At 38.2% G+C, this 576,716-nt stretch overlaps 1 protein-coding gene across 1 annotated transcript; it reads right to left on the reverse strand.

The window, feature by feature from the left end:
• Positions 1–158,211: 158,211 nt before the first annotated feature.
• Positions 158,212–450,430, reverse strand: DPP10 (dipeptidyl peptidase like 10). Its single transcript, XM_075757159.1, has 26 exons — positions 450,174–450,430; positions 393,991–394,105; positions 385,981–386,076; positions 311,725–311,819; positions 300,938–301,012; positions 235,132–235,184; positions 234,955–235,036; positions 211,961–212,081; positions 207,741–207,895; positions 204,811–204,908; positions 195,991–196,114; positions 193,807–193,845; positions 192,205–192,312; positions 187,771–187,862; positions 186,170–186,217; positions 185,325–185,446; positions 181,415–181,462; positions 179,251–179,349; positions 179,073–179,142; positions 170,047–170,241; positions 168,449–168,503; positions 164,217–164,316; positions 163,449–163,507; positions 163,288–163,360; positions 161,573–161,646; positions 158,212–160,081 (listed from the first exon to the last, which is right to left on the reverse strand). The coding sequence occupies exons 1-26, from the start codon at positions 450,243–450,245 to the stop codon at positions 159,944–159,946; spliced, it is 2,406 nt and encodes an 801-aa protein (XP_075613274.1). The 5' UTR covers positions 450,246–450,430; the 3' UTR covers positions 158,212–159,943.
• Positions 450,431–576,716: the final 126,286 nt, after the last annotated feature.

Consider the following 576,716-nt stretch of genomic DNA (forward strand, 5'->3'; position numbering starts at 1 on the left):
CCAGTGTATTGGAAGGTACCCTGGGATCATTATTGCACTTTGTGATGTCTGACTGGGGAGATCCTGAGAGCCTGACTACATTTTGATTTCAGCTTTCAAGATTTCAGCCCAGAAAAAATGTGAATGTATTCACTTTTTATAGTAAGGAAGCTGCAGCTGTTTGCCTTGCTACTCCCTTAGTAATGCAGTGAGCAGCAGGATTGTTCTCTATACTGAGCACTGAGATCTTCCTAATCCTCCAAGAGGTCAGACTCACTGGTACGGTACAATGGTACCCAGTGCCTCTAGCGACATGACAGCAAGCACAGGAGAAGTTATACTGTGGCTCTGGATTTTCAGAAGTGGAGTGTCTGACTTCTTTCCTGAATCTCTGCTTGACAGATAAGCAAGCAAGCAAACTATGTCATCTTTGCTTTCCTTTTGGTAGAATTATAGAGTGCTCTGGGTTGGAAGGGACCTTTAAAGGTCACCTAGTCCAACCCCCCTGCAATGAGCAGGGACATCTTCAACTAGATCAGGTTGCTCAGAGCCCAGTCCAACTTGACCTTGAATGTTTCCAGGGATGGGGCATCTGCCACCTCTCTGGGCAACCTGTTCCAGTGTTTCGCCAGTCTCATCATAAATATTTCTTCCTTATATCTAGTTTAAATCCACCCTCTTTTAGTTTAAATCCATTGCCTCTTGTCTTATTGCAACAAGCCCTGCTAAAAAGTGTGTCCCCATCTTTCATATAAGCCCCCTTTAAGTACTGAAAGGCCGCAATAAGGTCTCCCTGGAGCCTCCTCTTCTCCAGGCTGAACAACCCCAACTCTCTCAGCCTTTCTTCATAGGAGAAGTGGTCTACCTCTCTAATAATTTTTGTGATCCTCTACTGGACCTGTTCCAACAGGTCCACGTCATTCTTGTACTGAGAACTCCAGAGCTGGACACAGTACTCCAGGTGGGGTATCACCAGAGTAGAGGGGAAGAATCACTTCCCTCAACCTGCTGGTCACACTTCTTTTGAAGCAGCCCAGAATAGTTGGCCTTCCAGGCTGCAAGTGCACATTGCCGACTCATGTCCAGCTTTTCATCCACCAGTACCCATCTACCTCCAAGTCCTTCTTAGCAGGGCTGTTCTCAATGCCTTCATCCCCCAGCCTGTATTGATACTGGGGGTTGCCCCAAGCCATGTGCAGGACCTTGCACTTGGCTTGTTGAACCTCATGATATTCACATGGGCCCACTTCTTGAGTTTGGCCAGGTCCCTCTGGATGGCATCGCATCCCTCAGGCATGTCAACCGCACCACACAGCTTGGTGTCGTTGGCAAACTTGCTGAGGGTGCACTCGATCCCACTATGTGGTTGATGAAGATATTAAACAGTACTGCTCCCAGTACGGACTGCTGAAGTACACCACTTTTCATGGATCTCCATCTGGACACTGAGCCATTGACCACTACCTTCTGGATGCGACACTCCAGCTAATTCCTCATCCACCAAACAGTCCATCCATCAAATCCATATCTCTCTAATTTAGAGAGAAGGATGTTGTGGGGGACTGTGTCAAAGGCCTTACAGAAATCTAGATAGGAGACAGCTGATAGCTCTTCCCTTGTCCGCTGATGTACTCATTCCATCACAGAAGGCCACTAGGCTGGTTTTCTTTTGGCCTGGTACTCTGCTTCTCTTCTAAAGTCTCAGGAGACCAGAACTGTTCACCAGTGAAATATGAATAGCTGGTCTAGGGAAAGAAACCCACAGTCTGCTCTCTGTGAGTCCCTTCCCATGTATCATATGCTGCATTCTTTTTTCCACAATTTTCCAAAGAAATGTGGGTGTAATCTCAGAAATTTCCATCACCAACTGCTTATAGTATATTCTGTTTTCTTTCAGTAGATATGAATAACAGACATGAAGAACTGCCTAGAGCTCAAAGGATGGTGCACAAGCTTGCTTAACTTGAGAAGTCTGGTTGAAAAAGCCCAGACAGTCATTCTTCTAATTTCATAAGGGCTTTGAAGAGAAAAGATGCAGTGGGGGGCAAGTCCATAGAAGCGGTTCCTAAGCCCATAATTAAATATAAGTAGCATTGATGAAAAAGGGAGCAGGTTGTCAGACTGTATCCTATAAACAATGACTAAGCATGGCTGAGGGACTCTTTTAGCAAAGTATTGCTGTTCACTTTCTTTATTCCTCCCCAGTTGTCTGATTTTGACTACTGTTGGAGGCTACTGGGCCAGACGATCCACTGGACTGTGCTGATACGTCCATTCCTATTAGTAGTCTCTGCACAAACCCACCTTTGAACTTCATCAGCCAACTGTGCTACCAAAGTAGAGAAGCTGCAGATATTAATGGATATAAGAAAAAGAGTCTAGTAGGTCCTCTTCTGTGTGCTTCCGTGATATCACCATTAGCTAGAATGTCAACCTGCAATATCAACCATCCATATGGTGGTAGAAGATGTGTTTCGAGGCATGAGCTTGGCTTATGGCTCTGAAATCTTTCTTAGCATGACCTTCCTCTCTCCTCAGATTTATAGATTAGAGCTCTGGTGAAGGCAGCGTGGTTGCAATGCTAAAGACTCTTGAAAAGCTTTTAGCAGCTTGAATTCTACAGCCAATTTATTGTTGAGTAAAGCCCTGAGTTTAGTAACAAAGAAAAAAAAAATTAATGGTTGACTGACTGAGCATATTGGGCTCTACAAGTGACTTAATTTTCATCACACTTCACTAATGGCAAAATTATATGTTAGAGGTAGAAACAGCTTAGGGAAAAAAGAGTGTCTTTTTTCTAATGCTGCTGTTAGAAAGTTATTCTGGGACTCTCTGCACATTGAAAACTGATTATATATCAGCACAGTACCTCAAGCTGTCCTGATTGCAAAGTCATACATTTCCCTTTCACAAAATAAATAAAGACTCCCGCTTTCACAGTTGTTGAGAATCTAGGCATATTGCCCACCCCTGCTTCGCACTACCAGACAAAATGCTTCCACTATTTCAATAGTGAAAGACGTCAGGCCAATCTGTGTGTTTCAGTGTTTATCTATTTTTCCTCCTGAGAAAGATTTGTTATGAAACCATTGGAACAGAGTCCAGGAGACTGGATTTGAAATTTTAGCTCTGTCAGAGACTTCTCATGGGATTTTTGGAGAAATTGTGTGCTCTGTGTTTGTCTTCTGTCTCTTTGATAGAGGTGCTGGAGACTTTTGGATAGATTTTGTTTTAAAACGTTGTGTTATTGGTATCAATTTTTTAATGACATATTAACCAATTTTCTTGACTTTCAAAACTGAAACAAATGTGAGTTTTTTAATTCTATGGGAAATTCTGACTGCAATTATATTTGTAAATTCAAAGGGACTAGGGAACGTCCCTGATCACTGGAAATCTATTACCTATTAAACTTTTACGATGTGGTTTTGCTCATGGTTTTGCACTCTTAAACAGGACAATTTGGTAACTGGCACATACCAAGGCTCTTTGCCACCAGGCAGTTTGCATGTGGTTACTCTGATTTTGGAGACTAAAAGTATTTAAGAGCATGAATGGAATTCAGTCTGTGATAACTGGCTTCAGTGGCAAGGAATAACTCTGGACATTTTTAATTTACCAGTGAAAATGTAGTCTTGTTTTTTTCTCCATTGAAAATGATTTTCTGTTTCTTGATATAAAATGAAGAAGAGTAGAATAACAAATATGTAAGTTAATAATTTCCTCTAAATTGAAGAAGATTTTCTACTGTCCCCAAGGACACTATTCTCAATTTTCAGCTCATAACATTTGGAAAATTTAACTTTCAATTCAAATTTTTTTTCCCTTCTATTAAAAACAATAATCAAAGCCTGGAAAAAAATCTTGATATGCCCATTTATAGCAGTTTCTATCCAGGCATCATGCAAATTGAGTCTTGTTTAAATCGTAAATTAGATGAAAACTAAATTTGGGTAGACAAAATTTTAATCTTCACTGTGTTTCTGACCTGGTAGATGATACTGAGCAAGTCAACAAATAGATTTCCTCTAGAAACTTTTTTTTTCTTTTGAATGTAGAGGGAAAGAAACTGTTTATTCAGTATTTGTTTGTCAGTGCCCAGCACAATGGTACCAAGGTTTAAAATGCTAATGTAATATAGCCATATGTATATCCTTGAATTATGCAATGTATAAAGTTTGGATGACTTAGACTGACAACTGGAACTACCCCACCTATCCATACGCAGATTTTGAGTATAGTGCTAGCAAGTCTTCCATATCCGACCTTTCTTATATCGGGGACCAACTGCTTCAGAACAGTAATGGGATCGTTCTTTCTCCCAGCAGATTGAATCAGGGAGTAAATCTTAGCATTGCAGTTCTGGCTACTGCCTTGGGAAAACATTCAAAGAAAATATACACACCTCTACCCCTTTTTTCTGTCACTGTCAAACTGTATTGCACGCTATTTTATTTAAAAGAGAAACTCACATAAATTCTTAATATGGAGAGTATAAGCAGAAAAGTCAATATTTTCTGTCAGATTTTTATGAAACATTGAGACAGAAAAGTTGTGAAGTGCTTTGAATTTCCTATAAACTGAGGACTTTTCTGTACCTTGGATCGGTGCTTGTCCAAAGCCAAAGCACCACAGATGCCATCAGGTGTCTGGCAATAAGATCTAAAATTTAGTGCTTGAGTGCAGAAAATCCAGATTCACACCTTTTTCATTATAAATATTTGGTACAGTCGTATGAGTCAAACTATATTTTCAATTTTAAAATAATGAATGATTAAATTTATTTTTATTGATGTCTTTTAAAGTTCAAGTTCTCTGAGTTTTCTTGCTAGTATTTTGGAATACTTCAGTGAAAACACCTCAGGCAAGCTGAGGGCACATCTAAGAATATGAAAATATGTTGTTAATTTTTAAGAAAAGGAGTTATTAAAAATGCTCACGCATGAATAACAGGAACAATAAATAGACATTTGAGTGTGAGATTTAGTTTGAATATCAAATACCTGCAGTGAATATTTAGAAGAATATATTCTCTCACTTAAGGGGAAATACAGTCACATAGTGTTAAACCAAACAATATACTTAACGTAACATTAATTGATTAGAAACCTTATAATTTCTTCTACATTTCTAAACTTACTCATGTCACATTAATCCTTGCTTTTTCTTGTGCCATCTGTTCTTAGGTAGCTCATCTTCTTCATTGGTATTTGCCTCCCAAGGTAAATATATGGAGACACTCATCACTTTTCAGCACCCATTTTGTTACTCAATAGGCAGAGCTCTTTTTGGCTGAATATAGTCTTTTTTGCAAGGCAAGAACAGCATCAAGTATTCTACTTTGTTTAAAATTTCTGAAGTATCTACAGGCAGGATTTGTGAGGCACAATTTCTGTTTTCCCAGTAATCCTAGATGATCATTTTTTGAACAGTTTTCCAGGATTGTGCTCAATCTCCCTGAAAGTCTTTCAGTCACAAGAATTAAAACCCTAGGGCAGGAGAAATCTCTTTCCTAGGAAGGTGTTTGGGGTGACAGTAGTAAGCTGACACATGTCTTACAGAACATCACAATTTAAAGTTCTACTTTGAAACAAAAACTTAAATAATACATTAATAATCTAGTCTTTGATCCTTTAAATCACAGTTATGAAATTTGGCATTGGATACTTGTCACAGAGGCAAGTAATGAGCTCCTTATTTAACCTGGATGACTCAATAGCCACTGACCTGATTCTGCATACTAGCCTCCACGTATAATATTTTGACTTTAGTTCCTTTGCGGCTAAACTTCTCCAATTTGAAGGATTTGGGTTAAACTGTAATTCTCTGAACGTCAAAATACATCAGGAATAAGAAGAAAAAGAACAACAAAAAAAAGCTGTGAAATAACTTCACATGAAATCCACGAACAGAGATATACAGTAGATGTTTTAGCTACATCTCAGAAATTGCAGAAACCCACAAGGGACATCAGCATTTGATGAAAATGTATACAATTAAAGTAAAGAGCCTGAGGCGGTAGTTGCCTGAGTACCACGAGGCTATATGTGGAGATAGTTCAGAGGTTTGGGGCAAGTTTTTCATCAGAAAATGTCAGTTACTTGGGAGTGAGACTTTTCACAAAAATATATTGGTCTTGATGAAACTTCCACTGGGAAAAGTATCTAAGCTCAAATCTAGAATTTCTGTGGAAAGAATACACGAGCTACCTTAAACATTTGAATATTAGGAGAGTCATGTAATTCAAAGGCAAATGTAAACACTTTTACAGCTTATTTGGACAAATACACACTGATGTAACTTGGTTTTATAACATTTTTCATTCACTCAATTCTTAGTTTCTCTGACAAAATCCAGATAGTCCATCAGCAAATGTGAAGTTTAGCAAGAAGATATGAGCTGTGTTAAAGCTTCTGAATGTTATGAAAATTGGCTGGGCTAGGAAAAAGAAAAAAAAAAAACAAAAAAACCAAAAAACCAAAACCAAAACAACAAACAGATTTGCAGAGTCAAGAACAGGTCAAAACTGCTGGTTTTCTACTCTACAAGCAAAAATTCCAAGGAACCTCAGGGAGGCTGAAGAATTTTGTTCATAGAGGCTCTTGCTTGGTAGCTGAAAACAATGGTTTTGAGGAGTTGAGTGGAGGTAGAGAAAGGAGAACTGAAAGCAGGGTGTAGCAGTTAGATTTAAATTTAAATAAAACAGGAGCGGAACTGGGAAAGGCAGGGGCAAGCCAATCCCGACAGGAGAAGTACCAAAAGTGGGAAACCCTGAATGTTTGCCATGGATACTTACTGTGTGATCTTTTGGGGTGGTCTTGCTGGGGTTTCATTTCCATTTTAAGTGATATTTTAAGCAAATGGGAAACATGTACAAAAGACTATAAAAATAGTAGTTAAAAATCAAAAATCTTTTTCTACGTATTTGTTAATAGAGCTGTATTCTTAAATGAAGCTAAGGCCCACAAAAGTGGGATTTTGTGTGTGAGCATAGTGTCTGTACTGGAAAGCATCTAATATACATAGAGAACAGAGTCAAAGTGTTACAGCAATCTTCAATGACTCACACAGGGAGCTAACAGCAGAAATGGGAATTTATCCTAGAGCTCTTGAACTTTATTCTAGTGCTTTTGTCAAGTAGAAAACTGTCCTTCCTCTTCAACCTTGCTGACTTTCAATGTTACTATGTGTATCTGTAAGTGACTGAAATCCTCTGACTTTAATCTACAATTGCAAGTAAGATTGGGGATGTGGTACTGCAAATTAGATCTGTGACGGGTCACTTGTCCCCCGGTGATTTACATCTTCTTTTTAGCACTTGTTATTGCACTTCTGTGTTCTTCCCACATGACACAATGCTCCATCACTACATTAGTTTTAACACATTTTTAAAGACTATGTTTGTCGACAGTTGTTTATTATTCTCATACACCTTTTATGTCTGAACCCTTGGCTTTGCCAGCAGGATGGAGAATCACATGTTGAAGATCTGTGCTGTGGTGGCTCTGGGCTCAAGTTATGTTTGGGAAAAATACCACGCACATAATCTAAGCTGCCTTTCATCGTGTCAAGGCAGAAGCCATCCAGCAGTCGGCATTCTGCAGGGTTAATTAACACTAATTGTGACTCTCCCATCCTCTTATCAACCTCATCTCTTGAGACATGTCAGTTGATGTTTATGAGAGAACAAATATCATCTATATCTATATAGTGATCTATATCAATAATAATAATGAAGAATCAAAGTTAATTAACTGGTAATGGTAACATTTACCTCTTTGTAACTGACTCACAGATTTTCGACAAAAATACCCAGAGTTTATATATTTCTGCAAATAAAGACGACCTCTGCACTTATACTATCCCATTTAGAATTCTGACAAGAGTTATGAGTCCTACCTCTCACCAGATTACATTTTGTTCACCACATGGCAGGACAAAATAGTATTTCATGCCCATTTCACAACTGACGTAGTGCACCAGGGGAAGGAGAGGTGTGACAGCCTGCTAAGGCAGATGCCACTGAGTCTGTGCCACTTGCAAATCTTCAGGCCACCTTCAGCACATCATCTTTTTTCAGGTCCTTTAAGTCTTGCCATCAGAAATTTCCCATGGGCCATATGACTTCAAAAATCTACAATTTATTTAAAATAGGATATTTTGGTGGTGTTGGGTCTTGGAGTGGGGGTATTTTTGTTTGTTTTTTTCAAAACTAGAGGCACAAGGTGGCATGTTAAGAATGTCAAATAGCAGCTGCTTTTTGTGTGTTGGGGAAGTTCTTTGCACCCTTGATTTTTCTGGGTCATTTTTTCAATTGTAATTCTCAAACTTTGGGAGTTTTTTCTTTGATTTGGTTTTCTTCTAGTTTCAGTTTGAACTTTTTTAGCAAAAGAAGATGGCTACTACCTTTAAGCACTTCCATCTGTTGGAGTATGACTGAAGGTTTTATCTCTTGTTTCAGTAAAAGTGGTTTAATGATTGCAGTAGAAATGAGCTTTGCAGACAGCAGAATTAATTCAGCAGTTACTGGTGATGGTTCAAGAACTTCAGCATAAGAAATTTCCAGAATAACTTTGGAAAACTTTGGCTACAATCTGAGATACACTTTTCAGTTTTGGGTCTCTCTGTATTCCCTTGGACTGGAAAAAGAAGTGTAAAAAGTTCTAGCCCCAAGGTTATCACTGAGTATTTCTCTTCTTAAATTTTGTTCTTGGTGTACATTTAGTGAGAACAGGGAGGACAGAAAATAATTTAGCTAAACAATCAAGCTGTTGGTTGCTTCATCAAATTGAAGTAGATTCACACATTTGTGAATTAAGTTTCTATAAGCAGCAGTTGCGAGATAATAGATCTTTCTAATGATCCTTGCAGGGGAGCTAGCACTTCAGAATATAAATTCTTCAGGTCATTATTGCAAAAACCACTAGATTCAAAATATCTGATGAGGAAACTGACTGATGTCTTGAAATTAATTGTTATGAAAATATACTTGTTGTGCACCAATGGCAAACAAGGACAGAACTGGTAGGTGGCAAAAAGAATGCGATGGTTATTAGCAGTTACAACTGGTATAAATTTAAATGAAATATTAATGGCAACACAATTGCATGAATCTTCTGTTTGCATTGCTGATGGAAATTTAAACAGGACTTTTTAACTTCCGTTTAAAGCGTACAACTATTTATTTTTTTTCTTTCTTGTTCATCCTCTCCTGTTGATGCCTTGTTGGGCAGCCTGTAATGCTTCTCTGGGCATTTTTTACTTATACTTTGGGTTTTGCCTGGTTGAGCAGCAGCCCTGTATGCTGCTGTGGGTAATCTTTACTCAGAATTCCCAGATGATCAGATCTCACTGCCTGGCTGATTGCATTGATTTTGCTGAATATGTGGTCGTTCTCCTGTACAACTGGTAATAGCAGGGTGAAACAACTCTGAATTTTGGATATGTGTGAATCCTTAAATACATTTGCATGCACACTCATCTTCTCCTTCACCCACCCACATGTGCACACACCCATACGCATCCTTTATATTCAGTTAGATCAGGCAGAGGATACATTCGCTTATGGTGTTCGCTATCAGTTAATTACCTTTGGATAAGATGTGCTTCATTTAGGTATTTATGTCAAGAAGTCTTGCGAAGCCCTAGATCTTGCGTTTGCTACTTGTTAGTCTGCACCCAGACGATTCTCCCAGGGCTCTGCGTTGACAGGCAGTCTGCATCGGGCTGTGAGTAAAGGGCAGTGCGTACTTGCTTTTCCCCAGAAGCAGAGCAGAGATCAAATTATAGCCACTTCTCAGTTACTCAGTTATTCCCTGGGGAACCCCAGCCCAGCTTCTCTTCCCCAGCCAAGCTCTACCTTCTCCCTGCCCCTCCAGACAGGAGGCAGAGGTTCAGACAAATTCTCTCTCATGGAGCTTTCTGTTCTTTTATTCCCCTACATAGCTACATAGGTAGATTCACAACTGGCACCTTAATATTTCACACTCAGTGTGTTAAGTTTTAGACCTTAAAAATCATGAGACAGAGGAGGAGCTGAGAGGGTGATTTCAGGATCCACGGGAGTTGATGCAAGTCTGCAGCTCAGCTTCATCCAGCATCCATGGAGCAAATTCATTGCGGCCCCTCGGGAGGCAAGAAACATTGCTGGCACCCAGACCTTGCAATTCCCATGTGGCACAGAGCCATTACTGGGGTGGTTGCTTTGAGAATGATTTTTACTTTATTGTCCATTTAATGAGCAAACATCAACCTAAATGAAGTCTCCCTTCCAGCCTGCTGCTCACACTTAATTGTGGCTGGTCTCTTCTATTTTCTTAATTTGCTTTTAACTTGCTCAAATCTTTTGAAGTTTGCTGACATGTGAATAGTGGAATTCATCCTCTTTGAAGATCAGGGCTGCTCACTTTACTTTGTTTTACATGTGAAGAGAAACCTTTTCATTTCATTTCTAGTACTGTGTCTGTGTTGCCTATCATATGTCTTTTCTCCTTACTTTTTGAATATATTATTGACGGGTAAGGGAACAGGAAAAAGGATTTCTCTTCCTTTATTGTTTTTAAAACACATTTGTAAGTGATTATTTGCAAACAGTCTTTGAAAAAGTGCATCCACAGTCTGTTCTTTAATACAATTTCTTTTCCTCTACTCCTGATGTGAACAGGTTTATCATACTAAGGTTTCTGTACACAGCAGCTCAGCTGTTGTTTGTTAGAAAACCAAACAATGAAGTATTTCCTTTGGGGAAAAAGATATTTCATGGGCTTCAGAAAAAAAACTGGAGAAAGAATAGGCCAGACTTTGTTCTGACCAAGCTAGAAAAGCCCTTGAACTAAGTCCTTCCTTAGCTGAGCTTCTTTTAAGCTTATATTTTAAACTAGAATGAATTGTGGCATATACATCCATTAAAAGTTGGGTAGAATAGATTGTGTTTAAATCTCTCAGGCTCTGAAGACCCGATGTCTGTGCTCAACGTCTTTTTGAAGGGGTAGAAACACGTATGTTGCCATGGGCTTTTCTTTGGTCACATTTAATGTACTGGTAAAAATGTGCATGTAGGATACAACTGGAACCAACAACCTGCAAAAAAAAAAAAAAAGGTTCTGTGTTTCGTCCTCCTAATTATGTAAGATTTAACAAGTTATATCAGGTAAAAGTGGTTTACCCTAATTATTTAAGGTTTGTCAAGTACTGTAAGGAACAAAGCTGTCTGAAGAAAATTATGAGGCATGTACATGTTCATGTTCCCTGCTGATGGGACCTGAGTCGTTGCAGGCTGAGGTGTACTAATTAATCCCAACCAAACATTTGTCCTTTCAGTTAGCAGCCCCTTAGATATACTGTCTAGTCGATCTAAGGCTGCCTGGTGGGAAATATCCAGGTTATGCAAGTTTTATGATTCTGACCCCCTAGGCCAGTTACAAAGTTCTCTCAAGGAGAGGAGCGGATCTGTTTTGCAGAGAGTAATAGCTGCATGCGGTGCTTTAGGGCAAATCCCCACCAGGTAACCACCACAGAAGGCTGGAGCTAGCATCTAAAGTAAGAGGAGAAATGTGCCCTCAGCCTGGCACGCTGCAAATTTCACCTCTGAACCAGACAAAATCCCTCTCGTAATGTCTGCTTTTCTGGAAACCCGGGAAAGGGTGTTTATACTCCCGTGACTGTCAGAGAAAGTGTTTCTGTAGCTGTCTTCAAATCCATTTTTAATTCCACCTATGAAAGATATGTTTGCATGTAAACATGTCTTTGGTTACTTTGTAGACATGGCTCACACACAGGATCAGAACTCCACAGAGTTTCAGGAACCCTTTCGGTAGATATCCTGATTTCCTAGCATGAAGGTACAACACACCTTACCTGTACGAGGATTATCACCGCATACCAGTGCGGTAATCAGAAGGGCACCTACTTTCTTAAGAGAGGGGCTCAGGATACTGAACTTGAATATGGTTTAGCTGAGCCAATCCACCCATCCATTTTCTTCTCTTCAGATTCAGTTTTCTCCTATTTCTCCTAGGCACCGTTATTACCCTTCATTTCTGTCAGTGGCTTCACAGAAGAGTGAGCTTAGCCCTGGGGTATGACACACACAGCAGCAGCCTGTCTCCCCTGTTTATCCAGGCTAAGACAAGACACCAGATCCTGTGCCTACTTAAACTAACCCCATAGAATTTGAAGACATTAAAGTGAAATTGGAGCGATGGAGTGGAGAATGTTGCTCTGAAATCTCAGTCGTGACTCTCTCCAAGGAAGATGCTCGTCCTTCCTCACCGCTCACGAACGGAGTCTGAGCTTATCACTTCTCTCTTGCTCCAAGCCCTGGCTGCCATGGAGAGACCAAAGCGTAAGAGCACTGGGATTAAAGTGTATGCTTTAATATTTTTCTATCCTATTAGCACGGTGCTTAAATATGCTGGGGAATTTAAGGATGATTCAAATTACACACTTAAAGACTTTTTAGCACTTGGGAAGAAAACAGAATTTTTGACAGATGGAGCCCATATCTTTTCCCAGCTGTACCTTTGTGACCTGCACACGCTGGTAATGTAATGGAGGGGGCTGCAGAGCCTCCAAGGGATTTTTAATTTCAAAATGGATGGCAAATATCCATTCGCTAATAATAATAAATCATCTATAGCAGTTCTGCAAGAAAGAAAAAAGGCTCAAGGCGTCTAATTTTGGTCTTGTATACTTTTCCCCACCCTCTGGGTCCATAGAGTTAACAGTTGTTTGAAGCAGGTGTGGGCACATGGCCAGACACATTAATAGTTGAGACTTGTTGTTTATATAATTTTCATTTTAATTGAGTGCATAGTGAGAGATGTATCAGTCAGTATGATTTTTCCCTAGGACCTTCTTCTTGCACTTCTGTTCCATGGCAGTAGTTTCTTTTGGGCAAGAAAACTCATATAGATTTATTGCCTTTCTCCTTCCTGTGCAACCTTGCCTAAGAAGACTGTTGCAGTGGCTGCAACCTGTAAAATTAGCCTGTGAACTCTTTGTATCCTTGTCTGTCTCAATCTCCCTCAGATCAGCCTCGTAAAAAGACTTAACTGTGAGCATATCTGTCTTTTTTTGTTATAGACTAGTGTTGGTTTAGGTGGCAGACTGATGAAATGCAGCAGGGGTTTCTCCTCCACGGTCAGCTTGCGGTGCATTTCTTTCTTTCCCTTTCCCTTCAGCGGGGTACCCACTACTATCCTTAAAATCAACAATTATAACGTACATGTGCAACACGTAACTATGATGTGCCTATGACTTTTCAGATGGTACTGCCAGAGTAATTTAATTGTCCCATGGCAATGATGCCCATTTGCACAAATTATCATTTTATATCTACAGTTTGGTTGTGGCAATAGAGGCAAAAGAGAATTAACGGGTTTAGATCCAATACAGTGACAAATATTCGTGGTAAAGTGATTTACTGGCTATCTATCTACTGAGGTTTTTAATTGATCTAAAGATGTTTTATATACTTACAGCTTGCTCTTCAGCTTAGACACTGAATGTTAGCTCATGGCCTCACCCTGTTCAATATCATTCTTTCAGTTGCTATATGGTGGATAAAATAAAGTGACACCTCTGCGCGAATGACTGGGATGCCAGGGCTTTATTAAATATTCAGATGTCTGGACTCTACATATGCATATCAGTTTATGCCTTATTTAGTTCAGACAAACCCCCAAAGTCTCCTTTCGTATGCATATAAGTGTTACGAGATCTCTTTATCTCCTAGTTTGCATGCATGACTTGTGCTAGACTCACAAGAACTAACATATGCTTATGGGCAAGGAGAATCAATCCATTTTAAAATTATGTAGCCTGTTATTTTCTGGAGTTATAGAGTGAGTCCTGTGGCTTTTTTTACCCCTGACTACGTATAGTATTTTAGATATTTACTCTCAAACTTTAATACAGTACATAATGCCCATATAGGGAACTTGCTTTTCTAATGCCTGTTTGCACCCCTTAATTATGTCGGTATTAGCCAAACCCCTACTGAGTAAGATGACATCCAGAATAACTTTTTGTTTCAGACTAACAGAATGAAGATGGATGCTTTGTGCTGCGGACACTGGCCCGGTGTTGAAAAATTGGAGCTCGGTTCCTGGCTGTGTCACGCAGTGTATGATGGCAGGCGAGTCTTCTAGGGCCAATTTTTTTACAATGGCTAAAGTGCCAAGCGAATAGGTATTGGCATTTTCAAAAGCAACAAGGGATTGGATTCCATGGGCCTTTACAGTATTCCCCTAGGAAGCACAGCTCCAAGCCCAGCAAGCCTCCCAGGAGTCACCCTTGCTGCCCTTCTTCCTACGTGCTGATGCCAGCCCTGTGCAAGGGCATCCCAGACATCTTTGGAGCTTCAGATTGAACTCTTAAAAGCCAAAAGAAAACAGACAGGTTTTAAGTCTACAGGAATCCCAGAAGCTATCACAGTAAAATTTCCTTTTTAAACTAGACTCAAGGTAAAAGTGCGGTTAGTATCACATCCCTGTGCCTAAATTACCACTTGGACTGACTGGTGGCAACTTCCATCACAAGCAAAGTAATAGGGTCATGATGTACACAGCAAAAGGCATCTGGCACTTTTTTCCTGCACAATGTCTGTATTTTGTCATGAGAAAGCAGTTATTAAGCTGACGTGACAGGTGAAAACCATGTTCATTATTTTCCTGGACTAGTTTTGTCACTCTTAGACGACAACGATTACTACTACTATTACTACTAACAATAGTAATAAATCTGTGATTTTTATGCTAAATAATCACAGTAGAAACAAATGATCTGTTACCCTAAAGAGTTTGCAAGTAACTATCTAAACCTGAGACAAGAGGAAAGTTACTCCATGCAGAGGACAGCCAGAACTCCTGTGCTCTCATTTCCTGCTAATCTCGCTGTGATTGGGAAGTCATTGCACTTGAGTTATCGCAGCCCATGTCTAGGTAGCGTGTTTCACATCTGAGTACGCTGTCAGGTACACTGAAGTGGTTGCTGAAATAAGATGCCTGAGAACCCACTCAGCCAAGACATGCCATCTGCTTTCTGACGACTGACAACAGCGAAAGTCTCTTGTGCTACTGCCAGCGGTATTCTCCCTTTCAAATAACATTGTGCAGTGCCAGAGTCATCCCATGCCATGTGATTAAAGCTGGGAAGGACTCAGAATTTCTGGTTTACTAGCAATTTTGCAATTTCTAATGTTGTTTTTTTGTCCAAAAAAAATGTGGACAACTTAAGTACTTCTTTGTCATTTTCTGCATCTAAGTTTGCAGGTTTTTTGTTCAAGGAAACAGTAATATTTTGAAAAGTAATTTTAATTGAAAAATATAAAGGTTTCATGTTGATATATGCACAATGCTTATTATTTTTCTAAATTATGTGGGAAAAGTTTTGGGTTTTCTTTCCAGTGACCTTCTTATACAAAATATTTATATCAAAATATTCACTCACTTCTGACTCTGGTGTTGCTATGTATGTCTCTGCTCCAGTACAATGGCAATACATGTTGTGGATTGTTCACATATCGAGTGTCAATTGCTCAAAAACAGCAGGTAAAAAATATACTGGATTCTATGAATTTTTAACAGGAAAAATGTCAAATAGAATAACCTTCTGCTTTCAGAAATCATTTAACTTCTGTCAGTGTCCAGAACTCCAAGAGAGAGACCTCACAGAGAGTCCTAGTGGAATTCACATCAACTTCCTATCAGATTTCCGAAAAACAGAATATGCCAGTAGTCCTAAATTGGGAGCTTAAGAGGGGAGTCACGGAAACACCTTGTTTCCCTGAACCAGCACTTGCTTAACAAACTGATGACGCTCATTGACATGAATACCAAATGGTGCATTTCTCAGCCATGGCTGAGGAAAATCAATTTGCAAGCAGCCACGAAAAGAGATGGTGTCGCTCCTTCTGTGTTCCTTCTGCTCTCCATGCCTGTTTGCACACTCCTACCTTTTCCCTTCCACCAGGATTGGGTCTTGTTTCACCTGGTGAACCAGTTTCAATCTCTAAATAAACAGAAAGAAATTGTTTTGGTTTTGGTGGTGGGGATTTTTTGTTAGTTTGGTGTAAATCCCTAAACCGGTTTAGCAGGGTGAGTAGTTGCTTGCAAATGCTGCCTGCCTATTCCTATTCCTTCACCTCCTCCTCAGCTGTGCTAGCACAGATATTTTTGCATCTATGCCTTGAACTACCTCAAGGGACTAGTACAGGTTTAAAATAACCTAGTCAAAAATGGCTATTATTATTGCAGATCAGTTCTCCCTACAGTGTCACAAACAATTGGACCAGGACACCTGAAGGGGAGATGTCAGGAGAAGCTGGGCGGTCAGGAGAGGGAGAGGTGGAAGGCACAGGCTGCCAAAAGAAATGGATGTCAAATCTGCCCTTAGTAGCACTTGGATATCCACAAAGGGAGGTAAAGAGCATAGCTGGTATGATAGAAATTCACATCCCAGCTTGGCGTGCGTTTTTCCCCAATGCAGGTGAAGCCTTAGCTACTGTGATAATAAAAAGTTTCACTGATGCAGCCTCTGTGAAGCACTTGAAAGGGTTTGCCATTCTTTAGTGCATCTGGAGTAAGAAGCACAAAGGAAGCTATGCTAATACACTGTTATGTGTTCTGTTCTTAGTGATTTATTTATTCTTCCATTTAAGACACATCTTGCAGCTGCAAGGAGCTGAAGTGTGGACTTAAAAATAGAAAGAGACTAAGTATATTACACGAAATAACCTCTAAGTAGACTACCATGTCTGGCTTGTTTCTTTGCAGTACATTGTGTATCTAATAAAACATCATATATTTTGAACTCCACGGTGTTTTCAGCCTGAAACTTCTGTATGTGTCCCATTATGGACCATGACAGGGAATCCTACACAAGCCCTGACTTTTATGGATACGTAAAACCACATACAGAAAATGACTGAAAGTAATCTGTATTTAGAGTTCTCAGGAACAGCTACAGAGCCCATATTACTAAGAGCCTCTGAGCACTGGCAACACCTCTCAGTTTGCTTACTGAAATCTCTTGTATCATTTAAGACTGTTTTTTCATTTAAATCTGAAATGGCTTCGATCCCAGCAGAAGTAGATGCAGGTCAGGCACTTTACTGAGCTTCATCAGCAAGACACGGGGAAGCTGACGGTCCAACTCATGCCTAAGATTTCTCTTCCACTCCTCACTAAGTGGATTTACTATTTTAACATACTTTTAAAAATATTTTTCTTTATTTTTTCAGTTGCATATTTGATACTTCTGCTCCCTGAAACTTGCTCAGGGTCATCTGCTAATAGTATTCAGTGGTTTTCACGTTGGTGTGATCATACTGCTCTTTGCTTGGCTTGTACAGTTACACAAGCATCTGTCCCTCCAACACAAAATGCTGGAGCTGAAACGCACGTCAGCCGCAACATCTGCAAGTCTGTCCTAATGAAATTTGGCTAAAGTGGTCAAAGTTGCTCCAGACTAAATGAAACTGCCACATGTTTTTGACAGTTCAGATGATAGTCTAAGGCATCTCTCATAGCTTAAGATGGTATGCGCCATTAGATTTACAAAATGTGAAAGACAAACATATGCCAGAAGCTACTGTCCTTCAGGCTTTCACATTACTTTTCCACTTGCCTTGAAATTCAAACAAAGTAGAAGCCTTGAAAGATCAACCATGCATAGATATGGTTTGTCAGCTACTTAAAAAACAAAAGCAGAAAAAAAGCAAAAATCCAAAATGCAACTGATGGTATTTTGCTCTTTAAATAAAATCCTGTTGTATTAATTGCAGGGGAATGGGAGGAACTGCAAAGGGAAAAAATCTGGACACCAGCAACTGGTGTTGGTGTAATACCTGGAGTAGGAGGTGAAAGAGGACTTTGCCCTTTTGGCACCTTTTCATACTCTTTTACAGTTTTTTCAGGTGGCTGTCCACACTGAAGAGAAATGTTTGTCTAACTGAATATCCCAGATTAAATTTTTTAGGTGAAGTTCTTTTAATGCAACAGCTCAGCCAGACATCACACAGCATCCACTTCGGTCCAGAGACAGCATTTGAAATCTTGGAGTAAGAACACTATAACTGCAAGTCTTTAATATATCTTCTACGCCTTGTGAGCCTCCTTGCAGGCTCCAGAACTCACAAGTCTGTCATCATGACTATCAGCAAGAATAAGGTGAAGAAAGAAATATGCTATCGCATGGGAATTTTCTTCTCAAGGCAGTAGGGGCCTTACATTCAGTAGAGTACTATGTCAGATGTGACTCATTTTAGAAGTTATCATCTTTAACAGTAACACTCTGCATATCTACCATCACTCACATCCCCTTAGTATTTGTAAGAAGTATTTACAAATCTTAATCTCTCCTGTTTTCCTTTGAGATGACAGATGCATTAAAAAGGAAATATGGCAAAAAAATATTCACTTCTGCTATGCATATTATTGTGCAAAGAACATACAAAACCTAGAGAGATAGCTCTTTTGTGGCTTTCGTAAATGGATGTTTGGAGAAACAGTGATGAAGTAATAATAAATCTCTCTCAGCATGAGGTGGCAGTGAGCAGATTCCTGAGGTGGAGTTGAGAGCCCGTCTCCATTCACACCACAGGAATTGGGCTGATTGACGTCACCTGGGTGGGAAGGACCTGGGGATGTCCATCAAATATATTCTACAACAAAAACGGAGAAGGAAACAAAACCCAACCTCTGAAGAATTCCCTCCTGGTTAGAAATGTGCACTGGGGAAAGTAGCTATAAATAATAAATCTTTAGCTCTAAGAATGGTGTTTTTCACTTAATTTTCTGTAAAGTGAAATTTTTCAATTTATTTAAGACCTTAATTTCCCCTCCCCCATGTGCTTTGCCCTTGAGGAAAGCTCATGAATATTTCCTTGTTATTACGCTCTTTCTTGAGTTGGTCCCTGTGAAGAGCTTGGAGGAATTTGTTTATTCACTGTGAATCTTTTCTCTCATCTGTTTTGTTCCTTTGGTCATGAATGTGAAGCAGAAACACAGGGCTTTTTTTATTCTGTTTGTTCTTTAATTTCCTTTCTTTTTCTTATTCCTGTGTTATGTTCAGTATTTCACCCCTGAGCTGTCTGTTCAAAATACATCCTCAGCACACCGACCATGTAGATTTACCGTGTCATCTCCCATGAAATCATTACATATTTATTTGCATTCTGATATTAATTTTATATGGCCATTTTTTTTTATTCCTGACTGTTATTATAGAAGAATTTTGACACCTGCTATCAGTCTGTTCAATTTATGTTTAGGATGTTGCTGCATTCCTCCTTTGAGAAGCAGTTGCACTTCCTTGTGCATTGCCCTTCTAGTATTTGGCTGGGGGAAGGGTCTTGATCAAAAAGAATCTTTTTTTTTTTTTTTATCCTGTAAAATTCTGTTTAGTTTGAGTTATAAAACAGTTAAAAATGTTCATTTTCCCTTTATTACCTCTTTTCTTACTTTTTCAGGAACTTGCAAAAAAAACACTCGATTGTGGATGCTCCATACCACCATCAAAGCATTGGGCCAAGTCTGAGACCAGACGGCGTGTCCTACTGCTGGCTGCTCATGCTTTTGCCTACTTTTGTATTTGACTCTGGCTTGAAGCTCAGGCTTCAGCCCAGCAAAACCAACCAGCTCAGCACTATTCTGTCCAAAGGCAGCTGGGAGCAGCAGGCAGCAGGCTGGCCAAGAAATGGCGGCTCTCCACAGTTATCCTGTCTCAGCCAAAAACATCTCTAGATTGCAAATTGTCCAGCTCTGCTCCAGTAGTGATGGGGGCTATATTGTTTGCAGATAATAATATCACCCCGAGCAGAGGCACCGGCAGTCCCTGCCTTCCAGCTGGTCTTGGCGCTGCAGTCAGGCTACTCATCTTCATCCCGATGGCATGAAGCAGTTGAGAACTGGTGGAGACAACCTGGCTGTGGGGACCGACCGTGCCTGCCCCATGCAGGCAGAAAATACCTTCCATTTCCCCGTTAGCCTGTGGGGCATGGCTGCAGCAAGACAAAGGAAAAGCATACTCAGCCTTTGGTGGTCTCAGCAAGTGGACAACAACTAACGCCTCTTTCTCTCAGAAACAGAACAAAGGAGGAACACGCATAAAAATCGGGTTAATCCTGGACTGAAGTGTTCGTGGAGGTGCCAGGTGCCTATCCTGGAGCAGCGGAGCACAGCGGTCCCACGAGGGGCTGGCGTGAGCCGTTTCTGCGCTTGAGCAGACAAGCTGCTCCGCTTCTTTCACACCTTCCCCTCACAGGTTTGAACTACCTTCACAAAGAGAGACATACTTCATTTTAAATAGTTAAGAACGACAATTGCAATTCCTTTTCCTCTAGCAAAAATATGACAATACTGCAAGAAATGAATCATTTTTCACAGCATTACAGTCCTCAGTTGTCCAAAGAAAATGTAAAATTACTAAAAAAACCAGCAGCCATTTAGAAGTGCCCTTATCCTATTAAACCAATTAAAAATATTTGCATTTGCTGGTTCTCCAAAGGACTATTGCATTCATGAACAAGAATTATGAGAACTAGTTGTTGGGCTTTAAAAATTTACAGAAAATTTGCAAATAGATGGTTTAATGCAATCATCTCTGGTAACAGAGCAAAGCAGTTCTATTTCCTAACTATTGACATTAAGAACACTTGTAGATAAAGGGAGTTGCCTTCCTCAAAGAATCAAATTCTCTTACAGCATCATTCTAAATTAATTTCCAGTGCCTTTAATATTTGTTTTCTCTAAGTACAAGTGGTGGCCTGATCTAAACCTTGTTACAGCCTGGGGAAAGATCCAGTCTCATTGGAGCTGGAAAAACTTCGTGAAGAGTTTGGCAGCATGATTGCAAAAAAGCTCTTTTTGGTTTTATTCTGGGACTTCTTAAAAATATTATTCTATTTTGTATTGGAGTTTGCCTGCTCTGTAGTCCAAACATCCCATCTGTACACATATTAGCATCCAGGTTGTCCCAGCTGCACGGAGAGACTTTCCAATTGCTAGTTGGAAGTTAGTTTTGCCCGTGATTTCACTTTATTCTTGATATCACTTCACCTCTTTAAAGTACCGAAAAAGATTTTCACATCGTATTTTTCATTAGGCAGTAGCATCTTCACATTTAAAATAGTCCATATTCTCAAAATGAGAGCACACAGGTAAAGGAAACAAGTATCTACCTATGTTACCTACACAGATCGGTGTGAAAAATCAAAAGACTTAAATTGATTATAAAACCCAATGCACCTGTTAGAAATACTTTTTCAGGATAACTTTTTTCCTGTTCCCAAGTGAATTTGATGTTAATGCAGGACTCTGCTTCATCGTAACCCTGCTCTTCCCACTAAATTAAAAATGAAGCTAGACGCAGAGCCTGTATTGCTACAGACAGTAGCTGCATGGAAAACCTAACATGGTTTCAGAGCTGCAAGTTTATTCGCTTAAGGATATTACTAAGGAACCAGATGGAGGATAGTTTTCCATAGCTAACCATCTGGGCCTTGCAATGATACACTCTGCCCTAAGCATTACTACGGGAATTGACTTCATGATGGTAAAAATCAGAGAAAAAGAGACAAGCAGAAAAAGAAAGAGCATAATATTTTATATTGCAAAATGTGCAGCCAATGAGTCACCATTTTGTCACACATTGCGGTTTCCTCATCTCAGTTTGTGTTTATAATTGGTGGAATGAAAGGTAGAGAAAATGAGAGTTTGATGGTTAATATAGCATCACAGCCAGCTGTGAAGGAAATCAGAGACGGTATATTGTTTTTAGTGGAACTTTTCTTGGATTGTTGGAGGTCAAAGTGCAAAGGAGTAGGGCAATGCTTTCTGATAGGGCTACTAATTTTTTACACGGATATGTAATTTCATTTCTGCAGGGTTATTTTTTGGCTGAGAACTGCAGTGGTTTGCAGATACCAGAGAAAGGTAAGAAATACAGGATGCTCATTAGGTTTGTGGAAAACACCAAATGCCTGGTAATTAGGTGGAGTCAAAGAAAACCTTGCACAAGTGGATTTTCTGATTAGCCCTGCTGTATGGTCTTAACATGAAATCTATAGGTGAGATGTTTTTAGGTGTCAGATATACAATGGTCCTGGAACCAGAAGACATTTTTCTCTGGTGTTCATGAGGGTCTGCAACCTGCCTTTTTAACTGCAAACTTTAGCTGAAGTTTTCCACACATTTCAGGCATTTGGGTGTTTTTCCTGCTATATTGATTCTCCAGCATCTAATACTATGTCAGCTTTTTCTATGGGCTTTTCTCTGCCAGGGCAGTTATAGGATCTTTTTCCTTTAGCTATTCACCTGCTTTTGCAACGCCTGTAGGATTCTGTTGGAGACGTCTTTTCCTTCTGTCACTTTTTGAGTGAAATTTAACAATGGCTTTACTTTCTTTAGTAAATTTGGCTAAAATGGTAGACTTTAAAAACAAACAAAACAAAAAGATAAAAAGTAAATAGACCAATTCACCTTGAAATTCTACCGTGTTTTGAAATACCCAGATAATGCAGGTTAGCTCTAGTGGACTCTTTCATAGTGTGAACCTGGATACCAAGTTTCTGAAAGTGACTGAGCAAATATCATCAACCTCCTGTTTCAGCTGGGATAGAGTTGATTTTCTTACTAGCAGCTGGTATAGTGCTGTGTTTTGGATTTTAGATGAGAATAATATTGATAACTGATTTTTTAGTTGTTGCTGAGCATTCAAGGACTTTTCAGCTTCTCATACTGCCTTGCCAAGGAGAAGGAGGGGGGTGCCCAAGAACATGGGAGGGGACACGGCCAGGACAGCTGACCCAAACTGCCCAAAGGGATATGAGCAAACAGCTGTGTGGTTGGTTTAGCTGCCTCCTGGGTCCAACCATGACACGTCCATTGAATACTGGGACCTTACATAGGGTTTCCAACTGTAGCTTGCTTTTTAATGTGTATGACAGGTCAAGAGAAGTATTAAATAATTATAAAAACCCAGAGACCAGTCCACTCAGCACATTTCGAGGTTGGATCCTTGGAAAGAAATAGGAAGTTTAAAATTTTCATGTCCTTTACCTAGGTAGAACTGTCAATTCTTCTTGATATATTTATGTTACAGCTGTTTTGTAAAGGGAGACAAAATTCCTTGTAAGGATTTAAATGACTATTGTATCTTATACTTTAACAATGTTCCACCACACTTCAGCCTGGCACTCTGTGTGTGTGTGTGTTTATGTGTGTTTAGTGCATCTAGTTGTTCACAAGCAAATAACACAGGTGGAACTGGATGTCAGGTAACCATCAGTTTGAAAACTGATTTATTTGTTTTCCCAAAAGAAAATCCCCATGGGATAATCTGTAATGATACTTTTTTTTGTTAGTGCGTGTCAGTGCTGTGGAACAGGCTGTGCACTTTGTTTAATGTTGAGATTGGCTTCAGGTATTAATGGTGTGAAATAGTTTATGCGGGTACATATCACAAAGATAGCTGCCTATCTGACTCTGAAATTACTTTTATATGAGAATGCAATTAAGAAAAAGAATTATAAAAAGCCTTGAAGAACTTGCCTGCTTCCACCCATCAGTCCTTCATCACTGTTGCACTGCAGATCTGGAAAATGTGACTTGAATGAAAAGCTTGGCTTGGCAGCCATAATATGTGGCTTGCGGGAGGTGGGGAGTTCATGTAGATAAATAGATCACTGTTTTGCAAAAAAATTATCAGTAGTACATCTTCTTTTTCTGGAATTTATTCGTTCATTGGAAGTTTGTGCAGCTAAGGCATGTTGGAAAAAAGAAGGGTTGCCCTCCTTGGACTGATACTCTTCCCAGGTGTCTGGAGAGCAGAGCTTTCATTTGAACCTGTGGTGTTCCTTACTTGTTGGCAGTTGGTCTGTTGGTGGTCAAGCAGTGAGCTCTGTTTCTTAATAAGCAAAAAATATAGATCCTAATTTATACCTTAGAGCACAGAATACCGTGAAAAGTGTGAGGAAAATTATTCTGGCTATAAGAACAAAAGCTGTTAGGTTGCAATGAGAGACAGAAATCTACCCTAAACAAGGAGAAATGTCTGTCTTGCTTTTCTTATGTGCAAGCCTTGAGCTGAAAAGGATGAGGCGGTGCAAACAGCTGCTTTGAGGCAGCTCAAAGGAAACGCTGAAAAGTTGCCTTTGTGTCTGGAAAGGTATTATATTCAGTAGCTTTGCCCTAGAATTTTATTTGTCCAAAGGCCTGTTCCTCTCCTGTAAATCTGACTCTGCCCTATTCTACCCACACTGCACTCAAGTTATAGCTCATAAAATGCGTAATTAAGTCACTAATTTCATTCAGGAAATGTCTTATTTAAACACAGCTTTAAACGCTGTTTGTTTTGTGTATTCAAACTGCGCTTGGCTGTTAGTCAGAATCTGCCAGGTATCTCTGGTCTGCAAGAGCTGATCTGCAGACCTTCACCAGGGACATCACTTGGCCTGATGTTTCCCAGTCCTGCAACACCGCATTACTGCAGCACTGGTCTTTTGGGAATTCAGCTAGGTTGACAACCTCATTCAATAAAAAAAAGAAGGTGACATATAAATTAAAGTGGCCTTAAAAAAAATCCGAATAAGACAGTGTCATCTAGGAATACTTTTATAAAAGAAAACCAAGCAAGGTGTTGAAGAATTTCTCTGAAAACCTACTACATGGTTTTTTTGTTTGCCTACTCCTGAAAACTGTGTTTTTCCTCATACAAATAACTATGCAAGGGACAGTCCGTGGTTTCAGGCCTTAAGCAATACCTCACAGATGGCATCTTAAGAGATGGCAATAGATTTGTGCTCTCTCTGGCTGATCCTTCTGTACACTGAGTAGGGACAGGCCAAAAGTCTGCCGTCCAGTAAGATACGTGGGAAAGTCCCAAAGGGCCAAACCCTGCAGCAGAGATATGAAGACGCTGCATTCAGAAGTCAGTACCCTTACTCTCTCTTTCTTTTTTAAATGTAATTCTCTGGCTGCAATCAGGCCCCAACTCTTCCAGTTAAAAACAAGCTCCTTTAGACAGATTTGTTTCTCTCTACAGACGGGACAGACTTTCTCAAGAAGCACTTTATATAAGTTGCCTTTTTGCCATTCATGAATCTTCAGGAATGGTTGCTGGACGCGTGACACTGAAGTGATATAAGGCCTGCATTAGATCAGCTTCAGTAGCGTGCAGTACGCTGCCTTGGGAGGGTGAGCGCTCAATGAGGTAAGCTCAATTTGCTCAGAGGGTCCGTTTTCGCTAATGGAAAGTGGCATGAAATACTCAATCATCATTAAGTGGTCAAAGATTTGAATCTGTTCATAAAATTGCATCTAGAGTAATTAAGTTGCTGAGTGTGAGTGTCTCTAATGGGCTTATCGCAGTGTTCCTCTGGCTCTGAAAAACGAGAAAAGTAACAAGTTTTGTTAAAAGACAGAATTTACAGTAATGTGAAACGAGAAGCCTAAAGCCTGCACAGAATCATACTGTGTTACAGGGACCGTAGATTTTTTAATTTCTGATGTGTGTTTAAATGTGCTGTGAACATATTTAAAAAAAAAAAAAAAAAAAAAAGATAATGCTATATCTAGAAGTCGTCTGGTTTTGGTTTTACAAGCAGTGTAGGAAGCATGATCAGACATATTTTTATACTTAAAATAGATGTGGAACTGAATACTCTGGAATTTGAGGATACTTGAAATAAGGTTTGATATCAGACATGATTTCACAATCCTGAACAAAACACCCAGTGGCAGTGGAGCTCTCGCATTTCATTGTGATTTCTCTTAATGAACAATACAGCTAGGCCAGGGGAATGATTGCCACATGATGTTGTGCATGCAAAGAAAGTTTACCTGTGTTTAAAAAGTGCACAGGGAGGGAAATGGTCCCTGGCTGACTGTTAAATACAAATTACCTTGAGCTTGGGTTTGAGTAACAAACCTCTGGAGTGGAGAGAGTGTATGGGGAAAGCAGGGTTGTGTGATGGCGTAGCTCTCATCCTGTTCCTTCAGCTGCTGTTTGGGATGTGAAACTGAGCTAAAGGCATCTTTCGCATGGGCTGGACACTGCTGGTAGAGCATGGTACCATTAAAGCACCTGAAAATCTTTTTTATGCCATTCCCTAATGACAGGTTTTACCTATTTTAGTTCCCCTTAATCATGTTAAGCAAAATTTGTCCTTTTAGATTCAATTTTCTACAGTCCTGTGTTTTCTGTTATCTTTTTTTTCCCTCTGATCCTGCATATTGTGCTGTTTTCTGTTCTTTTTTATTATTATTTTTTCTCTTCACATTCACCTTCTCTACCTCAGTTTGGCTGGTAAGATTCCTCAAACAGGAATGATCACATAAAAAGTATAGTGTGAACACTTACCTTTTATTCTTGGACAAATTGCTCACCGCAAAGTAGAGTGTACTACAGAATTGCTATACATAAAACAATGGCATTTTTATTGTGTTGTGATGAGAATAGTTCACCTTGCTGATGACCTCAGAAAAGCAGGCTGTTTCATGCATGCAATTTTAGCTCATTGAGATTTCAAAGATCCCTCCCGAACATATATCACCAAAAGCCTTCTTTTAGCACATTGACTCTTTGTTCTTCTCTTCTAGCATTGAGTTTAACATGCTGATGAAGGCCTGCAGAGAAGGCGGCGATGCCAATATATTGGCCTTGGAGAAAAGCAGACTTTGAAGGAATGTGAAATGAGCAAAGAGTAACTTGGCTGAAATTCAACAATGCATAGAGGAAGTGGCAAAGGACTAAAATTTTCAGATATCAACACAAGGCCACAATTAAATTTCGGGCTCCCAAAACCAAATTAAAAAAAAAAAATCTCGGAGCCAGATTGCAGAATCCATATGTTTGTTCATGCATGCATTCATATTAATCACAGGGTAAGTGCCATTCACCTCTGTGAGATTGCTCAATCAGAGACATAAAAATTAAATTTGTGCTCTCTACCTGGTTATTTAGCAGGCTCACATCCTCCGGAGACTGGTGCAGTGGGCGCCAGCAACACAAGCAGAGGTTTACGCTAGCTCTTATGGAGCCTGTGGAAGACTATTCACACAAGTGAGTACTCAGCGGCGTGGGTGAGAATGGCAGCTTCAGAAGACAAGTTACTGCGGTATCCTCCGGATTAGAGACAAACGTGACAAAATCTATACAAAGCAGAAGCATATAACTGGTAAGATTGTTTGATACACCAGTCACAGTTGGGGAATGCCTGTGAGGTTGTCTAAACTATGTTCTGCAGCTAATTCCTTACAATGTAACTGTGGCCTGTATTTTCTCTAGCTTTGTTTTAAAAGCCCCAGTTGAGGGGAACGGCATCATTTCCACTTTAAGGCACTCATTCATCACTTAATTCCTCAACTTTGATTCTGCCTCTTCTGTTTAAGAAAGGGAGAAGGAGGAATCAAATTCACTCACAATGCCAAAGAAATGCGTACGAAAGATTCCTTCAATAAATGGGCAAGTGAAGTGTCATCGAAGTGTCAGGATAAAATGGATAAGAAGAATGTAGTTTTCCTTTCAGTTTTTCACATGGGAGCTTCTTTAGAGGTTTCCACCCTCTTTTTTCAGGAGCTGCTGGAAACACCAAACTTCCAGGCTGTGTTCCCTCCCTGCCACTGGAACAAAACTCCTAATATCCTCAGAAATCAATTCTGTTCTCATAATGTCCATGTCATCAATGAAGGGAAAAGAGAACTTTGTTTACTTTGTTTATTTATAGTGTCTTTTTATATCGGTGAGACCCTGCATATAGAGTCTTTGTTCTGCTACATCTTAAGCATTTGTGCTTGAAGACACTGGTGTATGCAAATGCCGTTGGAAAAAAAAGGAGACACAAAGCACTGAAGGCAACCAGGAGGTTTTTCAGAAGTAAGAGGAGATAAAAGCAAGCAAATGACAAACTGAAATTGAAATCTCAAAGGTAAGGAATTTTCAAATCCATATATAGTCAATAAACAAAAGAGAAAGAAAACATAGACTTGTTTTAAAATTTACAAAAAGTTTATATCAACTGTTAAATTATCAGTAAAATTTACTAGTTACTTTTTACTGATGAAGTCAGGGATCAATCTTTGAAAGGCAGCAGGGAAAGAACAGGAGATAACAGTACCGGACAGAAATGTGGAAAAAGCTGTGGCTTACAGAGTGGCTAGGCAGGATTAGCTAAAGCACCAGGCCCAGAAAGCATGCACATACATTAGTTTTAGGAAATGAGCAAAGAAATCAGTGAACCTTTTAACTGACATTTAGAAAAGTTCACCATTTCAGGAGTGATTCCTGAGAACTGCGAAGCAGAAAATAAATCTATATCTAGAGAATAGACACCGGTGTCTGCTTTAGATTTATTGCTTCCAAGCAATAAAAGAATTTAGGTTGGAAAACTAATCTGGCCATGACCCTTCATGCAATTAGTTAGACAGAGTGACTGCAGAATTAGGTCCTTGCTTGCAACACACATTTCCTTGTTCCACAGGATCCGACTTAAATACTCCAGAGTCAGTTCATCCACTTAGTCGCGCTGAAGCCAGGGGGAGCAAAATGTAGAGCTGTGACCTGTTTTTCATCTTTCTGATGGCAAATTGGTCATTACACTTAATGTGACTGAGAGGCCGTAGTCAGAAACCCGGCAGCAAAGAGGTGCTTTCCCTGCGTGCTGTTTTCCTGCGCGGTAAATACGGGACAGTGATTTGTCTGCCCCCCATAAACCGCAGCAGAGGCTGAGAGACAGGACCCCATCCTGCCCCAAGTTCCTAGATAGCTAATCCAGCACAGAGCCTTCTGTTACCACCCTTTCTTTACAAATATTAATAATTTGCCACCACATATGACCGTTGCGAAGCTAAATAAGCTGATGTGCTGCATTCACACATTAATCTTACTCAAGGTTCGGGGGAAAGTGAAAGCAAAATACTTCAATGAGACATTAGTCTGGGTTATTCTCAATGGAAGATTAATCCAGAAATAGTCTCTACATTTTCTACTCATTTACCCAGCACAAGAATTTATTAAATAGTTCCTAAAACTGCAAGAGTTGGGGAGCTTTCCTGTGACAGTTATGTCATACCTTATTCCTTTCCTTTTCTGTTCTACTATTTTTCTGCTTTACATGATAGCTTCACTGAAAAGAAGTTGAGTGTAAACGACTTGCAAGGTTCATATTTTTCAGTAGCCTTAAGAAAATAAAGATGAAAGGGACTTAATATTTTTGTTTTATTACTCTCACTTTGAGAAAAGCTCTTTTTTTGGCTGAATCATTACTTTGCCTTGCTTAGAAAAATGTTAGGGAAGGATTTTTTCCAGAAGTGTATAAATTTTATTGGCTTTTAATAGGGCTACAAAATTCTAGAGAATGTGACAGGGTTTTTTTTCCATGTGGAAATGAATTTTAGACCTGTAGAAAATTTGACTCAGTGTCCCATAAAAAAAACTTCAGGAAATTTACTGTGCATTGATTCCCACAGATACACATAGATGTTTTGAGATATTGTTTGTCATAAGGAGTTTCTAGGATGTTGTCACCATGGGACAGGGAATACCAGATATTGTATCATTCTGTAATTTTTTTGTCACAGAGCTGTGTACTGTTAAGACTAATTGGAAAAATGGATTTCTTTTGCTATTGAGAGGAGGTACTGGTGACTTGCCAGTCTGGAAACATCCTTCCATTCCTAGAAAATCCTTTTCTCTGTGTCCCTTGGTATTATTGAGGTTGTGGCTAAAGAGGAAAGGAAGGCAGGATGTTCTGCTGATGAAGCCCTGGGTCTGGGAGGTCCACGTTCAGACCCCTGCACACGTGTTTATTCACCTGGTGTCAGTCTCATAGGTACAGACCTACAAAGAGGGATCTGGAGGAGGGGTTAGGGCTCTTAGCATCCTTGGGAATTTCTTAATCTGTGCTTTTGAGGCTAACAGTACTTCCCTGACCCCGTGCCAGTGTTACAATAATAAACATATTAAGTGTTAAGAGAATTCAGGAAAGGAAGTATCTATATACATGGGCAGAGAGAGAGAAAGATGATTCACATTTACCTTAAAAATGAACACTGACATCCGGGGATTTAAGGATAAAAAGATAAACAATCCTGTGCTGTCATGGAAGAGTATGCAGCAAATCACACAAATCTACACTTATTCTAAAACCTGATCCCACTGACATCAATGCAAAAAATTTCTTTAACTTTAAAGGGTGCGGGATTTAACTCTCAGAATAGGAAATACTGACATTTGGTGATCTTCCTGGTAATCATTTTTCTTAAGGTTGTTTGGAATTGTGCAAAGTAAGCAGCTGTGTAGGTGTCTTTCTCCATGTATGTGATTATTTTATTATAAAAACGCTAAGGACAGAGTTGTGTTTGAACAGCCAGCTGTCCTTCATCACTCTTTTAAGAGTTTTGGATAATTTTCTGTATTATTTATTGTGCTCAGGCTACTGCTTACAGGGCTTTAAGATCTTGCTGTAATTTAGACAACATTTGAAATACCAGTGTGATAATACTTCCATACAAATTCAAGAAACTACCCTTAATTTATAGTCTCGAAATCAAAATCATCTTTAAAAAAAAAAAAAAAAAAAGCTAAAAGAGCTGACAGTTTTCAGAAGCAGTTATTCCTTATTCACCTTGGGAAAAGGACAAGAGGAACTTCACTTGCCCCGAGTAAAAAATTGGTGACCTGGACAGCTGCTTTTTCTACATTTTTCTGAGTTATCATGGCTTTACCCATGGCTACGAACCAGAACCAGTTACTACCCTGCCCCAAAACAGAGGACTCAGACTGTGAATCTGTCTGCCTCTAAATTTCCTCTTGCAGAGTTGTGTGAATTCCCCACAGTACCTGGGGAGAGGTCCACAGCCTCTCATTGCCCCTCAGAACAGGGACTTCAGCTCCAAGCAGTCCCTTCAATGAGTAGAAAACCTCTTGTACGCACCTTTTGACTCCCACGTACGACTGTGTGAGGAACCCATTCATTTTCTGTATACCAATGTACTACTTTGCAGACAATCTTAAAATGGTATTATTTCACATAACCTGGATTTTGCTGCTCAATAGTCATCACTGTAGTGGTGGCAGCTTGAAATGATACCAGCCAACCAAATTAAAAAAAAAAAAAAAAACAACTTTCTTACGTACTACACCCACTCCTATTCTTTAAACATTTTTGGAAAACACAAATTTTTTTTAGCATCTCATTTTCCTCTGTTCACAAATATTTGTATAACTGAATTTTTTGCTTGTACAGATGGGTAGAAATCTGTAGGCTTTTATTCCTATGTTAAAATTCATTTGGAGAGTCTCACTTATGTAAACATGTAAATGCAACTTGTGCAAAATAATACTTGGTCCTCAAGACAGTTACTGGTTTTAATAGTTTTTGGTTTCCTTAGTGGCGGTTATCAGAAAGATGTTATGTTTTAGAGAAACAGTTAACATTACATTACATACAATTCATAGAAATACCTGAAGAAGAGAGTTGTTAAAAGCACTATAGGTTAAAACAGGCATGCATAAACTAATAAATTTGGAAAAAGCAAACACATTTCACGGTGTATTTGGGGTAGCTAACTGCAGAGAATTGTTTATTGAGTAATAACCGTTTGATGATTTCCATTGCATATTTATTTCTGGTTATAATTGATGGGGATATTTTTCCATTAAACATCTCCCTAAATCTTTCAGTCAATGGAGTCATGGTGTAGCACTATGAACTTGCCAGCAAAATTACTCAGCTGAAACCTTACAAAGAGATTTAGAGACGAATATTTAAATACGTCTAAATGTGTAAAAGATGTTTGATATAAATACTAGAATGTCTGTGTGCTAGTTTATAAGTAGATATCCACATGTAGAGCCTTTTACCCATGATGTCTTTCCTCACTGCGTTCTTTACTTCTTCACTGTGTCAGAAGGTTGTTTAGATGCTCCGTGGTAGGAGCTGTTTGAGCCCATAATGAAACGTATGTGGTTTCCCATGAAACTTGTGTTTTACACAGGTGTGAACAAATGTACAGAGTATAAGAAGCCTCTCTTATCCAATCATTAACAAAACCTGAAATATTTATTTTTTGTATGTTAAGGGTCTCAGAGCATAATCCATGTTAAAATTCATCAGCATTTCATTATGAGTAGATTTTTGTCTCATTCAGCATTAGGCTATGAATAAGGTGTGACACCATCGGCCCATAGATTAATAAAAGCACAGCTGGAAGCATCAATTACCAGGGAACGAGCATCATATTTAGTAGACATGGTGGTGTTAGGTGGACGGTGGGACTTGAGAGGTCTCTTCCAACCTTAAAGATTCTATGATCCTTTGATTCTCTATCAGTGTTTTTTCTTTTAAATAACTGGGTTATCCACAACCCTGACTGGTAACAACAGATGCCAATATGATTATTCACTCAGTTTACCAAACAAGTAAAAAAACCTTATTAAAAATGCTAGTATGTTCTTTAACTGGTACAGTGTCATTAATATAATACTCTGGAGATCTGCTGTAGTATAAGCATTACCATTAACATTCAGCCTGTAACTCTCGTCAAGGTATTTGCTTCCCATGAATGAGCACTGGTCAAACATTTTAGTATTGAACACATTGTTCCCATTTGTACCATTTTTTGGTCAATGTTATTGCAGCACTTTTTAGAAGTGAACAGAATAGAAATTTGAATAACTGGGGATGGAGCTTGGAAGCCATAATGTGCTATTAATGTATTTTTCTGATATTTCATCAAGATGGGTAAGCTTAAAACTAGATGACACTTAATCCTTATTCTGAAAAGTACACTTTGAAATAGCGAATGCACATGACCAATATGTTGTAACCTTCAGACCTGTCTTGTGTAATAGTATTTGCCAGATCCTAGAGACTGAAAATGAATTTCTAGTTAGATGTAACTCTTTTGTCTGCTACTGATTTGGGATCAGTAGATCAAAAGATTTGGGATCCCGTGTGGTTATTTCAGTATGTCAGGTTAAACCTGTTTAATCTTTTTAGGATTAAACTTCATCCTCCAGAGCAGATAAGTTAAGGCTGAGTTTATCATGGATAGGATTATTTTTTGTTTCTTTTTCCTAAAGGGCAAAGCTTCATATCATAGTTTAAGTAGTAAAGAATAGAGTTGGTTGAAGGCTGTAGTGGGACTAAAGGGAACTGGAAGTCACTGTTTAGACACATATACACACACATAATACATGCAGACATCTCACAGACTTTCTACCTGCTGGAATAGCTCTGCAAGAGAAGGCAGGAGCTTACGGTTCCAGAATGAAGAGTCTCTGACTGCCATAGCAATGCCCTCCATGCAGTCCAAGAATATCTCTTGCAGCAACACCAGCTCCCGTGCACATCCTCGTCGACTTTGCCTTTGCGAGACAGAAAGTAGAATTAACTTCTGCATCCAAGACATAAAGGTGCTGGAGAGGGAATCCTGAAAGATAACTTCCTTGCAGCAGGGTTATAGCTCAACTATGTGCCTTCAATGACAGGAATATTTTCTTCCCTTCCCTCTGAAATGAGATCTCAGGGGACTTTTGATAGGCATATATTGCCAGCTGCAGTGGAGAAGCTGTTGGTTGAGTTTTTTTAGAGCATGAGAGAGATTTTCCATGCAACAGTGAAGTGTGTTCAAGGAAATAAGACCTTGAGTGCTCTCTGATTTTTATCAGTCCCCACACAGCCCTGCCCTGTGAAACATTTCTTTGTAGAGTAATTTTTATCTGCGATGCTGGAATTTTCTTGAATAGAAAACATCATTTTGCAAAGAAACTGAGATTTTCCGGGGTGTGTATTACTTCTGCCGGTGAAACAGCAACCTCTTTGCCTAGTATATATTGGCAAAGTGCTTAATAATATGTGTATTGCAATGTGTATTTCATTTAGGTTGTCAAAAGTCAGAAGGGCTTAGGTCTTTATGTGGCGTTAGCAGAATAGAAAGAAGTACAACAGAATTTCCCTGAGTCCTCTCAAGAGATCATCACAACCTCCTAAGATAAATTAAAAAATTTATGGAAGAAATAGGTGAACTCTTCATTTTAAAACATGAACCTTATTGAACTCGTGGAACCTTCTTAATTCTTGTTTAGTTACAGGCAGGTCTGGTCCTATATCTATACATCAAGGTACAGTGTCAGGGATTTACCAAAACTATTGGTCTTGCAACGTACCCCAAAGAGGATCAGAAATTCTGATTAGTCAGATTTATTTGGAGAGCGTGTACCTCTGCTAGATCTCTTTATTTGATCATGTTTTATCTCTGGCTCCCACATCTTTGTCCTGGGCTCTGTAAACTGCATTATTCTGAGGAGCAGAGCAACCTTTGGTAGTTCCCCTTACATTATATTGCTGTTCCTGTAAAACAATTAAGCTCAAACAGCAAAATTAAGAGCTTGTGCCAGGTAGAGATAACAACGGGAGGTGAGCACCTGGCAAACAGTGGGACCTTAATTGATAAATATCACCTTTTTCTTTTGTCTTTTTTTTTTTTTTTTTTTGATCCCAGAGAACTTGTGAATGATTTTTCGTGATATACTTGATGGCTTATTTGTTGAATTATACCATGGACTGACCATAAAGAATCAGATTCTTATCCACATTGTTTAGTTATGATATGTAGTTTGTACTGCAAGGTATATTATCCATTCTCTAAATTGATAAAACCAGAGCTGCTAAATATGCATTTCTGATGTATTTCCACGTGTCACACCAACACTTTTTTCTGCATACTACTACACCAGCTAAACTCCACTGCTCAAGGTTTATTCAGATTAAACAAATAGCAAAATTCTGGTTTCAGCAAACATTTTAAACAATATTGAAACAGCTGCTTTGAAATTTTCACCCTGTTCTCAACCTGGTAAATATTTGAGGCATTCAGTGACAGAACATACCACTTCCACATGTTTCCAGTGACACCAATTTACCTTTTTTTTTTTTTTAATTCTACACATTAAGACATTTATTTCCAAAAAGAAACACATTTATTTCCAAAAAGATTATTTGTCCTATTTTGCGAAAGGAGGATATTAGGATGCTTACAAACCCTTACAAACAAATGTCAGATCTGAATTGAAGGGTTTTGTTAACCTACACAGAAGTGTAATCATATGTGTATAGTGAAAATCACATAATCAATTCCATTTCACGTGGTGAAATACTTGCACAATAAAACCAAAGTGGCTTTGCAATGAATGATAAAGAAGTGAGGATTTCACAAGATCAAAAAAATAATTGCCATATTTGTCATTTTCTTCTCATTGTTATGCATCGCTATACTTTTGTGCAGAATCCTGATAAGGACAAGCGACAATTTATATACTGAAGGCAGATTTTGAGATGCACATGGCATTTAGTAAACAAAGCTCCATGTATACAACATTATAAGCCTGTCGTGTTGCCTTTCATATTCTAGATTTAGCATATTAAAATCAACATTAAAATTGCAATAAATACCTTTCTCTAGCCAAGCACATATGAATTCTGAATACAAAACAAGGAAGAAAATATATTGGAAGTACATCAAGAATTAGTAACTAAATCAAAGAATTCTTAATTAAATTTTGAACATAAAATAGAGAATATGGGCATTTTATAACCTGAACAGAGTTCCAAAAAGTACTGTGTGTCCCTATACACATATATCCTCTTTATTATCATGCAAATAAGTAAGCTTCTCAAATCAAAGCCCCCTGTGCATACTTATTCCATTACTCTGCTGGAGACATCATTCATGTGTGTTTTATGGTTTTTTGCACAGAATCTACTTTCCCCCCCCCCCCTTTTTTTTTTAAAAAAATTAAACTGAATAAAAGCTCCCTCACATTTGCAAACAGAAGGTGTTTAGTTGGTGGCATTTTATTTTGTATAATGTCAACTGAGTATTTCCCCTGCCTCATACTTTCACCTACTGCAAAGTAGAAAAAAACAAAGAAAAATTGAGGCTTGATGTTACTCTCCATTTTTGTCACTTAGCTGACAAGGTCAGTCAGACTCCTCAGGCTCCCTGTGTCATCAGACCGATCAAGAGAGGAAAGAGCACTCCTCAAGTATCAGAGACACTCCTAAGCACCCTGCAGCCGTGTCTCCTTCCCGCTTCCTGTCTTCTTGTCCTTTGGGTTGGCACAAGAAGCAGAAATGTAAAACCCTTTCCCTTTTCTCCCCCTTCCTCTGTCACACATGACACACCAGGTTTCCCTGGCACATTTGCCCATACAAGAACTGGAGCGGGCACCTGAGGACCAGGTCTGGGGCACTGACCGCAAATGTCACCGGTTCCACAGCGTAGCCGTAGACTGAGTCACCCTTTGATGACTGCATCAGAGACATCCTATGTTCATTGACTATAAAGAGAGCATGGGGATATTAGCTGGCCACCCTAAGTTGTTCAAATGAAGCAATTTCAATGTCCATTTGCAAATGAATTACGAATTTGTTTTCCTCTGGCTCGTATTATGCCAGACGTGGAAGTCACAAACATTTGTAAATAGATGACCTGTGTTAGCTTACACACCTCTTGCTTCTATTGATTGCGAGACAACTCCCAATCAGAGCATTTAAATGTGGCTTAAAGAAATTTTTAACTTGAAAATGTTGGTCATCAGTAATTTAGGGACAGATATTTTGAAGATCCTTCTATACTCTCTATTTGCAGGTACAACTAGTATTTCTCACAAAACTTTATGTCATAAACTACATCTCTAAGCATATTTAATATTAAGTAGTGGTAACTATTACTTGCTGAGGAGCAGGTGTTCTATTCAGCAGGTCCACGTGGTAAGGACAGGGTCCACCTGTATTACCATGCTCTTTGGATCTGGAGTAGACTCTTGAACCTCCCGGTTATTGAATTTCCTGAGAGCTCTGTAAACCCCACTGATTCATGTTGCAGAGGTCTCAGAACAGATAGTGGACTCTCTGTGGACCAAACCAAACTGCAAGATACACTCCACATGTGCACTGAATGTGTTCCAGCTGTGCACCTAATGCCTTCCATCTGTGCACCTGATATATTGCAGCCGGAGTCAGGTCCAGAGCAAAACTATGCAGACACATGCAGTGTGGATCTTGAGTTATCTTCTACTGTCAAAATGATATAGTCAGAAGCATGAAGCCAATGACACATAAGGAAGGTTTTCTAGGAAAAGCAGCATGAATTCTTGGAAGATCTGGCTTACGGGGCAAGTTTAAAGAACTATCATATTACAGTCTTCAGCAGAAGAAACCTACGTTGTACTAGAAGGTGCTTTAAAGAGAAGAATACCATGTAAGTATGTTGAGAACATTGGCAAGTAAATACATCATTTTTAATACATTCTTTCATACTACGTTGATATATATGTGCTGACACTTTTTAATGATATAACGCATAGGTATACTCCTGATTGTGTGCTACAATGTTAAGTTTGGGACTGAGAAGCTCACAATTTATAAAGCATCTTCAATTACCAATGTATATGGGTATATAAACTACGTTCTTAAAGTCAGCTGCTGCCTGGTATGTATCTTCTGTCTGAAAAGGATGACATTAAAATGTGTCTGGTGAAGCAATAAGAAGTGCAGTATTCAGTAAAAGAAATAAAACAAGAAGATAACAAAAACAGATCATAGAAAATGAGATAAACAAGACTGCTGCCACAATAGACTCCCATCCACCATTACCCACACACTTCATAAATATGCAATGGGATATATAGCACAGATAACTTTTTTTAAGAAGAATGAACCACTTGTGCCCACATGCTCTTATGTGTATTTTCCAAGTCTGTGGGTAATGTGTGCTGAGAATCTTGTCTGGTATCATTCCCAAATTTTTCCTGAGCAGAATGAACTATGAGTCAACTTCAGAAGCGATTTAAACTCATACATCACATCTGTACATCCCACTCGGACATGTTCACAGTAGCCACTGAGAAGAAAAAAGGATGGTGTTTAGCAGAAACCAACAAGGGGAAGACAGAAGAGCTGACAAGTGATACATTTTTCAGTTTAGTAATTCACAGGCAAAACACATGCAGTGTACATTGAACTGAAAAGGAAAGATTTCCACGGTATTATTAAAGCAGAGAAACAGCCACAAAAATAATCATTTGAATCGCCTCAAAATGCTGTTTTTGTCCAAAGCAATCTGCTTGCTTTCTTTTCAGCTGCTTAGTCCCCTGTTTTAATCTTTCTTTTTTTTTTTTTTTTTCAGTTTGTGTCACTTTTGAATGAAAAATGCCTTTTCAAAACTGAAATGCAGTTTCACTTAGAAATGAGGAAATGAAACATACTTTAACTTGGAAAATATTCATAGGAAATGTGTCAATCCTTTTTTCTGTCCTTATTCCTTCTGCCTCATTTTTCTCAGCCAGAGTGCCAATCTGGGAACAAATTTATTATTCATCATTAGGACCCTCTTTTTTGGGGGGGTTAGAGCCCTCAGTTTCTGTGGAAGCAGTTCAGGTCCCAACTCGCTGTGATAATGCCATTGGAGCCACATGCACATATGCAAGCCTTCCAGATAGACCCAGCTAGTACATATACAGCTATATCAAAAAATGCCATTAGAAGCTTATATTTAGGCAGCTTTTTTCTTCTTGAGTCAGGTCAAAATAATTCTTCTTTACAAAGACTTCCATGTCATCGGAGAGGCTGGTGATTCAGTTTTTGTTTTTCTTTTAAATGCTCTTGGCAGGGGGGGAAGCCTCCTGCTTACTCTGACCAGCTTTGTCTACGCTCTCAGTTACTTCTAGCTTATCTACTCTGGGAAGAGAAAAGCCAATGACAGGGCAATGTCTGCTTTAATGTTGGATGTTACCTCTTATGCTCGGAGAGGGATTTGTGAACAATGTGGGTAAGAAGGTCACACAGCAACATTTGTGCCTTAGGAATATACCAAAAATAGGGGGAAAAGCAGTAAGTGAACAAAAATGCGCATACCTAAGAGGACGCCTATGGTATCCTGCTGATTCAGCCAACTTTGAGCATTGCAAAGAGAACTGATAAGTGTCTGTTTCTAAAGGTCTATTTTTATTAATTCATCAACTGTTTTCTCAACCCGTAATATATCAAAATCACCTTAGTGCTACTTAGTAATAGAGGAGGATTCTGTATGGAGCATTTTATGTTTATACCATGATTTAGAAGCAGTCATCTGGTCAAAGTCTGTCTCCAGTTCAGACCATGCATTTCCTTACAGAACTCAGCGTGAACAGAGAGAAGGATGTAAAGACTTGAGAAGAAAGCAATGGGGATATGTCCCACCTGTTCAAAGCCTCCAGAGTTGTGTCAAGGTAAATAAAATTTTGTATACTTACTTGTGTGTTATCTGCTAGCTTTCTATTCAATAGATTTTCTATGCAGAATATAACCTGTAGGCAATCTGATCAAATTCCTGCTTTTCAATATTAAGTTCTCCAAATGGATTCCTCATTTTGTAAGAAAGGTGTGCAGAAACCTACATATGCCACTTTAGAAAGAAGCCACAATCACTCAGAAGTGAACAGTGACATTGGGACTGTACCTCAGACCCTCCTTTTGTAGAGGGACCAAAGTCTCTTCCCTTTGAGTTAGACGGGTGCAGTGAGATGTCTGAGTACAATTGTATACGGAAATAACACCAGGGATTGTTTTTTCCTTCATTTGCCTTCCAACACCAGGGATTTACATTGTTTTTCCTTTCCTTCCGTTGCTAAGAAGGAAAACTCTGAATCCCCAAATGGGGTGGGTTTGGAGCTTTATGTCTTGCCAGTTTTGCTCTTCCTAAATTGGATATACTGTTGTAGTGTAACCTGAGAGCATCCTTGCATTTCTGACAAGGAGCCAGAGCTGGAGCCCTCAGCTGTTTTTCAAATTGGCAGGCACTGAGTAACTTGTAGAGAAAGTGAAGTGCTTGTTCTTGCTTACATGATTCATTATTATTTTTCTCAGTCATTATGAATTGAAATAAGCCATCTGTTATAATAACAGTGTGCTTTGCACTAAGAAGCATGGCTTTAACTAGGAATAGAAACAAATGTCACATAAAAATGAGTTTGGGGATCCACATATACATCCAAATTAGACAGCACAATAATATCAGCAATGGATATGTGCATAAAACTTGTTTTGTGAGAATATTTACTATTGTTTTCAAAGTGAGACATAGTAGGCTGATACCATTTAAAATCGATAAAAACAATCTATTCACTTCAAAAGAATAAATTTAATTCACTGTCCTTCAATATTAAATCTATGCATTGTTAGACTTCTACTAAGGCAGGTAAATCTGAAATTGGATACTAAGTATGTTTTTCTTTATCATTTTAGATCAGTATTAAAGTAATTTCCAAAATAGCTTAACAAAAAATGAAAAGCACTAAAAATCTCTAAAGCCTTTTGACCTGAAAAGGTTTTTTCAATTACACATTAAAAGTAATCTAGAAAACAAATTGTCACGTCTGTGAAAACAGATCTTAACTCTCCTGCAGAGCGCAGTTGAATAGTTTGTTCTTTAGGGTTTTTGTCATGCTGCCTTGTCTGTTCTTTGAAAGGTTTATACTTGACACTAAATTAGGGCTAAGAATTTTATCACAGTTGTACTTTTTCTCACTTTTTACAAATACTTACATAATCATATTTTATAAGAAAAAATCTAAAATGTGTTCTTAAGATGCAGTTTTCACAGGTGCCATTTAGTATTGTAATGCCTGTCTGCCCAACTACTATTTTTCCATTGTTTCTTCGTGTTTATCTGCGCCTTTACTCTTCCAACTCAAATATAATTTCTTTAGTTCTGAATCAGCATTTTTTTGTGTTCATGAAAGATTTTATATGGAGAGATCACCAACAGTCTAAAGGTCTATTTCAATAAAGTAATAGAATCATAGAACCATAGAATGGTTTGGGTTGGCAGGGACCTCAAATGCCATCTAGTTCCAACCCCCTGCCATGGGCAGGGACACCCTCCACCAGAGCAGGTTGCCCAAAGCCCCATCCAACCTGGCCTTGAACACTTCCAGGGATGGGGCATCCACAGCTTCTCTGGACAACTTCTCTCTCTTGTTTGGATCTTTAACTCAGTGGCAATTTTTGTCTTGATTTCACTGGAAAAAAGCCTCAGGTGTTCTCTTCCCTCGTACCTTTATTTTTCAGCTGTTTTTTTGAGTAATGGATTTCCATTAACTTCCCTTCACAAGGGCACACTTGGAAAATATATCTGCAAAGACTCACTTCACAATTCTGATCTGCAGCTATTTCTTCCCTACCAAATTTTAGGTTGATAAATCAACTAACAGCCTTTGTTCCCAGTGCTCTACTTGGGAATGGGAAATAGTAGTTTACTGGTGTGGTGAGAGGATAAGAAGGATAAGATATACAAGGTGCCTGAGTACCTGTTGAAAACAACTTATGACTATATAGATAAATTTATTATCCACATATCGAATACCCACAGATTAATTCAGAAAACACCTACCCCCCCTCCTACACACACACATATGCTTATATAAATCACTAACGAGAATGAGAACCCAAAATGGTCTCAGACATGGTAACCATCTAATAAATGACAAGCCAGCCTTCAGGACCCACAACCAAATTCTGGTCCTGAGATTGAAAGCAGGCTATGGGAGTCATTGCCAATTGTAGGGTTTCTCTTCAAATGCTGCTAAGATTCGGTAACCTCAAAATATGTCAGTCATCCCTGAAGTGTGCACAACTATCTGCACATACACACATTCCCTGTCCTCCAGACCCATCTAAATTAATGGAAATCCTTGGAATGGAAAGGGTACCTTAATAGGGCATTGTCGTTGTACCTCATTGTTAGCTATCATGCTATTATATTAGACATTCATCTTTTATCCTTGTTCAGCTCCAGTAATAATGTGTCATCTAAGACTCCTGACTCTTAATTAGAAATCATACTGCTATTCTTCACCTTGCTCCGTTATGCCCTGCTGTGACTTCTCTGTCAGTCTGCTCTTCGCTGTGATATGATACAAGGTGGGGGAGCACAGGGGTTAATGCAATTATTTACATATGGTAATACAGTGTATAGCAGTGAATTAATAAAACAGTTTGCAGCATTTCAAAGCTAAAAAGCAATTAGATACCATCTCATCACTGATTTTCCGATTGAAGTGTCCTACATTTAACTTTTAAACTTTATGCTCCTTGCACAATTTCAATGTCACCTTAGTTTTGGAGAACAATGTGCAATCAGGCTGGATTTGGAGGGACTGGAAGATGGTAGACATAAAAAATATTTCCTCTTTGTGAATGTCATGGCTTGTTTATGAAATCAGGCATATAAAATTTTCTCCCCTTATAGTTTCACCCCTTTTTATACTTTGCATTTCCCCAAAGTGGTCAGAGTACAAAACCAAAGAAATAATCAGGTACGGTTATCCTTTTGAAAATAGCTGCAAGTATTAAGTGCTGAGTGCTATCTTTATGGAGAATCCAGACCTGCTGAAGTAAGAGGGAAAATTGACTTGACTTGCAGGAGGCCGGAATGCCACCCACAGAGGTGCCTGATTGCCAGACAACACTGGGTTCCTGCTGTCGGAAAATCACTGTCGTCTCTGATATCTGACATTGGTAGGTCAAAAGAGAAGACACTAAAATAACCAGTTCAGACTGAAAAAGCCAGATCCTTAGCTCATGCAGAATGGTGTCACTCTGAGAGCAATTATACAATGATGATTTATACCAGCTGAGGAACTGGTACATGATTTTGTATGTACAATACATGTTTTCTTTATATTTACAGCTATACCTTTGAGGAAAAATTGATTAGGAATATAAATATTTATGCACGATAGTCATTTTAATAAGCAATTACATTCATTATTTAAATATTTTCATAATTGCTCAGTTCATAAAACTGAGCACTAAAAAAGAACATCTGATAATATTATACCATTATTCCTAATAACGTCTCATCCACAGACAAATTAATGTTCTTTCTGATACTGTTAAATTAAAATCTATCAGATTGTAACTGCAAACATAAAGACATAACATCTCAATGAAAGCTGTAATGGAAGGAAATGAATCCCAAAGCTTAGAGTATGTTCTTATCAGTTACCAGCACCAGGTAATACAGAGAGAAACAGGTAGGAGAGGCAGTCAGTAGTCTTTCATGTCTGTTTTCAAAATGCAGGAGCATATATGGATAGAAACCTATTCTGTGAGAGAGTTTGTACTAAGGGTAACACTTTACTAAGTACTTAAGCAAAGAAAATGGGAAAAATATGTTCTGCTCACTTTGTGAGTCTAAATGAGAGTATGGCAAACCCTATTCAGGTCGGGATGAAATTTGGTCTAACTTGGACATCATCAGAAAACATCAGGAGCAATTCAATCCCCTGCTGTCCCCCAGCTGGCTGATTCTACTTCCAAGTGAGTAAGAATCCCAGACAACTTCTCAAAGCAGCAAAAAGTTCAAGATTATAGTCTCAAGCCATCCTAGGGACTTTCCTGTCCCAGGTGTGAGACAGAATCTGCCTCACCAATTTATTCAGGCTTGGGCTGGCATTGAGAGCCTCGTGTCAATAAAAGGAAGGTCCATCGAAAAGCCTTGTCCCAGGTGCACTGGTGCCACAGACTAGAGCTGACTGGGCTGTGGCACTGGCTTAACAAAAGTGCGAGACCATCTTCCTTGCAGATTTAAGAACCTATCAAGAATGCCCCGGCTGCCCACTCAGCAGCAAGTGGCTCTCTGCAACCAGAAAAGCCAAAACATGAAGCTGCACCTGGGGAACGGATGATTGGTGGCAGGGGTGGAGGGAGAGTTCTTTTAACAAGACCTTATCTATTGCATCGGGTGGCTACATTTTTTTGCACACAGGGATTTGAGTATATGCTAACAGTAATGGATTTCCCTGGAAATGTAATTTCCTCCTCTTAGGCTTGGTTGTGCCATGTCTTAGATTAATAAATATCAAAACTGTGGTAATGACAGAATTAACATTGCCAATTTAGATCAGAATTAATATTGCCCTGAAAAGAGTCCAAAGCAAACAAATTTATGCTGTGTTCAGAAACCTGTCAGAAAGAGGTTGGAATGTGCATTAGTTCTTAGCAGAAGTGACTGCAGAGTTTATCCGTCATAGTCTAGTCCAGGGATGCTGAAGTCACAAGAATTTATGGAGAGGGGAGAAGGGACCCATAGGCATACATGAGCAGAGGCAGAGATCCATTTTTCAGTGGAGGCAATACAGTCACTTAAACTTAGAAAACAACCAATAAACAAAACCAGGCAGTGACAGCTATTAAAGTTCTGAATCATTACTGTTCTGAATGCAGTATTATTTAGTACGCAGAATAAGCAATAGGTAAGTATTTGCAAGTTTTTATCGGTGGTGGTGAAGCTGAGGAACGGCGCCTTGATTCTGAGCCATGCAAGATGTGACAAGACACTCTGAGTGAAATCCCAGCCCAAATGAAATTAATGAGACTTCTACCATTGATTTCAGCTGGATGAGGATTTAATGCCTCGTTCCCACCAAGAATCATACACTGTAAATTAATTTCTCTGCAGTCTAACACTGTCTCTCATTAGAGCACATCTTGTCACATTTGTATAGGATGGCTACTCTATACTGACAGTAAAGTAAAATGGCACGAGTGTTGAAAAATGTGAGGCATTCCTATACATTAAACAGCTCCTTAGGACTTCGGAGCTAAAGCTAGGCAGGGGATTTTATCTGCAGTCTGGCTTCACTGAAAACTCCAGTCATCTGCTCTAAATGTTGATATAACCATACATCTCCTCCTCCCTTTAGTTCAGATTTGTAAATGCAATGAAATCTTCCATGGTTTATTCTGAGAAAGAAGAATTACTATACTTTTATGGTGGTGTAATTGCTCTATAATAGCTAATAATGATGCATCTGCAATATCATAAGCACAGCGTTATAAAATCCAGTGCAAACAATTAGATCCTCTGTTATATCTCAGAAAGTTATTTCAGAAATGGGAAGAGGTTCAGTCATTCGTGTAGACAGATGCTATTTTACATTTGGTAATGTAGTGAAGATGATAGCTTATCTAACCCTTTGCAGTCACGATCAGTTGTTTTAGAAGGTCTGTCAAAACAGAAACACTGTAAAAGCTACCTACGACTTCGACATAAAAAGCAAAGAAAAAGAGAAGACAACTGAATAGGGGAAAAGCAAGCCTCCTTGAAAAACAGATGGCACTTATTCATATGCTCCTGTCTTTTGTGCTAGCAGCAATATTGCTTTAAAGCCCAGAACTGCAATCTGGGACCCACCACTTTTTGAAGACTCTGGCAATAGTCAGCTCCTATGCAAGGTGATGTACGCTCAGATCCTGGACTACACCACTTTGGTTAAGGGACAGCATTAAAGAAAAGTTTTCATTAGGAAACTGAATTGAAATGTAGTTTTTAAAACAGGCTTTAAAAAAAAAAAAAAAAAAAAAATGTGTTTCTTTTGGGAAGGATCAGGGTTATGAAAAATGTCACACATTCAGAGTACTGCTGCTGGCTTCCCCGCCAAAAGTGCCATTGGCTGGTGTGCTGAAACGGATCCACCTCAAACTTCTGCCGGAACATCCTTTGTACCCCAGCAATTTGGTTTGTATTCTTTTTCCACATATACAGAATCTATAGCTGGCAGTTGCAGATCCATGTTTCGTGGGACATGACAGATCACCCCACCGCAGCACCGTGTCGGTTTGCATAAATGAATCTCCAAAAACTCAAGGCTTGACCCTTCTGCAGGGAATCGGTTCATCTCCATTATTATTTTTCTGTTGTGCTTTTTTCTTATCTTTTGAGGGGCAGAGGAGCTCCTAGCAAACAGTCACACAGGAAAGAAAGATTTTATGTGGAAAAATGTTTCTATAGGTAGCATTGCTCAATTTGAACATAATTATGATCTGGCTTTTCCTGCAATAGTTAAAGTCTCAGTAGGGGATGACATAGAGGGCATGATGAGAAAGCCTGCCTATGGAAAAAGAGACACATTCAGCTCCTCTCCTGTTGATGTTGTGCAGTGCTGTTAAGGAAAAGGGCTGTAGTTTGGTTGGGTTGTTTTTTTTTTCCTTTATTATCCTTTGCTGGCAGCCAAAAATAATGGTCAGACCTGAAACACAGTGGGAGCTCAGAAAAAACCTGTGACAACGAAGGAAAGGACTGTGGAAAAAAAGATCGAGGAGGACGTATTGTGTGAGTGAACTTGAAAAGGACTGATAGAAACTGAGCCGGGACAAGGCTGCCCTGCGACAGGGACTGGAACGGCAAACATTGTGTGCTGTGTACGCTATCTAGATCAGCCTCTGCTGATGCGGTGGGACTGGCAACACAGAGACTGTTATTGCACTCTCAGGTCTATGGGAATGGCATTAAGAAAATGTCATATACTATTTAAATTATGCCCTGCTTGCAAAATCCCTTACTCTTTGAAGACTTCTACAGAAAAAGATGATACAGCCTTTATACGCCTCAGAGGACAGCTGTAGGTTTAGTCTTTATTTTCTCCTCTGCTCTGGGGAAATCTCCTATTGACTGTGGATGACAGCTACACTACAGACAAAAATTTCTCATAAATCGTGCTAGGAGTTAAGCGCATGCTTATTCATTTGCGACCACCTTCTAAAACCCTGGTTCCCTGGGGATACTGTTCTTCCCACAGCCAGAGCAAGTGCTGAGCAAAAGCAAGGTGTCAAGCAGGGCAAACGTGACCACGCTGCCTCTTAGGAAGACGGGTGGGGAGCAGAGGTGTATTTCACGGAAGACCATTCTTCCCTTTGCCAGAAAAGTCAGGTACTTTGAGGGCTGTCCCACTTTCTGAGCAGGTGTCCTGGTGTGTCTAGAAAGGAACTGTTTCTTACTTCGATTGAAAGGTAACCATTTAAAAATATTTCTTCTCTTCACAATGTGAGTGGCTTTGCTTGTCATTTACAAGCTCATTTCAGGTAGCCTATCTATTCACTGGCTCAAAATACTTATTTCGGGTAGCTGTTTTATAAACTGGTCCCTAGAAGCTTTTTATATAATGCTATAACTATTAGCATGAGAGGAAAAATTCTGTTCTCCTGTGAAGTTTTCCATTGTGAGCCTCTCTGACTCCCACACATGGATACTCCCTTTTTAAAAAATCATTTTGCTACACAACCTCATCTGAATTGGTGTTCCAGTGCTGGGCGTCCTGTAAATTCAAGTAGAACATTAACATTAGACATCGTACATTAAATTCCTTTAAACTGGCTGAGATTGTAATTCTCGCAATAGAGCCTGTCTGTAAATCCCACCTTGTCCGCCGATCTGACACGCTCAGCCTTGCCATGCCATGCGGGTGGGCTTGTAGGATTTGTCAGGTGGGTTTCTCTGTTTCGGGGCAGTCTGGACACGGGGTTGATATCAAGCTTAGCAGTTTGCACACTGGGCGCAGGAGGCAAAGGACAAGATTCAGTGTTTGAAAATGGGCCATTTATGGTTCTGCAGGGTGTCTTGCCTGGCCTCCATGTGCCATTCAAGGAGGATATAGAACTCCTGTACATCCCATGTCACTGCTGCCACGGCAGTACGGTGCCCACACCCGGGTCACTGAATCCAGCACCTCAAATCAATGAAGGCAAGTAACAGTTTTCGTTTACATAGCTTGAAAGACTTCTTTAGACCTTGCACAACGAATCATCTATCGGTAACCACATACTGTTCATGTATCTGCTGCTTGCTTTGTCTAGTTACTTTATTTCATAAACTCAGAGCACTCCCAAACATTGGCAGCTACACATCTGCAGGCTACATACATATTTCTAAGTGATATATTTATTCATTTTCTCAGTTTGTACTGCAACACCAAAGACATCTGGTAGAGGCTTTGACACAGAAGTTCTGCTTGATGTGATGGGAGTGGTGCTTATCGGTCACACTCAAGTTCTTATTAAGATGGCCAAGGACAATAATTAGAGCTGACATTCTTAAGGCTTTTTATTGCCTTGTTTAAGCCTGATGCTGGTATTCTTGTCTCTCTCTCCCTATTACTTTTTTGGAGAAGCAGCTGTAGCCCATGTCCAAATGCCTTTCCTATCCTTCTATGTTTAAAAGGACTTCATAACCTTCAGGTCAGATATGAAGTTATATATTTTCCACATCTGCACTCCTGAGTAAGAAAAAGGTATTAAGGAGGGGAAAACTAAATAAAACCCAGAAACACCAACAAATAGCAATATAATGTTCTCTAAGCAGTATTGCCAATTATTCATTCACTTTTAATTATTTCTCATCTTCATCTTCCTTGACAGCTTGTGAAATGAAATTCTTCAGATGATGTAGCTTTTTTTTTTTTTGCATTTACACTTTGTCTATTTTAGAAAATTATGCATTGCAGAACAGAATATTTGCTAGTTAGCAAGAATAATCATTTATCTTACTGTAATTTCACGTCATTACCCATTAGTCAGTAAAAATGATTGGCAATGCAATTTTCTTTGCAATAAAACTAATTAATATTCACCTCATTATCTGCTGTTCAGATACTTCTAAAAGGAAGACTAGAGACTTTTTTAGCAAGCAGGCCATTAACAGGAAAAAAAAATCATATGACACATTAAAAATGCTATTTGAATACATGAAAAATGAGTGGAAACTAGCTTTAGAACAACTATTTCAATTAGGAAATAAATAAAAGAAACAGTCTCCCTTTTTAGGTAGCCCTGATGTATTTCTTCTGGAGAATTAGCAGACTAGTTTTAGCCAATTGTAACAGCATAATATGTTAGCAAAAGAAGGAGATAGGTCTATGATTTCTCAACAAGTGCACGTGACTTCAACTTTGAAACGGACCACATTTTCTTAGCGATGTATGGCCATGCTTTCTCTATTGCATCATCAAAAATCAGTCTTATACAGAACTGTCTGAGAAAGTTTTTAAAGGTTTTATGACTAACTCGCTCTCACTTCTAAAATAGAAACATCATAAATATAATAATAGTAGTATCAGGTGACTGGGTGCCAAGACATCTGACAAACTCCAGGTATTTTTCACTGTCTTACTCACCAGTTTGTTTTCTGATGATTTTGTAATACCCCAAACTTCAAAAGAGCTCCAGAAAGCTGCAATAAGGCTTCATAGGAAAAAAAAAAAGGGGGGGGGGGGGGGAGGGGAGGGAAGGGAAATTGCCAGAAAAATATATTTGCATCTCGAATGGAGAATATATCCATCGCATCACATCACTCAACCCATAGCACAGGATAAAACTGAGAATCTGGAAGTGGGCTGCTGCTAACTGATAACCATTTCTTGAGTGACTTAATTACAACTGGTGGCATATTTAATCTTAATGCAATGCCCATTATGAACCAGTCTAGATTAGTAGGACAGTTTGTCCCTAAGGTTATATAAATAGCTTGTTCAAATAACTTCTGTATGTTTAGCAGCAACTCGAAATCAGGAACACCCAGTGTCACAGTCAAAAGGCACATTTCACAGTTCTGAGCGATACTTTCTGCCTCGATATGTTTTCAATATGTTGAGGATTCTAGGGCTGACAGCTCTTAAAGAACACAGCTCTCACATTGAAAACATCCTGGGTATTTATTGGCTTTGAAGAAATCATGAAAATGTTCACAGATCTTTTGCCCAACAACAAAAATTTTAGATAACAAATGTCTTTGTAAGGATTTTGTTTGCAATCCCAAAATATGAGTATATGTTTGTCTATGTATGAAGACACAGAGGCAATGATGGTTGTCACAATTTTCCCACATAGTGTGACTTTAAAAGCATTTTTTATTTCAATTGCTTTTTATGGATCTGAGGAATAAACGTTTTCGAGATCCATGTTACAGAAGCTGTGTGTTACTTGAAGAAAGCCCACAGGAGCAATGGCCACCTTCTCCTTTGTCGGAAACTGATGGACTTCCATTAACTTCCGCGGTGTTTTGCCATGCCTACCTGAAGTGAATTCAGTGTGGTCTCTCTCATACCTAAAGATTTTTAACATTTTCCAAATGGGATTAATCTATATATTGTTTTCTCTTATTAACTTAAAGAAAGCAGAAATAAGTGTCTCATGTGGCCCAACTGCCTAATGATACCTAGATTAACTCCAAATGTAGCTAATATATTGTGCTTAGCAGAAGGTCGTGGTAATTTGGCTGTGCTGTTTTGGACATCTTACCTGTCTCATTCAGAGCAAGTTTCAGTTCCTCCACATGGTACTGCAGTCTATTTTATTAAGACCCTATCTGTAAGCATTTCCACGTGTCTTACAGTGTGACACCCTGGATCTCCAAGATGTGGGACGTTATGGAGGCTGAATGTTTACATGACTTCAGGAGGAGAGTGGACACGTTCATGGTGGAATAAAACATTTATTGCTAAATACATCCGAATTACTTTCAGCTGATGAAGTCTAAGAGGTACCTGAGGGAGTTGCTCTGTGAAAATACCATACATGCTTGCCACCTTAAACAAATACCTCAGTATGTTCTTTTGATCATCTCACAATCCGATCAGAAATGGTGAGCTGTTCAACTCTTCTCATCTTCTACATTAGGGCACATCATGTCAAGCTTTTTGTTTCACTTTTTGGTTTTCTTCTGTGATTCAGAATACGTTGCACACAGTGGGTCTTTAAGGTTTCCAGTAGAATGCAGTCCAAGAAACTTCATACTTCTTGGTATGGCCATTGAAAAAGTGCTGCTATTAAATTCCCTGCAACACAGTTAGATTCTACAAGCGATGAGTGGTAGATAATGAACTCCATAAAAACCACATTCCTTAGATCAGATGAAACATGGTTCTTAGCAGAATGGTATAAAAATGTAGCTATTAATCCTGTCACTTTTTTAGTCGATGAGCAATCAAAAGTTTCACACCAATTTACCTTCTCAAAGCACAGCTGTTGTGTCATTTAAAAAACCATGAGAATGGTAATTTGCTTCTCTAGATATGTGGCTGCTGATGCTAAGAACAGATCACAGAGACCCGTGTTCTGGTCAGTCAGCCTAAAAGACCTGGAACATTGTTTGGTTTATATTTCAGAACTTGAACACCTACTATGCCACAAAATATAGAATTAATGGAATTATGTCATGGTTCCCAAATTAAGACCCCATATAAGAGAGTCCATGCACTTCTTGGCACTTCTCACTGATGTTTTACTAACTTCCCATCGGATAATTTGAACACTGAAGATTATACTCGAATGAGGAAAAATACTGAGTTCTGCCAAAGCCAAACAGTTTTTGAATGAATTGGGGTAGCATGTTAGCTGCTCACCACTACCTAAAATGGTTGGTTTCAATTTCCTGAACTCTTAAATAAATTCCTATGTATGATTATGTATATATGATGCAACATTATCCTGTGAAATATTTAGACACATTTGAAGGAGTATCAGAGAAAAACGAAGCAATTCTGGCATTTAATCCACCTCTCTTTCAGAAATTTTTATTCAGACTATATTCATTTATGTTCTGAACTGTTAAGCTGTTGATGAAGAAACAATATACTTTTTATTTTCCTTCATTATAGTCAGTGAATTAGTTTACATGAATCATTGTCATGTAAATGATGAATTATAAGAATTTCTGTTCCCAAGTCAGTGTTTCCAGTGTCAGTATTTTGGGTTACATTGCTTAAGTTATTGCTCCGTAAAATTAATTGTGGTGTCCTATTATTACTCAGAGTGGTTATAGTAATAAGTACCTTCATCGTCATCCAGAAGAATATATTATTTTCCTAAATGAATGAGTGTAATTCTGCACTTCCTTCTTACAGTTTCATCATAGAAAGCACCCTCCCAGAGCCCACTTTGCTCAGAGAGGTACCCAGAAACCCAGCCACAGGAAAGGAATTCCACGTATAAAACATCCAGCAGGGTTTATGGCTTTCGTAAGGAAAGCAGCTGGCAGGAGGATGTAATTATTGTACATGGGCTAACTCATCTCATTGTGACTCAATGCAATATTTTGTAAACATTTGTTAGATGCTTGGAGCTAATAATTTCTAATTAAAAAAAAAAAATCTACCTGAATTTTGTTCACTTTGAATGTTTACAAAGTAGTATTCATATGAATCTGACACCTATAACACAGAGTAAGTTCTGCTTTTCACAGGGTGTGATTGAAACATAGATGAACAGAAGCTAACAGAAATAAACAAAATAGAGTGAAATATAACATAAGACAAAACTCTATTTTTTGCTTGTAAAGGTTCATGCTGCACAACTATTCAAATATACCTGTAAACAAACCCCCCCAAAACACAAACACCCGTAAGAATGTTAATGAATAGAGAATAGAAAAGGGCACAACCATGGTCAAACTAAACAGCTGCTCGAAATTCAAGTACACGTTGCAAACACTGCTTTGCAGAATCCACCCAGCTTATCTATTTTGCCACATCGTAATCAAAGAAACCTGAAGCCCTCCTTGTGCAACATGCTTGTAAGGATACTCACCCGTGATATTCAGGGTGGCTAGCAAGGGGATTTAGAGAAATGCCAGTGGCAGGTTGATGTATTTATTAAAACCTTCCTTGGTACTTGATAAAGAAAAAAATGTGAACAAGTTTCCCGTGGTTGAAGAGGTTGCCATTTTAAGAAGCTTGTTTATAAAATACATCTTATTGACTAATTGTATTTCTTTTTTCATTTATTACTGTCTGACAAGGTTGATATTAATAAATGGTAGTCAAGAACTACAAGTCAGATCTTTATGCTCAGTAGCCCACCCTTCAAAGAGGCACTCATTCTCCAAGGCAAGTTTATTGTACACTGAATTTATCTCTAGTTTACAATTTCCCTGTTTTATAATTTAGCGGCATGTGTAGCTCCCTCACTTTTAATTTTCCTGAACTGTGGATTTTAATCTCTTTGTTACTGTAGAACCCAAAATTTCCCAAGCATAGCCCTGCAGTCCTAGAAAATCTACCAAGACCTGGTCTGTAACTCCAGGTTAAAAAATGTTATTTATATTTTGTTTTGTATTTTCCTACTAGTAAATGCAAGAAATCCATTTCGCCACAGATTCACTACAGCAAACACAGATAAGTGCTGTATTGCTGTATATTTAATTTCATTAAAAAGTAACTTTATGAATATTTATAAATTTAAGCACACAGAGACACACATAAACAAAGTACGTTGTAATGTCACTTATCTGCCAAGCTGTATTACAATGAGTGGGTCACTTGCCAGAGTGAAGTTCTGGAAGGAATAAGCAGATGGTACAGTAGACAAAGCAGAAAGCAAGCTTTTGATCATGACTGTTCAGTGCGTTACCCAGTGGAGCTGCGATTATGTTTCCTTTATAGCAAAGGAAGCCATTAAATAATTTACTTAACTCTTATGTTATTGAAGTTGTTCCAGAGCCTAACAGCACATTGGTGCCTTTGGACACTCGACTGCTCAGAGTGCTTTGTTCATTAAAATTGGAGAAGGGTTTTCGTTCTTTGTGTGTGTGGTGCACCATACATGTTCTGCGTAGCTTTGTAGGTTTTGCTATGTAGAAACAGGTAGTCCTGGCTGTCGGGTTTTCATTGCTCAAGGCAAATTGGAAATAATCCCGACCATCACTCATGCTAAATGATCTGATTTCCTGAATGATGTGCATGGACAATGCTTCTAAGGTAGCTAGGAACCTTAAAGCTTTCTTCTGAATGATGCCAGTGAAAGGATTGATGAAAGCCTTGCAGCTCCCTAAGAAAGTCTGTCAAAGTAGAGATTCTGATAATGACAGAGGATAACTTTAGTTAATTAGCTATTATGAAAGAAACACAGCAGACTCTGGAATATGTTGGGTGTTCCTGAAATATTTGAAGACAGTTTTTCTGTTCAGAAGCTTGCAAAACTTATTAGAATGTGTTAGTTTTGAATTGGATTCTAACTGTTGAGAAATAATTGGTTAAATTCAAATTGTGGGGTATAGGATTTTCAGTTCTCATTGAAAGGTTATTTATGGGAAAGTGGTGAAAGTGGTCAGCTAGAGAAGGACTCAGGGTGAAAAAGTAAAGACAGAAAACTTTAAAAAAAACCCTAAAACCAAAAAAAAATCTTCAAAAAACAACTAAGGATATTCCCTTGGATGATATTCTTAACAGACAAAGAAAAGCAGCTAGTTTTATAATGATATAATACATTTGCATTAGAAGTTTATAAAAAGAAGGAAAAAAATGCAAAAATGGAAGCAGATACATTATTTAGAAATGGTACAAATGCCAATGAGAAAATGCTTTGAAAGTACATTAAAAACAAGGGGTATACAAGGTGAGATGTTTTCATATAACAGGGGAGGAGAACAAATACATTCATGAAGAAATTTGTCACAAGTAGTTAGATAATGAAAGAATAAGAGCAAAGGCCAGAACACAGGAAAAGTATATTCCCTTATTTTACTGGAGAAACATATTCACAGCACCAGGACCTGGGAAAATTTACCCTTGAATACTTAAAAATGAGCCAAAGCAATTCCTCCACAAATTTGAGCACTCTTTGAGAACAGTAACTGGAAAATAGCAACGGATTATATGTCTAGATAGACTAAGAAGACTTGGAAAAAAATGTACAGGCCAACCTCATTTTGTTTCCAGAAAAGATACTGAAAAAAATATTATGAAACAATCGATTTGTGAGCAGAGAAAAAGAAGGTAATAAAGTCAATGAAACTAGATCTGTCAAAAACAAGCTAATTTTTCTTTCAACCATGTAACTGGCCTACTGGATAATAAGGAGACATTAAACGTAATATATACATTGATTCAAGAAGCACTTTTCAGGGATGTAGGAGTGTGCAGATTTGACTCCCTGGATTTCAACTTACTAATTGCATGCTGGTCATTACTCTGTATGTGTGCTTGCACAGATGATGTGTTCCAGGTAGAGAAATAGATCGCAGAAATTAATGATGTAAGATAGATTTCCAAAATGTTTCTTTCTCACGTGTCCATCGGTATTACATATTTTTCTTTTTATTCATTTCTATTTATGTTATTTCTTGGATCATCCTGTTCTCTATACACTTGTTTTAAAATATCATTTTATTTAACATTTTATTTTTAACAAAGACATAACTGTTTGCCTTGCTATCTTTGTGAAATTAAAATAGTATATTTTCAAACTTACTTCTTGTTATATTGCTTACATTTTTCTCTCACTCCCTCCAGCTTTAACAAGAAGCATATCTGAACAACTTTCCTTGTAAAGTGGGCAGTCAAAATTTTCATTAACTGGCCTCTGAACTACATAGAAATGTTGATTTGTTATTGTTTTAAATATTGGAAAGGATGAAAAATGTAAGATAAAGAGAAAAGTGATATTATGTCAGACCAAAGATCTGTCAAAATACATATTTTTTTTCTAACAGTCAAGAGCTTAGGAAAGATTTTCTTTAAGAATGGTCAATTTCCCCAAAGCAGCCTACAAAAACTTATGTTTCAGGTACCTCCTGAGCCAGAGGTGATAGTATCTATTTAACACACCTCGATGTATTTCTTCTCCATGAACTTATTTCCTTTTGGTTCCTATAACTTCTAGCATCTACACTGTACTGCGGCAAGGAGCTCTGCAGTACACGAGATGTAAGGGAAGCTGCTTTTCTGTGGTTTTGTTGTTCTTTGGTTTTTGGTTTGTTGTTTTGTTTTTTGGTTTTTTTTTTTTAATCTGCTCACAGCTAGTTGCATTTGATGCCTCCTAGTTCTTGTACTGGAAGAAACACTGGATAATCAATCTCTTTTTGCCCTCGCGAGGCATGGTTTTCCTGACTTCTATCAAATTCTCCTTCAGCTGTCTTTTCTCGGGTAGGATAAGTCCTTGTCTACTCCGTCAAAGTAAGGAAAGTGTTCCATATTCCTTTTCATCTTCGTTGCCCTTCTTTGAGGCTTTTTGTAGAGGAGGATGAGAACTGTGTGGTATGGATTTATGCAGGAGCATAAATGTTTTCTGTTCCTTCTCTAATAACTTCTAGCATGCCATTTTCTTTTTTTTTTTTCACTCTTTCTGAGCTACAGAAAGTAACTAAACTACACATCATAACCCCAAGATCTCACCCCTCAGCTCTATTATTCAGTGTAGATCCCTTCATTTTATATACAAAATAACATTTTTTACACTCATGTGCATTATATAACATTTACCCAGGTTAAATTACATTTGTCCATTTTTTTGCCCAGATACAGTTTTGTAGTATCCTTATGCCAACTTTTTGTAGTCACAATCTTTTGTTCTCATAACGTTATGACTGTATTTTCAGCAAAACTTGTCACATACATAAAGGACTTTTCAAAAAAGCACATTGACTCCCGATTTGCTATTATTATGTCACATTTAATGACTTGTAGTTCCCTGGATCTTTCATAGCATATTTCTGGAAAAATTGTCATCTTTACAGTATCTGCTTCTTTCTTGGTCTCAGGTATGAAAAGCAGTTTTAAGTGGTACTTTATATGGCACTGACAGTTGTTCACCTTTCTGGTCCTTGAACTCCTTTTGAATTCTTAGGTAAATGCTGATTGATGCAATTTGTTCCTGCTCAATTTTGTTGTTTGCTCTGTAACATTTACTGACACTTCAATTTTACTCAGATCTTCAGTGAAGACCCAGTAATGAAGGGTTCCAGTGTGGGAAACTCCCCAAGCTCTTCCACAGTGGATACAAAGGTAGAAAATTAATTTAGTTTACCAGTTGGCCCTTTTTTCTCTGAGTGCTCCTTTTATGCCTTTATTATCTATTGACTCGAGAGACCTTCTGGAAGGCTTTTTACTCGTAATGTGTTTGAGCAACAATGTATTAAATGTATAAAAACTACCAGTAAATACTTTTCAAGTACGAGCTTTTTTGGTCCATCTTACCGTGTCTCTTGCATTCAGCTTGCCAGCACCTGTATTCTATCTATTTTTCTCATTTGAACAGAACCTTAGATTTTCTGAAAGCTACTACTCAACTTGAGTGACCTGCCTTCCCCAGCAGTTTAGCAATACCTTCTTCCTTTTCCCCTTCCTCAGGTCTTTTCTGAAAAGTGATGTGGATTTGCTTTATGCCTTAAAATGTCTCTGCGTAGCCCACCTGAAGGCTGCAAAGATTTAACCCTAGCTCCTTCCTCCTAGAAGAACTTTAAGACCAAGATTATGAAAATATTTAAAACTTAAAGAAAGTGTTTGTGATCATCATATCCATATCAATTTATGGAAAACAAATTCATTATATGATTTTGTGGCTGTCTGGAATTCAACAATCAGCAATGGTTTTGTCTGATGGGTCAGTTTAGAACAGCTGTGCTTAAAACTGTGTTCAATTCAGTGGTACCTTTATGGGCACACACAGAAGAATTATTTTTTTTTTTCCTCCTTAGCTGCATTTTCTATTGACCATTGCTCAATTATTTCAAAAAGTGAGGATTAGAGCACTTAATACAGCAACCTATTAACTTAAAGCTCCTTCCTCCCTATGTTATTTCTTGGTAATGCTGAGCCAGTTACGTTAATTCAGGAACATGCAACAACCATACCTCCAGAGTCTAGACAAATTTGCACCAGACGAAAATGTGGTTTATAATATTTCCATTAAAAATTGAAAACGGTCAAAAAGAACTAAACCTTTTTTTTCCTAACATCTTCCTTCCAGGCAAAGATACTTGTTGCTGTAGTGCTGTGCAGAAAATACAGTGCTTAAGGTTTTGGTAAATTAAAAAGTTAATATGAGAGAGGGAAAAGCAGGAGATATGGAGGTAAGTAATGTGGGAGGTCTCATCTTGTATAGACAAAGCCTAATGTAAATTAACTTTGAACTACTTTTTAAAATTAGTATCTTGCAAAATTAGACCTGTTTAAGATTTGGGAAATGTCCATTCATTGTAACTCACATTAGTTTCAAGAGACTGATACTCAGGGTCCTGGTTCAAAAGCACTCAGGGAGACGGTGCTGGTAAATCACTGCCCAGTGATCGCAAGGACATTGGTTACTCAATAGGGCCCAGTTGGCTCAATGAAAGTGAATTTCTGTACACACAAAAAGAGAATTACCTTTCTACCTCTATGCATAGCAGAGTGCAGTAAAATGTCGAAAATGTAGAGTGAGGAAAAAAAAAATCTCCTTCCAAGCTTTATATGAAGCTCACGTTGTAATTAGAATAAATACCACATCATTCCCTGCCTCTGCCACAACAAAAGAAAAGAAAAAGGAAAGCAGTATCTTATATCTTTAAAACCAGATCATAACAACATATCAGAAATGAAATGCAGTGACATTAAATAATAATGAAAGTCTCTAGAGGAGACTTGTATATGTCCTTGCAGATTTAATTTTCTCTTTTCCTCCTTTTTGTCTAATTTGTGTTTTATATCTACTCCCTCAGCTAATGTTTGCTTTTGAATTAATCTGTTAGGAGATGTCAGGAGGACTTCTCTCCTCTCACCACAAACTCCTAAGATTAGTCTGATTTTAGGAGTCTGATTAGTTGAGCCAGAAAGATATTCTAGTTTAGAACAGGTTATTTGCTTCAGTTGCTTCATTTTGACTTTGTTCAAAAAAGTTTTGTGAGTTGTTGTTTTGTTTGATTTGTTTTCCCCCCCTTAATCTTGATGTATTTCACATGACAGTTCAGAAAAAGAAGGTGGAGAATGTGGTTTCCAGAAAGGCTCTTCCCTAGACTCTTCTGTTTCTGTCTCACATAAGTGCATTATTAAACAGGTCATAAAAAGCTAGAACATTGTTAAGGGCGGGGGTGGGGTGGGGGAAGGAATTTTACACAATTGTACCTCTTGTAATGCAAGTTTCAACACTAAAAAAGGTGTTAAAAGTTAGTTTCAGAGCTCCCTCAATCAAATGGAAAGAGTGCAAATATATTTCTGTCGGTGGAGGAAATGTGTTTCTAAGAAGGCAAGGAGACCATCCAAAACCTCCAGATTGATTCCCATTATGCCTATGAGAGTCTCGTGGCTAAATCCCAACATTTTTCTTGGAAAATATATTCCATAGCAGAACAGCCATTTGTCTTAACACCCCATGGCTGCCCACAAACAAAGCATTCTGCCAATGACTGGCACAAACTTCAAGCTGCAGCCTGAAATCAAGCTGGCCCTTTTTATTCTTTCCGTTTTTTTCCCCCAATCTCCCAAGGGCACATCTCGTAGCCTGGATGAGAACACAGAGCAAAGCAGATGGCAACACCATTTGCAGCCTGAGTGACAGCAGAGGAAGCCAAAATGTTAGATTAACAGCCTCATCCCATCACAAATCTTTGTTAACTCAACTCCACTTGATTGCGTAGCGCTATTTGAGGACCCAGAACTGGGCAGGCACCTCTCTAACAACTGAAGGCATGATCCCAAAAGGATCTGCAGGCTATGTCCAACATTGTGCTCCCTAATAACATCACAGAAATAGGAAAATGCTGGTGAAAATCACTGGCTACTGTGCAGCTTGGGAATTACTGACCAGAACTACCTTTCTGTTGTTTAGGAGGGGGATAGCAACACCTTCATACACCTCTGCTGTAGAGCTTAGCTTGAAAGGAGAGGATATAAAGAGCTCATTCATCTGTTTTGCTGTTCTAGGGTTGCCTTTTTTTTCCCCAGACTGTGGCAGACCTCCAGATCAGGGATATCTGTGCAAGTTTCTAAATACTCCAGAGCAGGCTATATGTGATAGACTGCACTCAGTAGCAGTTGCATAGGCAGAGGAAGAGCTGGTATCACAGGGGTCAGGATAGGAAGAAATGCAACCCAGTAAGCAGTGAACTCACAGGAAGTCTGGCATCAGCAAAACATTGGATGAAATGTTGGAAACCCAATGGTCGCCGTGGAGTTTGGCACACAGAGGAAGGGTTCTTTGCCTGATTTATAAGATAGAGGCTTCTGTTGCAAGATGTAGCTTTCAGCTTCAGTTAATAATATAGATCCTCTCAATATAGATCTCTTCAGTGGATGTCCGCTTCATCTAGTGCCTATTTTTACATATTATCCAGAAGGGATTAAAATAACAAATGCCTCTGAGCCCCTGGTTCGGCCCTGGTGCAGCAGGACAACCACAGAGTGTCAAGTAACGTTACATATCAGATAAGCTTTTCACATAATGTGTGATCCCAGAGTAATGCTAGATCTCTCACGAGATAAAAGGCATTGGATTTGCCAGGCTAGATTAGCCAATACCAGCTGCTTCAGAAGGAGGGGGGAAAAATAAAAGAGAAAAAGCAAGAAAATCTTTTGACTAATTCAGCCAGTTAATCATGCAGTGCTGCACACTAGGAAGATCCCTGCAGGGAAAGAACATGACATTACCAATGGTTTCTTGATTAGCATATGGATCTGAGTTTCTTACCTATTGATAGGGCAGTGTTTCCAGAAGCACCACACTATATCTCACGGGGATAGGCACTGCAGGAATGGCTGCTGTTGTACACAGCTGGTGAGATCTTCCTGTTCAGGACGTTCTGCATTGCTATAATCCAAAAGTAGTACTCAACCATAGGAGGGCACTGGCAGCACGTCAAAGTGCCAACTAGGAGATGGTGATCCTCATCTTTCAAAGCAATATTGCCTTTCTTCCAGGGAAAACCATGTAGACTGAGTGTTATATTAAAAAGACTTCCACTGATTGGTTTTGTAATATCTGTCTCCCTGAAGGAGATGGTCCTAGTTTCTTGGGATAACACTTTCTCATGAAGCTGCCTCTTAAAATTTTCTCTGTAAGGTACATACTGCAGAACAAAAGCAAAACTAAATACCCTACAATCTTTTTGTTGTGTGTAGCTCTGCCTTTAATATTTTTAATATTTTTACTTCTGCCTATCACAAATCTACGTGCAGAGATTTTAATGATAATTTCTTGAATACTCAATGGAATGGTTGGAAAAATAGAACAAGTTGCCATTTAATATAATACCTCATATTTGACAGAAACTGCACTTTTGTGTCTTGTAGCAACCCAAAGTCCAAATGAAGTGCTAGTCATAAGAAGACCCAGATGCTTTCAGGTTGTTTACATTTGTTCCTACCTTTTCTCAGTGCTCTGCAAAAGTCAGATGATGATTTCTCCCATTAGAAGGAGGAAAAAAGATCAGAGTAGCCAAAGCAGTTGCATTGTTTCTATCTGGGTAAAATTCACATGTGAGGAGGTGATCGGCACAAAAAAGGCATTTAGACCTCTGAGTATGATCACTAAGGAACCTGCTGAGCTTGCCAAAGTCACCCAATCCCAAAACTCCCTCTGGTTTATACAGGCACTGTGGTCATGGTCATTCTGGAAGCAAGTGGGGCAATTTCTCCCAATCCTTCTGGTGGATGTTGTCTCCACTGACTCTAGATTTTCGTGCTGTTTTTATCTTCTCACAGAGAGAATTTAATCAATTGATCTCTACCATGTCCTACTCTCCTAGACCATTTGGTTTCTGAATTTCCCCTCTACAATTCCAATGCACTTTCTAGACTCTATCAAACCCTGTCACTTGGGCTTTCTGTTGTCTGTAGTCTACCACCATTAATGAATTCTTGATTGCTCCCATCCCTCTCATAGATGATTTTTCTCACATTTTCATCACAAGACACACTTAAATCTCTGCCATTCTTCTGCAATCTGCCTGCCATGTCTTCACATGTTCTTAATAGCTTCTTTGAAGATAAAATTATTAAACATGTAACACAACCTTATTCCTCATTTATTTTTCATTTCTCCTTTCTTCCCTCTTGACATTGATTGAAAAAAGCCATCCAACCTCTCTTTATTGCATCTCATCACATCTGCTGACCATTCTTTCATTCACTGTCATGTCAATTTTGCCCTAAGTTTCTCATATACTGTGATTTTTATTTTTCCCATCTTCATTATACAATTCTGTTCTGGTATTCCCTGTTAAAACCAAATGATCTCACACTTTAGCCCATTTGCTTCTGTAGAGACCATTTTACCTTCCTGTTCTCATTTATCTTTATTCTTATTTACTATGCTGTTTTCAATTCCCTCAATTTCATGCTCAGACCTGTTAGCTCTGCCTTGCATCCTTTGCACTCGATCAATTCAAAGCACTCATGCCAAAATTTTTAATGGCCCATTCTTAGCCAAGTCCCAGAACCTGCACTCTGTCTTCATCTCTGTGACCTGACAGCTGCCTTCAATACTGCCACCATTCTCTTTTTCTTGAAATATTGTCCTTCCCTGATGATTCAATTTTCTCCTAGTTCTCCTCCAAACTATTTATTCACTCATCCCTTCTCTACAGGATTCTCTTTTTTAATCCCACAAACAAAACCATCTTTTACTATATGATTACCTAATCTACGTCTCAATTCTATCTGTCTCTCTTCTGTTGAAAAATAAAATTTCTATCAGTTTGTCTTGTGGTCTAAGGATGTGTAGTCACCTGAGATCAACCTAAACTTGATTAAGCACAGTTCTTCAATCCCAGCCCCTGATTGCTCTCTTGCAAGGAATAGCGATATTGTCCGCTGGTGATTAAGAAAGTCAACAGACAGTGCAAAGCCATCTCACACTATAATCATTTCATGTCACTTTTCAAATTTTCTTTGAACATAAAGCTTATCATTTCAGTAGCACTTAAGTCATGATATATTTTTTTTTAATTTGGCTGAGTAGCATCCTTCTACACCCTTCCAGTACCTCCCAGTCACCTCTTGTGTCGCACACAGGCTGTAGAAAGTTTTGTGTGTGGACCCTCCTTTTGCTTTTTCTATAGTGCCTTGCAGTAAGGGATCTTTATCCCTGAGGAGGTACTTACTATGGCAAAAGGGACAATAGTAAAATGGTATTAACCACAAAAACCTCAGTTTGTGGATTGTGTGCAACCTGGTGACCAGAGCCTTTTCAGGGATCTTTCTGGTTAAGAATCTTTCAGGGAACAAAGCTAGCTAAAGTTTTGCTATTAGGTACACTTCTACAGTAATCATCACAGCTTCCACAACAATTTCACAAAGGGTGGTACATCTTTGGCATCTCTATACTACTGCATATGTATAGCCCTTCTGAAAGACATTTATATTATGGGCTGTCTTGTATCAGGCTATAGCAGTCGTATGTTTGAGAGGTAAGGTCAGTGGGGTTATTTAACATGCACAATGAAATAATGTACCTGTTTGGTTTGGTTTTTTTCCTTTCTTCTGCTTTCTGTTTTTATCTGAACAAATTGTACATACTTCATAGCAGAAATATTAACTAAGACATAAGAGTATCTTAAAACAAGAAATTACAGCCTAAACCCAGAAGAGACACATGATTTTACTGTGTTCCTTTGTTTGTATGACCCCTCACAGAGAAACTCAAGAGTCATTATTGTGGAAACTTTTAGGCAAAAGTGATGTCACCAGAAATCATTTTAATGGAGCCTCATCTTCACATCCTATTGATTTATTTGTTAAGTATGAAGGGAAATCAATAAACAGAATCATTTTCACATCTTTTAAACATCTACTGTAGCCTAAAAATATTGTCCAGTGCAGACATGAATCATTGGAAAGAAAAATCTTAGCCATTGATAGGCATGAAAACATTCATTTCTTTATATTAAGAAAGTGATTTTCCTGTTTTGTCTTCCATCTTTTGTTTGGTGTATTTGTACTAAAGGTGAATTTCATGCAGTGACAAAATTCCATTTTGTATGAAACAGCAGTTAAAATACTGAGATTTTCCAAATTATAAGGTGAGATCTCAGATAAACCAATATAGATAGATTCATTGACGTTTGCTTGCTGCAACAGAAGACCTCAGCTGGCTTATCCACTGCTTTTAAATTAGGAAGCTCATTCCATAAACAGCCAATGGAGAGAAGATAAGTCTGGAATATTAATTCAGAGAACCCAATTTATGAATGTACTTCTTACCCTGGATTACTTAGGGAGAATAATATGAAGTGTTTCTAATGTCAGATGTATTTCTCATTCACCTCCACCTAGCCACTTTAGTGGCATTGCTTTAGCATTACAAAAGGGAACTGCAAAATAAAACAGATCATTAATTATCCCATAAACCCATTTAACTCTTAGACATTGTGTACACATTAGACAGGTGTACATTATAAGTTTGACATTTTTTATTTGTATAGAAAGTGCTTCATGTCTGCTGCTATTTCTTCTCTTCAGGGCTAATTTTGATGAGGTAACTGGTGGGAGTAATGCTTCTGAGAAAGAACAGAGCCACTGGTTTTCCAGGTAAATTCCAATACTCTAGAAGAAGAAACATATGATTTTATATTTATGGCAAATATAAACTAAATGTTTACTTTCTGTATGGTACTTTGATTATGTGTGAAGATTGAATTATTTTAGTTTTATTATTTTCTGATCAATATCACCCAAATTACAATAAATTAATGTCAAATTTATTATCAAAGGGTTCTTTATTAATAATCCTAAATATGATTCTAAAAAAATCTTTCTTCAAGTAAGTGACATGTTTTTAAATGTTTTCAGATGGCTCAGTTGTTGGGTCTCTACCTCATGACACCTTAGAGAGGCTGCGTGAGTTTAGTTGCTTGTTGCTTGACAAAGGTCAGACCTGTCTAAGGTTCCTTAAGTAAGTGACAAAAAGGTATTTCATTATTATCGGTATCGTTATTGAAAACTGTGCAAAAAACATCAGAAAATGTGTGGTTTAGCTGCAACATTTGAACCCAGTCATTGATAAATGAATCCAATCATGCCAGATAGCAGGGAAAATAGTTTCTGCCCATTGGCACCCTTGGTTGCCCATTTCTCTTCAACAGCCAGTTCCTGAAAACTGATCTTCACCTCACTCATCATAATTAAAATGAAAGGGAATGAAAACAAGTATAGTTTGCTTTGCAAGTAATCACAAATTGAAACTTAGTAAGTGATACTTTGGCTGCTTCATTCTAAATTCAGTTTCTCTGCTCATGCACAGCTTAACTGAACTGTCAGTTGGTCATCTCACATAACCAAAGGTTACACGGTCCTCTACAGGGTTGACTATGAAGGTCAATCTTCCACGTAAAGCCATCAAATCATTGGGCCAAAATATCCTAAAGATATCTGAAGTTTTAGAAGTAAGAGCAAATATGATAATGCCAAATTCTGTTATGTTATTATTTGATATAATGATTTTTATAAGTATTACTATTTTGTGTATTTGAGTGTCACATGTGCATGAGTCTCTTACTGGACTTTTCCATTTCTGTAGCCTTTTCCATTCTCTGTGCTCAGATACAGGCTGTGAATTTCACCGCCCACCTTTATAAGCAGGCTCAGATCCAGGTAGTTTCCTTCCCCTTAGCCACTTGCCAGATTAAAATCGTTCCATGTCTCCTCACAAACACTGACCTCCTCACCAGCCTCCAGCTGTATCTGCTTATGCTGAATAATGCCACGGCCCCGCAGCTGAGGGGTGTGCAAAGGATAAAGACAAGGCTTGTTCCTATTTTGTCTGTATAAATGCTTTACTTCAATTATGTTCATCTGGCAGATGAAACACCTTGCTAATTCAAAAAAAGAATTTTTACATGAAGGGCATAGCTTCCTCAAGGCTTTCAAAACCATATTAGTATTCAATTTAAATCTTTCTTCACCTTCTAATCTTTGAAAATCTAATCATGCATTTTTTTCCTTTCATTGCATTACCACATCAAAGCAAAACTTGTTGTGGTTACTTATTATTCTAAGTTCACTGTTTTTGCTTACAACAATAGTTTCATGAGCAGCCTCTAGTTTCTAGTAACCTCATCTGCACCATTATTTATTTATTTATTTATAAGAATATTGAAAACTTTTTTCAAAGAAACTACCAACCAAGGACAATTCTTTAGCCAATGTAAATTGTCCTAAGCAGATTGATTTCATCAAGCAATTGTAAAATGCTCTCTGGGTATATTTACAATTTACCTGTTACCTTTATCAGCCTCATACAATCTTAATTGTGTATTGACTTGTGAAGAAAACTCAGCAAGGTCAAACTCGAGCCAAAATTTTGAAGAGCATTTGAAGATATTAATTATCTTTATTGATTTTATAAGTATTACTCATAATATTGTCTCATATATGGAGTCAAGAGGTTCAATCTTACAGAGGCTTTAAGAAGATATGTAGCAAGTCAAAAATATTATAAAATTATTGTTCTTCGTGTTAGTACAGAAATTTGTGAAGGTTTGCCTGAACTGACCTTAAAATACTTAGCCTGGGATTGTGGAGTAGCCCTTAAACTGGGCAACCTTGAACAGAGAAGATAATTCAATTCTGATTTGAGAGAGGATCACCAAGGGCAGGAGTCTGAGGGCAAAACAGCACCAAAAGCCACCTCAGATCAGCTGGCCCGTCTAAGCTCTGGGCAAAATGAGAGACCGCAGCATGCATGTGAGCTTTCCTTTTCTTGCCTTCTTTTTTCAGATAGCTATGTTACTATGGACGTATAATTGACAACTTGGTTTGAGAGAACATGTTAATTACTGCATTTCCCATCATCATCAACGCTCCTCACAAGTACCAAAGGTACTTGTAACACCAAGGGAAACCTCTAGGGGGAAAAAAAACAAAATTCTGTAGGTAATGGTTGGCAGTTTAGAGAAGAATATGGATTCTGCCCTGAAATAAATGCTTTTACAGGTGTCAGAGGCATTGCTAACTTTGTAATCGTAACAGTACGTGGTAGAGCACTTCTTTGTTTAAATCAGGTTTTATATTTACAAGACAGTGGGATTATATTCAGGAGACCATATGTTTCCATGGCTTTAGCAGTGACTACCCTTTCTTTATTTTCATAGAAATAGTGATGTGAAACTGGAAATACCTGTCAAAGCAGGGTAAAAAGACACCCTCTGATTTGGGGGGGGGGGGGGGGGAAGGTCAAAAATCAAACCAACTCTTTTTCTGGGTTCCAAAAAAACCTACAGGTAATTTTGAGAGTGTGCCAGAGCAAAAGCTCAGAAAATGCTGTAGTTTGTTGAGTAGAGAACTAGATGTTTGCTAAAAACTGTATCATATCTATTTTATTTCTTACTGACCAAAGCCTATTAACGTTCTTGACAAGTTACAGGTCTTACATGCTTGAGTTAAAACTCCTGTCAGCCTTGAATTTTAACGGTTGAATTTTTTAAAGGTTGAATTTTAATGGGCTCAGCCTCAGAGATGGTCCTTTCTACGTTAGGCTCATGGTCAGAGAAAGCAGGGCTGCCATGATGGCTGCCATGATCACTGCCACGATCGCTGGTCATCTCTTAGGACAAAACCCAAAAACTTACAGTGGTGACCTTTTTTCCATTACTATTGTATCTGATTTCCCAGAGTACTTCCTTTTATATACAATAGTATTTCTGGCAATGGAGTAAAGGTTTTTTGCTTCCAGCAGTGCCTATGCTGGACTGGTGGCAAGGCAGGCCAGAGAGGTTGGATGTCACTGGAGAAATCTGCCCATAATTTTTGGCTGGTTACATTTTGTTAGACGTTAGCACTGAGGCCACTATGAAATCCTTCACAAAGAAATAATTCTTATGCTCCAGGACATGAGGAAACACATGAACATACAGCAAAGGAAAAAGAGGAAATTTTGCAACTTGGATCTTTGTTTGAAAGTATCTGAAGAAATAAACATATTTCCCCTAGATAGCTGTTTAAAATGTATTAGAGTACCCATTTGCATTATTTATCTCAGTCTGTGCATCTGAGCTGATTGTGCCGTGTAACTTCTCAAAGCAGGAGAGGAAAGTCTGATTAAACGATGTGTGCCTAGCTGCCTTTTTTTGGACTCAATACCAACTACTGTGCAATCATGTCTACCTCTTTTCACCTCATCATTTATGAGCCACAGTTTACTTCAACTTCTATTTCTGTTTCAGTCAATCAGTCTTACACAAACACAGCCTATTTTTCACTTTACATTTGGACACATGAACTATTTTATTATTTTTCAATCTAGGGATATAGTCTGTAAAGCCTTGGAAAACGCTACAAAGAAATTTCAGACCTTGTATTTAGTTAAAACTGACAAATTTTAAGGTAGATTACCATACATTCTTATGTGAGAGAGATCAATTATGTCTAATAGAATAAAATTATAGTAATTTTTCCAAATAATTCCTATTAAAGAAAAACTAAAGCATAACTTCATTTTACAGTCACATTTATAATTTCAGTTTGGAAACAAGTGTTTTTCAAAGTCTATTCCAGCCTAGTAGGTTCTTTAAATTGCACAATTACTGTCCTCAGCTGAAAACTCAGTCTTGCTGAAATCAGTGAGCATCTTGCCTTGATTCCAAGGAAGACAAGTCCCACCTGGATAAAGCCCTGAGCAACCTGATTTCATCTCATAGCTGACCCTACTTAGAGAAGGAGGTTGCACAAGACCTCCTGAGTTCCCCTCTAAACTTAATTACGCTATGATTCTTTATGCACAATAATTCTGTCTTTCTTTGGACTACTTTTTTTTCAATTAAGAAAGTCTAGAAAATTTAATAAATTATTAAATTTGTAATTCATTCCTCCATTCATGCACTAAATAGTACTTCCGAACAAAAAGTTCTTGTACCACCATTTGCTGAAAAATAGTATCTTTATGAAGTTTCCCGGAAATTTCTCAATTGTGCCTTGCTTTTACATGTTTATTTTTCCAAATAGTTATGAACCACAGTAGGTCCTCATCCATTGTCGGTGATGCTCCATCGTCAGTCTTTTGCCGCATTTCTTGTATTCTCACTTCTGTCCATCTTTCTATCTCTGCAAGTGCTTTCCCTCCTCCAAAACAGTTGCTTAGTATTCATAATTTCTTCTTGAAGCCACCAGTGTAATCACAGGAAGAGAAGAGTCTGTGGAAAAATTGTGAATGAGAAGGCAAGAATAAGAAGGGAAGAATAAGTGAAGAATAAGAAAGGAAAACAAAAGACCACCTTTGAACTTGGAGGCCTTCCATACTGCATCTACCTCCACTGCCAAGAAGACACAGATGTTCACCACATAAGCAGATGAAAGTGTTACTGTGAGGTGTTTGTTGCTAGTTCAGAATCTTAATAATACATATTCTCCCCAGCTGCACTGTTATATTTTTTTCTCTATTTTTTAACACTGATGATAACTTCAAAAATACTGAAGTAGGAATAAAGAAAAAAAAAAGAGGTGGTAAGCCTTACAGAAAACTCTTTAAAAGAAATTCCATGCACTTCCTTCTTTTCTATTTTCCTTTCTCTTGTTCATTTTTCCTTAAAAAGCTAAAATGAATCAAAGCACTCTTAACAGGTCTTGTGTTGCTCAGACTTCATGGAACCTCCTATTCAGAAGGTGTAGGGTAATGCTAATAGATCATTTCTTCCAGTACTTAAGCTAAACCATTTTATTTATGGTTCGACTCAACTATAAAAGGTCTTTTCAACCTAAATGATTCTATTACTCTATAATTCTATGAAATATTGGCATATTACTGCTTAGTAATAATAACATGGTTTGTTCAGAGCTAATAATGAATTTATCAACTAACTGATTACAGTATAATTGTTTTCATCTCAATTGTATTTCTTTCCTCATGTTATCAAAGAAAACATTATTTAAAAAAAATATTTATTACTATTTAATTGCTCAGGAAGACCCCTATTCACCATCTCATTGAATATAATGAGGAAAAGGAGTCTTTTCAAAAACCATACCAGGTTTGGGCTAGCCAAGTACTAACAGATTTCCTTAAAGATATGTGTAAGATTGTTCTGACAAGTTGCATCTTGTTGAAGCATAACTATGATATGTATGACTTTTCTACGATCACTTCCCATGGAAAATTTTAGAGGTTCAAAAATCAATCAGATTCTATATTTCTGATTCATTGAATTAGTCATTATGGCAAGTAGAAGACGACTTCTCTGGCCAAGTGGTGGTGGCCTTTGCCCATACAGGATCTTGCTGCAGCCGTCATTCGCTGAATGCAGATGTGCAGATGGTTTGTTCCACAGAAGAGGTAAAGGAATGCAAAGAGTATCTTACAATTAACGTATGTATTCTCTGTCTAAAGTGTTCAGGAGCATGACAGTCATTATGGAATTTGGCCAAGTCTATTTTAGCCATTTTGGTCATCCATGTCATTAAATGCCATTTAATTTCCTTGTGTGTGAAACATACTTATTAATAATAATATCAGATATAGTTTCTGGCAAGAAGAGAGAGTATTAAATTGTTTTCTAGTAAGATGAGTCTCACTTTGAGCTGTTGAATGAATTCATTATATTTATCCCTGATACATTCTGCAGAGGGAGCAGGAAAGCTTCCTCTCTGCATGGGGCAAAATTGTCTCTATTGTACCAAACAGCTGTCTGAGGTTAATCTTAGTCACCGCCAAACAAATGTACTGTGAGAGCATCCTCACGTACTTCATCCTACCTGGCACACTAAATAAAACGGCCAGGCTTTAAAGGAGCTCTGTGATTTGGTTTGTATCAAAACTCTTTATTTGTCTGAGATAATGACAACAGTAAGAAATCCTGCACTAAAAATTAGAGGTATTTCATAAAGCTAAAGAAAAGCTAATCGCCAAATCAGAAATATTGGACAAAAAATAGATTATGTCACAATATCAACACCTCAAGGATTTTTTTTTACAGGGCATGTGCTCAAGAAACACTCCAGTTAAAGAATGGATTCATAGAACCTGCCTGTACTTATGGTCTTTAAAGTATCCTAGTGATTTTACACAGCCTGTAGTTAATTACAAAGGCAAATTTAAACCCAAATGAAATTACAAAATGGTTGGAGATCTGCTAGACACAGCCTTGGTAACAGATATGTCATAAAATAACAGTATTTTTAATATGAAAATGCTATTATGCTATGGTTCAGAACCATTTAGGGGCACATCAAATGGTTTCTAATAAATCTGAACATGGGAAGCCAGAGAAATAGATTTGGAATCCAGATTTATGTGAGGACCTCCTAGAAGAAAAAGCTTATCATATTCCATTAACAATGAAAATGAAGTTGAAAAATTCTCATATAAGGTAATTGCTAAGATTTTGTGTGATGGACCACCATCAAGATAATCAGCCTTCAGATGTGAGATGCGATCAAACCTCTATTCGAATCAGCGGAACCCTGATGATTTACTGCCGTTAAGCATTTGGCAGCAGATTTTTTTTTTTTCTTAGATTAATAGATGCAGGGAAAAGTAATTGCGTAGTTTATGCAATCTGCTGCTACAGGACGGTTTAAAAGTGATTTGCAGCAAGTGACCAAAAGAGAGTGGTTCATGGCACTGTGTACCCCATGGGGCAAGATGTGTGCCAGTGAGCTCTGGAGAAACAGATATGCGTGGTCAGGAGTTTGCTGTGGTACCGAGGAACACAACTAAAGCAAGCAAATGTGGAGAGTGGTGCGCAGATCAAAAAACTGAGCAGTCTGCTTCCTTTCTCTCCTGCCCTTGGTAAAATGACTAGTAACACACGTGTCTGGGTAGAAAGGCAGACAAGGGAGTTATGTTTTGAAGGGCATTTCGTTCTAGATAAGAAAACATGGCAAAGTATAAATAGGGCCACAGGGGAGGTAAAACACTGCATAATTTTGTGGTTTGATGAAAAGTAAGACCTCTCCATGCCTGTCTGAGTAAATATTAACAGATACAGAATCAGCAGGAGAGTCAAAATGCTCTTCTTGACGTGTTTTCCACTGGTGAGGTTCAAAGCCTTGACAGTTCCCCGTGCAAAGGTGCAGGACCTGTGAAACTGCAGACATTCGATACTCCGTGGGGCAAAGGAAGAGTCAATATGTGATCTGAAGAGGGTAACTTTTCAGTCGTTCTGTGAGAGGCCAGTGATGATCCTGAGATACTTAGGGGGAAAAAAAAAATTGCCTGTATATGCTGCAATGGTTTTAGACAACAGGATATTTAGAATAATATATTATGAATATAAATTGAGAGAAAGAGAGCAATATCATCACATTTGCTTATCAGCTGGGGTTCTGCCCAATATTCTCACACTAGCCATAAAAATGATTAGGCTGTGTTTCTTCCCTAGCTGGAGCAGATGTGGGGAGTATGACTGACACTCCTTCTATACTATTATCACAAACAGATAGCTATCAGAAAGTCAATCTCTTCCCGGTTTTGCAATGTGTCTCCAGGCTGTGACGGCGCTGACATGAGGCATATTTTAAGCTGCCTGTAGATTCCAGAATGAATAAGAGATTTACTATAGGGGAATGTTCACTGATAAAAGTGACTTATTTACCATGCTCACTCTGTGTGCTGTGTTCCAAAAAGGGCAGATAAAAAACCAAGAAATAATAATAATTAAAAAATATATTGGTGGATTTATTCAAATGTAATGTTGTCCATCACCAGAAAAATATTTGTCTCACTGCAGGAGAAAGAGATGGAAAAGGCATATGTCCTGTTAAGCAGAATTTGGAGCAAGAATAAATGATTTATAGGGAGCGCACTCATGTCCATGAAGATCATGAGAAGGCCCGAGCACGTTAGGACATACTTGTAACCCAGTCTCCCATGTGTTTGCAGCAAGGGCAATCGTTTATCAGGTCTTTTCAGCATTAGCACATTGAACTGTGAAAACTACGCATCTTTTGCGTGCTATAAAGACATATTGGAGCTGTCTCAAAAATCTTCTTTAAATGAAATACATACACCTAGAACCAGTTGTAGTTAGTGATAAAGTAAGCAGCTGTCTAGGGCAACAGACGCAGGTCCTGCTGCCCATCCCGTCACGGCCTGGAGAAGCCAAGCACTGAACTGCTGCCCTGGGGGAGAGGCTGTGGGCATTTGCATGAGGGAGGTGACTTCTCCAGCATAGGATCCTCCACCACCACTTTCACCATCCCTCCACTAATAGCAGGAAAAACAACACGTATGTCCAGAGCTCTCCTTTGGACTATGCTCCACTCCTTGCTATATCAACGCTTATCAATGAAAACTATTAGATTTAGGATAGGAATAATTTGGTGCCAGGTGATGGGGAAAGGTTAGCTATTTTATATCTTGGAACGTGTTACCAAAACCTTTGCTGTTATCACAAATAAGCTGAATTTACTACTGTAAGGATGGTATCAAAAAATGCAATACAGATCACATAATCTTGTTTTCCAGCCAGACCACTTAGCCATGCACATAAAAATATCACATAAAAAGGAGTCTAATGCCTCAGATCTTTACAAATGTCTAACAAATAACAGTTTGAGAGAGAGAGAGGAAAAAACATTATGCATAAAACATCATCAATATATGTTGCCTTATTCAAAGAACATATTTATGTATTTTGAACATTTGCATTTTACAGTTTACCATGAAATATTCTCTTTCCTTGGTTTCAGAGAAGAGGCTGACAGCTGGTAGAGTCACAGACGTAAGAATGTTTTCCCATTTAAATGGCTTAAGCAGTTGCCTTTCGGAAGGACAGAGACCAGCTTTGAGAAGCAGCAAAGTCTATCTATGCTTTGTCAGACGGTAGCAAAGGGTTGGCCAAAGTTGTTGTTAAGCCCATATAGATTCCTTCTTAATCTTTAAATGTTGTGTGGAGATTTTCACTCCAACAAGCACAGCACCTCTCAGAGGGTCATGTATGTACTATTGTACCAACCTATCAGGACACTGCGGTACAGAGGGCCCGATTCATAAAACATGTACATTCTTGGAAACACTGAAATTTATAGGAGTATAGTAGTAGACCTATGCCAGAGATATGCTTTAGACTAGGCAATATGTTAAAAATGGCTTTTCAGCATGATCTCCCCCCCCTCTTTTTTTTTTTTTTTATGAGCTTCAACTGAATCCTTAATGTTGTCTTAAGCCTTTCATTGTGGGGACAGGGAGGGGGGATTATAAACCAGTGGTAATTTTTATTACTACTCTAAAATTATAATTATAAAATTATATTTTATTATATTTCTAATTATAAATTTAACATATAATTATATGTAATATAATTATATGAATATATTTATAATATAAGATATAATTATATTATATATCTAAATATTTAGAAAGTACAAGTTAAAAAGTGGTAATAAGAAGGTCACATTTCATGCTGCCCTTTTTCATGAATTAAAAAGAAAACTTAGACAAGTTGAAGTGAAATTGTTGGAAAGAGAGGGATGAACATTATTATGAGAAAAGAGACTATAACTGTCCACTTTTAGATGGAATCAAAGCATAGGTTCATCATTTTTTCCCTGTGGCAATTTAATTCACATTTTGCACCGTTCAGGTAGAAGCATATTAATGGCAAATTACAGAAAGCAAGTCATTGTAATGCAGTGAATAGCTAATTCCATTGTTAAAATGTATCAGTGATTCTCAGCCAAGGCTAAATGACGTTGCCTTTTCTATGCATAAGGAAAAATCCTCAGTGCAATCAGGAAACTGATGAAAATTAAAGATACTCTGTCTTCTTAAAACTCACATCCTCATCTGAACAGTTCATGCCCATGGCTCCTGCACACCAGGCCTGCTAAAGAAAAAAAATTTAAAAATTCACAAAGGACAAGTGCTATTTTTCCACGTCATGCTGGTTGTTTTGTTCTTTTGTCAGCCCTCTGGGTACGTTGTTTTCACCACTTTCCCTGTACATTTAGTAAAACGGTCCTAACACCTTTGTGACCACGGGATTGACTGAGCCGCAGCCAGTTTCTGGGATCTGCATGGATCCACAGATTGTGGAGGAGGAGAGCATTTAAAAGGACTAAGGGAACTGAACTACAAAACTTCACAGTCACTGTAAAATCAGGGAAAAGTCCTAAAATCAGATTTTTTGATGCAAAGTAATTTCAGATTGATGGGCTTTGTTTAACCCCGTTCCCTGCTCTTCTTCCACGCTGGGGATCAATGTGTTGTGCTGAGTAACCTTCAGGCTCACAAAGACAACAAAAACTAAGAGCCTTCCTCTAGTTCCTCTGCAAGTCAATGGCATTTGACTCTGAAGAAGGAAGGGAGAACAGTGACAAAAGGAAGCAAGCAAATTGATTTTACCTCCTGGATGTCATTCAAGTATTATTTAGCATTAAGCACACCACAGCCCTTCAGATAGCCAAAGAAACTCTTCTAGTCACCAAAGATATCTTTCCAAGGAGGTATTAATCTTTGCGAAGTTACAACCCTCAGGAACTATAAATATTTTCTTCTTGCTGCGATATTAATACTCTTCCAATTATAAAGCGCTATATGCACGTGTACGTTTATTCCCCAGGAGTTAATAAAAGCTCTTACTGCTTGCTCTGAATCTCGATAGCCAGTAGGAATCTTTTCTTTCACTTCATTGTCCTCTTGATAGTTTCCCAGCAGCTCTGACCAGACTACACACATAGAGAAACTGGAGAGTTGTTGAGTGGGGTATTTTTTGTTGTACAGAAGCACTGTACAACACACTTTCTGGACTAGCTCAACAACTTACCGCCTTGAGATGTGGTAAAAACAGTGACATGTAACTCAAAGCTAATGGCAAATTTTCTATTTCTCATCAGCCTCCTTTTCCCATATTTATCATCCCTTGTTTTCATTCTTTTATCTTTCTAAAGATGGTCCATTTACTTGTATCTCAGCAGTAAAAAAAAAAAAAAAAAAAAAAAGGGAAGGATATTTGGACTTGGAAAAGCTTCAATATTTCTCTGTTGGCTTCACAGGTACATACAAATGTAGGAACAAAATAGCTTAGGAAAGTTTCCTGTTGCCATGACAAATTCAAATAATATACTTGTCGATTACTAAAACCGGTTAAATATTTTTCCTCTAACAATAAGGCTTTAATATTGAAAAGATGCTGAAACATTATCACCTTCATAGAAATGGAGATAAAAATCTTACTAGGTAGTACGGCTAGAGCTGATATTTCCGTCTGTTCTGCTGCGGAAAAGAAACTTGTTCAGGAGTGGAGGATTTGCTGCTTTTCAGGTAAAGATCAGGTAAGGTCACAAAAATGGCTCTGAGGCTAATCTCATGGGTTGCTTTATTTTTTCCTTCCTAGCAGCGGCAGGTCAAACCTGCTTAGTTTAAAGGTCAGAAGTATAGGGTAATGTTGATGTCTTTGTTTTGACTCCCACCTCCACAACTTAAAGCTGGGGATTGAAAATCCGTTTGTTTTCTTTCTCCATTAAAGATTATTTCACAAGAGTCTGGCTGACTCTTTGGTTCTCAAGACAAAAAGACAAGGAAAATATTGCAGGTCTAGGTGCTAACAGTAATTCCCTCTCTTGCTGAGACGACTCCCAGGATCTGTCCCTCATACAGGCTCCCCGATATCTGTCATATTCCCCAGCATCTAAAGCAGCTCTCTGTTATTTTCGTCTTTATGCACTCAGACTGTAAAATCCTCACAAAGACAGCTTTTCTTACCCTCTTTTGAGCTGTATGTAGTGTAGTTTTTAGTTACTGCTGTAAATGGTCCTCAGTATACCTTTACACATCTTGAGCACCTTACAGATATCTCCATGTCTACTGTCTTGTGCTTTACTATATGGCATTCTCAATTCTCTATTAAATTGCTTGACGCTTGTTCTGTCATATTATTCTGCAGACATTCCTGTTTAAATTCAGTGTGACTATTCACAGAAAAAGGCACTACTCAGCATAAGTAAGGGTTAGCAAACTTTTTCCATCGCACTTAGAGCAGTCCATTTACTACTGCAATGTAAAGAGGCCTGGGTGCATTTCATGGACACTGCTGTGCTGTGCCATTCCAGATATCCTAGTTTCACTTGGCTCCAGTAACTCCAAGACAGTCTTCATTTAGTCATCTGGCTGTCAGGAGGAAAAAAAAAAAAAAAAGACAAACCCAACTCATGTGCAGAACAATTTATGCAGAAAAGTTGCAGTGCAAATTGTAAACTCTTCGATTACCAGGTATTACATTTGTATATGCCATCTATATATGTATACACAAAATACTTTGCACTGTCTTAGCACTACTATCCCTTCCTTGCCTTTTTATAAGTAAATTTGAAAACTGGCAAGGAAAATTTCAGTCCTTTGCTGACAGTTTCTGTATGACTCAGCCTACACATCATCCATCACAGACTGCTCCTATGGCAGGGTTAATCACCAGTGAAAGACTGTGGCATTCGACACTGGGTCATTTTTATATAGTATTAATTTTGCTTGTTTGCCTTTCATAGCATAATGAGGAGAACTGTGGAGAAAAATAAAAAAAAGACAACAAAGTTTTTTAACCCTTTTCAATAGCTTGGATTTCAAGATGCAAATGCCCCTCTCAGAGAATCTCTATATCTTCTCTGCTTAGAAATAATAGCTAACTTGCCTACCACCAACCTATTAAATCATGTATAAAGAAGAGCGACAGACCAAAATCTCCCTATCGCTGCGTATGTGGGAGAGCTGAAAGAAGGGGGATTGCTGGGGTTGAATCTCCAGCAGCCGTGCATGGCCAGCTCTGCAGCTGCCCCCAGCCCTGGGGTGAGATTTGTTGCAGCCACCGCACAGCTCGGACCAATCTGCTGGCAGATTAAATGAAGCTCGAGAGTCAAACTGAACACCTGTGTTCAGGTATGTGCCTACGGGACCAGATCTGTTGGCTTCTGACATTTCCCATGGAAGACAATCTTTGGGAAGTGCCTGAAAATCAAGACACTCCTTTCCATGAGAATAAAGATTTGGTATCCATCCATTGGGGATGAAAGAGGGACTGGACTTCTGATATGAAAAAGAAAAGAACATAAAATTGTGAAAATTGTCCTCTTTTTCTGTTTTATGTAATCTGAAACCCAACCCAGTCCTTTGAAAGCCCAGTGAATTTAACAGATACGGCCAGATGATGGACCTTCATAGTCTTTCTCTTCTGTTGGTGAAGACTTTTATGTCAAAAGAACTATTCTCTAAAAAAATCTAGTTGCTACCTATAGAAGATATCATTTTCCTTTTTATTCTATTTTTTTTTAATAGGAGTTTTCTAGTCTCAGTCCTCAGAGAATGTTGTCTGGACTTTTTCACCATCCATCTCCAATGTCAGATAGTAATGATTGATAATAGGAGCAGTAATAATGATAGTAGTAACATTTTACTTTTAGCTATGGGATATGTTTTTCCCCCAGAAATTTTATATCTATATAGCGGTAGCTAAAATAACTCTATTACATAAAAGTAATGTTGGCAGTTTACATTTCTAGAAATTCCATTCAAATTTATTTAAAAGAACCAATGTTATTTCACTGTATTTTACCTTCTGGTACAACATCTCATGATATCCTGTTAAACATTACAGTCTGAAGTATGCATCATTTAATGCAAATATTGCTGCTTAGGTGGCTGGGCACATTTTTAAGAAAGCATATATCAAAATGAAAGTTGCATTTCTACTGCTATTACATTGCATTATCTGAAGAAATAGAACACAATGAAATTAGTTATTTTCCACAGATTTGAAATTTATTTTTTAAAAGTCCTGACAACACTACAAAAGGTGGAGGTTTTTTTCCCTTTGTTTTTACAAGAACCAATCAGATTTTGCAAACACACACTCACAGTAGGAAGCTTTGTTCTGAACAGAAATATTTTTTCATATTCCTATTGTATTCAGCAGAATTGCACTCATATGGCCTTTTTTTTTCCTACTTATTTGAAACAGTGTGAATAGTGTTGATCCACGCTCAGGACTGCCTGTTTGTCAGGTAAATCTCCATGCTTGACTTAACTTGCCAACATTTCAGGAAATTTCCTCTAACTGGAAAGGGCCATGTTTCGGGGTACAAGATCTGTATCCACACTGTGACCTTCCCACCTGCACTGTGAAACACTAGGGATACAAATAAGTATACCGTGGAAGTTTACGGTTTGTTATTTACATTTCTAATGTAGCACAGATTTTAAATTTCTGGCCCAAGATTCTCACAGATCATCAAACTTTTGAATCCGTGCACGCAGATAAAACATTACATTCACTCCTCCAGAAAAAAGTGTCTACTCAACACCTTCAACACTGCTTACTTGTCTTATGGTCTACAAACTGACCCACATTTATTTCATACCTGGCTATTTGGATCAAACATAAAGGAAAACACTAAGTCTACAAACACTAGTTCAGGCATATTTCACAGACTATTCTGGATTAGAAAAAAAATAATAATAATAAAAATGTTTGTTTCCTTAAAAGGCTGTTCTGCCATTCTAACAGCACCTAACAGTTTCCAGTGCTGGGAGTCCAGTGCACCACTAAGTCAGAAGGTCCAAGTGCTGCAGTCCAGCAACCGCTTACAGGTATGAAGTCTCAGAGTGAGGGGCTTAAAGAGGGACAAAAAATTTAGGAGGTTAGCATGGCAAACCAGGTACCTTTAAAACAATTGAAACTCATAAATGGCTTGCCTATCTTTCATTTCACAGAAAATGCCTAGTTTTATCGCATAATTCCTTATTTAAATTTAATTATTCATTTTCCGTGCAAAATTACAATATTTTAAAAAGTAGTAGAATTGCAGTTGCACAATTTAAATTCAGATACTCATTAAAAATGGAGAACTATTTCAACTTTTTTTTTTTTTTCAGAAGGCTCTTTAAAATGCCTTTTGTCTTCTTAAAAAATAAACCTGGGAAACGTTCAAGGCCGATCAATTTTTGTAAACAAAGTTATTAGGAACTAAGCATAAGGTTTATGATGGAATTTGGCTGAACTGGAGAGGATTTATGCCTGTAATTAATTACGAAGGCTGCAACGTGGCTTTATAGGAAAAATAAAAAATAAAAAGAAAGAAAAAAAAGGTGCAAAAGAAGCTAAAAACAAAAGCTTGTCTGATGAGCTGAAAATAACAGCTTTGCTACCGAGTTAAGCAAGTAAGAAGGTTAAACGTCACAACAGGAAAAAGCTGTCTAAACTACCAGACAATTTTAGCTGAGAGTCCTTAGGAAATATTTATAAAGGGCATGTCAAGTAAAAATAACTTCTTCACAGAGGAGGAAGTACTTCAGAGAAAACAATGGAGGGGAAAAAAAAGAAAGAAGGCACAAATGCCCTTTTCAGCCCCCTCTAGCAAACAGGACGATCCCGGGACCCTGGGTTCAGCTCTTGCTCACTTTGTTAGGGGGTGGGGGCAATCACTTTGGCATGTCGGCAGGAGAGTCAAATGCACTTTTCCCCTCACTCCGGAATACTAAAACACCGTTATATTCTCAGATCCCTTTCAGACTGGGTACTCAAGCCTGACAGCAAGGTAACAAGGAGTGTGGGTGAGAAAATAGAGAAGACATTGATTGGAAAAGATCCCTTTGCGAGTGACAGAAATCAATGCACAGGGAGCATGGGGTAGGGATGAATTAGTTGCAGTTTTCAATTTCTGAATTCAATCAACAGTTTAATAATACAAGAAGAAAGAAAGGAGGGGGTAAAAAAGAAATAAAAAAAAAAAAAAAGAAAAAAAGAAAATGAAGGAATCATATTAGTCCTGGGAAAGTAACGCCTTAGAAGAGATATTTCTTTAGGAAAAGCTGCTTCCATGTAATGGACTATCCAGATAGTATAATTACCCATATTACAACAGAAGAGAGAGGCTTTATTTTAAAGAAAGAAGAAAGGTGGACAATGACTGTAAGTCTTTAATTAGTGGGCTGTTGTTGCCACATGGAGACCTTCCCAGGTGATTTTTCAAAGGATTGGAATATATGATAGGGAATTATTTAAAAACAATAGCTTTTGTTGTATTCTGAGTGGTCTGAAGTATATCACAAACATTATTAAAGCTTCACAAGCACACTAGAAGCCCCATGTTTGTCAGAAATGCTGACATGAATGATGCAGAGTCTTGGTGCTTACAGAAAACTTTCCGGAACAACCTGACACGTAGTAAGTTCAAACTCCCAGGCATTCAGCCCCGTGGCACTGATGGGATAGCCTCTGCGTGTGTGCCGACGTGCTCTCTCGGGATGGGGACAGACATCTGGCATTTGTCTTAGCTTATTTTAAGCTTTCAGCTGAGTGTTTTGGAGCATCATCCTCACGTGCCTCCAACCTAAGCATTCCCCATTGCACACAGCAGAGGTGGCCTTCGTGCATCTGAGCTGGAAATCCCATTAGGTTGAAATTATATGAAAAGAGATTTTTAGATGTTTTATAGAAAATTTGATTAGTAGATGTTTGCCTTAGCTGAATGGCACCTGTCAAGATTTACCTCTCAGTTGCGGTTCCCACATGCAGTGGGTGGATGGTACTTTCAGTATAGGTGGCTGTGGGGTGCCAGACTTATCCAGGCTTGTTGGTGCCGAATACAGGGCCGTTATGACCCAGCAGGAGGGGCCCTGGGGGAGTCCAGCTTGGGCGAGAGCAGGGATTGAGCAACTTGCTTATCTTGCGCTGATAAGCACTGGACCTGAACAGGGGCAGGAGATGAGCAATTTGTTCATCTTAACAAGATGCAGCGCCTGACGGGTCTGCTCCTTAATCAACTAAGTGACGCCTGGGGTGAGGGGGAGCCTTCACAGCTTGACGTTACTTTGGTAAAACTAAACAGACCACCGCTCCTCTGTACTGAATGCCTTTGTTCTCTGCCACTTGCCCCCCCCAGCCCCGATCAACTGCACAACAAGCCTTGTTAAGGGCCAATCGACACACAATACCTGACTTAGTCCCACCTCACCAAAAGTATAAATCTGGCATTTAGAATCCTCTTTTCTGAGGACGAGAACTCCAACTATCTGGACGGGTCGATGGGCCTGGACCTCTCTCCTCCCCAAGCAGGGACGCCTCTTTGGTAAGACTTGCGCCTCCGATTATGTCGGATGTTACCCCGGGAAAACTATCATTAACAAAAGCGCTGAACTATTAACTTGAGCTCAAAATTGTTGCAGTTAGTGCATTTATCAACGGCAATTCCGAACTTTTATATCTGTCGCTTCAATAAATTACCTATTTTTCTTTTCAACTTTGCGAAACTGTTTCACTGAAAGTCCTTAGTGGGGCTCTGACAGGCAAACGTTGACTCTGATAAGTGGCTACACACATAACCCTTTAGACATAAACCGTTGACCAAGTCTGGGACTAAGACTGGACCTAGCCGCACCTAGGCTCCTCTCTGAGAAGGAGTTTAGAAAGCAAGGGGGTCCTTTCTGAACCTCGTGACTCAACGGGAGGGCCTCCCTCAGCCACATATCAGACTTGTACCTTTTCACACGACAGTGGCTCACTGCAGTGAAGGGAAACAGCAAAGAGCAAATATAAAACATCTCCACGAAGAAGAAAGAAGTGTTTGTGTTCCTGTCCCTGTAAGTATTCCAACTGTTTAATAGCTTCCGCAGCAGGCAGATAACTTTTAAGATTTATAAGGATGGCTCACAGAGTGCAGGACTGTAGATACAACTGACATCTTCATAATTATATTCTGCTCTTTCTATTTTTAATTTCTGATTTCACTTGTGAGCGTTCTCATGATGCTGCAGTAAATGCCTTCTAGCATATTTTGAACATGTAGATCTCACTCTTATCTTTATATTAAGGAAATGAAGTATTTTGAAAACATTGCAATATATAGGTCCTAATACCTACAGGAATGTCTCATCATCTTTATTTATAACTATAAAGCTGGTCCTGAGAGATGTGGCCTTGAGCCTTCCTCTTCCTCTGCATTCTGACTGGGAACAGGCTGGTCCTGCAGCACCAGAGCACGCACCAGGCTGGCAGAAGAAGACAACAGGTAAAACCAGTCTGAGGAGTGGAGTCCCTTGCTTCAAAGGCAGCACAGTGCAAATGCCACAAGCTGCACAATCAAGGGAAACATCATATAACTCTTCCAAAGCTCATCATGAAATATGGACCCTTACAGCTTAAAAAAAAAAAGAGGAATCACTCCTCAAAATAAGACATTTTTACTTCGCTTTTTTAGTAGCTTTCTTGCCTGTGGTTTCAGGTCTCAGGGAAGAACTGTGTACATGCAGGCAGAGGATCATGCTTAAAATGTCATTCTGAAATATCACCATGACATACACCATTCTGATACATCAAAATAGAATCAACGATAAAATGCCAAAAGGAAGGTTTCACTGATTTCCAGTGAAGATATTTGAATAATTATTTCAGTGTGGCTGCAGTGAAATCAGTTGGTGCAACCTCAGTAAATCCTGTCCTGAAATGGCCTGGTGAAAAAAAAGCACTTACGGGATCCTTAATGTGCATATTTTATGATAGAGAATATTATGAAAGCCTGAATAAATCACCATGAATAATCTTTAGTGATTTATTTAAAAATAATAGGAAACCTTTCTGAATAGCATTTCTTTATAGTTGATGAACAAAGCCTACACAAAATCTTTACAAAAAGCTGCCAGCACTCTGCAGTGTTCTTGTGAGCTAATTGCAGAAATATTAGAGTCGAGATTAACTTCCAGAGTTTCTTCTAGTTCTTCCATCACACGCTCCTCTTCCCGCTCGGTAGGTTTTTGTCTCATCCATATGTTGTGTTCATTTATGTGAGAATACAATGGGAATGTGCATTCAGATCAGCAAAGAAAACTGTAAGTCACTCCTGCGCTCACTAAGGAGGGTTATTAGTGTATCTACAGCCAACGAGAATGGTGCCTCTTCCCACGCAATTACTGGAATCCACTGGACACGTGCAGTGGTTGCAGTTGGTGGTATTCGAGGGCCAGACAAGTCAACGGCTTCAGCTAATAACGTAAGACTCGTTCATCAACATACAAGCAGCCATGTTCAGCTGGGTGAAGGAAAAGCTGCACGAGAGGAAAATCATTATGGTTTCCTGTTAGCAGACAGATGCAGATAGTTTTGTTGGCATCTGGCGAAAGGCTATTTAGGAGCAGGCTGTACGTCACTTCTTCATGGCATTTATTAAGCGGTTTGTCAGATGGTATTGCGCTGTAGCAGTATCCCAGATTGATCCATTTTGGATTTCCAACTGCAAATTGCAGATGTAATGAAGGAGAGAAAAATATTCTGCAGTGAAGCAGCCAGAGGCCCTAATGAAATGTGGCACATTAATTTCTGAGCTATGAAATTATATAATCTCAGTGGATTTATGTTTCCAACTCAAGGATCCCGAGGAGGACAAGAGACATTCACTTCTGTGAAACTCCACACATCGTTTGTGGCTAGGTTTCTCTTCATATAATTGTCTCTAGGAGTAATCTCTTTCTTGAAAAACTAGCACTCATGAATTATTGTGTGCATTTGTTCAAGAAATGTTCAAGAAATGTCCACCTTGTTGCTTTATGAAACAGGCCAAAGGACTGAGATAGATAAATAGATAAATAGACAGACAGACAGCTATGCAGAGTCCAAGTTTAACCGTTTGATTTGACAAAAAGCCCTGGAAGAAAATACGAGTAATTCATGCCTTGTCTTGTTCCTATACTGATCAGTGATGGCGGGGAATAAGTTTAATTTCATTTTCTTGAGAATTAAACTCAAACACCTCTGACTGATTAAAAAAATCCCAGCATTGTAAACCGGATGCCTCTGCCGCCTCATTTGCGATACTGCCATCAAGCTGTCAGCTGCCTCACTTCACACCAGGTTTATTCCGACGTGTGAAACACAATCATAAAAAACAAGTGATTAATTCCCATTTGAGACTTTAGGTACAGCGAACATGAATGATATTACCATGAATAAGCTTAACGGTTTGTCTCTGTGTCCCAAGACCCCCAGCAAACCAGGAGCCTTGAAGCATTTTGCTGGGTAGGGGCTCAGTTTTCAGCGCTTGGCAGATGGAAGCAAGGATGCACCAGAAAGAGCAGATAGTGCTTTCATCTTTACAGTATGAACCAGGCAATTTTCCCGGACCTTCTTACATCCAGGGAATACAATTTCTTCTGTCATGAGGCCAAACCAAGTGTGTTTCTGAAGCAAAGGAAGAAAATCGAAGTGATGTCGCTTGTTGAAGCAGGGGCTTGAGCGGAGAGGCACATTGCAGCAGCAGGACGGGTTCGCACTGGCAGGGAAAGAGGTAGCTATACCTGGGAGAAAAACAAAACACAGAACCACATTGCCATGATCTGTGTGCATCGAGGGACACCCGTGTGACACCCCTCAGCCACCCCTGGGATAGATTTGCTTGAGCACAGCCAAGGCTGATGTCTGACATGCAGCTAATTTGCAGCTGGCCAGCTTGGAGCACAGGCAGGGAGAGCTTGCGATAGAAAAATAGCCTAGCCACAAGTTTGTAGCAAGCCCGGATCTCCCGGGTGACTTGCCATAACATGTTACATGTAGGTTGAATTTACTCTGCAGCATCCTAAAGGTACTGCAGATCCCAATACCAGGGGAGTCTTTGGGCCCCCCACCACCGCACCACGGGATTTTTGTGCGCATGCACTGTACGTCACTAAACCAAGACAGTTTTCATCTTTTTTCCAGCTCCTTGTTTAAAAACAAGGAAACAGAATTAGCTTTTTGTCCACTTTAGTTCACCTTGTCTGAGCTGGTTATGGCTGTACTGAGTGTGGCAGGTTTTCCTCAGGCAATATAATTTCCATATTTACTTCTGAATATTGCCTTTTGCTCTTGGTTCACAGTGGATTATTACTCCACAAAAGCAGCAGCTTCATCCAGGATATGACAGTTAAGTGATGTTTCAAACTGACATATCAAATTACTCAGATTACATATTTATAATCATTTTGACGTAATGTTTTCCCAGCACTGATATGAAACTAGATGTATAATTATGTGGAAGACTTCTGGGCGGCTATATGAGTATTCAGATGCTAAGTGTCATTCCTTAAAAAAACCCACCAACAAGGTCTTTGCGGTTTGACTTCCTTATGAGACTTCAAACTTATTTTTACGGCTTCTCAAAACAGTTCTTATTTTCTTAGGTATTAGACTGGAAATTTAATCTAGGCATTAAAAGTAATCTGTTGTGCACGGCAATGAAAGCAGAATTATTCTGTTGACAAACTGAGGTTCACTTGTCAGAAAAGAAGGCATAGGAAAAAGCATTCTGTGGAAGATACATTATGAAAAAATAAATATAAAATTCCCATGCAAATTGCCAGAAAAGATGATTAATGTAGCAACTTACATTATTTAACACATCAATTTTAAGTGGAGCTGTTTGAGATGCACTGGTTTTATTGTTCCTTCTCCCCAGAAACATGAACTCTCCAATGCTCAGATCAGACACTGAGACGAGTCCTTGTTGCTTTGCAAGAATTAATCATCCCTTGTCTCCATTTTTCCTCACTTCAACTTCCTCGTCAACTTCAATTTTTTTGTTTTTATTTGTTTTGACTTACATTTGAAGGAAAAGGAGATTTTAAAAAATCGGCCCATTAATAAGGGCCTATTTTAAGCACTGTAATGGGGACTTGGCATTCTTTCCGTAATACATCTCAGCTAGCATTGACAGTTTTTCAATATAGAGAAAAACTTGGGAAATGATAGTATCTATCAAGTGATTCTCAGTCAAAAATGAGAAAGGATGGAAAGAGACTCCAACTAAAAATAAAGATTAATAAATACTAAATCATGTATTTCTAGAAATCTGGCACCTTTATATGTTCCCTTTTGCCAAGGCTTGATTTATAATGCAAGACCTGTCATATGATAAAGGTAAATATCTATGTGTGTGTATATATATTTATAAAAATGTATATAGCTATCTATTGATCTATTGATAGATATGAGATCATGTGCTGCTTCTTGGCTGTTATCTAAAGAAGTCCAGCTGAAGCCGGACCAAAAGTATATTAATTATTCATGTTCAGGTAGAGATCAATGTGCTGTGAAACACTTTCATCTTTTCCTTAGAAAAAATGTTCTTTCAGCCTGCTTGATGTCTGCAAAATCTCCTAAGGTACTGGTAAGGGTTAGTCTTTGTCTATTTTGATTTAAACACATGATGTACAATATAATAATATTATCCACTGACAACACTGTATGAAATGTTTGCTTATTAATTATGAATGGAAACATGATGTCACTGGTAAAACTCCAACAGCCCAAGATTAGAGTGCAGGAGCAAGTGTTACTCCTTGGGATGCAGGCTACAACTTGATTCACATGTCTGCACCACAGATGAGGAGTCTGTACATTGTAATAAGGGTAAAAGATGTGGGAAAAAACTTGAAATTATAAAAATAAAATTATCTGCTTTTCTACCACAGGTATTAACCCAGGAAAAAAAACGCAACACTTACTTAAAGATCTCCATATTTAGTGTTGACTGTCTACTGATCCTATTAATGCCAGTTGGAATCAGAGCTATTTAGCATGCCTGAAAATCAAATCCAAGGTACTGTTGATTATCAAATTATTTAGCAGATGTACCCATTGCGTCTTAAAATAAAAAGTATTTTCTTTGCCATTTAGTAGATGGAAGAGTTGAAACATGAAGGAAACCAGGTCCAGAGAGGAAATATTCCAAGTGAAAAGTAAAAGAAAAATGTGAAACACAACTATTCTCTCCTATTAAAAAATGTAACTGTGTGAAAAATTGTGTCATATGTTTTGCTGGGTACAGGACATTATTTCAGATCAAAACAAGAGAGTGAACACATCAGCCTGGATCAGACACAACATCAGAGCTGGGAAAGTTTGTCTTGTACTAGCTTTAAGCACTAGCTGGATACACACACAAAACCCACTCCCTTTATGATAGGAGCATTTTTTTCTTTCAATTGTTCTGCCATTTATACTCCCTGGTTCTCAACAGAGATGAATATTCTTGTCTAGAGTTGCAATTTTGTGTCTCTCGAAATGGCACTTAGCTCTGGCCTCTTCAAATACACTTTGTCCTTCTCCGTTAGCCTCCTGGACACTTACCATGTTGGTCTTGGTATGTCACCTCTCCCCAGGTGCGACCCTGCTGGCTCCCAAGGCCTGATTACTTCAAATATAATTCTCACTTTCAAAGACTTCACAAGTTATCTTCCCTTTACTCACCACACCTACCTGGGGGAGGACGCTTTCCCTGGCAGCAGCCTGCAATGAGCAGGTCACTGCAACTGCTGTAGGGCGTCTTCCTGATGTCTTCAGCATTACAGCTCACTCCATCAGGAGCAAACGTCCATCAGGTTCCTCTTTGAAACTATTCCTTGCTGAGAAGCCAAGGAAAAAGCCTTTGGGCTGCTGGGGTGGTAGAGCTCGCAAGCTGATCAATAATACAATGCTTTTTTTCTTGTGCTTCAATTTTTTAATCTGCTCTGTACAGCACCAAGCAGCCTGGGGACCCAGGCCATGCCTAAGAACTCCAAATGCTTCAGTAATAAAAATACCAAGAATTATTTATAGTAAACTTCACCCAGCCAAAAATGAATATGTGCTGAAGTGGGCAGGTGGAAGGAAGGCAAGAAGCCATGAGATTTCCAGATCTGTGAACGTCATTTTAAAATGGCTTGCTTTAATCATTTACCCTGTGTGATATACTACCAATTAGAGTAGCAACTAATCCAGTATGAAAGATGTCATCATTAATTCAAATTAAACCATTAAGAAATACTTTGATATCAAAAATTATAAAATTATCACTGTAAATAACCTCAAGATGGGCAAACCCTGACAAGAAAATTCTCTGATTTCTTCAGCTTGCTACAACTGTGCTGTTAGAAAGGACCTCTGTTGGTAGTATGTATTGATTTCAAAGCTCCATTTACAAGAAGATGAATCCAAAAGTATGCCAAAAAAGCCATATTTTCTACAGATAATGGAGAATGTTCTTTGACTAAAATTAGCTTTTTGCTGCTCTGTCACTACTCCCTTTTATATATGCCCCATGGCACCTATTGTCAAACTAATATGGCCATTCAACGTTTCATTGCTTAATTGTAAATTTTTAAATGAGATCATTTATTTTTATTACTGATCAATCAAGTAGAATTTATAGCTTGTATTCCCCTCACCATCCCCAAACACTCTTACCCCCAAAGGTAAAATAACTTGAAATGGGTATAAAAATTGAATTAATACAATATGTTTTTATTCTGCTCCAGCTCTTTTCCCACTGTTCTACAATTAAAATTCTATGAGGAATCGAAGAAATAAATCTTACAGTGTTTAATCAGACAAGATTCAAAGAAATAAATGACAAAGGAAATGGTGAAATATCCTCTTCCAACAAATGCATAAAAGAAAATTGTGACTCTTCAGATGAATGGATAATGCTGTAAAAATGTTTGTCTTATTTTAACATGAAAAAAATTATGGCCATTTTCATGTCATATTAACCAGGGCTGTAATGAAGCATTCAAGCTGGTATACTTTGTTTACCTTAAATACAGGCAGTTGTGCCTGGGTTTAAATTCCTTCTTAAGCCAACCCACAGAACTTACGACCTTCACCACTTATTGTTTCCTTTCTACCTTGTCAGCATGGCTGTCAGTCCGGTACTCGCATGATGCAGTACAAAAGCACTCTCCTAAGGTCTATGCTATGCAGAACTTACAACTACATGTACAGTCGTAAGTACATGCACTACAATTTTATTTCCTGCTCTGGTGTCACTGCATGGGCTGGGGCTGTCGCTGTGTCCATTGGCTGCACTAGGAAGTTGAAGACCCGGTGGCAAAAGAACTATCTGAGCTCATGGGATGCTCATGGTCACAGCAGCACGTTCAGGGCTGAGAGAGCAGCATCGATAGCTAGGATGCACAAAGATAACTTGTGAATTCCTGAGACCCCCGTCCAGAAAAGCACTTCAGCCTCATTAACCTGTAGAGACCTGGGTAATACTATTGAAATCAGTGGGTTTAATTACACAAGTGGCAAAGCAGATGAATGGTAAATGCAGAAAGAGGAGCGCTGGAGCAGCGCGACATCTGCAGACCAAGGATAACGTTCCCATTCCTGCCCTTCCGCAGGACCGGAGGACTGAGGGGACCACAGGTCTGCTGTTACCTTTCTATAGCACAAGTACGACAATGAGAGCGGCACTGTAGAAGTCAAAACCAGCAAATAAAGTAACTGCATTTAAGGATGAACAAGGAAAGTAGTTCAGGAAATCACTTCTGACTTTGGTCTTTTAGTCTGACTTTGATCCATTACACTGAAAGAACAATTAAAAACATGAAGGTAAATGACAAATAGAAGAAAAATCCACAGGACTGGACAGAAAGAGATACAGCCAGATGAACCAAAATCTTTCTTCATTATGTTAACTGTCTTAAGGAAATATAGTAACTCACCTGCATCTGAATTTCACGGAGCATTTGATGTGATCCTACATGACAATTTATAAATGGGAGCTAGCTGAAAAATAAAAGGAATACAAAGAATAGCAAAGATGAGGTGTCAAAGGAAAAGTATCAGATGAGAGGAAAGGTTGAAAGTGAATGTGCAAAGGACTGTTTCCATGATGATTTGGTTATACTACGCCTTTCATTAACCTGCATTTACTTCATTAGCACAAAAATAAGAGTCTGAGATTTGCTGATGATACAAAGGTGGGAGGCCTGGACATTGCTGATAATAATCACTGTACGGTACTGACTGCACAGCCTTGAGGAATGAGATCATTGATTTGGGGATTAAAGTGCAAGTTCAAGCACATGGTGTTCAACAGTTCACTTTTCTGCTCTAAAATGGACCTTATCAGTTGGAAATGACAAAAGTGATAATGATCTGGAAACACTAGCTCGAGGAAGGTTTGCAGTATTAGCAGATTACAGGATGCCTCTGAACCTCAACGCCATCAGCCCTGAAAGTGTCACCTACCAGGTGACGAAGTGACCAAGATGCACAGGTGGTATGTCCTCTGCAACACAGGCAGAGAGTAAAGGCAGGTTTTCACAGGGAATTGTACAGAAGAGATATTACAATGATCTGAGGGAAGAAGAACTCATCTGAAAATGGAAGACAAAAGCACCTCCTTCAGCTTGTTTACTTTGGGAAAATTCAGGCTGAAAGGGGATGTGATTACTGTATATAGAAAAACTAACATAAACATTAAGGAAAAAACCCCAAAATACGCTATTAACTTAAAAAAAAATCATGCTAGTAAATGAACAAATTAATATGATTTTAGTCAAAAGAGCCACCTAAAAATCAAAGCAGCAAGACTATGTCACAGTCTTCCCATTGGAGTGAAAGTAAACAAGTTCTACTTTTGAGAGATTGCTTGAGCTATTTATAAAAAGGATTATATCGTGGGGTTGTCTGGATTTAGGGATTTAAGTATTCTGTGTTAGTCCTGTGCATGTCAAGATGTGCTACAATCCACCTACTTATCAGTCCACTGGGTTTGTCCCAGTATTTAATGACCATGTGGTTTTTTCTTAAGGACGTCACCACACATGGAACGTCCCAGGAAAGTGCAAAGCAAAATAGTATCTGGAAAACGCTAAAGATTTTTTGTTTAATTATTCAAGAGTGAATGAAGCAAAGAAAGATTTTTTGCCTATGAATTACAAATTATTCAGTTGTCTTCTGGCACAAACCTGTTGTGGTTTTCTTTACAGACAGCTTTGTTATTGCAACAAAAGGAAAATTTTCGTAATTTTTTTTTCTTAAATGTTCTAGGCGTTTTCTGTTTGTTTGCGTATGATTAGATTTAGAAGGTAAATCAAACAATAGATACTATCTGTAATAAAATGTTTCAGGAATAAGAGTGAAAAGTTTTAGAACTTTTATTTCAGTAACTGAATATAATCATGACTTGCATTACACAGGTTTTTTATAATTGGTATAATTAATATTAAATATTAGCTGAAGATCCATGTAGCCATAAATACCTGTTCTACACTGCGTAGACATGATCAGCAACTGGAATGCTTATAGGCTTGATTTTTGCATTTTTATTTGTATAATTGTAGGTTAACACAACTTACAGGACATCTGTTTATCCGCACAAGACGACGTGTTGCCCAGCTGCGAGGTGGCTCTTTGGGCCATGATTAGATGAGTATTGCTTTGGAAATGTCATGGTTGGATTTCTATGAGCTTCCTTCAAATAAACTGAGTGAATAATTCCTACCAATCAAGCATTTTAACAACCTGGAGTAAAACAGGCTTTGTAAAATGTAGATGTATCAGTTACAGAGGAGCTGGGTAGGTCATTCTTAGGGATAATTCAAAGCCAAGCACCAGTACTTGGGGAGCCCAGATAGAACAGCCTTTTCTATCGCAGGTGATTACCTGCCATTGTTAGGTGATAAAAAATGGAATTACTCTCATTTCTTGCCTGTTGATGTACCCTGAATACAAACAGATGACTTAATCTCTTCATTATTTTGCCACTTTATATAAGAATTGGTGATAATCAAATAGCCATTAAGGAAATTAAGAAGGTATTATTTACCGTTGTTTAGCTGACCCAATGAAGAGAGGTGTAAAATAACATGTATTGCTTTTTGGACAGAATTATTTCAGATGGGGTTTTGTTTGTTTGTTTGTTTGTTTGTTTTCCTAAGCATCAACCAAACTTTTCTACCTCACCAAGTTGCTCTCTAAATAGTTTGTGGTTCTGGTTGTGTTGCCCATGGAATGGGATAACAAAGAGACCTAACAACTTTTTTTTTTTTTTTTTTTTTCCCAATAAATCAACTCATCTTCACATCATTAAAGTCTGCTATTGCAAAATATACTGTCTAGAATTTTGTGGGTTAAAATGTATCTACCCAGGAAGACAAACTTCCAAACTGCAACTTATGCTATTAAAAATATTGTTACTAAAAATAATCAGAAAATAAGTAAGCAAATACCATTACCTCAATAAAAATAAGAACCAAAATCAAATACATACTTCCTATTAATATTGCATGTAGAAGATAAATACACTAGTTTAAAACAAATCATTTCATAGCAATTTTGAACAGATATAAGAAGTCAGAACTGGTAATGTTTAGGAATAAAAAGAATAACATCTTTGAAGCAGTGGCATTCTAAATTATCACAGAACAAACAGTGCAGATGAATTTTGAAGCCTGGCAGTATAATAGGACACTTGACATCTTTTCCCTTTAAATCTGGCATTTTGGTATATTATATTATATGTTAAATTTTATAGAAACAGATGGAATGAAAACCAGACAATAAGTATCCTAAACCCTTATGTAACAGGCCTTAAAGAATTTGCATTATTTCAGTATTAAATTTCCTTTTCAATGAAAGTATCTTAGACCTCTGGGAAATTAAAAAGTCATATTTCTGAGGGTTTTGTAGTGCCTTCTGACATTTAGACTGATAAAGTGCGTAAGCCAATTGTTTGGAAGAAGTTAATCAACTGTTGACTTCAAATAACACTCCAACCTGAGACTAGTTTTTGTTCACAGATTTTTCTGGGCTATAGAAGCAGTATTTTCATCAAAGGGCAATTTTTGTAGGCTTAGTATTTTCAGCCTTGAGCTCCCTTGTTTCTCACGTTGTACAATACCACTGCTCCCCTTTTTCCAGACGCTTGCCAACATTCAACACCTCTTGGGACCGAGTCTGACTGCAGAATGAGTAAGGACGTCATTAGAACGTTTCTTGGACAATCTGTTGGTACGTACATCTTTGGTTGGAGCAGCAGCCCTGTCAACAGGGAATTACAGTGGACATCTTGCTTCACCTTGGCAATTCCAAATCTTTAATGCTTTATTGTTTTTCAATTTCTCTGTTTTAACAGCTGACAGTGATCTTGGATGAATAATCATCTCTTAATCATTGCTGCTTTGTTCATAAACACACAACTTTTTCTGTTGCTGGGAATATGGGATGCAATTGCTCAGTTTGCCATAAGAACTGAGTCATTTTGGTCCCTGAGTTAACAAAACAATTAAGTATGTACTTAAGCTTAATTGACTTGAATGAAAGCAAAGTGACTTTTGTATTTTATCGAATAATGAATCTTAAGCACATCAATGTTCATTTGACATACAGCTTAGACTGCACTCCTGTCACATCACAGCAATGCCATCTAGGGCGGTATTATTTGAGATAAAGTTTTCACGCATGTGCCACAAGTGATCACGATTAAATACACTGTAGGAAATTCAGAAATCCTCACATACAGGCTGTCTCTTTATTTTCAGCAAAATTTGAATGAAATTAGAGTTTCCTATAGGTTGTTGGGGTTTTGTTTTTCCTATGCAATGAAAAACAGAGTCTGCATCTGCTTTGTGCTCAGGAACAGAGGCAACTAACAGCAGACTTTCCAAATCTGGACTATGCAAAAGAACAAGATGTTAATGGAGAAAGTCAGTGTCTGGTTTGGTAAATCATTACCACTAATGCATATGTAAGTACCTCTTTTCTGATTTTCTGAAAAGATCTTTCACATCACCTGAGATGAAAGGGTCAAATTTGACATTAAAGATCCTACTCCAATTTAGCTGCCAGTAATGGAAAAAATAACTGAATTTCAAGATTCAGTGAGAACATGAAAATCGCCAGTTGATGAGTAATTTCTTTTAACTGGGTGTTTATACTAAATAGCTTGGAATAGTAATAATTATAATGTGCACGTGTTTCATTTTTCATCTGAGGATTTCCAAGTCCTTTACAAACATTTTCAAACAGTAGCTAAGCTTCACAGCACCCACTATAGCAGGTAGAACATAGGAAGCAGCTGGAAAATAGTGAGCAGAAAATTGTGAATGACTTGGTGAAGTTCACAAGCAGATCGGTGAATCTTCACTTCTACTCTCCTTCCTCACCACGAGCAAGCACGGACTCCATATAATGATGATTCACAAAGTGTCCTAGATTAAGATTTTAAAAATACCTGAAGTAAGAATAGCTTATAATGGGGATTTTGAACTTCTTTTCCCAGCAGTAAAAAGTAAAAATCTGACAGGCACAAGTGAGAGTTGAAGACCCGTTGATTTGTTGCTATGTGGCTACCTGATTGCCTTTGAACCTTAGAAACTAGGTAAAATCAAAATAATTCAGTAGACATCTGATTCAGCAAAGTCAGTAAGGAACACTTAACTTTAAAAGACTGGGAAAACTTGATCAGCTATAATTCCTATTTCCACACCTTTCCCAGCTGGAGTTTTTATGAAGATTGAAGCCTGAAAAAAAAAAAAAAAAAAAAGTCTTTCTTAAAGCATGCTAAGTAACATCTGACAAAAATAGAAGCTGACTAATCTAATGTAACAGACACATTAATGAAGGATCACTAATTGCTCTCATTTCACATTAATTACATAAGATATATAGTCAAATGACCTTTGATTACTAAGCCTTTGTGGAAGAAGCTGAAAACTTATTAACTTTTCTTCCTCCTTCGCACACGAATTAACATATTTCTAAATCTAATGAACAGCTTTTACAAAGAGTATTTTAGGAAAATATCTTCTTCAACTAAGAACCAATATTCTTGAAGGAAACACTCTTTTGCCGCCTATGTCATCTCAAATCTTCCTGAAAAGTTGAATTTTTTCCCCTGTGTTTTCTATATCTCATACGAACTTCTCCAAAGCTGAAAATGAAAACCTTTGTGAAAGTTTCTTTTCATAACTAATTTTGTTGTATACTGTTTTTATTGTAGTATGCCTCAACAAATCCATCATACTCTCAGCTTAAATCTTTTTTTCTCCTACCAGCATCTGCTAACACTCTTGCCTCATCAGTCAAAACTGCCTCAACTATATTAAGGTCCTCTTTTAAATTTTACCTTTTCCTACACTTGAACTTGTATTTGTTGCTGATTTTTCCACTGATGCTAGCCCAAAAAAAGCCTATAACTTAGTTACTGATTCAGTACCGATGTGAAAGTGAATTAGTAACTACTGCATTTTTAGTGGTATGAAGCCTGGTGTCTTCTGTGGCCCTTAAATCTTTTTGCTTCACATTTCCTTTTCACTGCTCTGTCTTGACTTGAAAGCTGGAGGGGGACTTTTTACAAGGGCATGTAGTGACAGGACAAGGGGTAATGGCCTTAAGCTGAAGGAGAGTAGATTTAGATCAGATATTAGGAAGGAATTTTTTACCATGAGGGTGGTGAGGCACTGGAACAGGTTGCCCAGAGAAGCTGTGGATGCCCCATCCCTGGAAGTGTTCAAGGTCAGGCTGGATGGGGCTTTGGGCAACCTGGGCTAGTGGAGGGTGTCCCTGCCCATGGCAGGGGGTTGGAACTAGATGGTCTTTAAGGTCCCTTCCAATTCAAAGCATTCTGTGAGTCTATGATGCTTAATTATTCAGATCAATCAACTCCAAATTCATTTTCACCTTCACTCCTTTGTCTGAAATACCTGCGTGGCTCATGCAGCCAACTGTTATGTTTGGGGCATTTCATGTAGGTGGTCGCCTTAGCCACTCTCTTCTTATCTGACAGCAAGGAGTTCAGTTACATTAAATGTAAAAATACCCAGCAATATGTTGTTATACTAACCCTGCTTCTTAATGGAAGGGGTCTTAAAACACACCATCTACAAGTACCATGGGTGCAGAGAAGGCCCAGGCAAGCAAAGCCATTTGGTGGCATAATTTTGCAAAACCTTGATGGGGACCTGCTCTTGGTGCAGGAGTGGCGAGAGCTTTGTGTGTGCAGTCTTTGACACCCATCAGCTGTGGGAGAGCAGAAGGTGTCTAGTAGCAGCTGGATTAACTTTTTATTTCATTCTCACAGAGGTTTATGGTCTTTCTGTGGCACTGGTACCTAAGCCTGCATCAAAATTCTCAGTCTGTATTTATTTTATAGCTATATACTTGTATAACAACAATGTAAAGCTACAGTGCTGCAGTTTATAGAAATGTGACACCTAAAGCTCCATAGAAAGAAAAAAACAAACAATGCCTTTATCCACAAATGCAGAATATTATCATTTTTCAAGAGTCAAGTGATTAAAACCACCTTCCTTCATATCCAGCTGTGATATTTCAACATATGTTTAGCATCCATTTTACCGGTGCAGTAAAGTAAAAGGTAACTCACCCTTTCAGCAGAAATTAAATTTAGCATTTGGTCTATAATGGTCTGTTTAGGTGGGGAAGTTGACTCTAGAAAGTTTTAAGACATTCAACAAATAGTGCCAATATGCAGCTCAAAGAAACAAAGCCTACTCACTCCTGAAAGGACCGGCAAACGCAGCGATTGTTTCTGCCAGCGTTACCACAATTGCACTGCAAAGTCTGCTCCTCCCCGAGGTTATCGCTGAGGATGTTACAGAGGAAGCACAGAAGGCAGGCAAGAGAGCAGGATTACGCTTCTATTGTTAGCGAGTAGCATTTCCAGGTACCATTAAAAATAATTTATCTATCATTTTTTTGTTCTCAGCAATTGCCAGATGAGATGAACAGCTCCTCTTTATGAGGGGCTCGTTAGGAGTGCTGCCTTACCATGCAAAGAGTGATGTAACACAAGGTATTCAATCCAGAATCGCAAGTAATGAGTGCTTTATAAATCCAGTTCATTTTACAGTTAAAAGGTCTAATGAAAGAAATTAAGTTTCTTAAAAAAACCCAGACAATGGCTCTACAGTTTGGCTAAGCAGGACAAATCATGCGAAGCGCCATTTCAGCTCTCTAATTAGGGTCCCACGCCTGGAGGCTGATGTAAAATGTAATTCCTATGATGCCCAAGAACTGGTTCAGTGTCGGTGCTGTAATATATGTCAGGAAACTCAGCAGGGAAGGATGAAACACAACCAAAACCAGGAATACTTCCAAAATTCAGGAATCTAGCCTCTAAAATCCCATTTAATGTAATAGTAAATCTGGAGACCTTTCTATTTATCTCAATGTTTTTGAGCTTTACTGGAGAAGACAGGTCAAATATATAAGATACCTTTCACCCACATGTAAACAACATATAAATAAAGTTAACAGAGATTATTCATTTGTTCAGCGTATGTCCACGCCTCAGGATTTTGAGAGGAATACTTGGTATTGTAATAACTGACCACATCAAGTGGCCTCTGACTATTGTGCCCCTAAGATTTCTCTGTAGGGCATGAAAGCATTTTATCTCACTACATACCTACCTCACGGCAACATCTTCAAAGTCCATGTCCTGTGCATTTCATTTCCATATTACAGGCACTTGATGCAATGATTATGGAAAAAAACCCCACAAAGATTGCAAAAGCAACAATTAAAAATAAGAAATATTTTATTTGGGAATTTTAGGAAAAGCTTATGATGGAAAATCCACTCCTCAGAACCTGTGTAAAGCCACCTGCTAGAAAACAAAGTAGTAAACTGAGCAGTTCAACGAGAACTGTTCAATGGGTTTGGGGTTTGCTTGCTTGCTTGTTTGATTACAAATGAAATAAATATTTCCATGGTTAAGACATTGCCTCTATTTCTGGTTTCTCAGACTCCATAAGAAGCACCTGAACTTGACACATTTTGCAAACTGAAGACGCACTTCTCTTTTCAGCTGCCAAAAATTTTGGTGGAAACGTGACAGCATGACATCGAAGCCCCAGAGTGTAAGAACATGTTTTTCAACATCAGGAAAGGTAAGGTATTTTACCCACAGAAGTAAGATTGTATATTCTTTCTTTTGATTGTTCCATAGCTGGTAAAATGTGATTTCTAACAATTCTTGAGGTGCAGACTAGCTGGACTGTACAGAGATATTTCTGACTGTTTTTCTGGTTGCTTAAAACAGAAGGAAATACAAAGAGTTCATGACAAGACTCACCTCCACCGACTGTGTTTGTACAGAATTCTCCCAGATGACAACATCAAATAATTCTAGTTTGATAGCCGGAAAAGATACATGGTAGCCATCAGGTCACCTGGGGGTTTTTTTGGTTCTTTGTTGTTTGCTTGTTTGTTTTTTAAGGATTGAATTACCATTAATTAATGCTGCATCTGCAGCCTTTTAACTATGATTTCCAAATCAAGCTTTTCTCCAAAACTGCAAAAAATATTCAAACTTATTCAAATCTTTCCAAGCTAAAGCCTGTTCTGTGTGTCCAATCCTTCTGCATATATTGCTTTCATACCTGGTTTTTGTCTTACGCACAGAAAAATCTGGCAAAGGCATGTCTACAGGAAGGGGAGAAGGACGCACAGGCAAATCTCAGCAAGAGTCAAGGATCAAGGCAGTGATGTGTTGCATTTACTGTTCCTTATAAATCCCCAGCTCTTTTTTTCATAGCTTTCACTAATATATCAGAGAATTATTTAAAGGTTCGATCTTGGTCAGACCTCAGCAAAAGTAAGAATGTATCCTGGGATGGCAGAGTATTTTATGCTGTCAGGAGCTGGAGTTGAAGACCTGGCTGTTTCAGACGAGCCACCTGCCCTGTCTGTTCTGTCACAAGGATTTTCATGGAGGTATTGCAAGAAAAAGATTACCGCTTCTAAAATTTGGCTCTTAAAAATTAAAGTGCAAGAGAAAGTGGTGAAAATTCCTAGCTTTTTGAAAGACAGCGTCTTTGCAACCTAGGAATTAAATTAGACCATTAAAAAACTTCAGAAAGTTAGAAAGAAAAGAGCTAATTCATAAGAAAATACCATGATGAAAGTGATGCTCCTTTCTGTTTATCCCTAGGGACTGAAGCAGTTTTGTCAGGTTTCTCCAGGTAGCCAGCGTTTACAGCATCTTTGGTGCTGCTTTAAAGCTCTATCAGTCCTTAGATGGCTTTTGGGTGGATTTCTAAACTAGTAGAAAATGAATCTTTGATCTTATGCATGTGCACGTCTCAAGTATTGCTCAGATGACATCTGAGGACAAGCCTGGCATCACCAGTATGCGGCGGCTTCAGGCCACTAGAAATGCTAACATAAACTCCATTTAAGTGAGTTTGTTTGTTTGTTAGCAAAGATCAAAAAAGACATTTGCGGAGACAGCCAAGCAATAACTCTGTCGTTGATGCAGTTGCCATCCAGTGCGCAATCGTTCCGCAGCCGTTCTGCAGTTCTATTCCAGGAGTGAGAAGAATGGAACCATAAAAGAGTGAAAACCAGGTCAGAAAAGCTGACAAGGAGAACAGTAAGACAGTAAAGAGCTGCGAGGAACAAGTGCCTTCAGCAAAGCACACAAGTGTAAGATGGTGCCTGTACCTATACTTACTGTATACTTGAACTTGCTCTTCTCTACCACAAGCTCAATGAGTTTTTATTCTTGGCCACAATGAAGCAGGAGTTGGTTATTTCTCTGAAGTGATAACACACAAAGTTCAAGAGTTACGAATGCTGAGAAGTATCTTCTCAATACGACATTTTCCACCAAATAAAATTTCATTAGAAGCAAACAGAATTTGGGAGAGTTTAAACAAAGTTGCTATTTTTTATGTGATAGCACAGAAATAGAAAATATAGCACTGAATGTGCTCCAAAATGCAGTCTTGTCAGCCAGAGCTTGAGGGATTTTTGTCTACGTTTGGCAAAGCTTCCCATTGGCAGTTCAGAGTCAGAGCAGCTAGTTTTATTTAACTATTCTCAAGCTGATTTAACAGACACTTCTCACTCCTTTTCCTTTTTATTTTATACACTGATGTTTTTGATAAAGTGATGCTGTGTAGTAAGACCGCTATTTATTATTATAGGGCTTTACTCTGCTGCTTTTTAAGTTATGCTGCATGACAACTGCTTCAGAGCGGGAACTAGACAATAATGTTCTACACACCTTTACAGTGTCCTCGGATAATTACAACATCCATATTTTGAATTAAAAGCAAAGAATACAGTCTAACAGTCGAAGACCAGCAGATAAGCCTATAGATTCATTTCAGTAAGCCGCTGTGACTCTCAGAAAGGCCATTTTCTAGTTCTTTGTAAGTATCAAATGTTAAAAATCATTTCCATAAGGCAATAAATATATGACTTGGTTTTATATAATTTATAAAGAAAATAAGCCAAAGAAAAATGAGCATTTTTATCTTGCTTTGCTTTGGCAGTGACATTAAGGGAGGAGAGTACAGCTGCCATTTGTGAAAAACACAACCTCCGATTAACACGTTTTATGGGGTTTGATTTTAGACTCTCATCCATGAGCATGCATAATGTTTTGAGGTATCAATTATTTTACACAAATAAAAAACCTGATATAAGATTTTATGTATAACATTTTGTCACATGGATGGTGCAATGTTAAAATAAGATCGGTTGAAACATTTACCACATACTTCATTATCTCCTGTGAAATGAATATCTTGATAATTGGGAAAGCATAAATCTTTGGAATAAGGATTTATGAACTGAATAAAATTACCTTCTGCAACATGAATTTCTCTGAGACGGTGATATTCTTTTCTGCTGAAAAACATCAGAAGTTATGAAGTGTATCCAAACATATTTCTTCCAAGAATGATATTTTTTTTGTATTTAATACAGAAACTTTCTCTTGCCATCCTATCTCAACTTCCAACTTACTAACATTTAGTTTAAAATAATATTAAAATCTCAAAACCAAATTCTTTGTCCATTCTCCAACCAGCCTCCTTTAATCATATATGCCCTTGGACTTCATTGTTTCTTTGCCAGATTAAAATAGACTGCAAAATTCTGATTAATTTAAGTGGGATTTAAATCTGGAGATTCTTTTGCTTTTTTCAATGTCTCTTCACTGAGTAATTATCTTAGTTAGTCAGACCTCAATAAATTAACAGCTTAATTTTTCTAAGGCGTATTAGCTGTTTCTGGCATCACTGACATCTGTGGATGGTGTCCTAACTTGGAAAGCAAGGTATACATCAGTAACTTTCAGGAATCGATGCATAAAAGGCATCTCTGGACATTTCCCTATAGTAAACACTTCTTTTCCATAACCTTCTAGGTAATGTAAACATATATCGGTTACTGTAATTGCAGAATATGACAAAACAGACTGAATTAGTCCTTTAATAGTGTACGGTGCCATGCATTTCTGACTCAGCGTTTGCTCTCTAATATTGCTGAAGTACCACACCCTGTGGGCTGCAACTTTAGCCCTGCGGGCAGCAGCCGTATTTGTGCATTCTCCAATATCTTCCATCAAAAGTTACACCAAAGGCATAAGAAGTTTTTACTGGTGTATGTTCTTGGCTTTTAGTTACCTCCACAGAAGTTTGTAGTGTCCTTTTTCATGCTCCTTCCCCAAGAGGGAGAAGAGCCTCCTCTTGTAGCAGGTCACACGCAAAAGGAGGTGAAACCAATAGAAAGCAAAACTTTTGTGTGTCTAGAAAAGAAAAAACAAACAAACAAAGAAACAAACCCCCAAACAAACAACCTGCAAGTAAATGGATCTGTTGTCACATCTACTAAAATAATATGTTAGTCTAAATTACTTTATGTTCTACCATAAAGCTCTTTTGTTATTAATCTGTAAATTCCTGAAGTTTGCTCATTTTGGATCAGGACAAGGATGCCTTTCCCCTGTTTGTATAGTGCTTGTAAAGCAGGATAACATGGGCTCCAGGTAGATGTCTATTGTGCCAAATCACTATGAAAACTCAAATAAGAAATAAATTAGGATTTGTGATTCTCTTATCAGTTTAGGACACAAATTATTTTTGTTATTGCAGGCAATGTTTCGAAACATCACTTTTTTTAAAATACAGATAATAACATTTCACTTTAGTTTTTTTGAAAAATGGTTCAATAGAAGATCTAAAAGAGTATTTAAATACCAAAATAACATTGACCATAAACCATTCGTCATTATTCATTTGTATATTTCCCAGGGTCATATTTCATATAAAAACTCACCAATTCAAAATGGAATTAATTATGCCAGCCAAAAAACGTCTTAATTCATTGATGAATAATCACAGATGTTTTTACACACACCAAGAAAATAGTTTCTCTGCTGTGATGATGTCACACTCTGGATTTTTTTTTTTTTTTCAACAAAAATAACACAGTCTATGATACAGTAAACAAGAGATTAAGAGTAATGTCCAATATTTTGAAAGGTGACATCAGTGCTGATTATACAGCATGTTTACATATCACTTGTAAAGCTAATACATCCTTACATCTTAACCTTCTCCCTGTAATTATAAACAAAGACTAACATGCCGCGTGGGCAGAACTCACTGGATTGGAAATTAGTGCCCTGGCAAGCTGACGAGCGGTACAATAACACGGGCGTGCCCCAGCACCATCTCTGAAACTCCTCCTCCAAAATACACCAGGCATCCTCTTTCAAAGGGAAAAGGCTCTTTTAGAGACTTTGATGCTGAGTGTACCAACCCCTTTTGCCCATGCCCAGTGTCATAGTTCCTCCGACAGCAATTCCTATCAGCTGCTGGTAAGACTAGGAGTTTCTGATGAGCAGGAGTATTCTGAAATGTGTGTGTGTGGGTTTTCAGTCAGTCCATAGCATTCAAAAGACACGCCTTTAATGACATCACCATTGACTTATAAATTGTAAGAAAGCAGTAGTTTAATTGGCAATTACTGATTACAAACTGGGCTGGTCATTAAATAGATGTATAACCGTGGGTGAAAGGCTGATCATTCAGCAAGTGCTCTTGCAGGCTCCGCAGGGCAAAATAAATAATTGATTCAGCTCGCATTACCCAGTCTTTTTGGACATCCTAGACAGTTGTCTTTACTGGGCACAAGAAAAAAAAGTTATGAATAAATTCAGTTTAAACTCTTTAAAGATAGTAAAATGCAACTGCATATTGCAATTTTTAACTTTTGTAGGCAGAATCACGTTGGTTTAAGGAAACTTCCTTTTTCAACACCAGATTACGTAGATTTCATCATTTTAAATACCTAAATTATGTGAAGCTGTAAACGTCTCCAGAACAAGGAATAAAAATTGCTACATATATATATATAAACCTAACAAAAAAAGAGTTTGCGCTTGATATTAAGAAAAAAAATGAAATATGGGCTTGACTTCTTGTGCCTTTCTTCCACAATGTATTCTTATCTAGAAAGACCACTGTATTTCATAGGAGGATTCAACACTTTTCCTACAAGCCACCAAGAACAGCAAGGGAACCAAGGGGAAGATGACACCTGCACAGACGCAAAGCACCCAGCAAGGTGGGAGTTTTTCCAAGCCTTCAGCAACAAGCATCTGGGGATGTCATTATGTTTTGTTTGACAAGCTAGACATAAGCACGAGCTTTCTGATTTTTTCTTTTTTTAATCCAGATACATTGTATAATCCACTGTAAAACCAGAACGAAGTGCACAGAAGACAATTGAGAAAGGACAGGTTCTAAAAAGAAGGAGTTTTAATGGGTAAGGAAAAGTATAAAAATTAAGCTTACTCCAGAGAACTGTGGGGAAAATTAGCATGGGTAGTTCTGAGAAAATACACATGTGGGCAGGCTTTTCAAAAAAGGAGAAAGGCTATTTAAAGTACCCTGATTGTACTTTAGTACTCCGTAATGACAAGAAATTAAGGGCAGGTGTATTGCAACTACAGTGCACATGATTAAAGGTTTCCAATGGTGTATGCAGGTTAGTTAGGAATGCAATAATTTGCCATGAGATGTAGTTACAGAACCAGCACTGGAGTGTTCGGACGTGGTGTAAAGAAGACATTTAGAAGATTAAAGCATTCCCACACCAATCACACAGGAGGTGAACTGGGGTGGGGGAAGGAGGAAGATCTTTCCACTCATGTCAGCTCCATCTGTACAGATCATCATCACGAGAGAGCTCAACTGCCTTGTAGAATACAAACACTTCTATGTGAGATTTATTAATAAAGGAAAAGAAGCAGCTGATGATAAAAACAAAAGCTGCTGACTCAGAGTCCTATTCAAAATTCTACGACACTGTTGGAAAAATTCACATTGCTTTAAGGAAATACTAGTCTTGGTCCAGAATATTATGTAAGGATGACAAGTATTCAGTATTTAGTTCATTACATCCCACTCCCAAACAGGTCAATTCACTGCACAAAGAGTTTTAAAGCAATTCTGGAAGACGATGTCTCAAGAAAATTTGCTTTTTAAAAAAAAAAAAATAAATTATAGGCTCCTGTAGTGATTAACTGTAAGGCTTACCAATGCAATTTTTGATAAGCTGCAGCTCTGGACTGGAGACAACATGTTCACTGGCCTTTGGTGCACGGGTGGGGAATTGACAGGTTTGAATGTGAGTGCCAGATCTGCAAAGAGTGCACTGGTGATCTTGTAATAACTCCTCTGCTCTTCACCTCAGTTTTCCCATCATCAAAATGCAGGTAATGCAAGTAAAATTTTATTTTACTCAGGCTAATATTCAGTCCAAGAGGAAATCTTATTCTTGTAATGGGGGCACTAGAGATGCCCCCTCAAAAACTTGGGTTTGCTTCCTCAGTCTGCCACAGACTTCCCATGGGACCTCAGGCGAGTCACTTTATCACTTTATTTTCAGCTGTAAAATGAAGAAAAAATAATATTTTCTTTCTCTTGACATTTATTGGGAAGCTTAGTACTAGTCCTTCATCAGTTGGAAGAGATGTGAAGGTTGCAAATGCTGCCAGAATTTATGAACACACGTGATTTGGGGCTCCTTGGTGAAGAGGCAGGGCTGCACCCCAAGCGCTGCAGAGGAGCACGGCAAGCCACGTCCCCCAGCTGTGGGGGACAGGAAGAGCTTCTCTGCTGCCCAGTGAAACCATTGCGAAATCCTTGTGCTGACATCAGTGGCCTTTAGGGCAGGACCACAGATGGAGCCACTTAAATTAGGGAAGTTCAAACTGGACCTGCAAGTTTCTCAGAATGGTCACTGGCAGTCTATGGATTATAAATGTTGAATACAAAGGTTTACACATAACCTAATCATCCGACATTTTTGGTCTAAACCTTTTGGGAAGATATTTTAGCTCTGACCGCTACAAGTACACAGCTTTCAATAACAGGAAAACACTAGGTAAGTTGTCTAATTTTTTAGGTGTGTAACTGTCATTCTACTGCTTCTTCTGCTTTTCCCGTGGTTTCCAGTCCATGATGATAAAGGAGCTGATAGTCTGATGGTCATGCCTTTGCAGAGCGCTTTGTTCCCAGTACCAGCCAAAGGTATGCACGAACCACCCGGCTGTGAGTGATAGTGAGCTCTGCTGCTTCTTTCTTATCCTAAGGACAAGTCAGCATTTACGCTAGCCAAGATTATGTCACATTTCTCTACAGCTGGTCCTTATAGACATTTTTCTCTGAATGTCACCAAGGCGAGTCACATAGTTGCATTTTTTTCACTGCATTTACACAAATACTCTTGTTTTACACCGTAGCATGAGCAAGATCTCCTTCAGCTTAGCATAAATTAAATTTAGATACAGGAAACAATAGCGACATTGTAGAAATGGAATCTTCATAGACAGAAAGGGAAGGATAGTATTTACTCCTTGCAAGTTTTTCCTAACATAATACATATCTCCGAAACCCAAAGGTCATTTATTGTGAATGTAACGAATATATTCGCATCCACCAAGGGTAATAAATATTGCAAATTAAGTTGAATAATGACTGTACTGTCTATTTCATTTCTACATGAGAGGCACACATGGGACTTAATGTAAGTCAGTATTTATAATGCAATATATGGTATGAGTCTCATTCAAAGTTAGAATTGCAGAAATGCTACAAACACATTAATTTACTGCTACTGCCTGAGGAACCAGTGAAAAAAAAAATCATTGCAAACAACCAATGTGTATGGAATTTATAATGAATATCTTAATAATGAACCTACTTTATTTCAAGTTATGACTTTTTTTTTTCTTGTAAGAAGATCTTGGGATTTAAAAGGCTAAAGGAGAGAGGTAATGCAGTACAGCAGTTACTAGAAAAATTCTACTTGCCAGGTTTTTAACTGGATTGGTTGTTTCGAATGTACTCTAGCTTACACGAACCTTCAAAATATTTCTATAAGTAACAACCAGGATGTCAAAAATGGAATCACAATTTTTGGTGAAGAATGGATGACAGGAGGGGAAAAAAGGCAGTCATTTCCATAAATAAGCATAAATAACTATAATGTAAAATGAGTTCTGGGCTACTGACATGTATACAACTAAGTATACAATGTATACAACTGAGTTTCTAAGAGCTTTGGTGACATAAATGGAGCACATAAAAATTATAGATCTACTGTTCCAACCAGCTACTTATGTTAAGCAGATCTGTGCCAGGCTGGTTGACTTTAGTTTCTTGTGGGAGCTATAGGGAGGTGAAGGAGCATTAACAAGCAACTGCTGTGCTTGGTATAATAGTGAATTTAAATAATTCTTGGGCTAAGAATATGAAGATACAATATTAATAAAAAATAGACGAAGTCAGATGTTTACCAAAGATCTAGTGATCTTATTTATGACATGAGACAAAGCTGGGAGTCATTGCATTTCTTTCTAATGTGAATTTTTTAGGCTACTAAGTCCACAAATGTATATTAAAATTTTTAGATTCCAAAAAAATTATGCAAGGATAGTGAATGGGGACTTAAAGTTTCTTAACTGGGTAATTCTTGTTTCAGGAAATTAAAAGACATATTTTCCATTTACCTGATTTCCTCACTCAGAACTTTAGCAGTTCTTCGAGGACCATAGATGTCCAGCATCAGCGGTGAGTATCTCTTGCACTCTTCCAAGAACAGAGCTATCCATATTTGGATAACAGCACTGAGGCAGCAGGGAACCAAAAACGTCCTGTTGCTTGTTTTCTTTGATAATATTGAATGCCATGTGTTTTAGGGTTAACCTGGCATTTTCCTTTACTAAATTTTTGTCCTGATTATATGTCTCAGAAAATAAAGAAATCTTCAGGGTCATGATAACAGATTAGTTACACTGTTAGAAAGAGGGTAATTAATCCAGATTCTGAAGCTGGCATTGGTGTTCTCATTCCTGAATCCTCTAATCTTTTTATTCCTGGCCCAAGGTATCTCATTCCGTAATTTCAGGGGAAAAAAATTGTGTGTCTAGGAAATACATTCCGCTGTATACACTGTAAAAAGCCTATTGTGGAAATAGGAGTTATACTGGAACAGTTAGTAATAAGGAACCTGATAAAGACTTTCCTATTGATAAAAGCCCTTGCTATGTCACCATTACGAGCAGAGGTCATCCTTAAATCTGGTACATAAGAGAAGACCTGGCAATCCACTTCATTGTAACAGATGCCTGGCAGCGCTCAGCACAGCGCAGAAATGCCCCCTTAGAGTCACCATTACTGCTCCTTTCATTATGGGCAAATCTACTCCAGGTCGTTTGCTCACCCTTGTGTAAAACTTCTCCAGGACTTTTTTTTAAGCCATCACTGGTGATGAAACAATATAGCAAGTAGGAAATGTTACCACATCAGAGTAGTTTATGCATATGCTCCGATTCGATCCCTTACAGAGGTTAAAGAGTTAAAGGCGGAACAATTGCCTCATTACAATGACAGTAACTGGTTTTGCAAATCTCTGCCCGCCTGCAATGCACTCTTTTAAGCCCAAGGAGTATTTTGAGCACACTTTTAACACATCCGTGCCTCTGGCTCTTTCTGTGATCTGAAGTATGAAACCTAAACCTTGTTGCTCACAATGGAATCAGCGTGGTGGGTCCGTTCCTCTGGCGAGTTACAGGAGGCTTGCCTTTCAGGGGGACTTCGAATGGCTAGGGAATTTTTTTATGTATGTATACATGTGTGTATGTATATTTGTTTGTGTGTGTGTGTGTGTGTATATATAAAATATATCTAGAGAGTGATATATATCTCTCCATATACACCTATATACATATATATAGATAAATTTTTATATATATATACACATATTCATAGCTTGGGATAATAGCCTTTACTTGAAGAAATCTAGGCCATACAGAAAAGTGAGCCAGCATTTATTGAAGACCTTCTCTCAAGCAACTTTGGTTATCAAGGCTTGTCAGAGTTTCAGTGCTTTCCCAACCATAAAGGCATGTACAGTCCATCGTCCTGGAATATGGGGTGCGAGACTTAATGAAATTTGACAACTGATTGTTGTCAGACGCAGCTTTGAATTTGGAAACCCAATTACCTCTTTCCCTTTCAAAGCAGAGGTCATTCCAGTCAGCAGGACTGTACTGCCATACTTTGCAATTCAGTCTGAGAGGTTGCAGGAGATTCTGCTCCTCAGAAAAGGCCATCACACAGGGAACAAAATTTGCAGATAAAGACGACATATGTTGACTAACGACTGGTCAAAGAAGCCAGGTGGAAATGCGAACATATCCTTTCTCCATGCAGACAAGGCTTATTTCTATTAGTAAGCTGCCTGTCTGTGGTTGAAGGTGCAACCACAATACTCTGTGGCAATGTCTCAGTTTCTTAACTCCGTGCCTTTTAAAGGTAAATCCTTTTGTCCAGAATTTCCATGGTTCATATAGATTTTTATGTTAAAGATTCAGGGGAATTACAGCTCTAGACTTCATTTGGTGTGCTGAAGATCATATAAATTTGATAGAGCTGGGACAAATTGCACGAGCACAAAAAATCTAGCCAATTACTTATAAGCTTTAATGACCAGCTTTCCACTCTCACACTCAGCTCATTAGGTTCTGCTTGTCTAAAAATGGAACTACTGCAACTTGTGCAGATATCTGCAAGCAGAAATCACTATGTTGCAATCAGATGGGCAGAAATGAAGATATAGTGATTTCTGTCCTTTCTCCATTCCTTAACTTGTTAGAGTGGAACAAATGGACATTAAGCAGTCAAGCGGATGTATACCTGCTTGGCATCTGTGCTGGACTTAGTTTATAGTAATTAAGCATTGTTTAAAGACACTATAATGTTAACGTATACAAAAGCAATTTTGTTGGAAAATGCAGAACAGTTCCCAAAGCCCCTCAAGGGGAAATAAGAGGAAAGAGGAGATTGACTGGGCCTATGGCAGAGAAGGACCACAACCATCACAATCGTCATCCCAGGTTCCTCCAGGATGCTGGAGGTAGTAAATCAGAGCACTTATCTGTGAAAAGGGAGTTGGTTTTTTACTATAAGCACTTTGAAGCACTCTTTGGATGAAAGGAGTGAAAGTAATGCAGCTCAGCAATGCAGTGTCAGGCCTGATTCAACTCGTTTGCACACCAGTATAAATCAGAATCACTCTGGGGAAGGATTTACACTGCAATTTTGTGCATGTAGCAAAAACAGCGCATGCAAGGTAATGAGGGTGCCATTTTTTCAGAGATCTTCTTATCTTATTTTATTTCAGTTTTGAAGAGGTAGAAACCTCATCAGCCCTGAAAGAAATGAGACTGCCCCTAAAAGCATGTCACCTCTCTGGTCATGTATAAAATTGTTACAAATCAGTCATTTATTTAATCCCATGCATTTTAGGGTTGACCTGGCAGTTCCCAAGATTCCTCTTTAAGAACATTTACCATAATATCTGCTTATGCACACTGCGAAGTCTCTGCATATCAAGAATCATGAATAGCTTCATATACATGAGTCTCACCTTGCCCGTGATGAATTCTGCTATGTGCAGCATGGCTTTGCAGCAGCATCACCCTGTTGGCTGCAGAGGGACTGTGACAGGGAAAGGCATCTGCAGCCTCCCATACGACTCTGCTGGGATGTATGGACCAGTTGCAGAATTAAAAAGACTCACTGCCTGCTGTGTCTTACAGAAGAGCAATATCGTCATCACCATGACTTTGTGGTAGCTGCCAGTGGTGAGTCAGGCTAAACCCTGCTGTGCCAAGTGCTGTTCGTAGCAGATACAGCTCTTACCCTGAAAGGCTGGCTTTTAAAAAGGCAGGACAGAACAGTAGGTAGATGCTAAAGGTACAGAGAAAATGAAATCATAGGCATCATCCTTTCCAAGGAGTAAGACAGATCCCACAGGTCCTCATCAGTTTGTCGTACCCAGAGCACAGCTGATATGCTCCAGCACTGTGGCGGAGGGGCCGCAGAGGAGCTCTGCCTCTCTGCTGTAGCCCAGGGTGAACGAATTCCCACCTGCAGCCCTTCAGGCACACCTCAGAGAGTGGCTGTTCAGGTTGGCACCAGGGCCAGGCTGTGACCCTCTGTGCTGCACAAAACCACGTGGGAGCCTGTTTCTTCCCCTGCTACCAAACCGCAAAACGTTCCTCTCTGCAGTTCAGCGCTCAAACACATAATTGTCTCCAAAATCCACATCAATACGTTATATCCCAAATAATTACTACAGTACCTGGTAACAGCTGCTTCATCTAGAATACTTAATGGGAAAAAAAACATTCAAGGAAAGAATAGAGAAAACTTAAAAATTAAACAGTTGTTAAGATTTTGATCCAATATTAATTTGCACATCTGCCACAAGGAGACATGTACAGCAAAAGACGACAAGAAGATTAATTACTTTTTTTTCTTTTCTTTTTTTTTTTCTGTTTTTCAGTGAGTTTAAAAACACGGTACACCAGCCTTTCCGGTGGTTCTGCAGCAATGCTGCTTGCTGCACCACCCGAGAAGGACCCTGCAGGAAACAGCCAGGTTTCATACTTGGGCATTTACATGTTCTGAGGTTTCTCATTTCAATTTCTCTTTAGCATGTGGCTGCAAGCCTTTGGGTCTTCCACTCAGCAGGAAGACAGAACATCAGCAGTTTTTACCTGGAGTAACTTTGCTGAAGGGGAGCAAATAAATAGTGGTCCCTCCTTGGAAAGCAAAGGACTGGTCCCGGGCTCCTTCCACTGGAAGGACACCAGAGCAGCAGCAGCTCTGTGAGCAACCAGTCTGATGCTTTCCCTCCTCTTGCAGAACAGACACTGCCCTTGTGAAAAATGCATGGAAACTGTATTCAGAAAATGCATCTAGTAGCAAAGACTAACAGAATTTCAAATGCATGGAATTGGGTACACCTTCAGTTTCTTATGAGCCTGCCCAAATTTTGGATAAATGCTGTTGAGTCTCCAGTCCTTCCACACAACTCTCCACCACCCACAGGGAAGACAGACCCACTGTCCAACAAGCTACAAAAGGTGCCGTCAGCCACTTGATTTCAGAAGTACACCCCCGCGCACGGGTGTCAGGACTGGCTGGTAACAAGACATGCAGGCTGCACCAGCGACGGGCCACGGGCGCTGACCGCTCACCTCTCGCCGCGGCACGGACCCGCAGGGAAAGCCAAAATGGGACAGGGACCGGGGCCTCCCCACGGGATGACACCTGCCCAGTGCCAGGCATCTCAGGGTAGAGAAAACTGTATTTGGTGTAAGCTCAGGCAACGGGAAGCGTGTGTGTGTGGATAGCTGCTATCTTGTCATTTAAAGGAGTGGTTTTTGAAACCACATGCTTGAAGAGCAGTATTCATCCGCATCAGTTGCCCATCCCACAACTTAAACGATCTTTTCTCGGTACTTTTTCCAGTTGACTCAGTTATTTTGGCATGAAGTGGAAGCTAGTACAAACTTAATGCGTGTAAGACTAGCTGTAGATCGTGATCTCCATTTCCAGTCACGTTCAGAAGGAGGAGGGAGAGTGCATGGGAATCCCAGCCCAGGTGAGCCCAGAGGTGACTCAACACTGCCAATGCTGCAAATCCTTTTCCTGGAGGGGGACATGGGTAAGCCACCCCCCATCACGTTCCTGTAGGTCTCAGTGGGGCAGTGAGCACCAGACAGCAACAGAAATTTTTAATTTTTTTTTTTTTTTTTTTTTTTGCATTTTATGTATAGCACAAAAACATCCATCAAGTAAACGAAACTGGGCAGAGGGACAGACAGTCTCCTTCAGCACCAGCTGAAATTCCTGGTTACCTGGTTCATGGACAATGGGAAAGTTCCCCTTCAGCCAGCACATGAATCAAGACATAAAGGTCTCTTCAGAGCACATGGGATTGCTTAGTTTTACTTTTATGTTTTTTATGTATGGGAGACATGATTATGCAGTGTGCACCCTCTTTTGAATTTGCATTTCTATAATTAATTATTAAGCAAAACCAATAAGCTGGAAGAAAGTGGTATAGCCCTATTATCTCATAATTTGTTAATGGTGTTAAATTATTGGCAAAGGGTATCTACCCACCCCTTGACAAATATGTACTATAGCTAATTAACTCAGGTAAAACAGAGAGTATCCCTCAGGCACTTGGCCTTCAACCTCACATGTCTGATGCAATAATCCTTTTGCTCATTTAAAAATATATAAAAAAAAATCCTAAGGTCCAGGTCATCTGTCTGGATTCAGGAGAAGCTCCATGCCGAATAAGTGCTGAGATGGATCTATGAACCATTTCGGGGGACTTTGTTTTGAACCGGTCGTGTTATTTAATAAAATAGAATTTCTTCACTTTCCTCTAATCCTTTATACTGGTATTAAAAGTTTAGGATTAGCAAAAAGTCCTTTGAAAAAAATAAAATAAAGGGTACCATCAATGCTTTTCCTCTAGGCTTTCGGCAATATCAGCAGGTTTTTCAGGGCAAAATGGAACTTTAAGAACTCAGAATCTTATTTTTGCCAGGATTTTAAAATTTCACCCCATTCCAAAATGTCACTTTTTCATTTAAATCACTACCTTGAGGGTTTACAAACCTGCAGATACAAATTTATTCCTTTTTATGCAGAGTGTACAATTTGAATTTACTGCCTCACATCATTAGAATGTGTAAAGGCTTAACTAGATGGCATAATCTACCCTTCTCTTTTATAAAAAAAAAAAAAAAAAAAAAAAAAAGAACAGAATCACATTACTCCGAGCCTCCTTTGCGCTCTACACGTATTACTGATATAATTTACTGCCAGAGATATTAATCATTTTGAGAAATTTATCTCTTGGAAAGCGCCAGTTACAGCAGACCAAATTGCATTTTCCAAGAGTAAATGAAGGAGTAGCTTTTTGCCTGTTTAGGCTGCATAATTTGCATAGCAATTCAGATTATCCTCATGATTTTGAAGTTACTCAGCTCAGCTCAAGGAAGATAGTTTGCTGCAGCTGATGTCAAAGTTTTACTTTTTGACATTATGCGGCATTTCCAGTAAATCAGTAAACGCTAACTTTAAAGCCCGTCCCATTTAATTGTGATAAGCCTTCTGGTTGGTTGTTTAGAATGGCTTATAAAAGACTAACCTTGCAGGGGATGAATTTTCATAACAAGTAAACGTTCCTAAATTTTCATTAATGTTGCAGAAGTTGCTTTGTTGTAAATTGGAACCACATCATACGTTCGCGTTTTCCTCCGCTGTTTACACCAGCTGGGGATGTGTTACCCTACAAAGATACGTAGCTGTGAAATGGTCTCAACGGGGTTTCTTTTGCCTTTGTCAGATTTTTCTCTGCTAGCAAAAAAAATAAATAACAAAGATAACTTTGTCATTTTTCTTTTTCTCCCCCAGCCTGCTCAGATAAAGGCCTGGAAGCTGGATCAGAGCTTTAAAACAAAATCGAAGGGACTATTGTATCTATAGCGGGGCGGAGATTTTACAGTGAAGTATTTTCTGAGCAGCAAATGTCAGTTCATAAACAGAAACACTCTGCAGCAGTTTGCCAGATTTGGTGAAGTTTCATTTAGGGAAAAAATATAGTTCTTGCAGGGCTTCGCCGAGGAAGAACCCGCAGACAGAGCTGTGCTGCTGTGAGCTGAGCAAGATGGGTGTGAAAGGAGAAAAGGATGAAATCAGATAGCTCAAAGAGGGGTGGGGGGAAAGGATAAATTTGTCTTTTGGAAAGCAACAAAGAGGGGAGCGTTGCTACAAGTCTGCAAGAAATGGGCAAGACCACATTTCTGTGGGAAGCGTGAGCATCGGGACACAGTGGGACACAGCTGTGCACATCTTCTGAGCCCCATTCCCCAACGTGAAATGGTCCAGAAACAGGGGCAGGGTTCACGCGGCCATGAAGAAGCATTGTTTGATCTGAAAGCAGCAGGGGTTTGGCAGGAGCGTGCCGGGACATCACCACCACTTTGCCAACGTACCTGCCGCAGCCACCGAGGCGGCCGTGGCTGCCGACATCCCCCCGCCGCTTCCCGGGCGACTCACGCGGGATCCACGGAGAACATCTCCAGTCTTTGTACGGAAAATCAAACAAATGGTGCTATTTTCCTGGCCTCTCATATTTTGATTCTTCCTCTCCGTGTACTCACAATGGAAAAAAAGCATAATAAAATATATGGGGAGATTGATCCTGGGAGATGTGTTTCCTCTAATGCAATCTATATTACTTTGAGCAGCCTTGTTTCATATCACTCAAGTAACATGATTACACCCATTTCCTTATGAACACACGCCTAATAACATTATTTTGGTATCTTTGTAGCTGAGGCTCTTTCAGGATCAAAAAAAATTTAAGCACAATTAGGTTAAATAGGACTTGGAGCACTGAAACACAGGAAAAAAACCCAGTGAAAATGCAAACAAATACAGGGCAAACGATGCAGCGGGCCAGGTCTGGCTGTGCTTCTCTGCACTAAATCCAAAATTTGTACAACAAGATGCTACTTAGTATCGCTGAACGTTAATGCCTCAGGGCCTGTTGGGCCTTGAAGAAGAGAATTCAGCTTAGTTCAGGTGGGATTTTTTTTTTTTTTTAATCATTCTATTTTTCCAGCAGCCACATCAAGGAGTAAAATTTGCTTCTCTGCCTCCCCATTCTAATAATAAATGAGAGGCTGTCTCACAAATTACTAACAGTCCTAATTACACTGAAAATGTATCCTATGGTAAATGTTAGCTAAGAAAAGTACAGTTCTGTAGGTATTTTTTTTTTTACTTTAGATTAAAATTATGAATTTTTAAAATATCCAGTTATGCTCTAACCATAATTAGAAAAGCTCACAGTATTTCTTTGTATTACCCTTTTCTTGTAGTTTGCCAGCAATATGGAAACCTGTCACTATCAGCCTTTGAATGTTTCTCTGTGGTTAAAGCTGTCTTGATTAATATGTTGGTACACCACAAGCCCTGGGAAATTCTAGACTTAATCATATCTTATTTATAGGAAAGGTATTTTGAAATCCTGATTTTTTTTAATTTTTTTTTTTTTTTTTTTAAAAGAGCAAAAGCTGTTTTCAAGTCCACATGACTTCCTGTAATTCAGGCAGTATAATGCCATACTTACAGGCTTCTAATATACTACAAGATATTTCGGAAGTCATTTGGTGTTTTAAGTCCGCTTCGTAAAGAATTTGCATATCTTTTAAGTATCTGAGTTTCTTCTGGCCTAAACACAAAAGAATCTCTAGAGGAACAAATCTCAGAAAATGTATAATGAATAAATGGAAAGCACTTTGCATACTAATACAATCCTATTCTTACATTTCGTCTTATGAGAAAGCGACTATTTATTGCAACCAGTTTTGGCACATGTTGGTAACTGCAGCGAATAGATGCATTGTCAGCGCTGCACAAAAGAAAGCTTCCCAAGTCCTGTTTTATTCTGAATTACTTACGTAATGCAAAACCTGAAAAGCTTTCAGAATACTGCCAAAGAACCACAATTTACCTAAGTGGATATTCGTCTTCCTTTTTCCCCTGTTGCTTCTGTTCTATAATTACATCCTTAACACTGTAATACCCATTTAAGAGAACAGAAAAGAAATTATAGGACAATCTATTATTTGTGCAAAATACTGCCTGGGGAAAATAAGTAATAAGCAACCTGGAAAGTGATGCTCTGAAACGAGTGTCTTTAATAATAATGTGTGTGTATTTCGGTCGCTGCTTTATTTTTTAAGTGCTTTCACGCTGAAGCTCTTGGTGTCGGTGGGAAGTTCCTGACTAAACACGATGTAAACTGTATTAAGGGCAAAAATCTCTCTGTATTCTTTGCACATCACTGAGGTAAAGAGACTAAAAGATCACCTGAAACTCTCTATTAAAATAACATTTTAATGGAGATAAAAATAACATTTCTAGGAAACATTTTTCACTAAGCAGGAACACCACTGAAAATTTACAATCTCAAAATTTCCATATAAATGAAACCAAAACATCACCTGCCCTGTTTCTCAAGAATCTGTTCCTAGTCATAAATACGTGTTTTGAGAAAACACTTAATAAAGTAAAAGCACAATAGAACTTCCTAAAACATCTTTAAAAACAACTGTACAAAAGGTGACAACTACACTGAAAATTCAAAGCAAAAATAGAAAAGCACTGAACATGGGGTGAAAGGGATTTCTAGAGGTGTAAGGTGCCGTCTCTTAAAAGAGGCTGTGCTACACCTAAACTACCAAGGACAGATGTTTGTCTAACCTGGCATCTCCAGTGATGGCGAGTCCAGAGGTTTGGGGTTTTTTACTGCTAACTATGCTCAGTATTACAAAGTTCTTTTAAAGCCAAACCTAAATCTCACTTGCTGAAAATTAATCCCGTTATTTCTTATACAGTTCTAAGGGACATGGAGAATAATTTATTACCCTCTCTGCAATAACTCTAGAATGGCTTTAATTATATCACATATGCTTTTTGATGGTTATAATTTTAACTAAATCAGGTAATTGAAAGGTTAACTACTGACTGAAAATTATCATAGCTTAAATAAAATATAGATAATGAGTCCCACTCCTAAAAATTATACTTATAAAATATGAAGCCGTGTTAAGAAATTCTTTACTTCAATTAATTATCAGGAAGGATAATCATAGTGAATTTACTTTGTAATTGCAGTATTATTCCCATGTATTTACAGCTGAGTGATTCAGAATTAGTGGGATACAAGGCAACAACTGATACAAAATAAAATAAACGTGGTTATGAAAAAAGTCTGTAATAACAGTTCCTGAACTTATAACTACTCCATGAAAATTGAAGTAATGCTTTGTTTGCACATGTAGATGGCTATTATGATTTTGAGCAAGAAAGCTCCTTAAGCACATTGATTAAAAGGAGGCGGTGCCTATCTGTAAAAATGACTTTACCCCAGTGCTGAGTGGAAAGCAGTAATAGATTCATAGAACCTGAATATTGAGGGCATTTGGGGCCCAGAAGCGAATGAAATACCTGCCTCTAACTTGCCACCTGCCTTCATTCTGACTTCCCAGCTTCACCACTTGGCAGCTCAGCCTCCAGATTAGAGATTATCAGCCATACAGAATCATAGCATCATATATAATCATAGAATGGTTTGGGTTGGAAGGGACCTCAAAGCCCATCTAGTTCCAACCCCCTGCTATGGGCAGGGACACCCTCCACTAGACCAGGTTTCTATAGAAACATCAGGTGACAGATTTGATTTTCTCTTTTCCATACAAGAAAAAATATTTGTTCTACTTAAGGCTTGTGCAAACATCTTTGATACCAACTTCATTTGTGTTATGCCTGCTGACGTGGGAGAGGATCTGACCTTACTGGAAGATCGAATTGTCTCCTAGCCCCAAGACACAATAGGAATATTTCTTTTGACCTCCCTGGCCATAGATAAGGCTCAGAGGTTTCTTTGTTGCAATACAATAAAAGATTTTCCTTTGTGATTAAGGTTTGATGGTATTAGGCTGGCTGGCACCAGTTTTTTTCATATTTAGCGTTGCAATAGAGCTATATTGGTGTGGTGGGTTGACCCTGGCTGGGGGCCAGGTGCCCACCAGAGCCGCTCTATCACTCCCCTCCTTCACTAGACAGGGGAGAAAAGGTGCAACAAAAAGCCTGTGGGTCAAGATAAGGACAGGGAGAGATCACTCACTAATTATCATCATGAGTAAAACAGACCAAACTTAGAGGGGGAAATTCATCTTATTTATTACTAAGCAAAACAGAGTAGAGGAATGAGAAATAAAATCAAATCTTAAAACACCTCCCCCCACCCCTCCCATCTTTCCGGGCTCAACTTCACTCCTGGCTTCAACCTCCTCCCCCCCCAGCGGCACAGGGGGACGGGGAGTGGGGGTTACGGTCAGTTCCTCACGCGGTGTTTCTGCCACTTCTTCATCCTCAGGGGGAGGACTCCTCTCATTGTTCCCCTGCTCCAGCATGGAGTCCCTCTCACGGGAGACAGTCCTTCATGAACTTCTCCAACGTGAGTCTCTCCCACGGGCTACAGTCCTTCACGAACTGCTCCATTGTGGGTCTCTCCCATGGGGTGTAGACCTTCAGGAGCAAACTGCTCCAGCGTGGGTCCCCCACGGGGTCACAAGTCCTGTCAGCAAACCTGCTCTGGCGTGGGCTCCTCTCTCCACGGCTCCACAGGTCCTGCCAGGAGCTTGCTCCAGCGCGGGCTTCCCACGGGGTCACAGCCTCCTTCAGGTGTCTCCACCTGCTCCGGCGTGGGGTCCTCCACGGGCTGCAGGTGGAATCGCTACACCCCCTCATCCTCCCTCCATGGGCTGCAGGGGGACAGCCTGCTTCACCATGGTCTTCACCACGGGCTGCAGGGGGATCTTGCTCCGGCGCCTGGAGCACCTCCTCCCCCTCCTTCTGCACTGACCTTGGTGTCTGCAGAGTTTCTTACACCTTCTCACTCCTCTCTCTGGCTGCAAAAAGCTCTCTCTAACTGTTTTTCTCTTTCTTAAATATGTTATCACAGAGGCGCTGATGGGCTTGGCCTTGGCCAGCGGCGGGTCCATCTTGGAGCCGGCTGGCATTGGCTCTGTCAGACACAGGGGAAGCTTCTAGCAGCTTCTCACAGAAGCCACCCCTGTAGCCCCCCCCGCTACCAAAACCTTGCCACGCAAAACCAACACAATTGGGCAGAGGAAAAATTACTGATTGCCTCATGGGCATGGTAATAAGCCAAAACCCTGAAGCTCTTAGGCAACTATGGAAGGTAATTATGCCTTGTACATCCAAAAAATAAGAGGAAAGTGGGGGTGGAAGCTGGAAATATCTGTATTCCCTTCCACTTGTCTCCTTCATCTCTTTGGACCTGAGTGCAGCCTAGCTGCAGTTACAGCAGGTTACTTGCTTGCCATCTTTCTACAGGCAGAACAAGGGCTACATTCCTCAGGGATATTTGGAAGTAGCACCTCCTTTTTCATTTCAAGATCTATACTGAGATACTCCGATGCCTATTACTGATTCATAGTGGTGTCTTTAATACATGTCTAGTTAAGTTTGGGTTGGTTTTTTTTTTCCTCTTTGCGCAGCCTCAGATAGATTCAGCTTTCACTGGATTTGCTTTCACTGGAAGAAATCCTGGCACAGCGTGTTCGTGGCAGAAAATCTAGCATGAGAAGAGACTGTGCTGGCAGAAGTAAGGGGCTGCTTCTGCCAAGGGAGTAATGGAGGGGCAAAGCTTCTCACAGATAAATATATCTAAGGATTTTGAGGCCTGATAGGACCACAAAAATCACCAAAGATCACATTCTCTGTGAGACTAACCATTACATATCAGCTGTGTAACCCGTTCTCGGTTAATGTGTATCTTCCTGGGAGTTATCCCGATGTCATCTGAAGAGATGGAGGCCTCTGGTACCCACTATCACCTGTAATAGCTTGTTCTTATAGTTAATTCCCCAAATAAAATTATTTGCCTCTTTTCTCCCTCCATCTCTGCAAACACCCAAACCCCCACCCTTATGTCTAATTTAGAGTTTTCATCTTTGCCTAACATCTAATTTATGTTTCTCCTACAAATATAGGTTCTTTTTCTGCCTTTCGCTACCAGGTTAAGGGTAGTCAGTACAACAAATTGGGTTCTTTTTGTCTTGCTGCTAGACATTGCAAATAATGCCTGTGTGGGTCTTCAGTGCCACCTCTCCATTTTTCAGCAGCATTTAAAAAAAAAAAAAAAGTGCTGTATGCAGAAGCGTGTGCAGTTTATACTAAAAATTGAACCATTTTAGACAGAGAAAGGCTATGACCAGGCCAGCTGTCCGATGCTGTGATTCACTGCAGTCTCCCGGCTGCCTTTAAAAATGTGAGCACTTGTCTTCCCCCATGTAAAGTCAGCGGGGGTCTGCAGGAGCAGGAGGACAGCTTGGAGACACACTCTTATATGGCATGGCATTACACAGACATAAAAAAGTACTACTTATGTCTCCCTACAGTTCTGGAAATCAAGATACAAAACCTGGAAATGCTACTTTATTTAAAAAAAAAATAAAAAAAAAAATGTACAATTTAGCTCATGATTGAGATGTCCAAGATGCAAAAAAAATGGAATTTTTCCTCCTATTTTTCCTAAGGAGTTGATCTGGCAGACCTTCCCTTTGCATGCTCAGCATGAATGACCCTGACATAAAACACAGCTCTGACCACACTGTTGAGAAAATCCACTACTTAACAAGAAGATCAATGTTTTGAGCACTCATCCAGGGCATGGGAGACTGAGTGTCATAATGCATGACACATAAGGCCAGGAGAAAGGCGAGGACCTTCTCTCATCTTGCATGTTTCAATATGGCTAGTTCACCCTCATGGCTCTGGGTTCCACGTTGAAGAGTTTAGGTCCTCTCATGCACTATCCAGAGTGTACAGCTACTTTAAACTGGTGTCTGTGTTCAACTCTGAGAGACAAATACCAAAAAATTGATGTTGCAACAGTCACTGCATCAGCAAGTAAATCTTTCGGGAACCTAGACCTAAATGCAATGATAGAAAGTCATTTGTCATTTAGCAAAAGCAGACACCAAACTTTAAATCCTGATATTAATTTTTTCTGCATGTAAAATCAATCATCTTAATCAATGAATATTGTTTGGCTCACTAAATGGTAAAAAAGCAGAGGAAAGCATATCATCTCCCAAAACTAAAGTGTGCCAGGACAAGTACAGCCTCTTTTCTAGATCATTTCTGGGATAGAAGCAGCTTAGCACTGTCACTAACACAGTCTGTGAAGTACTTGTTTTCATTCAATGGAGCAAAACGCATATTTAAAGGCAGAGTGAGTCTCTGTACACCACACTGAAGGAAGGACTTAACTCTGTCATTGAACATCTGACTCCGAAAGTGACATGAACGGTTGTTGTTTAGTTGTTGGACTTGATCTCGTCAGGATGGGTTTTGCCCAGCATTACTTGACTCATCACCACCTGCACATTGCTAATCTCGTTCACAGCTCAGGACCCCATCTAAATCAGTCATCATTAGTGCACTTACCTGCTACCAACTGTCTTTATCTGGGTTTAAACAACATGCAGAACACAGACCAGCCTTTCGGCATTTTGAAGGGACTGTGCTGCCAATTCCTCTCAGATTTCTTCATCTACCTGAATTTCACTCTTAGTGCATTAAAAGTTCTTTCAATTACAGATTTAGAAGATGATGTGCTGCATTTTAATGGTAATCTTCTGGAATCTGAGGGCTAGGAACAAGTGGCTTTCTTGACTTCAGTTGTACCTTAAGGGAATGAAGCACTGTCAGCTAAAAAGGGGAAAAAAATATTATTTCAGTTTTATTCAAATTGTTCCTAAAGGGGTATATTCTGCTCTCAGAATAACTGAATTGATCTACAAAGAGGAGCTCTGCATTCAAGGCAGTAGTAACAAAAGAAGGACTTCACCTATCAGCTGTACTGTGAGATATTTGAATTTTGGAAATACCATACGGAGCGAGGGAGCCAATAGTTCTGCTTTGATGGTATTTTCTCCTCAGATACACAATTGACATTTTCCTGGTTTAAACCTGCTTCTTTGTTTGCATGCCTGAACAGGTGAAAATTTCTGCACTTCCCATATCTTCAGCTGTTTCCAGAAAGCAGGTGGCAGGGAATAACATAAAAGATACCCCAAGATCACAGTCTAAGATAGGTGTAATGGTAAGGAGAGAGCAGCTGGTTATTTTCTCAAGAAATCCCCTTTGTTCCCACAAAAAGAGAGACAAGCCTTTCTTCTTTCTTGCATCTTTCTTGAATGTAGGTTACAGTATCATTTTCTTAGCTATGTCTCAAGTCTTTCATTGTTCAGATGAATCAGTCGGTTTAAATTTAGGATCAAGCACTGAGGGGCACCATGAGAAGAGCTGAAGTTATCGTTTGCTGTCTTGACTGACAATTAAGATGCTTTTCTCCATAATATCAGTCCAATGAAGGCTTTTGCCTCAGAAACAACTAATTTTATGACCCAGCTTTTGAACACTTTTATCCTGGGATGTCATTTTGAATTCTGGAAGTCAGGCTGATGCAGAAGTCATGACAGTATTTTTATTCATAATGATTTGCCCCTCACTGGATGAGCAGTCTCCTGGGGAACACAAAGTGCCTCCTGGTTCACGGGAGAAGCCAATGTAACTGCATCTCCCTCTTACAGAACACCTACAGCCTCCTGTTGCCATTCAAGAATCCATGACGACTTATTTGGGATTACAAGTGTTTTGTTTGGGGTTTTTATGGAGAAAATATTTTTCCCCTGTCTTAATTCGGTCCTCCACACTATTAGGCAACTTATCACATCCCTTTTCACACAGGGTGTTTCCCAATGCCTACATCGAGCTGTCCAGGCAATGCTGCTATAAATTTAGATATGTATATATGGCTTCCTAGTCTCCTGGGATCTGAGCAAGGATATAACACAAACTAGAAAGATAGATTCTAAATTATTATCCCTCGTGCTTTAAAATAATTTTTTTTTTTTTTTTTTTTTTTTAAGACAATTTCTCTAATTCTGGCTGTAGAACAGAGTCTCTGCCTTGGAGATATCTATTTCCCCATGCCTGCCATGCCCTTATCAATCTCTGCCAAATCTTTTTCCTGTTAACATATTAAAAAAAAGAAGGGGAAAAAAAAAAAAAAAAGACAGATTACACATAATAAAGTTTACTCTGCAGAGGCAAAAGCACCAAATGTCTGTAGAAAAAATGCAGGTAAATAAAGATAAATGGTGGCTTGGGACCTCTCCAACTGAATGATTCATCATCTAGCTGCTTCTCTGAGATATGCTTGATGCTAACAACATTTATGCAATATACTTGGGCTCGGGCATGACATGGCCTGCCACAAAAGAATAAACAACCTCCTGCTCTACTTGAGAACTCTATCTAAGATGCATTATCATCTGCTATTACTACATTAAATTGGCAGAAAATGAGTCTTTTCCAATATGATTATACATCAGCCTCAATAACTTATTTTTGCCTATGTAAAATTCTAGCACTTCCTAATCTTTTAGCTGTACCTGTCCTAGGATTTTTTTTTTATTATTCATTCAATGCCTCAAATAAAAAATATGTAGGGAAGCGACCATGAGAAAGAATGAGGGCAGTATCAAGCACTATGAATACAGTCTGAATTAACATTTCCTTGGTTATAACACTGATGAGTCAAGTGTAAACTGCAGTTGACAAAAAAAAATAAATCTAAAGTGTATACTGAAAGGGTTTGATCCAACATATCCCACCAGCTACAAACACAGGTTTTAGTGTCTTTTTTGAGTGACATAAGATTACATGCAAGGATGGTTCAAAGAATTCATCCAATCTTGATGAGACTAGATAGCTAATATGGGATTTTCATGAATGTAAGGTTGGTTCTGGGCATCTGCATCCCTTTTCATGTCAATGATACATAAGAACAGTCCTCCTGGGTGAGACCAGAAAGCCGTATAGTTCAGTAACCTGTAGCTGAGAATTGCCATTTCATACGTATTCTTTTAGTACACACAAAAAATTTAAAATTAAGTTTATCACCTATCTAGGGCTGCTTGAGATTCACTTTGCGCTTAAGTATTGTTATGAAAAATGCCAAACCTAACTATTATTGTTCTGTAACTGCAGTAATGAGGAAATTGAGAGAGAGAAAAACAGTTTAAACACTAAAGAACAAGATATCATAGTCCACCATAACGTTAATGAAGGTTTATAGATGCAGACGTGGTATTGTATGGAGCAGGATGCACAGATTGGGAAGCATGCAAACACAGCATAATGGATATATAGCATAGACTGAACGCATGGTACTGCTAATGACTGGAGCCATATGGAAAAAGGAATTACCCAGCCAAAAAGAATTAAAAAAGATGATAACCAGTAGGAACATATATGAAACAATATATAAGAAACTGGTTAAATCTACATGAAGTGACATTCTAGCTTGAACTCTTTACTCTCAGCCACAGTCAGGCACAGTGTGCTGAGGGCTTAGCTGGACATTTGCCATATTTTGAATGAGGATGTATTATACACATACAGGTATCACACTGGCCATGTAGTACAGAGCTCTGAATAAAAAAATCCTACAGATTTTCTTGGGTAAGAGTTTAAACCTGGTTCCTGGATGAAAAAAATGACCTTGGAGCAGCAGACAGACCCCGAAGGGGCTGGTGAATGTGGGTCAGGATCCCTCACCGGCTGCAGCCCCTGGCAGGTCTCAACCTGCAACAGCCCCAGGCTGAGCACGAGTTGCAGGCTTTCTACAGCGTGAAGGTGCCTGAGCAAGAACCGCTCCTACATCCTGACCAACTGTTAACCTGAAAATTGACGGATAACTCGGTCAGTACCAGGACAGGCCATGTGGATAGGGGATGAGTGTGCTGAAAGATGGAATGAGTGTGCTGTAAGGGGAATAGCAGTTGCAATTGCAAGCTAAAAATTCCTAAGCTGTTTGGTATGACGATTCCCAGCTGCTGAACAATTTCCCTACCCAGCAGAATAGAGACCAGCCAGGGCAGCAGCACCTTCCAGCTTTCCTGTTAGCTTCAACTAATGTGTAAACAGCAGCACCATGGATCGACATTTTCCAATATATTTAGTAAAGATGAAGAAAAGTTGCTAAATTATTTCATCCGTGTAACAAAGTACAGCAGTTAATGCTGTGTAATTCACAGTGCTTTGCTTCCAACGCCTGATGAAACATTGCTATCACAAAACAGACTTTCCCACTTTGGTCTCGGATGCCCCCTTTGAATTCTTACAAATCTGCAGTTCTCCCCAAATCTCTTCCCTGCCCAGGTGAGGGTTAGCCCAGGAACTGGATTAAAAAGTTGTCCTTGGGCCCCAAGCCTGGTCTTTAGCTATCATATAAATGCACACCCTATAATCCCCTTTCATACAGTGATCAAAGTCTGGTTTTAAACTAGTTCAAGTTCTCCTTGCTCATATTGCTTGTCCGAGAGCCTCACCTTCAATGGGTAGCAAGTTTCTTCTCATTTTGACTTTGTACAGACTGAAACAGCCTATTTTCTAGATAAAGGCATCTCTGAATTTTGTACAATGAATTAGAATTTGAACTTTGCCCTTCATATTTTAAAAAATAAATTGCATATGTGACTGCTTTATCATTGGCTATATCTCTGCAGCACATGGCAACAAATATAGGGGTTTTTTTTTCTAACTAGTTGTTGAATCCAGCAGCATACAAGCTGTTTCCAACCAAAAAAAATCACATTTTCACTTTCCCCAGGTGACATGGCTGGTCTCACTATCAGCCCCACAGAAACTGCAACAATGCCCCACAGGAGCCTCTGTGGTGCTTTAAACTAGATCACAGAAAACCTCTGAACATGTCTCTTAATAAAATACACCGACATTTCCCAGAGAGTGGGAAAAGGTGTCTCATTTGATAGGAAAATAAATGGGCTTGAGTAAACATTGAACATATTGTAACTAGAAACTCACGGTCTGGTAAAAGCACAGCTCTTGTCTCTTCAGCTCACGGAAATTATGTTTGCAGGAGATAGCAATGCACTGACCTCCCTGGGATTCTGTGGGACTTGGCCCCACACCTTCTCCCAGCCACCTTCCTCCTCAGACCAGGTACCCCATGAAACAGAAACCGGGGTGCACAGCCTGGAGGTCACTTGTGATGGACCCTCAAGTTTCCCTGATCGCACGGGCCTGAGAGACTTGCCAAGGAAGTTCCTCCTCTCCCACAGCACGAAGAACCCAAAGCTATCATATGAAAAAAAATTTCCAGATCATTATGGTTTTGAGGCAAGCAGAAGAAATCCCTTTAGGAGTTGAGTCCTGTCTCAGTCATCTTTCATCCCAGCTTCAATGCTCCTCACAGCACTCCCAGCCCAACCAGCGGCTCTAATAATTGAAGTTTGAGAAAGCATCAGACTTTGTGGAACACCCTGTTTTTATGGCACTTCAAGGAATATTTTGTCACTGCTCTAAGATTTTGTACAACACAATATTTTAGATACATTTAGATACAGATATTTAGATTTTAGATAAAATATTTTCAATATTTTAGAACTTTTGCATGACAAACTTGCCAAGGAATGCAACTTTTACTGGTTTAGAGACAGAAGACTCGGTTCTCAGCAGGTAGGGATAAGATCAGGCCTATCAATTGATATTCAAATTCTTCAAAATTTACCCAAAGATTTACCATTTTACTTCCAACTATAGATAGAATATATCATTTCATTACAAATTATAGCATTTCCTGAAGTATTTTACTTTTAACAATTTGATAAAACTCACAAAGTGGGATCTCAAGCACTTCTCGAGCATCTCTCCCACCAGCTTTCTTATAATCTGTTTATAATTTTCACAGCAACATGATTTCTTTTTCTTTAAACATGTTTGTTCCAAACAAATCTTCTTTTGGGGCTTCTAAAGAATCTTTCCTGTGAATTTGAAAGAATATGCTTTGAATCACACTTCCTAATGTTCTTAAAGCTGCTTTTTGGCCATTTTCCTTTCAGTTACCACCTCTGTCTTCATTTGGTTTGACTGAGTCTCCTGTTAAGGCCGTCAGTTCTAATGAGCATCCTTCCATCTCATTTTGTTGGGTATCAGATCATTCAAATTGAGCTCTTCGTGAACAGCCGTGTGTTAACTCCTGTCTGTTTCAGTTGACATCAAAGCCTGAGCATTTTCTAGTCTCCACTAGCTCTGTTACTCAGCAATTTGTACGATTTGGTTTGAAAGACACATATATTTGTGACTGCCCCCAAGCATGAAAATTTTCAGGGTCAGTCTCTAGTTTAGAAAGGGACAGGAGGGAAAGAGAGAGAAGATGAAAGTAGCTGCAAGCAAATAGGTCTTCCAAAGCTTCAGCTCATTTCCTCTACTAGTCTATGAGGCACCACGCATATGTTGTGAGAAGATGTAAGAAATGTGTTGCAGCTGTCACAGGTATGTAAGTGACAGCCCAAGATGGGGATGCTGGAGTCACAGCTCCTGCTCGGCTGTGGGAAACTCCTCAAACAGCTGTACTCACATGTACCAGCGGATGGTTTATCATCTCCCACGTCTACCTCTTCCTCCTCTGAAATGAAAGTATTTTGTTCAGTGGAGCTTGAAGAGTAGTGTTTCATCACAACAGACACATCTCTGTTTCCAAATTAATAATTCAATATTCCTCATTAATTCTCTGAAGGACATAAGCCCTCCAACAGGAGTTGGCTATAAAATGTCACTAAGGCACTCCACCTGTGAGTCATTACAGCATGAGCCAGCAGTCACTGAATTTGATGAGTGGTGAAACTGGTCCCAAGTCTTTCCATGTTTTATCATTACAACTATCTCGGGTTTCTTATCTCAAAACAAGTAATTGGGGAAAGCAACCACTTCTGATTTATTTTGCTTAACCTTGGGAATGAGAACAACATTTCTGGTTTTTCTTGAATAATTAACTTTTCGTCTGCAAGATCATTACTATACTCTGTGTAAAATCTATGGCTCTTCCTAGCTACCCCTTAATGTTTTCTGAACCCAGTCTACATGTGCATTAGACACTTGGGATTCATAACTGGTGTTAATCTACAGCCATTAAAAATGCAAGGTCATTTTGAAAATGGAAAAAAAAATCAGGCAAACATCTTTCAAATGTGTACCTAGTTCTTTTCCACTCCTCATTAAATTTCAATTGGTGAAATCTATTGGTCTTTCCTAATCTTGTATCAGGGGGGAACATACCATACACAGACCATCTGGTGGTGAGTAACGGGTTAGCCACAGCAGGCTTTTCGGGGTTCATAACAAACTAGCCTAATATTGCCTAGCAGCTGTCAGTTCTGTTTATGAAAGGCAAGCTTACATTCGTGTGATCCCATTCCTCAGACTGACCCTTTCAAACAAGTTGTAGAATAGTCCAAAAGTGTTGGGAGGGTTTTCTACAAGAATCAGTTATAAGCAGGTGCCCTGTGAGAGCAACTGAACTCGGTTGCTCATACGGTAAATTATAATGGCTTTTCCCTGACAAGCTCTGTTTTTCATCACGTGAGCATCTATTGCTTACTTCAGAAACTCTAGGGTGATAAAGCTGTCTGAGGGAGATTCACCTCATCATCATAAAGCACAAAGCAAGCAGTTCAACCAGAGATGGTAGGTGACATTATGGAGCCCAACTCTAAGGAAGAACATCTTTAATGTTAACGAGCCGACCTTTAAAAATATCATTCATTACATCAATCAACAAAAACACTAAAACATTTCAGGTATTCCTGATAATTAAAATGATTACCTCTGATTGATTAAATTAGCAATCAAAAAAGTGATAAATTTAATATCATAGGTTTAGCATACAGGATGCATATATTTCACAGCATCATTTTAAGTAGTCCTCCATTTTCCATTCGTAAGGTATTATGTGAACAACCCTTGGTTTTGTCATCGTATTTTATGGTTTGGAGAGATAAAAGCTTCGCTACTACTTTACTTACTGTCTCCTAAGGACATACATTTTTATATGCAGTTTGTGAGGCAGAAAGACCTGGTTACTCAGAGATGGAGTTGTGTTAGCTTTAAAAATATTTATAGCATCTTTTCTTCTTTTAAATTACACCCGTCAGTCAAACACAGCACTCACTGAAGAAGCCTCAATCCAAAACCTGTGCAGTTTGAACTAATTTCTGTATTTCTGCAAAAGAACATAGATTGCTTGTTTTGCCTGCAGAGCAACTGATGACCTCGTATTGATCACATACTTTTTCTTTATTTGACTACTCTTTTTTTGTTTATCTTTCAGACATCAGCATGCTTTACAGATGGCCATAGGCTATTATCTATCCCATTTCACACTAAAAAAATCTAAGCTTCAGGTGGCACAAGTGACCCAAGTTACTGCCAATGCCAGTGGAGCCATGTAGCAAGACCACAGGCAAAGCCTGGGGGAGACTAGAGCCAGCACACCAGCCCCTTCCCAGGATGTGTGGCAAAGCTCCCTGACTCCTTCTTCGCAGTATCTCAGCCATTCGTCCCACAGGAAAGTTTTCCATCGAGTATTGTCTGAGAAAAATGGTTCTTTCCAGCCATTGCATGATACATAATGCAGTAAACTGGGTCTGGCGTGCAAAAGCTTTCAGTTTGTGGTCTTATCAGAAGGCTAAGTTATGCCATCTCAGCAGATTTTAATATTTATACCTTTCCTACAGTGCCTATTGGTGTTAGCAACCCTCAACTAATCATCCTTGCAAATAGCAAAAGCCACAATGTGCTCTTTAACATACTGGAGAGTGACGGAGGTTTTAGATTTGACAGTATGACACTATAAAAGATATAACACACTTCTAAAATCTGAGCTGATTGATAGGCAAATACTAACGATCCTTTCATCCTAGTACTGCTATTTGGTCTTTTTTTCCTGTTCTTGAACACACCTAAAGGCTGCACTGACAGCAGCTTTTTGTCTACCCTTGGAGAACAGCTTTGCAAGATGACTATAGACAATCCCTTCTGCTGCCCTTTGGTTGCTAAAAGAGAGTTCTCCAAGTCACAAATATGATAATATTTTTCTTCATTCCTCTTCACAGTGAAACTGGAAACAAGAAATACTGTCTCATCATCAGTGGGCTGGAAGTAGCTCATTAAATCACAGAATTTGTCTGGCTTTGGTCTTGTCTGTTGGCTCTAGAAATACACAGACCTGTCTAAGGGTATGAAAGAGACAAAAAGATTTAATAGCTTGTTCACCTTACAGCTCTTAGATCTGACAGAAGACATCTGGCTGGAAGTGACACCTGGAAGTTGTCCTTCCTGAAGCAGGACCAGTGGAGCAGCTTGCTCAGAGCCTTCTTCAGTCGAGCCTTAAGCATCTCCAGGGATGGAGACTCCACCAGCTCTTTGGCAATCTGTTCTTGTGTCCAACAACGCTCGGGATGAAAAATACCTCAAAACATCTCCTCCACATTTTCCAGTTACATTATTTTGCCCATTAGCAAACCAATTCAAACAGAATAACAACTTTCAAAAGTTATATTGAGGTTAACTGTTGGCTTACTGTCAGCAAGTGTACTTCAAAGGCCATGTTGGTGTTAGACATCTTAGGGCTTTGAGTGCCACCTAAGGCAGTGGGGATTTAAGGCTGGTTAACAAAGCTTTCAGCTACTGACTGACCTCTAAAATTTCTGTTTTTGAAAAAGATGTTAGGTGGGAAGGACCAAAAAATTTAATGGCATCTTTAGAAGTATAATCTTTGACTGACTCATCAGAAAGACCATTTATGCTTACAAGTGCGGCTTCTGCATTTAACCTAGTTAAGCTAGATTCTGAGCATGGCTGTTTCTTTAAACCTGCATGAGAAAGTCAAATGGAGACAGAGAAAAACGCCATGAATTTTTTTTCTTTTTTGTTCAGAAAAAGGAAAAGAAAAGAGAGAAAGTAGCTGTAGGACTAATACCGTTTCCCTTTTTCTAATAAATTTCTTGGGTCAGTTTATAGCAGAAAGTGATTTTCTGGGATCCTGTGCCATTGTCATAAATGACACAGTGGCAGAAGGTGATTCATTTTGAACCAGCAAAAATAAGAGGCTAAAAAAAAAAAAAAGCCAAAGTTCCACTCTTGACATGACTTTCAATTTAAGAAAGGCTCACAGCAAGCTGAGCAACGTAGTGCTCACAGTCCTCTACTCCCAAGCACAGTGTAATGCAGTCAGCAACAGAGGATAAGTCAGCTTGTTAACATAGGCATAATTTCACCATTGCATAAATTATTTGCCTTTGGAGGAATTTTTAAAAAACAGGGTGAGAGAGAATTTTAGTCTGTACACAGAAAGTATAGGTGGAATTATGAAAAGAGGGGAGAAGAGCTGTATACCGGTAAAGTCTGAATTCTCACATCAGAGAAACCTCAGCCTATTCTCAGCTATCACCCGGAGCACTTTGCTTGGCAGAGCCCCGTGCTTTTGCTCTCATGTGACGGATGGTGCTTTGAATTCTCTAATCACTCTGCAGATGCAGCAACGACTTCACGCAGGCTCAGGAGAAAGGCTGCATCTGTCCAGCACGTTCTTGCCTTTCCTATCACATTTCTATCATGCAGCCTCACGAAGCCTTGTGAAATATCTCTTTGACTCTTGAGCCTGGGTTTCTACTATTTTCCTCTGGTGTGACTGGCTTTGTCATGACCAGAGACCACCACGCGGGGCTCACCATATCATCCAGCCTGCCCTTTGCCCTCAACCAGCTTTGAATTAGTCCATTTCCCCACAGACAAGGATGAGTACCGCAGGCAAGGGGCAGGGGGGCTGAGGAAAGGAAAAAAATGGAAAGAAGTATTTTTCATGTTTCCTGCTACCTCACCTGATGTGTTGAATCTTAGCCACAAAGGAGCAGGGCTCATCATTACCCCAAGGGAAGAACGTAATGGGGTGTCGTGTGGCCCCATCATCAAGCATTGCTTTTGTGACAGGAGAGCAAACGAGCTGTACAGGCCCAGGGTGGCTGGTTGCACTCAGGCACACAGGGTGTTGAGGGACATTTTAGGAAGAGAAGTGCAACTGGCCTTGGACACAGAGCAAGTACTGCACTAGACCCCCAAGGAATACATTGGGATCTTATCACAGAAGCATCTGGGTACTAGTGATGGCACTTATTTTTGTCATTGTCATTTACTGTAAGCAACATTAAAGATCACAACAAAGCCCCTGGCACTTCCCTGGCGGTACGACAGCTCTTGGACGAGCTAGGCTGTATTGGGAGTGCACTCCTCGAGCTCAGACCCCCATCAGCAGGGGCGTCACAAACCATGAGCGTTTGGAGTGCAAGGACAGGCTCGGGTGTAGAGCAGGGTGCTCGGTTGGGGAATTCTTGCTCTAGTGAAAGAAAAGGGGAAATAATTGCATTCACTTCACGTTGCTTGTGTTGGAGGAAATAATAGGTCTGCATAGACTTGTCAGGAGGATCAGGGAGATGCACAGGGAATTTCTGGGGTGAAAATTTGAGTTTTTCAGTCAAAGAAGGAGCTCTAACTTGCATAATCCCTGCCCCTGCCTCTACCCTTCCCCTTCCAGACTGGTTTATCTCGGTGTCTTCTGACAAAGTAACATTTTAATTTGTCTTACGCTTCTAGAGATTTGAACCATGCCCAGGCAATGGATGTGCCCGCATTTTCAGCATAAATGAATTTCAATAAAGGTAAGGCAGGAAGTTTTATTTCTTTAATGTATGCACAAACGCTATATTCGGTTTTCAGGCAAGAGCCCGATGTTCTGTACAAACACCACTAATGAGCCCCTGTGGCCTCACCACGCAGCTCAGGAAGGCAAGAGCACAAGGCATCTCTGCAGGACCTTGTGTACAGCACTAAGCGTGAGCAGCACAGAGCTGTAAGCAGGACCTCCGCTACGGATGGGTGAATTTTTTCCACCTCAAACATCCCCACGGAACTTCACACACACCAGAAAGGCACACCTCAGTTACACACACGATGTCAGTCGTGCTGGTCAGTGAGCACTGGTGGTTCGCTTTCAGGCTGCTACGGGAGTACTTCACTGATCAGATCCTCCACCTGACTCTCCTTGGCTTGAAGCACACTATGGTGACTTCACTACACAGGAGATTTGCCTTGACAGAAACAGCCCAGGCTCCAGGAACCCCTACAGCCACATATGCCAACACTACACCTGACAGTGGTCCTCATAACTAGGCTGTGCTGGGGCTTATGCACGAATCTGTGAAAGCATCGCTTTTAGATATGATGGGCAGAGGAAGGGTAGGAGCATGACGTCAGCAAGAGCAGCAGAGCCGGGCAGTCTGGTCCTTCCAGCTCCTGGTGCTCACATACATGATACTAGCAGTCTTGCAATTCTTCACCGCCGTTGTCCTGAGCCCGGACTTACCTATCCCAAAGAGTTTCCAGGGTCTCTGCTATATCCTGAGGTGCCCCACAGGCCACCAGCGTGCCTCTTAGAAACAACAAGATCTTCCACTTCTGTGCTTGGCCAAGCCCCTTCACCTGGTACGTTTGCACATTCCTCTGGTCAGTGGAATTGAGAAAATATTTCAGTGTTCACAGCCAAGCGCTATATCTGGATTTTCTTTTATTTCCATTCACCACGCAGGGAGGGAAAAGAAAACTGGTTTAAAAACTGTGATCTATACTTGGGTCTTCCTAAGAAATAGGAACTTTATATTTGTCTGGGTCACTTATTCCTATATCCTACTCACTCACACAGTCCCCAACAGCTGACAGTCCCCAACAGCTAAATTATAGACAATGTTACAAAATATGCATAGCTACAAAACTCATAGCAAACACCAAAAAGAAAGGAGAGATTTTATGATTTTTTATTTCTTGCTTGTGTGAGAATCTTCTCTTTCCTCTGCTCCATGAGCTAATATGATTTAGGAATATTTTAAACATAAATATCCCACTGCATATTATCAGGCTTTAAACAACACAACTCTGTAAGGTCTGTTAGCGTAAATTAATTAAGAAATTTTCAGAAATCTGTGACCACTTAAAAAAACAAAACAAAACAAAACATTCACTGGTGCATATATTGGTGCTTGTGTTTATGCAAAGCAAGCGATGCCGCATCCAAATTTTATTGATAAACAGTAAATCTGCCAACCGCATTAAAATGTGCCAATTCCTGAAATTTCTTCTTAGACAAACCTCAAGGCAGCAAATAAAACAATAGATTTGCCTGAATCCTGATGAAAGAAATTTTCAGCACTTGTGGGTCTACGAGAAGCTGAAAGAAAACTACCCAGTAACACCTAATGCTGAACGAAAATAGGGAACCTGCACCCCATGCCTCGATCTCGCCCCCTGAAACTCATCAGCCAATGCAGAGGTCCCCCAGGCAGCCAGAGATGTTCCTCCGCGCTCCCCGGCTCCTGGCCCCAGAACTCGCGGTGTCCGCCGTGGCCGGCCGTGGGGGCCATCCGTATGAATGAGCTCCAGGTGTTGCCATAAAGTTACAACAGACAAAAAGTAATTCAAGAGTCAGTGGGAAGGAAAGGTGAATAAGGAGCAAGAGGCTTTGCATCCTGGTGAGGAGAGAGCCCTCAGAAAGACAGAAGTCAGAGGGTTTGTTCCCATTTCTCAGGCTGCTTTCTTTAAATTATTGAGTGGTTTCATTAGATATTGAAGCTGGCAAATCAGAATTAAATTCCACCAAAAAAAAAAAAAAAAAATCATTAATATTCCTGTACTTCTAAGATTAATCAATCAAAGCAAGTCATGGAACATGAAGGGAACAAGATCAGGTCTGCTGAATGAAATCTAGACCAACTATTTAATTTGTCCAAGTAAGAACTGGCACATACCTCCATCAGAAGCAACCTAGAAAAAGAGTTGTGGTTCATATGGTTTGTCTTCAATGCCTGTGTAAAATGCTTCCGTAAACTATGAAAACACATCATGGGAAGTATGAGGCTGGAGATCAAAACCTGAAAAGGACATCTTTTTCTTTCCCTGACATAGCCCAGCCCTGCTGTGCAGCACACTTCCTGGATGCACGTTTGTCCCAATGCATCTGATTTATTAGTTATGAGAAAGGGAAAGGACTAATGTGATTTCTGAACAATGCAAATAATGGACAAAGAGGAATTGAGATCCGAGCCATCCATCAAACTTACTCCTCCCCCTATTCTTGTTATCCATCACCCTTTCCTTTAGGTAGGCTGTCAATAAATCTTGTGCCAGCAGGTTGGAAGGGATGACACAGTTCCCAGCTTCGAAGGGCAAATAAAGCAGAAAACAAAGGCAAAGGATCTCAGGAAAATGATAAAATGCTTCCTTTACTACATCCTTAACTACAATTGTCCACATTGAGCACAGATAACACCACCACTGAGATCAAAGAACTAGGAAATATATATGTAAAAAAATCTATATTCTATATATCCTATATAGAAATACATTATATATAAATATCATATATAACCCCCCATATTTTTATATAGGACATATATATAGATAGATATACAGCGAGAGATATAAAAAGCCTAGGATAATAACACAACTAGGTAAAATATTTCACTTATTTAGTGAAGTAATTTATTTTCTTAATTTATAAGAATGTTTCACACATCACAATTCTCAGAGACCCTTCAAGCATCCAGAACTAGAAATATTGTATACCTTGGTAATGACTGACTTGATCAAACTTAAGGGAAACGCGAAGAGGCATATTTGTAGAGGATCCTGGGTACACATATAGTCATAAAGTGGTGACCTGTGGTACTTACATATGTAAGAATCATTCAGGGAGGTGAAGTATTCACAAGCTCATACGAAACAAGCAAATAGATTCACTGCAGTCTGACTTTATGAATTACAGTAAATATCCAGAGTAATTCCACAGACAGATGTATACAAATATATAATCCAAAGTCAAATCAGAATATTTCCCTGGACCTTTCCCTTTGACAATATCGTCTTCCACTCAGACTAATGGTGTGTACTGCAAGAGACACCTTTAATAAAGAAAAAAAATGTACTGTACGAGGTTTCCAAGATTGAATAAGATGTTCTATCAACATCCAAAATGAACTAATTCAGCCATTGCAAATGAACAGATTCACAAAACAAAAGATATACTTTCCACATCTCATTTAATTTGTGCTATTATATTTCCATTCTTCACTGCACTGAGAAAACAGCTTTACCCACTCTCTAAAGTATTCAAATGTTATAAACTTTAATCATCAAAACAAAAACAAATAAACATTATTAACTGCTTGAGAGAATATTTTAAATGAGCAGGAGAATAAAGAAAATATTGCTAACTCACTAGTGTTTGAAGTTTCTGCATTAGAAGTCTCCCCAAGGGTGCATATGAAAAAATGTGCAAGAACTGGATGCGGCAGAGGCCAGAGACACACTGCTGAGGACAGAATTTGGTTTTCCACACACAGACAAACTTTATTTTTACAAAGATTCCCAAGGATATCTAAAACCCTTAAAAAAATTAAAATCTTATTTACTGGGGTTTGTTTTTGTTACTTGTGTTAGATTTGGGTTAAGACACAGATCTCTGAAGACGATTCTATATAGAAAACCAGAGGTTTGAACAATTTATTGTATACACATCATCTTTTTGAGGTTTGATTGCCTCTAGTGCTCTCACTTTCTAGTTTTGTCAGGCAATTTCAGGTTTATCCCTTGCCCACACACTTGAGTCACACTTAGAAAATGCAATGTTTAATTTAGCTGAAGGTTCCTTAGTTGAGCACAGAGCAAGCAGGCTCGCGGAGCTTCCTTAGCTGCTTTTTTAAGAAGGGATTTTTTGAAGCATGAACATTTCACTACAGATTGCAACCCTGCACTGTCAGAATCATCCTAAAATTTTAAATAATCAAAGACTTCTATTCTGTGTCTGGAAAAAAGCACAATTTTCAGTGATTTGTACAGCGGGGACAGCTTAATCTCAGCCACCAAACTGTCATTAGATAGGAAACCAACAACAAAAACATGGTGATTTTCACTGCTTTTACAGCCAGGCGTTTTCCTGAAGAGCACAAAAGTCAAGAGTTTGTAATCATGACTTGAATTTCTGCAAGAAGCTATAGAATTCTCTCATGATACAGACATGAAGAAACTAGAACTGTTCTCCCATTGTTATATAAGACTTTGTAATGATTTTTTTCAAATGTATTAATCCAAGATGTATTTGTCATTTTTGATCCATTAAAGAAAATCTGTGATTTACTATCCTGTATCCAATAGTAATAACACTACCTGGCATGTTTCTGTCTTACAGGCTACAAAATACCAAACTCCATTTTCCTTAAAGTACCTCTTGTGAAATGCATTTCTCTCTTTCCTGACGTCTCCAAATATGCATCTAAAGGCAGTAATTTTAAAGCCTTTTTTCCCTTTTCTGTAGGCAGTATAAGTTACCCACTCACCTAGAGGACTGTGTCTGTACTCTAATGCCGGTTTCAGTCCTGCCTTGTCCTTGAGTACAAATCAGAAGAAGAACACACATCCAAGATGTATTTTCTCTAAGGCTTTAGCTTGTCATCTTCTTTAATTAAGCACCCATGGGGGTTCTTGCAGCAAAAAGGAGGCTGGATCTTTGTTGTGAAGCTCAGGCAAAGGACAACAGGCCTATACCGTAACTGTGAGCACATTGCCTATGTCTTAAAACACCCCAACAAACCAATTTGACAGCTGAGACATGTTAGTTTAGGCCTGCTGCTGCTTCAGGGAACACCGTAGGTACTGTTTGTCCCACAGCGGGAGCTGTAAATCCACCGCAGAGCTGGCCAAAGCGCTCCCAGAGAAAGCTCAGTGCACTTTGCCAGGACCAGAATTAGCCCCAAGGTCTTCTGCTCCCACAGGCCGTTTGTACAATACTCACAATTTTGCTTGGATCTAAAGCCCCTGTGAATAATACATACTCCTGAGCATCTTCTTTTGTCATTATTTCAGTTCCAGTGATAGCAGGAAGATTTCTTTTGTAGAACAGCCAATACCTGGGTCAAAAGTGAGCCCTTTTGAAAAAAGTCTTTTAAATAACTTTTTCCTGATCTCTTTAGTCTTCAAGAAATTATCCAAGCCAAATATGTGCTGCTGCTATTTATCTCTGAAGAAATATAGGGTGCGAAAAATAAAGAAATCTGGTTTCAAGAGCAAAACCTTTCAACAGCTAGTTATTTTTAAGTGTATGTAAAAATAAACCTCCTAAGCTGCCTTCTCTTTGTCTTTCATCTTCAGTAATTTTTCAACTTTCTTTCTTAGGATTCATGCAAAGGGAAAACTGGATACCTCTCCCTCTTTTAGGTGGAAATAAGAAATAAATTATGTCATATAGTGCTTTTTACCTAAAATCTTTTAAAATTATATACATTTTCAACTGGACAGAAATGTCCACTCACCTAACCAACTGTTTTCTTAATGAGAAACTGAATTCTCACCCATGTTGCACTTCCAACTCAACCTCATCCCTCCATGACTCTGGAAGTCATGTCTCGGAGAGATACCACGAGAAAAGTAGACAACTAAATTCCTACATACCAGGTAAGCAGCAACTGACTGCAATGATGGAAATACCTGTGGTGTCTAGAAAATGTCGGTACCTTGTTAGTTTAAGGGGTAAATAAGTCCTTAAATACACTTAAGATCCTCTGATCCTAAACTGCTTTGTCATGAGGATTTGCTGAGGTTGTAAGCATTGTACCTGAGCAATCTAGCTATAAGGCCACCTGATCTGAGACAGTTTTAGGCGGCTCAGTCTCCCTTTGAGGATGCTGAATAGTAATTCTTTCTACTTCTGTGTCAGCAGGGCTTCGGTTCAAGAGAAAATTAATGACACTTCACATTTCTAGATGTGTATATATTTTGTCCAAATGCCAATGCCACAGACCATGTTTATTTTACTTTTACCTGCAGTATAAACTGACCTTTTATTGTTCATCTGAAAAGTCTTTGCTTCTATATCTCATTTTCCTCAATTCATTTATTGCTACATAACAGATAGGTACTATTCAGTACAGTACTCAAAAAATTACCACTTTACTCTAATAACGTATTAACACTGTGTAACAGCATGATGAAAGAGGCAGTTTAGAGGATGCTTTAGCATTTCTCCATTCTATTTTTATGGAATGGAAAACATTTCCAATTATTTAATGTTGTGTTAACTTCCAGTTTGCCTCATCTAGCTGTGATTTATCATATGATTCCATGCCAGAACTGGGGATTCCTTATAAATCATACTATGCAAATCAGTAAAACGAAATCAAACAAATCATGGTATTAAACAATGTTTCATGACCTAGATTTTTATTGGCTTATATAAAGTTTAATGGAAGTTAAGTTTAATTTTAGTTAGCTTATCTGCCATTGTATAGCGAAATGACTACTCTGCTGCCTGTTTTGTATTTCTGTTTTATTCTGAAATAAAGGCAGATTTTTGCACAGTACAGTGCTGAAAGGTCTGGAAATTACATGAGAATATAAAGCACTGGGAACATCCTTGGATGTCAGTGAAACAGTTTGACATTTACTGTGATGTTACACAAGGGATTAGACCCTCTAACAGTGACACTCCAGGGAGCAGTATCGTTGTATCACTTGGCATGTGCCTGATGTAGCAGGATTTCAAAGACAGTATTTGTGGAAATAAACAGCAAGGAAAACAGTGCTAGACCATTAGAAAGCCATGCAAAAATGCCACAATCTGTAGGGTACAACATCTCTCAAACCAAGTCTTTCCTTTCATCCTTTACAAATTTTTAACTCTTCACGTAATGCCAGCTGCCAGTTCTCTCCGTTTATCTATCAGGTACCGCCTCTCTCACAGCAGATCCTTCAGGCCTATTTGGTACAAAATTTTGGATAAAAATGCATGAACTCTATACGGAACAATAATCAACCTCATTAGACCAAATTTCTCCAAATTCCACTTAGTTTAGTACCAGTCATAACAATTGACTATTACTTACTGTTGGTGTTGGTCAATCCTGATGGATACACTTTCTGGGAAATGTTTCTAGCACCACTTTATTGACTAAGGTCACAAGATGTAGATGTTGAGAACATACATATTTATTTGCTGTGTGCACCATCTTTATAAACATGCAAAATTTCTGACTACCAGTGTTCCTAGTTCTACCACATCTTTTCTGAGGGAGGATAACAATACACATGATATTCAAGATTTCTGGATGGCTTTCTAAAACCCTGATTTCTACAACTGCATAATGATGTTTTCCTTCTTATTCTTTAACCCTCCCTTATGATACCCAGTGTTTTACTTGCCCTTCTTGCTGTTGAACTCCACGCAGTATCCAGAGAACAATCCAGAACAGCTTCATGATCTCTCCCTTGCATAGTAATAGCGCAGTTAGAGCTTACCATGCACAGAAATAGAACAATTTTCCCCCTCTATGCATTAATTTGCATTATTGCCACTGAATTTCATCTGCAATTTTATTGCCCAGTCATCCAGGATTGCAGGATCCTTCTGTACGTGTTGGCAGTCAGTTTTGGATTTGTCAGAACAAAGCAATTTTGTATCATCAGAGTAGTTCTTTTCTTGGCTTCATTTTTTGTCTCTTTTTCTGATTATTTATGAATACCTTGAGTAGAACAGATCCGAACAGAGTTTTTCCTGGGATAACTAAAACCTGGTAATTCGTTCCCACCTTTGTTTCCCATCTTTTAACTACTGTTATTACTCTTCTATGATATAAAACTTCATGTCAGTAACAAAATTCAATGAAGGGCCTTGGTAAAAAAATCCATGCACGTAATGCTAACCAAACAGTCCTGTGTACATTCCTTGGCTCTTACTGCAGTAGGGATTTCTGGAAAATTCATGGCAGCTCCTCCCCACTGTATCATCCCTATCCATGAGTATTCCCACCCTTTTCTTTCCATAGCTCCTGTTTCTGTGCTGGATGCAGAAATCAGGCTTCCTGCAATGCAGCCACCACTCCTTACAGTCTTTTAAAGATTGGCATTGTTTGCCCCTTCGCCTCTGCTACTACGATGTATTTAAACATTACATACTGCCAGGAAGAGTTCATCAGTTTTACACTTAGGATCCTCAGAGAGCTTTAGGGAAAAAGCTTCTGGGCCTGGCAATTTGTAACTGTAAATTTTATTTATTTCCTTTAACAATGTTTCTACAGAGGTCTCAGCATGGGGCAGTTCGTCGGACTCAGCCCAGCGTGGTTCCCACCTCTGCTGTGAGCTCTTGTGCAGAGATCCATTAGACTTGTCCGCGATGCTCCCTTACGCCCCTTCCTCCACCTCCACCGCAGCCCTGTGGGCATCTTGCGGGCTCTCCCCCTCGCCAGGTCCTGTGAAGGTTTCCATCACCAGCTTTCAGGCCTTCAGGAAGCCACGTCTCAAAATCTTTTCTGATCCATCTGATGTGGTTATACATTTCAGCTACCAGAACTTAGGCATTTTTCCTACTTTTCTCATTCATGTATTTAATTCATGTTTCAAAGGGTATCTTTATTACTCTTAATAGCACCTTTTACATTGTTGGACAGCTTTTTTTTTTTTATCTTCTAATTTTCTTTTTTTTTTAAACAAGCTATTTACATTTACTCTAGGTATCTAATAGAGCATCTGTAAACAACTTCTATGCCCCTGCAAGCTGCTCCTTTAATTGCTTTTCTTCATTTAATGTTGTTCCCCTACAGAAGACAAAAGTTGCCATATTGGGTGTGGTGTGTTACTTTTTCATCTCTGAGGACGCTGAATAAAAAAAGATGTTCATTGACACAGATAGGCTCTTCTACAGCTAAATCATATGCAAGCTTCAATGAACTACTCACAACTAAATCACCAGCTGATTTTCCTCATTCGGCTTCCCTGATTACTTGATCCAAGAAAGAAGCATTAACATCTCTAAGAATGTCACATCTTCACCAAATCCTATATGGTATTTATCCTCTTCGCTTATGAAAAAGTGGAACAGAAAGTATCTCCTGATCCCTGCAAATCAAGACTAGTTTCCTTCCAGAAGCATATTCTCTAGACAATCTTATCTTTTAAATAACCCCAAGTTATTTGGATTAAAGTCTATTTATTCAGTAAATGGATGTAAGATAAGGAATGGAAATAAAAAGAAGGCTAGATTAATGGTTCCTCCTGCACTAAGCTTTGAGAAGCTATATTGCTTGCTGAAGTGTCATACACACTGCTGTGCTCTTGAAGGCTTATTGAGCAAAGCAAAACCTCAGGGTACAATCAACTGGAAGCTTCTGGATGCTGGAATGAAATGCAGATCTATATATCCTAAGATGAAAGTCGTATTCAAGAAATCCAGGACCTCATTTACAAAGGATAATCGTTTTGCACATATAAACCGTGGGGGTGCATGTTCGAAGTGAGCTCTTCTTTCCATTATTTCCACTGCTTTCCCAAATGCAACCTAGTAACAGAATCAGTATGTTACACACACACATTAGTGTTTAGCAGCCTAAATTTACAAATCCACCCTAAAGCAGTGATTATCACGTGGTATTGGAAAGAATTCTGCTTTTTTGGAAGATTCCTATATATTCCATCTGAAAGCCCGTTTAGATTCCTGTAAATTATAACACAGCACCACTAAAGCATTGTAGACATTTTGGGTGAAGCAGTTTCTGCTTTCAGGATTTTGCATCCTGAAATACCTACAGCAGACGGTAGAAAGCAGAGAATCCAACTTGGAGGCATCACATCCATGCTATTGACTGCAAGTAACAAGATTTGTGTCACTTCATCAATCAGCATAACTGTGCATAATGCATGGTTAGCCTTTTTACTTACCAAGTAATAACAGGCTATCTTCTCCAGACTCATACCATAAACAGACAGGTGGAAGCTGAGCCATTGCACCCTGTAAACCAGTCCAGAAGGAACTGTTTCAGCATGGAGGACAGCATGTGTAGAAGAAGCTGGACTGTGCATGTGACCTCCTCCTTTTGCTGGCTATAGTGCTAATTCACATCCATGCAGAACACTGAATGAGACTTTGGAAAGAGGGAATCCAAAGAAAATCCATAGGGCTGTTATTAATTTTCATAGGAGCGAGCCTGTTATCCCCCTTTGTGTCAAGCCCTCATCAGTGCCACAGATAAACCTGCGTATAAAATTGTACTGTGCACAGTAGATGCAGGACGAACGAGGTATCAAAACTGATAAATGGATCATTCAAACAAGAGTGGGGGAATTTGCCCCCAAGTGCCTCCGTCGCTTCTGTTATTAAAGTAAATATTGACTTGCCATTTCATATTCTTTTTACTACACCTTTCACCAAGTTGTGTTTACACGTCCCTGTTGTATACAAGACCTGTGGTCTTGTGAGTACAAGCCTAAGCCAGTAAAACAGCAGCCAATTTTAGATTAACACGCAAACTAGAGTGTCTTCAAGGATCTCTACTCAAAGCCGTTACAAACAGAATAAATCCTGTTCCTGCCCTTCCTCCACCACCTCTCTGAGGACATCTCTCCAAAGCAGCAGGACACAGAGCCCCATAAGGGTTCCCAGCACAGCCGAAAATCAATGCGACCCCACAGGTATTCTGGCTATTTTGCTTTCCTGGACAACCACTGTCGTGAGAAGAAAGGTGGCTTACACTGAGTCTTTGTGGCTCTGGCAAATTAATGCAGTTGATGCACCAAAGTTAAGCAGGCTTTAGGACAAGGTTATGGTACCAGCACAGTACAAAGTGGCCATCATTCTCAGGGAATTTGGCTCATGATATCGATTGCTGGGGGGACTGTAAATGAATACAGCAGGAGGCTACAAGTTTTGAATGCCCATCAAATACAAATGTCTCATTAGTTTTCATCAGGATAAAGAGCACAATATTATACGTTTCCTGAAAATAAATTTTTGGCAGGAAACAGAGCTGTCAACAGCAGGAGGAAAAAAAATACGTGTTCATCAAGAGATGCTTCCTAGAGAGACAGCAGAGATGTCACTGAGAGAAGCTTAAGGATGAATGGGTCTTGAAAACCATACTTCATTTTTTATACCACTGATTACTGGTGTTAGAGACCTTCAATCTCTTGAAGAGACAGCATTTCAATCTCTTATATGGGCAGAATTTTCCATATAAATACCAAGGAAAGAGGTTTTCTTGAGACTGGAGATGAAACACTAGTTTATCCCAACAAATCCAGAGAACATTTTCCTACTCGTTCTGAAGAGGCATCCTCAGAAATATCAGCCAAAGGCTCTGCCGCCTGCACAGAACATGAAAGATACTTCACATAACCAACACCAAACAGATTAAGTCTCTGATAATTTCTCCGCCAGATTAGGAACAACCCTTCTCTTTCTAGACCAACTCAAGGCCAGATTTAATGTTCATTTCTAAAGTTGGAAGCTTGACACGCAACAGCGACACTTCCAGTGTGCTACAGAGAAGGAGACATCCTGCTCAGGGATGCTTCATCTCTGGATCCCACATGCCTTTCGGCACCAGGCAGGTGCCAGCAGCCCTAACACTGCCAAGGCGGGGTCGGGGGGGGAGCATATTTTGGTTCCATGGAGACTGTTTAAAAATAGTCACTGATTACACATAGCAGAGGGAGCCAAATTCTCCATTTACATTGCAGCAGTGCTGCCACAGGTAGACTGCAAAATAGATTCATTTAAACAGCCTATATGATTCAGCATCGCAGATGCCAACACAGCCATTCCTGTCCGTGGGTGATGAGAAGAGTGCAGGAGAAGGTTTTTCCCGCAGCATTTAGGCATTCGCACTCCGGATTATTCTTCCTCGTCACCTCCCACCCGTGAAAGCTGGTATGTACAGTCTCTCACGAAAAAACCCCAAAGGGGTTGGGGAGGTTGGAGATGGAAAATCACAGCAGTTACACAGAAGCTAGCACTGTGAGTTAGCCGTGTCCTACCTACGCATCAGGATGACAAAGGGAAATATAAAAGACCTGGTTCCTCACTAACAAACAGGAGGAGGGAAATGTGGGCAACAGTAGGAGGGAGAGAAGTTAAGCAGTTATTTTTCTTTTCCAGTGAGTCTATGGTAATATTTCAAAATTATGTTGAAACAAAAAGGAATGAAACAGGTAACAACCACAACAGATGTGGGATGAGATGCTGCAGCCACTGAAGGAAAGGAATATTTATCTAGTAAGTTTTCTCTGGGCCACTTAAATACTACGATAGCTGTTTGTTTATTCCGCCTTCCCTGCTTCTGCTACACATTTACTATCCCACATAGCACTCAACCTTGTCATCACTGAGGATGCCCATCAACCAGGAGAAACCCATGTCAGTGTTTTTAGCTTCCATCCCATACCCCAATCTCACCAGGCACCCAGGAGGAGATGCTCAGCTGGGAGTAGCAAGGCAGTGATAAATTCCTCCTGCTTTTTATTCCCACCTTCTGATAAACCAGAGTGCAATCAACAGTGGTAATGCACTGCACTTCTGCTGAGCATAAATGCTTTAAGAATCAATACACATAATTATTTAACCATACATATAATGCAGACAGTTTATTTTGCTTAATCCCTTTGCCCTTGTCCCCACAAAAGCTCTGTTCATACAGCATAAATAGGTAATATACCAATACATTAGAGTTAAGTATTTAAGGTAAATAAATCACTCCTTTTTTGTGCTTTTTCACAGCACTGTGTGCCTATTCCTCTGCTTCACAAAAGGGGAAACAGAAGTCCTAGTAGTTAGGTGTTCTTCTTATTGTCTATAATGTAAAATGTCAAAAGTAAATCTGTGATACATTTGGAAATTTATGATGTAAACTCTGCTCTTCCAAGCTAAGTTATCTTTGCAATTTCACTGGATCACGAGCTTGGTCTTTCAGGTTGGAAGAGCTGCGCTTCATTATGGCCAGAAATGGATTAGGAACACTGTTAAAACAAGTCAGACAAAATTGGCTCAAACCCTAGTAACCCTTACCGTTCCTCTTTAGAGAGGTTATTCACAAATGGGTAAGCAAGGCTTGGATTCCCACGCTTTATATTTTCATTCTGGCAGAAAGAGCGTGCACATAGCATACAGCAAAAGAGATCTTTCCAGTTTCAGGACAGAATAAGCCACGTAAGAAGTTATTGTCTCACATAAAGTATCTGCAGTGAGAGAACAATACTGTGTCCACCAATGCTCAAAATCCCCATCTGAGTTTGCAGTGGCTTCACTCGAGCGCAGCTCACAAATCCTGAGCCTCTGGTCTCCTCTAGCACATTCAGACGCTGAGAAAAATACCTTAGCAGCTGTAATAGGTGATTTTCTCCTCTCTAAGGAAATAAAAGAACTCTTTAGTATTTGCTCAGTATTTTGTAATAAGAGCAATGTGGTTCCTTCTGTGCTGTTGCTGTACGATCTGCACCAGACTAGGGTAGAGACATTGGGATGAGAGAGCAGGGCAGGTCTGATCCAAACCCGTTGAAGGCAACCGAAAGGTACCGGCTGACTTCATGGGGCTTTGAATGCAACCCTTTGCGAATCACAACGCTATTACAAGCCTTCTTATAGAGCCACATGCCTCAAGCAGAGCAGCACCACAACACCCCCACAGAGCTCCCGGCTGCAGAGCTGATGGTGGAGCGCAGCAAGGCTGGCCTTCCGGCAGAAAGCACAAGCACGGCGCCAATATGGTTAACAGAGAGGGAATGAGAGGACAATTTCCATACTCTTCCCATTAGCTGCTCTAAATTTAAGTGTCATGCTGAATGGGAGACTTGGAAAGGAAGCCTAGCTACTATTAACGTACAGAAATCCAACTGCAAAGCTGTCAATACAATCAGTTAGGCAGGATAATCTTTTGCTCGAATGTGTTTTAAGTGCAATTATATTGAGAAAAATTTAGCCTTATTGTTTTGGGTATTTTTTTAACTAATTGCTATAGAAACAAATTAAGTTGCCAGATTATCTCTTTCCTGAATTATCCATCAAAAACCTTTGTGCTATATATTTCTTGTGTTGTAACAGGCTCAGGAGCTCAGGTCAGAGCCCTCTCTGGTCTTGAAGGACAAAAGGAGTGTCTATGTGCAGGGAGGGAGGAGAAACAGAACAAGCCAATTCTCTGGATACTTTTCTTTGGGCACTGTACTTCATCATGAAAGTAGGGGTTTTACTGTTTATGATCTTCAGCAGAATTTGAGTTTCATGTAGTAGGCATTTTGAGATGTGTAATAAAGTGTTATTGCATTCACCTGGAGAGAGAAGTTTGTTTTAGCCATCTTCTTTTGAAAAACTTTGTAAAAATGCTTTCACCCATAAAGATAATGGTTCAGCTTCTGTCTGTCTGAACAGAAGTAGGATGTATGTTAAGGAAAAACATGAATGTCAAATAGCAGAATAATTAAAATACAGAAAGAAAACTGAGAAGGGGGAGTGTCAGGCAAGTGAGCAGCATAAACAACCGTGCTATTTTTCAGCTATTTAGCAAGAGATAATCTTGTTCCAGAGTTGCAAAACAAAACTACATGTGACAAGAAAAGAGAAGACAAGACAGGAGTATGATGCACATTTTCACAGGGAATCCAAGGAGCAGAGGAACCAGGGTGGTTTGGATAAACAGGACGTTTGCGAACAGTGCAGGAAACTGTGGGATCTCGCGTCCCTACCACAGGGCTGTTTCCCACGGACTGAGGTAGCATTTTCATCCTGGTACAGAGAAGGTTGTCACGGGACCTGCCCAAGTACAATCAGTGAATTTAAGGGGGCCAAGGGCAGGATGTAAGCTCTGGATGACCCCCATGGTATCAATGCTATCACAGAAATAAACCTCTGAGCTGCAAGTTTTAAATGATGTAGGAGCCAAGTCCCTCTGGTTCCTTGGGGAACCTTGTGTTTGGTTAGATAAATAACACAAAATTTAAGAGATAGCTCCTTGGCTTGCAGACTTGCTCCCCACCTGCTTAGCTGAGGTTTTTGCTGCCTTCAGGTTCCCTGACTCAGGCCCTCGCTTTAAATCAAGAAATCAAGATGTTTGGGGCACCCACACTGCCGTTTCAAATCCCTACAGCACTGAACACTGTCTTTGACTTCAGCTGACTTGCTGCTTTTCTTGAAGCCTTTCAACAGCTGGCACAGCTGGCTTATTTGTATATTATGCCTGGCCACTTGGCTTTTTCATCTGGGTACGAACACAGGATTTGGAATCAAGGCATTGTAGCCCACCCAAAATTGGTTGCATCACTTACCTTCAGCCCTCAAACCCATTTTTAGTACCACCATTTCAGCTCTACTCAGTGCAACCATAGAATTTCTCCTTTTCAGGCAGAACTATAACGGCTGGTAGCGTAAAAGAAACCCCTTCTACAACTGTGTATTTTGGGGCTTAGTCCCTTGGAAGCAAGTACAGGGCGGGTCTTATCACTTCTCCTTACTTTGCAAACTGTGATTAGCAGTGCGCAGAACTGAACACAAATGTGTCTCGTGCTCTGATGGAAGGAAAAGTGCTGATGAGCACAGAGGCATCCTCCAGAAGCCTCACTTTCCAGGTTTTTGCCTTTTTTCACAAGAGGAGATGTATTATTTAAAAAATAAAATGTATCTTTCCAGTTTCACTACCTCTGTCTTACCATCCGGACCCTGGTACCTGAGTGCGTTAGGTGCTGTACATCTACATCACAGGGATATATTATGTCCAGAATTAACTGGAAAATCAAGATACAGTGAAGGCACATGCAGATACTATGACATGGGAGATTCTCCGTAGTTTTATCTAAAGACATCACAACACAGTAGCAGCACTAGTTCTACATATCTCCGGCTTCTTATCAATCAACTTTGCTACAAAATCACCCAACATTTTGTACTGAAAACTGGTAATTCTTATAAATATACTATTACATCAAGTAGAACCTTTCTCTCTGTACATCAGCTCCTTAGGTTTGGGTTTAGATTTTCCAGTAATCTGGGTCCAGCACAGATTTCCCACAGAGCAACAACCATGTAAAACTTCATCCCCTTTGTTTTTTCGCATCCCTGTTAATCTATTCTGTATCCATGGTACCTGCATCACCTGTAGATACATTTCTGCATCACCCAGTGGAGTTTAGAATTCTCTGCATCTCTTAAACTGCTCATATGTGCCAGTTCATATATTACATTTTACAGCTAGAGATACTTAAATGAGACATTGATAATCTGAATAATCAATTTACTTGGACAATCCAAGATCCTCCCCCCTCCTCAAGTTGGATGTGTTCTTTTACTTTCATGACATTATTGTAATTGCTTAAACCACTTTTGTTGGGATATTTTTACCACCTTAATTACCTTGTCATTTACTATTAGGGATGTTAATACGGTCATTAAATGTCACAAATAGCTTTCAGTTTTTGCTCTCTCTCTGGTTCACATTCTTGCAATTCAGAGATGTCCAGCCATATGCATATTTTTATACTTTGATATGTCTTAAACTATGCTCAATACAAATTTTATTACAGCATTAAATTGATCAACTTGCTTTAATAATCAATGCATAAATAATCAATGTAATGCTATAATAAAGAAAACATAAACCAGCCAACTCTCTGTTGAGTGTGCTGAGCTGTAGTGACATTTGGTGGTCATGCGTGGCAACATTTGTACAAGCTTCATTTAGAGAATGTGGCAGGTTAATTGGGACAAAACGCAAATGTAGTACAACTTCCATAATAAGCAGCCTGTACCAGTGATATAAAGGGGAAAAAGAACTGAAAACCTGTTTCCACTCCTTCCAGACATCCCTTCTCAAACAAATAGTCAGAATAAGCAGATATCTTGAATTAGTACCGAGATGGTTTTGTACATTTCTATGAAAATAGACCAAGATACCTCAGCAGGCATTGAGTTGTTTTTCTTCCTCTACAAACAAAATGTTTGTAGCTCCAGACTCCTATTGCAGTAGCTGGATGAAGTGCGGGTTAATGATACAGCTTGCTTGGATTCAAGAGTTGGTTCAAAAAAAAGAAAAAGAAAATCAAGTAATGGAAGCTGGAACCACTGTTGGAGAGGTGGCACTTGATAAGTGTGTTACACAGTGTTCCTTGGCTTTCAGTTATCATATACTCATGTATTCCACACACACCCCCAAAGTCTGCCACTGAGCAAAACCCAACACAGGAGTTGATGATGAATTGAAGGCTTCTATAGCAACAATATAAATATTTATCTGTACAAATTACAAGCTTCAGCTAGGACTCTAGAAAAATGCTCTGAAATCTTTCAAATTGATTACTAGCCATATTTTATAATGCAGTTTTGCATATCAGTGTTCCTGAGATATGCTCTCTTACCTTCCCAGGGTGCCATACACACATTATGACAGTTACAGAGGAGCCAAGACTGATAGGCTGAAAAATGCTAATTGACAGTCAAAGTTAACTCTGCAGATGGATTAAACTATAAAAGATATTGTTTTGCCAAAGAGTAGATGCTTATCACTCAATTTATTTTTACATCCTCAGGTTGAATGCATTATTTTTTCATGAAAACTATAATCCTAAATCCATCTTTCATGGACAGAAGGGGCTAGATATGGCAGATACCCGTAATCCATCACCTCGGTAGAGGCAAAGGACATGAGGACTGGTTCATCCTCTCCAGTATCAAGCAGCTGACAAAGGCAGGTCCTCACCAGCAGGATGCTTACAGTGACTAAACTGCAGGCATAGCTCAAGTGTCTGTGCCTACAGAAGTACAGAGAGCAACAGAGAGTCAACCTGTGCATAGCTAAGGTATCTCACAGGCTCATGGCAGGCACACACATGGCATAAACCCTGAGTGTTACACAGCCCGGGGCTTTGCAGAGCCTTTGAAAGTCCTGGCACAGGCTCTGCCCCGGGAGCGGAGCCAACAGTGCAGCACAACAGGCAGGCACGGCACACGAGTCTCAGGAAAGCAAAAAGAGGTGTTTGGAGCAGGTGGGGAACGGGTAGATGATCTTCATCTGCAGCAGCCAAGACACTTGAGAGGGTGCTGCAGGAGCCAGAGGAAGGGGCAGAGAGAGGAGAGAGCCCAACGTCCCCTCGGCTCCCTGCTCCCACCAGCCAACCCAGCCCCAGACCCCCATCAAAGTCGCACCCCCTCTTCTCCCCAGACATTGTCCCTGCAGACAAGATTTGCTCTAGCTCTGGTTGTACCCAGGTGAGGATGCCACAGTCCCAAAAGCTTAATAAATGTCATGGTCAGGAGGAAGTATGTATTACTGATATACTAACAATAAGTTATGGTCTTTGTATGTGAGGTGTTTCCTCCTTGCGTATAAAGATTTTGAGCACAGCAGTGGTAAGGCTTCTTTGGGAAGATGGAGGGTTTAGCTATAACATTAAGTACACAGACTTTAAAGTGATAGGAAACCAATCCTTAACAGAAAAGTTATCATTTATAAACCCAAATAATTTAAATGTTTAAACCTAAAATACACTATATTTACGGGACTTACTCACAGCAATGTTTCTAGTCAAAGCACCATATGCCATTTAAGCATGGAAGCAGTTTTTCCAAAACATACGTTTAGCTCAGACAGTTCTGCTATCTTAAGGATCACGTGTAAAAGATGCACCACACATTTCTCTGCCTTGCCATCACCATATTTCAAAAGCAGCTTATATAAATTATTGAACTACCTATTGCAGCATATCCTTCTGAGCCTGGTGTCAGCTTTTCTAGAGGGGAAAGGAGGGGCTTCAGCCAGTATTTAAGTGATCTGCTCAGCTCAACAGAAGACCACGGCACAGACCTTCCCTGCCATACTCCCTCCCATCACCAGACCCTGCATTCTTTTGTATTATGGTTATAAAGAGGAAAATCTAAGAGCTGACAAATCTTTAGCATGGTCTCCAGCACTGCCTGTGTTATCAGGGGTGGTACAACCAGTAACACACCGCGAGTGGCACCCAAGGCTGCAACGTGTCCCTGTTCGATAGCAAGAGCCAAAATAGCTGCTACCTCTCCCCATTACCCACTTTGGGTGGGCATAATAATATTAACAGTTAACTGTAGAATAGTAATGACCTGGAAAAATCTTCCATGAGCAACCAGCAATCCCGACTCACAATTTAAGTCCTTATGTTTGAACAGAGATTTAGTTGTCAAATACCCCAGTCAAAGCTTTGTTTTGCTTTTAAAAGGGAGGAGGAGGCCTTCTGTTCAGGGATGGCTCAGTTCAGCTGTACTTCTCTTTTGCCACCCTCAAAGTAGGGTTTTTGAGGTTTTGAACATTTCAGATACTCCACATGAAGGTGCCTTACTGAGAATTCACTATTGCTTAGTCCATCCACAACAGCTTGCATTTAAGGACTGTGCTCCTCTCCTCACCAAAGCATTTATTTGATACTTTGCCAAAGAATAGCAGGTTGGATTTGTCATAGACCAGCTTGACAGCAGATTGCTGGTCTCTTCCTGTTTTAAAACAAGTGTTGGGGGGTGGGGGATGGAAACAACCCACAAACCCTCTTTTTTTCAGGAGCACTTTCATTTTAACTTTTTTTTTTTTTTTTTAAATCTTATTTAAATCAGACTTGAAGGTTTGCTGAGTTTATGTATTCCCTCCTTCAGTTTTGCCATGTTTGAAATAAAAAGATTCAAAATTTTCTTTGTAGGAAATTTCTAAGCTTCTTCCTTCCAGTATTTGTTTCTATACTGGGTAGCAGACATCTTATTCTTCTACTTTACACAGATTTCTGTGGGATGAATTTGTAGAGTTACACAACCTCACCTATTGCATTTAAATTGCTACCACTTGCTTTCACATACAATGACCCAGTTAAAATGTAAAACTAATTCAATATATGTACAGTTGGGAAGACTCGGAGAAAAACCATAATTATTGAAAACATAAAATAGTATAAAGAATAAGGAAAAAAATCATAACTGATCCATGGCTAGATAAGCAGTAGCTCCCTCAGAGCGCTCTGCCTCCGGCCCGTTCACAAGACAGGGCGGAGAAGTGCTGCTCCCACGTGGTTTCCACCACAGTTTCTTTCCCTGCCCAGGACAGAGTGAAGGACTGGAGGGGCTGTCCTCTTCCACCACTAAGCACCACCACCTGCTGCCAAACACCTCAGGGTCACAAGCACATCCCCAGGCCCACATCAGGGAACTCCTCCCTCTCCTTTCTCCCTTCGAAGGGCAGGATTTCATCGCCCATCCTATCCAGAACAGCCCCATAGGGGCATGACAGGAGATCTGAGAACCAGTTTTCTGGTTCTTTCCCTTGAAAGATTCCCTGATCCCAAAGCAGAGGAGGAGGCTCTCCTTTCAACCACACAGCTCCCTTTCTCTCCTCCCTTGCCCAGGGAGGCTTTTCAGGTGCTGCTCTCCACCATGGGTGCTCTTCAACTCCTTCTCTAGTGAAAGCAAATCAACCATTAAGAGAAGACTCTGACATGGTCTTCTTGTCAGATGTTGTGTTGTGCATGTACATAGTACTGGATGCATTTGGCACTCAGCCTCATAAGTTTGGTCTCTGCTGTAATTAATGACTATTCATCAGCATACTACAGGAATTAAACTTTCTCATCCTACTCTCATTACATCATATTAAGACAGAGAAGAGTCTCACCCTAATGCTGTTTATGAGCCACATTTCAGTTTCTCCACACGGGGTAAGCAGCACCCTGCTCTGTGTTCCCACTGTGGAGAGGCCTCTTCGTGAAGCTCTGAGCGTGCCGCTGGCTGCCATTAGCTGCTTCTCCCGCTCTCCCCATTTGCTATTGCTAAGCTATTTGATTCCCTCTGGGCTTTGCTTTTTTTATTAAAGAAAACGTACTGACAGTCACTCAGGTCCTTGTTGGAAAAATTTGACCACAGCCTTGCTTCCAGCCCTTGCTCAGAAACGAGTTCTTGAACTCAAAGACGTAGGATAAAGCACAGCTACAGAATGTGATACGCTCTCGTGGTGCTCCTTTTAAGCCTGAAAGTTCTTCCTAAATCAATTTTCCACACTGTGTTTTCTTTTGTCTTGCTTAATTCTGATTACACTGCCAAATGATCTTACTTGTTTCTTCATCTGTGGTCCTCAGTTTCTTAGGGTAACATATATTTTTCACATGATGTTCTATAAAACCTCCTTAAAATATTTCACCAGTGTTCAGATTCCTTGTACTTCCGCAAGCAATTCCTACGGAAGCAGAGAAGCCCCTCCATCCAAGTTCAGTATAATTTCTGTTCCAACTAAAAAATATCAACCCATCAGTCCAATAAATGTAGTGTCTAGTACAACCCAAAAGGAAGAACGGTTAACTGGACAGTGTAAATAGCTTTAAATGTAATAATTTGCACTGTTTTGCAACCCAAAAGTTTTCACTGTAACTGCTTATTTCAAATGTGTAATTATATTTAAAAATTCCTATCTTATAATGACTATCTGAAATGTAGGATATAAATTAAACTTAAACACAGGGCTAAAAATCCAGAAGAAATCATATAATTCATCATTCTTTTGTGAAAATAACTGAATGCTCTGGCTCTCCTGCTTTAGTTGGAAGTTTATTGAATCAAGTGTTGGCTACATTTGTCTCTAAGGTTACCGCGTTTTGTGGCACACACTACACCACTTTATTTTAGAACAACAGCTCTGAATAGAGCAACATATTGCAATAAAATGTCTTTTTGCTCGTCTCCTCACGACACTCTTCTTTCTTACCTCTCTCCTAATGGTGATGAAAACCTTCTCAAGAACGAATCCTGGACATTATTTTGTCAAATGTACATGCCAGGAAAAGGCTGACAGACATCGCTGCTGGAACAAACCAACACACTTCTTCAGGCTTGTTCTACTCTTAAGATTTTGGAAAGACCTGCCCATTTTATTAAAGCAACTCTTCTGCGGTATTGAAACAAAATATCCTGTCCACACATATATTCCTTGTCCTTCACAGTGATGGTAGAGCATCTACAGACACTGCTGGAGCTGTAATTTCTGCCAGCTGGTCTCTCAGCTGGAGTCATTTGAGACAATCACCAAGTGCCCTGCCCAAGCTCCCCACCCTCACCTTTGACTAACTGGAGAATAGCAAGATGACCATACTGCTTAGTGTTTGGGGTTCTTTAAAAAATATTCTTCATATTCCTGATGTAACAATTTTATGTCTTTGCCTATCAGTTGGATTCCTGTGCCAGGGTTCCTTCACCATCAGAGAACCTGGAGGCTAGTGCTGGATCCACACCGGACTGCGGTGGACTGAACTCATGGACCGTGACCGTCCCCTTCAGAGAGAGCTGCAAAGGCTCTGCTCTGGGTGGAGGATGGGACCTTCTGCCTGTACAGGTATCTGCTTCCTACCTGAGCCCCCTGGACATCAGCTGTACATCAACATCTAAATTCTCTTAGAAGCACCCTCACAGCTGTACACTGAGCTCACTTAAGAAACAAAATACATTTTAGCAGAAAACATTTTTCTAATCATTTTCCTTAGGGAAATATTTCCTGAGTATCTTCCTACCAATTAAATTCCCTCTGCCGGTTTTATCAATCAGAAGCTTTTCTCTTTTCTTTGGTCATGAAATCTAAAAATGGGCTGTTAGCACTTCATGGGATATTTTAATTAAAAAGAATTGTACATATCATTTCTGTCCTCATGGGGTATAGCCATTATTAAATCAATTTTGTTGTTGTTGAGTTAGACTTATGTACAGGTAGAATATTGGATTTCTAAACTAATTATACAGGCAAGAAGTCTAGTCCCAAGTTTAATGGAAACTTCGGACTGCATACACTCAGGTGGTTTAAGTTCCTTAATTCCATCCAAATACCTGATCGACTTTATCTAATAGCACTGTAATTTTCAGGCACCGGAAAGCAGGCATTTATTTTACTTACCACTGCAAAATTTTGGTACTAGGTTTGTGGGAAGCACGTTGGGTTACCCCCTGGTGAGTGAATCCCCAACACTCGCCATCCACCTATCTCCTTGAAGCTAGGCTCCTTCTCGACTTTCATGTATGAAATGCAATGGAGAAGTTTAACTAAATCCTTTCTTTTCTCTTCAAAGCTCCAGGCACCTTGGAAGTTGTGACTCTCCTTAGCGACATCCCATGAGCTCCCCATTCTCTGAAGCACTCTTGAAATCGTTCAAAGGAAAAAAAGGAGTGATCTTAACGGTACTGAAAGATGTTTTGAAGAAGATGCACCAGTAATCAATACCGGTGAGGTTCTTCCTTCCCCTGAGGCAACCAACCTGACAGCAGGACTTACTTGAAGTAAATATAAAATGTTAGGAACACTGCACCTTGCCTATGTGTTTTTAGGCTGTGCAAAAGAAAGGGGTATTCACTCGCTTTGGGCCAGTCTTTCTCTTGCTTCGGTTTCTTCAGTAACATCTAATAAACCTGCAAGGAGGGATACTAGGTCACACCTTGTATCCTCCACATTTTATTAAAGGAGCCAACACTCCCAAGTTTCCATGGAGAATCTTTGGCTTCAGATCAAATACAAGCTCTTCTGTCTTAAAAGGCACAATTTCTCAACTAAATGAACCTAACTGACTCCATACTCAAAATAAGTGCCAGAGCTGAGAGAACAGAGGCAATCATCTTCATTTTCAGACACGGGTAGATCTACATATGCCAAAGACATAAGAACAACGAGCAGTTGGTTATAGCGAATCATAGCAGACGTTGATCAAACCAGGTGATAAATAATTCTGTCCTCACTGCAAAAAGATTAAAAAAAAGGAATTTAAAAATAATCAGCCTTTCTTTGTACTCAACAATCTGGAAAAAAATATTCCAACTGACATGCAGTTACTCTCGATTTTGTAATATAATTGAAATTTCAATATGACCTACAGGTTTCATAGATTTTGCAAGTCCTAATAGCAGAAAAAAGGAGAGAGGAAATCAAGAAGAAGGCAGAGATAAGCTCTAGCAAGCAGTAAATGGATATGCTGATTCCCTAGCTTTCCATAAATTAATAGGTCTAGTCTAGTAAGTGTCATATTTTAAGGACAGCTGAATCAAACAGTAATTTTTTCAGACCTAAAATGTCATCACACTGCTTAACAGCGGATAAGCTACAAAAAAACCTACACTTTTCATGCCATTTCTGTGCAATGTGTACTAATTCTTGATCAATACTACAGATCACATAAACTAATTAATGAGTGCCATTAGTTATGTTATGTAGATTCTGATAGATAACAATATTCAGTTGTGCCAGAAGTGGAAGAAGTAGTTGAACTGGTTAGCAAGAGTAGAGATAGCTCTGGATCTCCCCTTGCACCAAATTCTTAGTTTAACTAGAATCAAAGGCTGCATCTGCAAATACAATATCTCCAATACAATACCTTTTGCAATATCTGAATTTGACTCATACATAAAAATTTTAGTAAGACCAATCAATCGGGGTCTGATGGTTAACCTCATATACACGTTTATAGAAAAATACTTGTATTTGTAGGACAGCGTGAGAAATATTAAAAACATTAAAAGCATACCACATTTCCACACAGGTAACCCACATTTCAGATAACACACTTTTAAACATACCAGTCCTGGCAAAAGCATTCTTACAGAAGCCATGTCTTCATGCCTCCTTCATATTCAGGTAAATTGATCAAAATTGGAGGTGAGATGCTGGGGTAGAGAGAGTGGGGGCCTGAAACAGAGAGCTATGGGGAAAGGAGGAGACGGGGTGTGGGTTCCACAGATCTGAGAGAACCTATTGCCTTAGTACAGGCATAACCCTATTGCTGAGACATGAGCCTTGTTTGTTTTCTTTTGCAGTAACTAAAGGCTATATATGTGAAACGTAGTAAATATGAACACACAGTGGCTGTCTCGCAGAGAAACAGCTGGCACATATTGAGAAGAATTAACCTTTTCACGGAGCCTCCGCACGCTGCGTTCATATGCACACGTATGCTCAACGTGTGCACACAGGTTTGGTTTTCTCCGGGTGCATTTGGCTCATATTGGGAAAAACACCTCATTGAGTTAAACTGGATTAGGATCTCATTTACTGTGTTTGGTTAGGAAAAGCATCGGTATTGTCAGGTGAGCTTTTATTAAGTAATGGCTGGAATTTATGAAATCATAATCTAGAAGTCCCAGTCAATAGAAGACTTTAAAATGCTGCTCCTCTATAGAAAACAGGATTTGCAAAACCCTGTTTGATTTTTTTTTTTTTTCGGTACGGCCTTATTGTAGTGCACATAGTAGCCTCCATATATATATATACTGTAACTATACTATACATCTGTACTCCATACGTACTATAAATGCCACAAAGCAAAGCCATACTTTGTGGTGACACTGGGACCCAGACAAGATATCATTGCACATTAAAATTGTATTAAACTAATTGAAAAATAGTTAAACATTGCTAATAAAACAAGATAAATACTAAACATTAAAAGACAAAGACTTTCCAGTGTTCCATAAAACCACACCTTTCAGACAAATTAATCATTTGCATTATAAAAAAATGCTAACTGTGAAAGAAAATATTCCAGAAGAAAGTAATGAGTAAAAAGCTTCAGGTGATTTTTGATTACATTAAAAACAATTCCCATTCTTCATAAAATATGCAGAACTTTGCATCTTAAATAGTCTAAGTTACCTTAAAAAAATTACTTTCTTTTTAATCTTGCAAGAAATGAAACCTTAATTGGGTAGGAAAGTATTTGGAATATATCCAGAAAGAAACAAACTACAGCTGTTCTCATGTAAGTGGCACTGCATCTGTCAAGAGTTTTCACACACCTTCAGGAAGATACCTTAAATTAAGTCAACATTGTACTTGATTTCAGTGATCAGAGTTAATATTCTGCAAACCCAAAGTGGCTGCCTTGTTTATTTCATAGTTTCAATTTCTATTGCTGTAATTCACCTTGGCAAATAAATGGATGTATGAGGGGCTCGGTCTCTGAATAAATAATAAAATTTAACTTGTCAGGAGCTTCCTTTGCCTTGAATGAAAAACATTTCATTTCTTTGTGATGCTGCTGAATCTAAATCCTGTTGCAAAAGACTTAACGAGCATCCCTGGAATAAAAACTAATGGAGTGTTCTGGCTACATGGCCACCTTGATGAACATTAGAATTACATCTGAGACCAGATGGAAGAAAAGGAAGATGCACTATACAAAATATGTCTTCATTTGAGGAGTAAAGTATTACTCAGTGGCATTATACATTGTTAATAAATTTTCTTTATCTGAAACTATAATTTAATATTTATGTATCTAATTTACATGTGACAAAGTAGCATATTCTAAAATTAGAGTGTAACCAGCAAACTATTAACTACTATAAACAATACCAAAACACAAGCCCAACATATTTTGAGGAAACAATAGATACATTTTGGACTGGGGAAAGATTTAAATTGCAGATATTTTTTTTAAATACAGCTGTTAATTGCATCTTGAAAAAAAATTCTTCAAGCTCAGAAAGATTTTCTGCTGAGGGAGTCCTGGGTATATACATAAAGACCAAGAGTACACTACCAAAAAGTCCCTTATTGGTTACTAGTAGGTACAGTAATAATAGTAAATGCTGAAATTGGGAAAAAAATCGTTTTCAATATCAATGTTATATGATGCACTAGACAATATATCCCCTTTGAGCAGAAACTAGAGAAAATATCGTGCCCTTTATTATCTCTGTGGTTTCTTATAGGTAATAGACAGCAAAAGAATTGCACTTATTGTAACGTTACAGTAAAGTGTTAGGTTGCAGCTCACCTTTTAAAATATTAGTGGCCATAATACTTATGATAGGTTGTGCATTATGCAAAGATGAATAAAGATGTGCATTTAAATTAAAAAACGAGCAACCACTTACAGAACCAACAGTGAGGCTTAACATAACAAACATGCACTAACCCTACACTTATGCAAAACTAAGTTCTTCCAGGAAACTGTAACCAACTGTTGACCTTCCACAAAGGTAAAGGTTTTGTCCCTTGGTAATATGTTTGGACTTGGTAGTTGAATTCCAGTTTATTAGCTCATTGTCTGTAAATGTGCTGTTCCACTGTGATATCCTTTAGCTGCCCTTGAGCTTCTGCAGAATCTGCAATCTTACAGTCACTTTTTATTTAAGGTTTTATTGAGCCGCAAAGTAAGTCCCCTTCAGTACTACACAAACAGGCTTCCTTATTCATCCTCTTCAGGTTCCTGTGGTAAAATTGGTGTCTCCTCCTTTAAACAAGCACTAAAAAACCCAAGGATTGTGCTGTAAAGGTGATATTTGCTTTTCTCAGAAGCAATGTTATGACCTTCATCCGGGTAGATCTAGGAGAGGAGAAAGGAAAAAAGTAAATAGTTTTTTAAAGGCTTTTCAAATATTTAGGGCTCTAATTTTCTTTCTCTGATCTTCAAAATGCTTTAGATGACAACAGGATGATAACATTAGTTTTATGGCGTCAAGGAAAGCTAATAAAACTCAAAGTAAAACTCATTCTCTTGGAATTTGAACTTACATAAAACAACCACTGCAGTGGGATCTGCAGAAGTGAAACAATTTATATTCTCATTGTGCTTACAACAGTTTACTTAGCTGGCATTCTCAATAGTGTCTAGGCATCCAAATCCCATTAACATCAATGAGGATTCATTACCTCATGCTTTTAGGGTCCTCTCAGTATCCCAGTATCTAAGTGTTCAGTGAAATATCTTTTTATTCATATTTTTAGCTATCTTCCTATCTTATCTAAAGTCCATCATCTCTCTCTCCTCGGGTGGATGTGGGCATTTTTCGTTCTTAATTCAAATTCCACTGGAAATTTCACTGAGGCTGAACAAAAACTTGCAGGCTGAAAAAGCAATCCAGGCCACAGGATTTAGGACAAGAGATTTGTGGTGACCTGAGGCAAAAAGCTTCAGCTGCTTCCTCAAACTCAGGTTATCACAAGTTTGCATGAGAACAGTTCAACAGGGCTCTTCTGAGGGACCTCTCTCTTTCCCGCTGCTTCCTCTCTCCACAGGCCTTCACATCGCCTCAGCTGAAATCACAGGGACTGCTGGAACGGATCCTACACCACTCAGATTTCACACATAAAGTCCTTTTCCATTCATAAGTGATGCTAACCCCCTTGTTACCACCTCTTCCCTGACGTGAGCTACCACGCTTCAGTGGAAACTACAGGTTTACCTAAGGTTCAGTAAGGTCGAGGTTTGCAATGCGCAACATCAGACGAATTTGGAGGAGTGACCCAAACCCACATTGTCTACGATATTCAAGAAGGTTTCATGCAACCAGAAGCCTCAGCCAGAAACATCCACATACTCCGCGGTGGGTCACAGGCCAGTCTGTACGTCAGCAGCATGCCCTCTCCTGCTATCCCCAGCCTGTTCCTCACACCACCCTCACGCTCCGTACGGCTATGGAGACAAGGAACAGCACTCCCACCTTTTAGCTGCCTTTTAATAAAATTAAATGTTGCAAATAAGGGGAAATTAGTTTCATGTGACCCAATTTTTTTTAAGTAAAAAGGGACTAAAGCAGTGGTATCTCCATATTACAAAGCACTTTGTATAGTGTCGTAGGATAAACAGGTGGAAAAAAGCTGAGAGAGAGGAGAAAGAGCCCAGAAGAACGACAAGAAGATATGGTTTTTTGATGTCCATACTAACAGTAAGGAAAATGGGATTAAAGGGAGTTCTAACTGCCAATTGAGTTATAACCGGTGCAGTGTGGTAGGGAGGGTCCTTCTCAGGGAAGAAATAGCAATATGAGGTTAAATGTTGAATTATGTTTACAGGAAATGTCACAGCTGCACATACCTGCATAGTGTAATTAACTCCAGCTTTTATTAGATGCTTAATTAGTTCTGCTGAATGCTGGAAGTGGACTTTAGCTGCAAGACAACAACATTTGGTACTATTAGAAAAAGCTATGCTAATATGAAATATGAAATATTTATCTGTTAAACAGCTCTGACCAAAACCATTTCCAACCTCTGTAATTACTGGATCTGAAGTTGACCATCTTTCTGGCCAGAAGCGCACAGCCCCACCTGTAAGGGCGATGCAGGGTGTGACAGCGGAGCCTTTGGAGAAGCAGCTGGAAGCCCAAGGGAAGCCATGCTCCATGCGGACTCTTCTCTCCACCCTTGATTTACACACGCTGTCGTAGTTTAGAGGTGTGTAAAACCATTCTGTTTGATCATCATGACAGCTTATAATTGTGTTAAAGGAAAGCACACTGGATTTTCTACTGCTTGCACAGGGTTATTACAGCCCATACTTCTTTAGGTAATAGACTTTCTGCAACATATCAGTAACTTAATCTTTGTGTGGTAAAAACAGGCAACTTTATTACCATGTCCTAACCCTGCAGAGTTTCGGCTGCAAGCGGGCTGGGCGGTGTCACTAGATGTGATATTAAGCAAGGGCAGCAGGCAATCAGAGTCCTAGTCTTCAACACACTGTATTGCTCAGACATCTATCAGAGTCCCAATTCCCTCTAGCGCCGAGTTCAGAGGGGTAGAAATTGCTGCTGCCTTTTACAATCAGCAAAGCCTGCGACCCTCGTGCCTGCTCAGTCACGCAGTGCATCTCCTCTGTCCCTCTCCCCGCTGCTCTGGGAAGAACCACTGGCCAGCGTTTGCGCCCCTCTGATTGCACACGGGATCCATAACGCGGCTTTGCCAAGTGCCGCCGGGGTGCCAGGCTGGCGGGTGCCACCCTCACCGTGGCCCCGGTGCCTGTGGGCGCTCTCACCTCAGCCCTGCTCAGGGCGAGGTACTCGCCCCTCCAGACTGAGCAGCGAGAGGCCCTGTATTAGCCCACGCTCACCAGGAACATGCCAGGGAAAGAAGTATGCACGTGAATCTGTACGGATTCTGCACTGTAATTTGTGCCTGCATCAAAGCTCGTTCTTCAGACCTACATCAGTTAAGAAAGTTCAGAAAAGTATACTGCAGTTAAATTTAAATCTCTAATTACCAATTATCGCTTGATTGACACATCTTATGATTCCATTTAAAGTGCTAGAACTTACTCTGTTTTTCTCATTCTCTGTCTTAAACGACTGCTAAAAGTATTGGTGCTATTAAAAAGGTTCCCTATAGCTTCAGCTTCAAATGCTTTGGCACTACCTTGTAATTAATTAGCTGAAAAGTTTAACTTCCCATTTGATGCTGTACTTCACCAACTGTACCGATAATTCTTTCTTCAATTGCAGAATCTTTATGAATTTAAAATACCATTAAAAATGTATGTTCTATTAATAATTCATGTAATACCTTTCACTAGCAAGATGGTGGTACACAAGATTTAAACAAATTAGAACATACAGCAACTAAAAGGTACAAATATTCAGCACAGAAAAGCGTCATCAGTTGAGAGTTAGAAGTGACAATTGAAATAAAATAAAAAACCCTAACGGAGGGTTTGAAAATAAAAATGTACTTGCTAGGTGTATGCCCAATCCGTCCTTGAATACCTGCTTATTAGAAACTCTGACTCCAAATGTAATTGCGCCTGGAAATACTTACTATCAGCTGTCCCATGAACTATTAGCAAATTCGCTTCTTTTAAACCATGAAGATTGTGTAATACACTGGATGCCTAGTAAACAAAAACACACAAAGGTGTAACTGAATTGCAATTTCAGAGTAAAATTGTCATTTTAAGCTACTTGTTTATGCTAACTTACCTGATAGGTATTTTCCTCTTTTGATGGAACACCGAGGTATCTTTCTGAAAAAGCTGATGCTGTGAAAATAAAACAAAAAACTTGTGAATTCATCAAAATTACTTCTATTTTGAAACTCATCAGTTCTGGAGTCAGGAGTCAGGAGACCCTATTTAAGCCATTAAGTCAACAAAGACATGTTCATTTAAAAACAGAATGCCCCATTTAAAATAATTTTTAAAATATTGATATAATATATATTAAAATAATATATAAAATAATTTTTAAATGGGTGAAAAAACCCCCACAAAACCTCCAGATCATTAAAGTAACCTGGTCTGATTTGCTGTGTATCACAGTCCACAGTCCATAGCCTGTGCCCAACACTTCACATACAGAACCAAATATCCTGTGATTGAATGACGACATGGTTGATATTGTAAGGAATTCACCACTAACCTTAAAAAATGTTCATTCCTACTGTAAGTCTTGATTCAGACTGATATACCTATAGGATTCTTAGGAAATGGGGTACTTGACTGAATTTCAGTGGGAAATGGAAACAACTCCTTTGCAAAAATCAGTGGTGTTAATAATGTATCTGTGCATGTTTCGGTAAATGGTCCCAGTGCAAGCAGCCCTTTCATTTAAAGGAGAGAACGAGATAGTGAGGTGAAACCTAGTTGATATTGCTACAATGCCTGCCCTTAGGTAAAATGAATAGTAGCTCCATGAATAAAAGGTATTTTGAACAGACGATCCCACAGGTGAAGGGCAGGGAATACTCACCATACAACTTCATGTCTGTAATTGGTGCCACCACAGCTCCACATTTGAAGAGCCGTTCACTGGATTTCAGGATCATTGATGTAATGTAGCCACCGTATCCCTAACAATGGAAGTGATATTGAGACATTTGTTGGTTCATTTCTTTCTAGCAACAATAAAGTTAAAGACCATTGTGCTAATCCAATGGTATCATTTTACAGTATGCATTTATATCACCAAGAATCGCTTTTAAAGGAAATGTAAACCTAAGTTGAGAGTGAGTAAAGATCTCGTCTGACCTGGTCATGAACTTTAAACTATGTAATTAATATTAACGAGTATATTACAGTTTAAGGTCCATAATTCCATCATGGCAGACTAGCCTACAGTTAGTAAAAAATTTGAAAATTACACAAAAAAACTACCAAACCCCAAAAAACAAAGGTAAGGATTTGGGGGGAACAGCCTAGACAGGAAGATTTGTACTCATTTTTTTAATATATTTAATGTAAATATTTGCTAATTACCAGGATACAGTCAGCATTTTGCTGACAGGACAGTCAGTATGGGTACGGGAGATACCTGCAAACTGATCGCAGTTCCCTGACACTTAAACCTTCACAGGTTGAATCCTATTGCTATTACAGAGGTTTCTGGTACAGCATCGTCAAACATCCCACCGAGAGGTACAGATCCCGCCTTGTTTTGCAGAAATAAAAGCTGTACGTAACCACATTGCTCAATATTCTGCTAGTCTCTAGATGTCCTTTCTGGCCACAAAAGCACCCATCAGGCAGCTGTTAAAAAGAAAGGAGCAGAGACAGCATGAAGAATCTGGGAGAGATGGGGCAGAAGCAGGGGAGCTCTCTCATTGCCTCCCCACATTCGTCTGTCCTTATGGCACATCTCTTCATCATCTCCTCTGCAAAGTCTATGATACACCTCCCTGGGAAGAGTTGCGACACAACTGAGTCATGGAAGCTTTGCTTTGCATGAAAACATGAACGCTTTAACTTGAGACCACAGATTTTGTTGGAATGATACTGGCAATTCATATCTACACCTATAATCACTCTAGACCCACAGAAAATGAAATTCTGAATTGTGGAGTCTGGGATCAATTATTTTTCTCATACATTACAGGCTCTTCAAATTTCTCTGTTTGCCATCTTTGTTTTCCCTTCATTAGTGCTAGAAAATTGATTTCTGCAGATAATTTTTTGTTGTTGTTTGTGTTTGGCACAACACACTTCAGGTAGAAGAAATTAGCCCATGACAGGTGAAAGAAAAATCTAAAACACCAGCCATCTCAAAAAAAGGATATTGTGCATCAAATGCTCACAGAGTTTTCTTATGGACTTTTTTGAATCCTGCCTGCTCCTGTTCTTCCTGCCTAATTCTTTAATGAACAGATGATTTGTCTGGAAGAACTGGAATATTTGAAAATCCTTGAACCTCAGATAAGAAAAATAAGCAAAGACGAGTGTTCTTTGGAATCAACCTATAGGAAATGCGAACAGACACACTAAGGGAAATACAGATTAAGATCTGGATTTTCAAGGGAGTGTGAAGAACTGAGTTATCCCTTTCCCATAGAAATTCCAGCCCAGGAGGCCAAGAGCCGCCCAGAATTGTCCATGTGCAGGAGTAGATTTCACCTGAGAAAGAATTTCTGAGTGGGCACCGGTTACTTGTATCATTCAAAGTTTAAGAGAACAGCAACTTTCCTCTGCCTCGGGGTTCTCTACTTTTCCTTTTGTTTAATATTCTGTTTGTGTCTTTCCCGGTAGCTCCACAGCACAATTTTAATCCTAGGATAGCTATTGTCATGTTATTTATTATTTATGCCATGTATTCATTAAGAGCTTGGTTTAGTTCTCCTGGGAATTTCTTTGCTTTCTGCTTGTGCCCTTGCTTCCAGCCAGGCTTTCCAGGAAAAAAAACATTACACAGTGAGATCATATTTTTAGAAGCACTTCACAATGACAATGCAGAAAACAGTTCCTACGTCCTGATGCAAGGGTACATGGTGCCTCACTCATCGGCTGGATTTCTGTGGTTACGACCTAATTGCCCTATTTTCAAGAAGCTGGTTGGCTGTGAAGTTGCAACTTATTTTCAAGCTCTCTTTCTACTTCCATGAATAAAAATGCAGACTACGTGGAAATGCAATTTGCTGTCTAACAGTTCAGAAAGGCCCTTGGATCGTGCATCGCTTGGGCTTGTACCCCTCACAGAGATAAGCACGATGGCACTGGCAGATTGCCTAGCAGTCAGAGGTAGGTATTTTCCACACTGTGACCTTCTGGATAGTCTTGTGCCTAGTTTACATTACTGATTGCAACAAGAATTTTATTTCTGCGTAGTTCTAAAACCTCTTAAAGAGCTCCACAACAGTGTGCACAAGCTCAGCTTTATGAGATCAGCATTAAGCAATTCCAAAGTCATCTTATTTTCAAGCAGAGTGCATATTCTATTTCCATGAGCAAGCCCAATTTAATGCATAGAGAAAAAAAAAAAAAAAGATTTTGCCTATCACATTGTTTTACATAGTAGAAAGAATGAGTTTTAAAGATTTTTAATTGACTCTAAAATAAGCAGAGTGGAGAGAAATACAATTAACCCTAAGAAACTGTTAAATAGATTTTTTTCCTTAATTCTAAAACTAACTTAAATTTTATGAATTTTTGTTTGACACTAGAAAACAACTCTGAGAGGTTAACTTGGAAAGGCTAAATTTCCCTGAATTCAAAGCAGCGTTTAAGCTTATCGAATATCCCAGGTTTTGCTCTTTGTTTTCTCACATTTCCACTTTTCATTCCTCAATCTTTCTTTCAGCAAATAAATGCAGGTAAACCATCAGCAGTAATATTTTATGAAAGAAGAAAAAATTAATTTTGAGGTAGCCTTTAGCAGATATGTAAAACCTTGTTTAAATGTATGCTCTATGGTAAACGTCTTATCACGTTACAGTTAGGAATCAAGATACTGCTGAATCTCCTATAGAAAATGAGTGGAATTTTCAAGTAGCAATGAAAAGAATTTCTGAGGTCAGAAAGAAGTGAGCAATTTGGGGTGCTCAGTGATTTCACTTGAGAAATAACACTTTCAATCATTTGTGGGAAGAGGATATGGAGAAATGTAGGTGTTTATATGCATGTGTACTTTCATATACGTTGGCAACAGGTACTAAAACCTGAATAGAAACGTGTGCCACGATCATCTGGTGAATGGAATCAGCCCTATTTATACCTCCTTGGCTGAAAAATCTCTGGCTGCTGCCCTACAAACCAGTACTTCATTTTCACTACACTTCACAAACATTAACTAGTCCTCAAAACGCTGCCACGCAGGAGGTAAATATCAATATCCTCATCTGACATTCAGACAGAGACACGCAGGTTAAATGCCTTGCCCGAGGCCATGCAGCACGTCAGCAGCAGAGTGGGGATGGGAACTCAGGGGTTTCATAGCGGAACGCACGCTGCTCTTGTAACGGATGGTTGAGGGGTTTGTCTAGGTACTCGATCACAGTTTGTTGTAACTTTGAGGTCAAAGGCACAAAACATCTTCATTTTTAAGATAACACTTAAAAAAAAAAAAAAAGATGCACATGCTAGTCTGTAGAAGAAGCAGCAATTATGCAGTGTTTCTAATTGCTGGGTTTTAAGACGTCAGTAAAATGCTATTTAGTTCGTTACTAAAGGTTAAGCCTTTGCCTTGTTCTGTCTCGTGCTAGAGGCAATGACACGCCAAACAGCGAAGCCAGCTGACAAAATAGCAACGGCGAAATTTCTGGCAGATGGTGCAAAAAGAAAGCTGTTGATGGTACCATTGGGTTGTAACTCAGCTAACCTCAAGGGTCAGTAAGACATTCAGATATAAAAGTTGTATTAGAAGGCCATTGTCAACGCAACTGCAGCCCAAATGTAGAAGTGTAAGAAATAAGCTTTCACGAAACCTAATCCCATATTAAAAATTTCTAAAGAAAGTAGATTTTTTTAACAATCCTTTCTCCTGCAGATTCTGAACCACAAATACTGCACTACCACAAAACGGATCTGATTGATCTCAAATACTCATTCTGAGAAAAAAATTAATATACAGAATATACAGTAAATTATGGAAGGTTTTTTCCCCCTCTCTTAATAACTGAAATTGTCTTAGTAAAATAGATAAATACATTTGTTTATGAACTGATAGTATTTTCTTAAAGCATCATGATGATACATCCTGCTGGTTTTATACATTACCTTTCCAAATATACTCAGCCTCTTAGGATCAATGAAGGGCTGCTTCAATAGTGATCTGCAAGAAAACAAGGGGTTTTCTAATTTGGTAAAATGGTGAGTTTTACTTTTTGAATCTAGTATATAAAGAAAATTATTTGCACAGTCAGGAATTGTCACACATGCAGAATAGGCAGAAGAACAAGTTACACCAATAAACGTATTATTGCATTGGGTAATACGATTTGCTTTCTAACTCCTTCTCTATATGGCAAACAGCATGCTGGACTCATCTCACCTAACTTTAGATATCTGAATTTGAGCATTATGCCTAAATTGCCCATTTATATCTGCTTCTTAGTTAGAGGCAAGAAGAGAGATACTCTCAAACAGCCATTCTTTCCCACCCATGCTGGAAACCTCTCTCAGTCTGGGGAGAATCAGCCTCCAGAAATGCCAGAATTTTCCACCAACTAGAGCTCAAATGACTGGCTTTTACCAGATGCCTAGTTTTTCAGTAATGAAACTTCTTGAATCTAGATAATTATCCAAATAATTAATTCTCTCATCAAGGCCATTAATCAGTAATGGTGAATTTTATACAGAAAAGACAGAATAACCTGAGGGGAAAATCCAGCTGCTTTTGAGGAGACAAAACCTGCTGCAGTACCTCCTCTCAGCCAAGGGCACCCTCCCTTTTTCCCATGCAATGCATCCAAAAAGAGCCCAGATGTAATTTAGCCTAAAACACCTGAGTATTTGAGCAGAGAGCCCAGTTCTTGCAGCACAGCATATGGCCTGCTTCTGGTGGCCCTTTTGCAAGGGTCACCTTGAATTGCTCTGCTCATCGTAGCCCATTCCTGACCAACATGAACACTAGCAGCCCTGTTGCCCAGGTATGCCATGTCAGAGACAGTTGCCTACTCATGCAATGGCTGAAGCACAAAAAAAAAAAAAAAAAAATCTGGCTTAAAATCTTTCTTTCCTTGAGAATCCCCAGAAAAAGTCCATCCAGACCTTGGTATTACCCATTTTGACATGTGCAACCTGAGTAAAGAGTGTTGTCAAAGCCACGTGTGATTACTCCACAGATGGAAAAGACTCTTTTCTGCAGCTGGTGGATTTATATCAGTCTAAGAACGATAATGCAAATGAGAAATAACAGGCATTTGCCCAAATTTTGCTCTCATTTACACCATTATCACTCCATTTGCTTTGTACGATTACTCCAGAACTCTGTGGTGAAAATGCAAGCAGTATCCCATCATATAGGCCTAAAATATTGTAACACAAATGCAGTTAAACATTAACTCGTGCACTGCAAGAAATTTTGCTAAGGAATATAGAGAAATACAAATCAGTTCAGGTGGCATATTGAGATTGCACACCGAAGGACAGCTTTATCAAAGAGAAGTGCCAGCACAAAAAGTAAACACCGCTTTGATCTTTTATTTGCTGTTTGTAATGAAAAGATTATTGTTTCAAAATTTGCAACTGCATTAAAAATAAACATTAACAGTATTCACGAGGTAAAGAAAACATTCTGGGCAGTTTCAGGTAAACATGCTCGTTCATCAAGGTGGAAGCAGGGTAAAAGAGAAAAAAAGTTTGCACATACGTACTCTACGGCTGCTATTTGGTCCTTCACTTCCACTGATCCTAAGCATCGGTGGACCTCCTGTAGAATCTTAAGGCCTTGAAATCCACTCCCTCTGCCATCAAATCGAGCTACGATGACATTATCAGAGTTGACAAGCACTGAGTCCCAGTCAATGTGAAACTTATCTGTAACCAACTGGCTGCCTGGAGCTTCATCACTGCAAATACCAACACACCAGACACAAACGAAGACTATTGACAATGTGATGCACTTTGCCGTTCTCCGATATTTTATTTAACCTAGATGGCAGAGTTCAGTCGGTTATGCAATCCTCTTGAATTATTGTCACTTCCATCGATACTATCACATTAGCTAGTGCTGGTATCCCTGCAGCAGTAGTAAGAAAAATAATCTCTTTAACTTTATAACCACTGTGTTGCAGTGTTGCCAATACCTGAATATACTTTATAGAAGGAAACAGAAAACTAAAGCACATAGTGCTGCTTATAGGTTAATAAAATGAAAAAAAAATACCATGATCACTAACGACTAGCTCAGTTCTGAGAAGGCTCATGTAGAATTTGTTAAGTCACACTAAACAGACAAAAAGGAAAATTCATTTGGTACCCTGATTATGATTTTGTAGGATATATAATACTATTAAGAAGCATGTCATCTTAGAAAACAAAAATAATTGCATTGTTGTATCCTTGAATGGAGTTTTTGAAATTGACTACAAAGACGACTAAAGTATACACTGGAGAAAATTATATTTTCTCCATCTAAATTCATAGCAAGAAATGGATGCAGGCAGGAGTGGTAAGTTTATTTTATGACTAAAAAAACCCGGTGGTTTACAGCAGAGAAGGTGGAATAGAATAGGAGAATGCAGTTTCTAGAGGAACAATAAGCATTTTCTATTGAAGCCAAATATACTATTTTTCTTCCAAAGAAAATAAAATGTCAGTTTTAAAAGGGAAGCTTGTCATTATTTTTCCCCCAAGATAAACACAGAATAAGAGAGCAGGCTACCATGAAGTTGTAGAAAATGCAAAATACTTCTATGCAGGCTGCATCTGCCAGTTGAATGCAAATTAAAATGTAAAAGTGTCTGTGCTGGCTGTATGTAAATTAGATTGGACACTGTCTGTGGGAATATCTTGTCTAAGGTGAAAGATGAAGACAGAAATTATTATTTTGCCAAAGAGACTTATATAAACCTGGGGCGAGGAAAGAGAGATAAAAATCTCCTACAATAACTACTATCTTATATGTACAATAATGTGCTGATTCAATTCTGGTTTTGGCTGTGGATAACATAGATCATCTTGCTTAATTGGCAAGCATATGATGAATACATATGTTCTCAGTCAGATCTACCTACGTAGCTGCTGTATCATGCACTGAAATCAGAATTACTCGGTTATGTTATGCTTGATTCACCATTATCTTGTGCATCAAGTTTATATTTGGCTTTAGAAAAAGAAAGGAAGGGCATTTTTTGTTTGCTTAACCAATTCAGTTGTGATTATGCTAACTGCTAACAATGCAGAGCAATGAATTTGGAAATACTGATTGTCAAGTGAGCTCTACAGAAAACACACGGTTCAGAAGTATATTATCGTTATTATTTATAATAAGAGCAGGAGCAGAACGATTCTTTCAATTTCTGCTTATTGTACAGAGCAAGGTTTTGAGAAGCACTCTACATTGACATGGATGTTTTCCCAGAGCTTTTACCACTACTTCCAATAGTAGCAGCCTCAGATATTTATTTTTTTTTAAGTTCTTTCAACCTCCTACAATAAGATAATATGTCAGAAATATCCTTGTTTGGCTAGGTATCTTTCCAACAGTTTAATGCACCCCACACAAGCGAAAATATCACGAGTCAGCCTGCTCTTCTCCCACCTAATATAAGAAGAAAACAAATAAAGTGTTCACATTTGTTTTACACATGTTATATATCTAGGTTATATATACACATATGTGTGTGCGTTATACACTAAGACACTTAGGAACAGGGGAAGACCCGTTACATTTGTAAGCCTTTCTCTATACCATAAAGCGCTTAAAACCAAAGAGAGTTTTAAATGAAAGATGGTAGTCTTGGATAATTTCTTCTGTTAAGAAAGGAACAACAGACAGGACCTCAGCAAGATTCTCAGTGGGCAAGAACTGACAGTGATGTTTTCCCAAGCTCCTTCTCTGGAGGGCATAGCTGGGCTACTCTTAGGCTCAGACCTTAAACACTATACATCTTCCACTCCTGCATGATGGGTTATTTGACACATTGCTTTTGGAAGCAATTTTGCAGTGGCTACTTTATTTCAAGAATGTCCGTGTAAGTAGTCTGCGACAGGCATTTAAAGCCATTTCCATTGAGGTACGTGTCAAAATTCCTATTAACATCAAAAGGTCTCTTTACTCTTCAGCTGCTACTATAAAATGATACTGATTATCTGAGGTGTGCTTCTGTCCTCCACAGAGAGACAGCATATATTCTATGCACTATTTAGACCCCACTTTTAACCTTTTATATGGGACTTCTGCAAGGTATTAATCCTTTATGCAAGTCTGAACATCACCCTGAGGGCTCTAACACAGCAAGTTTGTTACTACAGTGCAGTAATAGATGCACAGCCTGATTTGTGAAGTTTGTCCTGGGATTACAGCTATCTCAAAGGTCAGGTTTTGTTTTATGCTCATCACTACTTGCAGCCTAATTACAATGAACTACTACTGTTCAGTGGTACTCTTCACAGAATTATTTCTTCACCCCACTAGTAAGCCTGGAAGAAAGTCTGTGCCATTTATGCTTAGGTGCAACACAAACACAGAAGTCTTCTTCCCACCTGACTACGGATGGCCATAAGGGAACCATAGACAGCCCACGCACTACAGCAAAATCGAAGCCAGCACCAAAAGGGCTGTGCAAATCTACAGGCACTTCAACATCCCTCAAGGGTTCCTTAAGGGGCATCATCTCCAGAGTCAAACAAGAGTAGAATGAAGAATTTGCCTAATCCTTCTTGATTCATTTTTTTTCCCTTGTAAGCGACAGCACTTGCACTTCCCCTTCTTTATTTTTGCTGCTGACTTTCAAGGTTCAGAGCTGCTGTGTGTGTGTCTTCGACAGCGACTACACTTGGATTATGAGTCCACCGTGGCAGCGCGACTGCTGACGACTCGGGCGTACTGCTGAAGTTCACCATCGAGGTACCATTTAAACAGACAGAAGCCATCAGTAATATACCAATATCATTGACCTTAGTGGGTAATTTGTATGCTTCTTGCAAGGTAGTCACATACATCTCAGACTGTCTGGAAAAAGGGGCAGCTTTTCATATACTTTTTTCAGCAGTAAGTTCATATATTGCTGAAAAGAGAAGAATCTGTTCTTTCAGATTCTATAACCAAAAGCTTAAACTAAAGTCTCTGTTCAGGACTTGAGTTACAGCCTACAGGGGATAATATAGTGTTACCAGAGAGGCTGCTGCTGCTGTACTCTCAGCAACACTCCTCTGCCACTCTGCTATCATGACTGCAGCAAAATTTCTTCCAGATTTTGCACCATTTAAAAACTAAGTGGCAAGATTTTAAATAAGAATTTTACAAGCTACAGGTCTGACCAAGCAGGGGAGAAAACAATTTTAAAAGATACATGGCAAATGACTGCTATCATCACTGCTGAATTTCCAGTACATCTCTTTCTATTTCTGTAAAACAGTGGATTTGATGCAGCATATGGAAAAGGTATCTTGATAGCAAATATGTGAGAAAGATTACAACTCAGAGGATAAAATCTATGCAAAGAAATATCACTGATAAAAGTCATCTTTTGCTTACAGTGAAGCTGAGTGAGGAAAGACCATTTTGCAAAACTGGTGTAACAGAAAAATCCCCTTCATTTTCAGATTTCGTGAGCATCTCGTTCACAAGCACCAGCTTTCAACCACATCCATCATTACTGGTCAAAAATCAGGGAACCTGAGGAGCCTCAAACACTGAAGACAGAAAATCCCAAATGTTTTCTCTCTGTTCATATAACCTGTTTAGATATAGCAGACTGCAACTAAAACCAGACTGTTTGTTTACAACTCCTCCCTGCAGATACGGCCAGACAAATTAAAACATCACCACAAGTGATTCCATTATGAGGGTAGAACCATGTGATAGAGAGGGCTGAAGTAGATAGCATAGTACAAAAAATAAAATTGTTATTAAAATCTCTTTCTGAAATCCTTGAGGCTGAAGACTTTGAAAACTCAATTTTGAGAACAAGAGATGCAACCCTGTCCTCTGTCATCAGAAAAGGAAGTGAAGTTTCGAATCTCCTCTTGTCTTTTTCTGAGCAAGATTAAATGAGCATTTAATTCACACAGTAAGATGTGTACTGCTGTGGGGGCAGAGGAGGCTGAAAGAATACGGATCCTAGCTCAACTATTTCCCAATTTCTTTTTTTGGGGACAAGACTGAAGAGAAAGGGAGTAAGGAGGTCCATCTCTGCCCATAGCATCAGGACCACTACTGCAAATGAAACAGCTGGAGTAACCCTCCAGTCTATCTCTCTTTTAGCCTAAGCTAAATGAATTTTCCCTCTGGGCATTGAAAAATATTGTAAGTTCAAAGAACGGGGAAGAAAATCTACAAGAGTAAAAAAGAAAAGACTTTTCATCAAATACTTTGATGTAACAGAAACACAACAGAGCAGTAAAATACTGGCACACTCGGCAGAGGCAGGATGAATACATCCATTAGATGGATGGCTTGCAAGGCAATTAGTGAATCGTTCACACGACTTAGGGATCCCAAATGAAGTAAATTTTGCAGCTGTTTTACAGAGGAAGAACTGGCCAAACAAAAAGGCCTTCAGGGATGTCCTCCTCGCCAAGTAGTGGAATCTACCACATATTTTTACACTTCACCATGTAGCCAAGTATTGTTCCTTCACCCACCACAGCTGCCAGCTGAACAAGTAATATCCTTTGCAACAAATGAAAGATATGCAAGACAGCTATTAATACACAAAGTGTTACCGTACATCAGATCTCGAGCATTTCCAAATACTTGCATCACGCCGCTCTACATTTCTTCTAGTCTTTTAATGAGTTATTCCTGAAGCTGTGAAAAAATCCTCACTTCCAACCCTACTGTCTTATCTTTCTATCAGTCCCGAGAGTGTATTAACTGGCGGCATAAACAGGTTTGATTGCCTGTTGCAAGGCCTAAAACTTTCATCATTTCAATAACAGGTGAAGTGATTCCTGTTTATTACCAAAATATAAGAAAACAAGTAAACAAATAAACAAACAGAAACCTCTTGGAGACAATTCACTGTTACTTTGGAGAATACCTGTTGGTTTTTTCCACCTCAAATATCAGAACAATCTCTCCGCTGATTCAGTTTTATAATATCCACTTACACATTGGACAATTTTAAACGGCATTGAATAATAAATGCTGACATTTAAGATACATTATCTACAGATTTTCAAGGAATGAGGTTAATTATGTTCAAGAAAAAATAAAGAATTATTATCACCTCTCATTTTATTATCCAGATTAAATGCCAGAGTCTTTATTTAATCATTTCCTGTGTGTTACCAAGGAGTATATCTTCCAACTTTTTTAATGAGTAAGGTGAACCATAATGAGAAAATCAAGGATCTGAAATTTAAACTTTGATCTTAATTATATAGAAAAGAGATGATAATCACTCTTTCAGGCAATTACTGTACCCCTCTCTAATCTATAGCTACACTGTATGTATTATATCAGAAGGAAACTGAGTGTGAAATGTATTAGTGGTTTAGGAGAACAAATGGAAGAAAGGAGACTGTTATAATCCATTTAGCATTTTATGGCCTACGCATCACAGTTGTGGAAAGAAAAATAGCGCTAGCTGACATAACTGGTTTCTACATGAGACCTGTCTGTTAGAGAGTCCAGCCATAGAGATGGACATAAATTTTAACACAGCAATACAACGATCTTCTATTTGAGCATTGCAGCATGCTTTGCAACTACTAATGGATGAATCTTCACAAAATCCTTATGATGAAGGTTACAGGATATTCAGGGCCTGGTCCGTAAGGTGAACTTGTGTCTATGCGGAGCTGCACTGCGTTCACATCCAGGTTTCACATCAGGACCACAATCCGCTGGTGCAGGCTCCCTTCCAGGATTCAGCCTTAACACTCAGATACCTGGGTGCCATGTGCTGGAAGTTCAAATCTATCTGTAGGCATCCTCGCATGAATACAGGAGCCTTATTGTAGTCATGCAGCTTTGCAATAGCTACTAACTTTCAGTGATCTCAAAAATAAACCCAAATAATACCAAACTTTCTCCCTTTTATCCATTTCGAAATTCTGTGATCATGACTGCAACCCTATTGATCCAGAGAGCACATTAGCACCACACAGAAGCGGTCGCAGCTGAGGAAAATTTACAGTAAAATTACAAACCTCAGCCATCAACCCGCCACTTTATTCTAAGCCAGCAAAACCAGCCACCAGCACAAAAATTCTGCAGACAGATGAGACCACACAGGCAAACTAGATCCTGGCAAAACGTGAAGAACAGGGAAGATGAATCTTCACCAGAGGCTTGGAGTGACTCTGAAGCAATCACTGCAGCCAAACGGCCAGTCAGAGCCTGTTAGATCTTATATGCCATATTTACCCTCCAGCTTAGGGGACAAAGCCTTTGTGCACTTAGAAGCTTCTATGCACTTAACTAGGCATTTAATTTGCACTGCAGAGATGTATTAGGTGAATTTCAGGTTGAAACTCACATTTCCCTTCCCTTCCCTTTTCTCTCTTTTTCCTAAGTCCCTGACAAACTGCAGTACTACTGAGATGATGGAAAGCAAAAGCCACTTCATATCTGCTAATACTTCACTTTTCCAGATATATATCTTCTCTTTACATACATCTAAGTGTATGCTGCCTAGATCAAGATGTTATATAGAATCTCCTTTCTAAAAAATGGATATACAATTAAACCAACATTCTTACCAAGGATAGTGGTAAGCATTCTTTTTCAAACTTTCAATAGCTGGAAAATAATGAGAATTGTATCATGGCTGAGAATGCAAGCAAGACAGTAGATGCAGCTGAACACTATGAAAGGCAGCGCTTGTTATCAGCCACTAATACAATTCCCGTCTAACAATTCTAGCAGTAGGAACAGGGTGTTTCTCAATCAGTTCCAACAGTACCGCTCTGGGACTCAGGAAAGCCAAATATCTGGGAAATGATACCATATATACAACTAATCAGGTCTTCCTGTAAAAGCTACAAGTTCTTCTTGGACCTGAATACTTTTTTTTTTTTTTTTTTTAAGTACTACTTCTGATAATGACATAAACCTTAAGATGTCAATTTGGATGTGTGTGGGTCAACAAATTACCCTCTGCACGCACACAGATTTCCAATCGTTCTTTCTCAAGAGCTAGGCAGAATTTCTTAGGCTCAAATAATCATTCCACAAGGGAATCTCCCATAACTTCAGTGACAGTTTTCAGTTTTATATCTCATTTGGGGACATCTTTAACACAAAAAAAGGATTGTTGGCAACCTTAGTTAAAAGACTGTAAAAAGCTGCTGAAGAAACAGAACTTCTCTCTCCTCTAGGGAAGGGGGGGACAACACATGCAACGTTACATGAGCCAGGATAGATTTCAAATTTTCAGTTTCATACTTTCATTATTGTACAGTGTTTTCAAAAAATAACTCCTGTTAAAGCTAACATTGAGAATTCAGTATTGCAAAGGTAAGATTTTGACTAAAAAGAAGCAAATTCTCCATATTTTAAATGTAGATACCACAATTTGTATTCATAAGTGGATGAATTTCCTTTTTATCCCACATGCACATCATAAAAAATAATAATTATAAAACATATCCATACATTATGACCCGGCCACATTATTCGCTCACTGGTTACTGACAACTTTGGTAAGTTTAAATTCAGATTTTGCCTCAATACTGCTCTCAGTTATTTCAACTCTTGATATCTAAAAACATTTCATAATAGTATTTCTTAATCTTTTTTTTTTTTCCCTTTTACTGTCATTTTTGGCCTTGGCCTTCTCCAGGTTTCTGATCCTTCCCTCCTATCTTCTCAAGGTACTACGTGAGTATGTAACCTCAGGAGGTCTACTCCAGGTGATACAGCTCCGCTAATGTGGTATTTTCATGACTTTAGCAGTGCACTCCTACGTTGCATTGGCGAAATTCACATCAATTCCTTCCAAATGGGACTGGAAGAAGATCTGTAGGTGCAGGAAAGCCCTCTGCACCCATGGCAGACCCATGCTGAGCTCAGACAGAGAGCAATGCATGATGCCCTGAGCTGGCTGTCACCGGTTTTCCTAGGTAGGATGCAGGTATGATCATGACTGCTCTCTTCCTCTTCTATACATTCTGTAGACATGCAACTTAAAAGCTGACCATCTCTGAAAGAAATACACACACTACTCCTTTTTAAACAAACAGTGCAGGTTGCCAGGGAGTACCTCCTTCCTCCCACGGAGGCTTTCTACAAACATCAACAGACTTTGGATCATGCCTATAATGCTTTCAGCCATTGATGCTCAAGAATATTTTTTTCTTCTTTCCAGTGTTCCAAAAAAAGCAGTTTTGCTTTATGCATCTTAACTGAGTCTCTCTTACAAGCTCTATCCACTTCTATCAGGGATAAAACAGAAAAAAAAAACGAGCACACGGTCTGTGGGCAGGGATCAGTGTGGGTCCAGGAAAGCCTGCAGAACTACCACAGTTACACCATCAGAAGGGCCAGCGCCTCAGGTATATAAAAGTACAACAAAGCAGAGCTGGGTTTGATAAGCTCAAAAAACCCCAGGCATCTATGCCAGACCACACCAATAACAAAATCTTCCTGAGACAAGCCTTTTGATTTATCAACTCAAATCCATGAGGTAATTTTGCTACACAAGGTAAAAAACCATTTTCCTATTACAGAGTTAGTTTTCTATGAAGTAATTTTTACTATTTTGAGTGATTCTGCACAGATACTTACATTATTAATAGAAGGGCATACTGGTTTCGATCCGTGAAATCTTTTGGCAGTGACAACTGTAAAGGGAGTTCTTTTAAGAAAAGAGCAAAACATTAAAGGCTGGTAGTTACACAGATGAAAAACAGTAACATCGTAAGAAAGCTTTTCGTTTGTTAAAATAATATTTTGCCAAATTTACCGTAATCCTCAATGTGAAGCATTTTAATTTCAGTCCTCGAATTCTTTTTCTTAAAAATAGCTTCCTTCAACACAGCATTATTTTCCAAAATATAAAACTCTATGGAGAACAGGAAGAAAAAACAAGTTGAAAGGTACGGAGACTTATCATATCAGAGATAAATCGAGATTCAAAAAAATAAAGAAAAAGAGACAAATGTGTAGTGATAAATCTTGTAAATGAATTCCTTCTGTAAATACTTTTTTTATAATGCAACTGTTTTGCAATTCAGGAACTGAGCAATCAGCTTAATTCAAAACATATACATCTATTCCATTTTCTGGCTTCAGCAGGCTTTGTTTTCGTTACGCACTAACAATGAAATTGCTGATGAACGACATGAATAGTAGTGTCTCTGACAAAGACTAACAGCAGCTGTTTACAGGGAAAGGCTACTCTGCTGGGCAGTATCCTAAGCCTCAAGCAGGCATCCTTTTCAAGCTCCTTATTCCAAGGCAAGATTTAGCCAGCTCAGCTCTACTTGATCCCTGCATGTCCTTCTCTGTCTTCTGCACTTCAGCCAGGAGCAAGATGTCAGTTTGGTTTAAAACTACAGGCAGATTTGAAGCAAATCTTTTGCAAACAGAATGACTAATCAGTGTTTTTTTTTCTTTTCTTTTTTACTCAAATTGCCAATCTTGCTTCCAAAACGTGGGTTTTTTTATTAAACAATAAACCCTTCACTTAGGGCCAAAACGGATAATCTAAGGAGAATGTTTGTTCTGGGCAGTCAACCAAAATGGTATAATTATAGTCTGAGGATGGAATAATTGAAGTAATCGTTAATCATTCTTTTATGAATTGAAGATGATAATCTAATCTTCTGCTGAAACATTAATGGTAAATTATCTCTCTTATTATTTGGTTTCTTGTTGTTACAACAAACAATGTCCCTCTATCCTGACGGGCTTTGTTTTGCCCTAAGATGCTGTACATAAATCTCTTTTACAATAGTTCACTATCAACAGTATTTTAGATGCAAGTAATAAAGAGCAAAAGTCTACCTTCATAGAACTGAGTAGCTCTACAGAAGTCAATGAATTTACTTTGAGCAGTTGCTACCCCTTAATGAGTTAGGATGAAACTTCCCCCCCACTGGTACAGTGACATTAAATAAAATAAATTTTAAAAAAAAAAAGGAGCCAAAGTGCAGACATTAAATAAGACTTGATAGCATTATACTATTGATCAGTACGCTACTTCAACATGTGAGCTTGGGTCCACCATTGTGACTGAACAGTGGCTGGCCCATGACAAAGGGGATGCAGAGAAGTACAGTTCAGGACTTCTGGATTCTGCAAAAAAATTCTGGGTATAATCTTTTGAATGAAATTAGGATAGGTAAGGATTGTTTTAGCGTTTTTGAATGGAAACATGTTCCATTTCCTCTAATCCACACCTTCATGCTACATGGAGCGACAGTGGAGCTGGAGGGACCAGAGCTGTTACCTCTACTGCACCAGAGAAATACCTAAGTGAGGAAAATTCTGCTGCTGAAGGAGAGTCTTCCATTACAAAGCACCTCAAGCAGCCAGGAAACAGCAGCAGATTTGGTGTCAATATACAGAAAACAATGAATAAAACTTGAAGATTAGAGGTATTGAATATCCTCCTAAAAAGCCTTTATTCTTGGATTTGCCACCATTTAAAATGTCAGCGGAGTTGCTCTGATTTGAGAAATATGAGAAGGACTAAGTTCATCATATGTAGGTCAGATTTTACGATCAATCATCCAAGGACTGTACCTTACTTCAAGATAATTGGATTGTACTTTAAAAACATCTCTAAAAATACAAAAGGTGTATCATAAGAAATAATTTACATAGAAAGTGAAATGGATGAAGATCAACTTGCCATCTAATTAAGTCAAGTGTAAATAGCAGATGAATGATATGCACTTAGCATAAAACATATCCGAAAAGCCTGGGAAAGTTTTAGTCATTTGATTAACTTCTTTCCTTATCATTTGCAGATGTGGAGGTTGCTAAAAGGTAATTAATAGAACTTCATATGAATGAGCCATCTATTAGCTTTCATTTACTTGTAACTGCCTTTCCCCTCCTCCACACTCTCCAAACAGTCAAGGACAATAATAAAATACACCTATTCCATAAGGAATACTCACTTGTAGTATTACTTGTACTGTGCACGCTAACAACTGGAACGCCTGGCCCTGTTTTCAGGAGAGAAGAAAAACAGAGGAAACGTAGGGTAGTTAGCACTCAGTAACTTCAGTAACAAAGAATGAGAGCACCAGTTACCACGTAGGACCAGACCCTGGAAGCCCTGTACATGCCTCCCTTCAAACACAGCAGTAACTCCACCGGTGTCTCTTGGGAAGGACACAGGTTACACTACGGTACCAACAAAGCACGAAATGGAGATGGCCTTCCCCCTGTTCCGCAAGCAGTTTAGACCCTTGCGCCCAGAAGGAGCATTTTTTTTTTTTTTTTTTAAATAATCTCCATGTTTTAGCTCTAAGTGAAGAATAAAAAAATTATGGAAGCACTATCTAAAATATAGCAATTTGACATTCGGAAACAGTAACTTTAGGTTGCCTGGGAAGTGAATTTATGATAATATTTGCTTATATTTTCTATGGAAAAGCTACAGAGGTGTTGAAAAATTATCACATATTTCACTTAATTATCTGTTTAAGAAGCTCCTTTGGTACGCCAGCTCTGCAAGACCAACAGCATCACTGTTAAATCTAGGTGGAATGTAATCTAATCTTATTTCATGGTAATGTCAGATACTGTATTTTTACTGTACCACTAAGAAACTAAAAGCACCAGGAATAATTCTTCATGTCGATAGGTATTGTGCAAATGCACAAGATGGCATGTGACACTGGGGTGGCCAAGCATTCAGCATACTCAGATGTACAGCTGAGTTTGCTCCCCCTGCTCTGAGGACCCTCCCCAGTGTAAACTTGCAAAAGAAAATTTTGTGTCGTGTCGTGTCCCCCCCATAGAATTTGTGCACAGAAAACTTAGTTTTATCTCAGTGAGACAAGAGTTTAAATCAGATGCAGGCAGTCACTATTGCGCTAGGAAGGATGATGCAGAAAAGTCCCTGAGGATCGCATGGCAGATGAAGGCGTGGACCCTCTGAAATTAGGAGCTAAGCCTCCTCTGTTTTTGAGAAAAGAAGATTCCCTTTGAGAGCAGTTCAGAGACAGAGCTTAATTTATGTGTTTTGAGTCATCCTGAGAGGTTGTCTCTCTCAATTAATTACGGCATGAGCCTAGGGAAACTTAAATACCTGAAATAAATAGCATGATGCCATTCACAGCCTCTGACAGCCTCCACTGAAGATTTTTATCAATTTTGTTCTCTGTCTCAAGGGATACTATTGACAAAAATCTTACAGGTAGATTGCTGACAAATCAAAGCCTTCTGCCTTAGCTTTTCAAGAAGATAATTTCTTCAGCTGTCTCTTTTTGGTTTGGTTTGCTTTTTTCCAGCTCTTTTTACTTCTGAATTTGTCATTTTGCTTTGAATTCCAATTTAAGAAAGACCATTTTTGGAGGGGAAAGCATTGGCATTTTCCAGGCCAGCTCTATTTCTCGTACTAAAAGATGGAAGGATGATGACAGATTTTGAAAAAGGGAGATTACAGTGGGTTAAAAAATTGATCAGAAAAGAGAAAGACAGACTTGTGTTACAGCTCATCAGAACTAAGCACAGCACTTGGATTTCCCATTGACCTCCTATAACTAACACTAAATCCACAACTTATTTCCTGCTGTATAAAATAGGAAAAAAACAAGTGAAGTATCTTATTTGAGTGGAGAGATTAACATCTGTTAGTGTTTATGAAATGCTAAAGGAAAAATCCACAAGCACTGTGGAAAATAAGTGTAAAGGACGCGCTTGACAAAACTGAGAGGCTGTAGAGCCGGTCCTCCATCTACCAGGCTAGAAATAACTCCTCACTCAGGAGAGTCTCTGGAGATGGATACAGCTGGTACACTGAGACAGATCTCCTGGCTGAGGGTAACTAAAAAGGAAAAACTATCCTAATAAAGGTGCTCACGGGTAAACCAGAGGTGGAAGAATTGAAACTTGTATAGATCAAACCAGTCCAGAGTCCCCCAACGATTTTTCTGGGCAAATTGCTTTTGTAACAAGTCAGTCAGGCTTTTTGGTGTTGGAAAACGAGTGTGTATGCACATAGGTGCGCAGTTATCTGTCTCCTTGAAGCAGTTTACCTCGTACTCTTACAAGCAACTCCCTGCAGAAGATTTTTAATACCTGCTCTATGGTGATGTTGCCATCAGCCTTGATACTGCTAAATATCCACCCCACCACCGACATTTTGCAGAGCTGTGGCAGTACACGGGGGCCACGCTGCTGCTGGAATTGTCAGGCTCTGATGAAACACAAGAGAAGACCTCTGAATAACCCCAAGTCGACAACTATACATTAATGTTAAAGGTAGGAAAACTTAATGATGGTGTTTTATCATCCCTGCCCAACACCTACAGCTTAGGGCAGTCTTCTGGTTGCAACTCAGTGGAGTGTAGGTTTAATCCTGGGAGGATGATCTACAGTCTTACCAGCTGAAACAGAGAACTGCCAACTCCAAAGTCAATGAAAGTCATGAGCTTGTGAGCAATTTCATATGCAACCACCTACTGGCATCCACATTTTTATATCAAAGGAATACATTAACAATTACAGGCTGAATATACTTTGCTAAAATAATAACATGAAGCTATGTTTTTGGGCCGTAGCACATTGCTGATTCAGGGCAAAAAACTCTTTCCAATTCACCAACCCTCCATCTTGCAGGAATCTGAGACATTCCCCACAGGGACTATGTCAAGCACAAGGGAAAACTCTGCTTAAACCATGAGGAGCTCATTACCAGTGCAGTCTTTACCCAGATAAGGGCCTCAGGATTTGCTCCATAACTCCTGCTGCAGCTTTAACTATGTATAAGCCATACAGTTGGTATTTTTTTTCTAATCAGCTATGTATTATAGGTGCAATTCCACACACACAAAAAAATCCAATCTTATTTTAGCCAATATATATTCATAGTTTGTCTGTTTGAATAGATTCAACTCTCAAGCCAGCAGATATTTTATTTTTGTGGGAAAAAAAAAAAAACAACCAAAAAACAACCTATAGTTGTAAAAGAAATAGAAAAAATGCATGCAAATAGAATGGGCTATTCACGTGTATTTCAGATGAATTGTGTTCTACTCTTTTCAATGTGATGCTAGTTGAGCAAAAATACTGGGAGAACATTGTCTGTAAAATACTGCAAGTTTCAAGGTCAACAGGTCTAGCTATACACTTTATTATTGATTGTCTCGTGCTTTTCTGAACCTGTTTTTATAATCTTACTTATTTATCAGCGTTCATTTCCTGGGTGTAGGTTATAAATTTCTCAGTGTGTGATGATTCTAATTTCCTGTTTATACATACCAGCTCTGAACCAAGTTGGTGCCATTCGGTGCTACTGGGATGCAGCTAACAATAAAAAGCTAAGTTATTTATTGCAATTGTATTGAAAAAGAGGATCTCTCTATATGGGTTAAACCATACCTGGTTTTTGGTGGATAGACACATACACATACATATGTGGGTGAGCAGTATAGACATATGCATACATGTATACGCACATAGAGACAGTGTTACAGAAAGCAGGCCCTCATTTTTTAACTAGGTATAGTTGCACAAGATCAATCCCAATACATAATATAATGAAGCTGTTACGAACCACCATACTGTCACTATAAATTCCACATTTTTTGGTGAAAGATTTTCATTTAGGGTAAATTTAAAAGTCAATGTCCTTTACTAGGACTGAAGGGTAAGGATTGGAGCAGCTTTCTGATATCATTTGTTATTTAGCTTTTACACAGAACATCTTCACTTACGGTCTTGCAATAAGCTCTGTAAAGAACTTTGAGTAATCCACTACTGAGCTAAATGTTAGACTCCAGCCTAATGCACTTCTCACGGGAATAAATTGATTCAGAAGCAAACATAGAACTATTACATGCTGTGCATTTGACTTACCTTTACAGTGCAGTAAAAAATGCTTATTCATGGGGCTAAACTTTGCACTGAAGTATGTGCACTGGTCTTTCAAGAAGTTACACGAGAGACACTGACGATTCAATGATCCCACTGTTGATACGCTGGGGAAAAAAATTGATCAGAAACATTTCCCATTGGAATAAAATACAATAAACCAAGAATTAACTCATCAGAGTGATAACATTTGTTTCAGTCCCTAAACTTGCCAAAATATCGCTGTCTTATTTTATGCCTGATGCAAACTGTTTTCAGATGACTCAGTGGACTACTGTTCTGTAAACTGGGCAACATGGACAGGATCCAAAACCTGCCCAAAGGAGAACTGGGGTTCCAATAACTAGGAGGGCTGTGGGGTAACAATGTTAGTAGGACATGATGTAAAGCCTCATTAACTTCAGACTTAAGCACTGAGGTTTGTGTAAGGAGGAGGTGCTTTGTCCACACCCTTTAAATTGCATGATTAAACCTATTAAATATTATTTTTATTTAGAAGATTTTTCACTACTTTTAAAAACACCGTCATATCATACGCTTGCATTTAGGCTCAGCTTTTCAGATGCTTATAAAGGACTAGTGAAGACATAAGTGGCAAAAACATTCTGTGTTAAAATCTTTGCCATTTTTAAAAGAATGTAAAATATCATCAGCATCTTCAATTATGAAAAACTGTGATTCTTTCCTTGTTACAGCTCAAGTGTACTAATTTTTACACAATATAAATGATTACCCAAGCCCCAAAGCAGCAATTAAGCTCACAGAATGTCATCATAGCACTTATGGCTTGGGATGAAGAAGCTGTTAACACGGCCCCATGTACTTCTTACCTATGTAGCTGTCTTCCTCTTGGGGATTCTTCAGTGCTTAAGAAATAACTGCGCCCAAATGATGAACAAAGTTAAACTCAGTTTGCTAAACTGTCATCAGACAGTGGTGTTTAGAGAAGTGAGAGACATCATAAATAACATTTGTTAAAATTAAAAATTCCCAAACATGCATGAAGATCAAATACATATAAATAAACCTAAGCTCCAAGATTAAACTTAAACCCAGTATACAAAGTAGTTATTTCCGAAGCTATAGGATTTCATATTAAATAGCGATGAACGCAGTATTTCATGGTTTCAGTCTAATTCCGGTAATGCCCAGGAGCTCCAGTAGAAATCAGGACCTCTTTCTCCATATTACAAATACAGAAGAGAAAGTTTCTCCTTCACTCCGAGAGTTTGCAATATAAATTTAAGGAGCAGAAAAAGGTCACAATGAAATGGTATCATAAATTACAATAGGCCTTATGATACCCGAAAGCGTTTTTGAGCTATAGAATTACTTTTTCCTTCTACCTAGAGACAGAAGCTAGCACCCTTGGCAACAGTTTATGGACAAGGTTGCCTGGCTGGAAAAAGGCTTAGTAGAGCTGCTGCAAGAATATCAAGACAAGTTCTTGGTGTGTCCCAGATGAGATCTCCACAAAGTTTCTCCTTGAGAGGCAGACGGAGAGTAAGGAAGTCCTCTCAAGTGGCTGAGACAACCCACATGCAGTCTGCCACCTCACTGCAGGCCGAGTGCATCCAGACCTCATTTTTTCATCTGAACCTTGGAGAAGCATCAAGAAATTCTCTACGGAGGTATTTTCAAAACCCATGGAAGGACTGGTCAGAAAGGGTTTTTCTCCAGTACCAGTGGAGATGACAGGCATTGTTGCAGCCTCAAAAAGGTTCTTGTTGAAATATCATTTATTTTTAAGAAAATCAGAATTAGACACATCCGTTTGGTTTTTTGGGGTTTTTTTGCCGTGTGCAGATATACATGAAGATTAACCAAGGTCCGCTGAAGTTATGTGGAGCCTTCAGATGTTTTGTGTCAGTTCTGTACTGCTCTCAGAAATCACCAAGTATGTGCTACATTTCCTCCCCACTATAGCACTTAGATGGGCTTTGGCAAGATTTCTCTCTGACTGAGCTGGGTGAGAATCAGGGGTTTGCATAATCTCTCCATATAATTTGAATTCATGAGGTTAAATCAGATCCCCAAAGTCCAGAGACCTCACGTAGTAACCGAGCAAGCATGAAAACTGAAGATTTTGCATTTTATCAAGTACTAAAAATTTATTATGACTCCTTATCTGGAATCCAGGAAAGAAGTCACCAAAATGTTATTACTGCTGCATTGTGTGTTGATTTCTTTTATTTAACTGATGTCATGGTACACTCCTTTTCCTTCTGCATAAAAATGCATGCAGTAATACACTGGCAGATAAATTGCCTTACAACTGCACTTTATGAACTCAGGAGTATAAAACTTCTGGTAATGCTCAAAAATGAAAGAAATACTGTTGTTTCATTTTAGATATGCTATTTCCAGTTAAATGGATTCCACTTTAATAACTCAGATATTTTCATAAACAGCCAAAGAGATTAGTGCTTACATCTTTTGAGTATTTTCATCATATGCCAGGATTTTGATAACTTCCCAGTTTCCTGATGTCAGGTGTCTCACACTGATTTGTTCACTTTTAGCCTAGAGAGAGATGGCAAACATTAACTTTCACCTTACTTGTTACATTTTTATTTGCCTAGCAGGATTGTCTGCACATGTCATTACTGATTACAGCTTTTTAAACTTTAATATTCAACATAACATCTTTAAATCACAAACTCCACATTTTGACAGGCCTGAACTCCAAGTATGCTTTCCCTCCCATATATAAACTTTTCAAAGTCATTAAAATCATCTCAGTTTTCATCACAATTTTTCTTTCGGTTGCACATATGCCAACAAACAATAGAAGTCCTATACTTCAAGCTAAGGATCTTGCCATTACACATATTTCGTTTCTTTTAGTGTTTCTTTTCCTTTGTAGTGGCATAGCAAGGGAATCTGAGTCAGACCTGTGTAACCAAAACTCTGCACCAGAGTGTGCTCACCAAGCTTTCACGTTTATCGCATGTTTGTACTGAACCCAGATTACTGTGAAGATGCTGTGCCAAGACAGGACATCAGCGCCAAGACAGGACATCAACACCACCCTCATCTGAGGAGGCAGGCAAACCTCTACGAGAAATGTGCTGCACAAACACGGACACAGAAGTTCACAGGATCTAAACCCAGGTAAAGCCCTGCCCCATCATGCACTCTGGAGAAGCCTCTCGTTAGCCAGGGTCTATAAGGAGAGTCTAAGAGTAGCTCCAAATGCTTACAAGTTGGGGAGCACTCCTTGCTCCCTCTCATAAATTGTTTCTATCCCAGTGCAAACCTAGGAAAATAACTGCTATAAGGGGAAATTCAAAACCTCTCTCAAAGAATGTGACAGCAGTTTTCTCTGGCATTGCACCAGGAACTGAATTAGGAAACATCAAGATGCACTGCATATACAAAACTCTTTGGCTGGAAGCTGCAGCAGACTCCTCATCAGACACACGTTAAAAACAATGAAACCTGAAGAGTGAGAACTCATCTGAGATGCCTTCATAGCGCAAAAGGTAAAATTGTGGCTTAGGCTGCTGAGATTAAAACTTCAACCCTCAGTATAATACAGCATGAACACACTTAAAGTGTTTTTTCTATGCTAAGGCTATGATGCTTGGCCTGGATATAAAAATTCTTAGTTTTGAAATTCAAGACAAACTTTATAAAGAAAAGAGGTGATACTTCACCTTGTATTTCAGCTTTAGTGGGCGAAACTGAGCAGCTGGAGTTACAAAGGAGGTCAGATGGAGGATCTAATGGTGCTTTCTGGCCTTGCACCTTGTGAATCTGGAGCACTAGTCCATACCTACTCACAGTTGCCTCAGTGGTTATGTGGCCCACAAAAAGTCATAAAAGCAAAAAGGTTTGTTGGGTTTTTTTTTTAATCCCTGTACTTTAAACTGCACCCTGTAAACTCCAAGATCTACGTCAACGGCAGCAGTAACTAGAAAGCAGAAAATGCTCAAGGACACTCATGAGACATGTCTGGAAATGGCAAGGCAGAACCAAGTCCCTTAGAAATTATCTCTTTTCTAACAGATCCACAAGGAAAGAATGATGTAGTAACTCTATGACAAATCTTGCAAGTACCAGCTGAAACCAGGACGTTGTCCTAGGTGCTGTACAGATGTCTACGATGATGGTTCCCTGGTTCAGGAAGGTTCTGATAGTCAGTGCTGTTTCCAGGAATGATTAAAATACAAATCAGTGATTTATTGTAAGTCACTATTTCTTCTCCAGTGAGAGAAGAGCTGCAACTATTGAAAGACATATTTAAATATTGAGATCACAGAATCTAACAAGAAACAGCAATAAAAAGGCCAGCCAAGCGTTAATAAACATGGTTATTTTTCAAGGTTACAGCCATAATACATAATTTATGAAGCTTGCAGGAAGTTCTTGCCTTGATCCATTAAAGTTACTTTATAATTCTTATTTTGTGGTTAGAAAAAAGAGACTTTCTAGAGTTGCAAAACCCCATGTAAGAAATTTCTAGATACATAACACATGATTCAATCCCATTTTGAGATCAGTTTCTTTTAAATATTTCATAAGTTACTAAAAGCATTTGAAAACAATAAAACACACATCTAGCCCTCTACATTCAGACAGTAAATAATGTATGATGGACAGTAACCTTTTAAACAGTAACCTCCCCTTGCAAGAAGACTTAATTAGATGCTTCTGCTAACCTGCTTTGATTATATCATTGACACATGCTTTTCTAAAGTACAGTCAAAGAAATGCAGCCCAAGACCATCACCAGTCAGTACTTGTGCTGAAGACTGATAAATAAGCCCCAGGGATTGAATGACTCTAAAGCAAGCCATTAAAATTTACTTCTTTGTCACTGTATGTTCATGTTGGTTCTGTATTTTAGCTTTCCTGCACTTGGAGGCTGATTTCTGTTAGTAAGCTGATATCTGTACAACAGAGAAATAACAAGAATCTGACCACCAAATTCCAACATTAACTGAGCTCCATCACGAAATCATCTGGGTACCGGAGACCTGCTGACTGCTTTAAATTCTGCAGGGCACCTGTTACGCTGCTGTGGCTCTCACCAGGTGTGACAAACATCTGATGTGACAAAAGACTTTATGTGCAACGGTTAATATAATTTTTATGCCTCCATGTTTGCTTTAGAAATAATGGACAATCAGATTAATGCGCTGTGTAAAACACATCATATAAACACATTTCCTGTCCTTTATTGCTCTGTATCAGCCCCATTACCACGCAGAATGTTGCTTATTGATGAATAATGGTTGATACATGGGGTATCACATTTCTTCTTCTTCTCAGGAGCAGCTATATACTTAAAGCCAAATTTGTCACTGGTGATACCATTCAGACCTGTTTGTTCATGGTGATGGAAGTCAAAATAGAAGTATTTTGATTTTTGAAGCTGCGCAGTACCCAGGGCTCTAATTCTGCCTAAAAGGGATAAAATACTAAATTCTTAATCAAAAGCTTGACTTTCAACATTATTCTGGTAGGATTAAAACATGTATTTTAAAGTAGGTATATATTTAATTATCTTATTGAATAGGAGTGGGCTTAATCTTTTGCTTAAATATTTTCCTGAATCAGGAGCAAGTTTCTTGGGCTCTTTAGTAGTGAAAAATGTCAGAGCCTACAGGTTTAAGGCAAATTTGATTGTCTCTGTAACGCCCTTGGGAATGTTGCAAGTTAATTTTCAGATCTACATCATTAATTTTTTATGTATTTTGAAGATACTTATTCATATTGGGAAAGGGACCAAAATAAGGCTTGATTGACTGAATGGTTTTGTTCTGGTGTGAATTTTTGTGTGGTTACTACATTAATACACCTTTACCAGATTGTTGTCTGAGTTACTGTTTTCTTTAGAAGACAGAATTTAACATGTCTGTGATCCCTTTTTCTTCTCTGATTCTTTCTTGATATATTTACTCTAGGGGACGAGTATCTTGTTCTTGCTTCTTCAGGTTAAATTTTCATTAAAGTTCTTTTGTTCTTTTTCTGTCTGCAGTATGCTGTGAACATATTTCAGACTTAATAATGTTCATATCAGAACACTGTCATAAAGGGAGATAATAGAGTTGCCTGGTGCCAAGTCTGCTATTTTGATGTTTTGGGTACCTTGATAATCCCTCCCATGTCGTATGGCTCTGCTAAAGTACCTGGATTAATGCTCTGCTGATTTAAATAGATGCCTTGGAGTGTTCCGTTCCAGGGCATAATTTCCTTTATTAGTTCATCACAACTTCATACTGGTGACCTTCAAAGTCATAGTGCAAATTTATCTTCTTTCAGATTCTTCTTTTGAAAAAGCAATGACCCTGGGAAATGGAAGCCACTGGAAAATGTTGCAAAGGGTAGTAAAGGAGTCCTAATTTTCACAAAATTTTAAGTTTAGGGTATTGCCTCCCTTTATTGTTGTGCGTAAGACCAGAATTCTGAAAATTCTAAATTGACATTAAAAAGTATACTTATGCATATGTAGCGTATATAAAGAGGGTGAAAGGAGCATTTCTGCAGGTCTCTTGAATTTCTGCAGCTATAAAACCTTATTATTGACAGAAGTGTTTAAAAAGAAAACATCTCTGTCTATAGAGGTACGAAGAAAGCATGAAATCTTCCAGAGAGAATACTTTGGAAGCACCTTTCATTTAAAGACCTTATGTGCCACTACAGCAGAGGTCTAAGAGAAGAGAGAGAGCTCCACCTACTCTGCAAGAAGTTATAAATATGTCTCTCTGCGCCAAGCAACAACCTGGACAGGACAAATGACCACAACACAAATGGTCAGGCTCTATTGAAGTGTAAGCCTTTGTTTGGGTCATGTGTCCTCAGTAAAAGTCCTAGGTGACCACTAGGATATTAAAAATAGCCTGAACCAAAACCTTACCTGAACAGTAAACATGGCTATGTGGTGAAATTCTCCCCGGCCTCCCTGCTTCACTGGGACAGTCATGAAGAACATACTGCCATCCTTGGAGAAAATCGGTTCTTCATTCTATAAATGTAAGATTGTGTTAGTTTGTCACACTTTCCATTAAACTTCTTAAAAAAAATCAGCTTAAGACTTTTTGTCTCCTTAGTTTTGGTAGCTGCTGTGCTCATAAGACAATTGGAGAAAAATACTTAGATTTTAAATACATTCTGCTAACACTAGCAAAAATGTGGTGGCTAAAGGTAAATGTAGTTCATGCCAGTAGTTGCCATTGTGCAATCTTGTCCTGAAGCACGGGTTACAGCCCTTGCAAAACTCTCCCTCCGAAGGAAAGGTCTGGTAGTCTCATCTCTAATGCAGCAGGACTTTCCCGGATACATTCTTTTACAGAAATACAATTAATGACAGAGATAAGTCCTAGGTTGTCCAGAGAGGTTGTAGATGCCCCCTCGCTGGAAGCGCTCAAGGCCAGGTTGGATGGGGCTTTGGGCAATCTGGTCTAGTGGAGGGTGTGCCCTGCCCATGGCAGGGGGTTGGAACTAGATGGTCTTTGAGGTCCCTTCCAACCCAAATCATTCTAGGATTCTATGATTGTACTAGTGATAAGAAGAACAAATTTTTCCATGGCCTGGACTCAGCAAAACATTACCAAGCACACACTTAACACTCAGTGATTTTGATAAAAGTTGTACGGAAAAAATAAGCACATTGAAGTAATATTCTGAATCATGGTCTCACCATAAATTGTAGCCTGATATGATACCATCTCTTCATGTCTAACTTTACACAGAAATATTAAAGGAAAATGGCTCACTATAAAAGCATAGATTTTTAAAAATTATTTCTCATTTGCACATTGCAAAATGAAACCTGAAATGTATTTTAAATAGAATGTGTTTCATCCATTTATTGGATAGCTCTTCTGAAGCTATGAAAATGGAATCATTTGCTCACATATTAGTTCAACATATTGTTCTGGGTATGGATTTAGAAATATTATTCTTATGTATTCCAATTATAGCCTGTATGACCTCTAATCTTTGAACTCATTTGGGTTTAATTTGGTGATGATATTTTTTCATCAGAAAAAAATCAGCACAGTATATAGGAATGGGATTCGTCTGATCTACCTTTAACCATCCAAGAGTTAGGTAGTTAATGAGCTGGTCATCTAAGTGCTTACTTAACTGAATACAGAGATTGGAAACTGAAGGGAATGTTGCATCTGAAGCCCAGAGAGGTGCCTCAGTTCGAAGGGCTGAATTGCTCACTGGAAGTGCACTTCTCTTTCCACCACCGGCATGGTTAGCTAGATAGTGAAATGTCCTCTGTGATGCTAAGTGACAGGATTCCCACTACCAGAGAAACAAGCTGCCATCTGAACATTTACACAGACACTGCTCTTGTCCTCAGCTGTTAAATTAATTTAGGATCCTAAAAAGTATTTGATTTTAAAAGGAATGGATTGTAATAGCTTATAAAATAACATATAATTAAATAAAAATGACAATGAAGTAATTACTCATTACACACCCAGAAATAGCATTTATACCCTACCTGTTTAGGGAGCCACAGGTCTGACTGCATTTCATATTTCTAAAAAAGAAAAAAAATGGTTTTATGGAATAGCTATAGATCAAAAATATTTACCACGTTCAGCAAAAGGTCCCTAGCTATTTCATGGGGGTTTTTTTCTACTGTGTTACAATCTTCACATTTCTTCATTGGCACTTACATTGAAACAAATGATAATTTAATTATAAAGTCAGCTGCTTCATTCAGAGTTTTTGGTAGAACACCACAGGGGACCTAAGAATGTCTTTTTCAGTCTTTTCTGATTAGCTATCAAGAAGCTTTACACAGGCAGTTCTATTTGTTTTTTACCTCTAGGCACCATCTGACAACTGGATATTTTAGGTCCTTCATCAACACTGGGCAAACAGCCAGCATCAAGCTCAAAGTATGAGACCTTTTCAAATCACAATCCCTTGCTTTAATGGGATGTAGTGTGGCATTAGTGAAGAGAAAAAAAAAAAAAAGCAAACGATTGTCTTTTATTGGTCACGCTTAAATTTCACATCATGCCATCTAAAAAAACCCCATTCAAATACCACACACACATTGCTGTAAAAAAATATAGAATATACATCTACTGTTGTAAATTGTCACAGTCACACTGAAGTAATGAAAATTTATTAGCTATAGAAGCATCTGTATATACATGGCCCGAAAAATGAAAAACCTGTAGCTACTACAGCAGCTTGTTTTATACAGTACTTTTTGGAACTGAGAACATGTGCAAAATGCTATTTTTTTATTTTTTTTTTTAAAAAAAGGTTTACAGTTAAAATCAATTGGTGTGATACAATGTTAAATCCTCACAATATGGCCTTTCCTCATCTGTTACTGACTTTTAAGAGCATCACCTTATCCCAGCAGATGCAGTGCAGGAACTGCCCAGGGTTGCAAGCATGAGCCCGGTCTGAGCTGTGCTCACTACGGTGACACTGCATCCCTATCCTTCACCCACCTACAAGGTTCTTCGCTGCACTTTATTTCTTCTAGACCAGGACTTCTCAATCTCTCTTATATTATGTCCTGGATTACAGCTCCCTGGATACCTACCTCAGACAAGTACAATTGACCTTGGAGCAGATAAGGGTTTCCTTTCAGAAGTGACTGCTCACAGCGGTTCATGACTAACTTTCTTAATAAAAGGGGACAAGGCTTGCAGGAACCAGGTAAAAAGCAACCCAATCAACAAATCTCCATGTTCACAATCTTAATCCATAGTTTGGGGATTTATACTCAATTTCTAAGTCAGGAAAAGCAACCTGCACTATGTAGCAAAAGAAGCAGACAAGCTGGGAAATATTCCCTAACACTTTAACAGGATCGACTTCAGTAGCAGACACTGATGGGAGCCTTTTGACTTAGAGGCTAAACTCGGACCTACATCCATCACTCGGAACCATTTACGCTGCCAAGTTATGCTCTCTACTTTGGAGCACCTGTTGGTACTGACATTAACATGTATGGAAAATATTTGCACTTTTAGCTGGTTCTGGGAAGAGACCATGACTCAGAATGGGAAAGTGGCCAACTGCAGTCGAGATGCAAGACTGACTGTGAAAATGGAGAGATGTAATGCAGGAGTGTCAGAAGTCAAAGCTTGGGTCAAGGGATGAGATGTGGCTGGATTCAAAAAGAAAAATGTATTTCAGCTTGGCTTACACTCAAACTAAAATATCCCTGTTGTCTTTTAATTCTTTTTTTTTTCTAAAGTTATTTAATTCTGCTATTGAATTTGCAGAAATTATCAGAATTTTACACCTTTTCCTTAAACATATGTAAGCTGTGAAAGACAGAAAGATCTGAAATGAAAGTCTGTAAGGAGAGAGAGGAGGCACCAGGCAGCTGAAAATATCTGACAGAAGACAAGCTTGTCACTGCACTAGCTATACTCAAAGTACATGATGTTCAGCAACTGCAGTTCCCACTGAAGTTAATGAATGAACAAAGCTTAGTATTTCTGAAAATGTCACTCAAAGTTGCTAATTGCATTAAATCATTTCACCAGATTTGGAATTTTCTCACATCTATTTCCTCTCTGTTGACTAATTACATTCAGCTTGCAACTACTGCATCTGCAAACTGATTTCTGAAAATCTTTTTCTGCATATGAAAACAAAATGCAGGAAGAAACCTTGAAAGAGAGCCTAGGAAAAAAATCTGACTTACCTTGGTGCAAGCCCCAGTTGTGGTTTCACAAACCGTAAGGATGGAGATATTCTGAGGTCTGTTTAACCATCTCACCACAGCCTTGGTGTTGCTTATCCATTTCACCATGGTGATGTAATAATCCCTAAGCAAACATTTGAAAACACAATGTTCAGATCATTCCCATTTCAGATTAGACTTTTTTAAAAAGATATATATACAGCTTATCAAATGCTGGATTTGTACTGAATGACACCGTCAGTACCGAGGGATGGAGAAAATAACCCCAAATGCCAGCATCTGTGTTCCTACAAGTGGGAAGGCTCAGTCCTAGTGTGCTGCTCCCCTGGGAAATCTGTACTCCGTTAGCACCTCCTTCTCAGCCACTTGTGATATATAAACTTTAGCAACTGTGAAACATATAATTGTGAAACACATACTTGTGAAACACATGTTTGCGAATACACATGAACCATGTACTTGTTGGCCAGCTTAAAAGTGAACTCTGAATTCCAACAGAAGGCAGTATTTTCCTATACCAAATACCTTCAGAAAACACATTTTTGCAAAAGAATCCAGCCCTACTGCCAAACCAAAAAAAGAGGTCTAGCATGCAGGCAAGACGACTTTAAAATGTCACTTGTTATAAAATAATAACTTTTTATAAAATAAAATAATGGGACTTCTGCATAAAAGGGAAGTCACGCTCAGTATCCGTGCGTGTCAGCTTCCGTTTTAACAAATAGCTCGTAGCATTGGACAAATCGTCTGGCCCTCAATGACTCTGGTGGTGCAAGGGAGGCTTCCTAGGCACAGACTCATGGTATGGAGTATCTGTCTCCCTCCTCCCAAAATCCCTGTCAGACTTCCCAGGCTGTCAGAGTGGGGATGTTACAGAGGAGACCTGTTGCAGCTTGTCATCCCAGCCAGGCTATTCGCTTCTCTACTCGTGGCAGCTGGCAGCTCTCACAGTCCAGCTGAGTTATGTGCAACAGTGGAGAGAACTTGTCTGGAAACTCAGCCCCCCTTTAAAACAAGGGTCTTAGCTTGCATATAATTAGGCTTTTAATCTAATACTGATGGAGATCTCATTACTCTTTGACAACACATATTTAATTATACATTCAAAAGACTTCTCACTAGATCAAAGAGACAAAGCAGCATCAACAGCAAAGTTGTGCACAACTCTGATGCTGCACACAGGAGATGCAGGAGACAGCAATTCACTGCAGCTTCACCCAGCCCTGGTCTGCTGCTATATTTAACAAACACAGCTGAACAATCCAATATGCCCAACTTTCTTTTGCCTTTTATGTTTGATTTTTAGTAAGACAAATATTTTCACACGTAGATACCAGAATGATGACTAGAAATGGTGACTTCAGGTATATTCTGAGTCTAATACTTACGTTTTTTGGTTTTAAAAGTTTTTAGCTTATTGAGGAACAAAATATATACACCAAAAGTAACACAAGATCTATAACGAGACCAAGTGACACAGCCAATAAAGCAATAACCCAACAAGCAAACCAAAGAGTGCAACACCAAACCTCAGGTAACTGATTCCCCATAGCAGAACTCAAGAAACAAGAGCTGAAAACTTCCTCTGCAGTCATACCTTCATCAGGCCATCCAAACCCATTTCAGCTGTGCTTGTGCCAGAAGATAGCCAAAAGGAAATGTTCAAAACATGTATATAAAGACTGGCTCCCTCTACCGAGACTTAAAGACACCAATGTAAAACAGCATCCACTGACAACAAAGCCCAAATTATCCCAGAAGCAAATTCTACAAAATAGAGCCTGAGCTGTTCTATTTGAAAAAGTCTTCAGTGAGGACGGAAACAGAATCTGACTGATATAGTAATTAAAAGTCCAAATCAAACCATAAGATCATCTTCAATCACTGACATAAACTCCTTGATCACTGAAGTGAAAGCAAAAGACAATTTAAAAATTCCTTTTTTTTTTTCCCCGTCAACTATGCACTAAAGTGTATTCACTACATTATGACTTGTTTATCAGGACTGTAGTGCAGTGTGTATATATACATAAGTAGAAAAACATACCCTTCTGAAATGAAACACTGTCTCCAGGTCACGTTCCTTTGTATTTCACAGTTTTGCAGTTCATCTGTTGTTTCACATACACAGAGTAGTAGTGTTGTCACAGGTCAACAGATATGACCAAGTCGAAGTTTGTAAAAGAAAATCTTATGTTTTATTAGATTGGCTGATACAGTTGAATAAAAACAGAGAAGCTTGCAGGGCAAAACTTGTTTCAGTTCTGACGAAGCTGCTATCAGTTTGTGTCTCCAAACTTATCAGGCTTTTTTTGCAACTCATCTATTGTTCTAGCAATGAAAATAAGCACACTCTCTTTCCCTCCGGACCCAAATACACAAATGTACTGGGATTGCTAGACCCTCTGCATCTGTAAATACATTAAGTTTCCTTACAACAGCACTTTAAAGAGGAAAGTCTATGATTGCTTTCTGGACAAAGGACTGAAGTAAGATATTAAATAAAAATTTACACTCATTTTAGACCCTCAACTTGATACCCATTTAATTAGATGCTCTACAGCACTTTGCATGTTCAGAGTACAACTTTCATCCTTGTTCAGGAACATTTCTTAAATCAGACTGCGGATTAATTTACTCTGTGTCCTAAGAGTAACAAACACAACTACCAATCGGCTGTGCGATGTCAGTTTAAACTCACTGTATCACACAGGAGCTGCGTGGCAGAGACAGAATCCAGTTTTAGCATTCAATTGGCCTAATAAGAGTACACTTCCCTCTCTTGCTGTGGCTTGCTTTATTCAAGCTGTGTCTCCTCACCCCACTCCTAACTTTCTTTTTCCTACACTTTGTGTAGCTAATTCCAAGGTTTTCCTTATCGATCCCTTTTCTCACCGCAGGGCCACTATAAGATGATCACGGGAACCATAAAACCCATTTGTTCATAGCCATCTCCTCTCTCAGAGTTCCCACTGAAATCCCTGATTGTCAAGAAAACCTCATTCAACCCCTGCCCAAAGACCTGCCTTTCTGGGTTTTTTAGCCAGTCCCCATCTTATGGTCTAATCAGGTTTTCACCTCAGACTTCTTAGAGTCTCTTCCCTCTCACCTGCCCTAGGATTTTTTCCTCTGTGAATTCCAAAGAGAGAGCTTTTCTCTTTAATCTGAATAGAGGCAGACAGAAAACCCTGAAAATGCAGTCTCCTTCCACAGCATCCCACGATCAGTCCATACTGAAGGAGCTTGTACATGACTCACTTTATTCTAAGTTGGATTGAACCAGGCAATGCATAAAAACAAGAGCTTCAAGCTCCTTGACCAGAGAGCGAGCTACTTCTGATTCCACATTCGGTATTTAAATCTGTGGCTTGGCTTCAGATTGGTCTAAATTCTACAAGGTACCCAGTGTAAAGGTGGTACAGCTTTCCCTTAGGCCTGTGAACCAGGAACATGACACGTATACAGTCAGCTCAACAGTAGGAACTGGAACATCTCACGTGTTCCAAGGAGGTGCTGCACACTGAGAAAGGTCAGGTCTTGGGGCCCAAGTGGGATGGAGGATAATCAGTGAGAAAAAAATAATTCCAACTGTAGTTGTTAAGAAACCAAATGTCTTTCCTGAGCATATGGCAATTAACTTTTTTCCAAAGACTTGTAACTTGATGAAATCTGGATTCATTTTTCACTGCTGATAAAAAACATATTAAATATCAAAGGTGTTTATCATCCTTTGCCAAGCTGGAAGATCCAATTTTTTTTCTAATCTTTCTTTCTTATAGAATGTTTTCCTTTATTTTGATTATCTCAACTGATACACAATTCTAGGGAGGTCGTTTAACAGTTTGCTAATCCATTTATCATCGCTCAAGAATGTCCAGCACATCTTGTTTCACTTGTAAGTTTTGGGATGTCTGTGACTAGAAAAATATATGTGTGTATCTTGCTGGCTGCTATTGTAAGCACTTAGCAAAGTCAACAGAGACAATAAGCTGAACAAAGGAAAGGGATTTGCACTGCATTACACTGGAAGTGTGGTAACGATCATAATTAAATTTGAATACTAGCTACTTAGACTTGAAATAGATTAACATCACAGAAAAACAACCCACAGTATTAAACTTAAAAATAAGAAACTGTTCAAGAAAAAGACTCAAACTTTGCAGCTTCATATCATTCACTCTAATGAAGAAATCTGCCCTGACTTTAAGCCAATGATCTGATTATGAAAGAAATCTGCTCATAAGAATAGCTGGAAGACATTTAATATTTATGGCAATGGAAAAAAGAACCTTAGTTTTGTAGATGGTTTTAATAGATTTGGATTTGGCTGCTAAAGAAAGTCAATCTATGCTCTACCAGTTTGCTGGCAGGTTGTTATCTAAGAAGGTAAACAACAGAAACTTGCCCCATGCACAATGCTCTACAATATTTACTATATTCTTAAATTATTTATATTGTTGTGTATTGAAAAGCATGTAAGAATATACAGATACTAATAAGAAATGTCATTCTCAGAAACGCCCATGGAGAACACCACCAACTGAGACGTGACCTGCAAGGTAGCTAAGATAACTGGACATGACCACCTTGGTAGCCCACCGATGGACTCTCATCATCTCCCTTGAATCCCCAAAATTGGTGTGGATGATGCTCTGCCTTTACGGGTGATGGACAGAGCAAGCTCGCTCAGCCTGCTGGCCACACTCCTCCTAGAGCGGTCCAGGCTTGGTGACACTAAGCGTGCACTGCTGTCTCCCATTCAGCCCCAAGCACAAACCCCTCGGCAGGACGGCTGGGCAGGCAGCCGGGTCCCAGCCCCTGCTTGTCCACATGCAGAACTTGCATTTCTTCCCACAGAACAGGAAGGGAATAATCAAGAAATACCTTGGCATTGTGTGGGAAAGCTTCAACAAAGTCCGTGAAGATATTTTTAGGCTTTGGCTGAATAGATCATGGCCACTTGCTATAAGAGATGATACTGAATTAATCCTTTACATTAACCTTGTGAGATCGGTATTGTTATTGCCAAGTTACAGAAGAGGGGAGGGGCAGAAGTCTAAAAGAAGTGACTAGATGTAGCATAGCTAAGAAAAGCTGTAAGTAAACCCCAGTTTTCTTAATACCAAATTGCACACCCTTCCCCCCAGTCTTTCCCATTTCCAGTTGGAATCAAATAAGCTTTCTATTCCAAAGCAAGGCTGAGATAAACTGGCTGCCAGAAGTACAAACCCAACCTTTTCTAGATTCGAGAGGTGATTTCAAACTAGAAGTACAGAAATATCCAAATGATTTTGTTGATTTGGAAATGCATGGATAATGAAAACATTGATGAGGCTTGTAAGAGCATTATTTGAAATTATGCAAATTCAATTTCTTAAGTGTTTTCAGTTCCATTACAAAAAACTTAATTACAATCAATAAAAATTATTTAAATTTGTCATAGAAAGTCAGAAGGGTCTGACTGAACATTTCAGTCTCTTTAAAAGCAGGTATATGTGAAATGAGAATGTGCACAACTAACATTTTTTCAGGCATTTAAATGCTATTGGAAAAAAGTAAGAAAAAGGACTGATTTAATTTCTTATAGTGCATTTTAAGACTACCGAGTCAGCAGCGGCTGGGAACAGCACAGAGCTGAGGCAGTTTGCTCACTGTGGCTGCGAATGGGGAAAGCAAGGAGTGGGGGACCCCCACGCTGAGACTTGCGAGAGCTAATACACAGTTCTAGCAGAAAAATCTTTTCATCACATACAGAAGCACAGCTCTAGAAACTCAACTGCAACTTCTTTCATGTGCTATTTCACTTTTTCTCCATCTTAAATCTCAGTGATTTCCACTTTGGAAAAGCAATTAAATTTTTCTGCCTGACAGGTATAAATTCAAGCATGGGTTTTGCAAAATCAGCTTACATAATTTAATCATATCAATATCTTATATCTAAATATCACTGGTTACAAGGATTCTTCAGGCATCCTAAGTCACAGTGGTTTGAACTGACTGCTTACACACCGTATCGCTTGTCCAAGATCTGCAGTGGGAGGCGAGTATTACCTTTTCAACTGGAGCTTCGGGAGCTAGCAGTGTACGAATGCACATGTCTTTCATCTTACATATATATTGGCTTTCTAGGACTAATGAGAAAAAACCCCTGCAGTACAAAATCATATTTGCCACTGAAGAAAACATAATGTAATTGTACACGTGGAATAGAAACCCCACGGGGGAAACAGTAATTGCACAGAATACAGCCACATGTTTAAAGAAAGATTGTCAGCCTTTTTCTGGCATTAACAATGCACAGTAGATGGTAAATTTTTCCACAGAATAAAACTTTGAGGAGTAAATTTACAAATGTTATTGCTATCTTTATATCTGAATAACCTGAACAAAAGTTGGGAAGTATTACCTAGCACCTTTACAGAATCACTGCAAGCAGTAAATGAAGGCAGAACATTGAATTTACTCAACCTTACATCAAGTTCCCAGATGCCCTAAAAATCAGAAAACAGTTTTCGGTCTTTAGAGGTCCTGCACTGCACACAATTTGGGGAGAGTTGAGAATCTGAATCTTACTTTTTATGGTTATAAATAACAGAAACCTTGTTCCCTACCCTTTTATGTAGTTTCTCTGTATAGGAATGAATCTCTCCCGTAACAGCAGTTGGTTATGACTTGTACAATATGTATTTCCAAAATGTTTCTGCCCTGAAAGATCCATAAAACTATATAAAGCTCATTCTTCATACCTGTATACATATTGATACATGGATATATATGGATTGATGACCAGTGTGATGACTGACTGCTACTCAAATCCACAGTCAGAATACAAGATTTACAGTATACTTGGCTGACAACTATATATTTTTTTTCTGAATTTTATAGCATGGACATTATACCTTAATAACTAAAATTAAGATGACACTAACTTTTTTCCAGGTTTAAATAGTTTTACTCTGTCTTCTCATACAGCAGCAAAACAGATTTTTAAACATGAATATTATTTCAATTAAACAGCAACAATATCTTTATCAAGGACTCAAAAATCTGGCAAAGATGCCCCTTAAGGCTCACAAAAGAAATTCTGCAAATTGAGCTACTGCTAGCCTTCAGCTTCAAGATGTAAAAAAGGTTTTAAGATACCAATATTCATTCATTTGATTCTACTTTTATTTTCAATCTGCTGGTGAGGAAGAACATATCTGAAAAATCTAGAGTGAAACCGTAACATCTGAACAACATTTTCAAGATATTTTTTTTCTTGAGGATTTACACACTGCTTTCTCATTTCACTTCTTCGTGCCTTCTGACATTTAAGGGACAATTTTAATGCTGTTTAAGAGAATTAAGATGCTAATCTTGATAGCAAGGAATCTCTTTCAGATCTTACACTATCACTTAAATTAATGAAGGGTTAACAAGCAGCAGGAGATTTTATTATGTTTTTCAGTAGTAGCCCATCAACAGAAAGAAAATACTTCAAAAAGCACAACTCATTCAAAATCATTCCTTTCACTAACACAATCAGTAAGCATTCCAGCTGACATTAATAATTGCGAGGCATAATTCACTATTAAATTATTCCTGCACTAAGTTAGGGGACCTCAGTTTGTGCAGAAGAGAGCTATGCCAGCTAAAAATTGGTTGCAATGGCTGTGAATCAGTGCCCACTGTTAACATCCAGATTGTTTTGGGAACAGTTACCATTAAATCTTTTGGGTTTTGTAGGACCTGCAAAAACAACAACTATATACAGAGGTGGGGTTTTATTTAGCTAGAGGTAGCTTTATGGTTACAGATCCTTTTCAGGTATTTCTCCATCTGACAACGCCCTGAGTGAAGAGAAGATGTGGCGCTTCCCTGGCCCTTAGACTGCAGCCAGGTCTGGACTGTGGTAACTCTTTTATCGTTACTATTACCTACATTATATAATAATTTAGGGTTAGAAGATCATTAGCATGTGCACTGAAACCACAACGGGAATTTGATCAAGATGACTGCAGTTCTACAAACTGGAATACGCATAAGGGAAAAGATGAAAATTTTCTTGCCCTTAAACAAAAGTTTCGAGGCATCTCAAAGTGAGGACAGGTAATCGGGAGCTCAGCTTAAGGCAGCAACTTTAGGAGGAGAGTCACTGGTTGCAGCCAGACCTCATTTCTTCAGCCTCAAAGTCAAAGGGACTGTTAAATTAGCTCAGCGGTTCTGAAGCAGATTCTCCTGAAAAACCCAGAACAGCCCTTCTTAGTCTGTGTGATCTGGCGGCATCTCATCTCATCTCATCTCACCTTCTGTCACCTCACTGCATCTGTCAGCTCTGATGAGAAATGAAACTTTCCGTAATCTACTGGATTTGAAAAGTTCAGAACATTCCTCTCTCAATGAACACCTTGATTACACGTTCTGTGCATTTGTAAGACACTTCTACGTTCTGCAATCTCATTTCAGAAACTGAAAGCAACAAGTTGGCACACAGCAAGGAAAGGCTGGCAGCAAATGCCACAAGAACCTCAGAACCAGGGCAAACGTTCAGCCCCTTTGACCATATCTTAGGATTCTTAATTTCATATATTTCAAGTAAATTGGAGCTTCTCAGGACATCAGATGTGAGCAATTCCCAGATCACTGTGATTTTTAAGAGGAGCATCAATCCAATACAGCTGTATTTTATTTTATCATCATTATGTTCAGCCGTGGGGACGGAGATCAAGTGCATTCCAGTCAAAGATAAGTGTTGTGCTGATGTAAAAAGGCAACGATTAGCCTGAGAGACAGTCAGGTTAAACTAAACATGAGTTTCAAAACAAAGAAATTACATACCTTGATTTAAAGCTGTCAGGTGGCATCAGTTCCAGTGTATGTGCTGGTCCATACAGATCAACTACAAACAGCTTTATTGTTGGGTTTGTTTGACCTGCCTTTGAAGAAAAAGAAAATAGGAGCTTTAGAGGGACTGAATCAGTGATAGCTAAATGGAATAACTCATTAACATACTGCAGTATCTTTACAATTATGAGACATTATTAAAAATTAAAAATCTTAAATTTAAAACAATAATTTTCCAGCTATATGAATGACATAGTTAAAAATACGAAGTATTAATAGAGTAATCCTCTCACTGCTTCATCAGTGGCAGACCTTTGTGTGCAGAGCAAGCGACCAAGTGGTTTGGCCCAGTTCAGCAAAGTCAGATGCAAAACCATGGCCAGTTCCTAAGAGAACAACTCAACCCAGCCTCCAGCAAAGTCTTTTCCAGACACTATTGTTCCTTCTTCCAAAAAGCCGTCCTATATCTGGGATAACGTTCCTCCTCTTCCTCCTCTTTCTTTACCATTTTCCCTCTGTCTTCCTTCCCTGGCTTGCTGAGTTGGACATCTATTTTTGGCCCTGTTCAGGACCCAGCTGCTTTGGCAGGCAAGCTCTAAGGGAAACAAAATGCTTCTTATTGCTAAAGGGGAATAAAATGGCAGTTCGATATATATCTCCTGGGAAGACTCTGATAAATCCTGAGGATCTACAGAGAGGTGGCACTCATCGTTCTCCCAGTAACATGGCTCGTTACTAAGAGATGTTCCTGAGATGAAAAGAAAGGACTGGAGATAGGAAGCAAGGCTCTGCAGGGCTGCAAGGAGATGCTACTGGTCCCGCATCCCTCTCCTAGCCATATCATGTTCAAGCTTCTTTTTCCTGTAAGTCACAAGGGTCACACCCCACTACATAGCATCCTTGGGGTATGGGCGGTGAAAACTGTGGCTCTCAATGGGGTTGACTCCTGTTTAATATTGGATGCACAAGGTAAAACCACTGATGCTACAGATTTTATCATAATAAACTACAAAGTTGTATATCTGGCGCTTCACAGGGGTATTTAGAAATGCAAAATAGCTTGCTGAAATATACCTACAAATTCAATTTAGAAATTGGACTTATCTCAAAATATAAATAGTCTGAATGTGTATCCACTCATTTCTGAGCGATGCAGGGGACAAGAAAACGGTATTTGTGTATTTTTACTAGTGCTAAAAAAAATTTTTTAAATGGATTTAATTAGACTCCTAGAATTTATTTTTTTTTCATAAAAACTTTTGCATTTGCCTCAAAACAAATGTGATCTTTCAAAGGCATCCTTTGCATGAACACAGCTTACACAAATGCAAAACTGTGGAAGAAAACCACTGAAAGATGAAGTCTTTAGGACACAGCTGCAGCATCCTTATATCCTTTGAACCCTACATTGACTGCATAGTGGTATCTATGGATTCTCACTAGGAGGGCTGCCATGAGTAATTACTATCCAGCAGGACTATGAGCTGTAGAGAGACACTCTAAAGCACGCTGTCACAGCAGGCATGGCCAGATCCGTGCCAGTCCCTCAACGTGAAGCGCAGAAGCACAGCACTACCCCAGCTCTGCCATCACCAGCCCTGCTCCGGACACGGCAGAGGGGTCTGTGGGTTTCATGTTATTTTTTAATCATAGATATAATTTTCTCTGATGGTTTCATTCTATAACAAAGACCAAACCTTTTTCTTTTTTTCATCTCTGTTGCTATACCACAAGCTTCATTACCAATTAATGATGTTTAACGGGTAGCTAAATTGGCATTAAATGGAGACATTAAATAAAGATAATGTTTTTTCATTAATGAGATAACTGAAGTAGTATTGTGTATCACTTTTATGCTGAATTGCTAATGAAATGGAATTACTCATTTCTTGTTTACAAAGCTGACTTTAAAAAATACTTTTTTCTTTGCTCTGTCACTCAAAGCCTTTTGCCAATGCAAGCATGAAAACTACCTCTTAAAATACTGTTACTTCATTACATTAGAATATTATGTCATAGCACAAGTACATTATATTTATATCATGCACATTATTGTTTCATAGTACCTGATACAGCCTGTGTGCACCTATCAAGAATAAAGGGTCATCACCAAAAAAACAGTAGTAATATTTTCTAAAGCCCTCAATGAACTTCCCTTGAAACGTCAGAGGAGTACCACATACAAGGACCTACATCAGAAAGGAACTCAGACACTTTGAAATTGCATGCAAGGGATGGATAAACTGGTAAGTTGGAAGATAATACCAGTGCTGGAGCTCTGCACAAAAACGATGGCTAGGGAGGCACCTGATCAGGAAATCCCCAGAAAATGAGGAGCGATTTCAGACATTATCCATGTCTGGGCTGTTCTTTCACTTTACAACATGAATCTAAAATCCTTTCTGTAAGTCTTCCAAAACTCAGTCATAGCTCTTTTTTTTTTTTTTTTTTCCCCTCATTTTGACGCCCAGGAAAAGATTTTACTGTGGCTTATCTTATTCAGGGCCAGTCTGTAACATTTATTAATAAAACAGTATAATTTCCTGAGATCTATAAAACTGCAATGGAACATGCCCTGCACTCTGCACACAGCATGTATGATTCCAGTGCAGTTGTGACAGTATATTCTCTGCAGTCCTTCTAACACATTACCCTTCTCTTAGAATTGGTGGATTGCTTTTACCAAGCCATTTATCAATGATGAAATTACTACAAGTTAGTTTGTCTGCTGCTCCCTCACCCTATAGTTTCTTTGCAGCAAAAGGTGTTACAGTCTACTGAAAAAAATTGTGATTAATATTTCCTGAAAAGCAACATGAACCAAATCAGCCTCTGTTACCGTCTAGAAACACTCCTTCCGTATAGTTGAACACGATCACTGAACAAGGAAGAGGAGGTGGGGGCTGCACTCACACTCGTCTTACCTTAGGGTATGGATACTGCTTTCCTTTTGGATATAGACCTCCAGTAAATCGGGGAATAACCATGTTCGGTACCAGAGAGTCATTTATGGTCAGGAACGCCAGTCTTTCACCGTCTGGAGACCACCAGTGGGCAACATGAGAATGAAGAAGTTCCTCTGCAAAACCAGATTTCCTTAGGGTCCATAAAAATAACTATCACGTAGTTTCCAGCTCAGTCAGTTGGCACTGATTTGTTCCTTCTGTGCCTACTTGAAATGCATCTATTGTAATTTCAGTAATTTCACATTATCCTGGGCTGAATGTTTGGATAACAAGGCATATCGAAAGACCAAACTTTAACCATTTTCCTCAAATGAATACTTTCATTGATGTCAATAAATCACCTAAACGTGAAAGATGATTGTACCTACAATATGTTTAGATCTATTGCATTCCATTAGATGTGTTTAATTAATTTTTAAATGATTTGGAGCATTTTAATAGACAGGTTTTTTAGGATTGTCAATCTTTTCTTTTTCTTTTAACATAAAACTTTAGTATATCTCACTTCTCTGAGCGGTAGCACCTGGTAACATGCAGATCCTCCCACAGTCATATTTATGTAATCATTTTTTGCAATATTTTGACTTTCCTGTCTCAGTGTAATGGTCAGCTTTAATTCTTAGAAAGCTGAGGGGTTTTGCAATGTAACTTTTTGAAAATCCAAACAAAATGTTTTATTTTTATCCAAATTTTATTTGATTTGCAATTGAAAGTAATTCTCAAAAATGTCATGCAATGTTTTCTTGCATTTACTGTCATTGTATTTCACATTTCAAAAGAAACAAAATAGAAACAACCACAGAAGCAGCACCCAAACTCCTGGAATCCCAGTAAAGCAGCTCCTGACCAATTCCAAATTCACCCTGTACGGGTCTTCTTTCCTCCACTTGTAAAAAGACTTAGATTTTTTCATTGTATTTGATATGTTGACTTGTTTGGTGAGCATTTTGTATTTGAATTTGGCTGGAAAACTAATTGAGAACAGTATATTAGCGGGAACAAAGGCCTGGCTGCATACCTAATTTAAGAGCCTACCTACAAAACTACTCACATTGTCAATGGAGGCCCTCCGAGATGCTAATCAGATTCTGAAAGTTTTGAAGCAGTTTAATGGGTTGAATTATCTAAGGTTAGGTGCAATGAAGCTGGGACCTATATCCAAAGTCATATATTCTGGGTCATGCTTCTCGTCCTGGGTGGATAACTAAAACCTTTTACCCAGGAGAACAGTACAGAATGAACAGTGAATATCAGACAGTAAAAATCACAATTGTGTTTGGTTTAAAATGCATTCAGACAAGGTTATTCACACAACGAAAAGCTATTCCCAAATGCTTTGTAAGGTAAAATGCTAATAACAAACTCACGTAAATGATTAAAAAAACCACTAATGAGGTCAAAAGGAGGAATAGTTCTCAATTCAACTGAAAACCTCTTAACTTCATCTGGACAATATTCAGCCTTCTCAGCTTCTGATGCTACTAAAAGCAGAGGATTGCTCTAAGTTAAACAAGGGTTAATGGGAAAGATGCTGTATATTCGTTCATGCCAACAGACACGGACTGTGGTGCTCCAACGTGTACAGACAGAATTCCCTTTTACCCTGACTTTAGTGATGTATATTGTGAGGAAGAGCCCACTGTCTGTCTGCTTCCCTGGAAACCAAAAGAGTTCTCTGTAAGTCAGGAAATGCAACAGCTATTTGGGCCAGGGATTAAAAAACTTGGAAAAAAAATATAGGCAAAATCACTTAAGGAAGGCTTTAGGACACGCATCAGGAGGAAGGTTTTGGGATGCTTATCACCTCCCACACCATTTCAGAAGCTTTCTAGTCCCAGATTAGACACCTTTTGCTTTTTCTTCTCTAGACAAAGGTATGTGTATAGCTGTAGAGACAGGGAATAAGAACAAACTGGGGTGGTAACTGATGTGGAGGTATAAGATATTTGGATGAATATGCCTGGCTTCCTTTTCAAGAAAGGACAAGCAAGCTCGTGGCCTTTTTGAAATTCAGCCAGGTATGATACTTATGTATCCGTGTGTTCACTGGCAAAAATCACACACAGTATATATGAACATGTCTGTGTTTTGTTGTCAGATAAAGAAATTCTGTGAAGCTTTAAAGCCTTTCAGTCCTCAAATATTAATTGATAAATGTGTCTGTAGGAATGATGGGCACACGCAGAGAAGCAGGAGCATAACCTCAGACAAGCACCATTGCCGTTATTGTCCTAGCTGCTCCTGTCCTTTCCAAGTTACCCCATTTACTTTTTCTGTTCATCATTAAATATTTTCAGCTTAAAGGAACAGTCATTTGTTTTATCAACAGCTTTTGTCCCTTCCAGCCTGATTTATCCTATGATATCCTTATGATCCTTTGCAGACAAGGAAGTAATGTTCTTTAAAGAATCTCACATTACAGTTTGTTCTGCGGAGTAAAGCTCCGTGTATAATGATCCCTCATTATATGTTGTTCACTGCAGCTCCATGCTGCAGCCAGCTGCACCCCGATGAGAAGAGAAACACAGGCTGCCCTCTTCTGAACAGGTGTCTCAAAATGCTTGCAGAATTGGAGCCAGAATTGCCTTGTTGCAGCCATGACTGTGACTCTTACTAACTTAACTTGTTATACTATATCAACTTCAATGAGCTATATATGCTTAAATTCTTCAAATTAAGTCATGTTAGATTTGAAGAATAAGAAGTGCATATAAAACTATATTCCATTCCAAAGATATGGTTTGTTCTTAAGTTTTGAAACATGCTGCCACATTAAAACATTTCAAAACATTAATAGAAACCTTGGAAGTGGGTAATTATCAGACACAAGGATTTATATGGCTAAAGGATGCAAACTACCATTCTAATTTCAGAGTTTACTTGGGCAGAGATTTTATAAAATCCCAATGTGAGCTATCCGCTCATAACTACTGAAATGCCAAGAGGTATGGACAGACCATTTCTAAGGGCCACACTGAAGTGCCTTGCTTATGCAATAACACCATTCCTAAAAAGCACTCTGCCCTGCAAAACTCAACTTATGAGAAGTTATAGACTTCAGGTAACTGAGGATTTAACACTGAGCTATTTATCTCTGAAATTCATGACTCCCATAGAAAGAATAACTGAAATGTGTATTCATTTTAAGCTCTTGTACCAAGCTGGATAATCTGATCTCTTTTTTTTTATTTTTTTTATTTCTTATTATGTTAAAAGCATTTTGGGTACACAGAGAAACATTCTGTGGTACTGGGCAGAAGATAGCTTCAGAAGCCAGAAGATATCACAGACTGAGTTGTCCTCCAGTCCATTTTGGCACTGCTTTCCAGCAACAGCAAGTTTTCCAGGAGTCTAGCCTGGGTTGCCAGTAACAGCCACTTTTGAGGTAACAGTATGACACTTCTAGAGCTTGTCGAAACACTCAAATTGGATTCAAGCACGTACTTAAAGTCAAGCACAACGTCAGTGCCTGGCTTGAGGGTCTGGAGGCTCTCGTGAGTCATGCTAATGCACAGCACACCAACCGCCACTGAGGATGAAGAAGAGACACTGAGAAAAAAAAGTGAGACACCAGGCAGAATCATCTTTGATTGCTTTTGCTATGTATCCAGCAGTAAAAAAGAAAACATAGCCAAGTCTTCTTCTATGCCACGATTCTTCTGTGCCTTCTTCTATTAGGATGCTTTAACAGTAAATAGATCGGCAGTGTTGTTCACACAAACAACAAACAAGCAAAGTCCTTTCCCTCCTCACTTGTGCTGTAAACCCAGAACAGCTCCAAAGGGATGAATGGAGTTATTCTAGATAAGCAAAACACACAGGGTGCTTAGTTTTATTTGAGTAGCTCTATTTGAAATGGCAGGCCCACTGAAGGTGGTAGTAAAATTCCACACCAAGATTTCACTACTATAGCATTTTTTACATACTACCTCGTGTTTGTAATACATTTGATACCTTCTAGTTGAAAATAAATTCTTCTTAGAAAATAATATTATATGCAAAACAGCAGTCAATACAAAGTATAAATAGATGCAAAGGCAATCTTGCAAGAAAATGAAAAGGCAAAGAAGCAAAAACAACCTTAGATAGCATTTTCTGAAATGAATAGATATGTGCTGTTGGGTCTGGACAAGAACCTCTCATCTGCTTTAATAATCAGATATATTTGTCTGGCTTACCTTCATATAACCAGTCTGCAATTCCATTAAAAATAATTCCTTCTTTTCCCGAAGATGTCAGGCGCAATGAGCTACTCCTTACATCAGGCTGATAGTAGATGTTATTTTCAAAAATATAAATCTGGATGAGGTAAGATGATGGAGAGAAAAAAGAACATTTTGGTAGATATAAATGAATGTTCAGCAATGAATATATAATTTCCTCAGGCTCAGAACAGTATATAGAATAATTCAGCATGAGTTTTCACCAACATTGGCTTCATATTTCTTTTTATTATCAATTTGGACAAACTAAGCAAACTTTTAATACTTATGACAAGCCAAATTCTTCCTTTGAAATTGTCTTCCCAGTTGAAATGTTTCTATTAACTTTAAGAAATATTATTACAGTCCTGAGAATCATAGAGGAGACGAGTTTTATAGAAGTTGACCAGATAAAGAAATTTTCCATTAATTCCATTCTATCTAATAAAATCATCTGTTTTTCTAGCTGTGAAATTAGACACACTTCTGCAAGTACATATAGCACAGTACATACATCATAAATGTAAGTTACAGCTTTATATCATGGTGCGACGACAAACTGGAAAAGCGAAAATAAATAGCAGACTGCCGTTAACTTTTCTCAGCTTGCTGACACTATTTCTGACTCTGACACACAAACATTTTACCTCGTGTGCTATATAAATGCCCTTTATTTTCAAGTCTAGGCTCCTCCTCCTTTTCCTGCAAGTTACAGACTAGACAGACAGACCTTTCCTCCTTCACTGCCACTTCTCAGCCTTCTCCGCTTTTCTTTCCCTGCTCGCTTTGTTGCAAAGGATTTCAAGTTCACTCATTTTGTGAGAATGAGCTCCAGGCTCCAGGCCAAAAAGCAAAAAAAGGAAGATAAAGGCCAAAAAAAACCCCAAAACCCAACCCCCCCAAAAAAGAAAAGAATAACAAAAGACTTTGGAGGAGTATGGGGATGGCAAAAAGGGCAGGAGACAAATACAGTGATGACGAGCAAGGTTTATGACATGGAAATTCTTACGTACTCAGACATATGCCACAACAGGCTATACGTCAGCCAGGAGACCTTCAAGCACTTCACTGCAGTGCCATTTACGTACGTATTGTCCCAAACTTCTTCATTGGCCCTATCTTTCCCAGTCTGGGATAATAAGAAACAAACGTTTGAGATACTAACAAGCCAAAAACTATAGATGGGTATAAAAAGCAGAACCACAGCTACCAGCATTTCCTGTAATAATGCTCTTAATCCTTTTCGTCTGTACTCCTGCATACCTCATTTTCCTGACTTGTCAATGCCTGTGACTAGACTCTTATTTCAGCTATAATCATCTCAGAGTTGTAGCCTTTTTCTTTACTTTATTGTTAAATTACAATGGCCGCATATGTGCTTGCACAGCTTAACAATGCAATCAAACTAATATCAATATTATGCACCATCTCGATTCACACTAAGAAAACGCAGCTAACAGCAATAGAGAAGCAACACACAATAGAAATTTTTGTTACATGATTTCACCAGCGTACGTTGATATATGGAGTCTCAGGGACTGCTAACATGAAGTAAATATATTTCCACCAAGGACCATTGTAAAAGCCTAGTCATTTATTATTCTCTCGTATTTCTATTATAAATGACTTATGGGAAAATAGTAACCAGAGAACAAAGTATTATCACTATTACTGCTGTTCTCTTTGCTTCTAATTTACCATGATTTCCACTGAATTAAGCAATAAAGCTGGGTTTTTTTTCATACCATGAGCAATACAATGATTTTCACCATTACTGGGAATCAAAGGTGACTTGGAACAAAGTACTTTATGGTCAGAAATTAGAAACTCAGCAGTGAGTTCAAAACTGAAGTCAAAATAGTTGATTGAGTATGAATAATCCAAAACTTCCTGACCAGTAATTACATTCATAATTTTATAAATAATATTTGGTACAGTTGAGAATTTGTGGGAAGCTGATGTATGACCCAGCATTAACACCAACAGAAAACCAGAATTAGAGAAAGCTGGACATACAAGCTTTTGAAATAATATCGATAAACACTTCTTGTCAATGTACATTTCCACAGTAAAAATGTACCTTTTTTCCTAAGGTAAAAGAAACAAATACGAGTACTAACAAGGCACAGCTAATTGCTTAACCAAGAAAAGTACAGTAATTCAGCCAGTACTTGCTATTTAAGTAAACTAAAAATATTCTTATCAGACTAAATTACAGATAGCAGTAGTGGGAAACACTCTATTGACTAGTGCTTAGAAAGGAGCCATTCCTTACAGCTGACAATCTCTTCTTATATAAACAACTGTTTTCAGGAGATTATAGAAAAAGCCCACTTGATCAAATGATTCTATGTTATTTAAGCTTCTTTAATTAAATAAGCTCAATCTAATTCATTTTTAAAGATTAGAAGTATCATTTTTGCTTCTCTCTCCCCACCTTTTCAGGCTATTTCTATTTTTAATGGTGAAGATACCCGTAGTGTCTAGTCTCTACAAAGAAAAATTTTCATTTAAAGCCATCATTGCCAGTCAAAGTACAGGATTAAGAACTACTTGTTTTATGACTGAACCATGAAAAGGTCTTTAATCCTGTTATTACTAGTTAGCAGGCATTGCTAATTCCATTTGACACATTTCAGATAAGTAAATATCTCAGAAGCAATACTCACTGTTGTGCCACTGATTGTCGGCTTCCTCAGCTTTATTCCCCATTCATTTCCCAAAGCAGCTTTGTCTCCCTCCTCAACCAGTTCTCAGCCACCCAATCCTCTTAGTCTACTCTCTCATCCAAAGTCTCCCTTCTCTCCTCATCACTTGTGGCACATGTTCTTTCAACTTTGAAAGCTAGCCCAAAGAACAATTTTTGTCTTGAACACATGGATTGGAACATTTTAAAGTTCTTGAAAAACTTAAAAGCCACACAGCACCTCTCTCCCTAGCAAGTCTTGAGCTCATGGCTTGCCTGAATTTAACATTAAAAATGATGTTCCTTTGCAAAACATTTATGAAATACAACCGTTCATGTTCCTCTGCATCACTAAACAATATGGAAATACACATTGATGATTTAGGGTTGGCAAACTAGCAAGTATTGCTCTGCACTGCCTGCAGCATTTCAAAAGATCAATATCCCCATGCTTGAGGCTGTAAAAAACATCTTAGAAAGATTCACCATTATGGTTAGTCATTTAATCTCATCTATAATTTTGAATATTTTTTATATTTCAGGAGGTGCCATTTTCCACATAAAGCCCACAAACTGCTGTTTGTACCGACAGGAATGGCTTCGTGCACATTTCCTACAGTGACGCTGCCTAACCCCTGCAGTCAGGACCACATTCCCCTTCACTCCTGACCATGCCAAAGTGCTCATCTGTAATTAATTCCTTCACCTCTTGGCAATAAGGACTTGAAGGTAAAATGTTGATTTCTTCAGCAAAACAGTCAGCAGAGTTGTAATAGGAGTGGCAACATTGTTGTGAAGGCTACTAGTCACAGACAGAGAGGCTCTCTGCTTTGCTTTCTGTAAATCCGAGATATGGATTCAATTAAGCACAAGTACTTTGTGTAGCCACGAAAACCAATCTCTGATCTTACATTACAGCCAGAGCAATGCAGCCAAGAAATTTCTAAAAGGCATACTCATTGTGAATTCTTGTTCCCAGTATAATATTTATATGATAGAATTGTACCTCACATGTAACCCTAAAACCACTAAAATTGTAACAGAATCATAGATGTATAGAATGGTTTGGGTTGGAAGGGACCTTTACAGGTCAGCTAGTTCCAACCCCCCCCCGCCATGGGCAGAGACAGCCTCACTAGCCCACATTGCCCAAAGCCCCAACCTGGCCTTGAACACTTGCAGGGATGGAGCCTCCACAACTTCTCTGGGCAACGTCTTCCAGTGTCTCACCACCCTCATAGAGAAGAATTTCTTCCTAATATCTAATCTATATCTACCTTCTTTCAGTTTAAGACCATTACCCCTTGTCCTATCACTCCATGCCCTTGTAAACAGTCCCTCTCCAGGTTTCCTCTAGGCCCCTTTAGGTACCGGAAAGGCTGCTATAAGGTCTCCCTGGAGACTTCTCCAGGCTGAACAACGCCAACTCTCTCAGCCTGTCTCCATAGGAGAGGTGCTCCAGCCCTTTGATCATCTTCGTGGCCTCCTCTAGACTCGCTCCAACAGCTCCATGTCCTTCTTGTACTGGGGACTCCAGAGCTGGACGCAGTACTCCAGGTGGGGTCTCACGAGAGTGGAGTAGAGGGGCAGAATCACCTCCCTCGACTTGCTGGTCACACTTCTTTTTATGTAGCCCAGGACACGGTTGGCTTTCTGGGCTGCAAGATCACCACTTGAAATTAATTTTGTTCACAACATTGTGAATAGTTCTTGCTTGCTTTTGTCTAGTGTTTGCACATACAGCACTGACCAGCAGCGAAGCGTCTTGGCTTTGTGTCCCTCTGGAATAGCCATGACTAGAGCAACCATGTATGCAACAACTGTGGTTTTACCAGAGAGCAGAGAAGTGGGCTTTTTTCGACCCATTTAGTCCTTGGGTGCTAAGTCCTGCTGTGGCCACACCACCACTCCATGCTCCAACTGCTGCAAGAGATGCTGTCAAATGTGAAGTGACTTTAGGAGTAAAATGGACACTGGTTTCATGTGGATTATCATGAGTACACCAACTAAGAACGGAAAATATTCCTTAGCTGAAACATGAAAAAAATCCTACATTAGAAAGCAGAAGAAGTCTTTAAATATCATGGTAAAGCTCTCCCCTTGCCACAAATCACCTAAATTCCTTTTTATGGTTCATATGTTTTTAGGTTTCTTGTTCAATTTAAACACTGCCACCAAGGCTTTCTGGTGAAAACAATATGTGTATAAAATGCCTTATGGCTCTACTTTATGTTGCATTAAAATATATTTCCAAGCTTTTATTTCAAAACCACAAAGACTAGACAGAAATTTTTATTTTTTAGGTGCTGGCTGCTGCTTAGTTGCAGTACAGAAATACATAGAAGCTGAAATTATTAGGCAGAGTTCAACTTTTAATATTAAGTGAAAGAGAGAGCAAGTGGCTGGGAGAGAACTCAGACTACTTTTCCTACAACAGAGACTTAAATTCTCCAATACTATAAGGCAGATAGCAAATCACAACACTAGGATAAGAATTATTGATCAAACAAACAAACAAAAAATTCTTGGAGTGGAATCTTGCAAATACATGTGCCTAAAATCCTGACTCCAGTAAGTAAAATTAAACATGTGCCCAAAGGTTTCCAGGGTGGGGACTTCCACATACTTCATCACTTTGTATATTGTGTTTTGGGCAATGGCACATAAACCAGAAAATTTCCCTTGTAAGTCTATCTCCAGTCAGGTATTTGGGAGGAAGTAAAAGGGCTTTTCTTATTATACACTTGGGTCTAATGACTACATCATGAGTACTAAAATGTTGACTGTAGCTACTGAATCTTCCAAAACTGCTAAAAGAGGAGTTGCTAACTGCGTATCAGACAGGTATTCTCATGAATACATCAATGGCTTTGTGCCCAAAATGCTTTCACAGATTTCAGGCACGGCGATAAGAAAATAAATTGAAAAAGGCACAAAGTGGAACCAGGCTATGCTATCTTATATGAAAATTATTGTTATATTTTTTTAACCTCTTCTTTTCACCATCTGTTTACCAAGTATTTTTAAAGTACTTGAAATTAGTTTTTAGCTAAGACCCTTAGCTAATAATGGTGTAAATGGGGATGACTATAAAAAGCTATGGCCTTCAAAACAAAATTATTTGACTTTTTGTTTTCTTAGAGATTTTGCACAGCTAATTACGTCAAGTCTTAGAGCAAATGAAGAAAAAAATAAAGCATTTAATTATTTTAAGTATTTTCCAATTAATGAAAAACATCTGCAAGAGTGTTTTGCTTTAGTGAAAGATTAATTCTCAATAATGATCACATTTATTTCAACTGGCTGTGAAGAATTTGAGGCTCTGCTTGCTCTAATGTTCTACCTACAGCACTAATCCTTCCCCTTCTTCCACATGTCAGCCTCTAATCTATTTTTTCATAAACCTTCTCCTAAATTAATTTCTTCCAAAACACTTATGTATTGTTTGCAACATGTTTCACAATTACATGATTTTATTTCAGGCTGAGGTCTTAAGCAGAGCACCCAGTCCGAACAGTTAGTTCCAGATGGCACACAGCTGTGAAAACAGAGACCTCTAATCCCGCAGCCGAACAGCAAACCCAGTGCCAATAGCTGGAGAGGCCCCCCCCGTGTGTCTTTAATCATTTCAAACACCACAGGCAGAGAAAAGCCGCTAAATTACAGAAAAATACTCCACTTTTTCACTTTAGGTGCTCCAGTGAAGCCTTCTGCATGGGTATATCCACACTCAATCACTCCTCTGATTGCAGGGTAGCGTATCGTCAACAGTTCAAGCTTCTTACCCACCAGTTGGGCGGCAGCAGCAGCAGCAGTTTGCCTGGAGCTGCGTGGAAGTCACCGTGCGATCACTTAGGCTGCACACAGCAGTGAGGGTGTGTGACGCAGGGCTCGGAGCGTTCTACCAAAGCAGGGGCAGCTTCTCTACCAGAGGCTGCCAGCAACCGGTTAGCCCTGGCACTTCAGAGTCACTATGAGATATTTGCACGTGTCCTAGAAATTCATCCAGACACCAAAGTTCAGACTTGTACTTCTATCCAAAAGCCCAGTTTTCTTCAGGTGGAAGAGAAACAGAGATGCAGCCCTTGCTGACAAAACCTGTCTTATTCCCTGGAACCAGTCATTAGTCTCACTTGCAGAGAAAAGCTACAAAACTGAGGGGCAGATTTCTCTCAAATGTTACGTTAAGGAGGTAGACAACAATCTAGCATCAGTCCTTTCTCTAATCTACGCATGGATAAACTTATTTTTATATTAATATATTAAGGTAGGTTACCATGCAACAAGTTCTTAAAACAGATTATAGAAACACTAACTGTGTAAGTATAATGTATTGCTGGTCCCAAATATGAGAGGGATCTTGGGTCTAGAAGCAACATTACTTACTCATGTCATGCTTCACCCAAGCTGAAGGTATGTATCCCCACTCTATACCACAACCAGGTACTTGTTGGCCTGTGTCACGCTTCTTAGTGTAGTGTGGCCACAGCGTAAAAGCCATGAGAAGGTACACTTGTCCTACAAGGCACACGTTTGCAGATTCCTAGTCTAATATTTCCGTATTACCTGTTGTGAAATGATAGCAGAAGTCACGAACAACTAACACATAAACCAGAAGAAAATTAGTTAGCGCAGCCTTTAAAATTGTCTTGATATTTATCATAGGGAAAACTTGGACACCTATCCCATAATGGTTTATTTGTCAGGAACTTATTTTCCTGACTCAATGAGTGAATCTTTCTAATTAATCCTCCAGAGTTTGAGCACGGCAGATTTGTTTGACCTCCTGATTGATACCATCAGCAAAAATACATTTTGCCATCAATAACAACAGAAATATGTAATGCAAACTGCAAGTGTCAGCGGGGTTTGCGGTCACTGTTTACTCTTACGTAAGTTTTAACAGCTCCTGAAATTAACTTTGCAAGATAAAAAGATAATACCCAGAATCCAGCACCTTGTCTTCAAGGAAAGAAAAGGTGCAATGTGACTAATGGCATGGTTTGTCATTACATGGGTTCATCAGGACAAACAGTTCAAGGAAGTTGCCAACCAAACTCTAAAGCTACTGAGCACATACAGCTGGAAAGGAAACAAAAAAAGGCATCTGTATCAATACACCTTTGGTTAAAAAGATACCTGTACAAGTACTGGTCTCTTCCTGTGAGTGTCCTACCTGTGAACCGAGGAAATCATCGGATTCTTCCACAGAGTCTCTGACCAACAAACGCATAAATAACTTTACCAACTTGGAACAACTTTGGCACTCCCGCAATACCCCAGAGAACATGACAGTTTTCCTTACCATTCACATAGGGAATATGAGCTACAACAAGACTAAGGAATTTCTGATTATGCCCAGAAGCAGACCTTCAGACATTCAGGAAATGCTGCTGCAGAACTCCGGCAGTTGCTAATGACAGTGCTAAAGACATCAACCAAAGCATCTTCAGGCAGCCCATCTCTGGCTATATTCCTGTGTGACCTTGGCAAGGACACACAGTTCACTCTTTGGACTAGCACAGGTGTTTTCAGAGCCCAATGTTCTATGTAACAGATCACCCAACTGCACTTTTTGCTCTATACAGAGGGGTAAGTATTTTTATTGACACAGGAGCAAGACTCATCCTGTGCACCCACGCAGATAGTCTGGCTAACCAGCTGACTCGACCATCATCATGGCTGATAGCAACGTCTCAGCATAGGATCTATCAGACTTCTTCATTTCCTAAGCGTACAGCAAAATTCCATTTCTTCTTCTTGTGAGACTGCCAGCTAATTAGTTGGATAATTAATTCTTCAAAAGCTTCAAGATGTTTTTCCATCTGGGCTCGCCTCTTACCATTTGTTCCGTCTCCTGTCTCACCATACATTAACCAGGGCCAACTCCAACTGCCCTTAGTTAGATCAGTCACTAAAATTTCCAGATGAAATATGTTTTCTTCCTAACAACTGTTAACATAAACAGTATCAGCTATTCATTAGACAGAAGAAAGTTAAATAGAGAATACTTTCTTAGTTGCTCAGCAAATTTTGTACTTTGCTCTTCAGAGATCAAACCATGTCTTCTCCAGTTTCAGGTACAATACTAAGTTGACACAGCACTATTTTGCAGTTTGACCTCATACTGGGAAGAGAAAGAAGATCCCATGACACACAGCAGCTGTATTTCTCCTAGTCCTGAGTTCACGTTGGAGCATGTGGTGGAACATAACACACAGCAATAGGGGAACCATAGAAAAGAATCATAGAATCATAGAATCACATTGGTTGGAAAAGAGCTTTAAGATCAAGTCCAACCGTTAACCTAACACTGCCAAGTCCACTGCTAAAACATGCTCTTAAGAATGAGAATAACTTGATATGCTACCTAGACCACAGCTAAAGGAGTGCAGTTTCAACAGCTTTCATATAGCCAGTTTAACCAGCAGTTCACTAGCAGTTAAACCCCAGAGTCAAAGATAGTGGCACAGAGCCCTCACACATAAATGTTATGTGGAAAAATTAGCTTGAAGCTAGATTGATCCAAACTTGCTTGGCGGTGTTTATACCGTATGATAATATGTATGCATACATACATATTATATATATCCAAAGAGTCAATGTTCTTTGTTTCTTGAACAACATGCTGCTCCATATGCAAAGTTCAGCACAAAGTTGTTTCTTAAATTAAATAATTCATTTTAAAATAGTTTTAGAGTGATTTTTAGGAAAAAAAAGTGGTTTCAATTCCTTCTGCTGTTTTCACCACAATTATGGAAAATGCAGGTATCTATGCCTTCCTTTGATTTGTAAATAATATTGGAACTAACAGGAAGAAATTAAAATCAAACCCCCTGCATCTACATGGAAACCATTTGGTTGTGGTTTTTCAACACTTGCTGTCAAGATAACAAGTTTGGTTTTCATTTAAGTTTTAACATATTTGTTACCACTTTCTGGTTCACATATCTGAAAAATTATACAAACAGCTCCACCTCAGAAACTTACAATTAGTTTTCACCAATTTCAAACCCACTGCAAATCAGCCACAGTATTTGTCAATGCATTACCATCACAAATAAATACCTGGCTTGGCATCTTCTCTATCACTGTTTAGCATCCTCCAAAGCTCTGCTAGACACATTTTTTCTAATAGAGCCACTGATTACGTTATTCATAGTCACACTGTAATGACTGTTCTCAAGTCCAAACTGAGCAAACATTTTCTCGTCATCTATTTCATTTACTATACCCCTGGGACTTAAGGACTTAAATTGGGATTGCCAGACCATTATTATACCCACTGCTACAGAAGATGAGTACCCCATTCTGCCCTTTTCCCTTGCCAAAATCTCATTTAGTTGAAGCAGCTTCCCACTGAAGAACAAGGTGTACTTAAGATTACGTGTTTTGTGTGTCAATGCAACAACAGTATAACTGCTATTTTCTTTTTTCCTCTCACAGAAAAAAAAAAAAAAGAAATGCTCATTTTGGGAAGAAAACACTTTCTAACACCTTCCAGAAGAACCAGACATACAGCCTTATATGGGAATCATTGTTCCTATATAAGTTCCATGATGGCATTCCAAACCTCCTGGTCCATATCGAAGTTCCTCTATGGCCAAAAGCAAGAGGGCACGTGCTGCAGCGAGGCACAGAAATCCTTCAGGTCTCTGGTTACAGGAAAGAGGTGGCTTTTCCTGTGTTCTCTGATGAATGGTGGTGTGATGCCATTTAGCTTGATTCTACCTACAGCTTGAGACTCAACATCGATCTTCAACGTAATTCTACTGAATAAAGCATTGGCACAGGGGTCACTCAAACTGCTCCTGGGCTGTATGCATGGTAAGGATGATGGGTACACCACCAGTCTTCCTGTGACGATGCTCTATACATGGGTGCTTCCAAGTTAGGTGCCAATTTACTGTTCCATACATGTGAAAGTGAGATCCGTTGTATATAAAATCATATGGACAGACCAGATTTCCAGGGGGTACTTTGCACGCATTGGAAAAGTAACAAGATGAAGGGTCATTATCTACCAGCTTTGCGTATGGTAATAAGCTGTGGAAGAAGCTCCACAGTAACGAACTGGGACACTCATGCTTTGAGAGGCAAAGAAAATGCAAGGTGGTAAACTATTACTCAAAATAGTTATAATGCATTTCACCGGTGCAACTGCTTAGTCTGCTGATGTCTTTCCTACAGGTCCTGCAGTGATCGCCAGAACCAAAGAGAATTACTGTGTTTTGGATAACATAAAACACAGGAAAGTGGCGTGTAAAGGGTTTATAAGTGTGAATTTTGGATGGTTAGAGTATTCATTAGTGACTTTGTCAGTTACAATTACACAGACTTTTTCCAAAATCCTTTTTTTCTTCCATATCTTATGAATTTTCTATCCAGATCACATACGTTACAGGACGACAATTTCAAATTGTACGGAATTTTATTGCAAAGCAGCTTCATGTTATATCCTTTTCCCCTATATTATATCTATAGTCTGTTTAGGTTGTGAGCTCCCGTGGACAGAGATTGCAAGCTAAAATGTCCAATACAGTTTGCAATACACCTGTTTTGCAAGTCTCCAGTAGCGCAGAATGGCTCTGATCATCTCTCTGCAGATTTTTTTCTTTTGCAGGTCAATCTCTACCGGTATAAAATTTTCAGAGGTGTTCAGCTCTGACTTACTCCAGCTCTTACCCCATAGTTCCATGTGCACCACAGACCACTAAATTATGCAGATATTGGGCACAGCAGGTACCATCAGCTACCTAAGCAAAGCATGGCAGTAGACAAAAATCTACCCTCATATGATCCATGTTTCAAAATCATGAGACACATTGCAAATAAGGCAGAAAACAAATAATAGATAATAACAAAATGATTATAATTGTAAGCAATAATAACTGTATTCAATCTTAAAGGTACCAATTTTCTAAAGATTGTGATTGACCTAGACAGGAATTTTCTAAGGGGAAGCTTTCAAACCTTTTGATTATGTTGCAATTAAGGCAGAAAGGAAGTAGCTGTTGATCAGTATGAAACATGGAGACCTCAGAACACGTACATCCCAATGTCATATACCGCCTCTTTTATTTTTTGTCAGTTACAATATGTTAACTTCATTTTTGCAGTCATCAAGCTGCCAGACATAGCATGAACAGCAGAACAGAACACTGAAACGCCACTTTTCTGCTGTCTAGATTAATGCCACTGCATCCCAGCAATGTGTTACCACAATCATTTCTGAACAACTGCAAACAATCTACAAGGCTATTATATTTAATTGCTCTTTAGATAGTTTGTAAATCTACTGTAAAAAATAGCAAGGATGCACTCATAATGCAGCTATAAGATTAGTTACTAATGTCATGAAATAAAACAGGCCATGAACTCACAGAGTATCAGCAACTCCATGATAACTCTGATGTTTATGTCCTTGATTTCCAATAAAAGCGAGGAAGCATTGCCCTCCTTTGTTTAGATACACATTATGTTGCCTTTCCAATGATATTGGATCATGACATTCACTAAATTCACACCCTGCCTAATCCCATGATAATTTACTCTTGAGTGCAAACGTTGTGCTATGTGTTACATAAACAAAATCACATATAATATCCGAACTATGACCTTCACAAAAAGCTACTTTATAAATCTTTATGTTTGCACAGAAGATTACAGTAAAACTGCCTTGGCCCTCAGCTGATAGTCTGGATCTACTGCTTCCTCCCTGTGGAGCTGCCTGAAGAACCACGCTGGGTGCAGTACTCTGCAAAATGTCTTTGAGGGATTGGACTGCTCACCCCTTTGGTCTTCATCTGTGTAAGTGATGTGTATAACCGATTTATCTATAAACAGTGTATGCTCAGGAACTCATACTCCTTGTTCCTTGCATTTACTGATAGCTTCTGACTAATGAACTATCAGGGAAGAGCGTAGAGAGAAATGTCACTCTTACATGCCTGGGTTGCTCCTACAGACTTATAATAAAAATCATAATCTGCCCTTACCACCAAATCTTTTAAAATGATCTCTGGTATTTCGAAGGCTCATCTTACACTGATATCAAGCCGCCTTCAATTATGCCCAGACTGATCAATCTGTAACAGAACCTAAAATGAAAAATTTTCAACCCAGTTACTCCGGAAGAAAAAAGGCAATGTTGGCAGATGGGATAATATCTAAGATAACTGCCTGGACTTGGTGCCAGAGAAGGAATTTTCTCTTCTTTGGCAAAATGTATGAAAGTAGCATCCTAACCACAAGGACCAAAGTAAAAAAAGACATAATTGAAAATGCTGTGCTATAAAGTTATATTTAAGTTTTCTACTATTCCTATGGTGGTAGACTATCCCAGAAAACTTACATTATTCAAACGCCGAAGCAGACCAGGATGCCTCTGAGCATCTCCTGTATGAGAAACCTAGCCAGAGTTTAAGACAAAGCTTTGTCCTTTCAGCTGCTATTGGTGACCCAGCCTATCTTGTGCCTCGGTCTCCCCACTGTGCACACTGTTTAAGTTGCCAGTTGTCTTTATGATGGGCCAGCATTTAGTGGATCAGCCATTTACCCTTCACACAGGTAGGGCATTTAATTCAAAAAAGCCAGTTTCTCTTAAAATATCTCATTAGGAATGAGACAAATCGAAATGAGAAAATTCTAATATATATAGAGAACTCTCATAATAGCATTTCTGTTTGGGACAGTTCAGAGTCTGTAAAGCAACACTTGAAAAGAATTGTTTGCTTTCTTTCCACACAAAACTTCTCTCTTCTATTTCTGTAAGTGCACTGGCACCTGCATAAATGATGAAGTGTGCTGTGTTCTGCAATACTATCTCTATGACCAAGTAATACCTATTCGTCACTACTGATCAAGCCCTGCTCATAGATATGAGACGTTTATATGAATACTATTAGCGTATTGCTTCTTCAGCACGCCCTAGCTCCCAACTAAAGCGATAAACCCGTTGATCTGCACAGGTTTTTGTTTTCCTCATTAATGCTGCTTCCACCAGCTTAAAACAGACCTTTCTAACACCAGTTTGTTTCCACAGAAGTACGAGTTTTAAGTGTTGGCTGATTGCCGGGTCCTTCGGCCTTCTTTCCTCCCTGCCAATCAATGCTTCGTTTTCTCTTACAAATCAACAGTATACCTGACTTTTTAATCCTGATTCTCCAGGGCTGTCCTGGCCTTGAAGCTGCCAGTGAATATATACTCCCCACAACTACAGATCCACAAGCAGTCCTTTGCATTCCACTGCCTGGCTCAGGCTGAGTCAGCATGAAACCCTACGTCACTTTAACACAGTGCGGCAGGAGTTTAATCTGCTCTGATCCTTCAGCGCAAACACAGTGGGGAAGTCATAACCCCACAGCAGGGAAAGAAGAACCATGCAAGGACATTTACAGGTTGGTGATGGTGGAATTTAATGTCCTTTTTTCAAGAAGGACTTGGTTAAAATAGAGAGAAAGAGTTTACAAGAGTGTTGAACATGCCCAAAGCTGTGTGCTCATGTTTTGGTTTTTTCTCCTTCTCACAGCTGTCTGTCTGATAGAGATTCAACAGGGAGTCATGACATCATCATCCATGAAGTATATACAGCTTTTTTCCTTCCCCCCCCTTTTTTTTTTAAAATAACAAGGACCATCTACTCCATCTTTACCCATATGCACTGGGTAAAATCCTGGTTGACTGCTGTAAAAAGCCCACTGATCTAAATTGGACCAGGATGCAGTCATTTCAGCAATTTTATGAAAGAATTAAAGGCAGACTTTAGAGAGTGATGTTTTGATACAAATGAAGGTAAAGACATTCACCTGAAACTTCTTTTAATCCATCATCACTCATTCTCTAAAATCCACAGAAAACCATCAGTATATGCCATCTAATATTTGGGATTTATGATAGCAATTTGAAGGATGAATAAGATGTGGGTCCAAATTTCATAATATAATGTCATGACAGTAGCTATTTTCATGAGTGTTCATAAAGGTATGAATGAAGATGAGCTTAAGTCTAGATTAGATAATTTTTCAGGTAATTGAAATATTATATGTCCTATGTAGACCACTGGAACAACTGAACTAACTTTCAAGGACATCCTTGACAGTAGCTATATCATAAGGGAAAAAGGAGGTTCAACCCAGCTGAAGAGAGGAGTCACTGTCACTTCCACTGACAGAAACCTGACTACATTTTTGATGGATGCTATGTGTCAAGTGAGAAAATCAATGTTATCGTACAGCAAACAGAACCTATCAACAGAAGAGCCAGAGGACCCTTGCCATACAGCAAGAGTTCATGGGGTTTTGCTGCCAAGTTGATTTTATTCCTTTACCTCGTTCCCAGCTGAACTCTGTAGGCACTGGTACCATCACCAAGACTTTGAATTATTTTGCACGTCTTCTGCAAAAATTTTATAAAAAGTAAACAAATTTTGTGTTTACCATTGGCTAAATCAAACTCTGGCTTAGAACCTGAACCACAAAGGCATTAGAAATGTCAGTTCTTCAAACTCGTCTGGTTTGACATTTTAGTCAATAGTGATTTGCCCCTTCCTTTTCCCTACGTGATAAGGAGAAGAATAGAATATAGGTGGCAGAGAATAGAATACAGCTGTTTTTCTTATCTCACAGATAAAACTCCCATTTACATTACATTACCAAAGAATGAATATAGGCAAATTTTCCACCTCATCCTGTAGTATATCATATCTTTTTGGTTTAGATTTAATATAAAGTGACTAAGTGACTATATGATCCATGGACATAGGTAAGCCTGCAATGTTTTTGGGCAGGATTTTGGAGTTATATGAAAATACAGTCCATAATAAAACTTGTTACCTGATCTTTCCCAACTCTGATTTAGCAAAATGTTTAATCAGATTTTGACCTTTCTTCTCCTTGACTGTGTATTTAGTTTTGATGGGTAGCTATTTTTAAAGAATTTTAGACTTCTGAAGTATAATTTTTGTGTTTCTCATTACAAAGAGCTACGCAATTTTCACACAAGAAGCACAGCAGTCCTATTTTATGAGCCATTGGACTTGCAGTTAATATTAGCTAACAGACGGAAGTGTGAATATTCAGATATGCTTTGTTACACATACACATGTTGAACAACATGATAGTCTAGATGAGAGGGGCGTATTGCTATTTTCATCGCTCCCTGCAGGATGCTGCACAGAAAAGTCCTGATGATTACTCCTATCAAACATCTGTGTCTATGCTTGTTTGCATGTATCTTGGTGGGACTGTAACTATATGCACACACACACAAATATCTATGTGAAAAAATAATTTGCTATCTAGCACAATGATATGTCAAATTTCCAATATATTTGCTTACAAAAGAGTTATTGATGTGAGGATGGATAGAAAAGTGTGCTACCTGCGTGCATGGTTTACACGCCAATTCAAGTATTAGCTGCATGCTAGAGCAGTGATAATAGAATGAGAATCAGGGAAAAGGGAGAGGAAACATGTTTCATCTCCCCTCTCAATTTATTCCCTATAAAGCTGCTGGGCCTTTTATCGTTCCACATGAAAAACAGTAGTAGAGCAATAATGCTGCTATAAAACATATGATTTTCTCATTATTTCTTCACATCCAGGATACAGCCAAGTAGCTATTCTCACAAAGGGCTGGCAATATCTAATCCTTAATAGTTAATATTTTTAAGTTACCCTTTGATACCAGGACACATTCATTGCCTTTCACTAAGCAAAATGATGAAGCAACTTCTTCTGTGCTCAACTTAGCTTTGCCTCCATTTATAAAAGTTCCTGGTCTCCAGACCTCATGAAATTTCTGTTGAATATATTCAATCTTGAATGTAAAAATGCATTTTTCCCCTATTTTCCAAAACTGCCTGTGTTTTATGGCTGCATTCTCCATTCCTCTTCTCTGAGATGGAGAAAATTGCTTTCATATTATCACTTTTGAAACTAGAGAACATGCATTTAATGCTTATTTTCTCCAAATCCCTCCATATTTAAGTGGAGTGAGCACCTAGAAATTAATAATTGAAAACGGAAATTAGTTCAGTAGAACACCTTCAGAGAGACTAATAATTTAATTTTTTCTTTGAAGAATAGTTTGAATTGAATTATTTATATGGAAAGGCAAAAATCATTTATATTTTACAATGCTTGTGTGGGAAATCCAAGAGGAAATCCAATGTGTAGCAGCAGCTAACAGTTTTATCAAAGAGGAATACAGTTTTATCAAAGACTTTTTGGTAACTAATTCTTACGTGAAGAAAACTATTATATTGCCCATGCTCACTATGGCTCTGATAAAAAGCAGTTCTTGTATCAAAAATGAAGCAGCAGAAAGCTTTTGCAAATACGCTAGTAAGTGGCTTTCATATCATTTCATAACACAAAAAAACCAACCCCAAAACCAGAATGCCCATAATTATAATTATTATAATTGCAAAATAATACACAATCTAACTTTAGCTGCTGGTCAAAAATGACTATTAAAACAGTGTTTTTCTGTGCCTTTCTTCTGTAAATATTTTCACTTTTTGTTTCACTAGGTGGATAACGCTCAACCATACAGGTTCCCTTTTTTAGAGACATCTTCTGCAAGACAAAGGATCTCCAAATACGCTTCGAAGTACAGAAATTCTATAAGAAACCCCTCATACATTTTAAATAAGAAATCATACTTGAGATCAATGTCACATTAAAATGTTCTTGTTTATTTCTGGTTTTCAGAATAAATTCAAGCATTTTCCTTTCAGTTTTACTGCCATTTGCCTCATTAGCATCGTGATTAAAAGGAAAGATGAAATAAAGCCTTCACATTTCCATATGCGATTTTAAGTTACTCATACAAAAATACGGCAAGTCAAAAGAGCAAAACACTTTGAAAATAAAAATAGCAGATTAAATATATTTATTTAGAACTTACTTCATTAGCATTAATTAAGCTTCTACTTGGCTCATGAACCCTGAGAGATCTTGTCTTCTTCATTTGCAAATGGCAGTGTATTTGCCAGGAGGGGGTGCCAAGTACCCACAGCATTAATTACACAAAAATAAAACACATGGCAAATGTTTTACAGAAAGTTAAGTTACCAATTTTTATAGTAGTTGTACTTTGACCCTTGATAGAGCAAATAGTAAATGAAGCTTTCAGCAACTAATGGCTTTTAAAGCATCTGTTGAGCAAGGTATGTGTCTAGCATAGTCCTGCTGATTTTTCATTTACTAAAATTAGTCTAGTCCTTGGCAAATAATATAACATCAAAGAACTTTTCTGCTGCAGCATTTCTGTTATCTAAAATGGTATTTGAAGGCCATATAAAAAAGCTAAAATTTTGAAGAGAAGACAATTCTAAGGAAATGCCACGTTAATACAGCATTTCACAGTCTGATAGATATTTGCATTTCTGTGGGGCAAATGGGGGGGGGGGGGGAAGGCAAGATGAACCTCCAAATAAGACAACCAGTATAAGGGTGACTGATCACAACGCAGAGGGTCAAAGAGTTCTTGAACTGGTACATTTATTAGTAACAATTAAAGCAGATTTTGCTCTGTTTTGTTTCTGGGTTTCTGTTTGTAAGCTTGTTTTTAGGTAGTTTTAATATAAGGTGAGGTCCTTTTTCACTGGATTTTTTTTTGTTCTTTTTGTAAAAGCTTCAGCTTCTAAGCCCTGTTCCTTTCCTTTTTTTTTTTTTTTAATAAAAGGGCAATTTTCTTGTTTTTTAATATTTAAAATATTTTTTAAAAATGGATGAGAGTATCCTGAATCCACAGCCAGCTACAGTAAACAAATTGTTCTTTGTGTATACAGGATAATAGGTAATTCTACACAATGATGACCTAAATTACATTAAAGCATAGCAAAAGCTCATCTTCAGTCATACCTTTGATAATGTTATGTTTTGTTGATGGCATCAAATTTTGACAAAGCAAGCCATCAAGCTTCTACAAAATGATCTTTTTAGTATTCTGGATAGCTTTACTATTTTCTTGATTTCTGCTTTGTTAAAATATGTATTTATTTATGCATAGACATTCATACATAAGTCAATCGATCGTTATTTATGTTGATCCATCCAAATATATATGCTCCCTTCAAAAACACTTCATATGTCAAAAGAAAAATGAGCTCAATGCAATAAATAACATAGAATACCTATTATAAATAGAAAGGCAAAGTGACTTACATGGATATATGTTCATAGAATAAAGTGAAAATAAAGTATTCCATACAAAATGAACAACATGTTACCAACCAGGCAGAAGAAACTTTAGGTAAAAGTTCTAAGAAAAAGCTATGTCAAACTGAACAACTTCTAACCACACTTCACTGGGAGCTACTTCAAGTAATCTATCCAGCAACTAATCAGAAGAACTCTCCGTATCGCACGAAGCACTGCAGAGAAACACTACATCTTTCACAGACAACTCTGCATGCACTGGAGACCAGAGGTCAGTTTTTACATTCAGGCTCCTACCGCAATACATCTCCATAGATAGATCCAGACAGAAAAGGCCGTCTCCTCCGTGTCAGATACAAGCCAGGTCCAGCACAGAAACATGAAAACCTTTGCTACAAACTATTGGAGAAAATAAGGCCAAAGAAGAGAGGACACTGTATACAAATTGGGTATTTCAACACCAGAGGACCTTTAAAACCTTCTAAAGCATCCTCTTCCTCAGCAAAGCCTTCCTACCAGGTATGGGACATCTCTTTCTCAGATACATGCAATGAGGTCTCTAATTAAGTAAACTGGCAGCAGAAAAATGTTGATGAGACCAATTAGGTATTTAGTTGTGTTGGTTTGTTTTCCCTGGAAATACTTAATGCTGTGGTAATGGATTCTATAGAGGCAAGGTAAACAGATCATCAACTGCTCTCTCTCAAAATTTTAATCTAATATAAGCAAATATGAGAAATATTTAGCAAATACATTAATAGCTCCCTAATATACTAACACACACTGAAATGGTATTTTAGATCTGGCACAGTTCTTACACAGTTAAAAGACAGCACTTTAAAGAGTGTGACCTTGAAAACAGTTCTGAAAAATAACAGCTATGCGACCTTAAAATACATTAATTCATTAGATAAAAGTTTGTTCTCCCCAACGGCAAACATTTTCAATTTCACCACCAAAATGTCATGACTCAAACAGCAGATGTTTCTCTGAGCTTTTCTCTTAATCTTTACAAAATCCTCTACTCTAGGTAAATAGCAAGAAACTGAAATAACTTGCAACCACTGTGGTAGCTTCAAAACAATGGTATCACGGCGCAATCATTTGGTATCTGATATAAACCTCTCTCTGTTGTTCTTCACTAGTCACATGTGGCCTGCCATCCCATTAGGCAACCCTAGAAATTATGTGTAACAGTAGACAACTTAGACTGATGCCGGATTTTCACAAGGATGTAAAGTATTACCGTACACTTGATTTCACTGAAGCCATATTTCCCCCTCTGTGCAATTAGCACTTCCTGGCTTCATATAAATTTTCCTGCTCAAACATTTAATTTCTTTTTTTTTTTCCCCTTCATCTTCATATACTATCTATTTGAAAGCCTTGACTATTCCCCCCCATTTGAAGAACTCAAGATTCCTGTGTGGGCTATACTGTTACTCAGGTTGTCTGCAAAAATAAGGATTGGAAACATCTTATTTTACACTTTCGTCAATTTATTGAAAATAGTTGATCCAAGTCTATGCGTTTTCCCACATCCAGGGCTTTCAAAATAGAGTGTAAAGTTGGGATCTTTGACTCAGTCAGGCATACCTGTGCCCTGTGTTTCACATCTGCTAATTTTGCTGACCAGTCATGGCTATAGTATTGCTATTCTCTTCCGCACTGCACCTGGAAGGGTGCTATTCCTCTTCGGTTTAGAGCTCTACATATACTTTGTTTATGTGATGGCCACAGAGTATTTGTCATGGGTCTTTCTAGATGAAATTTTCGTATATAGCTAACTTGTTCTCTGCTTTTTCTTCAGTTGCAACGAATGGCTCTTGGAGATTACTCAGGTTAGTACACTATGATTATTTTGTTTAAAGTAGGTATTCCAATGTTTGTTTTACTATCAATTATTACTATTTCCTTATTACATGAAAAAGACACATAAGTATTGTTTTGGAAGGGATTTTGGTAAGCCAATCGTAGCGTGTTTGGCAACATGGATCTGTGAGACTGCACCTTTGTTTGAACCCAGACACGTGCTATTGATAGCTACTGCTGATGGATTACCACGCTTTAGATCTTTCCCTTTACGGATTCCTCTTTACCCAGGTCCACTGCCGATTGCTTCCTATACTATTTTTATTCAAAACTGACTGATAAAGTGTTTGCTCTAATGACAATCTTTATAATTGAGAACCATTATGGCAATGTGTCCTCAGTCACACATCTTTTCTCTACTTAACCTGTTCTGCTGGAATGATCTCCACCATCCTGTTTCTGCTAGAGGCAGCTGTTCCTTTGGACAGTTGTGACAATCACTGTTCACACTGGTCGTTATTCATTCATGCTCCTACATTTTTGGCTTGCTGCTGAAGCGGGAGGGTGATGTGGCAAGGCACTTCTGTCACTTTAGAAACCTCCTTTTACCACACAAAGAGCTTCAAGAGGACATCCTTCTTATCGGCAACTCTTATGGAAGTGACTTTCAGTATACTGTCATTGCAGGTGCACATCTATATGACACCACTTGGTATCATTCAGAGTGCACAGAAGAATTTGTGTTTCAATCAAAGTTATTATTTCCTAATTCTGCAGACCATATGGCACCATAAAGCCCACAGTAAAGCAGATATTTTTGAAGCATGACATTAACTTCACTAGGGATATTAACAAAGATGAGTAATGTTATCCTCACTGAAGTATGAATTATGCCAATGTTTTCAAATTTGGATGATTAAGGTTGTACCTAAAATGACCACCTATTTTTTTGCAGTTCTGAGACTTAACAGGAGTCCACCTGTGTCCGTATCTGAAAGTATTTGTACATATTTCCAGAATGACAATCTAGGCAAAACTGATGAAGTTTGCATTATTCTGATTTATTATTTTTCTGAAGTTTATGATTGATAAGTCTGCCCCTGTTCCTAAGATACCTCTCAGGAAAACAAAAAAATTCATTTCTCAGTAATCACTGCATGTAATTTTAGTTGGACTTTAGGTTGTTAATCAGAGGTACAGCACAAACTGTGCTGCAATTTAATTTAAAATATTTTAAAATTCTGTTCAGTTTTGCAAACGCATCACCTTTCTTCTACAACCTACATAGGTTGCCACATGCCGTAATACTGCCTGCTAAATACCTATGTATTTGTTACCATCAATCCTGTCACCATGCTCTCATTATTAATAAATTAATGGTGTTAATTATTAAAGCATACCGAGCATGTTCTAATTACTTTTTCCTTCCTGCCTCCACTTGCTTAATGCCATATATTCTAACCAGAAACATTTTTTACATTCCCACCATCTCGATGAATGATACAAGCAATAGGGTATATTCTCTTGACATCCAACTTATACCCTCTCTGCATGAACAAGTCAAACGGGCAAAGAAGCTTTGAGATCACGCCTGTGGGCATTAATGAGCTTATTAGAACATTGTAACAAGGATTATCTGAATTTCTTATTCAGAGACTTGAAGCTTTTATAAGTCTCTTGCTTTCAACTACCAACACAGGTCAGTTTAAAAGCACCGCAGTTCTAAAAACACCATTTTTTTCTGCTCATATTGAGATTCGTCATGATGAACATGGATGATTTATGTTCATTAAAAAAGTGGTAAAACTTTTGGTAGACAACACTATATGAAACATAGCATTTTTGGGTTTATTACTATGAATTCAATGTAGCACAACTGACCTTGGCAGTAATTTTCATACTGAAATGAAAACACCACTTTTCATTGAATCCATCACATCCACTTTTAGATGTGAAGCTTTTGCCCACAGTTTTCATTGATTGCACTTGAAAACTTTTCTTCACCTTCAACTTTCCTTCTCTCATAGTAGTAGCAATGAAGATAGTTATTCTGAAAATTACTTGAGTGTATATTTATACAAAGAGGTCATTTCTTTCAACAATTGTACAATTTGGTTATTGGGATTATACTGGAAAAACATGTTTACATGTTTTAAATAAATAAATAAATAGATCCCCTGAAAGCTATACTAGCATCATGCAGAAATATATAGCAAAACTTATCTTAAGACTTTTAATTTATTTTTTTTTACTTCAGTCTGTCTGGAGTAAATACATTCTTAAATCACAGCATTTTTAATGCTTACCAGTTGCTGTCCTTGGATGCCCCAGGCTGCATACTGTAAAACTGAATCCTCTACTTCTGGAGGGTTTAACTCCCAAACTTCCCTTAAAAAAAGGTAAACATTTTTACTCGAACACACTGGCATCACCTTATGTACAGAATCACTGACAATGACATCATATTGAACAATGTGACCTACCTTGTGTGTATGTTATAAATCACATATGAAGCTGTATAAGAATAATGAAAAACCTGTGACAAAAAAAAAGAAAGCATAAGAATTACAAAAACCAATACTGGATTAAATAGAGACTATCATTATGACAGTCACAGTCTTTCAATCCCTGTAAACACAGATATCTTTATTACTGAAAGAAAGATTTTTCTGAATTAATTACAACCAATAGACTTGAACCAGGGTTTGAATACTGTATGAAGGACACACATACTCATCTACTAATTTAACCACACACTTAACCTGTACAACTGCACAGAAAAGGTCACAATCAGAAAAATCTGTGTTCCTGTTTAACAAAAGGATTTATAAAATCAAAACAAAACCAAACAAAACCCCCCAAGAACGTACATTAGGAAAATAAATCACTTTTTCTTGTATTTTGTCATCAAGTTATGGTCAAAATGACTGTACAGACATTGCAGTTATTTTCCTTGAAATGTAGACAGATACAGGGTCATATGATATTTTTCTGACCACCTGCTATGTACAGACTGAACGACCTTCTGAGCTACGGCTCACAGAACAGAAGAGAAAAACTGAGTGCTTACAGGCATCTGTTTGGTGTGGTTTTCCTTAAACGTGTTTCAGTCTGATTTTGACCGACTGACTTTGAAATTCAGGAAAGTTTGTTTTATCTGAGATTTTTCATATGCAACATTTTGGGTAAAACAAAGAGATATTTGTCAGTAAACATTCCTAATTCGTCAGGAAGTTACCAGTGACTTCTGGTCTCAGAAACCCCGGGATTCTCTGGATGGCAGAGAAAAGCAAATCTGATGTCCAGTTTTATGCTGTTGTCTTAATTTGTTGAAAATTTTATTGAAGTTGACTGAAATCAACAGGATTGTTATTTAAGTGAAAAATATCAAGGCCTGATGTATGCGGACCCAGAAGATCCATGGTGGGGAACAGCATGGTACAGCGTATAATGTGATGTACACCACACCGAAGGGCTAAAATCAAAGCAAACTATTACACTTTTCCTCTAAAGTCAAACATTAGTCTCTAGACATATAGTGAATAACAGACATTTTGCTGTCTTCCAGGCTTGGGTGATTGGTTTTAAACTAGCTCATTTCTTTACCACTCTCATTATGAAAATAGCATAATTCCATAGTATTAATTATTTTATTATGAATTTAAATTACCTCATAGTCTTGGAATATAAAATATATTTGTGATTAATTATTACTGTACTAAGAGAAACTCTTTCTTTTTTATGTAAACTACTGTCACAAAGAAACATTGGGTGACATGCGCAAGACTTACTATAGCTTCACATCTACAGAAGTACAGTATTTCTGTTTGGCACATGAAGGACTTATTTCTGGACAGTGTCAGGGTAATTCCAGTTAGATGGAAACAGATACAGCTGTATAGCCAAAACCTTGATACAGATATATGTGTTGGGACTCTTCAGTGTATATTATCTGCACCAGGAATCTTTCAGTATCTCCTCCAAAGAGACGAGACAAAGGAGGATCACACATGAACAGAGCCATCGGAATCTGCCGCTATTGCACACCAGAGGGCTTTTAGAGGTTGTTATTTTGGCTGGAGGTCATTCAGTAACATAACCATCTGAAACACCCTTCCACTGACTCCATTTCCATTATTAGTCCGCTGTCAACACACCCCAAGAATTTAGCATGTCCTAAATCCTTTCTGGTTGATACTGCAAGAAGCCCACAAAGGTCTGAAAGATTAGTAAGTGTACTTTGTGCAACAGTTCAAATTCCCGTCTGTAAAATTTCCCTTTTTTCACGAGAAGCACTGCTATTTTCCAAGTCTATGATGATTATCATCGAAAGTGTTGCTTCAATGAGAAGAATTGCACATATATTAACAATTATGCCCCAAACTGTTTTTTTCTTTTAATTACAGCTTATGATAAAGTGTTTGATCATGCAAGATACCAGCCTCTTCTGAGAAGTGCTAAGTGTGGCAGAAATAGAGAAAAATTATAATAATGTTATGATTGCTGTAAGAGGTACAAAGACACCAAGAAGAGTATTCTAAGAAATTTGATTGATACTTATATTCTCTAAATAGCTATCATAAACATACTACCACCATGTCTCTATACTATATATACATACATCTAATTTTACACATACTATATATACATATACATCTAATTATATACGTAGCAGAAGTAGACTACCTGCTTACATATCATAATGTAAGTTCAGTGGGGTTTCTGGGAAAAATTAACCTGGTAATAACACGATGACTGTCAAGATAGAGTTATTCAAGAACTGGCAGTAAGACAATGAGACAAACCATTGGCTTCAGAGCTCCTGCTTTCTTTTATAAATCTTACATTGCTAGAGGTAAGAGATGGCAGATCAAAGGGACATAAAGAGTTAAATCATGGTGGTTTCTGCACAGGGCGTACATTGTCGGAGGCCACTCAGAGGGGCACTTGCCAGCAGCTGTTAAAGGGGACAGTCTCATACAGCCAGTTAGAGCAAAGAGGAATGGGTCTCTTGCCCTTCCAGGAAAATGGAAAAGTATATACAGATAATGTGTGGAGAGGTCATAAGTATTTAGAGCAGAAATATCTTAAAAGTAAATTATTAGAATATATTTCAACAAGAAATGATGACTAATAAGTCATTTTGATAGCTTTAACAGAAAATACGCTATAGCAACAAGAAGGACACTTCATATTTCACGTGGAAACTCTCCTCTTGCCTTGTAGCAAATTTTCTATCTAAATGTTTATGTAGAATATTAATATCTTTTTGTTATAAGTATCAGTACCTTTGAAAGAGCTCCACAACCAGAGGAGACCAACATTACAATGAAGTCACCTTCAGAAAGGATGCTGACATTTTTCTTAAATTACTCATGTTGGTTTTATTTCTTAATAGGAACACCATGAATAAATTACAAGTAGGAAGTTTCCTAATTCATCCTGCTTGCAATAGTCACATACTGAAACACCATCATTATTGAAATTAAAACAAACAAAAAAAAAGAGGATGTAGAAAAATCTTTCTTTTTCAAGTCTGGCTTATTATATAAATGCCATATTCTGAGGGAGCTCTCACAGTTTTGTATAAAGGCTTACCCTTTTAGGATCTTCACTATTTTGGTAAAGCTTTAGCTTGCACAGAGCCATGTCAGTGGCTGGGACCACATGACTCTTGATCCTTAATGTACCAGATCCAACATCACGCAAGAGGAGCCCAGCTGAGGGCACCATGTCTGACACTAACCACAGGGAGCATCAAGGACTCTCAAAATACCAGGATCAAACCTCCCATGCTGCCACCAGCCATGTCCCCACTGGAAGAGGCATACATAGGCTTGGGGAATTTTGCCCTGCAACTCTTCTTTTGTGGGATGTGCACTAATCAGAAAAAAAACCCTGGTAATTTATGATGGAGTTTGCAAAGAAACAGACTGAGAGATCACATGGGTAAAGCTCAGGCTGCAGTGTCCCTTCACACAGTGTATTTACAGTGAAGGCGGGTCATCATCTTCACCATTCAAATCCAAAGTGCTATCATTCCTATACTGAAACGTTTTCAAATGGTTCTTGTACTCCATGCCTTCTAACTAGGATCATATCGAAAGACTAAACTAAGGCTAATATTTGAACACGGACAGTAAGTTACTCCAGCTGACAAAAATATGACACACTTAAATAGTGTGAAACTGAGGAAAAGGGAGAAAGGTTGTAGTGAAAAAAGATTCATCATCTAGGTAGAAAGAAGAGAATCAATTAATGAATATGGACACAAGGAAGGTCTCTAGGAAGTGAAGCAATGTAGGAGAGCAAAGCCTTTTCAAATATTAAATGCATTAATTTCTGTACTGTCATATCACTGGAGGAAAATGAAGACCAAAATGGCCTGGAATAGTTTATTAATATAACTATACACGTTCAGGTGGGACACTGTGGGCAGCCTTACCTCCCATGCATGGCATGGGTGCTTGATAGGGTTCAGACCAGTCTGACAAGTAAATAACTTGCCTGTTTCTATTGTGATAAGCTGGAAAATGTTGTCCACAATGTTAAGAACTGTGAAAATGATTTTTTAGATCAGACAACCTCAATATAATTTATTTAATTTTTCTTTTGCCACAGAATGCAGTAGGTAATAACTGTTGCATATCGTATATTTCTTCTGAATTCAGGCTTTCATCAATTTATAAACTGAAGACAGGCTTTCATGTGATGCTGCTCAACACTGAAAAAAGCTGCATTTGTATACGAAAAAAAATAAAATTACAGAAATATATTACAAAGGACCTAAAAGAAAAAGGTGAAAAAAGTATTTCAAGACAAATTACTCCAGTCAAAACTTATTGAAATAACAATCTATTATTCAGCTAACAGCCAACAATAAAAAAAAACCAACACACTTATCAATCACAATCTGAACTTTTAGATGACATATTGCTCTGGGTTTTATATGTCCTTTATTTTGTACCTTTCAAGGAATGTCTTTGTCTTTCTAAAGTTTCTAAAAATGAAGTACTGTCACGGAACTCAATGCGTAGCCCAGCAAGACACAGGAAAACGATGCGCAATGTACACTTAGCCAAATGCACTCCACTAATTCTGTAATATACTGCAGGAAATATTCAGTTTGGGTAATTTGGAAAACATCCCTCAGCAGAATAGTGTTTGTGCCAAAATGCTGCCAAGAAAACCTCACTAGCAGTATTTCTATAGGATGATAAGGCCCTCAGCTCCAAGGAAATGGAGGGGAGCTGATGACATTAGAACCTCACAGCACTACAATCACAAAATGCTCGGGCATGCCAAACACCTTGATGCACCCTTTATCCATTTCCTATATTATAAACCCATTATATTCTTTCACGTGTTATTTATTTAAAGCAATAATGATACCTCCTTGTTAGCGTAGCTTTTTGCAAGGTAGTGAAAACTGTCCTGTATTTTCTTTTTTACCCATGCAGACACTCACACTCTGAACTCATCTCTGCAGTTCTCAGTGCTCCTAGACCTTGTAAATCCTCCTTTCAGATTCAAATAAGACTTCTCATAGGGCATAACAGCACTCAGTCTGAGCAAGAATGATAAAAAGTGACAGTATATGAAATGCACTGAAAATTTTAGCATATACAGTAACACTTTCAGTTATCCCAAAGTTTACCAGCCAAATGGGTTATATATCTCACATAAAATATTCCTGCAGTAGATATCTATTTATTTGTATTGTACCTAGCAAATAACAAAGACACTATTTAAAAGCCATGTTCTACCTATTAACCAAAAAATATTTGCAGTGAAATATTAAATAACTGAAACTTCAGAATATGCCATCATGCCCATCCCATTTATCTCAGAACGCGTACATTGACTTGGAAAGAGAGGAAGTTTGTCAGATAAGGTTCAAAACTGTACAGATCTTCCTGATTCATCAGATCTTTTATGGGTTAATTTACACTTCTGATCACATGAAAAACAAAATCTGGTATTTTAAAAGACTAGTCTGAATGAAAAATAATTCTATTATTATTCTAAGAAATAAAGGAATTAATCAGAATTAAAACCAGAATGATCAACTTTAGCTGTGGGAAGTGTTAACTGCTGCAATAGATGGATGTCTCCCAAATAGTATTATTCATAAAAAGAGACAAAAGAGAAAGATCAAGGAACTCTTTTTATTGCTTCACAGGCACAAGTCAGTTATTAGGCAGTTCAAAGCTAAGAGAACCCCACCTGGAAAAGGTTTTGTGTGCCTGAAAGCTTTTCTATTTTTTCCAGCTACATCAGTTGGTCTAATAAAAGATATTACCTCTTCCCACAAATTTTATCTCATTTATCTCTTCAGGCCATCACATCTATCACAACAATGTTATTGAGAAACAAAGATTCCTGAGCCTCGCTGAAAAAAAGGACTAACTAAAACTAAAAATGATCCTTCCTAATTAATAGCCTGTGTTATAATATATTTCACAAAATACATGAGAATTGAGAAATCAAGGGAGAGGACACACTGAAGCAGGGAAATATACAGGAATACATCTTGCCAAGGACATTCACTTCTTCATTCATCCATGGCTCTTCTAAGTTTTTAAGATCTTTCGTAACACATTAGTGAAATGGCTCAGCATGTTTTCAAAATGCCTCCGTGGGTGCCAGACATAGGAACTACTGGCTGTTGTTACACAGCTTGAAGAACAGCAACACGAGTAGGATTTTGCCTTCATCCTCTTTCCTACAACTGAATTAAGCATTCGAAGAATTACTGAAAAATCTACTTATGCTCAAAACCAAACCAAAAGACTTTGCCATGGTAAAGTGATTACAAGGTCAAGATAAAAGTTAACTGACCATTCATCCGTCATTCATGCAAGGAAGTACTCCCACACGACGACACAAGGAACCTCATTCACAGCTCCAAGATCAAACCTTCAATAAACCTTCACTAAAGACTGAAAATTCAGTTTAGACAAAGAAATGCAAACATATCTTGCTTCCTCTTTTGCCTTTGGGATAAAACTGTCTGGGAAGAAAAATGGAGCCAGCAGAACATGCCATGAACTACAAATAATAAGCAAGCACCAGACGCAGAGTGGAGAGAATGAGGGGAACGTGATGAAATATATACACACAGGATGGTAACCGAGACCTTTGAAGGGATTACTGAAATTAATGCACTATGCCTGCGACAGTGGCATCCAAAGCAAGTGACACAGCAGACAATATGAGACTGTGTTGATGACTTTGGGAACGTCTATCCCACAGATGCACACAACCCATCTAACTCCACATGATTTAACCCCAGCTAACGGGGAGTGCAATGAAGGGCAAAGCTGAGCTAGTCGCGCATGAGCTCACAATCCAGGGCTTTGGCACGGCTTCTCAGGCATGACGCTGCATTGATCCAGCCACAGCATTTTCAGACCACAATTAGTATCTACACACAGTGCGACAACATACAAATTAAGACTAAAATGAGGTTGGATGGCTCTATAACATATTCTGTTGTATGGTGGAGACCTGACTTTTGCTACTTAATTTTCAGCTATCATGAAATGAGCCAGCCAAAACAAATAATTGTATTACGTATTTTCAGTAAGTCAAGTTACCGTACATTCAAATTCACTCTCTATACAAAATCACAGTCTATACAAATTATACAAAATTATAAAAGTCTATACATATTAGTTATATAAATTATGCAAGTTATTATCTAAATTATTTCTCCTCTAGCTAGTCATATTTTACTCTTAGTTTTGCTCAGGGTACACTGGTATAATTCAGATTTCCAACAATGAAAATGAAAAAAGACTTTGAGCCAGTCATTAATGTCATGTACAAACTCTTTATTCTGCTACACATTTGGAGAACACCAAATTATTTGTGGCCAGATTTCATCCTTGTGCTGCTGACAGCGAATGAGTTACAGTGGGAAGGTGTTAGTCTTTGCCTTATACCATCAGAATTCCAAGCAGCAATTTCTTGCTCTCCAAAAAAATGGACCAACATTCACACAACAAACTTCTATTCCTCATTTTCTTTTTATGATATTTAAGACATGTGACTTTTCCAGGACTGCAGTGCAAAGAGAATTGAAATCAGTACCTAATGTGCTGAGCCAGAACTTTCACAAAACACTAAAAATGATATATTCTTTTATTCCCTTTGTATTACGAGATGTGTGACCCCCCCTGTTAGTAAAACCAGTGAGGGAGTTAATAAGATGAAATCAGTAGCAGCATGACTATTGCCCAAGGCAAAGTACAGCTGCTGGATGAATCCTCCTTCCACTCTGCAATTTATGTGCTAAATAAATTAATAATGTTAATGTTATCAGTAACATTATTAGGTAATATCAACCTTCCTTTAAAACTGCATTATCATTCACTTCAAATGTTCCCCATTTGCCTGTCCAGTCTGACTCCATGTGTTCTCCAGCATAGGAACTGCTTCTAAAGGGGATTAAACAATGAAATATGGCACGGTCTTGTCTGGGTGTCATGTAATTGGCTGCTTGAGTGTGTAAAAAGTGAAGCGAGCTCTGCAGCATTCACTTCCAAGCCACAGACTTATGAAACCAACACTTGCACTACAAATTAAGAGTTTGAATAAGACAAACACTATATCAATAAGGGACTGGCTGCATATTTATGAAAATAATATTGGTTAAAGACTGGAGTTCTGCTGATTTCATGCCATGGCTACAAATACAGTGAAACCTCAGACTGTGCATTGATACCAAAGCTAAACTCACTTAGGGGTATACACCAGAAATGCTTCACACCGTGCCTCAGTAAAGTGGTACCTTTTGTTCTTGGGAGGTGTAGTGTTTGGCTGGTATTTGCCTGGTCCTGGATTCAGCAAGAACTTAATCATATGAATTAATGGCTGATTTCATATGGACTCTATCTGGGGTAGAGACAGGAACAGAATTTAACTCCTTCATGAATTGTGGATTTGCACCACAATCCAGTAAATCTTTTCAGTTTACCTTAATTTTAAACTGCAATTAACGATACATTAATTCCTAGTTCATGCAGCTAGAAAGGACTGCTATGATCATCGTGCCTGACCTCGCACATCTGAAACAACATTTATGGGACTTCTTATTTTAAATAGTATGATACGCAGAGATTCCCAGTGTGTTCTTCAATGGGTTTCAGATTAAACCCTGAGAAACAACCAACTGAAGAGTCTATAATAATGAGATGATTAATTTCCACACATCTTTGAATCCTATTGTTTCAACCCAATTCTAGAAGCAAAAAAAAAGGATAGGTAAATTTTGCGAATATTGATGTCTAAATCTCTCTATATTTTTGCACAATTTTTGGCCTTTATAGATGGAATATCTTGTTTCTGAAAGCTCTATATCTAACTAAGAGTTAATCTAAGATAGCTTGATGCATTTGCAGCACTGAAGTTAAATGACAAGGTTATAACTTTGCAAAGCATTGTATTTATTTGTTTCAATCAACATCAATTACTTGTCATGACTGATAAGAACCACTGCATATCATTGGTAATAATTTATGGTTAGCATTAATACTTTGGGGTATGAAATATTGCCAGCCATAACAACTATATGCTGCCAAACCAAAATAAATATAAAAGAAAGACATTTCTAGACACATAATTTATCTACAAGAAAAAAGACTGTCAAGGAAGCCTAAACAAAAAAGCACCTCTAGAAAATCTGCTAAAGCTTCAACTGTTCCACATATAATTTTTCAATAAGATTAATTATCTCAAGAAAAAGACATCCATGCAGAATGTTAATTAATTCACAATCAATTAAACTCAGTTCATCTAACCAACAGTAATGTGATACAAACCACAGTTCAAAATAACTGTAGAAACTTCTTTTTCTTCTCCTACATCAAGAGCTGAGATAGACCACCCTATATTTGGATATGCAACTCCATCATTTTTGAATACATAATAACTTCAGATGAGTGAATTATTCAAAAAAGAATGTTCTGCATTGCTACTTCTGAAAGCCTCATACATCACTGTCATTTGAAATTCTATTAGTTACACTATCACGTAAAATATGTTTCTTGAGTCTTGTATGAGATGACTTATGACAAAAATTTATATGAATTTTTTCTGGCTTATTCACCTTCAGCATTAAAAACCAGGTAGGACTTCACTGAAATCATTGTTACATGATGGCAAAGCTGGCAAGTCTCAAGCCCCAAGCACGATGTGCACATTTTTTATACTGATACCAATGTACATGCACATCATTCTCAAGTGTATGCTCACCCTCGTATTCAGTACGATTAAAATTCTGACTTTACGTATATTTCGGGATTTATAGAAACTTGTCTTTTCCTGAATTGATTTGCAGACAGCTTCACAATATGCACATGGATTTTGATCTGGACTAGCATAAGGGGAAACAGAAGATATCAATTCTGACAACACAACCAGAACTTTATAGAAATATGAGGCTGGTGAGGGCGCTTGCTTCTGGTCATTGCAGCTGAGGATACTAAATCTGTCTTAGAAAAATAAGTATTGAAGTACTTTAATACTACCTAATAATTTAAACAGTCTGATCTCTTTACAGGGTCTTTCCAGTATAAGCCAAATCCTGTATGAGAGGCATCCTTTATGGGAAACTTGGATTGAGTATCTCCACACATGTTGAAAAATGTTAATTGAAGCCAAGACATGTTTTAAATCGCTGACTCTTGAAGGCAGAAATGCATCAAGTCTCCTTAGAGTGTTCTGAGATGGTTTAATTTAGTTTGCTCTTTGGGATACTGTAGAAGAATCAAGCCAAGACTTGGCTTTCTTAGTTTTTCCAAGGTAATATGTTCCTTGCCTATTGTTTTTATTCAAAGAGCTTGCTAAAGAGAAAACTGGCAAATGCAGGAAAAAAATACCACCTTGTTTTGAAGAGACACCCTTCTATATGTGGTGATTTTTACAAAAATGTGCATAAGCTGATTCAAGTGAAAAAATATGTGCAAAGAAATGGGTAAAAAAAGTTGTTGAGAAAATATTTTCTAAAATCACATTCTGGATAAAATAAAACGTCCAGGTTCTGAGCACAAAACTGAACTGAAGATGCCCTGCAATGTTGAGGATACGAAAGCAAATCAAGGCATACAATGGGACAATTTTGAAGTAAAGACTACAGTCTCAGTATCTCTTTTTCTTCTCCAGACAATCGGACTCGCTCCGGTAGCAGTAAGAAAGCAGATACCGGATGCTCCTCTGCTGTTTGCTTACAAATGACATGAGGAGATGAAAAGACCCTGTGGAGCTGGAGAAAGGACAAGTCATGAGATAAATGGCCTGTGGGCCTGCTGAATGTAAAGGAAAAATGGAAAACTGGGCTGGGGGGAAGCAGATGGGTAAACCAGCAAGCATGCAAGATGGAAGAAGGAAGACAAAAAGATAGGGCTAAAAATATCAGGATAGGAAAAAAAGAGAAATAATAAAAAGACAGAACAAGTTCAGAACAAAACAGAACTGAGTCCCTTAAAGGGCCGAAAATGAAAGGAATCGGATCAAAAGAGAACAGGCAACAGGGAGGGAAAGTAGTAAGCAGATCTGCAGTGTGTGGGCATGGTGGCTGGAAAACAGAGGCTCTTGGGACTGATGAAGCAAATTTATGCACAGCAGACCGGCATTTAAAGCCTTCCTCTTTTGGAGGATAAAAGACATGAGTGCAAAAGGCAAATGCTTTTCTCTGGAATCTGACAATTCAGTACTTGAATACATGAACTTCCTGCCTTTCACTACCTTGCTTAGCATCATCACTAATTGCTTAGTGTAGATATGCCTCATGGAAATGCAGGAATGCCAGCAGGAAAAGCAGTAGGTGTTTCACATGTGATAAATCATCTTCTCTGGGAGTTTCCAAGAATGATACCAAGATAAATTTAATGGTATCTCTGGGTGCTAGACTCTTCAGGGAATTTTTTGTATGCTACTGGGTTTCTTTTTTCAATTTTTTTTTTCTAGTCTTTTATAGAATTTTTGTGAGAAAATGACTGTTTGTCTGTCTTGACTTTGAGTATTTATCTGCTTGTAGGTTGAGCTGCAAATAGGTTTCCCAGCTACTTCTGAAATCCATATGGTTAAATGCTCTTGTACTGCAATCAAACCTTTATGATTCAGGCAGTCAACACGGCCAGCACTCCATTCCTCCAAATCACTCTCTAGAAACTCTGTTTAAACTCTTCAAATTATTTAAACACTGCAATTTAGACTTCTCTCCTTCTTACATCAGTTCTGCGCTGGAGTGTGAACTCTGGTATTTCAAATAAACTATACCTATGTTAAGACAGCATGAAAAGAAAATCTTGTCCATAGGAGTAAGTTCCACAAGTATCACTACAGCTAAATTTCATCTTTAGTTTTAAACTCCCTTTTTGGTCATGCCCTATTCATCTCCCTTATCTCTATGATTTCTTTGGTGCTGCTGGGTCCTGCTAGCTGGCTTATACTGTTCCCCTTCTGTTCCACTGCCTTGTTACAAAACTGAGCAAAATATCACCTCTGTATGCAGTTTCCAACAATTGAGCTCACAGCTAGTTATCCACTCCAGCACTTCCCATTAGCAAGCCACGATGCTGTTTGTAGTCAACTAGGCCTACCTTCACTAATTTTCTCTTATTGTACCATATTTCTGTGTTAGTCTCTGTTGTGGCCGTTTTATCATATTATAGTTCCTTTGATGGGGGTAAAATGAAGTAGACTCTTGTAGCAAATAAAAGACTTCTTCATGATGAAGCGATTAAAAGGTCATGATAAGAGAGCTATTCATTTAGTACAAGCGACTACTTCACGGTGAAGCTATAACAAAGTGATGAATACCTCACACCAAACTCGGCTCTCCAGGAAACATCTAATCTGGTGCTATATTTGCAGACAATAAATAGAATTAAAAACGTTAAATTTGTGCAGGTGGTTGACTGCCTTCACTGAAACATTAATTTATTGCCTAAGACCCCAGGCTAACAACCTTTCATGCTCAAATACCCAAAAAGACTTGTCCTAACTTAAAAAGAACACAAAAATTGGATAATAAAGGGGCACATCTTAATATTTCTCTAAAACGTGGACCCAACCATTTGATCTGTTAGGTCTGTCACACTATCAGTGTTCCTCAGAACATGAGACCGAAGGTTGGTTTAAAGCGTGATGTGCAACAAAGACAGCTTTGCAAAGATGTGCTTAAAACATTTCTCTGGGACAGTTACATAAAGGTCTAGTCTTTGCCACCTACTTCAAGGTATTTTGACTCTATCTATGTATGTATTTTAAAAGATCTTTCATTCTAACTGTACCAAAGTAACTGCTAACTCTCATTTTGCAGGAATTCACTTATTCAACACTCCTCCTTTCAAACCTGTCGAGAGATGCAAATGCCGTCAGATTTATCTGCTCTCCTGACTGACCTGTTGGCCTAGTCAGAGAAGAGACAGTCAGCTAATTTTTCTTTGATCAAGGAGCCAGGAATGCAGCCAATGCCTCTTCTGAGAAAGATGGGATGGGTTCATCATGCATAATGTAGATGGGAGATACCCCTGCCATACAATGAGCTACAAGAAGAGAATTGTGAGATAGGATAGTTAAAATGTTTGAAAAACACACAGTCCTGTTTTGGTTTTGGGCATTTGCTCTGGGACAAAGATTTCAATTACTGGATTATGTTTTACTTAAAAGCCAAAGCAGCGCCAACCATCCCCATTTATATCCACTTCCACAGCAGATTCAGTGATGGTGTTGCAATGGCGTTTCTAGTGAAAGGAAGCTCTGCCTTAGCATTTTTTAAGTAATGACCTGGGTCCGGGTGACCCTTTTCCTTCAGGCTAAGTAATTTTATATTACTAGAAAGACACAGGCTTTCCATGAAGGTTACTTGTCCCTACTTCAGTGAAGTAGTAGCAAGATCCAGATTCCAATGATAAAGGAGATACTTCTCTAGATTTTTTGTTCTTTGGGGAAGTGACTGGTAGAGAGGTGGTGCTTTTGTTTGGGTTTTGGTTTGGGGTTTTTTTGTGTTTTTGTTTTTTTGGTTTTTTTTAATCTATTTTCATCCTTTTCCTTTGCAGGATGTTCTTACCACATCTTTTGTTCTCTTTTAAAAATAATTAACTACTACTTTTGTTCTTTTAATGTTAACTATTTCCCAGAGAACTATTTTCTGCTCTGATTGTACAGTCACAGAACATATCAGACCACTTGTTAAATTGCGTCAGATATTAGCTCTTGTTAAGGAATGGAAAAAGAGCTTTCTCTGGTGTTTTTTTAATACTCACACATGAGATCACCATTAATGACATACACAGCAAACAGCTACCAAGAAGCCTGTTTGTCCCAGAATCTCTGAAGTAAAATTTCTTCATTACTACACACATCTTCCTTCCATTACCGCCATGTAATATGGCTTTGGTTCCTCTTGTGTTAACGTATCTGACAAAATGCAGTACAGTTTGCGTCCTGTTTGGCACTGTGCTTTTGTTAAGACATTTAAAAGGGCACTGGCAACTATGCCATTCATTATCTTCACCTACTGCCTTGTCAAAGCAGGGAAAGGCAACTTCAACTTCAAGAATGAATTCTGCAGAACAGAAAAACTGTCTGTATTTTATTCATCTATGTTGGTTGGTACAAAACATACCAAAAGTATGGGTCACAGACATTTCTGCATAACTGATAGTACAGATGGTTTTGCTTGTATTAGTATGGCTCCCCTGAGAATTACATTGTTGTGATGGTAGACCTTTCCTCCCCGTCTTTCAACATTTCATAATTTTGTTGATCATATTTATAGATTTCCCCATCTGTCAGCTCACTAGTTTCCTTATTTCCATCCAGAGACACCAGTTCCAAGTATTTCATTAAAGCCCTGTTCTGATAATCTGTTCAATCAATATTTACAAGGTAGTGCATCATGCTTACAAACTGACTGCATTTCCTGGTGCTTGCTAGGCACTTGAACAGTGAACAGTACTGGTTTCAAGCTGCTGTAGGACACTTTTTACTATGAGATGCAATCTTAGGTTGCTGTCTCAAGTACAAAGCTGCATCAGTGATTACGCTTTCAAAGTATTTTTCTAATAATCTCTGAGTAAAAGCTGCAGTAAGTGTGCTCAAAATCTTTCACATCAGTCATCAGTACAGCAAGTACCAGTAACACTACATATTTTCTCATACATAGATTGAACATTTCCATGATCCAGCTTTACTACAAGTTAAGGACTCAGAAGGAGCTGCTCTTTTAACACTGCTGCATAGGCTACAAGTCAATTTTCAAAACCTTCTGATAGGTCACCTGCACATTTTCTGAGCTTCTATTCTGATCCCAAAATGTTTGTGAGAAAGCTAGTGATTTCAGCTAAATGATAAAAAAAAAAAGTTTGATAAAAAAATAGATCTTTCTATGATTTATTACATGGAACATTCTTTTTGCAATGTTTTTCTGGTAAGCAAACTTAATTCCAAATGTATTTATCATCGTATATACAGAGTTTGAACATGATTATGAATGTGATCTTCAGAGGGATTTTTTTCCTTTTGTGAGCCTCTGCCCTAGTGACCAAAACCATTTTTTTAAAAAAGCTCTGCCTATGAACTTCATGTAGGAACTGTGACTTTTGGATGAAACTTACATAAGCAGAAATGTTAAATTGTACATAAACCCATAATAATTAGAAAAGCAATATAGTTCAATAAACAAGTAAAGACTCTGGTAGGTTTTGCTATAGAAAAGATTAACAAATTCAACAGCCACTCTGTGAGGACTGAATTTAAATATGTTCGTGAAACCCAACATAAATGTTTCAGATTATATTTTGAAGCAAAAAATCTAGATTCAGATTTTGGGAGATCACCTAACAAAGAAAAGTTGAAAGGAAAAGATTCTTGACAGAAGAAATCCTCCGTTAGGGAAGCCCATCCTCATTTTAGGCCTTTCAAATCTAGGTATTGATAAAAATAGTTTACTGCCTGATCCTGCTAACCACTCCCACCTGTGACATGAAAGTATCTGAACAGAGATGGTTACAGGAAACTTATATCTCTGATGAAAATCTTTTTATTGATCTCTGTAAACATTGGTTATTTCACTAAGGTGTGATTTGTATCTGGAAATAAATAAGTAGTAAATTTAAATATGCATTACTATTAAGTGGACATATATGTTCACAGTAGTTCACTAAAATATATGAGAGACAACTGGAAATTTTTAGTTATTTGCACTATGAAACTGTAAAGAGTTATTTGTTCATGGAGATGAACTAAGCAGTCAGCAACCCATGGGAATATGATATAACTTCAACAGATTATTCTGTGTTGGAGCCCTCTTGCAGTGACAACAATACCAGGGTGGCCATATGTGACAACATTTTCAATGCTTCTTCTGCATAAAACATATGTGGGGAATAGAATTCTAAACTTGCTAAAGATGGATGCAGTAAGCTGTCAGATGAAGTCAATGAGATGTCAGTACGTCAATGAGATGCACACCTCTAGCAGGATTCTTGAAGATCATCTTTGGTGCTTATCCACACCTTTAGGCATTCAAATACCTCTGTAAATCTGATACATAAACCCTTGGAAATTGTTACCCTTACCCCTTCCACACATGCTAAAGCCACCATAATCAAAACATAAAGAAGTCCAAGCAATTTTACATCAAATACCTGAGGTAAAGTGCTTATATTCCTCTCACATACTCAAGTGGAGCAAATTCCATAATATAACCACTTTTTTGACATTTTATTCATCTTCCTTGTAATTCAATGGGCAGAATTAAATGATTAAACCTAAAGTGATTATGTACATAATGAGTAAAAACAGATCAATCCTTTTTTTAATTTCAGTAGTGGGTGTTATAAAAATGTTTAAGCACCTTTTAATATGAGCAACTACCTACTAAAATTCACATTTGTGTCCTTTTAAAAATAATAATAGGACTTTAATCAAATTAAGCTTCTTAGTTTTTCAAGCAAGCAGTGGCTATTTTATTAAAATCCACTGGCCGGATTCTCAGTTGTTGTACTGTTTTCTAACTCTGGATTCTATTGAGCTATGTCCATTTTGAACATCTAGATCCTCTTTTAAATTATTTAACTTTGGTTTTTGGTTTTTAAAATGTGGTTTATTTGTCATAAGAGATACACAGTAGGCCACATACTCAAGAGGGAGAACAACCATTTCAGTTTGGTCTGTGTCTTGATCATCAAGTTCCCTGAAAGCTTCTCTTCTCTTGCAGATATTGTCAATTTATCAAAGTCATTACAGAATCTCTGTTACTAATAATGGTGCAGCAGTTTGGATGACTTACTCAACTTCCTTTAATTATATTTTACTTAAAAAATCTATCTATTCAATGCAGAAGCTGAGATTAAAAAAAGTACACAGAAACATATATGATGATCCAGGCCTCTTTCAAAGATAAGAGCCATGTGTCAGATTAACAGAAGCAGCAAAGCTTTGTACACGGTGAGCAGGACAGCCAGGATTCATAGTAAATCCACCCTCTCGCAGGGTGCAGGTTTATTCTCCATCTGGTTCTGTGGCCCAAGACTGAGTGGTGTAACTGGTTCAGCACTCTCTCAAAGTCTGGATCATCACTGAATTCAATAATAAAATTTCACAGTCTTCAGTGGTAAATCACAGCTATCCTCATGGGCATAAAGAGCCCTTTTCAGGCATCTATGTCATGTGTAGACCTCAGGTTGTCAATAAACAAAAAAAATGTTTCATAGGAGTCTGCGGAGTGACCTTACTACGCATTGTGCCCATTCCAGCTAATATTAAACAAGCACAGACATATATGGATTACATGTGAATGATTTGGGAATGAGATTAAATGTGACCCTAAGAATTAGTACTTGTTAAAAAGTTGATCATTCCTTCTTCTCTTTTTCAGTATTAAGAATGATAATCAGTAAAAGAATGAGCCCTACAAGCACAGCAATACTGACGTAACACAAGACACATACAGATTTCTGTAGCCTACTGCTGGTTTATATATGGGTGTGAGCTATATGATTAATTGCATATTCATTTAGTGGGTTAGGAATTTATAAGAGTCTATTAAGAACTTTATTCTTTATTAGATATGTCTTCTTTCTTCTCAACTTTTTTTTTTTTTGTGTTCAAATTAGGTCAGTAGTGCCTGACAGCTGAGATAGACATAACTAAATGCTACCGAGTTCCTTCTGTCAGCAGACACTTCTCTATCAGTACGAAGGAAGCAGGTAAAGTTAGTGAGGCAGCTAATGATCTGCTTTGATAGAAGAAATTATAACTCTCTCGTCATCCATTCCAGTTATTAATTGATGGGGCTTCCTACAGAAGACTACTTTCTTTACATATGTATTATTCTGGTAGAGCTGATCTAACAGGACTCACCCCCAGGAGCCTATTACTATTTTTATCTAGGAGAACCTGCATTTTTCAGTATTCCCAGGAAGACCCTTTTAAATTTCCATTTGCATTTCTGGCATAGCTCCTACCCGAATGAACCTCTATTAGACCACCATTAGCTGTAACACGTAACACTAAAATTCTCTAGTCTTCCCATTGTGGCCACTGCAGCTAATCTGACCACTGAGCTTCTCAAGCAATTACCCTTCTTGTGACTGTAATTCTGAAATACAAAGATGAGGTAAAGACATTGTAATGCTTTGTACAGCAAGACTACATCTAGCAAGGCTATCCATTTTATTCCATACTAGTAACAACACATTTACTTCTTTAACATCTTCTCAAAGATTTTTATCACACAGCAAACCATTGCATTATATTCCATAAATTCATTTGAAGAAACAAGTGGTTTGAGTGTAGAGTGCTCTGCCCACAGCATTTTAGCATAGCAGTAAGTTACAAGTTATCATTAACTTTCTAACACTGACAGATGATTCCTTGTCTAATTAAATTAGCATGAAGTTAATTCTGAATACTAAATTGCTGTGTGCAAACTGACAAAACCACCCTTTTTTGAAAAAATAATTTAAAAAATGCCTGGAACTTGAAATTCTTCAGTGGACTTTTCATGTGCAACTTCATTTTACTGTAAGTAAATATTTGCTAGTAATAAAAAATAAGAGTCAATTAAAAACAATTTATCATAATTTACAAATACAAATGTTCTATCAATATAGCAAATTAGATTACTTTTCAGAAGGATAGACACTGATAAATTTAAGAGCTGTTGTTACAGTATATTAGCTTTAAATTCAGTTTTCCATTTATATCTGAAGGCAAATAGCGCTTACTTCATGATTTTCTGAATTACTTCTTTTGGCAATTTTTTTATTCCTCCTGTTTACCTAATTTTCCCAATCATGATGTATTTTTTCTCCATGCTGTATCAGATTGGCCTAATAGGCATTTCTCTAACATGCTATTGCAAGAAGAGAACTCAGTGTAGTAAAGAAACTGGACTCTTACAACCCCGTCTGCTAAAGCAGAAGAGCTGATCAACATTCTGATCATAGTTAATGCAACGTAAACAAGTTTTGCAATCAATAGGAAAAGGGGAATTTGTTAAGTCTCAAAGATGTGTGTAAATAGACTCCCTCTGTTATTGAATTATCTTCTGCACTAAAACAGAGTGAATAGGGGACTGTAATACTAAGCAGTAAGTGATTAAGTATCCAAAATATCAATGCTTGATGCAAGAATGATAGAAAAATCTGACTGAGAACCAGCCATAGCCTCACCTCAAGACAGAATGACCTGCCCCTAAAGCATACAGAAGATACTGGTTTAACCAGGTTACAAAAAGTGTCCAAGGGTGCAAACTCTACAAGCTAAGAAATTTATTTCAGTTTTTAACTCTCTTTGGAGTTAGAAAGGCTTCTCTTCATTCCAACCAAAATCTCCTTGGCTACCAGTTAATCCTATTACTCCTCCTACCATACAAGCATATAAAAGGAAAAAGGTTATCATCTTCTGTTCACAGGAACCTTTTACATATTTGACAACTTACATCCCCAGCATTCTGTTGTTGAGGCTAAGGAAACTCAATACTTTCTTAACCTAAATAATGTTTTCAAGACTTCACATGTCCTACAGAAAACTTAAAGACTGAAGTGTGATACTTCCTTTGTTTTCCTAAACAGTAGGACACTGTTTTTCTGTGTTCAATTTGCGACCTGCCCCATATCCCCATATCTTTTTCTACAATACTACTGTCTATAATACACTGCCTATTGTGTATTTGTTTACTAGATTTATTCCCAGCTAAGTGTAAAAGCTTGCCTTTGTAGCTATTGAATTATAACCCGCATATTCAAATCACTTCTCCAATTTGTTCATATAGCTTTCAATTCTAACCTTGTCCCCGAGGCTGCCGGTAACTCAGTTTGATATAATCTGCAAATTTAAATAAATTTACTCCCTGTTCTATTTTCCAAATCGTTAAGGAAAACGTTGAATATTACTGGTCTCTGGCCAGAGCCCTATGAACCATAAATCCATCTTTTTTGACAGTGAACCATTTATTTGCCAACACTCACTCCAAGCTCAGAACTGCAATCTGCTTTTACTTACAGTGACCCCATTTAGACCATATCTCCTCAGCTCCCTGACAGCAACGCCATGGCTGCTCCTTACCTACTCACCAGGCTTTTTGTACAATTACAGAGAGAAATCGGACTGATTTGTTATGATTTGAACTTTACAGATGGATGTTGGCAGTTACCTACTTGTTAACTTCTAGGCACATTCAAGCACTTTAACTCCTCCCCAAAAATCAATCTTCCTCTGTTTCTGCACCAAAATTCTCCAGAGCCTCCTGTTTGGTCTCTTTGGGGGAAGACCACTGTTTGTCCCTTACAGTTTTATGGATCTTGTCTATTTTCCATATGTCTTCATAGATAACAAATAATCACAATTATACTACCTCAGCTACTTCCCTACAGGAATTTTTATCAGGGCCAAGCACTTCTTACCTTTCATTTCACTATCTTAAGCTAAGTTCTTACCCGTTTGTTGTTGATGTTAAATGTGTTAACCATCAGGTCACAGCTAACCTTGCTTTTGAACACTGCAGCAAAAGTGACAACACTTTGGCCTTCACTGTTAGCAGTTCCTTCTCTCACTGAGATAGATAGAGATTAACTTTTTCCTCATTTTTCCTTTCATTATTGTTGAAGTACTTTCTAATGACTATTTACCTTCACTCGGTCATCCCAGGGGGACTTCCCGGATGCTAGGTCCTGTACATCCTGGCCATGCCATAACTACACACTGAGAGAAAACCCGAGTGAAAGACAACTCCCTTGTTCCTCCTCCTCCCCCCTTGTACTTTCATCGTGCACTGCAGGAGAGCCGGCCATGGTGCCAGGTAGGTTGCTCTCCTAAGCATCCTCTACACCGCCCAGAGGACTACCATCCGCAGTACAATCCATCCACAGCTTTCACATCCCTGGCTATGGTATTTGATTTTCTCTACTTGCTCTCATTATTCTAGTTCTGTACAAAGTTTGGCATAAGGCATTTGCTGCTTTCTTTATGTCATACATATTTTCCAGACTTCCAGCAAGGCCCATGCAAGAACATACAAAGAGATGATATATGAAAACAGGAAACAGCCTGATTTCTAGCTACTGCTCCGATAAACTGCAAAGAACAAGGGGAGAAAAAGAATCAGCTATTGCTCTACAACTACAGGCGAGTCAGGCAGCTTATAGCCACCGTGCTGCATGTGCTGTGGCTCAGTTAAGCACCTGTGCATCGAGATTCAGATAGAAGTTAAATATTTAACTGCATCATGTCGTCAAGTTTTTTTATCGATTTCAGCTGGAATCCTAAGTGAATACAGGATGCATTTTTCAGTATCATTTAAGAGCCAGATGTAAAATAGAACTCAGTTTTGTAAAGTGGATCATAGGCAAAATTTAGGCTGCAACGCAATATTGCAGCCCTGGGGGAAAAAGAGGCACTGGAAGAAACTCAGTTATTGACTACTGCTAGAGGTATCCTTTTAACATTAAAATTCTTCACACACAGAAAAAAAAAAAAATATCACAGTTTTGAAACAGGTGCTAAATTGCTCTGCTATCACACATAAAATACAGTTGATATCCCTGACAGCTGAACTCTTTGCTCTATTCTATTGAACATCTTCAGACCACTAATCACTGCATGTTCACATGCCCTGCCCTGACAACCACTGCTGCCCTTTCAAACGCTGTTCAAGAAGGTGGGAAGTGTGGTGCCATACCCACTGGCTGCCACTACCACCCGGCTGTCCAGGAAGGGGTGTTTTCTCCCTGCCTCCAGCCAACACTCTCTCCCTGCCCGCTGAGATCTGAAGATGCACCGCACCAGAGACCTGCCCGCACCAGAAACCACTGCTCATGCACCCAACGGGACAAGGACTTCAAGGGCTCCTGCTGTGGTTCACAACCAGCTGCAGCAAGAGATGGAGAGTGCAGCAGGGTCCTCAGCTGGAGACTGTAGGCAGAAGAGGCTCCAGGGCATGTGGTTCAGATATGCCTCCTCCAGCCTGTTTTGAATTTAGCTCTCCCTGCTTTCAAAGCCAACCTCAGGAGACCTTCCTGAGTCACTTTGGGGACCGTTCAAAGATCCAAGTAATTCTAAATGGGACTCATAAGGACATCTTTCTGTGCAAATTTACTTTCAAGCAAGGGAACTTAGAATACTAAATGTATTCTAAATAAGACTTTATATTAATAAAGAACTAAATCTTGTTTTGTCAGTCCTTAGCAGAGAAGGAATTAGTCACTTCTTGACGAGGTATTTTTTGGTGTAATGAATAACACAGTATTGTATCTCACTGTTAAGTAAACACATACAACCTCAATACGTCAACGCTTTGTGTGGCTCTGGCCCTCATGGCTCTGCTTTTGAGGTTTTTTCCTACTGATTTTAAAGTATGGCAACTAATGGGAGAAAAAAAAAAATCACAGGCCTTTTTAGATAGAGATATTCTGTCTTGTATAAAATGTGATGAAGTCAGATTTAAATATAAATAACCTTGGGGTTATACAGTCAGTTCTTCTAAATGTGCTGTGCTCTGATAATACCTGACATTTAGAGAAACATCTCCCACAGTTATGCAATGAAGTTGATAACTTTCCAGAATTATATCTACTCAGAGTGTGAAGTTTTGTACAAAGAGCTGAAAGGGAAGTGGAGAAAATATTCTAAGAACAGGATAAGGTCTATGGGTTTGCTCATATTTGATTTTTTTTTTTTTTTATTTTACACCAAGAAAAGAAACAATCTGCATCTGATTTTAAATTAAAAGATCCTTCAAACTTAAAAAAGTAAAGCAGGTATGTTGACTACTTATTCTTCATTATGAGGAACAACTTCATTTCAAACGTACTTCAATATTTTACAAAGTTGTACAAGTTGCTTTATATAACATTTGCCTGTAGCTACAGTTTGCTGGTACCTCTTGAAACTTTGATTTACATGCTTAGGACGGGCAGACCTTGAACCCTAACATTTTCATTGACCTTCTCGTCAGTACAGGGGCCTTTCACCAAAGTGCACTGGATTTGCTTTTCCTCATTACTGAAGGCTTCAAGAAAGAGAGTTCTGTAATTTCTGAGAACAAATCTAGGAAACTCTTACTGAAGCGGAGGAGGAGGACAGCCGACAGCATGTGGCACAGCAGCAAAGCCTTCTCAAAGCCCCTGCAGCAGCACTGGGTTAGCTGAACCCTTGTGAAAAGCCTGCACACGTCTGCGAGCCTGCAGCTCTGAGCCTAACGAAATGAGATTCCACATCTGCCTGGGATGGAGTAAGAAACTCATCCTTTTTTCCACAGAGGAAAGAAGGAATTGTATTCGTGAATCTTCTTCTCAAGGAAAGAGGAACGTGGAGAGAGGGGGACTCCCTACATGCTTACACTCATTCTCCTGTCCTTCACCAGACACAATCTGCTACAAACTAGTTAGACTACTTTTACTGAAATGATTTAATTTCTTTTTAAAAGCTTCCGGTTTATTATGGGCACATCTGAAAATAATGATACAAACAGTTATAAAAAAAGAAAGAAAAATGGAGAAACTGAATATTTATATCTATATTTAATGTTCCATCTTCTAAGAGTGAAATATTAGTAGCTTCAGAAAAATTGAAATTGAAAATTGAAACTCCATCTTTGATGACACCATACTCATTAAACCAAGCATTACATAAAACAGTCTCTGCATATTCTTATGACCTTAGGAAATCAAAGAGAAAGATGTGGAAGTGCCATAGGTACTCACAGTAATATAGGATATACCTCATTTTGCAGAAGATGAAAGGAATATACAAAAAATTCAAATGTCATTCTGTGTTTTAAAGTATCACCATAATAACCATGCCTAAGATGCTTGTTTGCCTTTGTTGTGAACTATCTTAAATGCAATAATGAACTCCTGGAAGGAGAGAATTACACAATTTTACTCAGAGTCTAGTCTCAGGTATGACCTGACTCTCCCCTGCAGCAGGAATGGGGAAAAGCAGTAGTATATACCTGACCCATCCTATCTTTTTATGTACACACACACATATATAGACTGACTCTACGTACAAGCCAGATATACTCCTTTACACATACCCAATGCACATAACTTCTCATGCAAATCTTTTCAATGGCGCGCCTGGGATTTAAATGGAAGCTGGGTTAAGGTTGTTTTGAGAAAAGTCTGCCTCCTATGTCTTCTGCCCAAACATCCTTTCTTTGTTCAAATGTTTACCAATAGCCTATACACAATTGCCAATACCAACAAGTTCATGGTAACAATTTCAGGAAAATGTTGGGAAATGTTACTATAAAATACTTGTATTTTTTTCTTATCTTAGTAGTAGTACAAAAAATGTTGTGCTCAAACGCATGACAGAACCCTAGATGATTCACTTTTATTCTTATAACCTGTCAGAACACATAAAGAAAACAAATTTAAATTTAAATCACTTATTTTGCATTAAAAAATATTTTTTCTATATTTAAAACATTTTTTAAAAGCACTACTATGTTTTTGTTATTCTGTATTCAACTTTTTAAATGGTCACTTTATGTATCTTATACTGGTTTGTGGTGACTATGACAGACAGTATGGGATTCTTGTTCATTATTTGAAATAGATTTGAAGATGATTGAAGTATGTAGAAATTAAAGCTATATTCATAAAATATTCTGATTATACTGTAAGTTAGGACTGGATTGCTAAAAATGCTTCACCTCTTAAAAATGAATACAAAATGCTACTATTCAGATGTGATATCAGTCTTTATTTAATCTATAACAAAAGAGAGCACAAGCTATTAAACACCAAAGTATTAGCCCTGGAAGTTTTAATATTACATTTTCAGTCTTCCATTGATTCTGTTACAAGTTCAGGTTATGGCAGCCTTATTCATATTTAATAGTATCTTAATTAACTACTAATTCTGCTTATTTAGCTGGCATTACCAGAGAATAAACATACTCCCCAAGATATACAGAACGGAGAAGTAGCATTCTCCATTTACAGCATACGTTTTCTCTCACAAGTGCTTTCTTCATAAATTGCAATGCCATTTTACAGAGCTGTGCCCTCCTGTATTCATGAAAGCCACTTTCAATTACTTTAGTTAGAGTGCGAGTGTAATTTAAGGATTAGAAGTAAAGAGAAGCTGTACAAACTGATTATTTGTGATCTCAAGATGTACTACTAAGGGGTTAGAAAACACACTGCTGCACAGGCAATAAATAGAACTGGAAAAGGTACCCAGTGTCTGATATTTTAGAGAACTAAACAGAGCTCAGTTTCTGTGTCAGATAGGAATACAGGAGAACAGTATTATACTTTTCTATTTTTAAGGCCAAAAGTGACCATTATAATCATATATTCTGAGCTCCTGCCAACCTCGTGCTAATGGCAGACATTACTCTGTGATTGACACACCAGACCCATCATTTCTGTATGATTTTGAACATCCCTTTAAGGGAACCATCAAATCACTGTCATAATCTAGAGTCAGCCCATCTTCTTTGTTCTTTAGTCTATAGCCAGATTTGTAGCATCAACAAACCCTGTCTTGTTTAGGGAATCACTAAAATAAAGCAAATACATTCACATGTCTGTTTTGAAAAATCCTCCCTAGAATTTCCTTTCCTCTGCGTTAAAATCCTTTCCTCATGATCTGATTAAGCTTTACTAATATCTAAAAACACGCTGCAAAATGTGAAGAGCAAGTAGGACTTTTAAAAACTCAATTATGCCCATTTTTAATCACTCATTAACACTCTTTTTGGTAACACTCAAATGCTGTTATCAGTCGAGGAAGAAAATTGTACTTGTGAATATCTTTATAACTTCACATTTAGCTCTCTTGAAAGAAAAAACTGCTTTATTGGGATGTCTGACACATAATGATCTCCAGTGGAGGGGTGGAAGAATTTTAATTTCTCTTTCTTCATTCCCTGAACCTAAGTTCATAAAAGCAGGAGAAGAGGTACTTCTCCCTGCCCTACCCCTCTGACCCTGGGACAGGATGGAATATATTCATTCTCAAAGCAACTCTGCATCTTCCTTTGCCTCCCTGCCACCTCGTGGTATGCTAACATGGAGCCTTCCCTGGATTTAAAAAAAAAATAAAAAAATTCTACTGCTAAAATCAAATCAAATTAAAAATAAACAAAAAGCTTAGTATTTAAGTTTTCTTTTCTTTTCCTGCAAGACTCCTCCAGACACTGCAGTCAACTGCTCGCCCCAGGCTTTGCCATGGGCTTTGTGGAAGAATTCTCGTGGACAGAACTCACAGCCCATCTGCATCCCTGCGGCACCACACAGTGTGCAGCCAGACATGGAGGGACTGAGTGGAACACACATCGTGCCTCAAATGTCTATATCTCATTGGTGATTAGATTCATCAAACAATAATGTAGTTACGATCACTCTGGTTTCTTGAAATCACTGTCACAAAGTCTTTAGGAAACCATGAGAAGAGACATTGAAGGCAGCATTCTCTATCACCTTATGCACTCACATTAGTATTGTGGTTAGAACAAAAAACAAACCAATTTTTTTTTTTTAATGAGTCATGATGATAACTCCAAGGTGCTGCAGTCTGATTGCCTTATTATAAGTTCTACTAAATTACATGACTTGGAAATTAAGTTCATTGATTACATTTCTGAAAGTCTGAATTATTTTTATACCATATCCTTTTTACTTCTATGCCCTACCCTTTCATAATTTCATTTTTTGTATTTATCTTGGTTTCTCATGTTTAGGTTCCTTTCTTCTTTTCTTTCTTTCAGTTTTGTCTTTTCCTTTTATCTTAGTCACTGTCCATACTGCACACAGAAAGATGATGCTTGTTTCTCCTTTTCCCTTTTTTTAATTTTTCCTTCTCTTTCCATTCTCCTAATTCTTTCCTTCCCTTCTCACTTGTTTAGCAGTTTCTAGAGAAGGTAGGCTGCCTCTGTGCTGAAACACAGGCCTGCTGAGAGTGAAAAACAATCTCAAGAAATTTCTGAGCTTGCTTAGCCTGCCTACTGAACAAACCCATGGGTAACACGTTTCAGACTCAGGTAACTCTGTTTTACTCCCAGTAACCAGGGCACAGTTTCACAGGAAAACAAAGGAAATGTCCTGATTTCTTTAATTTGTCGTCTTATCACCAAGATGATCCCACACTTGGAGTGTTTTGACCAATGAAGAAATTGTGAGAAAATTAACTTCAGGATACTGCACATGGGTCGAGGCAATCCCAAGCACAAATACAGGCTATGTGGAGAATGGATTGAGAACAGCTCTGAGGAGAAGGTCTTGGGAGTGTTGATTGATGAAAAGCTCACCAGGAGCCAGCAATGCATCCGTGCAGCCCAGAAAGCCAACCATATCCTGGGCTGCATCAAAAGAACCAACAGGTCAAGGGAGGTGATTCTGCTCTCAAGAAACCCCACCTGCAGTGCTGCATCCAGCTCTGGGGTCCCCAGTACAAGAAGGACATGGAGCTGTTGGAGCGAGTCTAGAGGAGGCCACAAAGATGATCAGAGGACTGGAGCACCTCTCCTGTGAAGACAGGCTGAGAGAGTTGGGATTGTTCAGCCTGGAGAAGTGAAGGCTCTGGGGAAAACTTATAGCAGCCTTTCCGGTACCTAAAGGGGCCTAGAGGAAACCTGGAGAGGGACTGTTTACAAGGGCATGGAGTGATAGGACAAGGGGTAATGGATTTAAACTGAAAGAGGGCAGATTTAGATTAGATGTTACAGTAATGTGGACAAGGATGAAAAATTCCATTCCCCAGATTTTTGCTCCAAATGCGATTTCCTGGCAGGACACAGACATCAATGTCCCCGCTTACAAGAACACACATGAAAACACTCCACTCAAGATGAAGGATACCTCTACATGATGCTATCATTTAGTTTAGGCTCTTCAATGAGACCAAATCCCAGCAATGGGATCAGGCTTAGCAATTATAAAACAAAGCAAAATAACATTTGGACTAGTTGGTTATTTGGAATTCCCTGATTGTTTTTCTCTTTTTACAAATCCTATAATCAATAAAATTTCTAATCTACCTATTTTTATCCTTCACTCTCAGCTCACTATAATTTGCTTGCCTGATTGCAGATTAAAGAATTGAGGATCAATGTTTTTTTTTCCTAAAATTCTAATTATTACTTCCCTGCTTTTTAATTTTGCTCACATTACAAGAACGGTGGGAGACATCAGGGCTCTCACACTAACTATGAGCTTGTGAATATTTCCAGTAATCTTACTTTGAGGAGGTCTGGCTTTCCATCTCATTTATTTAACCTTATTTTTACTCTAGTTCTCATTCCTATTAGTTTCAGAAGGATTTCTTAGGAACCACAAGGATGTTACAGACTACAAAGTCAAGATAGACTGCTGAAGAAGATATGAAAATTGAAGTCACCATTTTAAAGCAGAAAGTCAGTGTGGTCAAATAGTATCCACTTAATATACTCAATTTTTCTCACAAATTTATATGGATGTCTTGGGTTACTAACTAACTTCGAAATATGAACTAAATTTATTTTTGTAATTTACAGTATTGACTACTACCCTTTTAATATATATGCACTACTGTTGAGGAAAGTAGACCAAATTATCTATCTTTCCTGTGCCAGTGGATACAGCAACAGTTTGTAGTTTTTTAAAGCTAAAACACTAGTAAGCAGCCAATTGTAGATGTGCCATCTTCAGTTTATTGTAAGGAAAGCGAAGAAATCATAGAATTGTTTAGGTTGCAAAAGACCTTTAAGATCATCAAGTCCATCCATTAACCCTGCACTGCCAAGCCCACCACTAAACCATGTCCCTAAGCACCACCTCTTTGAGTCTTTTAAATACCTCCACGGATGGTGAACCCACCACTTCCCTGGGCAGCCTGTTCCAATGCTTGACAACCCTTTTGGTGAAGAAATTTTTCCTAACATCCAATCTAAACCTCCCCCGGCACAACTTGAGGCCATTTCCTCTTGTCCTATCACTTGTTACTTGGGAGAAGAGACCAACACCCACCTGGCTACAACCTCCTTTCAGGTAGTTGTTGAGAGCGATAAGGTCTCCCCTCAGCCTCCTTTTCTCCAAACTAAACAATCCCAGTTCCCTCAGCCACTCCTCATAACACTTGTGCTCCAGACCCTTCACCAGCTTTGTTGCCCTTCTTTGGACTCGCTCCAGCACCTCAACATCCTTCTCGCGGTAAGGGGCCCAAAACTGAACACAGTACTCAAGATGAGGCCTCGCCAGTGCCGAGTACAGGGGCACAATCACTGCCCTAGTCCTGCTGGCCACACTATGTCTGATACAAGCCAGGATGCTGTTGGCCTTCTTGACCACCTGGGCACACTGCTGGCTCATATTCAGCTCATAAAATGGTTTTCATGGAAAACACTTTCTACTTTTTCCTCATTCATGAAGGCGATTTACAGCACACAGCCAGTATTTTCTAGGGCCCTTTTTCTGTGTTGTTCCACACAGATGGCAATGTTGCTCTCAAAATTAGGGTTCTTGGACATGGAAACATCTGAGAATGTGCCTTAACACATGTTGGATGCAAACTCCAGCTAGCAAGCTCCATATGTGTGAGGTGCTTTCTGTTAGAAGGTGTTGGGATTTAAGATGCGAAGTTTCTAACAGAAGACTGGGTGCTTGCTGGAAACAGAAACATGTAGTAGAGCTTCATGGGCAGCAGCCACTCCCTGAAGCGAGCAGACCCTGTTTTAGGGGACTCTCACACAAAGAACTTGCAGGGGCCCCCGAAGCTGGAGGCTGCAAGGGGAGGCTGGTTCTCCCTCTGCTCGGCCACTGCCAGCCCTGCAGGAAAGGACATGACCTGAATTCCAGCCACTGATAACTGTCAGCAGGTTCTCTGTTAAACGCATCCTAGGCATGATGGTTCCCTCCTTAAGATAATAAAAAGACTACTTAAAAAGAAAAGCCAGCATCTGTGGGAATCTCCTGACAACTCAAGTATGACCTTTCACAGGAGAAAAGTCAAAGTCATCTCTTCAGAGCACTAAGCACAGGACAGACCTTGGGCTCAGACGTTGCCAGCCAAGCTGCAGCTGTGCTACATCTTATTATGAATGAGGTTTTTTCCAAAACCCCTCAAAAAATAGAGTTTTCACAGAAATACTGACAAAGCCATAATTACAATGGCAATAGTAGGTGATTCTATAATAAACTATATTTCTTCCCCGTGAAGATATTAATTTACTTTTTTGAAATGTTCATTACTAAGCCTAAGATTGGGTTTTTGAATTGTGTTCAGAGGCAATTTATGCATGAGTAAAAATACACTCTATCCTAAAAGTACAGAACACTAATTTAAAGTGATCTATTTGCCATAATATACATTCAATCCCCTACTGAAAAGTTCAGAAGCTTGTCCTCCTTCACAGGCAGCACCATCAGGCTATTCTTATGCACCCGGAGTCCTGGCATACATTTCAGATGAATTATGAGGCTTCCATTCCAATTTTTACAGCAAAAAGGTATGGCTTATATACATGGGTTAGATATAGTGCAGATATGCTAGCAAGTACAAGTTTCCTAAGGTGCAGATTCACAAGCATCATCGTGAGTGCAGTTTCATTTATCAAAATATCAAGCGGTGCTAATGCTCTACTAAATATGGTTATTTCCAGAAATACTTAAACTTTGCAGGAATACTAGTATCCATTTACAAGCACCAGCCTGTGAAGCTGAATAATATTCTGAAAATCAAAACCCATTTTCTTCTGTGCCTCACTCATTTTTTTTACCTAATGAGTTAAAAAATAAAAGATCCCATCGGACTGTGTTGGGTATAAGATACGATCCCATCACACCACATCTACCTCTGTAACTGTGTGAGATGCTAGCCCCAAGTACTAAGTTAGATAATTTTTTGGACAGAAACTTCTAAGGAAAACTAAAGCACTTAAAAGTGGATTTGATTACCCAGGAGGATTTTATCTTAATTACAGAAACATACTCCATAACAATGTTGTAAAACACACCAGTTTTTGGAGATCTACATCTTATACATCACCTAAAGCCTGATACTGATTACTTCCAGTTACAAGTTAGACAGTTTGTTAGAAGGAGAAGGTTTATGCTCCGTGAAGTAACTACTAAGCATATTTTGTCAATTAATGCCCATTTGAATTTTCAGTAGTGATTTGTATTTTAATACCTGTACATCAAATTATTTGGTAAAGTATCTTTGCCTGTAAAAGAATAACCTGTATATGCACTAAACGTGTGTTCAGGAACAACTGTTTGCTGAGTGATACGATAACCATCTGGGAACTACATGCCATTAAAGGTCTACCCAGGGAAAAGTACGTGTCTCTGGCAGCGGATCACACTTCCTCTGAAGTTGATGGTTTATTGGTTAGAAAGCCCAGCATTGGAGATGTCACTGTAGCTAAAAGAACACGGGCAGTTTTCAGTAATCCATAATGATCAACAGGGAAAGAGTATGCTTTAGGTGCCTGCAATTTTAAATAAATTAAGAAAGCTGAAAATCTGTCATATTAAAAAAAAATTAAAAAAATCACAGTTTTGTTCATCAGCTTGTTCCTTGTTGGTACTTCCCCATCGGGTGATTTTACTGAGCTCTCTGTGATTATTTTGGATTCACATTATTTTATGTAAGATGTGAATCGGGCCCACTGAATTTGAAATTGCTGGGTCTTTTATTCTTCAGGTAGTTTGCAGAAAGGACTATCCTCAGCCTTTTCACCATTTCAGTATGTTTTCACTGAGTTAAATAAAACTGTTGTATTGCTCCTTTATGCAATAGTGCTACATTCACTAAACTGAAGACAGTATATCGACAGCCAGCTGAGAGAGTTTGCAGTAAAAGCCTTGTGACCTATATCTTGTCTGCCTTGGACTATGCTCTTAATACCACATACAGGAGAAATCAAAGCAGCAAGGTCACAGCCCATGTTCAGTCATGAGAAACACAGCGAAAGAAAGCACATCGTAGCATTGTACCACATTTAATTCACTGACAGCAGTATTTCAACATTCTTTACACGGCTTGTCTAAAAATCAAATGTGATGTTCCTGCTTCTTTATTATTAATCAAACAGAAATATTCAATTAAGTTTCCCCTTATAATTAAACTTTCACTTTACACAATATGCCATTTATGCAGAATCTGCAGTTGCAATCACTACTAGAGAAAAGAAATGTCAACTTCAAAGTTAATATCTCCTACAAATTAGAAATTCTGTCTTTGTACATGATGGTTATAGGTTGTAGACTCTTAAAATAATTTAAATTTGGCTGAACTCTATTTCAAATTCAATCAAGCACATATTCTTTTCCCATAACGGGTGATGATGAAACAGATTATTTGAAACATTTAAACCAGAAGACATTAAAAATACATAAACATATAAAAACACTGAAAAAAAGTCAGGTAGAAATGCCTAAGTATATACAGCTCATAAAGAATAATGAGAAAAGAACTTGTACAAAATAACTATTAAAATTCACACAGAGTTTTATCTTTAATTCACTTTGAGTATCTCCTGAAGTCAATTCATGCAGGTGCATTCTAACCTGCATTCAAGAAAACCAAGGTACATGGTTTTATTATACCAAATTATACTCATAACCAAGGTATAATTAGTACTGTAGCAGAACCTAATTTGGTTTATGATATGTCCTCATTGCCTCTGAAATTTTAACCCAAAGTTCCTTGCTCTTGGGACTTAGTATGTATTTTGTAAAGTATTGTGTATCTTAATAGACCCTTACAAAATAATGTAACTTTATCATTAATTTGCGGATGCATTTATTGTTAATAACATGAACCAGTCACATCAATCAAACAGGTCACAGTCTCTACTATGGGACATAATTTCTAACTCACATCAAAGTGAACAGTGACTGCTTAATATACACAATAGCATTCAGAGAATACTATAGCAGCACCAAAGATGATGAACTTGTAGGGCTAGTTCAATGAACTATAAAATGTACGTATAAAAAAACCGCAGGTATTTAGGAAACTGCAATCAGCCAGTTACAACCTCCCATAAGCTAGAAAAAATAAATAAATCAATTCCCTGGCTTAACAGGATAGGTCAAACAAATGACTTAACAGTGATCCAGTCAGGGAGATTTTGTCTTTTTTACATTCTGGACTTAGAAAGTTGCAGGCCTGCCTTGCCTTCGAAGACCTAAGCCAGGTGAAGTTTTAGTAACTAAAGCAGCAATGAAAAAATTGACCCTACTGCGGGATAACATGATGTTCTGTAACTTGTCAATGCTGCAATTTATACTGGAGATATAATGTTAAAATAGACTGGTTAAATAAACCCCATCTCCTTTGTTTTATGCTGAATCAATTCTGCATCACTAAGTAACACCTGCCTTCAGCACAGATGGGTTCCCAAGAAATACAAATGTACAAATCAAATATGTTGATCAAGATCTCAGGTGAACAAAACACAGGTAAGATGCTAACGTAAAAGACAATAGATATTACATACGAAGAAACAGGAAAACTGATTTGGCAAAATCTGGTGAGAAAGCTGAGAAGAATCGATTTAAAAGTGCGTGAAAAGAGTCCCTGTGTGAATGAGGGAAGAACACAAAAGGTTGAATTGGCAAGTGCATTGAATGTATAACCTGTAACTATCTAATGGTGTCTCATGATGTCTGATAATAGTACTTGTGAACCATCACACTTAGTAATGGTAAAGCTACCCATTACACTGAGTAATGGTAGCTTGTTAATGCCATAAAAAAACTGGAGTGCATCCTGAAAACAGTGGGAGAAGGTGAGAGGTTGGAGAGGATGTCCAAGCACAAACAATGGGAATTATATGAAGCACACAGCAGAACCTGCAAACTATGAGGATTAGAACTGCAAAGAAAGTCAAATATAGAAAACAAGTTAGTTCAGTATCCCCCAGAATTAAAAGAGACCAACCACTTTTAAATTTTGACTTAACTTCTCATACAATTTTTTTTCCTAATTTCTTGATAGAAAGATTTTCCATCACACATCCTATGTTAAAAATGAGAAGACAAGTAGAGGAAAACTTAAGGAATGTTCATAACCTTGACACTTCTACTTCTCAATTTTATTTGACTGAAGCTGGATAAGAAGTGCTGAAGTTTTGATTGAGTGTAGGGAGAGGAGGAGAAGGAATAACTGATGGTCACACCCCAGAAACATAATTATTTCAAGTAATCCAGTCTAAAAAACTGAAATGTTGACAACTTTGATAATCTTCTGAAATTGAATAGAAAAAATAAAATAGGTGAAATGATTATAAAACATTTCTTCAAAATTGCAATTGTTTTTAGTAGCACTACATCAGAAAAAAGGAAGGAAGGAAACAATTATCAGAGCACAATATCATACAAATATATATATTAAAAAAAAGAAGACTGCAAAAAAGAAGACTGCTGTATGATTATAAGCCAAGAAAATATAAACTACAACTATTTCTCAGGTTGTGCTGGTTTTGGCTGGGATAGCCACTACTTCATAGTAGCTAGTATGAGGCTATGTTTTGGATTTGTGCTGAAAACAGTGTTGATAACACGAAGATGTTGTCATTATTGCTGAGCCATGCGTACACAGAGTCAAGGCTCTTTCTGCTTCTCACCCCACCCCACCAGCGAGTAGCTGGGGGTGCACAAGGGAGTGGGAGGGGACACAGCCAGGACAGCTGACCCCAACTGACCAAAGGGATATTCCATACCACATGATGTCATGCTCAGCATATAAAGCTGGGGGAAGAAAAAGGAAGGGGGGGACATTTGGAGTGATGGCAATTGTCTTCCCAAGTAACCGTTACATGTGATGGAGCCCTGCTGTCCTGGGGATGGCTGAACACCTGCCTGCCCATGGGAAGTGGGGAATGAATTCCTGGTTTTGCTTTGCTTGTGTGGGCAGCTTTTGCTTTACCTGTTAAACTGTCTTTATCTCAATCCATGAGTTTTCTCACTTTTACTCTTCCAATTCTCTTCCCCTCTTACCACAAAGAGGCATTTACAGCTAAAATGTTGCAAGCTATCTAATGCAGGACAAGATATGCATCCAGGTAAAACTGTTAAAAACGAGACACTTTGTTCTGTAAAGACAGTCAAGCATTTGAAATCTGCTTGAATTTTCAAACTGAATGAAACCTGAAAATATTCTACAATCCTTTAGGAGTTACAACATGCTGTTTAACATGACATTAAAATAAACAAACAACCCCAAGCAGTTTCCAAGTAAAAAAACCCCCACACTTGACATTTGTATTCTGCTAATCCCACAATAACCAGTTAATAATCAACAGTCTTAATTTCCTCTAGTAAAGTTGGGCAAAACTGGAATGATCTCTTTAAGTATTTCTAATTACAAAATATTTTTTAAAAAAAATTTAATCAATAACTGGAAGAATCACAAAGTCTAATTTTACTAACCTACTGTTCTGACTTAAGTTTCTGCTCTGAATCATCCCTGGAGGTTTTCTTTCTCCATGGAAAATAATGAGACACCAGGGAGGCAAATCTCCTAACTTACACCTCTAAAATTGTCGATTAGGATCTTTTCCGCAGCTCTAGTGAAATGTCTTGTTCTTGTCCTGCTCATTTCCACTGATGAGTGTGATTTGTTCCCTTGCACATTTTTAGGGACAAAAAGGGACAGCTTTCTGGTTTGTGTTTTTAGAAGTTCAGCCTTACAATCTACAAAACACTCTTCCTTCATGAAAACCCTCAAATCCCATAGAACTGACTGTCTAGAGAACTTCACTAAAAGAAGGGAAGACTGAGCTTTCAGATTTCTCAGAAGAAAGATGCAAGACATAGGGCAGACGAACCTCCCCCTTTTTCTTCAGAGCAGCCCTGTAGCAAGGACCTCTCCTGTCCAGGTTACAAAGTAGGAATCAGCATACTTAGAAGCAGTGAGCCTTCAGGAAGGCCAATTTACCTGAACTCCTTACGCATATTTAACAAAACCAAGGGTGAAGTTCAGTCCACTAAGATTTATAATCATTTACACTTTACCCACCTTGGATATTTTGATTTTGTTCAGTATGCCAGCTTTATAATTTTAAAGTAAATCATAATCAAAATTTATTTGTGCCAAAGACCACTGTGAATCAAAATGAAGAATAACACCTAGACATCTTGATTAATCGTATTTATTTATTCCACGTTGTCAACACCTGCTTTTGGGAGTCAGAACAGATCCCTCAAGGAACCTGATGAATCACAGTAACACAAGCTTTTTAATATAAAACCTTGTCATATTTTGAAATTCTTACACGTTGAGCACTTTATGCTGTTTCAGTTGCATAGTTAACATAGAAATAGTACTACATACAATTCTTTTAAGTTTCCAGTTCCTACAAAATATCTCTAAAATTTTAACTCTGACGACCTGCACTTATTACTGGTTGATAAGCCAAGGGTTTTCAAATTAAGATTTCATTTAAGATTCTATGTTCTGTAATAAGATTCCAGTACCCTGGAAATGAAAGCAACAACTGCCTGTGAACAAACTTCTGATGAAAAACATTTAATAGACATTTTCCCCTACAACTACCCACTTTATTCTAGTATGCAAGTTCTTCTATGTTCAGCCCTTACGATAACTCACTGTTGTATGACACAAATCTGCAATGCATGGGAAACATGGATTCCCAAATACTGTAGATGGCAACACTTGCAGCTTCTGCTCTCACCAGGACTTCCACGCAGCAGAAGACCATGGATGGTGTCAGTTGGGTGGAATTTCAGAATCCAACAGCTCTCCAAAATCCGCTATCGCACTGGTAGAAGGCAGATTACAAACAGTGCCGTTGCCATTTAAAATAAATTATTTTCACCTTATACAGTAATTTATAACCTGCAAGCTGGCTCCAAAATGTTTTCATAGCAGATTAGGGTATTACAGACATATTCAAACCTGCTATGTTAGCAGGTTTGTTAGCTCTTCCTATTTGATGTTCTTCAAATTCTCACTTGTCTATCAAGCTTCCCTTCATGAAAATTTAGTCTCAGAATGAGCCCCATTAACTGAGTAGAAATAATAGTTTTAAAGTCTTTATTTCAGTCTTGTCTGTTGTACATGAAAAGCCTGATCTGTCACCAGCGAATCAAGTCAATGAAGACAATGGAATCAGAAGCCAGCTCTTAATCACATTATTTCTTAAGAGCTTAGAAGCTAGAAATGCCAAGCACTGCAACAATCCCAGATTTCAAGGACGTCATCGCAGTGTGGAACTGGATGAGGTATTAAGAAGAATAACCTCTGCTCAAGTCAAGGATTTATATCACATTTTAGCCTGAAAGCTGGAGTCCACTATCCACAGCAGATTATGCAGGCACTGATTTACAAAAGAAGTACCAGATGAGTAGCAATTTTTGGTGCCAAAAAAGAAAACCTGACTAGAGGACCATTAGAAGGAATACTGACAACCAGCTCACCAAAATGCAGAACCGATTCTCTTCGTGTCATCTTCAAGTTCATTTCCCAGTACACACTGGGAGTTTTGAAACAAGTTAAAAACTTGAAAAGATTATTACACTGATTATGTGGTAAAAACACAACATCTTGTGCATGAATTTTCCCCAGTCCTGTACACTACCCTCTTCAAAGGTTCTCCATAAGCAAGAGTTTAGTAATACGGAATAGTGTGTCATGTTATAATGCACCAAGCACACCTGCAGGTATTATGCATGAGAACAGATACTACATATAAACAGGCTGTAAAGTGTCTGTGAGTTACGTCAGAAGATAAGTGCAAAAAGCTTTCCTGCATTGCTGTACTAGGGTTTATGATGGTAATTGGGAATAATGGTGAAAGAAAGAAAAGCTCTGCCAACTTGAAATCTTTACCAAGTGCAAACTGTATTCGCACATAAACAGCTGAAACACACTGCTCCCATCCTTTTATACTGATATCTTTCTTCTTTTAGTCTCCATTTATTTGTGCACATATGTGCATTCAAAGTCTTCAACTTGACAGCTAACAGCTCGTCTGATAAAGCCTCCTGCATGACATTTGAAATTCTGCCAGTTACGTTAAGTACCAAACAAACCTGCAATGTTACTGCAAAACAAAAACAAAACAAGAAGATCTGAGAATAACAGAAGTGAATGCAATAATGCTGCTGGTTTAAATGTAACGAGGAGGAGAAAACCCCATATGTGGTCTCTGTCATCCTGTTATATCTGCTGTCTGCTCCACGATTCAGAGTAAACACATGCTGTTGCAGTCATATTGCTGTTGGACGTTCAGATTAAATGCAGCTCGTGTGTCATCAGTCCATTTGCTTCATATATATCATGGCACAGACAGACATAAATGGGCTGGATGAAAAAAAAGAATCACTTAAAAATGTGTAAAATTTATTTTCCAGTACTGAAAACATATTTATCATAAATAATTGAGGTCTCAGCAAGTACACTGTTGTCAGATTTCCCAATGAGTCTTTTTCCCCACAGATCTACCTTGCTTGCATATAACTGTGTTTTAGAAATGATTCTGAAGTTTTAGCTCAAAACAGGAAAGAGAAAGGGAAAAAAAAAGAAGTTACATTTAAATTGTGAGTTAGTCAGAAGCAATTCCAGTTCAGCAATTTAAGTAATTAAACTTGAAAGTCACACCAATATTTTCTAGAGGGGCTGAAGGCAGCAGTTGGCCTGGACAGAGGGAGACAGTATTTCTCTGAAGTTCAGCCACCGTGTTCACTCAGAGTTTAGAGGCAGAGGGAATGCTTTGAAAGGAGAAACGGACGGTTCTTACACTAACAGTCTGTTCCTAGTTTTTAATTAATTTTTAAAAATAAAACCTAGGAACATGTGTTTCACTAAAAATGCACCAAAACTAGAGCTATCAGTTAAAAAAAAAAAATCAGTAAAAGACACGTATTATCATGCTAATGTTAAGCAACATTAAATCTATGTAAACTTTTGTTGTTGTTCTTATTCCCTGTCCTATAAAAGAGGATTTTAGGTGTTGTTAACAAAAGCTTCAGGCTCCCAATTAAAAATTATACTTATAAAGTAGATTGAATGACTAATGGGTCAGAAAAATACCACATTTAGTTCTAAATTTTACTGCAAAAATATTGGGTAGTTTTCCCAGCAGAGCTTCTTGGGATGAAGGGGGAGAGGAGAGAAGGGAAGATGAAGGGCAACAGCCTTCAAACTGCAGCAGACACAGAGATCCAACCTGCAAGCTGGGGATGTCCATAGATCCCCCGGCAACACTGCTGATGTGAGTAATAGGAAAGTTCCTCTGTAGTAATTTCATCTCTGCAAAGCCCAGAAGATGCAGGTGATCTGCTCCTGACTATTCTTGCTTTCCATGGATTTGCAATGTGATACAACTACCTGGAGCATCTCAGAACCGCAACCGTCTGACCAGCAACAAAATCAGCAAAGGGGGAAAAAAGAAACACTGATGGGGGAAAAGTCCAAACATCTGAAATGTCTAAAAATGAAAAACACTATAGAGAAAGCTACTATTATTAGCATATAAATTTTAAAAAAATCCATTCTGGTAAAAAGACAAAGGTCTCTTCAATGCTCTGCCCAATGTCATCAAATCCTTGAATCATCCTTGATTTGGTGCTGAAGGAATCTTTCTGTTAATCTTACTGAAGCCTGAATCAGAACCCTTAAAAATCAGCCATCATAAAGGCTCTTCTACTGTCCTGGGCAGCAAGAAACCAACAACCGCTTCCCTCTCAAATGCAAATGTGTCAGGTCAAGGCTGACAACAGAAATAGGCTGCACTTGCCTGTGACCATGACAGCTGGGCAACAGTCTCAGCTGAAATTGCATCCAGTATGATCTCCTTAGTAAAATGAATCAGAGAGAGCTTGATACCCAGGGTGGTTTTGGTTTTCCCCCCATAAATTCTAGGCACGCATTAGACCTGCCTTCATATTCAAAGGTTTAATAGTGAAATGATCACCTTGCTGAAATCCATGGCATTTTGCTTGAGTAGGATCAAGATTTCAGTAGAGTAGGCCAAAGGCTAGCTAAGCCTAGCTAAAGCAAAGCTCTCACCTTTTCCATTTTCTCTTTGAATTGCAGACAATACTGACATTAATGGAGATGATAAGGCTGAGAGTTTGCTAATTCTCACCATATGTAAATTCTATGAGGTTTCCTTTCCCAACCAAACTATCAGCATTTGCTTTTTAGAGCACAACACAAAATGTGCTTTTCCAAATTCAGCTTCCTGGGCAGTTAAATTAAGGGAGGATGCAGAAAAACAGAGATCATTTATGTCTTCCTTGGGAAATACAGTTTTGTTTGCTTCTCATATATACTATATAAATGCATTTAACTTTTTTTTTTTTAATCAACACATCAACTACGTCTCCTTCTAAGCAAACTTTCTTATCTCAAGGTATCTTCCTCTTAAGCAATCCTTATAACATGCCTAAACTTCAAGATACCTGAAATTTGGGTTCATATTCTTGCCCATACGATCCTATCACCCACACACAAAAAATACATTGTTTTTGTCAAAGCTGGCAGGTCTGTTCCTGCTCTGGGTTTGTGCCCACCTCAACTACTATTCATCTCTGTGCAGTGAGGTTACCACATAAATTGGAGTTGCAGAAGTCAAAGAGAGACAATTTTCTACCTCTACTCTTGTTTCTGTCTCCCTGCCTTTCTATCTACCTCCTCTTTAGTCTTTCTGCAGTTCAAGAGCAGTACCTGTCTTTGCACTTAACCCTCATTTTCCACAGCAGCTATTCCCGGCTATGAGCACCGTCCCTTTTGGCTTCAGGCTGCGCTCCCAGGGCTTGCAGGAACCCCTACACAGGTGGTATTTCAGAGAGATGCAAGATCCAGGCAACAGCTGCTCTCTGCGCTGCTCTGGCAGTCCAGAGCAAGGACTGCAATCTTCAGGAGAAGAGAGGCACGTGTTCAAGTTATTCTTAAGTAAGACATATCAACTCCTCCTTTTGCAGTCAATCCAATTCTTGGCAGGATCTTTCCTCTGTGTGAGACAAAGCTTTCACCTCCCAAAGAATTCAGAATCAAGTTGTAAAGTAATGGGCACAGTAATGGAGATAGAAGTGTCTAAAATGATACTGCAACAGAGTAAGTGCTGACATAGTTGCTATTATTTTAAAGGGAGCAAAAGTACTGAAGTGTTTTCTGGGTAGTCATCAAATTAAGGAGGATTCTGGATATGATCCATTAAGAGCAGAAACCATATAAGGGATTTATGCTCCAGCTTCCTACTGGTTCCTTCTTAAAATACCATCACACTCACACATCTCAAAATGGCTGTGATGCAGAAGAAACAAAGAATTGTATGTAAATGCATGAATTTGAAAGAGGCAAATAGTTAACTGTGCAGTCATTTTTATATGTCCAACAGAAGTTCTTATAAACAGTCAAAGTGTGTCTTTCTCTCAATGTGTTGTCACAGGTTATAAAAGCATGTTATTCACAGATGAAAATTTAAGAGAGCACTCATAAAAATGGAGTTATAACATTTTCTTTGAAAAAGAAAGTCCTTTCTACGGACAGCATTTGTCAGGTATGTCCTTGCAAACCGTTGCCCTGGATAGCAGGGACAAAAAAATCCATACCACTAGTATTCACAGTTTCTGAGAAAATATCAGACAAAGTGCAAAACATTACTTTTCATCCTTTCCCACTGTGGTAGCTCTCTGAGGAGAGATGATGTCAGTAATGGCTGCGGGTGAACAGCACTTGTGGATCTTATCAGGGTTTCTCCACTCCTGGAGGTGAATGTAGGCAATACATCAACCTGAACACCCGCCCCACGGTGTAAACAGCTCAGCCAGGCAATAGGAGCTTCTCCAAAGAAACTACACTTTCATCCCTGAACCGTAAATTCACAAACCCGTGCTTTTTCTGTAGCTGTGTATGATGACAGGCTTGAACATCCTTTTCATTGGGGTCATAAGGAAAAGTGAATTATCCCACAGGGGTCTTAAAGGGATCTGAGGCACGTGGGGAAGAGGGGCTCTACCCTCGGAAACCAGGCAGGCAAGTGCAACACAGTGCGAGCAAGCGGTGCCTAGAACGTGGCAAAACAGTGTGGGCAGAGGAAGGTGTTTTGTCTGCTTCGTGCTTGCAGACAAGCGTACCGATACCTAGCAAGGCAGAGATCACCTCTGACAGCAATGATGCTACTGCCAGTTTAGAATATGAATCCTATATACTAGGAGACTATTAGCTATTTCAGAACAGCTGTGTGTGGGTTGGAGACACTAGTCACAACAGAAAAAAACATTTCAAGGCTTTTTTTTTTTTTTTTTTTGAAGTTTACTTAACATTTGACAAACAAAATGATTGCCATAGCAACATGTGTATTCTTTTGAATAAATATCTGTATAAGTACCACAGGCATAAGGTTGTAATTAGCCTGTGCTGGTTTACATTGCTTCAAAAACAAATCAATACATTTTATTGCGTACTCTTTTTCTTCTAATTTTGGTGTTTATCAAACACTTTTTAGCACTACTTCTTTATTATGAACTCCTTCCTCTGCAGTACGCGTTTCTGTGGAGTTGGGGGAAAAAGCAGCAGAGGACTCAAGACCACTCTTTGCTGTGCTCATATGAACTGACAGCATCCTTACGTGGTATGTGCACATGATGGAGTGGGGCCCTCCCTAACCAACCAGTCTCAGTTTAGAACTGAAAGGCAACATGAAAGACACCAAATGCTTATTTTGAATATTCCTTCAGCCTACATTTTCGTTCAGCGTCTACCACTACACCTCCACAAGCCTGGAGAGCTGCAACAGCTTCTCACTTCAGTGGCATACTCTGAGAGCTGACGGTGCTCAGGGCAGCTCCCAGCTCCTCGCATCAGCCCCCTCGGTAAGACCTCCCCACACCTCGAGTACCTACTCATGTCCATTACCACAACAACAAAACCAAAAAAGCTTGACTACATGCCTTTATAGATGTATTACCTGGCTGAAGCTACCTTGAAACTGGAACGTTTCCGAGTTTGAATGTCTGAGTTAAAAATCAATGTTTTCATTTTTTCACTTTTCAATTAATTGAAAAGAAATCTGAAATCTGCAGGTCTCAAAACTGCAAAACTGTCACAGTTCTAATGGCCCCTCTTTCCACTTTCATGCAGCTTAATTCTTCCAATTTTCACCACCTCTAATTCTCCTCTGCTTGACAGCATTACAGCTCATTTTGTGGCAAGCACAAGAGGACTACAGAATGATTTCTAAATATATGATTTGGATGAATTAAAAAAAGACATAGAAAGAAGGCACCACCTCCTCACTCTTGAAAACTGAAAAGCATTTTGTGACACTTGAAAATTCTTATTACTTTGCAAGTAATGGTAAAATGGAAAAAATGGTGAAAAATACTTAAAAGAACAACCAAAAACCTCTGGTCATCTGAAAGGTCCTACCTATTCCATAGACGAAAGAATGCTCAAATGTACTTTGGAACTAAACTCTGAATCTTCCTGAGGTTTACTTCTAATTAACATAATTTTCTTGCATAGCTATGTGCAAGTGCACTCTGGAAATGAACATGCGACCACGGAGAACAGCTGTGTTCAAAAGCAAAGTACTCTCTGCGTGAAAGTCTGATAATGCTCTGAATTTAGAGAGAGGAGGGAAATGGAGATACTTTCTTGGCACATTTATAAATTGGAAAACGAGAGTGACAGTTCCTGAAAGCTCTGCAGCCAGCAGAGATAACATGATTTCAGTTGTAATTAAAGCAAACAAAAGTCTTTCTGGCATGGTAGATAACCTAACAAAAAAAAAAAAAAGTAGTAGATTAGAAATAACAGTTTCTTGATTGGGTAAGAACTTGAGAATTTCAGCACTTTTTTCCTCAAAAGGCTGTCCAGATTTTTGAACACAAGCTATGCAGATATTTGCATGTTTTTTCTTTACTACAATTTTATATAAATTCATAAAAAATGCATATCTTTACCACATTTGCTGTCCAGAATTTAGATGTTTCTAAAGATCCTCTAATCTACTTTCAGAAAAACAATTAACCCACACAATTATAAATTTAGTGAAATGTTTAGCTGTCCTCACAACTGCTTTCTGTTTGAACTAGCACCACAAATTTTTTCAAACGTCACTAAGATGCTAGTTTATATCAATTCAGTAGAGGTAGATTTTACCCATCCATTTCTTAGTTAAAGAACAATAAAGTAAAAAAATGTTAGTGCTTCACTTCAATTACCTGACTTTGGTTATGTACGCATGGATAATTGATTTTAATTATTCAGTCAGACCCAATTGGTTTATGCAGTATAACTAAGAAGAGTTTTTAAAGACTCCCTTGTACGTGAATTTCACTATTAAAGGGATTGATAAGAAATGGGTACAATTCTCAAAATATCTCTTTTTTTGATCAAAATATTAAGAACCTAACAAATGTATTATTTAAGTCAAAACTGAAAGACGACAACTGTACTAGGATGCAAGGACAACACCGTATGTGGGAGGCTCTGTAAGAAGTGGGAAATATCATGCAAACATGGGTTTATTACAAATGCTTCCATATATTCCTATTCAGGAATGCATTCACATACATTTGGGAATCCTATACTTGCTTTCATAACCATAATCTTCAACTAACAACTAATTTAAGGACTAGTATGCTTACAATTTCCAAACAATGAGGAAGATGTTTGCAATCCACATGCTCAGTTTGACTACCTCAATCTGCAGATCACAAATCAGTTTTCAGAGGATACTGTCATTGGTTGATATTCTGGATCAGACTTGGATTTAAGGTTCTTTGCTTTTTTTATTTAAAGGAAAAATAAAATACATTATATAAAAACCAACTTACATTTTATTTACAGGTTCCTTTTAAATATGCTATTGTCATTAAATGTACATTTAAACTGTTAGGACAAGATTTTAAGTGAAAAACTGTAACATAAGAGAACTTCATACTCTTTTGTCTTGGTTTTTAATTTGTGACTCTTGGCATTTCTCTCTACATTTTGCATTATTTTCTGACTGAATAAGCATTAGCAGTGTGTGCCTGAATGACTGTGATCTCCAACAGCTTTCTACATTCAGAATAGTCGTGATTAAGATCTCTGTGGATCTAATTATTGTGTTTGATATGTAGGGTATGCAATACAGTGTCTAATACTGCAAAAAGTATAATGCTGAATCATTTAATTGTTCTTTATGTCTTCATCCCCTATTCGCCTGTTTCTGCACCCCTGCTCCTGCTCTTTTGATCCAGATAATAAATCACTTTGTAAAACTGGATGTCTCGATACAGTGATGGAAGGTGCAATATTCCCACTCTTCAGGTATCTTTTCTGCCTTTCTTCTTCCTGTCAAAATGGCTGGATTCCCAAAGGGGAGATTATTATATGCAGGGACACGACAAATTATTCCTCAATCAGGAATAAAAGAAGAGCCTATATAAAACATTGTCTTTAAGTATGCATCAGTCTAATAACTTATGTAAGGAAGGGAAGGGAAAAAATGCACTCCCAATGTAACTGATAAGCACATTTCAAATATCAGGGTCCATATATGTTTGACAGAGGTAAAAGAAAGATAAATCCAGTTGTCAACTACAGGAAGGGTCTTGGTAGCTTCTCCTGCTTTGTAGAAATAAGCCCAAAAGAAACCGCTTATCGGTTTCTCATTTATTCACTCCATGATTCACTTTGTACTGACCCTTTGGAGCAGCGAGGAGAGCTGTTCAAAAGCAGGTAAAGTCTTCCACCCTCAAACCTCATTCAAAACCCAGTTTTGAGTTTTGAAAGGGTTTTATTTTAGCTCTGTGCACCATGACTGATGTTGAACTTCAGGAAAACCTGAAATAAATCAGGTCCATGATAAACTGGTCGTACCCACATGAGCTGCTTTGGTTGTAACTACATAATAATATTTCTCTTCTGATACAAAATAGGTCTTAGGAAGCCTGATTGCAAAATCATAAAGATCTTAGGCTGCTAACTTCAATATAACAGATAATCTTCAATCAAATGCAAATTCCTGATTTATGTAATGTATTAACCAACTTAACTTTTTAAAAAAGAGACATGTAATTTTCATCTTAAAGAAATAATTTACAGAGCATGTTCCACAGATACACAAAGGAGATCCTAAATCTTTATTTTCTGTTCTCCTTAAATCTTCCCAACCTTTACATATCTTTATCGATGCTCCACATTTTCAGAGACAGGAAAACATCCAGAAGTAACAAGATCTTTTTGCTTCATCTGTAATATGGAACTGAGAAATGTGTTTTCCTCTTCATGTAAGCAATTATAATAAACATGTAATGAGTCACAATTCTGGTGTGAAGTGAAAAAAGAGAAGATTAAAAAACTGGACAAAAATTCTGCAGGTGACTTCCTGCCCCAAAATGGCTTCATAGTGAGCAAGCTGTTCTTCTTTATCTAACCCTGCCTTCACTTACACTAGTCTAGATCTTGGTCATCTTAATTTTTCCCAGAGTACTACACACAGTAGCTGTTTTAACTTATTTAACAGTGAATTCACTCAAATCAAATACCACAGAGTAGCTCTAGTAAAACCCACTGGCAATTAGTTCAGTACAATAGTTTTTACTGCATCCACTCAATCAGTAAGAAGTACGATGAGTAGAAGACTAAGCTGAAGACAAGCAGAAGAGAAATGAAGAGCATATTTTAGGACTTCTCTGAAATATTCTGCCTTTCTGACACTTCTCTAAACAATATAGATCATTTTTATGTGCTATGCCCATAAGAATAGGAAGACAGTCACAAATAAAAATAGACCTTCAGTACTAAGAAAATACTTTATATCATAAGCTTGTCATTCATAATGATGCAGCCAACACTGATTATACATATTACTTCATTTTAAGGTTTTATTATGTCTTCCAACAATTTCCATGGAAATTGTGATAGAATTCCCTCTTGTGCCAAGTTATTTTTATTTATTGATCTTGTAAGTAAAATCAATACAAAATATTGTCCTCTAGAATATTATATTTGCTACTCCAAAGCAAGTGAACAAAAGGCAAAACACATCCTGTGCATCACCGCATTAAGAAGCTCTCATATTGTCAAAATTACTATGCCACTACAAGTTTTAGCTGCCATTCATGGAACTAGTGATACCACATTTAAGCAATAAGCAGGAAATGAAAAGATAAAAAAAAAAATACCCTGATCAATCCAAAGACCTACAGCACTTTGCAATAACACTTAATGAAGCCTGCAATAATACCTAATAACATGAGAGAGGACCATGGGAGCCCACCTGTGGAAGATGCACACTGACCCGAGCAGTTAATCCCTCCCTCTGCATAGCATGAAAGTTTGGTCATGACATTGAACTTCCCTACTACTTCCAGTGCTTAGGCAAGGGGCTCTGCCCAGCACGCCTTTGCACAGCAAGTCATGGCCCATGTTGCAGAAGCACAGCTAATCGCACATCTCAACAGAATAACAGGAACTGCTAGAGAAGCAGAAATTTTACAGGTCACCCTTAACTTGACCAAAGAGAGCTAAAATCTAGTAGCAATGCAAAAGGGTCACAATAACATTCAGTACCTGTCAAGTAAGTTTTCACTGGTCACATCCACGCGAAATGTAGGGACCATGACATGCACTGTCCTGCACTCACGACTACCCTTTCCCCGCAGCTGATTTTTTTCACTTTATTCCAAAGCAGAGACTCAGTACAAAGTAGCATGAGAAGGTAGGATATCAGAGAAACAGAACAGCTCTCAGAGAATAAAAACAGTACACCAAAACCATGACATAAATACACTGCTCTATACTCTTAAAACACTTTGAAATTCATGACTGGAAAACACTACAGTAAATGTAATCTTTATAAGTGATTAAGCATATAGAATGAGAGGAGACTCCTCTAATTCTACTCATATCCATAGATGAATGTCTCTTCTTATCCAAGATAAGGTCTAGATGGCAGTTTTTCATGTCATCTTAAGGATATGGCATTGCACGGTCTACACTAAAGTTTGTTACTGAGTCAGCTTTGATTTCAAACTTATTTAATCTGCTTAGGTATCTTTGTGCATTTTGAATCCATTGACTGGATTCAACACACCATTATACAGTCTCTTTGATGCAGTGCCAAAACCTGAGATGGAGGAAAAAATCCTTCGTACAGACTTCACACTACTGCTTGTTACTTTTGTCTTATTTAATAAGCTACTGAATCCTTTCCCTTGAGTAACAAGGTCAAGTTGAAAAAAAATGGAGGAATTTTTTTGTCTGAAATTCCCTGGAAGTGACAGGTTCTCTTCTATATCTGTGATTACAGTGGAATAAGGCAGGAATCCACTAGACCAGAGCTCCAGAAAATTTATTCCACTATCAGAAAAGTTTGCTCACAAACATTTCTTCGTTAACTCATTTTGATGGTGAAGAGTTCTGGGCGATAAATATTTTACAGTAGATGTTTTAAGAAAAAAAAAAAGAAAAAAGGTAAAGCTAATAGATTATAGATGAATGGTGCAGAGGTGGGCATAAGTGTTTTGTGCAGCACTGGAAATAAATGAATGCAAGTCAGTTGAAAGGAGGAAATCATCAGGGAGAAATACATCAGAGTTTGAAGATCAAAGGGATCAAATGCAATTAGACATGGAAATCTTCTCATATATCACTCAGTCCACCTACTTCATAGTATAGAATGGTTCCACTTTCCTTACAGTTTTTTTTTTTTTCTTTGAATTATGTCCACTTTGGCTCTGAAAGTATTTAACAATCACCTTCTACTATTTTTTAAAATTCTACAAATTTGTGGGGTTTTTTAATCACTGGGACCACTAGTTGTAAATTGCGCCATAACTAGTGAGCAGGAAGACTTAAAAAGACCTCTCCTCTATCCAATGTATCCCACTGCTATCATAAACAACACTCTCCCAGAATCGCATCCACAGACTGATCAAACGTCCCCCTCAAACAGTAGGTTGCTGCCCCCGCTCTACTATTGGAAGATTGGTCCAAGACCCCAGTGCTCTGGAGGTTAACAGTTTTTACTTATTCTTCTACTTTTTAGTTTACATCATTTATTTGTTCTCATGGCAACACTGTCCTTTTAGCATATAAAGCACTTTCTTATCCCATCCTTCTATAAAACAAACCAAGCACTTTTAGCTCTTCTTATGAGATAGCACATCAGTTTCCCTGGATCTTTTCAGGGTCTTCCTTTACGCATCTTAAGCAAAGGTCAGGAAAATTGCTAAGAAAAATTTTTAAAAAGTCATGAAAAGTGTAAAATATCCAATGCAGACTGTCAGGAGAAAGACACTGTCAGGAGAAAGAGACATTGACACAACCATGCCTTTCTTTCAGAATCTTGACTAATACTTCTGCACCCTGCTGTGCAAGGCCACATCAACTGACTTGCAGGTCTCTGTGCCATACTGATTTAGTGCAGACCTGTGCAAAGGGTTTAGGGTAATCTGTGTTTTTCTACCTTTCTAACATAGTTTCATTTAATTTTCTAGTAAGTATGGATGAAGAGTGATTTCTCCTTTTTCCGTGATTGTTATTAGAGCAATATTAGTGCTGTCATTTAATATGCTGCTCAAAAACAATGCAAGGGAAATGTTATGCAAGAAACTGTGTTGTTCTTATGTATGCAGAAAGCTAGCTGGCAAAGCATTTTATTCCAAAAATTTAAATTATTAAGTTGAGGATACCATTTTCTAACATGTGATGACACTTCCAGTGAATTATGTCTTTTCTTTGGCACATTGGAATTTATACCTTGTAGGGATAACACAGAAAAAAAAAATATCATTTGAATAAATGAGAAACATGTCAGAAACACAAATCTCTGAGAATCTACATATGCACAGTGTGTTCCATATAGTTTCTTCAGCTAACAACAACAAAATCATTATTTCCAAACTATTTTAAAATGTATGAAGGATTAGTGTGTCATTTCCAAGAGGTTTCCTTTATTTTAGCCTCCTTTTGGTGGTAATGGCTAACACCAAATAGGTAAGCTCAATGAATTCTGTTTAGTACGGTACGAATAGGCTTTCCATGACGTGTGTGTGCTCTCCATGACCCTCCACAATTAAAGACGTGACAGCTAAGGATCCAGTTTCACAAAAATCATCCATAACAAATCCATTGGAGATGTTAGAGTAATCCCTTTAAACAACCCCTCTGAACAAAGGATTTTTTCCACAGTTTGACTGAATAACCATATAAAGTGCTATATCTATGTCCAGCCATACTTCCATGAAATATTTTCAGTTTAGACTAATAAAGTAGCAAGTACAACAGAGATGAAACTTGATATGCCATTTGTGAAGTAAACTACATCTCCAATTTAATCAATAGCTCTTTAATCAATGTCCTGAACCCATTATCACTCATTACTCTTGATGCATTGTAAGAGAACACATGACCATATATTACTCTCAATGATCATAACATTTTATGCTAATTTAATATACTACCATACATATCATCTCAAGGTTAAAAAGAAAAAAAAAAATCTCAAAACATTTCTGAAAGAGATATAGCTCATGAATTGCCTTTCATTTCCATTATTTAAGGTAAGTAAATGTATAGATTGATAGATACGCTAGCCACAATTGGTAATAATTATGCATTTGGAGACTTTATCAGATAGAAAAGAGTGGAAACGAGGACCAAATTTAGCTGGCAGCATTTGACATCTACTATATTCATTTTTTACTCTGCATACTATTTAAACTCATTTCTATACATGGGAACTTTCTGTAGCCTCAGACTTTTTTGATAAACCATCAAAATGGCAAGCACTGTATAGGAATTCAAATGAACTGGGCTACCCTCCCAGTTCATGCCATCTACCTGCACTTGGCATGCACAAGACCATCTTCCCAGTTCATCAGAAGATACATCCAATTTCAGTCATATTGACACCTCTGAGCCCAAGATACCACCAGCAAAATGAGCAACGTAGTTCTGGAATCAGCTATCTTCTCATGTTTAATCACTTCCTAAGCATGCTCCAGGCTCACAGTGTAGCCAAATCATAACAAACTGCAGAGAGACTGTGTGCTCTGAATTCCCATTTTTTGCTGGAACATACTTACCTCACATTTCCTAAGACTGTTACGACTGATTTATCTATGAAACTATCAAACATAAGACAAGTAAGAAGGAAAGTAGATTCTACTAATTGTGAGAAGAGGTAAAATAATAAAGTAGACAGAAAATGAATTAAGTGAGGATTTTTTTGAGCTGAAGAAATACATTTGAAAAGGGAACTTTCTGTCTTAGGGAAAGATAGAAAGAAAAGTAAAATAGAGTAAGCCAGTGCATAATTATATCCAGGAGGGGATGGCATTAAGAAACAAAGTTAAACTGTCACGAGCACCAAACAAGGTAGAGGAAAGACAGGCCAGAAGAGAAAAGCCAGAGAAGTGGAAAAGAAAAAAAAAAAAAAGAAGGGGCAAGATTTCTCAGATAACTCAGTATTAAAAGGTTCTGATTGTGGAAGCATACACAGAAAACAGCAAGAATCTGGAAATGGTCACTGGCAGAACATAACAACAAATTACTAGGATAAATGCAAATCCATGGAAGCTTAAGACTATTAAGACATATAGTAAAAAGAGGAATTAAGAATGATATCATTGGATATCAGCAATAGGGGAGAGTGGGAGAGAAGAGCAATCTGTTCCTCACTGTGACCCTGGCTGAATCTGTGTTTCTCCCCATTCATTTGCTTGTCACATTTACAAGAAGTTCTAAAATCCTATTTCACTGTAAGGTTGCAAAAATTACTGGAACACTAATATAAGCAAAACCACCCAGATAGACAGCCTTTCCTTGAATATGCAAAACAGTTAATGTTGTTGTTCTATTTCTGGGATACTATACAAAAAGCACATAAATTGCAATGAGCTACGATAACTTTAATACCAAGCTCGTATTTAGATTTTTTTAGTTTCCTAGTAGTGTTCACTGTATGATGATTTTAATTTCATCTGAGATACTGAAAAAAGAAATTATGGCACTGCCAAAGCAGATGGCTGCTGTAATGAATACCACAGCTGAGAGTCTCAGTGAAATTCTGCTGATGAGAAATACTATTAATATAAAAGTATCCTTTTTCAATTTGATAGTCCGCCCTGTTGAGGAGGACTGGTTTTAATGTTTCTCAAGGTGTTGCAAACCAAACTTTGAAATTAATCACTATATTTTTCTTTTATGTGTATATATATTAGCTTAATCGTTTTTAAGCTTCTTATGTGGAAGTCTTACCAATCATCCACTCCAAATCCTCCTAATCTTTTGACAAACTGAATAATTGGGTCTATTAATACATCATGAAATAGCCCAGAATTTTTTCATGAAACTGAACATTTTTAATATTAAATTAAATATTAAAAAAATTAAATATGGATATATTGCTCAGAGAACAACTTTTCTGTATCATTTAAAATACTAAAATCATTATGTATATAAATATATAACATATTTAAATTTAAAACCACCTTTGTAGGACTCTTGAGAGGTATGACTCATGAATGCTTTTATATCACTTGGGGATCTATGAATGAAAGCTACCATAACAATGAGAGTAATATCTTTTGTCACATCATTGTGACTCCAGAACCTCAAGTACAGCATTATGGGATCACACGTGGGCTGAGACCGAGGCACATCGAATAAATAACCATCACCTCAAAAATAAGACTAAGTTCTCTAACATTCATGCAAAAGCCTTATTTAAAAGATATGAGATCAACTTACAGAAGAAATAACGAAGAAATAGCCACATGCTCCCTACTAAAATGATAAGTATCACTTCAATTTGCTAATTTAAGTCTAACTACAGTATATTTACACTATTTCAAGCAAATTCTTCAAGCATTATGGTAACCTGAGCTTTATTGGGACAATGCCAGGTTAAGGTACCACAGCTTTTTCAAGAAAAGACTCTTCAGCTTTGACCAACATTCACAGACATCATTACGTGACAAATATAAACCTCTCAGCGAAGTGTAAAGGCCTATACAGTAAACTATTTACACAATCCACTATCTGAATGAAGCCTCCAAAAAAAGGTTACATTCATACCAATGATCTGCCCTTAACCTCAAGGACATTTTGATGAGCTAAATGCACATTCACACCATGTCCTTTAAGATCTTCATTATACTGCTGTACCAAAACTTCCATTAGTGCTGCTGACTCAAGAAGACATCTGAGACAAAGTAGCGCTGGCATCATGTGCTAGAGAGAGACGCAAAGCTACTTCTGCCAGCTTGATCTTTTATATCGCACTGAGGACTGAAAATCAAAGGGTTAAAGGAAATGGAAAAAGCCAGATACATTTTTAGAACACACGAGGACTACATGGTATCAGTAAGTAGCAGAGCTAGTAGGTCCATGGCAGCTCTAAATTCTCTAACTGTATAAACAAATAAACAATCAAGGTGTATAACAGCTTATCTTACTAATTTATACAGCATGAAAAGAACAGTTTTTCCCCAGGCAAACGTTTCCTCAGCTGATCAAATAACAGGTACAGCCTCTTCCTACTAACCCTCCTCAAGTTTAGAAAAAAGGTGATTTTTTTGCAGGAATGAACTATATAGTCATAAATCCTCCATCAGAACTTGAACAGGATTTCAAGCTGTTGAGCAGAATTTGTTAGACCACAGCTTCAGACACAGCCACCCCCAGGGGACAGTACAGAGGCAAGGAATTATCACAGAAAACACTGAGATTTGGATGCGCTTAGCACAGTGTATCAGCTACTTATTTACTCTACTCTGCAAGTGTGGCCGGCACAGCTGGTGAACACCAGGGAGGGGTGCAAAGGCCTTGTTCATCTTCTAATCACTGCTTGATGATAAGTCCCAAAGAGGGAACAGCTGTGTGAGCAGGAAGGGTACCAATCCAATCCCAACTCCCCAAGAGGGACAAGCAGAAGAATAAACTTGTTCTCACTCCCCTATGCAGTCTCTTAAACACATTAAACACAGCACGTTCACATACGTGTCAGCACAAACAATGAAGGAAGGGTCTTCAGAGAAACCATGGACAGATGAAGTTGACAGTGACAAGAACTTGAATCAATTCTTGTCTCAGCATCCATAAGCAGCAGCTGAAGGTCACGTTCAGGAAGCTTTCCACTGGAGGCAAACGTAGTTTTAAAATATCTTTAAGACAATGACATTACAGGCAGCAATTAGAACCACTACAAGCTGACAGTGCACCAGGGCTGAGTGTATTGCACCCAAAATGCTACAGAAAATAACAATAATGATAGCGAGCTGTTAAAAGTCTCCGTCATGGCTGTCCTTACAGAAAGGGAACACCATGGGAAGCAAGATGACTAATGTTCACAAAGGTGCAAACAAGCGACAGACCTAACGGCTGACTAACAGCGCAGATGAGCCTCTGAAAACATTGATAAATCTATCCTCTACAAGATCCTGCTGAAAATCCTGGTGGCACACTGCCTTGTTCATTGTCCACCTGGCTGTTGCTGTCACACTACGGAGATGACTTTATTACATTTGTGTGATAGGTAGACAAGAGCTGATCCAAAAGTCCATTTTAAAAGTCAATAGAAGAAGTTCCACTGACTTTAATGGTATTTTCATCAAGTTCAGAAGCGATAAGCACTTTAGGTGCCTGCTAGATAAAGGCTGCTACTTAAATATAAAGTTAATGATATTGCCTGCACAGCGAAAGTGAAAGATTGTAGGAGAAAATTAAATTCTGATGTGTTTGCACTGGTTCTCTGAAATGTGACAAGCAGCTTTGGAGCTCCCACGGCACAGAACATCCTCCAGCTTCAAGATCATTTTTGAACGGGCGTTTGGGAACAGCAAATATTCTCTATGGGACAGCTTTTAAACGTTTGCTCTTGTTCTAGACCATTTGCCATTGCTACACACTGTCCCTTACCACAGGTACTGACATTTGAACTGGTCTTTGTAGTGACTCATTTTTTCTAAAAAGGTGCCAGGATTTTAAGATTTCAACCTACTTGGGGTTTGTTGGGGTTTTTTTGCTTACGAAAACAAGCAAACAAAAAAAGCCAACACACACACCCACACCCCCTCCCCCCAAGGAATTTGGGTGAATGCACAATACAAAAAGGCTTTCCAAAGACTAAATATATTTATTAAGAATGTTACAGTTACACTCTTAGTTTGTGCATAAGACTCTTCTGACCAGCGACTTGCAATCTGGAATGAAAAAGCAGCTGCAAGTCTTAACTGTGCTGCAAATTTATGATTTTTTTTTTTAAGTAACTCAATTTTTTCCAACTTGTCTACTTTGAATAATAATTAAATTTTGTCTAATGTGCGCTACTGACAGACAGAATTATGCAGAATAACTGAAAAAGCAGATTTATTTTTTTTCCCTCTCACATTTTAGAATAATTGGTTTCCAGATCTGGCCAGGCTGTTTCACTGTTTAAGCCTAATAAGAAGTAATTGGGAATCTTCAGTCAGAGCTTAGGCTTTTCCTTTTTCCGATTTTCCTCATTTTGCAGAGCACAAACATTTCAGAACTTCTTCCAACCAAATCTGATTGCTACAGTGAGAATTTTATCTGTTCATGTATCTGGAGAGGCAGAAGGTGAGATTTCTCATACACATAAAGGTATAGAAACATTTGGAGATTAAGAATCTAACTAAACATAAAAGAAAATTATGAATAATACTATTGAGAATGATTTAAGGAATATTTATTAATTATTTGGCACTTTATGAAGCTGGACACTTGGGTAGACATTTGATATTTCTTTTCTTTCCTAGGAACCATTTCAAAAAATAAAGACTTCTTTTTAATCTCAGGAATCTTTATCTCAAGGGGGAATACTGCTGACATGACAGTACTGACTCACAGAATCAGCTGGGTTGAAAGGATCTCAGGAAATCATTAGGTCACCTTCCTGAGCAAAGCAGGATCAACACTGAATCCAGACCAGGTGGCTCAGGGCCTGGTCCAGCTGGGCTGTGAAAGTGCACAGCCTCTCTGGGCAACGTTTAATTATGGTTCATTGCACTTAACAAATGAAATAAGATATTCACATAATGTATGGAGGTTTTGATTTCAAGATAGTGTCACTGACAAAATCTGCTGGTTTGGCTGAGATAGAGTTAATTTCCTTCATAGTGCCTAGTGCAGGGCTGTTTTCATTACTGGGAACAGTGCTTACACAGAGCCAAGGCCTTTTCTGCTTTTCACCCCACCCCACCAGCGAGTAGCTGGGGGTGCACAAGGGATTGGGAGGGGACACAGCCAGGACAGCTGACCCCAACTGACCAAAGGGATATTCCATACCACATGATGTCATGCTCAGCATATAAAGCTGGGGGAAGAAAAAGGAAGGGGGGGACATTTGGAGTGATGGCAATTGTCTTCCCAAGTAACCGTTACGTGTGATGGAGCCCTGCTGTCCTGGGGATGGCTGAACACCTGACTGCCCATGGGAAGTGGGGAATGAATTCCTTGGTTTGCTTTGCTTGTGCGCGAGGCTTTTGCTTTACCTGTTAAACTGTCTTTATCTCAACCCAAGAGTTTTCTCACTTTTACTCTTCCAATTCTCTCCCCCACCCCACCAGGGGAGGGGGGACTGAATGACTGTGGTGCTGAGCTGCCGGCTGGGGCTAAACCGCAACACAAAACTAGGGAAGTATTAACTTTTTTGTTTTGTAAATGCTTCTACTTTGTCCGTATTGTTATTTAAATTCAAGGTTATTTTAAAATAAATATTTCAATCTACATGTACTTAAATATATGCATATATATTTAAATATATCTTTTTATATATATTTAAAATGAGAAAAACAGCAGGGCTCCTCTACATAGAGGATTTGGTTTAGCTTTTTAAAAGATATGTAAAAAACCCCTAGTATCTCTGCTATTAATGTGACTTTGACCACATGCTAGTATATCAAACAATATTGTGGAATAACTCTGCCTCTTAATTTCTATTTTAAAAATGATTTTAGCAAAGAAAATATTTCAAAAGATGAAAACTTTGGGATTCTAGAATGTGCTTAAGCATTCTATTACATGAAATGTATTTGAAAAAAAATATTTTTTTAGAAAATGTTGCATTTATTAAAAAAAAGAAACTCACTAAGTCATCCCTAGTTTGTAAATCTAATTCATAACACTGCCGCCAAAGAAAGATGTTCATTCCTTTGGTATAAAATTCATGACCACTAATAACATCTACTAGTTTGGCTACAAGACTAAAATTCTGAATGTGTGATCAATGACTATTTTAAGATTAAGTGACCATTTGAGATTACATTCATCAATACTAATGGTATCTTATTTAAAAGTTTAATGAGAAAGCTCTAAATGCATATCACATTTCTCAGTAAGATACATTATTATTGAATTTCAGATAGAGGATATTACGAAAAATGAAATAAAACCAAAAAACCCCTATTGTTTAAAATGGATTTTCTAAGTATATTGAACACATGAACTGGACTTAAGGCTTTTGTTAAGAGGGCTATTCTAGTAATTCAATCTTGTTTATGTTCAGTACATCTAGAAAGAGTATGTCTAAGTTAGATCTGAAATGAGTCATTATGGAACATGCTGCTATCTACATCATAAAAAACATGCATGGCATGTTCAGTAAAATGTTTTAACATAGTGGGTCAGTCAGATCCATGAAGTGATTTTGCTCCTCAGAAGTCATTTATTCACTGTATTTGAAGATGTGAGCCAGCTCTTGTATTTGAGAAATCAATAAATGTAGCAGTTGAACTAACAATGATTCATGCGTAGGGTAAAACCTGTCAAAACTGAGAGATGTGCAAAATATTCTTTTAGTCCATATTCTTTTGGTAGCAAGGAAGGGAATTATTATTTCTTGGGAGCATGGAACAAAGAATTTTTAAAAACAGATGGGTGTATCAGTTGACTCTAGTCGCTTGTGGTGAACTCTGGCAGCTCTTAATCCAAATTAAAACTCTGTTCAGCTTTTCTAGCCTCTAACAGCTACTAATACAGTCTCCAATTAGGACTCCTAACAGTCCTTGCCCTGTTATTTAGTCAGGCTATCCTTGTTGGTTTTTTTTTTATTCAAACAAACAAACAAAAAACCCCCACCAAACCCCACAAACTTATTTTTCCATTCAGCATTGCTGAGGAAGACTTACTCTCACAGATACTTGATAAAAACGTCACTCGTACCTCATGTGGTAAAAAACCCCAACATACATACAATACAATTGTAAAACTAACTTTAAATTGTACGCTATTTCTGGTAACCTCATTAACAGATAGAACAATTTATAAAAAGAGATACATGGAATTTTAAAAAAAAAAACCCTACCTTTTAAACACAGTGGTTTTTTTGTCTGTAGGCTGTGATAGACAAACCCTTCACTTACAATGGACTTTTCTGGGACATTTCTGCATATTATCAATGTGCAGAAGAGAAATAGGGAGGATTTGATAGGGTTGGCAGTTTCACAGCAGAAGCCAGAACTTACGCTGTATAAAATAAATTGTTTACAGATTAAGGGAGCTGCTGACTTAAATAGTGTGATACTGCCTATTTATACAGCATTAGCGCACAAGGATTCCAGTCCCCGTGGATTATTCTGTGAGGTAGGAATACAACCACGTGAAAATCACAGAAGACTGAGTTTCTAAACTGCTGGATCTTGGAAACTCAGCTGGACACTATCTAAGTCTGCCTGCAATAACAGTATTCATACTTGATAAGAATGACAGTCTCATTGAAAATAAATACTTTTTTCTGTCAATAAACATTTTGCTTGGAAAAGCTAAACGCCCCAGATTTTTACTGAACAATAGCAAAGCACAATGTTCTTCTTCCACTACCATCTTTCACTACTGTCAACATGAAGTTGAAAACACATATCCTGATTTTGCAACTCTGGTGATTCTGAATGAGAAAAATCGAGCCATCTTGTACCTAAATTAGAATTTTTTATTTATTTCAACTTGAGGTTGAATAGCAGTTCTGGAACAGAGACCCGGTAAGTTATTTGAAAAACAGCAACATTTTGTCTCATGTGTTTTCCTATGAAAAGTAGAGGGTAACGTATTTTTTTAACTGTTAACACAAGGCTGAACTTGCATATATGAATCAACACGTCGGCTGATGAAATCAAGCCCTTTTTAGAAGAAACAAAAAAAAAATCCACCTTTTGAAAAACAGGTAAGTCAATGCATATGCAGATGTATGTGACATGATAGCTTTCATGTTAGATTCAAAAAAAACAGTGGAAGCATCCAAATAGAATCCTGGTTTCCCTACCTTTTTAGTTCAGAATATGCTAATAACATAAATATAATAATGCACATATAAAGACAAATAATGCAAAAGATATGCAGATACTCCAGGTATAACTCTGCTAGTCCCCATAAGTAGCAAGCTAGGCTGCAAGTACTGACAGGACTGCAACTCAACACGGCTGCAATGCAGAAATGCTGTTTATCAGACAAATACTGAACAAACATCAATGCCCACGATTCCCAGTGTAAAACACTCTTTCTATTTTCTCTGTCTTCCATTTATGGGGACTGGTGGTTATTATGTTTTGCAACATAATTTAGACAAAACCCTGGCTAGAAGTGGGACATTATGGACTCATATGAATACTCACTCCTATGGGGTAATTAACGATAGCACGTAGTGTCACCAAATTCACTTTGCCAGATTTTACTACAAAGCACATCATCTCCTCAGGCAAAGACCTTGTCTTTTGTATGTTTAAAATGCTTTGCATATCTGTGGAGCTATATAAAATAAAGTCAAATATATGTAATAGATGAGTAGTGTGCCAAGATCACCTACAGCCTAGCTATTATCTTCATAAATTCTGATCTATCCAGCTAAAACTTCAAATCAAAGTAAAACAACAGCCTTTAAAAGCAGAAAATTTGAGCAACCCACTTCCATGAATTGCTCAATATCTGCCCTTTTAGACACCTAATTTTGCCACCTAATCTTCCTCCATAACAGAGGAATAAAATCTATCACAAAAATATTTGCAAAAAGTAACTTCAAATACTGGGGGTGGATCTCACTTAAAATCCCCTTCTTATTTTTTTCTCACTGCCCTAAAGCTGATAAAAATTGGTGTTTCATGTTCTTGATAAGAGATAAAGATGAATGGGAAAGTCATGTCTGGATCAGACTTTTATTTATGATCTCATAAGTTCAGGAGTGTGAACATGCATGATTTGCTTCTGGACTCCTCTCAAAACGAACAAATGAAAGATCACCCTTAGAACCTAAGGAAATACACATAAAACCAGGTTTATCTAAAGAAGCATGCATTTCTGGAGGAAAAAGTTGGTAGTATGAATGTTGTATCAGATCTTTACTTCATAGACAGCACTACATAAAATATTGTTGTCCAGATCACCGCTGGTTTAATAAGTCTTTTGTTATTGCAATAATCTTGTTGAGAAAATATTGTTTCTATGTGTTAGAAGACAGATTTCATTCCATCATTGTTGTGTATGTTTCTAACCATTAGCTGGTACTCTGGATAATACTCTTCAAAGTCAGATTTTCTTGTTGAAAACACCTGCACGTGTTAACACCAAACAGTCTTGATTAAAAGAAAGACATAATGCAAGGTAATAGGTAGTTTCTTTATCCTTTAATTTTTGCAGGAAAAAACTCAATAATTAATTTCACTGACCATGAAGGTAACTAACAACTGAACATTTAGTTTCCACCTAATTGGTTGAAAGATAATCTCCTAATGCAGAACAGATAATCATAATTTAAGACCTCATTGAATTTTTCCCCTCATGGATTCTTTTGATCTGCAGGCAAACTCCTGAAGATCTTTTCAGTGCACTTGAGTAAGCCAGTATTAGAGGCAATCTCTAAGAGTTTGATGAGTGTGTCACTTGTTGCCATTCACCCTTCATTCGCTGTAGCCTGTGGTCAGTACTCCCTACCATTATCCTCTAAAAATAGATATTATAGCGGCAAAGTGATGACAGGCATTGGCACTCAGCAGATAAGTAACTTCTTTCTCTTGGGGTTTCTTTGCTTCAGATACCCTGTTGGGCTCTTGTCTTTACTTCAATACATTAAACTACAAATATTCAGACACGCTTTTTGCAATATTTTTTGTTCCTACTGAAGGAGTGATGTTTAGATCTAAAACTTGTTTTCTCCTACCTTTCTGAAAAGGAATGGATTATTCTTCATCCTGATCTTACCATAAGAATTATTAAAAGCTATTTTCACGGTGCTTTAAGCTAAATACATTGTTTTATTAACATTCTGTAGCAAAAAAAAAGATTACAGATTGAAGCTCTAATTCAGGAAAACATTTCCTTTTTTAGAGAGTGTATAAATGCTTATGCTTCTAAACTGGAGCTGAACTTTAATCTGTTTTATAAGCACATTTCTGAACCAAGAGCTAAAAAAACCCACACATAATTCATCTTGCATTGAAAGCAGAAAATGATGCATTAGTAATAGTAAAGAAAATAAAAGTAGGAAAAATTCCTGAAAGTTGGTAGTCAAAAGGGATTTGAAAGCAGGGAGAAGGAAAGGGCAGTTTGTAGGAAAAACACAAAATCATTAAGGAAGGGATTATTAAATCAAATGAGGAAAGAAAGGGTAGTTACAAAGAAAAAGAACTAATCTCATTTACTTCTTCACTTGCTCTTCCGTGGCATATTATATTCTAGCAAGAGCACGAGGAGAATGTGCTTATGATGTCTGTGTGAAAAAACCCAAATACTAATATCCAGAATAAAGCTTATTTTCATTTCACATGGACTCCAGGGACAACTCGCAAGGTATAACCTTCTGCTGAGGGACACCGATGTTCCCCGATGGTAAAAAGAATTTCTTAGGACCTCAGTGCTCACTGCACTGCCAATTGCAAATTTACTGCCCCATCCTTTACCATTAATGCAAGAACAGGGTGTCTGATTTCCATTTTCTAATCAAAACTATAAATCAGGTTTTGGTAGTTGTGAATAACACCACCAGCAGAGCGAGAAAAATTTTAAATGTCATTTTAACACAGTTCTTATTAAAAGCAATAGTGAAATAACCTTTCCTCTGGAAATCTCAACTGGCTTAGATGCTCTGCCTCTTAGAGCATCACATTCTTTTCTCATACCTTGACAATCTTCAAAGGCAAATCAAAATCAAAAAGATATAGCACTGCAGAACTGTCCCCTCTCTGCATACAATGTGTACAATGGTTTCCCTGCTGCTGTGTTCACACTGTCCCAGAAGAATCGGGATGGCAGGACATTCAGCAAGAATGTGTATGTTCATTTCTCAAATTAGTTCCTACTTACTGATCTGTTGCTTTGCAAAATGAGACTTTTTCAGTGATGCCGACCAAATTATGGTGAGTGACAGAAAGTCTGAACTACACACAGTCGATCCATGCAAGTTTTGGCAAAGTCAAAAAACTTGGAGAATTGATGAAAGCGTTTCAGAAGTGTGGAGAACTATGGAGTACTACCGCAAAGAGCACACAGAAAGTACCTCTAAAATTGCTACAGCCTTCTGTTAAAAAAGAAAAAGCCAGGCAGCCACAGTGCTTATGTCACTAACACTGGCTTGCGTTCTGTGACCTGCTTCAACACAGATGGAGGGAATCTGATGTCCAGAAATCAATTTACAACACTTTGAATTCCTTAGCAAAGGAGTTTTCTTCCATACGAAGTTTATAGAGTTACACCAAAACAGCTGCTATACCACATGAAATGGTTTTGTTCCTTCTATTAAGCATGATTTAAATGATTCATTCAATTATTACTTTTGTATTCAAAGATGGCTTATTTTCATGCAGATTTATGTCCCGTTACGCATAGAGGACATTCTTAATTGTGCTGAAACAACTGCAAATTTAATTAAAGTTTGCCATTCCAAGCATAAAATAGATTAAAGAAAGTGCTGACAACAGTAAAATAAATATTCAACTATTTAATTTAACTCAACATTTATTTTTAATCCAAATGCCAAAATAACCTTGTTTCTAATTACAATTTCATGACAAAATGTCTTGAAGAAACATTTGTCTCTATTTTTCTCCAATCTGTTCAGCTGAAACACACTAGCTTATTTATAAAACTGTTGATTAATAAATCTGTTCCAGCTGTATTACTGTAGGTTGCAAAGAACACAGATTAATGTATGTAAACAACCATTATAATTTTAAAAACCCAAAGCCTTGACAGTCCACAAAAGCAGAAATCCCATCAAATACGTTACACTGCAATTATATACCCAAATCATAACAAAGGGGAAAAATAAAGGGCAAACATAGGTAGTAAAGTCCAGGGGTTTGCTGTAATTTACAGCAGATGGCAAGATCAACTAAATGCTAACAACAAGTTACGTGCAGTTCCTTGTATTGGGTATTATTGTTGTAACACATGACAATAAGCAAATCCTCAGTTTTGTAAGGTTACACTCAAATGAGATAGGAAGAAAGAATCTGGACTGCTTCTACTGAAACTAATTTGAAAATCTCAAATTAAGTTATTCTATTTAATTTTATAGGTAATAAATATAATAATTTATAGTTAACAGCCAAGGGAAGAAGTAAGGTAGACAGGTGGATTTCCTTTCATCTAGACCCAATAAGAAAAAAAATTGAGAAGGCTCAAGAAGAATGAACAGTAACTTAACCCTTCATGTTATTCAAAGCATTAGTTATGCAGAAATAAAGAGGCTTTCCAAGGCATTGCTTACCTTTTCCCCAACAGATTTTGAGAAAAAAAGAAGTGCTTCACCAGCCTAACAAATATGCCAAGAATCAGAAAATTTGGAGGAAAAAAGGTTTTTTACCACATATACACAGTAATATTATTTTGTAACATCTGAAAGAATTGGTTTACACTTTTTGTTTATTTTCCCTTACACCCTAAGCAACAAATTCTTCTCAGGAGGTAACAGCCTTCAATGACATTATTGTTATTTACATCTAACTGACAACATCCAGCTATTATCCAATTTTAGCATCGTCACCACCACTTTTAGAGGACGCAAAAATCACAGTATGTTTCTGGTTTGAAAGCCATAAGCCCAGCTGGAGCACTCAAGAGTAAGCATCACAAGCCTCATCCAAAGCCATCCAGGACCACCACCACAAATTACTTGCCAAACCCTGTTCATTTCTCATTTTAATTACTTCTTGTCAATATGCTCGAATAGAGGGAATGGCTAGATGCAAGATGTAAATGCTGCAAACCTCATCCCTCTAAGGAACTACCAGCAACTGGACTGTCAAAGGAAGAAAAGTTTCTTTTTGCAACAAAACCAAGAATGAAATACGCAAAGGGAATTCTACTGCAAAGTGATATATTCAGCATGCATTGAAAGCAATTTGCATGTCAATGGACCATCTTTACTGTGGGGCAAGGATTCATCCCTGATGTTACCACATTTAGATGCAATAAAGTGTGATGGATACTTTCATGTTTCCCTTATTTTTCTATATCAGCTATATATGCTATTACTAAGAAAATCCCAAACAAACAAACCCATCCAAAATGAAAATTTCAATAGATCAAATGAGGAAATTAAGTCAGTATAAGGGATCATTAAACTCTTCTACACACTAAACAGCAATCAAGAAGGGAAACAGCAAGGAGCAAGTATTTTTCAGACAGGAATCAAACTGGAACCCTTCACAATAAAAACAGTGAACTGAACAGCAGCTCTTTCCTGGTTTATTGATATATGCATATCATAAAAAGTGCTTGATCCTGAATCCACTAGAACTGGTAGAAGAAAACCCTGCTTGGATGTAGTACCAAGTAAATGAATCATTTTACATCAATGCCTTCAGAATGTTTCAGATCGGGTTTCAGCACGTTTTCCAGTTTGCAGATATAATTGTTAAAGCTGCAGGCATACAGATCAGTACAGTAACGTTACCAGGAGGCCGGAAAGGTTTGTATACTGACGTGGGAATGAATATTTTATTGTTCTAAGAATGTCAATCCACAACACACAGCAATTGTATTATCAGTTACCAACACAAACCAATAACTACCATACTGTAGTATAATATCATAATAGTAATCTTTTCTCATTTCTGGACATTGACTTCTGAAATTTAGGTCACAGGTATTAACAGGTATTTGTAAATTTTACTGTTCAAAAAAAAAAAATCAAAACAACAACAACAAACCCCACCAACAAAAAAAAAACCCAACAAAACAACCCAAACTTGCTTGAATAATCACTAAGTCTATCAATCCAGAACTATTCGGTAATGAAGAATAGTTTCATATTTTAATCACAGTTTTTATACAAACACCAATATGCACAGAGGAAATTAATTAAAACAATTTTTGTTTGTGTTCAAAGATTTATTTTAGAAAACTCTATATGGTATTATTGATTGAAACTCTTTTTGACAACATAATAGCTTATAAAAATTTCTCTAAATGCTATGAGAAACAAAGAACACACTGCATTATATAGTTCAAGAGACTTTCAGACTATCAGGTTTCAGACTACTGAAGCCAACAATAAAACTTCCATGACACGAAGCAGCCTAGATTTTTTTTTAGTATAGTCCATAAATGACACATACAGCTGTTTAAAACAGAAGGAACATCAAAAGATAGGCTTTCACATAATCAGCTAGTAACAGAACACTTTAAGGGTTATGAAACCTGTACTACAAAAACCGGCATGACAGTTCAGAGGAGCCATGGCAATTTACCTCAACTGAGAGCCTTCACTATCATTACATCAGAAGGTTTGGGGAGAGAAATCAAGTACATGAATCGTATCATATTATGTGAAATTGCAGATGAAATACACAAAACAACAAGGGTTTCAGAATTTTAGCTTAGAGGGTCTTTGATTATGAATAGTTGGCTTACCTGTTTAACATCATATGCAAGAAGAACAAATCTTAAGTCTGGTGAAACAGAGTATCTTGATGCTTTGAATGTTACCTAAAATGAAGTAACAATAGAAGTGAGTTTGCTATAAGAAGGATCATTTTTTCAAATTTTTCTTATAGTTAATTTAAAAACTTTCCATTCATAAGACAGATCTGGTTTAGAAGACCTATGTAATTGTCACAAAAGAAGGACTCAATTCTTAGTCTAATTTGCTGGTATCAGTACAATAGCAACAGATGAGTCTGGCTTCAACACTAAATACCAATTAAGAAGCTGATGAGTTTTTTATCATGATTGCAAGCACTAAACTCAAGAATAACAACTATAACCAATTCATTTACAGAGGATGAAGGAAGACACTTTGGTTGGTGTGTACTTCAGGAATGATTATAAGGGAGATTCATCACTAGGTTAGGCTTAAAGATAACAGACAAGAAAAAGAATAGGTGTGCACTATGTCTCTATTGCTTTTCTTTTAATGCCACATACATAAACATTTCGCAAGACAACCTGCACTAAAGGAAAACTCTTTTCTTGTAAGAAAGAAAATGCTTAGTGGAAAGCAAAGTGAAACATAAGGTAGCATTATAATACTAATATTGCTTTACATCTATCCAAGACTACATGACACCCAATTGAATTCAGGGCTGTAATTTAATCAAGGGGTAATGTTGATGTCAGAAAGAATTTAATGCATCTAATGCATGAGGAAGATAAGAATGTGCTTTAAAGGGCACTGAAGGAAATAATTTTAAATGAATCTCAAGACATCTGTTTGCAGAATGAAAGGAAAAGGGAGAAGTAGTGAAAAATGCAGGTAAGAATAGAAAAAGTAGGATAGAAAAAAAGAATAACAGAACCACAAAGGTACAAGATGAAAGAAAATAAACAAATAGCTATGCAGAACAAGATCTATCCACTATTCAAAGGAAGGCTTTCCCTTATTTTACTTTTTAAGCATCCTGTTCTGTTTAGCCTAATCCCACTGCTAAACTAATAAATTCCACAGGGGTTTAAGGTACACAAAGCGGAAGTCACAAAGTAATACACTGAAAGTAGCTAAGGAGTTATTCCTTTCAAAAAAAAAAAAAAAAGCTAACCTTCCAACAATAGACTGAGAAGATGCTATGTTTTGATATACAGATTAAACTCAGGTTCCTAGGTAATATAATTAAAATAAAACTATCCAAAAAAAATCAAAGGGAAAAAATTAGTTTTGAAGATAAACTGTGTATTAGTTCGATGCAAGAGCATGACAGTATCAAAAGTCAGAAGATAAATCTGCAAACTTGAGGAAAGATGAGAAAAAAAAACCCTAAAAGCATCTTTTTGTATCTACAAAGCATTCAGAACAGATTTCTACTGTGCTCAAACTAGCTTTTATGAGTTAATCATCTTTAAGCAGAGACTATGTTAATTTATGAGTAACATTGCCTTTTCTTGGCACATCGCTGAAAACATTTTAGATGTGAAACTTCTCTGCTTTCTAGCAGTTTATTAATTATTGCCCCACTACCTCAGTCTTCAGCAATATATAATCCAGGCAGCTTTCCAAATTCATTCGCAGGGAGTGCGGTGCTCACCATTTCATGCATTTAGTAAGAAACTTCAGTCACTGATTATGCCACCACAAAAGTAATGGTGCACTTAATGCACACACCTGAGTGGCTCAGCTGCAAACTATTGGCAGCTCGAGGCAACACCAGCACGAGCTACTCACATATTCTATATCCAAGTATAGAGTCTTGGGGATTTAAAATAATTTGAGTACTATCAAAGATGACCTTGTTCATTCAGTTTGCACTCACCTGCAAAATTCTGTTTGCCTCCAGAAATGCCTCAGACACATGGAGTACAGGCAATGCCAATAAGCCATAATCTCTCGATTGCAGGTATTGGTTTTGGCAAAACAGTTTTCTTTTTGTTGGTATAATGGCATTATTGTTGTTAAAAGGAGCATAAGGCTTTTTCATTCTTTTAAATGTTTCACTTAAACTTGAAAATAAAAATTAGACCAGCAGAAATCATATGCTCATTGCCAAATTTGATAGCAATGCTGATTTCTTTAAATTATCATAAAAACATAATTAACCCATTTTTTAAGTTGGATTTACAATCAAGTCTTTAAGGAAGTATATGTTTAATTCTAATAGAATTTCAGAGATATTTAAGTGACTTAAGGTCACTTAAAAGTAATTTCAATGTCCTCAGAGTTCTGTTTTGGGGTTTTTTTGATAAAGACAAAACAATTTTGGCAATAAATTCAGAAACTGTCTACTTGTATGCACCGAAGAAGCCCTTCTAGATTAACAAAAGGAAAAAAAATATAAATAAATCACCTGACTCCTTCCTCCTGCCTAACATGGCAAGGAAGCTCACAATCTGTGAGTCCACTCAAACAGAAGACAGATATCAGCTTTTCCTTATAAACATGTCTAAGGTATTTCATCAATAACAGCTGCCTGACTCCATGACTGAAGAGATGAGGTCAGATGGTGATGGGTTTAAAGGAAAGTTTCAGTCCCTGCTATAGGAGGTGAGATATATGCCCCTCGAGCCCTTGGGAGATTGTCTATTGGGACATTCACTACAGGGATCAGATATATTTATTCATTAAAAAGAAGTTTGTGAAGACTCTGACCCCAAGGGTTTGTTCTCTTCTCAGGAGGGTATATTTTTGAGTTTTAAAGAAAGTGTTGGAAAAATATCATATTGGAAACACTGGGAATTAAAAAACCTCGGGTGTCTTGTTATCAAAAATATGGAGGATGCTTGTTCCGCTATCATGTCTGCATATCTGCAACTTTTCAAGCTCCTTGCTTTGTCAAGAGCTGTTGAGCCTGCCTTCGTTGAGGAAGACAGAACTAAATGCTGCCCCTTATGACTATGCCTCTATGGTTTATCTGTGCTTGATCTATAAGAAATGTAGCTCTGGACAAATAAGCTCTGAAACAGGGAGAAATACAGCTAGCTAATTAGGCATGGTCCCTGGATGCAGAAGCAGGGCTGGTTTCCCTCTGCATCGCTGCACAGTATCAGCTAGTTAGGAGACTGGGGGTAATTCAACACAGTGCTCCTCTGAGCACTCGAGATGTATATATCCTTATCCCCTTTCCGAACCACAACACAGGAAAGGCAGAAGAGAAGGAAAAAGGGAAAGTAATTTCCTTAAGTCCCTGATATTTGTCAGTTCTATCTAGCCACATAAAGACGTAAAATCCATACAAAACCATCAGCTATGTGCCACTAGAAAACATTTTGACTAGATAAATTGCTGTTATCCCTAAATTAGTTGCATTTTCACTGTTGTATAATTCTGAGCCAAAAAAAAATGCTTTTTAAACACCTGTACACTGTCCTCCCTTCTTAATTCACAAATCTGTCATCCGTTTTTCCTATACTGCTAAATTTGACATCATTTCACTTTTTCCAACATGAAAGAATGATCCTGTATAATTAGACCTAACCGTATTAAATTTTGCATTTCTAACTTTCTTTGAAATACCTCACGTGATAAGAGTTTTAATTCTTCTCCTGACAGTGATGGCTGATGTGACGATCCCATGAACAAGCAATGACTGCTAGTCTCACTGCCACCATAGATCACAAGGGTAGGAACCAAATGGAGGCAAAAGGACACAGTGCATTTAAAGAGTCTTCTTCCCTTCAGCTTTCCAGCTGAAGCTTTCCTTCTCTCATCCACATTCCAAATATGTCTTGATAAACATAGTTTTGCATGGAAAGAAAAGAAGATGAGAACAGCTTGAGACAATAAGAGTGAATGCAAAAGAAAAAGTGATTCTGAAACAAATAAAAATAAGGGACACAACCCAAACACACACACAGTTGACTTATTTTCCACCTTTCCATATGGATGAATAAAATGGAAAACAAATGTCTGATGAACTATATATTCTAAAGTTTGATTTCCAATGTAAATATTTTGCATTGATAATTTATTTATTTATTTTTTGCATTTTGCATTTTATGTGTTTTGCTTTTAACAGCAATGCCTATTATGATTGTGTTTAAGACAAGTTTTAGGCTGGGTTTAGGTACTGCATCCTCAGCAAGGGCCCCTCAGTATCAGCTCCCTTTTATTTCTTCTGTTTTCTGAAAGCCTGATTCCGAGTCACTGATGTACTGGCTACTCCCTTCATCTTTGCTCTATTCTTTCACCTACTATAAAATGTTGGGTTTACTATTTTTGTGGATTTTAACTACTATAATGTTTAAATCAGTGCCTTATAGTCTTTCAAAAATATGCCACAGAGCAGACAGATGGAAGTTACCTATAATATAGTCTAGCCTAGAGCTGTAAGAATGTATCCTTAACACCTGTCAAACACTTTGTAGTACTCTTTTTCCATAGTTCCAGTTGGATAGTTTTAAGTCAAATAGTACACCACAGTTAAACCAATCAGAGGAAATTTTCACTTTTGTGGAGTTTACTTTGTTATTGTTGGTGGGTTTTTTCCTTTAGTTTTACCCCTCCTTCTGTTTCGGTTTCTTGTACTTCTACTTTTCCCAGAAACATGTATCTTCCACACTCTTATTAGTATCCTTTCCAATGGTTGTTTAGTTCTCACTTTACACACATCTAGGCTTTAAAAATTTTTGTTATTCATCCAGGATAAAATATTTCAAGACTTCTAGAATGTTACTTTAAAGCCTGGTGGCATACTACTGTTTAGGAAATTATGCATCTCCCCATATCACATACCTACATCTGTATGAGAATTTTAACTTAATGGTATAACTGAACAGTGATGTATGGAAGTTCATTAGCATTCGTAGGTATTCAGCTCAACTTATCAGACAGGCATTGACGAAATGGCAATGCATAAGAGGAATTCAGACAGAATTACATTAGCTGCAAAATGAAAAGGCATTTGGCATGTAGCAGTTTCCTCTGGTTGTACCAGCAATCAAGGGAAAAATGGGATTTTCCTTCCTTTACCACTGCTGTGACTGAAAGAAGATGGACCAAAGGGAGGTTAAATGAGACAGCAGCTGAGAGTGAAGCCTTGCAAAAGAGCAATCCTCATAACAGTAAAAACAGGGGACCTCTGAGAAGAGAGTCAGGTTGTAATTAAGAAAATGCATAATAATTAGAACATTGAAAAACTTGGGTTTCCAAGGTTACATTTCTTAATGCATCATTTCTTGTGGCACCTGAGCATTTAATCTAGATTCCAAAATTCTGCAATGCTATGTGTTGTAACTGTTAACACTCAGGTTTCCTATGCAGTACAAAAGATGAACGTGCCTTAAAACATGATCTAAGCTGAACTCTACCCTATGGACAATGGCGATCCTGTATGGGTGGTTCTCAGACACAAATCAAATCCTGCAAACCCACCTGAAACTCCTCTTGCAGTCCCAAGATATGTTCACTCACATGAGGAGGTGTAGGATACAAAATAAGCATGAGCAGACCTGTGCAGCTCACAGGAGCCTTGCACCATTGCCTCCCTAGTAAAAATTAACTTCTAACCAGTAAATCACAAAGTTTTCTCCCCACCATTCCCCATCTTTGGTAAAATTAACCCTTAACTATTTTCTGTATCAAGGAATGTTCTCATCAGGAGTATTTTTTAGAGAGATCCCACACAGAGCTACACTAACTTGACAGTTTGGAGTACTGGTCCCCCACATTTTGTGTGTTTAAACCTCCTTCATTTGGACAAAAACTAATGGCCACCACCAAAGCACAGTGACTGCAAACCCTTCCATCTGTCAGGCTTTCCCATCTCTATGCGCAGTGGTGCACTGCAACAATAAACCCTAACTCATAAAAACCTCTCTACCAAAAAGGTTTTGCTGAGGGGGTTATTTAACATTTAGAGGAGCATGGGAGAGGAGAGATAATGTTACAATGTTCATAACCACCTATTTACAACATGTGTGGGTCATTAAAATGTCCAGTGTTGCAACAATTACTAATATTTATGTGGTTATATAATGTTGTTTAATGTATTTACCATTATTCACCGTTTCATTAATCTCTTACGCAAGGCTCTTAAAATATAAGCATGTAAACTGCTCTTGCAATTAAATCTACATTAATCAACAAAGGAACTATAATTGCATTAAGATGCTGCACTGAGTTTCCCATCGAAAGAGGAAGGCGGTGTGGTGGGGAACAGAAACAAAAAAAACCCCATGAAAAATAACTATCAACAAGAAGGGCTGTTTATGAACAACGCTCCGTAAAACAGCACAAAAAGTCCCTGCAAAAGCTCTGCTCTGAGTAGAACTCTCCTCCTCTGCTTTGGATGCAAGGCCTCCACAGGGGTTTCACAGCTGGGCTGCCACAGCCTAATCATGATTCATGAGCCAAGACTACTCCTGCTCTGCTCACCCCTCTGACGCCATCCCTTAATTATCAGGCAGCAAGAAGTAATCCTTCTCTCTCCATCCTTCTGTAAAAGATGGTCCACAGTAATATGACAATACAACATACTCTAGGGTATACTCCTGGCAAGCCCCTGGAAACAGTTTTGCAACTTAGGAAGATTTGTTTGCTGTGCATGAGGATGCAGTTTCCCCTTGAGCTTGAAAAGAGTTGTGGAAAGGTACTGAAATCAAGGGGCAGAGCAAGTCAGGAATTGCTGGGTTTTGCAAGATTCCAAAGCATACAGTTGGTGGGAAGCTGTTGTAAATACAAGACACCATTCTAGAGTTTCCAAACTGAAAGCAATTATCCTTGTATCGTCAGGCATTGCAATAGCCTCTTATTTGATAATTCAAAATCTATCCCACCATCTACACCCAAAAGGTTTAAGCTTAGAGTCATGCTAGATTCTGACCCAGGATCCCGGACTGAGTGTTTGTTAGGGTGTATGCATGGTATCTGAATAATTTTGCATACATCCACCACAAAAGCAGTGAAATGAGGGCTAACAAATAACAGTCTTACCACTTTCATAATTATTGCAGCTTTTTTAAGAGGGAGAAATGAAGGCAAAATTTCTGAAGGTTTCTTTCAGAGGATTCAACACATTTGGAAAGTACCATAATAGAACACGCAGTCCCTACACAGGTTTTCTCTCATCTCCATGTTTGCTTTTTTCATTTTGGGTTGGGTTTAAGGATTGTAAAACAGACTAGAGAGGCTGAGCTAGAAGCATGATAAGGGACCAGATGGACAACCTCCTCTGAGCAAAACAATCCATGTGGTCCTCCATGCTCTCCTTCCAGCTTAGCCAGATCTTGTGGCTGGGTTGTGTGTGAACCGGTAACCTGCTCTTAATGACTTTATGTAATAGTTGATGGCAAAAAGAATAAATAAAATCCTTGTTAGACACTGAAATTACTTAGATAAATGTGGCATACTGTTACTTATTTTGGAACTGTAATGTGTAATAAAGTATCGCTAAATCCTGAAAAACTGGTAGCCATGTCACTTACGATCATGGTGATGGGTACCTCGGATAGATGATGGAGAACATATTGTAATCACATATCGAGGCAGCATCGCAAACATCAGGATGCCACATAGTGATTAATGTCTAGGGCTTTTTTTGGCTCCATTTAATAGAAGACTTGCCCAGCCTCCAGCTGTTAACATTTATATGCTGCTGGCTCAGAATATTAACTGTTTATTAGACAGCTTAAACAGGATGCACTACGCAAATACACTCAGAGGACAAATATGTATTAGAAAACATCTTTAAATTATGATATCTAGAGATGCTAATATATATTCTTTGTGCTTTACAAACTACTCTTTTCACTTATGTCACTGCACTTGTTATCCATAATATTGCTTTGCTGATAGTTTAATTATATAAAGGCCAGATTGTTTTACAAATAGATTGATTATAGAAAAGGATTCCATTTGAAAAGGACAAATGAAGTGCAGTTATTTCTTCTACTTCTGAATAAAACCTAATGAAACTAGGAAAAAAACCCTTTAATTCAGGAACTTGGGATAGATACTTCCCTATGGAAGAGGAATGGCCATCTTAGAATGACAAAACACTAGCCTTTCTTCTTTCCAGGTGCATGATTCTTTTTAAAGGGTTATATTCTTTTATACATGCAACATATATATGTTTTTTAAAAAACTGCAGTCTGATTTTTTGCTGATACACATACATAGTGAGCATAGAAGCTCTTCAGTAGGGCTATCTGACTTTTAGACAACACAAAGAAGGATAAAGGAAATGTACTTTGCACAAACATGGCAGTCCTAAGATGCAAAAGAAGAGCCAGTGATCTGTACACCATGGAAGACTGCTTCAGGGGATTAGTCATGAGGAAAAAAGCAAATCTCTTCTGAGCTGCTGGTTCAAATACAGCCCAATCAGTAGTGACAAAGAGTCATTACTAGCCCCTTGCCTCTGCACAATGAGTTTATAATGGCAGTTCAATTTTCAATGGACAATTGTCAACATTACTAAGAAAAACCTGCCACTTCCGTGGGCTGCTTGAGCAGAGAGGCAAACAGGAGAGGGAATGCAGCCTGAAAGCAGACTAATAACTCCCATCGAAAGGTGACTCTTCCATGACTAAAACCCTTTGATAGGGAAGAATGAAGGAACTTGCGTTGCCACTGCCGATGTTGGATCTGTGCTATATTTTTTATTAATACAAGACATCTCTGCAGAGTCATTAAACCAGCACCATTCTAATTATGCACCAGTGATTAAGCAGACGTGACATTGAGCGAGGAAAATGTTTGATTAATGATCCAGGTGTCTAACTTTGGAAGAGTACATTTAGCAGTGCGAATTTGGGGACAGTGAAGCTTAGAAGAACAGAACAGCTTTTGATTTCAGCCATACAGTCTGCCTCTGTAATGTTATGATCTCCTGTTAGGATCGCTGGCCACCTTGTCAACAGACAACTCGGCACAGCAACATTTCCCGTTGCTCTGCCAAACGTACACCAACAGACTTACTGAGTCTTCTGCTCTGTTTTCAGCTTTTTATTCTACTGCCATATGAATAATCATTGCTGGAATTCACTTTAATTACTTCTAACACACTTAACTTTTGACTGTACAGAGAGCACCTTTGCCGGAAAAAATACACTGATGTTTTTATTCGTCTCTTCTCCATACGTAATTGTTAAATGGTTGCTTGAATATCATCCATTTTGTATCAGCTTCCCACATTCGTAATTAAGAGCAGGTATCTACACTCTCAGTCTGCGTGACTTAAGGATAAACTTAAGGATAAAAAGCACAGAGATGAGCAATTTTGTGAAAAAAGGCGATGCTCGCAGTGTGAAGCAGCCTGTCCACACTGATCCATCATTACTTGGCAAGAGTGGTTTAGCATAACGGCCTGAATAGCTTGTCATGCTGGCATTACATTTGACATCGCATGAGCCAAATACTTGCAGCCAAAAGTGTATGAATTTGTCTGTGAGGAAACTCAAGCCTTATCATTACAGTCAAGTTTTATAGCCAGGGATGTCCAAGCAGCTGCTTGCATTCAAGTTATACACTGAAGGCAATACATAGGCCTACACAGTTAATGCTCTACTTAGCCAGCCAATCGCTCACACACACACACGAGGGAAAATGCTTCTGCAATACTTTGTGGTTTGTTCTTGACAGAAATTCACCTTTTCACCCACTTTTAATTGTATCTTCCAGCCTTTCTTGGGCTAAGAGGTATCCTGAGGACCATCCCAACATATGGAAGGGTGCAGCTTACAGAAAGGGAGCTTCACACACACGCCATTAAAATACAATTCTCTCCTCCCTTCTCCTTCATCCTTACATTGACCTAGGAAGTCAGCGTCAAGTTCTTTCTCCTGAACTTCTTTCTACTCTCCTCTTTCTAGTTTGAAGAGTTAGAAGAAAAGGTCACCGGGGGCTTTATGCTTTGAAAGGAGGAATCTGTATCAGCAAAGGCCAGGAACAGACCAGGAATAAAATCAGCCTTTGCCAAAGACCGCTGATGAAAATGAGTCATCCTTTTGGGTCTGCAGGTGCAAAAGATTTTACTAAATTAAAAATACAGGGATTAACAATAGCAACCAGTGGTCTGTATGGAGTATTTTTGAGGAAAGATTGACAAGCCACACATTTATACTGCAAAACCCTGATAAAAGAGAATGACAGGATAGGATGTAAGTGGTATCACTGAGAATAATAGCACCAAGCAAAGCAAAAGAAAATGTAGACTAAGGCATTAAAGCATTTTTCAACAATTACTGCTAGTCAGAAACATATGCAAACTACTCATGTATTTACTATTTAGTGGTCAAGAGGTAATCCCCAACCATCTAGTTTGCCATTAAAGCACAGAGGAACAAGTAAGCCAGAGATTAACAGGACTGGGAAATACATTTTTCTTTGCATATTTAATTGCTTAAAGGAAAATCTTCATAAGATTTTTTTAACACTTTTCCCCTTTTCTAATAGTGAAAAGCTCTCAACATTTTGAGTAGCATTCTCCCATTTTATGAAATCTCTTATTATAATAGACATCAGGTAGATTCACCAGCACATATGCCAGGCATGATCCTTCAAATGGCCTGAACAAAGCATTGACTACAGCCAACAACATACTCTTCAACATCTCCGTTATTTACATGTAGGTTGAATAAAACAACAAATAGCTTCAGCCAGAAATCATGCACTGACAGAAGAATGGATTATACTTTCCATTTATATATAATCTAGTCTAGGTTATAAATGTATTTTCTGTAACCTTTAAATATTATACTCTCTGACTCCTGTTGTGGGAAAAAATGTTAGCAGACTTCCACTAAGAAATGAGTAAATAATATATATTACTTACAAAAGTTGTATTTTCCAATAATAATGTAGTTGTATTTGTTTCTACATTCAGTTCAACAACATGTCCATTCCTATTTTTATACACCACTGATGTATCTGCAACAACAAAGGCATTAACAGTTAGCAAACACACTGAGTATTTAGTGTATCAATAGAGAAAACCAGCATATCAAAGTCCTTAGAATATCTTAATTACAATATTCAAACAAAACTGAGAGAAGAATTGCACTCATAATATCTAGCTTTGTTGATTTGCTTCATGAGCTTCACAAATATCTCTTTATGCCCTATACCATGTTCACCTCATTCAAAAATACCGCTTCATTAAAATGCAAACATTTTCTGTGACAAAAACATATCCAATGGGACTGCTGTGAATGAAGTGACATCTTGAATGTAAAACCGCTCTCACCTAGATATCACCGTCACTGACACTTCAAGGTCCAACCACATTCACAATGGAAAGGGCCATATACCAAAGTAAACTTTTTTAAAGAAAAAAGCTTTTTCTGGACACCATATTCACGTATATCCTTAGAAGAGATTCTAGCAAAACTTCTGTGGTATTCTGTATCTCTGGTAACTGGATTGACAAAGATACATATTATATCTTAAGACAGTCCATGTCCTGTGTGATCAGTGCTGGGCCACAGAATACCAGATCGTCACATAAGCTGTATTTTAGCAAAGGAGGGTTAAAGCTAAACAGATCCATTTGTAGAACAGTTAAAACACTGTGGGATGAACAGTTGTATTTTTTTCCTTCTAACACTTACTTGATTTATAATTTTCCTTAAGAAAAATAATCAACTACACCTGAACTGGAAAAAAAAAAAAATTATAAAATTAATTGTGGTTTTTATGAAAAAGGCTTTGTATCTGTTTGTATCAATGCCTGCAAAATTACTGAGAAATACACAATAACTACATAAGCCTTGATTTTTTTTTTAAAAAGGTTCCAAATTTCCCACTATTTAATAAGAGATTGACTAGATTAAGTGCTGATTTTTTCATGTTATTAAAAACCCATGTAAGAGATTTATATTTAATCAAATGAAACTATTTTGTAATAAAAATGTAGAAGGCATAAGGAAAGTTCTAAATTAAGCCTAAAGGAAACACAAAAGAACTTTACTAATCCTCAGTAATGTCTGAGAAATTCATTACAGATCCCTGAATTTTATGAAGTGGGAAGTAAACACGACTGGAGAAAAAGGTTATGCTGTCATAAAAAATATGCTTCGCTTATTCAGAAAAATGTAGCTGTATTTTAATTGACTCCACAGAAACTCTAGATATACAGCACTAGTGAATGTCCTCTGGTACGTTCCGCAAAATTAATGAAGCCTCATTTGAAGAGCTTACTAAGCTATTTTAGGATCACGGCTGGGAAGTGGGGAGGGATTGATGGAGTTTAGGACAGGATTACTGGAGCTGTTGTTTAGGAAGCAAAATTAGATTGTGAAGTGTGGAATTAATAACAACTTCTTATGAAGAAAAAGATTTCAAATATTCATTTTGAATAAAAAGGGGTAATACATTGTATAAAGTTATTTTGGTTTCAGGTTACTGGCTAATACAGTACATTAAAGTTTTTGCAACTTCTTTTAGGGTTTTTTTGCACGTATTCTTTTAGGTACCCTAGCACTGAAAATCCCCAATGATGTTGTACCATGGTGCAAAGTAATATTATAGAAAAAATAAAGTTGTCTGGCCAAAGAGGTCTCCTCAGTTATGAGTAAACCTGAATGTCAGAAATGGCACGTATAACCCAGAGACATCGAACAGCTGTCAACAACTAGCTACATTCATCTCCCCTCCTTGAATGGTGCTCTGAGAATGCATTTTTTGTCCATAGGTGAGACTAATATGCCAGGCAAATTGAGACAGCGGTATCAGAATGTAACTCCTTCTCAGTCTTCTACTCTTCTACATGCCATGTACATTTGGCCAACAGGATTTATAGCATCATGCCTCATTAACTAATCCTACCAAGAACATTTCACCCAGATAAAGAACCTTCCCTTAAACTTGCTAAGAGGAACATGAGTAAAATACGCAGTCCTAGGGCTCTTCTTGCAAGTCATACATACACTGTGAAACAGTATTTGGAATAGCAAATACTGTGAATGACATAAATTAAAGCCTTTGTTCTCAAGTTAGAAGAAAATTTATTCAAATGATCAGAACAGAAAACTGAGAGCCAGACATCTTCAAAAGGCAGACTTTACTGGACGGTAATTATACCTCTCAGTGAACTTGGGCTTTCATCTCTATATTGGACTCAGTAGTTAACTCCTGAAGTGCATAAATTAAAAGTACACTTGCAAAATGCATGGAGATGCTCAGATAAAAGATTACATCAAAATACCATGCAAGTATTGAACATAAATACAGTCTTCAAAAGTAGTCATATTAATTTATATGGAAGTCTCATTCCGATCAATAGTTTGTCAGGCTGGATAATGTGATAGTTGGTCACACAACATAATGATGATTTTTTTTTACTGATAGCTCAAATGTAAATACTAGCTATAAACATACATTTGTTTTGAAATTTTTGTAACCTAGGGTCAAAAAGGCTACATAAGAAAATAATACCTAGTCCTTAACATTGTCTGTTTATACAACTGATTTATTTTGTTTATTATCTTAGTGTCTTCATCACAAAGAAGTTCCAGGATCCCTGACACTTCACAAAGCCATTCAGACAGATAGAGTTCCTACTTACAAGAAATTCTCATTTAATTTAAAACAAAGAGTAGTGCCACGTAAAAACCTCTTGGCTGGGTACAAACTGCAGCACTGAAGAGCCACATTACCCATCTAAGGACATCACTGAAATGGGAAGCATTCTGTCTTGAGTAAAGGAACATGTGAGGAAGCCTCTATGAAGAATGCATATCATCAAGTCACCAGCCCTGGAAGATGTACACAAAACAGTCTTTAAAAGAACTCATCGAAAATTTCCTACTTATAATAGTTCTCAAATTTCTGAAAACCTCGGAAGCTACGGAGCCCTGGATGACTGATAAGTTTATTCTGTGCTACTAAAAGGTGAAGACAGACAACCAAGAGTCTGTACATAAGTTATCCTGACATCAGTCCCAAATAAAATAGCGGCACGATAAACTCGGGATTCTTCCTACAAAATACTGGCTAGCAATATAATTAATACCTGATAGCATTTTATGGAACATAGCTTTTGTTAAACAAAGTTTGACAGGGTTATGTTTGACAGAGGCAATTCTGCTGAAACTGTATATTGGGTGTTTTTCAAGATATTTCATTTATTTTATGACATCATGATTCCAAAGCTTACATTAGACAGAATTAACAGGAAACACATTAGGAGGATTAGAAATAGTATCACCAAGAAAAATAAAGAGGAAGACGGGGTACTCCTACCAAGTGATCTGTCGCACCTAGTTAACCGATCATTATTGTAGATGGGAGACTGGAATTGAAGAGTGGTGATGGAAAGAAAAGCTTACACGGCACTGTAGACCAAACCTGCTGCTGAACAGGTTCTCTGCAACTTATTTGGCTTTCACAAAGAATGCATCATTAAATAAAATATTACATGAAAACAAACTTTAAAACCAAAATTCTTCTGTGATTATTGCAGCATCATAATTTCACCTGAGTCAGTAACATAAATATTGCATTCTCTTACAAAATTATATTAGCTGTAGAATCAACAATAATTTCTTTTATCATTGTGAGGTTAAACATCAAATTCTTATGCTATTGTATGGTTTTAAAAGTAAATCTTTTCATCATGTGCTCTATCTCTAGGCAAAGAACGTGGAACAGATGTTCTGCTGAAATGATTAGGCCATACAATTCAAATAATAGTTTTGATATATATATATATCAATATCATAAATACAGCCCTCAGTGATACAACTATTACATAAATATGGCATCATCATAATCTCATGTTTTGAAAATGAAAGCATTTCATATAAATAGTTTTACCAAGGCTATTGTTCCTGGTTTAGGTTCAACACTGGTAAAGGTTCTGCTCACGATCAGGATAAGTGTCGTTTAGGAGCTGCAGCTCTATACTGTGCCTAGCCTAATAGCTATTGTTCCAGGAATGTCAAAGTACAGGCAAATATCATAAAATGCAAAGAAATCAATGCAAAACTTTTTGTATTTGACAAGCAGCTTGACCCCCATCAATTCTGCAATAACTTCTTTACCCTCATTTATTGAATTGACAATGCTCTGCCATACCCTAAATGTTACAGAATTCATTTGCAGCACTCATTGTTCCAACTAGCTTCACATGGCATCATGTATGTTCACATTATCTAAAAAAATTTAGGCTCTTTCAAATTCTAATTAAAAAGTATGTATTATTTGGAGGAGAAAATGGACTAACTCCCATCTTTAATTACATCACCATCACTGAAAATCAAGCCTTGATTTGTGCTAGTGTAAGAATTTGGCCCAGGGTCTATACGGCCTTTAACGATTTAGCTTTCCGAAAGCGGGACACTGAATGGTGGTCATTTATTTGATGAGTATAAGCTCTGTTTTCACATGTCACTGAACTTAAGCAACTTGTCCTGTAATATAAATTACACAGACTGGGTTGAAAGAACAAGTTTCCATATACTTTAAAGCAAACCTAAGTTGTGACTAAACCTCCATATTCCAAACACTTAAAAACTTACTATTGTTTTGAGCCAGCCTCTATTGTCTTTACTCAAAATGACTGTACCTGTAAGCAATGCTATGAGAAGTGGCATCTAGACTGCAATTACTTTGCCAAATAAATCATCTATTTATTTCAGTTGCACAACGTTAATCCACTGAGATATTTATTTATTCTTTTTCACTAGTGTTCCCCAAATGAACATTAATTGTTCTTTTACCAACCTGAAAAACAAGAATTACTTACAGAGAGCCATTGAGCCTTAATTCACAAGGATACAATTAATATTAAGCAGGGCAACTATTTCCTCAGAAATCAACCTTTTCCTTGTTTGCAGACGAGCAAATCTGTTGTATTAGAAACTTTATGACATATCATCAGTTTGCTGTGCCAAAGAATTAGAAAAGACAAGACAATACAAAAAGTAACAGATAAAGAAGATACACAGACAGCTGAAGTGATTTGCTGCCGGTCACACAGCCTGTCAATACCACGCTGAGGAACTCAAGTCTCTTGATTTGTAGTCCAGTGCCCTATTCACTTCCACCTCAATATTGATCCAACTTTTCAGTAGTGGAGGTTTTCTTCTTTTATTGGTGGCATTGCATATTCAGACCGGTACATGACACAAAAAGCTCCGGGCTACTTATCACTTCCCCCCAGCCCCGAGTCACTCCAAGAGACTCCTTGTGTGCCTTAAACTGTTGACATGCTTATTAACTGCATATTTCAGCTGTAAGCATCAAGAGAAAGCTAGTCATGTCATGTAAGTGAATGAACAAGGGTGATGTGAAACATTTTGTCATTTCTGTAGGTCTCTCAACCTGGGATAATACAAGAGGTACCAGACCAATAGCGGTATGAGACATGACCAGTTAACAAAGTACTAAGAGTCAGCAGTGTTGTACTTGGAAAGATCCAACAGCTTTAGGAACAAGTGGGGAATTCCCTGATAAAGCATAAAAGCAGGAACCCTGTCCTGCATGGACTCTGAGAATTTATGACAACTTAAAGAGGCAGCTTAGGCTCACTAAATCCACAGGAGTTAGGAGATTCCTGAACGTGAGCCTTGAAATATTCTGTGCGTGCTTCATCGAGAGTTGTGATGGTACCAGTGAGTTTTTAAGTTGTGAATTTTAACCTGTGAATACACATTGTGTTTTTCCTCTAGCCTTTAATAGTCATCACAGCAATTGAAGCTTATGATAAAACTAAAAGCTGCCTAGCTTGTAAATCTACATTTCCACCATGTTCACTGAGATTAACTTGAATAATCTCTGCAGGTCCTAATAATGATGAGTAACAGAATCAATAGTAGTTCTTTTGGGGGAAAAAATAAAAACCAACAAACCCAAACCTACTTGCTACTAAATTCACAGTACTGTTAATGTTACTGTTAAGTTTTGTTTGCCAAACAAACGTACTTTGGTAGAATGTTTGCTAAATTTGGACTATTTGTTGATAATAAGGTTTATTTCATGGTAACTCCTGAGATATACTTGTGTGTATCCATCAATTTCAGTGGAGACATGCCAAGCCCAACTTGCTAGGACCTGGCTCAATAATGTTTTAGAATTTACTAATACTGACATTGAATAGTTTGAAGAAAAAAAATATTTATAAAGAAGGTACACAGAGCATAGACAGCTAATTGCTGGCTAATTTGTACATAGCACTGTAAATCTTACCTAAAGGAGCCCAGAAGTACTAGGCACTGACATTCTGAAGTATTCACATCCTAACCTCCCCTCACTTACAACGAGCTTTAAAGAAATCCGATGGGCTTTTGTCCACTCTGTTTTCTCTGTTCTCATGACACTACAGAACTGGGACCCAAAGCTGGAGCTTTCCCCTAACCAGCGAGTCCCATAGCAAGAGGAGCAGATACATCCTCCCATCCCTTTAGCAGAGCCTGCCCTTCGCTCAGCTGGAGAGGCCTGGCTGACGAGGGAGGGCAGGGTCCACGGGGTTTGCTGGGGATACAGCAGCGTCCGTACTCGGGCAGTTTTGTGCATAGAAACCATCAGATATTAAGGCAATCTGTCAAACAGTCTTGAAAGCATAAGTAGCATCTAAAAAGTGAAGGAAAGAGGAGAGACATCCAAGCAATGCTGAAAATCTGCTCCACAGTAGCTAGAATAAGGAGGCCTCAGGGCAGTCTTTTGAAACTACTGGTAATGTTAACCAGAAGATTGTCAATACTTGTTTTCCCATTGAAAATATTTACTAAGTTTTGGGTTGTTTAAATAAAATTCTGCTTTGCAGCACAAACAGCAGCATTAGCAAGTCACAGTCCTCCTTTTCCTTATATTTTATATTTTTTTAAAAAATACAATCATAAGAGAAGGTTGACATCTTGCTGTCAACACATATGTCAATCAGCCTTTGCTGTACAAAGTATATTAGAACTACAGATGGCATTTCATTAAATTGATTATAGAAAATGTCATGCTAATTAAAATAGAGAATGCTTTCTGATTTAATGAACAGGAGGTGCTAGACAAATCTTTGTCTAATTAAGTGTTTGCTAATTAAATAAAAGTCATTTACAAAGATATTACAGATACAGACCAAATTTCAATATGTGAGATAAGTCACATGTCAGCTGAGCAAGATTTCCACTGCCTTTCTAAAAGTGTAGGCTCTCATTAGTAGTGCTTTCAAGAAAACATTTATTCTGCACTAGTTTTATAATATAAACTGTGACTCTTCTAGACAATCCTTCATTATATAGAAGGGTCCCTGTTCAAAATGGCTTGCAAAGTTGTAGACACAGGTAATTCCAGTACTTTCTGACTTCCACAGGTCTTCTAATTCCTTTTCCCTCCCAATGCCCAACACAAACGAACCAGAGACCAGGTGGAGATCTTATGGCACAGCAGCTACAGAAATGGAAGCAGCACAGTCACAGCAGCATCCTGCCGGACACAAGCCTATCAGCTCTGCTCACAAGACTTTGCAGATATTACATTGAGCTACATTAACATGAAGATAGAGCCTGAGAGAGCAGATCTCGACTGTTATGCTGATATTGATGGATTAATCAGCCTAATAAAACCAACCTGGATTTTTTTTAAATTATGTTTATTGCATGTTGTATATTTGTGCAGAAAGGGGTCACTAGCACAAACTGGGAGTGCAAGCATTTTCACAAAACCTATCCTCCTACCTTCTTCAACTCCAGAATAAAGTTACCAGGCGTGCTGGATTGGTCTGGAAACTTCAAATCTCCATCAATAACCAATTTTCCTAATAACTCTTTTTCTAATTTTCCTAACCATAACTCTTTTCCTAATCTCGTCGTCAGATATCATACCAAGTCATCTAACCATCGCACCTAGGTTTTTGAAGGAGATCCTTCTTCTCTGTACTGCCATGATGACACAAAGCTGTTCTAATTTAGAAACTTCCAAATTTTTCCTACAAATTTACTAATATACTAACTGGTAACTTAAATTTCAGCCCCTTGAGGGCTTTGCTCCTGCCAGCCACGGCAGATACCAGAAATAGCTTGCTGGAGCTATTTCTTCTCCGGTCTTATTAGATGGAGAAATTTTCCTGCAGTTCCCTTCTACTACTCTGGCACTCTGTTGGGAGTGAGCACAGCACCTCTACGTAGACCTGCTCACTCAGACCTCCCAGGTCCAGGCTGCCCCAGCAGGGTCTATCTCATTTTCTCCATTTCAAGAGCACTCAGAGTAGCACAGCTATAGCTGAGCTACAGCTTTCTGAAATGGTCAATACACCACGTGACAGCAAGATGTTAACTTATTTAAGGAGCTGTCTAACAATTACAAAAAGTAGAAAGATAGTAGGTGTTATGCCGTAATTAATCTCCTATCAGAAGCAATAGAAGTGTCCTTCACTTTTAGAACACAACTGGACAAAGTACTACAAAGCAAATGAATAAAAATAAATGAAAACGCAAAGATCTAAGTGTGTACTAGCAAAAAGGGAAAGCAGTTATCTAAGCCAAAAAGCAATCAGTTGATGGACTAAAGCACAAGATTTCACTATTTTTCCCATTCCTCCTCACACTTTCCCCATTCCACTCTTTTTAATGCAGAAATCTCCATCTGTATTTCTGTCATTACTGGGAGGAAAATGTTAAGGATATTCACTTCCCCTCCTAGAGCAAAGTACTAAACACAATTTTGTGGTGTTAAAAGCTAGGATAATAGAATTGACTCTATTAGTCCATTCCAATTTGTTTGAAATACAAATAACAGTAAATCAGCAGCAATAGAGAGAGGAGGGGAAGGGGCAGTATTCAAAGCAGACAGAGAGTGCCTTCGCAATAGACTACATCACTACTCGCATGCCACACAACTCCAGTAAGGTTCACCGGGTTATGACTCCTGGATACCTTCTGGTACCTACACTTTCATTTAGCTGTTCTCTCTGTAAAAAAAAAAAAAAAAAAAAAAAAAAAAAAAAGGGACTGAAAAAGAAAATGTACTGTACTTAAGATGCTAAAAACTTTAAAGAGGAAGAGTAGGGAAGTTATACCAGCACTTTAGCACTTTGGTTTTCTCACCCCACACTGCGCAGTGATGGTGAAACATCATATATTGTTACAGATGTAATTCTGCCAGCACAGGACATTCCTTCTTTTCCTAAATTTCCCACAAAACTGCACAGCATTCCTAGATATGTGGAAACATTTTTGGTCAGGAATGATAAAAAAAAATAAAAAATCTCTGATTGCTTTCTTGCATTGCACCAAGGACCATTACTGAGCCAACTTGGCAATGGACTCAGCCAGCTGTTGCCCAAATAATGTACATGTCCCTGGACTATTGAGAAAATTAGAGAACAAATTGTCATTCTCAGTCACACATCATATCCCAGCCTCTTCCCCAGAGACATAATAAGGTATCTCAATGCAGCAGCACTTCTGTGACAGCCTCGGGAGTTCACCTTTCTGCTGAGACTGTCAAGAGGACAAGCCAGATGGGACGCAGACAGCTCTGCTTTGGAGTGGGCAGTGTGGCCCAGGCTGGATTTCACACAGATTACTGAATAGGCAAGGCTGTACTTTGGAAAAGATGCAATGATTTCAAAGAAGGTTTATATGCTTCTCTGCTCCTATATAATTCTCAAATAAAACTGGGTATTTCAACCTGCAATAGAAATGTGAACTTCCTGTGCCTCAAACGCTCCTGAGGGCACACCATCATTCCCACTTCTGTGGTGCTCTAGATGCGCTTGGCGTTTCATCCGCAAGCCCAACAAGTGAGAAAACTAAAATTCAATGGCTATGTACATACCACAGTAAAAGACCAGTCTCTGGAGCAACTGCAGAGCTGCAGTTTGCTCACTCCCTTTTGTCCACAGGAAGGCGTCTCAGCAAGTTGATTCAGCCAGAGCTGATGGCTCAATGCCTACCGTCACACTCAGGCTGCGGGCTTGCAGTGAAAAGATCGCAAATATAATATCGAAGTGGCCTCAGGGCCGTCCTTAACAAGCTGCGTCATTTAGCCCTTGAGAATCTGGCACTCCCAGCAGAGGACGTCAAGGGCAAACAAGGTCACGGTGTAGGATTTCCAGGTTTACACTGACAATGCAGATGCTTATTACTGTTCCCCAGCTAATTTCTGCAGTACATGGAAATTGTACAGGCTGTAGTAAACTTCATCTTGAAGAAATTATAATCAAAATAGAGGATACAGAGCATGTGATTATGCAATGTAATATCTAAAACCTAAGAGAGCAAGGATAGTCTAGAGTCAGATGATTTGCTACTGAAGAAACTTGCAGACAGTACTGTGGAAAATGAGTATTCACATGCACTTGAAAGGTGAAACAAATAAATGTATACTATCAAATTAACTTTGCCCAGATCTTACCATATGTTTCATTCAGGATGAACCTTCTACCAATGTATCATAACTCTCCAACGTTAGTCAATGAAATCAGAGGACAATATACTATGTCCCAAAAGAAAAAATTCATATCGATCCCACTAAATACCAATTTTCAGAGTATAATGGTGGCAAATAACATTCCCATTCAGTGCTCCATTTTCCTTAATTTTTAATGACTATTCACTTCTTCAGAATAAGCTTTCTACTGTAATGAAAACAACAATCACCAAATTTACCACGCCTGGCATTGCTCTTATAACACTGCATCACGCACATACAAAAATTACCTCATTAGTCATTACACAAGCAAACTCTCCTCTGTAATGAATGGGTTGACTGTCTTGAACCATGGCCCATAGTCAATACAGGAAGAGAATAATCTAAAAATGAAAACAATGTTGATTATCTACTGGAGTGTGTCATAATATTCAACAACCAGGAGAACATTTAAATCTACCCAGCCTAATTTGAATGGCTCTCTACTGCCTTTTCAATGACTAGTACACCACAGAGTGCATCTCCATTTCACAAATGGTATTGAATCTTCAGTCCTCATCAAAACTAGGAAATTATTCAAAAGACAAAAATGCTTTGGATTTATTTACTAATAGGAAAAAATATTAATAACAAAAATAGAGATGGTTCCTTTACATACACACAGTCTCTTTCTTGAGGCTCTGCAGATGTGGATGCAAGCCTCCTCCAGTGCCAGAAACACTGCCACTCGGTGTAACGCTTGTCAACATAGATGCTGATTTGGCTAGGAGTGAACAAGGTATCTCCCCAGCTCAAAGTTTAAGCCTCTAACCCCAGAAATAGTTATATCATCATCAGCTGGATGGTGATAATGTACACCATTTGAGATGTGGAACATGCAGCAGAAGGGATTACTAATTAGCTGTGAAAACCAATCCTCTCTATTTTTTATTACTTTGTGTGTAGGTCTGAGAGTGAATATCTGCTAACTATTGAGTAGCAAAAGGTAAAAGTTTGTGATCTTAGATTAGTTTAAATCTACTCTGAAATTCTGACTTATAGATAACAATAAGATGTATTTCACAGCTATCAATTTACTGCCACTGAAAATGAAATTAAATTTAAAAATATGATGCTGAATAGTAACTTAAAGTATCTGTGGGCAATAGAAATGCTTCTTATTTTAATAAATATTCATCATTATGGCAGTACGTACAAAAAATTCAGTAAGCCACTACTGCATTTACTCTCAGCCCTTTTCAGTGAGGTATTTACCATGTGCTTCACTTTCATTGCACTGAATCCAACAGCTTTGCTAGAATTTAGACATCTTTGTTAAAATCCTGACTGTACTGGAGTTAATGAGAGTTTTGCGTCACAGTGCAGTGGACCCACAATTTAGCAGGTGCAGCTAAATGTCACAGAACTACACAATTGACAGGACTTGTCTTTTTTATTTTATACTACCAAAGGATAAACAAAATATTCTAAGTTATTATAAAAATAAACAAGGATAGACAATTTTTTGTTCACACTTAATTATTTAACTTGCTCATTCCAAAATAGCAGGTGTCTCATTCTGATTTACAAGAAAAACATGTTGATTAAATGAAGATCATCAGCTATTGAGAATTATTATACAACCAGTAATATATAAATCACATCAATGCTCTGTTTTATGATTTTATTTGTAAGGTTTTATGAAACTAAAATATAAGCCTATATTAAATTATTTCTACCGATCAGTCATCTGGACTCTGAATAGAAATTTGACATTCCAAAGTCAAATGTGCCATTAAAATTTTTGCCTAAAAGAAGTAACTCCTGTGTATCTTAATTTAACTTATGAAATGAAAGCACTTAAGAGGTCTTGTGTTCGTTGCCTACCATACTACTGGAGTTCCTGGGAAACACCCATGCTAGCTAATTTGAAAATTAAATGGTGAGTGTGTAGTTCTCTAATCAACATAGATATGGAAACACAGATTTGGCATCAACATTTGAAAACACTGGCAGAATTTCCTTTGGCATTCACTTCTTTGGGATATCATTGTCTAGTCTGTACACATAATTCCAGTGGTCTGCTGAAGCGTGGGGAATGAGACAGGCAGTGCCAGTGACTGTGTAGGATCAGCAGGACAGTGCTTATCTTGATCCAGTGGGTCCTGTCCTACATGGCACACTCAGTGCAAGCTCCATAGAAATAGGAAGCAGGTCTGGAGGATGAAATGACCTAGGAAACAGTCTTACCCTCAGGATGCAAACAGAAAACTCAGACCTAAAGCTCAAACTCAAACAAACAACCTTCTGATAGTAAGAGATCAACTAAAGCCCCTCACACTGGCCTGGAAAGGATTGTGATTGTATTTTGGAGCACTCGCCAACAGATTTTATTTGGCTCAAAGATGAAGTCTTAGTTCCAAAGGGAAAGAGACACAAGCAGTTAAGTTTCTATCTTAACATTATCTTCATGTGCTTTACTTCCTTCAAAATTACAAAGTTGACATGTTAGTTAGGGACATTTTGTGCAGCTCATCCATGCAATTAATTTAAAATAAAATGTAGCTGAATGGCAATATTACAAAAAGAAGAAAACCAAGGAAAGGTTGAACAATGGCACTCTTGACAAGCCAACAACTGTTCTTTAACAGTGTGAACATCTGGTGGTAATTTGACTGCATGTTACCCACAAAAGGAGGAGCACAGATCTGCTCCAGGTGTGCTGTGCAAGTGAAACAATAGAACTTTTCTCCATACTTTAGTCATACATTAGTTTCAAAGAATAAATATTTAAATTATGGTTCCAAATTTATCCTACTGATTATTCCAAGGAATTAAACTGCTTACCTGCTTCTGATAATTCAAGCAATTCACCTTTTATTTTCCATTTGAATTATGCTCCTCTTTCAGATTAACATTGTTACTGATTTTATTAGTTTCTGGTTTTTCCTAAGTAAAAGTGTCATTTTTTCATTGACATGCTAACTTCATTAGTAAATCTATACTTGTTCAATAACTGCTTTAGACATCTAGAAATTATTCTATTAAAAGTTTAACACACCACTTTAGAGATTATTTTTATTTTTGCACCCCAAAAACCCAGGAAAATAGCTGGAAGGACTGAATAAGCTAGAGGATGAAAAATGAAAAATATATACCCAGTGCTCATAATTTGTAATTATTAAAATAAATGGATCCAGAATAAGCACCATTATGTCATCAGGAAACCCTGAACAGAAACATCCTTGCTTTTTCTCCTCTACTCAGTTACCAAGGATGTATTACAGGGCATGTAAGAAGGGCTGATCCACAAATATTAAGAGGAATGAAATTCGTTTTGGTGTAACTGTGCCTTTTGCAGAACATCCATATTTTCAAACCTAAATATTTTGTTTTGCAAGAATATGAAATACCTTGCTAAATAAGAGATCTTAAATTTCTTCATTTTTGTCATCTTTATTAAACATTTTTCTTGATGCTGAATTGTCAAACAGATTTTGTTCTATAATTTTCATTTTCTGTGCAATTAAAAAAACCTTCATGTACCAAATTGGAACATAGACAGAAATGTTCCAATTTTTTCAAATGCAGATCACTTTTACTAGTTCTAAACACAAACTTTATTCTAGTTTACAGGCTGACACCGAAGTCACTGCAGGGAAGCTACTTAGCAGTTCCACATAGTCATCTGCAGTACATGAAGTGGGTTTTGTCTTCCAAATTATATATTTCAACTACCTAAAGGCTGGACAGTCAGAATTGATGTAAATAGAATAAACTGCATTCATTATACACAGTAGATTCAGAGATTTCCAGACCAAAAGGGCCCATTATGGCCTTCTATCCTGAATTCTTTCAGAGCACAGATTACAGGATTTTGACGTGCAATTCCAGCACCAGACCTATAATTTCCTGTTGGGTTTTCTTGTACAAAAAGCATGCAGACTTGCTTTAAACACTTAAATGCAGAATCCACTGTATCTCTTGATATTACAATATGAGCTGATAAGAGAGAAAAACAAATCCTACCATGACACCATTAACACCTTACCTTTCACTATAATAATGCCTGGGGGAACGATCAATAAAAGAAATCCATTTAATTTTACAGTGTAATGTGAAACACACTAAGCAAATGCCAGAACTAAGAGCCTATCTTGCTCTGGTCTGTTCTGTGGAGGGCACCACTTCTACTGTCTGAATCCAGTTTGTATGACTGAAACAATTCACTATTAGGGTAACAATACAATATTATACCTAAACTTACCCAGCATACTACAAACATAGCTGTGGGGACTGGCCCTACACGGTTGCTTCAGCACTTTGCCATTCAGGGGCTTAGCACAACTGCTTCAACTGTCTCCCCCTCGCCCATTATAGGAAACAGCCTCAAATACTGCCCTTTGATTATTATAGCTTTGCACAGAGCAAACATATTTGTGTTTTATATTACACATACAAAGAAGTAAATTATTGTGTTTGTAAGTCCATCAGGATCTGTGCTTTCCAAAACAGTAAAGGGCTTAGAGAAATACAGTTCAAAAAAATTATGGAAGTAGGTTTTCTTTAAAAATCTTTACCCAGCAGCGACAACAGAGGCTCCAATGTTCAGCTGTTGCTACCCTGCTCACGTGAGAAGGTTTTGGACTCACAAGTGCTAGAAAATATGGATCCAGCCAACAGGGCTGTAACCACCTGTAGGGATGGGCACAGCACATTCTGCTGACAGGACGGAGCCAGGGAGGCTGCAAGGGACAGCATAAAAACATTAATTGCCTACAAAAAAAGGAATGTTAACAATAAAAAATGTTCAGCATTTTCTTGTTGCCTCATGTCTCCTATCAAAACCGCCTACAGGAACAATGTAGCGGCTTCCTCCACCACTGTAGGTCAGATGTCAAGAATCCTTTGTATTCTATACTAAAACAATCGCACTACACTTTTAAAAATGGACCCATGCCACAGGCATAAACATGCACAATACCAAAACCAGGGTTTCATAATATATTGGACAATTTTCTCTATGTAGAGAGGAAAAAAAGGGTAGCATAAGTTGTAAACTTGCATCCAGTTTCTCAACACCCTTTTTTAGCCCCTCACACTTCCAGGAGCAGTACCTTTTAGCAAGGCTCCATTTAGTGACTCTAAGTTTTCTGGGCTAAATCTATTCTGGAACACTTACAGACAGTTCATTTGGACTCTGAAAATGCATTTGGTACTTGGGACACTGTAAGTCACAGATACTGTGATGCAATGATGTATCTAAAGACCGATTACTCAATTTCTATTACTTAATTTAAGATGTGCATATAAATTTCTATGTCCCATACAAACTCACACATACTCCCCCTGCACAGAGCGCAAACATTCCCTCTTCTCCAGTGGCATTTTCCTTAAATATGAAACCCAATAAACAGTGACAACATTATGCTACTGTAACACTTATTTTCAGCTTAGACAAAAAAACCATTGGATCAGCTTTAAAGGCCCAGCCTTGCACTGGCAACAGAGGTATTCCACTTTTTCTCCTCCAAGAACAGAACCCACAAATGGAGTTTCCTAGGAAGGAAACTACTTCCTAGGAAGCAAATAGCTATTACATTTGAGGATGGATGTCTTGTTCCAAGCAGATGCCTAGTTTGGGCCAAGAACCCTTGGCCTGCTACCAATGACTCTAAGAAAGACTTTTCACATTTCTTACTCAGCAGAAGGGTAGAGGAAGAAAGCTTCCAAGCTCCCTGCAGTGAAATATAGTGCTGTGAGGCTGCGCTTGGTGATGAGGACATGCCTGGCATACGTCATATGTGGTTTTGGGGAGATGAGAGGAGAGGAAAGAGAAGAGCCTTAATTCTCACTTAAAAAAAAAAAAAAAAAAAAAAAGGTAGCTAGCTCTTGGCAAGAGCAGGTTACTTATTCCCTACAGCAAGGAAAGCAGCTGGGAAAAAACTGTAACTTTCAAAATACTTGAAACTTTTCACTGACAAAGTTTGGCACAGCTTCGCTCTGGCTCTTACTGCAGGACTTAATCACTGTTCTTCCTGCCTCTAGGAAAAATATTGGGAGTATATGCCAAATATTGCAAATAAAAATATATTAATTATTTTCAGTAAATGAGCAGTAATTGCAGGAGTACCTATGAAACATAATTTTATTTTTAGCTATGAAAAAACAGGCAAAAAGCTATTATCCATGTTTCTGCAGTCTTATAGCCCATTAAACACTCTTCTTTTGAAATACCACAAGGCAATGGAAAAAACTGTAATGCAATAAATAACCTGCATTTTGTTTTCTCTAACATGCTAGCTTTTTAAGACAAAAAGCCTTTGAAACCTTTCAGGCCAGAGTTATTTCCAAGTGCTGCGTTTCTAGATACTACTTCTCATTAGTATCTGAGATTCTACTGCATTTATTTTTTGCTTGTAAAATAGACGGCTGGTTATACATATACCTGAGGGAGGATAAGCAGAACAATGCTAGCACAACCTAATATAGTTAAATGTTAAAGTGATGTGGCATCTAACATTATACAATATATTTTTTACATATTTGATCAGACAATGTACATACACCATTATAAATTCAATAAAAAAGTCTGACAAATAATTACCAAATGGTAAATACTAGCTACATTGTATAGACCACATCAGGCTTTCCTATATCCTTGTAGAAGAGGTAATATAATATTCATCCGCTTTAAGAGGATACTCATCCTGTTGTGAAGTTCTGTCTCCCTGATAAGATAGTGCCCATACACTTAACTATTCAATACGTCCAATTAACATCAATCACATTGTATAATAAAGTGAATATATGTCACATACCAAGAAAATAATATCAATTCGACAATTTCATATACAAAAAAATACAGGTCACATAAAATAAACATGAAGTAAATAATTATCTTCTAAGGAGCAATTTTAAAATGTAATTCCTACTAAAATCCTGATTGTCACACAAAAGAAGCCAGGACTAAGCAGCCACTGAGACAGCTGGACGGACAGAGGCATGGGCAGAGGTTCTCAGAGAGGGAGGAGAAAGGCGGCAGTCGCAGCGGCCCAGGCACGTGTGTCCGGCCGGGAAGGGCTCACCTCAGACCAGATCCTAAACCTGTGCTCACCTGGCACAGCACCATCACTGAATCTCAATCATTAATTCAGATGGATTTACTTTTGCACTAGAGATACTGGCTAAATTAATACATAATTAATCAATATAATTGACGTGTTTTGAAAAGTGCAAAAATAGTGATTTTTTTCTTTAAATAGGTTTTTCTTTTATAATTATACTTTAATGATCTTTTGTACATGTTAAATGAATTATTTCAATAATATGTGGGTTTAAATGAAATGTTAAAATATTTAAAAACTTAGTAAAAAGGCAACTTCTGACTGATGAGTCAACCCCAACACTGACAGGGGCAGTACATTCTACACCACTTACATGGTACTCACATCCGGAGTATTTTGCCTGTAACCCAGAGCAACTTTAGCTATAAAAGCACCCTGCCTAGCTTTGCATCCTTTGAGTTAGAAAAAAATTCCCTCAACAGCGTGGGTACAGAAACAGAGCTCTCTACGTAGTACTTTATTCTGTGATTGTTCATGGTGCCATTGGCAGTGATGGAAGTGCACTCTGATGTCTTCATTAGATGGTAGTAAAAATTCTGGCGGCCAGAAGGATTAAAACAAGTCATATTTTTCATTTGGACAGCAAATAAGATGACCAATATTTCTAATTCAGTTATTATGATAGGTTTATTTATGCCTCTGCATCCTTACATTGGTAATATACTGTAATAAAGATTGAACTGATATATGCAAAATACTTAGGCTCACATAGCCAGCTGAGGGAGTCATTCCTTCCCAGGAAAGGGGCACTAGAAGAGGAACTCTGCATTGCATTTCACAGGAGAAATCGTCGTCAAATCTAGGTGAATGCATAGGAAAAAAATTTTCTAGTTTTCCTTCTGCAGACATCGTTGCTCTAAGAGATGGTCTTTCCAATAGCCCTAGGTTTCATCGAGCAGTAAGTTAAAGCATTTACTATTAGTAAAACCCTTGGATCATGTATTTTCTTCATTATTTTGGTCTTTTTTCACCAGGTTTGGTTCTATTTACCTCAAAAGTTTTCCAGCTAAACTGAAGGCTGGAAGAAAATGGGTAACAATACATGATTAGTTACCTGAAGACAATCCCAGAGCAACTCATAGTCAGATCAGAGACACTGATGCCAAAAAGGACTGTTAAAGTCACCTAGCCTGACCTCTTACACATCACATTCATAAAATAAACTATCAAAAAGCCACAAATTCTTCTAAAAAGGCAGTAACAAGTAAGAATACATATATATGCAAAGCAGAGAGTACCTTAGAGGAACATATTTAACAGTAATAAAAGGTGTGTGTTTTTCTATACCCCAGTACCTCATTAATACTATGAAGCTATTCGTAGATTCAATTTTTCTTTAGAGAAGATCATATGAACTCATTAAAGATGACACATGAACTTATAAGGAAAAATTTTAATCAGCGTTTGCTAGATATAGTAATAAAGGAAGAATTTGAGTAAGTTTTTAATTTCTCTCTAAAGCTTATAGCTGGAAGGAAATGAATTACAATCAAATGCAAGGGGGAAAAAGAAACCCCACAACCACAAAAAAACCCAAAACAAAACCAAAAACAAAGCCCAGTTGTCATATATTCCATATCCAAAGTAGAGAATCAGTAGCTGTGTCATATTATACAGCCATAAAATAGAAGAAGAAAAGAAGGAGATGCCCTTACAGTGAAGGACATTCAATGCACAAAATGCATTTCCAAATTCATCTTGGTGCGAAGCATCTTCTATGGGAAGCAATAGATGAACTGTCTTACCTATATGCAGACTGGAAAAGATTTGGGGATGCTGCAGAAAAGAACTAGCATTGCCTACGACAGAACCAGAAAGGACATTTATGATCTAGATAAAAAAATAAAAGTTTGGTATTTACTTGCTTATATATACAACATGGCAAAATTCTTGCATAATTTTTTTTGTAAAGTTTACCAGTTAATTCCTTAAATACATCTTTCCCCCTCACAGGAAACTACTAACATTAAGAAAGGATTTTTCTCTCTTGACAGAAGACATAAGATTGTTTCAGTTCATCAAATGGTGATTCCTGTAACACAGATAGACGCACATATTCAAAATATTTCCATAAAATGTAACACTTAAATCTTGTGTTCAGTCAACATTAAGAGTTATTGCTATTCATGGATGATCCATGCAGGTAATGTTTGAGTGTTACAGAAAATTCACAGACAGTAAATGTAAGGCACTAAAGTAAAAAGTCAGTTCACTCGATTTCAAAAGCAAATACATACTTACAGGCAAACATTTCACAGTCTCTTCAAATCTAAAGGAGACAAAATGAGCTGACAAACCGTTCCTTCCTCATACTGCTATTTTTCAATAGATGGAAAAGATAGCTGAGTGGCTCCCCTAGACATTCATCAGGGGTGATCCTGGAACAGATCCCAGCAAACCTTCAGCAAAGATGAAGGCGTTGGAGTCTGCACGCAAAATCAAGGACTTAGTCATAAACACATTATAGTGGGTGGCTGTACAAGGACAGCATTTGTAGGTGGAGTATAAATAAATGACAGGCAAGCAATGTTCTCTCTTTAATCATAGAATCATTTAGGTTGGAGAAGACCTTTAAGATCATCAAGTCCAACTGTTAACCCTGCACTGCCAACTCCAACCACTAAACCATGTCCCTAAGCACCATGTCTACATGTTTTTTCAATAGTTCCAGGATGGTGACTCCACCACTTCCCTGGGAAGCTTGTTCCAATGTTTGACAACCCTTTCGGTGAAAAGATTTTTCCTAATATCCAATCTAAACCTACCCCGGTGCAACTTGAGGCTGTTTCCTCTTGTCTTATCACGTATTGCTTGGGAGAAGAGACCAACAGCCACCTGGCTACGACCTCCTTTCAGGCAGTTGTAGGGAGCAGTAAGGTCTCCCCTCAACCTCCTTTTCTCCAAGCTAAACAACCCAAGTTCTTTCAACCACTCCTCATACAACTTGTGCTCCAGACCCTTCATCAGCTTCGTTGCCCTCCTCTGGACACAGTCCAGCACCTCAATATCTTTCTTGTAGTGACGGGCCCAAAACTAAACACAGTACTTGAGGTTCGGCCTCACCAGTGCCGAGCACAGGGGAATGATCGCTTCCCCAATCCTCCTGGCCACACTATTTCTGATACCAGCCAGGATGCTGTTGGCCTTCTTGGCCACCTGGCTACACTGCTGGCTCATATTCATGCAACTTTGATAGAATTATGGTGGCAAATGAGAGGAAGGGAAGTACGGTGGCTTCTGTGCTGCTACGGCTAGAAAATTAAAATGTGCATTTCCTGCAGAAGCAACAACACATCAATTGTGTGACTTTCATCACTGGCTTTTTGTAATCTTGCAATGACTTTAACCTCATTATTTTCTATGTGCAGCACTTTATATAGTGCTACATGCAATATCTGTATTTTTGTCTTTTAAAGCTACATACTAATCAACTTAATATGGTGTATGATATCACCAGGCAGACTTCCCATTAAATAAGGCCATTTGGAGGGTTTTAATACATGCCTTTATCACTTGGTGTCTATTTCTTAACTGCGTGTAGTATTTCTTAGCACAGATTACCCCAGTATTGATGTAAGGTAGCAGCACAGGCTATAATTATTTAAGTAAAAGGCACAGGGCATTGAGATTAAACTTGATTTGAGACAAAATACTACACCCAGCTTAACTAAGTAGCCATGTCAACAATACCTGCAGGTAACAGTGGTAGTCCAAGAGAGATAAAATAAGTGCTTACAGCTTTCAATTCAGCTTTGGCATTCTGAAATGCTGAGGACATTATCTGAAACCTTCCGGTGATCCACAGAATTGAGTTTTGCTCTCTGCAGATAGTATACTGTAATTTGCATATCATTCACATGGTAGCCTGTAATATTTCTTTTAATGGGAAGGAATATCTTTTACGACATATATAGCAGATATACCATTATTACTTCTTCCCCAGGTGTGAAAAACAGAGATCTTAGCACTGACTATAACAGAAGCTGTGTCATTATAATGTACTTTAAACTCCTGTCTTTATTTTAATGATGCCCTGTTTTTAATGATGTTTTTATAGAGATAGAGGAGATGCCTAACTTTTCCCTGGACATGTAGTGATGACTGAAGATTCTTGCACCTTCAACTTCTATCAATATTGACTGAGAGGTTGAAGACAGAAGTCCACACAAATGGTACAATGGTAACTGACTACATGGTGAAAGGAAAAAAAAAAAAAAAGAGAGAATGTGGTATATCATAAATTTATGAGTTAGAAGTCTTCATAAATTTCTCCAAAATATTACTTTGTAATTTTAAAAAAAAAAGAATTGTTATCTCAATGGCAGAAGCTAGAGGCATCTTGGAACTGGGTGAACTGTATTTAGAGTTTGATCATTAGGAGAGTAAGTATTTTGCAGATGGGAAAGAGGAAAAAACCCATCACTTTAATTAGTTTTTTGAAAACAAAGAGTTCAAACTGTTTGCTTCAGCTGGAAATATTTTAATACTATGCCTTCTGACATAACAGGTAGAACAGTCATCTAGTAAGCATGAAATTCAGGTTCAAATAACTTCACTGTCAACTGCAGTGGCTTTAAGTCAAGTTGTAGGAAGTAGGATACAACTGACCTTACAGATAATCTTTCCCTCTCTAAATCTGTGAGTAGGTTGGTTCTAACTTTTCAGGCTGATTGATCTGAAAAAACTTAAAAGATGTTTACCACATCTCTAACAAATGTCCCAAACACTACAAGATATAAAGGAACTGTGTCTCCTGCTTCACAAATTGTTCCTAAACCCCTTTGTGAATCAGAACTTTTTTTTTTTTTCCAAAATAACTAAAAGCCTCATTTACCTCAAATAAAGTTTACCCTTTGATGAAAATCCTTAAGCATCTTGATCTTTGAGCTGATCCACAACCAGCATTTTACATACACACACACGCACCCACACACGTCCCTCTGTCTTTCCTCAGTTGAGCTGCTATAGCAAAACATTCATTCACTGCAGTCAGTTTTTCAGCTGAAAATGAGCAACCCTCGTACTAATATCAGAAAGGACAAAACACGGTCACTTCAGCACCAACAACAGCCAAACTTTGCTTTAAACGGCACACATCTCTTGAAAAAGAACTGAGAATTGCCAGTATGCCTTGAATCAACAAGTCCTGTGACAGGAGAGGCAGGATAAACTTCCAGATAGGCTCCAGCCATACAGGTGCTGGAGCAATCATACTTTTCACCTTAAGTTTCTCAATTTTATTCAAGATGAACAATTAATTCATAGAGATGGCAACACTATACATACAGTGCATGCAAACATACAAGGTATATGCTTCTCTGGAGACACACTAAAACAAAACCTAGGATGAAGTCTAATATTAGCTTTAGGATAAAAACCAATATATTTCCATATGCACCATAAATACATATGGTATTGTATAGACACAGTACTAGTAAATTTCTGTTAGAGTTATATAGATGACTATATTCCCTTGTTAATTTGGATGATTAAAAGCCTCGTGCTTTCGTGACATTTCCCTTGACAGGCCTAAGGAAGAACAAAGGTGTAAGCAGCAGAGAATGAAGAGCAGCTCTTTTCTCACTACTGTTGAGCGTCCTCATGGGAGTAGAAAAAATTAAGGTTATCTCAGCAGAAACTAATAACCATTCAGATTTTTTTTCCATTCTCTTCCTGGGATGCAGGAACTACAGGCCACTTGTTCCACTCCCCTCTTCCTTATAAAGATAAACCAAATTGATTGATTTGTTCTTAAATGTGGTGGAAAAATCTTGGCCACAAAGTAGAGAAAACCTACCTGGTAGAAAAATCCATCTTGCGCATTAGCTAAAAATTTCCTTATAAATATGTAATTTCCAGCACCAAGAAGTCAGATTAATTAGAAATACTATCAGACCTGTGCAACAAACAGGTAAATCATCTGACAACCACCAACAGGTGTTGGTTGCACGCTTTTTATTAAATCTATATGTGAAAAGAGCAATCGTCCTGAGAAATCTTACCACCAGAGCTTTTGTAAGAAAATGCAATGTAAAGAAACACCGTGTAATCGTATCTGCTGGACTGTGTATCCTTCACAGGATGAGCTGTTCTGAAATTAGACTGCCTTTAAATAGATTCAAGTGTTTTGTCAGCATGTTTATTTTTCATATATACCGCAGGTCCACAAGCAAGACTCAGGATGTCATTGTGATCTATACTAACTCTGCCTTTCATGGTAAATAGTAGTCGTAACTCTTCTCTGATCAGGAAGAAGAGGAGGAATTTTACTGAAAATTGAGAGGTTTTGATATTTCTAGCGTATATCTTCTTTTCCTTAAATCCAGCTACGATTCCTTCTTTTTTTTCCTTATATGACCACATTTCCTTTAGAAGTGTATGACAAAAGGCCACTATTCACGTAAATGAAACAGCATCTTATTTTGATTCATAACGGCAGTCAAACAAACATTATGAGATAGCATATTATCCTAGCTTGTAGGCCTCATAGACTTACATACATAAAACCAGGCATCAACGGTATCTCTGGACATCATTGGGCCAAAGCACATCCTTCAGAAGTACTTCCAGAGACCGCAGTAGGCTTTGATTCAGTCCTACGGGCCCTCACTTGCATCTCTTTAGTAAGGAAAGCCAAAGCCTTAACACCTGCTGGCACATATCCGAACAAACACCTTTCCTGAAGGGAGCACTGATTTATGAGAGAAAGCCCCACTGCCCCCCATGATACCACATCAAGCCGCAAGTGTTCACATTGGGGTTCAAAAGCAACTCATTGGTTTTCCTTTTATTCTTACATCAATATAACTTTCAGACTTTGAAACTATTAAATATTTAAAAGTCTCAAGTAGATTATTAGAAGCTCACATGTGAACTTTACCAGATCAGCAGTAGCTGATGCATCAGCCAAATGTTAACAGTGTAAATATTAACACATACCAAAACAAAATTCTGGTCACATTAAGTAGCATTTTTAATAAAATCTCTTGACAAATAAGTAAACATTAGAGCACTTCAGGGTTGTTTGGCTTGCATTTTTTTTTTTTTTTAATAATGATTGAGGACTAGCCTGCAACATTTTTCATGTCATTAATTCTAATGTCTACATATAAGTAACAGTTGTGATGTGAACATGGCTGTAAAAGTTCAACCTGTATAAATTAATGGAAAGACTCTTTTTGTTCTCATTTGGAGACATGGATCAAGCCTCATCACTAAAATAAGATATTTCATCACACAATCTAAAAAAGTATTTATGTAACCTAGGACATGTCACTTACAAGAAAAGAGTATCACTAGTGCTAAAACTTTATTGTCCTGAGTGTGCATCAGTCCTTACCCATTTGGGATAACCTCTCGAATGGCCTGAAAAGGAAAGACTGTTGACACAAATAGCTTTTCACTGTCACTGAAGGAGACAAGATAGATTTTAAGGGCTGCTTAATAAAATCCTTATATATAAATGGTAACATTATTTTTAAATTGTGAAAAGGAAGCAGAGACGACTGTGGCCTACTTGTGGGAGCTGCTGAGCAAATCTCAGAAGTAGCTAAAGACCATCCTATTCACAGGTTAAGTTACTGGGGTGCTACAGCTCTCAGTATCCACAAAAATGGGATAAACTATATGATCAAACAGAAACCACCACACACCTCTTCCTTCACCACACCACTTTGCCTCTTCAATACCTCCTGACTTGTGAAAAAAGCAAACAGGTAGTCAGGAGTCAGTATAAAATTATAACTTCACTGATCAGTGCTTCCTTAGAAGGCATTGAAAAAAACCACCTATTTCTGAGTAGAATGAAACACAGAGAAACATCCTAAAAGTTAGAAAATACGATTCATTGGTCTGTGAAGACAAAAAGTCTGTGTTAAATAAAGCTTCATGAATGATTCACAAGGCACAGAATTCCCTCTATTTCCAGCAGTGTTCTCAAGCCACTTTAATATTTCTAGGTAAATAATTCATGCTACTTTTGTTTCTAGCAATAATGCATTCCCAGAAATGCCAGCTGCACAGTATGCTGGGCTCTTTCCCTGGACTTTCAGGCCGTGTTGTCTGAAAGTATATCACTTAATTCCACCACCACAACTGATCATCACCTTATTTTTTGAGTATGAACAAAGAAGAATGAATAATGACCAAGCTTTTCAGACATACCGTCAGCTATAATATGTGAAAATGACCACAAACACAGAAAAGTAAAGTTGGTATCTGTATATTAGATATATAACCACAACAAATGATGGAACATTTCTTTGAGTAGACAGATAGAACCAAACACTTAGTATTTCCAAGGAAAGTCCCACTATAATGAGGAAGAGCACAGAAAGATTTGAAATGAAGTTTGTGTTAAGAATGGTCTCCTATATATACGCTTACCTCTCATCCTTTGCAAGGATAAAGTTTGCTTTATCCTTGATGCTCTCCTCAAAAAATGTCTTTATATATGCCACTTTCTGTTTTGCTACAGGTAAGGCAATTATTTTACAAAGATTATTATTTAGCAGGTTTTGACTTTCACCCTGAAAAAGATCTTCCTATATAATACAGTACTGTTGTATCCTACAGCATACTAGCTGTGATAGAGCTGTAAAAAATCAGTTACAAGCTTATAGCTATTAAAACAGACAATTTTAGGACCTTAAAAAGGAAACATAAGTTTCACATATGGATTCTTAAGTATAATTAACACGCACAGGTTCAGCTACCAGAACAAGCAGGGAAGAATACCTTTTCTGAGTTACCTGCAGAATTATCTTTAGTTTCCAAAAAACAGTGGAAGCCTTGAAATCTCACCATCTTATAATGGGAGCAGGTTTGGGTCATCACGCATACCAGCAACTATCCCAATCATTGCAGTGATTTATACCAGTGATGTAACATAGAAGAGTAAGGAACTGTGGTGTTTCTTGCTATTTGTTTCCAGAAGAGCACAGCAGTTGCTCACAATGACTACTCTTCTTATGTTTCTCCCTACTAGTTTTATGTCACAAAACTAAGATGCAAACCCATTATGATCCATCTATGATAATGCTTGCAGAACTACAGTGTCTTGCATAATGCAGCTATTATGTGACTCAAATGCACATGAAATCCCAAATTGGGAGGAAATACAACTACTCAACACAAATGAAATCCTGTTCACTCTAATCAACAGGAAGAAGTGGGCTGAGATCAACTACACAAAGCTCAGTATCAGGCAATAATATTAGTATTCCAGTGATCAAAATCACACATAGAAACAGGAAAACTTGAGGTGGGAGCTCAAGCTGAGGGCTAAGTTTTATTATTTGAGATGCAACCAAAGCAGAGTGTGGTGGGTTGACCATGGCTGGGGGCCAGGTGCCCACCAGAGCAACTCTATCACTCCCCTCCTTCACTAGACAGGGGAGAAAAAGTACAACGAAAAAAGCTTATGGGTCGAGATAAGGACAGGGAGAGATCACTCACTAATTATCGTCATGAGCAAAACAGACCGAACTTAGAGAGGAAATTCATCTAATCTATTACCAAGCAAAACAGAGTAGAGGAATGAGACACAAAATCAAATCTTAAAACACCTCCCCCCACCCCTCCCATCTTCCCGGGCTCAACTTCACTCCCGGCTTCAACCTCCGCCCCCCCTCAGCAGCACAGGGGGACGGGGAATGGGGGTTACGGTCAGTTCATCACATGGTGTTTCTGCTGCTTCTTCCTCCTCAGGGGAGGACTCCTCTCATCGTTCCCCTGCTCCAACATGGAGTCCCTCTCTGTCGGGAGACAGTCCTTCACGACCTTCTCCAACGTGAGTCTCTCCCATGGGCTACAGTCCTTCACGAACTGCTCCAGCGTGGGTCTCTTCCATGGGGTGCAGACCTCCAGGAGCAAACTGCTCCAGCGTGGGTCCCCCACGGGGTCACAAGTCCTGCCAGCAAACCTGCTCCAGCATGGGCTCCTCTCTCCACGGGGCCACAGGTCCTGCCAGGAGCTTGCTCCAGCGCGGGCTTCCCACAGGGTCACAGCCTCCTTCAGGTGCCTCCACCTGCTCCAGCGTGGGGTCCTCCACGGGCTGCAGGTGGAATCTCTACACCCCCTCATCCTCCCTCCATGGGCTGCAGGGGGACAGCCTGCTTCACCATGGTCTTCACCACGGGCTGCAGGGAGATCTTGCTCCGGCGCCTGGAGCACCTCCTCCCCCTCCTTCTGCACTGACCTTGGTGTCTGCAGATGTTCTTACATCTTCTCACTCCTCTCTCCGGCTGCAAAAGCTCTCCCTAACTGGTTTTTTCCTTCTTAAATATGTTATCACAGAGGCGCTGATTGGCTTGGCCTTGGCCAGCGGCGGGTCCGTCTTGGAGCCGGCTGGCATTGGCTCTATCAGACACAGGGGAAGCTTCTAGCAGCTTCTCACAGAAGCCACCCCTGTAGACCACCCCCCCACCACCACCAAAACCTTGCCATGCAAACCCAACACACAGAGACAAAGAAAAAAGTAATTTTCAATAATATTTAATACATATGTGCAGATGGGAATACTACCTAGGCATTATCTATTTAATCGTATTGGTAATCTTCTTAAAGAACAGTCTCTTAATCACATATTTTATTGCTGTCAGCTTTGTTTGCAGAATTGTCAGGAATAATGAATAATTTACTGTACCAGCTCCACAGGCTCAAAGAAAGTAAAGCAAATTCCTTTCTTCCCAATATGTATATCTCCTATGATTTTATGCCTCATTCTGTTTCAGTTCCTCCCCAAATGATGTATTCCAAACTTGAAAAGGAAAAAGGCACGGGTTATGAGAGCACGCTTCACTACTAAATATTAATCACTTAGTCTCTCACTGGCAGTGAAATCTACTTTATCATCACTAGTGGTGATATTCTTCAATTCTGACAGAAGCCATTGAGACAGACTTAGAACAGCAACCAACTGAAGAACAAAACAGACTTTTCAGCATTTGGAATTGGTTTCAAAGCTATGGTAATTTCAGTTAATCAACAAAGACTGATTCAAGTTGAAGCTCAATATAGTTATTGATTTGACTTTGGATTTAAAAAAAAAAAACAACCCACAAGTGGAAACATCTTTGCTTCCAAACATTTCTGTAACTGGCATTCAGAACTCTAGATTTTGTCATATTTAAATGTCTATGATAGTCTAAGATGATAATCTGATGATATTAGTTCCACTGATGTTTAAGAACTTTTCCAGTCATAGATAAAAAAATCCCTCCTGCTGACAACTTAAAAATAAACGTACAAAGATAAAAATAAATTACAGAATTAGATCAGTGATATAACTCACTGTAATGCTATCATTAACTTAATTGACACTATGCAAATTTACATTCGCTCTGGATATGCCTTTTATTTATAGGCTTTTTATTTTAAAGATACAAATAGTAACCACACCAGAATAAATTTTGCTGTTTGAGTGGGTTTAATCAATCAACTAAAATTACAAGATGTACTTTAAAAAAAGAATCTGGTGAAAAATTGCCAGTACTTTCCTTTGAAATACAGGTGATGTTTATACAATATGCTAGGTGCTGGCAAAAATGCTATGCAGAATTTATAAGCACCTTTTAAATATAGTTTAATTCAGCAGCTTTTGTTGGCTGCCTAATTCACCTAAAAGTGAATTTCATTCTTTGGAGCAGAACATTTCCTAAGCAGTGGTGTTAAATTCTCATATTTATGTCTCAGCTTAGCCACACTCATAGGTACTTCTTGTCTTTGACAATTGTTATGTTACTTCCTATATAGCCCTGTCTCTTCAGTGTGCAACACCACAGAGGAGGGAGAAGTTTGCAGCCAAGAAGTTTCCAATAAACAGATTTCAGCCTGGTCTCTATACATCGCAGACTGATATTAGAACTGAATTCCAATTTTAAATAAGTTCTTATAACAACTGTGGGAATTTCTGATCTCTGCTAAGATATCCATTCTCATCTTTGAAGTCAAGCACTAAGGTTAGTCTGAAGAAAGATTTTCACATGCCAGTACACCACCAGAATCTACTGCAGATAGAAGTGTTTGGGGTTTTTTTTTCAGTTTCTTTAGAAACCTAGTCTTCACAAAAGTATCGTTAATCCATGCTGTGTTTCCAGCTCTCAGACAGTGCACTACATCTCAAGGTTAATTGGCAAAACCAAGTGACCCATGAGGAATAACATAACGTCTGCAAACATGCAAGATGAAAAGGTGCCTTCCCCCAACAGCATGAAGAGCAATAACAGGATCTTTCAGCGAAGCAGCCACAAGAGTTCCAGCGTGTTCACACTTTTTTTTCATGGTTTGACTTGTGTCCAGAGCCACCTTTAGACTGGCTTCTTAGTATCGCTGCAATACTTTAGCACACAGATATACAGAGATTTGGCCTAAAAAGAAATACACTCTACATGGCTGTTATGATTTTAGAAAAAAAAAAGGGGGGGGGGGGGGGGAGGGGGGACACAGACAGACTCATTCTGGGCACATGAAAGATAGAGAAACGTTTGAGAGTGAAATTTTAGGTTTTTTTCCCCCTAAATGTCAAACTGCACCTTCAACTCCCTGAGAACATGAAATAGGATAAAAGCAAGTCTGACAGCTATTCAACAACCTAGATATTTCAATAACAAAAAAACAAGTTGCAATTTTCCGTGAGCACCGCTAAGAGTAGCCAAGTTTCAGAGGAAGTAAAAACAATTAAATTGTTCCTTGTCCTAAAAAAAAGAAATTCACAGATGTAAAGATTCTGAATAAAAATTCAGGTAACAAGTTTCTCTTTCTTGTTTTCCTTCATCTATTCAGGTGGATTCTTCAGAGGAGATGCATTTACTGCATGAGCCTTGCGTAAGCATGGCACAGTAAACATGTAAAATGAATGGGATATACTCTAACAGTCACAAAACGTACCTTGGCACTTACACATCCTGCGTTAACCTATGATTTCTTCAGCGAATTCGAAGAAGCAATCACTATGTGAATTATAACAATAACAACACAATGCACATGTGCTCACTTTTTTCTTTTTTCTTTTTTTTCCCAAGAACACATAGTCCGCAGGAGATCACATAAGCTAGGCTATGCTCCTGAACAGCTTGACTAGCTGTAAAGCACATAAAAGACCCTGGCCTGTCACAACATCAAGCTATCGGCCACATTTCCTGAATGAACCTTCCTCTTTCTGTAACTTGTGGAAAAGTCATCTATCATTTAAACGTGGTCTGCAGTTAGTAGATAGAGAGGTGCCAATCATTCTGAGACACTTATTTTCCTACTTCTCTGGGAGAACAGTGTTCAGAATTATTTAGTTGTCAAAATGTGACACAATAATGCAATAAAAAAGGCTTCATTTGGTGGTGGATATGGATGAATAATGAGAATATAATCAACTTCTTTTGGGCCATCAGAATGAAACATTGAGCCTTCAGTCTTCCAAATAAATGTGCTCAATTCCTGAGGGCTTGAAGCCAAAATTGTGATCTTGAAAGCCAATTACTGCATAAACACAGGGACTCCTAAATCACAAAGATCTTTACTTTCTAATGTCACCTTTCTCCAGGTGCTTTAACTTCTGCTTCTGTGCATTCATTACACAACCAGAGCTGAGCATCCTGATGCCTACCTGCATTCAAGCCCCAGTCCAGATCAATAAATTAGCTGTCCCACAGCTGAAGTTCTCTGTGGGACTAAATCCAGGCATTTGAAAACAGACAGAAACCAGACTGGGATCCTTCCAAACTCAGTAGTAAGAGCTTCTATTCATAGTCAGTTTGATAGAAACACTTTTTATCTAGTAAGTGAGTAATATTCAGCCAGGATATGGAAAATACTTTTTTTAATCCATCTTCTCCTAAAAGGCATTACATTCCATCAGCTATCTCCCCTCAAAAATGCTGCCACTGCATCAGGTTTTACATTATTTTTCTTTAGGAAGCACATTCCTCCTTCTTTATTGAAATTATATAAAATAAATGATGATTCATTAGGTAAGTGAGCAGGACTAATAGGTGCACAGTTCTGCAGCTTAGTGATTCAGACTTTCATCTGGGAATGTGAGATTCCTTGGAGCAGAGACTGAAGCAAACGTTTATTTATGTTTTTTAACCAAAAGCTGTCCAACCCAAACACAGCTTCCTCTACATCTGTAACTACCCAAAGGCATTTTCTCAAGTCTTTCAAATCTATGTGTGGCCTCTCCCTTCATCATTTAAAATTTTGCAGTATGCTTTTGAAACTGGGGACGTCTCAACTGGAAAGTGTATTCTGTAGTGATCCTGCCCTTTCCACAGCCTGAGCTAAAAGTCATCTCTTTGCTTCTACTCCTTCTTTAACAGTTGCAGGAGCTGTGTGATGGTACCACTTCCCCTAGCCATTTTTTGCCAGAACATCACACTAGGAAACTCATACGTCCTTGCTTATCATGACAGCTAAACCTTTCTCAGGGTCAGCACTTTCTAAAATACAATTGTACCACAACAGAAGTATGACTGTATCGCAACCATTTCTTTCCCAGTATTGGGGTTTTTTTATTTATTTTGCTGTCTTAAAAGACATATAAAATCATCTTGACTGCACATAGGTCCATATGTTGCTGTATATGACATAAACAGATATACAGGTTATTTTTACTCACATGAGGATCTTAGCATCACTTACAGGAAATTTTAGCAGCAGTGATTTACTTTGAGTTCGCTAATGAACATACCAGGTAGCGTAGGACCCACAGCTCACCCACGGGGAACCTCACTCGAACCATCCTCATGACATTGCAACTTCTCACTGACAACTACATTTTATGATCTGTCAAGCAGTCAATTCTTAATCCATTTAAAATGCACTCTACTGCTATTCTTTACTGCCATTCTGTTTAATGTGGTATGTGAAATAACTTGCACAATTCTAAATGACAATATTTTATTGAAAAGTAGTCATGGCCTCAAGTATGCCATTTGCATTTACCTTTTCTACTACAGAACAGATCAGCATCCAGAAACTAGATGGAATTTAAGTTTTTAAAAATATGTCTTAGGAGGCCACAAGCCTTTAAAACTAATGAAAGTTTGCATCTTAGAACTGAAGTCTAAGAACTATCGCCAAAATCCTCCATCTCAAGTACAGGTTACAGAAATGTGTGAAACAGAGCAAGACAGGATGGTTGGAAAAGCTCTTTGAAATGAAAAATAACAGTATGTGGCCAAATGGCTGCCCAGAATTAGACATCCTTGACAGAGAGGCTGGGAAGAAACTGTGCTCCTAGAGGCTTCAATAGCCCTGAACGTGAAATACTGGCCACTCAAAAATATCCACAGTCGAGGCAGACTGCATTCCTCCTGACCTCTAAGGAGCTCCCTGTGCACCATCTCACCAAGGATTTTATACAGGGATTGGGAAGGCAACACCTGGAATTTCTGTATGCTTAGAAACAAGTTAACCATAAAATACGCCTCCAAATACATAAAAAGAAAATTGGCCTCCACGATCTCAATTAAATATACATTACAGCAAACCTTATGACTGCGTTAAGATTTGATTTCAGTTCTTTCAGAACACAAAACAAACACTCACATAACCACAGGCAATTCCAACTGCATTTCTGTATGAAATTCCACAAGACACTACTGATGGAAAGAGTTGATTTCATTCCTGAGAATTCATAACTAATTTAAATTTCAATGAAGCAAGTGCACACCTGTCTGCACATTTTGTTCCTCCAAACCCATCAAGTCTAGAGTCTTCAGTGCCAAACTAGTGAATCTTTCTAAGCAAAAAAAAATTATAAAAAAAAAATCCATTATGTATTTTAGGAGTTATGGATTTTATTTTAATTTAACAGTCGCCATGGAATTCTGTATTAGCATCTGGGTTATATGCTCTATTCTATAATAGCTTTACTGGCATAATGAACATACTACAATAAAATTTGTAAGAGCCAATACCATATAACAAGCATTTTTACAATTGTAAGAGCATATCATTCACTGTGTTCTGTTCTGCTGTAGATATAGCACTGACAAACATATATCCAGAGAAGAAGAAAAGACTCTGCTTTTCAAAATCTTTAATACATTTTTCATCAAACAGGGATCAAAATACTGTTTTTCCAAGATAAATAGATCCATTTTGGCTGATAATGGTCTTTCATAAAATAACAAATGTAATTTGGTTTTGTGCGGCTTTTTGAGGCAACGAAGCAGAGGAGTTTGTTTGCTGTATTATTTTTAATCCAACACTACTTGCAAATATTAGATGACAATGATAAACACAGAGCAGTCAGCTGCTTCAATTAATTCCCTGGACAATCTTTGCTATGCATGTCCCCATCCAGAATATAGATTATATTCAGAGGTAGTACAGTGGCTTATACGAAAGTTTTACTTTAAATGTAAATTTTAAATGTTGGGTAAGGGCAAATCTCTTGAAGCAACATAAGCTGAGTCAAGTGCGCTGTTAATAAAAGAACTGATGAGCTGCAGAAGCCATGTTCACGCAGCAAGAAAACATCAAATGGACGATCATCACATGGCCCAGGGTCTTCATGATTTCTACAAAGGCACAGAATGAATAAAATGTTCTCATGATCACAAAACAAACAGAAAAGAGAGCAAGGAAGAAAACAAATGGAGGTCTTTCAGTTAAATCCCTAGAACACACCAGCTGCCAAAAAGACATTAAAAAAAAAACCCCAACAAAACCTCACCCTTATAGAAATCTCTATTTCTTGTTTTGTTTGCTTTTTTTTTAAAATAAGACACTGCTGTTAATGCTGACAAAAGCCCTGATCCAAAGCTAATATTCAAAGTAATTCAAAGGAACCCTCTGGGGAGTTTGGATCAGGTCACTGATCCCAAGAATCTTAAACTGAGAACACAAAATAATCAACAAATAAAATTTTGATTGTAAGAATCCCTGCTCATGCAAGTAACACAACTGAATTCAATGTTTCTTTGTAAGGACTGTTCGCGTAATGGTTACTCAAAATGAAGGCGTAATGCTTTGCATATAGCTAAGGTCCGGAGTTACAACACAAAATCAATTCAGGAAATTCAGTCTAAAAGATTATAATTCCACTGGTCTAAGGGCTTTCAAACTAAGCCTGAACCTGTTATGAAGTCTCCTACCATGCTCCTCTAAAGGAAAAAAAATATACAAATCTCTCTCTCTTACTAACTTACTACTCTCCTGCAGAAAAGAAAACAAATGGAAGCTGTACGTATACCAGGAAGTGCTGCAGCCCAGCAGAAGCTGATCTGTAGATAAAGAGTGCTGAAGATCTGACACCCATCCATATTTACTGCATCTCAGGGCTTTTACTTCAGACTCCTCTAGTGTGGCCCCATGGACTCAACTTCCCTCAGGGACTGAAGCACATGTGGGGTACTCCTGGGTCCCAACTAAGCAAAGCTTCATCCGAAAGCAATCCATTTCATGTGCTTTGCAACCAATCCACGATGCAAACTACAGTAAGAGGAGGCAATGGATAACTCCCTTTGAAAGAGCAAACTTAACCCAAGCAGAAAGCTGGATGTAGAGGCATCCAAAAGATACCACCACCCTGAGAAAACTCCCACAGATCCGTGTAACTGAGAAGACTAAAGCTGTCCCTGTCCCTTCACAGAGTGAGGCTAGCTTAGATCATCGTGCCCCACCTCCCACAGGAACATTCGACAAGGGATCCACATCAGGGAAATACCTGGAGACTTCTGGCATAACAAAATTAAGTCCTTTCCAACAGCACTTGTATTATGATCTTGAGTGTTGCAAAAGGACTGTAATGTTTCATCTAAATTGATTCACACATATCAATATGGTGATTCACATGAAAAGCTATGCTTCTACTTAAGATTTTGCAAGCCTGAGCCTTTAGTCCAGATGTTTGTAAAGTCCTGGATTAGAATGGCCACAAATTTGTTCACAGGTGCTTTGCAATGTATAATACACACTATTATTCATCACGAGTAACTCCACTAAAATCAAAGACAGACAGGGCTGGAGCTGGTAAGAGTGAATACAAATCAAGCTGTAGAAGTCTTGCTTTGCTGTATCTTTTTCCTTGTCCCTAGCGATAGGCGGAAATACTAATTGTTCACAAACAAAATATTTTACTATGACCTTGGAATCACATAATTAATATCAAATGAATTTCTGATACCTAGCAAAAATGGTTTAACTATTATTGTATTATACAGTCCTGTTCACAAAGAGGTTATTACTAAGCTTTGTTATGTGGGTCAACCACTTCATTTCTAAATAATGGCCTTTCAGTTAACAGGAAGAAAAGTAAAGGAAAGTAAATTATTGGAGTTTTGAGACTGCCCTTTAACCTTGTCACCTAAATGAAAAAAAAAAAAAAAAAAGTCTGTCATTAAACTAAAAGGCTTCCAGATTTCAAACTTATCTTACAATGTGGTTTACACGACTCACTCTTCTTGTAAAGGTGAATGCAGACCTGATTGAGAGATGATGAAGAAAGAAAACTGGTAGTGCGGTGACCTCTGTGGTCAGAGCCAACGCTAATAGTTCTGGGAACTGATCTTTGGTTACCTTCTTCCTCCCCTCTCCCTCTTTTTCTTTTTTTTTTTAAAGTCCTTTGAAATCTGTGACAAACAGTTCTCTGTATTAACTTTTGTACCACTAGTACCATATATACGTAACATTTTTTCAGAAGCAGCTTTGCAATAAATGCAATCCTCATAAAGAGTGAAGTAACATCTCTCAAGTCTTAGTTCTCTACAGCCTTATCATTGCTGCAATGTGTCACTGAGACAAGATCAGAAAGAAAAATAGTAAAGCCATGCTGCCTATGCATGCAAACCAGGCACATTATCCTGGTTAGAAATTTTTCCTATAAGGAGACGGGACCAAAAAGCAATACAGTCTACCTGGCATTTGTAGCGTATTGTTCCTCAGCGGGGTGGGAGGGAGAGCAGGGTGTATTACGTCATGTCCTACATTTTTGCTGTTCCTGGTTTAAGAGACTGAGACAATTCAGGGGTGCAGTACTCCTGGGTAAAGATACGAGTTTGGGATGTAAAAAACCATGGTTCAGTATCTTAAACTAATATAGAGGTCTTGCCTTATGCCAGATATATCACTCATTCTGACTTTCTTCCTCAGTTATTAAAAGCGGGAAAAGAGCATTTTCATTCCTCCACAGGTAAATATATTCACAGTTGTAAGGCAATCTGGTAATATGACAACAGAGTTTACATGAAAACATAAAGCTAATTACATGGTAAAGCCTGTCCGTTGATTGCACGGACACCAGAAAGGAACTGCAAAATGATGGGACTGGGCTATAAGGATGACAAATAGCCAGGAACAATATTTTTATAATTTAACATGGTTTTAAGGGTTTAAAACCCATCCGTGCCACTGAAATTTTCCCTCTACAGTCTCTCAGTTGGTAAGCAAATTATTTATATCAAATGAGTTTAAATGAGTGAAAAATGTGAAATTTTTGCATGCCTGCTGCAAATTCACAGCATCTATTTTTTTTATAAGGATTTTTTAGTAAGCAGCTTACCATGCATGCAATGATTTCATGCAGCTTACACAAAATAATGTTATTTAAAAATTAAAACAGACAGGCAGACAGATTGCAGTCATTCCAAATTGCTTCCTACAGGAGATTACTCCAATAACCTAATAATAAATGTGTGTCGTCGTCGTCCCCCCCCATGTACAGCTAGGACCACTGTACTGGAGCTGTCATTTTCCAGGGTTAAAACGAGAACCATTCAGCCTGGTAGCTGTTCCACCTCTGCTTTCAGAAAACTGAATTAGGAAGAAGAGCAGCTCCCACTAAAAAATAAAGAGCAATATCCCCATTTTATGATTCCTCTTAATCTACTTTAGGTTAATTTTGTTTTGCATACTTATGGATTCTCCATCCTGGTCTACATCTACTCATAGAAAAAGATAGACAAATATATATACACACCTATAAGACATTGTGTGAGCTAGTGGATTTTTCCAGAGCTGATTATGCCACTGGCTCCATTAACGAAAGGCACACAGCCTACTGACGTACCTTGGCCAAACACAAGCACATGGCCAGTTAGAAGCATGAAACAAAGCAGAGGCAGCCCAAAGACGCCACTGGGGCCACTGTCAGCAGTTGCAAGCACAGCAACTTCTTTGATGCGTACACTCCTCCCCCAAATATTGTGATATTTTCCAATCCCTGATAGTATGGGGCATAGGAGAGAAAGAGAGAAGGAACCGTACTTTGGCAATACCTAACCACTCAGACATAGCTGAAGACGAAAGTTCAAGCCACCTGTAGCTCCAATGTCCTATACTATAATTTCTGTCTGTGTGTATGAAAATTTACTACCCTATTTGCTGCATTGTCTTAGCAGATGCAGAATTTGTGCAACAGGAAAATCCATCCTCATTCTTCATCTACTCAGAAAAGAAACAACACACCATTGTAATTACATTTCCATTCGATTTGAGTATTTTCCTTACCTTACGGTTGAGTTTTTCTAGAAGACTCAATCTGTTAGCTCTCTAAGCACATCCCAAGAAGCCGATGCGTGTATTTTTGCTGAACCAAGCCCCTGATATGAAATTGTCAGAAGCTGTCTAGCACATTCATTCATCAATTTCAAAAATGGCACTTGGTTACAGGTTTTCTCCCTCCCCCTGCCCCAAAACCTTTAATGCCTGTGCTTTCAATACGGCATTAACTGCTCATGTAACACAGCTTTAACAGTCTGATGATGCACCTAAAAGCACTAAAACAATCCCATATAAAGTATTTTAATAACCACAGCTCCACAGAATTAATTGAGAAAAAATAAAGGAAGCATTTTATTCATGGAATCATTTCAACAAATTTACTTAATTCATCAAATTTAAAATGACTAGGAGAAATGCAAGTGTGTGCTGACTTTTAAGTATTTCACATTCTGACCAGTGTTCTAGAAGCACTTTGTTTAGGCCTTTGTGTATACAAATCACTTTGCCCTTTTCTGTCTTTTATCTCCCACTGTTCTTTCTTCTGTACATAACGAGCTTCTAAATTTCAAGCCATTTAGTCATATCTAACCTTTATAGCATTTTTTTTCTGATGGATGTATTCTTATGAAATGAAAATTGTTCTGTAATGGTAGAGATTTTTCAATAAAATAAAGCAGTACTTGGTATGCAATAAGAAAATGCTAATCAGATGAATAATTTTTCATTGCATTTATGTAGCATAATATTTAATAATGTGGGTTTATCACAGCATTTCACTAAATGATGTAAAATTCACTAATGTAATACAGAACTCATTCACCCAGTTGTCAGTCTTGCATTCTAACATTTAAACTAAAGGTAGAGAAAATGTTCTGAAATATAAACTAGGGAGCTGTTTTGTACGGGGTTTGTATTTCTTATTGTTAGTGATGGCTTCCAAGCATGGTTGGGGTTTTTTTCATTCTATTTTTCTTTATTTATCCTGGAGTTGTTTTTTGATGTTTCTTTAATTAGTTGAAATCTCTTGTACTCCGGAAGAAGACTGGGCAAGGAAAACAAAATAATCCATTTGTGGTGGTGTACACTACCCTGACTCAGGGGAAGGAAACGAAGGAAAATCTGTATAACTGGCATCCTCTCTCAGAAACGAAACCAAAAGTGACACGTCCCGAGGTGACCCTCCCATCCTCTGAACAAACCCTCACCACTATCACTCCTGATAGGCACAACTCGATGGAGCAGCAGAGAGAAGCCAGCTTCTTTCTAGGCAGGGTGAACACGAGGCTCCTGACAAAACTTCTGCTACAGTTCTACCTGTGCAAGCCAAGCTCTGACCAGAACAGCAAACACAGCCCTTCACCCCTGGATGGAAACCCCTGCTATATCCATTATATTCAATGCAATTACTGCCTAGAGATGGCTGTTGCAAACTTTTTGGTTCCCTCTGTCTGCCTAGGTCATCCACACCTCTGAAAGTACTAAATAAACTCAGTCACAGTGAAGGCTATTTGCTAAACTGACTGAGTGCACAGTCAAGAAGTTCTAGTAGGAAACATGCAGGTGAACTTCTCCTTCAACTGGTGCTAATACTGAAAGCTGCCATATTGTCCACTGTGAAAGTAAGTTTCTGTCTAAAGTAAACTCTGCCAAGGGAATTCACAGACATCTGATCCTATTTTTTCCCATTTCTTCCCTAAAAAGGTATGAAGAGAATAGCGAGGGAAAAATACATTAACTGCTTGAAGCACAAAATTGTGAGGCAGTATATGACTTTTGTAAGTAATAAGGTAAGAAAAGATTATCATCTTTAATTAGAAAACAAATTTGAATCAATTTTACTTAGCTACTGGTTAGCAATTGCAAAGAATAGTTTCTCTGCTAAAAAAAAAAAGATAATAAAACCACTTATAAAACTCAACCACTCACAGAAGTACTGTTTTACAACAGGTAAATATAATTATTTTTCTTTATAAAATTATTTTTCTAAACTCTTCTTCAACCATCACAGACATCATGTGCAGTCCTACCCATTTTAAACTAGTTGCCATATTATTCATATCTTGAATAGTCCTCACTGCAGCTACCTCTTAGATACGTAGTGCCTATGCTACTATACCTTGGAGAGACACAACTGATTTAAGGAAACATGTTCTAAAAGGTAGAAAGTGAATGTCTTTTTTTTTTTTCTTTAACATATTTGTTTTTAAAAAATTCACATTCTCATGAAATCATGGCAATTGTGGCAGGTTCCTGAAAACTGGAAAAAAAGAAGAAAGCAAATGCCGTTCCCATATTCAAGAAGGAAGACACAGGTAACCATGAGCTGGTCAGCCTCACCTCTATCCCCAAGAAGGTGATGGAACAACTAATCCTGATAATCATTTCCAAAACTATGAAGGAGATGATGATTGGGAACAGTTAACATAGATTTACAAAGGGTATCATAGAATCATGGAATATCTCAAGTTGGAAGGGACCCATAAGAATCATCAATTTTTTACTGTGACAATGGTCAAACACTTGAACAGGTTGCCCAGACAGGTTGTAGACTCTCCATCCTCACAGATATTCAAAACCCAACTGGCGACAGCCCTGAGCAACCTGCTGTAGATGAAACTGCTTTGAGAATGGTGGTTGGACTAGACCATCTCCAGAGGCACCTTCCAACCTCAGCAATGCTGTGATTCTGAATTCCAGTCTTATAGATCAACAGCACTTGTTTCTTTTCATTGTTTCATAGTGAGGGTTTGGATTTCAACTACTAGTACCGTACTTTCTCTGAAAAACATTTTAGAGATTGAGTGCTGAATATAAGAACTATAGCTGACATAAATCAATGTACTATCATTGACATGAATGGAACAAATTCAAAAAACACAGCTGAAGGACCTCTTTATCTCTTGAGATGCATCTTGTCAAGTTTTTGCATTAAACATTTATTAGCATTTCATTGACTAGTATCTTAAAGTATTCTAACCATGCAAAAGAAGGTCCACTATGCTTTCTTCAAGAATTTTAATTCTTGTATTGAAGTCAATGTCCTATAGTTGTAGACATAATAGTTAAAGTGTCTAAAAGAAATAATTTCTATACCAAGAAAGAGTATCGTTCATTAGAGACCTTTATTATGGCTGAGAAAACACAAAAATATAAGCTTTAAGGGAACAAAATCTTCATTACCCTTCAAATGTTTCTGCTTTAATTTCACAAAAGTTCAATTTTCAGCTGCCTTGTTTGCAATGAAGCCACATAATAAAATACAGTAGTATAAAATGCTATTGAATCATAAATGCTTGTTTCACTCAGAAAATAATTACTACTAGGCTGAAGAGGAACCTGTGAACAAAACATTTCATCAGAGACTTCTGAAATTCTCTCAATCCATTTTCTCACTGCTGTTAGGACATGTGACCTTCAAACTAATAGTCATGAAGCTCTCAATGCATCAAAAAATCCACTTCCCCAGTCTAGGATTGAGTTGGCAATATTTATTGAGCATCCAGTATTTATAACTCTCTGTCATCAGCAGTAGTAACCAAATATTGTCTCTCAAACAGGAAACATTGACGAGATACTAGCTTCATATACTTGAATATTCACCTCTATAAAATGTTCTTTCTTCAATGAAGTGGTTATTTATTCTGGACCTTTCTGGTGAGGGCAGTGCATAACTTCTTAGAGTCACTTCACAAGCGACAAAAAGGAAGTCATATTGACATAATGCCACTTCAGCTAGGATCACACTCCTCTAAACCTTCCTCTGCAGGGTAGAGGGAAGAAAGTTTATATTACCAAATACTCAATGCAGAAGACTGTTCAGCAAATGATTTCTTTTGCCAGATTCTTCTGGATTTATGAATGGAGCTGGCTGTAAAATTTCTCCCCTGAACCTGAATATTCTTCTTCCATTTTCAGTGTTGTAGTGAATACTAAAAGACTCAGAACAGCTAAGAGCATGATGTAAGAAATAGAACTCCTGGCTATTAGATTCTTTCCTTTATGAGCAGGACTGAGTCACATTTCTTGAGTGAAATCCTGCCTTCATGGAATAAACACAGATGTGGTACAGCAACAACGTCCCAAAGAAGACTAAAAACTATACAACTATTTGGAATTCAAATATCCAAGCACTGTTGGCTTAACAGAGACAAATTTGTTTGCATTTATTGTGTCTTTCAATTGCATGACCTGTGATTCCAAAGATAAGTAGAACCACTTGGCAATATTCTCTGTAAACAAATTCCCTTTTATCAGCTCATATAAGCCATGTACAACAAGAACAGGAAGAAAAACAAAATGTACATTTTCCTCTTAGGTTGAATACATCACCTAAACCAGAGACAAAGACTTATTCAAGACCACTGATGATCAATAGCTGGGCAGTTAATTCTCCCTCTCCCTCAAATCTGCAGTTCCCGTTCCAGCTTGCCTTAACAATCACCTAAAACATTTCAGCCATCCCAGTTATTTCCATTCAGAGGTTTTGAGAACTTGAACATTTCTACTGTAATTTTTGCCTCTTTCTCTATCTCCTGCTAGTTCTTATCTACCTGGTTAAAAAAAGAAAATCCCCCAAAAGCTTTTCAGTGTAGCAGTGCTCAATTTTTAGAAATTTCACCATCTCTTCTAATATAAGTCTCTTGCCCACTGAGGCTGATGTATATTCCCCAATACCCCAGCTTTAGTCTTGGGAAGAACAAAGCCACCTAGGAGTTATTCTGTAGAAATAATAAAGGCATGATTTCTTTACAGCTTTATTTTGTTTTATCCTTCTTGTGGTGCTTTCAGCACCTCTTTTTAGTGACTGAGTAAACCACTGAAAAAAGCAGAAGTTTCACTCATCAATGAAGGGCTGTTTTTACTTCTCAGTACACATAAACAAGCTGTTAGAATATTAGCAAGGACAGTGTAAAACAAGCATTACCCTAATTTTTGCAGAAATTCATGAGTTCCATGGCCATTCTGTGGCTCATGTCCCTTGGATACAGGTAAATTCCTTCCCAGTCACTCCTCCTTGGTCAAAATGCCAATGATGTAATGCTACACTGTCTGAGACTTCCTGTAGGATGAGGAAATTATCTGGATCCCATTAGACATATACAAAGATAACCTGATATAGAACTCTCCAGTATCTGTTAAATAAATAAAAAAATAAATTCTAGTGATTGTCAGAAACAGGAAAAAAATAATTACTTTTTAATTTTAGCCATGATAATGTATATTGAGGTCAAATTTGGGGTAGAAAAATACATGGAGGGTGTGAAATTTGAAATAGATTGGGTTGGTTTTTTTAAAGCTAAACATGAATAAAATTACAGTGAATAAAATGCAAAATGTCCCAGGAAGATTTTTTCCTTTATATTGCTGCTCTGACAGATAACTTAGATTTTAAAAAAAAAAAACAAAAACAAAAACAAAACACCAAACACCACACTATTTCCACACTGGTAGCCATGTATAAATGTACTATTTTTACTCAAGAAAAACAAAATGTTGTTAGTAAAAAGTGCAATATATGCTTAAAATTGCAAAATGTGGGTTGTTTCAGTCACTTCCAATTTCTGTGACAAGGAAAAATTAAAAAAAATATGAAAAAAAGTTAGAAGGGACAAGTGCTCATGAAATATAATTTCTAAACTGTAATTGGTGAAAATCCCATACATCTACAAGCAAGCAAGCAAAGCACTCCACAACCATTTTTTTCAGAATGGCAAATGGAACTTTTTTTTTTTAAACTTTAAAAATGAGTTTATATTCAGTACTACATATGGGGCTACAGTTTGATATACCCTCACTAAATAAATATAGAATATATAATATAAATTATATTTATATGATATAAATATAGAATATAAATTCTTTGTTTTGGTTAAAGTTTTTTTCATCTTTGACATTAAATTTCTGTATACTTCTATCCTACAGATAACCATTATCATATATAAATACATGAATATTATCCATTTTCTCCCTGACAGTGATTTTCTATTGAAGAAAAATGAAAAAACCCCCAACAAATAGGTATGAGTAAATAGGCACCTAAATAGAAATGGATTAACTTCTGAGTGGATGAAGCTTCTATTTGAATGAAGTCACTGGCAAAATTTTTGACGTCTTCAGGCTCAGTGAACCCAAGGCGATGTAAATTCTTTACTACTTATAAGCTGTGACATATCTGTTACTCAGTGGAATTGTGTCCAAAATTGCTACTGAATTTGTTCCAGGGTTTTGGTACTAACAATGAGAAAACATATGTCTGATAAACCAAAACTGGTTCAGGGTTTTAACCAGATCATCAGAAATTGCACTTTTCTTTAAAGAAATATAACCCAATTACTATAAGTATCATTTTTTAAAAAGATCAGTAGGAGAAGTGGAAAAAACACAAATAAAAAACAAAGCCCCAAGAACTACTATCAATAACTGTAAATTAAATCAGGAATAAAGCAGCATAGCAATCAAGGTCAAACCAGCAAGCTGACTTCAAAATTGTATTTCAATCAAATAATCAAATTAGTTAAATTCTTAGATTAATAATAAGAAAATAAATCCTTTTAAATCCTAAGAAAGATCTGAGGAGGCTTCTGTCAGTTGAATTATAAGCGACAACTAAAAGCTTACAACATAACATAAACATGTCTTTAATTTAAAGCCAAATAAACGTTTTATTACCAAAACTCCTATGTAAAGTCTGAACTGATGCCTTAAGACCATCACTTTTTTCCCCAATAGATCTCACAGGTTACAGTCATTTCTTCTTCCAGCAATTAAGAAACTGCCTTGCAGTCTTAAAGAAAAATTCTGATGAACTAAAGTCATAAAATTTCTGTACACCAAAATGTACAAATACTAGTTAACATCTGACCATGTGAAATTCTTCAGGACTCAAAGACAAACAATACAGCAGACACTAAGGAACATATTCCCTAAGTCAAGTTTTAGAGGTGTTTCAACCAGTAGACTATTTTCCTCCCTAATAATTTTATGGATTTTACTGCTGCTTGTGTGGGCTTACACAGAACCATTAAAAGAATCTTGGTGACAAAGGATTAAAACAAAAATATCAAATTAGATACAAAGAAGCATACAGACTCTCAGCTCTTACAAATAAGTAGATACCCCAGGAAAAACAGTCTGGGACTACGATGATTGGGGTGCACACGTTTTTTTTGCCATTAGAAACCCTGCAGCTGTGGAGATCTGCCAAAGGCTAACAGACATTATTCTTTGCTGTTGCAACACCAAATCTTGGGATTCTGATACATTAATGTTGTTTTAAGTGGTATGGAACAGCAGAAAGTAGATTTTTGTCTTTACCTTCTCTCTCACAGGTTCTGTCAGCTCTGGTCATACTCCATACAAATCAGGCACAAAGCCTCCCTCCGAAACACACTCACACAAATTCATGATGTCTCCTTTTCCTAGCATCACAATGGAAAAGCTGAAAGCTTAAAAATTGTGATTATGAACCACAGACACACCAAGAGATTTAGGAGGGTATCTAAAAACATATTTTAAGTATATGAGGATTATATCCTGAGACATCAACTGAAGTGAGAAATGAGCCCCGTCAGCAGCCAGCTCAGAGCACCCCAGATCATGAGTTGGAAGAGCCTTTCTTTCATTTGAGCAGAAAGCACAAAGCTAAAGCAATTAATCTCAACACTTTCAACATTAGCCCCTAAGATGATCCTTTTCTTCTCCCTTTTACAACTCCCTGACATCCCATACTGTGATACTTTAACACTGAAAGTAAAAAAAAATAACCCACAAGATTATTTTGGAGGCATCTGGCACAACCTTGCCTAGGTGAAGAAACCTTGCGATGACAGACTTGTCATCAATTTACTGAATACTCATCCCACAAATTTATAGAAATAGCTGACTGAAAGGAACTAAAACCTGCAACTACTCAGCATTCATCTATCAGCAACATTAAAAATAAATTTTCTAGTCCTTATGACTAGATGTCACCATTTGTCTTGCAAACAACTAAATTCAGTGGGAACTGGCCGTAAGTCAAACAGCCCACCTTTGAAACTTTTAGTCTGAAAACAGAACAGGTATTTAAGAGCTTTACAAAACAGAAACCATTTTAGAGCAGAATTTAAATTGTATGAAAGGGCTGTGTTATCATGTACAGAGGATTTCATGTACCTGTAATTACAGTGTGATAATACGGTACAATAGTGCTGTAATCAAACATTCCAGCAAAAAGAAACCTGGGAAGCTTTTTCTACTTCAGCACTATATTGGTGTCTTTTTTATTAAATTACATAAAGGCTTCTTACTAATCACTTTCCATTCCAGTATGCAGGCACTTAGCTAACCAAAATCTAGGGAAACTAGAAAAGGCAAAAGAGCATTTTTCAGAGCCACAGTCATGAAGACTGTTCTTCTTTCAATATTTATTATTAATTGTTTTCCTCTTGTTCCTCTTCCAGCTCAACAGTGTTTTGTTATGTCATTTGTCTAAAATGTGTAAGTAAACAGGCTCTTGGGTTCACCTTCAGTATCATTCTCAATCTATATAAAAACTCTCAAAGATCCCTTCTTATCCATGCTTACTGAATTGTTACTTCAGATGATCAAATAACTGGTATTAGAATCCCTGCCAAAATTGTATAATTATGTAATTTTGAGCTATGTAGCAGTAGGTTACATAAAATATATTGCAGACTTTTTACATCCAGTTTGGGCATCAAATGCCCTACTCCTAGTCAAGTACTTTGCTGATTACAATCTGTGCAGCACTCGCGATCAATGAACGTTTAATCATTCTATCCAAAATGAAACCACTGCAGCACAAAGCACTGAAAACCTCTTGCTCCAGAATATACCAGAGTGTGGTACTTTTGCAATTTATCTGGGAAACAAAAGTCAGTTTCAAATCCCAAGAGCAAGAGATTCCTTGGCTATCTGATTCATGTATGTGCCCTATAGCCTTCATGCTACCACAGTCACATCAGAGTCTGGGAAAAAACAACAACAAAAACCAAAACATAAAATTGCAGAGAATGAAATGAAATGTTCATTCTACATTCCATGCTGAGCAAGTCTTCCACCTCTGGACAGCACAGCACTAGACACAACTTTGAACCAAATTGATTTTGCAGTTTCCAAAGAAGGGCAAGATATTGGGCCTACCCAAAGGTGATGAGGGTGAATGATCGTAGAAACTATCAATAAAACAAAAGAGGAGTCATCTGAATGTTAATCAAAAGCTCCTGCTATTTCCTCCTGACAAATGGCTGCAGTAAGGGCTGAGAAACCTTGGAAGAAATTCAGAAGTTTAATGTTAATGACAATGAATAGAAATTATTTGTATCATCTTGGACAGAGAATGCTCAAAGATCCAGGACTGTCTGATCTTTTCTTGAATTCTGCTATGTAATAATTATTTATCCAAAGTATATGAAAAGACTTATAGATCTGACATTGCCAAAATAAAATAATGAAGCAGATACAGTAGCAGACAGAAAGATATAAAAGTTAATTATATTAAAAGATGAGACTGACCTTCACAACCATAGTGAAGTGACCTTCCTATATTTGTTAATTCAGATCTTTTAGGACTACAACCTTTAGCAAACCATATTTATGCAGACTTAACCACTGACAACATTTCATTTTTAAAAGTCAAACTCCAAGGACTAATGATGGATGAACCAAGGTTATAGTCCATCATCACCAATATTACAGTACTTGGTCTTTTGTAGCAGTGATTATTTTAGTAATTAAATAAGCAGAATCAACATTAAGCTTAAGAACAGAGCCTAGATTTTATGAATCTCATTTTTTAACCCAGAGATATAATTTGTGCAATTTTTTTTCTAAATACTTCAGCTGTTTATAAGTTTTGTGTCTCTGCTCATCACTGCAATATTCAATATCAATCTGAATTATCTTGACACACAGAAAACCCAAGCAGGCTTTCAGAATTCCCTTGTCTTTGTTCACCTGGGATTTAGACATTCAGCAGTTCCCACAAGGTAGACTGGATTCAGTTTGAATTTTTTTAAGAATAAAGTAAAAGACTTATGCTGTAAATGGTTTTCTTTCTTAGTGCCAGAGCATATAAAAGTGCTATGCACAGGGCAGGCAGCTGCTTACAGATGATCATATCAAGACTTGCCTCACTTTCCTATGTTTACTACCCTTCTATCAAGCCTCATTTCTCAACTATTTCTTCTGCTTTACTCTATACATAGAAGAGAGTAAGTTGCCCGAATCCACTCCCAAAACTCCATTATAAGCGCAATTCCTTCTCACACAATCCAAAGCATATGCTTTGGTGATGATAAGCCTCTGTGATACCGCCACTAAAGTTTACGTGTATCAGTAAGAAACGTGCATTGCCAGATGCATCATCAGCAGCAAAGAGGCAGTGTTGGTTTGTTTATCTCCACAAAAGCAGCAAGAGGCCCACCAGGGAAACACCATGAAAATCAGAAGAGCATTTAGCATGAAAATAGTTCATCCTTTCAATGACTACCCTAGAATAAGCCTCTTCCCCCAAGGTGAACGGAGGAACAGTTCAATAGCTCAGATGACAAAATGAATAGAGACAAATGTCTCTGTATTGGCGTCTCTGAAAGATTTTTGGAACTGGTCTGTCATTGAAGGGAATGTATGCCAAAAGCAGCAGGTAGGAGACAGTAAAGAAAGAGACAATTTCAGTTCACAACTGCTGCTGCCCGCAATCCATGCAGCAGCTTTGGAAAAAATCACAGTCTCTTTCTATTGTAAATGGGGACCATTCCAGAAGCTTTGCATTGGTGTCAGGTAGCCAACCCAGCCTACATCTGCACATGGACTTGGGCTGAGGGTTGGTCTTCAGGCAGAACCACAAATTTGAGTCCAAGTTTGTGCTGTGAAGACCAACTTTATATCCCACCACCTGACATTTCTATCCAGACAACGGATTATATTACAACATTCACAGTGTGTTTCAATGTTTCCCCTTCTACTTTCCAGTAAAGTGCAATATCCCACAAAACCAGGAACAAAATGCTATCAGCAGGGACAAGCACTGCTGGAGTGTACACTGGGAAGAACATTTTAAAGGACTTCTTTACAAGAGTGAGTTCTGAATTAACTATAATTTCTTAGGGAAAGAAAACAGAAGAAAACCAGATACATTGTGTTTTCAGTACAGGATCTGACTGTGACAATCAAACTGTGTAAGGAAAAGGGATGTGTTGAGGGACACCTTCAATTCGTTTTCTATTCCTACAACACAAAAGAATCCATGGAAAGCAAAAGAATACAGTTAGAAACAAAAATTTCCACTTATAAAAAATTTACAGACAATATACTCGATTCAGTAAAAAAAGATGAATGAATAATGCCTCAAGTACAGTAACAAACAACATTTATATTGTTTTCCTTCTCTGTAAGACAAGTGTTTCCTTGATTACATTAAAATGGAGACATGATATGGATAGAATAAAGATTTTCTGAGAACATATAATGAACCTTTTGATCTTGCTGTCATAGGAGATCTTGAGGCAAGTGGTAATTAGACTGAGCAAAGCTTTGACAGCGCAAAGTTAGATTTATGGTGAAAGCATAACCTCGAGTAAAATGGCAGAAGTCCTACCGATTTTCATACGGCTAGTGTATAAATAATAATAGTCTCAGGATCAGAATGAAACAGTATTTCCCAGAAACAAGAGAGCTTACCTAGTTTGGGATTTCTGGTAGATCAGACCTTCATGCTCTCTGTAAATTTAATTATTTCACTGGGGTTTTTTGTTTGGATTTTTTTGTATATTTGGATTTGTGTTTTGTTTTGTTCTTTTTTTAAGCTGGCAGGCACTTTGCACACATTTTTAAAATATTTATCATTTGGAAAGGCCATAATTCCAAAGGTGACACTATCCATCTCTGAAAGAGCTCATCCTTCTGTCACATTTTTGCTACGAAGTGAGGCAGGACATCTGCCAGCTTCACTGCCACCATCCTCCACCCCACTGGGAATGAATATAGCAAGTCTGTATCTAGGGGGAAAAGGACAGAGCCCATCGCTTTCCCTTCTTACAATTGTCAGGGATTTGTATTGGAGCACTGGAGATGTCACTTTTTGGTGACCCCATTAACCCATATATATGACATAATATTTTAGATTACATATTACCTATGCATATCTCATAATACCATGTAATAATGTATGTCCATTTTTTTAATCAAATAAAATGTATTTGTTTAACAATAGCTTTTATAGTACTAACTGTTCATGCAAGATAATCATCGTGCTTTGAGCTTCTGGATCTAAACTCTGTTTAGGTTTCACTAAAGGTGTTAGTCTGGACTAAAACCCACAACTATCAAGTCTAAGGTATCATGACAAAAGCTAGAAACATTTTTGTAGGACTCTGATTTATGAGTGGTTTCTAACAAATGTCTTATAAGAAAATCATCAGACTTTCAGAGGAAATAGAAAAATGTTTGTCCAGAAGTCCTTCAACAATCTGTCTGTGGAGAGCTGAAATACCAATTAAAAAATTTGCAAAGTAGCACTCCCAAGCATGTCTTACACCTCATGTCACAGAGGACCTGTTCTCAATAAGGGATGCTGCACTTCTACTTAAAACCAAGTAGTACGTTCAGAAGACCAAGCCGTACAACCTGTCACATTTCTAACTATGTGCAGACTGATGTAATTCACAAAAGTAGAATTATTTATCAGTATTTTTCTTTGCACAGCCTGGTATTCTCCCTCCTAACTCCAACTGCCTAAGTAACCATGTGTCTTACTCATTAGTGCTCCTGAGACCCATCACTTCCGATCGTCTAAATTTAGGCTCCAAGGCTTTTATGAAAAGTCTGGCTTTGCAAGTGTCTCTACAAGATGCTGCCCATTACAGGTGCTGCAAAAATAAGCGTGTTAGTTAATAACTGAATTTTCTTCTGCTCTCCATGCTTCTTAGTGTTATGCATTTTCCCTAAAATTATCCTGCAGGAAGAAAAGAGGAAAAAAAAGTTTGCCTTTTTTTTTTTTTGAAACCACTGATTGTGCAGGTGCCTACTGGTTTGGATGCAATCATGTAACTTGTGTTAATAGCACTATATGTGCATTGCGTCCATCTGTTTTCCAGTTTAATAAGGAGGTGATCCTTCTTTGTTCTCAAATCATTAGGAAACAATGACTACATCCACCTCCCCCCACTGTGTGATGGGGAAAAGATAATTAATACAAATAAATTTTTTTAACCTGATTTACAGTCGTTTCTTCTCCAGCTATGACCAGCATCCTACAACACCAACATGTAAATGAGATAGCTGATCTGAACCTACAGAATCCAAAATTTCTACAGTTCAAGGCCACATGCAGCACACATGAATTTCTGGATTAGAAATTTACTGCTGCACTAACAGTTTTACTTTAGCCATTTAATCAACTTGTTTCCTTCTGTCAGAAAATGCTATTATCTCCCCAGCAAAATACTACTTAAAGATTCCCACTGTAAAGAGTAAGCCTAAAACACAAATAACCACCGGGAGAATCACCTACCATGAAACACATCACTAATCCTGTATCTGAACAGGATACTCACCTAAGGGTTTTCTGCACTTATCCCTGCCACATTAAATATGATGGAGCGAGGCTGTCAACGCAGCAGTTCTCAATAGGCAAGTGCGTGACATGTCTTATTACGCTTTGAGGAACAGATTCAAGCTTCTCGCAATGAGTTGTAAGAACTATAAGGGCTGACCTCTCTCATCTCTTTCACCTGCTTGCACTTACCCTTGCAGCTCTACACAACTAACAAGGATTTCCACCTGCCACATTTTGGGTACCTACACCTGAACAAACTGGAACCTAGACTCTTCTGTAGAGAAAACCTAACAAAACTCAAAGCTAAGGAAAGAAGTTTATAATCAAGTTTGAGTTACATCTAACACGAGCTTCCAGGAAGGAAAGAAATGGGACCAACTTTGTTTGCAGAAACAGGATTTTGGTCATTTCCATAAACACAGCCTGCTTGAAGAATTCAGCATTCATTACCTTGGGGGGGTTTTCCCAATTCATAAAGTGATAACAGAGTTTCTAACTGAAGAACCTAAATTATCAGCTCTTAAACTGTTGGAGAAAGGTAATTCCTGCATACCTAAATGTTTCAATTGCATGATGGAATGCAGGACTCTTTCTTGAATATTTCACTTCTTCACATAGCTTTATAATTAAAAAATACCAGTCTGACTTGTTTAGGCTCACTGTCATACCATCAGCAGGCAAGAGCGAGCCTGTAGATGTAGAATATTTCAGTCTAAGTTTATAGCTACTGAAAACAATAAAGTAGCACTTAAAATCCCTGGAGATGTGCTGCTATGAAACCACTATGAGGCAAAATTTACATATCCCCCAAATCTATTAACAGAGTTGTAAAACAAAAGAAGCCCCAGTTTCAAATATTTTATCCTTGGGTTTTAAATTTGCACTTGTTTCTGTGCAGATATAGTGTCATCTAAAATCAGACTACCCTAAATTTGGGATCCCTCACCAGCTACCAAATGACAGGTTTGCCTCATATTATCTCCCTGTGGGCAAACGGCATTTTCTGCAGAGCAATTCTCTTGGAATTATTTCACAGAATCTTTAAAGATTTAACACATTTCCTGGAAATACTGCTTACCTTGGCAGGTATGGCAGGGAGCAGGGCAGAGGTAGTGAGCATTCTGACATTTTCTACTTACTCTTTGGCTTGGTTTAGCAGTTCTACCTCATTAGGTGCTGATGTGCATAGAAAAATCTAGCTTTTTGGGAAAAAAACATCCTTTCTTGAATAACACACATGAATTCCAAACTCCTGTAGTTTTTATTGATTTCTCCAGCTTTGGCACATTTCTTTATGTCTGATCTAAAATTCACCATCTCATAAGGCAGCACATTGGGACAGGGGAAAATATGAAAGCTTAATAAAGCTACTAGAATTCATTTGTTACAGCAACTCCCTTCAAACAGTCTGATTTGAATTCCCTCAGTATTTTTGCCATTCGTTAGAGCACAATCACATTTTTTTTGGCATTAAATGATAAATGCTGGCATTTAGACACTAAAAGATAGGTGTATGTGGAAAAAAAAGGTCATTGGTCATTGAAAAGATATTTTGATACCAAAAAAGAATTGCAGGTCTAGATAGTGTTGTAAGCTATTATTTCAAAGATGCCATAATTATTATTTTTTTTTTATATTGACTTGAATTTTTCGCTTTTAGCTTTTTGGGGAACTGCTTATTTAAAAATGCCACAGGATAAAGAAATTACTATGTACTGAGACTAGGGTAAGAGGTGGCTCCCTTCCAGCAACATTTATTTAATCTTTATAGAGCTTCATTCAATAGAAACATGACTATGTGAGTATATTTTTTGTAAAAGCATCATAATAATCAGCACTTTTCAAGAAATTCAAGTTAAAAATATCTGTCAATTATTATGTACTCTAAAAAATAACTTTCTACTTAAATGTTAGCTTAAAGAAACCTTATTAAATAAAAATCAGTTTCATGCACAGTGTGGGCACATGCATAAAAAAGTACATACAGTGTTCAGTACCTAAAAAACCAAAACTTAACAACATACGATTGCCATTAGGCCATTGAGTATCCCTCTTCCTTCTATCCAGTACTGAAAAAAACACCACAGAGAAAAATATGCTTTGTGGCATGTGCTGCAATTTAGAATATTTGGGCTTTATCAGAGAAGGTTATGCAGCAGAGATTTTTCATCCCACTTCACGAAAATCATCTACCCTGAGTGACTCTGTGATTAACTACATGGCTTCAGATTAAACACCTTGGCATCTCTGAGACATCATGAGATGAAATGGAAAATGATCATTCAGCACAAGTTCTCCTTTTAATTCAAATTAATTAAATAGCCATTACACTAAACATACCATAAACATTTATGGGTTACTCTTGGTAAACAATTAAGTCCAAAAAAACTAGACCAGGCATATCCTTTAGGATTTAATATACATATTATGTAAATTACATGAGCAGATTTTTTTTTTAATTAAACTTTACCCTTAATTGCTACCCAAGAGGTTTGGGTAAAGTCATTCTATTGTTTTGCAGAAAAGTTTTTCAACACTGGAATGTGTTTCTCTAAAGGTTTGGTATTACAAGGTAGTCATCATCATAATATGCAAGAGGTATAGAGATAAATCACCATAATGATGGATTTCATAGGTTAATCAATATTCCTGATGGGAAGGAATGTCCTGCAATAATGAAAACACAGGAAAGGGAGTGAGGAAAGCTGAGTTCACTTCCCAGGAACACTCCCTTCCCTTGTGATGCTAGGAAAAGCCTCTGAACTTAAAAATCAGAGAAGACAGACTGGAAAAGATGCCAAGAAAGCATTTATTCCCCTCTTTCATATTCCTTCTTCCTCTGATCTCCTCCTGCAACTTCCCCTGCCGTGTCAGAACCAGCTATATCTAAACCATTCCTGACAGATACTTGTCTCATCATCCCATTTCTCCCCCTTTAACTATGCTTTTTTCACATCACAGAGCAACCTTGGAGCACACAAACTGGAGTCCTGCACAGTGAAACTTAACTTCTCCAGGAGGGCACTCGATGCATTTCAGCAGCAGTTATCCTTCCACCTATGGGACCAGTCTGCAGCCGGTCTGAAATAAAACATCCCTGCTAGCATACTGGGTGGAAACTGGTCTCAGCACCAGCTGATTCACTCTGTAAATCCTCTCCTGCAGGCCCACACTACTAACACAGACACAGCCTAAATCAATAATCTCTTGTCATCTCAACCCTGGAAATAAAGAGTTTGTAATTTTCTTCTCTTCAACCATCATTTTCATTTTTTCGGTGCTATGCCTTAATATCCTCACGTCAGACCAGGGATAGCGATTGTGCTTCTCATTGATAAAGCACCTGAGTACCTATGGAGAAAAATGTGCTATCTAGATTATGCATATCTTCATCGAGGTCATTATTTCCAAGGTTCCAGAAATAAGACACTCCTGCTAAAAGGAAGCAGCTCTTTTTGCACTGATGCAAAGGGAGCAACTGCAGCCTACTACTAGGTAATGACTTACTAGTGCACATAAACTTTGCTTCACAGAATTTTTTTTTTTTTTTAAATGAAAATATGCATTGTAACACCTGAATGCTCTTTAAAGACTAGGGATTATAGTAGCATATGGTACTCAGTGAAGAGTTCACCAGAGATTTACATCATGCTCCATTCTTCATTTTAAGAGGAAGTTTTAGTTAACGTGCACAGGAAAAAAGGTTGGCTTCTCTCCAAACTCAGGTATGACAGTCAGTTTTGTAGAAGGAAAAAAGTTATTTCTGTTTATGTTACAGTTCTAATATACCCATAACCACAGGTAGCAATCTTGGTTTCTGATACAAAAATAAAAAATGGTTTAAGCTTAATCAAACATAGTATCTGTAGGCAAAGACAGATATATATGACAGTAATTCATATATTATACGTATATTAATACATCGGTCTCAATGCAGGTTAGAAAAATAAACTTTGCCAGCTTGTTCTCATTTTAAGTAAAAGCATTTTAATCCATTCTCCAGTTGTTGTTGAAGCACAATAAAAGCAAGAAAATCACAGGCCAAACTATATCCTCTTAGTGCAACTGATGTATCATAACCAAATAGCAAGCCAGAAATTTGTAGTTAGGGCTGACAGCTCATCTGTTTCAGCAGAACTCATGCCACCGAGATGGTCTTTTTTCCATTTCACAGCTGCTTTAAAAAAAGACAAAATGTCATCCTAACTCTCAGTTTCTTCCCTTTGTCATTTCATATCACAGCTCTAATTTTATTTAAAACATCTTCCTCTGTTGCGATTACATCTCAATTTGTTGCAATACAAATTAGAAAGATACGTGCCAGCTTTTACCATTATCAGCATAGTTTTCTCACTGCGTCTTGATTAATTGCCCATTATAATAGATGAAACAACACAACTTACATTTTGAGATTGCCTTTTGTTTGCATTATGGAAGGAAATCTAAGTCCCCATAGAGGCTTGCTCTTTTACCATTATCATAATTACATGTTTTCAAACTAAACTATCATATCAGCACATTCACACTGCTGTGGTGAAGGATGTCAGGATTTTCATCACCAACTCTGTAGTTAAGTAATAGCCTAACTTGAGCCAGTAAGAGGAAAACAGCTTCTGATAAAACTTAATACACAAATATAAAAGACATCTAAATGTAGAAAATACGTGCATTGGATAATAATAAATTGGAGACAAAAAGAAACAGTATCCATAAATGGAGTTCAATGTGTCAAGAAAAGACAAAATGTTTAATATTAAAATGTAGTCCTCTAATGTTAGAATAAACAAGTGGAATTAATTTAGTAATGAAGCATCATCATTTCAGCCTAAACTATCTTTAGAAAACTCTGGTATTAGAGAAGAATTTAGCATTAAATGTAAAAGTAAGAATAAGTAACAGTCACAGTAGGACACATAAAATATTGTGGCTCTAGGCACATAACAAAGAAAATCCTCAGTCCTGCTAACTGTTTTGGCCAGAGGTTTGGTCAGTCACAGAGATTACTCTGGTGGCTCCTTGCAATCACATTTCAACAGACTGAGGATTTTGCCCTTGCAGCAAAAACTGAATTTGCAGTCTGGCAGTTTCATTATCCTCATTCCCAAGTCTGTCTTTGGTGACTTTTCATTCACCTGCCTGTAGCTGCCGTATTCAAGAAGGTCACAAAGAGCAGGCAGGAAACTATGCAGTGAGTCACCCTCTCTTGTGCAACTGGCAACTTTCTTGCTCCACATACTTCACTTCAGGAAAGCATGAAGTATCTGCCCCATCTAACCTTCACTGGGCCCCATTTCACTGAGGCTGCTATTCTGGAGTGTGTAATAGCCTTTCCTCCTGCTCCTTTCACATCAGTGGAGGCAGTGACTGCCTTCTCTTCTAGCTGTCAAATAAGCTGTATTCTGACATTCTGGGTAGTCTGGATCCACAAATTCTGTTCCTCTGCTCAATGGAAGCTGCACCCAAACAACTACAACCAGAAGGTAAATGGTAATGTGTACTCTCCACCAAATGTAAGCCCGAGAAGCATGTGGGTTGTTTTTCTTTTTGCCCTTCCACTCTCTTGCACACTTTAGAGTTGTAGGTTTGGTGTGGTTTGATATGAAGTTGCTATGGCTTATCCAGCAAAGTCTTTTCTCTCTTTCTTTCACCCTAGCAGAAAGTCTACTTTCTTATCTGCATCTTTTTGTACATCCTCTATCTGTTTCTATATTCTGGACTCAACACTTGGTCTTCTGCTTTGCAGGTACCATAAACCGGCTCCCTCTTTCAGGCAGATACTCCAGGTGATCCATCTGCCACCAACACAATCCTTCAGGCCAAGAGCAAAAAAGACTTCTGAGGACTCAACTCCAGCTTGTGCAAAATTGAGCTTCTAATTTTACATTGCAAGTGAACAAGAATAAATACAAGAAGTATTGTTACACCCTTATCAATCTTGCTCAGGTCTGAGATTCATGAATCAGAGTCTGAATGCAATTTTTATTCCTCCACCCCCAAATAACCTCTGTGGTTCACAGGGAGATTTCAATCTTACAGTGGATTTGTCAGATGCCTGGACAGTTCCAAGTGTCATACATCAGGGAGAAGTGACAGAGACTAATATTAATAAACTACTTTTGGGAAAAGGAAATAATTAGGTCTCTGGTCAAACTGATTCCTCTTCTTTCACTTTGTGGTGATCTTCTAGATTTAGTTATCTATTTAAAGAGTAAATTACTTAACTGTTTTTAGTTTCCAGATGAATCTATTGCACCGGCATCACCTTCAGTATGAGTGACTATTAGCAACAACTCATCCTTGTTTTCCTCAAAGCCATTCAGCCTTTTCTTGAGTGCTGTTTCCTGTTTGCAATCAGATTTGAAGCACAGGATCCAGGGACAATTTATCTGGTTTCTGATGCTCATTGGTTTCTGCTCACAACAGGAAAATTAAGGAAAGGTACAAGAAACACAGCTTACCCGTCTATCTCAACTTCAGTCAGATAAAACCTGATCTGATGTTAACCTTGGAACTGATAACTTAATGGAACAGTTATTCAGCTGTCGGCTAAAGGTAAACAGGGAAAAAATGAGACCAACAGAAGGTAGGCTAGGTATCTAAGAACTAGATGTGAGATGACTTTAACTATCGATATGTCACAATGTAATTTCAACTAAACACGATACTAGTATTTACAAGGTTTCAAGACAACACGTCAGTCAACACCAAAGCATTCACAGAAAGAGGGGGAACAGGATAGAAATTCAGAAAAAAACCCACACCATTTCAACACCAAAGAATCTCTACCTTCAGTAACATCTCACATTTTCTTTAAAGTGTTATAATTAATTGGAGTGCAGACTCTTCAAAGCGTAAATGCACAACTCCAATTAGCACTAATGGAAGTTAGACACACTCATCAAAGGGAGAATATACTTCTATCTTTACAAAAGTAATCAGTGTGTCACAAAGCTATATTTTTCTTAAGTTATCACTCGCATGCTATGCAAGCTGAGTACAAAGGTTTGCATTCATTTAAATTCAAATTATGCACTTAGAAAAGATTTTTCCTTCACTGGAAGGACTGAATGCAGGAAATCAGTTTGCTATTATGTTAAAAAAAATACACTGCAAAATGCAATAAAAATAATTACCCTTATAATTAAAGGTTGTCATTGTAAAATGCTTTTTAAAATCCCATTATTGAAAGAACTTTTCACTGCTGTTCTGGTAAAGATGTAATCAGGTGACTCCTGTCTATGGTCCTTTATTTAATACTATCCCAAGGAATTGTTATAATTTTGTCCACCAGCAAACTGTTTTGATATATCTAGATTATCTATTTGGGGACAAACTTCTTAGCAGGGCCTGTTGTGAAAGGACAAGGGGTAATGGATTTAAACTAAAAGAGGGTAGATGTAGACTAGACATAAAGGAAGAAATTTTTTACAATGAGGGTGGTGAAACACTGGAGCAGGTTGCCCAAAGAGGTGGTAGATGCCCCATCTCTGGAAACATTCAAGATCAGGTTGGACTGGGCTCTGAGCAACCTCATCTAGTTGAGGATGTCCCTGCTCATTGCAAGGAGGGTTGGACTAGATGACCTTTAAAGGTCCCTTCCAACCCAAACTATTCTATGACTCTATAAACATGCAGATACTCATGTCTTACTAAAGATCGTGAACTGATGGCATTTCTAAAATAAAAAACAAGTTCATATTTAATTTTTTCACTTATTCAGTAAATACTCTGACAAAGCAGAAAGCTTCATCCCTTCTGGAGGGATGGGGAAGAGGGAAGCGGTGATCAACTCTCAAGGAAATCAGAACAAGTCTTATAGATGTCTATGTCTCTTTTCTGACACTATTTGTTCCTTTTTATTAACCACCCCCAAAAACATTAGAGCCCAGTTCTTATTCTCACACAAGCTTCAACACTTGAAAAAAAAGGACACAACAAAACACAACAAAAAACCTTCCTGACATGGCATGCAACAAACCATCGTTGCCTGCCATCTCAAACCGGAGTTTCCCCACGCTCAGCTCTGTGCACTTGGTAGCTCTGTCAAAGTCAGTGGCTGTTCATAGTTTCACAGGATCAGGTTCCCTATTTGCTAGAAGACCAAATGCTTGTCCTTAGCCCTGAGCTCTTCACACTTGTCTAGACATCGACTAACACACAGCTAGGCAACTTCCAAACAAGGAACTCCCTAAATTCTTTTACACCTGAGAAAGAACAAATGCTATTTTGCCAAGTCTTATGTTTAAATCAGTATATATAAAAGCATCATAATGAGTTGTGGGTGCTCAGCACTGCCCCCCCCCAAAAAAAAAATCACGTTTTACATTGTTATGCAAATGTATATTTTTTTTCCTATTCCACAAATAAAACATTATAAACTGTTATTCAGCAGAGGCATTACATTTACTAGAAATACCAAAAACTCCCAAGCCTTTTTGAAATTCTAATTCAAAATTAATATCCATATATTCTGACTTCATTTAAACTGAAATAGCCTTTTCTGAATCTCTGTAATAATGTAAAAATATATTTCATTATAATGTACTGAAGTTCTGTATTAGGTACTAAAAGAACAGATATTCACTGAATATCTACAGATATATCAAGTTATTGAATAAAATTTTTGAGAAGTTTTACTTTGAAGCTTTCTATGTTTATTAAACAAAAACAGGAAGCAGAGAATAAAACGGATACTAAGTCAATCTCCACAAATATCCTTACTAAGAAACAAAATCACTTTCATCCAACACATTACCGGTGTTGGGAATTAGGAACTTTCATGGTTTTCAACAAAGGGACTGTCTTCAACATGGTGTTCAGACACTCCCACAAACCAGACAGGAGTCAGGCTATTCTTAATAGTTTTTTCTTCCTCTCATCTCTGGCAAGTCTTACTCTCTGATAAAAACAAACTATATTTCAAATGTAATCTTATTTCCTCAGAGTTTAGCCTTACCTAATACAAAAAACCAGCCCCAAGCAGTCACACAAATGAATGCAATTTATTGAACACTCAGACTTGTTCATTTTTGTAACGATGGACAGAATAAAAGATACTGTTAATTCAGAGTATATTTTAATCTAGTGGTGAGGCAATCAATGGCTGCATGTTGTAGTAACTCAGGATAGACACATCCTATACTAAAAAAAAATTGTTTGGTTAAAATTAGTAAAAGATTGCTCTGAAGATGGTAATAAGACAGAAAGCATTTAGTCCTAAGAGACATATTGTCTGCCACTACTTCCACATACTATATACCAAGGGGATGGGGGGGGGAGGAATGACGGTACCTGAAGTAAAAAAAAAAAATTGTGCATCTTCACTTTCAGCTCTTTTTCAATACTCTTTGCCCTCTGACATTATCTAAGTACTTAAAAATATACTTCATAAATTCTACTGTAATAATACAGCAGAACTATTGTGTTATTTCCATTATAGTAACATGCATGGGCTAATCAAGGTCTTCAAAAATAGAGTTTTGAGGCCAAATTGTTTCCAACTAACAATTTACCACAATAGAAGCTCAAGAAATAGCTGGAGTATTAAAACAGAGTACAACATTTATGTAACACTTTATAGGATCCTTTTAAATCACTAAAAAAAGGATGAACTTGCTAGAACGGTGAGTCCTTGCCTCTAGGAGGACAAGGTACAATGCTGGGTATAAAGACAGAAAAAAGATAAAAATTCGTAACTAACCTAAATTTCATTACATGTGCAGTTACCCAGAAACCAAAGAACTAGCATCCACCTTTGAAATACCTCGTTACAGGAGTCCATTTCCATATCTCTATACTTCTGGAATCCATCAGAAATCAATGGAATTGCTGCAGGTTATAATATTAACTCAGCAATTGACTTCCATTAATGGAACACAACATCATAGTTTGTGTAATTTAAAATGTGGTTTGGAGCTGTAATTCATAATATGGCTTATAGCCTCCTTCTCTAAATTATCTATAGAGATGACCAGAAAACAAAATATTGGAGAGTGCAAGCATTTTTATTCCAAATTAGAATAAATTGAAAATCTTATACTTTTTTTTTTAAGAAAAGGTTCAATATATTCTCTTTGAAATTATGAGGAGATACTTGTTTTTAAGTGTTGAACTGTTCACTCTGATAGTACCAAAATGCAGCATTTTTGCATAAAAAAGTTTGCACAACTAATACAAAATACTTCAAAATAACAGAGAAATGTCAAAAATCAAATGATTATAAAGAGAAGATTTCAACATTAGAAAAAAAAATTAAAAATAAAAATCACATTATCCAAAATGTGAGAAGGCTAAAGTGAACTATTTAAATCTTTTTCACAAAGCTTCTACAGAAACACTCTTTCATACAAAACTTGCAAATGAAGACAAAAAAAAAAAAATTGTCAGAAAAGTTTTCTGACAAAAATATCTTCAACCAACCATAACTGTCACTCTGAGTCTAACTCATGCCAGTAGTACCTGAAAAGTTATCATCATCTGACAGCTGCTTAGTGACCTTTACAGGTGAGCTGTCTCAGTCAAGATCCCGGTAACAAATACCTAAATATCTGAATCATCATTACAGAATCAACAGACCCATTTTGGCAGACAAAACTTCAGACATAACTCCAAGCCTAAGAAGAAAAAGAAAAGAAGCTACCTTCTTGTCCTCTAACTACTACTATTTAAGCTATTACAACTAATGCTCATGTAGTGCCTGTCCTGCAATAAAATAGATTAACTTACCTGCTTGGTGTTTATTTTGCTATTACTTACAATGAAGACTCTAAACTCCTGGGTTTTCATAGCCACATGTTTAAAGTTTTAAGTACTTTCAATTTTTAGTTTCAAATGGCAATTCACAGATCTGCAGCAAACTCTAGGCTTCCAAGGAGCTTTAGCTGAACTTAGAAATCAATACTCCACATGCAGAAGAAATTTTGTCAGCCATATGCCTAAAGTAGGCTGCAAGTACAGAAAGCACACTCTACATTACCCTTTGAAGCACTTGTCAAATGTCTTCATTCATCAAGTAAGTTCTCAGCTATGGATAAAAAACCCTCTCAAAACTAAAGATGTGCTTTTTCCCTGAGGACAAAAATATCATGAAAAACCTCAGTAAAAACTGGGTGCAAGCTGAATCACTCTCACCATGGAGGCCAATATCTAAATTCTGTCGAAAACTTGATTGTTTCTCCAAGTCCTATGTTTTAGTAATTTTATTTTAACAAAGTGCCCAGCATTTAATTATCTTACTAGAAAGTGTATGGGTTTGTATAGCCCCATCAATGGATCACAATAAATCTATATTTATAGATTTGGCAAAGTGATACATGGTTGCTATGAAGATTACTAGCTGGCAAACACCTCACACAATTTGCCTAGAACCTTTGTGAGATTGGATAAACAAGCAAATATCAGCTGCCTCTAGTTCATCTCAACTCTACAGTCTCATACAGGCAGTATGGCAGCCGCATGTGATTTCTGCAACAGTAAATTAAAAATGTAATTAAATCAGACTGTCAAATATGTAATAATTTAAAGTTTATAGCACTTTCGTTCTCACAGTACTTCACACATCCCCAAATAAAGATGTAGCTACAATTGTAAAGCACAACTTTTGACTAGACAAAGTGGCAGGCAGGTCGTGCCACCGGATGCTCCTCAGGCACGGTGTCAGCAGGGTTAGGGCTTTGGTCCAGTTTCGGGGCTGGCCGCATGAGTGACACATCACGAGTGTCTTTAGCACCAGTCTCATGTCTCCTGCTCATCACTAGTGCCAGCTCTTGTCTCTCAAAGATCAGAACCACTATGATTAAGTGGAAATTCTCACTGCCTGCATGTGTCCTCCCAGAAGCTGCCTGGAGCTACAGAACAGAGAGACGTCCTTAATGGGAAAACACATGCACCCTGTGGCACTGATGAAGCACTAACACAGGCCTTTGTCCTCTCCATTGGACTGTTCCTTTGTTTCTCTCTCCTGTTCCTGCCTCTGCTTTCTCTTTATCCAGTTGCTTTCCTTTTTTCTCGTGTTTTTATTGTTACATGTTTTACACTTTTACTCTGCAGATTTCTCCCTCCAGTGCCTTTCCCCTCTGAACAGGTCCAAACTACAACAGGATGCAGTTTGGATTAAAACTGTGTAACACTTGTGCCATCTCCTCCTGCTCAACACAAACATTTCTTGGGAGAATTTAACAGAACTGATGCATTTAAAAGGACTGACGTGGTTCAGCTCGAGCCGGCAGCTGAGCGCCAGGCGGGATGGGGAGGAGAACGGGAAAGACAGAGGGAAAAACCCCTGGGTTGGGAGAAGGACGGTTTACTGGGACAGCAAGGGAGAGGGAAACAACAGCAACAGTACTGATAATGGAACATACACAATGGGTGACAACAGAAAGCAATTTACCGAACCAATTTATGACCGACCGGACGCTCAGCCCACACTCAGACCACCCCGGAGCCGCGCCGACCCGCCCCTCCCCGACTAACCCCTTTTTATGGTGAGCATGACATCACATGGCATGGAATAGCCCCCGGCCAGCTTGGCTCACCTGTCATGGCTCCTTGTGAAAATTAACTCCATCCTAGTCAAAACCAGGACAAGACTGTTGAAAGAATCCTAAATATATGACCTAAATATACACCTTCCTAAATATACTAAACCCAAAAGTCCTTTTGCATCCCACTGAAAGAGATAACAAGCAAAATTGTTCAAGTACCAACCACATTTTCATACGAAGAATGACCTTGGCCTGGTACGCATTTCTGTGTGACCGAACTGCCTTGACACCCTAGAGGTAAAGCATCAGTTCATATATTTAAGAAAAACACGTGGCACAGAAAACAAAATAGACCAGGGAAATGGATGAATGAATGGCAAATACGAGTGTCCCTGAAATCTGCCATTTGAACAAGAAAAAAATATCAGAGAATACACAATGAAATCAACTAAAGAGAGCAAAGAAGAAAAAGGACTAAAGGTGTAATAAACATATATATATGTCCATATATATTTTTTTAAAAATGCAATTTTTATAGATCCATTATCTAAGCATTTGAGCAATACAGAATGGTATACAAAGCACTGGTTTTACTGCCCCTTAATTCAAGAAAGAAACAATCAGACAACAAAACATAATTATTAGAAATATATTTAAAAACCAAAATTTTACAACTACTTTAAACATTGTACAACTTACTAATCTGCCACAAAACACAACTAAGCACTTGTTAAAGGACTGTCTATTTAGACAAATAAGTAAGAAAACTGCAGAAAATTAGAGGATTTGTTTTAGGCAAATGGAAAAAGGCAGAATCAGCCATCAGCACTGCTGTGTGCAGCTAGAACTGAAGGTATATCCACCTCCCGCACAGCACTCCTTTGAAGAGAATGGAATTGCTGATGAGCAAATTAGAGATTACTGAAATGAGCCTGTAAGGACCATAAAACCAGCTGCATGTATAAATAGCAGCTTCCAAAGAAAAAGTGAACAGGTCACAACAAACCCAACCCATGGGGAAAGGGCTACAGCTCCAGCTGGGCAATAGCTCCCTTTTGCTCAGGAATGGTGATGCTAAGTTGGGAAAACAGAACAAAGAGGCACAGGATGAAAAGAATGCACTTCACATATATATAAACCTGCTGATGCATGAACACACACATCTGAGGTCTTAACGTCTAACAGAAAAAAAAGAGTGGCATTCTGGAGAGAACTCACAAATCTGTTGTACAGCACCCACCACCAGTTATCATTCCAAAACTCTCAATCCACTGTTCAGGTTTGCTCATGTAGAAAAATAACTGCCCTAGAGGGTAGCATCCTAAGAGTAATGATGTAGCACACCCAGTTTATACTTGTTCATATTAAGGACTGCTTTCCTAGTCAAAAATGTATTACTGAGAAAAGGTCTCCCTCTTTCATGGACATTGCTATGGTAACTGGAATAGTAACCTTAATACGTGCACTACACTCAGGAGACTTTTGCTTCACAAACTAGGGAGAACTAAGATTTATTAAGTGTCTGGTCCACTTACCTATGGGTTCACATACAGAATTACTGTACTTAACCCTTCAACATTAGGTTGCTATCTATAAATACTGCTTGGAAATGTAAACCATTCTGCTAACCTCTTTCAAAATACAATACATTATACAACAGATACTTACAAAATATTTACACAGGCAGAGTGTAAGTATATTGATCTCTTTGTAAATTCTTAATGCTTTGGGTTGTAGAATAAGTAAAAAAATCAATAGGGACATAAATTTTAAGAAGGATTGTAATGATTAGCTGTATTTTTGGCTAAAGATGGCAAAAGGTAGTTTGATCTTCCACTAGTTGGAATACTTGATTTCATTTTTTCTAACTTCCTTTTGTCCCATCCCCATAGATTTCAATGAGCACGGAATCAGTCTACATCTTAATGAATACAACTACAAGTTGTTACAAGAAATAAAGACTTTTCAGGAAAATAAATTTCAGGTACTCTATGGAGAAAGTATAACATCTCTAGTGGAAAAAAAAAAAGATAGAAAACAAATGCTTAAGAAAAAAATTTTTGCAGTCAATAACAGCAATGCTCAAGTGAAGAGAGCTACAAGACAGTACAGAGGTCACGTCTAATACAATGTTGTATTAGTGTACAAAGAATATTGGTGAAGGAAGTGAGATTTCTAAAGAGGTGTGCTAAGAAGTCATTTACAAAATACAATGGTGACACAAGTTAATGGCCCTGAATACATAGCACTATTTAATGCTTGTTAACGATCATTAACACTGGCACCAGTATCGATGTAGCAATGGGGCTTAACATAGTTGATCTGAGCAGAAATTACCCAAGATCTACTTCTAAGCAAGCAAGTCATGTGGCACCTTAGAGACATCAATAATACAAGAGCAGAAAGAAGTCTAGTGCATGTCACAGACTGTAATAGTGTGGTTGGGCAGGGAAGGTGAGTTAAAATAGCCACTAAGTAACATTTTTAAAGAGTAGACTGCATACAGTCTAGAGGAAAAAGCAATCGAGGGAAAAACACTGTTGTGTTACAACCGGTGAAACAAAGAATTTTAATGAGGAGAACAAAACACCTTCCTGAGAAATAGGCTATACAACTGCTCATCCTCAGGGTAGAGAATCAGAGGAGAAAAGGAACCTCTGGCCTTCTGCCTACAGGGAAGAGTTCTGCGGCCACTCTGGTGAGTGTCCCACCGCTGCAGACCCACAACATCTAAACAGGCAAGTTCCACTCACAAGGACAAGTCTCTGAATCTGAAGCACAAGAGCATCTCTGCTTCGTGGAAGAAAATTAGTATTTGCTTGGTGATAATGATTACTGATGGAAAAGACTGTCTTTTTTTCTGATAAGTCGCTACAGAAATGAGATGAAATCTCCACTTCTATGCAGAAAAAAAGTATAAGATTTTCCCTGTCCTTGCTTTTAAGGGTGCATGTTCCATTCATGCACAGCTGCAACCCAAATTATTTCATGCTTTCTTATTTGCAATCCTACTTACAGTACTGCATAAAATAATTTCAGTTTCCATTTCCTGTTCACATTAACAATTTTGTAGCTTTATGCACCTCACATTGTTTATATTCTGCTTTACATGCATTCTTTAAGAATAAACCTAAACTTAAAAAAAATAAATAAAAAAAAATAAAAATTCTTCCTAAAGCACAATTGGCCACTGGTTGAGAGGCCACAATTCCTGCATCAAGGGACACAACAAGGAACGTGGTGCCTGGCACCACGGGTGGGTACCTCCACAGCCCTATGACCAATCACCCATCTACAGCTGACTTGTAGGGAAGTTTTCAGCATCGGTGCAAATACAGACCCAAACACTTCCATCCAATTCCCTAACAAGAGAATTGAATCATGCTGCTCCCTAAGCCCATTTTACAACAACATTGTTTAAACTCTTTTAACAAGTTATTTTAATATATCAGTGGAACGGTACCGATCAAAACTTTTATTCCCTTTGTTGGCAGTTTCTGAGAGAAACTTTAGCCAGCCTGGAGACACTCTATATATCTTTTCAAATTTTCTGGGAGTTTTCCAAAACTTAGTTTTAAGACTTGGCAAAAACTAGGTGTGTAATTCACACCACTGCTAGAGTTTTATGAAATAAGAGTTTTAGCTAAAAGCTTCCAAAGATTGGAGCGCTATCTAGGATTTTTTTACTTGTTCTTCTACATGCTGCTTTTTCCTGCACAGGGAATCAAAGTCCAACCACCCTCTGCTGCCTTTCAGAAATAAACCTTTCACATCGTATCACAGGCAACAAAATAACTCCCTGACCTGGCTTCCAGCTTCAGGTTCAGTACAGAGAGATTCAGGTAAATAATGAACCTACATGCAGACCATCACTATACATAACTCTCTTCACTTCTGCCCAAGTTCCTGACAGAGCATTAATGCATCCTATCACAGCCTAAATATCTGAATGCCAAACACAGCTCATGCTACACTGAAAATGCACTTGTGCACAATGGCTGCATTCCAGCCTGCCCACTTCAGGCTCTCATCTCATTTAAGGGATGGGAAAAAATAATATAGGACTTCACTCTTAATATCCATCATAAATTACAAGAGTAATACCAACATATCTAGACATGTAATTCTAATAGAGATATTTGTCTGTTTATTGATTCCTACTCAGCAACAACTTTCTGGAGCAGAATCTGTCTTCTTTTATTGCTCAGTGATGGACTGATTTCTTGCACTTGACCCATATCATTGGCAAATATCACAACATGTGCAGCTCTGATAAATAAAGTTCATATTTACCTCATGTGCAGAGGGAAAACTTCCTTTTAAAAAAGTGCCAAATGTTTTAAACCACAGTTTCCTGAACAAAGCTGGCACAGGTGATACTGCGGAATCTGTGTGCTCTCCTTCCTAAACCACTTCCATTTTTATCATCCACTATTTTTAAAGCAATTTCACCCATCTTCATGCCAGGTTTCCCAGACTCACTTTTTATTTATTTTTTCAGGACAGACAAGAGCCAACAGAGACTCACGGAAAGCATCAGCTCAAGCAGAGGCCACTGTCTAAACATTTCACTCCCCAGGTGATAAAGGCAGTGCACAGCATGAGAAAGATGCTAGGGACAACCACAAATAAATCTATGGGAAGCCACTGTCTCATTTGCTCTTTAAGGAAACCAAACATGTTATCAGAAGCAATAATACTTTTTCAGTCAGGTAATATCTTTCCATGCTACTTTAACACACAGTCTACAAAATATTGCAGTGAAACGACTGTTTAATTTTTTTTTTTTTTTGAGAGACTCTAATAAGCACGATATGTGTTTACAAAATAAAATGTGAAGTGGGAACAGGGATTTCGGCCATAAACCATTCCCTTGGTTTCAGTGATGTTTCAAAAGGGTAGGCATCACCCATTCTTTTTTTCTCCATGCTGATAAAAATTGATGTGTGAAACTAAATAAAGATGCCTACATCAGAACTAGCAAATATTACTCAGAAAATGAAAGTCATGCCTCTGCTGAAGCTAATATAGGAAATTATAAAAACAAAAATAAAACAAGTAAAGACAAGAGCTTGAGTTAAAACAAAACCAGACATCTATTGCCTTGATACTGTTCTCAACGCAGAATGAAAATGTTTTTGACCTGGAATAGAGTGGTTTATTATCATCTCCAAAGAAACACATTAAAACCATAAAAGGGAAAAAAAAGAAGTTTGCCTTGAAAAACCTATGTACATGAAAAAATATTTTCTTGGGAAATTAAATCCAAACAGGTTATACCTGCTGAGATTACCAACACAACCTGGGATTTTATGCTGGACAAACTTGATAAATCTCATTCCAAAAACAGTGGTTTACAACAACAACAAAAAAAAAGAGGTACAAATACATGTTTTTTCCAGAAATCTCTCATCAAAATGGTGCATTTATACTCATCCTGATTAGTCCAACAAAAGAACTGTGTTTGCCAGGATGACACCAAAGGACAAATCTACCCCAACTCCTTCAAGGTTTTCTGTATCACCTGCAGCAGAGGATGTGAGCAGCAACTGCCTCCGCTCCACACACACACAAAGCCCTGCTTTAGCAGGGAGATGCCGTTCCTCCGCAGGGGACTGGACAGGGTAGTGGCCACTCTTCTCCAGCAGCAGCCGCCGGTTTGCCAGGGATGGCAGCCTGCCCCGGCGGCCGCCAGCTCGAGGCACAGAGTGTGGGTTAGCAACTCCTGTCTGACAAGGCACAGGATTTTACAAGGGCTAAAGGCAGGGAGAAGGCCGATACGTGGAGAAAATGCAGCTTTTGCATGAGGCCGAAAACCCTTCTTGATATGCAACTTGCCACCTCATCCCCTTTGGGTCCCCTCCCTTGCACAAGGATCAAAGTTTTCCTTCCCCTATTGTTACTGATTGCCCATAACGTCCTTATTTCCTCTGTTCCCCCCAAAGACAGAGAGGGCTGCTGCTTGTGAGATAAGTCTGTTTTGAATAAACTGTGGGGTCCTACAGGAGTATGGTATCTCTGCTATCATCTCTTGCCCTCCCAAAAATCACTCTCCTCCTCAAAGTGCCGCTGAAAACCCTTCCCTCTGCGCTGGCACCTGCCACCTCCCCAGTCCTCTCCCTCACTATACCAAAATCTGTGCTCTTGCATCTGCAGGACTGTGTTTGCCTGAAGAGATGTGATGCTACCCAGCCAAACACGTTACACTGCACTCTTCCTCTGAGATGGTGTTGCAAGGGTTACTGAATCCAGGAACAGACAGCTGCTCCAGGGGCAAGCAAGCAAGGAAGGGAAATATTCATTGTATCACCTCACAATTTCAGCAAAGCACGTTACAGAAGTTTTACTGTAAGCAGATGCCTACATCCCTCCCTGCTCCGTAAAGCACGTACACACACACTGAGGTATTTTGCTGAGCTTTAGCACAAGACGAGATTCCAGAGCACAGCCTGCTGCAGGCTGTCATTCAGACTCCAGGTCCTTCTCTGACACTTTTCATTCAGATATATCAAAAATATCATGACTGTGCTGACTATATACCCATCTGGCAGAATACAAGCAAGGAGTCAGCACACTCTATCACACGTAGGAAAGGTTGGCAAATATTATCTAGACAGCCAAAATGCAAGCAACTCCCATATTCACAGAAGGAATAAAAGCAAAGATGTGAATTTTATTGTCATTAATAGCCAGAGTCCCTGATAATAAGAGATGCAAGTACACCATGAAAAGATCTAGGGATTAGACTGCAAACCTTTTAAGCCCTCAGTATTTCTCACATGCCAGCATACATATTTCTAACTTAACCAGAATGAAGAAAATATCCTGAAAAAATGCTTCAGAATGGTTGAAAGATCCAGCTGCAGACTGCTGATATTGAAGATAAGCAATTATTTATACAGTGGTTTATGAAAAACTAACAGAGCAATGATACAGTTGTTGTCACTGATACAGTTAGTTTAGAACTATGCCCTAACACATGATGTATTGTGACCTGCCATTAAATGTATTGTACCAGCACCCAGGAGACATGCTCCTAAAGCAAACTGTGGTCCTGAAATGAGATGCTATGCCCCACCTGAAGCACAGATTGGTCCCTGCTGCAAAATGGTTAGAATCCAAGGCAGAAGCAATATGAGATACATTAAGTCTCTTAACAAATTTTTTGGCAAGGGAAAGCATAGGGGAAGTTTAACTGCAGTGCTTTCTTAAATTTAATTACTCTGGATGTTTTAAACTACATTGCAGTTTTGTACTTAAGTAAACCAAGCTGGTTTGCCATCTAATGTGAAGCCCTTATCAGTAGCAATGTGCTGTCAGATTTAAGTACTTTTATTATTCACTGGCAGCATTTTAAATTCTCACTTCCTATTAGAAAATCGGAAGATCAATAATGCTAAGGGAAGATGTGCTCTCATTTAACATCTTCGAAACTATGCCAAGCAACTGGAAGGCTTTCTGAAATCACTCTTTCAGATAACATGGATTGAACTGATTGATGGTTGTGTATGCTCTCCACCATGTCCTTTTAAATACAGTTGATCAGATTTATAATTGAAAAAGCTTAGAAAACTACTAAGTTATAATTTTCAAGAAAAATACTAGCCATCACCCATATTTTCTTTCTCTTTCCTTTGTAAATTCTTACAAAAAAAAAAAAAAAGACAAAAATCTGGTCAAGTTTAAAAAAATATTGTCTTTGAAACAAAACAAAAAAGAAGAAAAAAAAGGAAGGGAGGAAAAAAATCTGAAAGATACCTGCATAGGTACATCTTCAAATTAAATTAAATATGAATATATTTTGTCACTGTTAAAACTAGCTCAAAATTTTTCTTTTATTTTCTTTGGCAACAGCTGATTATCTCAGATAAAGGACAGTATTTCCCCTGCAGCTTTAAATATTTGCATAATTATTAACTTTGGGGGCAAGCACATAAAATTGTGGATTCAGTTTCAAGCAGAAAAGGAAATGGACTGTAAAAACTTCTGTACGTAAGAGCTTTTCTTATTAAAGAGTAAACTAAAAATAACTACACAGGGATGATTTCTGTAGTGGAGGAATTTGCAAACAAGGTAGAAATAATATTGTGTTTGGAAGGTAATACTAGAGAAATTCAAACATCAGTATGGAAAGTTTCATTAAAAGGCAGTAGTCAAATACTAGACCTTACCTAAGAAGACAGTGATTCATCTAGCACTTGAAATCCTTAAATCAGACATTTTTCTACAAAATATGCTCTAGAAACTGCTTACAGCAGGAATGACTTTTTCAATCTCTGTTCCCATCCCTTCTCAGGAAGTCAGGATGATAAAACTTTCAGATGGATACAAATTATTCTATCCCAAGAGGGGCAAAAAGTAAGTAGTAAGTAGCTCCTTATTTTCCACTAAAATCTTCCTGTGCAGAGTCCAGAAGCACTTACCCTGCCAATATCCAAAGAAAGTGCCAAATGCTCCCCTCCAGCTCCACAGTAATGAATGCTGAATATTAAGTTACATATTTCATTCTCCATGCATAAAATGCCACCATTGCAACGTTCCCATGCCAGGAAAGAAAATACAATCTTATCCCAAGTCTTAAAAATAAAAATAGAAACAGGAAGCAGAAATGCTGCTTTGCAAGACACCTCCTCATTTTGTATATTATCTAAGATATTGATTTCATTGACCATATTGAGACTTTTCAAAGAAAAAGAAAAAAAACCCAAAAACGTACACACATAGTTTTTCTGTGTTTATCAGAAATACTAAACAACTAGTAAACCTCTTAATTATCCCAACTTTTTCCTCAATACACACACATGTTCTAATAACAAAAAAGTCCCTTTTTTTGTACCATTGGACTTCATTGTTTCTTTGGCAAATAAACACAGGAAAACATCTAATTGCAAGCTCAGGAGTTCTCATACTGGCTGAGAAAAACATCACTGCAGAAAGACTGGATATTAGAACAACTGTACAGCTACTAAAACACAGGGCCCTTTATTAAATAGTATTTCTAATATTATTTTCAATAAATGGAAAAGTTTATAACTGTACAATCTCATAGCTTTTAGACTAGATTGCTTATGACCTCCGTTTTTTGCAGGATACTAGTAAAAGTGTCTTCCGTTGTATGAGTTTCTTAAGATGGATTTTGAACACCACAAAATAAACCTGTATCCAAGCAAGTGCTTAGCACCAAATTCTACATTTCTTTTTACCACATCTGGAACAGTCTTAAAAGAAGCTTTTATCTTACCACAGGCTGTAGAACAGAGTTAAAAAATACAATAAACTACAAGTTTTATAGTATCAACAATATTTAATATTGAATCATTACTTCCCATGCAAAGTTACTCTGAATTTACATACACAATCACCAGACTTTCAAACTCCTACCTTCCATAGAGCAACCCGTAACAATACTCTATTTTGCACAAAGCCTATTGTTATTCCTTTGATTGTAACACCTGGAGTAATACAAAGATCAAACTATAATGACACAAAACAGACGGTCACTGTTGTGTTACTTGTACATTTCTTGCAAATAGAAAGAATGTGAACAACCCATGCGATCAAGAGAAAAGGAGTTCAATGAGCTGAAAACAAGAGTTTAAATTTGTTTTCTTTTTTACATTAAAACCGCATAATTCTTTGGGAGTCTACATACCATTTATAAATTACTGAATAAAGTAGAACATTAAATACAATTTGTAGACATCAGAAAATTACTAAGAGCTGTACAAGTATATTGAAATATTTAAGAATCTACTCCAGACATGAAGAGTCAGAACCAGTTCTCAAATCCCAAAGTTCAGATATTAATAGGACAATTTAATTTTCTGAATTGATCTTTTTTGTGAATCCATAAACAAGATGCAGTTCTTAAAAAGATTCTACATCACTGCCTCCAACTGAGTCAGTAGCATAAACAGAAAATTTCAGTGAGTTTCTACTAGACAGAGCTTTAAAATTAGAAAGTCATTTCAAAAATTAATGAAACAGGCATGATTCAGAACTACAAGGAAAACTAGGACACTGGCCAATTTCAAGAGAGTTTGAAATTTTAACTGATTCTTTCTCAGTGCCTAAGAAATATCATTCAAAATTCAAAATTATTACCTAGTTTCAAGTTACATGAGAGAAGATACACTCACCATTAATCCATTTGGCTTCCGGATTACGAACTATGAACTCTTTTCTGAAGAGATCTTCCAAGGACAATCTGGTTTCTGAAGAATTTGCAAGTTCATCTAAAATAAACATAGCAGGATCATTTTAGGTAGTTATTAAAAGCAATATATTCAATGTAGTTTGCAAAAAATTGGAATTACAGAACTAGAATATATAGTTCAAATGTCCTGTTGAAATCAATAACAATACCTTGCTCTTTGTTTCTTTTTCTCCACTGCAAGAAAACATGTCAGTTTTCTTCAGTAAAGCTTCAGAAAACAAAGCATTGGTGCCTTACGGACAGGACAAGTGAAGGATGTAGTGCTCGGCAATTTATTATACTGGGACTGTATTGGCAAAGCTCCTTCTCACAGCCCTACATCAGAAGCAAAGTCTGATTACAAACCAATACAAAAATTTCCTGACAGTCAGAGGATCTAGGCCATATTGATCACCTTATACAGAAAGAAACTAAGTAAAATACTCGCGTAAGTAAATTTGGAACCAATTTCACCTATTCTACAAATTAAAAAGGTAAAAAAAAATAATAATGTTATATGCACATTTTATAGTCTGTGCTTGCTCTCTAATGATAAGCACAACATAACATTTGGCTAACAGCCTTGTATTTTTTCCCCAAACATGATAGAATTCAGGAATATTGTGCTGCTGAACATCAGCCAACGTTGATTTTCAAAACAAAAAAATAAGTTGCCAGCTCCTAAAAATCATCTCCATGCTTTGGAAAAGAAAAAGGAAGCTCTGCTAAATTCTACTTCTCTTGTGCTGTAGGTTAAATAAGTAATAAGTAGTGGAGATTGAACAGTGCACTGTCACACTAACACGTGAAATCAGAGGTGCTATTAAAGCAAAAGTTTTGCTGTCAAAACACAAAGTTTCCAATGAATATTCACCGATGGCAGCTATGCACTTCACCTAACTGCTTCAGGCTATTTAGAACAGCAGTTGCCAAGAGCTGTGTTATACACTGCCTGTGCACTAAAAAAAAATATGCACCGATGCACTTCCTACACAATCAACCAGACAGATGCCCAGTCAGGTCTTTTCATCATGTTACCATTATTGGGCAGGTTTGCCATAGATTACCGCAGTATTTCTCTGCTCAGTGAGCTTTCCCCCCAATGTATCAGGCATCCACCTTGTCTACGAGAGGATCTTTTTGTTAGTCAGATTTTGTCCTTACACATCGCTGATATTAAACAGCGTCGCTGATGATAGACCCTTAGAAAAAGAGTCTCTACAGTCACGGTAGGAGCAATCTTGTTATCTTCATGTTGTCCTAATATGTTCCCAGCACATTTTTAACAAAGAAATATGCTTTGTAAAGGTCATATCCTGTAATACATTTCAGATGAAAATATGACCCCTTCACAGTGAAAAAAGTCAATCATAGTTTAGTTATTGGACTTTATTCAGTCAAATCTCTCAATTAGAGGCCCAGCCGAAAGCTTACTGAAATCAACAACAATATGATTTTTTTTTTTTGCCTTTAAATGTCAGCACTGCCTGCTGCAGCCACTTCAGTATTAATAAGGTCTATCCTTGCTGTATTGAAGAGAAACTCCTTTTTAATGCACATCTTAAATTTACGATAAACACAAGGCCATCACAGCTGCTCACTCCACGGCACTGCTGCATTTTGCACGCACCTCCCTCCCAGGTCTCAGCAGGACCCCGGTAAGCACTTACTCACCGTAATCAACTCTTCTTGCACTTGACATCTTATAAGGCTAAGCATGCGGAATTGTTCAAATCCTCTCTCATAAGACAAACGTTCTAATCCTTAAATAAGCTTTTTGCCCTCTTCCTACCTTCCAGGGATCAAAATAGCCTGTTTGGGTTTTTCTTCCTAGTCTCCAAGTCCAGCATGGGACACAATATTCCACTTGCAGTCTTACTAGAGCTTTACAGCAGAGTAACATTATCTCTCCTGATTTATACCTAATCCCTCTGTTTACACATCATGGGACCTTGTTAGCTCTTGCTCCTGCCACATACAGAGTTTTTATCTTCAAAGTAAGCACATGTTGTTATATATGCTCTATTCAGCTCCACAAATACATTCCCTGTCTTCAAAACACTGCTTCTAACTTAACAGAATCAAATACCAGGCTCTTCATATGCCCATTTTCCCCCTTCTCCACAACCTTGCTGACTACCTACCCTCAACAGGCTGTTTTCCATCACCTGTTTTGATTCAACACACCCTCATCCTGATGCTGTTTGTGATCCCGAAAGGATTCCTCTTCTAACCTTTCTTGAGTCTGTTTATTTATTGTGACCTCTTATATCCTGCAGTTTGCCAACTATCAATCAAGCTCACATAAGCTGTTATGTTGCCAAAAATTGTCTTACCCAAGACAGTTTAGTTTTCACAGATTCCTTTTTATTTATTTATTTTATTAACTGCTTTAATAAAAATCACTAAAACAATGCATCAACTGTGTACAGAAAGGCTATCAGAGAAGAAAGGCACACTGGTTCCGCTCTCTGTCTTCTAATTCACAAGCCTGCCAAGTAATCTCGATATAAATTGGATTTTAAAGTAACTTTTTAAATTGCTGTTAGCATTTCTAAGCTGAAAAAAGTAGCAACTTCAAGCAACTTTACTAGATGTTTGAAAAGTAATTTTTTTTTTCTAATGCTAAGTCATTACCAAAATGGAGCCTTGTTTATAATCCTTGACACTAGCTTTCCACTCAGTCAGTATCTCATATCATATAATTTTTAAGCAAAATGTTGATTTGACATCAAGACTCTAAAACAGTAATTTAAGTTTCCAAAATGCTTAGTTTATATATAGCAAGATGAATTACACATCATGTGAACTCTCAGAACACTATACTGGGTTAATCTTTCTTGAGTACAAGCACAAATTAGCATGTACTTCACAAAGTACTTGTTCTATTTTAAAGACTGCCTTTTTTACACTTTATGTTTATTACCACATTACCAAATAGCCTACTATTGGTTTTTCGTTTCCATTTTAAATTTTATTGATTTATTCCTTAAAGGAATCATTTTTCCATTGTCCTCACACTATTTCACGTGAATTTCTGTATTTTGGTCTGAAATTATATATATTATGTATAGAAAAAGAACACAGATTACAGAAGATAGAAACAAAATCAAATGTTAAAAACTAAATGGCTACTTTTTAACTACACACCAAACTAACAACAGTTCAACAGCTGGTGTGTATTTATTCAAAATGACAAACTTGTTTGTGCTTACTAAACTAGAAGACTGCAAAAGTAGATATTAATAGCCTTGTTATTTTCATGAGTTTATAGGAATTTTTTTTGCATGTTAAAAGTAGTCTAAACACCTCATAAAATTTACTTTCTAACTTAGCAAATAAAACTAATAATGATGCAGTGTAATATATTATTAACTGAAACTCCTTACTGACTTTTCTGTGGAAAAAAAAGTTTTAACACTAGAACTTAGGATAAAGGCTTGATGTTAAATGCCATCTGAAAAGTGGAAAACCACCACTGGTAAACTGTATGCAAGCTAACAGGTACATCAATAACTGTGAATTGGTATAGTTTGTATTATGTTTGCATGAAAAATTTGCCAGAAAATAGTCAGACATCAAAACTTGTTTGCCAATTTACAGTAGGTACAGGGAGCATTGAATAGCAACCTGAATCTTCTGGTAATGAATCTCCACTTCAGCAAAAATAATTTTTAGTTTGCTTTCTATTCATTTAAGACTAGTACGAGAGATGGTGTGGAGACGTCGGTCCCGGCCCCGTTCTAAACAGAGCATTTATCTATAGACATAATCCAAATGGATCCTCTTGCTATAGCTTGAGTTTACTCAAAAAAATTTCAAAAAAGCATTTTGTCAGTTTGGCTGACCTAAATGGTCCCTAAAGGAATTCTTCTGCAAAGCTGTCTTTTTTGGGTTTTTTTTCCTTTTTCTTTTGCATCAAGAGATAGCAAAGCAAACTGAGTTTGCTTTGTGTCTATGAGTAGAGTTACATGCCACTTTGCTCAACAGTAATTACCATACATCAACATGCATGGTTTAAATGCAAACATCAGTCTCTCAGTAAAGAAGACCCGCATAAAGCATTTGAGTCTGCCACGCCTTCAGAAACTGGAAGTTAACATGAAGGTAGAATTACTGTCATTCCCAAAGTGAAAAACAGCTGTAAGCGTAGTGGCAAAACACCTGTACAAGGGTGGCAACATCTGTACAACTCTTAGGCTATTCTTAGGTGATTTTTCATATAAAAGCTTTCAGTTGCTAGTAGTTCCAATTGAGCATTTCTCAGTTTTGAAATACAGATCAACAGCGGTCAATCAGATAGGTCTTCAGACAATTCCTACCATGTGGAACATACCGTCATGGCGCAAAGCATAAAACCCTGCTGATTTAAAGGCAGGAGTGAGGCCCTGATCCCAGAAAAATCTACCTGTGAATATTTCAGTGTGTGCAGGTATGTGATGAAACTTCAAAAGCATGAAACAGAATAAAACCAGAACCAGAAAGATACCTGTGTTATGCTTGTACATACAAACCAAATGATGGCACCTCATGAACAGCTATTTCTGTCTCTACACTGGCCATTAATTCACAATATAAAGGAAGTTATATTTATAAGATTATTCCCAAAGTATTTTCTTCTTTCATTCTTTAATTCTCTCCTAAATACCTCTCCACTAATCATCTCCAAATATTACACACAGAAATCACTGGATTCATAATTAAATTGCCCCAGAGGATAGAGAGGCCACTGTTCTGAAACTCCCAAATTTTTCCACACTCCAGCCCCTTTAACAACAGCAACCTCATCCTTTGGTATCTCCATGCACTTCCTTTATCATTGCACTATCTAATTGTGAAGAAAACAAGCAGGGATACTTGCCTGCAAGTCTTCTACTCCCAGCTACAGAGCAGTGTAGCAATTCGTACTTGGTGGGCACAATGGGGTTTATTTTAACATACTCCTTAGTCCACAGAGGTTCACAAAGAGCTGTTGAGCCCCAACAAGAGGTTACTGGACTGAGAGGTCATTCAGACTCTACCACTAATCTCTTACATTACTGAATGGTCCAGTCTTCCATTTTTCTCTCTCTCTGTTGAGAACACTAATACATTTATAACATTTCTGAGTATTAGCACAGATGAAAAACAATAAAAAGGGGACCAAAATATTACTAATACTGTTGATACAATTTACTAAAACCACAACTATAATTGCAACACAGGTATTTCATGTTTTAACAGAAGCTAAGATACTAGTAGGTCAAAATAAATCTCTTATTCCAACACAGTTTCTGCTTAGTGTTGTATATTCAGGTTATATTTCATGTAATAAAAAACACTAAAAAAAAAAAAATCAAGAATTTCCATTCAGTTTTAATACTGCTTGTATGTTTAGCAGACGCTAAAGGTTCTTTGAAGCCTTTTGGATATAATTTATGTGGATTTTCTTTTAAATGCTTGTTATGTCATACGGAAGCATTGATCCCTCTATTAAAAAAGGCATGAAAGCCGTTGCTCAAATTTTGAGTGAAGTCAAATGACAACTGTTAAAGTGTACACAGACCTAAGAGTTTCTTATATTGTGGACAAAGCAAAGTATAAATAATTGCAGGCAAAAGAGATAATTTCTGTTGGATTTGGCATATCAGTAAATACACTTTCGCCTCCACAAAATTTTCAATAAACCAATCAGGCTTCTGAGCAACCATCATCCAAAATTATTATCATCTCAACAAAAAGAAGCAGTATAATGCACAGTGTTTAGGGGGAATTTACATGAAATCTAAAAAGCATCCATCGGTACAGGAAGAACTAAATAGGGAAAGAAGTCTCTGATGCTCAAAATAGTATTAGAAATGAAAAGTAATGCACTCTGAACTATCCCCAGGTAATATAGGATAAAATTGTCATGATTGCATTGAACATCTTAATTCAGATCTATTGTATCTCATGAGAAGAATTTGCAAAACTAATTAATAATAACAAATCTGTAGCACCTTACAACTGAGCACCTCACAATAGCCAGACCTGTGAGAGAGTCTCCAAGTTTTTCCTCCCCTCGAATCCTAGATATCCTGAAGTGATCTTACATATATTCAAGACCAGGTAACTTCAGCTATAGTGCTTAGTACTTGCCAGCAAACCAGCAGAGTATCAGAATATTTTCTTCCAAAAACTTATTACTTAATCATGAAAGTGAAGAGGGAACAGCACTGATTAGGAATAAAATAGGGAAAGTAGCTGTTCTACAATGTACCTCCAAAGCTTTCTTTGGTAAGTATTTCCAACCTGCAAGAAACCCCAGTTTTACAGACCTAGATCATTTTGGGAAAAAGATTTTTATTTTTATCAAGCTCTACAGTCTCTGTGGGATATCTTAGAGCATCTGAGCTGACAGAACTAGTTTTCACTCGCATGGCTTGAACTGAAACGTAGGTCCCAGCTTACATCAAGTTTTCAAGCAAGCTCTCTGGATTTTGAAACAGCCTTAAAGATGTTGTAAAAAAATTAACATTTCCCTAGGTTGTTTATTCTTTTTTCCATGAGTGCCTTCAAAGACTTCAATGTACCATTTTACATCATTAATAATTCTATATAGATATGTGGGCCAGAATGGATGTTTATTATTGTGAATTCCAGCATAACACTTCTGAGATTTTACAAGCCTTAAAAAAAAAAAAAAGTTACCTCTCCTTGAAAAGAAAAACAGTCTTCTGTATTAAAGTGTACCAAGATACGCCACCATTTGCCCTCAGCGTCAGGTTTTTATTATTCCCTGGAGAAACTCCTATACACTGAGATTACAGCAGCACAACTTTGCTTTTATTTTTTCCTCACAATGTTCTAAGTAGAAGTAAGCAAACAGTCATTTCTTTACGATTCCTTGGACAGCACCATGCATATGTAGTAGATATTTATACAAAACAGAGGAAGCAGAACAGTCCAGAGTATTCCTGCATAGTCTCCCCCTCAGCTGTCTCATTCCCTCTGGCAAGCAAAGCTTTTTGATCCTTTTCCACCCAGTCTCACCACCTTCCTTTCAAGCAGTAGTAGTCTACTACTGTATTTGCTCATGCACAGCCCCACCCAGCTTCCCTTGATGATTTCATCCAGTGGTGAAATAGTTAAATAATGGTTCCAGACAAACAAGCACTTCAGTAACCTTTTGGTTTACACAAACCAGTCACTTACGTGGCAGAGCATTTGTAGACCAATATTTACTATCCAGGCAGGCTATCCAAGTCAGGTACTTTACATTATAACTTTAAATCTGACAAAAAGAATTCAAAGGTATTTTTCCTTTAAAACTTGTGCAGTGTTTCCTTCTCTTAGGTTCCTAGATATAGCTAAACGGTTGCTGCCCCAGCAGTAAAAAAGAAAATCTTTAGAAAAATGACTCAGATCAAAATAGCAAAAAAAAAAAAAAAAAAAAATCAAGCATAATTATTTTTATATGTTCAGCTGGGTTTTTTTGTCTGTTACTTGCCCTCCTCTCCTTTTATTTTTTTGTAACTGAACCATTCAGCAATTTTCCCTCTCTTTGTTTTTGAGAAAAAGAGAAGGGAAGAAGTTTGTGCATATTCATATGAAGATGCATGCTTCTGGTTCAGTGAGAAGTTTCATTCTCAGTCTTCCATGACATACAGCTTTCTCTTAGCTCATCTATGAATCTGAAATTGCACCAAGACACAAGTGACAAAATCTTAAAGTCAGCTCACACCTGCTGAGGCTAATGAGAATTGCTTGTAGCCGTCTCAAGGCTGACACAATGCTAAGGACGTACTGCCAAAGCCAAATGCTTCTGCTCCACAAAGCCTCCGGTAACTCTTGAGTCCCTACAGGCACCAAATTTATAGTAGCCAGAAGTTAAAAATGCTTTAGGGCAAGAGATACTTTAACATTTATATGTTATTTTAATGACTGCATTATGAATCATACACCTTCAGTAAGATAAAATAAAGAAGTAGGTTACCTGGGGTTAAAAGAATGACAGACATAGTGATGAGTGAACAAACAACTAGAATCACCAGGAGCGCAATAGCAATTCCCTTCCAGTTCCTCTGCGGAGGGCTGTTACTTCCAAGTTCCTACAGGAATGGAAAAAAATAAAATAAAAGGAAAAGACCATGTTTCATCATCATATATTTCTAGAAGTATTAGAGATAGGAAAATTGCTCTGTGCCAACTCATAATTACAGCACAGGAGGTGATCATGATCCCTCCCCTCTCAATAGTACACACAGTCACCCAAAGGTGTGTAATTCTTATGCTTTTTTAGTAGACATCTCTCTTTTTTAAATATATATATGTAATTTTATACCCCTAAGAGGCAATCAAATGAGCTTATACAAGCTGTCCCAAATACAACTGGTGTTAAAATGTGCTGAACAGAAACTTCAGGACAATATCAACTAGCAGTTTATAAGATAATTACAGAAATGAAATGTAGCAATTTACTGTAATTCCACCTAACGTGGTATGGACCATAAAGGTTTAAATACACATCCTTTTTAATGTACACTATTAAACTTATTTGTAATAGAAAACATTTACAAAATTGCCTGAGGCACCAAGTATTCCATCTGAAGCTACACAACTCTTCTTCTCTCTACAGTAGTTCAACTGTAAACTGCTCCCCTTTTACTCATAAAAAACCAACAGTAGCTTATAACAAATGTTAAATGAATGCTTCTGTAACTACTAGTACACTTAAACCTACATTCTCTGTGGTTACATGTTTAACTCCTAGTAACTCCAGCCAGATGCCATTTAGGTTTGGTAGTAGTAGCAATGCACTGCCTGTGTTCCTGGTACAGTTTGAGATCAAACAACAGGTAAACATCTAACAATAAAATGACAAAACCAGTATGGTAATTGTTTCACACAATACTAACTTCCTCTCATAGAAAACAGTAATTTTTTTAATCTATAGCTGGCAAGCATAAATGTTTCTCTGCCACAATTACCCATGTCTTTACTATCTCAAATTGCTGTGGTAAGACTCTGTGAAAAGAAACCTGAGAGATACTTCTCAGAAGATCCCACTTCTGCCTGCTTACAAAGTTGAGTTACGTTACACGAGCACTTCACAGTCTGCACAAGCTTCCACTAAGCTCTAACTACATACCAGGTGGGGTAAAAAACATGGGCTTTTGCCCACCCTCACCCTTGAAGATAAGGCCACATAAAAGCCTCCCCTCCCCAGGACCTGCTGCTATATTGTGCACCAGCAGAGCCCTGCAAGGCTGCCTTACTGAATGTATAGGGAGGGACTGCCACAAAAGGTGAGATTACTTGGAGTCTCTCCTATATGATCTACGGTCCTGGGTTTGTTAATCTTGCAAGTACACAGCAAGGATATTCTTTTATATTTCCCTCTTCTGCTGGACAAAAGGGCAGAGGGATGAGGCAGACTCTGCCACCTCAGCCATCTTGTTGTATGGGTAGGACTAAGGCACAGGAAGGTGCCTCCTGCTATGCTTTATAAGCTTCCAAAGGCATATTAATACTTTTTAAATATTATTTCCTTTTTGTTTTCTGACTTATGAGTGAAAAATAGAGATGTTTTAACAGAAAATTACAACATTCTTGTGCCTTCTTGGCTGTGTACACCATCCAGAACAGCATCTCTAACAGTGTCTTTTATTTTTTTCACCTGTTCATTTCTACCTGTAGAAGACAGTTTCTCTCCCTGGTCCTCTTTTCCAGGAAACATAAGGGGAATTTCCCTACACAATCTCTCAGCAATCCCACAGGGGAAGCCTTGCAGGAGCCCTCAGCAAGGAGCCTCCCACCACACTGACATGGCTGCTGCCTGCTGGCCTCCATCCTCCTGCTTGGCCTGGGCCCAGCTGAGCTTCCTTATTTTAGAGATTGCTAGCCTCACCACAGGAAAAAAAGTAACCATTCCATCTACTCAATTTAAACCCTAGGCCACAGCTGGTCTTCACGAGGTCAGCTCCTTCACCTGGCAGGCGTTAACCTTCCCTCCTCCACAGCTGAAGCCAGCTCAGGCCTGGTGGTAAATGGCCACCAGCCAGCCTGGGCTGCTCTTGGTCCTTCCCTCCTGGTGGCTGTAGGAGAAATTGTACTTTATTATTGCACAAATCTCCTCTTTGGTGTTGATGGAATGGCAGATAATGGATGATGTTCAATTACCGTGCACAGAAGGAAATTATCAAAGACAGTTGCAGCACAGCATTAGCAGGCAGTCCCTCTCGGGCTGAATTCTGTGCAGCTTTCCTGGGGATCACCATACAGGAGAAACCTGATTACCAAAACCAACAACACATCTTTGATGCCCGCAGGTTTTTTTGCTAAAGTTCAGGACTCCTGTCTTCCACAGGCAGAAGGAAAAAAACTATTTAAGCAGGAACTCCTGGTATCTGTCTCCTTTACCCATCCCGTTGCCCCGTTCGCCAACCCCTTGCAAACCTGCCTGCTCCCCTCGTTTTCTTCAGCTCCTTCTGATTCACTCCCACTTTCGTAAATACTAATTACCACAGCAAATTCCTGACTAGCCTTAAAGGCAGTTGGGCTTCTAGGCCTGCATGATGGTTTCACAAGCCCCTTTGGTGTTCCCTAGGATATGAAGACTCCATGGTTTGATCCCTTCTGGACAGTCCTGGCCAACCTGACATTGCAAGGATCCCCAGCTTTTTCACAGAAATAATACAAAACTTTTACAGGCTGCATGTGAACTCAGATCCAACCTATTATTTTCTCTTAAGTAAGAATTATTTTAAAATTTAAAGCACAGTCTACAAAATATGAACTTATTCTAAGCATAACGGTATAAGCCTGACTCATATGACACTTAACAGAGTCCAATTGTAATAGAAGAACTCATAAGAGCTCATACCAGCAAGGGGCGGGGAGAAAACAGTAGTTACGCTCACACAATTGTGAAAACCTGTTCCAAAGGATTGACTTAAAACGACAGAAGCTGGACAACTTCATGAATGTTTTCTGTACCAAAGCCTCCAAAAAAATGTACCAAGTCCTCATTATTCAGAACGTTCTTCTCCACAGACATGAATACTGTTCAGTTTCTAAAAATAAAGCTCCATTTTAAATACTTCTGCAGATTTTTGCAAGGAGAATATCGAATGGATGAATCTAGTATTGCACATACAAAGCTTATTGGTGCTCAAAGTGAGAAAGAAGGGGGCTTCCAGCTAGCTGAAGATCTTGGAGACTGGCATGAAAAGAAGGACTTATCTTTAACTTAGAAGAAAGCACATAGCTTTAATAATTTGATAAAATTTATGAGTTGTTCCAAATTATTAGATTGGAAGTTATTAAAAGGTCATGAGGATGTTTTGATATTGAGTGACAACATTCTAGTAATGTACACTACCAAAAAAAATTTGATGAAATATTAGAAAAATTACTATAATAAGGCAAATTCCTAGTACAACTAGTATCAGGGACATCTCCAATCAACTCTCTTGATGTTAACCAATGCAACTCTTGGACTACAACCTACAAATTTTTAAAATAGAGTAAGCTGCTGTTCTTCAACAATAAAATATTTTTAGCCTTGCACTGCTTTTCCAAATGGTCATAAGCAAAAGGCAGTTAAATAGATTTTTAGACCGCGTATCATTGGCAAGACAGAAGCTGTCATTTTTGAGTATGACAAGATAGAGGCATTCAAGAGGACATATCATAGAGAGCCATATAATGAGAAGCTTTTGACATCATGTACTTTCCCCATAACTAACTGCTAACTGGCACATAACAACAATGAACACGCAGATGGAGATTTAAGGATCTAATCTTCCAAATAGGCCCTTCTAGTAAAGCAGTTTGAAAAAATATCCACTTTTGTAGATAGTGTTTTATATATAATACTATCTATAATATTATTATAGATTTTACAATCCAACTCTAATGAATCAGAAAATGGCTGCTCAAAGCATAATACAATTGCAAGTATTCTCATTATTTAAAGTACCTTTTTCACAAACCATTTAATTTCACTGTTGCCAAAAACAATCCTTAAGTAATATATATTTCTCAATGTAATCTGTGATTGAGTAATTTCTTACGAAAACACAGGTACAAAGAGAAAAATCCATTATACATCACACACACAAAAACATACACCAGTGTTACAGAACCTCATGCTTTTGGCCTATTCCTGCCAAATGCTAAAGACCACATTTTACTATGAGCTTTTAATCACTACCACCAGTGAACTCAATGTATGCCACCGAAGGAAGGTTCCAGCCTAAGAACCTAAACTTTCTGCTCTGTGATTGTCTGCATTTAATCTCTGTTGAAAAGGCCCCTAAAAGAAAAGGCATAACTTGCTGTCAGACTGGTTTTAGGAAAACAGGTATTATATAGCATTACAGAGGTTGCAAATAGTGTAATTAAGTGATCACAGCAAAATTTTGCAATAGTAACCAAAAGAAAGGCTAAAACTAAAATCTGCAGAGACTGGACATGAGAGGGAAGACAGATCGAGGCTGTCAAAGGAGAGCATGAGTCATTTCAACCCTTCAGCATCCCTCTATGCTAAATCACACTTGCCACTGCAAAACAAGATATTTCAGAGGGAAATGCTGAAAAACTGTATCTAGAAAACACACAGAACAAAAACAAATCAAATACGCTGAAGCATTTTTCTCTCTCATTTTCTAGGCTGATTCCTAAATATATACTCCCTCTCCAAACACAGTTCACTGACTGATGATGAACTGCTTCACAAGCACAAAAATCTTTTAAGTACTAGGAGGGCATAGCTTTGAATTTCACAATCTATGGCATGTAACCTCATCCAGCAGTTCTGAGGAGTTGTTTGCTATTTTTGAACAAAATACAGTCTGACGTAGATGTTGCATCTTGAAAATAAAAACCTACAAAACTACCTCCATAATGTCTGTGTTACACCTGAATGTAACAAGAAGATAGAACCCAAGTTCTTATTACAATAGAATGACAAGATGAAACTAATTTCCAATATTTTTTTTCATATAGAAATATTTTTTATGCCTTGACACAGAAATGAAAGTGCTTATAATTTAAGAGTGCTGTTTCCTTTTAAGTAGCATTGGGGATATCGATTTGGGAAAAAGAATCACTTAAAATTAATAAATGTAGTACCTTAAAAAAAACCCCAAACCCTCAAAATTTCCATATTTTTACCTGAATAAACTTGCAATATTTCTTGTAAGCAGCATAACCAGAAAAAAAATCACAGCTTCCTTCCTAAAGCTTATCGAGTTGCACAGTTTTATGGTTAATCAATGAGGATAAAAAGCCTTTAAGACATAATTTTTCTAGCAAGCATGTACAACTAAGGAGACAACAAAAGGTCAGAAAATATTGCTGTAACATGCTGCATTAATAAGTCCAGTTTTTGAATTATCTTAATAGCATTTTCCCGATTTCTGGGAAAACTATTTATGTAAACCACAATACAATTTCTACCATGGAAATAATGACAGCAGCAGTAGGAGACTGCCTGGTGCAAGCAGGCACACTGAAGGGCACTGGCTAAAGCCTGAGGACCAAAGAGAGCCTCTGCCAGGCTCTTCCAGAAGAGGCAGGTGAGTTAAAATGCCACATCCCCTTTGGGAGAAGACATGAAAAAACAAACTTTTAGAGACATGCTAACCCCGAGAGCTGGCATTTAACTAAACTGCTTTTTCTTATATTCTCATAGGACTACCTGCCCTAGCTGATAAATGGTGAGGTGAGCCAAATATAGAAAATATGCATTTATCTATCAAAATTAAGAACAAGAATTCTACCAATTGTAACTGTTTCTGCTGGGTACAGCTCAAAGCTAAAGCAGAGACTCTGCCGTTGTTTCTGCAGTCTGGAGTGAACTTTACCAGGTTCACATGCTCCATCGTACAAGTGTGCAGATGTACATATGTCCATTGGTGTTCACCCCTAGAGTATGGCCACAGGATGTAGCCGTTTCTGCCAGCGTAACATCTTCTGAAGCCTTGAATAAATCGTCTTCTCTCTTTTGTTGTCTTTTTTTTTTTTTAAACTGTTCCTGTACTGTAACCAGGAGAAAGCCGACAGAGGAAAGCTCTAAGAAGAATCACAGCCTTCCCTTATTTTGGCAAGAATTTCAGGGGGAAAGTGCATTAGAGTAGGCAAAGCAAATGTAATTTGCTTTGCAGTAGGAATGAGAATGAGTCTCACTCTGTAGCTTAGATGTAATCACGAAGATATCACTTAATGACTCCTCCAGCATCTACTTCATTAAACTCTACCATTTGCATTCACCAAACATGAAGAAAAGGTGATAAACATAAAAAGACAAACAGTTTCATGTTGTATCTCAGGTGTTTTAAAAGACAGACCCAGGATACTTACAATAAAAAGATCGCAGTCTTTCCAGCATTCTTTATATAGCTGCCCCTGCAACTGATACTACCTGCCTTGATTTTGCAGTGTACTATTTGCAGGAAAATTACCACAGCAAGCATTTAGAATTTGTGATTAAATGATTGCATCCATTCCTTCCCAGCTGTTTTTGAGTAATCCCATGGCCTAGATAGCAAGAGAGACTAAAAGGCACATCCACAAAGTGGTACAGGATAGTTATCATCCATTTGCATAAGTACCTATCATTTTCATCCCTCGTGCTCCCTTTACAATTCGCTGTGTTATAAGATCCTATTGCTCCAGTTCTTGTCTGAATGATTATGGTCATACAATTACTTTCCCCAGTCAATATCTTTATTCATCAAAATGTTGGCGCTTCTTTTCAGAGTCATTGTAAAATGCCACTTTCACAGGAATGCACGGCTCTCCATCAGCTCTGTGGATAACGGGCATTTTAAAAAGAGAGCAGCTTGTTAGCAATTACCCTGCTTAGAACAGGTGCGGGATTTGGATATGGCAACAATCTGTCTTCATATTTTTATTTGTCTGGGCTGTGCTGGTAAGAGAAACGCCTCCTTTACAAAGCCAAACTGAAAAAAACCAGCCCAATCCAAAACAAATAAAACAAAACAAAACCCACCCCTCAGTAAAAATAAACTAAAAGAATAAATGAGCACATATAAGTCATTCTGAGAAGTGTTAATCACCCACACTGGTTATGTATTTTCTTAACCTTACAAAAATTTTTGTGGTTTCTTTCAGCCTTGATCATTTTTGTTCTAAGCAGAGAGACCTGCAAGTGCCCAATCACAAATGGAATTTTGGTAATTTTTGGTATTTTGGAACAGCTTTGTCAGCACTCTTAGTTCCAACTACTCACAAAAAAGATCAGAAACATTTATGGAAACTAATGTATTATGGCTATCATTAAGAATGCATTTCACATCTTCCAACTCATTTTGCAGTGTACCTTGTAACATTTACTCAACCACAATGAGCTAGCTATTACACTAGACAAACAAGTAAAAGCCCAACTTCTAAAGCATTCTACTGAAATCCCTGTTCTAGGTCTAATCACAGTAGGTGAGTTTAAAATTTTGGTCAGTACTTATACATGCAATAAATACAAAAGCAGGGAGAAAATGGGGTCAGCATAATCGATCAAAACAGCATGGCACATGCACAAGTTAAAATTTGTGGCCATCCACTCCTTTTTTAATGAACACAATAGTATTCACTTTTGCAGCATAGAAAAGCAAGGGGAAAAAAGCAAACTATCATGGTGCACAATATTAAAAAAATTAAGTAAAATGCAGGTTATGGAAAATACTGCCATAAGGACTGCTGAGTAGCTGGGACAGAGGGAGACTTGGGTAAAATAACAATGGATGACAAAACTGGTTTATATCTGAAATGCAAAACAGTCATGATGTAGAGACAAGCTACATCAGGCAAGGGAATTCCTTTGGCTTTTGGGAGCTGAGTTGAATGTAACACGCTGCTGTGAAGAGGTATAATGCCGCATGGAGTTACTGCGGCATCAGAGGCAACTTCACTGAGACTCTGTTTCAAACTTGTTATCCCTTTTCATCCTGTGTTCACAATCTCTTACGGTTTGTTTCTAACACACAAGTAAAAATACTGTACTCTTTCTCCAGACCAGCAGAACTACTTGGAGAATTAAGGACAATAACAATGCTCTGGCAAGACGTGAGTACCTTGAGACTCAAAAGTACTTATGTACATGAAAGCTACGGATAGCCACCTATAGGGATTTTTGCAGGTCTCTAAGTAGAACAGCTACTGAACAGCTGCTTTATTAAATACGTCTATTTGCAACACTCATCGAATCTCCCCTGAAAATCTCTCCTCCAGACAGTTGGTTGTCGACAGGAGTTTTACACCCTTGTGGGGCTCTGAGGCTCCCTGCCAGCCCTGGTGTGACTTCAGGTTATGTTCCCCGTGTCCTCATCGGGCCACAGCCCCAGTATTCACACTGTGCTACATCTTCTCTTCCTCACACAAGTCCAATCTTGACGCTAAAGAGATTTTTGTCTGAATATGAAAAGCTATCTCTGTATCTTGAAAACTGCCTGCAAGATTACATGGAAATAAAGCGTGTGGCTCATTTCCAGTGAGCCCATGCATCATTAGTATCTAGAGGAAATCAACAATTCATTTGCCATAATTAAAGAAAATTCTTAATGTATTTTACTAAAGCCAGTGATGCCAAGGACAGAAAAAGATGGCAAAGCAGCAGGTACAAACATGATTTTATTGCAGGTTACTATGATGTAAAGGAAGAAGTCTATATGAATACTGGCACAGTCATTTATGGCCAAAAAGGTATTTTCAGAACTTCCTATTGATCCAAAATTTAATGAAATGTCACAAGATAGTAACACATTTCTTCCATTCTTATTATGTTGAAGAAAAATCACCCAATCAAGTAAAATAATATATCTCAAAAAAAAGACATACAAAAATGGATGAATACAGGCTATACTAGTTGCATACCTACAGATCTTTCTACAGATATCACAAAATTGTTTGCTAGAATTTGCCTTTTTCATTACTCAGAAACTAAGTTATACGTTGCCTGATTTTCTTAAAATTAAAAAAAAAAAAAAGCTTTTAAATGTTTGGGGTTTTTTTTCTCAATATATTTGCAAGGTCCCATAACAGATGACTTTAAAACTGACATAGTTGATTTTGGCATTAATGAGCAGAACTGTTTGACAGCATAACATTACACTTCACTGATAGTTAGAAAAACAGGAAAGGTTAGTATACTGCAGTAAAGTCACATAAGCCAAATTCAGGTTTATGCCACATAATTTTACAATTTCAATTGAATACAGTATTTAGTGGTATAACACCAAGGTCTGCACCGGAGCATAACTTTAAAGACAGAGAACTGTTAGATTAGAAGAACCAAAATCGCCTGTTGGAGTTTCTCATTGTTCAGGTACTTGTACACACGCTTAATTTTACGCCATTTAAGAGTCGTGGAGAATGAATTTGACAATAACTTTTTTTTTTTTAGATAAGCAATATGAAATCAGCAGTTGTCAAAATATGGAACAAATTTGTAAAGGTTATTTTGCAAACTTACGTTGATATTTTTTCTATTTGTTTTCAGATTTACACAGAAGTTACTTGCAAATAAAACAAATAATTTAAATCCAAATGTGCCTTAATAAGCCTTTGTGTGTGCATATACATGTACACACATAAACTTATCACTGAATATATATATATACAGTTAAATATTATTCCAGGCAACATTCCTATAAATCAATTAAAATGTAAGTAAACAAGCCAAAGAGAGTCAGTACCAGGTAAGGGAACACTGTAATCTCTGTGTTTAGGGGGATCTAAGGTAGTAGAAAGTTAAATGAATTTCCCAAGGTCATGTGAGAACGGTAAACAAGCATCTCTTTATGTAAATATTTGTGAACAAAACTGTAGCAAACATAATTATGTGGCCATTTATCATTTGTTTTTCACAGTCCTCTTCATGATTAAGTTACCTGCTTTTCTGAAAAATGGAATTTTATTTAAAGGAGAGGAATACTATGATTCATCAGAAATAAAGGTATGGTTTTCTCTTGCATTTTGTTAGGGGAAAAAGACCAGCCAGCTGATCTGGAAATTTGTAGATTGGATAGTATATACTGTGTTATATAGAGATCATACATACAATAACCCAGTGGAACCAAGATCAGAGTTCACTTAAAAATAATGCAAGTCCTCACAGCACTAATGACATTAAATTTTTTCACACACACACATACACACACAGGGAGCTTATAAAAAAGCATTTATAGAAAGACTATGGGTCACCAAATCATCTCCTTACATACACTCCACTCAATTAAAAAGCGAATGCAGTACTAGGAGAAAAAAATTATCAGGAATTTCTTGGCTGTTTTACAGGATTAATTGATTTCAACAGTATACTTCAAGATAATTTAAAAATCCAGCTTTTTTTTCCCCTTGCAAACTCTTCTTACCTTAATGGCCAACTGTATCTACATAAGACACTTCAAAGGCCCTTTATCCATTATGTTTCACAGGGAAATGTGAGCCACCTGATAATTTAGTAGCTCTTGGCTAATTTAAGGAAAATGGGAACACCTCTTGGTGAGATAGAGTGTTCTCTTCTTCTCTAGGTGTTAAGACCATTCTGCCATGCAGGCATGTCCATCAGCACCTAGCCTCAGGCAAGCTTCATTAAAGGAAGTAGGAAAAAAATGTTAATATCTTTAAAATGTTATTTTTGGCTCAACTAGAGTAAGTGAAAATAGTCCATCATTTAAAGGTTTGAGATTTGTTTCATCAACACATTTTCCAACTACCCATGTGATTTTTCTCAGTATTCATTCAGATCTCATCTGCTTCAGTGGAAAGATTTTAACGTGTTGAACGGTGATCCTGCTAGGTTCACCTCTGCCGCCAGTTTGTTCATGCATGGAGGGTGACTTCTGGATTGGTGTACTGTACTGGGGCTGGCTGCAATGGAGTTAACATTCTCTGTATGTGCTGTGGTCTGGCCTTGTGGCTAAACCACTGTTGATAACAAACCGACGTTTTGGATATTCCTGAAAAGTGCTTGCACAGCATCAAGGATTTCTCTTTTTTGCTTTTTTTTTTTTTTTTTTAACTCCACAACAGATAGGCTGGCAGGATGGGGAGGGGACAGAAGTTGGGGGGTGACACAGCTGGGACAGCTGAAACAAACTGGCCACAGAGATACTCCATACCATGCAATGCCACGCTCAGCAATAAAGCTGGGAGTAGAGGATGAACAGCAGGTATTTTCCAAGTGGCCATTGCTCAGAGACTGGCTGGGCATGGGTCTGCTTGTGGGAGGTCGTGAGCAACTGCCTTTGCATCGCTTGTTTTACCTCTTTCCTCCACTTAGCAAACTGTCTTTATCTGGAGCCAGGAGTTTTCTCGCTTTTGATCTTCCTATTCTCTCCCTGGTCCCACTGCAGGGGAATGAGCAAGTGGCTGCGCAGCGCTCAGCTGCTGGCTGGGTCAACCCACCACACACACGTATGTCCTCTTCTCACAGCACTCTCTCGCATCTACACTTAATGATTGCACCACACATTACCTTTATTTCCTTTCCATGAGATCACATTATAACCACCCTCAGTACAGCAGGAAACTGCAGTCTCTCTGAAACAGAGAGTAGATTAGGAGTCAAGATGGTCCTGTTGGCAAGCTTTTCCATGTGCTGCTTTTACTGAAAGCCAAAGAAATGAGTCAATACATTAAAGTCTGCTCTAGCAAAGGTTGGACATTCTGAGAAACAACTGAAATGAACCTTTGATTGTAGGGATTAATAACCCCTTGTGACCTTCTGACTTGGTTAAAGCTCCTATTGCTGCAAGAGCTGGGAAGTTCCAGCCCTGTAAGGGACACACAGAATTAAGCACAGAAGGTGCCTAGATTTGGTTGATTGTGGAGTTAATAGAGATAAAGCAGGATGGAGAGGAAAACCAGAGGATGACAGAGAAAGTGACACTTTGTTACTCTACATGGAGTTCCTACTTCACATACAGAAGAGCAATAAGCTGTATTACTGCAATTTATGAAGGGTGCCCACAGCCCAACGCCTATAGTGGCTGGGGGTTAGGTAGTATTATTTCAAGCAGTATCAAATAGCAATAGCAGAGTTATTTCTTGTGGCTAATTTACACTTTTTGTTAAATCATGAAGGATATGTCTGCACTGCACAGAGAAAGTAATATTCCACTCGTGTTTCACCAGAGTTTTGGGGGTAAAATGTAGAAGATTAGAATGGACAAGACAAATATGGCATTAGTAATTGCTCTAGCAATCACAGCTTCCTCTGAAGTGTACAGTTATTTTTTAACCGAAGTTACATATATTGTAATATGCTTATTTCTTACTGGCCTATGCAAGTGCTCTCACTGCCAGAACAAAACCATTTCTGAGATGAGACACATTCCTGCAGAGCGGCTACAGTATGGAAATGACAAACAGCAAACAACAGAAATCAAAGAAATAGGGTTTAGTGTATTTTTGTAAAGCCAATGTAACAGAAGAGCACTGTGACTAAAAGGGAGACTGGGCAGGACTAAACAAATAATATTTTTAGGGGCTCTGTCGTACTCTTCACAAGAGAATAACAGAGTGCTATGAAAAGCAATGATACTGTCACCAACCCCATGGATGACTTAATATTTGTACTAAAAAAGGTGGGAACATATCACTGAATATCTTGGAAATTTTGGCAGAAATCCATCCAAACTAGGAGTTTTGCCTTAGAGCAAGAAATGAATGGCACCTTTCATTTTCTCCAGAGTAATGTCTTCTTCCCAGCTGATTCTCATGACAAATAAGGCAAGGATGATTATTTTAAAAATACATATTATCTATTTCTTTTTGGTTTCTTGCCATTTTGAGAGTCAGAAGAGTTATAATTAGAATTCAATTAAACAGAGCCAGAGAAAGAAGGCCGACACAGAGGTGGGTACCTGGCCGTTGGCAGAGCTGTTACACTAAATTGGATGAAAAGTTCAAAACAGCCTTGTCACTGAATTTTCCATTAATGCACTGAAGGTAATTTGCTGTCTGCAGATCCAGTACTCACAACAGATACTCAGTTCAGAATCTCTCCTTGGATCTGAGCTTTAATATAAGAGTCAAATAATTCCTTCAGATCCACTTCAACAACTCCCACTGAAATGTCTGGAGGCAGAGGACAATATTTGACTCAAATGAAGGTGTTGGGCTACAAGAGAGGCTATAATATTGTGGCTTTCTTATATATACTTACAGAGATGTACTGTAGGTATTAAAGGAAATGGATTCTTGGGATACTCCATGATTCTCCAGATTAATAATTAAAGAAGTGTCAACCTTTATTTCCTTTTCCTAAATACTTTTCAGGAGTTGTTTATTTTTCAATGAGACTGAATGAACACATTCAGGCTGTCCTCAAAGATGAGTTACTACAAGTTAGAATCCAGACCTATATGGACAATTAATCTGAATAGCTTATTAAATAAGCTACAAAAGGAGAGTTTTCCAGATTCATGCCATGCAAAAAAATGGGTTCATAGGTAATCCTGAATGTTCATAAAATACAAAACACTTTCAGAGCAGAGACAGGAAGGAAACAAACTAAAATAAACAAACCACCCACAGAACATAAGTGGAGATTTCCTCACAGATAAATGGCAATGATTAGCAAATGTCTTTTTGAATTTGTGGAAACCTGCCAAGAATTATTTTATAGCTAATTCACAAAAAGTGAATGGTATCAAAAGTGCTGGTGTAGTTACAATATCTGGCTTTTGCAGGAAAATTTCTGTCTTCACATTTTCTGTTGATTCTACAGCTGTGGGGTTTCTTCCTGTTTTCTACAACTCATAGTACGGTGTGCTCCTTATTCTGTCTTGAATATCTGAATAATCCTTTATATCCTTATCTCCTTTGTGTAAACAATTTATTAAATTTTCTGGGAGCAGCTATATTACAGCTGATGAGGTTACACCTTTAGGCAACTCTCGCTGTTCCCACGGGATCAAAATTCTTAATAACATTAAAACTAGCCCAAAGATCTTCGAAGCTGACCTGACACATACCAAGTGACAAAGTGAGCACCCATGACTTCTGGCTGCAGTGGCCCTTGGAGGAAGCAACTCCTCAAGTCGAAGACTGTGGAAACACACAGCCAAATCCCCATGCCTCTCTGCTGGGTACCTGACACTGAAAACACAAACCAACTACTAAAGTAGCTGTTGTGCAGCACATTGAGTGGGGAAATCCAAGCCCAGAAACTGAACTCCATCCTTTCCAACTTCCCCACCAACACAGTCAGAAGATAGAAAACAAACAAGGACAAAACAAAACAAAAGTGGCTCTGACAAAACTGACTCTGACTCAGCTTGGTCTGATGGACCAACTAGTTCAAAACTTGAAATTCCCCCTCCCTGGCTGCAGTGGCCATCAGAAGCCTTGCTGATAACCCCATCACAGCTCTTAGCGGGTAACAGCTCAAGGCATTTTTCTGTGCAGTCTTTACACCTAGACTTTCTTGGGGGTGAATGAGGACAATGCACAGTGAATTTTTTGTCATGAAAACTAGTGGCAGTAAAAATACTCAGCTTCTAAAAATCAAATCAGTCAGTAACCTGGAGTCCTATTTCCTTTAACGTTTTCTACAGAAGTCTTTGAAGGCAAAAAGCATGGTTTATCACGCATTTGAAAGGGAAATAAATGTATTAATCCCATCAGTTTATATTGAAAGGGAAATAAATGTATTAATCCCATCAGTTTATAAAGACTACCTGTCTACAACAGATGCATTTGCAAAACAACATGATATTTTAATCACATGACGTTTCAACGTGATGCAGCAGAAGAAATTGAGGCAATACATCTTATAGGAAAAGTATTTGAAGTTCCTAACCCGGTATAATAACAACTGTCTATCTACATTGCTGATGTTATTCTTAATATATCGAAACAGCTGCATGTAACATAGTTAGTTGGAAGGTAGTAAGCAGGGACAATTTTATAACAGTAATTTTTCTGACCTAGCAAACCAGTTGTTGGTGGTGATTATTCCATCACTTCCACTAGGAAAGGAGTATATATACCTTATTTCATTTAATCCTTCGTATGGTTATAGTACAATCTGAAATCATACTGCAAACAGGATTTTGCAAGAAAATTGAACTAGGACATTTTGACTTGGTAATTTTATTACCTGAGTATTTTTATCCTGTGTAGTTATGAGGAGTATTTACAACTTACTACCAGCAGAAAGCTAGATTGTTTTCTAAGAAAGAATGGAGAAACTGAATTAAAGAACTAGACATCTGAAAACACTCAAGAGAAGTTTTGCAAAGTAAAATTGCACAAACAGTAATTGTATATGTCGGCTTCTGAAACATGAAGCTACTAAAAATATATACATTAATTCTTCTGGGTGCCTTTACCAAAGAGGCAGCCAAAAACTGCAGTTTACCCAAAAGGTGTCTATATACCACTCAGCTTCTACTGAGAAACATACCTCCTCTCCCCTTGACCTCCTCTCTCTCAATATACCTGTGTCAGTAGTCAACACACTGCAAGACATAGCAATAAGAATGTTTTATTTTCTGTTTTCTATGCATTCCCTGAGGTTATTAGTTGTATATTTAGGTAACCCCGCAAGTGAGCAATGAAAGAAACCCTTGGTGCTTTTGTCAAGTGATTTATTTTAAGACTGCAACTTCAATATTTAATCATACCAAGCAAGAAAAGGCATAAACTCTTTAAAAAAAATGAGACCCATTCTTGTTCTGTAATATGCCAGCCACCCAATAATTACCGCATTAATGTGAAGGTTACAAAGAAAAGAAAAACATATGATTCAGATTGCAAGTCAAGCTATTGTTACAGGACAAAGGAGAAGAATCAAATCAATGCCTTAACTACAGCTGCTTTATCAGGAAATGCCCACAAACAATACTCGGCAGTTTCCTTCATGACCACACATTAAGGCTGCAAATCTTTGCTAGTCCTCCACTTGCGCTCAAAATTGAAGGTGCAATTACTTGTGCTCCGACTGCAGCCAAGTTGATTTGCAGGCTCCATCAGGTAATTAGGCATATGAATGGAAGAAATCATCGGTACAACTAATTGCAGCTCAAACGTAGAAGACGGCTTCTGAAAATCCTTGTCAGATAGGAACCGATAGGCGTAAGGAAAAGCAAGTGGAAATTCACTCAGCTCAAACAGCATACGCAACCATGTACGGCTCTACCTCCCCAACGATTCCTTCCTCTGTGACACCGTTTCCAAAAGACTCATTCTTACAAGAAAAATAAATTATTTTAATAAGGCTGCTGTCATCTCAGAGGAGAGTATCTTCATGACCCACATCTATCCTCATACCTGTACCTGATCAGCCAGTTAATGACAGCTAAATTAAGGGCAGATCTAGAAACTGCCAAATAGCACTAATACATAAATGTGTATTTAAAGAAACAAAGATCACATTTTCAATTATATAGCTGATTTTCAATCACATATCTTTTATGGGTCACTGTCTTCTGAGATTACAACAGTAATTTTTAGACCTAGTTTAGACTGATAATCACAGGATGGGTAAAACTTCATTAAGCACCGTAAATGGTGGCACATTCTACGAGACACTAAAAAATGTTTTGCTTATGCTAACTCAAGCAGAAATACAGGCACTGGCAGTAGCCAAAACATCAGCTATACTCTTTTCCCCCTCAATGTATTTTGCCCTCTACCAAAATCACCCCACAAAAATTGCCAAAACTGATTTATCAGTTATAAGGGGTTCTGAGCCTCGCTGCAGTTTAATATACCACGTAACATAACTGATACAAGGTCAAAGGAAAATAAAATATTACTCAGAACGAGTATGGAAATTTTCCATTCCAGAAACACCATGATTATCTAAACCTGAAGGGCTGCCTAAAATGTGACTAAGGAGTGCATTTCCACTTTTTTTTTTTCCCCTTATTTAGAAGTCTTCTATCTCAGTTGTCAGCTTTCCATCCAAGGCTGTGTTCAAGCTGGTATCATGGGTTTGTTATACTAAACCAATGGCAAATGCTACAGAAAAAAAAATTAGAAGACGAAACACACAAATTCAGAAACTCAGAATTTTCTAAGACTGGCAAATCTAGGTGCCTAAAGCTTCAGGAAGCATACCATTTAGCACAGTTATATTAATTAAATTAGAAAATCTTAGCTTAGAAAGAAAAATAGGATTATACAAATATCTTAATATCAATAAAGTTTTCAGTAGACTGAGAACAGCAACATCCTTGTAGTGTATTTCAGAGTACTGCAAGATGTTCATTTGAATGAAATTTGAGCGCTTGTCCATTTCAGAAGAATAAAACCAATAGAATAAAATTAATTAGGCAGTATTTTAAGGTGGTTTTTTGACTTGTTTCTTAAGTCCTCAGAAGTTTTTTCATTTTGTCATTGTGCTGCAGAAATCATCTGGCTGAAAGACAAATCACAACCCTGGTCTACTCAGTCGTTCACAAATGAGATGTTAAAAATGACCATCTGAGGTGCAATTACTTCCAGTAGTCTTTAATAATCCTTGGATTCATACCATCTGGCTTGCTGCTTTACAATACATTAGCCAAATTCAGTCTTCAGGTGTATCTACATAAACCTTTTGAACTTTGCCACTACCATTTTAAGACTTCTCTTTACATTACTAAAATCCTCGTTAACATTTAATTCATTCAGAAAATCATTTTCTGTATTCTGTTTGGTAAAACTGGAATGCAAGCAGAGAAAAGGTTCTGTAGCAGGTGACTGAAGTTTCTTTCCCCTTCCCATTTAGCCCATTATTCTACACTTACTCTTGTTTTTGTTACCCCTAACGCTGATAAAAGAGAGTTTAAATTATCTCCATTTCTTCAAAAGCTCTCCACTCCCTCTCATCTTTACCTTTCCCCATTTTACAGACACCATATAACTCTATCTTTTCCCTTCCACAATTCTCATTTTCTCTACATTACAGTTTTACTGTCAAGAAGTATAAGTAGTCCTGTTATCTATAGTGACCATTAAGAACATGAAAGGTAAAGCCAAATCACTCTGCTTTATCAAATGTTCGTGGTCATAGAATAACTAACATTTTTTAATGCATATAATAAGCACATAGGGGTTTCTTTCAAAAGAACAATATTAAGTAAGATTTAAGTAAAAACTGTATTTATGAGCAACGTTGCGTTGTGACGCTAATTCATGGTCAAGTAACTATATTTTATCCAAAAAGTCTTTAAAAGTAATATCTAGGCATCATTTTAATGATCTTCAAAGTTATAATGCCTATGAATCTGGCAAGATTGTTTCAACTGCTCCAGCGGAGAGGCAAGGCTGATTTTTACTTCTGCAGTCCCTGTGAATGTCGGCACGCGCGCAAGGGAACGCTACTGTTAGCTCGCTAGTGATGCGTCTGCGGTGCTCGCTGCATGAATTAATCAGAGTTCTCATGTAGCCTTCAGTAGCTCCTGTGTTTCTACAGTGCTTTGAGCATACAATGCACAATGCAGAGACAATGTACATTCTCTCCAAACACCCAGTAATCTCCAGGATTTAATGCTGCAATACTTATTAGTTCATATCAGAAAGGATTTGTCAAAAATAAGTAGCACTGCCAATCAAATAAAATCCACACAATTCTTTGCTGTTGTAGACCAAAACCTTTTCTGTCAATTCTTTCTTTTGAGCTAACATTGTATTTTTGAATGAAGGTAGCACATTACGTGTCTTTGCAGTATTTACAAGGAAATACTACATTATACTAAAACTTTATGCATATACAATGAACATCTGCGTAACAAAAGTACAGCCCAACAAATCTGGAAGGACAATGACACTCCTACACCTTCCCATAGCAATAAGCAAAACTTCAGAATGTTAGAAATGAAAACGAGGAACTTTTTAAAAAAATGTACATAGATAGTGGATCAACTTTGAGTAGATGCCATAGGTACAAATCAAAGGTATAAATTACACCTGAATATAAGTCAATAATTTTGAAATGAAGTGAATTTTGAGTATCAGGTTTCCATGTGGACTCTGCTCTAATCCACAAATGTAACTTGTGATATTATAAATTTGAGTTCTATTTTTGAGGTAGATGGAAGGAAGAATTACATTATTATGCCAGTTCTAAGTTAGAGTGAGAAAAAATATGGGTTTTTTCTGAATTAAGATTTAAAATTTGAGGATTAAGAATTAAAAAAAATTCTCCCTAAAAAAAAAAGAGAGCTTCACAGAAACTTCAGAAGTTTTATAATCATAAGAGAGGAGGTAAAACAATTCATGTTTATAGACAATCAGCTCTTTTTTTTTAATGTGAGTTATTGATTTTTAGTGTATACTCTCTAATGGTATTTGGATTGTACGAACTTTGTAAGGGCTCATTCATTATGAATGGATCATGCTAAGCATGCATGGACCTCAGACCTGATCTAAAGTCCTCAGCAGTCTCTCAGGATCAGGCTTTTAATAGCATCTAAATTAAGTCTCTTTATTTCAGAGGAGATGACTGACCTTACCTTAGTACAAACAGTTCCAGTAAAGTCCTAATCAAGTTAAAGCACTATGAAAAGCACTGCATTTTAATTTCCCTGTACTTTAGTATTTACACATAGCAGCATGCAAACCTACCTTATACTACCTGGACATTCTCCCTTCCAAAAACAAACAAAAAAAAGCATAAAAGCAAACGTAATTATTAGTTGAAAATAGTTTTTGAGCAAACACACTAATTTCTGTTTTTATTATCCCAGTGTATAATCAGAGGAAATCTGTCTACCTGGCTAGAATCATTCCTTATTTACAAAGCTTAGTGGAGACATTAAAGAGGATCAGCCATTCTGTGCATCTGGGAATCAGTAATTAAATCGCAGTGCAGAGAACTTAACTGATGCAGGGATGGACGCAGCAATGGGTGACAACCTCTTAACTTGGAAGCCTACAGGGCCCCAAAGCAGCCAGCAAGAACTGCATGCCTAAAAGTGATGAAGAAATGTTTATTTGTCCGGAAGATGGGCTCACACAAAGAACAACAACCTACCTCAGGGATGAAAAGTGCCTTCCCACAGTGGAAAGTTATCCAAATATATAATTTCTTCCACCAGAGGAAGTATATTTTGTTATTTAGTGAATCTGATTTAATGGACATATAAATATTTTTTGTATATCAAAGACAAATATGTATCGTAAGTTAAAACAAAACAAAACAACCCACTTAAAACCAGGCGTAAAAGTATTGAAATAAAATGAGTTTAGCAAGGATGCCATTTTGCCAAGAGGCTTGAGTCCAGAGTGTTAACATATAGAGTAGTTTTTCTTAGTAAACATTTTTCCAAGGCAAAATCAATTCTAGAGTCTTCAGAATGATGCTTCTACTCCTCATATATGAATTTCCAGCTCATAGGCATCCCGCTTTTAGGTATGATAATTTTATTTTAATGGAACGGTTGGAGACACTCTGAGCCTACTCAGGCAGGAATTCTCTCAACTCCAGAAAGGAAGAATACCAGAGTTGCTTCCATCAATGCATGTACTCTAGCAAGGCCATTTTGAGGACAAAACCTAATTATCATTTTGACATAGTTTTACCTTCAAAACCAAACATGAAAGTAATAGTATAATATGCCTCACTTCCCTTGCCTATTTTTTCTATTTTAATTTTCTAATTTTAATGAACAAAGGCACTCCAGAAGCAGATCCATTACACATAAAAACACACTTCAGTCTTCAAATATGACCTTTTAATTAAAATATAACAGATCATTAAAAAAATTATTTCAACAGTTGAGAATGCTGAAAATACAATTCTCTTAAAACTCTATAAAAGAGAGAAATAGTAGTTAAAGTTACAGACACTTTCATTCTCAAGAGAAAACTAATACTATTCACAAAGTGAATGGAGGACACAGAATATCACAATTACACCCATTTGTTTTATGCCAACTTGGGCACGGAGGCGCTAACGGAAGTGGTAGACAGCAAAACCTTCCATTTCCATCAGCACAAACCCACACATACGCCGGTTGCATTCATGAAATGGCTTTTAATGACTTTTGAAAGCTGAAGGACTACAGTCAGAAACCAGAGTGGTGGTGTTTTCACCATTACAGCTGGAGCATCATCCTAAACGTGGGACCATGGAGCACTCTCCATGCCCAGCTCAGAGCAGGGGCATGAAACATTGCCCGGAAAGATTTAAGTGAGGGATCAAAGCTGCTTGAAGAGCAAGGTAAGTAGAGGTTCAGCTAATGCAGATCAGCCAAGAGGCAAATCTGCTAAGGCTCTGCATTTTGACTCACAAACTGTCAAAGTAACCCTTCTCAAAAGACAGATCAGTTTGAGGCTGGGAAGAGATGTTAGTTAATAAGCAACAGAAGGTATTATGAATGGAAACAAAGAGTTTTGGAGAACCACCTATATGACAGAAAGACCAAGTGGGGAAAAAAAAAGGATACCTAACAGGTCAGTGTCTGGCTTGAGAGAAGACCCAACTAGGTTACCATCAAAATTTGTTCATGGCAAAAGCCTTTGAAGAGAGGCTGCAACCGCAGGGAGGAGAAGCTTGAAGGCTCGTCCCTTGCCAGTGGAGCTGCCTGGCTCCTGCACAAACAGAGGTTGTGCAGTCTTGGACAAAACAAGAGCACGTGCCTCTTCACCAATGCTGGACGCTTGCAAATAGCAGTTTCCTCCTGGAAACTTCATTATTTCTACACTCCTCCTGACAGAAGGCATTATCTAGCAGGAACAAAATGGCAGCAACTACAGAAAGACGAGATGAGCTCTGCTCCCTTGCAGTCATTGAACTCCCACCATATGGAGCCAGATGACCGGATGGCAAAGGGGAAAACTGCTCTTTTCTAGCAGAGGGCGAGGCACGCACACACTCTATCTCCTCAGTACTCTTGTAGAAAACCAGCATGCCAACAGCTCACTTTCTTTTGATGTTCACCTAGAAATGGGGTGATTTCCATCATCTCTACACACACAGTGAGGCCACTTCCAATCTTAAACCTGTGTATGTACTAAACAGTCTACCAGGAAGAATGATCCTTCATCTTCCCTAGTAGTTCCTACTGGAGGAAAGTCTCATTTTTTTCTTCTGCTCTTGATGGCAACTGTGGAAGAGACAATTCATCGCTACAAATGTTCTTCTACAGCTAAGCTGGTAAAATTATCGACCTCATATCTTGCTCATGCACATCACTGAAGACAGTGTAATAAAACTCAGCCCTCTCAAACATTTCTCCCACTAAGAAAGCTTTTTTTATAAATATTTCTTTAACTTCAGTTTAACAAGAGATACTACTGCTCATCCACAACGTGTCCGTCATGACATATCTATCCTGAACAGATATTTTTATTAATGTTTTTTCTATTAGTTCTTATCTAAGAGATACATTTTTCTTGGACTGTTGATGACAGAGATAAGATAATAGTAGGAGAATGGTCACATATTGCTTTCCAAACAATTTGAATTGGTGAGTTTCAAGAAAACTTTCTGAGTGCTTCCCATGATCATGGTTTCCAATGCAAACAGATGCCCGAGAGCGCTGCCTTTGCTAGAGTGCACGGCATGTTTTAAAACAAAGTATTTTTAAGTGGCTGCACATTCTCTCTTCAGCCTGCCAAATCCATGGAGTTTATTATTAGCCAGAAGGTAACAATTCACGCGGTATTTCAAGTTTCAGTATTTGTTTGGTGCCTCACTCTATTACTCAGAAGAGTTCTGATCTCTGTACTTCAGATGCCAACATGGATCAGAGCCAGCCTTAAAAGTATGTAAATTTGAACTGCTAGAGAAGTAATGATTAATTAAAGACACAAGAAGTTGATTCAAAAAATGTTTGCGATCACATTAATTTAAAAACTGTCTCAATTAGTATTCCACGCACATGCCTAAGATTTTATATATTGCCAAACATTAAGAAGATGACGACTTTTGAGAAGGATTATGAATAGTATGAGTTTTCACAACAGTCTCTTTCATTTTCTGACTGCAGAAAAATGAGATATGCAAGGCACTTCTTTTTTCCCATTTCAGCATCTGCAAATGTTCTTGTAATTTCCTGGAAATAATTCTCTTTTTGCAGGTTACCATAAATCAGTCCTCTATTTCAGGGTTAACAGCCACTTCCTGACAGAAGATAAAGACAAAAAGATAGAGTTGAAGATTAGGGTTTATCCCAATTCAGAAAGCTGTATGTTACAGCATGCATCTTCACAAGAACATTAACCAGGTTTGAGTTATTTTTCTACAGCTTCTTAAACAACACAGTAGGCCAGATTCTGATTTCAACAACTCTGGAGCAGCAATACCAAAATCACAGGAGATTATTCCAGCATAGATGAAATCCAAACTGAGCCCATCCATTGTTTTCTTAGGCAGAGCACAGTGGAGCGCTATGTATCTCACCAGGTGAAGGTATGGGAGTCACCGAAATATAAATTTCCAAGGCAATGAGAAGTTCCCCTTCGGCAGCACACCTCATGAACCATATCAAGGATTTGCAGACTTAAACCAGCATATTTTAAAGAAAAGGTAGAATAGGCCCTACTGAAGGGATCGTTACAAAAGGCCCCCCTCCTCGACGAGGGCTTTGCTGATGGTGAGGCACGCCAACTACCTCAGGCAGAGAAGATGGGGATTGAATCCAAAGGTAGGAGTCTATATAAATCATCGTTTCAAGCTGTGCCCTTGATGATCCCTCAAAGCTGCTATTGCTTTGGTTAAGTGAGCCCTGAAACCTTCTAGGACTGAAGACCTCTACTTCTGTAAGCTCTTTTCATACAGTACTTGAACAAAGAAAGTTTTTAAAGCAGACAATTCTTTATCAACTTCTCCACACATCCCAAAATGCTCTCTTAAATTTGTGGATTTCTCAAGATAAATGAACCGCCCTCCTGGAATTTAGACAATAGAAATTTCTTTGATCCTTCTGAGAATTGATGCATCCTTATTTGAGCAAATAACTGTTATTGTGCGGTAAACCTGGATCTGGATTACTAGGTGTCCATCACAATAATGAACCAAGCATAACTCAATACCAATAATCTATTTTCTAACCGTAGGATTTTTTTCTTATAAAGTTTGGTTAAGCTTCAGTGCTTCAGCTGAATCCTTCTGCATTCAAACTTTGCTTAGGGCATGAATGCAGCTCCAAAGCCTCTTGTTAAATGCTCACTCAATGATGCTTTCCATGTATGTACCACAAAGCTGACTCATTACTTCCAATGTTTACACTCACCACATTTCAGTAATTTTAAATTACAGCCTCTCTGTTACACAGCATCCTACAAAGTTGCCTTGGTAATCACCTCTAATGGTTTCTATGGCTATTGTCTGGACCACAAAGAACTCTTCTTTCCAAAAAGAACTCTCTGCAGACATCATGCAGAGAAAGTCCTCCGACAGTAGGGTCTGCCTGCACGCCTTACACGTTTTCTTATTCTAATCTCTCCCTGCTCTTTCCCTATCCTTTACTAACTTTCTACCTTTTGCTGTATCTTAATCCACTTTGTGGCAAATTGTTGCTGTTCTTGTCCACCAAATATCCCTAAGCCTGTCTTAAAGAACTGCCTAACCAAGTTACTTTTCCTATGAACATGCCATATTTATCCAAACTCTTGAATACACTCTGGTTTCCTGTTCAGGTTTTACCTTTCCTGCCTACTTGCAGGATTTTCTACTGCCCATGTCATCAGTGTTTAGAAACCATAACAAACATCTCCAGATCTTCATGAATTGCTGGTCATCTCCTAAGGACCCTGCAGACAAAACAAGTATCACAGAAGTAAAATACAAATAAAAAACTGTTAATGTTCTCTGCTTTACAGCCCAAGCAAATGTGCACAACCAACCTGCGTCTGTTCCACTACAGCCTCCACAGCGTACTGAGTATAGGAAACTGTGTTGGGTTTGCGTGGCAAGGTTTTGGTAGCAGGGGGGGTCTACAGGGGTGCCTTCTGTGAGAAGCTGCTAGAAGCTTCCCCTGTGTCTGATAGAGCCAATGCCAGCTGGCTCCAAGACGGACCCGCAGCTGGCCAAGGCCAAGCCAGTCAGCGTCTTTGTGATAACATATTTAAGAAGGGAAAAAAAACAAGTTAGAGAGCACTTTTGCAGCCAGAGAGAGCAGTGAGAAGATGTAAGAAACTCTGCAGACACCAAGGTCAGTGCAGAAGGAGGGGGAGGAGGTGCTCCAGGCGCCGGAGCAGAGATCCCCCTGCAGCCCGTGGTGAAGACCATGGTGAAGCAGGCTGTCCCCCTGCAGCCCATGGAGGGAGGATGAGGGGGTGTAGCGATTCCACCTGCAGCCCGTGGAGGACCCCACACCAGAGCAGGTGGAGGCACCTGAAGGAGGCTGTGGCCTGTGGGAAGCCCATGCTGGAGCAAGCTCCTGGCAGGACCTGTGGATCCGTGGAGAGAGGAGCCCACGCCAGAGCAGGTTTGCTGACAGGACTTGTGACCCCGTGGGGGACCCACGCTGGAGCAGTTTGCTCCTGAAGGTCTACACCCCATGGAAGAGACCACACTGGAGCAGTTCATGAAGGACTGTCTCCCGTGAGAGGGACCCCATGCTGGAGCAGGAGAACAATGAGAGGAGTCCTCCCCCTGAGGATGAAGGAGCAGCAGAAACACCGTGTGATGAACTGACCGTAACCCCCACTCCCCGTCCCCCTGTGCCACTGGGGGGGACGGAGGTTGAAGCCAGGAGTGAAGTTGAGCCCGGGAAGATGGGAGGGGTGGGGGGAGGTGTTTTAAGATTTGATTTTATTTCTCATTTCTCTACTCTGTTTTGCTTGGTAGTAAATAAGATGAATTTCCTCTCTAAGTTCAGTCTGTTTTGCTCATGCCGATAATTAGTGAGTGATCTCTCCCTGTCCTTATCTCGACCCATAAGCTTTTTTTCGTTGTACTTTTTCTCCCCTGTCTAGTGAAGGAGGGGAGTGATAGAGCGGCTCTGGTGGGCACCTGGCCCCCAGCCAGGGTCAACCCATCACAGAAACCAAAAACTTTGCCTTACCTCACTGTAGACATACAACTTTTCTTAGGCAAAGGTAAATAACAAGGACGCCTCTTGAACTCTTTTCTTCAGCTGTATTATTTGTCCATAATTTCTGTAATCAATATTTACCCTTTCCCTTCTCATACTACTTACTAGAAAATGCGTTTTATATGCCATTCTCAGCCTTCAAAGTAACAGAGAATACATGTTTTTCTAGACTCAGATGAAGAGCCTTTGATCTCCTTCCTCCATGCTTCAGTGTCTGTACTGGGCATGCTTGTTACAGAAGGCCCTATTCAGGTTTGAATACTCAGCCAAAATTGCACCTGCCAGTTTTATGAAGAATTGCAGCTTCCTAAGAAGAAACACAAGACAAGAAAGTGGAAAGAAAAAAAAAAAAAAAGAAAGAAAAAAAAGAAAAAAAAAATCGACAACACAAAAAAAATGGTATAATCCTGTTCTTTTAAAATGGATTAAAACAAAGCACAGTAAAAATTAAGAGCATCAACAGAGTAGCACCAACTGTGAAGTTAATAAAACTCCTTTTATCATCATGAACAATGAACTGGAAAAAATAGATATAGCTTTTTCCCCTCCCACTTATGTAATACACTAAATGATTCTAAGTAAATGTTTAAAATGCATATTAAATTATTGGCCATACCAATCTCTCTAGTCCATAAAAAATCTCGCAGGGAGAGGCTTTGCCCGCACTGCTCAGAGCTACACTAGCTGTATCCGTGCTGCACAGCACTTGATATAGGTCTTCTTTGGGCCCCATGAGGCATCTTTGTTGCCTTAAGACATAGTTATTTATTTGTGTGGGACTTTTCTGGTTCAAAATGGCCAAAATAAAACAAGGCCTGTGTTGCTTTATTAAAAGTCTGCTGTAACAGCAGCACATGGCACCGAGGAGATATACGGCAAGTCCTGAAAGCCCGTCCCCGTGGTCTGCACCGAGCTTTCCGGAGCAGTGTGGGAGAAATACATGGAGGCTGGGGCAGGGACAGGGAGGGAAGGAAACCTGACGCAGTCTCAACCGCCATGCCTAGAATGAGCAGCCCCTGAACCAAACTAAACCCAGAAACGCATCTGGGTTTTGCTTTTCAAAGAAAGAGTTGGGCCTCGCCAAAGAGAAGGCAGGAATGACCAAACGTGAAGGCACCGTGGGGGACTGGGAACCAGGACCTCAGGGTGCAGCAGGGAGTAAAGTATTTTTGCAGTGTACTCCGTGCCCAGAGTATCCATGGTGAAAGAACACACCCTCATCACATATATATTATTGCAAGACTTACATTTCATTGCTAAATTTCTGTATTTATCTACAAAAAATATTTACATGCATTTTAAATACCAACACTTACCTATATTTGCAGTTATATTTAAGTATCTTGAAAAAAACCCAGAATATATAACTATGGATATTTAGAATACTGTTTATAAAAATTATATTGTGATGACTATGGACAAGCAGCAGCTAAAATTAGAAAATAATGATAGGGTTTTTCATAGGAATATAACACAGGATATAATTCATATGTCAAAGATGCAAGTACCATTTACTCAGGCAGATGACAAAAGGCTTATCAAAATAGCTTCAATTATGTGAAAGTACTGGTTTTTTTTAAAATTCAGGACAGCAAAGCAAATTATTTTGTAAGTCTAGCACAATGACAGTATGGGAACTTTATGCTGTCTGCATCTTGTTTGAGAATCAGGACATAAGAAGAGTAACAAGCAGCTTTGTTAAGGATTAAACACTGATACAGTGATACAGACAGCAGATACTGAATTAATGAGTATTCAGTATGAGTTCATTATGCTTCCACAGCAAACCAGCTATTCTTGTCTTTGGGAGGGATGTATTTGCTCTCAGTTGCATGCTGTAGAGCAAATCTGAGTTCAACCTATTCCAGAAGAATCTGAAGTCAGGAAAGATAATCTGGATAGCAGCAGTTTCCACAAGTATTTACTATTAATTAATTACATGATTAAAAATAGTCTGGCTAGTAAACCTAATGAGATTTGTTACTCAAAAAACCTACTAGTAGTCTGCCTTTCTTTAACTTTGAAGGCTGTAAAAATCTACTCAAATTTGCCAAAGATGTGACACAAATTTACCAATTCATCTATCCTATACACTTCAAATTATTTATTTTGTGCAGTGCACCCACTGTCATTTCTCAGCTAAACTAGAGACCTTCCTGGCAGATACCTAAATAGCTTCCAAAGACAAAACTTGGTAGCAGAGAAGAAATTACTTCTATATGACACATTAAGATATGTGCTTTAGACAGTGGCCAAAGGCTGTTACAATTTTTTGGGGGTGTCGTCCTCTCACGTGCTGTTATGGCAAGAGAGCAGCTGGGAAGGTGTCTTCTGGTGCCGGGAGGGAACAGAGAGTGCATTCAGTGCTTGTACCAGCACGTTACTGCTCTCACCTCTGGTGCAGACCCCAGCAAAGTACCTGAGCAGCGGTTCAGCCGCCCAGCACCGGCTCTAGCAGAAGTCTCTGCACCTGGTGATCCATCAGTTCTTGGCCCCTACATTCAGTTTACTATTGCTCTTTTCTCTTTCACATATGATCCACCAGTGAAACACCTCCAAAGATGTCTTGCCTATTCATCAAGCAGCTTTGACACCATACAACTGGAATAATATTTGTTTTCTTTCCTCCACTCTCCACATCAAATCTGCCTGTAAGCATTTGAGCACACAGGCAGGCTGCCTGGCTTCTCATTCTGGGAACATGCTTCTTTCTCCAGAATAGTGGAAGAAAGGACAAATCAAGCCATTTTGTTTTCAAAAAGCCACTAGAAAAGAAATATGTTTTCATGAGTGATGTATCCAAAACATCCAAATATTAATAGATAGATACATGCTGAATATTATACCCAGCATCCTTCTACCACAAAGTATCTCTTCTTTTGGAAGAGTTGTCTAAAAAGCATCATCAGTTTGTCAAACCAAACTATTCCAGTAACCCAAAACAAGCTGCAGGTACTCCTATCAGCTCTGAATCATCCCATCTGCCTCCATACATCCTGCTGGAACGTACTGCAAAATGGGGCAGCAAAGGCACTATGTATACTAATTATGACTTTTAAAAGTCTGAAAACATGCTGAAATTATTGATAATACCCATTATTTATGATTATTTATAGGTATTCCTTTGCTTAAACCAACCAGTATTAAGTAAATATTATTGATAAGAAGAACTCTTACAGCACTAATTAATTCTTCAAAATGGCCTGAGAAGTTCCATTAAATAAGATGCACATCCAAATCACTGCCAGGACGTGTACAAAAGGAACCTGCCAATCTGCAATCAACAAGCCTGCGTTTGCCAGCTTGCAGCAAGGCCACTTTTGCCCTTCACTAGCATAACAAACACGGTAGGCATTATGTATGCATTGCTAACACCAGCTAACAAAGCAAAAAGAAACACGTTAATATCAGCTCTCCAGCATAACGTCAAGTTAGGCTGCATTGTACTTTGTACTTTACACAAGTCGTGGATTGTACAAGGAGTCTAACGGGAGTGATTTTACAAAACGAAAACAACTAATCTGGGGTAGGTGACCCTTCAGGCAACTGTTCAGAGTTTCCACTGTTTCTAAGGCGGCAGGAATAATTTGTTTCTTTTATAAATTTCATCTCACTATTGGTTCATCTGCTAACCCTTAATTTTGCAAAACATTCTTGTGAGTTCCCTGCTAAAAGTTAAGAAGAGTTATGAAAATGCTGAATCTGCAGTCGGTTCAGTAACTTTCTTCTGAAAAATCAAGGCAATAATATTACGTATGTGTAGATCTTCCTCATCTTTTATGAAAGGGGCAAGTATCAGTTTCACTAAACCAGTATGCAGCATTATTTCTGCAAGTGGTTTCCTGGTAGCGAGGTTCAAATTATATACAGCCTTATATACAGCCTTACAGCACATGCTGCATAAACCCATAATAAATACATCACTGAACTAAACTGCTTCAGCCACGGTGGGCCTGCTTCTGCTCTTATCTCAACAACAAAATTTGGTACCCTGTAAGATGAGTATAACACCATTTAAGCTGACACAATGTTCAGAATATTCACTGAGTTTGCCGAGATAAAAATAAGCGCAAGCTTTGCTGGCAGCAGTTGAACAGTAAACGTCTTCCCACTGGCTGATGAAACCGTCAAGAAGAGTGAGCTCTAGTAGGATAAATGAGGTCACTGTTTGCAATTCCCTGCCAGCTTGCTGGTTGAAGAAAACACCATTCGTCAGTAAACCTAAAGCAAAACACACTATACCACAAAGCTGTTCATAAGTCATTACTCATCCCCTCCAAAAACAAACAAATAAAAATTTGCTTTTAATTCTGAAACACATCGTGTGCACTCCTCACTGTTATAAACAGGATAATGTTTAACCACTGAATAAAATGTAAAATTTAATAGAACTTCAAGGTAATCAGGATAACTAAAAAAAAAAGCCCTAAAATAAATGCAAAGCAATGGCTGTAGCACTGCTTCCTAACCAGCTTCTCCAGAGACATGCTACAAACTCTTGGAGGTCCAATATTTATAGGGGGCCATTAATTCACATGCAGCACGTTCATTACGTTAATCAGCCTTAATAAATAGGTCTACTCTAGGGCTTTGGGCAATCCTTTGATGGTCAATCTGGCTGCGTTGAGGAACTGCTCCAGGAAAGGAATTTAAGACTTTTAAATAGAATACATACAGAGAAGGCAGCTGTGCTGAAGGGTTTAGCGGTGTTGCTCATGGAAATGGCGTGTTCCAGCCCATGGCTCTTCTGAGTCCCCAGAGACCACAGATACTGGCATCAAAGCCTTCTACCAACTCGTGGTCTAAGTCCCCTTGCATTACCACAAAAAGAATAGCTGCATGAGATAATCAAATGTCCTGCCATGAACTAACAACAACGACAAAAAAAATCTTTAACTTTATCCATTTTTAATTAGGCTTTGTCAATAAGAAACCCTGGCTGAGCTTTACATAGGTCCCCACTATTGCCGTATGTAATGTTGGCTCTGTTTATCCTCAGCAATTCTAATCCCACTTTGAAAAACAAAGTCTCAGCATCAGGAATTAAATACATGAAAAATTAACATAGGAATGACCCCACTGGCCATTTCTTCCCTTTAAATACTTTTTATATATAAAAGTAGATAAAATAAGTATCGCAGAGATAACCGAGGCCACTTTGACAAGCCTTTTGGGGAAAAGACCCTGTTACTGCCAGCACGGCACAGGCACATGCACCTCTTTTAGCAACAGTGACCAGAGGAGGGCACGGCACAAGGCACAAGGGCACCTCTCACCCCTCTGCAGGCTGGGAGTCGGGGTGGGAAGGGAGCGGAGGAACGGATCCACCCTACGGCTCTGCAGCAGACGCCTCTAAAGAGACACCAGGGACAGAGCCCTGCTCCTCACTTCCCGCCTTAGATCAAGACCAAAAGGTGTTGGCTATTACCAGGGAGAATTAGCATCTTCCTCCCTTGGCAAACCCCGTGGGTATGATACGCACCCCAGGGCTCCTTGCTGGGGGGGACAGCTCTGCACCCCCCTGCTGTGGGCACAGCTGGGATTTGAGAGGTGAAGGGTGTTCAGGCAGGGTACAGCACTGACTGTAGCAGTGAACTTCATGACTTCGGAGGTCCCGCACTTCTGCTACCTGCAAGATAATGCTCTCTACTATCAATACATAGTTATTCCAATAAACTAAGCAACATAATTAATTCTTTAATATACAGTAACGATCCTATTTCCTCTGTGATTTTATGATGAAAGCGCAGCATGTGAATACAGATTGCTGTGCAACAGCCCTGGGACCTTCCAGGCAGCAAGCACCCTGTGGATGCAGCAACACCTTGCCGGAGACTTTTGCAGGCAGGAGAGCTCTCAGGGGTTTTTCCTTCTTCTAATAACTGAACATAAATCCAGGGAAAAAAGTAATATACAAGATACAATGCAATTATTTCCAACTGCTAATTTAACAGTTTCTTAAAATGCTGTTTCCTAGACGGTTGCTCACGCTTCCTGGAGGGAGGCTGTGCTTAGCCAGGGACCAGTCTGCATTTCTGGTGTCTGTCCTTGCACACCATCACAGGCTCCTCTTCAGAGACCCAGCTCCATCCTTGACCTGCAAACACAGCCCACGGCTCACCCCAGAGCCGAGCGCCTGGGCTTGCCGGGGTCTTGGGCTCTCGCCCCATGGCTTGACTGCTGCGGCATAAAGCCTGCGGGTTCTCCGGAGCAGCAGGTCCCGATGTTCACACTCTGCACACAGGTGAGTTGGGCAAAGTCATTCCCAGGCAGTTTATCACCAGCAATTGCAAAAGCATTTTCAAATAACAGGCCCTTCTACCCTCCTTCTCATTTACTCCTTGACAGAGAATTATATAGACACATATAAATGGGCACATACAGGATCCCTGTCTGCCTTCAGACGTTCACGTAAATTTTGAGACGCCACAGGAAAATGCTGTGGTTCACGGGAGCCCTGTGGCTCTCGGTCACGCAGAAGGTGCCACAGCCGTCATGGCTGCACCCTGACAAGAGTCTGATCTGCACAGCGTGGAGGGACCCATGATGTGCACCACGTCCACACCACATCCAACGGGACAGAGCTTCCCATCTGGTTAACAAGACACCCCTCAGCTCCAGAAGACACACGGGAAGAGACAATGACACCAGCACCTGCCCTGACACAGCTGGGCTGCGTCGGCAAAGAGCAGCCTGAAAAGACAAGGGAACGAAGCCAGGGCCGATGCATGCAAGCAGTCGTCTTCACTGGTGAGAGCAAGGACTGACCCAGAGTCAGAGAGAGAAGAAATCACCAGCAAATTTCATAAACCCACTAAAATAACCCAACATTTCTCCCCACCACACCCAGCTTCTTCACTTTTTTATCCTTTCCTAAGCAAGTTCACAAAGATTTCTCAGCCTTGCTGTTTTCAAGGAACGTAAACAATTACAGGAGAGTTTCCCACAAAGGGGCTGATGATCCAAAATCTGCTGCATACACATAGATATGTCTAGTCACTTTTTGTAGGCAAAAACTTTCAGGCCAAAGATTAGACACAGTTTATAGATAAAAAAATCAACCAAAAATCCCATTATTAAGAACAGATTAAATATTCAAAGCTGAATTGATATTAAGCAATTTCCTTTTTCTCTTCAAATAATTTTCCTTGCATCCTTGTAATGCGTCCTTACGGAAATCATTCAAAATGCCACAGACGGAATTATTTTCCACTTTCCTATATATCGTGTAGCAGAAGTTGGTTACATTACTACACGATGTGTAGCAGATGTGTGTAGAACCTTCAAATCATCTCCGGCTTCCGCACAGCAGAAGTGCCACCACTACCCGTGCGTCCATCCCCTGCCGACGTGAGCTCCGCAGAGAGGCGACGGGGGCCTGGGAGTCTCACGCAGCTCAGCGGCGTGCCTGGCCGTGCACTGCCCACTGTTCCCAAAATGTCCTGATTTTCAATAGGATACTATCTGGGTCTTGGGGCTCTTGTCTTTGTGAAGACAAAACCAGGACACCCGGCTGAGTCCCCTCTCAGCTTCTTGTGCACCCCCAGCCATCCCACTGGTGGAGAAGCAGAAAAGGCCTTGGCTCTGTGTAAGCACAGCTCAGCAATAACAAAAACATCTCTACATAACAAAAACATCTCTACATGATCAACATTGTTTCAGCACAAATCCAAAACACAGCCCCGTACTAGCTACTATGAAGAAAATTAACTCTATCTCAGCTGAAACCAGGACGTGGGGAAACCAAAACTGGTACATGGAGAAGGTGGATTTTTTTTCCAGAAGCAAACTAAAAATAGCTAAAACCTAAGACACTTGAGATCTGTTTATTTCCAAAGCATAGTATCAGGAGCCTTTCATCTTCTTAACACACTAATCCAGAAGGCAGACAGGCAGGGAGTAGTACAGAATTAGGACCATGGAAAGAGTTGTTGGTGAACAAGATCAACGTAGCTCTGGTCTGAACCTCGACAACATGCTCTACCAGTTGAGAGTATCCTGCAGGCTCCTGTCGAGAAAGTTTTTTAAAACGTATCTTTTGCAGCTATATTCCACCAGAATCTCCTTTATCTCACGTCACAATAAAAGCACTGTTGTGGTGAAATGAGTCTTGGTTCGACTAGCTGGCATTTAGAGTTCTCTGTGACACATTTTTCAAAAAAGTCCCAACAAGAGTAGTATAAAATAAGACTGCGCTTGATTATTACTGCTCTTTATTAAAGAATCTTGTACTATGAAAAGGGTGATAAGACTATAAATCTTGAAAAGTAATCAAGCATTTATCTGACATAAATCTTCCTTTTTTTCTTCTTTTGTGGGAAAAATATAGAGATTGTGTCTTGAAGATGTACTTACACCACAAATGAACAAAGACTAAAAAACCCACATTGCCAGGAAGAAGAAATCACTCCTTAACTTCTTCCCGCTGTCAACATTACCTGAGCTACGTTCTCCACCAGGTTTTATCCCCTGATGTCCATCGTAAGTCCACGGACCTTCATATAGCAGAAAAACCTTTACGCTGTCCATATTTCTTCAAACAAATTTTTTCATCATCTGCTTGTACGTGGCTGTGGGACAGCCCCCAGCGAGGCAGCACGCAGGCACAGCCTGCCTGTGCTGGAGCACCGGAGAAGCAAGGCACCAGCTATTTTCCAGCACAGCAAAACACAGGGAGACATGGCGTGGAAGGAAAGGGGAAATCAGAGGGACTCTGCAATACAGCCTGATCTCTTTGCTCTTCTTTGCCCTTGAAAATACTGTCTGTCTGATCACAGGTCAAAAATAATTCACCTCTGTCGCCTCCTTCAAGAGCTGCAGCGAATTTCCTGCGCTGCAATGCAAAACCAGAGGCAGCAAAGCAAAACAAAGCCTGCAAAGGTCTGAACAGCTTCAGTCAAGCACAGAGCACCCTGATGCCAACAAGTGAGGCCATTCAGACACTGTAAGAGCTGAGGGCAATGGGCTCGGATATCTTCATTGATAAACAGTATTTTAATCCTCTTTCCTTCCTTGTTGGAGTTACACCTTGCCATGGTCTATACGGACCAGTTTTCCTGACTTCAGCCACCTAAGGGTGAACCTGGCTTTGAAGCCCAACAGAAAGCATACAGACGTAACTGTATGAGAACAGCTTTCTACAAGCTGATGAAAACACTTGGAAAAAACCCACCTGTCCTGTAGCTGATGCTTCAAGGAGAACAGTAACACTTTCGTCTTTCCCTTCCAAAGCCAGAGTTGCTATGATGACGATTTCTACTTCCTTCATGTGACAGCGAAAACATAAAATAAGACCCTTAACAGCTTGGGCAATGTTGCATAAGGAACGAGTTATTCCTTTAAATTTCAGTGGGGAAAAGATCTCGCTAGTGAAAAATGTAGTATTTGTACTACAAAATTTAACTGTGGATCTCAAAGCATATTCAGGGACTTGGCATATGCCTCAGCGATGTCACTGAGCTGCATGTTCCCCACACTCACGATAGCAAAAAGCCGTCATGAACAAGGGCAGTAAACAACTCAAAGCAAAGTGGCATTTTTACTCAACATTAAGGCTCTCATTACACAGAAAAGTGATTTTTTATGCTGATCCACACATATACTTTTCTGAACAGCTTGCTGGTTGTTTTTTGTGGGGGTTTTGTGGGGGTTTTTTTTAATACACAGTACAAAGGACTTTAGCTTCCTCTTCTTGTTCTCAATTATAAAACATTAATCTTTGTCAATCACCTTTGTATAAGCTTTAAGTTCTGCGACACCAGACCACACTGACACAATGCCACCTGCTCTCTGGGGAACCAGCAGCTTGAGCCAACTCTGAAATCATGACATAACTCTAATAAATCCCTAGAATTATGCCAGCACTGTTTGGGTATAAATGAGTCCTGAAGTAGATCCTGTGATTTTCAGTCAGCAGTCTCACACCGTCCCAGCAGAGGTTCAAAGGTATTGCAGACCAAGCTCCCTCTCTTCACTGGCTGTGACTGTCTTGCCTAGTTCCTCCTTGAACTGAAGTTTCTTCTGCTTGCTCTCCATTTCAAAAGGAAAGGCAGGGAACCATCTGAAGAAAATCCAGCTCAGACATTGCACAGAAAATGTTTATAAAAATTGACTCTGAGAATGCATTTTTAATAGCAATGAACAACAACAAAAAAAACCAACCAACCAACCGAGTTCTTGTATTTCAGATTTAATCTGCCTATACTGGGATCTGAAATCATTTCACCATGCTAAGATCCAGACTCATTTCACCATCATTGTACACATCTAATTTAAGAGCAAAGTCACCCAGGCTTCCTTCCATAATTAACAGCAAAAGACTGATGACCTGAATTGTTCTGTTGAAATACCTACAATTTGTCTCATCCTCCCTGCTGATTTAAGAACTTCATCTAAAGGCTTAGAGTCAGGTAAGAAGACTTTCAAATTAAAAAGAAATTAAAAGAAAACCCAAAGAACAAAAAGCAACACAGAAACCTAGAACAGGAGATGATTGAATCTGCTTTAAAAATACAGAAGCCAGATGGGTACTCAAGGTCCACCACGTATTTAATGCTTATGCATTAAAATATGTTAAAAAATTGAATCGGTTTTACAGTTTAATGAAGCAGATGGGGAAAGCGTGTGCTGTTTTCTATGCACAAGAGCCCAATCAAAGCAAAACAACATCCCTTCTGATGTCCACATGTTGGTAAACTCAAGGGATTAATAACAATACAGTCAGAGCCGTAGTGTTTTGCTTCAAAGAAATTTGTAAATGAAGATTAATTTAAACAACACTTATCTGATAAATAGCACTAGAAATACAGAAAATACATGTTTCAAAGTTGTATTTTCAAGCAATTATTTGAAAAGGTTTTGTCACAGTGGCATGAAAATTGGTTACTGTCTACCGCTTTGTAATTGTTTCTGCCTTAGAGTGGGTTTCAGGAGCCCACGTACTCCAGGCTGGATGTTGTCAGCGTTTGGCATTTCTGCATACTGATCAGTCACATTCCACTCCAGAGGAATGAGTTTGCAAAATCAGTTTGTGACTTTCTTCTCAGGTCTGCCAATGGCTAGGAGAGGTGAAACTACCTCTCAGCATCTGCAGCTCCAAACGGTGGCAAATCGTCCCATCCACACGCAGAAACAGGCTGAGTGAGAAATCACTGCGCCAGCAATATGCTGGTGACAGGTAACATGTTGACACCGCCACGGCATCCCAGCCGCACGCTGTACCAGATGACACCGACATTTCCAGGTGCTGCTGATGCTGCAGCGTCTGTGATCCTGTGCTGCTGCTGCACTGCCTTGGTGGCACATGTTGCTGCCACGCATCCGTCTCCTTCCCCGGCCTTTTCCATTCAGCGGTTCCAAACACATGAGGTGCAAAGGACAGCAGCACCTCTGGGTGCTGGTACGACCCCGATTTCGTCAGACCTGACACACTTTCTGTGTGCAGCAATCTGCACCGTGGTGCACAGTGGGTGGCCCACCTACATTGCACCCCTCTTCCAGCATTTAAACTATCAATGTCTTGTTTGAAAGCTGTGATTATTATAATATAAAAATAGCACAAACTGTTACAATATCTTTTTTTTGATGTCATGGCTGTATCATGCCCCGCTCCTGCACACTACCGCAGGAGCCCTTCACCGTGGCCAGCAGCAGGGGAGCGAGAGGCAGATTACATCTGATAACTGGTGGGTTTTTTACGTAAGAATTCTGAATAGGAAAATGGGATTTGGAGCTTTAGCTCAATGTTCAGGGATTGGATGACTGGATTAAAGCTGTTTACTCACTGTTTTGTTACTCCTCTCAAGATCTGTTTATACTGTGGAGGAGAAGGGGTGTTGCTGAGAGGAAAGGGTTATTTGCTCTAAGCTATATCGCTTAAGAGTCGAGGGTTAATATGGATGACATCCAGCTATACCAGTTCAATATCTTGTAAGAATGGAGAAACTTCTGTAAGGCTGGTTTCTTCAAAGCCGTAGCACGGTGAATTAGAATACGGCTGTTCTCTGAGCAGCAGGGCTACTTGTAGCTTCATTAATTTCTAAGAAAAATATCAATAAAATCTCCAACTGAATTTACACAGCACGTATCCCAAGCTGAAGACTTAAGTAAATCTCAACAGCAACAGCTACATGTTTATGAGCACTTCTAGTGGGAAGCCCTGTATTTTGGGGAATAATAACAACATTTTGCATTTTCAAAGCACCTATCATTGTAGTATTTCAAACTGCTTCACAAATGTTAACTACCCAAAATGTATACTGTCCTGGGAAGCAGGTATCATTACATCCAATTACAGCTTGGTTTAGTATCACAAATGATCTGGTACCTCCAATCTTCCAAACTCAACTGTAAGCACTAGGACATCTTCCATGGGCGCGAGCGTACTTTGAAAGTAAAACAAGAACCATCAGGAGGGGAAAGGCAGACAATAGCTTTCATATATATTAGGTGTCATAAACCCAGGCACGAAAAGGCTAGTCCTGGTCAGCAGCCAAACAATAAAACTCAGAATAAACCACACTGTTTCTTGCAGAAATGCTGTTTAGACTTTGAAAGGACTGATGAGCGACACACACTTAAAAAGAAGGAGAGAAAGTCAGTGTTAGAGCTGTGAAGGGGGATGAGTGCACTCACAATCCTTTTCAGCAGTGACAGCTGGTTTATCTTCCAATGGCCATTTCCAGAGGCTTTTTGCAGCCTCCAGGTTGAGTGGCTCACGCTCAGGTGCCCAACCCCCAAGGTTTTGGGACACTAGGGGAAAGCAGGACCACAACAGCTCAACACTTGGCATGGCCCAAACGGCAGGAACTTGTCCCGGGGTTCAAGATACCAATGGTGGGTAGAGGGTGAACTCTCCAGGTCAGTATATACATAGAATTATAACACAGATTGCAGTAGATGTAAATTATCACTATATGGTATGCTAAAGATATTCATTTACATACACCTCCTTACATGCATAAAATTGTTAATATTCACGAAAAGTCCTTAAGCAAGAAAGGTCACCATGAAAATGATCCTGAAGTTCTAGCTAAAGGTTTCCAACCGAGCCACACTGATACCCTGCAGCTACTTCTTTTCCCAGTACACAAACTTACTGCCTTTTTTTCCAATTTGAGGGGGATTGTTTGCCAATATTCTGTTTATGTAGCAATTACTCTTCCTTCCGTATTCTCCCTCAGCATGGGAAGAGACTGTCCCCATTTCAGAGACAGCCAATGCCAGCTACTGGCAGGTTTGTCAGACCACAGCAATTCACTCCCATTTTAGAAAAACTGAAATAGAAAAATGGAAAATGGGGATAACAGTATTATCTTTCATCCGCTTGATACTTATCCTATCTGTTTAGATTTCAGAAAAATGCTTTTGTTTCCCTTGATGTTAGAATAGGAATCCAATCTTGGATGAGGATTGAAGCCTTGTCACAATATAAATAAAACTTTCAGAAACGCTGATCAACCATCTGCTCTCTCGAAATTAAACTGGAACTGTTGAAGTACAAAACCACAGGAAAAAAAGTCTTTGGTGCCACGTAGCTGAAGAACGGAGCCCTCAAAAAAAACCAACAATGGCTGCTTTGAAGAGAAGTAATTAAAGGTCCTACAACCTTGTACAAAAATCTTCCATTGCTCACTAAAACAGATGGGATATTTCAGCAACTTTGACAGACTGAGAGCTGTGTGTACCAAAAGTCCTGGTTCAGAGATCCATAAAGGAACAGGCTTTTCTTGGTGAAAACAACTCACCCTCACCCAGATTAACCTCCTGGCAGCCTCCAAATCCTGTTTTTACTTAGAAGTTTTATACTCAGGGTGAACTTCTGGAGAGTCTTAAATTTCATGCTTCACCAACATCAGAGAATGCTGCATCCTGAATGCAATGCCTTTGGGCAATATCTTAAAAGCCGACTAACTGCTGATTTTTCCCAAGTGATGTTAAATCTTGATAACAGGGACTTGTTTTCAAACACTTCAAGGTGAGGTACAGACACCTCTAAGTCTCAGAAGAGTACTGTAACATGATCAGAAAGTAGATGTATTTTCCAGAAGTATTACTTAAAAACTTAATCCGTAAATGCTTGAAGGGCTCAGATGATAACGGGTAAGGAACTTTTTGGTAGCAAAGAGTCACAGGGACAGAGAGCGCCATGAAATAGAGCACACTGCAAAAAGTGGGGAAAAAAACATCAGAAAGCACTTTGTGGTAACACTGGTTCATCAAGGTGGATTTACAAGAGACTTACTATGGAAAAGACCTTCGTAACATGAAAAGATTACCTCCATCACTATCTTCCCTTTCTCTGATGTAACCTGACCAAAAAAACCTTTTTGCAGGGTAGGACAAAACCATTCAAAAAGCAGAATCTTTTCCCATGTGCTAGAATCCATTAATATCATCTGGAATTTTCCATCCCAGTGGAACAAAAACCTGAAACCTTTGCTGGTTAAGAAACAGCTATTACTGTGTCTTCTACCGGACTGGTGGAAACTGATGAAGAATCCCTTAAGATACTTCACAGACCTCACTAGTTTATTTGATGGGATTTGCAGATCCCTTAAATGCCCATGAAATTTTAAGGATTTATACTCTTTACATGTCTCTCTCCAACAATTAGGGCTCTGACTTCTAGCCTGAAATGATAAATCGCATATTCTCAGCTTTGTACAAATATTCACGGGTAACACTCTCTGGTGACTTTGCCTTTTGCAGAAGTGATTAGGAGATGCACAGCGCCTCCCTGGAGAGAGGTACGCTGTGGAGGAATCACAGACAGAGGCGTGAGCTGTTATAATGCATTGTATAGGCTGATGAGTAGAGAAATGAAAACACAAGACATATTGCAGTACAAAGCATAGTTTATGTATTTATATAAAACACACAAAAATGATGGACAAGTATAAATCAGAATTATAAGCTACTAGAGGAACTAAAACAAGTCTGACTTGTCTCAGGAGAAATCAGTATTGCAGGGCTTAACGGTGAAAGTGAAGACAACACATCATCTCTGTTGGTGTACTTCAAAATATACCTCCAGATCATCACCATGACCAAGGAAGACTATCGGCAGAGTATAAAACCCCAGCATCGCTATGGCAGTAGCTCTTACAAAAGCACCCAATAAAGCAGACTCAGAATAACTGAGAAATATTGGGACAGATAAGTTATCTCACACCCACACAGTGTGTGGTGGATATTCTAAATGTGTATACTGGGTGTTTCTTTGTTGTTTTACTTTTTCCTGATAGGAAGGAGGCTAAGGAGAGGAAATCGGAACTTGAGAAGTTTCCACAGCAGCACTGATAAATCCCACCACGATCTGCATGTGTGCACACGGATCCATATACGACTCTCTAGACACCACAGGCATTCAGTAAAAATACAGCTATTGTAACAGGAGAGACGGAAGGGAAACAAAGTCATTAGTGTTGGAGGAACCCCAAATGAATGGGAGATAAAGCTCAAGCAGGCACCCAAGGCTACAGTACGCTCCATGAAGCTATCTGGCTCCCTCTCTGCACAGGTTTCTCAGCCCAGCACAGTCACTTCAGCTGGTCTTCCATTTGGAAAAGCCCAGCCATCTTGGCTTGCTGTCCAATTTCAGAAGCTCACAATGCAGTCGGTGTGGTGCCTCTCCCAGCCAGACCTCGCTTTCTGCCCGCTCCTCATCCCAGCCAGTCTTTCCTGTCCTCTCCGATCTAACTTCACAATAACTATGAAATGTCCAAATGTGTTGAAGAACATTTCCCCTCTGCATTTGCTTCACCACAAATTCTTTCAATTTTATCATTAGCAGTTGAGATTGTAGGTCGTAAAATGCAAGAATTTATTTTCCCCCTCCCCAAAGGATTTATACATTGTACAGCCTGTACTTCAACCAATCTCTGTGCTAAAACTACGAATTCAGATTATTTTTAACTGCAGCGTATGTGGAACAAGCCACACAGAGGCTGTCATTTAAAGGCTGGTCATTTGATCGTGGATTTAACTTGAGCAGTCACCTAGAATTAAATTATCTCTTTTGAAAAATAAAAATAACTCTCATTTTTTGTTTTGATGAACTTTCAAAACCAGTATTACTGGAAAATTTAATTATAATCAACAAAACATTCCAATTACTGAATAGAAACCTTATGACCTTAACGAGATGGTAGAAAAGGAAAAATATCCCAGTAAAGATGTATGAGAAATCTTGGATGCTACTCAAGCCACAACTATGGATATATTGGGCATTCGGAGTATCTCCTCTAAACATCACCTGCTAAGCCCACCGCAAAACCAGACAGTTAATTCAGTTGGTGGTTATCTCTGTCATGATGAGGGGAACAGACTTGGCTGACCCAGGTTAAGGATATATGATGTCTATCAGATGAAGGCATTTCTTTTCTCCAGGAAACCCAGCACCAAGCAGTCCTAGCAGCCTGCCCAACCTCACAGGAAGGTGGGATCTCTCACTCTTTGGATAAAGGACAAACCCTCACCCCCCATACATCACAAGGTGCACCCACTGGATAGCAGAAAGATCCTGCAGGGAAACCACTGGGAAATCCATAGAGTTGCAAAACCTACTGTACAGTAAACACTTTCATTCAATGTGATGGTTTAAATGACTACCTTTATTTTCATGTGATCACACATGCCCTATTTCTTTAGGATGATGACAACATTTTTATGTAGCAACTTAGGAACAATTTTCATCCCACATGAAATTGTTGCCAGTCCTTAGTGAGTCACTCTCTCTCGGCGTGCACGTGAGTGTGCACATCATCCACACAGGGACCTGCATCACTGAGGTTTGATTTGCTGTTAGATTTCAAGGATGACCGTTCACTGATTCCTGAACAACAGGTATATGTATTCAAAGGATGAGGTACTCAATCCAGAGCAGATAGCCAAGTAAAATTTTTAAATGGCTGAAGGAGTTCATGCATTGAAACTCTAAGTGACTGGGGTAAAACAAAAAAAAAAAAAAAAAAAAGCAAGCACAAATGAGTTACTGTAGCCCAGAACTCAGCAGAAACTTATGCACAGATAATTTATGTAACGTATGTGTTTAACATTCCTACTGTTCTGCACCATGCTGTAAAACCTGCTGTTATTACATGCTATACTAGCATGTCTATTACTTTCCAGCAAGAAAATCATTACTTTGGCCTGCCGCTTGATCTTGTTGAGTTTTGTATAACTCACCTGGCCCTTTCAAAAACACAAGCTGAAAAATTGTCTATAAATCAGATACTTGACAGAAAAAGAAGTATTCTGCACTATTTAGCAAAGCCAGGGCTGTACTGCATCAAATTCTACTTCCTACTTTTTAACTATGCCATCACTGAGAAAAAATTGCACTAATATAACAGTTCAATATTCAATATAATGAAGTAGGCTCAACAGTGCTCCACCAGTCACAAAAGAGACATTACCGTCTGCCGTTTGTGAATAAACTTCCCTTTGTCATGATTTAATCAACCTTCATTTTTAATCTGCATACATAAAACATTAAATGCTACAAGCTTTAATTACTTTGAAAAACACTTGCTGAATAATTTAATCTCAAAGCACAGTTTTCTCCATACCATGAACCTGAAGAAAGTCCTTAAGGGCAAAATCCTCGCAGTAACCTATCAGCTAAATCTGAGAGCCTTCATAGAAACAGTTAACTCATTTTCAACTACTTAAAAAAAACATTTAAATACAGGATTTGTCTACCTGTCATGTGCAATGTCAGGAAGAGAGATACAATATGGCAAACCAACATTTTCGATTTGACCCAGTCTCAAAATCAAGTCCCAATACACCAGATGTAAAGCAAGACTTTTCTTGTTGGGAGGACAATACCCCCCTGAGGAACAGAATAACTGATACGCCAAAGAGATGGAGTCACTCCACTAGAGCTAGGTGGACATTACTCATTTGCACGGCCAAACATGCACCTGCTAAAGCCACGAAACAAGTGTTAAGGTATTTTGGGGCTTGCTTTAACTGAACCACCACTGTGCATATTCAGAAGGAAGACACATATTAAATCTCTTTCACTGCAATAGTCCATGCAATAAAAAGCAAAGAAGAAGGAAGTCTTTTCCTCAAAATTTATATAGCAAGTGAGATGCAGTATAATTAAAATCCTTGATTTGTCAATGGAAAAAAAGAAGAAAGAAGTCTGCATAGTACTGACAGCCAGATGGGGGTCCTAGAACCAGAGTTAACACCAGGCCACGGATGAATACTGACCACATGCAGCAGAAGTGCAGACTTCAGAATCCTTTTCACCGTCACAGCTGCAGCTTTCAGCCCCAAGAGTAAATACACATTAAGTTCTCTCAAGTGCTGCACGGAAACTTTCCTAACAGTAGGATTTCACATTTCAGACTGCAGCTCTTCAGGAAAAGTTCTCTTTAGCTCATATATAAGATAACCCATTATTCCTTTGCTATTACGACAAAGATTTACAATAGCATATAAAAAGGGAAGGAGGAACTTTCTATCATTGTCAAGCAGCAGAAAGGGAAAAAAACAGACATGATTGGTAAAAGGTTTTTTTTTTTTTCCTTGTGGGAATTCATTTATATCAACTATCACAATGGTAAAGCCACTAATAATTCACTGATTCACCAAGGCATCAAAAGGGACCCCCATCATTTCACCCCCCGTAGATTGCAACCCATTGCATTTCACTCAGACACCTCTGTCCGGGGGCCAAGAATTTTTGCTTGGGCATCTTTCTGGAAACCATTTTTAAGTCAAATACATCAAAAGGCGGAGAGTTCAAAACTTACCTCAGCATTTCTATTCCATGGGTTAAACGGCCTCACTTAAAAAATACTCTCCTTATTTCACTTTCCTTTTTTTTTTTTATGTACCTATTGGTTGTTGCCATGATTTCTGCAAGATGGGGCACCTGAATGTAACACAGATGGGTACCTGGAAGGCACTTCTTACCACGTTTCCTCCTTTAACTAGTCAAAGTGACGGATTTCAGTCTCACCCATCCATCCCATTTACGTACCTTGTTTCCAGCAAGCTCAGCCCAGCACACACTTTAGATGGTGGATGTGCTGGCCTCCCTGTTTTTAGTGGAAATCCACTACAGTAAAAATAAACACCATTCCTCTCATTAAGGGAAATGGTTTCCGTGTAAATGTGACTATGGCTCACTGCTCTCTACTGTACTTGAGCACACTGTCCAAATGCAACACAGACAGAAAGACACCAAAAAAAGCTGGTTTTCTCAGGTATTCTGCAATTTGCTAACAATTCTGTGTGCTGCTCCTCTTACCAGTGTAAGTTCCTACAAATGATGGAAAGATTCAGACTGATATGAAAGCAACAGTTAGTACTGGGTCCTCGGTGGCTACAGATTACTGAAAAATAAGTGAGTGGTTAAGACTCTGTCCCGCTCAGCCGCATCACACGGGATTGTGCTGACAGCCAGAACAGACCAGGAACTTACAGCCCTTATCTGCTGGGGTTAGACAAACAAGGAATACTAATTCTACCCAAAACCATAGACTTATTCACATAAAATGCTGCCTTAATGTAAGAAAAAACTCCAGTGTTGCAATAAAAAAAAGTCTTACAAGGCAGTTGCATCGCGCCTACAACCAAGTGAAAAACAAAACAAAAGCATACAATTGCTTTTAAAAATATGCATTTATGCATCACCTTCCGTGTTTGTTAAAGCTAAATAGCAAAGAGAGAGAAGCAGAACTGGGGACAGAAACCATTCGTGTTAAGGACCTGATGTCCACAATTTCTGTGTTTCTGGGGGTTACATGGACCAGCTCTCATCTGATCCCGGGGACCAAACACCCGTTAGCAGCTGGAGGACCCCAAATGTGCCCCTGGAGCACATCATCTTGCTTAATTTCATACCAAAGGGATCCAGTTCACAACTCCGGGTCCTAGCCAAAGTTCAGCAAGTACGATCAGGATTTGTTTCACTGGTACGTTTTTGATCCAAACTAAAATGCTACCATGGGCTTACCCAAGAGTTATTGCTCTGCAATACTGAAATTTACTGCAGACCACAGGAACGCCGAAGGGCAAGCTTGCACGCGAACACTCAGAGAATATTATTTCAGTGGAAGTATTTCCTCATCTAGAAGTGAGCAATGAGCAAACACATTCAGCATCTCGCCCACCCCACCGCAGGAAGGACACCTGACAAAAAGAAATGGAATAGGTAATTAAGAGTAAAGAGAATTACACCTTTGTGAGTTACAGTAGTTTAAAAGATATTAACAGCAGCAGGTAAGGACATTTATTTACTTTACACTTTCAATGCATTACTTTGGCAGAAAACGTTCTTCCTTTTTAGAGGGAAGTGAAAAAATCCTTTACTGAAGCACCATTTCATCCCAGGGAAGAAGTGCTATTAAGTCCACTTAGGCTGGCAACTGTGAGATGAACTAAAGCAAAGGTGGCATTGCATCGCATTGCGTTGTGTTGCACTTGCCTAGCTTACCTTATAGAAAGGAATCTGTACCCACTCAGAAAAGAGGCAAGATTCATGAAGAATATAATTGACGGTTTCCTAGATACAAATAACATATTTAATAAAATATAACCTGAATGAAGCAAAGGATAAAGGGGAAAATTCTCAAAGCTGGTTTTGAGGGAGGGACTTGTTCCAGGTTTGGGGTTTTTTGTTGTTGTTTTGATTGGCTGGTTGGTTGGTTTTCAGAATAAAAAGATCCAGCCAGATCTGGGGCTGTCTACCCTACCCCCAAGTAAAAATAATGCAGAGAGGTGGCAGAATAGGGGAGGTAAACAGAGCTTAGGAAAAAAGACATTTTCAGTGAAGCAGCTTACTTTTTCTTTACACACTGAATATACTCCCTTGCTGACATGATGTATGGCCCTGCAGGTGCTTCTTTCAGAAATTATCTATCATCTCTCCATATGTGTTGTATGGAGTGAGACACCTATAGCAGATTCTTGGGTTTGGTGTATAGGATGTAAATACAGTAAAAAGATATCCCCAGAACTGATGCACAGGGCCGTGCTGCTCGCAGAATTAGTACACTAAAGCCTTTTCTCCTGAAGTTCTTCTTTTTCTTGAATAAGCAGGGGGGTTCTATGCTGCAGCTAATTGTACTATGAGGAAGAAAGGAAGGAGCCTCCTTTTCCTAAATTCTTCCACGAAAATGATACCAACTACCACGCAAGCAAAACATTCTGCTAGTGTCTGTTTATGTTTACAATATAAATACAGGAGAGACCAGAAATAAGTAGAATTCAGATTTCCTCTGACATATCAATATATATATTCCACAAGGACTACTCCATTTTCATTTGCTGACCACTACATTCTTTAAACTACAAGCTTACTGTATATTAATGTCATTAATGTTATGGGATAGGAAATTAAGAGTGTGGAGTTATTCTAACAGAATAAAATTCTATCAACTGTCTGTCTGTCTTCCATTGCTTCCACTACAGACACCACTGGGGCAGCTGAGACAGGTTACCACGATGACGCTCCTGTTTGCCACCAGGCTATTCTCTTCCATGCCCTAATGGTTTCCCAGTACGTAATGAAATCACTGGATCACAATGGAAGTATCAAAACACATAAATTCATTATATCTACGTTACTGTCCTTTGTTCTGAGACTCCTCTTACGCTGTCAGTGAAAGCTAGCAGTACACTTAAGAAAGACAACATTCTTCAAATGATTAGCAATAGGGAAATAAAAGTAAGGAAACGATGACAAAGATGTTGCTTAGCTTACAAAGAGAAACGACATTAGTAAAGGCAGGAGGGCTGTTGGAAGAAAAATATTAGGAAAACTCTGTGTATAGAAGATTAAAGATGGGAAGCTGGAGGAAAAATGTATGGCACAGGAGCAAATCCCATGGAGATGTAAGTAAACCGAAGGGAAAAAGACGTGAGAGAGCACCGAGAGCAGCTCACGCAGAACACAGCATTTTACAGAATTCGAAATCTGTCTAAAAAGAGAGTGCAGAGGGACAAAAGAAAATAGCTAAGGACACAATCCAAATAGTCAGAACCAAAAAAAAAAAAAGACTTCGCTAGAGTCTTCACGAACCCATCCAGAGGAGCTTTCACCCTCCTTCCTTCAGTTGCTGCTAGTTAGGGCATAACGAAATCAGAAATGTAGGGTCTTAACATTGCCACTTAGGACTATAACATCAAGCTCATTTCTACCTACAGTAACAGGACCCAAAAAAGAGCAAATCCCCTCTTCAGTACAGAATTGTACATAGAGACCCTGCAAGGCATACAAGAAAACGTATATACTATATATAGGTATAAACTCTTTCTCGTATTGGGTGAGCAAACACCTTGCATGAGCTGACAATTGCCTTCAGAAATCTCTTCAGAGTCTGGCACACAATACTAGAAATGTAGTTCTGTCCTTCTGAATTTGAAAACATGCCACAACACTGAACATTTACTACCAAAAACCTTGGAGAATGCCAGTGACAACATTTTGATAACTACCTTTCATACAGCTTGAGTACTGCAGCTCAATCCATCTTACTGTATTCCAAAGGACTTCTTTTCCCAAGATATAATGAAAATTATTATGGTGCAAATTACATGATTAGTCCCGCAAATATTATTCACGTAAGGATTTCCCCTCTGAAGTCAGAGGGACTACATGTAAATAAGCACATTAGGAACGGGCCAGGACACAAAATACTTTTAAGTCACCTCAGGGACCAAAAGGTAGCATATAGTCAATGCACCACAATACCATAAACCTTTGAACTAAAAATAAAAAGGAACCTTTTGCAACTAATTTTCTTGCATTGCAGCTACCCTCTCATTTCAAAGTCTTCTGACTTCGTGGGCTTATTACCTCAAGAAGATTTAAATTTATATTTATGACATCTAATTACCCGATACAATCATCTGTGCTCTAGAACAAGAAGGCCCTTGACTAAACTTTTCAGTAGGATCTTTGTTGCGTTGCTATTCGCACCGAGATGTTGCAGAAAGCTTCCCAACTAAGGTAGAAATTCCTAAAAGGAAATTTCCAGCAGGGACTACCAAGAAGATCTTCTTGAACTGCACTTTCTCTTACTAAAGCCACCCAATTTTTATAGTCATTTTGTGTTTATTTAGAACTGTCATTAGACCATCCGATTTAAACAGTAAGATTCAAAACAGCAGCACAACATTACTCCTAATTAAGTGTACTTAAGCTCAAATCCGTACTCTGAGAGACTCCCCTAGTATATGTTAAATGCTTTGATTTAACCAGCCTCTGCAGCCTTAGGATGGGAAAGGGGGAAAGGAAGGCAGCAGCCTCTGCGCCGTCAGGAGCAGAAAGAGCAAACGCGGAGGATGAATGATCAGTCGCGCTGGCAGTGTTTGATTTAGTTTCTTGCACTTGCCCGGCATTTCAAACAAGTTTAATGGTTTTCCCACTAGCATTTGGAATTCTCTCTGTATTTCCAAAAAGAAAACTCTAATATTTGCCCAGTTTGTCTTCTGGAAAGTGTCGTGGCTTAAGCCACTGAAACCAGGACAGAAAGCTACAACACGATTTTTTTATATTTTTTTTTTTCCTTAAGGAATGTACATTGCAAATATTGCCCCAGGCAGTCTAAAATAACCCCAAAAGCCTTTAAAGAATCTTTACTTCCCTGAAATTATCACATTGTTTAATACTTCCTAATTGATTTTCTCAGACAACATCCTCCAAATGTCAGAGGGCTTTTATCTTGGTTTAGAATCGTTCAAAACTATTTACAGATTCTCTACATAAATAACACATAATAAGTTATGTGGCTGTTGCCAGCAGTGTTAAGAATGATTAGAAAAGGTCTTTTAACTTTAGCCTCAGATCTGTAGGGCATCCAATGTCCTTCCTAATGGATAAATACAGTAATTTATCATCATCAGTCACCATCAGCATTGTTCTTTTTACTATCATATATTCATGAACATTATTCGATACAGCTGAATGGACCGTAAAAGAAGTGCATGATTAAAGTGGAAAGGGACCAAGTTTGAGACAGTCGAGATTTTGTGGCTAATGGATGGACTTGAAATATGACACAGGTTTTATAAGGGTTACAAAGATGGTGTCAACAAATTACAGCTACCTGCTGCCAGGACACGGGCATTCGTAGCAGATGGATCTGCTTACGTCTTCTAGTGCAATGTTAAAGAAAGTATAACATGTGAAATAGTCTTGTACACCTAAATGTTTTTCCATAGGTCAGGCACATTTCAAAACTCTATTAGTTTAAAAAAAAAAAAAAAAAAGAAACCCAACGCCAATACCGGAGATACTTCTCTAGGGATCACATATTACATTCATCCTTATTAGCACTATAGGAAGAAAGTCTGTGTTCACATTTGCGACTAACACATACATGTAATCTCTGAATGCCCTCAAGTTATTAAAAAATGCTAAGATAATGGCTTTCAAATTCTAGAATAACAACAAACAACATCTCAGTCAGCTTAAAGAGTTCCTCCCTCTTGTTAATTATCAAAATAGCTTGCCTGAAGCAATACCTTCAGTTGGAAGATATTGGAAAGAAATACAAAAAGTATGGTTTTAAATAAATAATACGACAAATATCTGAGGCTACTATGTAATGTACGGCGTGCCTGCAATTCACTTTGACACAGAATAGCCAAAAAGATTGGGCTGTTTCACAGTTTTTGATTTACTGCATTAAATAATCCCTTTAATCCACCTGCAAAGTGGAGGGCTCTAAATGCTGAAAAATCAGGTGCTGTGTTACGCTGCACAGATTCCCGCAAGCTCTTTAGAAAGCGAGACACAGAGAATCTGCAAAATGGCATGGGAACCATGAGGGGAGGGTACAGGGAGCAAGAGAGCACAGGCATGATTGCCTGGCCTTTTGTCCACCAAGAGAGACCTCTTCACGGTTGTGTTCCTGCCAGGTTCCCTGGGCAGAGGGTGGACCATGCACTGGAAAGTTCTTGGTAAAGTTTTCTGCATTAGGAAAGTGAGTTTCTGAAGAGACACTTGTCACTTCTGAATTTGAGATGTACAGAAAAATATGCTAATGTGCAATACAGCCACTTAAAAACATTTGTATGACTGCTGTCTCAAGCTACCTGAGGTCCTGTACGTACACAGACCATTTACAAGATGTCATATAAAATGATGCCTCTCAATTAACGTGAGAAGCATTTCACCAAAAATGAGATCTGACAGCCCAGCACTCCACAGAGCTCAGAGCAGAAGACTAGAAATGCCATGAAAATGGAGGATGAGTTTTTTGTGCTCATCACCACAACCAGGTACATGACTGAACTCCATCGAAACAGCCACGTGGCAAAGAGAAAGTGAATCAAGGCCACAGGCAGTGTTTGAAAGATGACATGTCCCATGCCTTCCCCCAGAACTTGAATCCTAAATGATATTCCAAACCACCACAGTTACTACATTTTCACATAAGCTTCTTGTGCTACTGGTCATATATTCAACAGATATTGCAAGCCTGTAATACTTCTTTCTGGATCCAGCACGGATATATATAGTGTATGAAATAGAATTTAAAAGTTAAAGCTAAGATTTAGATGTTAACTCTTTATGAAATATTCTGGGCATAATAATATAATCTTATTTCTCCACTTTTATTGGCTTTTTTCTACCTGATGTTTCCGACGTTATGTTGAACCTTGCAAACCAGAAGGTTTGATATATTGCCGCAATAAACCAAGTAAAAAGTTCCACTAGGTTGGGAAGATGTAAAGTCGCTTTGGATTATGTACTTATTTCAGCCTGAAGCCAACTCTGAACACAACCAAGAGCAGGGGACATGGAGTTGACTACCTAACTAAATCTTTCAAGTTACTGGAACTGTGGTACATATACGATTAAGAGTTCAAGTTTCTCCCTGACCCATCAAGCTCAAAATGACCTGCGTGGAGCATGGAAGAGCCCTTTTACCTTGATAAAACCCCATTAAATGAATACCGCTCTGGACAGACACAGCTATCCATCAACATTTTTCCCACTGCAAGATCAGTCTATCTTCAGGAAAAAGAAGTAAGGCAATGAAGGAAAACATAAAAACATAAACTATTTTTGCTTTCGTCACTGAAAAATGAAACACAGATTGTTCTCTTTTGTTCAGATGTACTTTTAGAATATGCCCCTTGTTCAGTGACCACAGAAACTGATCCTGAGGCAGAGAAAATTCAACTCCTTAAAGCAAGGCAGTGAAGCAAACAGTAGTCAGTCATCGTTGTATGTATACTAAACATGTAATTTAAATGCTTACCAAATAATTTCCCTATTTAGTGCAACACAATACAGTCTGATTTCATTTTTCCTTACCTATTTTTAAGCAGAAAAATGTAGTAAATTCTAAAATGACACGCAGTAAAAAAAAAAAAACCCACCTGTTTTCTTTTTCTATTTTAAAATCAATTTATAAAAGACTTTAAGTTGGAAGAGTGAGAGAGACTCAGGAGAGAATGATTATAAATTTCAAAGGTCTGTCTTCTATACACACAAAGAACAGCAAGTAGCACCAGGTGGTGTAGATCATCTGTTTTTTTGTAAACAGACTGAAGCCTCACAAAGGTAATACCTAGAGGAATTATCTTAGTTTTTCATCTGCAAAGACAGCAACATTCATCAACCAGCAAGTCATACAGGTACATTATATTTTTCAAATATGTTGTGTCCACTGACAACCGAATGGTTGTGCCTTCTAAAAATGATCACTAAACATCATTGTCCAAGACCCCAGGATGGTTCTTAAAAGCTACGAGATGAAAACCACTATTTTTTGTCCTCTCTAAGAGGAACTGAGGGAGCCACATTCACTCCCAACACAAGTGCTCAAGTGACAGAAGTCTGAGCACTTTGATGGAGCTTTGCAGAAATGAGCAGAAATACAAGTAATTTACAGCTATTTTCCTTCCCGCAGATATATCATCTGAACATAAAACTGTAATTTTGGCAATAAATATGAGTCATCATTTAGCAAAGAGTTGAGAATAAATCTGGCTAATTTATCAAACCGATCGCCAAAACATCAATAGCACTGTTAATGGAACTTGTTATTAGATGCCTTGGCCCAGCAGAGGCTTGATTTAAAAATACCATCAGGGGAAGTGTTGGATATGAAGTTGTGTCCAATTTATTTATAAGATGATGGCTATGGATGCTTCAGTCTGTCGATCCAAGCTTTTATTTCAGTGGAGAGTCCCAGCATTAGCCTGCTGTAATTTGAAATTACAGCTCAGGTCCCAAGCCTATAAATTTACCACAAATGCATCAACTTCAGTTTGACTGTTCTCAGGAGGATCTGTAAAATCAGACTTTGAAATCAGGAAAGAGATTTACACATAGAAAATCCTGGGGTAATTCCTTGCTCCTTCTTGGACTTCCCAAAGGCCCAACCACTTCTCTGCTAGAAAAGATTTGCTGCTCCTGCTCTCTCAGGAAACCCTCTCAGTGCAGATGCAGCTTCTTGTTAAAAATAAATAAATAAACTGCAGGTGTCATTTGTAGTGATACTACAGGTTTGTACAAGCTCACCGAGCAAAATGCAACGTTAAACAAGAGTACCCGGACAGATAAGGATTTCTTGAAGGCCCTAAGAAGGATGCGTTGTCCACATGGACCAAGCAGTGACAGTGCTATGGGGTATGGAAAACTGGGTGAACGTATGAGCCCCTGCTTGTTCCTCTCCCCATGCTCACCACGGCTGCAGATCTGTAACCACAACCACAAAGAGTCAACAAAAAGCTTCAAACTCACAATATCCCTCTGTTGCGATCACAGCCATCTCACACTACTGTACTAACAACCGTTTCCAGCATAAACCTAGAGTCGGACACAGCCTGTGGCCAAGCCCTGGCCAGGGCTGAGCTACAATCGCACGGATCTTGGCTGCTGTGAAGGTGCATGAGCGGCTTTGGTGTTCGTAGAGATCCACCAACCATGGCCTCAGTCTATACAGAGCTCACTGCAGGAGTTAGGCCTGCATCCTTATAATTAGCATTTAAAGCCCTGGAAGGACTTGCGGCCCATTAAAAGCAACGTATGTGATACCATTATTTACTGCGTGATGTCTCCAGCATCTAAGACAGCAAGCAAAGTTGATTCGATGTCAACTTTTACCAAGAAAACCAAACTCGGTGTGGAAAAACCTGATGCAAACATACGGGACTTCACATTTACACTTCACGCAGCTAGGCACACCAGATAGACCAGTGGTCCCCCGTCCACCACCGAGATAGGCTGAGCACTCGGGTAATAATATTTCTATATTTAGGGTAAATTCCTAATGTTTAAATTGAGAACATAATGCTGTTCCTCATTACAACCTAAAAGAGCAGACAAACTGGTAATTTTTGGCATATAATGTTAAGCCTGCTTTGAAAAGATTTCCACCTCCTACAAGAAAAAGCCATTCTGGCAATTCAGTATGTCTGAATTGAATATAAAGGAATAAAGACTGGTTAAGTTCAAGTACTTTTTATTATATCTAAAAGCAGTATCCCTCTAAAGCAAAACAATGTCCCCGAAATTTATGAGCTCTGTGAATGGCTGAGACCATTTAAAATGATCTTGACTTTTCCATAAATTCTGCTATTTGCATGAAATTTAAGTACTGATGGAAGTTACCCATCTTTTTCAGAGAATGTAACTTATACAATTAATTTATTCAAGAAGGCTCCTCAAAATCAAATGTTTTATTTTATCAGCATTACATGAAGATGTACCATAATGCACATACTTTTCAGGAAAAAGCACACATCTTCAAATTTATTTAAATTAATGGGTTCACTGAGACTGGAAGGACTACCCAGAAGCTTAACGCGCAGCCTGGATGTGCAGGCTGGATGCTCGGATACGAGCTTTTTAAAACATAACTCTGCACAGCAGCTTTCACTGTTGGCGTTTTTCACCCAATGTTAGCGCATCAGAGGAAAATTAAGCCCTGTAGATGCACGTAACGGAGAATGAAAATGTGAAACGCGGCTCCCCGTGTCCTGCAAGCCCCGTTCAGCACGCTGGAGTTCAAAATAGGAGCGATGAGTCCTGATAATGTGCAAAAAAAACCCAAAAAAAACAAAACCAAAAAAAACCCACCCTCAATCTCGCCATAGCGCTGGAGTTAGCCCATTTTTAGGTGTTACGGGCGAGGGAGAGCTGCGCCGCGGGGGCCTCACCCGCCGGGCGGGGAGGGCAGGTGCCCGGCTCCTGCTCGGCCCCGCCGCCCCTGCAGCAGCGGCCGCCGGGTGCCAGAGGGGCCCCAGCACCGGGGCTTCGGCGGGAAGGCGCACGGCCCCTTCGCTCCCGATGCGTTAGCGCTATCGCCCCGGAGCAACAGATACGGCGGTCTGGTAATGAAAAGTTCGATTTTGTGATGATGACAGCCAAGTTCAGCTGCTCTCCCGGTACCCGTCCTTCACACGCGGAAGCCGCCCGAGACTCGCCCGTTTCGACAGCGAGCTGGTACCGAGAGACACCGGTACCTTGGACAGCCTCACCCCGGCCGGAGCACGGGGAGGCACCCGTCGGGCCTACGGACGTGACCGCCGCCCGGGCGCTGCCAAAAACCTTCCGGGAAACCTCCCCGGCCCCGTGGGGCCGCTCCCGCCCCGCCGCGAACAGGCTGGCGATGCAGAGCGCGGCCCCGCGGCGCCCCGGGCAGCTCCGCCGCGGGCACAGGGCGCCCCCCGCTCCCCGCTGCCGGCCGCGGCGCCCCGGGCGCACCGCACCCCCGCCCCCGGCAGCCCCGGCCCGCTCCCCCGGTGCCACCACTGTTCCCCCGGTCCCCACGGCCGGCAGCCCCGTGTCGGCGCCGCTGGCGCCTGCCGGCAGGGCAGGACACCCCCCCACCCCCCCACCCCCCCGTGTGCGTGACTCCCCGCGGCGCAACTCGCGGGGAAGGGGAGCGCAAACTCCTGCGGGACCCGCTGCCGCCGGGGGCCGGTGCTGACCGACACCCCAGCCCCGAAGCGGGGCCAGAGAAGGCTAGGTCCCGTCCGGGCGGCCCCAGCGCTCCCCCACCCCTCCTCCGCATCCCCCGAGACGGTTCCGCAGGGCTCCCGCTTCCCCCGGCCGAGCCGCCCCGAGGGCGCCCGCCCCCCTCCCCGGACTTTTACCCAGCTCCGCACAACTTCGCCGGGACGGCGGCCGCCGCCCCCCGCCCCCTCCATCCCCCGGCCCCTCGGCGCCTCCCGCCGCGGGTCCCACCTGGTCGGGCTGTGGCGGCGGCGGGTTCCCCCTGCCGCCCGGGTGCGCCGGCTGCTCCTTCATGGCTGTCATCGCAGGGGGCTCGGCTCGGCTCGGCTCGGCTCGCCGCCTCTCACTGCCGCTGCGGCCCCGGGCACCCCTCCCTCGGCGCCAGCCGCATGACACCAGCCTCCCCTGGAAGTGGCGCGGCGGAGGAGGAGGAGGAGGAGGAGAAAGGGGAGGACGGGCGGGGGGCGCGGAGCCGCCGCCGCGGCAGCACCGCTACCGCAGTGCCCCGCCGCGCCGGTGCTCAGGGGGCGCCCGGCCCCGCGGTGCCCGCTGCCGCCCTGCCCCGCACCGGGGGACGGCCGCGCATCACCGCCGGGCGCCGGCCGCGGAGCGCCCCGCGGCGGGCACGCTCTGCCCGCCCGCCCCGCTCCGCTCCGCTCCGCTCCGCCCGCCGTGGGCCGGCCCGCCTCGTCCCGCCGCCGCCAGCAGGTGTCACAGCGGTTCCCGCCGGCCCGGGAGAGACCATCCGCGCCCCCGCCACGGGGGCGTCGCTGCCGCGCTGCCCGCCCCCGCTACCGCCCCGCGGGGACCGGGACCGGCCCCGGCCCGGCGGGGGCTTCCCCCGAGGCCCATGGCCGCTGCTGCCCCGCCGCCGGCAGAGAGAAACCACGGGGGAGGGGGTAAAGGAAAAAAAAAAAAAAAAAAAAAAGAGGGGTGGGAAAGGATACACAGCTGTGCTGTTTGCTTTTATCTAACGTTTCTTGCCCCCCACAGCTCCAGACGCCCCCCGGGACAGGGCAGGCGCTGTTCTGCCGCTCCCCAGCCCCGCCACGGCGTTTCAGCAGCGAGCGGCCAAAGGTGGGTGTCCCGAGCTGTGCGGGAATGTCCCCTAGCCCGAGGAGCTCAGCGTGGGGCATCACAACCCTTATTTTCAGGAAAGGCCCTCACCTTATGAAGTCCATGGCTATAAAGGGGGTCTCAAGTACCCGTTTTCACTGAATGCAGTGTAGGAGGCCCTTGTAAGGAGCTAGAAAAAGGAGAACTTAAGGGAAGACCTTAGGGACACACTCTACCCTCTGTCCTAAAGCAGCAGTATCAGTTGGTGACAAGGGTTTTTTAATAAGGACCAACAAAAGAGACTATCTGAAATGCATTTCTAATCAGTAAGAAAGAAAGAGTTGAAAATAGTAGATGGTAACTCAAGGGACAGCGAACATCAGTCTTTGTAAGGAAGAGGAATCTCACACCCAAGCAAGTGAAACAGTTAGGCTTGGGTTGGGCTGTTTGTTAATTCAGATCAGTTTCCTGGTCCAGCTCACGGTAGGGTCCTGAAAAAGCAGAATCGTCACCGTGGAGGAGTCGGTGTGCTGGGACAGGGACGCATTGCTGACGAGCAGCCCCAGCGCCTGTGTCTCAAGACACTGCAAGGTAGAAGGAGAGCTCTCAGCACATAATGGGAGAAGTGTTTGATCTTTTTTTAATATTTTTTTGCATCAACAAGAAAGGACATAACAAGAAAGGTCAGTTCTGACCGGATGGTAAGTGTAATTAATAGCTGTGACAAAGATCTAAGATTTCAGCCTATAGTGGGAGCAAGTTAGAAGGGAACAGGGAGATGACAACAGACTGAGGAATTACAGACCAGCCAGCCACAGAATACAGAGTATTGAGAATTTCCATCATCCTGTATCACCCATCGCTGTGTTGACTCCTCCACCGATCGACACACACAATTTCTCTCGAAGTCTCAATAAAAGTTCTAGAAAAAAATAATCAAATTAACTTTGCAAGCACCTAGATGAAAGCTAGATGACAACTAATAGCCACCATTAATTTGTCAAGAGCAGATCATGTTAAACAAATCTAATTTCTTTCTTTAATAGGGTAACGGGCCTGTGGATAGAAGAGCAGAAGGGCGTCCAGCACTGGCTTCCTGGACAGTCCCGTGAGGTAGAGAGAAACAACCTGACTAAAACTAAACCCAGTATCTACGAAACTGTCTCCACTGCATCATTTCCAGTGGCTCCCACCCACAGCACGAGGCTGCAGTGCTGTGGTCCCTCCGTGGTCCATCCTGGTGGGGTTTGCCCATGTTTCCATCAGCACCAGGGTGGTTGAGCACACTACGCTCATCAGATTCATGAACAGTGTGAAGCTGGGGAGGATGCCAAGAACGTTGGAGGACATTATCAGAGTTAAATGTGATCCTGACAGACTGAGACCTTATAGCCTTTTGTGCAGTCCAGTAAGGACACGCGTGAGGGATGGAAAACAACAGGTTAGATCACATTTTCACATGAGGAATGGGACATTTCAGAGGGTCTCAAAACTGCACCTAAGGCAGTGTCCTGCTGCGGTGAACCGGCCAAACAGTGCACTGTAATGGACAAGCAGGACTACAGCGGTCATGATGCATGGAGAAATCCTGCCCTTGTCAGTACTGGCAGGGCATGCATTGAATACGGGGTCAGGGAATGCACAGTGACACAGACATGTAACAAGGAGAATCAGAGGTCTGGCAAGCACACGCGCTGAAGAAAAACTGAAAATCATTGGGATCAGTTAGTCTAAAGGAGAGAAAACAGAGCAGTTTTAAAACAATGCTCAAATGGTTGAAAGGTGCTACAAAAGAATGAAAATAACCTCTTGTGTACATGGTCGATCAGATAAACAATAGGTTTAAAGAAGGAAGAAAAATTCGGGTTAAACATTAGGAAAAAACCATATTTATTTCCAAAAAGGAGGAGTGGACATGGGATGAGACGGTGGACTGGGTTGCCTTAGGAGGTTTGGGGGCCTCCAGCCCTGGAGGCCAGATAAATGTCTGTCTGGAGCAATACAAGTGTAGTTGGTGCTGCCTAGGGTAGGATAATTGTCTAAATTAACTGACTCAATCTTGTCTTGTTGCTGACTTGATGGTTCCTTTCCAGCATGACACCAAACACCACCCAAGCCCCCTGCATGAGGCCCAGCTGCAAGAGCCCATGGTGAGGACTTGCATTGCTCACCCCGGGTATCAGTCTGCACAGTTGTTTTCTCTCAGCCGTTCCTGCACTTCACATCATCTCTGCCCTTACCTCCCCATTTCCTATCCCTGTTTTCGCTTTTAAAATTCATTATTTCCCTAACTTCTATTCCCTTGCTGCTGTCAGCCCTGTCCCTTTACCTTCCTGCCCTCTGACACTGTCTCTTTTCGAATAATTGCACTATACAAAGAAAAAGCAAAAACAGCAAGCAAGATGACATCTTTTGTATGCCAATACCTCTTGCTTTGCTTTACTTCTGCAGAGCAGCCTTTACTGCCAATCCTCCCTTTGTGTTGGCTGCGTTCTGTAGGACTCCAGATCTTTTTTTTTCTGAGCAATGCATAACATGGGGAGACTCAGATTTTGCCTGTGGCCTCTAGGTGCTACAGTAATACAAATAATAGGTCTTAGAAGCAGACGTGTTCTGATTCATGCTGTTTATGGCACAGGTCTATTGCAACTCGACTAATTACTGAGCCCCTATCACAGCTGAAGAATTCTAATGATTTAGGGTTTGAATGGGCATGTTTCAAATAGGGATTACTTTCAGCTTGTTTTTCATGAGATCCATTGTGATGGAGTTCCACTATTAATCAAGAATGAAAAAGACATTAGCAGTCAATTTAGCTGAAGCTTGGTTATTCACAATATATTCACTATGAGGTTTTATCACTATAATGGACTAAGATACGGAGGGTACGTTTCATAAAGGTCATTCTTGCTCATTGTTGGATATTCATAAATCAATTACAATTAGTGGAAATGTGAGTATTTTGGGGGTAGGAGTTTGGGGATTGGCTCTGTACACACTGAGTCTTATCTAAAGCTTCTTAAAATCAATACCTAAACTCTCATTAGTAGCACTTGATCATTCCTTTTATCATTATTTTTGAATGCTGATTCGTTGGTTCAGAGTATTGATGCTTTGGGGATATTAAGTTAACTCACCAGTTTTCACTACTGCCCACATTAACTTTTATTTGGGTCTCTTTTTGTAAATTACTGTTCAAAAGTCATTTGACTGGGTTGTTTAGAAGAACAGTTGTAGGACACATCTTTGAAACTGGAGCCTGGAGTTAAAACTGATGCTATATGGGTAAAAGCCATTAAGGTGTGCAGGATTTATTGTAGTTTCTTATACCATTGTCACCAAAACACTTAGAATATCTCGAGTTGGAAGGCACCCATAAGGATCATTGAGTCCATAGCAATACCTCATAGTATCAGCAGGGAAAGCACTTAAGGCTTGGGTGAAATAGCTGCAGAAATAAATGGAATTACGCTCTTGATCAGTTCTTTACAGAGTCATTACATTAATTCATTTATCTTTCAACTGAAATGTTATGTTACAGACTCCTTGTAATTTCCTGCGTCTTCCTCATCACACACAAGATCTGGGTGCATGAGTCAACACATAACATGATTATTTTGTCTTCCACATAAACGGAGTGGTTACTGAGAGCACCCCTAGGTGCCAGACGTTGCATATGTGCCACGCGTTCCTCACTCCCGTGACCGGGAGGTGGGCTGGGAGGTGCAGTGTCTGAGCTGAAGTAAAGATACAAAATCTGGGTTTAAATAAAGTCCTGGTTATCAAGTGATTTAACTGCCTCGTGTCATGCAGATGCTGCCGCTGCACAGATGACCTCAAAGAGGCACAGTCGTTACTAGCACAGGGAGGATCTTGTCCCTTCCTTAGGGAGTGAGTTTTTGTTTTGCCAAGCCTGCTGCTGCTCCAGTGGTGGAGTTTCAAAGAGCAAAACTGGAACAGGTGGAACAGGTAGGTTTGTTTTCTGAGTATTTTATACGGCCCTCATCGTAATTATTGTAATGTAATTACTGTAATGTAAATACTACTTGATCGCTAATTATAAGCATTCCCATAAAAATAAGAAGCCTCATTAAATCTATTACATCCAGTTGACCAATTCCTACAAACAGCATCTGCTTTTTTGTCATGAAGTCAACTGATTGAGATCAAAAGATTCTCAATCAGCTCTAGCCTAGAACTTCACGTTTGTATCTCTCTTGCTAGCAACCTTATGGCTCAGACTCTCATAGCCTGAGGAAAAAAGTCTGATGTCATATTATCCTCAGCCTCTATGAAGCCCAGCGCTGATGAGTGTATGAAAGCTGCAAGGTCATAGCTTGAGAGCTTGTCGGTGGCTTTTTAAAATCAGATCTTATGAATATACTCTGGTTATGGATTTCTGATTCCGTTTAAAGCTTTAGCAAATGGGCTAAAAAAAATCCTTGAAATTATAAAGGTGAATTTAAAAGTCAAACTAATGTGACCAGAAAACAAGAAAAGTTAAGATGATTGTTCTTTGCTGGTGTTTTAAGTGGATCTGTGGGCTTGCAAAAACTAAAAATACTTGTCCAGAGAAGAACCACTCTGAGTCACATAAACCTGAAAAACAGAATGTGGTTTTCTACAGAGTGCTTTTTAAATTATGGTTTTAAATGACAGAATCTCTGAACTTTGCTTCTTAAGAAATTCTTTGATAGAGGGAAAATTCCAGTCACCTTCTGCTTTCAGAAACACATTATATTCTAATACCTGCTTCAGTGAAAGGCTATTTTCCTTGTGAATAAATTGTACTCATGTTTTTCTCTCCTTGTCTTGTTTTAGAAAAACAAGCAATGCAAACACTGAGTTAATACAAATAAATGCAAATATATTCCAGCAGGAAAGTTACAGGACTTATTAAAATATTTCAGCAAAAGTATGGAGAACAGGACTGCATTTCCAAAAATACTTCTCATTAACCAATAAAACGCACAGCCAGCATTCAAGAGTGCTTGAAGGAATAGTTCATAACAGAACACGGGAGCTGTGATTTCGGGTCTATGGCATCCCCTCCTGATTACCTAGCAATGTATGGAGTCATAAATCAGAACAGTTTCTGATTTATGTTTGTTATATTTTATACACAAACATATACCACGGCCTGAAACTGGGACTCAGGTGGCTACTACAGTCGCCAGGTGCCACTGTAGATGTCCTGAGGTATCCAAACCATCTGCGTTAGCCTGGACAAGGGCCCTGCAGGACCTTCCTCCCCCACCTCTTTGTGAGCAGTAGCCAGAAGCCAAGCGTGGTTTTCTATGATGGCTTTATGGCCACAGGGGGGATTTTCACACATCCTAAGTTTTTGAGTTGCTGCAATTCTTGCCAGCTTGCTTGATTATATTTAGAAAATATTTCTTCTTACCAATGTTGCAAGGACAACAAATTTGCAAAACGTAACTATGAAGAGAAAAACAAAGTAATAAGTATATTCTGACAATAATATTTGTTCAAATTTCAAAGGGAAGGCATGCCCTATTTCAGAAGTCTCTGTGAAGTAACTATACAAATGTGTTAATGGCTTTTAAATCTTAATGGTAGCTCACAACAAAAGATCCTGATTCATATTTCACAAGCAGTTCATTAATATAAAGCAGCACTACTTTTACTCATCACCAAAACTATTTTTTACTCAAGAAAGCAATCATAAAAGTTATGGATTTGGTAGGGGGGAAGCTAAACTAGATCTTAGATTTTGAAACATGTATTTCCCCTTCCCTAGCCATCGCACCATAGCTCTGATCCAGCAAAAGCTTCTCTAGAAACACCTCGCCCATGAAGATCTGTTATAGCAGAATTTGCATATTATAACTTTTGCCTTACTTTTTAATTCTTAAGAAGATACATGTGAAATTGAGGGGGGGAAATACTATAATTTGTGTTGAGGATCGACCTGCATAGCAAAAAAACGTAAGGTTCAGATCTTTAAAATTCTCTCAATGCATATTTGTAGTAAAATACATGAATCCATAAATATAAATGTATTGTCATAATGTATTGACAAATCTGTCAGCTTTTTTACACATTAAATCAGGTTAAATTTGGTCAACAGATGGCTGGTCCAGGAATTCAAAAGTCTCATATTGACATAGGTAAGAATCAGAAGTATGTCTAAAAAACCAAAAAGATTACTAGTGTAACCTCATGGTTAAAACCACAAGTGGCAAGACTGATTCTTTTTCTTCTTGGTGGTTGCCGTACCACTCTTCTTCAAAGAACTTCGTACAGCATGCATGTACAGTAACATGAAACGGTTCATTGAGACTCTCCTATCAATGGTAGATAATAGATAAAGAATTCAGACTAATATTCAAACCCATTTCATGACCCAGACCACAGTTTACAAAAATGATGTTGGCATATTCAGAAATCTAGTATCTACGTGCTACTCTTGGAAGACTTGTCAGATTCACAGATACTTAACCATGAGGGATGCAACTAGGCAGTAAGTGGGATATTAAAAAGACCCTCAATAGATTTGGCACTTATTCATTACTAAAAACTACCCAGATTGAATGCTTAACTTAAATAAGCGATTTTGAACATGTTGCCCTTATACATTACATAAATCTATAGGGATGTATTAGGAAGCCCAAATTTCATCTGCTCATTTGGGGGCTGGGGAGCAGGAAGAGTAAGAGGAAAAAGAAAAAAAAGAGAGAATGAGGGGAGTTAAAACTCAGAATAGAATCATAATAAAATTCCATAATCTACAATAAAATAAAACTTGGGAAGAAATCTAACTGAAATGTTTTAATAGCATTGACAAATTTTCTTATTACTGAAGCAAACCGATACATTTTTCCTATTACATTATTGAATTCAGTTTCATTATTTCTATTACATAGAAGTAATATTATGTTAATTTTACTACATTGCAAAAGTCAAAATTAATTTAAGCCAGAAAATGAAAGAAAACATTTCAATACCAATACAAATTATTCTCTTCCCCTTTTCTAAAACATTACAAAAATCTGCATAATCCCCCAGACTCTTTTGATCAGACTTCCTTCTTGCAGGACGAGTGTCCTGCCAAATATTTTCCATCTAATTCACTCTACAACTAAATCAACAAGCCTTATGATGCTAGCAATGATTAAAAAACAATTTTCTACTGAGAATCATATTTTCCTTTGAAACAGAGATATGACTACGTGCACTTACTCTATGCTGAAAATTATAAAAATCATCTACGACTGCACAGTTTGGTTTTTTTAAAAAGGTAACTCTGTTGGCCACCGTAAGTCTAAGATGCCTCAAAACATTGAGGGGAACAAGGAGGTAAGAGCGGGGCCTCTTCTTTATTCAGTATCCTTAGTTCTGATGAGCAGTCACTGGATAGAGTAGGTCTTAGCATCCTGAAAGACTTAGTCCTACTCCAAAGGGAAGGAGAAAAGACTTTGCATAAAATTATACCACTGAGCTTTTTTCCATGATGTTATTACAATATGACATGGAGCTGTCACACCACTATGTGATAAGAGCCTATTCATCCATAGCAGATGTTATATAATGAAAGGTATCAAACATTTGTATAATAATACAAACATATATTATTGTAGTGGGTCGACCCTGGCTGAGGGCCAGGTGCCCACCAGAGCCGCTCTATCACTCCCCTCTTTCATTAGACAGGGGAGAAAAGGTACAATGAAAAAAAAAACTTACGGGTCGAGATAAGGACAGGGAGAGATCACTCACTAATTATCGTCATGAGCAAAACAGACTGAACTTAGAGAGGAAATTCATCTTATTTACTACCAAGCAAAACAGAGTAGAGAAATGAGAAATAAAATCAAATCTTAAAACACCTCCCCCCACCCCTCCCATCTTCCCGGGCTCAACTTCACTCCCGGCTTCAACCTCCGCCCCCCCCAGCGGCACAGGGGGACGGGGAGTGGGGGTTACGGTCAGTTCATCACACGGTGTTTCTGCCACTTCTTCATCCTCAGGGGGAGGACTCCTCTCATCGTTCCCCTGCTCCAGCGTGGGGTCCCTCTCACGGGAGACAGTCCTTCATGACCTTCTCCAACGTGAGTCTCCTCCACGGGGTGCAGACCTCCAGGAGCAAACTGCTCCAGCGTGGGTCCCCCACAGGGTCACAAGTCCTGCCAGCAAACCTGCTCTGGCGTGGGCTCCTCTCTCCACGGGGCCACAGGTCCTGCCAGGAGCTTGCTCCAGCGCGGGCTTCCCATGGGTTCACAGCCTCCCTCAGGTGCCTCCACCTGCTCTGGCGTGGGGTCCTCCACGGGCTGCAGGTGGAATCTCTACACCCCCTCATCCTCCCTCCATGGGCTGCAGGGGGACAGCCTGCTTCACCATGGTCTTCACCACGGGCTGCAGGGGGATCTCTGCTCCGGCGCCTGGAGCACCTCCTGCCCCTCCTTCTGCACTGACCTTGGTGTCTGCAGATGTTCTTACATCTTCTCACTCCTCTCTCTGGCTGCAAAAGCTCTCTCTAACTGTTTTTTTCTCTTTCTTAAATATGTTATCACAGAGGCGCTGATGGGCTTGGCCTTGGCCAGCGGCGGGTCCGTCTTGGAGCCGGCTGGCATTGGCTCTGTCAGACACAGGGGAAGCTTCTAGCAGCGTCTCACAGAAGCCACCCCTGTAGCCCCCCCCCGCCGGCCCCGCTACCAAAACCTTGCCACATAAAACCAACACAATTATCCAAGATTTGGATAACACCTTTTCTTTCCCAAAGGAACTGAAAATGTTTTACAAACCGATATACAAATTATCCATGCAGAAAGCTATTCATCCATCAAGGAAACACAACTACAGCCCAAGGCCAAGCAGAACAACTATACAAATATACACAAAAAACTTTAGTAAATGAAGGAAGTATTCTCCAGTCAAGATCATGAGGAAGATGTTAAGTATCCAGTATGTAAATATACAGGATTAAGGAAGAACCTTGCTTTTAGAATCCCGATTCCTGAACAGAATACAACAGGAACATTGGCAACTGCAACATTAACTGAAAGAAGTAAACACTTAAGAATATTAAGTATAGTAATAAAAATGATAGGTATAATCTTAAGTGTATATAAAATTGGATGTTAAGAATTAATAAGAATTGTGTTAAAACACAGTAATGCAATATATTCAGCCTCATAGTAGAGGACTGGCTTAGAAGGAATTATGCCAGTGCCTCCTGACTCAATAGGATATGGACCACATTTTGAGATCAAATGCAAGTAAAGTCAACAGGATGATCAAGAAGTCAAACACTGATTAAGCGCTTGGATAAGCTACACATACTAGGGGGCTTATCCAAGTGTAATTTCACATGGGTTCCCTAAAAAACTTTCTAATAGGTATTTTAAGCAGTTCTGAGACTAGTTTACTGTATGTCTTTGTTCACGTTTCACAATACTGCTGTCACATTAAAAAAAAAAAGTTTGGTTGATGCAGTTTATCCCAGAAACAGAAGTATCTGGAAAAGCTAGAAAGGAATAATTAAAGGAATACAGTGCTTTACTCAGTAATAGTCTACTCAGTTTCTATAGGCAGAAGTTTATGCAAGCAAATGTTTGCAAAATAAAAAAATATCACCCCAGTTCAACACTGGGATTTGGATTGCATATAGCTGAATTCTCATTTTGGTCTAACTTCTGATTATGGTGACCAGACATTTCATTTGGATAATATTCTGTGATCTTTCACAGCGTTTTCAGCTTGGCAGTCATTTTAGCACTTTTGCTCAATAAAGAAGGTGACAGAGATGCTTAAGGGTACTTGCCAAAGTCACAGAGTGTGATTTGAAGCAGAAGAAAGCTCTTTCCCTTTCAATTCAATTATCAAGAATCTCTAATTAGAAACAAACTGTAAGAAAAATGCAGACATTGGGAAAGTTAATATAGTTGGAGACTTAGGTGGACAGAAACTTTGGGACTATTTTTAACCTTGAGAATTGGACACAAACTTCAGACTTCCGAACTGTCTTGATAGTGTCCTCTCAGGAGACTAACGGAGGACCACATATTGGCACACCGGTGCTTTGATTCTAAATAACTATCTAAAACCCGGCCTCAGCATCATTACTCATCTGGGAGCTACATTCAGAAACCCTCCTGAGGATTTCAACAGGCTATTGGGCAGGAGAGGCAGATAAAGAATTGCTGATGCTTCTAACCCTGGAGAATCCAGTAAGTTTGAGAAAAAAATGCTATTAAAGAGAAGAGCTATCCCTCACATCACTCGCATAAGCTAGGCTGATCCAGTGAAAAAAATCACACAGATGAGCAAAAAAGTGGATATTATGGAAGTCTGAAACTCTCCGGCTAGCTATTTGGTTGGAAATTGAAACAGAATTATAGGAAAGAAAATAACGGACCCCTCAATTAAGTATCTAAGGTAGTGATATGTAAATACCCTGAAAATGAAAAACAGCTGCAAGAAGCTGAAGTTTTAGCACAGAGTCAACAACATAAGCAGCACTATAGCATTAATGGATGCATTACGGAATTGGGATTTTGCTGTAAAAGGGTAATAAATTGTTCAAGAAGAGTGGGAACAGAGAAAAAAGGCAGCCTTGCCTCTGTATCAATAACATGTATCCTGGTTCTGAAGTATGCAGTTCAACAAGTCAGAAGGAATTACTATCTTCTTGAATGATTCTGTGTAAAGATAAAAGGGACTATGAATAAGGGTGCTATCCTGTAGGGAGTCGTTCTTTCCCTATTTAACCTTGAAATCAAGCACAAGCCTTAGTCTTCACAAATATCCTGATTCTTGTCTTTGTATTGAGGGGAGTAACATGCAGAAACATCGTACGGAAGAAGTAGGCAGCCAGGAGGATTTTTACTATACAAATGTCTGATGGAAAAGCAATACAGGCTGACAAAGATGATATATCAACTTCTGAATACAGCGGGGATAATATTTTATTTTCCAAAAGAAAGGAGAAACCACCAGGGAAATAGAAGGAGCATAGAAAAATTGTTGAGAATCTAAAGTTGGAAAGTTATTCCGATGAGATGATTAGGAAAAATGAGAAAAAGGTAAAAGAAGATAAAAGATTTAAGCAAAGGCAGATTTCAAAACAAGAAAAAGATTTAAATCTGATGTTTCTAATACCTTTGTCAGATTGAGACCACATACTTAGTTAACTATGTGCTCACTAGTTATGAAGATCAGAACAATAAATAAATAAATAAGTTAAATAAGTTAAATAATTCAATAAATCAACATTCAAATCAACAAATCAATCTCACTCAAAAAAATTTGAAGCTTCAGCCATCTCTGAACCATTTGAGAGACATGACTGAGAACTTCAAAAGGACACAGTAATTCTACTGGATTGGAGAATGGCAAAAACTCTGCTTGTCTTTAACAAGGCAGATAAGAATAAAGTATACACAAGCAGCTTAGTCATTTGTTCTCAAAAAAACCCCCAAACAAACCATAACTTAAGTTTATAGAAGATAAGGTCATAAAAAGAACAGCCATCATCAATTTATCCAGACCAGGTAACATCCAGCCAGTCTGGTTTCGCTTTTTAACAGGCAAACTGTGCATAATCGGAGGAACGTGCTGTAAGACTTCAAAAATAATACCACATGATTTTCTCATAAGAAAATGAGATTTAGATGAAATTAGTTTTGCACAGCTGGTTGACAAACTACATGAAATCTTAGTTCTTAATATAAATTGCCAAAAGGGGAAGTATTTTCAATTTGGACCTTTCAGAGATCTGTGTGTAAGTCCATCGTTATTCACCATTATTTCAGTTATTAGAGAGTATTCTTACAGACATTTGTAAGTACAAAACTCAGACTTGGGAATGTGCAGAGAAGTGGATTACAAACAACGTCAAGAACATGATCAGAATTGAAAACAAGCTTAATAAACTGGGTAAATGATCCAAAATCAACCATATGTAATTCAATCAAAAAGTGTGTAAGGTGCTACCCATGCAGAGCTGAAATCAGGCGCACACAAGCAACAAGACAACCAACTGCAGTCCAAAAGTGGCAGAAAAATATTGTTCCATGCTCCATGTTGCAGTGAGCCGTGAGCTACATACAACTCAGCAGTCTGATGCTGTTCCTCAAAAAGCACACATCCTGGGACAGATGAAGAGCAAGGCTTACATATGCTAGCAGGGCATATATATGCTAGCAAAAAATTTATTTGATCTGCTTAATATCACTCTTGTGGGTCTGTGGTTAATTTTGGTCACTGCACTACAAACAAGACGGACAGCAACAAGACAAGTGGTTAAGGAAGAGTGAGATCTGAGGAGCAGTTAATGAAACTGGATTTGTTTAATCTAGAGAAAACACGATTAGATTGATTTGCCCAGATTTGGTAAATCTCCCAGTATATGAAAAAGTGTTAAAAGATAGTGGACACCTGTTTTTTCAAAAGCCTGTTACGGGGAAAGACAAACACTTTCAGTAAAGGAACCACAGGAATGGTTCAGGAGCGTGTTTCTCATAAGGATTTTCCCTCATTACCGACCAGATCTTAACTGACCAGGTACTGTCAGAGGTGGCTTACAGGCACTTGAGGAATGGACAAGAGGAATTTGAGGAGTTACTTCAAACTCTGAGTTTCCATGATTCCCGGCATTGCCTTCCCTTCCCTCCCACACACCGCTCTGCATGGTAGCTGAATATGGTCCTGAATTAACTTTTCATCCATCCTTAGATTGCTGTATAAATAAATCCAATGACACTTTACCACATACCTGAAATTTAAGCACATGCTTAAGTGCTTTGCTCAACAGCAATATACTTTAAGCACATACTTTAAAACTCTGCAAACTGTGTCTTTATAGCTTTCCAAAGTCATTACAACGGTGACATGGGTCTAAATTATTGCCACACAGGAATGTAATTGCCTGCTGTAAGAAAGAGACCTAGAAAAGGAAAGAAGAATGTAAAAGACGACTGCTAATCTTCATTTGGTATGTTAACATTTTTTTCAGAGCAAACTGATGAAAATGATAGTGTGCTGCATGGTCCTGCTCTTAGAGAGGTATTTTCTGAAATCAATTGCCATGCTAATTTGAGGTTTGGTAATGTTTGCCTAACACACAGGTGACTGCAGGCCGTAGCACTCTAGTACGTATACGTGAATTTAAGAACAAGCTATGTACACCTGATCTAAGCAGCTTTACCCAATAAACTCAAATATAATTTTAGAGCAGAAGAAAAGTGGGGACTTTCTCAATATTTGAGGGTTTTCAACCTGGAAAAAAGAAATATGAGATGGCTGCCAAATGTGACTGGTCTTATAATGACTTTTTGGGGGGTGGGAAACTCTATGAAAATCCACATGCTTTTTTTTTTTTTTTTTTTCTTCTTTCCTCTGGCTCCCTCTTTCACTTCTACTAAACGTATATTTATTTTTACCCTTGGGTTCAAACATTTACTTCAGCATAGTCCATATTTAGCTGTCTGATCAAAAGACCTTCAACAAAAGTCAGTATCTGTGTTTTCTTATACGGCAGCAAGCAAAAGAAACCGCAGGATTGCAATTTACTATATTACCTGTCAGGGTGCACAATCTTTTTTTTTAATTGCATATTTTATGGTACACTTAAACTGTACTTAATTACTTGCTGCAGAATGAAATCTTTACAAGGGTATTCTGTATCATATCTTTCAACTTGACTTTATTTAAAGAATGAGATGTCTTAGTATCTTCCTAATCTTGAAGCACAGTCTACCATGTAAAGAAAATGGTATTTAAACCCAAATATTTAAACACCATTTCTCACAAAATCTGTCACCATTGGACCTTCATGGAAAAAAGATAGGAAATAGAAAGGAGGACAGGAAACTCTTTATCTAGAAAACAGAAAGTCAGAACATTAGTAGTAATTCTTGGTGTTCATACAGTCACTGTTGAAAGAGGCGTTATCAGTGACGTGTCATCAAGAAGAAGAATTGCAAAGCCACAAAGAAGACAAAGTAATTTGCAAAAGTACAGTAGGCCATCACAGTGATGCCAAGATAGCTTTAAGTGATAGAAATTCTATGTATGATCATGTATTAAACACTCTAAAATGGCACTTAACCACTGGGGTCAGGTCATAATTTGACATCTTTTTTAATGCATTAATGACATTTAGTGATCAAAAATAAGCGTTTGATTACACATCCAAAATGTGACTTCTTTCCTGCTGAGGACTTGTCCTTGTTTGTCATTTCTTGCCCTTAATTAAAAAAATACAAACCACAGCTCTAACTGAAGAAAACAAAAGTATCCACTGCTTCATAAAAAAATAAAATCTTGAATTCACATTTTGGAGATGGTTAATGAAACAGTTTCATTAGAGTTTACGCTATCTTATCCAGTAGACACAGTCAACATTCTGTAACATTTACCACTTCACATGAGAAAGAAAATGGCAAAAACTTTGACAGTCAGGAATAATGTCTGCTCTGGACAATATTCACCAAAGTTAAAGCTTTTTCCAGACTCCTGCATTTCTTCAGAGTAACTCGGTGTCCCGATGGTTAGCTCCACCCTCAGCCAACATGACTCTGGAAGCAACAGGTAAAAATTCAGACACTGGCACCCAAAGAGAATCTCGGAATCTCACTGGCAATGGGTATTTTGCTGCATTGGTGCTGATCTTAACTTCCAAATGCAGAATTAGGTACCTTGTTCCAACAGAAATTAAAAGACTATGAATGTTAATTGACTGAAACTATTCAGGTTAAAGGGGCCTCCAGCTCTGCAGTGGTTTGGTTAAACAATTCAGTATTTCAATGTACATTACTGAAGCATTAACTTATCGTGCTTAATCTGAAACCATTTGACGTGAAGTACGTGACAAATGTGCAATATGTGGATTGTTTAAAGCAGAAAATAAGACTTTAGGCCCAGACTTCAATTGAAACTCAGCAGTCATTAAGTATGGGAGGCAGAACTGGCTTCATGCCCTCTTGCAGCATTGGCATCTCTGGGACACTGATAGACTGTTACGCTTACAAAACTATTGCATGCCAACGACCTCTTTGCACCTAATCTTTGACTTTTACACCTAAAAACAGAATAGGTGTGAAACTGTTTTGTTTTATCAATCTTAACATAAGACCATCCGTGCTTCATAACAAGAGAAAAAAGAAGGGGGGAAAACATTCTGAATTTCCATGCTTTCCTCCTGTTAGTGCTCCTGAAAGAGCGCAAACATTTCAAACCCATCTTAAAAGCTTGTCAAGCTTTTAGAGCAGTAATCAAATTAGAAAATGAGGCTGCACATTTCAGGAACAACTGTTCAAGTTTTGTTCTGTTCTACTATGACAAGTTGTCTGCTGGGTTTGCCTCTCTGGCAGCAGAAAGTGGCCCACTTTTGTTAAAACTCAATTATTTCTCATTTCCAGAGAATTAAGAAAACAAACTCTTCAAGCTATATTTCTAGTGAATATTCCAGTGAATGAATATTTCTAGTCATTCTGTAGTATTATAAATGCCAAATATTGAGCCTACTTTGCTTTTTTCTGTATTTTTTGCAATCATTTAAATCTCTCTAAACCAAGCAACAAGTACATTTGTGCTAACTCATTTTGTGAATTAAAAAAGGGGAAAAGCATTGGATGGATAATCAAGCCCACAACATATGGTTATTATTCTTTCCAAATTGCTCTGTTAACTCCTAACTTTTTTCTATCTTTGAAAATTATTGTTTGCTGGTAGAGAATGTCATTTCCAAATTGAAAAAGGAGAACAAAAGAGAAGCAAACCATTCTTTTGGTAGCATGTCAAAAAAGGTCAATCATTTTATATTTCCATATAAAGAACTGATTAATATAGCTCAAGCTTTATGAAAGCATGCTTACCTTCGAGAAGCCAGTATCTACTGCAAGAAGAATAGCAAATCCTAATATTGAGTGCAGCTAATAACTTGAACACAGGACATATTATAGAATGTACAAAAAGGAACAGTTATTTTCTAAGCAATAGCCAAGCCAAAAGGCACCAAAAAAAAAAGTAGCATCAGGTGGATGAAGCCCTTCCCATCATTGTAAAAAGTATCTCTTACCTGCTGATTGACAGCAGCTCCAATATATGGCTATACAGCTGTAATGATATGGTCTAGGTAAATTTGGAAGGGTGGTCCAATGATTTGTATCTACTGGAAAAGCAGCATGCCAAACTCCCTTCAGTCTCATCTGAGTTCCCTGAAAAAAATCACTGTTCCCTCTCCCTCGTCTCAAAGTTGACACTCCAAAATACATAAATACAGTAAATGAGACACACTTTCTGCCTTGAGAGTATTTCTAAATTAATTTTCCTACATATACTTCAATAAGAAAAATCCATCCCAAATTGCTTCTATAATATTGGAAATAAAGTTCACCTTCTAAAAAGAAAACCTGTGTATTTCAGTGAGTGCTAATAACATCTTGTAACAGTGACGACCATCACCCAGTAACTGATCACTTAAACCAGGGGAAACTAAGCAGACTATGGGACAAAAACTTCAAATCTTCATGTTCAGGAAAAAAACCTAAAATTACTGAGTCTTAAAAGATCATTAATCTTGTATATATGCATTGACCCACGATAGTTTTAAATACCTAATAGCTTTGGATGTTAGACACACTTTCAAAAGAGAAAACAGAACAGTCACATGTGCATTTACTCCTACATGTGAACCTGAGTTGCACAAAATAGTAAACAATTCCACTGCATTTTTAGTAAAACTGAAGATATTCTAGAACCAGCAGTGGGTGCAGAAGCTGTTCTGAAGGACTGGCATAAGGGCAAGTTTTTCTCTCTCTAAAAATACAATGCTTGTCATGTTACTAGAGAAACCCTCCCCGCCTCGAAGAAAAAATATGGTACTTGTTGGTACCAGTAAACAAGACTTCAAAAATGTTATTATACTGAAGTAACTTTCTCATTTTACTATTTTTTAATTAATTCAGTTATCAAATTCACTTTTATCATTAAAATTAATAACCTATCTGGATTTTTTCCTTCTCTTTTCCACTTATTTTATACATTTTTTCATTGCTCAGAAGCCTGCTAGAAGCTTGTGCACCTCTGACTTCAGCCTGGGACTTTGCAACGCAGGTGTGTTTGCAGCAAGGAACAGCATCCATCCTGACTTGCTATCCTAGTAAAAATAGGTGAGCCAGAGTAAGCTGGCATTGTTGCATTTGCCTGCTTAGCTATTTTAATAATGTCAAGGCTCACCGTTAATGGGTGAGTCTCACCCGTCTGTTCCCCAGTCATGTTAGCCCACCCCGGCGCTCACAGCCAACACAGCTCAGGGATTTTCTCTGGATCCAGGACAGATGCGGGTGTCTGCCGCCTGCGGCTGGCACACGGGATGTTGAAGCACCAGAAAAGCTGCTCCTCAGAGCTGCCAAAAAGTGGGTGTGAGCCTCCTCACAGGCTCAAAGCCATGCTGTGATGGACCTGTGGTGTTGCGTTTGGTTCCTCCCTCATTGCATGATCCAGTGTAGGGTTTGCACTGAGTGCTCGTTACGGCCCCTCGCACTGAGCTTTAAGTACCGAGTAAAACGGCACACAGCTCTAAGCAGCACTTCGCAATCTGTGCTGCCACTGCTCCCTGCTCATGCTTCATCCTTCATAGCACAGCCTGTGTCTTCTCAAGGTTTCTGCGCCTGGTTTTTGTCTTTACCAGCTAATTTGACCAATAATTAGTATCTAAAATCATAGTAGCAGAGAAACTGATCCCTCCAAGACTGGGTACAACCAAATTGAAAGCATCAATCTCTAAAGACCCTGAAAATTTGCAAAGCATCAGCAGAGGTAATGTGTAGAAACCATAAAACAATGAGTCAATATGAGTCACTCATTACAACAGAACATTACAACACCATTAAATCCTAAAAAAGAATGACAGCGCCAAAATACTTAATTTGAAAGCAATTCTAACTTCTTAGAGAAGACTTAATAAATGGGCGTTTGACAATAAGATGAAATGAGTACTATGTACCACAACCTTTAAATAAACCTGCCAAAGAAACACAAGGTTCTAGTATTATTCTATGAAAAAAATGCCTTTAGGGATATATATGGTGAACAATATTTTTTCCTTGATTTTAATGGAAACAGCACTCTCTGTGGACATCATTATGGACAAAGATGTGTGATACATCAGGCCCTGAAATGGTGTGGGTTTTAACCTTCCTTTCAGTTCTGAAAAAAAAGGTTAATATTCTCACATTTTCATGACAAGTCTCAACAGAGTTGGGTAAAAAAGAGAAAACAGAAATTGAAATCTAGAACACTAAATAAACCAATGTATCTGATGAGCCATTATTTCATTTCAAAACACTGACAATAGTGGACTTCTGGATCAATGAAGCCACTGCAGGAAATCAGCCTATAACTACCACTGTTGGCAAGAAAAGCTAAGAGAGCTTGTCTATGGCCAAAATAAAAGAATTCTGCATTTATTGATAGTGATTCTTTAATTAATTACTGAATACTCAAATCATGGGAAAAGAAATAAAAAGTTGCATTTAGTTTTCTTGCGCTAAGCCCTGAACATACAGCATATCGCATTGGATATATATGATGTCCATCATACAGACATGCAAGTAGATTTTCCTTTTGTGAAATAAAATACTCTGTTTTGTATGGCTGAACAGATACGTTCCAAGGTTTTATAGAAATGGGCAAAAATCACCATTAATAGAACTACTGATACTAGGAACAATCTCTGAGCATTTTTTAGAATAAGGAAAAAAATATCACAACACATTGCATTTCTTCAGACACAAGCAAAAGTATTTGTTGCCTCTGTACTATATCATCTTCTCAGTGAAATGGCATATTGCTATGAAAGACTGATCACAGGTGGCAAACTTCATTCCCCTCAGAAGAAATCCCTGCTAATCATACCAAAATACCAAAACTGAGCAGAAAGAGCCCACGCCTTAACCATTGCAGATCTGTGAACGACGCAAGCAATGAAAGAGCCCGAGCCAAGTACTGTGCACGTCTATGCATGAACATGAAGTGACAACTCCACAGACCTTTGCTTTCTCTTCTACCCCAGGTAAAAGTCCCCTGCAGGACTCATGGCGCTCGCTACTATTACATGTAGGGTCCATTTATTAAAGAGAAAAGGAAAGCAACTATTACCCCCCAAATTATTACTATATAGGTTGGTCATAAGCACACCACAATCCTTCTTCAGTATAATTTAATGTATTTATTAAAGTTACAGGAAATGGCTAATTGTGTTTGTAATGGTTTTAGTTTTGTTTCATTAAATAATGTTCAGTATTTATCTACAGATGAATTAGGTAAGCATATAAATAAACCACAGTAATTTATATCGTCCCAATGTGAACAGAACAAGACATCAGAGTTCATTTAGTAAGAGGTTAAACAGAACATCCCCCTGAACCCAGCATCACAAATAAAACTACTCTCACATTATGTTTACATCAGATACAGTTCTGATGCCCTATGGTGAAGACAATGACTCAAAAAGAAGCCTGAAACACTCTATTCACAAAGTCATTTTGAAGTAGCCATTAGTGTTATAAAATATTTATTCCCTTTTCAATTGTAACAATATCGATCAGCTGATTAAGGTTTCTCAGTTCACAATAGGATGTTTTATCCAAGGTGACACTATACAAATGAGCAACTATCTCACAAATTTTACTTTTCGAGGAAAACATTTAGAGCAAAGGTGAGTGTAACCAATTTAAACTAGCCAAAACCTAGTTTTTCAAAATCAGTTGTGCCATCAAAACAGATGTCACGGCCCTGAAACCATGCAGATAGCCTTCGGAAATCAAATCCTGATTCGCAACTGTTTCTTTCCTGATATCTTTCTTTTTTTCTTTCTCATATTATACAGCACAAGCCCTCAATCTAACACACTTTTCTTTGCCGGGGGGGGGGGGGGGGGGCAGGATTTCCAAACCCAAGGTTTTAATACCTATTATAAACATGAAAATTCAGATCCAACATTTTAAGAAACAGGATAGCATGAAGTGACAGAGGTGTGTAAAGCTCACCATCCTATCTGCATCTTCCGTGTTGTGAGTCTTTTAGTCATATTTGCTGTAATGGGTTTCAAAATTCACAAAAAAATTTACTAAAAGGTCTCTTGGTTTTAAAACTAAATTTACCACATGTGTTTCTTCCTCGAAACATGTTGATCCTCATTAATTTTTTGTTAGACAAATGGGAAAAGGTACTAAATAGAGTGACAGAGTTCCCTCATTAAAAAATAATTTAAAAGAATGACAAAATGCAACCTTACTATGAAGTTTTAAAGTAAGAAATATAACTGGATTCGGTAAATGTAAAACAAAAGAAGAAGGAGCTAAGAAGTCAAAATAAAAAACATTCACCATTTTATTTTACATAACTGAAACAAATAATTAAAGTTGAAAAAAAATCACCATTTTTTCTAGAATTGTTACTGAAATGCACATATTCCTATCAAAACGATTCAGTTCCATCAAAACTTTATTTTCTGATGAAAAACTGTCATTTGGAAACATTTCAATCAATCATCCCTAGCTCAAAAAGAGCAGCTTCTACTTCACTATCTTCTAAATGTTTAGTCTACTTAGTGAGTTAAAGCACTATTTTATTGAGCAGAGTTTATCCTGGGAATATTCCAAAGCAAGAAAATGGGGAATTAATTTATCATGCCTATTATAATGACAAAGTGTTGGTATTCATGCCAATATCAGCTATATATTTCAAATTCTAGCAGCTTAGCAATAGCTAATAGATATTGAAAATATGCCATTGATCAATATTGGACATATTCCACTTTTCATTCTCTGATTTAAAATAAAATGTGTTAAAGCATTACACTTGCCAAAAGCAACTGCCTACTTAAACTATTTCTCAGAGTTATTTAATATCTCTTAGTATTAGGAACTCATTAAGGAAACTATTCAACAAAGTTTAAAACTCCTTTAATCTTTAATTGCATCTTTGATCATTAATTACATCTGTAGATAGGCATAACTTTTTAAATCTTAATTTTCTCATTTAAGTTTGAAATAGAGTTCGTTGCCCAATAAATTTCATTTTAGTGCAAAGACAAGGCTGATGTATTGATGAACCTTTTAAAAGAAACCTACAGCTCAATCAGAATAAAACTCTATTTATCTACCACATCATTATAGGAGAATGAAAAAGTGAACTTTGTGGCTGAAATTTTGACTTCCATGGAAAGAGGCTTTAAGATTTATTATCTGAACATTTTATGATATAAGCTAAGACATGAAGACTTTTTATTTATAAATATCTACCACAGAAGTAAGGCCCCTGAACTTGTTAGTGGAACGAGAGAATTTCTTGTTTTCCTTGCCCACTACAGAAAACGACGAGTAAGGAGCCCAAAGCCAACTTCTGCATGCCTACGGGTTTGTGGGAGTGCGTAGCGCCGGGTGCGAAGCCTTTCCCACCCGTCAGGTTCTGCGAGACAAGTGCTCCTTTTCAGCGTTGGTGTACGTGAAGGTTTATATGGCACATTATCTAATGGTAAAACACTGGCATTCCATGTCTCCTACACTGATATAAACACACTTCTCTTCTGGCTTAAATTATATCTGCTGTGCCTTCAGAGACACGCAGAGGCTGAAGAAAAATGATCCTGACGTTATTAGGTCTTGGAAGGGTGAAAAACTGACTGATCTGACTGAGTGGCAGAACAAGCTCATGAACTCTCTCTTTATGAATATATAACTCATTCTGCAACCGATTTTTTAAACTGCAATGTGGGAATGTTTCTAAGATAACAGAGAGTATTTTATTCAACTCGGTAACATGACCAACAAACAAAAATTACTTCTTTTTTCTTTGCAGATAACATTTACCATAGACTTTTTTTTTTTCAACCAGTATCACTCAGAAGAAACTTTCCTGCTTCACTTTTCCTTCCGTCTACCTCTTCCTATGTTTGTAATTTGAATTGTCCTATCTGCTACTTGATTATCTTCTATTCCTTTACTTCCAGAGCTGTGCTATTTTCTAGTGTGGTTTATTGAGGTCGGTTATTTATAGTCACATGACTATACTTACTTTCTTTTTTAAAATATAATTAGCAAATGCTATTTATGACAAAGGCCATTCTGTCTGTTAAACTTAGCTGTATGTGTGAAAAGTTGAGATATAAGGTGTTTAGCTTGAAGGAGACAGAGAAAAGGGAGACTAAGTTGTCCATTATATCTCTAGAAATGAGATGAACAGAGAACCAGTTTTATACATATCCCACTGCTTTCTAGTCTTTGAAACTTCTGGTTAGGACAGAAGGGTTTTGGTTAAAGACTCAATTATTTGCATTATGCATCCTCAGGGAAGGAAAACAATATATCACAGGATGAGATATAATAATAATGTAATGTAATATAATAAAATAATAGGTGATGCTTAGTATTAGGTAGGCCCTGCTGTGTATGCTTGCTTTTCACCTGCCTATTTAGGTGGCATAAAATGATGTAATGTTTAAAAATTGACATTGTATTTACATTTTCATTTTGGATATTTTTTATTATTCTTATTCCTACCAAATTCTAGCAATATTTTCAGTATTCCTACTACAGTTAAGCTGAGAAGATAGCAGGAAGACCTTGGAATAACAAAAATATTCTTGACTAAATATTCCTCAGGCTGTTGCTTTATTTTTTTTAACAATGAAGTTGCATAACCAACTCCAAGGGACTCCAATTCATTTATAAATACAAAAATCTTCTGCCCATTTTTACTAAAACATATTTGGGAAAACAGCTTCTTCAAGTCAGGCAAACATTGAGCTAACACTTCAGTTTGACAGGAATTAGTCTGAAGACAGACACTTTTTTTAGATAACAACTTTAAAAAAATTGTTCAGGGTTAGATAAATATAAGATAAACATAACAAACTTTTTGATGTGTTCCTTCAAGATTATTTCTGTGACAGATTTATTATTCCTTATTCTCTGTGCAAAAGGCTCCATAGCTGATAAGATTAAGGAGACCACAGACATCTCAGTCACGAGTTTTTTCCTCCTGCTAGGACTACCTCTAAGAATTTTTCCTACTACTTATCAAAAAAGTTTTTGGGCAATTTCATATATTTTGGCAAGTCTGCTACTTCCGGATTTTTTTTTTTTTTTTTGTAACTTCAGAGCTCAGACAGCTCAAGCTTACTGCATTTTAACAGAAATAGTAAATGGTTCACTGGAAAACACAAAAATCTTTGCTGATTTATATTTAATTGCTAAATCCCTGTTGCTCTTGAAGATGTTATTGCTCTTGAGTCAAAGCTCATCACTGCCCTTCCTTCCTTCACTTACGCCACATACCTGAGGGCCCCACGGCACGGCGGCTGTGATTTATGCACCCAGTCCTCCTCCTGTACTCTAATTTCACTGCTTTTATGAATCCCATGTGTTGTTTTTTTCCTTGACCTCACTTTTCAAATGAGGAAGACTGCTTATCAACAGCTTCCAAACTGCTGATTTACCTGTCTCTGATAGACAGCCTTATACCACTCGTATCATTTATCTGCAGGCATTAAACCATATAGTTTCCAGCTGGTGCAGCACTACTTTGTCCTGGAGAAACAAACAATCTGTTTGCAAACCCAGCAATGACTGGGACCTGCCCTGACTAACAAATAGCATTTCCTTCGAGGTGGCATCTGACAATTAAACAGTGCTAATTTCTGAAGATATTTCTTGCTTCATTAAAGGTTATTAAGAGATTAACATTTAATCCATTCTAGTACATAAATGATGAGGGTGTGGATAAAATATTGAATCTCATTCCTCTAGGTACAATTCTTTTTTAGTACTTGGGGAGAATAAATTGCTGGTAAAAGGGATACGTTAATGGTGTAACTGTGCTTATATGTTTGTCTTTAAAGACAAAAAAAGTCAGACTCATCCAAGTAAGGAGTCTGGAGTTTATGAACAGATGAGATCTTCTCAAAGGTTCCCAATCTTTCTCGCATCACAATGTTTATGGTGATTTTGAATCTTCAGAAAATCTTTTTGCTTTCACGTGGGAACATATCCTACACCTAACATAACTAATAGTTGACTTTTTAAAATCATCTTTCCTTGTCTGAGTTTTAACATGATGCGTTAGGCGTTGGAAAAAACTCTGTTCGATACATTTTGCTCTTTGCCTTATGAAAGTAAAAAGAAATACTGAAGTAATGCTTATGCCCTTGATTTCTCCTGCTTTTCAAAAGGAGATGTTAAAGGAAGAATAATATGAGTTGGATTATTTCCGATGTTCTTTACATTATAAATATAAAGTTATACGATATATTATAATATAATTATAAATATAAATTATATTATATTAAATATAATATATTTATATAAGATACAGAATTATATATTTTAATAATTATAATACTTTAAAGAAAGGAGGCAATCATAATGACTTAATTTGCTGAGGAATATTAATGTTATTTGAAAGCATTACTCCTGTGTTTGTAAGTACACTCTGATCACTATTCTGTGCTCACATCCAGCACTTCTGTAGTTGTACTCTGCTTTAATACTCCTTTCCAGAATTGTTCCCCATCCTTTCCCTCCTATCTATTCTTCTTATTTTAAATAACTCACAGTACTAGATGAGTCCAACCCCAAATGACTACAAGAAGCCCTGGTGGACGCTAAATAAACAGCTACCCTTTATACATAGAAATGTAGGAGCACTTGCTACAAGTGCACTTGCAGGTGCATTTATATCAAGACGCAGTTGTGGTACACATAGTGCAAGAACCAACGACTGTGAAGACCTGCTGGCATTGGTGGCTAGTCCATGCTGAAGTCCAGAAGCTCCAGCCACCTCCAGAGACAGAGCTAAAATCTCTACCAGCACGTCTTCATTATCAATATCCTTCTAAATGGGTTAAAGCCCGCAGCACTGGCATGCCCTTCACTGCTACAGCCTGTCAAGGCTCATTTGTGTGGGTGACCATGCTCTCGGCTGCTTCTCATGGGAAGCGCACTCAGCAGTTAAGGAATCCCAACTCTTCTCAGTGGGAATAAAGGAGCATTTGGTCCTCCCCGCTAAATAAGAATAAATTTACAGAGTCCCTAGGGACCATTCACCACTTTCATTCTTTTCTCCAGTATTTTCTGTCTTCTACCCACCTACCTTGAACTTTCTGTCCTTCATTCTCAATTTTTAAAAAATTGGTAAAAGCTTGCATTAGAATTATGCCTGTTTCTAGTGAAAACAGCTTGAAGTTTCTGTTCATTGCTCTAGTGCTTTGAGGTTTGGTTTTTTTCCGTTTCTTCTAAATTAGTTTCTAGTTTATTTGTTCCATCTTACAGTTCAATAACTTTTGCATACAATAACAATATATTTATGCTGTTAAAAACAATTTATAACTGTAAGCAGTTCAGAATACTTGATTTTCCCTTCAGGAAAACAGAGACTAGTAAAATATTATAATTTAAATAAATTCAATCATAATTGGAATCACTCTTTTTTAATTCACCCAAAATAGTTCAGCATGAGTCAGTTCAATTAAATATTGAAGTTACATTTCCATTAAATGATCAGATCATACCTAGCATTCTGTCTTCAGTCAAGAACTACTTGTTTTGTTGTATTTACTAATAGGACAGTGTTAATTGAAAATTACAATAAGGCTTGTAATTAGAATTAAAACTCAAAAGAAAAAAAATCTGTACTTCATGTGTGATTTCACTATTCAACATCTCCATTACGATTAATTTCTCTCAGCTCCAATTTATTAACAGCATTATTTGGTTATAATCTGGACTTGTGTTTTCAGAGGTCCAGTATGCAGATAACACAATGCAGATCTTTGCAGTAATGGAGTTTTTTTCAAATACATATATGTTACTGTACACACATCTTTTATTTAGTGTAATGTTTGCAGCCCTGTTACTTTATATTAACACGTGCATTTGGAAAATCTCTTAGATATGCACGTTTTGTAAAATAGCACGCTGCTGGGCACCCACAGAAGTTTCGTAATATTCTAGGATACTACAGAGCGCAGGATTTTTTAATTATTTTTTTTAAGTGACGATAAATATGGATCTCACGGGAACTCTATAATTTTAGTGTTTACACAGTTGTGCAGTCAAAGAGTCTTACATGTGGAAACACGTTCATTCTGTCAGGAAGAATCATTATGCCCAGAATGAGTACATTCACAACACAATTTCTTGTTGTGTAGGGGTGTTATGCATTTTTATTATAATAATTCTCTTTTCCTTAGGTCCTGGCCACCAGTAATTACTGCTCAGTATCTCACTAGAGATGGGTTTCAACCACAAACTTCCACATGTTAATGGGCTCCTGAAAACCCATTTAAAACTCAAATGTAGGCATGTAGCAAGTGGGGAATTGCCATCAAGGTATTCTGGACACAGAACAATTCCACAGAATGTAATCTTACTTAGTATATAGCATTCAGATTTATGAAGATTTTTAGTATCCTTTAATGTTTTTAATACATATCTTTATTATCTACAACAGGAAACTCAGTGGAAAAGAGAGAAGATGAGCAGAAACCTAAGACAGAGGGAGGGAAAGCTTCCTTTCAAGTTGAGCAGCAGAGTAGCTATTCCCGCTCTTCTCTTCTACTTTCCCAATCTCCTGTCACCTACCAGGAAGCACACATATCTCTCAACTTCCCTAGGTCTAACAGTTGCACAAAAGTGTACTGAAAATTTACAGAAAAATTATTTATGCATCAAACCTCATGCCAATTTCCTTTTTTTTCAATATAATTTGTGTTATGAGTAAGCCAATCAGGTAATTTCCATTATCTAATATAAAGAACATTGAATAATAAAAATGCTCAGTTACTCAATTTCATCCAGAAATACGAGGAGACATTTAAAAGACAGAGTCACAAGAATACTGAGCAGAACATCTTCATATAAACATGCCGTTTGAGCTGCTGTATTTCAATGGGGAAGAAATATTTTCCCTCTTCAAGTATTAGACAAGGTGTAGGAGTAGAAGGAGAAGGAAAGAGACCTTTCAAATGAGAACACTCTTGGTGAGTCATCGTTAACATAAGAGGGAGAGTAAATCCTACTCCTTTTTGAAGACTTCAAAAAGACATTTGGGTGTTCTGGATCCATTTATCTGCTTGTAGGATCCAGGGAGAAGTGAGAAGTAGTGGGGAAAGAAAAATTGATGGACTTTTTCCTACCACCCATGCGTGTACAGCTCACAATACCTACAACATTCTTTACTACGTGCTCTTCCTATTTATTTTGCCACTGCCAGCTAATAAACTTTGGTCATCTTCTTAGCTGACTACCTAGCGAGATGGAGAACAGTAAAAGCCTACAAAGGCACTGACAGATTCTGACTGAATAGGTGGGAAAATGGTAATGTTTTTAACAGAGTTGAATTTAAGCTTCAAGCAAATGTGAAACCTCAGGTGAAATGTTGGGATCATGTTCTGAAGTCCTTTTTCTCCTACACCCACAGCCCGATCAGCTGTGCTGAGCAGAGAACAAATCCCCCATCAGTCCGCACCAGCCCCTGTAGCACTGCAGCGGTTTTGTATCTCCACACACAACTCTCTTGTGCAAGACTAGACAGAAAAATAATTTGGTGATCTCACACATTCCTAGGCCTGTTAATTACCTGATTTCTCTCCTGGTTTGCTCTCTGCAGCTGAGAACTGCATCTTCCTCAAATAACTTATCTGGCATTTTTAAAGGTTTTTAAGTGACCAAATCAGGTTGAGGATTGCAAATCAGTATCAGAAAATAAACAATTCAATTCCTTTGAGTTGAAAGAGATTTTGTCTTAAATTGATCTGCTCAGAGTTACTTACACCCTGATTAAGCCCAAATTCATCTTCTATCTTGGAATTTTTTATGCTTGTTACTAATACATACGAACCCCACATAGGCGGTAATTCAACTTCGGACATCTGCTGAAGTTTTTCTCTGAGGCTTTCTGAAGTTCTTTTAGCTCAAAGACACCAACATCCTTGATATTTTAGACACATATATTAGGTATCCGAAATCCTCCCACAGGAAGAGGGAGTTTGCCAAAAAAATATAGTGGTTGGTGCAAAAGCCAAGGCATGCAAATCATACAAACTCACGAGCTGAGCTTAACAGCAACTCCCTTACCAACCAAAAAAAGTAGACAAAGAAGCAACTCTCCCGTGTATAAGTAGAGTCTAAGAAAATTAATATGTTTCAAGAGATAGATTGCTGTAAGTCATGAAATGCTGAAATTTAAGGTAAACTACCAACAGGGTTGTGCTTTATAAAGATACGTATGTGTAGCTCCATTTTATCTGTCCTTTGTGACACAGACTACAGCAAGGTGTTAGCAAAGAAGGACTACTATCTTATAATGATACACAAGCAGCATACTGCCGTTGTAGAATGCTTTCTGAACAAAACAGTGTGTTAATTGAATGTTAAATTTCTGGATTTGGCACTTGGAGGCTTTGACAGAATTGGAATGAATGGTAGCCCACTGGGAAGCAAGAAAATAAAAGCTATCCTAATGCCGCTAAGTGCAGTGCAGACTGCTGATTCAAGGACATATGCAGCAGTCAGGTGAATTTAAAGCCACTATATTCACATCTGTACGCAGCAGGAATCATGCAAGGCAATAGCGTAGGGAATGTCTGTATGAATAAAATATAATACAAGGCTGTTTCTTAGAGAAAGGGAACTGTCTGTGCTACGGTCTGAAATACCCAGTGATTAGGCACAGCCTATGTTCTGTGCTACTTAACACATTTGCTTTTCTTTCAGTTACTTGGCTCTTGCTCAGTATAGCAGATTAGGGATGTTTAAAGTATACTGCCTGGGTGAGGTGTAGCTGGAACTGCAGGATCACTGGGTTTACAAAACCCCGTCTCAAGCAGGAGCCCCCCTCCTGGAAGCAGGCTGGCAAGGCATGCACAAGGACAGGCCCCAGCCCAAACTTGCACGCAGATTTCCAGTGCTCCATAACTTCACCAAAGCCAGTCACATTGTCCCGTATTACACCATATTAGCTACTAATTTACCCCAAGAGTATGGGTCAATGTTTGCAGTGTTCTTTTTTTTTTTTGTGGAGAAAAAGACTGAGAGCACTCTGATCTGGAGTTTCTGCACGCTCTGGGACAAACACAAAGCAATGCACTTGCTAAAATTGGCTTGCCCTGGGGATGTCCGTACAGTGAACGCAGCAGTAGCACAGGCTGGTGCACACTCAGCACAGGTAGAAAAGTCCTCATGGAGTCTTAAGATATACTTATGCTGATACATAAGTGAGTTGGGATATCACACAAGAAGTATGGTATGAGTGAAAACGGAAGTGATTGATACTTGAGGTAATTTAATGCCTCTGAGCACAAGGCCGCACGTGTAGTGACCAGCAAGAATTTCAGTTACAAACCAAGCATCCTAAAGTTAGAAACTGTATACGAGGCGAGGGATCAAAATGCACTCATCAGCTGTGGAGGAAGTAGGGAAAAGGAAAACAAGTAATTTCTTGTGTGGGCAGAAAGATATTGCCGAGAAGATATGGCAAGTACTAACCAGCATCGCATAAGGTGCTAGTCCTTGTCTTGAAGGCTCCAAACAATTCTGTTTATCTGTTTTAAAATATAAAGAAGAATTAAAACCTGAAGAGAGCAGAGAGGCATCATAATGAGGGGAAAGTCTTCAATCCTAAGAGAAAAGGCTAAAACAGCTTGACTTGTTTAGCCTAGCTAAACAGGGGCTGGGAAGAAGTATACTTGCTCTCAGAAGACACTTCAGGGACTCACCAGGAAGGGAAAAGACATTTTTTAAGCTAAAGGATAATACTGGCACAGGAACAAATGGGTATAAACCATCTTGAATATATTTAGGCAGGACATTAGAGGATGATTTTGATCAGAAGACAGAGGTCCTGGAAGAGCCTCCCAGGGGGATTAGCTGGGGCATAAAAAATCAGAACAGTTTGTAGATGGGATTTATTTAGTTTATTAAAAGGATTATATGATATATTAAGCACACCACAGAAGACGACTGCTTTTGATAACCCAGAAGCTCTGGGAATCCAGCCTCCCCTGTACACTGGCAGCTGTATTTGAAATCAAGACTTAGATTTAAGCAAGGTCTGTTCAGTCTTAAGAAGATTTGTGTCTGATTCTCTTCCAGCACACGCTATCTAGCCATGTCAATTTTCATGTAAAAATAATGGGACACTGTATATTTACCATAGCTGAAAAATACTATTGCAAGCTACCCTTGACTGCATTGTCTTGTTGAATCTCACTAAATGAAAGATGTCAACGTTAGGTCTTCTTCATGCCAATCTACAGGCAGTCTAAGTCTCAAAAATATTTGTACTATCAATATGATAAATATGAATAGACAAAAATTGTAGAAATTATGAACCAACTTTATCATGTATTGTTATTATAATTTAAAGCATTTTATGTAGTTTAGCAGGCATTAAACAACCAATTCCCACCTTAAAGAAGTGCATTGGAAGTAAGGATTAATATTTTCCTTTTATTCTAACCATTGATCAAAAGATGGGAGTCTTTGTAGTCTAGCTCTTTTCTGTTTTCATTGAAAAATGCTAAACCATAGCACTGAAGCTCATGTTTCCTTATGCTGCCTGAAGAGGAGACAACATTTACAAAAAGTGAATAATATTTGCATAGCCAATGAACATCTAATAACATGCAATAAGACATGTAATGTCAAATTTGCATGAGATATTATCTTTCATAAACAGATAATGTCTCTCTCATTATCCCCTTTATGAATCTGTTGTTGAGGGGGTTTTAAAAGCCTCATAATTTTCATTTGATAGGTTATAAAAATAACAACTTGATTTGGATATTAGCTTAAAATGTTAATCACATTTCAGATTGCATATGATATAAATCAGTGCTATCAGCATTTATATACACTAACATGAGGTGTCTTCCATTTTAAAGAATTCATGATATCAACTTTCTATAGTATGAAAAAGTTTGATCTGAAATTGTAAATGTTAGGATGAGTAGATCCTACTAAGTCTACTTAATCCAGACAGACTGCATCTGTTGGGCAACTTTTGGATACCCACCCATAGTCGGGAGGACTAGCAGGTGTCTAACTCTGCATCGTCTTTACCTACATACTGCAAAGTATCATTAAAAACCACTGTGAAAAGATTTAAATTTTAATGAGAGCTTCTCAGATTTGTATCAGACAGAATGATTTGTCTGTGATTAATGCTAATTAACGTTATACTGTGGGTTAGTTTTTCCTATATAGCAAGAAGCAGTCATGTTATTCCTTCACTCCTCAGGCTTACATTCATGGGATTTTATCTCATCTGCTACTGCAAACAGAAACTGGTAGTTTTCACTTCATGCAGTTTTGCAGATTCACAGCAAACAGTACATTTTTCTTTCTCTGTTTGAAAACAGAGCAAGATACTCGCTCACATTCATAAAGCAAGAGTGAACAGAGAGGGCTCTATTCTGTCCACCCTCACCAGGTTCAGGCTGGTGTAACTTGGCACTAGTACAGTAACTTCTAACTTACCCTTTTGTACTGGAAGTAGGGTACCAAGTTCTGGGATTTTTCTCAGCTGAAGCTGCATGAAGTATACACAAAACAGTTTGCAATGTAATGAATGGTTTCAGCAGTCAGCCTTCATTATTGCCTGGAAGACTAAATGAGCCCACTACAGTTGTTTACTGTATTTCAGATATTTCCTATAGCAAGTATAGAAGTTCAGATAGTGTTTGTACTGATTTAACCTTGTTTATTTATATATGGGAATCTAAGCAGCTGCTAAAAGCATGCATTAAACTCACGCACATTCACAGTAACAAGCTGCAATAAAAGATGGATTGTGTATTACTATGTATTACTGTTAATTTTGAATTGATTTAAAGCTAAAACAATGCTTTCTCTGTAAGAATCCCACTTCTGTTCTCACACGACTTACCCACTGATGTAATTAAAATGATTTTGGTACAGCCTTCCCTGGAATAACTATGAGACAGCACATCCAAGTCTGATGCAGAAAAAGAACTTGCACAATTCAAAAGGTTAATTTTTTTGTAGGCTTTCCAGCTGAATCTCCAACCTCACAGGCTCAGCAAGGCAAGTTTGCTATTTTAGCAGTGATCTGTCAACTTTGGGGTATTTGGAAATGTGACTGCTCACGTGCAAATTGACTCAACACTGAGTTTACCCCAGTTTATCACACCTTGAACACTTCAGATACAGCGCTTGTACAGTCCAGCTGCACAGTGCCGGCAGAACAAGCTCTGTACTTCCCAGGCACAGTGGTTACGGCTGATGGAAGTTTGCACAGAGGCACGTGCATCATTTTATGGTTCAGTTTTACCATTCGCAAAACAGATTCCCTTAGTGCAAACTCCCGTTTAGAGATTAGTGCTGATGCTTTATTTCTAACCAACTATGAAACTTTCTTTTTCATTGAACCATATAAATACCCATTCATGCATTTTTTTCAACAAATGATTATTTCTTATAACTATTACAAATTAGGCATTCAGTAAATCTGTTTTATCCCTTTGTTTTCAAACTCCAGGTGAACAGTTGGAAAGGAGAGACTGAAATAGATGATCTGCTCTTTTAAGCCGATGCCGGTATTTTGCCCCTGGTTTCTATTTCAGTAATGTTACCTCACCGTTGCTGCCCGTGGTGCATAGATCATTCACGTACCAAATCATTGTAACAGAGACCAAAATGCGTTTTATGAAGCTAGGAAGCCCTCAAAGATAGCACAGGGGTTAAATGACTGCTTTTGTTCAGCTCATTGCTTTGATCTGCTGAGGATCTTTCCACGGGCTCTGACAGCAGGTGATGCACATGTCTCGTGAAGCGGCTTACCTACTGAATGGGAGAAGGCACCAACATTTCAACCGGCCTGGTGACGTTTAACTCAGAAGGACAGACAGAAACCAAATACTAATAATGGTAGAAGAGGAGAAGAACTTACTCCACATCCCCATCACCTGAGCCTTTCTAATTGGTGACCCCAAATTTGGGAGTTAGAGAAGAGCCAAGTTTTGTGAGCTGCTGCAACTGCTGCACCAGAAGGAATCCTTTCTCTGCAGAAGTGCTTGTTTCTCCCCTTCCCAGTGCAAGTTACGCTATGGCTCACTAGACAAGGATGATGAAAAAATATTTTGGAATTTGGCAGTCAGCACAGGTATTTCTTGTATAAAGAGACCTGCTGGAGTTGGAGGCAGCTTAAAGAAAGACTTCACTGAAGCTGGAAGTAAAGGACAGAGGCTTTTGACATCTGGTGCACCAGGAGGAGTGACACCTTTTCACCACTGCCCTCTCCAGTGACCTCTCTGCCAAGCACTCGCATGAGAGGTGTCATACACATCCTTGCAACAGAAACAGGTTACACCAGAGAAAAAAGTAAGTGTATAACAACAACAAAAGGCAGAACGATCGGAAAGAGACTGTTGACTCAGGCTGTGCAGTTTACTGCCAAATAATATTTCTTGGTAAACCGATAAACTTGCTCCATCGCACATTCCTACTTTCTCTGCTCAGGTGAAAATTGGCACAAACCACAGTCAGTCTGATTGCATGAGGCTGGAGGGCACAGCATCCTCTTGGCTTGTGGCCTTCTTCAGAGAACAGAGAAGTTGGATCCGTCTGTAGAAGGCACACATGTTTTCACAGGGGCTAATGAGCACCAGACACCATGGCGAGAATGGCTGGTGCATGGTCTTGAGTAACACAGGTGGGACCTGCCTAGGCAGAGCCTACAGCCCTGACCCAGAGAGCATTTCATGCTATTGCTGAGGGGGTATCTGGAGATGAAGGTAAAACTCCCCAATTTACCTTCTCCCCCACTTCCTCTCCATGATTTAGGTCCACAATTGCTAACAACTTAAAAAACTAAACCAAGTAATACTTATATACAGTCATGGTGCATTTCACCTTCTGCTGGAACCATCTCATGGAATGCTACTTTTGAGAGCTGTCTCCCTACAGTGAAAATGGGATTATCAATGAGAAATGATATCAAAACAGATCTGAAGTATGCAAACACACAGGAGTGGTTTGCACATGCCAAAACTTTGGCAGATCTACTTTTATTCTGAATAAATGATAGATCTCTGTATATTTCAGGCCAAATACGAGGAAAGGAAGAGAACATCAATATTTATTTTGACTCTCTAAGTATTCCTAGTTATTAAAGTTACTGCTGTGGCTGTGAATCACAGCATTCAAATCTTATTTCTGTAAATTTACATTTATAAATCTGCTTTACCTATGATAAATTAAACCTTGAAGGTGGAGTGATACAGAAAGAAGACGATGATCTGCTGGAGTCACTGTGGAAAGCAATCTGTGCAGGTTGAGCATAACTTTTAATCATAGGCAGTAAAAGTGAAGGTTAAAAGAAAGTCTGGAAATGCTAATTAGAAATGATCAGCTCAGTCCTTCACAGACACACACACGTAACTTCACCTGCATGCAGCTCAGTGTGTCTCCTCACGTCCCAGCATCCTGCATAGAGGTGGGACTCAAGATGTAGCACTTAACATCTTCAGCAGTCTAACTGCCTTGAAAATATAAACCTCACCTGAGTAAATATATTCTGATCTATGTTCTAGAGAAGCTCCTACTGAAACTTCTCATTTAACCCGAGGGTCTAGGATTAAGCTAAATCCTTATTCATGCTCACACCACAGAAGCACATTTTTAGGCTTTTTTTCTTTTATGTAGGAGATTTTTTTTTTTACCATCTTCAATAGAAGCAAGGTCAGCCCAAATGCCTATAATTATCACTCTTGTAACTAGCCTCAGTGAGCACAAAGTTGTTCACATGAGGGGATACATTCACACGACAAAGCTAATCTTTTTGGTATTCTGTTTGGAATTTTATACTCTCCATTTTTATTAAAAAGTTTTATAAGGTATTTATTAACTACAGAGAGAAGAAAAAAAAGATTAGCAAGACAGCACAATTACATCATTGCTGAGTTCACAATAAGCTGCTGTCAACTCTTCCAGCACGTGCAAAACAGAAGAGGGTTTTACAGCCTGTCACCATCTCCTGACAGGCAGGTAAGTCGCTGCTAATAATCAAAACAAGGCTCCTTTCTGGGGCCTAACTTCTCCCAGGGATACTCTGCAAGATGACAGTCTTCAGCTAGTTCACAACCAGAACATGTTTTCCCTTCCAGCGTGAAAATTGTGCTCCTTCCCGGAAACAACGGGAGAGCTGAGCTCCCTCCTTTGAACTCCTCTTTCCAAGCCTGGCAGGTAACGCAGGGGCACTTCAGCCCTGTTTGACACAGCAAAGGTTTGCACCACTCATCCCTCAGGGATTTTTAGCAGCAGCTGTTACTGGAAGTAGACACTTCACTGCTCTTTGTGCCATGAAAAGCACCCACTAGATAAACCAGCAGGGTCCTCTTTAGGCTTTGTATTTGATAACCGTTTCTGAAGCGGTAACAGAAATTTTGGAAATATCACCATTCTTTACCCCAGATTCTTATTCCAGGAATAGCCAAGCAGTAACGAAACACAAAGATGGAGATGGGTGTAGGAGATGTTTGCCTCTAGTTTGGAGCACACGTTTAAACTGCTTGTAAACAACAGGTGAAAACAACAGACCACCTAACTACAGTCCTAAGGTAGCTAAATGAGGCAGATTGAAAGTGAGGGCTTCAGACACATTTAATGAGTGAATGTTGATGCTTCCAGACCTACAGGCCAGATGGTCCTATTTCTACAAAGCCCAAGGATGGAAAAAAGTAAAAGCCTCCAGGTGTCTACTGTACATTTCAATCTGTGATAATATTCAAGAAATGACAAGTCTGATAAATTAAAACCCCAGGAGACAAAGCCAAAAACAGAGAGAATTTATAGAGAAGATATAATTTATGCAGTGACTTATGGAAACAAAATAGCAATTAAAACAGCTTCCTACAGAAGAACTGTAGTCATTTTATTTAATCCAAAGAATGTAATGCTTTTTTTAAAATGCTAATCTGGAAGAAATTATTATTTGCTAGCCTTCACCACTTCTAAAGTTTTCTGTCTCCTTTGGACTTACACCACCTGGCTTGTCCAGTTCCACTGTTAATGCCTGTTACGTTGCATACTAATGTATTATTTACACTTTGCACTAACATTATGTATGGCCTTACTGCTACAGTAAGTCTCAAGCAGATGGATCTTGTGCTTCTGCAAAACCCTATCGCAATAGAAAAGGGACATTGCCTACACGCCAGGTTGACTCAGAAAAAAACCTGTTGCAGAATGATGATCTGAGTGAACCATAATTTGGTCATATAACATTTTAAACACCACTTTGGACAGGTATGATTTGCTGATTTCAGCCTAGCTGAACAAGTTTTCATCAGAAATGCTTTTACATTAGTATTTTTTTTTTTTTAATTTAGAAGAAAAAAAGGCTATTGCTTCCTTGATTGAAGATAATGTTGCTTGAACTATGACATACCTTATTCCAAGTAATATAAGCAAGGTGCTCTGAAAGCAAGAGATTTATTTTCTCAAACAGGCAGGGAAACACACTATTGAACTTATTAAAAATACCCATGTGGGTAATCTTATTCCAGCTTCAGTGCTCTCTAGTTTCAGCACAGCAAGGTTTTACAGCATATCACTTTTGTACCATACAGTCTTTCATTAAAATTCCAAGTTCTCAGAAAACAATAAGTTCTTTATTTTTTAAATTAACCTATATTTCAATATGCTGAAATAATTGATCACCAGGAAAGAGAAGTGTTGCCATACAAATACTCACTAAAGGCACAATTCTGCTGTTGACAACAGCCAGGTAAGGCATTTGAAACAGAAGCACGCTGACTTTGGTCAATGCCGTTGCAAAATCAAGGTGAAGTACAAAAAAATCCTGATGCTCACTCAGCAGATGTGAACTCAGAAGAAATTATATTCTAGACATGAATTTGAAAGTTACCCATCAGATGTGCTATCAGGGAGAAAAAGATGTTTTGTTGTTTTGTTTTTTTTTTTTTTAATAAATGACATAAAGACCCAAAGGGGTGGAAAGAGAAGGTAAAAGAGTCGGACTATGATAAACAGGAATAATCTCCAAAGGAAAGGAACAAGATATGTTTTGCACTCAGTGGTATAGAAGCACGGTGGGAAAAGATTTGATGGTTGCAGGAGACAACAGCCAAAGGAAGCAAATTAGCTTATAATAGACAACATCCTACTTACTTCACACTATACATTAATTTTTTTTCCTCTGGATTGCTCCAGGTCATGTCCTCTAGGAATGAGGCCACACTGAAAACTGTGACCGATTATGGAGACAGTGCCATGCCTGAGGACCTGCATGGGAGATGCAAAGCTGCCTCTCAAACCAGGCAGCATGCCTGACTACAGAGCGCAATGAAAGTCTGCGTTCAGAGTTCAGGTGCTCCGTAGGACTGGATGAGCTAATAGCTCCTCCAGTGTTTTATTTGTCTGGGGTTTCTTCTGCCTTTTTTAGCTCTTGTAAGGCATGATGGATGGATGAACGAATGAACAGATGGACTCTCTAGTCCCACTGCCACAGAGACACTCACTCCAGAATGAGTTCAAGGAAGAGCATACGACAAAGCACACTCCCCACCATGCCAATTAGCCCTGACGAGCACATTCAGCTCCCGGACAGCAGCCAGGGAAACACGGCAGCTCCCCAAATACCCATGTCTCCTTCCTTTGCATCAAGCAGGACGTAGCAACAGAGGAAAATCGAGCCATTCAAATATTAATGTTGAGGTATATTATACCTGGTGTCATTTTGCTTTGACTTCCTCCTCACTGCTTTTCATCATCATGCTGCAAGTAAAGGAAGGTCCTGTGACAACTAACTGGGAGAAAAAACATGCATAGAAGGAAAGAATGATATTTTTTATAACTGCTGGGTTTTCTATGTTATCTGTCAGAAAAATTCGATGCTTTGGAGTTCAGAACACTCTCACAGCATGTTCCTGGAAATTATGAAATTTGCATATTCTATTGGGAGGTGAGTTATAAAAGTAGCATCCATTTAGTCTATAATGAACTTCAGAAAACTAGCTGTCACTGCAGAGGTCTTACATCAAAGGAACCAAGACTTGCATAGTAGAGGCACAGTGTATAATTTCCATAGCTGGCCCCCACAGCTTTTTGATTTTCTTTCTTTTGCCTGTTGGAGATGTGTGTTATATTTAGCCACTACTCCTGCATTCCAGTTCAGTAGGTCCATGTGTGCAATCTCTCACTTACTTTCCCTCTAGAGTTATAAAGTTTCTGATTATGGACAAGGGAGGAAGCTGTTCTATCCCAGAATTGATATCTACAGAACATGCAGTATTGCACCACTTTCATTTTTCATTTTTCCTGTTCTCCTGCAATGCTGCCCTAATGACACCAAGTTTGGGATCTTATTAGTGGTTGTGGTTATGGTTATCTTTTTTTTCTTTGCTTTTATGTGTTGTTTTCCAGTTGCATTCCTCCTTTCCAGAGCAGAATTTTTCCTCTCTATAAGGTGCTTTGAGGACTGAATCTGCAAGCAGCCACTTGGGCTGAGAATGCTAGCAGTGGTGCCAGTCCCATTAAAACTCCACCAGCACCCATCCTGCAATGATTTATTATTTCTGAGCTCCCAATGCTTAAAAAAACCCTCTAAAATAATGATCTAGTTAAATAAATATTAGAAAAAGATTAAGTTGGTTAGATGAAATTATTAAAGGTTAGTAACTTCAGTTATAAACCCATGAAAAAATGGTGGTGGGGGGAGAATCACAGATCAAAAGTAGAAAACACTGATTTAGGACATGCCTCAGACTTGCAGCATGATCAACTATATGCACATAACTCCTCCTAATCTGTCTTTAGATCTCCAGTGAGGAATACTCCAGAGCCTCTTCAGGCAAACTCTTCCAGTGCTTCACCATCCTCATCATTAGAAGATTTCTCCTCACATCTACACCGTCACAGCTTTATACAGTGCTACATAATGGCATTAGCAGCCCCATAACCACAAAACCAACATAATAATAATAATTAGGAGGAACGCATACAAGCTCTATGACAGTCCCTAAGATACTTCATACATAGCAACTGGAAAACATTGCAGTGCATACAGAAAAACACTTGACTAACTTTATTTTACCATGGTAATACTGAGCTGCAAAATCAACCTGCTGAAACTGGTGTTACTTGAGCCCTGAGTTGTATCAAGATTGTGTATCCTCTGTTCAAAGCCAAACCCAGTATCAGGGGAATAGGAGCTGCTTTTGCTGCTACGTCGGCTCCAGCATAGGATCAGGGTCCCTGTGTTTTTGTAAGGCCTGAAGAAGTTATAGGATGGTTCAAAAGATGAGAAAAGAACCACAGAAATGTCTCTGAGCTGCAAGAAATCTGACCAAGCCTCTATCTTGGAAAAACGTGTAAAAACCAGAAAGGTGTGGTTTAAAAATAACATACTGCTGCACATCTTTACTTGGATCACAAATGATCTTTAACTTGGATTATCCCAGAATCCACTTATTCATTTCAGAAATCTGGGCCTCATTTTGTTTGATGTCAAGATATAAAATCATAAAAGCCATTGATTTTTGAGAACCATAAGCTTTTTTAAATTAAAAATGTTAACAGTATCTTATGTCCATATTCTTGGAAAGTAACATAGCTTGTCCATATAGAATCAAATTCTCATTCCCTTATCTCTGCTGAAAAACACCTTATTTTACAACTTACTTCACAGCTGCCAGATCAGTTACGCTATTCACTAGCTCACTGCCTTCCCAAAACTAAATATAAACAAAAATGTCTCCATAAAAAGGATTTTATCTTTTTTTAGACCTTCTTTCTTTCAAGGTCCCAAACAGAATGAGAAGTGGAAGATGGTATGTATTTTGAAGAGATTATGCAGACTGCAGATTTTCTACTGCTGTTAATGCTTACATAATGCATCTCTCCTTCTCCTTGATGTATCTACAATCTTTATAGACCAGTAAGATACAGAACTTCTATATTGCTATTTCCTAATGAGCAGAAGCATCTGTCTGAGAATCTTAAAACAAGCTTCTCAAATGCTTTCTAAAATCTCAGTTTTCACTAAAATACTACTATGAATATTTTTTTTTTAAGTTAGAACTCTGCTATGTTTGTCCTGGAAACTTTCCAATCCGAGGGGTATAATCCCTGCAGATTTACCTACGTGCCTTTGCTGAAAATCTGAAATGACAGTTGATGTGACCTTTCAGTAGCAGCTATCTCTCATCTCTCTCATGATTCTTCAAACGACAACATCATCAGCTAATCCACTGCACATCGAAGCATAAAAACATCAGTAAATTCTTAAGTAATTAATCTAATAGTCTGCTCACAGCCAAATATAATAAATATAATAAAGTCCAAACAACCTACAAACCGTATCCCAAGCAGCATTCTAAACTGGAAAGTGAGGTTTTATGAATGCCCCAAAGGATTTTGCAAGCTATCTACTGATTATGCTTCACCATACGTGCATTTATACAATGATCTGATATAGTCTCTTAGTTTGATCAATGAAAGGTGAAGTACAGCTTTGAATATACGTCCCCTGTGTTCTAATTGCTCATCTTGCAATTGAGTCATGTAAGGAAAAATCCTTTGGGGGTTCCAAACATCTGTAATATGCACAGGGAACTATTGAGTAGGGGGAAAAAAAAAAAAATGTTGGCCATAGGTGATCAGATAAGTTTTCACAGATCATGGCATCTACCAAACAGCTGAAATAGATTATTTAGGCCCATCATGTTCAAACATGAGATAAGAAATCACTGCAGTTGTTATGCAGTCCCTCTGTTATTCCAAACTTGACCATATCAGGAGAACAAGTGCAGAGGTCCCTGGCAAACTAAATACTTAGCATATGTAAATACATTTTATCAGCAGAACTTCAACATTCTTAATAAAGGTATATAACTAACAGTAGACAGTCAGAACTTAAGCTACTTGCTAAGAATATAGCAAATTGGTGATGGTATTGTTTGCAGTGAGAACAGAAAGAAGGGAAAACAGGGCTTGGCTTCCCTCAACAATGAATTATTGGGCTATACGGCAATAAACTTAACACTTAGGTTGTAAAAGAAACCGTAAATGGAACCACAAGACCCTGATTTATGTACTAGATAGATCCTGGTTTGAGATCTAGATTAATTCTTTAATAAAGATGCTATCCATCACTGAAAAAGACCTGCCTTGGTTGTTTATTTGGCTATCATGAACAAAGAGTGTTAATTATGTTGTTTCAAATACAGTAGGTCTTCCCTAATACTTAAAGTCTGCCACACTGCAATACATCTTATGCAGAAATGCATCATATTTTCAATTAAAAATGACTTACCAAATTGAAAACATATTTTTTTGTCATTTTAAGCCATATAATGTATTACAGCTTGCACTGCTACAGGATAGCAATAGGAAAAAAAAATATCAAATATGTACCTATTTGTACTGTAAAAAATAAAGTCGTATATTATTTCGATTATCAGTAAAATCAATGTCAATAAGGATGAAATAAAGCAAAGGATTAGTTTCAGGAATGTCAAAATGTCAGTAACTGTTCTGAAAATATTTCTGCATACAATAGTATAAATGTCATAAGTTGAGGCATTCTGGCCAGTTTTCCATCACCTTGAATAGAAATGTCATCATGACAGCAGTTCTTACACAATCTCACCTCATATTTATTTTGGCTATAGGTCCTCTTCTGGGACAAATGCAAACCCCAGCAAAATGAGATTGAGAAAAAAGGCTTTATCTGATCACAGCCAAAATGGAAGGTTGGCCCCATTTGGCACTTTCCATTGCTGCTTTTGACTTTTCCCACATTGCAGCTAAATGGTACAAAATAAAAACTTCCCCAAACCCAATGTATCCAGGACAAACTGCAACAGTTACAGCAAAGCGTACAGGGATTTACCAACTTGAATCTAGGATGCAACTTTAAAACAATTACAATTTTCTCATTATTACCCACTGGCACAATTCATTTAGATCTATTATTGTTATGAAATTGAAATGCATGAAAATGTGGGTTAAAAATCACAATTAATTTTATATAAGGTTTTAAGATCAAACTTGTATATGCATTTGATTTGAAAAAAACACTAGCTGCTACAGTATCATTCAGAAGTGGAAGAATATGTTTGGATCCTAAAACCGGGTATTTCTGATTTGAAATGTAGATTAAGTCTATTGCAAAAGCATAACCTATTTTTAACTTAATACTTTGCTTTAAATCTCTGTTTTGTTCCAACAATTAAGTAAAAGTACAATTTGTTGGGTTAAATAGCATTCAGGAGCCTAATTATGTAACATTACCTCAAGCTCACATTGAGCCTTACCCAAATACCACTGAAACCAATGAGTATCTTCCATTGATTTCAGTAAGTTTTGCATTAAATCCATACTCATTTCCTTCCACCCAATAAACTGTTGGCATTTTCTCAATATCCTTTTTCAGGCTCCCTTGTTTGCTTCCCCTGTGATCACCACCATCTCTATAAAAAAAAAAAAAAAAAAAAAAAAAAAAGACTTTTACTGTATTTTTTTAATTGAAAACAAAGGCAGGCAGGCAATACTTTTGCAATACTTCTATATCCTTTAATCCAACCTCTGACAATTATCTCCATGGCTACTTTATTCTTATGTTGAAGTTGAAGTGTCCAGTCATTAGGATTTCTTTATCTGAAGTTTCTGGATTAAAAATCCTGTGATGACAAAAACGAGAATTCTAGCAGTTCTTGAGTTTAGAGAATTGAAAAAAATAATGTTTGGAGTAGTTTCTTCCATTCCATCTGCAATCATAAAATGCAAGCACTCAGGCTTATTAAAAAACACATATCAGAACCTGAAGTTTCTTGAGTTTCAGCAGCTCAGATTTGGCTTAAAAAGTGTTTTGGACAAATGTTCAGATAAGGTGTTTTTTTCCTAATTCTGTCTTGTAATCCTGAGAGTTACATTTCTTTATCACTGTATTGCTAGTTTAATCTAAAAAGTTTTATTCCTATTCCTTCCCAGGTTGTCAAGATTATGTCCTAATTTACATTTTCATTCTTTTGGCTTCAAACCTATAGTATAAATTTGTGCATGTTTTTTGGTAAGCCAAGACAGCAATACCTAAAAGTTTTAGTAAATCTTACTTTGCAGAAAATGAATTATACTTTTGATTTACAGTTTAAAAACCATACAAGCTTTTTTCTTTTTCCTGAATATATTAGAATGTCCATTATAATTTGTCATCTTCCATTCTCTTTAGAGTTCTCCTCTTCCTCTGAAAGAAATTCCAGCCAGTGGCCGTGTAGTCCTGATTGAAACGTGTACCAGTTTGACCTTTTAATTTTGTTTTCACTTACTTTGGAGATAACAGAAGACTGATGTTAATGTTTTGTAGCTAGGACACCTGTATATTGTCAAATCTCCTTTAATACATGGTGGTAAAAAGTGCTTATCTGATGCTCAACCTGTACTCACACTATCCAAAATGTTTTTTCTCCTGATTTACATGATTAACTTATTTAATGAGGCAGAAAGAAGGTCTCATCCATTGTAGTTAGTCACAAGCAATGCAGTACTGAATAAACAGTAACAGCACATTAATCTCTCTGACTTTTCATTATTATCCACTAACAGGAATACATTTGTACCTGCTTTCATGGTTAAATGCACTTGTTTTCTGGTTTTAAAAAGGAAAGAAAAAAGCAACCCCAAAATTATGACACAGCATATTAAGAAATGCATTTCAGATATTGAAGAAAGTGCATTAGAACCCACGAGGCGCAGTTTGTGCACAGCCATCTGTTAGAGGTCATCCGGACATCCAACACCATTACAGAAGTTTAGGAAAGGAGAGCATATGAAATAACTCACCCACAGGGAGGGGACCAAGTGAATCAGAGCTCACTCTCCTTCTTTGAGCAGAAGTAAAATAGCCAGAAAAGAATAACAGATCCTGGTCTTCCATGTATGAGACACTGAAGTCCACCGTCCTTTTATATGCACAAATACATGGGGGTTTTCTGTCCCCTCCAGTGTTGGCCCATGCTGGCATCCTCCCCCACAGATTTATTTCAACAGAGGCGAAAACATAATTATCTATCATGTATTGCTTTCTCCTACCATTTTCTCTCCAAAGAGGTAAAGGCAGGGGGGCAGGGGGAAGAAAAAAGGAAAACAAAAAAAAGCATTTAGTGCTATCCACAGCACAGTTCAGCCTGCCAACATTACTGTGTGAAAGTGTCTCCAAGTACAGCCTACCTCCTGGTCAAATGATCACTTAGAACGGCTGATAATTCGTGGATTTTGTCTGAACAACCATTGCCCAGCACAGTGTACATGTGGTCCACAGAGACGCATGATGATAACAATAAGACCCCTTCATTATAGTCTTGGCTGGTTTTTTTGGTTATGTGACACCTTAGCTCTGGGACCTGCCCTGTGTCAGCAGGACTGGTATGCCCAAATTAAAGGTCATGCATTGTAAATATGGTCTGGCTCAGCAAGACAGTGTGGATGCACAGAACAAGAAATTCCAGTCGCATTCCCAGAACAAAAATCCTTCTGACCCATCTTTGTCCTTTCAGTCAAACCACCACCAGTCTTGAACCACCACTTGTCTTGAAACACCTTTTTTCCCTTTCAGAATGGTTGGAGCAAAAGATGGAAAATGCTTCTTTACAGTCATCTCTGCCAATGAGAAAAGCCCTTTTTGCGGAAGCCCTGTTTTTAAGGCACCATTGTCTAAAAGAGGTGATCAAGATATGGGTGAGGAACAGGCTCCAGAGGTAACCCTTAGTCATTTCTTTATTAACCACAATGAATCAAAATTTGGGTGAGATCTCATAAGAGAGCAATTCAATGAAACAGACCACCAGCTTCCAGGGCATGCTGAGACAGGAATGCTGAGAGAAGGTACCGTGTAGATAACTCCACATCTCATAATGTAGCCTCCAAGTGTTATGTGTGATGGGGACATGGACAAGATGGTTCAAGACCTAAGCCTGCAAGTGAAAATACCAAGGCAGGACCAAAAGTCAGGCTTGCCTAAGTCAATCGCTTTGGTGATTTGGCCTTTCATCTGAACTTTGGAAAATTTTGCTTCCTACCACGTAATACGTTTGGTAGAGTACAACAGTTGACACAAACGTGTTCTAAATATTAATTCTCCTACCAAGCCACTGATACTCATACTCACAAACTGATAAAGGAAAAGATCCCTCCAGCCATGATCGTAGCTTTTCCACAAAGGCTGCACCTCCCCAGACCCTCAGATGGGGCCGAATGCCAGTGCCAGTTTGCTGCAGATCCCTTCTAGCAGACTTCAGGGAGTGCATGTGTAAATCAGGAGAGAAACAAGCTGTGAGCAGCAAAGTGCAAGAAATGTGTTCATCGATATTGCTGATAGCAGACTTTTGCCATTTGATAAAATTGTCTTTGTAAATACTTTTCCCACATCACTTCCACATCATTGTCATTGGAAAAAGAAACAGAATCAAAGATATTAGAAGATATGCAGGAAACCTTTTAAATTAAAACTATGGTTTCTGTTGGTTTAGGGTTTTTTTCATTTCTTTGGTTATTTATTTTTTTCCTTGATTTATACAGACACTAGAATCCTAGATCAGAAATTACTTTAACATAGTAGGAAGAGACAAAGTATAGTTTTAACTTTGGATTTTGGTGTTTTGGTTTTCTGGGGTTTTTTTGGGTTTTGGTTTTTTTTCCCAAAAGATACAAATATCAAAAGCAATACATTGGTCTTATCCATTATACAAAAACCTCTGTATCCTAGAAATTAAATATTAGGTAGATCTACCCTGTGTAAAAAGGGCAGTCCTGTTGACCTGCAGTACTTTGAAGATGCCAACAACTCTACATTAGATTATTTCCACACAAGGTTTTTTTTACATTTTTTCTAATGAACTCACAGGCAAACTTTGAAGGAAAGAGTATAAAGGTAAGGAAGTGAACAAAACCAGTTTTCTTTCTTTTTTCATTCTTGTACAGGGTTGAAAAAAAAAATAAATCTGGCCGGGAATCAGATTTTGTACTGGGCTGAGCTGCCATTGATGCTATTTGTTCAGTCCCAATGCACAAGAGCAGGACCACCATCTTCCTAATCCACCAGACTGACGTGAAGAAAGTAGCACATTTTTGAAAGATGGAGGAGCTGTTGAAGACAAAAAGAAGTAGTAGTAATCAACAGGAAATAGAAATTTCTAAATGTAGGAAAACAGTAAGAGAAGAGCAACTGAAGACATGGGTCAGACACGGGACGGCAGGACAATGCAGACAGAGGCTGGTACTTGCTTTTGTTTATCTTCTAAACACATTGCAATAATATAGGTCTATGATGAGGCAGGATGGTAACACTTTTAGTGGTATCAAAACCAGAAGAGTTCAGTAATTGTTTCCCATCTATATTTGGAAAGAAGATGTGCATACCTCTCCCTTCACTAGTAATCGGTTCACAGCAGACAACATCTGTGCGGGATGACTTGTAAGCCGCTTGTACCCAAGATTTGTAGCTTAATAAATCTTGGAGCTTCACATATGCTCCAGAAGACTGGAAAATTGTGTAATAGAGTGTTGTCAAATATTTGACCTAAACATTCTTAGTAGGAAATAACCCAAAGACAAACTGGCTCACTGTCTGATAAAACTCAAAAAGACCTTATCTATCAGAAGTAGATTTGGGGGGAATTGAAAAGACTTGTAACAAAAAGCAGTAGATGGTCCTAACCTAGATATTCTTAAACAATTTAGAAACAAACATACAGTCAATGCTGATAAAATCCAGAGATGACCCAAAGAATGATCAGGTGACACATCAAGGACACAGCAGTCATAGGAGTAAATACAGACTGCTTGATAAGCCGGCAGTTTTCAAGTAAGATGTATCTTAACATAGAAGAATGCAAAATTGTGCCATATACACTGAACAGCCTCACAAAATGAGAGACTACGTCCCAGAGGGGAGGAGTGGTTATATTACTTTCATGAGTCAATGTGAGCTGCTGCCATGATAATGTGGTTAAAAAATGGTGATTACTGAATATATATGAATAGGGAGGTATTTTTCACTCTGGTAAAACTTGGTATAGCTCTAGTATCTATTATTTTTCATTAAAAATATGAAGAACTATAGATCATACCACAGTTAAGAAAGAATGCCTTACAGTTGAAGGCCGAGCTTTTTAAGCTCATCAGATGATGACTGGAAGGAGACTTGATCAGAGGGTGTATGTACTGCTCAAGAAGAAAAACTATTGGTACTAAAAGGCTGCTTAATCCTGCTGCAAAGCCAGAATAATAACCAGTGCTTGGAAGTTAAACCAGGCAAATTGAAATGATGCATCCATTTTAAAAGTAAGAGATTAGCGAGTTGAACAAACAGAGAATGACTGGTTCTCCATCAGTAACTATTGGACTGTCTGTTATTCTAGGAGGTCTTTTTGTCTCTGACCGCAAATTCCACTCTAGAACGAGGAAATGACTCGATAATTCTTTATTTTCCAGTGGAAAGAATTTTTTTAAAAAGTTCCTAACCAGCATTAATCAAGTCAGGGATTGTGCTATATATGAATTTCCCCAAAGTTGAGCACAGAAATGTTTATTAAAAACCTAATGAAATTAATAAAATATTCAAAAAATATATAAAAATATGTGCCATATACTTCCCATATACCCTAGACTCAGAAGATAAAAACCAACTAGTATCACCAGCTTATGCAGCTGCTCTGTTTGTTCAAGGATTACAATATATGCCTCTGTCCTGAACTGCTAAATTCATTCTCTATGGATGACCTGAAGAAATGTGTATTCATGAAATGAACAAACCACACACATTGTACAATAACCCTAACTACATTACATAACAATAAATGTAAGTTAAGGTTAACTTCATGGTATTCCAACAGAATTGTGTATTAATTTCTGATCTGAAAGTGCTTTACATGTGACTTTATATATCTCATACATTTTTGCTTAACCATTCAAAACAAAACTATTTTTCAGCTCTAATATTCCATCATATTAAAACAGTGTTAGAGACCGAAGAGATTTCATATGCTGGAGTTTTTCAATATTTTTGCAGTATTCATAGAAGAGACTACAGTTAGAAAAAAATGAATCAAATAATTTTCCAGAAAAGAATGCAGTCTGATCAAATCAAAAACATCTTGCTGCAGCAATGTAGAAAATTAATAATTTTGATCTTGTCAACTAAAGAAGGCAGAAAGGTTCCATTTCAGCTTTCATTTTGAATAATTTAATTTCCATTCAATTTACATATAAACATAATAACCACAAATGAAGGGAATTAACACACAAAATTAAAGCTACTTGACCCCAAAAAGCTTCACAGTGTCTTTTTACTTCCAAAGAAACTTCAGGACAACATTGTACGTTGTCTTCACAAGACTTCTCTAGATGCAGAAAAAAATACGTATTTGTAAAATACATAGCACAGATCATGTTAAAATCACAGATATGTATGGGGGTTATCACAGGTGATTCATATCTCCCATTCTATCTATGCTAGTTTGATCAGGCAATGCCACTACTGTAATCTTACAGGTCTTCATTAATAAAGAGCCCTCGTGACTTGATCAGATAAACAACTACAACTTCAGAGTGTAGGAAAAAAAAAGGCACATCCTGGATCTTCTATTTGCCTCACCTGAGAGTCCACCCAACTGATGAACCAATATGACAGGGTGATTTGCAGGTATCTGAACACAGTTGCCCCTTTGTCACTCACATTAACTTTCACTCTCCTCTGGCAATGGCAAATAATCCACCACAACCAGATGTGCTAACATGCAATGCACATCCACACTACTAGCGTAGACATTTTCTCTGCTAAAATAATTCATTTCTTAGAAAATTGTAAAAGTAATTGAAGGACAGAAATGCAGTACTAGAAAGACTCTTCAAAGGTTGATGCATAGTTATACCACCATGAAGCAGTTTCAGTGCAGCAATGCTGACCTCTGCCTTTGTTATATTTACAAAAAGATATTAACTAATACTGGGATTGAGAGTTCAACAAATAACATAAAACATACGAGGTTTCACCATTAGTCCCTGGGACGCAATTTCACAAGGAAGTTTTGGTAATTGGGTGCCATCACTTTACTCTCTGACAGTTACAGAGGCAAATCAGCTTACAGAAACTACTGTAATCCAATCAGTGTGTACCAACTACTTAGTGCTATGGCAAACAAATTCAGTGAAAATAAAGCCCTGCACGTTTTCTGCTTTGCTCCAATATTCCATTTGAACTGATACAGAAGGACAAGAAGAGTTTCTTTCAAAATCACGGATGTCACATGAAAAAAGTAGACACAGGAAAGACACATAAGAAGTGTAATGTAAGGTACAATCAATATAAGAATAAAGAGAAAATATTGTAAAAAAGTTGGGATCAAAGCTGAGAATAAAACAATCCACAAGTCCCGTTTCTTTAGACAGCAGCATCTATGGAGCAGGCTGGCTTTTTTGTTAATACGAGTTTTTTTGTTAATACAAGCTGAGCCTGATAAACTGCTGCATCAGCCTGTAGCCCTACCGAGCTGGGAAAGATTTTACCTCTTTGCTCACGCTTGTGATTAACACCTTACTTGCTCCTTATATGTTGTACAAAACTGAGATATATGGGTAGAATCACAGATATGGATAAACAGGTTGAAATGCACACACAAAACCTACGTTGTCACCCAGATGTCTCTGCTTGTTCTGTCTCACATCTGTTTCCATGTGGCAGGTCAGAGGGTTCCCTCTGTCCGCAAAATCTGAAACACCTCAGCACTGGAGTCCCCATTCAAGGGCACTTACAGGGACTGCTTAGGTAGTTTTACATTTTATATTTAATTACAATGTTCTATTTTCCCAGCAGAGATCAAGGACTACCCAGCAGAAACTATTTCTTTTAGTTGTTCATAACAGCTGCCACAGATCCACCTCAATAGTCTTTCATCTGGTATTTTGGAATAAATTTCTCAAGACTTGAAACAAAAATAAATTCCTAAAAAAAACCCCAACGCCAACCAAATAACAGTAACAACAAAACTTTCTGACACTTATTGGAGGTGTAATATTCTACTCCTTCACAATTACTCTAGCATTCGAGGCAAGAACAAGAAATGTACAGGAAAAATCAAAATTCATTCCAGCGCTGCATTAGATACAGAGTACCCAGACATGATACAGTTATTATGTGCAACCATTTCAATTACGAAGGCTGCTAAAGCATGTAATTTGACAGCCACTTCTTACAGTATCTCTTCAGCTGATCTGACAATAAGGATCAGGGCTTGCAGATTAAGTGTCAACTTCCCAATCGCCTGTGAATGCTAGCATTTACTTAAAATCTATTTTCTCATTTTAATTGCATAGTGTCCACATGCTAAATCTGAGTTTCTTTCCATGACAAGCATCATAATCCAAACGTGTAATTTGAAAAACAGTCGAGTTACTTAAAATGCACACTATTTGCAGTGCGTTTCAAGCCTGTATTTAAGTTTTTTACAACACTAGATCATCTTTTTTATGTTGCAACTTGTTGCTTATTGCTTAAAAATTAATGAATATTATGACAACAAGCATTATAATGAGAACTGTTTACTCTTTGGAATTTTAGGAGTATTCAACAGCCTGGATAGCATTAGTTTCTGTAAATTAATTTTGAAATCTGATAATAACAGTCAAGGTCTACGGCAGAAGAGCTTTCATGATGTGACACCTAATTATAACACAATCTTAACTATCGAGCAGATTAAAAACTGTGTCAGAGATCCCAACAAATGGGTCTAATTAAATGCCTCCAAAGGGGAAAATGGAATCACTTAGTAGGTTTAATTTTATACTATTCAAATAATAATAATAAAAAAAATCTTTTCCTTCCCCCCCCCCCCCCCCCCCCCCCCCCCCCCCCCCCCCCCCCCCCCCCCCCCCCCCCCCCCCCCCCCCCCCCCCCCCCCCCCCCCCCCCCCCCCCCCCCCCCCCCCCCCCCCCCCCCCCCCCCCCCCATAGTTTCACATACACTTATTGCTTTGAGATGTTTAGAGTAATTCAGTGGACCAGTGGCAGTAGCAGCCTGAAATATCCATACATGGTCCATAGAAATAACATTTCCAACAAGAAATCATATAAAGCAATATTTTATTTTCCAAAATATTTTCTTTTCAAAAGACTTCATAGGATTTTCAGCAGAAAACTTTCATTTAGTCAGTGCCTCTACATCAGAGATTTTTCTCCATATATTCCATGAGAAAATACAACTGTTCGCAATTGTTATAACTAAGGTAACATTTACCAAGCAATACCATATTTCTTGGCATAAGCAAGTCAAATTATTATAGCAATAACACACCTATTCACCTCTCAGCCATCAGGATATGGTATCAGTCTTTATCTGTCGACCTTTTATTATACTGCTGAAACCAAAGGGAGGAGCAGTGTATTTTTATTTCATTTTTATTTTGTTGATTTTACAAAATAGTAAGAAAGTACTTACCAGATGAATCATTATTTGGACAAAATATCGAGATGCAAATTAAATAAGGTCCTGTCATGTTTGTATAATTATGACTATGAAATGCTTTCTGCATTGTAACTGATGGGAATTTAAACATCAATTTGGTGAAATAAACAGCTGGATCCTAGAACAAACAACAAAGATAACAGTAAATTTATGCTCTGTTCAAGTTTTGTGTGAAGAAAGCATGGAGCAGGGACAGGACCAGACACAAGGTCTGCTCCTGTGATTTCTTGAAAGCTGTGTTAGGTACCCAGAGTCCCTCAATCAAATAATTGAGGAACTTTGTATTTGTATTATGCAAGTACTGATAATTTACTGCAAGCCGTGCAATCATGCCTCATTCACTAGAAATAGAGCATACAGTATCACGTGAGCCCAATCTACCGGCCATAACTAGAGTCTGGTGCAAGGAAGCATTTTTCTGGGCTCATTCTTCTGTGTGTCTCTAAAATTGACCTTTTTCTGGAGAGTTCTCACTATTCAAACTTCCCTTGGTCTGACTTTTACCTCATTGTCTATTCCTCCTCTCCTCCACCTCAGCAGTCCTTTAATGTTTAATGCTGTCTCCCACCTTACCTAGAGTCTGTTCTAATATTCTTCAGTGCTCAGTTTTTGATACTTCACCCCTCCTCATTCACTTGGTAACCTTATTCACACACAGGGTTTTATTTACAGTACTAGCTTAATGTTGAACACTCACAAATCCAACTCTGTACTCAGGTACTTTTCTTTCTGTCTGATCCCAGATCCTCCAGTCTCAGTGTCAGTCATTTCCAGTATGTCATCAGCTCGTCAAAACTTCAACATTTTCCAATCTATTCTTCTAAAAGCTTCCTTGCTCTCTGTCCTTCATCACAACTGGAAAGTATGCTATTTTCCCTGCTGTTCAAATTGTAATCTCAGGTTTCTTTCTGACGTCCTGCTCTCCCCTCCTTCCCCACATGCTTTCTTTCCTTAGCTCTGGTTGCTGCTAAGCACGCACAGCTACATACCTTCGCGCTGCCAAGGCACAGGGCGAAGGTGTCCATTTTACCCAAACAAACAATGGTGAGGAGGATTCAGCTGTTTTCACCTGATCCTCAGCCACCCAGCGACTAGAGAAGATGGGAGTCCTAGCAGGCACCATTTACATCTGAGGGAACTGGAAAAATCATTTCATTGCCTCTACCAGAAAGAACTCAGTTTAGGACTATACATGCTGCCTCCACTCTGTACCCAAGGCACTGCCCAGGTAAAAAGCACTAAGGTGCTGGTGGATACTATTTAATAGCCAGTATCAGTATTAGTATTTGTCGAGGGGCAGCTGGCATCATTTCTTGCCTTGTCCTGGGGAAGGCACCAGTTATATTTATATCTGGGAAAAGAGAAGAATAGTAATAACTGGTTTGTTCTCAGCTTTCACTTAGTTATAAATATTGTCCCATTTCATGGGACTTTTGGGGATCAGAGAGTATGAATGTCCACATTCTTTGACAGATTGGTTAATAGCTTTCAAGCCAAGCCTCATCTCTCTTATTCAGGCATTTTCACTTGTACTCAGCTATGTTTCCAGCAAAGGACAATGAGATCTCCTTTTTAGCTCTAGTCTACTGCTTGACTAAAGATACTAGATTCAGTAGCCTGCTACTGTGTGGAATAACCATTCCAGTAAAGACGTTGTGATGGCTATGGGTTTTTTTCCCTTTATTGAACTGACATTCCCATTTTACGCTTTCAAACTGCAAATTTCTCATTTGATCAATTATTTATCCAAGGTGTCACCTTTTCGAAAAACCTCCCCAAAACAACCCTCATACTCAGTAAAATTTTATTTTCAATTATTATTGCAATTATTACTGTCTTTTCTAATTACTTTTAAAATCAGAATATTGTCCACAGTGCTCCACTGTTTCAAACCCAGCATGCTTTCCTAGAATATCTCCTCTCACCACTTGCTCTTGGAACACAAGAAGCAATACAGTTTGGCTATTATATCACTGCTAAACCAAGCCTTTTCATTTTAACAAAGTCACCTGAAATTTATTGTTTCAGTCTTTGACCCATTTATAAATCCCTTTAAAAAAACAGTTGTAAGAATATAAGCTAACATAATGTGGTACCTTCTTTCCTTTCCTTAACATCCCAACTAATTGTACCTGACTACTCTCTTGAAACTGTTTTATTTTCTTAAGGAAAGGATAGCTATAAATATTGCTTCTCCCTCACTGCATGTAAAACTCTAGAAAATTATGTTATAGGCAGGTGATTCAACTTCTCTAGTAATTACACTCCTTATCTTACACCTACATGCAGACCACTAATTGATATGTTATGGATATTCATTTCTTACTGAATAGCACCATAAAGTCATTGCTTAAAACAAAGATAGAGTAAATAGCTGATAGAATTATTTTTTAAAAACATCTGACCCTAGCCAACTTTATTATATAGAGAATATATAGAGCACACCTATCAGCCTGGTTTTACCTCTGCTTCCCATGAACAGCATTAAGTGTTTAATGGAGCTTGCTTTCCATGGAAGCAAAGCAGGGAGTGAGTAGTTAATGAGACTGAGCACTGTATAATTTACCGGGAAATAGTGAATTCTGTACATTTGGGAATAAGTGTGTAAAAAGCCTCAATATGCAAAGGTTATATGCCAAACGCGTAAATGGGTATTCATGTATAAACCCCATTCTTCTTTACTATTTGCTGATCCCACTTGTTGCAGGCTGATGATACAACTGAGCAGGCTAATCCTGTGGTGTAAATTATTATAGAAGTTAATTGAAATATATTAAAAAAAAATCAAGACTTTGCCAGTGCTGGGAAGTTCTAGCTATATACATACATGCACATTGCTGCTCTGAAAGGATGCTTTCATGATGCCCATTTAAAGAGTTGTTGCTTCACTTCTGCATAGCGTTAGCCCCACGAAACAGCATCTAACTATACAGTAGCTAGAGATAAGCACCACCTTGCTGATCTCCGTGCATTCTTCCATACAAAAATGCCTCCCTGGTTGGCAGGTCCCCAGAAGGACCAAGGATGCAGTAACAGAAGTACAAGTTTCTTTAGCAACAAAAATGGATGGTCCATACTAGTGAGGCAAGGGGTTCACTGCAATTGGAGCGTGTGGAAACTCACCTCACCATCACCTGTGTGGACAAATCCAATGTAGACAAGTTTGCATTTTACAAAGCCAGAATTGTGACTGAATTTTCATGAAAATATTTAAATCAAAAAGCCAGGTTTAACATTTGCATTTTTCCTAAAGAATACAGTTTCTTTTTTTTCTTTTTTTGTAAATCATTTAAATAGCAGTAATTTGTTATCAGCCATATTACGTTCTGAACAGCAGAAGTTCCTAGAGACAACTGCAGCCAAAAGGCCTGTTAAGGCATGATGTTTATGTAAATGACTTTTGGTCTATGATACTTACTATTGGAAAACTAACAATGCACTTTCTTACACTGGTCTTAGGCACTCTCGTGTTCTTTCAAAGATGTTTATAAATCTTTACTATCACTATCAATTTAAAATAATTGACAATGATGTATTTATTCCTTAGATATTACTAGAGTAGTATACGTAAATTTCTAGAGAGCCTAGATTGGTCCTTATCCATAATCATATGGATATAATCATATAATTTGTATTATGCGTTTCAAATTTTTTAAAACGTTTTCCAGCTGAGAAAAATGTTTTCAACACAGAAAGTTGAAAGGAACCAAACATCTTCACTAAAATGTTTCTACTGAACTACTTTCACTAGACAAAAAACCTCAAAAGCTGTACAGATACTAAACATCATTTTTACAGCCTCTCCTGGCTCTCTATGATTTCTTAGGATGGGGTCGGGTCAGAAAGGAAAGGTAGCAAAAGTAAAAAAGTTCTCCTTGGAAACAATGCCAAAACCATATATTCAAATAAACCCAAAAATCTAATTTAACAAAAATTTTGAAAATCCTAGAAAAAAAAAAATCATTTCCATAGAGCATGAACAGGTGAGAGTCTAGGTCTGAGCAATTCACTGAGATATCATCCCAATTTTTTTTTAAAAAGTACAATATATTATTTTTGTTAATTAGAATATTGAAATTTTCAGATAAGCCCTCCTGGTCTGGTCTAGTAAAGGTCTTCAGGTTTGCTTGCTATTTAGTTCAAAAGGTAATGATCAGTAATCTGATACAAAATTCTTGTATTTAAATATCTTTTAAATAGCGTTGGTATTCTCCCAGTAATTACTGCCTAACTGAAGTCCAATACCATCTGAATATTTTCAATAAATCAAGACCTAGATGAAAGATGAAGCGTGGCTATCAGCACTATTGATGAAAAGATAAGAAGCAGTCTTAGAAGTCAGCTCTATTACTCAGGTAGCAATTAAAATAAATTATTTCATGTCCCTAGCCATGGACCAGCATCCCTGACGTCCAGCAACATGCAATCCCACAGCAGAGAGATCCTGTGTGTTCTGCCTGCTCTCCATGGGCTGCATGGCTGAAGTATACATGGACTCTGTCAGTTATATTAGAAGAAAATTAAGACATTCTATTTTCCTAAATGTAAAACATATTTCCAAATTCCTCCATCCTAGTAGGTTACACTGCGATGCAATGCAACAGGACTAGTCTACAGATGACTCCTTCATGTGAGTATGCACATTCTCAATTGATTTAAAGAATAAGAACTGAAGAAATAAGAACATAAATAATAAATGTCAGTACAATCCATCTATGTTATTTTCTAAATATTCTTTGTATTTCCTGATGCTATAGTGTCTTTTGAATACCAACCAAATTATTAATCTCCTCACAAATTGGCTGATATTATAAAATGAATATTAACTGCATAGTTGCATCTTTTACCTTCTCGCTTGCATTTAAGATGAATAACTACTTCAACTCTCTTAACACACAAAAAAACCAAAACAAAATAAAACCTCAAGTGGTTGCCAAACTTAGCAGGGTACTGCAAGGTACAAGACGTTCACATTTATATTCATCTGTGCAAATGGAAGGTATAATACTGGGACAGAGTGACTGTTCTTTCCAGATAATTATATTTTGGAATTGCAATGAAGCAAACAGAATTTCTTCTACGTGGTGCAGAATTTCTTACGGTTAAAGATACTACATCTTACTAGTATGAACAGATAGCATAGTCTAGGGGTTAGAAAAGCTGTCTGCACTGTGAAAAACAGCCTTTGAGCATTCACAGAGTCATAGAATGATTCCTCAGTGCTACTTCCTATGCATGAAATGATCATCTTGAAGTGATCCATAATGCTGACCTTGACAGTATCTGCAAAGAACTAGTTTTCTTTCACAACTCGCTATCCCGCTTCCTACAAAACATCCAGGAGGGTGTACATGTTGAAGATGGGAGTCTTCAATGTTTCCAAAGGACAGTGTCTGGCTGTTGTAAGACTCCTGATCAGATTCTCATGAGTGGGCAGTGCTCATCAGAGCACATCCTGCAAATCTTGCCCTGTCATATATTTCTCTATCAGACACACCTCTCTCAAGTGTCTGTATCTCAGATGTAGATACAGCCTAGAAATATCGCATGGAGCCCTTCATCAGCAGGAGGGAGAGGTCGTATGGCCCCTGTTCACTGTCTCTTCCAATACATGAGCAAGGGGAAGGCTATAAACAACTAAAAGGAAGTTTTGTCCTTCACACAGATGTAGTTAGTTTGTGGAAGTCCTTGCCACAGGATACTGTAGATGCTGATGCTTTATAGTGCTTCATAGAGAAGGCAGCCAGGTCAGGGAAGAGAAATCCTCCGAGTGTTCTAAAGACATAAAAGCAACCCCTGCCTCAGGAAGCCACCGACGTTAGAGGCTCGGAGATCTGGGAAGGAGCAGTCACCATTGTATGTGTTATGGTTTTTAACTCATTTGCTCTGGGCTACTTGTAAAAATACAAATGATATAAAAAAGCATGAGAGGAAAAAAATATTGCATTTTTCCAGCAATGCCTGTCCTGGTTCTTGACCTTGTACAGATGTTGCTTTTTAGGTGCTATGTCCTAAAAAAGTATTTCACACCTCTGCCTCCAAACCAGTGTTGTCTTAATTCAAAGGCAACCACACACAAACCTGTTCCTCCAATTCAAATTAATGTTAAAGATGTATTAGCTTAATACAAACCCAGAAAGCATTATTTATGTGGATTAAAACAATTTATAGAAACAACAGTTTTTAACTGCTAAGATAATTTTACCTATTGGATATTCAAGGAGGAGTGGGAGAAAGTGAAATATGATCAGAGTGGACATTCAGCTCCCAGACTTCCTTGTACCTCAACTTCATGGATTAAACACTTTGTCATGTTCTTAAAATTCATAAGAAAGCATCGGGTCTCTTCATTCTGTATGAGATTGGGTACAAAACACTGGTGCTTGCAAAAGAGCAGGAGGGTAGAAAGTATCAGCTTGTCTATTGTTAAGAAGGTGGTTACCAAAACAAATTGACCATGTTCTTGTTGTTGATATCAGACGAATAAAAGGCGCAAGACATCCTGCTGAAAAGCAGATAAAGTAATGAAAAAAGTACTAAGATTTAATTAAAAGTAAGAATCCTACGTGGGAGATAAAAGTACATAAACTGAATCAGGCTGACTGGGCATTACCATATGCCCTGCACTCATCACTGCAATGTGAGAAAAACCTGGAAGCATGACAGAAAGGATAGGGCATAGACAGTATTTTATACTAAGAATTATTCCACAAGAAAATACAAGGCTGGGAATATTTTTCAATAAATACTTCCTTTCCTTAACCAAAAAATGCAGGCTTTCTATGGATGCATCTGCTTCCCAAATTCACAAAATAGCATAATCAGGACAAGATTTTACTCAGAAAAGAATTGGTATTTTCATGTTTTACTTCAAAATGTCCTTTTAGCCATAAATGTTTAAAAAAAAAATTGGGGAGGGGGAGACACACAGGATGATGGAGATGATATTAAATTACCTAAAAATTAGTTTAAAATAATTTGGGTAAAATATTTTGTTTGTTTTTCATCTTTGTGGTCTTTCACTCTTGTGACACCCCTGTGACCAAAGTTCTGTTTATTTTCTATACTTTCTTAATGTTTTGTGTCAAAGCTCTTAGTCTAATTTTAATGATGAAGAAAAGAATAAGTATAGCAAATGTAAAGATTCAAACAACACTACAGACCCTACATTTGCTGCAGTGATTAGAAAGTAATCATGAAAAAAATAAAATCAGATTTACATTTGACCTTCTCTAAGCCTGAAAATGCAGGCTCTTGTGCATTTTTATTTTAAAATAGAACAGAAATAAAATCATTCCTAAACGTACTTTGAAAAATATACTAACTTTTGGTTCATTTCTTTACTGAAAAACATTACTGACTTTGTTCATTACCAGAAGTCTTAATTTTGAGTTGCATCTTCAGGGCATTTTACAAGATTTGCCTGTATGTGCAGTACAGTAATTACTTTTTTGAAGTGCACTGGAAAAACGAAATGAAGTCAGCAGGTTTATGATCTCAGAGCTTTTTGATTTAATTAAAAGTCATTAACAGCAACCCCCCCCCATTCAGTTGCTGAACATGATCAAATAGAGATCTTAAACCAGAGCTATAAGCTTCAGGCTTTACAGCTTGCTCAGGTCGAATGTATGGCAAAACCCAAGGTTTTACCTGTGCTATAGAGTGGACGGCAAACATGACAATAAAGTGAAGATCCTTATAAAAAAATTACGTGTTGAGCCTAATGTGATTAAAGGTTAAACTTAGTAGAAGTAAAGCACACTAATTTATATTATATTCCCTTCATGAATGTGTTGTGTATTAAGTCTTTTCTTGATTTATGGCATTAGAAACTTTCTAAGTCACACATTTTAATGCACACACTCAGTCACAGCTGAATCACTCACTAATGTGCTATATTCCCTGATGAGCTGGCCAATTTAATATCCAGGCTGATGCCAGAATCTCAACACAATGAAAGCCCCTTCATTGACATTCTGGTGTAATACCTAATAACAATTAGATTCCTTTTCCTTGGTATTGTATCTTGCTATTGTCATTCCAACAACAGATGCTTTTCTTATAAACCACTGAATTTACTCAAATTTAAATCTCAGGCGGACCAAGTGAATGCACAGTCCATGAACCTGCACTAGGGAAAATGAGCTCACATCTGTCTCATTATAATATATTGTATTTCCATTTCATTTACTTTCAATTCTTAGCATAGTTTCAAGCAATTTTTCAATTTCCAAACCAAGCAGCATCTTAGAAAAAGTTAGGTGAATTTTTCCTTGCTATGTCAGAAAATATATTGTTTGTTGGTATATTTTTATTGTGTCACACAAGATCCCAGCACAATGCTGCTCTCACAAATACATTTTTTAACCAGACAGCAAAAGAACACGAGAAACCACCATGCAAAAGTTACCAATGCAAAAAACTCCGCAGACAGGTTTCCTGATGAACACAAGTGCATAATTCCAGGTATCATGCACATAAATGAGTATAAATTTTATACACTGCATAATTAAATGAAGGGGATTTCACAGGGGAAAGTAAGAGCACAGCCAGATTCTGGCAACCCACAATTATATGGGTTGTAGCACTGGAGTTTTATAGATATTTAGTGATGTAGATAAGGTCTCAAGGAGTTTCTAAAGTACTTTAATATTTAGGGAATTAGGTCCTTAGATGTCTTCTGATACATCTCATTAGCTGCACCTTTAGGTATATTAGTACACTAAAAAAAAAATCTTGTTACTGAATTCAATATCTGCTTATTAAAATAATGAATTGTAGGTGGATACCAAGTTTCCAGATCAGTCTCTGTATAAATTATTTAACGTAAGCAATATTAAATTTTAAGAGTATGATGAACAACTGGTTTGTCTGATATTCTTAAAGACATGGGAGAAAACCCCAGTAAATTCTGAAAGTCTAAAATTATGCTAACATGGTGCGAAGGGCAGCTCAATTTGTCCCAACGTGTAAAGTAATCTCCATTGCTATAGTTTTATCACGATTTCAAAGTGATGGCCAGTCTCTTGTACACTTGTAAATATAGAATTTTCAGACTAAATACACCTGCTTCATCCAACGTTAGTATGTTTATTCCCAGTCTTTCAGTATTTTCTTATTGTTAGGAATTTTAAATGAACATTTTATTGTCGAGTTCCCTAGCAGCAATCCATGTGAGTTGGGAGTGTATTTCGAATACAAATGAGAAAATTAATTAGTTGGTGACAGTTTGGAATATTAGTTTTCAGCTGCCACTTTTTATTAGGTCTCTCTTTTTCTGGATGTGCATGAAGTGATTGACAGCAGATTTCAGAAATACACAGGATGTTTTAAAAAATTTCATACTGAAGAACAATATATTCTAACTCACTCTTTTTTGGGGGGGAAAAACCAAAATGCCATATTGTACTTAAGTTGAATGAGTACGCTGCATGGAAGTGCAGGAGTTTATTCTCTATTCTGCCAGATTCCATCAGAAATCCCAAGTCTCACACATTATGAAGAGTTTTTGAGACTACAAAAGAAGAAATTTATTGTTCTGTTTCTCAAAAGGTCAGTTGCTATACAGTATTACTGTCCAAACTCTGGTCTACAAATGTATTTTCTATCTTAGTGGCACTGCTAAAACTCAGTGGCTCTGTGAACCACTGTAAAGTTTGCATTAAAAGGGGAGTTAATTACCTCAGGAATAAGAATTTTATGGGGGGGGGGGGGGGGGGGGGGGGAAGAAAATGTTAATTAACTTGAAGAACATATTTAGTGCAAAAATCATGTTTCCTGAAAAATACATTTAATAAATTTACTAGAACACCTGGACAAGATTAACATTTTAACCTTGTGGAGCTTAACTCAAGTCAATGTAAGGTAAATATGATACCGTGATGGCTTTCTCACCACTGTGCTTCCACTTACTGTTTTTTATTATTTAGCCTTAGCATTTTAATATCTTTTTAATCTCATTTATATTCTCCTGACATACAATGAAATCCATTTTTAGATCTTGATAGGGCATTTGTAGCTCTACTATATTACTGTGTAAATGCAAACATGCAGATATCTTATTAAAATGTCACTATTCCAGAGATGTCTTTGGTGCAAATATTGTTATTTAGATGAAAACTGATTATCACAACAGTAATGGCTCTTGTTCTGTAAAATTTCATTTTAGTCCGGCCTAGTTTAGAAGTCTACAGCTGTCAAACCTTGTATCTTTCTCTCTGATCCCTCAAGCAGATGCACTTTGTTTGTTCTTATAACAAAACATGTGTCGGTCCTTTAGCTGATTAGTGCATCAATGAGAACATAACAAGATATTCGCTGTTTCCAAAGGTTTGCACATCAAAGAGAACTTTAAGCAGCTTTGTGAAATGAATTTGATTTGTTAAAATCTCAAAACTGCAGAAGGACGGAGCTGGAGGAGGTAATCAATGCCTTGCATCTTGCATAATTAGTGTATATTAGTGGTCCAGATATGCATCTTTGTCTACAAAATCCTTGTGGTTTATGTATGTCAAAACTTTACCATCCTAGCTTTTCTAAATAACTTCTATGACCTTAACTAAGAATCAATTCTGAAACACACATAGAAATTTTAAAACTTTATATTTACAAATTAAAAAAACCCCCATAAATCTTTGCAATAACTCTCTGTATCTACATAAAGATAAAGGACATTATGTCAACCTGAACAGTAGTGGCTCTTCACCACATAGAATCAGTTGAGTTGGAAGGGACCTTAAAGATCATCTACTTCTAAGCTCCACACCCCGGGCAGGGACACCCTCCACTAGCCCAGGTTGCCCAAAGCCCCATCCAACCTGGCCTTGAACACTTCCAGAGATGGGGCATCTACAACTTCTCCAGGTAACCTGTTCCAGTGCTCCACCACCCTCACAGTGAAGAATTTCTTCCTAATATTGCATCTAAATCCACCCTCTTTCAGCTTAAAGCCATTCCCCCTTGTCCTATCACTCCATGCCGTTGTAAACAGTCCCTCTCCAGCTTTCCTGTAGGCCCTTTTAGGTACTGGAAGGTCACAATAATGTCTCCCCGGAGCCTTCTCTTCTCCGGGCTGAACAACCCCAACTCCCTCAAGCCTGTCTCCATAGCAGAGGTGCTCCAGCCCTCTGAGCATCTCTTCATAGATCATGGTTGTGCAGCACAGCACCCTGCTGTGCTCATGCCAGGGATTTCTCTCTGAAAACTACTGCTCAGAATAGTCACCAATACAGTGCACTGGGTTGGGCACTCCTAGTGAACACAGAAAAACCCACACGTTTTCAAAAGTACTTGAAATAGTGCTCCTTTTCTGCTTAGATTATCTGAATAGCTAGATTTACCGATACTGGAAGAGAAGTATTACTGCTTGATCCTGAGAAAAGGACCTAGATTTCAGAGTGACATTTTGCTTTAGCTTACAGAACTCAGACCTGATTCTGAACCTTTATGTACTGTGTAGAGTCAAGAATAATTATTTCTAAATGAGAATGCAACTATGATAAAATCTGAGATCAGAATCAGAGTGAAAGATAGAACAAAAGATGATTTTTTTAAAATTAGTTCCAAATGTCATTTGTTTATTAAATTGATCTCTATGTCTATAAATTCCTTGACACAAAAGACTAAGTTTAGTAATTACTCCTGAAAATATTATCCATTCCTCTGCAGTACTGTAAATAAAAAAAAATTCTTTCATAAAACACATACAGCAGATATTGTAAATACTCATTAGAACGAATTGCTGAATTTTACCTACTAGGTATAAACAATATTGAGTTAAAATTATTCATATAACAGCTACAATAGCTTGTCAACTGTTTGTGGAAAGCTTGCATACCATCTTCCCAGTTGTCAGAAGCTTCAAAGGAAAATTTTTTCTTCCCATTTTAAGCAAATCTTACAAAATGCATATGATACTGCCTGCTGCAAGAGGGAACCCAATAACAGACTGTATGCCATGTGCTCGGTGGGGGAAATATGGATACCAGGCTCTGGGCTTCAAGGTGGCCTGCAACCGAGAGCTCTCTCTCCATGCACAGACCTAATTTCCCAGTCGCCCGAGTTTCTTCAGAAAAATTGCCCTCATTCAATCCAGGGTCAGAAAGGGAGGAAGATAGCAGCTGCACACATTCACACGTTATCTGCAGTTCAAAAAGCAGCAGGGAAGTGGACAAGGGGTGAGCTCTGTAAGTATATCTCCCTAGTGAATTAGCAGCCTCCCCTCCACAGTCAGCAAAGTTCACTGTATACTCATGAAATATAAGGCGGTAGGCAAGGTAAAAGAAGAGGAACATATCTATACCTTACCTGCTATCTAGATTTCTTTATTCAGGCTGTGTATGTAGATGTTCATGAATGTAAAAATCAATTTCACATACCTTTTATATTATTTATCTTGTTCCTGTAGTGTTGAAGCAAATATATTGGAAAAGCAGCAGGCTCCTGCCATCACTGGATCTAAGCTAGCTGGATTTAAATATTTCTTTCAAAGGATCTGTGCAAACAGTCATGAAAATATTTAGAACAGCAAGCAGTGAAATCAAAGGAACAGGCCAAACTGAGATGAGAAAACATGTACAAATGTCAACACACAATAGCATCTTCACTAACAGCTATTCAATCCATAATCTCGTAATAGACTAGAAGTCCAAGAGGTCCTCATGCGCTCTCCTCACTCTAAAAATAAGGAGAATTTTCTGTTGAAAATAACCAGGAATAATAAAATGTAGATCTATATTTGTGCCAATATATTAAGAGAATGTCTTATAAAAATTAAAATTGGCAGCAGACATATTAAGTTAGTCCTCATAAAGATCCCTTGAAATCATACCAGTGCTGTTTTATCCATGCAGCCATATGATTACTGAACCACATTAGAGACATATAGCCTACTAAACGTACACTCTGAACTCACTGTAAGAAACAGAGCGCTTATGTTAAAAGGTCAACAGTATTAATTCTCTGTAAATGTCTTTTCCTCAAACATGAATCCTTAACCAATTCACATTTCACAAACACCTCCCTTCTTTCCTAAAATTCTTCCCCCACTTTTAAGGTGAACTAAAAACATTGTCACAGAATCGTAGAATAATTTAGTTGGCATGAACCTTGAAAGGTTGCTCAGGGGCTTGTTAGGCTGAGAAGCCAATACAGTCAACATAGCCACAGGAGAAATAAAAATTACAAACCAAACCTTAATATAAGCTTAGGTTTGTGTATCTAGTCTCTCCATGTCCAAAAGCACACCACAGCGAGCCACTTCACCATGTCAAAGGACCTACTAAGGCATCATCTAACCAGTTTTTAAAGCCTCAATCAGTAAAATAACTCCTTGAATAAAAAAAATGTCATCTTCATAGGATTTACCTTCTTTCACAGAAAGGATAACTTGAAACTTTAAAAGAATACTCAGACTCCTTTAAGTTTTGCCTCTCTTCCTTATCTATATTCTGCTGCATCACAGCACTGACCTCAAAGTTCAAAGGACTAGCGGTTTTTGCTAAAGCAGTAATTCAACTTTAAATCAACTGCTAGGGAGTAGATGGGAGTAATGCCTCTCTACCCTGCTGGAGGAAAGCACGACCTCCACAAATCTCTGATTTACACTGAATTAACATGTGTTTAACCATTTTAGTATTAAATCTGTTATATACTCTAACAGTTCCTGCTCCTTCAAGACTTTACTGTCTGATTAGAGAAATTATATTTGCAAACTCTGCATTCTGATTAATGAGTCATGAACATCACAAGAAGGCAGCAAGTGACCTTTTTTGCTCATTTTTGCAAGCCTTCCTGTAATCAGCATCACAAATGTTTTGGCAGAGTTTGTTTATCGAATCCACACAGGAGAAAAAAAATCTATTTTAGAATGCTGTTTTCCTCCTATTTTGGCTCTTCTACAGGAAATACAATAGTGTTTGTTATAGGTGTCTAGACTCTAATAGCTGTGTGCTCTGATTCAAACTGTATACAGCCATCTAACCCAAGTTAGTCCATCTAATCAGATTAGGGCAAGGATTGGGGGGGGGGGGGGGGGGGAACCCAATAAAAAACAACAAAATAAACCCCAAGACTTAAGGAAGTATGTGTAAAAATATTGGGGGAAAACCCAATAAAACTCAGAAACCAAAACCCAAAAGAGACAATTAATTAACTTTCATATAAAAGCAATTTAACATAGAATTTTTGCAGGTAATGCTGTTTAAAAAAGCTAGAATAGAAATTAAAATAATGATTCAGAATACATGAAAAGCACCACATCTCTGCTTATCCTGCTTTCCAGACTGTACTGTGGCTAACAGAGAAAGGAAGTCCTCAAAGGAGGAATCTCTTCAGGGTGTTAAACACATACTGCTAAACGATATTGCTTAAGGTTTCGTATCTACTTTTGGAATAGCACCAAAGCACATAACAACTCAAGGTCTCTACCACTGAGGTTGAGCTGGTGATTTTGTTACTGGGGAGTCTGAGCAGCTAGATGCAACCCGTTGCATAATATGCCATTACTTAACATACAGTTTATCAGCCGCTATAAGTAAACCAGTAGCGTCAAAGGCAAAAAGGTTTGTTCTGAGACTAGAATCAGGTAACTGATTCTATCAACTCAGATTAAATCTTGATGCTAGATCAGGGATGTGCAGAGGAAAATAGCTGTACTTAGCAACCAAGAGCTGCCCTCCCCTTCCCTGGTAATAGCAGGTACCAGGGGATATTATCAGTACCAAAAGGACAAATATATTCATTAACCTGAGGAAACTATCAAGAATGCAGCAGGAGGATGTCAGAGCCACTCTTCCCCAATGTCTCCACAGGTGAGCACCTAAGGCATGGTGGGCACCCAAGGAGATGCTGGAGAAGAGAGAATATAGCATAACACGGCAAGCAGTGTAAGGAGGAGAAAACCGCACTCTGCATAATTTTTCAGATAGTCAGTGGAAATTCTGGTTTCAGTTGGTTCTGGGAAAGGAGGAAGCAGTGCTGAACTTCAAAGCTAACAAAGTCCTGAAGGGTGAGATATGGAAACAAGTGTCCTAACTGACCTTCCCAGAAACTAGAAGAAAGGCTGCCTTAGGAGAACTGTAATAGATTTTGGTCTCAGGGAGGTCAAGAGAAATCTGAGGCCATTGCAGAGATGGTAGATATATATTTCTATACTCAAGAAAGAATGTGACCTATGTTTTTTTTGAAAACAAGTCAAGCAGAACTGAGTGGAAACCTCAGAAATTTTTATTTTAACTAGTCTCTTAAAAGACTTTGCAGGATCTTTCTGGTGATTAGGGGATTTGGCAGTATTTACAATAGCCGTGTAGCTACATATCCAAACAATGGTCATGTAAATCAGTTGTGCAGACAGAAGTATGCTAATTTAAATATTTAAGAAGCAGAAGTCAGCCATGTAGCAGACTTTTTCATGGTGCATTAGAAGATTTAGAAACAAAATCTGTTAGCATTCTTCTGCACACAAAACATTGATTTAAGGGAGACTAGATGAATTAATAATCAAATATGGTAATGCATATTAACTACAGAAGAATCTGCTATAGAAGGTACAGACATGGTTGGGAAAGTTTGGTTAAAATAAAAAGACTCAAGTACTACATGTTTTCAAAGGAAAGGGACCATTCTTGCAAAATGTTATTTTTATCTTGATCCAGAGCATGTCATCTTTATTCATTTATTTTGTATTAAGACAAGATAATTTCTGGGGATCTGTTTCCATCACTAGCAAATATATGAATGAACTGGCTTTTTGTCTCAACTGATGTTTTCTGAATGAATGAGAACATTAGCTCTAAGCAAGACACATTGCAGCAGCATACTGCACAACGCTTCTGTATGCTCTTCTGTGCCAGCAGAGAAAAATCAGTTTCCTGATTTTGCCATCCCATTTCTTTTCTTAGGGATTTGTTGTGCCTGTAAAATCTTGGCAGTGGTAAAGACAATTGTGTGCTGGATAGGAACAGCTGTGTCTATCATCATCATTTGTACAAGGGAGATATTACAGGAAGAGGAAGAACTATACTGCTCCCCCTTCCTCTTTGCATGCTGTCACAGAGCCCCTTCTCAGCCTTGCTCTCTGCTATCCAGTCTCTCCTGTGGTGGAATAGGTCATCTAGTCACTGCCAAGTAGGGAACCTCTTAATGGCAGGGGCAGTTCCCAGAAGAGGAGGGTCATCATCAAATGCATCAACAGGCTAGCACCCTTCACCAGACCTGCAGAGTTAATTGCTCTCTCTAGTTCAGTGTTTGATGTAAACTCTCTAGAGCTTAACGAAGCTTGATGGTACAGGAATGAGGAGGCTGCACTCATGCAGTTATTACTGCACAGATTCTTTAAGTAAAATGCAACTTCCATCATCAGTGATCTTCAGATGGCTTCTCTCTCTAATGCACCTGTAATGGTTATCTTCTGCAAAGAGTATGCCATATATGCTTCCAGCAGCAGTTCTAAGTAGAGATGCTCTGTCTCCCAACTTGAATTCATGATCCGCTCAGCATCACACTGTTATTAATAGCATTTCAGAAACACAGTACAACCCTGTATCAGCATGAGATTCAGAGATTCGTATACACAGATATAATTTTACTCTTATGCATGCTCCTATATCTTTCAGAGCTGGGGGGTGAGGCGGGGGGAAGCAGATATTTGCACAGAAAGGCTCTATCTATTTCATAGGACTTATCTTCACTCCTTCACGTGGGCATCTGGTAACTAGAAAGTCCTCACACTCATCAGATATAGCAAGATATCGATGAATAATAAGAATATTTCTCTTTAAGAGGACTTCAGCATTATCTGAGACAGCAAATAATGCCTCACAGTTTTGCTCCATCCAGCTGGAAAGGCAGTAGGCTGGCACTCTCATCCATCCTATGTCCAGAAATGGAACTGCTCCCTCTGCCCCAGGGTCCTTGTCTTGTTAGATGCAGGAGTAGTGCAAGGAAGGGCAAGTGGCTACCAGGGAAATGCAGGCAGTGCAGTGAGTAATAAACAAAACTACAAGGCCTTGACCAGACTGGTGGGAGAAAGGAGGAAGGAGGTCGAAAAAGAAAAGGTATGCTACAGAGTCATAGTTACTGAATCCCCTGAGGAGAAAATGGTGAAATTACATCACTTTTCAGAAACACAGATTAAACCACTTATTAATAAGAGGAAATGCTAAAGAGTAAGGAAGCTGGTTGTGAGACAATCTCACAAGTATCAAATGGGAGAGATTTTCAGTTACTCTGTGTACTGAATACAAACCAAAGCCTAGAGATTAAATGTCAACAAATGAAGGCAAAGCATTAATCTATTGTGCCATATCACCTCACTCCCAAATCACTAACAAGCCACTATCTATCTTATCTCTGCTTCACTTATTGACAATCTCCATTTGTTTCATCAAGAAAAGGGACAATCCATTCAGGACTCAGCACACATCATCCTAAGCAGAAAGAAATACTTTGCAATAAATAGCAGCAAAGTGATTGACTTTGTGCGCTATAAGCAGACTGTGCCTTGCTTTGGCAAAAAAAGTACATAGTAGAAAAGTATAAAAAGCATTATTTTCTGCCCTCAAACATGCACACTCAACTCATTCTCTTTGGAGAACAGCAGGAACTGTTCCTTTTTCGTACCTCTAGAAAAGAGAACGAAGTCTGAAATCACTCTTTCACAGTCCACACCAAAACACCCAACTGCTCACATCAGCTGTTGAGCAGAGCAGGCTTCATTCTCTGCACCTTTGGGGAAAATTATGCAACCTCTAGGACAGCTCTCCAGGCGTGCTGTGGCTTACAATGACATCTTATTTAATGGGACATGCCTTTCAGGGAGAACAGGCTTTCAAGCACACAGCATTGTTGCATAGAGCTAACGAGCTGTATTTAGAAGCTTATCAAGAATCAAATTATCTTGAGGAACCCAGCATCTACATGAGGTTCCTCACAGGGAAACAAGAGACATTGTTCTTTATAATCATTACATTTTAAGGGGTAGAGGTAGACAGTTTTGTATTTATTCATGCCATGCTTGTAGCTCATGTTTTGTAGAAAGGCCTTGTGGTAACTAAGACATCTGCCTTCAACAGACAGAAGGTCATAAAATGAGCAATCTCAATAAAACTTACAAAATTCTCAAGTTTAGCTTCCTTTTAATCTGTGAGATGCAACACAACAAGCATGTATAATAGGAAAGCAGAAAGGTTTTGTCAGCAAGAGCTTGCAAGATACCTGCACACAGATTATTTGGAGGTGAAACAAAAATGTCAAGGGATCGCTGTCTCTTGGCCACTGTCACTCAGTAAGTGTGAGATTCCTCAATAGGAGAAACTGGGTATTAAAAGTCGAAGGAAAAAGTTGGATGCTGTGGTCACGGTGATATTTATAAAGTAACCATTACATTTTGAAGTCAAACCTCCCTGAAGTGTAAGACGTTTTTGTTGCTTTACAATACCAGCAGACTCACGCACGCAGAGCTGCTACAATTCACCTTCAGTTTGTATTCAAAATGATTTCTACGTAATTGAAAGGTCCAAGCCCCTTTTTTCTAATTGAAAGCTAAGATTTCTTAATGCATTTTTGTAACAATGATTCTCTGGCAAACATCAAGGCCAAAAACAAAACAAAAATATCACAAAGTACACAAGATCCCTGGTACAGGTCACCACCAGAGGCAGATAATAGACTTGATGGACCATTAGTCCGTTCCAGTGTGCCTGTACTCAGAGTCAGCAGGGAAGAAGTAGGCAGTAAAAGAAACAGACTGCAGATTAGAAAGGAAAGGAGGAAAATGATGTAGGGAAGTCAGCTAAAAAGAGAAGTGTCTCAGTGAGTTTCCCACTAACATTTTATCTCAACATTATGGCTGAAAAGAAATACTTACGCCTTACCAGGTTAACTACTCTGCAAACAAATATATTGCAAGCTGGGCTGAGGAGATGTAAAATCAATGCTATAAACATGTGTCAATGCTAATATTGGCTCATATTTCTAGTGTTTACAGCATTTAACCTGCACCTCGGGGAAGTCAATAATTATTGCATCAGTAATGAACATTAAGGTCATTGTGGCAACAGCAATGGAGAAAATTTTGTAATTTTGTTATGACAAAGTCTGAAGAAGCATGACACTTTAAACCAAAACTGGACAGTGTGGCCAAAATTCTGCCCTGCCGAGAAAATTTTGTAATTTTGTTATGACAAAGTCTGAAGAAGCATGACACTTTAAACCAAAACTGGACAGTGTGGCCAAAATTCTGCCCTGCCTACCTGCAGACTTATCAAGTGCAATATTGTGCTGTATTTATTGCTGTAACTAGAACTACAGGATTACTGAATTCAAAAAGAAAAGCCAGAGAACAGGATGCCAGAAAGTTGACTAATAGTAAAGTTCTGATAAAAGCATTAGTCATAACAGAATAATCAGATAAAATCAGACAGTGAATAAGTTCACTGGTAAATCTGAGGAAACGCAACATTCCCAATGCTGAAAGAACAGAATACGTTATTTGCTAATGCAGTATAATATTCCTGTGCTAATGCACGATTGTATACTCTCTAACATAAATACACTATAATTAGTTAAAATAATAAAGTGACAAATCTTGTGTGTTTATCAGAAAATGTATAAAAAGCCAGCAGATAAAAGTGCCTTTACCTGGTAATATTTCAAGATAGTTCCACAGTGTTTGCCAGACATCCGCAACAGTTTACATTCATGTAAAAGGGATGGACTGTGTTGATAAGCACAAAATCAGAATGATATGAGCCTTGGCTTAGTCCTTAATGCTAAACTCTCTGTAAATGTGAAAGCTGGGCTCTGGAGATAGCAGACAAATGTCATGTTTGAACAAATGATATTGGGAAAAATTAACTGGAGGTCCCAGAAATAGAACTACAGTGAGGGAGCAAAACCACGAGTGTAGTTACTTCCCAGATAGTATCTATACTTCATTCAGGATAAGATGGAGGAACACAGATTAGAGACATCTCTATATTGCTCAGTCACAGACAGAAAAACACTTTTAATGGAATTATAAAAGTTTGAGATACAATAGGCATATTTAGGTCATCTAGGCCATCCTCCATCACTTCTGGAACTGAACTAAGCCATGTGACAAGTGTCTCAGTGCTTTGTCCAGATTAGTTTTAAATAACAGGAGGAGGCTGGGAATATGTAAGAAGGCAACACTCATTGCACTGGCTTACATGAAATAATGACATCAGTATAGCCACTAACAGCTATACCAGCCAAGGTAGTTGTTCAGTACGGCCAGTATTATGTTATGCTTAATGGTACACGGGAGCCCAAATCACTGTACTCAAACTGTTTGTTCCTCATGGGTATATTTTTCCCACATTATTCCAGACCATATTTTCTGACATGTATTTCACTATTTTAGAACTTAGGATCTTACTAGGTAACAAACTGATTCCTTCTAGATAGTTCCACTTTTTCTTGTCCATTTTATCAAACGTATAGACACTTAAATACCTTCCAATTTTAGAAACAGGATTACAAAAAGAAAAAATAAATAAAAATCAACAGAATAGAGCTAGATAATTTCCTACTGGGCCCTGCCACTAATACACACTCATCATTGGTGTCATTACGTTTACATGTAAATATATACATTTCAGTTTCTTGGTTTTCTCAGCATTACCAAGGTTCTCATTACTCCAGAATCACCAATGCCTCTTTCCTGTATTTTTGGTGTGATTTATTCATACAGCTCTTTGCAAGCCACATTAGTCTCATCTTTCTTCATTTATTAAATGAGTTTGCTTCCTTTCGAGCAATATTTGATTTTTAGTATTAGTGACAAATGTACTAGAAAGTCATGTATATATATACATACATACGCACCAACCATTCATCTGTCTTCCTCTGCAGTTAAAACTGTCAGCTAGATTAGAATTCAGCTAGATTAGAATTGTTTTGATATTTTGCTGTTCTAACCTTTCCTTTTCAAGTCTTAACTAAGGCCCTACTTAATATTGTTTAATCCTTTCTTCTTCTCTTATGACTAGAAAAATTTTAAGGGACCTTTATAAAATATTTTGTAGATAAAGCCTTAAAAAATCCCACAGGTTAAACACAAGCAAAACAGGGCTTTCTTTGGAAACAGCTAACAGTCAGAATACCTTTTCTCTACAAATGTTTCCCAGTAAACCCTGGAAGGTCGAATCAGCCCTAGACAGCCATCATACCTTATAAACTTCCTTAAAAAAATAATTCTGGGAAACGTCATGAATCCTGCACTGTTTTGAAAAGCCTAGCTTTAAGGAAAGGAAAGGGATTAAGAATAAGAAAATTTGGGAGTGACTGGCAGTAGCAAGACTTGGCAGAAGACTCAGGAGGCAAAATAGTGTTCACTCTTCCCTAAAACAGTTAAAATACCATTGAGGAGTGAAGTAGGAACTGTTCCTTGCTAGAAGTCAGAATCAAAACAAAAGTAGCTCAGTAACTGGCAGATGTGTAGAAACGTTGCTACAGTCAGCATACAGAAACAACACAGACTCTCAGAGAAATGAGACAAGTGAACTAAATTTAGAAAGATGAAAAAAAAAAAAGAGTTTTCAAGCTCAGAGCTAGCTGTATTTCTAGGTGTAGGGAAGGCAACACTAATACAATAGGAAAGTAACATTTGAGTTATTGTTTCTGGAAACTATGCATCCTAATGTCCAAAATATGGCATTTATTAGAGCAATTCATGCTGTGCCCGCTTCCAGCAGGGCAGAGCACTAAGCCCTTTGCAGCAGCATAGACAAGCATGTGCAGCTTTGTCTTTCTCACCCACGAGCTGTGCACACCCTGCAGGACACCCGAGGAGCACTGCAGAGGTGCTTACGGGGGTCTGGCAACAGTTGAAGAGAGAACTTACAAAGAAGCAAAAATATCTGAAAATCCAAAGAAAAACATTCAGCAATACACAGCACAGCTGCTGTAGAATAAATGAGGTCTCAATTACTTTTTTTAGCAGAAGTCACACAACGCGCAGTTTCCAAGTCCTGAACAAAACAAAAAAAAAGGATTTTCCATTAGCTCCTACACCAGTGGAAAGTCTTTTCCTACATAGCAACTCGTCCCGAGAGCTGCAGTACATCTGCAACTGAATGTAGGCTCTCATTTAGTTCATACTTCCGAGTCATAATCATGCACAGCATTTGAATAACAGAGGTACAGCTTTCCTGTGCAACGTATGCAGTAACTTTCACAAAACTTAAATATTGGGAAACCACATATTGGATCTACTAGTAATGGGCTGGGAAGTAACGCAAAATGTGACAAGGCAGTTTGTGTGGGACCACCAGCAATCCCTGATATACGGAGAATGTTACATAAAAACTGCTGCTTCACAAAGTCCAGTGCTTACTACAATTTATGAAGAAGTGTCTGAAAAATAAGCTGGTGCTAAAGTAAAGCAATTTAACTTGAAGAAGTGAAGCCTGTCATACAAAAAATACCCAAATTAATTTTGACATATAATACCTTCCTCCCTTTTTTTTATACCTTTCTAAACGCAATCCAGATTACACTATAGGATAATCTGTTCAGGGTCACTATTTGAGAAAACTGCTTATAAGTTTCCTGTATTTCATTGCTTTATAGAGTCCTGTCATATCTATTTTAAGATAGAATACAGGACAATTTTGCTATTGTGAACAGCTGAACAGAAAGCATACGATATGATTTATGAAATCTCCAGTATGTCAAGACTGGGTTTTGTTAACCCTGTGTCACTATGTCTGCTTCCCACTCTACCTGTTTAATTTGTCTTCTTTAAATATTTTTAATAGAAGTGGAACTGCAGTCACCATGAAAAATTGATTTAAGGGACAAAAGCAGATAAATCTTTATTAGCAGCTCTAAATATCACCTCACTAGGTACCCTTAAATATACAGAGCTGTTAATCTGCAACCATTTCTTCAGTAACAAGTATAAACGTCACAAATTTTTTTTTGCCATTTGCTATAACTATCATTCAATAGTAAGGAGACAAAAAACTTGAAACCATAGCCCACAGAAGACTAAGATCCCAGAGGAAAAACAGCAGAGAAATGGAGTGTCCTAGGAAATTTGTGCATGCTCTGTTGGAAGACGACCAGGTCCTTGGGCTGCACAATCAGCTGCTAATGACATAACATCACATCTGACTGTGGTGACAACTGCAGAACAAAAAGCAAGAATGTGTTGTAATTGCTTTTTGCCAGAGGAGGTTACAATCAGGACATTCCAAAATGTTGCGTTTTAAAGCCAAAATTCCTAAAAATGACTGCATTACAAAGTAAAACATAGTTGACCCCAAAGTTAATAAATTAAAGCTGTAGTTTTAGCTTGCATAGCAGATTTACAGAAACGGGTGTAGCTACACTAACCAAGATGATCTTTGACAGCGATAAATAGGATTTAGAAAACGTTACTCCTCTCATTCACATTCCCAGTGCTGTACGTTTGTTTGCATTGCTGAGGCAACAGTAAAGTCTTACTTGGAACAACACCAGGAAAAGGATTTAGTTTAAAAATCACTGCAAATTTTCTGAACTACTTTTTATAAAGGTATATTCAGTTTCAGGTTTTAAAAATATAGTACTACCAATTCCAACTCCTCTATTTAGTAATTCCAACAGAAAACAAATAGGACAAATTTACTGGGTTTCCCCCTATCAAGCAGTTTAGATAATTCCAACCCTGTAATTTAAGGTTAAATTCTAACTTGAGAAAAAATATCCCTAAAAAGGTGGAACAATATGCAGAAGTAGCAGGACACTTTAGGATGCATCATGTGCAAATGAGCTCCTGTAGTGTTGCCATTCCCATTTTACTTCCCACATTCCTTGTCATAAATTCAGAAAAAAAGGTGAATACTAGAGTTACAGCCAAAATGTTGCTGGGTTTCAGATACTACCCATTTCTAAAAAGCTTTTGTAGCTATATGGAGCCAAATACTGGTTACAGCAGCATTAACATTGTTTTAACTTAAGCCAGGAGGCAGGTCCAGAGACAAAAGTGATTTAATCGTAGTTTTACGTCACCTTAGTATTAGAATGTTTAGAGGAGGACTCCACAGTGGGGATTAATTTTACCTTCTTACTTGTGCATTCCTTGGATCCTTTGGGCATGTAAGTTAAAAGAATAGTACTCATCTCCCATTTTCCTTCTTTCTCTTTGCAACTCCACAGCACCTGACAACTTTAAAATTGTATTTCCAACTTCAGTAGACTAATTTCTGACTCTAGGTTAACGAAGGAAATGGAAAACCAGCAAAAAAAAAAACAAACCCAGTAGTACTGTAGCAGGAAAACCAAACTCTCCTTTGACCTGTCCCACTCTCTGAGCCAAATCAAGATGTTCACTGTCACCCCATCTCACCAGCTTCTATTAGCGGGTCTCAGAGTGCCCGGGTGCTCCCCTCCCAGGGGAGCCGTATCCTTCCCCAGCTCCTCACAGGTGACTGTGGTCACCCCTGCATTATGCTGCTCAGTTTGAAGTGTTGTGTCATTCTGCATCTTTGCCACAGAGCGTACCACAGAGGAGTAATATCCTGGAGCATCACGTTTCTTTTCCTGAATTGGCAAAACCTCTAACCTCTTTGAAGTTTGCCCTTCGCTAACGGATAAAAATGGATTTTTACAGCTGGGGCTGCAGTTTCTGCCTCATTTTCTCTAATTAACACAAGGAAAAGGTGAAGTTTGTCATATGTTTAACCAACTGTTGATCACTTAACTGCTGATCCTATCAGACCAGCAGGGATGATGAGAGGAAGGTGAACAAGGTCACCTAAATCAATAAAAGTAGATCAAAAGAAGATAAATTACTTTGAAAGCACTTACTGCGTAGTTACAAACAACAAAACTTTGGAAGGATCATGCTCTGTTGCACTTAAGATGAAGCTCATAAGAAGAAAAAACAAGCGACAATATATATACATATATATGTATACGCGTCTCAAACCTGACACCTTTACTTGGTAGAAAATGAATAGAGCTCTGAGTTTTCAAAGCTCATGTGCAATGGGCTTTTCCATTTATAAGCAATCAGGATTATTTTCAAATACAGCCCAGAACCAAGGAGATTGTGTTATTCCTAGTAATTATAAATATTCTGAGCTTTCGCATAAGCACAAAGTATTAATTAATTTCCATTTTTAACTGAAGAAAATTATTATCTAGTCACATATTTTAAAGTTCTAGTCACGATATTTAGTAGAAATAATACAAAAGGGTGTGAGTGATCGACTATACCTTACAAATGGAGCAACATCAGCCTATTGCACACACAGTTTTCATTTTACATCAAGGACCTTTGGGGAGGGAACTTTAAAGCAAACATTTTTCAACCAGTTTGTATTTTTAATGCAATTAATGAATAAGAATTAAAAACATAAATAATATAAAAAAGTATATGAAGAAAAACTTAAATAAACCCAGAGAAGACCCAAAACTAGCATAGAGGATTATTGCTTATTCCTCAAGCTGAGAGCACAGAGCCAGGAAAACAAAAATGTTGTGGAGGGTGAAGTTTAGGTATGTAAAGGCACAGGGGCAGGCAGAAGCAACACAAAAAGCCTTTCACTGAAGACCTTCTACTGCAGGCAAAGACTTTAAAGGACTTCAGAGTTATCACCTTGTCCTGGTTTCAGCTGAGGGGGTTGATTTTCTTCATAGTAGCTAGTATGGGGATATGTTTTGGATTTGTGCTCAAACAGTGTTGATAACAGAGAGATGTTTTTGTTTTATGGACCTATTGTTGAGCAGTGCTTACACAGAGCCAAGGCCTCTTCTGCTTCTCGCACTGCCCTGCCAGCGGGATGGCTGGGGGTGCACAAGAAGTTGGGAGGAGACAGAGACAGGACAGGTGACCCAAACTGACCAAAGGGATATTCCATACCATATGGCATCATGCTCAGTTTATAAGGAGCTTGGGGGAAGGGGCAGCAGCGTTTGGAGTGATGGCAATTGTCTTCCCAAGTAACCGTTACACGTAATGGAGCCCTGCTGTCCTGGGGATGGCTGAACACCTGCCTGCCCATGGGCAGTGGGGAATGAATTCCTTGGTTTGCTTTGCTTGTGCATACGGCTTTTAGCTTTACCTGTTAAACTGTCTTTATCTCAATCCACGCGTTTTCTCACTTTAACTTTTCCAACTCTCTCCCCCATCTGATGGGGGGGAGTGAACGAGTGGCTGTGTGGTGCTCAGCTGCCAGCTGGGGTAAAACCATGACACACCTAATAATGACAAAAATTTCTTAAGGAATAACAGAAATTAAGATAGAATCCACATTTGATTTTAAATGTATAAGGTGTAGCCATATTATTGAAGTTTTGTATTCTTTGTATTGTTTCCCCTCAGAGCAAAACCACATAAAAATACATCTTTAAAATCCAGGAGACTACATTCCTTGAGAAAAGAATTTATCAATAGCAAACAATAAAACAGCAGCATTTAATACTTTAATAAAAAATTACCATTTGCTTTGTTTTGTTGTTTCCAAGATGCTTATTTTCTTCTAAAGGAGCATTTTCATTAATCTTATCCAGCAGTCCATTGTTTTTATCCTGCAGTTAGCTAAACTTCTCTTGTGTTTGGTAGTGTTGCTGAAATTATATATGACAGTACTGATATAGCTATTCACTTGCATGTTCAAGCCTGCATCAGTAATGAATATTTCTCAAGCTGCTTTGAAGCTTTGGTTATGAAAATAGAATGAAAATGTGATTACTGTCACAGTAATAGTGCCAGATTTCTTAATGAGACAATATTCTTTATTTTGTCTCAGACAGAATTTTACAAATAATACAAAAACATGATTAACACTTAAATTAGGCTTTGCTGTATTACATTATAGCTGAAATTTATGCAGATGTGTCCTTTTCCCTTATCCTTCAGAAAAACTTTCTTCAGATATTATCATTTTGTTAATCTAGGTACAGATCTCTAAGAAAAATCAACTGAAAAATAGACTGATAGTAATGATGCTCTGGTTTGACGACACAGATTTTTCCTCTCTCCATTCCTAATCTTTCATTAGGCATCCCCTCATGCTTTCTCCCCAATCCTCTCTCCAGAAAACTAGCCAGATCTTGCAGCAGCACAAGCAGAAACGAACTCAAACTGACACACAGGACCTGAACATTCATGATGTTTTGGCAAATTCAGAATAGGATTTAAATAATTAATGTATTTAATTTATTATACCAAATGCATTACAAAATAAGAGACATTTGTCTTGTTCAGAAAGACTCAGATTGCAATAAGAAAGGTGGTGCAGGTCAGGCCTGAGTGACACCACCAGAAATCCATGCGTGGAGCTGATTGTATCCACCTCCATCATGCCAGGTTTAAGTTATAATCCTACGTCTCTCAATATCATGAGAGCTAAATTCTCTCCCAATGTTCTTTTAAATGATATCATAATGTTCCAGTGGTTCAAAGGGCTCTCTAAATCTCCCGTTTTAAAAGACACAGGAAGTAGAACATATTGGCCTCCAAACCTTTATGTTTCAGCTCTTCTGAGTTTCGTATATCCATTAGAAAATCCTTAGAAATACAATATATTGTATCAGGTATTCTATATCACTTGTACAGAATACTGCTATTTCACAGAAAAAGATATAATAGTGAAATATGGGTCCTCATTTTTGTGAGTTTATGCATACATATATAAAGATAAGGCTATTCACTTAAAAGGAGTATGTTACAGAAGATCCTCTAAAATAAAATTTATATCCAAATATGTGTTGTGTTTCTCACTGTGTTAATCAGTGTGGGGTTTCCCCCAATCATTTCACCTGATTAATCTTAATTTTTTTTCAATTTTACTTTAATTTTTAAGTGAGGAAAAAAATCCTATGCATCTTAAGTTACTTCAAAACCCAATAAATGCAAAATGCCTTAGAAGAGATGAAGGAGATAAAAGAAAGTTTCAGCCTAGCCAGTCATGTTTCCTCACTGAGCTGCTCTAGAAGGCATAATGCAGCACTGGAAAAAAGTGTATTGGTCTGAAAAAATATGCAAGTTGTATTTAGCTATGCAAGTAGTATCCACAGAATATTTATATGGAAAATCCATTTACTCAAACCAGTAAGAGTAAAAATACTGTAATATATTGAACGGTTACCTGAATGCATTTATTTCTCTTTTGTGTAGTTGTAATAATAGCTTTGAATGGCTAAATTAATCTCTTTGACCCTACCGACAAACCAGCTGCCATTTTCTGCAAGCCTACCTTTCCATGTTTTGGGGTCTCCAGAATGCTGGGCTTATGCTTTGTTTAAATAAGCAAAGAGATGACAAACGACCATCCTTCTGCAATCTCCCAACATTAAGCATAGTTGCTGGTGTAGAAAGATCAAAGACTTGAAGATCATGGATCTTATATCTCAGAAGAGTAGCACTGATCAATAACAAACTGCACTTTCAATTAATAATGATCCAGATGAAGCCGTTGAATACCACCTTAATCACTGAGATAGGACCCTCTGACTTGTCAACCACCTTAGATGAGTTTCAAGGAAAGACTGACAGATCCTGCTCCGCTGTTCAAGGCACAGTGATAAGAGGTCATTTTGAGTTCTGATTAATTTTTGTGGGTATAGTTATTTTTCAGGTTGACACAGTACTTGTCACTTCACAGTACTTTTAAAATTCTGCTACATTCCTTTCACTTGTTTGCAATATGTAAGTCAGAGAAGTAATAAATTCCTTTGTCACTGTTTTGTGTTATTTGTTTGGCAGGGAACAGGAGAAGATGGAAGACAAGGTCACCAATGACAAGGATGTTAGCAGAGCAGCCCAATAATGCAAGCTCAGACTATAGAGCTTGCATTATGCAGCCTAGTTTTGGGACTGATGATGATGCGTTTGAACCTTGTAAGGACATGGATATGAGATTTAGAAACATTGCCTAAAATGTTTCCTTTTCCAAATAGGAAGCTGTTCATTTTGAGTTTTTTCCAGCACTTCCACTTTCTTTGTTTTTCTTTCATCAACTTGCTAAACTTAGGTTCTATTCCTTATTTGCCAAGTGTTTGCATATGTCTAATTCCTGTAACTTGTGGCTTTTCCTTAATTTCATGAATCACTGTACCATATTTCAACAAGCACAGAGATAATTCAGCTGGGTTATCTGCCTGAGTTGCAATAAGAAGTTGATCCTAATGATATGGCTTGAATTGCTATGTTATTTACATTCCTCCTTAGACAATTTAAAAACAAACCACTTGAAATTAAAGTAAAATTATTTTCTAAAGCTGTCATATTTTTTATAGGATAGGTAAAGGATGGACATTCAATGCTCCTATTTTTTTTTTTAAACATAGAATAAGAAATAAAAGGAGAAATAAAGAAAGAAAAAAACCCAAGAAATTACCACAATTTCTTCCATTAGCTTCTCAGAAATCAAATCAGAGAGTATTGGTTCACACAGTTTTCAGATGACTACATGGTCACTTGCTGGTATTTTTTTTCTCCATAATAATGAGAATCTCACCCTCATATTCAATCAGACCACTTGAATTACAGCCCTTCACTTCTCTGCCTCCAAGTGATACCAGCACACTTTAAGGTAGTGGAAAAAGTTCAGTTTACAACATAGCATTGAAAGGCAAACACAAAGACCAAAACCAAAAACAACAGCAAAGGAACAAAGAACAAAAAACATGGCATCCTATAAACTTAATCTAATATTTAAGGAAAAAACTTCATCATTTTTTCTCACAATGTTTGATTATAAGTTCTTCTTATTGAACTGCTTAATAGTGACTAGAGGCAAAGGGCTGATTACATTAATTGCTATCATCTCACTGTTACCTTGTGCTACTTGCATCTGCTGTTTTTATCCACCTATTGTCTCACCTTAAACATAGACTGTAAGACACCTGAAGAACAACATACATTTTTGTGATGTGTACAGACTGCGGCTAGAATAGCAAGGTCATGTTTTCTAACTGGCCTGCAGGTACCCCTGCAATATCAACATTAATAACATCTAGGGAGGAAAAAAACAACCTAACCAATTATGGGAACAAGCTCATCAAAGGAAGAAAGATTTTCCAGGAGAGAAAGGCTGCTGTTACAGCTGGTGTCAGCAATATCAGGAAACTAAGGGACCAAATGTTAGCTGGGACTTTCCAAATGAATTCTGAACTATAAACCAAATGGTAATAAACAAAGCTATTTGTCAGTTGACCCCCCTTGGATGTTGTTAACAGTCAAACAGCATGCCCATAGCCTATGGCAACTCGCAGACTCCCAGTGATAAAATCATGACAGCTAACAGATGAATCCTTTCTGAATTCTATTAAATAAATTAATAATCTTAGCAAGATCATTACAGCAAAACATCCATCTTCTGCAACAGCTGTTCTTCCATTGCTTGTTGCATTTATTTTCTGTGCTCTTGCCATGCCTTATGCAGTACAACTTAACTCACAGAGACTGAACTTCAGTATTTCAATGGCAGGCTTATAAAAATAGATTATTCGCATTTTTTATGCAGTTCCATCAGTTTATGCTTTTACTTGAACAGAAAAATATGTCTAGCTACTCTGTCTCTAAGGTAAGCAACAATAAAATCTGGCACTGTCTGATGAGAATCAAATGCAAACCCTAAAAAGTAGACAACTGTTTCATCTAAAACCTTTTCTGAATCTTTCAATTCAGCAACCAAGATATTAAATTAAATCTAATACACTCTTTTTTCATCTTTAGCTGACTACCTAATGCTAAATGAAACTTGTTAGAAGTTAAAGTATGCTTTAAAATGTACCTACTGCTATCAAATTGTTTCTGAGTTTGTTCCAGGGTTACAATCTGCACCTGAAAAAAAAAATGCTGCTAGCATTCTTAGGAGAGCATTTCCAGAAGAACACAGCCAAGATATGTAATTAACAGTTAGCTTAGGGAAGAGCAATGACAAAAAGGAAAAACTTCACACTTCATGTTGAATCCAATGATCACTTCTCCAAGTCACACTCTATCTGAATTCACACACCAGTATATTGTTACTGTTTGTGATACCCAAGTACTTGTATGTAATTCTGGATCTTACTTGGGCAGTTTTGTTTTGCTTTACTCACTACACATTTTCTAAAACTGCATGGAGCATGTAATTAAATATGGTTTTCTATCTCAGATTAAATGATTGTACATAGAAAGCTTAGTAACATTTGAATCATTAAAATCACATTTTACTTTTTGGTGACAGCTCTTATGCTATATGCAACCAAAATAATAATTTGCAGAATTTTCTCAAAGGAATGAAAGTGCACAAACCACAGGTGCTTTTTCTTCTAAAAGCTCTGAGAATTTATTTTGAACCCCCTAGTACAGACAAGTATTTAGCATTAAACAAACATACTTAGCATCAGACACAGTCCCCTCTTTCATTGTATGGGAAAATAATGCTTTTCTCACATGTATTTAATCTCACAAATCAAAAGAGAAAGATCCATAAGTTCATTTGTTCTGCTAGGTTCTTCAATGCTGTGAGTTCCAATTGCTGTAGCAACAATTCTTGTCACTTTGTTTTTTAGATCCTGTTTTTGTGGGAAAAGTTTCTCCTAATGGCATAAGTTGTGGGGTCTCTCCATGGTTGATCTGTCAAAATTTCTTGTGTAGTTTAGATTTCCACTTATATTACAAGTGTCCATCAGATATCTCATTTTAATGCAGAGCAGAATTTGCCTCACATTCTTGTAATACAGTTTTCATGTTATTTCCCTGAACTGGCCTTGGAACATACTTCAGAACCTACTTTTGTCAGACACAAAAGTATTTTAAGAATAACTTCCTTTAAGCGCTATGTGTCTTGCACATACATAGCAGTATTTCAGTGGGGCTCAAGATGTACAGAAAGTTCCAGTTTTAGCAGATTTTTGTCCTATTTTTAATTTCTTTAACCTTTCCCTTCTCTAATGCAGCATTGCTGTTCACTCAGCAGTAAAATTACCTATAAAGTACAATACTCTGTATTGCAGAGATCATCTCAGCAGTATGCTTGCAACAAGCACTAATTGTAGAAGCATCTTGGAGCTTTGGAAAAGCTTCGGTGGCTATATCAAAAAGAGGAACCTAAATGAACAAAAATCATGTTCTTGATCTGGTTCTGGCTCACTGTCTAAGATTAAATTCAGCTTTTTAGGGCATGAGTGTAAACGGAAAACAACAGTACTTACCCACCAACCAGAGCATACATTGAAAATTGTGGCTGACAGCATACTTGGCGTGGATTTAAATTCAGATTAAAGCAGTAAAGCAGTTTTAGATGTCCTTGAAAAATCATGCAATGCAATTGCTACATCATTATTTTATTTACATTTTCACTGTCTTGTCTGGGTATCTCACACAGAAGGAAAAAGCGTAGAAATAATATTTTGTGGAAAATTGAAATTTGTATAGGAAGACATTTTTACTAAGCTTACCATCCCAAAAGTCAAGAAAATACAGGGTTAGTGTGCTGTGAGTAGAATGCCTACGCATATCTCTCTTCAATGATGGACACTTCAGGTTCTTCTACTATAGTATTAGCTATGTAACCTACAGCAAGCAGCAAACACTTTTCTCTGATCATCCTACAAGAACGTTTAACAGATTACCCAACTCAGTGCCTAAATAATAGAACTGAAAAAGATAAAATTTAATATGCCTAAAAGTTTGAGATACTATGCCTACATAACTGCATTGTCATTAAAGAGCTTCAAAGATCATACAACAACTAGAAAAATAATTTAAGTGGTTTATAATGTTGGGAGAACAGAGTTAAGCCTAGTCAGTTCCCATCTGCTCTAATTTATATCCCAGTATCTACTCCTGTCTTTTATTTCTGTAAGATGATGTTTGTCTCATGCAATGAGGCATTCCCAAGGGCTTTTTTTCCCCCTCTATTAAGTGCTCCAACATAACATTGGCTGTCAGAAGGACTACTTAACAAAATATTAACTTATTTAGATGCTAAATCTCTTTCCATTAAGTCTGAAATGCCCCTCACATCTACCCTTTTGGTTTCCTACTCACACCTCCTGTGGCATGAGAATTCCATTAGAAAAGATATCATTCATTTTTATCCTGCTATTCCCCATATCTATGTTACTATGAAATCATTAGAAACAGATGTTGTCGATCAAATGCAAAACATGTGAAAGGTGTGAGAGACACTTAAATATATATTACACAGCTGTAGATGGAGGATTTCAGTAAATTGCTGCTTACCAACAGAGCACTTCAAGGCAACAAATATGAAAAGGAGGACGTTTAGCCCCCAAATCATATAAATGTTGCATCACCAAATCAACGTTTCACCACAAGGATATTCAGACCAAAGTTTGAATCACAGACTTTTAAGAAGACACACTTCTAAAAATTCAGGATTTCTTCAAGACCACCGTTGACTAGATTGATGAGAAAAATACTACTAAGAAACCTAGTTTAGGGCTATATTTTTACCAAAACAAAAGAATCCAAACAAATGTTTAACAGAGGAAGTTGCACACCTACAGCGTGAGCCAGGTGGAATGTGGGGACTGAACACCAAAATTGCACCACTATAATGCCAGTTTCCATTTCACCCAAATTCCACGGTACTTTATTTTTTAGCTGCAATGTCCTTATATCCTCCCTTAAGCTGTTCTACATAGTGGAAAAATAGGATGTACCACAGTGACTGACAAGGAACACAAAGGGAGGAAGGTCTCCCTCATAGCTGGGAAGAGCAGTCCAGGTCCTGCTTTGAGAACACTTTGAATGTTTTATTTAATGAAGGTTCAGAATAAATCATCTATTTTATGTAAAATATATATTTTAAAAAAAATGGCTAGGAGGCCCTTTTCATGAGGAAGAGCACTTTGTCTTCTTTCTCCACCTCCATATAAAAGCAAGGAGAAAGCTCTGCTTGGCCTTGCCTTCAAGAGGCAGAGGTGGTTTCAGTGGCCCTTTGCTCTCTGCTCCTCCCGTGTTCATGCTCCCTTCACCTCACAGAGATGCAAGTGTACAACATTGCATAGAGCCACATCATAGACCTTGTCAGCACCTGATGCAGATTAAGAGCGATAGGGAGAGAGGCAGAAGTGAACAGTATCAACAAACCAGCACATTTGAAAGCAGTGTTCAAATTACAGCCTGATTCTTCCAAGCCCTTGTCATGATGAGCTTAGGGAGCCAAACTGCTTAACACAGGGTCATGCAAGCCACTTGAGAAGCCAGGGACTGAGGAAGGAGGCATTCGTGCTCAAGTCCTTCTTGGATCACTGCCAGAGTATTTTATAGTGGAAGATAAAATTTAATTAAGTTTCATAGGTTAAAAACATTTCCTCGCTGTTGTTGTCTGTCATAATGGTTTAGAAATGCATAATCAAGTCTCTTTTTCCCTTTCATCCACACATTTGTTATTAGATTATTGCCCTTGAGAGCTCAGATGCAGACACTAATTTTTTGTACTTTTAAGTGACTATTGAAACATTTATTCTGAGGAAGAAGTAGACATATGGCACAAAAAAAAATCACACAAAATGCATAAAAAGATCTATGAAAAAGAAAGACACATTGCATAATTGTCAAGGTACAATGTAAGCATCTATTTATTCGCTGGGAAGGAACACCATCCCTTACAATGATCAGCTTTATATGGGCTCAGTCAATCACAGGACTAACTCCTCTGGGCAGGTAAGAGTATTCAGGCTCTTTTCAAGCCTAAATGTCTTCCTCATGAAGACACATGATTGGAGGGAATCAGAAGCCTCAGCTACTGATGCTGTGGAGCACCTGAATTGTCACCTCAACCACAGAGTGGCTCCTTAGAACCTGGGGAGACCGTTCTGTGGGTTTAACTCTACTTATTAACAACGGTATAACAGCCCAGTCTAGGGAACAAAATAACTGCATGCGTCCTACATACAGCCCTCCTCTTCGCATCAGTGTGGCCCCTAATATCTTCCAGGAGCAGTCCTGGTCACCCTCCAAATGCAGCTGACAGCATTACAAATGACAGGTCAATGACAGAGTGAACTCGAGTATTGTCCTCCAAATATATATGAATACCCCTTCTAAAGATCCAACACAGCCTTTTATTTGGGGGCAGGAGGGCAACCAACTACTGTTGAGACTTTAAAAGCACCACTGGTTACACAGGTTTGTTGAGTTGTGACTCTAGTAAGGAACAAAACAAAGATGAATCAAGAGGACCTTAACTAACCTGGGAACCTGTCATTCATTTCAGTCCATTCCTCTGCTCCCTACTGGAAAGTCTCGGCTGCATGTGGAACAGAGAGCAAAAGCTGGCCTTATTCATCTCCAGCTCCAGGAACAAAAGTTAAGGAATGGCGCACTCCAGTAGTCTTGCCCTCCGCTTTAGAGAGCTTGCTCTCGCCTGGTGCATAGCTGCTCAAAAGGTAGTTTCTGCCATCCCTCCCCCCATTATTATTGTAACAGGCTACAAAGTTTCCTGAAGTCCTTTCAATTCACTAGTCTTTGGACCCAGCTCTTCATCCTGAAGAGATGAAAGTGGAAGAGTAAACCATTCAGCTCAGAACATGAGGTCTAAGTGGACTAAACAGCAGGAGTTAATTAAATTCAAGATACATCCAACCCAATTTGAAGTTCCATTCTGACTGACCTGTCCTGGTGATCAGGTCATGCCATACAAGAGCCAGCTGTTCAGGCTGGAATGGGAAGCAGAAAAGAAACCTAACAGCAGTCTAATGTGGCATCCAAAGCTCCCCACTCAAGAGACACATTAATTCATATGTTGCAGTGTTAAAAAGAAAGATATTGTGGGTGGATCAGTGATTGCTACCTTATATGTATCAGTGGGGCTCACTTATCAAACACACATATGATAATATTTAGGAATGAGATTACTATTCAGTATTGTACGAAGGGAAGGTATCCCACTCAATTTCACATACCAGGCAAAGAATACGCCCAGCTGCCCTATCGCACTATGTTACAGGTACAGCTGAGGTGTCTCAGTCAGGCATAAGAAAGAGATAACCCAGATTGAAATGCACTGGCCCTGAAGTGGCCACTAGCCCAGAGCAATCTTAAAATTCGATTCCACATGTCCACGTTGTCCACCTGGACAGTCTAAACTCAGGGCATCAGGCTGCTCATAAATTTCATTGTTCCTTGTGGCAGGTGATTGTGGGGCTCTTGTGGGTCCACAAGGGCCTTGTAGTATCTTCTGCTCAATATCACTTACATCTAGCATCACCACAAGGCTGAGATGGGTTATATGAGAGGTTGCCCACACTGCAGAAAAATGTATTCTGGACTACCGGCTTCTTTGCGCTGGTGCCATGAGGACACTGTTAAGGACCCAGAGTAGACAATTAGCAAATTCAGCTTTGGGTCTGACTTCAAAGCCATTCCTGCACCACAGGTTAGATGCAGCCTATGCTCCCACAGCTTTGCTCCTTCTGCATCAGCAAAATCTAAGATGGAAGTGAAAAGCCTTATGCAATTATTCTAATTTTGAAAATTTAAACCTGATTTAAGGTATCAGCTAATTGAAAACCCCAAAATAAAAAAAAATTCCATTAGACACATTGTCATAGTTTTGAAGAAGTTTGAATTGCAGACCTTAAAGTTCCTAAAAATAAAACACACATTTTGCTTTCCTGTTATTCAGAACTCAACTCCAAACAAACAGTCTAAGTACAAAAATATCTTTCTTTTTTGAAAACATGGAAGGGTCACATTTTACTGAATTAACCACATCTTTAAATCAAAAATATGTTTCTTTCTTCTCTGATTCTTTGCTCTTATGTTCATTATTCTGTTACTTTAATCCACAATCACAAAAAAGGCAATACTTTTTCATTGACACACCGCAAAGCAGTAATCAAACAAGTTTTAAGGTAAAATTCAGACTTTTCAGTGAATCTTGTTTACGGTATGCATTAACTCATGACTACTGATAAATACAGTTTCGTGCTTATTTTGATCAGATTTATACCGTAATCTGCTGCTTTTTTTCACTTAGATGAAATAGTAATAAATGCCATGAATGCAATATACAATCTATCCTTCAGGCAATTCCAGTAGTTCAACTGGTTAATTACACAAAGCAAATCGCATCTTTTCAGCTAGAGTCAATAACGAACTGTGGAGTAAGGTCTTAGAAAGACAAAGGCGTTAATGTGGGTCGCAATGTCTCTGACTCCTTCCACAGAGCAGAACAGAGGTGTGCCTGGACACATCCATAGAAATATCCAAACCACTCAAAATGTTTGGAGCTTGAAAAATTGACCTCAAGATATATGATTGACACTATGAAGACTCAAGTATACCTGCACCATACTAATGCTTTCAGTGCGTCTAACTGCATAGTAACAGCCTCGAACCAAAAATTTGCCAAGGCTATAGTAAAATACCCTGAAATGAATGTGGTGGGACAAGTGCTAGACTTCTTGCTCACACGTAAATAGATGTAGCTAAATGCTCAATATGATTACAAAACTTGAATATTCTCCAGGCAAATACATGAAATAAATTAAGACACAGAAGAAAGAGGGGGATAGAGAGGGATAAAATGCAATAAACCTTTCCTGGAACTCAAAATGGCTTATGCTTGACTCTAGATTAAAGGAATACATAGAAATCAAACTTCATAGTGCTTAAACTGCTTCTACAGCATAGGAAAATGGTATAGTCTCTGCTAAGACTGAGATGTAATCAGATTTTTTTTTTTGAGTTCCATTTGCTTCACAGATCATGTACAAGTTGCCCTATACCATAAGGCCTGTAGTGGGTTATCTACTGTTCATGCCAGAGATAAAAACATCAAAATTGCCACATAAAATAATTGAAAACAAAGCATGACACTGTACCCTTTAGAATGTCTACTTTAAAATATTACTTTATAGTATCAGATCCCTTTTCACACTCAATAATTTGTAATAAATTACTTTAATCACAGCAGCATTAACAACATGCCTAGGGCAGATAGGTAGATACACATATCTAATGGCCTAATTCATGTGGCAACTGATTGCAGAGAAGAAGGGGAATTTCATCAGCTCAGATTCTAATCAAAGAAAAGGTCAAGTTTCCTGTAGCTGTAAGTCAATTGTAGGAATGATTAAAGGTGCATCCACCTGCCTGGTAGGTGCTCCTAAGCTCTCCCATCACAGCCCTCCCCGCAGCCTGGTTCCTCTCCACATCCTCTAAGGGAATCAGGTGTCTGCCAGCAATTAGCCTTAATGAGCCAGTAGTACTTTCCTGAGAGAGATGTTGACAAGCCTAATTGCAGAAAGCAACTGTTGAGGCTCTGCCTGCCTGAGACAGTGCTGTAACTCTTGATTTGCCAGGTAGTGTGCAAAGCTCACGCACAGTACGAATACACGTCCAGACAGTAAAATCAGGTGAGGATGCCAATCTTTTTATAGACTTCCTGGAAACTCAAGGGCAGAGTTTTGGTTCAGCATTTGGAAACTGGTAGATATCCTCAGCGCAGACAGCTGTATTCATATTTTGGGTACTGCTGTCTGCTCCAAGTTTTGACTGACTTGTTCTCCAGTTCAAACAGTAACATTTCCTGTGAAACCAGCACCTTGCATTTTACTTTTGTAGATAGTTTGTGATGTAGGTACATTAATTACACTGTAGTTACTCTGATTACAATATGGTTCTAATTTTGATGTCTGTAATTACTACCACTTCATATAGCTAGGAGCTTAATTTAATACCTGAATTACTTTTAATTACCTCTTAAGTTCCTTACTTTCATATTTGATACATGCATTACTGCAAAATTCCACTATCAGAAGATTAACTTAATTACCTTATTTTCAAGTGAACTTTTATTCTTGGGCAATTCCTAGTGATCTGTGTGCTCACATCTTTAATTAGTCTCTAGCACATTATGCATTTCTGTGTTGAGAATGCACTACTTTAATTACCTTCTCTTTGTATCTTGCAATCACATACAGTTTTCAAGCTTTCTGAAGTTACATATATGATGGGGATGACAGGGATTCAGTTTTATACATAGTTCATCATATAACACAACCTGACTGGAAACCATCAGTAAACCAGTGCAAAGATTTTATCAAGCTTGTATTTCCTGAGTTCTGTAAAGAGTATAGTCAAGAAATAAATCTTACACACACAGTTCCACCAAGATGTACTTTGTTGCTGTGCAATGAACTCCATTGAAGTTCATTGGTCTTCATTGTAGGAGCACATAGCTATTGTATCGCAGAATTACTCCAATAAACTTAAAAGAAAAGAAAGATTTGCTCCAACCTCAGGGGCCAAATCCATGTCTGATACACTTCACTTGAGTGAACCTGATCGCACCCACGCAGAGGTAAATTTATTTCAAAACCAACAGGGTCACCAACAAGTATCAAATGAAGGTCCTTGCCATACCTCCAAAATAACAGGCCGTTGTCTTCCATTGCTATGACAGCAACCCCAATAGCTATCCTTGCAAATCTGCATAGTAATACTGTCATCCAATCACCAGAAATTTTGAGCAGATAACAGAATAATTAGATTTGAAACTCACTCATCTTTCTGACTAGGAAAAGGACTGTTACATCATTTTAGACTGGGCACAAAATAATTTGGAAGAATTAATGCACTGCAGGTTAAAATACTGTAAGCACCTTTGAATAATTAGAAGCATTAGCTCATATTCAGGCAGTAAAATAATTTTCATTCATGGGATTTGGATTTACCTTGCAGTTTCCAAAAGCAGAATTTGACATCAAAAGACTAAACCAGATTGTAAAATGATCCAGGTCCTTCACGGCAAGGATGAGGGGGTACTATGCATTTTTACTAGATTCCTATTTCTTATGGGGCCCTAGAAATAAGCATAAGACATATAAATATTTTTCATACAGTGATTAAAATAAGTAGGAAAACACAAAAATAGCTCATTTTTTCTAGTAGATTTTCTGAGATGTATACAATTTTAAAATAAACATCTAAATGCTGTATAGCAATCAACACATCTAATCTCACCAGTTAACTGTTGTAAAAACTGAGATGAGATGCATTAGCCATTTTATGTGTGTGTATAGGTAACAACTTCCACTCCCAAAAGAGCAAGTGTCTCAACGCAGGTAGAGGGTTTCTGTAGGAGTTGTTCCATTGACTTTGGCAACGCTGTTCAAATGGGTAAAGTTAAGCACCATTTTAGAACTGAAGTTTCCTGATAACTACTAATGAGAGATATGATAATGTGCAATATAAAGAGGAAATCAAATGTTACAAACCACTACAAAACCAAATGAGGTGGGCTTCTTTACATAGAGAATACTCTCAATTCTCAATGAGGTCAACAGGAACAGCAAGTACTTCTCCCTTCAGAAAACCTGCTTAAACTTGCGAGACAGTAATATGCAGGAAACATTTATGCTTAAAAAATCGAAAATCTCAAAAAAACCAACATTGTCAGTTCATTTGCTTTCTTTTCTGTTTGGTGACCAGCGTCATATGAACAACGATGAAATGTGTCTGATGACAAATTCTGCTCAGCTATTCAAATCCCTTGCATACAGCATTCCTGATAAGTTAAGGATCTAAAATTGTTTTACCAATGTTAATGTGCAAGTTAATTGAAGGTCTTATATGAATCCATATACACTACCACAGATTGATTAAAATAGCTGTATGAAAGGTACTCCGAGCCAATGCTCTTCTACTCTGTCAATTAGTTTCTTGATGAGATTCCAGAGAGAAAAGAAAGAAATTAAGGGGCAAAATGACATTGAAAAGAAAAATCCAATGATGCAATTTAAGCACAAATGCTCTTCTTCACAGTGCATACCAGCTCTTTCTCTATGTATATCTGTGTGTAGACATACATACATATGCACATCCCCTATATAGGGACAAAGCCCTCGTGGCTCTTCACTCACCCTCCACATTTCATTCTTCTCGCATTTCATTCTTCAAATACTGCCAATGCAAACAAAGAGGGATGATGCTACAGGACACCAAATGCTGTAAGTTTCTGCTCTGATGATTTTTTGATATGTAGATTTTTAGACTGTTGATATTCAGAAAGAGTTATTTAGTGCTACTAACATATTGCATACAAACAATGCATTTGTCACATGCTAGATGTGTTCTGTGATACCGGAAACGTGAGCTTTTCATAGGATTTGCAGGTGTTTTAAAACAGTGTCCAGGTTCCTTTTTGGGGGTGCCAACTCTTACTGTTTTGTGGAAACTATAAAAATATCAATAAGTGATGGGAAGAGGGTAACAAAGCATCAAAACAATTCTCTGGCTGCCTTTTTCAGCTTAATGTTAACCACCTAACCAACGGCTTGCATAGCTCAGAATCATACAGAATTTGTCTAATGCTTCTAATGGTTATTTGCTTGGTAGTTCAAATAATAGCTTACGTATCTGTAATTAAATTGTTGCCTAACAACCCTAATTTACTGTGGGATAGCTAAAACATTTGTGGCCTCTTTGTACTGGGCTTTTTGCATTTAAGACAGCCTGCTTCCTCATGAGGAAAAAAATGTGTATTATTATGACTGGTCAAACTTATATCCTGGATTCAGCTCTTCTGCACTGATTTTTTTTTTCTTTAGAAGATGACAAAGGTGAGAGATGGATGTGGCATCACACATAGGCCTTCTTTACAACAAATCCTGCCAATGCCTGTCTAAAATAAATACTGATCTTTGTTCAAAGTTTCTAGCTCCTACTGTAAACACATGACAATAGAATAAATAGAAAAGGAAGAGATTTGTAAAGGTGTTTAATTGCCCAAGTAGCCATGGAACCAGATTTCAGGTGTGATCCTTTCCATCAACTCTTACTTTTCTGTTCTCATTGGCAGCAGCTTGAGGAGTAAGAGAAACATCAGAACATGGCAAATATGTTTTTAAATATACACACATATATACATATACACACAACACGCACATGCTTTGCTCATCGGTTCTGAATAACTTTTGTTTGCTTATATATGTAGAAATATTGTAGAAATAAACACCAACAGCCATTGTTGAGACCTGTACCTTTTTTTTGCCAAATATATTCAAACATATTTACATAACTGATTTAGATCATCTTTTGTGGGGCTTTTCACTGGATATAAGCCTCACAGCCTACTGGAAAATAATCAGTGTGGGACCTTAAAATACACATAGGATTAGGCTAAAAAGAAAAATTCACAAAACTATGTATCCCAAATTATCTCTCAGCATTTCATTAGCTTAATGGAGAACATTAAACAAATAGTATTAATGGGAAAGCTAAATTATTTGCAGGAGCATAGTTATCGTGAAAACATTTCCCTCATTTTTAATGTAGTATGGTATTTTTAATTAGGCTTGAATCTTTAACTATATTCCACAAATCCTTTTACTTATGCATCCCATGAATTTTTAAATTAGATATGATTTTTTTTAGTTAACTACTTTCTGCAAACTCTATTAATATTCAAATTTAAATTCAAAAAAATGACTAAGATGCTGACTCAAAATGATGCATTTTGTTTCATGCTACCTTGCTGTCCAACTGTGTCTGAATATTACGTACCAATTTTTAAGTCTCTAAACACCACAAAAGGCTATTTGAGATACTTACATAAGTAGATGAGAGATGGTTTTCCAATCCTCTTAAAAATTGAGAAAGGAATCCCTGTATGGTTGTTCCATACAGCATACCACAGCATGAATTTTTTTGCAGTTTGTAACTTAAAATTCAGTAGATGCTACTTGCTAAAAGGCCACATTTTTCACCTTTTCACATGGTGAGTAGTACATTGTCTACTGGTCTTCCAAATGATTATTCATATGCTTTATCTATGTCAATAAGCATTTTGAAGTATGGGACACTATTTACAAACACGCATGCACTCAATCTGCAGAATGAAGTTTTCCCTTTGCAAATAGATCCAACTTCTTGTGGGTAAGTCCCACTGAAATGGTGTTTACCTCTCCAAGATCACTCTGCTGTTTCATATAATCTGACAAATATTTATGTGAAAACGATTAAACAGGAAAAAAGAGGGTGTTTCCAGTTTTAGCAGTGAATATATTTCATCAGCAATCTAACTGAATCTAGTTCTGACCTTATACTCCAACAGGCTTATGTAAATAAAATATCATGGATATTTTTGTGTAGAGCTGATTCAAAAATGCTTCCTTACTCTGCAAAATAATGAAAAGGGGTTTTTTCTTTTTTTTTCCTTCAAAATTTCAAATCTTCACAACAGCTTATTGAAATAAAAACAAGTGACCTTTTACATTTTGTTCTGATTGTAATAAACTATCTTCTGTCTCATCAAAAACTGGTGCGAAGAATAAAAATGTCATGATTTCCTATAAAAGTTAAAATCACCTTTCCTGTGAAAAATTACATTTTTTACTAAAACATGTTTTAATGCAAAAATTTTTGCTTTATATGTTTCAATAAGCAATCACTTATCTATACATACATGACTAAAAGTACTTGATTGTTCCTCTCTGAATAGTAGTCTGTCAACGACTATTTCAATCTGCTACTTTTTAAAGTACCACCTGAGATTTTCTTAACTCAGTGGCAGATGGAGTTATGGTGTCAGAAGTGTCAGAATTCATGGTATCATTTTAAAATGTAGCAAAGTTACAGGCACATGGAGATGGTTTATTTTCACTATCAATCAGATAATGTCTGAATGTGTATGGAACTTGGCCACTTTCAGCTATTGGAGATTATCTGGGAGGGAAGAAAATATATTATATTCTGGTTTAATGTAAATGACTGAATTTCTCCTTTTTCTCTGTGACTAAAATGTCATCTGTTTTCTTGCAAATACAGGAGACTGTACCTTCAAAGCCTTCACTCTTCTTAATGATCATGTTTATATAGAGAAATACTGACTTTTTTTAGTTATGCATTTTGAGTTACCTTCCACATTTCTTATTTGACAGACCAACATGATAATGCTAAGCTCGAGAGGTAATTACAGAGCGACAAGTTTCATGATTGAAGTAAATGCTAGTTCATCCAATTATTTCCACAGACATGTTAGGCTTAGATTTTATTTCCAAAATCCATCAAATTGTGCTGTTTGCTCTCCTGTTATGCTCAGACATATGCTAATTCACCAATCTTTTCTATCTCTCAGTCTCCCAGCTGATGAGATGGCTTTCATGATATATTTATCAAGCTAAAGAATCCTGGTTTAGATAATTTAACATAATGAAGCCTGGTTTATCATTAGGGTTCCACCATACCAATGATGTATTACACTACAAAAAAATCAAATGGTTCAAGGTAACGATGCATTTCATTGATACATCAAACAATTCAAAGTAATGAATAATTCATTGATATACAATCAGAAGAATATTACATTGGTAATATTTTAAACATTATTGTAACAATATGTTCTTAATGATACTCTGAACATTAATGTCAGCACACCATCAGTTGAAAGGTTTAGAATGTGAAAACCCACACTTGAAATGAAGTCATCATAAAAAATAATTTTAAAGATGCAGCTATCTCCTTAAATATCTTAATATTTGTTCTTCATAGAGAAAACATAGAAGGTAAATTCTGCATTTAATTCCTTATAGCTTGCTGTGTACTGCAAGGAATGAATAATTCCTCTACATAAATTAAAGACTGTTTCTAGTGTCAACATGGATTAGCTAGAAGAAAATATTTTTTTGTTAGTTTTGTTTTTTGAAGTGCATGTTTTAAGTATCTGATCATACACCCATTCCTGTTCTATTCTACCTCTAATGGTCGAGTAGTTTTTCACAGATCTTCAGCCTGCTGATCTGCTGGTGAGCTTCATTTGCAGTTCTTTCACCCCAGAACATGGAAGACAATCACAGTGAACAACTAGAACACAAATGAAGAACTGCTTGCAAGTGGACAAGCTCTCCTTTCTCAAGGCAGTACTGGATTCCCAGAGCAAGAAATTGGCTTACTGGACACTGATAGAAGGCAGGAATGACAGAAAAATTCTATTCAAGGAATCTTATTCAAATTTATTCCTTTGTTGTAGAAATGGTTGGCAAGAGGAGTAGCAGTGCCTCAGAGAAGCAGCAGACCTGAAATGCCTGCATAGGCGATGCTGCTATAAGGTATGGACATACAGGGATCAGTGTCTCAGACACCCACTCACTCCAAACAGGGCTCCATAACCAGTACTCTGAAGGTCTGCCACCAGCTGCGTGAGGGGTCTATGGCACCAGGGCAAAACCAGGGGCAAACATATGTGGGAATTAGGGGATTAATAGTCTGATTATTGGACAGAGAAAGCAAAAGAGATTCTCAGAGGTGGAAGTAAAATGGTGTCTTGTGAAACACATCTGAAGGTGAATTTCAGCCTTAATTAATACAACATGGGGGGAAAAAAATCAGTCACATATGATTTAAATAGCACTAAATCTAAAAAGAAATCATTTAAAATGTATGGAAAAAACATTTTTCTATGGGTAAATTCAGTTTGAAATACACAAAGTCTCATGCATCCATTAAAAAAGCCATTTGTTTCTGAAAATTATACATGTCAATTTTAAAACAAAGGATACTCCAGTTAGAGTGTAACTTTATTCTGTGCTTCAAATTTTCTTCTAGCATTAAATACTTTACCCAGGAAAAAGTGATCAAAGATTACATGCAGTGTAAACAATTACTGGACATACTGGATAAAATATAACTGTCTGAATGAAGGAACATTATAAGCAAACAATTAAAAGAAGAAAATTAGATAGTGAAATATTAATTGAAATTGAAGAGTAGAAAGAAATTATTAGATGGTCTTAACACCAAATTCCATGAACAAGAAAAGCAAAGTATGAGAACAAGTAAAGGTTTCCCTGGAGAAAGTCATAAGAAACAGGGGGAAAATGCATTTAGAAAATACAGGAAAGAAAAAAGTCAATCAGTGAGTTAAAAGTGTTTGGGTTTTGAGAATTCTAGGTGGAAGAGAAGCATTAGCAATAGAAAACAACAAGAAAATTATTATATCAACATAATATATTAAAACTTATTCATACAAGATAGATTTCTTCCATCATTATTTCCATTCTGTCTTTGGTAAGAATTAGGACAGTGCACAAATAGTGTAAACATTATATCATATCAAATAGGGTAAATATTTTAAAATAAGCTGGTCTAGATAATATGAAGTCAAAATTCCTCAAGTCTTTATTACTGATTACGCTTTTTTCTTTTTTTTTTTTTAAGGTAAATTGGACTAGAGCATTAAGAAGATTACAGATTGCTAAATTCCAAATAAATTTTCAGCAAGTTAAAAGGAATGGCCTGAAATCTAACACCAAGAGAATTCTGAGTTCCACTCAAAATTATGGAAAAGACGGCATTTGGTTGAATCTTATAAAAATTATAGGATGATAAACAAAGGAGAAGCAAACATGGTTTTCATATAAAATAGATTTTACAGAACAAAGCTTATATCTTGACAGATAAGAAAGCACCACAGCTGGAAAACTAATCCCATAGATGTAATCTTATGTTTTCTAACTCTGCAGTTCGCTCCACAGTGTAAAAACACATATCTGTTAATCTTCTCAAAAAGGTTGAGACGTGATTAACAAGTGTAAGACTGAAGCTATCCCATTAAAACCCATCATTTTTTCTCTATCAGAACACAAACAACATAACTAACGTTATATCCTAATATCTGATTTTAATCTAAGGTCTGGTCTAATTCTGCTTTAAGTCCTTCACTGGCAATCACAGAACAGAACAAGAGGCACGTGTGGTTACTAGCATCCTCTTCAAACGTGTCTCTATTTGCTGCAATACATGCTTTTTTCTGTTTTTGTCTGATGTTTTCCTTTATTTCCTCATCTTTTCTCTATTTTTCCTTCTGTGTCACATTCCATTATCTCCATAATCTTCACATACAACCAGATCCAATTAGCAAGTCAATGGAAAGTCCAGCACTTACACATTAGGATATATACAACATCTCTCTTTACTCTTTACACTCTCTGCATCACCTTTATTTCTCCTGTCTATTGAGGAAGACTACTAACAACCTTTTTTAACTCTGACCTCCTGGGTTTTCTGAAAGAAATTCAGTTTTCTAAGTCATGCGATACCTTTCTGATGGGAAATTAAAACGGCATCATGTGTTTGCAGAGCTAAGGAAACCAATCAGAGGAACAGATGAATTTGTGTAACAAGGTGGGGTTCCCACACATTAAGGACTTCATGCCAGGTTCCCACTTGAGATACCAGCTGATAGTAAAAACTTTACCTGGCAAACTCCCTCTCTCTTTCCAGCTGATTAGGCATATCAAATAACCCCATCATTCAAAAGGATCTATACAACTAAGAAGGATTTGAAAAGGTGTGAAATTTTGGTCCCTGTGACAGAGGGGATGAAGAACACAAAAAATAACCACAGCGTAACTGCACTACGGAAGGGAGAAATATCTTTTAAAAGAACATAAGAAGCCTTTAGGACACAAGTAAAAGCCATTAAGCCCAGCAAAGTTCAATTCCTTCTCTTCTACACTATGAAAATCTCTAATAATTCCCTGAATGACCCCACTGTTTTTGTGTGCAATCTTGCTGGCTAGAAAGTAGTACATTTGTAAGTTTTAAAATATGATCTCCATAAATGCCTCATTATCCTATTATCTGCATTAGGCTAGAAACACTAACTTGAAAAGACATTACCTATAACATTTAATATGTCATATAATTTAACTGAGCTTTCCTAAACTGACTACATTTTGTAGCCTCCCTAACACACAGCTCATTTTTCCTTCTTAAAATCTGGGATCAGTGTAATTACCACTCTTTCCATTTTTCAAGTACTACAAGATATTTTTGTAATATGCTGATATATTCTAAAGTGAACTACTACCAGAGACAGCTAATCCCATAATTAAACCTATGTTCTTCCCTTTCAATTGCATGTTCTAGAATTATTCTTGCTTTGTTTAAGTAGATCTCCCTTTCTGAGCTTTTAAAAGAAATTTCCTGTCCTTTGTTTTACACTAAATTTGATTTCATTTTTTTATATTACTTGTTTTCAAATGTATGGGCTAACATAATAAGAAATTACAATGATTTCACATGGTTAAGACAATGCTTACAATATTTAGAATAAGATAACTGTCCTTTACATCACTTATTATAGAAACAACTTGTATTTTTAATACTGTCATGTGACAATTTCTTTTCCTTCAAAATGTGGAGTTCAGTACTGAAAAAAAATATTTACATGATTCATTTACACACTATTTTTAAAAGTGGCTAGAAAAGTTGCAGTTAAACTGTGGAATCTTCTGAAACATTTTGATAGGACACTTGTTGCTAAAACTACAAGTTCTGTACTTTTAACAAGATTACAATAGTGATGAGGCCAGAAGGCAAAAATCAGTATCTACATAATACTGTTCTTGACCTACAAAATTGCTTTATTACGTGAGTGCAGCTACTGAATGAATGAAATGTCCTTTTCTCTGGTTCACTGTGCAGGTATACATATTGATCTATAAATTAGTACTGGCAAGTACTTAAATATATCTATTGTTATATATATATATAAAAGCCAGTCATTTCAGTATATATATAAATGCATATGTATATATACACACACATTACATATATACACATGTGCATAGGCACATACATGTCACACATTTTACTTGTAAGCACCTGTCATTACTTATTTACCACGAAGGAAGTAATTCCCTCGGCTTCTGATTCCAGTGCCTGCTTGTGGCGACACTGTACCAATGGTAGTGTAAAGGAGGACACAGCTGCATTTGTGAGAAAACTCATTAACTTCAATTGCTCTGCAAATTTCACAACACAGCTCTAGATGGCAATCTAATTAACACAAAACACTATCCTTTTATAGATTAACTCTACACCTAGAAAGCCAGAAAAAGTAAAAAGTATCCAGGATAAAACTCATACTGTCCTGATGTTCTCCAATAGCACTTTATTTTCTTACACTGGGGTCCTGTCCTCATTTGACTGATCTCTTAGTAAACAAATTATTTTTCTACGCTGAACATCAGACATTCTAAGTAAATTAAAATTACTATTTATGTATTGCAGGTAAGCATAAAATGCTAACTGGTTGGCTTTTATTTTTTCCTATGATTTAGATGAACGTTTCGACTCAATGCAACCATGTAAAACTTATTTAAAATTAACCACCTTTAATTGACTTAGGTGCAATTACTGTACTTTTGCAAATCTCTGCATACTCCACGACTTCTTGGTACACTGTAAACGTTTGGGATATGTATTTAGCTTTATACAGGGCAACAATCATAGACACCCAAGACTTCACATTTACTACACCACGGCCACTTGAAATTTCACAAGACAAAGATTGAAAGTAAATCGTTTTCTACAATTGCCAGTATCAACCACCTGAAATAAAGACAGTTTCCCTGACAAAACCTGGCAACTGTCACCAAATCAAGTGGTTTCAGTTCCATGCAAGAAAATGAACAAAGTAAACATTCATGGAGCAGCTGCCTTAAAAATCTTGATCAGGATTGTCCCACCTTTATATCATTAAACACATTTAATTGCCCAGTGCAGGTTTATGAGCAGTCACATAACTGTGTAAGAGGCCTTTGGGACACATGCAGTGTATCTGATAGGGGCATGAGAAAGTGCCAGGAAAAATTATTTGAACCAAAAAGAAAAAATTAATTCTTCCCTTTACTTAGGAAAATAGGCTCCAGTTCCTATATTGTCCAAGATCTAGGATTCCTGGTGACATTGAAGATTTTTATGTATCTTAATAACCAAAGAAAAGTTTCTAAAACAATAAAAATTATTGTATTACTACAAATATACAAAAATTTTGAACTAAAGCTGTTGTTCGAGAAATAGTATCACTAAGTCCTCAAGGGCTGACCTTCAAGCCACTATTTATGAACAAATGAAGACCAGATTGTATTATTCCCACCAAGGCTGCACATCTTACTACCTCAGTGGAATTTAGCAGAAATCCATAAATTACTTCTCTGATATTTTTATCAAACACTGTTCACATCATTTATCACCAGCAGGGCTACAAACAGCAGCAGTCTGAAACCCATTTAATCAAAGCAATCTTCTGTCTTAACTACCATTTGCAAGCAAAGTATTAAAAGCTTTGAAAGTCCCATGAACATCTGGTCCCAAGTGATAAACAGGTTTCTGTTTCTTTGGGTTCCTCTGCTCTGCATTTGTACTATTAAAGAAAAAAAAAGACCAAGGAATAAAACAAAAACAAAACAAAACACCAAACCCTGTTTTCAAAGCAAGGAAAAGCAATAGACTTAAATGAGCCAACAGATTTCTCCTTGAGCCTCTAATGTTCTCTCAGATTCTCTGTTTCAATTTCAGCCAAGGAACTTTAGGAAGGTATGAAAAGGAGATGAGGGTCTGACATGCTTCAACAAATTCTTCAATTGTTACCACAGTATCTGAAAGACTAAGACCATAAAGAAAGAAGCTAGTGAAACTCAGGACACTTCAAAAACCATAAGCTGATGCCATTAAGAAAAGATGTGTTGCTGCATATTGCAAAGCTATTATGCTCCTTTCACAGTTTTGTTCCATACTGCCTCTTCATATAGCTAATATTTTGTGGGGGAGAGAACCTGTGGTATTTTTGAGTGAGGATTTTTAACTTGTGCAAATAATGAGAACAATGTTGTGGTCAACACACTGGAGGGAAGGGATGCTATTAAGAGGGACCTTGACAGGCTTGAGAAGTAGAACAAGGAAACCTCAACAAGGCCAAGTGCAAGGTCCTGTACACATGGGTTGGGGCAATTGCAAGCACAGCTGTAGGCTGGGGGGGAGAATGGATTGAGAGCACCCCTGAGGAGAAGGACTTGGGGGTGTTGGTGGATGAGAATCTCAACATGAGCCAGCAATGTGCACTTGCTGTCCAGAAAGCCAACAGTATCCCTGGGCTGCATCAAAAGAAGCGTGACCAGCAGGTTGAGGGAGGTGCTTCTGCCCCTCTACTCCACTCTCATGAGATCCCACCTGCAGTACTGCATCCAGCTCCATGGTTCCAATACAAGAAATACCTTGAGCTGTTGGAGCAAGTCCAGAGAAGGGCCACAGAGATGCTCAGAGGGCTGGAGCACCTCTCCTATGAAGACAGGCTGAGAGAGTTGGAGTTGTTCAGCCTGGAGAAGTGAAGGCTCTGGGGAGACCTTATTGCAGCCTTCCAAAGCCTAAAGGGGCCTACAGGAAAGCTGGAGAGGGACTGTTTACAGGGCCATGGAATGACTTTAAGCTGAAGGAGGGTAGATTTAGATTAGATATGAGAAAGAAATTCTTCACTATGATGGTGGTGAGGCACTGGAAGAGGCTGCACAGAGAAATTGTGGATGTCCCCTCTCTGAAAGTGCTCAGGGCCAGGTTGGATGGGGCTTTGGGCAGCCTGGTCTAGTGGAGGGTGTCCCTGCCCACGGCAGGGAGATTGGAAATACATAATCTTTAAGGTTCCTTCCATTCCAGGCCATTCTATGATTCTATAATTAAGCAGTTTAAAAGTTCACACAGTAAGCCAGTATCCAAACTAGAGAGAATACCCAGGACAGCTGGTTTCATCATCTTCAAAATATTATTAGACCACTCACACCAAATGTTGCTAATTTAAGCAGTAGTTTAAAATAGTAAAAATTAAAACTGCTTCTTAGATGAACATCAAAAATTCATGCTCAATTATGCACCAAATTCATGCATACCCCATTACTTCAAGAGGGAGGTCCAGTACATCCCCATGGCAAATACACATCCTCATTATCAGCATAGCATTGCACACCTTTTCCATTACTGATCCCTAACAAACTAAAGTACATTAAAAATGGGAAAGAAAGAACATATTTAACTTGAAACGTTCATTACACAAACATGTCATAGGATTTTAATGTTTACAACTCAGGATGGAAGCTGTATATTTTCTATTTATCAAATTTTAATCCCCAAAAGGAGACTTCAAAACATAAGCTCTGACAGGAGGAGCAGGTGAGTATAGATTTCATAAATGTACATGTCCACATAAGAACATCACTACTGATAGGGTCAAAGCATGACTTTGGACAAAGACTCCAGCAGAGTGCCATAAATTTCATTGCCTTTCTTGCCTAGTAAGTCAGGTAGGGAACTGTCCCGTGCCTCTACAGAATCATGACATTACCCAGCTTGGTTTGACACGCTCTGTGAGTGTGGACAGAAAATGTAGTTCTCCATATCAAGCACTCTGCATATTAACATTTAAGAAGCTAATGCATTTCAAGTTACAAATTTCTTTTTACACGGCCAACAGCGAAGGTCCCAGCACTTCCTATAAAGTACATTCCTTCTAAACATCACTGCTACCAGACATGAGTTCAGTGCTGGGTCTGTTTTACAGAGGGAGGAGTTTGGCATCATTAGAATTTAATTATTTACGCTCAGGTCATAAGACCAAATGAAACAAAAGCAACATTAAGAGTAAGTCTCTGAGATCTCTCCTGATAGCTTTGAATGTTACGATTTATTGGAAAAAAGTATCTAAATATCCACGAGACACTTCCGTGGCCCCATCAGCACAGCATCTGAGCAAATGATGGTCTCCATGCTCCCAAATTACAGCCACTTCCTTTTAGACATACACCATGGGAGGAAAAAGCAGGGGTTTTTTGATGCAACTCCACAAAGTAGTAATGGATTATTGCAGATAGAAAGGATCATTTTCCTTACATCAGACTCACAGCAGACATGCAACAGTCTTTTACATCTAAAAGGACTGTCAAAAGGAACTGGAAGCAAACGTACAAGAAACTCAATTACATACCACTCCAACAGAATTTCCATTTTTACCTTCAAAACTGTGTTCAGTTGTCTTTGCTCAGAGAAGAAAAAGTCAAGGCCATTTAACAGACTGAGCTAGAACTAAACTGCAAGTAAGGAAGCATATGATTAATTCAAATTATAAGTATAGCAATATAGTTATATTACAGTTCTGCAAATAGGGTGCATTGCTACTGACTTTATTGAGCCTGAATTTCAATTTTACAGAAGGAAACTGTTTCATCCGTATAGATCATATCTTCTTATGGTTTGCTATTTGACTTATATTACTACTTTTATCAGGCTGCACATGTTAATGTAGATATTAGCCCATTGGGTAAGGAATTCTTCTAATACATTAGGTATTCTTCAAATAGTCCTATTTAGGAGACCCTTCATTCCTCAAGAAGGTAAAAAGCTTCATAGAAGAGGTCAGACTGATCTAAAATATTACACATCATCCTCAAACCTTTCCAAGGTTAGACACTGCACCCAGATCTCCTAGTGGCAGAACAATGCCTTAAAAAGATAGGGACACTCCCCAATAAGTCATACTTCTTAGAACACCTTTTCTAAAAGCCTAGAGGTAGCTCAACAACTAAACTTCACTGGAAGCTAGAGTTTCTGGGCTTTGCAAATGGTCCCTTTTCTTACCTCGGCAAATGTGCGTGATTTGAACCAGAACTGGGGGAATTATTTTATTTTAGCTATTTTTACATTTCTTTTGATAGAAAATACTTGTAAAATTAGCAACCAGCATTACTGCTTGGAATCCCAGAAGTGATGAGCCATCAGGGGTATAAAACAAAAGTATTCATTGATTTTTTTTCACAAATGTTTACTATATGCAAAATTCATGATAGGGCATGCAGTGATATCAGTCCTACAAATATCTACACAACCTGACAAGTTTGTTATGGGTAACCACCAAGAGCAGGAACATCACAATACATTTAAACATATTTTTTTTTCCATACTCAGGGTAACTTCCAACATTCTTGCAGGAAAAAAACCCCAGTGTTCAGTAATTACTGCCTCTAACTATTGGGGGCTTTTACCTCTCAGCTTCCACTTAAACCAAGTTACTTCCCTTTCAACTGAAATTGCACCAAATGAAACATTAACAGTTAGGTCTCTGGGCTGTGATCAAGTAATTTTTTAACAAAGCACAAACTGTACTTCCTAAATCGAAACTGAACACATCTAACGATGGTTGCCTAAGTAATCCAGGAGAAACGAAAGGGGCTTTATTCTCTTCAACATTATCTACCATCTGCTACAGTTCCCCTCCTTCCCCCCCAGATTTTAGGGGGGCTTAGTTTCACAGCAGCAAGAATGAAAAATATTCATTCAGCAAGCGTTCACATATACAGCAAGAATACTAGAAAAGGAAAGAGACTGGTTGCACGGCTGATACTTTCCAACATAGAAGAGAAGCCTTCTCCTCCAAATAAATGGGTGAGGGGAAAAAAGTTGTTTCTCTCAAACCTAGTGATGTGTCTCCTTTCACAGTGAGGTCTAACAGCTCCTCAGTGTTAGCTTCAGACACAGATAACCATGTTGCTAGGTGTTACAGTACAGCACTGGAAAGATATTCCTGAATAGAAAGATCTTCCTGAATAAGTGTGCTGGTTCTGGGTGGGATAGAGTTAATTTTCTTCATAGTAACTAGTATGAGGCTATGTTTTGGCCAACACAGGGATGTTTTTGTTACTGCTGAGCTGTGCTTACACAGAGTCAAGGCCTTTTCTGCTTCTCACCAGCAAGTGGGCTGTGGGTGCACAAGAAGCTGGGAGGGGACACAACCAGAACAGCTGACACCAACTGACCAAAGGGATATTCCATACCATATGGCATCATGCTCAGCATATAAAGCTGGGGGGAAAAGGAGGAAGGGGGGAACATTTAGAGTGATGGTGTTTGTCTTCCCAAGTAACAGTTATGTGTGATGGAGCCCTGCTTTCCTGAACATGGTTGAACACCTGCCTGCTCACGGGCAGTGGGGAATGAATTCCTTGCTTTGCTTGTGTGCATGGCTTTTGCTTTACCTGTTAAACTGTCTTTATCTCAGCCCACGAGTTTTCTCTCTTTTACTCCTCTGATTGTCTCCTAAATCCTGCTATGGGGGAGTAAGCGACCAGCTGTGTGATGCTTAGCTGCCGGCTGGAGTTAAACCACAAGAAGTAGTAAATACAGCCTGGCACAGAAATCAGGACAGACAGTGCAACAGGCTTGATTCTTTCCCTGGTACTAGATTGGGATCAGGCAGAGCAATGTTACTGGCAGATAAAACAGGGCAGCTACAATCTCTTTCTGGGGCATGGCAACTGCCATTCAGAGTGCCACCAGCTGAAGGGTTTCAAGGGGAAGGAAGGGCTTAAAGTAGGAAGATGCTTCATCTTCTCTTAATGTCCTGTCATCTGGGTCTGAAAAGCAATGATCATTAAGTCAGTTTTTAATGATGTGGTGTATGGTAGCATCTGGATTTATACTCCTGAACTGAGAAAACAGAAAAAACCCAGCGTGTGTGAAGATTATGGTCCGTGGAAGGAATTAAGTTAATATAATCTAATTGAAATAATGACAAAAGATAAAATTGATCCATTTAAACTTAAAATATTCATAAACTACCAAATCCAGAGGGTCTATGTGCAAATAGCAAATAGATTACCACCAACAATTATTAAAGCATAAGACAGCAATAATTTTAAACTAGAAAGGCATCTTAAAAATTAGTTTCTTATGCAGCCACTTATTAAAAAAGTTAAAGAATCCAAAGATGCAATAGACAATGAGAAGTAAAGCAATCAACACAGGAAAGGCATAAAGGACACAGAACCATTCTTGTTATTGAAGTCTTCTACAAGTTATGAATAACACTAAAACCCTTATCAAGATATACCATTAGCCCAATTTCAGAGTGTTCTCTAATAAATTATTTGAAGTGTTATTTAGTATTTTAGTGACTTTGTATTTCTCTAACTTAATTTCCTCCTTCATTAAGTAGCATTCTGATTTTGTTCTTTGATGAAATCTTGTGCCATCACATTGCCAAAGAAAGCATATGCACAGAATAACTAGTATGTTTTCTGTTTCTTATAATCTTCCAGAGTTTTTCCCTCAACTTAAAAAAAACCAATAAAATGCACACAAACAACAGCAGTGCTGTTTCTATCAGGAACATGGGGCCAACAATTAAAACTAAGTGTATGAGAAGAATTCTCTTAAAACGTGAAATACTCTACAGGATTCAGAGGAACACAATTTCTTCACACTAGATGCCTATTATGTAGGTCTCACCAGAACTATAAATTAGGGCAATCTAAGTATGAAAACAAAAAAGACAGTTTAAAACTAGTTTCATAAATTTGAAATACTGGAATACTCTGTATATGACAAAGAATGGTATCAGCATTTGTGTTTATTACCTATAATACAGCTAATAAAATGCAGTATAAATAGGTCCCTATGAGAAAAGTGGAGAAAGAAAATCATATGGGAAACAAGTCAGTATTGAAGATCTTTGTAATAAATGAGGGTGGTGGTTTTCAACAGCAAATGTCTTGAACCCACTGCAATCAAAAAACTAGTAATGGTGATTTAATGGAACACAATTGCTAATTATATTTGTGTCTCCAGTATTATACTCTAATTTAGCATTCCTTTTCAAAAGAGGACAGGAGAGAAGGGGAGAAGAGAGAGAAAAAGGAAGTTCAAAAAACCAAAACTTACATAACAATTTACCACAATGACAATTCAAATTATCAAGAAACAATCTTCAAAGGGTCATGAAAATAACTTAAAACTATTGAGATTTAACACTAACTTTTAATTCTTTCACTTGCTTTTAAATTGAATAAACCCAAGATTCACATTTTGACATTTGTGTGTATAATCAAAAAGTACTTCATAATAATAAATAAGATATCTTAAAAGTAATCACTGTGAATGTCATCTGAGAAGATATGTCAAAGGCAATCTTTTGCCTCCTAGTGCTATTTTTGTGTCATCATCATTAGGGCATGTGTACCATTCTAGATTTCTGTCATTTCTAAACATTGCCAGATCAATACTTTGCTTCCCTCATCACAAAAAAAAAAAAAAAAAAACCAAACAAAACCACGCAACTGATACAACTTTACATGGAAACTGCATGAAACTGCAATAAGTCTTAGAAAAATCCTCAAATAGAATGGACTTGCAATTACTGTTATTCTGACTTGGTGTCACATCACTGGCCAGATAAGTATTGGTTCCTGCCAGTTAGATTCTCCTAGCCTTTTTAATGTTTTCCCCAGATACAAAAATAACTGAAGTCTGCCCTAACGATTCAGCATAATTCAGGTGTTTCCTAATTAAAGATGGCCAAAAATCAAGTCAAGTACATTTACCTATGTGCACTGACAAAGAGCTGTATAAGCCATACAGCACAAAATTTTTAGTACTATAACAATCAAAACACAGTGGTTTTGGCAATGGCAATCACTATAAACAATTGATAATTCAGATTTTTTTTTATGGGACAGCGGTAAGTCTGTAATTACAGAAAGGTTCAAAGGTTCAGAGTACAGTAACCCAGCTTCATTATTTCTGTAAAGTTGAAATAGCAATGGAGGCTTAAATACAATTTTCTAACATCATTGCATAGAAAAAAAAAATTAGGAAACAGAAGTCTGTAAGAAACTGTTCTTGAAATACTACTTGAACTAGAAGGACAGATGCACTTCCTTCTTCCAAATTTGTTTGAAGTTTATTATAATAAATATTTCCTTTTACTGCTAGAAGTTCAATGCAATAACATATAAAATTAACATGAGCAATTTTACAGAATCCTCTGTGTGGAGTATATGCGCTTTCTAGTAGGCTCCATCAAGAGAAGGACCATTTTTTCAAACATTAACTGTATTTTTCCTTAATCTTAAATCAAGAAAATCTTACATATGTATTTGTCAAAACACCTGATTTTTACCAAAGGGGAATGATTGTGCATATGCAAATATTTTAAGCAACTTTAAAATGCTAGCTAAGAGCTATCTGCACTAAAATTACCCAACTAGTTAATGAAAAAATTACAAAAACAAAAAAGGATTTGTGTTGCAAATGTTTTGAGTCAACTCTCAAAAACAAACAAAAGCCCATACACATGCACACAAAGCAACATTCCTTAAATGTTCCCTTAGCCTTCATGGTAAATCAGAGAGATTCATCCTGCTATGACTTGTGCAATTTGACTGGCACAATAAAATGGTTTTGCAAGTGAAAACAGCTTTCTGTTTTACAAAATGGAAAGTTGCCTCATCAAAATGAGGAGAGAGAACTGAAGGTCAGAACAGTGATTCATCTTCCTAAGGCAGAGTCACATCGAAGAGACCTTGAAAGAGTCAAGTAGTTACTTATGGGCATTTGAAAGAAGAAAAAAAAAGAAAAATCGCATAAATGAAAATTGTCTGAAAATAAGCACCAATTGTCTGTCTGTTTTTGGAGCTATTGTGCCTTCTGCAGTGTATCACTAAGATAGATGATTATAGCAAATTATTGTAAAAGACAATCTTCTAGGGAAGTTTTGAGAGAGACATTGATTGGTTAGTAAGTGTACAAAAGATGAGAAAAAGACAGAAAATGAATGGCAATAGAGGAATACATTAAAAAAGAATAAAATGAAGGCAAAGACACTCCTAAAGTTTCTTTTGTTTAACATTAATCCTAAGTGAAAGAATATGTAAGACATCCTTCTTAACCCAGGAACATGATTTTGTTTTCTAGTTACAAGTAAAAACCCCATCTTTCCCTCTTCTCCAGTTTGGTCTCTGGAAACTAGTGCTGAACAAAACTCCATCAGATCAATGGAGAGTCCCTGTGACCGCAGGGAGAATGTCCTTGTGCATCCATCAAGCAGGTTGTCTGTTTTTTCAAACCTTCTGTGTCTGTAACCATCAACTGCATGGAAACAAACAGATGTAGACATGCAATGGGAATTATTATCTCTGTTCAGCGTGCAGAGGCACCAAAGAATAACTGAAGGATGATCAAGTCTCACAAAGCCAGGTCACAGCATCTCTGCGGTGTGACACATTTGGACATAATGTTTAGGGATCCCAGCGTAGTTCCTACACAGCCTTTCAGCTTCCTTTGCATCTCATTAAACAGCAAGGCAGAGTACGGTTTCTAGATGCTCCAGCTCAGAGGCATGGCTGCTACCATAAGAGACAAAAATTATCAATTATTTTACAGTGCCAATGTATATGGACAATGGCTGCTCTGTATCCCTTGTTATAGTTTCTTATCTGCAAAAGGAGTGCTACCAAAATATTTGTTGAAAAGTAGCTGGAAATCTTTTGGGTTTGATAGGAAAAGTTAAGATGGATGGTTTCTTAATTGTAAGCACTCTCCTGCATTTATATTCCTTTACAGAACTTTCCTTTCACTTTTAATGTCTTCATCTCTTCTCAAATCCCTCTTTGCATCATCACATATCATATTCTGATTTACTAAATGCATAACTTTGTCATGGTCTTTACACCACAGGATCCTCACTGAAATTTAACAGTAGATTGCTTTTAACCAATTTAATCTGAATTGAACTGACTTCTGGCTCATATACAGTACATGCAAGTTTCATTAGAGCAAGAAGAGTATGGTCAGCAGAGAAGGGCATAATCCCTTAAAACAGACTGAATTTGAAAACCATCATTTTTTTCCAACCCTCCTTAAAATCAAAAGTTTATTTCTTGCAATTTTTTTTTAACATTTACTTCAAAAATAACCTCAGTAACATATCCAGGTTTGCTTTTTTAACTTGTGTATACATATAGTTTGCAAAATTTTCAGAGCAGCAATTGTGTTTTCACAAAAAATGTATATTACTTAGTACAAAAAGGGCAGCATCACTAGAATTTGCTGTTATAGATTATGTTTAATCATGAACTACTATATAAACAGAGCAAAGACTTCAACATTTGTATAGTTATTTACAGAAAAGCAACTACCTTATGTGGTGTCCATGATAACATATATGACTAGTTTTCACACAGATTTTACTAGGTTAATTGTATGTACTATGGTACAGCCTAGAGCCACACCTAAAAATGACAGTCTCTATACCTGCCCTCTTTCACACTAGAAAACATCGCACTCAAGGGTTTCCAAGGTAAGAAAGGAATGATACAAAGCACAAAGGGAAGAAAAAGCCTACATGTTGAGGCTTTTCTAAAGTCACTCAGCAATGGATGTGAAAAGATGTTTCTCCATACTATATTTTTGTTACTGGCAGTTAAAAATATTTGCTGTTTCAAAGTAGGGTGAAGAGTCAGAAACATGTTCCCCAATTTTGAAGTATCTTGGCTTAATTTCAACAGTATATACATGATTTTTCTTTTTCTTATGAATTAAAAGTTTTCAAACTTTTTAAGTGATAAAAGCACAGTAACTCTAAGATTTAAGAATTTTGATTGAGTCAACTCCATTGATAAACATTTGAACATTGCAAATAACTTGTGCTCATAATCTATCTCTGCTTTTCAAAACTAGTTTCTCCTTAGTCATAACCAATTCTTCTTTTCCAACCATGTTTCAGAGACATAGCAAATTCTATTATTTTCTTCAGTTTCAAAGTATACAGTAAGTACAAGAGCTCATGAAACTCTTTCGTACAGTAAACAAGCTGGAGTAAGCTGAACAAAATCAGAGGACAAAATATACCCAAAGCACTCTTGACACATGCCAGAGAACAAGTATTTGCACAGCATACTGACATCACTCTGTAGAGAAAGTGAAATAATTCACTCATGATGAACCTTCAAATGAAACCAGTATGAAATCGAATCGTTGTTCTTACAGTTTTAATACTTAGATCTCATTCAGCCATGGATGTGTCATTGATAACATTGTAACATTATTTCCATATCCTTTCAAAATATAATGTCTGTGCTATCTCCCATTCATCATATCTTTTTCTGGCACTACGGCATTAAGACCACAAGAGTACTATTCTGCAGATCATAATGAGAACTGGGGAAAATTATTTCTTTGTCCACTTTGATCTCACCTTTGTCATAGCACAGATTAATTTGGTGTCATCTGGGAACATATACAGTTGCACTACTTTAAGAAATATATTACCTACACAACACTACTTTGGCTTTTCAGTATTCTGGTACACGTCATTCCTTCAAAGCTCCTCTCTTTGTAACATTCCTTGATAAGGCTACTTCCCTTTTAGATAGCAATTAATGAATATGAAGCCTGAGTAACAGCCCTGTAAAGCAATGAAAAGTCTGACAGTTGATGTCAAAATGAGGGTGGAGTGTATTCTGAATGTCTGCCCAGTCTACACATTCCCTATGGGATAATAAAGTAGTTAAAAAAGAGCAGTGGAATGGCTACTCAATCAAATTACAGCATGTAGAAAAGGTCAAAGCAGTAGAGCACAATGATATAATTCACAGATTATACAAGACATTAAAATTCTGATATGACATTCTTTGGGGAAAAAAGATTATAACAAGGACAGAAAATGGCAGAACATTAATCCATTCCCATGACAACATTTGTACCCAAACTGGAAAATGTACAACTGCAACCTTTATTAAGTCTTTACTAAGACTGGTTACATGGCTTAATTTTGGATACTACACATTGAATCCCTGTCAACAAGTTCTGCTTACATTTAATGGAACTGGGTAAGGGGATGAAATTGAATGACATGAGTTGTATTTCTAAGGATATACACAATTTCATCATATCAGAGCCTCCTATTATTTCAACAAGCAATTACATGTGTCCTGTACAAGCCTGAATAGATACAGATATAAATTTAAAGTATATTTAGCAGACATGTGAACAAGCACACTTAAATGTATAAAATAATAATTTAATTAACATTATCTCTGTAGGGTCTACAGTTGTCAGTCAAGAATAAGGAGACATAATATTTGCTACAGTAGAAGCAAAGGAAGACATGGTCACCTTCACCCTAAGAGTTTATGGATCTAATGTTAAACATGACACGACAAGCGAGTGGAGCAGATGGCAGTAACAACTGTAAAGACAATATAAATGCAAAGTCCCAATAGCTAGTGAGGAGCCTGATCAAAAGTAGACAGAAATCAGCAGGAAGATTCCCACTGCTTGAATGGGCATCATATCAAGCCTTTGATCACTCCAATTATTCTCATGTCATTTATAGCTTTTATTTTTGTAACTCAATAAATAATACCAACTATACCAAACTGTGGCTCACCCTAGTCATTGCCATTCAACACACTTTTTGTGTATCACAACAGAAAAACATTTTGCAAAACAATTAGATAAAAAAAACTAGTGGCTGCAGTACACTGTGGAAAAGACATTTGCAGGAGGAGCACATATTGCAAGTCCACTTTGATTGAGACAAACACAGAAAATATTTTGCATAAGATCATTTCTTTAAAATGCAGAACTGAAGGAAAGTGAGATTCAATAATAAATTTACCTAAAATTACTTCAATCTTTAATATGGTTAAAATTCTCAGACTAGTTTTTCTGGGGAATACCTAAAGTCCAGCTTCTCATTAACATTAAACTATGTACTATCTTTGACACAGCAGTAGCATTAAAGCTAGTTATAAAATTTTAAGTTAGAAAGGACATCAGCTACAAAGGGACTCCTCTTTTCTGCCAGCATGACAACCCTAATACAAATGTAGATTTTATATTCCATTATCTTTGGTGATTAAAGGTCAGTTTGTACATATAGCAAGTACACTTTCCAAGTGGTTTGAGTTCATGCCCTTATATGATGAAAACTTCCCTATGGGGAGAAAAAACTCCATGAATATAACAATAACAAATATTGTGTTTGATGATGTAACATGCCAGCTTTATCATTTCTTTCCTGTCTATAGAGCCACAGCTGGTGAAATAGTTATCTGTGTGTTTTGCAGCCAAATCTCAGAGGCAGGATTTCTTGTTCCAGACTTTCCACTTAGCCCATGACCAAGATTTATTTGCCCTTATTTCTTGTCATACTCTTTTGTACTTCAGAGCCAAATGAGCTTGCATCATAGCTCAAACGTTTAGGCTAGCAGCTTCAAAGCTACACTCTGCTAAACACTAAACTGTGACTTGGCCCTTAAAAGGATGTACTAATGTATTATCATATAATTATATTTTTAGGCTAAATATTTAAAGAACTTTTGGGGGTTTTATAATTTTTGAATATTTAAAACCTTCTTGCTTATGTAGAACATGCAAGAGGAACTGGGAACCTTTATTATAAAAACATCAAAGTAATTTGTTCTACTCTTCCAGCTTGCATCCCTAGTTATTAACAGTATTAGCTGCATAGCATACTCCAGTAACTCAGGTCAGAGCATCAAAGAAATGAATTAGAGAATAATCTAATTTAACAACTGTTTAAATATAAAATCACATGAAAATTTAGATTGGAGGGGACCCCTAGAGGTCATCTAGTCCAACCTCCTCCTCAAAGCAAGGCTAACTTCAAAGGTGGATGCATTGCTGAGGACCTGAATGAAATATGCATAGGCAGTACTCAGAACTTCACATTTTCAGGTGAATGTTAGACTATGGTCTTAAGAACCCTGTTATGTTCTCTCTGGCCCTATGGATTTTTTTTTTTTCCCCAGACAGTAAGTCAACCTCAAAAGCTACCTTAGCTGGTTAAAAATGCTGGTCAAGAGTCTGTTTCCTGTTTAGTGTAACAGAGGCTGGAGCTTGATTAGTAAGTCCAGGGGCAATTACATTATGCATTATTAAGAATACTCATAAAGCAACACTGTAACAGCCCTCATCATCAGAAATACAATTCTAGAAGATCAGCCCACCGCATTTAAAAGCCAACAGATTTATCAAATTGTACACACACATTCAGGTAAACAGCAGTAAAAATCTTGCAGCATATTAACATGGAGAAAAAATCCTTATTGATCTACTAAGACTGAATCCAACACACACTCAAATGAATGAGCAAGTTTGCAACAAGTGTTTTTTATTTCTGCAGCTCCCCAGGGAGTCTCATTCCAGGCCTCAAGAGACCTGAACACTTTGCCTACTCAAGTTCTCCGCTTGTAGGGTGTTGACACAAACTCTTCTGAGTACTGAAGCACCTCTGAAATGAACGTGCAGAGACCACACACACCTTTGTACTCTTGTTATTAAAGGTGCCTAATAAAGGTATAAATGTATAAATGTTCTTACTGGCTAAATCTCATAGTAAGAACTACATTGTTCTTCCAGTCAGCTGTTTTCTCTTCCTGTTATTTGTAATGAACAGCATCAAAGCTTCTTTCTTCCATCCCTGCCATTTTTCTTTACATTTTGAAGCCAGCACTATACTGAAATAAAGCAACTGTCACAATATGCACTCCTTTCTGGCAAATTAGAGCTTTGTTGCAAAATACATAAGGCTATTGAAGTCAAAAGAGTTATGCCATGGATAAACTACCCCGGTAATATTTTACAATTTGAAGTCATTATAACACAAGCTTTAGCTTGTCTCTGTGACGCACAGCGCAATGTTCTTTAGAGAAGTAAACTGTGTTTGTTGCAAAATGTTTCAGATGGGACTCTCTTTACTGCCTTTTCTCATTCCATTTTAAATGTTTGATAGGTATGTCTTCAGGGAAAGACCTTGCTATTTGCAGTCTCTTTGATTCAAAGATGTTGCCATCTTCTTCACTTAGGAAGTACTGAAAACATATAGTTTATTACTGGGAAATTTGTGTCATATTTCCTAGCCAATATGCTAGGCAAAAAGCAGCACATAGCATTTGGTGTCTTTTACCACTAAAAGAAGAGAGAATGACCTTGCACAATAGAAAAGAAATACACTTCCAGCATTAAGCAAGTCAAAGCTCCTGGGAAGTGTGTGGTGGCATCATAATTTCTTTTATACTACTAGTATTGATGTGTGCACTGCAGCAGAGAAGGGTGGAAAGAATAGAATGTCTTTAAGATTAAGGGATTTAAGAGTAAAAATACAAAAATATGAGGACAAGCAATTACACATACACTGTATTATTTAAAATATCACAAAATAGCAATGGATAATTGCACACCATTCTGTGCAAATCATTGATTATGATCAATTTAAGTCTTGAGAAGCCATAGTACAAATAAAGATCATAATACTAAATTTATGTCTCCAAAGACATCAAATGCTGCCAGAAAGGGATATATTGTGATTTTACTTCCTTTTGGTGTTTTGTAAGAGACCACAATATAGAGAAAAGTTACGCCTTAGGTGGCCATATGACAATAAAACTAGTCTATAATCTTTTGCTCCGTTCTACTAATCTTGCCACATACAGAGTCCAAATTAGAGTGGCCAAAGCAACATCCAAGGTACATCATGTTTTACAAAAGCTTCTAAAGGTTCATATTACCTCCCATCTTAATGGGCTTTAAAGAAATCAGTTACTTGCCACTGAAATATACCCACTTCTGGGCCAAAACACAGCAATTGTATGAGACTATATCAATATCATAACACAGGCTTGGTCCCACTGGCCCAGTGCAGTCCTATCTCAAACAAATAACAGACACATGGTATTGACTAAGCATGAGCAGCCACAGCGGGGTATTGGGAACAGGCATAGGGCAACTCACCCTGGATATCAGATTATAAATTGCAGTAAAGGATACGTGATCAAATCAACACTTGTGGAAAGCCATGGGGAAATTCTTGATAAAATGCACCGAGACCTAAGTTTTCTGCCTGTGCCGAGAGTGCACCATTGAAACAGTGGCTAATACTGTTATGGGAACTGAAGTTCAGTACAGACTGAAGAACAATGTCATTTACCTGAACTGCAATGACTCAGACAACACATATGCTATGTGTTGTTCGGAAACTTCCTGCTCAACAGGTCCAGTAGGATTGTTAGACTATGCATGCATTGTAAAGCAACTGAGAAGGCAGCTCCTTGAGATACAAATGTTATGTTGGAGATTTACAGACTCACAACAATGGCACAGTGCACCCAATACTAGTATTAGGAACTATTCCCCCAAAAGGAATGAGTTTCATGACTGAGACTAAGTTAGAACGAAAGAAAATCTGATCAGTAATTTATTTTTTTTTAATAAAAAAAGGATGACCACTTTTGTCACATAGAAGATTCAAGGTTGGGGGGAGGTTGTTAATTTTAGATCATGAATAATTTCAATAATGAGATCTTAAGCATATTCCAGCTCCCTGGTGGGACATCACTATTCTTGTTATTAATATCTATTGTTAAAATAGTGCTTAAATATCAGTCAGGTGACCTAATTCTGCCAAGTGATAGTAATAATCATTAATAAAGCAAACTCATTAATGGTCTATAATTATCAGATAAAATGATGCTATGTTGCAGGGGTTTTTTTGAAAAATCATGGCTGTCATTCTGGAGATCAGTATTTGCAGAATGCCAGCTGTAGGAATATGTACTTGTATATTACTCCATACACACCTAAAAACTCAAGTCTTTTGGACTCTGGCCCAGTGAATTCATGAAAAGACTCAATACTAGATCAGGCACTGAATCCTAAAAATAGGTGACAGAATTTTCTCAAATAAAGAGAAATTTATGGAGTTTTATCATCACATAGTTCCCTAAATTTCATACACCTTGCTACGAAGTTCCTCAGATCTGACACTTGAAGTCTGTCACACTCCACCTGTCCAACACAGTCCTTTACCATTTGGCCATGTAATGACTCTTTGTGGCTTGCCCTGAGATATACAGACCTCTAAAGGAAGGTAATTATTACATGCAAAATAATTATTGACAACAGAACTGAAGGGAGGAAAACAATTCAATTTATAGCTTATTTTGCCTGATGAACTTAATTAAAAATGCATTACACTGAATTACTTAAGTGCAAGAGGAAAATTCAGTTGTATGTCCTATATACACTAGAAGTCACAATTTTATTTTCTATATCACTTATTGTGCCTTCAATTTGCAAAAGCTGAGCAATCAAAAACTCCTTGCATCAGCTTTAATTGCTCCCATATCCAGCATGTAAGTGCTTACATAGTAATTCTTCTGATACACGTCTTAAAAGTGTCAGTTTCCTCATTTTTTAAAGTAGTTAACATAGACCTCACATAATCATCTTAAGCCATTATCAACACTGCATTGTTCTTTTTTAACACTTAAAGCTTCTTTTATGGCATATATCTATGTAATTGCAGAAGAGATCTGCATTTAGATCACTAAATCTTTGGGTTTTTTAACTTGTATCAGAGATGTTTGATGGAGGGATAAATTCTGTGAAAACAGCAAATTTAGTCTGAAAGAATTTGATACGTTAATACATAAAACAGTAGGTGAAATAGTAGAAAAGCAAGCTTGTCAACAGTTTCCCAGACTATACCCTTTTGTACAGGACACTGAAGTCTGTTGCAGAAGGTTAAATGTAGACCATAGAAATGTAACTTTTTTATAGCAATATCAGCTATTTTAAACTAATTTGAAGTCACAAACCCCTCTCTGGTGCATCAATGATTTTTACTATGATGATGATGCTATGATAATCTGAGTTATTACAAAAAGTAATTTCCCAGTTATTGTATCGAAAGGCAGTAATTACTTTTTCAATAAAGAAAGTGAGAACTATTAGAATGGCAAAAGAGAAATAAATTAGCTTTATACCCTACACACAATTAGACTATCATAGCAAGGAAGCCATGAATTAAGGTAATTTGAGGGAAGGAAGGGGATTTTACATAACAGTGTTTAAACTTTTTGAAAATCCACTGAAATCAAACATAAGAGCAGTGTAACTACACTAACAGCTCCTAAGCCCTCTATGTAAAAATAGACTTATATAGGTAAAGTATGTCTATTTGTATAGTTCAAGCATGGGATTCTGGCACTAAGAGTACACAGAGGTGTTCACCAGGGTCACAGGTCTTCTGCACTACCAAAAATAAAGATACATTTCCATCATTAAAAAAATTCCAAAATCTTTCAGGAATTTGCCATAAAGCTGAAGTATTTTTTATATGATCTAATTTTAACCATTGTACATTGTGTACATACAATACAGTTTCCAAGTTTTTCTTTTTTTAAATAGGAATTTAAAAAATTCCTGTTTACAAAATTCCTTTTTATATACTTTGAATCAATTCAAATATTTAGTGGTCATATCTTTTTAATGCTTTTTCTTTCATCTCTAGGAATTAATCATTTTTTAATTAAGCATGTTGCTATTACATTATACATACATCTAAGGTTGTTCATGGAAAATATTTGCCCATCTCTAATTTCACCCCAATAACTCAAAAAAATCAAAGCAAGCAGTTAATTTTAAACTTCAGGCATATAATCATTCTATGAATCACATCACTACTACAGTCAAAAAAACTTAGGCAATTGTAAGCTCTGGAAATTGGAAGTGCTTCCCAGGTTTGCATCTCGCATGCCAGCTGTGAATCAAGAGATCTGCATGAATGCTGCAGATTTTACCAACTATGTGCCATGATTTTCACATAGGAAAAAAAATCAAAGAAAAAACACTAAACAAACAAAAAGTTAAATACGCAGAGCAGAAAATAACGACTGCAGATACTCAATGGAGTCTGACAGCACAGGAAGTCCTGTGTAATCTAACAGTCCAAACACCGTCTTAATCACCTTCGGTCTCCCCTCTATTCTGTGAGGGACAGATCAGTAGGGAGATCCTCCTCTTGTCTTTCTTATCTAAGTTGAACAAGTGCTTAACTCTCTTTGGATTATAAAAGGGCTACTGGGAGTCTAGACTCTTAACTTCAAGATCTTAGGTAAGTGCCTACAATAAGGTGAAATGAAATCAAATCTTGTGACTTATGAGAGAAAATTTAATTTTGATTCATGTGGTGTTCTTAATTCATTCAACAGCAATTCCCATAAAGCTCCTGTTTATGACTTTTAACTTCTATACTAAGGAGGTTTATTTGTAATTTTTGTTTTCCTTTTTTTTTTTGTTTTATAGATCACAGTATGAATAACTAAAGAAAATAAAACACTAAGTGACATTTTTGTAACAATACGAACCTAGCCAACACCTACCAAACACAAGAACATTGGAAGAGAACTGATCAGTCATGAGTTTTGAATGAAGAGACAAGACTATAGCAAGATGAACGTTCAGGTATAAACTGTGATCTTCCTAAGCCTCAAACAGAGTATTCAGTCCCTTTTGATTCAGAGAACATTGTCCATTATAACTCAATAACCAATGCAAAAAGGAAACTAAGTTCTAGCTAGGTTTAGCTATTAACACACAGCACAGCTACGCTACAAAAGATATGGACCATATTTAGTATCTTTAAGCTTTCAGTATCTGAATTTTCACATGTACCAACTTTATCTATTGTACTCCAGCATCTAAGGTTCACAGTTTGCGTGCACCTATTTTGTTTTATTGTTCAGTTCCTTCATCAGGCATAGTGCAGCACTGAAGCGAGTTAATGAGTCTTACCGCATTATCTCCTCAGGAGTGTTATGTAGCAGAATATTTCACATATTAGTGCACCATGGCTAGCGTGACATTTAATGGTAATCAAATATAATTTCCTTTAGTGAAACTGCCCTAAGAATTGTCTTCAGATCTCCAGGGGATGTAGAAAAAAATAATTCTAACTTTTAGAATGTTTGAGGTTAGTGTAGTTTAAGCAATTAAACTAACCTTCAAGCTTCTTAGTGGAAGAGAAAGACAGTAAGACTTTTTAGGCTAAAATTTTGTAATTTATCATGTACATTCTGTTTCAGATGTGAATCTGAAGTATTCAAAAGGTAAATTTAAAGCTGATCTTTATTTTCACTAGGTGAATGAGGATGAAGACAGAATATGTCCATCATAAAGTTAGTCTCCTTTTAGCATTAGTTATCAAGTACTGTTTTATTTTAGCTTACAGTCTCAAAAGGAGTCTTACATCACAAAATGCCCACCACTTAAAGCATCAGGTCAGAAAAATTACCAAGTTTCCCAGAGAAGATTCATAGGATTTTACCCCCATATATTCAATGAACTAATGTTTCAGAATATAATATTTTTTTTCCTCAAAAGACTAGACATTATTTCCCCATCACACAAATCTGGTGTTGATTACAGAAATAAGATTTTTTTTTTTTTTCCTAAGGGTTAGAGATCAGAATCAGGTTAAATCCTTTTGAGGTTTTTTCATAGTAAGTCCCACTTATTTGCCTCAGCATCTGAGCTTATTAAAAGGATGGTCAGTGATTCCAAACATGATTGCTTAATATAGTCAGACATCTGAGCTGCCCACAGCATTTCTTTCATCAATCTCTTCAAATATTATTTTCCCTTTGTTAAGCTTTCAGTGCTCAATGCTTCCTGTGGAAATTGGTACAGGACTAGTCAGCTGTTGGAATTGTATCCCTACTCATTACCCAGCCATGCTTTCCCAGACAACAAAATCTACTAGGTCTCTATTAGCTACTTTTACAGCTATTGAATGCTGAAGAATTTTCAAGAAATAAAACATAACCCAGGTAGGTTTAATACAGACATGGCTAACAATGACTTACCTCAGTACCTCATCTTTAATAATACCTATCATTACTGTGCATATATATGACATTTCAGGTCGAAGACAAAGTCTCAATGAAAAACAAAGACTTTACAGTCCTAGGAAAGGGTAGGAGTTGCATCTCTCTGATGCTATGGTCAGAATCAAACATTACACAGTATATCAAACACAAGGGAGATAGGAATACATTTTGGCCAAGATGACCATATTCAGAAACAAAAATGATACTGCAAGAAATGTTTTCTACCCCATATTCAACAGCTCTGAAAGTTCTTTCTTGGAAGAAGAAAGCCCACTATGAGGCAGCATTGTATTTGAAATTCTGAAAAGCAGAAGTACCACCATGTATTGTAGTCCTATCTATTTCAAAAGAAATATTACTATTGTGACCAGAAATATTACCTCCTTATTTCTTTGATTACTGTGCTTATAGCATACTCAAGCAGTTGAACCAAGCTTTTTTAATTTACAGTGTATTTCACTGAAGGGAACTTTTTATCTACTAAAGTAGATATTAAAAATCCAGTATTGAAACTTCTCAGAAATTCAACATAAACCCTTCTTACTAAAAACAAAATTTAATAAACAGCTCTGAAGTATTATACTATACAGAAAAATCTCTGTGTTCATTTGATATAGATAAGCCAATTAAATATTTACTGTTCTTGGCTTCCTGTTTATTACTAAGGCCAAACACAATGAAACTAGGTTTTAAAATGCTGAATTTTATTCACTACCATACAATTACTTTACCCAAAAAACATCAAATGCATTTTAAGTTGTAAATCAGTCTATTTCTGGTTTTCCTGCATTTTTTAATTGTAAACAAGTAATTTTATTGATTGCAATTACAATTGGGCTGAACTCCTCTGGCAGAAAAGGAATGTTCAGAGATCTCTACTAGTTTTATAAGGGTGAAAAGTTCACTGATTTCTCACAATATGAATAAACACATTGCTATTATAACTTAAGTACTCTGCAGTACTGAGAACAATAACAGATCCCACCTCTGTACTGTTTAAGGTACTGCAGCCTGGGCTATTTTATTCAAAATTTGATCATGACTGCAGATATTCCACCTGGCCCTACGTACAGCAACCTTCCTCAAGCTTCTTCTCCTTGTCCATGCAAAGGAATTGAAAAGCAGACCTGAGTAGAAAGTAGTTAAGTGTCTCCAGTGAAGATAAACAACATCCATGTTACAAAAGAAGATGGAATTAGTTGTATTGATTAGTTAATAGCTAGTTGTTTGCTGGTTCCCTGCCTTTGCAGGTCTCATTCTTAGGCTAACTCTTCTTGACTATTTTACTGAAAACATAGGCAACTCAAAGACACCTGAGAGCTTGGTGCTGCAACTGTGAGCAAGCCTCCTTGGGGATCTGCTAGCTTTGATACCCAATGCCTACTGAAGTACTAAATAAATAATCTATATTTAAATCCAAAAATATCTGAAACTGCTGAATATTTTAGGAGTTTTAAGTAGTTCATGAGACTAATGAAAGACAGGGTTAATTTCTTCATAATACTTATCTACCACATATAACGCTGAAAAGACAACAATCAAAATAAGACATTCAGTACCAGTATTGCTGTAACATTTTGCCAAAGCAAGTGAGATTTTGTTACCTTTGTGGGATGAAATTGAAGCAAGTTTAGATTTTTTTAATTTATGTCATATGCTCATATATGCACTGAGATATAGGTGACATCACACACAGTGTAATATAATGCTATTTCATTCACTCAAACAACTTTTAAATTTTAAGTCTTGTCTTGCAATATGGAATGAAGCTACAAATAGTGAGTCATCTTATGAAGTCAATTGTTATTATGGGGATGGGCCATCCTGAGAGGATTCCTGCAAGTGAATTTGAAAGAAGTAACAGAGACCTGATGAGCAAAACAATAAGCTATAGTCAGACATCTTTCTCTGCCATGGAAATCCCCAGAGACAAGCCTCCATCTACATGCCAGAAGTGACTGACGAACAACACCTGAATATAGCATAAATCGAGCAGCCTATCATAAGTGTTCATATTCATTTCATATGTTATCATAACAAAGGTATTCCAAATTTCCAGTGATAAATTGTTTATATTCATTGCACACAGAGTTAATCTTTTTATGAAAGTTTAACAGTTCGGTAATCTTCATTGCCTTTCTAATTCTTCTGAATTTTTCTAAGCGAAATGAGCTGGCGAGTGACATTTTTTAACCACAATTATAGGGTGTTTAACAAGCATTTGGGCAAAAATGCACATTATGCTTCTCTTATATGGACAATTTGGTATATCTGAAACACTATCAAAACTTTCCTCTGCAATCATGTATTTTTATTTTATATTGTAACCATGGATTACTGCTGAAAGCAGTCATGATGTGGGGCTGAAGAATAAGAAAAGTTTTGTATTCTTTCATGCAGCAGTACAGTGTAGTAGTGCAATGAAATGCTCATTAATATTTTGAGGATAATGCCCCTAAGTACAATAGAGACACTGAAAAGTAAATTTTACCCAGGGGGAATTTGCACAGAGTCCCTCTACAATACTAGAGAGAACTAAATGAATTTTTGGAAGAAATTTTCCTGAAAATGTATACTTTATACATCTGCAGTAAAAATGTGAGATTTGTAGACTGTAGAAAACGTGTATTTTTCAACCAGTTTCAACATGAGTTTACACTATGGAAATATATGTAGGCGCTATTGAAAGCTTTGACTATGTATGTACATCCTGGGGCATTTGTGGCACTACTGAGATACCATCCTCACTCTCTACATTTCATATTGAATACAGAAGGACAAAGTCCTATTGTAAAAAGGCACATTTTTGACAACTACTTCCACTATAAAAAAGCATTCCAGAAAGGCAAGAGTGTCTTCCGTGTGCATCCAAAATCCACATTTTGCTTCAAAGCACAGTAATCTTTGAAAGTTCCTATGCGTTTTTCTTTTTCTGCTCATAGTTTTTATTGAAACATCAGCTAAATGCATGCCTTCATAAATATTCATGGTAGCCCTTTCTCAACTGCAGGAGATGACTGGAGTCATAACTGTTTAATCACCAAAGCCAACTTTAATAAATTTTCATTTTTATATGATACTTATTACTTATACGTTACTCAGATACATTACTTATCTGTATTTAAATGGCAGGCTTACTTGCTCTGTAGCAAGTTTACTTATACAGACTCAATATAAAAGCACGTGCCAATTCACAGATTCTATTTTGCTTCATGTGGTCCTACATGTACATTAGGTATAGGGGTATTATAAAATAAACTGAGCACTGTGAAATACCTTCATGCACAACAAAGGGCTAGGGTGTTGCAGTTATCAAGCCCACATATAAACCCCCTGCAAATTCAAGGACACAGTATCAGTTTTAACTGCCAACGAAGTAAACAGGTTTCTTACGCAGCAACTCCTGTGGGACTCTCCACTTCAATAAGTTCCAAAATCCAAATGGATTTTGTCCCATTCAACCTAAATTGCCCAGCACATACCGGAATACTAAGTAGTTCACCCGCTTTGTCATTATATTTCTTGGGGGGAATGCAGTAAATTAGTGTTTTATTATCTGATTGCCCAGGATATGCATCAGGTAGCTGGACGTTGACTCACATAGCAGCATTGCTGAGAAATCAAAGTTCAAATTTGTGTATGCCTTTAATATAATAATACAGCTTTTTAAAGTGGAATTTAGCAAAAAAAAAGTTTCTTAATAAGAGATTAATTACATAGTAAGTTGGGAAGGAAGAACAAAAAAGAATTAGACCTGAATAGTCCAACTAGAGGATTTTTTTTTTTAATTGAACATATAGTTCTATAACACTGCCCATTACCACAAAAGACAAACATTTTCCATTATATTCACCAGTACTATAAAGTACTATTCATGGAGTCTACTTTCCTAGATGACATTATGTGAATAGAGTA

This window comes from Balearica regulorum, chromosome 6 (assembly GCF_011004875.1).
Source record: "Balearica regulorum gibbericeps isolate bBalReg1 chromosome 6, bBalReg1.pri, whole genome shotgun sequence".
NCBI lineage: Eukaryota > Metazoa > Chordata > Aves > Gruiformes > Gruidae > Balearica > Balearica regulorum.

What these genes read in the sequence shown, in the direction of transcription:
- DPP10 (XM_075757159.1), bottom strand. Translation starts at nt 450,245, where the DNA reads ATGACAGCCATGAAGGAGCAGCCGGCGCACCCGGGCGGCAGGGGGAAC. An exon ending in CAGTACAAGTAATACTACAA is followed by an intron (nt 179,350 to 181,414) that starts GTGAGTATTCCT and finishes TGTTCTCCATAG; the next exon opens with AGTTTTATATTTTGGAAAAT. An exon ending in GACCAAATAGCAGCCGTAGA is followed by an intron (nt 168,504 to 170,046) that starts GTACGTATGTGC and finishes GTTTTCTTGCAG; the next exon opens with ATCACTATTGAAGCAGCCCT.